Source organism: Lithobates pipiens, unplaced genomic scaffold (assembly GCF_037356315.1).
Source record: "Lithobates pipiens isolate NorthernLeopardFrog02 unplaced genomic scaffold, aLitPip1_a1.2 Scaffold_22, whole genome shotgun sequence".
Taxonomy (NCBI): domain Eukaryota; kingdom Metazoa; phylum Chordata; class Amphibia; order Anura; family Ranidae; genus Lithobates; species Lithobates pipiens.
This window is the reverse complement of record NW_027507784.1, coordinates 47,226,887-47,803,602: the sequence shown is the minus strand read 5'-3', so window position 1 is coordinate 47,803,602 and position 576,716 is coordinate 47,226,887. Positions and strand designations below refer to the sequence as shown.

The 576,716-nt window shown below is 44.1% G+C and overlaps 2 protein-coding genes across 6 annotated transcripts in view; both read left to right on the top strand.

Annotated features, from left to right (window-relative positions):
- Positions 1–99,483: 99,483 nt before the first annotated feature.
- On the top strand, positions 99,484–450,559 carry LOC143923735 (sodium channel protein type 2 subunit alpha-like). 4 transcript variants are annotated; one of them, XM_077447556.1, is made up of 27 exons: positions 99,493–99,742; positions 194,029–194,335; positions 208,429–208,549; positions 211,660–211,747; positions 222,904–223,032; positions 242,892–242,983; positions 246,819–247,016; positions 282,504–282,567; positions 285,938–286,079; positions 287,512–287,718; positions 291,980–292,282; positions 297,131–297,460; positions 306,275–306,407; positions 313,349–313,590; positions 321,666–321,839; positions 326,706–327,062; positions 339,455–339,934; positions 353,293–353,422; positions 359,889–360,043; positions 377,378–377,551; positions 380,738–380,860; positions 397,248–397,529; positions 407,795–407,848; positions 408,945–409,082; positions 431,247–431,351; positions 439,567–439,837; positions 447,215–450,559. In XM_077447556.1, the coding sequence occupies exons 2-27, from the start codon at positions 194,081–194,083 to the stop codon at positions 448,405–448,407; spliced, it is 5,940 nt and encodes a 1,979-aa protein (XP_077303682.1). In that variant the 5' UTR covers positions 99,493–99,742; positions 194,029–194,080; the 3' UTR covers positions 448,408–450,559. The 4 variants fall into 4 exon arrangements, 2 of the variants coding, with proteins under 2 accessions (XP_077303683.1, XP_077303682.1); XR_013261775.1 differs by lacking the exon at positions 447,215–450,559 and having other exon boundaries at positions 99,484–99,742; positions 408,949–408,982; positions 431,251–431,351; positions 439,567–439,583; XM_077447557.1 differs by lacking the exon at positions 447,215–450,559 and having other exon boundaries at positions 99,485–99,742; positions 408,945–408,982; positions 431,251–431,351; positions 439,567–439,713.
- Positions 450,560–547,222: 96,663 nt separating this feature from the next.
- Positions 547,223–576,716, top strand: part of CSRNP3 (cysteine and serine rich nuclear protein 3) — a 176,860-nt gene continuing 147,366 nt past the window's right edge. For both annotated transcript variants that reach the window (XM_077447555.1, XM_077447553.1), the window contains exon 1: positions 547,223–547,417. The gene's annotated coding sequence lies outside the window, so the exon portion shown is untranslated. The remainder of the gene's footprint in view (positions 547,418–576,716) is intronic.

Sequence of the window (576,716 nt, the reverse complement as noted above, 5' to 3'; positions counted from 1 at the left end):
CTGTAAAGTAAATAAAAAGTAAGTAAGTAAAAAAAGAGTCTTGGATGCAGATGCCATTTGAAGAAAATTAAAGCTGGTGTCAATCATCTTTGACTCCACCTATACCATAATAATGCACAAAAAATACACATTTGATGTTCAATAAAGATTTATTGGGAACTGTAATCAGTTATTTGATATTGATAATCTGAAGAAGAAAGAGGGAGAAGGGGAATGGGGGAATATTGGGACTTTGTGTGAAGCACACCACCAGAACCAAATGAATCAATTAGTATATTATTTATGGTGCACATGGATGCATGTGGGACAATAAGTACATATACACAATATATAACATAAAATATATATATATGCACACACACATAAGTGTTCCTACATAGTACATGGTATCAGTTTCGCCAACCGTCAGTATTTTTACTGACAGCTAGGGGTGCAACGAATCGTCACCGATCCGTGATCCGAACGGGTCACCCCGCTCAGATCAGCACACGCCAAGATCCGTGGAGCGCTCCTTGGTCACGGCCTTAGGAAAGGCCGCGGCTTCGGGCCTAGCTCCGAAGCGGCAGCCATCTTTCTACACCCAGGCAGTTTACATTGTGATCGCTCCGTCAGATGGCAGAGCGATCACTTGTAAACAAACCGGCGTCATGTCATGACGCCGGTTCCTCTCTCCCCTCTCTATACTGATCTGTACAGTGGAGGGGGAGAGATCGGATGGATGCAGCGCTGTGGGCTGCATCTGTAGTGCCCACAGCGCTGCTCTTTGACAGCCTACTCTGCAATACCCAGCCATACCCTGCCAATACTCTGCCATACTGTACCCTGCCAATACTCTGCCATACCCTGCCAATACTCTGCCAATACCCTGCCAATACTCTGCCATTCCCTGCCAATACTCTTACATACTCTGCCAATACTCTGCCATACCCAGCCAAACTCTGCAATGCCCAGCCATGCTCAGCAATACCCAGCCATGCTCAGCCGCACCCAGCCATGCTCAGCCAATATTACAGTGGGGGAGATTGTGGATATTACAGTGGGGACTATATGGCGGTGGAATTTTCACAGGTTTTTGCAAATTCAATTATTATTTGCTGATCCGAAAAACGATCCGATCCGTGACTCTGATCCGAGGAACGTTCCGATACGTGAGTTTTTTGATCCGTTGCACCCCTACTGACAGCCAGTAAAAAATGGGCACTTTTCTCCTGCCAGTAAATGCCAGTGAAAGGAAAAGGTTGCCAGTAAAAAATATAGCTGTGATGCATGAAGCCAGTCAAGACCATCCCAGTGCCTGCTACAGTGAGTTCAGGTGCTGTTGGCAGGGGGCGGGTGTGGCAGAAGCAGTGCCTGAGCATTTTGTATGATGTCATAGTGCAAGTGAGCCAAGCAGAGTGGCCAGAGCCTCGAGTGTGGGTCTGTAGGACGGGAGCAAGGCAAGTCGGGAGTGGGACTGTCATTGCTGTTTGGACTGGACTGGGCTGAAGGGACCACCTAGCATGGAGAGAGACTGTCACTGAAACTCAGGAGGGGACGTGTCATCATCATCTGTGCTGCTGTACACCGCTGGCATTGTCACTATGATGCCTCATACACACCATCGGATTGTTAGCCAACAAAACCGTGGAATTTTATCTGAAGGCCGTTGGCCCAAACTTGTCCTGCATACACATGGCCACACAATTATTGGTCAATAATTACTAATGTAGTGACGTACTACATTGTTTTTCAGCTCTTTAGCGCCACCCTTTGGGCTCCTTCTGCTAATTTCGTGTTAGTAGAAGATTGGTGAGTGTTGTTTGGTTCTGAACAGCCATTCGTTAATCAGCCATGTTGCTGGAATTGGAGGAGATAACGTGTTATTTATTATTGGCCTTGGAGTTATTGCTTTGACATTATTTTTTTGGTTGAATAATGATTTGATTTGGTATATTTTCTATATTTTTGGATGCATAGAATGCACGTTCTGGTTAAGTTCTATTGGCAGATAGCATGTCTAATTTTATTTGTTTTCTTTTTTTAATACACAATAAAAAAATTGTGGAGAATAATACTTGGCTATGTATTTTATTTCAAATGACAGTTTGGGAGTCGGCAGTTACATTTTAAAAAATACAATGTAATATTGACAAGGGACACCGACATAGTTGTATATTTGATCTTAAAAGCTACAGGATAAATGTGTTGTGGTAACTTGCCCAAATAAAAATGAAAAAAAGCATAATAATATTATTCTTAATATCACTAGAAAGAAAAACCTTTGAAAATTTGTTTGCAAAAACTCCATCAGTATCACCAGCAAAGCAGTTTCATTATTATCCTCTTTAACCACTTCCCACCCGGCCAATGTATATATACGGCCGGGTGGGAGCCGCCTGCTCCTGATAGGACGTTCAGGAACGTCATTCAGGAGCAGCGGGATCGCGCGCGCGCCCGCCCGCGCAGCGGCGCGATCCCGATGTGCTCGTGTCACCCGGACACGGCACATCTCAGATTGGCAGGAGGGCTCTGTGATTGGCCCTCCTGATCACATGACGGCCGTGTCCAATCACGGCCGTCATGTGATGTAAACAAACAGCCGGTTGCTAGGCAATCGGCTCTCCTCTCCTCACACGGAAGTCACCGCTGAGAAGAGGAGAGCAGAACGCTGCAGCCGGCTGATGATCAGTGAGTATGGGCTGCTTTTCTCAGCTTTTTACTCACTGATCATCAGTGTAGTGTAAACACACAACACACCACACAGTGTAAACACAGTCCCCACATATGTCCCCAAAACACACATGTCCCCAAAACATACATGTCCCCAAATAATAAAAACACATGTCCCTAATAATAAAAACATGTCCCCCACATATGTCCCACTAAAATCACATGTCCCAATGATTATCTGCACACATATGTACGTGATCACCTGCACACATATGTACATGATCATTTGCGTACATATGTCCGTGATCACACAAACCAATTATTATACACTTAACGGAATTTTTTTTACCAAAAACATGTAGCAGAATACATTTTGGCTTAAATTTATGACAAAATTTGATTTTATTGGATTTCTTTTCAAATAGAAAAAAGAAAATATTGTTTTTTTCCCAAATTTCCGCTTTTTTTGCGCTTATATCGCAAAAAAAAAAAAACGGAGTCGTGAATAAATAACACCAAAATAAAGCTCTATTTGTGCGAACAAAATGATAACAATTTCATTTGGGTACAGTGTAGCATGACCGCGCAATTGTCACTGAAAGCGCTAGAGCGCTGAAAGCTGAAAATTGGGCTGGGAAGGAAGGGGGTGAAAGTGCCCTGTATTGAAGTGGTTAAAGAAGAAGAGAATTGTGTGCTGCATTTGGAGATTTCATAATTTGCCACGTCAGGAATGTTAATTCTCCATTACGAACGCTAGTTTACAAGACCGACTGCTTCCGGCTCGTTCTTCCTTTCCGAGCATGCGTGTTTGTACTTTGGACTTTTGATCCGACGGACTTGTGTACACATGCTCAGAAAATCCAACAACAGACATTTGTTCGTGGAAAATTTTAAAACGAATCGTGTGTATGAGGCTTGAGAGTCAGCTTTGTGTGTGTGTGCTGCCCATTCTAATTGCTTGCCCTCCTGAATCCTGTCCCTGAGCTACTTAGTTACTATAGCGAAAATAAAAGAAGAAATATGTTGTTTGCCTTAATATCTACTTTAAACCACATTGCTAATTGCATATTTGTACTTGTATGTAGCCTAAATACTGAAATTTGCATTTAAAACTGTAATTTTGGAAGTACCAGTAAAAACTTGGCTTTGCCAATCAATTTTGGGCGTTGCGTTAGTAATGCTGTGTACACACGACCGGACTTTCCGGCAGGCTAGATCTGACTGTCTTCCCGACTGACTTTCGGCGGACTTCCGACGGTCTTTCCGAACAAACGGACTTGGACACACATAATCACACCAAAGTCCAACGGATTCGACCCTGATGACGTACGACCGGACTAGAATAAGGAAGTTCATAGCCAGTAGCCAATAGCTGCCCTAGCATCAGTTTTCATCTGTCGGACTAGCAAACAGACGAGCAGATTTTTCCACCGGACTCGAGTCAGTTGAAAAGATTTGAAACATGTTTTAAATCTAAAGTCCGTCTGATTTTTCGACAGCAAAGGTCCGATGAAGCCCACACACGATCGAATTGTCCGACTGATTCGTTCCGTTGGACCTTTGCTGTTGAAAAGTCCGGCCGTGTGTACACGGCATAAGTTTTAATCTGGTAGATTGGCAACAGTGCATGGTTTATATTAAAAATATATTAAATGTAGCCCAAACTTCCATATTATTATTATTTATTATTATTATACACGATTTATATAGCGCCAACAGTTTACCCATCGCTTTACAATGTATAGGGGGACAACACATTTACAGTACAGTTCAATACAAAAGGTACAGGAGGGCCCTGCTCGTAGCACTTACATTCTAAAGGGAGGAGGTGGTACAAAAGGTAATAGCCGCAGAGAATGATTTGATGGGTGGGTGTGGGATAGGCTTCCCTGAATAAATGGGTTTTCAGGGATCCCCTAAAGGTGGACAGGGTATACTGGGGAAGGGAGTTCCAGAGGATGGGAGAGGCTCTGGAGAAGTCTTGAAAGTGAGCATGGGAGGAGGTAACAAGAGAGATAGAGAGCAGGAGGTCCTGGGAGGAGCGGAGGGGATGATTTGGGCGATATCTGCAGATGAGGTTGGTGATGTAGATGGGGTAGATGGGCATTGTGAATGGCCTTGTATGTTATGGTTAGCATTTTGAATTTTACACGGTGGGGTAGGGGAGCCAGTGAAGGGATTGGTAGAGAGGAGCAGCAGTCACGGATCGGTTAGTGAGGTGTATTAGTCTAGCAGCAAAATTCATAATAGACTGAAGGGGGGATAGCCTGCTTAGGGTAGGCCATTAAGGAGACAGTTGCAGTAGTCAAGGCGGGAAATAATCAAGGAGTGAATAAGTTGCTTTTTGGTGTCATTAGTCAGGAAGGGTCGAATTCTGGAGATGTTGCGGAGATTAGGGCGGCAGGATTTAGCCAGTGATTTGATATGGGGGCTGAAGGAGAGGTCAGAGTCAAGGATTACACACAGGACCCTGGCATCTGTGGAGGGACAAATGGGGGGGGGGGGGGGGGATCGTGAAGGAGGAAATATAACAAGCTCAGTTTTAGAAAGCTTGAGTTTGAGGAAGTGGTGTGACATCCATATCGATATGTCATTCAGTAAGTTTGAGATCCGTGAGGAGATCGAGGGGTGAGTTGAGGAACGAAGAGATAAATCTGGGTGTCGTCGGCATAGAGGTGGTATTGGAAGCCATGGGAGGTTATCAGCTGGACCAGGGAAGAGGTATAAAGTGAGAATGGGAGGGGCCCAAGGATGAAGCCTTGGGCTACCCCAACAGAAAGAGGAAGGGTAGTGGAGGAGATGGAGTTGTAAGTGACACTGAAAGTGAGCTGAGATAGGTAGGAGGAGAACCAGGATAAAGCAGAATCATGGAGGCCAAGGGAGTGCAATTTGCATATAGACATGGTTGATTGCACACATGATAATGTAAAATTGATTCAAAAGCTGTAGCTGTGACAATACATCGACGGAAAGCTCTACGCACGTTTCGTGGATAACGTCCACTCATCAGGAGCAATTGCAATATAGGTATGTCTGTAATAAAATATAAATGTCAACTAGTAATCCCACCACTCTTACCTTATAAGTAAGCTACAGTATTCAACAACATGGGTAGTATTGGTAGCTGGAGGCATTATGGGAACTATTTATAAAAGCTAATTAAGGGATGGAAGCACACACCTTTGTAATTTATTCTGTGACATACATCTGCCAATATTATCTATATTAACTACAGAAGGATGCTTCTACCCAGGGTTGCAATTTTGCTGGGGGGATGGATCTTGTTTGCCTCATTACTGGAAACTGTGACACACACTGGGGCCCTCTCCTCATCTCTCATTCCTTGGACATGGGGGGACGGGAGGGTGCTCACTGCTAGGGATGAGCCGAACACCCCCCTGTTCGGTTCGCACCAGAACCTGCGAACAGACCTAAACTTCGTGTGAACTTTAGAACCCTATTAAAGTCTATGGGACTCGAACGTTCACAATCTAAAGTGCTCATTTTAAAGGGTAATATGCAGGTTACTGTCCTAAAAAGTGTTTGGGGACCCGGGTCCTGCCCCAGGGGACATGGATCAATGCAAAAAAAAGTTTTAAAAACGGCAGTTTTTTCAGGAGCAGTGATTTTAATAATGATTAAAGTGAAACAATAAAAGTGTAATATTCCTTTAAATTTCGTAGCTGGGGGGTATCTATAGTATGCCTGTGAAGGGGCGCATGTTTCTGGTGCTTAGAACTGTCCCTGCACAAAGTGTCATTTGTGCAGGAAAAAAAGTCTTTTAAAATCACTTGCGGCTAAATTGTCGGGTCCCGTAATACAGAGAACACTCAATGAGTGTTCTCTGCATTAGCCGACAATTCATTCATTCATTGCTAAAAAAAAAAAAAAAAAAAGCGTGGGGGTTCCCCTAAATTCAATTACCAGGCCCTTCAGGTCTGACATGGATATTAAGGGGAACCCCGTGTCAAATTTAAAAAAAAAATTGACGTGGGGGTCCCCCTAAATATCCATAACCAGACCCTTCAGGTCTGATATGGATATTAAGGGGAACCCCGCATCAAATTTAAAAAAAAATTGACGTGGGGGTCCCCCTAAAAATCCATATCAGACCCTTTATCCGAGCACGAAACCTGGCAGGCCGCAGGAAAAGAGGCGGGGACGAGAGAGCGGCCCCCCTCCCTCCTGAACCGTACCAGGCCACATACCCTCAACATTGGGAGGATGCTTTGGGGGTCTGTGACCCCTCAAAGCACCTTGTCCCCATGTTGATGAGGACAAGGGCCTCATCCTCACAACCCTGGCCGTTGGTTGTGAGGGTCTGCGGGCAGGGGGCTTATCAGAATCTGGAAGCCCCCTTTAACAAGGGGACCCCCAGATCCCGCCCCCCCCTGTTTGAAATGGTAAGGGGGTACAAAAGTACCCCTACCATTTCACAAAGAAAGTGTCAAAATGGTTAAATAAAACAAACACACTTTTGAAAAATTCCTTTATTAAAAATAAAAAAAATAAAAAAAAGATTCCAGCGGTGCTAATCCACTCTTGCTATCCAGCGACGGGTCTCCGGGGTCCAGCGATGGATGATCATATCCAGCGACGGGGGATCTCTCAGTCCAGCGCTGTCCATACAACCTTCTTCTGTCTCCACTCCGGAGACACTGCAGAGATCCCAGCGCTGACGTTTCTTATATTAGGAGGGCGGGGCCACCCGTCACCTGACCCCGCCCCTCGACGCTGGAGAGGGAAGCCAGGGGTTCCCCAGTGATGTGTGGGTGACCCCGCCCCCTCTGATGTAACGGAAACCTGCCCTCCTAATATAAGAAACGTCAGCGCTGGGCTCTCTGCAGTGTCTCCGGAGTGGAGACAGAAGAAGGATGTATGGACAGCGCTGGACTGAGAGATCCCCCGTCGCTGGATATGATCATCCATCGCTGGACCCCGGAGACCCGTCGCTGGATAGCAAGAGTGGATTAGCACCGCTGGAATCTTTTTTTTATTTTTTTTATTTTTAATAAAGGAATTTTTCAAAAGTGTGTTTGTCTTATTTAACCATTTTGACACTTTCTTTGTGAAATGGTAGGGGTACTTTTGTACCCCCTTACCATTTCAAACAGGGGGGGGCGGGATCTGGGGGTCCCCTTGTTAAAGGGGGCTTCCAGATTCTGATAAGCCCCCCCGCCGGCAGACCCTCACAACCAACGGCCAGGGTTGTGAGGATGAGGCCCTTGTCCTCATCAACATGGGGACAAGGTGCTTTGAGGGGTCACAGACCCCCAAAGCATCCTCCCAATGTTGAGGGTATGTGGCCTGGTACGGTTCAGGAGGGAGGGGGGGCCGCTCTCTCGTCCCCCCCTCTTTTCCTGCGGCCTGCCAGGTTGCGTGCTCGGATAAAGGGTCTGATATGGATTTTTAGGGGGACCCCACGTCAATTTTTTTTAAAATTTGATGCGGGGTTCCCCTTAATATCCATATCAGACCTGAAGGGTCTGGTTATGGATATTTAGGGGGACCCCCACGTCAATTTTTTTTTTTAATTTGACACGGGGTTCCCCTTAATATCCATGTCAGACCTGAAGGGCCTGGTAATTGAATTTAGGGGAACCCCCACGCTTTTTTTTTATTTTTTATTTTTTTATCAATGAATGAATGAATTGTCGGCTAATGCAGAGAACACTCATTGAGTGTTCTCTGTATTACGGGATCCGACAATAGCCGCAAGTGATTTTAAAATACTTTTTTTCCTGCACAAATGATACTTTGTGCAGGGACAGTTCTAAGCACCAGAAACATGCGCCCCTTCACAGGCATACTATAGATACCCCCCAGCTACGAAATTTAAAGGAATATTACACTTTTATTGTTTCACTTTAATCATTATTAAAATCACTGCTCCTGAAAAAACGTCCGTTTTTAAAACTTTTTTTTTGCATTGATCCATGTCCCCTGGGGCAGGACCCGGGTCCCCAAACACTTTTTAGGACAGTAACCTGCATATTACCCTTTAAAATTAGCACTTTAGATTTCTACCATAGACTTGTATAGGGTGTTCCGGCTTTTCGAATTTGCTGCGAACAGCCCAAATTGTTCACTGTTCGCTGAACAGGCGAACAGGCAATGTTCGAGTAGAACATGAGTTCGACTCGAACTCGAAGCTCATCCCTACTCACTGCGCATCAATGTCACTCCCACACGCCATATGTTTGACATCAATCTTGACGCCGCAGGCCACCATTGTTTATCCATCTGCATGCGTTATGAGGGAGGTTGTGGTGTCCAGTGCCAGGGATCAGTGGTCGCTCGAATACTGGTTCTGCCTTACCATTAGCACACATCGTGGCGTTGGTGGGGTCCTGTGGCAATGGGGCAGGTATATATTCCACACCCCTATGGAGCACATACTCAGTCTGCTCTTTGCACCTTGATGACACTATGCACATCTCTGGACTATACTTTCTATTTCATACTAAGGGTAATATTTGGTTTTCTTTCCTTATATAATTATTAGGTGTTATCTTTGATCTTACCATCAATTCTATGGTGAGGCAATCACCTGTTTTCACTTTACATGCAAGATCTGTTCTTTGTCTTTCTTCCCTTTGGTAATGTTTTTAATTTCTTCCCCAATTATTTATTGTGTAATCACTTTGCTGATATACTTTTTTTTACAATTTTTCCACAGAAGCCCTTTGGGCCTTTACTCAGCACTTATTACAACCACAGTTACTTATTCATGACAAAATCACTATTAATGCTCACTTCTTGTTCTCTGTTCACTGCTGTGTTGCCGAAATTATTGACTCCAGCTACCAATACTACCCATGTTGTTGAATACTGTAGCTTACTTATAGGTAAGAGTGCTGTGATTAAGATTGGAAACCCGCATCCAATTCGTAATTTAAGACCGATCACCTGACTCCACCCAAATAAATAGGCTGTTCCAGCAGGCCAGGGGACTAAAGAAACCCCTGCCAATTGGCTGAGACACCCCATCCATTCACTAACCTTGCTATACCCTTGTCGATCTAATGTCACCAGCAACAGTGCCACTCAGTGGCAGAAGAGAAAAGGTGCTGCAGCAACTCCAGAATTAGAGAGGGATCAGTGGATCTTCTAACAACAAGTAACCAGAATATTTATTATCTGGTAAACTAAATTTGTGAGCAACCCTGCCTGAACACCAGGGTGCTACAGTACCATTTCGAAATAATGCTGTTTTAGATAAGCCAAAGATGATTTAAGAGTCATTGTAATCAATTGATGAAGATTTATTTTTTTTAGCTTGTTCACTTTGCCACATTCAAATCAAAAAAAAAAAAAATCAAAATTTTTGATTTGGCCGATTCAAAATGTATTGATTTGAATGTTTCAAATCGAAAAAAAAAAAATCGGTAAATTCAAAGAAAATTCGAAAAAGACATAAAACTAATTTTGAATACGAATCCCGAATAGGAATTTAACGAATCAACCAAATTTAACTAAACTAAATAACTAGATTAATGAATCTAAAAACTAAACACATTTTTTCATCATGGACATGTCTAGTTCAGGCATCAATCACCTGAGGCGATTCTTCAGTCAGTTATCCTGACTAGGGGAAACTGACAGTGAAGACTTGCGACTTCACTGCCGGTTTCTTATTGCACATACCGTATATACTCGAGTATAAGCCGAGATTTTCAGCCTCTTTTTTGAGGCTGAAAGTGCCCCCCTCGGCTTATACTCGAGTCATCGCTGTCTGCCCGCTCGATCAGCGTGTCGAGCAGACAGACAGCGGCCATTCTATTCAAAAGCCGCGCCTCCGGCTCCGCCTTCGCCTGTGATAGGCGGAACACTGAATTTCCCAGCAGCCTGTGTTCCGCCTATCACGGACATCGTATCATCCTCGTACTACGGACGAGGATGATACGACGTCAGTGATAGGCGGAACACAGGCTGCTGGGAAATTCAGTGTTCCGCCTATCACAGGCGAAGGAGGAGGCGCGGCTTTTGAATTTTACAATGGCCGCCGAAGAGGGCACGGGACGGAGGCAAGGCAAGGCAAGGCACGGCACGGCACGGGACGGGACGGGACGGGACGGGACGGAGGCAAGGCAAGGCACGACACGACGGCAAGGCACGGCACGGCACGGGACGGCACGGGACGGAACGGAGGCAAGGAGGCAAGGCACGGGACGGAGGCTCGGGACAAAGGTAGGCTGGACACACACACACACACACACACACACACACACACACACACACACACACACACACACACACACATACACACACACACAGGGATGGGTGGATGGATGGAGACACACACAGGGATGGGTGGATGGATGGAGACACACACAGGGATGGATGGATGGATGGAGACACACACACACAGGGATGGATGGACGGACACACAGGGATGGACGGACACACAGGGATGGACGGACACACAGGGATGGACGGACACACACACAGGGATGGACAGGCATGTCTCACCCTCGGCTTATACACGAGTCAATAAGTTTGCCAGTTTTTTTGGGGGTAAATTGGGGGCCTCGGCTTATATTCGGGTCGGCCTATACTCGAGTATATACGGTACACGAAGCTCTCTGTGCTTTGTGAGTGGGCCACAGTCTTCTTGGACCTGCAAAGTGTCCCAGAAGGTTGTGGGGGGAAGATGGGGGCAACTTCTGGCTCAGTTCCCCGTGGCAAACTGAGCCAGAAGTGGGAGCGGGTACCTAGCAAAACCAGGTACCTTTTACCTCCAAAAGGTGCGGGAAGGGGGTGTCAGACAAGCGGAGCTTCCCCTTTTGGGTGGGGCTCTGCTTTAAGTGCCAGTTTGCAACGATACATGTGTGATCCAGTCTGATGCAATAGGGTGCAATTGCACTGTGTTGCACCAAAAGTAGTGCATGCACTACTTTTAAAAATGCGCTGCATCTGGATCGCTAGTTATTGCGGTACTATACGATCCGATGCAGGCAAACACACTGTGTGTTGGGTGTTGTTAGGATTACACTGACGTCCAGATCACACATCCAGTGTGTTTTGAACACGTTGTGAGAAACGTACACGAAACGCAGGTTTCCAGAACAGTGTTCTGTTGTGAACGAGCCCTAATAGTTTCACAACATTGAAATACAAATACATTTTGCAATATAAATATTTGGCAAAATAACTTTTTAATTCAATGGTTCTATACAAAAATTTATAAGGAAATATGGACTGTTCACATCCATTGCCGTGTCTGTTTGAATTAGCTTGTCTGATCCTAGACCCCATCCCCCAATGACACGCCATCAATGTAATTCAATATATAGAAGCAAGAGTAGGAGCACTATGCCTATATACTGATTTGCTTTTTTCAGGACCGGTTGACACATGGTGTAGTGCAGTAATCCATACTGTGCCACACACTTTATAGCAGCTCCCTGCAACATGCAGAATGTGTATGTGTGTTGTGTATGTGCTTTGCATTCCCCTTGACATACACAACACACTGGCAGTACAGCCAACCACAACTATTTTTGCACCACAATGCACATCTGGCATTGTGGTAAAACATATGAGGGCGACTTCTACTATGCTGGGAACCATTCAAAATAAGGGCATACACTGGGGGGGATTGGGAGGATATACACTGGGGAGGGGGATCAGGAGGGCCTACACCAGGGCGCAGTCATAATCCTTTAATGAGTTAAATTTCTCAATGGTCTACATGAAAAGAAGATGAAGAATATCTCATTTGTCAGCTAACAGCACCTCTATGCTAAGCTGCAGTAACACAGCATAGAGATGCCTGTAAATGAATCCACAATGTAGTGCTAGCAGAGCTCACCTCCAGGAACATACACTCAGCTGCTCACACCTGCCTCTTCCAGACGAGCGTGATCTCGGGGGAAAAGGCACATCCCCATCCCTCCCACTCAAGCAGCAGCCTGCAGGAGAGAGGCTGAAAAACTGCTGGGGGAGGTACAGGGGCAGAATGTGCAGTCCCGAGGTTTCCTTAGCAGTAATTCATGCTTAGAATGGCTGTGAGTTGTCCTGACCGCAGCTCTGGTTACCCAGCCTCAGATTCTGTAATATTTTCTCAGGGGGAGCAATTGCCCTGTTGCCCCCCTGGATCCGCTCCTGGGTCAGGGGTTGCTGATCCGCCATTCCAAAGCATCAAAGTGCAATGCAGAGGGCCTACATAAAGTTGGTGCTGTAGTAGGAAGCAAGAGCCACATAAGCCGATGTCTCCTCTGTAGTGTTGGCTCCTGGCCCATGCGGAGTGATACCAACTGCACTCCATCTCTTATCCCTACTAGTGGTCTCGAGAGTGGTGCCAGCAGCAGGAAAGAAGAGATCTTAGGTCAGTGTGAAGCAATTCACCGGGCATAATAGTATAGGGCTGTTTTCACACTAATGCGCTGCGGTTTTCTCACACCACAGTGTACCTTCAGCTTTCCTGTGGGTTCTCCTTGCACTTAGCCATAGACTTCTATTATATCCTGCAGATTTGGTGCTTTGAGAAAGTGCACCACACCTTCAAGATATGTAGTGGGTGCCTCACTGTCACCCGTGACCCCGCCAAGCTGGCCCTGAAAGAGTGGGAGAGAGCTGCCTGTCAGTGACTGCATGGGCATTCGATTCTTCCAGGAGAATTCCATCAGCACAAGATGGAAGAAGAGATCAGACCTGAGGGAGAGATGCTGTCTCTCAGGTGATCTCCCCGATGCAATTTAGGCCTCTGTTGCCAGTTGGCACATCCAGCCTGAGAGAGGGGGATCCCAGGTGCACATCCAGGTGCATCTGCACCAACGGTGAAGCGTTCTAGTGTGAGGTGACCATTCAGCTCGCCAAGAGAGCTTGCCTGTTCTTTGACCTCAGGATTTGGTGTGAGGCCATTTGCAGGAAGCAGGGACACTGTACCACAGAAGGATGTAATTGAACACTGCCTACATACACCATTGCTGGTAGTCATCTTGCTGACACTTGAAGTGCCACAGGGATAAAGGATAATGCCATCCATTTCTGGGGACACTGTATACAGACAGCATTGTCCTTTCACCTTGCTGAGAAAGATCCTGTCTGCTTCACTTAATAATCTGGGCCAATTGTGTTGTTTGGCTCTGCTATCCAGAAGTTTAGGTGCACCAACAAAAGTGGCTAGCTGGAGACACAAAGTTGTATCTTTTCTTCAAAAGGACTGAGCTACTAGTGCCATACGGACCCGCACACACATATTCAGGGCTCTGTATATGCAGTGGGTATGTGTGGGACAGCTTATCTAGGAGGTTAAGCCATTACCTGTTGATTTAAATAGTGTTTAAAGTTGGGCCTGTGGTGTCAGGGGACAGAAGAGAGAAGCCTGACACAAAGGGAGTCATTCCTCTGCTCTCCCCCTGCCTGGACTCATAGAGCCAACCTGAGTAAAGGTAACCAATCCAATTTAAAGTGTAATTTTGTGTTTTTTATCATTTAAGTGTGCCTCTGCTCTTGGGGACATTCTCAGGTTTGGAATCCCCTGAAAGCAGCTTGAATATAGGATTGAGAGCTATATTGTTTTTAAATCTCAGTTATTGCTCTCTAGTTGATTACTTGAATATATATTGTTACTGTCAGTTATTCTTCCACAGAAATATTGCAGTAAAGACATGTAACGCCCATCCCATTTAGGTGGGTGCTTAGTGTGTTTCTGTAGGTAGTGAAAGGTAAATTTAGCCAGGGCCTTGCACTTTTTATAGGCCTGGTTGTTTATTTGGGAGAGGGGAGTTATAGAATAGAGGGGGGTGTGGCCACCTACACTCTGGCTCAAGGAAGTCCCTTCATCCTTTCAGTGGAAATGTTCTGGAAGGGAGGCAGGATTTGGGACTGGAGTGGCGGGCAGCTTATGTGGAGAGCTCTGGACCAATCATTAAATTGTGTTGGCAGGGGCAGGACTCGCATATAAGCTGGGGGTCACATGCTTCCGGGGAGAGGAGAGAACTCAAGATGTAGAGCGTACATCAGGAGCAGGCTTGAAGGCCTGGGGGTTCAGAGACCCCAGTGCTGGATAGCAGAAATGGCGCTTGAAGGCCTGGGGGTTCAGAGATCCCAGTGCTGGATAGCAGAAATGAGGCTTGAAGGCCTGGGGGTTACTGAGACCCCAGTGCTGAATAGCAGAAATGGGGCTTGAAGGCCTGGGGGTTCAGAGACCCCAGTGCTGGATAGCAGAAATGAGGCTTGAAGGCCTGGGGGTTCAGAGACCCCAGTGCTGGATAGTAGAAATGAGGCTTGAAGGCCTGGGGGTTCAGAGACCCCAGTGCTGGATAGCAGAAATGAGGCTTGAAGGCCTGGGGGTTCAGAGACCCCAGTGCTGGATAGCAGAAATGAGGCTTGAAGGCCTGGGGGTTCAGAGACCCCAGTGCTGGATAGCAGAAATGAGGCTTGAAGGCCTGGGGGTTCAGAGATCCCAGTGCTGGATAGTAGAAATAGGGCTTGAAGGCCTGGGGGTTCAGAGACCCCAGTGCTGGATAGCAGAAATGAGGCTTGAAGGCCTGGGGGTTCAGAGACCCCAGTGCTGGATAGCAGAAATGAGGCTTGAAGGCCTGGGGGTTCAGAGATCCCAGTGCTGGATAGTAGAAATGAGGCTTGAAGGCCTGGGGGTTCATAGACCCCAGTGCTGGATAGCAGAAATGAGGCTTGAAGGCCTGGGGGTTCAGAGATCCCAGTGCTGGATAGTAGAAATGAGGCTTGAAGGCCTGGGGGTTCAGAGACCCCAGTGCTGGATAGTAGAAATGAGGCTTGAAGGCCTGGGGGTTCAGAGACCCCAGTGCTGGATAGCAGAAATGAGGCTTGAAGGCCTGGGGGTTCAGAGATCCCAGTGCTGGATAGTAGAAATGGGGCTTGAAGGCCTGGGGGTTCAGAGACCCCAGTGCTGGATAGCCTGATCAGACGTCGCTATGTAGACCAGAGGAGAAACCAGGTGCAACCGGGAATGCATCGGACCATGAGGAGGAGAAAGTAGGAGTAAAGCGGATGGAGGAAACTGGGAATTGACCTTCTGTGGGAAACATGGTCTGTGGATGGGAGTTAGTGCAACCCAGTGGTGCTTATCCATAAACTTGCCATGTGTCCAAGGACCTAGTGAGAGACACTTTCCAGAACTGACTTGGGCTGATTGCAAGAGTCAAGGAATCAGGTGGTGAGGCCTGGGACTTTAGACTCTACACCCACTGCATTATTCATGTGAGTGATGCTGGTCGGTTCATAAAAGGAGAGTACGCAGGATCAGAGTCAGGAACCAGAATCAATGGAGGTATCTCATATCTTCTATCTACTTGTTCCAATAACACAAGTTCAAGAATAAAGCTTTACAGAATATAAAGACTGTCTGGTGTTTGTGAAACTTGGCAATGGGAAGGAAGAATGGGGTCTGTTAACATAAAGGCAATGAACAACATCGCAGCTCCCAAGGGAGTAGTGCGCTACAGACAATTTCTGCGTTTTATCATAACGCGTGTTTCTTATTGGTCATTGCACTTACCCAATGTTTTGAGATGGGAATGAGGGACATCTATCAGCAAAAGTATGCCTGCATATGACACACCCCTTGCCTCTGCTTTAGGGTTGATGGGGATGTATTGAAGAAATTTCTTCTCTGCCCCCAATGAAGATTTTGTGAGAAATTATTTGAAACACATTGGGGCTTCTCCGGCATGGTATACTGTTTGAAGAAATTATATAGAAATATACATTTATATGAATCACCATGCCAGTTATAATAGAGCACTTGCTTGTTTAACCACTTGACCTTCGGGAAGATTTACCCCCTTCATGACTATGCCATTTTTTACGATACGGCACTGTGTTACTGTAACTGACAATTGGGCAGTTGTGCGAAGCTATACCCAAATAAAATGTATTCCCTTTTTTCCCCCATTAATAGCGCTTTCTTTTGATGGTAGTTTATCACCTCTACATTTTTTATTTTTTGCGCTATAAACAAAACAAAAGACAGTAGATTTTGAAAAAAAATAATATATTTTTTTCTTCTGCTATTAAACATATCCAATAAAGTCAGAGTCACCTTGCAGTTATACCGGGGCAGGTTGGCTCGGCTGGGCAAATCACTGTAACTGTACATCGCTCCTTTAAGATGTGACAGCAGGAAAATAAGAATTAAAAAACCGCAGAGGTGATCAAAAACCATCAAAAGAAAGCTCTATTGGTGGGGAAAAAATGACATAAATTTTGTTTGGGTACAGCGTCGCACAACCGCGCAATTGTCAGTTAAAACGACACAGTGCCAAATCGCAAAAAATTGCCTAGTCAGGAAGGTGGCAAATCCTTCTGGGGCTTTAGTGGTTAGGAACATACACTATATTACCAAAAGTATTGGCCGACTGCCTTTACACGCACATGAACTTTAATAGCATCCCAGTCTTAGTCCATAGGATTCAATATTACGTTGGCCCACCCTTTGCAGCTATAATAGCTTCAACTCTTCTGGGAAGGCCGTCCACAAGGTTTAGGAGCGTGTCTATGGGAATGTTTGACCATTTTTCCAGAATTGCATTTGTTAGGTCAGGAACTGATGTTGGACGAGAAGGCCTGGCTCCCAATCTCCGCTCGAATTCATCCCTAAGGTGTTCTATTGGGTTGAGGTCAGATCTCTGTGCAGGCCACTCACCCCAAACGTGCTCATCCATGTCTTTATGGACCTTACTTTGTGCACTGGTTCAAATCATTTGGTGGAGGGGGGATTATGGTGTGAGGTTGGGCTCGGCCCCTTTGTTCCAGTGAAGGGAACTCTTAAGACGTCAGCATGCCAAGATATTTTGGACAATTTTATGCTCTCAACTTTGTGGGAACAGTTTGGGGATGGCCCCTTCCTGTTCCAACATGACTGCACACCAGTGCACAAAGCAAGGTCCATAAAGACATGGATGGATGAGCGAGTTTGTGGGGGAGGAACTTGACTGGCCTGCACAGAGTCCTCAATTTTTTTTTTTCAGGGGGATTTGTGCTAGTATGGATAAATGGGGGGATTAGGGGGGGGATTTGTGCTAGGAGGAGAGTTTTGTGCTGGGAGATGGGATTTGGAATGGGGGGGGGTGCAGTTTGGCACTGCTTGGCAGGCTTATATTATTATTTAGTTTTAAGGGTTTGACAAACAGGTTTATCTACACAGTCTGTGTTCTGTTTAAACGTCTGTCCAGCAGTACAAAAATTACAACATCAAAGCATCTTTCTTGCGACTTGCTAGAGACTTTTGTGATTTAACATTGCAGTCCATGGCACGTAAACTGCACCAAAGTCACAGAAAAGTAGTGCAGGAACCTTTTTTGCCCCATTTCTTTTTTTGTCGCTGCGACTTGAGTCACATTGATCAAGATGGCACCCATTGAAATTAATGTGCATTGACTTGTCATGTGACTTTATGTGTCGCAAGCAGGGCTTTTTTTCAGCGGGAACGCGGGGAACGCAGTTCCGGTACCTCCAGCACTGACTGTATGTAATGGCAAGAAAAGCTGGGGTGTGCTGCCGGGTCTATTGATTGGGGGATCTATTCTGGTTGGAGGGGGTCTATTTTTGCAGGGGGGGTCTATTGTTGCTGAGGAGGTCTAATGTTGCTTGTGGGGGACCTATTGTTGCTGCGGCTGGGTCTTATATTGCTGGGGGGTCAGATGTTGCTGGGAGAGATCTACTGTTGAGGGAGGGATCTATTGTTATTGGCTGACGGAGACTAGGGACTAGGGTTGCCACTTTTTCTTCAAGCCAAACACACCTTATTTTTTAAGTATACACTATATAATTGTAACATACCTGGGACACCTTTGGGCACTCCAAATAGAATAGTAAAGTAATGCAGCAAACATAGTGCCCCCACACCCTCCTGTCAGGCCCTGTTCCAAGCCACATTCCTGTCTGAATAATGTGTCCAGGTTTCAGGTGGACTGAAACCCGGACACATGATTCAAAACCCGGACTGTCCGGGTTAATCCCTGACAGGTGGCAACCCTACTAGGGACAAACAGGCTAGGAAGGTAAGAGCTGGATGTTCTCCAGCTAGGAAATGAGGTGGGCTCTATGTGAGTTGCTGAATCGTCCAATGCACACTCTGAGAAGCTCACAGTGTGCATTGAAATCAGAGTAAACAATTTCAGTACTGTATACAATATGTTGCTTGACTAGGAAGACAGCTTGACTAGGGTGTAGATAGAAACGACAAACAGCAGATGTTTGTGCTGGAAACTGAGCTCTTTGCATGCCTGATCTTAATTATTTCTGCTTGTCGCTGCTGACAATTTTCATTTTCATTTATACTTAATGTGATTGTAGCCGTATTAGTGCAATTGTGACAGAGAAAATTGAGTACTGTCCGTGATACTTTTTTTATTTGCACTAACATACAATTTTTCAGGACAAGCTTTCGGGTATGTCCCCTTCTTCAAGGTCTGATATTACTTTATGTAGAAAACATTTCTTTCTCCAAACAATGGACACTTGTAGAGCCTGCACAAGGGATATATGGGGGCTCTTCTAATGCACAGGCTCTGGTCTTGTGGATATATGTTGTATGTGAACATAAAAGGAACAGGAAACATTAAGGCCGCGTACACACGGGCGGACTGTCTGCCCAACTTAGTCCGCCAAAACACATTTGAGCGGACAGTCCGCTCGTGTGTGGGCTTCAGCGGACTTTTTCAGCGGACTGTCTGACTAACAAAGTCTTACGGAATTTCCGTAAAACTGTCCGTCCAAACTTGGTTTGAGCGGACAGTCCGCCCGTGTGTGTGCCAGTCCGCTGTACTTTCGAAATGAGCGGACTTTTCCCGCCCGGAGAAAAGTCTGCTCATTTCGAGCGCGTCTCCAGGTAGGCGGGGCCCGCGACGGACTTAAAGGGGAACCCCAACGCCGAAAAGACCCCGAAGACGGAAGACCCCCGGAGCTGTGCAATAAAATATTTTAACCCTGTGTTGTGTTTTTTTTGTACTTTTTTTCACAGGTGAATGGGTAGGGGTACATTGTACCCCATACTCATTCACATAGGGTGGGGGGCCGGTATCCGGGGGCCCCCTTATTAAAGGGGGCTCCCGGATTCCGATAAGCCCCCCGCCCGCAGACCCCGACAACCAACGACCAGGGTTGTCGGGAAGAGGCCCTTGTCCTCATCAACATGGGGACAAGGTGCTTTGGGGTGGGGGGGCCGCGCGACCCCCCCTTCCCTAAGGCACCCCCCATGTTGAGGGCATGCGGCCTGGTACGGCTCAGGAGGGGGGCGCTCGCTCGCCCCCCTTTCCTAGCTGGCCGGGTAGCGTGCTCGGACAAGGTCTGTTGTGGACTTTGGGGGGACCCCCACGCCGATTTTTTTCGGCGTTGGGGTTCCCCTTTAAGTTCATACCAGGCGGCGGGGCCAGCGACGTCTCCTTCGCGGGCCCCGCCTACCTGGAGACGCGCTCGAAATGAGCGGACTTTCCTCCGCGTGTGTGGGCGAGTCCGTTCATTTCAAAATTTGAGCGGATTGTTTGGCGGACTTAGTCCGCTGTAATTAGTCCGCTCAAAAAGTGCCGTGTGTGGGCAAGTCCATTCATTCAAAAGTTTGGACGGACTGTCTGTCGGATTGTCTGACGAACTTAGTTGGGCAGACAGTCCGCCCGTGTGTACGCGGCCTCAGTGTGATGTAAATTAGAAACTGACAATAGATTTAATGCAACAATCATTAGAGATGTTTCTCACTTAATGGTCCAGTGGCAGCCGTCATTGAGACCGGAAAAGACAGGAAACCTCCCTGGTGAGCTGTATACTGTATACTGTATACTGATAACTGCAGTGATTTGCCAGCAATCTATGCATATTGGGTTTTGCAGCCAATATATGCATAGGATGTATCCATTGCACTTTCTTCAAGCTCTTATGTAGTTAATATACAAAATATTAGTGTTACATTTAATATTACATTTATTGCACTGTTGTAACTTAAAAATGTGTTTTGATTTGACTGCATATCTGATTATTATTGGACTTTATGTGCTTGGTTTATATGACCTGCTAAGCACACAGGCTGTTCCTTCAGTGACCCCGTAAATGATACATAAAAACGATATGTTCCGTGCATGCCCTCTAGTGATATCAAAGTAATATGTGTTATGTAACCATAGAGTGTTCTAGTAGTATGCTGTCTTTGCGCTGTCTAGGTCCTGTTATTTTATTCATAAGACCTGTATGCTAATCATAAACCTTACATAGGGTTCTTTTTATAAAACGAGCCCCTCCATCACAAATTCTGACCATGTTAGTTCTCTATGATCATCATATCTATCTAGTGGCTGAATGCGTTTTTTTCCTAAAATACCTCAATCAGGAAAATACCATGTTATGGCCACTAGATAGAGCTGATGGGCATAGGAAATCAACATATTAACCACTTACAGGCCGGAAGGCTTTACCCACTTCCCGACCAGGCCATTTTTTGCGATACTGCACTGACAATGTAACTGGCAATTGTGCAGTCATGCGACGCTCTACACAAACAAAACGTTTGTCCTTTTTTTCCCCACAAATAGAGCTTTCTTTTGGTGGAATTTGATCAGCTCTGCGTTTTTTTTTATTTTTTTGCGCTTTAAACAAAAAAAGACCAACAATTTAAAAAAAAAAAAAAAAAAACAATATTTTTTACTTTTTGCTATAATAAATATCCCCCCCCCCCAAAAAAAAAAAAAAATAATTCTAAATCATCAGTTTAGACCAATATGTATTCTTCTACATATTTTTGGTAAAAAAAATCGCAATAAGCGTATATTGGTTGGTTTGCGAAAAAGTTACAAAATATGGGATATATTTATGGCATTTTTATCAGTTTTTTTTCTTACTAGTAATGGCGGTGATCTGCGATTTTTAGCAGGACTGCGACATTGCGGCAAACAGATCGGACACTTGTGACACTTTTTTGGGACCATTCACATTTATAAAGCGATCGGTGCTCTAAAAAAATGCACCGATTACTGTATAAATGTGACTGTCAGGAAGGGGTTAACACTAGGGGGTGATCAAGGCTTTAAGTGTTCCCTAGGGAGGTGTTTCTAAGGGGAGGGGGAGTGTAGTGACTGGAAAAGGAGAGAGATCGCTGTTCCTGATCACTAGGAACAGTAAATCTCTCTACTCCCTTGTTAGAACGGGGATCTTTGTTTACATACACAGATCCCCGTTCTGACTCTCTGTGGAGTGATCGTGGGTGGCCGGTGGACATTGCGGCCGTCGGCCACTTGCATCAGCTCTAGCGTTGTTCCGCAGGAGTGCGCCCCTATAGCTTCTTAAAGCGTAAAGCGGCCGACGTACATTGACGGTGATTCACACAGCTGTGCCAACCTGCCGCAGTACAACTGCGGCGGCTTATCGACAAGTTATACCTGCCCTGTGCAGGGGTTTTGCAGAGAAGCCCCAATCCTCCTCTTCTGGGGTGCCCTGCTGATGCTCCTAGCTCCTCCCCTTCATTGGGTGCCCCCATGGAGAGAGCCACTTTCAATTGGGGCACCCCTGCGGGTGTGCTCCTGAGTCCCGCTGCTGCGTCCATTGACACAGAAAACGGGATTCAGCCCCGCCCCCTGCTCCCGTGTCACTGCATTTGATTGGCAGCAGCTATCAATCTAGCCACTGAGGACAGAGACAGCGGCTGAGCTTGTGCTAATTTTTTTTACGTTTTTCGCACACATTTTAAAATGCACATCATTAGCCCGGAATATTATTTAAAAAAAATATTAAATTTTTCTTGAAAGCAAAGACCATGGAGAATAAAATGGTGCTAGTTGCACCTGTTTATAAAATGCTAATTTTCAATAAAAAAAAAACACTAAAGGTAATGGTAATATATAAAAGATAACATTGTGACGAGTAAACTAAAACCAAAATATATCAAGCCTTCAGGCTGGATTCACACCTATACATTTTTAGTGCTTTTTGCATTTTTCAGATTTTTCACTACAGTCCATTTATCATGGTTTCCTATGGAGCACGTTCTGTAGTGCAAATCTGCAAAATGCAAAAAGCACAAAAAATGCATCGGTGTGAATCAGGCCTAAAACTGCACATCAGCAAAATCACACTAAACGTCATTACACATAATTGTCCATAATCAATTTTTTAAAAGCCTTTTTAGAGTTTAGAGTTATCCATTAATAATGGCCTTGAATTATTGCTCTTACTCTGACAATACCTCGTATGTGTGGCAAAATCCTTGTTTTTGTACATAGGCACACCCACAACATACCTTTTTGTTCTTATGTGCAAATAGGTGGGGGCGAGGAACTTTAAACATTTTTTGCAATTTTTTTATTTATTATATTAACTTTGTTTTTGTTTCTTTTACTTTTTTTTTTTTTACACTTTTTTTTCACCTAACTTTATTGCTATCACATAGGGGGGGCAATAACCCCCTATGTGATAGCACACTGTAATAATAATAATAATAATATTTTTTTCTTTATTGAGACATCAGACTTCTATTAGACCCCTGATATCTTCTCTGCACTCCTTTATCTGTGCATTATTAGCTGCTTCCATAGCCACAGCAGTCAGAGAATGAAAGCACTAAACACATAAGTGATAGAAACATGTCACTTCCATGTTCATTTGTCCGAGGGAAGATTAGCGAATGCTTGTTTGTTGATCTCCCACTGTAACACCTGTGGGCCCCCACCATAACCATTCTGGGTCCACAAGTGCGACAGTGGAATCCAGAATACATGGTGTGGGTAGGGCAGGGTGGTGGTATGATCTATAATAGATTGTGGAAGTGATCGGTGGCCCAGAACCAGCATAGTAGAGTTGGTGAGTGGAGTAGAGGGAGATCAGCAAAGGTCCATCCACTCATCACATCCACCTGAAAGCCCATAGTCAGCTTAATAGATTTAGCAGCTGGGTGTGTGTTCCCATTCTATCAGATGAGCTTCCGCCTGTTGGGGTGTTGCTGGCAGGACCAGTTTTACGTGGACCGGTGTTTGCCTATGGGCTGTTCCGTGTCCTGTGCTTTGTTTGAGCTGTTTAGCTCATTTCTGGAATGGGTGGTGCGGGACGTGTTGGGATGGGCGTCAGTGATTCATTACCTAGACGATTTCCTCGTGGTTGGGCCCCCTTCTTCCAATGTGTGTGCGATCCTGTTGGCCACGTTGCAGCACATTGCGGAGCAATTCGGGGTGCCATTGGCGACTGACAAGACGGAGGGGCCAGCTACGGTTATGTGTTTCTTGGGCATTAAGATAGATGCCGACAAGATGGAATGTCGGCTGCCTGCGGACAAGGTAGAGGGGCTTAAAAGGGAGTTGAGGGAGTTGGTGGGCCTGCGGAAGGTGCAGCTGCGGAAGCTGCAGTCGGTATTGGGTAAGTTGAATTTTGCTTGCCGAATCATACCGATGGGCAGGGTTTTTTGCCGGCGGCTGTCGGCAGCTACGGCAGGGACTCAGGTTCCGACGCATTTCATTCGGTTGAATGGGGAGCATAGGGCGGACTGACGGATTTCACAGACGTTTTTGGAGGGATTCAGCGGTCGGTCAGTTTGGATGAAAGGGCCGGTGAGTAACTTCGACCTGGAATTGCTGACAGACGCGGCGGGGTCCACGGGATATGGGGCCTTCTATCAGGGCCAGTGGAGTGCGGAAGCTTGGCCCCGGTCGTGGGTTGAGGCGGGGTACACAAGAAACCTGGTGCTGCTGGAATTGTTTCCAGTGGTGTTTGCGGTGGAGATCTGGGGCGAGGCATTCCGGGATCTGAAGGTCAGGTTGCACTGCGACAACATGGGCGTGGTGCAGGTGATTAATCGGATTTCGGCATCCTCGCAGCCGGTGATCAGGCTGTTGCGCCATCTTGTGCTACGATGCTTACAGATGAACATTTTCTTGTATGCCGTCCATATTCCGGGGGTGGACAATAATGTGGCCGAGGTTTCGGGCTCTGGCTCCGGATTCGGCGAGAGAGGGGATCCCCTGCCCGGGGTGGCTCTGGGAGGTTGCGTTGGAGTCGCCGCGGGATGGATCCAGAGGTCGGTGAGCGGTGCAACATGGGCGGCATACAGTAAGGTGTGGAAGGAATGGTTGGACTTTACACGGCTGGCGGACGCCGAGCTGGGTGGGGGTGGGGAACGGGGCCTGTTGGTGGTGTATTTCATTTCCAGGGTGATGGAGCGCTTGGGGTCGGTGGCTTCTATTGAGCGGAAGTTAGCGGCGTTGGCTTTTTGGTTTAAATTGTGCGGTAAGGAGGATTTCACAAAAGGTTTTTGGGTGAAGCAGGCTCTCAAGGGGTATCACAAGGGCAATCCTCACAAGGATAAGAGAAGACCGGTGACATTCTATGTTTTACAGGTCATTTGTGAGCGATTGGGGGAACAATGTGCTTCGCGTTATGAGGCCCTGTTGTTCCGCGCTGCATTTTCGTTGGCGTTTTTTGGGGCCTTTCGGGTGGGGGAATTGGTGAGTCCGGCGAGGACGGTTGGCGGCGGTTTGCTGGGGCAGGATTTGGCGCTGCGGGCGGATAGGGTGCGTTTGACCCTACGTAGATCGAAAACGGATCAAAGGGGCAGAGGGGTGGATATCTGGTTATTCACGCTGCCGGGTTCGGGGTTGTGCCCGGTGCGAGCGGTTTCGGAATTTATGGGATGTAGGCCTCAGGGGGAGGGTCCTTTGTTGATGCACGAGGACGGGACCTTTTTATCTAGATTTCAGTTTGTGGCCGTAAATGTCTCCGGGTTGGGGGGTTTGATGAGTCGCAGTTTGCCTCCCACTCCTTCCGCATTGGGGCGGCCACGGAGGCCGCCAAATGGGGGTTGGATGAGGCAGCGGTCAAGAAAATTGGGAGATGGGAATCGAGGCGGTTTAAGTCCTACGTGAGGCCGCATCTGGTGTAAGTGGGCGCTCGGATGGGTTCCATGGGGTGTTTTTCCAGGGGGTGCAGGGGGGGTTACACGGGTGTGGCTGGCCGTGGGAATGCGGATAGGGGTTACTGTGTTGTTTGAGTATTTCGTTTTGTCGTTTCAGAAGGAGGTCGCGAACGCCTCGTCTGGATATTGGGACACTCCTACGTTTTTTGGGGTGCCAGGAGGGCAGATGTCAGGCCAGAAGGAAGGCAACTGGGGATTTCTCGGAGGGAGGCGTGTATACGGTGGCTGGGGATCCCTGGGATGAAATGGAGCAGGGTTGTGCCGGAAATTCATCGGTACGCCGGACTGGATAGGCCCCCGGATGTGCTAGTATTACATGTGGGGGGCAATGACCTAGGGGTCCGGTCGACCAGGGATCTTGTTGCAGATGTCAAAGGGGATTTTTTGATGCTTCGCAGGGACTTTCCGGATATGGTGATGGTCTGGTCCGACATCGTGGCACGGACTGCCTGGCGTATGGCCAGATCGGTAACCAGGCTCAATAAGGCCAGGATAAAGGTGAACAAGGCCATGGGGAGGTTTATAAAGAGGAATGACGGGTTAGTGGTGAGACACACGGAGTTGTAGGTGAATGTGGGCATGTACCTTCGGGGGGATGGCGTACATCTTACGGCGGTTGGGACCGACCTGTGGGCCCTGGGGGTGCAGGATGGGATTGAGCGAGCCCTGCGGGTGTGGAGGGGCCCTTAAGGCTAAGGGGGTCATCCTTGCGGGCTGTGGCGGTGCCTTTGGTCTTTGACGGGGTAAAGAAACGGAGGTGATGGAAGTGGTGGGGGGGACTCATGTGGTATGTGCCCCCTTTTTGGTGTGTCCCAGCGGAAGGGCAGGCTGGGATACGGGTTTTGGTGGCACTGCGGGAAAGGGGGTTGTCTCTGGGCTGATAAACGGCCGGAGGCCTGGTATGGTAAAAATTTGGTCCCGCAGTGTATTGGTAAAACGGAAAAGTTAAAAGGAGAACTGAGGTACCGTCAAAGACCAAATGGCTGGGAGTTGTAATTGCTGTTGCAATATAGTATTGTTTTATTAGAGTAATAAAAGTTATTTATTCTATTTATTTTATTTTGGTTGAAGATTGGTTAAAAATAAAGGCTGCTGTGGCCATATTATACTCCAAACTCTAGTGTGGTCTATTTATTGGGGGGTAAAGGAAAAGGAAAGGGTAAAAGGGAATGGGTAGAAAAATGGATGGTTTATGGGAAGGGGTGTATTACTAGAGGCATAGGTCAAGGCAAAATGCAGTCAGAATTTGCGAAGGTTGGACAAATATTTGTAACATTTATCCAATTTTTTTTTTTTATAAATTGACCAGTGTTGAAGTTTTTTGTGTTATTACTTAACCCTTTCATGACTAAGCCTATTTTTGACATTTGGTGTTTACAAGCTAAAATCCATATTTTTTTGCTAGAAAATTACTTAGAACCCCCAAACATTATATATATTTTTTTAGCAGAGACTCTAGAGAATAAAATGGCGATTGTTGCAATATTTTATGTGACACGGTATTTGCGCAGCGGTGTTTTAAACTCAACTTTTTGGGGAAAGGGACACTTTCATGAATTTTAAAAAACTAAACAATAAAATTAGCCCAATTTTTTTGCACAATGTGAAAGATAATGCTACGCCGAGTAAATAGATACCAAACATGTCACACTTTATAATTGCACGCACTCGTGGAATGACGACAAACTACGGTACCTAAAAATCTCAATAGGCGAAGCTTTAATTTTTTTTTTCCGGTTACCAGGTTAGAGTTACAGAGGAGGTCTAGTGCTAGAATTATTGCTCTCGCTCTGACGATCGCGGCGATACCTCACATGTATGATTTGTAAACACCGTTTACATATGCGGGCGCGACTTCCGTATGCGTTTTCTTTGCTGCGCAAGCTCGTGGCGACGGGGGGCGCTCTAACATTTTTTTTTTATTATTACTATTTATTTTATTATTTTTTTAATTAATAAATTGATTTAAAAAAAAAAAAATTGATCACTTTTATTGCTATCACAAGGAATGTAAACATCCCTTGTGACAGTAATAGGTGGTGACAGGTACTCTTTATGGAGGGATCGGGGTTCTAAAAGAGCCACCACCCCTCCTTTACACTTCAAAGTATTCAGATCGACGAAAACGGCGATTCTGAATACTGTATATTTTTTTAAATCCGGCGCCATTGGCAGCCGAGTAAACAGGAAGGGACGTAATTACGTCGCTTCCGTGTTTACAATTAGGATACTGGAATGACGCCACTTACGGCGTCATTCCAGTCCCTCCAGATCGGTGCTCCCGCTCAATCAGTGTAATGATGTAACACAGGCAGGTTTCGGTTACATCAGAGGGGGGCGGGGTCACCCATACGTTACGGGGAAGCCCGTGTTTCCCCTTGAGTCAGAGGGGGCGGGGTCAGGTGACGGGTGGCCCCGCACTCCGCATATAACAAACGTCAGGCCGCCGGGATCCCGCAGTGTCTCCTCTGTGGAGACAGAAGATGGATGGATTCGCTGCGCTGATTCAGATCAGCCATCGTTGGACCCCGGAGAGATGATCGTCCGTTGCTGGATAGCAATAGTGGATTACCACCGCTGGAATCTTTTTTTTATTTTTAATAAAGGAATTTTTCAATAGTGTGTTTTATTTAACTATTTTTTACACTTTCTTTGTGAAATGGTAGTGGTACTTTTGTACCCCCTTGCCATTTCAAACGGGGGGGGGGCGGGATCTGGGGGTCCCCTTGTTAAAGGGGGCTTCCAGATTCTAATAAGCCCCCCGGCCGCAGACCCCCACAACCACCGCCAGGGTTGTGGGGATGAGGCCCTTCTCCACATCAACATGGGGACAAGGTGCTTTGAGGGGTCACAGACCCCCAAAGCATCCTCTCAATGTTGAGGCATGTGGCCTGGTACGGTTCAGGAGGGAGGGGGGCCGCTCTCTCGCCCCCCCTCTTTTCCTGTGGCCTGCCAGGTTGCGTCTTTGGATAAAGGGTCTGGTATGGATTTTTAGGAGGACCCCCACAGCAATTTTTTTTTAAATTTGACGCGGGGTTCCCCTTAATATCCATACCAGACCTTAAGGGTCTGGTATAGATATTTAGGGGGAATCCCACGTCAATTTTTTTTTTTTTGACGCAGGGTTCCCCTTAATATCCATACCAGACCTGAAGGGCCTGGTAATTGAATTTGGGGGACCCCCACGCTTTTTTATTTATTTATTATTATTATTTTTTTTACCAATGACTTTCAATGAGTGTTCTCTGTATTACGGAGCCGACAGTTCATAATAGCTGCGAGTGATTTTAAAGGACTTTTTTTCCTGCATAAATGACACTTTGTGCAGGGACAGTTCTAAGCACCAGCAACATACGCCCCTTCACAGGCATACTATAGACACCCCCCCCCCCCCCCGTACGAAATTTAAAGGAATATTACACTTTTATTGTTTCACTTTAATCATTATTAAAATCACTGCTCCCGAAAAAAACTTCAGTTTTTAAAACTTTTTTTTTGCATTGATACATGTCCCCTGGGGCAGGACCCGGGTCCCCAAAGACTTTTTAGGACAGTAACTTGCATATTAGCCTTTAAAATTAGCACTTTAGATTTTGAACGTTGGAGTCCCATAGACTTTAATAGAGTTCTAAAGTTCACACGAAGTATGCTATATACTAGCTCCGTCAAATCTTCTTTATACATTCGACAGACACCATAAGCCTTCAAAGACAGATTCGACCGTAATTCATGTGGATTTTCGGACGAATGCAATTTTTGCACGAAAAACAAAATAAATAAAAACGAATTTCGGGAGTAACTAAATTAATTAATTTTTTGGACGAAAACTACCGTATATGCCGGTGTATAAGACGACCGGGCATATAAGACGACCCCCTAATCTTACTGTTAATCTTACATTTTTTTCTTGTACTTACCGTATAAGACAAGGCTTCCGACGCTTGATATTCCGTCCTTCTTGCTGGAGCAGGAGCTGGCGCCATATCCTTCTTCCTGCTTTTGCTGGAACCAATCACAGCGAGCGATGTATTCTATTAATGAATACAAAGCCTGCTTGGATTGGCAGAGGCTGTATCATCATCAGCCTACGCCTCTCTGACTCTCAAAGCCAATCCGAGCAGGCTACAGAGTAGCCTGCTCGGATTGGCAGAGGTTGTTGCTCCAATCCGAGAAGGCTCTGTATTCATTTGAATACATCGCTCGCTGGGATTGGCTCAGCGGTATATACTGTATGTAGCCGAAGCTACATACAGTATTACCGAACCCTCAGCAGGCATCGGAGGGGCTGATCCGGCGTATAAGACGACCCCCGATTTTCGGCCAGTTTTTTTAAGCGTAAAAGGTCGTCTTATACGCCGGCAAATACGGTAAATTCCGAAACAAAATATTTTACTCTGCACATGTCTAATTTCTTCAGTGTTGTCACATGAAAAGATATAATAAAATATTTTCAAAAATGTGAGGGGGTGTACTCACTTTTGGAAGATACTGTATATATATATTGTATATATTGTACAAATAGTATTTGTTTATTTATTTATGTTTGCAAGCATTATTCTGCTGACACTTTCTGTTAGTGAGTTTTGTATGATTCTTATGTATGAAGTGACATGGTATAAGTAATTTAAGGGCTATTTAAAGTTTATTGAGGTTAGCAGTGCACTTAAGTACTTAAGCAGCATAGTAGTCCATTATGTGTCACTTACCCGACACAGGAGCCAGCGAAGTCACCACTGTCCCCTGTAGTTCCGAGCGACCCTCTATACAGTTTAAGGTTAAACCTCTTTTCTTCTAATTTTAATGAGTGCCCACGTGTCTTATTAAACTCCCTTTTCTGGAAAAGTTATATCCCTATTGTGGGGTCGCCAGTATGGTATTTGTAAATTGAAATCATATCCCATCTCAAGTATCTCTTCTCCAGAGAGAAATAGGTTCAGTGCTTGTAACCTTTCTTCATAACTAATGTCCTCCAGTCCCTTTATTAGTTTTGTTGCCCTTCTCTGTACTCGCTCCATTTCCAGTATATCCTATCTGAGGACTGGTGCCCACCCAGAACTGGACAGCAGACTGGGGACATGCTACAGGAGATGGTCAGAGACTGGGGACATGCTACAGGAGATGGTCAGAGACTGGGGACATGCTACAGGAGATGGTCAGAGACTGGGGACATGCTACAGGAGATGGTCAGAGACTGGGGACATGCTACAGGAGATGGCCAGAGACTGGGGACATGTTACAGGAGATGGCCAGAGACTGCAGGCATGGTACAGGAGATGGCCAGAGACTGCAGGCATGGTACAGGAGATGGCCAGAGACTGCAGGCATGGTACAGGAGATGGTCAGAGACTGCAGGCATGGTACAGGAGATGGTCAGAGACTGCAGGCATGGTACAGGAGCTGGTCAGAGACTGCAGGCATGGTACAGGAGATGGTCAGAGACTGCAGGCATGGTACAGGAGATGGTCAGAGACTGCAGGCATGGTACAGGAGCTGGTCAGACACTGCAGGCATGGTACAGGAGCTGGTCAGACGGCAGGCATGGTACAGGAGCTTATCAGAGACTGCGGACATGCTACAGGAGATCAATGCAGCCTCAATGTGCCCAGCAGCCTACCAGTGCCCGCCATGTAGCCTGCCTGTGCCTCACCGGTGCATATAAACATACACATACGCACACACACATAGATATATAAATATACACACATAAACATACAACACACATATAACACATACATGCGCACACACACACATAGAAACATACACACTTAAATCGTAAATCGGCTCCTGCACAGCCGATTTACACATCGGCTGAGGAGACATATGCAGCCACCGCTGTGGAGAGGGGGACTTTAGAGCGAGACCCCGCAGGCTGAGTGCAGCATGGGTGAGGAGGGTGGGGAGGAGGAGAGCTAAAGACTGAATGACACCCCCGTGATGGGCAGCACCGGGGGCGGGGCCAAGCCCAGCAGGCCCCTCCCCATTTTGGCACCAGTATCGGCAGAAATTCTCTTTCGGCTTTTTGTGTTTCGGCGGCCGAAATTTCGGTGCATCCCTAGTTATTTCCCTGCTTAGCTTAGTATCGTCAGCAAATACAGAGATTGTGCTGTTTTTCCCATCCTCTAGGTCATTTATCTCAGGACAGAACCTTGGGGGACCCCACTTTCCACCCTTGACCATTCCGAGTAATCCCCATTTACCCTATGGTCCATGCCAATGGACCTTACTTTGTACAGTAAACATTTATGGGGAACTGTATGAAATGCTTTTGCAAAATCCAGATACACCACGTCTATGGGCCTTCCCTTATCTAGATGGCAGCTCACCTTCTCATAGAAGGTTAATAGTTTGGTTTGGCAATAACAATTCTTCATAAATCCATGCTGATTACTGCTAATGATACCATTTTGTCAGGGCTCTGCTCGCAGCGAATCTGCGTGCAGCGGCCGCGTGCGTGCGCATCCCACGCGCACACGTATGCACGCTAGCGTGCTTTGGCGCCAGTGGCCCTATTTAAAGGTACAGCTGCATGTGTTCTGTGCTGTTTGTCTGCAGTTTGTACCTGAAAACCCTGCTACCTGTCCATCTGATTACCAATACTGACCCGGCTTACATTTGACTCTGCTGATCTCTCCTGCCCTGATCCCGGCCTGCCTGACCCTGTTTATGGACTGCCTATTTGCTGCTTAACCCTTTGCTAGCCAGTGACTGTGCCTTTGCCTGCCGTTCCTGCCTGATTGCCTATCTGTTTGCCTGACCAACCCTCTGCTTGTTCCAAGCATTATGAGTCCACCCAGGATCCGCTGCTGCCGTTCTGTGCCTCCTTCTAACCGGTTGCTGTTGGTCCTCCTGCTCTGCCTACTTCTGCCAGTTCTGCCAGCTCTGCCAGCCTCCTCCGGCCTCTACCAGTTCTTGCGGTTCCTGCCACCTGGAGGACAATCTACACTGCCTGCATCAGCTGCTGCATCCAGCTCAGACGCTCCTACCCCGCTGCACTCATGGGACCACTGTCCTCATTCCAGTGGGACCTGAACCAGTCGTAAGAGAGGTCTTCTTCCATCAAGTCAGGCTCACCACCCAGGTACCTAACACATTTTCATTACTAAAATCTTGTATACAGTCCCTTAACATCTCCTTCAAGAGCTTGCATACTATTGATGTTAGGCTAACTGGTCTGTAATTCCCAGGGATGTATTTTAGCCCTTTTTTAAATATTGGTGCTACATTGGCTTTTCTCCAATCAGCTGGTACCATTCCAGTCAGTAGACTGTCAGTAAAAATTAGGAACTATGGTCTGGCAATTATTTGTCTAAGTTCCCTAACGACCCTCGGGTGCAAGCCATCTGGTCCAGATGACTTATTAATGTTAAGTGTTTCAAGTCTATTCCTAATTCTGTTCTCTGTTAGCCATGAGGGTGCTTCCTGTGACATGTCATGAGGATAAACACTGCAGTTTTGGTTACTGAAGCCCCCCGATTCCCTCATGAAGACTGAGGTGATTCAATACCTTCACCTTCTCACCATCCTTTGTAACCAGATTCCCTTTCTCATTCTTTATGGGGCCAATATGGTCTGTCTTCCCTCTTTTACTGTTTATATACTTACAGAATTTCTTGGGATTTTTTTTTTGCTCTCCTCCACTGTGTGTCTTTTGTGTTCTATCTTAGCCACCCTTATTGCACCCTTACATTTCTTGTTACATTCTTTGTAAAGTTTGAATGCTGATGATCCCTCAGCCTTGTATTTTTTCAAGGCCTTCTCTTTTGCTTTTATATGCATTTTTATATTGGAGTTAAGCCATCCAAGACTTTTATTTGCTCTTTTAAACTTATTTCCCAATGTGATGCACTGGCTAATGCCCTTATTTAATATGCTCTTAACTAGATGCTGACCGCCGACCGTCAATTGACGGCCAGGCGGCGCACCTATTGTGGCGGGAGGCCGTCATATGACGGCCTCCCGTTTAAACAGGGAATGCGCGCGATCGTGCGCGCGCATCCCTGTTTCTTCGGTGGCGGCGTGTCACGGAGACACCGCTCGCCACCGAAGGGGGTGAACAGCCATTCTTTATGGCTGTTTACCACGTGATCGGCCGTGATGAAGTCACGGCCGATCACAGATGGTCACACCCCGAACGTGCACGGCGCATGCGCGCGAGCGCGCTGCGCGTGCACGTCGGTGGCGGCGTGTTCCCCGGGAACACTGCTCGTCACCGACGCTGGTAAACAGCCATTGGCCGGCTGTTTACCCACGTGAAAGGATCACAGCCGATCACTAAAATGTAAACAAACCGCGGTAACGGGATGTTACCGGGTTCTCCTCCTCACACACTGATTGTGTGTGAGGAGGAGATTGCGGTAACATCTCGTTACCGCCTACAGTGTACACCAATCACACTGATTCCCCCCCCCCCCCAATAAAGAGGACCTGTCACCACCCCTCATAGTACCTGTCAATCACAGTCCATCAGAGTACCTGTCACAGTCCATCAGAGTATTTGAGTACCTGTCCTAGCCCATCAGAGTACCCGAGTACCTGTCCCAGCCCATCAGAGTACCCGAGTACCTGTCCCAGCCCATCAGAGTACCCGAGTACCTGTCCCAGCCCATCTCAGTACCCGAGTACCTGTCCCAGCCCATCAGAGTACCCGAGTACCTGTCCCAGCCCATCAGAGTACCCGAGTACCTGTCCCGGCCCATCAGAGTACCCGAGTACCTGTCCCGGCCCATCAGGTTACCCGAGTACCTGTCCTAGCCCATCAGAGTACCCGAGTACCTGTCCCAGCCCATCAGAGTACCCGAGTACCTGTCCCAGCCCATCAGAGTACCCGAGTACCTGTCCCAGCCCATCAGAGTACCCGAGTACCTGTCCCAGCCCATCTCAGTACCTGAGTACCTGTCCCAGCCCATCAGAGTACCCGAGTACCTGTCCCGGCCCATCAGAGTACCCGAGTACCTGTCCCGGCCCATCAGAGTACCCGAGTACCTATCCCGGCCAATCAGAGTACCCGAGTACCTGTCCCGGCCCATCAGAGTACCTGTCCCGGCCCATCAGAGTACCCAAGTACCTGTCACGGCACATCAGAGTACCCGAGTACCTGTCACGGCACATCAGAGTACCCGAGTACCTGTCACGGCCCATCAGGGTACCCGAGTACCTGTCATGGCCCATCAGGTTACCCGAGTACCTGTCACGGCCCATCAGGGTACCCGAGTACCTGTCACAGTCCATTAGAGTACCGAGTACCTGTCACAGTCCATTAGAGTACCGAGTACCTGTCACAGTCCATTAGAGTACCGAGTACCTGTCACAGTCCATTAGAGTACCCGAGTACCTGTCACCAGGCCATCAGTGTACCCGAGTACCTGTCCCGGCCCATCAGAGTACCCGAGTACCTGTCCCGGCCCATCAGAGTACCCGAGTACCTGTCACGGCCCACCAGAGTACCCGAGTACCTGTCCCATCAGAGTACCCGAGTACCTGTCCCGGCCCATCAGAGTACCTGTCCCGGCCCATCAGAGTACCCAAGTACCTGTCACGGCACATCAGAGTACCCGAGTACCTGTCACGGCCCATCAGAGTACCCGAGTACCTGTCACGGCCCATCAGGGTACCCGAGTACCTGTCAAGGCCCATCAGGGTACCCGAGTACCTGTCATGGCCCATCAGGTTACCCGAGTACCTGTCACGGCCCATCAGGGTACCCGAGTACCTGTCACGGTCCATTAGAGTACCGAGTACCTGTCACAGTCCATTAGAGTACCGAGTACCTGTCACAGTCCATTAGAGTACCGAGTACCTGTCACAGTCCATTAGAGTACCGAGTACCTGTCACAGTCCATTAGAGTACCGAGTACCTGTCACAGTCCATTAGAGTACCCGAGTACCTGTCACCAGGCCATCAGTGTACCCGAGTACCTGTCACCAGGCCATCAGTGTACCCGAGTACCTGTCACCAGGCCATCAGTGTACCCGAGTACTTGTCACCAGGCCATCAGAGTACCCGAGTACCTGTCACCAGGCCATCAAAGTACCCGAGTACCTGTCACCAGGCCATCAGAGTACCCGAGTACCTGTCACCAGGCCATCAGAGTACCCGAGTACCTGTCACCAGGCCATCAGAGTACCCGAGTACCTATCTCCAGCCCATCAGAGTACCTGAGTACCTATTTGCAGCCCATGTCTCATAGAATATACGTTGGGGTGTTTGCTTTCCAAAATGGGGTCATTTTGTGGGTAATTTCACTGTCCTGGTGGTCCAGGACCTTCAAAAGTGTGATGGGTAGGAATGAAATGAGATGTGTCATTTATGCTCCTAGAACGCCTGAACGTACTACTTCAATGTTCGGCCTCTCTATGTGGCCAGGCTGTGTAAAAGTCCTACACATGTGGTATCGCCATACTCGGGAGGAGTAGCAGAATGTATTTTGGGGTGTAATTTTTGCTATATACATGCTATGTGTTAGAAATATCTTATAAATTGTTAATTTTGTGTAAAAAAAAAATGTGTTTTAATTTTTTTCCACATATTCCAAAAACTTCTGGAAAAAAATGAACCGTTCAAAAGACTCATTATGCCTCACAGATTATACGTTGGGGTGTTTGCTTTCCAAAATGGGGTCATTTTATGGGAAATTCCATTGTCCTGGTACTCCAGGGCCTTCAAAAGTGTAATAGGTGGTTGAGAAACGAGATGCGTAATTTTTGCTCGTAGAACGTCTGAAGGTACTACATCAATGTTGGTGCTCTGTATGTGGCCAGGCTGTGTAAAAGTCTCACACATGTGGTATCACCGTACTCGGGAAGAGTAGCAGAATGTATTTTGGGGTGTCATTTTTGCTATATACATGCTATGTGTTAGAAATATCTTATAAATTGACAATTTTGTGTAAAAAAAAAATGCGTTTTAATTTTTTTCCACATATTCCAAAAACTTCTGGAAAAAAATGAACCGTTCAAAAGACTCATTATGCCTCACAGATTATACGTTGGGGTGTTTGCTTTCCAAAATGGGGTAATTTTATGGGAAATTCCATTGTCCTGGTACTCCAGGGCCTTCAAAAGTGTAATAGGTGATTGAGAAACGAGATGCGTAATTTTTGCTCGTAGAACGTCTGAAGGTACTACATCAATGTTGGTGCTCTGTATGTGGCCAGGCTGTGTAAAAGTCTCACACATGTGGTATCGCCGTACTCGGGAAGAGTAGCAGAATGTATTTTGGGGTGTAATTTGTTGTATACATATGCTGTGTGTGAGAAATAACCTGATAATATGACAATTTAGTAAAAAAAAATAAAAAAAAATAAAAAATCTTCATTTTGCAAAGAATTGTGGGAAAAAATGACAACTTAAAAAAACTCACCATGCTACTTACTTAATACCTTGGGATGTCTACTTTGTAAAAAGGGGTCATTTGGGGGGTATTTGTACTTTCCTGACTTGTTAGTGTCTCAAGAAATGAGATACACCTGATGTACTGAAGGCCTGATCAGAAGTGATCAATTTTCAGTGATTGGCACCATAGTTTGTAGACTCTATAACTTTCACAAAGACCAAATAATATATACTGATATGGGTTATTTTTACCAAAGATATGTAGCAGTATAAATTTTGGCCAAAATTTATGAAGAAAAATTACTAATTAGCAAAAATTTATGACAGAAACGAAGAAAAAGGCATTTTTTCACAAAATTTACGTTTTATTTTATTTATAGCACAAAAAATAAAAAACCCACTAGTGATTAAATACCACTAAAAGAAAGCTCTATTTGTGTGGAAAAAAGGACACAAGTTTCATATGGATACAGTGTTGGATGACTGAGTAATTGTCATTCAAACTGTGAGAGCGCTGAAAGCTGAAAATTGGTCTGGTCAGGAAGGGGGTGTAACTGCACTGTACTGAGGTGGTTAAAGTAAACCCATCTCTCCTTTATGTTCTTTGTTCCTAAGATTTTATCCCAATTAATATCTTCTAGCAAGGTTCGTAGTTTAGGGAAGTTGGCGCTTTTGAAATTCAGTCTTTGTATTCCCGTTATGTTTCCTATTTGTGTGATTTATACTGAAGCTAATTGAACTGTGATCATTGTTTCATAAATTACTCCATATTTGCACATCTGTGATCAGGTCTGTATTGTTGGTAATCAGTAGGTCTAGTAATGCTTTGTTTCTAGTTGGTGTGTCTACCATCTGACCCATGAAATTGTCCTGCAAGACATTTAGGAACTGGTGAACCTTAGACGAATGTGCGGTTCCCTCTGCCCAGTCTTTGTCTGGATATTTAAAATCCCCCATCCCCTACCACCACAATTTGTCTTTCCTTTCCCTTTGCTTTCCCACCACTCTCACTGGAGGAGTTCTTTCCCTGGCAGCTACGGGAGTCCCTCAGAACCAGCAGTGCTGGTCCCTGACTGGTGTCACTCAACGGGGCGTACCTATTGGGATGTTCCAGCCCAGGATTGGCCTCCCTGGCACTTTCCCCGGCCTCTACCTTTCCTGACTATCGCCCATCTACTCTCTTCTAGTGCCTGTCCCTCTTTGTCTCCACCCGCCTCTGTGATGGCCCCTGCCGGCACCTGCCGGGTACGTTCCCAGCTCTCCTTTAGTATGGAGGGTCCTCTCAGTGCTGACAGGTGATTAAACTGTTGCTTAAACTTAGTTTATTTAGGGGGCTAGGGAGGGGCTTGGGGGGTCTTTTTTAAATACTGAACTTATATTTTAATGTCACGAAAGATTCCCTTATATTACCATGCTAATTCATTCAGATTTCAGTTTACTGTAGCAAGAACTGTACTGTGTGTGAAATCTAACTGATGCTGTGTTACTACATATTGCACTCATATTAGAGTATGCATCTTAGTACTATAATCCTCAATAACTGGCCCCAGGACTAAAATACCAAACAGTACCTACACATAGCTTTAGATGCCTCTTCCAGAGTCCCAGGGGCCTTGAACCTTCAGATGATCTGATATGCAAATAAAAAAGAAAAAGCCTGTCCTGAGATTGGATTTTTTTAACAAGCAGGGGTAATGTGTGCATTATACATCATTAGCAAGACGAGTGCTTTCGGTCACCAGGGAGAGCTCAGCCCAAGTGCCATAGCTAAAGTTCTGTAGGTGCATTACTTATTATCAGATGTATTGTCTGCATTTCCATCTTCTAAGTGTCCGGTCCTTAATGCAAATAAACAGTACACACCAGTTCTTATTCTACAGGAAGTAATCAGGCAATGACATTTAAACAATAATTAACAACTTTATAAATTGGATTATTCTGCATTTCAGGTTTAATAATAAAATGGAAGCAGACTTTTTAAAGGCAATCTATAATGGTTTGGACTCAATTTTATTTACCTTTTAACGTTTTTCAGTTGATGTTTGATATATTTTTATTATATGTTTACAATCTTTATTTTACAATAAATAGTTGGTACATTACAAAGGATCCCCAGAGCACTGCAAAGATAGCATAGAAGAACTACTGACCTTCTGGCTTGCTGTATCTGACTGAAAACCTGGATGGAAACAGGAAGAGGGGAAAAAAAGGAAAAATAACCAAAAGCTTCACCTGTTGGCTGCATAAAAGACCTCACAGATGGATATTTGTTTCCAGCACCCAGGAACTATAAGCTACCTACCCTCCTCACTCTCATCTCCCTAACCTAAGTCATCCAGGGCTCCTGTCAAAGTCTGGCCCCACTAGGAAGCGACGGTAGGCAGGAGATTTGAGGGTTAGGTGGGGATGGACTCGTTTTCCCACACTGATAGGAAGTTCAGGCATTTGTTTATGTAAGAGTTGTCTGGGGTTCAGGGTTTCTAAAGGTACTGTCTGTGTATTCCTAGCTTTAAGACTGGTATGGCAGGATTATAGATATGAGCGATATACTTTAAAGTCTTCTTGTGTTCTATTATTAAATCCCAAGTACAGAAGGACTTGATTTATGAAGTTGTAAAATATCATACAGATGTCATCACTAGATTACTTACCATTCTGGTAATAACATAACTAACATATACTGTTTATTTGCTTTAAGGACCGGACACAAAGGGATGCCTATAGTGTCAAGAAGATGGAAAAGCAGACAATACATCTGATAATAAGTAATGCACCTACTTTAGCTATGGCAATTGGACTTAGCTCTCCCAGGTGATTGAAAGCACTCGTCTTGCTAATGATGTATAATGCACACATTATCCTTGCTTGTTAAAACAGTCCAGTCCCAGGACAAGCTTTTTACTCCGCTAATTTCCTCCTAAGTATGTCTGTACATCTTGGCCACCATTCTTTAGGACCAGTCAGCCTATAGATAATTCCATAATGTTTAAATCAACATTTTTACAGTTAGTAATTACACAGTTGATAGCGTTCTAAAAAATATATAATTCAGTTTTCTGGTTTTCATTGCTGTATTAGTTAATGAAAAGGAGAATGTAGTCTAATGTCACCCAAAGTTTTTTTTTTTTTTTTTTTTTTTTTTTTTTTTTTACTGTCACTCAAACATTTACCATGCATGTGTGCAAGGCCGGCACAAGGGGTGGGCAGGAGGGGAGGCTGCAAGAGAATAGGTGGTCTGACACTGATTATGAGCTGGAAACTGACTTATATTATATTTTGCATATCCAGCCCTTCTGAAATTTCCCAAGGCACCCAAATTGCCCAGATCCTGTAGAAGGTTGAAGGAGTTACTATGTATCTCTTACCCATTCACTTAGGGGGGTGGTGGTATCTGGGGGACCCTTATTTTTAAAGGGAGCTTTCAGATTGCACCTGCCGATTCTCACAAGGATTGTTGGAAGGGCTCCTTGTCAAAGGGTGCTTTGCCAGGGAAATAGGGCATGTGGCCTAATATGATTCAGGAGAGGATAGCACACTCTCACTACCAACCTTTCCTGGCTCCTAGGTTTCATTCTTGTATAAGGGTCTGATGTGGATTTTTGGGGGACCCCATGCTTTTTTTTCTTCTTTTTTTCTGCGTAATTCCCCTTAAAATCCATTTAGTCTTTGAAATTTGGGAATTTTTTTTTTGCGTAACATCCCTCTTCACATCGTTATCAGACCCTCATCAAAGATAAAAGTCTGGTATATATTTTTGGAGGGAATCCCATGCTTTTTTTTTAACCTCTTGCCCACTGGGCACTTAAACCCCCTTCCTAACCAGACCAGACCAATTTTCAGCTTTCAGTGCTCCCACATTTTGAATGACAATTACTCAGTCTTGCAACATTGTACCCATATGACATTTTTTCAGATGTTTGATGTGTTAAAGAATGTTAAATTAAATAATTTTGTTAATAAAAGGCTGCCATGACCATTTGTACTCCATTTTCATGTGTGGTCTTGTTAATTTAGGTAACGTTAGGGATGGAGTGAGTACGAGTGGTCGGGCAGACATCAAGAAGGTTTGGGGACATCTTATCTACACTGGTCAAATGAGGCCTGTAGCGAGAGAAATAAAAATACAAATAGTGAAGGGGCGAGCATGACAGGGTGAGAAGGGGAAGCAAATATGTCGTTAAAAAGTAAAGAAAGGTGTAATGAGAAAGGGGATATGTAGGATTTGCTGGAAACAGCGGGATAGAGGGGTTTCATTTATTTAAGGGGGAGGTGGATCTCCCGGGCATCAGTGGAGGGGCAGGTGACAAGTAGGCAGTTTAAAAACCAACCCACCCACCCTCCTGTGTTTGTTTGTTTTCTTTATTTGCAGGAGCAGTATGTGCAGGTTACGTCATGGCAGCTGATCAGGTGGCGGTGGTTGATCTTTGATGGTATAAGAAAATACTTACAAGATGGAAGTGTTGGGGACTCATTGGCGGTATGTGCCCCTCTGGTGTATTCCAGTTAACGTGGATTAGCTGGAATATGGTAATGGTTGCACTGCGGGTAGCGGGTTATCTCCGAGCTGCTGTGTTACTGCTGGAGGTCTATCATGGAAAAGGTCCCGCAGTGTAGAAGGGGAACATATTTTGAATTTGGGTTGCCGTCAAAGACCAACAGGCTGAGTAACTGTTTTGTTTGTTTTCAGATGTTTGATGTGTTAAAGAATGGTAATTTAAATAATTTTGTTAATAAAAGGCTGCTATGACCATTTGTACTCCATTTTCATGTGTAGTCTCGTTAGTTTAGGTAACTTTAAGGGGTGGGGTGAGTATGATTGGTTGGGCAGACATCAAGAAGGTTTGGGGACATCTTATCTACACTGGTCAGGATAGATGAGCCAGGGATGGAGCATGGATGAGCATGAATGTGGATGGATGAGCCAGGGATTGATGGATGGATAGGTCAGGGATGGAGCATGAATGTGGATGGATGAGCCAGGTATGGAAAATGAATAAGGATGGATGAGCCAGGGGTGGACATGGATGAGCATTAATAAGGATGGATGAGCCAGGGATGGAGCATGGATGAGCATGAATGTGGATGGATGAGCTAGGGATGGAGCATGAATGTGGATGGATGAGCCAGGGATGGAGCATGGAATGAGGATGGATGAGCCAAGGATGGAACATGAATGAGGATGGATGAGCCAGGGATGGAGCATGGATGAGCATGAATGTGGATGGATGAGCCAGGGATGGATGGATGAGCCAGGGATGGAGCATGAATGTGGATGGATGAGCCAGGGATATAGAGCATGGATGAACATGAATGTGGATGGATGAGCCAGGGATGGAGCATGAATGTGGATGGATGAGCCAAACGATGGAGCATGGATGAGCCAGGGATGGGCACAGATCAGCACTCTGGGCACTTTAGATCCAGTCCACAGTGCTGCTGCACTCCTCTTAAGAGGAGAGTGTTGAATGTGCTATTAGGCAAGGTATGTCGGGTTGGGAAGATGTACGCACAGTGGAGGTGTCCTCACGAATTACATCAATATTGTCTTTGAAGTGATTGGCAATCTCTTGGTGAGTGAGTTAGTGGGTAGAGGGGGTAGGGGATGAAGCAAAGAGGTAAAGGTTGAGAAGAGCCGACGGGGACTGGGTGACAAAGAATTAATAAGAGAGACAAAGTAGGCTTGTTTGGCAGCATGGAGGCAAGAATTATATTTTAGAAGGACAGATTTATATAGGGTGAATTTTTGCAGACATTTGGTTTTACACCACAGTTGTTCAAGAGTACGACAATGTCTCCTTAGATTTCTAGTGTTGTCAGTTTGCCAGGGTTGTAACGGTCGGGGCCTGATTCTGCGCGTGGTTAGAGGAGCAAGTTCATCTAGTGATGATGAGTAGTGATGGACGAACTTCCGACGGGACGTTTCGCGAACGCGAAACGCGAACGGACACAAACGTTCGCGAAAACGACCGTTCGCCGCGGGCTCCATTGACTTCAATGGGAGGCGAATTTCGCAAACCTTTAGGTCGAATTTGCGGCCACGGGGTAATTATTAGGGGGTAGCACGTAGTCCCACCACCTGGACAATAGCATAATACATGTATGAGGTGAATTTGGGATCGATAACTACAAGCATTTTTTTTTTATTTGGGAAATTGTTCTGACAATTCAGGACTATGGAGCTAATGAAGGCAATGGAGGAGAGGGAAGGTCAGGGACCAGGGTAGGCAAACAAGAGGGTGCAGGAGATACAGAGCACTGACAGCAGCACCGTAATACAGAGCACTGACATCAGCACCGTGACATACAGCGCTGACAGCAGCTCCGTGACATACAGCGCTGACAGCAGCTCCGTGACATACAGCGCTGACAGCAGCTCCGTGACATACAGCGCTGACAGCAGCTCCGTGACATACAGCGCTGACAGCAGCTCCGTGACATACAGCGCTGACAGCAGCACCGTGACATACAGCGCTGACAGCAGCTCCGTGACATACAGCGCTGACAGCAGCTCCGTGACATACAGCGCTGACAGCAGCTCCGTGACATACAGCACTGACAGCAGCTCCGTGACATACAGCGCTGACAGCAGCTCCGTGACATACAGCGCTGACAGCAGCACCGTGACATACAGCGCTGACAGCAGCTCCGTGACATACAGCGCTGACAGCAGCTCCGTGACATACAGCGCTGACAGCAGCTCCGTGACATACAGCACTGACAGCAGCTCCGTGACATACAGCGCTGACAGCAGCTCCGTGACATACAGCGCTGACAGCAGCACCGTGACATACAGCGCTGACAGCAGCTCCGTGACATACAGCGCTGACAGCAGCTCCGTGACATACAGCGCTGACAGCAGCTCCGTGACATACAGCACTGACAGCAGCTCCGTGACATACAGCGCTGACAGCAGCTCCGTGACATACAGCGCTGACAGCAGCACCGTGACATACAGCGCTGACAGCAGCTCCGTGACATACAGCGCTGACAGCAGCTCCGTGACATACAGCGCTGACAGCAGCTCCGTGACATACAGCGCTGACAGCAGCTCCGTGACATACAGCGCTGACAGCAGCTCCGTGACATACAGCGCTGACAGCAGCTCCGTGACATACAGCGCTGACAGCAGCTCCGTGACATACAGCGCTGACAGCAGCTCCGTGACATACAGCGCTGACAGCAGCACCGTAAGCAGCCCCAGGAGGAAGTCAGCACAGCACAGGGATGGTGTGATCCCCTCATAATAAGAACCCCCAGGAGGAAGTCAGCACAGCACAGGGATGGTGGGAGCCCCTCATAATAAGAACACCCAGGAGGAAGTCAGCACAGCACAGGGATGGTGGGAACCCCTCATAATAAGCAGCCCCAGTAGAAATATGACACCGCTCAACCTCTTCAAAGAGGAGGGTAGGGGCATATAGTACGGTGTGCTTTTTTGGGTCAGGGAAGTGAGCCAAATGAATTAAGAAGGTCTGTGTGCTTGATTCCAAAAATTGTTTATAGACATATACATGGTCTACTGATCACATGTGTTGAATTCCTCCGAGATCCATGCCTCATTCATTTTTAGAAATGTGAGGTAGTTAACACTGTCGTGAGCTAGGCGAGTACGCTTATCGGTCACAATCCCCCCTGCTGCGCTGAACGTCCTTTCGGACAGGACACTGGATGAGGGGCAAGCCAACAGTTCGATTGCAAATTGGGCAAGCTCTGGCCAGAGGTCAAGCCTGCCCACCCAGTAGTCTAGGGGTTCATCACTCCTCAGAGCGTCCACATCGGCCGTTAACCCAATGTAGTCAGACACCTGACGGTCTAGGCGTTCCCTGATGCTGGATCCGGATGACACCTGTCGATGGGTCGGCTGAAAGAATGACCTCATATCCGAAGTCACCAACACATCTTCAAACCGGCCTCTTCTTGCAGGCGCTGTTGGATTGGTACCCGCAAATCCTTCTCTGGGAGTGGGAATTGCTCCTCTGCCAGCGCACGCAAAAGCAGAATGCAGCATTTCTCGAAGCAAGGCCTGGAAGTGCTGCATTCTGACAGCCCTCTGCGACGGCGGTAACATTTCCGCCATTTTGTGTTTGTACCGGGGATCTAAGTACGTTGCCACCCAGTACTGGTCCTTGACCCTCATGCTTTTTATACGGGGGTCCCTATTAAAACACTGGAGCATGAAGGCCCCCATTTGCACTCAAGCGGAAGGTATGTGGTGGTGGTGGTGTTGTTGGTGGTAGTGTCTTTGGGGGTGCACATAGCAGAGAGTGAAGAAGAGGGTGCAGATCGAGAGGATGAGGAGGGTGCAGAAGAATAAGGCTGAGTGAGCCACTCAACCAAGTCTGGTGCGTCCTTTAAAGTAATTGAACGCACCTTCTGCAACTTCCCACTTTGGCTCAAGGCTGTTGCTCCTGCCCTACCCCTACCACCCCTGCGGAAGGGCCTGCCTCTTCCTCTGCCTGTCATTTTTTAAATCACCCTGTGACAAAACTCTTAGTCCCTATACCGCTGAAGGACTGCTGCAGTATAGGGCAGCGGTCAGCAGTAGTGCACGTCAACCCTATGTATTGTGGACCGATAGCGGTCCTTACAGAACAGCAGACTGTACTGCACTCAGGCCTATGTACCGTAGCACCCTATACCAAGTTACCAGTCCTTATAAGAACTTTTGTGGACCAAGCAGGTTGTGTGTTAGTGATTAGCAGACTGTACGTCAGTCCCTATACCAATGAAGGACTGCTGCAGTATAGGGCAGCGGTCAGCAGTAGTGCACGGCAACCCTATGTATTGTGGACCGATAGCGGTCCTTACAGAACAGCAGACTGTACTGCACTCAGGCCTATGTACCGTAGCACCCTATACCAAGTTACCAGTCCTTATAAGAACTTTTGTGGACCAAGCAGGTTGTGTGTTAGTGATTAGCAGACTGTACGTCAGTCCCTATACCAATGAAGGACTGCTGCAGTATAGGGCAGCGGTCAGCAGTAGTGCACGGCAACCCTATGTATTGTGGACCGATAGCGGTCCTTACAGAACAGCAGACTGTACTGCACTCAGGCCTATGTACCGTAGCACCCTATACCAAGTTACCAGTCCTTATAAGAACTTTTGTGGACCAAGCAGGTTGTGTATTAGTGTTTAGCAGACTGTGCGTCAGTCCCTATACCGCTGAAGGACTGCTGCAGTATAGGGCAGCGGTCAGCAGTAGTGCACGGCAACCCTATGTATTGTGGACCGATAGCGGTCTTTACAGAACAGCAGACTGTAACGCACTCAGGCCTATGTACCGTAGCACCCTATACCAAGTTACCAGTCCTTATAAGAACTTTTGTGGACCAAGCAGGTTGTGTGTTAGTGATTAGCAGACTGTACGTCAGTCCCTATACCAATGAAGGACTGCTGCAGTATAGGGCAGCGGTCAGCAGTAGTGCACGGCAACCCTATGTATTGTGGACCGATAGCGGTCCTTACAGAACAGCAGACTGTACTGCACTCAGGCCTATGTACCGTAGCACCCTATACCAAGTTACCAGTCCTTATAAGAACTTTTGTGGACCAAGCAGGTTGTGTATTAGTGTTTAGCAGACTGTGCGTCAGTCCCTATACCGCTGAAGGACTGCTGCAGTATAGGGCAGCGGTCAGCAGTAGTGCACGGCAACCCTATGTATTGTGGACCGATAGCAGTCCTTACAGAACAGCAGACTGTACTGCACTCAGGCCTATGTACCGTAGCACCCTATACCAAGTTACCAGTCCTTATAAGAACTTTTGTGGACCAAGCAGGTTGTGTGTTAGTGTTTAGCAGACTGTGCGTCAGTCCCTATACCGCTGAAGGACTGCTGCAGTATAGGGCAGCGGTCAGCAGTAGTGCACGGCAACCCTATGTATTGTGGACCGATAGCGGTCCTTACAGAACAGCAGACTGTAACGCACTCAGGCCTATGTACCGTAGCACCCTATACCAAGTTACCAGTCCTTATAAGAACTTTTGTGGACCAAGCAGGTTGTGTGTTAGTGATTAGCAGACTGTACGTCAGTCCCTATACCAATGAAGGACTGCTGCAGTATAGGGCAGCGGTCAGCAGTAGTGCACGGCAACCCTATGTATTGTGGACCGATAGCGGTCCTTACAGAACAGCAGACTGTACTGCACTCAGGCCTATGTACCGTAGCACCCTATACCAAGTTACCAGTCCTTATAAGAACTTTTGTGGACCAAGCAGGTTGTGTATTAGTGTTTAGCAGACTGTGCGTCAGTCCCTATACCGCTGAAGGACTGCTGCAGTATAGGGCAGCGGTCAGCAGTAGTGCACGGCAACCCTATGTATTGTGGACCGATAGCAGTCCTTACAGAACAGCAGACTGTACTGCACTCAGGCCTATGTACCGTAGCACCCTATACCAAGTTACCAGTCCTTATAAGAACTTTTGTGGACCAAGCAGGTTGTGTGTTAGTGTTTAGCAGACTGTGCGTCAGTCCCTATACCGCTGAAGGACTGCTGCAGTATAGGGCAGCGGTCAGCAGTAGTGCACGTCAACCCTATGTATTGTGGACCGATAGCGGTCCTTACAGAACAGCAGACTGTAACGCACTCAGGCCTATGTACCGTAGCACCCTATACCAAGTTACCAGTCCTTATAAGAACTTTTGTGGACCAAGCAGGTTGTGTATTAGTGTTTAGCAGACTGTGCGTCAGTCCCTATACCGCTGAAGGACTGCTGCAGTATAGGGCAGCGGTCAGCAGTAGTGCACGGCAACCCTATGTATTGTGGACCGATAGCGGTCCTTACAGAACAGCAGACTGTACCGCACCCAAGCCTATGTACCGTAGCACCCTAGACAGACCAAGTTACCAGTCCTGATAAAGAGCTTTGTGGAACAAGTGAGTTGTGAATGATTAGCAGACTGCAGCAGAAGGGCAGCAGTCAAGTATAATATTCTTTCTATATTTGGAAGAAAGAATATTATACGTGTACAAGCCTATTACCGTACCACTGATACCAGTCCTGAAAAGAACCTTTGTGGAACTAATAGTAACAGCAAGTCTTTAAAATTATCCTCACTGCCTGACACACTGCTTCCTGCCTGTCCCTATACAAATTGGCAAAAAAGAGTAGGCTGGAACGATTAGCTGGAACAGCTCTTTTGTGGACCTGATAGTAACAGCTAATGATGATGATGATGATGATGATGAAGAAAGACTAATCTGGCTGAGCTGTCCCTAAAATAGCAGCATACAGCGCTCTGTCCCTTTATCTAAACTGACAAAAGAAACTCAGGCTGCTGACCTAACACCTATACCAGTCCTGAAAAGAACTTTTGTGTACCAAATAGCTAGCGTTTTCTCTGTCCCTACTCCACACAGGATCCTTTCCCTACAGTGACAGAAGAAAGAATGTAAAATGGCCACCGGATCGGGTGTATTTATAGGTTAGGGGGAATGTCCAAGTGTCCATGAGCTGTCATGTCTCAATTGGTTGTCCTGTAACACATGATAAACGTGTCACGAAAGGTTAAAGTTCTTGTATACATTAAACACGTAAGTCCGCCGGGGCGAACGACGGAAAAAGGCGTTCGAACCCGCGGACGGCGAAAGTCGGAAATTCGCCGCGAAACGACCGCCGGGCGAAACGTTCGTCCATCACTAATGATGAGAGTGAACTGTTGTAGACAGAGGTGGGCAGGTCAGGACAGGACAGGGGAGAGATTATGTCATATAGGTGGTCAGTAGCAGATTGGAGAAGAGAAGGGTTAAAGTGGCAAAGGTTCCTACAAGTAATTGTTTGCTGCTTGGAGGGATGGGCGGTTGGAGGGAAGGATACAATGAAACTAATAAGGTTGTGATCAGAGAGAGGAAAGGGGGTGTTTGTGAGGTTGCCAGGGTTACAGAGATGGGAGAATACAAGGTCAAGGGTATTACCATTGGAGTGAGTGGAAGTACGTGTCCATTGGGTTAGGTGAAAAGATGAGGTTAAGTCGAGAAGTTTAGCTGTAGTTTTGCTGTTAACATTTACAGGAATGTTGAAGTCATCAAGAATAATCATGGGTATTTCAGAGGACAGAAACTAGGGTAGCCAGGCAGCAAAGTCATCAAGAAAGCACAATACCAGCCCAGGAGGCTGATAAATTGCTGCAATCCTCAGAGAAATAGGATAAAACAGTGCATCTCGAAAGAAGAGAGGGAGGGATAGGAAGGACTTGGAAGGTGCTTGGAAGAAGGAATCCGACTCCACCTCCTTTCTGTCTGTTGGATCTGTTGAGTCCAATGGAGGCCACCATGGGAGTGGGCAGCAGGGGAAGCTGAGTCAACATTTTGAAGCTAGGTTTCGGTTATGGTGAGTATGTTAAAGCCATGAGAGATGAAGAGGTCATGTACAGATGTTAGCTTGTTACAGATGGAGTGGGTGTTCCAAAGGGCGCATGAGATAGGTGGGCAGCTTTGAGGAAGCAGGGGGATAGAAACGAAACTAAGTGGATTGCTGTGGTTGCCAGAGGAGGAGGGGTATTGGATATGTGGCTTGCAGTTGGAAAATGGCAGACCAGGATTAGGAGGAATGTCACCCGAGACTAGGCGAAGGAGGAGGGCGAGGAAGGCAAGATGGGAGTGGGATGTGCATGAGCACACATATCTAGTGGCCCTGGTATTTATGTCAGCATGTGGGTGCAGCAAATGCAGGAGATAATGGATGCAGTAGTAGGGAGAGGGTAGGAGCGAGGGTGATATGTGCATGCTGCAGGGTAGAGAGGAGGGGTAGAGTAATGATAATTTTAGGATAGAAGACACTGATGTGAGAAGGAAGAAAATGAGGAGCATGTTAGTGGATAGAGAGTGGGAATCTGACTTGATGTAAAATAAATGTCAAATGTTGGTTTGCTTGAGTTCCTGTTGTATCTTCATCCAGCTTTAGTTATCCTGCTTTCGTTAAACTGCGGCTAAACTGGTACTATGATGAATTAGTCAATATGACTCAGCTCAGTGAAATGTGCTTACCCAATTCCATCATGTTATGTATATTGTGTACTATACAGTATTTTATTATCAGGGCATAAAATTACTATTATATGTGTATATTTATTGTTGACTACGACTGGCCTCATTTAAAGTCCCCCAACCTATGTTCTTTCCTTCGATGTATATCTGGGATGGAGACTCTTCAAATATGGTGTCATCAACCACCTCCCCCCTCTCTGTTTTTGGGATGGTTCAATTGAGTACATGTAGAACCTCAGGGGTTCTATACCAAAACATTAGGACTATATGAATGAACGAATGACTTGTATAGCGCTACCTATGCAAACTGAATTGCCTCAGGGTGCTTTCTTGCCACTGGTGTCCATCTGCAGCTTTTTACATGGTCCTTTAACCTGTAGGGTCCCGACTCAGTTACAACACATACAACATTGACATACACATATTATGGCCAATTTTTTTTTTTGGACAGGGTCTAATTAACCTACCAGCATGTCTTTGGAGTGTGGGAGGAAACTGGAGTACCCAGAGGAAACTCACGCAGGCACAGGGAGAACATGCAAACTCCAGGCAGATAGTTTTGTGGTTGGGATTTGAACCAGCAACCCTATTGCTGTTAGGTGAAAGTGCTAACCACTACACCACTGTGCAGCCCCAGCATAGTCAGATTCTTTATGTAACACACATATGGATGTTTTCGTAGCCCAGAGTGTACAGTGGAAATGGACTTTGCAGAGCAGACTCCCATTTTGCCATAAAAAGGTGGTGAACTTCAGATGATTAAGTAAATTCATAGATAGAAGAGATTCGCTTTAGTTGGTGGGGCCTTGACTTCAAACGTGTTCCAAGGGTGTGGGATGCTCCAAAAAAGTAGAGAAGATTGGATAAAAGAAAATGTTTTTTTTGCCACGCCAGTGGCTACTGATCAAGGATGCATGCACTGTCCTGTCACCATCTGAGGAGGCCACGAGAATGGTGAGCAGAGACAATGCATGCATCAGTGATACTGTCCACTCCCAAGAAGTTGTACGTGGCTGAGAGGAGGTTATTACGGATCATGTGATCCTTAGTGACCCAGAGGACTCAGAATCAAATGCCTCTGCAAACTTACACTGCATGGCCTCCCTCATTCTGCAAAGCCTGCGAAACAACCCTAGGATTTGTGGTATCAAGGAGAGGGATCATTACTGGCTGGCAACCCTTCTTGATCCATGTTACAAGGGTAAGGTTGCAGAACTCATCCTGCCTTCGCAGAGGGAGCAGAGGATAAAATATCTTCAGGAGGCCTTGAAGAAAGGTTTGTGCAATGCGTTTCCTGACCCTGGAAGGTTACAATTTCTTGGTGCTGGACTACGTGTTACTGAGGTTTTGTTCAGTCAGAGGAAGAGCGGTGGAGAAGGTGGCCGGCTGACCGATGCCTTTACACAATTTTTCAGTCCTCAGCGCCAAGGTCTGATCGGTTCAAGCAACCATCGTCAGCTTCTGCATTACATGGTGCAGGAATATCTAGGGTCAAGAGGAGACTTGGAGACCTTTCCAACAGACCATCCACTGGGTTACTGGGTCTTGCGGATGGACCACTGGCCAGAACTTGCTCAATATGCAATTGAGCTACTGGCCTGTCCTGCATCCTTTGTTCTTTCTGAACACACATTCAGTGCTGCTGGAGGGTTTGTAACAGATCATAGAGTGCACCTGTCCACAGACTCTGTTGATAGGCACACATTCATAAAAATGATTCAGTCTTGGATCAGCAGCAGCTATCAAGCACCTGATGCTGAAGTAACTGATTTTTCTATGGATGTGGGATCCCTTGAAGACCGCCTATCCTGAGTGACTATCCTATTCCTCCTCAATCTTGATGATGCTAGCTTCCAACAATATTTTTGGTTTAGTGCACCACCACCACTGCCTAAAGCCCAATTTTTCTGCCCCTGTTTAACAGGGGCATGTAATTGTGATTTTTGATCAAGTATTTCACAGCAGGGCCAGTTCCTGCACCCAACAAGAGTATCTATGAGGGGTTACAGTGTTGTGGCACCACCACCCAAGGCCCAGTTGCTCTGCCCCTGTTTAACAGAGGCATGTAATTACAATTTTTGATCAAATATTTCACAGCAGGGTCCGTTCCTGCACCCAACAAGAGTATCTGTGAGGGGTTACAGTGTTGTGGCACCACCACCACCAAAGGCCCAATTTTTCTGCCCATGTTTAACAGGGGCATGTAATTACAATTTTTGATATAATATTTAACAGCAGGGCCCGTTCCTGCACCCCCCCAAGAGTAACTGTAAGGACTTACAGTGTTCTGGCACCACCACCACCAAAACCCAATTTTTCTTCCCCTGATTAACAGGGTCATGCAATTACAATTCTTGATATAATATTTCACAGCAGGGTCCATTCCTGCGCCCACCAAGAGTAACTGTGAGGGGTTTGAGTGTTGTGGCACCACCACCCAAGCCAAATTTTTCTGCCCCTGTTTGACACAGACATGTAATTACAATTTTTGAAATAATATTTAACAGCAGGGCCTGTTCCTGCGCCCAACAAGAGTACGTGTGAGTGTTTACAGTGTTCTGGCACCACCAGCACCTAAGGCCCAATTTTCTGCAGAGTATATAGGGCAGAACGTATAATGTATATACCTCTGTTCAGAGTGTATAGTGCCTGGGGGCCCCCCCACGCCATTTTTTTTCATTTGGGTGCAGGGTTCCCCTTAATATCCATACCAGACCCAAAGAGCCTCTCAATTATTTTCATCTATATTGCCAAGACCCGACAATACACTACAGCCGCAAGCAGTGTTAAATAACTTTTTTTCCTTTAGAAATGTAATTTTGCTGCAGTATTGTTCTAAACACAGGAAAATTGTGCCACTTTACAGGCATACTATAGACACCCCCCAGGCATCATATTTAAAGGAATATTTAATTTTTATTGTTTCACTTGAAGCATTTTTAAAATCACTGCCCCCAAAAAAACAGCCATCTTTAAAACTTTTGTTTGCATTGATACATGTCTCCTGGGGCAGGACCGGGCCCCCAAACACTTTTTATGGCAATAACTTGCATATAAGCCTTTAAAATTAGCACTTTTGATTTTTTACATTTGTGTCCCATAGACTTTAATGGTGATCGCGCGTGCGTTTTTTGTATGTTCGCATTTTCTGCTGCGAACTTAACTGGGGGATGTTCGGCTCATCCCTACTCATCAGCAATACAAACGCAGCCCCTCTGACACACCTGGTTAAATGGACAGACCTCTGCAACAACAGATATAGGCACAATTGGAAAATACCCCGCACCTGACTGTATGTTATTATAGCAAATGCACACACACTTGTTTAGTGATAAGCAAGTTGGTATATTGAAACTACTTAAAATAAAGTCAATCTGAGATAACATAGGTTCATTCAAGTAAATTAAACATAGCTATACAGAATTTCATTATACCCAAGTAAAGAGTAATCAGTTCTTTAACTTTAAATAGAGTTAATGAGTGAAATGGCAAAAGGTAATGTGAATAACCCTTATGAACAGTACAATGTATAAATAACTACACTGTCTTAGAATGCACTCTAAGGAAAAAAGGGGGGGGGGGGCAAAGTGTGGTACTTCTTTAAAACAAAGTAAATGGGCAAAGGCTAGGGGCATTCCTTGGTCCTGACTCTTGGGTCGGCTAAAACGTTGGAGCTCTTTGAAGCAATCTCTAAGGTGTTAGAGATAATATGTGCATGACTGTATAGATCTTAGTGGCTCAGCCACTGATGACAGCAGCAAATAGTCCCAGTTTCCTGGTCCCGGCTACCTGGAGCCACGCTCAAAATGATCCTGTATCCTCTGCAGTTAGGAAATTTAAAGATCTTCCTGGTTTGTCAATGATTGTGGTATGAACTAGAAGGAAGAAGAATAACAGTTTCCGATAGCGTAGACTGCCACAGCCCGTCCATGCCCAGTTCTTCATCCTCACTGTGATCTTCATCTATGTTCAGTGGCGCAGACTGAGACCTGGTTATTGGACATGATCTCTGAGAGACAGTTTGAGTAGGCTGTGGATCTGGTTGTTGAGGCACACAAACTGCTTCTGATAGTGGCAGTAGGTGATTACGATGCCAGGTTTTTAGTGGGCCCATACTTCCTTCTGGGCAGATCTGGTATACTGGTAGTCCTGGCAGCTGCTTACAGATAACATAAGGCTGGGACTTCCAGGGATCAGCCAGCTTGTATTTCCTAGGGACACCTAAGTTCCTCAGTAACACTCTGTCACCAGGCTGCAGATCATGTACTCTCACCTTCAAGTCAAAATGTATTTTGTTTTGCTGCACTCGGGCATCTGAGACAGCCTGAGCTTTCTCATGTGCTGCTTTTTGACCCTTCTTCAAGCGGTCCACATATTCTCTGTGGGAAAAAATCAAAGTATGGTCTAGGGATGTGCCGAATGCTAAGTCAACTGGCAGTCAAGCTTCTCTTCCAAACATCAGCCTGTAAGGTGAGTAGCCTGTGACATAATTTTCGGTGCTATTGTAGGTTTTTTACGATTTCTGCACTATGCCTACTCCAATGCTGCTTCTGCTCTGAAGTAAGAATCAGCATAGCTAAAATGGTGTGATTAAACCTTTCCTCTCCTTGAGGGTGGTAGGGAGTTGTTCTTGATTTCTCAAAACCCCAAAAGGTCTAATGCCACTTGCACATGACTGGTTTTCCCATCAGAAATAAACTCTGAAGGTTTTTCCAACAGAGTTCGGATGGAGTTCCACTGAAACTGTCGTACGTACACATGATCACACCAAAGTCTGATCGTTAAGCACGCGGTGAAGTTCAAGACCCAGTGCGTCACCCTTTGGGCTCCTTCTGCTGATCACGTGTTAGTAGAAGTTTGGTTAGAGAAGATTTGCGCTTCAGACTCATGCTTATTCCGATCTTTTTATTGCTGTTCAGTTTGTGCTTGTGGGTTTGTATCTGTTATTCAGTGCGTGTAATCAGTTCGTATCTGTTTTTCAGTGCGTTCTGCTCCACTCGTTACTGATTTTAAGCTCGCTCTTCACAGGCCTTGCTGTTCAGTGTGTTCTGTTAAGTTCGTTCTGACCAGCCAACTGTTTTGAAACCATGGTGTGGGTACGTACTTTTTGTAGAGTTCATGCTGTGTGGGGGCTTGGTGTTGAGGTTCATACTTTGACCCGAGCCCAGTCCATGAACAGGGCGAGGGGGAGTTCATGGACCAAAAATTGGTTACTCCAGGGTGACCAATTCTCGCACATGCCTTTGCTTCATGAGATCCAGGAGACTAATCCTGATGACTTCAGGAATTATCTCAGGATGACTGACCCCGTTTTTCACTGTCTGTTGCTCACCCCTTATATCAGCAGGCAGGATACCTGCATGAGGCAAGCCATCACTCCGGAGCAGAGGCTAGTTGCCACCTTGCGATACTTGGCGACTGGGAGAAGTCTGCAGGACCTCAAGTTCTCAACAGGCATCTCCCCCCCAGGCTCTAGGAATCATTATTCCAGAGACCTGTTCTGCCATCATTTAGGTCCTGCAGAAGGACTATATTAAGGTAAGTTTTCTCCTTTAACATCACATTATATGCATTTAATGTTTGCTAATGTATTGTATTTATTTCATCATTCCCTAATTACTATAATTGGAATATGCTGTCAATGTCCCCTTTATCCTCATGCATGCTGGAAGCTTTTAATGCTCCTTTTTTTGGCCTACATGCATATTTGCCTTCACTAACCTCCCCAGCATGCTATCCTGGGCCCATATACACCTATAGCCTAGTCCGTTAACAATGTATATTTTCAGCTCCATTGTACTGCTTTCCCCGAAACACCCCCTAAAATGTGTCCAAATGTTATGTGTGTCCTTAAATTCAGACAGAGTGCTGGAGGCTTTTTTTTATCAATGGGCCATCAGAGGGGGTGAGGAATCTGATAAGTGGACCTTATATTTTGGTCTTTTTAAATACTCCTTAAAATAAATGTTATACTGATGTTGTGCAAGAATGTTTTGTGTAATCTCCTTGCAATGTTATGTGCAAAAGTACTTTTTGCCCATAACCTATATTTATTTACTTATATTTTTTTCTTGTTTGACTCCACAGGTTCCTTCAACGCCACAGGAATGGCAGACTGTGGCCTCCTATTTTGCTGACTGGTTGGACTTTCCCAATTGTGGAGGGGCTATAGATGGGAAGCATGTCCACATTGTGCCACCACCCCTTTCTGTGTCTTACTATTATAACTATAAGGGGTTTAATAGTGTAGTGTTAATGGCGGTGATGTCAGTGCACTATGAGTTCCTCTATGTAGACGTGGGGAAGAATGGCTGGATGTTGAATGGAGGAGTCTTTGCCAAGATGGAGTTTTACCAGCATCTCCAGACTGGTGGCCTGGCATTGCCACCCGATGCGGATAATGTGGAAGGATTCTCCTTTGTCTTTATTGCAGATGATGCCTTCGGTCTGGGCAAGCACCTGATGAGGACATTCCCCCTAAGGACCCTCACCCCGGAGAGGAGGGTTTTTAACTACCAGCTGGCCAGAGCAAGAAGAGTAGTTGAGAATACCTTTGGGATAATGGCCAGCCCTTTCCGCCTGTTTCTGACAGCAATCTATATGGCGGACTACAAAATCAATCATATCATCCTATGCTGCTGCATACTGCACAATTATTTAAGAAAAAATTCCCTGAATTATATAGCCTTAGTTGGGCCTGAGGCCGGACTTATTACAGACAATTCCCTGATGGGCCTGAATACTGGCTTGGCACCCCAAAGTGCCCGTGAAGTTCGGGAGAAATATGTTAATTATTTTACGGGTAGGGGGCCATTGCAATGCCAGACAATGTCTAATTTTTATTAATAAAACAAAATTTTCAGATAAAAGCTAGAATTTTCTTTATTGCTTGCTTTTCTTTTTGGCTGTCTCCTAGGTTCTCCTAGTGCACTTGTAGTGCCAAGTGGATTTTCCTTTAATAAATAAGCCCCAGTGTCACTGTAAATACAAAATTACTTACAAAACTGGTATTAAGCACTGAAAGAAGAAGCCACACATTGTTGTATTTCCAAATGTTTACTCTGTGCACATTCACACATGTGCATTTAGAAAATTAGTTAAAAAAAATTCTTTTTCTCTCAATATTTTTATTTTTTTATAAACATGCATGTTTTAAAACATAACATACACAACTCTGGAACTTACAAAGTTCAACGTATAAAAACGGAAGGCAATATCAGACATTATAGTGTCAAAAATGTCTTGCTATTGCCATAAATCAGATGGGGTGATGTCACCCCTGTAAAAGCCAAATTTTGAAGATGCACACAAATTGGGAGTCCAAATGGGTAATGTCAACATGTGCTATCTCCCATCATGAGGGATCAATGAACGTGTTTTGGGGGTGTGACCCCTTCCTCTCACCTACTAGAATTATGAGGAAGGGGTTGCACCCACAAAACGCATACATGAGATCCCCTGTTGGCGGATAGCACATGTTGACATGTGTGCATCTTCAAAATTTGGCTTTTAAAATGTACAATAACTCCACCTCTCCTTCCTCCAGATACTCGGGGGGGGGGGGGGGGAGGGGGGCTTGGGCTGATTTGCCTATCTGGTTGGCAGTGTCGGGGGTCCCTGGTGTCCTCTGAGTGCTGTCTGAGTATCAGCTAAATACATCGTATTTATTTGCAAACGAACAATGTTTCTTACGAACGATGTTTTCTACAAATGATTACTGTGCCCACGAACATGAAAGTAGCCATTTAAAACTGTTCAACAGTAAAGAAAAGTACATGGAGCAGCATGCAAGTTAATAATCATAATAGGAACACACGGCAAGTACTTACTTTTTTAAAGCACCTTCTTTATTTTGTGATACTGATCCGGCTCCCTCAGTTTAATGTCGGACCGGCGCTTCCTTAATTGGTCTTTGGACCGGCATACCCCAAAATTATGCTCCAGAGTGTTCACAACTGTTGTCATGATTTGGTCCTTGCGCAAATTGGGATGGGTGTACTGCCCATGTTTCCCATCATAATCCTCCCTTCGCATGATGCCCACTATCTCCACCATTTCCTCAAAGGCCACGTTAGTCACCTTAAATCTCCTTCTCCTGGATCTGGATGTTTGGGGCTCCGGGCTTTCCTCTTCACTAGATGACAAATTAGCAACCACCTGTGTCTCCGACATGTTGTTCCTACTGCGCACCGAAGAGAGAAGGGGTGGGGAATATTCATGAAAAAGAACGTCGGGTGGGCGATGCAGGTGGAGTTTGACACATGCGCAGTGTATATAAAGCTAACATGCATGTGTCGTACGAGTGAATGGAAGTGGGACGAATGAATGGAAGTGGCGAGCAATGCATGCTAAACGAAGGTAAAATTAGAACTTGGCCCATCACAGTGGCCTATACTGCTTCAAAATTGAGGCCTATATTGGGATAAGATAATGAGAGTTTAGGCTGACATTAGTGTTTTGGTCTTGTGTATTGTCTTACAGCAAAGATGAATGAGTTTAAGGACCCAGAATTCATGGGAAGTTTCATAGACAGATACAGGGAGATGAAGAATTTGTGGGAGGTTAAACACAGCTTATATTATAATAAACAACCTAGTAGGTCATCGCTTGAGAAACTTCTGGAATTTGTGAAGACTCGGGTCCCCGAAGCAAACATAAAGTTTTTGGAAAATGAAATTGGGATATTGAGGAACATGTATAAGAAGGAGCATAGTAAGATCCAGAAATCACTCCAATCAGGAGCATCAGCAGAGAATGTTTATGTCTCCAGGCTGTGGTACTTCGACAAACTGCAGTTTCTGGATGACCAGACTGAAGCAAGGGAATCTCTTTCGACCCTTCCCTCCATCCTTCCCTCAACTCCAGCAGAGTCTGATAAGGAACAACCTGGGCCTTCCATCCTGGAAGAAGTGGATGCACCCAGCGGGAGCCAGGTATGTTATTTTTTTACATATTTATTCTAATATTAATGATGTTATATTTGATTACAAATCAATGATTTTATCCAAAAAATAGGTATACATATCACTAGACAGTAGTGGCCAAAAATGTTTGGGACCAGCTTGAAAAATGCTGGGGTCAGAATGATAGTCTTTTCTATTTATTAACATTCAATTTGCTAGTCATGAGCTGAAAATGGTGTGTGATTGATGAAGCAAAAACTACAACTATGTCTCTTTTTTATACACAGGATGAGCTCAGCCAGGAGGAGGGTCTGGAAAGCGTCAGCCAGTAGGAGGCCATGCCAAGCATCAGCCAGGAGGAGGCCATGCCCAGTGCCAGCCAGGAGGAGGCCATGCCCAGTGCCAGCCAGGAGGTGGCTGGGCCCAGTAGGAGTCTCATCCAATCCCAGGTGGCTCCCCTCTGCCTTACCACCAAAAGGCCCAGGAAGGGGACAATGACGGAGGGGGCAGCACTGGGCCTCATTAGGAAACCAGCCATTTCCTCAGGAGCCCCCTCAACACTGAAGAGGCCTATGGCTGCTATCTAGCTACCAGGTTGCTGGATTTGGAGAAGGGCCAATGCCTCCTCTGTGAGGAATTTTTTTCTGATGCCCTTTAGAAGGGCTTGAGGGGCCATATGTGAGCACCCCATCCTCCTCCTCCTCCTCCTCCTCCTCCTGCCACAAGTCCACCCCCAGAGCCACAGCCTCCAAGGAAGGCTGCAGGGAAGAGAAGAAAGTGATGGCCTGGGTTCAGTCTGGTCTGACAGAAGATGCAGGCTGTTGTAGTACCACAAGCTGGGGACAGATATGTCATCTGCTGCTGGTCCTGATCTCTGGCATTCCTGGACCAGATTATGCTCCTGGACCAGATTTAGCGCAGTTAAAGCGCTGCAGTGCCGTATCGGAAAAAATGGCCTGGTCATTAAGGGGGTAAAACCTCCCTGGACTGAAGTGGTTAAAATCAATGAATGTGTTCACACTGTGGCGGTGTGCACCTGTTGCAGTGAAAAAATTCCTGCTTGCAGCATATTTGGAGCACATTTGGGGAGCAAAAAAAAATGCACCTTCCCATTGAAAGCAATAAAAAAGTGTCTGCGATGTGGGACGCCACACGTAATTCGCACAGGAATCGCAGCACATTCCTGTACAAATTAGATGTGGTGTCTCTGGGGTGCAATTTGAGCCATGGATCTGTATGGCTTAAAGCACACCTCATTCGCACCAAACTTGTGCAAGCCCTTCTTTTGTCTACACCAGATTCATATGGCATGCGATCCGGTTCTGCAAATCATGCTGCGTCTTGCAAACCGATTTTGAGAGGTCGGTTAACATACACTCTACAATTGGTTCCCATGAACGGGTTGCGATTTTTATGCGGTGCAGAATCCGAAGCAAATTCGTGGTTAATTTGCACAGCATCTAGTGTGAACCGGGGCTGAAAAACTGCACCACAAATGCGTTTTTTGCAGCTGATCATTGTGAAAGTGCCCAAAGTGTTTCCCAGTGCTAAACCTTTTGTGCAGTTTGGTGTTTGTTAGACCTAGGCAGCTTTTCTGAAAGAAAGAAAAAAAAATTATTAACAAAGGAAAATGTATTAAATGTCCGTTTTATAAAAACTATAAATCAAAAAGTAAAAATCCAGTTTTAATAAATAAGCTATTACTACATATGACCACTTGATGGCAGTATATAAACTTATTATTCAGTTTTCATATTATGACAGTACTGAACAATAACATGTAATCTGAATCTTATAAAACACACTTAAAGCAATAAAAGTAATTGTAATTACCAAGTAAAGTGTGACCATAGCCTCAGTTCACTGAGCTGCTTGTGTTATTTTAATTATGTTTTTTTTTTTTTTTTCATGTTATATGTTTTCATCAAAACGTTTCACGTTTTTACCTACTTAACTACTGGGGACATTTCTTAAATTTTTTTTTAAATCTGCATTTTTTTGCTAGAAATTACCTTAAATCTCTAAACAATTATATATTTTTTGAAAGCAGGGACCCCAGAGAATAAAATAGTAGCAGTTGCAACTTCTTATTTCACGCAACAGCTGCTATTTATCAAATGCATATTTTCAGGAAAAAATATGGTAAAATGAATTTATGCCACACAAACAAATTAATATACCCAAATTTTTAGTAAGCTATAAAAGATGGACTAGTGAGTAAATGGATATCAAAACATGTCAAGCCTTAAAATTGCGTGCTCCCATGAAATCATGAAAATATATGGTTGACAGAATTCCCCACAGAAAACATTTCAAATGTCTTTACACACCTGGTGCCCAACCTGCGGCCTTTTGGTATTTGATTTGCTGCCCTCAGACCTTAGCAGTTTGTAGTGGGGACATTGATTAGGGTAATAGTATTGATCTTTACTAGCCTCATGCATGGGCGTCCGCAGAACTTTTTTCAGGGGGTGGCATAATTTTAGGGTCACCCATGCGCCGCCCTATTTCGACAATGTCATTATCATATTATCATGGTCAGAGACTGCAGACATAGTACAGTCCCTAGGATAAGTAATGGATAATGGCCGACAGGTCCTCTTACCAGACCCAGTGAAACTACAGCAGTGATCCCTCCGCCTGGACGATCGCTCACTCTGGGTTCCTTCGGGGCGACTCTGGTCAATAGTGTAGCATGTCTGTACCCTGGCAGTGGCTCAGTCTTTCTCTCTCTGGCAGTGCTGGGCAGCGTGCCGCTCTCTGGTGGCACTGGACAGCATGGCTCTCTGGTGGCGTAAGGCAGCGTGGCTCTCTCTCTGGCTTCTGCCCAGCACACTCCTCATTCTTTGTCCTGTAGCACTCTCTCCCTCAGCTTTTTTCCAGGCTGCAGTCTCTCAATCTCTCCCTTGATCGAGCTGTAGCCTCCTCCCTGTGGAAAATGGGGCCGCCAATCTTAGGGACTACATGTCCCAGGAGGCTCTCCTCTCCTAGTCTCCTTTGATTGGCCCTCAGTTGTGGCTAATAGGGAAGGAACGGAGCGGGCAGGAAGCTGGGCGGGGAACCTGGTGAGAGCCGTAGTCTCTTCTCCCTGACAGGAGGAAGGGGGGGGGGTGACCTGGGGGAAACCTGACAGCCCGCAGCTCGCCTTTCTCCTGTCACATCACCGCGGAGTTCTCTGCTGGACTGAGCAGGGAAAAGAGCCCGCAGTCACATTACACTGATAGGGGGGCTTGACAGAACCTTGATGGTGTCACCCCAATAGTGATGGAACTATGCTGAAATTAAGATCTGATCCCTGTTTCCAGGGGGGGGCACATGACCCCCCTTGCCCCTACCTGCGGACGCCCATGGCCTCATGTAACATGTTCTCAGTTTCATATTGTCTTTCCATGTCATCCAAAAATGTATCCTGTCCACACTCCCTGAGCCTCATAGCCTCTAATAGGCAGGGCTCAAGTCCTGCGGGAACGCATGGGAACGGAGTTCCTGTACTTTTTCCAGAACAGGAACTCAGTTCCTGTTAGCAGCCGTGTCCTGCAAGACTTTGAAGTATGTGAGTTGTGTGGCAGGTGCTACACCAGCATCCGCCGACACAGCTCGCAATAGTAAGTGCCACACACCTGACCATTCAGGCATTGCCAGTAGGGGGCCCCATGACAGCTGCCTCTTCGATCTACCTGTCAATCACAGCTAGCTGACGGGTAGATCAGGTCCCTGCTGCTAAGAGATTGTATTTAGTCAGACCTCTCATGATGTCCTGCTGAATCACCCCCCCTCTATCTTCAGTGCCATATGATGAGAGAACCCAGAGGAGGAGCACAGCTATTCTGCTCACAGGACATGCAGGGAGAGAGGTGAGCTGAGGGAGGAACATCAGTTTGGGGTGGTAAGCTGAGTACAATACCTGGCAAAGTTTAATGCCAGGAGGGAAGTTTATGTGGAAATATGTGAAGGGTTGGAATAGCAGCGAGTGTGGGTTGGAGCCCTGCAGAGTTTGCAGCCCCCCCAAGCTAACATACATCTCCTAAGCAGGAACACATCATCACTGTCTCCCCAAGCATTCTGTCCAGATAATGTGCAGATCATTTATGACCTTTCCGTTTAACCCTGTGTTATCCCAACTCTGTTCAATGAAAAGTGTAAACTCACCACATAAACACTCTATATACAAAATAACATTCCCCAATAAAGATCAGAACATGATGTTCACATTTGCATGGAAGCACAATTGAATGAATGCTGATTATTCAAAGAATTACCATATTTATGTTTATTGAGGTTAAGCTTCATACACACAATACGAAAATTGGATGAAAAATACCACTTTTGAAGCGTTTGTGCATATGAGCGTATCATTTTATTTATTTTTTTAGGTGGGGAAGTGGATTTTGGGTGGGAGTTCCCACACTTTTTTCCCCAGGACTTGACCCCTGCTAATAGGTTTGCCGTTTCTGACAGTCCTCTCCATCATTGCAAATCCACTTGGCGACTGCATAATGCTGCTATACAGGGGCAAAGTGGCTCCCCTGTGCCAGATTACATACCTAGTACGTGATGCGGTTCTTCCGGGTAGAGGGCACGTGATTAGACAAAGCTGTGTTTAGACACAGCACAAGCCGATGAGTGGGTGCCGGCCAATGGATGACCAACGGCACTCGCTGATCGGCATGAAGGAAGACAGGACAGAGCTTTGCTAATGTAAGCAATACAGAGCTCTGTCCTGTCCTTGGGGAAATGGCAGTTTTTGTTTCTTTGCAAAGTAGGGAATAAAAGCGTTACATCCCTTAGTAAAAGCAACACACAGTACACACATAAACACTGGTTAGGCACATATTTAACCCTTTGATTGCCCTCTATGTTAACCCCTTTCCTGCCAGTGTCATTAGTACAGTGACCATGCATTAGCATATTTTAGCACTATATTAGTGTCACTGGTTCCCACAAAGTGTCATTTAGTGTCAGACTGGCCGCATTACTATGACAGGCCCCTTATAAGTAGGGAGGGGCGAACGGTTTGGCCTGAGCATAAGTTCGGGTCGAACTTTGGTTGTTCGGATGTTCTGCAGAACACCAAACAATATACGGTGTTCGGGGCAAATTCGAAAACAGCCGGAACACCGTTAAAGTCTACGGGACATGAACATGAAAAATTAGAAGTGCTCATTTTAAAGGCTTATACGCAAGTTATTGTCAGAAAGTGTTTGGGAACCCAGGTCCTGCCCCAGGGGACATGTATCAATGCAAAAAAAGTTTTAAAAATTGCAGTTTTTTCAGGAGCAGTGATTTTAATAATGCTTAAAGTGAAACAATGAAAGTAAAATATTCCTTTAAATTTTGTACCTGGGGGTGTCTATAGTATGCCTTAAAGTGGCGCATTTTCCAGTGTTTAGAACAGTCCCTGCACAAAATGACATTTCTAAAGGAAAAAAAGTAATTTAAAACTACTCGTGGCTATAATGAATTGTTGGTTCCGGCAATACAGATAAAAGAAATCATTGAAATAAACGGCATGGGATCCCCCCAGTCCTTTACCAGGACCTTTAGGTCTGGTATGAATATTAAGGGGGACACACGTTAACACAACCGGGTGGCCCCGCCCCCTCTGACGCCCCGGGAAAGCCAGGGGGAAGTCCCTGTGCGTCAGAGGGGGCGGGGTCACCCGGGAACGTCACCGTGTGGCCCCACCGTCAGTTATATAAGAACTGTCAAATACCACCAAAAGAAAGCTCTGTTTGTGGGAAAATTCTATACATTTTGATTATGTAAACCATTGCATGACCAGGCAAAAGTCAGTTAAAGTAACACAGTGCCAAAAAGCAAACAAAATTGCCTGATCATGGGGGGGGTATTAAATCTTCCGGAGGTCAAGTGGATAAATTGAACATTATGTGTGGCTCTTTGTTTTTGTCCGGGGCTGCATTTAAGGCGACCTTTAGCTCATAAGTTGACAACCACTGGTTTACACATTATCAGTTTAGAGTTAACCATGAATGATGGTCGCAGCGATACCTCGCTTGTATGGCACAATTTATGTTTTTTTATACATGTGCATGCCCTACACTGTGCGTTTGCACTGAAGTGTGTAACGGGGCGACGGTGATGCGTCTTTATTTTATTTATTATTTTTATTTGTTTTATTACAATTTATTTTTTAACACTTTTTTGTTTTATTATTTAACTTTATTTTTCTATCAAGAGAGCTAACAAGTTCCTTATGTGATAGCATGGGCAGATGACAGTCCATTAGACTCCCATGCCCTTCATTGCAGCTAATCAAGAAAAGATTGAGCCTGATTAGCTGCATCCTTGGCTACAGTACTTAGGGAATGACAGCTGTGATCCCAGAAGTGACGTAATACATGTCACGTCCGGGTTCATTAGTCGCAGAGGGGATTGGGGAATTGAATGCTCCAGCAGTTTACTATGGTCTGGGTTCCTTGGCAGAACAGGGGAGTTCAAGATCCACCCTGGGCGCCACTGGCAGGGAAGGTACTCACCTTAAGGCTGGATTCACACCTAGGCATTTTTTGTGATTTTTGCATTTTGCAGATTTGCACTACAGAACGTGTTCCATAGGAAACAATGTTAAATGGCTTGTAGTGCAAACCTGCAAAATGCAAAAAGCACTAAAACTGCATAGGTGTGATTCTAGCATTAGAGCCGCATAAAAGTGCTTGGGGATCACTTTTACCAGAGAACCATATGCTGTTACAAATCGATAAAAAGCTTGCAGCTGCAGCAGCCTTGACAACCGTAAGCTTGCTTTAACCCCTTCAATGCCAAGGTGTTTATAAACGTACATTGACAAACAAGGAGGTTACATATGGTTATTCTTAGCATGCAATTTTAGCTCATACTTTTATTTAATGAATCTTTTTTGTTTCTTATGTAACATTTAGTCTCAACCTTGAATGGCTCCATTTTCTGCACTCATTAACACCTCCTATACATTAACACAAGTTAGACACTAGTGAAAACCCTGGAGCCTTTTTTTTTTCCTTTGTGAAAATACTTCTACATAGATATAGTTTAACCAGAAGATAATAAAACCAGAAAGAATAGTGCATGCAGTAAATAAATCTTAACAGTGCAATAAAGCCTAAAAAACTATTCTTATACAACACTGAATTTACTATCTTTAGAACTGTTAAATGATTTGAATCCCATTTACCAGGGGTAGCTTCAGGCATATTTTGCTGCTGCTGCTGGGAGCATTGTTAAGTGGGCGGGTAATGTTCCTGACCCTGAATCATGTGTTATAACTAGAGAAAATATACCATATTGAGAAATATGAAAATGAAAGATGCAACGTTATATAGAAACCATTCACAGTGTAATAGGAGAATAGGCTGCAGCCCCCTTTAAAGCAGTAATAAACCCCAAACCAAAACTGTAATACAATGTATCTGGAAAGTATTCACAGCGCTTCACTTTTTTCACATTTTGTTATGTTACAACCTTATTCCAAAATGGAATAAATTCATTATTTTTCTCAAAATTTTACAAACCATACCCCATAATGATGTCATGAAAGAAGTTTGTTTGAAATCTTTGCAAATTTATTAAAAATAAAAGAAGAAAAATAAATTAAATATACATACAGTAAGTAGTCCCAGCCTTTGCTCGATACTTTGTTGAAGCACCTTTGGCACCAATTACAGCCTCAAGTCTTTTTGAGTATGATGCTACAAACTTGGCACACCTATTTTTGGGCAGTTTCTCCCATTCTTCTTTGCAGGATCTCTCAAGCTCCATTAGGTTGGATGGGATTGTGCACAGCTATTTTCAGATCTCTCTAGAGCTGTTCAGTTGGGTTCAAGTCTGGGCTCTGGCTGGGTCACTCAAGGACATTTACAGAGTTGTCTCATAGGCACACCTTTGTTATCTTGGATGTGTGCTTAGGGTCATTGTCCTGTTGGAAGATAATCCTTCACCCCAGTCTGTGGTCAAGAGCGCTCTGGAGCAGGTTTTCATCAAGGATGTCTCTGTACATTGCTGCATTTATCTTTCCCTTGATCCTGGCTATTCTCCCAGTTCCTGACACTGAAAAACGTCCACACAGCATGATGCTTCCACCACCATGCTTCACTGTAGGGATAGTATAGGCCAGGTGATGAGTGGAGCCTAGTTTCCTCCAGACATGATGCTTGCCATTCAGGCCAATGAGTTCAATCTTTGTTTCATCAGACCAGAGAATTTTGTTTCTTATGGTCTGAGAGTCCTTCAGGTACCTTTTGGCAAACTCCAGTTGTGCTGTCATGTCCCTTTTACTAAGGAGTAGCTTCCGTCTGGCCAATCTACCATACAGGCCTGATTGATGGAGTGCTGAAGAGATGGTTGTTCTTCTGGAAGATTCTCCTCTCTCCACAGAGAAATGCTGGAGCTCTGCTCTGTCAGAGTAATCATCAGGTTCTTGGTCACCACCCTGACAAAGGCCCTTCTCCCCCGATTGCTCAGTTTGGCCAGGCGGCCCGCTCTAGGAAGAGTCCTGGTGTTTCCGAAGTTCATCCATTTACAGATGATGGAGGCCACTGTGCTCATTGGGACCATCAATGCTGCAGAAATTTTTCTGTACCCTTCCCCAGATCTGTGTCTCAATACAATCCTGCCTCGGAGGTCTACAGACAATTCCTTGGACTTTTTGGCTTGGTTTGTGCTCTGACATGCACTGTTAACCATGGGACCTTATATAGACAGGTGTGTGCTTTTCCAAATCATGTCCAATCAACTGAATGTACCACAGGTGAACTCCAACCAAGTTGTAGAAACATCTCAAGGATAATCAGTGGAAACAGGACGTACCTTAGCTCAATTTTGAGTGCCATGGCAAAGGCTGTAAATACTTATGTACATGTCATTTTTTATTTTTAATAAAATTGCAAAGGTTTCAAACAAACTTCTTCATGTTGTCATTATGGGGTATTGTTTGTAGAATTTTGAGGAAAATAATGAATTTAATCCATTTTGGAATAAGGCTTTAATATAACAAAATTTGGAAAAAGTGAAGCGTTGTTAAATACTTTCCGGATGCACTGTATATTGCTGCTTCCCAATCATTAGATTATCAATTTTGAATGCCATGGCATTTGGCTATTGTAGCAATTCATATTTAATCCTAGCAATTATTCTGGCTTATTACACCATAACAGGTCCCGGAAAATCTTAGTGAGGGTGGACTGTCCTTCCTGTCTCCTCTTTTCAACTGACATTTCGCCTGACCAGAGGCAAGAAGTAGGAGAAGCTGTCTGAAATGTATGTGAGTACAAGGAGAGCAGGAGGAGCAACTCAGCCCAAGAGCTTCCCTTTTGTCCCTCAAAGCCTTGATAAACCCCATAAAATTCCTTCTTTCTTCAGAATCTTCAGCTCTGAACTATTCTCTAAATCCACGCAAGACCCATCAGTTCAATACACCCCACAGAGCACTCCCACCTCCCCATCCCCCTATCTCTCTTACTTTCCTTCATGCCACTGATGCAGATGCCAAGCATCAGATGCTGCAACTGACACCACTGACATAGTTATGCCACGTACACGCAATCGAATTGTCCAGCGGACTTGGTCCGGCAAACAATCCGGCAAACATTCCGCTGGACTTTATAACGAACGGACTTGGCCCCACACGGACACTCCGAAAGTCCAGCGATTTCTAATCCGACGGACAGTCCGTCATACTTTCGAATGAACGGACTTGACCACACACGGATGCACAAACAGTCCGTCGAAAGCTTGCGCGATGACGTGTACAGCACATACGGCGGGACTAGAAAAAGGAAGTTCAATAGCCAGTAGCCAATAGCTTCCTTCTCGTACTTGCCTCAGAACATGTGTCATTCTAAGTCCACTGGACTAGCACACTGACGAATGGATTGTCCACTGAAAGCCAGGTCCGGTGGACAAATTTTGATTCAAAACTACTTTCTACGCCCGCCGGACTTTTACAATGAAAAAGTCCGCTGGAGCCCACACACGATCAAATTGCCTGGCGTACTGTAGTCCGGCAGACCAAGTCCGCCGGACAATTAGATCATTTTGTTTTTTCATACTGACACCAAGGAATCAGTAATAGAATGCAGTGCAATGCTGTTATTCCCGCCCCTGCCCATCCTGGGGGGAGGGGTTCGATTTGGCACCTTTGTCCTAGGCACTAAATGCCCATGTTCCAGCAATATTTAGTTATATTCTCTGACCTGCCCACTGGTGGGAGTAACTGTTACATAAAGTCACCATTTCAATATAACACCTAATAATAAAGATAAACTCAATGAAGTTCGTAAAAACAAAACAAAAAAAACAATTAAATCAAGAAAATAGTCATGAAAAAGCATCAAACGTAAGTTTGAATGCCACCAGTATAATTACCTTTATTGTTTTTCATATTAGGCTTTTGTAATGTCTTATACAGCTTCACCCATAAGAGAGAGAGTTACAGCACAAGTAACCAATCAAATAAATTTTTGCACATGAACTGGAATGGAGGAGGCTGATAGTAAAAGAGGGGAGAGATGACTCATCATTCTGCTCCTTAGCTGTCCAATCATGGTCGCAGGGAGCTAACGAAGATGTAGGAAATTGCCAAGTCGCCACCCTAGCTGCTCAGACTGGCAAGACTATGTAAATTTAAGGAGTGTTTGCAAAGAATTACAAATCCTTTGTTATATATGCATGGAATTACACAACCGTTAAGTCCCAATATATGTATTTCAATGCTGTATTTTGCCATTTGTGTGCAGTTCATATTTTTTCATCTTTCTTGACTTCTAAAATCTTCTATCAGGTGCATGTTAAAATATCTTTTTTTATTATAAAATATTGTCAAAATAATAACATGAATTAGAAATACTGGCTGCAGTTTAGAAAGTTGCGCCGTGCTCAATGTATATTTGTTAATGCATATCAGTTTGTCACTTCCCACACTCTGCAATGTGGGTGGTAGGAACTGCTGAAAAATAACCATTTAAGGATCTGTGTGTCTTTACGCTTTACACATCGTTAGCAGTAACTCAGACTCACCCAGAAAGCAGCAAAAAATAAAAGGCAATTCTAGAGGAACAGTTAAATATTAAAAGATAACTAGATTCCAGGCCAAACATTTATTTTTTTTAGCTTACAAGTCCTTAGACGACGTAGCTGAATTTTATATTTCAGGCTGAAAACATTTTCCAGCAAGCAGAGAAAATAGTTGATCTTGCCATGAATGTAGTGTCTTTGTCACCTTCTGTGAGTGCAACAGACAGCATAATTATTTATACCTTTCTTATAAAACCCTACCAATCCCAGTAATCACCCATGCAATAGAGATGAATAAAGGCAGACATGTTACAATTCCAAACTGGGTGGGAACTATGGCTCCCTTTATAGATACAGTGGAGGAGTGAGCGTAGCCACCCTAGGACAAGAAGTGTGTTATGCCCTGTACACACGGTCGGACATTCCGACCACAAAATCCGTCTGATTTTTTCCGACGGTTTTGTCCGAAACGAAAGTTGTCGGAAAATCCGATCGTTCGGAACGTGGTGACGTTCGTTTCGTATGACAGGACTATGTAGAAGCTAGTAGCCAATAGATTTGATCTGAGCATGCGTGGCACTTCCTCAGTCGGAATTCTCTACAAACGATCGGAAAAAGTCAGATCGGATTTTTTTGTCGGAAAAGTCTGATAGAGCCCACACAAGACCGGATTATCCGACAATATAATCCGATCAGACCTTTTCTGTGGGAAACCGTGTACAGGGCATTATTCGTAGGATTACGTAAAGGTGGGAAATAATGAAAAAAAGGAATGCAGGCACTTCATCTATGGATTGGTAAAATGCAATATAGTAAATTTTTGTTTTCGGGTTTAGATATGCTTTAACCACTAGCCGACCATCTCACGCAGATATATTGTGGCAGGTCAGCTCTCCTGCTTGAACCGACATACCTGTATATCGTTCTGTGCAGGGAGTGTAGCGGGCACATGCCACGGGTCCCGCAGACTCAATGTTTGCCAGCGACCCGTGATCGCATTGAGGAGAGGCAGAATGGGGAACTCCGGGCCGATTCCCCATTCTGCCAGATGACATAACAGAGATCTACTGTTCCCAGTGATCGGGAACAATGACCTCTGTCATCTTCCAGTAAGCCCATCCCCCCTACAGTTAGATCACGCTGAGGGAACACACGTGACCCCTTGATCACTCCCCCTAGTGTTTTTTATTGTTTTTACAGGTAATGGTGGCGATCTGCGATTTTTAGCGGGACCCCTTCCCTGCCAGTGACATTTTTACATTGATCAGTGTATTTTTATAGTACTGATCAATGTAATAATGTCACTGGTCCCCAAAAAGTGTCATTTGGGGTCAGATTCGTTTGCCGCAATGACGCAGTCCCACTAAAAATCGCAGATCGCTGCCATTACCAGTAAAAACATTTAAAAAAAGTCCCTAAATCTATCCCGTAGTTTGTAGACACAATATTTTTTGTGCAAACCAATCAATATATGCCTATTGTGATTTTTTTTCCTCAAAAATATATATAAACTGATATTTTTTGTATATGTAGTATAGCAGAAAGAAAAAAATTGGGTTTTTATTCAAAATTGTTTGTCTTTTTTTGTTTATAGTGCAAAAAATAAAAACCGCAGAGGTGATCAAATACCACCAAAAGAAAGCTCTATTTGTAGGTAAAAAAGGACTTTCATTTTGTTTGGGTACAGCATCGTACAACTGCGCAATTGTCATTTAAAGAGACGCAGTGCCGTATTGCAAAAAATGGCCTGTCATTAAGGGGGCAAATCCATCCAGAGCTGAAGTGGTTAAACATGAGAGTGAAAACCTGACTAGCTTATATAGGCAATAATTCTACATTTTTAAAAATAATATGAGAATGATAAAAAAAAAATGTGCACCCAGCCAGTTGTTTGTGGTATAATTTGCGGGGATGAGGAGAGAGACACACCTTCCAGTGGGAAATAGACATGTGCAGAGTAAAATATTTCGTTTCGGAATTTCGTTTTCGTCTGAAAACTTAATTTATTTAGTTACTCCCGAAATTCGTTTTTATTTATTTCATTTTTCGTTCAAAAATTGCATTCGTCCGAAAATCCACATGAATCACGGTCGAATCTGTCTTTGAAGGCTTATGGTGTCTGTCGAATGTATAAAGAAGATTCGACGGAGCTAGTATATAGCATACTTTAGAACCCTATTAAAGTCTATGGGACTCCAACGTTCAAAATCTAAAGTGCTCATTTTAAAGGCTAATTTGCAAGTTACTGTCCTAAAAAGTGTTTGGGGACCTGGGTCCTGCCCCAGGGGACATGGATCAATGCAAAAAAAAGTTTTAAAAACGGCCGTTTTTTCGGGAGCAGTGATTTTAATAATGATTAAAGTGAAACAATAAAAGTGTAATATTCCTTTAAATTTCGTAGGGGGGGGTTGTCTATAGTATGCCTGTGAAGGGGCGCATGTTTCCCGTGCTTAGAATTGTCCCTGCACAAAGTGTCATTTATGCAGGAAAAAAAGTCCTTTAAAATCACTCGCAGCTATTATGAATTGTCGGCTCCCGTAATACAGAGAACACTCATTGAAAGTCATTGATAAAAAAATAAATAAATAAATTAAAAAAAAAGCGTGGGGGTCCCCCAAATTCAATTACCAGGCCCTTCAGGTCTGGTATGGATATTAAGGGGAACCCTGCCTCAAATTTAAGAAAAAATTTGACGTGGGGTTCCCCCTAAATATCCATAACCAGACCCTTCAGGTCTGGTATGGATATTAAGGGGAACCCCGCGTCAAATTTAAAAAAAAATTGACGTGGGGTTCCCCCTAAAAATCCATACCAGACCCTTTATCCGAGCACGCAACCTGGCAGGCCGCAGGAAAAGAGGGGGGGACGAGAGAGCGGCCCCCCCTCCCTCCTGAACCGTACCAGGCCACATGCCCTCAACATTGGGAGGATGCTTTGGGGGTCTGTGACCCCTCAAAGCACCTTGTCCCCATGTTGATGAGGACAAGGGCCTCATCCCCACAACCCTGGCCGGTGGTTGTGGAGGTCTGCGGGCGGGGGGCTTATCAGAATCTGGAAGCCCCCTTTAATAAGGGGACCCCCAGATCCCGGCCCCCCCCCTGTTTGAAATGGTAAGGGGGTACAAAAGTACCCCTACCATTTCACAAAGAAAGTGTAAAAAATGTTTAAATAAAACAAACACACTTTTGAAAAATTCCTTTATTAAAAATAAAAAAATAAAAAAAAGATTCCAGCGGCGGTAATCCACTCTTGCTATCCATCGACGGACGGTCATATCTCCAGCGATGGCTCATCTCATCCAGCGCAGCGCAGCATCCTTCTTCTGTCTCCGTGGAGGAGACACTACAGACATTCCGGCGGCTGACGTTTGTTATATACGGAGGGCGGGGCCACCCGTCACCTGACCCCGCCCCCCTCTGACGCAAGGGGAAACCCGGGGTTCCCCGTGACGTAGGGGTGACCCCGCCCCCCTCTGATGTAACGGAAACCTGCCTGTGTTACATCAGAGGGGTGCGGGTCACCCATACGTCACAGGGAACCCCGGGTTTCCCCTTGCGTCAGAGGGGGGCGGGGTCAGGTGACGGGTGGCCCCGCCCTCCGTATATAACAAACGTCAGCCGCCGGAATGCCTGTAGTGTCTCCTCCACGGAGACAGAAGAAGGATGCTGCGCTGCGCTGGATGATATTAGACATCGCTGGAGAGATGACCGTCCGTCGATGGATAGCAAGAGTGGATTACCGCCGCTGGAATCTTTTTTTTATTTTTTTATTTTTAATAAAGGAATTTTTCAAAAGTGTGTTTGTTTTATTTAAACATTTTTTACACTTTCTTTGTGAAATGGTAGGGGTACTTTTGTACCCCCTTACCATTTTAAACAGGGGGGGGGCCGGGATCTGGGGGTCCCCTTATTAAAGGGGGCTTCCAGATTCTGATAAGCCCCCCGCCCGCAGACCTCCACAACCACCGGCCAGGGTTGTGGGGATGAGGCCCTTGTCCTCATCAACATGGGGACAAGGTGCTTTGAGGGGTCACAGACCCCCAAAGCATCCTCCCAATGTTGAGGGCATGTGGCCTGGTACGGTTCAGGAGGGAGGGGGGGCCGCTCTCTCGTCCCCCCCTCTTTTCCTGCGGCCTGCCAGGTTGCGTGCTCGGATAAAGGGTCTGGTATGGATTTTTAGGGGGAACCCCACGTCAATTTTTTTTTGAATTTGACGCGGGGTTCCCCTTAATATCCATACCAGACCTGAAGGGTCTGGTTATGGATATTTAGGGGGAACCCCACGTCAAATTTTTTCTTAAATTTGAGGCAGGGTTCCCCTTAATATCCATACCAGACCTGAAGGGCCTGGTAATTGAATTTGGGGGACCCCCACGCTTTTTTTTTTTTATTTATTTATTTATTTTTTTATCAATGACTTTCAATGAGTGTTCTCTGTATTACGGAGCCGACAATTCATTATAGCTGCGAGTGATTTTAAAGGACTTTTTTTCCTGCATAAATGACACTTTGTGCAGGGACAATTCTAAGCACGGGAAACATGCGCCCCTTCACAGGCATACTATAGACAACCCCCCCCTACGAAATTTAAAGGAATATTACACTTTTATTGTTTCACTTTAATCATTATTAAAATCACTGCTCCCGAAAAAACGGCCGTTTTTAAAACTTTTTTTTGCATTGATACATGTCCCCTGGGGCAGGACCCGGGTCCCCAAACACTTTTTAGGACAGTATCTTGCAGAATCTTTTCTCTCTGTCAAATCTTTTTTCTCTGTCGAATATTTTCTCTATATAATCTTGGACTAATAGAGGTAAGGTTAGGCACATTCGAACACAGGTTCTATAGACACAGATTGTTGTCAGAGTCATGTCGAATCTCCTATTCTATATCGAACTGTTGTAACAATGAAAACGAAAATAAAGCATTTATTTATGTCGGATCTTTCGTTTTTCGGATTTTGTGCTTTCGTTATCGTTTGTCAAAACGAAAACGAAAATAGCTGAAATTCGGACGAAAATGCATTCGGACGAAAACGAATGCACATGTCTAGTGGGAAATAATGTCAAAAGAACAGGGTCCCTAATCTGTCTAAAAACTGTTTCTCCTCAAAGATCAACAGCCAGCAGTAGCTTCAGGCACCAAGAAGTCTTTATAACATCACCCAACTACAAACCTAACAGCACAAAGCCCTGTCTGATCTTGCACATTGTCTCTCAACTGCTGCGATTGCATATCCATGATAAATAACTAGGCCCAACAAGTTGCTAGCATTACTCACATAGTGGACCTAGGTATTTATTATTACCTCCTAGCAGAGATCACAGTACTCCCCCTAACAATACCTTTCTCTTCTTTTCTCTTCAGAAGCATAGAACCATCTTTATTCAGACAGTTAATTTTATCCAGGGGAAGAATTTACCTCCAGGTTTGAGATGTTGGCTTAGAAATAACACAACAGTCGTCTAAATCCAGCCTGTGCTGGGCTTACAAATGTTTGACACAGAATTGCACCTGCTTCAGCCTCTCACCTTGTGACGTTCTACGTACTATAGTTACAATCCTGCAGTCTGGTCACTGGAGGAGAGGAGACTGTGGAAATGCTTCCTCTTGCTGGCAGCATACTGACAACATCATCTAAGCCCATGCAAGTCACTTGGAGAACAAATAATGTTTTTAAATGATAAAAGACAGATCTATTGTTTTTACTAAACGACCCTCTCCCTGCCTATCAAAGTCCTTCTTTTAAACGAAAACATAAACAGAATTTGTTTTTACTAAATGGGGAGCCATCAGAGGCAGTTAGAGTTCAGAGTGCTGGAGTTGTTTTAGAACTTTGGACCAACTTAGTTCAATGAAGAAATTCAATGAAGAATGTAAACTCCTTGGTGCCAGCTTTAAGATGGCATTTATGAGCAAATTTTGCCTAAACCAAGATGGCAGCCCAATCATTTTTATAGGCAAACACTAGAGCATGAAGGAAGGTGTTGTTTGCAGATTTGATTCATTAGTCGAAGAAAACTGCAGATGTCTAAAGAGAAAGAGAGGCCTTTCCAGAAGCAAGAGCCCAGAGCTACTAAGGATACAGCTAATAAGGATACAGCTTTTTCTTGACTCTCTGGAGCAGGGTTTCCCTACCAGGGTTCCATGGAATCCTAGGATTCCTTCTGAGGTTGCTAGGCGTTCCTTGAGCAATGAGCAATTTCTGCCCCTCAGATGAGTTCCCACTGACACCATTGATATTTTTAGCCACTTGTAAGGGGGTAATTCTTCACAATGGCCACAAGTGTAAGGAACATTCTTACCACCACACTACTAATGTATTATGAGTTGTAGATATAGTAATTTTTTTTTTTAATTAGGTTGAGAAAGGCTTCTCCGGAGAGTGTCACTGAGGTAACCCACACCCAAGTAAAAAGTCTCAAAGGTGTGTTGGAGGGGTGATTGAGTGTTTTATAATGCTCTAGCAGATATACCCTTTATGCAATCTATAATAGCCAGGGGCGGACTGACCATTTGGCCACTTGGGCACTGCCCGAGGGCCCTGGGCCACTAGGGGGGCCCATCAGGGTTGCCAGCCTCAGTAAAACCATGGACAGTATGTAAAAATCTGTGTTTTTTTACATCTGTCTCTGAAATGTCCCTTGCCGACATCATTTTGGTCTAAAAATCAAGAGATTATAGCTGTCCCACCTCTCCAGTACCTTCTCAGCCAATAGAAACATGTCTGTGTATACTGCGTGATTGTATACTGTGTGTGTATATACTGTGTGGCCCCATAATCTGATTGCCTGGGGGCCCCATAATCTGCTATTGCCCGGGGCCCCATGAGTTGTCAGTCCACCCCTGATAATAGCTACATCTATATTCCTATATGACAAGGTTTTACAATCCGAAAATCAACATATTATTTTGCAGAACATGAATATTAGATACAGAATATGATTTAAATGCTATGTACTGTATTTTTCTCTTAGAAGGTGTAATATGCCCTTTTAGCCTTCTGGACCTTGTAATATAGATTAGTGTAAACACATTTTATAAAGGTAACTTCTCAACTGTGGGAGTAATAGAATATGAATTAGAGTTGAGGGCTCAAGATGTAAGAATGTTCAGATTTAAATTAAAAAATCCCAGACTTACAGATGTGTGTTACTGGGCCATGTACCAAAGTACTTTCAACAGGGTCTCATAAGCAGTCAGTTGAAGGCCCTGCTATGTAAGGTTTGCAATGCTTCTGCATTCTTTCTAACTTAGATTTTTGTCTGTCAAATGTGTCCTAAGTGAGACTGCGGTTTGTTACCAACATGCAAATTCTGGGGAAATGAGGGTGTCACAGTGTTTAGTATTATTCACATATTCTCTCAGTTTATGGTTTGTCAGACCTCACCTTCGACACAGAGAATAGCAGATTCCTGTATAGAAGTTAGGGCCAGGATACTAATGTTCAAAATAATAAATTCTGGCTCATCAGGAACTTTGGACTGAAAGGAGAGAGTGAATCAGTTCTGGGGTTGGCGTTCCCAAGCTGATTGAGGGAAAATGAGGATCCTTCTAGAAGATATTACCACTTCAGCCAGTGGCCAATGTGGTAAGTTTTTTTTTATAGGATTTTTTTTTAGAGAAGAAGGCACATGGGGGATTAAAAAGGATCGCTCTGATTCTCAGGGATGAAGCCTCAACCTCTATGCAGATAAGTTTTGTGATGTCCAGCCTCATTAGGGAGGGACCTGAAAGGAAGGCTCACACCAAGGCGTGGAAGGATTCCACTGTGTATGAAGGCCATTGCATGGGGCGTAACAAGAATAGAGTATTTGTTGAGGAAGTAGGGGGTAATAGTTTGTGAATCCTAGTAGGAGCTTAATGGCTTTGAGATCAATAGGCAGGGGCCAGTTGAAGATAGATAACAGCTATCTCAGGGTCCACATAGAACCATCTTTAGTGTCTGTATGGGAAGTTTGAAGATGCATTTTGCACATTTAGCATATAGTCCATTTTCACAAGGCACTGCACAATGGCAATGTATGTGTGGGCAGGTTCATGAGAAAATATGTATACCATACATGGAGATGACAACAAATTCATAAAGAACTCAATTTTGTTGACAAAGTGCTGGAATATAGGAGAGGTGTTACAAAGGCCAAAAGGCATTACTGGGGTCTTGTAGTGACCTCCACTGGTATGAAATGCAGTTTTCTATTCACCTTCTTATTTAATGCAAACTAAGTTGCATGTGATTCAAGGATCTAGTTTAGTGGGCCATCTATCTTCATATGGGTGCCCAAATATCCTTGTGAATTGTCTTTGTTACTGTTTAGGACATCTGTGGATGGATGGCTTAAGTATGTTCAGCCTTTCAGTATTAAAATATAAGTCATAAAGTAACAGCATGAAATAAATATACATGGGATAATCCTGGCTCTAGCTTTCATTGTTCCGTCTGTCATTGCTTTAACAGAGTGCTGAATAACAATATGCAATTTTGTTCCCATTTAAAAGTTGATTTTCTGTATTCATGGACATATGTTTCTGCCCCCATATGTTACATGTAAGAGGTTTTAATTAAACAATTAAAATAATAAGCCTCACTTAATTAAATTTATTTGATATTTATTTGATAACACAGTGCAAAGAGGAAATATAAAACATAAACTGCAGTAATCCTTATCCACTAGCAAGAAAGGTGCATCTCAGTGCAGGTTTAATATCCACCCAAAGGATGGGAAATGCCTTGAGGTTTTGTTGTTTACCAACTACCTCCTGCTCCAGTTAGGTCTAGCATGAAGCTTGATGCTAAGGTGAGGGTACAGGAGGTGGTTCTAAAACTAGATGGGGGTTCTTCGATGTAGTGGTTCTCAACTACTGTCCTCAGGACCCACTAACAGGCCAGGTTTGCAAGATAACTGAAATACATCACATATGATATCATTTGCTGCTCAGTGATTGGAGTATTCTAGTCTGCATCTCTCAAAGGTAATGCTTAGAATCTGGCCTGTTAGTGGGTCCTGAGTACAAGAGTTGAGAACCACTGATGTAGGGTAATCATACCACCCAGCACCCCTTTGTGTGTAAAGCTGGCTATACACTGTACAACTTTTATACAATTTTCTTGTACAACTTTCCTTTAGATTTACCAAAACCATATAATATGAGGTCAAACCTCAACACTTTCAAAGTTTATGCAATCAGACAGGCCCTTGCACTACATAGTTGAAGGTAAATCTAATGGAAACTGAAAAACAAAAGTTGTATAATGTGTATCCAGTTTTAGTCAAAACTCATCAGAGGATCAAAACCTTCTCCACTCTATCTAGGCCTAAGAGCCGGTTCACACAGCGGGCGATGCGAGGCGACACGACTCGCCTCGCCTCGCTCTCGCAAGTCGCCCCCGTTCTGTACAATGGAACCGTTCTGAGAGGAGCGACTCGAGTCGCTCCGACTCAGAAAAAAGGTTCCTGTACTACTTTTGGGCGACCTCGGGGCGACTTGCATTGACTTCTATACAGAAGTCATCTGCAAGTTGCCGCTGAGGTCGCGGCAGGTCGCGGCGAGGCAAGTAGGAGTCGCCTTGCCTCGCCTGCAGTGTGAACCGGCCCTAAGTAAGGGAGGGCTAGACCCTGCCAGGTTGTCATGGTTGTCTGTAGTCCCACTGTTTTTGTCCCATTAACTACAAAGGAAGTAAAGAGAAACTTTTTAAGAAGGAGACAGGTGTCGAGAAAAAACAGAGCTTTTTCCCTCTTTTTGTTCTATCTGAAATACTAACATTTTGAAATGTCTGCATTTTTTGCCTTTTGTAAGAAGAATAAAATAAGCATGAACTATTACATTTGTGGTTGCCAGGCCCAGTGGTGTGAGTATTATCAAGGCCCTGGAGGAATGACTGGTGTGGAGGCTACTTTTGGGGATTATGGAGATATTACATGCCTGGTAAATCCTACAGTACTAGATCAGCATTACTGAATTTAGGCAGCCCAAATTAAATAAATGTGCACAATTCCCCATCAACTCAGACAGTGTTGACAGGGGAATCTCTCCTGCTGAGCAATTGTCTTCTCCCGGCGGGGACGAGCAGGGGGAAGCCGTCCCCACCAGGAGATGACAGTTATTATCGCTAGCAGCTATAGCAGCCGCTTGCGATAATCTGAAGCAAATGCAGCAGGCTGGTTGTACCCAAGTTGATCGATCCATCAACTTGGTACATTTAGCCTGCCCATTAACGGTTCGAATCTCGGCCGGTTCCTGCTGAAATCCTGATTCGAACAGTGTGTGGCTGGCCTTAGCCAGTAAAACAGTACAAGGAACAATGAGAAATATGCAAGTAGGTAAATCTTATTGTATAATGGACAATGACAAACTGATTTGTTTCTATAGATTACTGCACTTTTCACGTCAGCATTGCCCTGTGCACTGTTTTAATAAATAACTCTCTACATCGGTGCACAAAACATGCAGATACTGTATTAATATTGGCTGATGTCTTTTTAGAACTCCATAAATAATAAAAAAATAAGTGTCCTTGGTGGCATTCTGCATTTAATCAGGCCCTGCAGGAAAACCAGATATATACGATAAGAATTGTACTGTAGATGAAAATGTCAAAGAACACTCATTATTTTTGGAGTGTTCTCTGGCCTCAAGCAATGGAATTTGTCTTTTCTTAATTAATGAATTCTGTGGAAAATATCACAATATAATTTTATTGTGCATTTGTAAAAAAGTGTTCCAATGTGTGATATTTATTTTGGCAAAGTTACAAGTCAAGAGACTGGAGAAAGAATGATAAAGCATAACTTTTACTTTTGAAATTTAGCTGACTATATATTTGTATCTGCTGATTCTTTTGACATGTGTTTTTCTGAAGGTAACCACTGCTTATAGATTTATCATCATTATCATACCTCAAAATACTTTAAAAAAAAAGTATCACAAACCTGGGCTTTGAATCTGATACAGTTTTCGGTGTCAAAACTGTAGCCATCATCCTGAGAATTACCAAAATAAATACCCTCCAAACATAATTTAGGTGCCCTGTTGTTATCATTGGCATGTGACTATATGCAAAACCTATGTGCTATGTTTCATACCCTAGCCGCATATGTTTTTATACTTTTGTATAATAAAAATATATTTTTTATATAAACTTTTCTTGTGTATCCCAAGGTAGCCTATAAAAGTCCCTTATGTTTGCAGGATTTTTTAGCTGGGCCTTAAACGCTGCCTAAATATTAGGGGCTCTCATCTTTAAAATGTTTCTAAACCCACAACAGTAATATCATTCTGAATATGCAGTAACGCATGCTTGTTATACTCACTGCGGAACCTAAGAGGTTAATACTCTGCATTGTGTAAAAAGACTGTTTGATACTTTCTTCTCTGATCCTCCCCTTCTTGCATTGTCTCCAAACCATGTTCAGATAAGACAGAATTACTGGAGTCAGGCTGCACATGCTCAGTTTGGTGTGTATGCATAGGGCCAATCAGCACTGTCCAGACAGAGGGTCAGGGGTCCTGTATCCTGATAGGACAGCCAGTGCAGTATGAGAACTCCTGCAAGATTTAACTAGGCACTCATAGAAGTCACAAGACTGCTATATACTGCTGATGAGAAAGGGTATTTAGCAGTTTATATTCACTAAAATTATTGAATTTCCAATGTTCTGTGTACTGTGGAAGACCAGATATAGTGAATGCAGGGTCCTTGGTTAACGATTAGAAATATATGATTATTTTCGCAGAATTTTTTTTTCCTTAGGTGTTTTAGAAACAATTATTTCATGCTGTATTGGAGTTCTTTAATTACAGTTAATACTTCACTTTTATCTGTGTGAAAAAAATCCAGATGTGTATCTCTTCTTTTATAAGGTCTTCATGCATAAATTCTGTTATAGTTAATATGAATTATAAATCACAAGAGATTATATGTACATTTAAGAGAAGTTTGTGCCCTTGCACAGCCAAGGCTCCAATCCACCGGAGGAGAATGCCTGACTAGTGGTAATTCACTGTATGTGTGGAACAGTGGAGATGTGAAAGATAACCAGCCTGACAGGTGCCCTTTAATAATTAGGCTTCTACAATTTAAGTTGAACTCTAGTCAAAAATAACAACATTAAAAATCAAGGTCTAATAAAAGATAAAACAAAAAGGCAGTTCTTGTTTCAACATTTAGCTTCTATCTAAATCCAGCCATAGATGGAGCAGTTTTCTTTCTTGCTAGACATGTGCAAAAGGAAAAAATTAGTTTAGTTTAGTTTCGTTTTAATTTGTTAATTCATTAATTTAATTTAATTATATTCGTTAACTTCCTTAAATTCGTTTTCGGAATTCGTTTAGTTTTCTACCGAATTCGAAAAATCGGCCACATTCGAAAATATTTCAACCAAATTCGAAAATATTTCTACCGGATTCGAAATGATTTCAACATGATTCGACATTATTTCAACCACATTCGAAAATATTTTGTGACCAGACTTTAGGGCCATGTATCTCGGGGTCACTTGGTGCTAGAAACTTTGGATATGTTGTAGTGCTAGTACTATTGCGTTTGCATACCAAATTTGGGGTTTCTAGCTATAAGTGACCCCGAGATATGTGACCCCAAAATCGGGTCGCAAAATGTCATTCTCTGCTCTAATAACTAATAACATTTTGCGACCCGATTTTGGGGCCACATATCTCGGGGTCACTTATAGCTAGAAACCCCAAATTTGGTATGCAAACACAATAATACTAGCACTACAACATATCCAAATGAAATGAAGTGTCTAGCACCAAGTGACCCCGAGATACATGGCCCTAAATTCGGGTCACAAAATATTTTCGAATGCGGTTGAAATAATGTCGAATCATGTTGAAATCATTTCGAATGTAGTTGAAATAATGTCGAATTATGTTGAAATCATTTCAAATGCGGTTGAAATCATTTCGAATCATGTCGAATTCATTCGAATTTATTCGTTATATTTCTTTCGTATTCGTTGTAATTTGTTATTTTTTTATTCGGACATGATGCAAAATTCGTCCGAATTTCGATTTGTTACGAAACGAATTGCACAAGCCTATTTCTTGCAACCATGGGTTGGAGGAAAGAAGATCGCTCGATTCCTTTATGAACACAGTCAGTGTTGATGGGGGAATCCCTCCAGTTTAGCCATTGTGTTCTCCCGGTGGGAGGAGATGTCCCTGCCGGGAGAACACAGTGTTTACTGTTAGCAGCTTTAATAGCCACCAGCAATAATTGCATGTCAAATCCGACAAGCTGGTTGTACCCAAGTTGATCAATCAATCAACTTGGGTACATTCAGCCTGCCCATACATGGTTCAAATCTCGGGTGGTCCCTTCTGGACCAGCTGAGATTCGAACCATCAATGGCCATCTTACCAACAGATGTCCAGTCTCAGTCTGATTGTCAGCATTCAACCCACATCTTCTGAGCCCAGGTTGTCCTGGACCCACTCCAGCCTGTGATTAGACAGTGAAAGGAGAAGCAGCTCAGTGACAAGCTCATCTCTCTGTGAATCTGCTTGTCCCTGCTTGTTTTTATTTTCTTTTTTATTCTGTAATATTGAGCTTTAGATATAAAAGAACAAAACAAAACCTGAAAGCAAAAACAGTGCATAGTACACCATTGACAGTAACTAACAATACAGTTGTGGTCCACCCCACTAAATGCAAACAATCAACTTATTGTCACAAATAAAGGTAAGAGGATAAAAGCAAATACCCAAGGCCAGTGAAAGTCAGCTGTACACTTTCAGCTCAGGATTATTATACAAACACAATGGGAGTTAATGAAAGTACAGTACATAACAACCCAACAGCTGAGAATAGGTCCCGTGTAGAGATAACAAGTATGGAGTACTGGAGTATGTAGTTCAACAGGGGTCATGAGTAGTTGTCATTGTTACTTTACTACACCTAAAATGAAGGTTGCAGTATCTGAGTTCTCCAAGCATAGGGACTATATTTTCTTAATTTAGAGGGGAAATCTCTACTATTGTAAATTGCCTTATACCAGGGATGTGCAGTCAGGGGAGGCAGGTGAGGCAGAGCTTGAACATAAAAAAAAAGGGTTGTAGCTTGGAGACCTTGGGGGTGGGTAGCTGAAGCTGGTCAAAATTTGGGGCTATGGTTCTGGAGATATGTGGCTCCATGTGCAGCCTGTCAGAAGCTACATACAGAGCGACCAGTTTAAATACAAGCTGGCACGCCCTGTTTGCAGCAGACTCTGAGGCACTGAGCTCAATGGATAACATGGAGATTTGGACCAATGGTAAAGCACCATTGGAGCAAGCTGTCCAATAAAAATGCTACAGTGGAGGCATAGGGAGGCATGTGTCTAAATGGAAAATGCTACAAACTTACGGTTGCGGTGCCACATGGAGAGGAGCTAGGAGACTACAGCTCCCGTCGCGCTCCTTCAAAACCCTGCTGCTAAGCCTGCCAGCCCAGAGCCCCCCCCCCCTTCTTCCTTCCTCTTGCCTGGGGATTCAATATGGACTGATTTGTGGAGCATTCTGCAGGCCGTACGGTCAGCTCACTCTCCCCCCACTATCAGGGGACATAGCCCAGGCTGCAGCCAACATGGTGCCCGCTGCTTTATTTTCTGCTGTGAATAAAGCACAGACACCCACTTTGTCTCAGGACCCCTCCACTCGCCCACAAATGGACACTGCCTCTCCTGCCAGCATAGCCCAGGCTGCGGTAGTACTTCTCCCCCATGGTCACTGAGGCTGTAGAGCGTGCCGTCCTTAAAAGGCTAGAGCTCCTGCATAAGGAGTAAACAAAAAGCGAAAATGGGAGCTTCCACATAGAGTCTTGCAAAAGCTCCGGAAGAAGCCATGATTATGGCAAAACATATAGAGGCTACCCACTTTTGTATCTTGACCATCTACCTTTATGTGTTAGTTTTAAATTTAGCTTTTTAACCAAGCTTTGTTTAAATAAAATTGATGAAATTGTTATTGTTTCTTAAAGTAATTCATTTTGCACCTTAAAACTCCCAGTTTCATTTTGTTTATTCTATTATCATTATAGGGAGATGGTGTATTGTTAAGACCTCTTATTCTTGGATTGAAATATTTTTTTTTCCTGCATAAGGAGCTGCAACTGCAAACCCTGAGAATTGACCAGGCAGAGGAGCGGATCTCCTCCATGGAAGACAAAGCTGCTGCAACATCTGCTGCTGTAGCCAGGCTCTCCTCAATCCAAAAGTAACTCCAGGACAAAGTGGAAGGCCTGGAGAATTTGAAGGCCAGTGACTCCCTATGCCTGGTACACAGTGCCTTAACATTAAACCATACTTTAGCCAACACGCTTGCATGGCAATCAGCTAAGCATGCTTTTGACCACTGATCTACACAGCAAGAGATTACTAGGCAATCATACTCCGCTCTCAATTTTCATAGATATGACAATAAGACAGGCAACCAAAGTTATGTTCGGGGCGCCACCAGCTTACCCATATTGGAGCTCTACACTCTTCTAATGGAAATATTACTAATGCGCCCTCTGAGATTAGTGGCATCCTCACTAAGTACTACACCACCCTCTGCTCGGAAGACCCTATCGACTTGGGAGCAGTGAATAAAATACTTGCAACAATTAAACTACATACCCTATCGCCTGACCAGTTGGAGACTTTAAATGCCCCCATTTCCCCTGAGGACATCTCCTATACTGTCAAATGACTCTCTGCTGGAAAAGCCCCTGGCCCAGAAGGCTTCTCAGCAGAACTCTACAAATTGACTTCTGAGTTCATTCCTGATACCTTATCTCATGTTTACAAAGCTATGTGGGCTGAAGGCCCAGACCTCCCCTTGGGTGCTCAGCCACACATCAAACTCATAGCCAAAAAATGGAAAAGATCCCCTTGTCTCGGGTTCATATAGGCCTATATCCCTAATCAATGTTGACGTGAAAATTCTCTCCAAAATTGTTGCATTCCGTCTGGAGAATATCCTTCCATCAATCCTCCATATGGCCCAATCAGGTTTTATCCTGGGGTGGTCTGCTACCTTCAACATTCGTTAGGTCTTCCTGGCCCCTGAATTTGCTAAGACACATCCTAACCTTGACCATTATCTTGCTGGATGCCAAGAAAGCTTTCGATAACATCAGCTTTTCTTGGCTTTTCATGGTCATGAAAGCAGTCGGAATGACTGGCCCCATATTACAATTTGTCCAAAAGATACACTCCTCACCAATGGCCCACCTCGTTACTCTTAATTTCACATACCCTGACATTACCACTCATTAAAGGCACTCACCAAGGCTGCCCCCTATCCCCTCTTCTCTTCAACATAGCCATTGAACCACTCTCCAGACTTTCACCGTCAGGGGGTCAGCGGTGTCATGGTGGGCAACCAAGTCCTACATTCAGCTTTATGTGCCGACAACGTTCTTTTATTTTCAACCAACTCTTTCTCGGATATTTTGCTCCTCTGAGACCTGTTTGCAACCTTCCGGGCTTGTTCGGGGCTCCAGATTAATTTTGATAAGAGCAAAATTTTGTCTCTCAACCCACAGCCTGCTCGAATCTGGATGGGCTCAAAACATCATATTGCCTACCTAGGTGTTCACTTTGGCAGGGAACCCTCCTCATTATTTAATTTGAATTAATCCCTAGTGATAGCCAAGATTGTACAGGAGTTGGAAGCATGGGCAGACCTGCCACCTCTTTAAAATGGTCTTGCTTGCTAGACTATTTTATCCATTACAGACCTTACCTCTATTACTTAAACATATCAATGTCGAAAAGATACATACTGCACTGCTCGCGTTCAATTGGCGCGGCAGAAAACCTTGCATTGCGCTTCAAAAACTCTGTCTCTCAAAGAGTGAAGGTGGAGCGGGCCTGCCCAATATTAGATTTTATAACCTTTCCTGCCTATTGAGACAAGGTATCGATTGGTTGTCCAAAAATTCTCGTTACTCTAACTACATGCTGGAGGGCGCCCTTGTGTGCCTGTTTAATCTCCAGGCTATCCTTCATTCCAGGCTACACGCCCTTCCCCAGCCCCTGAGATTAAGCCTCTTGATTAGAGACAGTTATTGCCTGGTGAGAAATACAGAGACTCTTGGGTCTACCCTTCCCCATCTCAAGCCACCTTCCCATACTTGGCAACCCAATGTTCCCCCTTCTATGGACCAAAGGCCTTTGCTTAATGGTTAACCTTCGGCCTAACAACCATCTCTAAAGTCTTCAATCCTGCCAAAGGTACATTTAGACCCTTTCCAGAGCTGACTAAGCAGTACTTCCTCATGCCATCACAGGTGTTTCACTATCATCATCATCTAACCAGCTACCACATTGTTCCTTTCAAGCCCTGGATATCTATCCTTGACAAACAAGACGTACTAGAAAAGATCCTTGCGGGGTATCAAAAAGTCCGCTCTCTGGTGATCTGCAAAACATGCAGAGAAACCTAGTTCAAAATCGCACATCGGACATATCTCCCCTTTCGCCACAGCAAAATTGACTCCTCTCTCTCCACATGCCCTTGGTGTGCTACTCCCAAACCATCCATTTTCCACAGACTATGGACCTGTCAAGCAAACTCCACCTTTTGGAATCAGGTGTTGAAATACATTGATAAGACCCAACAATTATTTCTACCTAAGGACCCTTTGTTATGCCTTTTCAGCTGTGATATCTCACAGGCTTCCTCGTCAACGCCTACCTGTAACTCTCCTGCTCAATGGGTCCATATTTGCCTTCTGACAGCTCGCAGGGCAATAATGCACGCTTGGATACACCATTCCCCTCCCCCCTCCCCCCCCCCTCAAATTGCCATGTTGTAAAACAAGCACTCCTAACCCTATTTTACATTGAGAAATTGGACACTATCACCCAACATTCTGCATCACTAAAACGCTTTATTGCAAGATGGCATCACTTCATGGAACATTCTTTCTCTCCAGAAGAATTCTCTTCTTACATGACTCCCTTCTGCTATATGGACTGGTACCTGTGTGCAGACCTTGCTAATACACTGGGAATACTTAGGATCCACGACGCCGCCAATTCCTTAACCTCTCATATCCCCTCCCCTATGCATTCCACCTGATCTATGTGATTAAGTAGTACATTATTTCATGTGAACTGTTCCATATTTCTTCATAACTTTGTTAATCTTTCTACCCCTTTCCGGGTGGAATGTTCACCTGCTTCCACTCCTTAGGCCACCACTTTGGTAGAACCACCGGTTAGTTACTCTTGTTGGACCAGATACTATGTTAGTAGTTATTTCATGAATGCTTGTAGATCCAAACCACGCTGCTTTATCCTGCTTACTATGTCATATTATGTCTTTTACTTTGTTGCCTTTGCTGGCAGATTACTCCTGTATCAACAAATGTTATACTTTTTATGAAAATTTAATAAATATATATTTTAAAAAAAGGTAAATGCTCCCTTCCAGCCCAGCCCTCTTAAAGGAGTTGTAAAGGTAGAAGGTTTTTTTATCTCTATGTATTAAGATAAAAAACCTTCTGTGTGTAGCAGTCCTCCTCAGCACCCCCTAATTACTTACCTGAGCCTCATCTCTCTCCAGAAATGTCCACAAATGTCTAAGCCGTCTGAGACACTCCTGTTGAATGGCTGAGACATAGTAGCGGCACCATATGCTCCCGTGGCAGTCAAAGTCAGTCAGCCACCAATGGTCACCAGTGCATCCGCTGTGGGGGAACCACAGCCTACCACACTTTCATACTATTCCAGACCCCCACATATGGGCCAGGTATGGTATTACAACTCTGAGCCAGGTTATGCCCCAGGGTGTGTTGATACCACTCTTAGACTTACTGATTAAATACAATCTACCCCAATGGATGCGGTTTCAGTACCTGCAACTACGACACACAGCTAGGGCCCAGTTTCCTCACTTGCCTCTCCTCCAGGTTGACCTCATTGAAGAACTTCTGGCACCAGGAGACCTTACTAAACCCCTCTCCACTCTGTTGGGCACATGGCATAGAGCCATACCCTCACTGGACAGGGAGGATTGGGAGTACTGCCTTGAACACGGCCCCAAGCTAGTTATCTCCACCAATGATCTACTACACGCCCCAAAAACTCTATTGAATATTTCCGGACAGAGATCCCATATGCCCTAGGTGTAAAACGCATGGGTACACTCTTCCATAGGTTTTGGGAATGCCCAATAATATCGACCTATTGGTCGGCGGTTTTCAGTTAAATACATTTTAGGCTACAATTATCCCTTCCACTACTACCAGAGCTGGCCCTGCTGGGGGTTCTCAAGGATGCACAACACTCTCACCATTCCAAATTGATAATAACATTTTTTTTTTTTTTTAAAGAAGACTTTACAATCACTTTAACTACAAGGAAAAAACATGGATTTATGGGTATAAGGATTACCCACAATCCCATGTTTTTCTCACACAGTTAAGGAGAATGAGAATCTGCTGCTTCTGAAAAGGCACTGTTTTAATCAAGCTAAATAATATATTATTATGCTATATGTTATAACATAATCATTTATTATTTATCTTTGTATTTATTTAATGTGAAATTACTGATTTGAAGTTATAACTTTACACTTCAGTAATTTGTCCATTAAGCTTCCTGTGTGAGTACAGTTTTTGAAAATAAAGTAAATTACCTTAAAAACAATATATAATAATTATTTGTGTATTACTTATTTATGGTAATTAACCACTTACCACCCAGACCAATTCTCACACTTCTCTCCTAAATGTAAAAATCTTAATGTTTTTGCTAGAAAATTACTCAGAATCTCCAAACATTATATATACAGTATCTCACAAAAGTGAGTACACCCCTCTCATTTTTTGTAAATATTTTATTACATCTTTTCATGTGACAACACTGAAGAAATTACACTTTGCTACAATGTAAAGTAGTGAGTGTACAGCTTGTATAACAGTGTAAACTTGCTGTCCCCTCAAAATAACTCAACACACAGCCATTAATGTCTAAACCGCTGGCAACAAAAGTGAGTACACCTCTAAGTGAAAATGTCCAAATTGGGCCCAAAGTGTCAATATTTTGTGTGGTCACCATTATTTTCTAGCACTGCCTTAAAGAGGAAGTAAACCCTGATGGGTTTACTTCCTCTTTCATTCCCTGCAAAGGCAAAGCCTAATGGACTACTATGAATCGCAGTCCCATTATGTGCCACTTACCTGACACAGGAGCCAGCGAAGTCACCGCTGTCCCCTGTAATCCGGCGCATCCATCTTGTCGGTGGGGTCTCACAGCTCGGCCGTTGTCATTCGGCGAAGCCGCGTTGACGTCACTCCCGCGCATGCGCACGGGAGCCGACACGCGCGGCATTGCGCGGCATCTTCGTCATTGACGATCCCGCGCTCAGTGCGCCTGCGCGACGCTGTCTACGGCGCATGTGCCGTAGACAGCGGTGCCTGTCTTCAGGCAAATATCTCCTAAACCGTATAGGTTTAGGAGATATTTCTTGGACCTACAGGTAAGCCTTAATCTAGGCTTACCTGTAGGTCAAAGAGGTTTGTAAGGGTTTACAACCACTTTAACCCTTTTGGGCATGGAGTTCACCAGAGCTTCACAGGTTGCCACTGGATCCTCTTTCACTCCTCATTGATGACATCATGGAGCTGGTGGATGTTAGAGACCTTGCGCTCCTTCACCTTCTATTTGAAGATGTCCCACAGATGCTCAATAGGTTTTAGGTCTGGAGACATGCTTGGCCAGTCCATCACCTTTACCCTCAGCTTCTTTAGCAAAGCAGTGGTCATCCTGGAGGTGTTTTTGGGGTCATTATCATGGTGGAATACTGCCCTGCGACCCAGTCTCTGAAGGGAGGGGATCATGCTTTGCTTCATTATGTCACAGTATATGTTGGCATTCATGGTTCCCTCAATGAATTGTAGCTCCCCAGTGCTGGCAGCACTCATGCAGCCCCAGACCATGACACTCCCACCACCATGGTTGACTGTAGGCAAGACACACTTGTCTTTGTACTCCTCGCCTGGTTGCCGCCACACACGCTTGAAACCATCTGAACCAAATAAGTTTATCTTGATCTCATCAGACCACAGGATATCTTTCCAGTAATCCATATCCTTAGTCTGTTTGTCTTTCCTGTGAATCATCTTTAGAAGAGGATTCCTATGGGGACAACAGCCATGCGGACCATTTTGATGCAGTGTGATGCGTATTGTCTGAGTACTGACGGTCTGACTCTCCCACCCCTTCAACCTCTACAGCAATGCTGACAGCACTCATACGTCTATTTCCCAAAGACAACCTCTGGATATGATGCTGAGCACGTGCACTCAACTTCTTTGGCTGATCATGGTAAGGCCTTCTGAGTGGAGCCAGTCCTTTTAAACCACTGTATGGTCTTGGCCACCATGCTGCAGCTCAGTTTCAGGGTCCTGGCAATCTTATAGCCTAAGCCATCTTTATAGCAACAATTCTTTTTTTCCAGATTCTTAGAGAGTTCTTTGCCATGAGATGTCATGTTGAACTTCCAGTGACCAGTATGAGAGAGTGAGAGCGATGACACCAAATGTAACATACCTGCTCCCCATTCACACCTGAGACCTCATAACACTGACAAGTCCCATGACATCGGGGAGGGACATTGGCTAATTTTGGCCAATTTGGACATTTTCACTTAGGGGTGTACTCAGTTTGTTGCCATCGGTTTAGACATTAATGTCTGTGTGTTGAGTAATTTTGAGGGGGCAGCCAATTTACACTGTTATACAAGCTGTACACTAACTAGTTTACATTGTAGCAAAGTGTAATTTCTTCAGTGTTGTCACATGAAAAGATATAATAAAATATTTACAAGAATGTGAGGGGTGTACTGACTTTTGTGAGATATTATATATATATATATATATATATAATTATTTTTTTTTCAGACACCCTAGGGGAAAAAATGGTGGTCATTGCAACTTTTTATGTTACATTGTATTTTTAAAACGCGTTTCTTTTGAAAATGAAAACTGTTTCATGAATATAAAAAAAAAAACACTAAAGTTAGCCCGATTTTTTTGTATTCTATAAAAGCTGATGTAACGCTGAGTAAATAGATACCTAACATGTCATGCTTTAAAATTGCACACACTTGGGGAACAAAATATAAATGATAGTGGCAGAGGGATTGTGGTGAGGGGATGGGATCAGGCAGAAGGATGCTGGTGGGGTGGATGGGATCAGGCAGAGGGATGGTGTGGTGGGATAGAAGGGATCAGTGGCAGTGGGATGGTGGGATGGATGGGATCAGGCAGGGACAGAGGGATGGTGGGATTGATGGGATCAGTGGAGGAGGGATGGTGGGATGGATGGGATCAGGGCAGAGGGATGGTGGTGGTGGTGGGGGGGTGGTATCAGTGGGAGAGGGATGGTGAAATGGATGGGATCAGCGTCAGAGGGATGGTGGAATTGATGGGATCAGGGCAGAGGGATGGTGGTGGTGGTGGGGGGGTGGGATTAGTGGCAGAGGGATGGTGGGATGGATAGGATCAGGCAGAGGGATGGTGGGATGCATGGAATCAGTGGCAGAGGGATGGTGGGATGGATGGGATCAGGGCAGAGGGATGGTGGTGGTGGGGGGGTGGGATCAGTGGCAGAGGGTTGGTGGGATCAGGGACAGAGGGATGGTGGAATGGATAGGATCAGGCAGAGGGATGGTGGGATCAGGGGCGGAAGGATGGTGGGAAGGATAGGATCAGGCAGAGGGATGGTGGTGGGAAGGATGGGATCAGGCAGAGGCATGGTGGTGGGGTAGATGACATCAGGGCAGAGGGATGGTGGTACGGAAGGGATAAGTGGCAGAGGGATGGTGGGATCAGTGGCAGAGGGATGGTGGGATGGATGGGATTAGTGGCAGAGGGATGGTGGGATGGATGGGATCAGTGGCAGAGGGATGGTGGGATCAAGGGCAGAGGGATGTTGGGAGGGGTAGGATCAGGCTGAGGGGTGGTGGGATGGATAGGGTCAGGGGCAGAGGGATGGTGGGATAGATGGGATCAGGGGCAGAGGGATGGTGAGATGGATAGGATCAGGCAGAGGGATGGTGGGATCAGGGACAGAGGGATGGTGAGATGGATAGGATCAGGCGGAGGGATGGTGGGTTGGATAGGATCAGGCAGAGGGATGGTGGGGTCAGGGGCAGAGGGATGGTGGGATGGATATGATCAAGCAGAAGGATGGTGGGATGGATAGAATCAGGCAGAGGGATGGTGGGATGGACAGAATAAGGCAGAGGGATGGTGGTGGGATGGATGAGATCAGGCAGAGGCATGGTGATGGGATGGATGGGATCAGGCAGAGGCATGGTGGTGGGATGGATGAGACCAAGCAGAGGCATGGTGGTGGGATGGATGAGACCAGGCAGAGGAATGGTGGTGGGATAGATGAGACCAGGCAGAGGCATGGTTTTAGGATGGATGGGATCAGGCAAAGGGATGGTGGTGGGATGGATGGGACCAGGCAGAGGGATGGTAGTGGGCTTGATGAGATCAAGCAGAAACATGGTGGTGGGATGGATGGAATCAGGCAGAGGGATGGTGGTGGGATGGATGGGTTCAGGCAGAGACAAGGTGGTGGGATGAATGGGATCAGGCAGGGACATGGTGGTGGGGGATGGGAATAGGCAAAGGCATAGTGGTGGGATGAGTGAGATCAGGTAGAGGCACGCTGGGGGGGGATCAGGCAGAGGCATGGTGGTGGGATGGATGGGACCAGGCAGAGGGATGGTAGTGGGCTTGATGGGATCAGGCAGAGGGATGGTGGTGGGACTGATGGGATCAGGCAGAGACATGGTGGTGGGATGGATGGGATCAGACAGAGGGATGGTGGTGGGATGGATGGGATCAGGCCGTGAGATGGTGGTGGAATGCATGGGATTCTGCCTCTGTGTGTCTGCAGGAGAGGCAGAGCACCACACGGAGCGACAAATGACATAATCGGAGATCGATTCAGCTGATTCTCAGCATTGATGCATTGATTGCGAACATCTGAATCGCGATGCATCGATGCTGCGATTATACTCACCACCCCTAGTGCATACTATACTGTACATGGACATACTTTTCAGTAAGCCAACATTTCTTTTTTTTTAAATCGTTTTTTTTTTTTGATTGGTCTTAGATACTGAATTTCGGGTTTTCGCTAGCTGTAAGCCGCAATTATCAAAATTAAAAGAAAGAAATGCTTGAAATATATTAATCTGTGTGTAATGAATTTATATAATATGTGAGTGTCAATTTTTGAATTGAATTACTGAAATTAATACATTTTTGAGATACACCTGTACCTGCTTGTAGATGATAAAAGGAGTGGCTCCACATCAAACTGAGAGGTACAAGCATAGTGTAATGCTTCACACAGCAAGAGGCTTATGCTAACTCAATTCTAGATATTTACACTGCTTGTATTTGAAAATACATTTGATGGTGTAACAGTGAGTACAACGTACATAGCTGCAATATTTTGTGCTTTTTTTAAATATATGCCTATAGATCAAATTTAGGAAATGTAGGAACAAAAATTGAATTCATATGTCAAAAGAAATAAACACAATAATAATTACAGAGGAGCTGAATCTCCGACTTTGTTTAGAGTCTACAGGTTTCCTGGAGAACAAAACAACTCATAAATGATCAGACTGGTCATAATGTATAATACAACATGTCCCTGCTATGTTAATAAATGAAGACTTCATTACTGACAATACCTCAACCTTGCTCTGTTCATCATCCCGGCGGCACCTGCAAGTGATAACAAAGGCACTAAGATGAGAACTATCATCCATTCACAATGAGAATGCCATTCAAACAACTTTCAACTTATACTTTCAGCAGGGACTTTGTGCCTCATGCCTCAGCAATGTCAGTGAATAGTTTGTATTCTCTAACATTTAGTCCAGCCACAGCAACAAAATACCTTCTTTATGTATGGCTGATAGGTAGAGTTCAATAGCTGGTTTAGATAGGAAATTCATTCCTGGTGTCCTGGTGATCATTGTCGCAGCGACAGAAAGTGATAGCGTTTTGTTTCAAATACCACTTAATGCATTGGCATACCTCCTTAGACTCTGCACAGTGTGGTCACCTGCTGATTTGTTACCTTCCACAGGCAGCTTAAAGTGGAACTTCGATCTCCCAATCGACATTGTTTATTTGTAATCCTCATGCTGCTAGCATTAGTAAATAGATAGCAAAGTATATCATATTTACTTGTTTTAACTTTTTTATTTTATTTATTTTTTTTACATTTCTTCCGTTACTTCCTGGTTTCTGGCCTAGGCAAATGATGTCATACATCCCAGGAGTCTTTAGGAGGGGAGGAAAGGAGGAGGGGTTTTCTTAGCTAACCATACTCTACTGTATGAATTGCTTGAGCTATGGGCAGATGGATTCCAAGAAGTAAATGCCACATGAACCATTTACCCTTACTCAAGATGGCCACAGCCAGAAATACTAGGGGTTGTTTTCTAAAGTGATTTCTTATCAAAGTAAAGCATGGAGACATGGATGAATGGGAGAGTTTGATTTGAATATTAAAAAAATAAATTAAATAGTGTCTTTGGCTTGTTGTGCTCAGATGCAGTGTAGTTCTGCTTTAACCACTTGCTGACCACCTACCACATTTTTAAGGCAGCAGGTCAGCTCTATTGCGCAAAATCACGTACCCGTACGTCATTTCGAGCAATACACACTGGGGGGCGTGCTCGCTGCCAGAGGGATGATCGTGCGCTGATTGGACAGAGGGGGAGCCAATCAGCGGTTCCTGCATACCCAATGTCCACCGGCCACCCACGATCCTTCCTGAGAGAGGCAGAACGGTAATGTAAACAACGAAGATCGATGTTCTGACAGGGGAGGAGGTGGAGATCTTGTGTTCCTGCTAAGCAAGAACACAGATCTCTGTCTTCACCCAGTCAGTCCATCCCCTGCACAGTTAGTAAGCACCCCCTATGGACACACTTAATCTTCTGATTGCTCCTGGTGTTAACTCCTTCCTAGCCAGTGTCATTAGTACAGTAACAGTGCATATTTTTAGCACTGATCACTGTAATAATGTCACTGGTCCCTAAAAAAGTGTCAAAACTGTCAGGTAGGTTTCCAATTTGTCCACCGCAATGTTGCAGTCCCGCTAAAAATCGCTGATCTCCGCTATTACCAGTAAAAAAAAAAAAAGGCATAAATCTATCCCATAGTTTGTAGACATTATAACTTTGCACAAACCAATCAATATACACTTATTTAGAATTTGTTTTACCAAAAATATGTAGCAGAATACATATTGTCCTAAACTGATGAAGATATTTGATTTTTTTTTTTTCATTTTCTTATTATTATATTATTATATGTTTTATAGCAGGAAGTAAAAAAAAAAAAAAAAAAAAATATATATATATATATATATATATATATATATATATATAAATATATATATATATATATATATATATATATATATATATATATATATTTATTTATTTATTTTTTTTTTTTTTTATTGTCGCTCTTTTTTTGTTTTTAACACAAAAAATAAAAACTGCAGAGGGGATCAAATACCACCAAAGGAAAGCTCTTATTTAACCTAAAAAACCTGTCTGATCCTGCCAGTTTCTGCCCTGCCTCCTGTAAACTAACCATGGTTTATCATGGCTGCTGAGCCCTGACACCGTGGTCAGTCTATGTGCCTTCGTCATACACTGCTATCTGCAGCTCTCCTCTCAATTGTCCTCTCCCCTGTCCTCCACCCACTTCTCTCCCTGCCTGTCAGCTAGTCTGTGCCACTCTGATCCTCATCCCTTCCCATCCTGCTGCTATAATATCTGTATTATAAACCCACCATCCCCTCTGTTAGCTAACATTATGTGTCCTAGTGTCTGTGCTGAAAAATAAATAAATGCTGATTTTTACCTTATTACAGAGCGTCTCCCGGCACTCATGTGACTCCTTGGCTCTCTTCTCCTCTACTACTCTCCTCCTCTCCTCCCCAGCTGATGTCAGTGGGAGTTCTCTGCCCCTTCCGCTATAGCTGTCAGCCTGGGAGAAGAGAGAGCCGAGGAGTCACATGAGCTCCGGGAGATACTCTGATATAAGGTAAAAATCAGCATTTTTTTTTCAGCGCAGACACTGGGACATATAATGTTAGTTAACAGAGGGGATGGTAGGTTTATGATACAGTGACTTCACAACCACTTTAAGTTACTAAACTCGGGACCATTCATTCACTATATCTGGTCTTCCACAGTATACAGAACATGGAAATGCAATTATTTTAATAAATATAAACTGCTAACTAACCTTTTCTCATCAGCAGTATATAGCAGTCTTGTGACTTCTATCAGGCACTGGTTAAAGCTTGTAGGAGGCGTTTTCATTCTACTCTGACTGTCCGGTGAGACTGCATGACCCCTGACCCACTGTCTGGACAGTGTTGATTGACCCTGTGCTGAAAACATTTTCCCAAAAATTGTGACAAAAAACTCACCACGCCTCTTACAAAATACATTGGACTGTCTATTTTTCAAAAAGGGATGATTTGGGGGGTATTTGTACTGTCCTGGCATTTTCAGATGTCAAGAAACAAGATAGTCTGTCAGTACATCAGGATTAAAGTGCTTCTAAAGTCAGAAGGTTTTTTTATCTTAATGCATTCTATACAAAACCTTCTGTGTGCAGCATGCCCCCTCAGCCCCCATAAAAATTACTTGAGCTCCAACTCCCTCCTCATTGACTGAGACAATCAAAGTCAATGAGCCAATGAGGACAGAGAGGGGGTGGAGCCAAGCTGCTGCTCCTTGTCTGAATGGACACACAGAGCAGCGACTCAGATCAGGTGCCCCCATAGCAAGCTTCTGGCCCCTCCCTCCTGCCAAGGACTCAAAAAGAGGAGGATCTGGTTTGCTCTGTGCAAAACCTTTACACATAGTAGGTAACGTTTGTTATTTTTAAGCAAAATAAATAAATAAAAAAATAGACTTTAATATCACTTTAATCAATTTTCAAATATATACCATACTTTGTGGACTCTGTAACTTTCCTACAGACATTTTGGTCTAAATGTATAAAGAAAGAGGATTTATTTGCAAAATTTTATAATAGAAACAAAGAAAAACCCTTTTTTCCCCACAGAATCTTCAGCCTTTTTTAGTTTATTAACCACTTCAGCCCCAGACCATTTTGCTGGCTTAAGACCAGACCACTTTTTGCGATTCGGCACTGCGCCGCGTTAACTGACAATTGCGCGGTCGTGCGACGTGGCTCCCAAACAAAATTGACGCCCTTTTTTCCCCACAAATAGAGCTTTCTTTTGGTGGTAGTTGTGTTTTATTTTTTGTGTTATAAACAAAAATAGAGCGACAATTTTGAAAAAAACACATTACTTTTTGTTATAATAAATATCCCCCAAAAATATCAAAAAAAATTTTTTTCCCTCAGTTTAAGCCGATACGTATTCTTCTACATATTTTTCGTAAAAAAAAATCGCAATAAGCCATTATTGATTAGTTTGCGCAAAAGTTATAGCGTTTACAAAATAGGAGATAGTTTTATGGCATTTTTATTAATAATTTTTTTTTACTAGTAATGGCGGCGATCAGCGATTTTTATTGTGACTGCGACATCATGGCGGACACATCAGACATTTTTGACACATTTTTGGGACCATTGTCATTTATACAGCAATCACTGCTATACAAATGCAGTGATTCCTGTATAAACACTGGCAGTGAAGGGGTTAACCAGTGGGGGGCAGTGTAGGGGTTAAGTGTTCCTAGGGGTGTGTTACTAACTGTTGGGGGCTGGGCTTTCTTTTAGTGAACACTGATCTCTGCTCCAATCACATGGAGCAGAGATCAGCATCACTTCTTGCTAGGCAGAACTGGGAGATGCTGTTTACAACAGCATCTCCTAGTTCAGCCACCCCGCAAGACGATCGCGGGTATGCCTGATCGAGACTCACGGGGGTCCCGACCGACACGCGAGAGCACCGCCACTGGCACACTCGCGATGACAGGGCGGCAAATTTAAAGGGACGTACAGGTACGCCCATTTGCCTGCCTGTTCCATTCTGCCGAAGTACATTGGCGTGCGCTGGTCGGGAAGTGGTTAAGCAAAAAAAAAAAAAAACCTCAGTGGTGATTAAATACCACCAAAAGAAAGCTTTATTTGAAGAAAATTATAAAAAACAATGTAATTTGGGTACAGTGTTGCATGACTGTTCAATTGTCATTCAAAGTGACAATGCTGGAAGCTGAAAATTGGCCAGGGCAGGAAGGGGGTGAAAGTGAAGTGGTTAAAATGCATCACATTTTTCCTCACTGGCATGCTTGGCAATTTGATCTCCTTTAGATTGTAAGCTCAATGAGCAGGGCTGTCTTGTCCGTTCTGTATTGAACTGTATTGTAATTGTACTGTCCCCCACTCTATATTATAAAGCGCTGAACAAACTGTTGGCACTATATAAATCCTGTATAATAATAATAATAATAATAGAAGCCTTTTGAAAGTTGCTGCCTATGTTCAACCATTTCCACCAAAATTTGCATTCCGAAGCAGAACCGGTGCAACAGGTCCGGAGTCAGACAACATCGCCATTCTTCAATTGCGTTTCGCCCGAGGTTCTCCTTTAAGCGAAATCTCCTACACCCATTCCTCCGAGACTTCGTTCGGCGTTCTGTCTGCTCCTCGTGTCCTTATTATACTTTTACCAGCAGATGGAGCTGCCATATTAAGGTGTTGCATGTGTTTTTATATATTTATTTATTCTGCAGTTTCATGCATTACGGAGCACAGAGAGAAAAGAGAGCGAGAGCACCAGTACCAGGGATGGAGAACATTAAGGAGACCTGGCTGTTCTGCTTGTCAAGCAGCAGGAAAAGAATATAGCAAGCCTGGTGCCTCTGAGCTGACAGCTTGGCTTTGGGAAGAGCACTGGGAGCTGAGCGCCTGGCTGTCATTAACCCTGTGCTAGAATATCTCAGTTCCCCCTCATCAGGTAAGATCACTGTGGCTTTTCTGCTGCTGCCGCCTCCTCCAACACATGGTCTCAAAATCATTGCAATTGTCATTTTGAATGATCTGATTTGCACAGCTTCCTCACCCAAAATTCCGCTTTTGTATTTCTCAGCTATCTGTTGCAAGTTAGCTAAATGCATTGCTTGTTTGTTTTTTTATTTGTTTGTTTTTTTTGTTAGTTTTTTTCTCCATCATTTTTATTGTTTATATGTTTTTATTATGCTTGTAGCAATCATAATATCATTATTTAATACTTAATCTGCTGCCACCCATAAGAGAGAAGAGAAGCCTGCTTCCCTCGATACAACAGGCTTATCACACATCCACATCAGACCTCTTATTGGAAGCCTCTGTTTATTAGATCTGTTGCTATTTTGCTGGAAAAAAAAAAAAGACACATCCTATAGGCCTCAGGGATTTTTTTTTCCTTCTTTACCAGCTTTAGAAAAGGCCTTTTTAGACAACACGTTGTGTGTTTTCTACAGAAAAATCAGAAATATTTCCCCGTCGCTCCATCATCCAAGTTGAGTTGGAACAATCGGCTCTGAATATTTAATCTAAAGGCAATCATTTGATTATATAGCAGGATTTCCTTTTTGATTTACGGCTTTGTATCGTGCTGTTTCCATCCTGATTTCCAGAACAATGAATGCAAAAGAGGTCACTCGACTAAAACTGGGGTTGTCTAGAGTCCAGTTTGGTTGGGCGTTGCCATCTGTTAATGTTCTAATTGTGTTCAGCACGTTTCTTTGTTGAGGGATCTCGACAGAAAAAGGTTAATTGCAGGGAAATCATGCAAAGCGATGGTAATGTATGCAGATTGGGAGGTATTCTTTAACTAAGGTAAAGGTTGGGTGATTGCAAGTAACCTAATCAAGAAGGGAAGTCTCCTTACTATATTTTTAATGTCTTCATGACGGAGGGTGTGGCATGGCAAGCTTTGCGCTTAATTTGAAATTGCCAGCCCCTGATATTTGTCGCTGAATATTATAGCTGTAAATGCGCAAAAGAAGAAAAACAAAATAAAAATGTTCATTAAAGTGTACGTAAACTCCAACAATTTATATTTATTTTATTTGCTTCCTTTTGTCTGTTAAATATACCATTGGGAGCATTTTGTTATTTCTCGTCGACAAGTGTAAAATCCAGCCAGAAATCTAGTGAGTTCTGCCTCTGGACTGTTATCAGTTATCAGTTCCCTGCAAAACTTGGACTACAGCTTTTTTTCCCTGCTAGCTTTGGACTACAAAACACCTCCCCCTGTTACAGATAAGAGACATGATGCTACGTGACACTACAGTGTCATAGAGTCCTAACACACTCTGTCCAAGGGTGACAACGATGCTTAGTACGGTTGTCACCCTAGGAAGGAAGTGTATTAATTGTAGGATAACTAGGTGAAAATAAAGAGAAAACGTGTGAAAAAAAAAAAGAAAATGAATGCAGTCGTTACATCTAAAGGCTGGTAAAGTTTGTTTATTATTATTATTATTTGTTTTTTTAAAGACAATTTTTATTGAAAAGAAATAATAGGCACAAAAGTACAGATGTACAGAGAGATCTCCAAGTTTGTTTATTATTAATGCTTCTCGGGACTTCCCCCAGGATCTATGTAACCGTTGTTTTTGATACTAACACACTCTGTCCAAGGGTGACAATGATGCTTAGTACAGTTGTCACCCTAGAAAGGAAGTGTATTAATTGTAGAATAAATAGGTGAAAATAAAGAGAAAACGTGTGAAAAAACAAAATGAATGCAGTTGTTATACATCTAAAAAGTTTTGTTTATTATTAATGCTTCTCGGGGACTTCCCCCAGGATCTATGTAACCGTTGTTTTTGATACTTGGTATGTTGGAAAATCCAATAAAGTATGTTAAAAAAAATAATAATCTGGTAAATTGCAATACTGTTACTTTTGTTTTTTTGGGTTTAGGCATGCTATAAGGCAGTGCAAAGAGCCCTGGTGGTGTGCAAAATGCAGAAAAAGATTATTAGGCAACCAGATTTCACCTAATTGTAGTCAGATAATTCAAAACAGATTTTCTTTACTGGATAAGCATATACTTTATATATTCACAGAACTTACATTCAAAGTGTATATGTGGCCAAGTATTTTTAATTTAGTTTTGGACAGGGCAGAGAAGGGTTAAAACTCCATTGGAGTTATTTCCCTTTAAGCTGGCCATACATTATACAATTTTCTTATTCAATTTCCGAAAGTGTTTAAGTTTGACCTCATATTACTGTTTTTACTGATGTTAATGGTTTTGGTAAATCTAAAGGAAAATTGTACAAGGAAATTGTATCATGTAGGGCCAGCCTTAGACTGTTGTCACCAGAACAGGGGTCCCCATTGGAAGATTTTGCCTCACTTCCAGTGCTGGTGACAATTGTAAAATTTGTCATTCCCGCGGACCTTTGGATTTTAAATGCTCGAGCACATGGCCATATCTGTGTGTATATTGTAGTGTATTTCCCCACCAGGGAGCCCACAGTTGCCGTGTAAGGTCACTTATAGAAGTTAATGGCTGTATGCAGATATACATGTGTATACACAAGTCCTTGCATTAACACGCATTTGCTTTTAGGAATACAACTGTGGATTGAAATGCCTGTGTCCAGAGTGGTACGCAGGTACATATACATTTATTTATTCATGTACTTGCACATACACATATAAGGCTTCTTCCAGCTATTGGATCCTATAGGCAGCTGTATGCAGCATCTGTGGGCTCCCCGGTGTGCAAATATACCAGAACTGATGCTATGGGGTTGATTTATTAAAACTGGAGTAGCTCTGCATAGAAACCAATCAGCTTCCAGTTTTTGTTTTTGTGAAAGCCTAATTTTTCTTTTTTCTTTTTTTTTCTTTTTTTATTTGTATTTGGGCGGAAGGACCAAACCGGCCACAACATGTACAAAATCCAAACATTCACAGTGCAATATAAAGTAGCGACAATCTGAATACATGACATAGTACAACTGTAACATAGGTATCTCCTGATAGTAACATGTAACATCATGCCGTTTAGGTCCGGCCAGGTCTCTCCCCCCCTTTTTTTTTCCTGTTGGTTGTAGAAGGATGTAAGAAAGCCCAGGAACTCCAACAGAGCCCTGAGGTGCCAAGGAAGGCAAAGCTAGATAGAAAAACAGTGAATAGAAGAGGAAGTAGGAAGGGAGAGGTAAGTAAAGGTCAGGCGGGGGGCAGGAGGAAGGAGATTGGGGGGGCGGGGCAGGGGAGGGGGGGTACCCACGAGCATGGGTGTCCAGTATACTCAGATTAGGTACACATTCGAACTAATGGTCACGATATCATCCACTTCACGGTGGGTGATCTAGGGGCATCCGTAGGGCCTGCCCCTCTTGTGAGAATTTAAATATATTCCAAAGCTGCCATGTCTTAGTATATAACACCTGTCTGTGTTGGCTCGTCAGGACAAGGCCTTCCATCTTATTAACGTCTTCGACTTTCCTGACCCAAGTATTCAGAGTAAGCGGGAGCGGAGATTTCCAGGCAAGGGGAATGCATGCCTTCGCCGCATCTACCAAATGTCTGATCAAAGACTTCTTATACAAGCGTGTGGGTATGTCGTTAACATGAAGCAGGAAGAACGCCGGATCATCTGGGATCACATAATCAGTGAATCCCTGCACGATCCGACGGACCCTCTCCCAAAAACATATAAGTCTAGGGCAGGACCAAAAAATATGCAACAGAGTCCCCGTCCCCTCCCGGTAGCGCCAGCATTCATCCGACACCGCCGGGAAAAATGTACGCAAAACTACCGGGGTCCTATACCATCTCGTGAGGAGTTTGTAATTCGTCTCCTGCACCTTAGTGCAGATTGACGATTTGTGCGTAAACAGCACAATATTCTGCTTCTGTAGATCTGTGAATGTGCAATTCAGTTCCCTTTCCCATTTAATGAGACTCGGGAGCTGATAGCCTTCCGGCGGAACATTAAGTATCGTATATGTTAAGGACAGAGTGTGAGCCACCAACCCCGTTCCGGAGCATAGATCTTCTATGGGTGTGGGAGAAGAAGACGCGGCCCTAGGCGGCGTTAGGGTGTCTAAAAAGTGTTGCAGTTGGGCTGTTCTCAAAAAGTCCAGGCGGTAAGAGCCAGTCGGGTCTGTCAGTTCTGCAGTCGTTCTCCAGCGTCCCGCTACACTAAAATGTGAGGCTAGGTAACACCCCGAATCCCTCAGGGTTCGGAATGCTGCATCAGATGTGCCCGGGGGGAAACGTGAAAGCCAAATTTAACCACTTCAGCCCCAGAAGGATTTACCCCCTTCCTGACAAGAGCACTTTTTGCGATACAGCACTGCGTCGATTTAACTGAAAATTGCGCGGTTGTGCAACGTGGCAAGCAAAAATTGATGTCCTTTTTTTTTCCCACAAATAGAGCTTTCCTTTGGTGGTATTTGATCACCCCTGTGGTTTTTACTTTTTGCGCTATAAACAAAAAAAGAGCGACAATTTTGAAAAAAACACATTATTTTTTACTTTTTACTATAATAAATATCCCCAAAATATATATATATATAAAAAAAATGTTTTCCTCAGTTTAGGCCGATACGTATTCTTCTACATATTTTTGGTAAAAAAAAATGCAATAAGCGTTTATTGATTGGTTTGCGCAAAAGTTATAGCAGCTACAAAATAGGGGATAGTTTCATGCCATTTTTACTAATATTTTTTTTTTTTACTAGTAATGGCGGCGATCAGCGATTTTTATCGTGATTGCAACATTATGGTGGACACATCTGGCAATTTTGACACATTTTTGGGACCACTGGCATTAATACAGCGATCAATGCTATAAAATTGCATTGATTACTGTAAAAATGTCACTGGCAGTGAAGGGGTTAACCACTGGGGGGCGAGGAGGGGTTAAGTGTGTCCTAGGGGAGTGTTTCTAACTGTTTGGGGGATGGGCTGTGTGTGACGTGACACTGATCGCTGCTCCCGATGACAGGGAACAGACGATCAGTGTCCTGTCATCAGGCAGAACGGGGAGATGCTTTTTACATCAGCATCTCCCCGTTCTTGAGCTCCGTGACATGATCGCGGGTACCCCCATGGCAGTTGAGTCCCCGGGTCCCGTGGGCACGGTCACGGAGCTCGCAGCAGGCGTGCACGACGGGAAGTTTAAAGTAAGTGGTTAAGAAGTCAAACATCCCTTTCACACTAGCTGTCCGATCAGGTTCACTAGGCAGTCTCTGCTATGAAGCTGTACATGTCAGCGGACACATGTCCCCTGATAACCGCTGCCATACGATCCGATCCTGTCCAACAGAAACAGACGGACAGTGGCCCTTTTGCCCATTAGTCCGGAGGATCAGATTGGATCGGAGGGCATCCAATGTAAATGGACAGGCAGTCAATTTACATCTGATCGCCCCATAGAAGAGAGCAGGATTGTGTCCGTGTCCCCTCTTCATAGCGGAGATGGGCCTGTCATCCTCTTGCTCAGCGGGGATCAGCAGAAAGATCCTCCACTGAGTAAGTGGATTCCGCTTAGCGGAGGTGCCCGTGTGAAAGGGACATACGTTAGAAGCTTAGAAGTTAGAAGTTAATATGCAGAGCTGCACCATATTTTGCACTCCCCAGTGTTAGTAAATCATCCCCTCTGGCCAAAGTGCATGAGCCCTAATGTGTAATTGCTAAAGGAGTTGAGAATCTTCACTATATTGTAGCTGTACGCAGTTGTGCAAACATAATTAATAAACAGGAACTGTGTTTAAGATGAATCGATGATTGAAGAGAATGGAAGATTCTTGGCTCATTTAGTAAATCAGCTTTATAATGTCCTGGTCACCAGAGAGGGTGAATCTCCCCACTGAGGACATAGACAGCATTAATCTGTTCTTGCCCATCCGGGCATCCATTTAAAAAGGTTTTGCATGCATGTTCATGTGACCACTGTGATTGGCTGTCACAGTGGTCACATGATCGGGAGCTGGTCCCACTATCTATCGATCTTTTGTTGGGATCGAGAAGTGTCTATGACTGCTCAGTATCTATGCTCAGAGCACACAGTGAGCATGCTCTCAGCACAGAAACATTGGTTGCCCGGTAAAGCATATCTGCGGTGTGTGGGCGTTAAAGCCCATCCTTTTGTCACCTCCACATATGTATTATGCGGACGCCAGCAGGTTAATAGCCCGACACAGTGTTCTAACTTTTCCTCACTTTATCCAAAACTAGAAGAATAGTTTGGGCTATATAATATGCTTTAAAGTTGTAGTAAACCACCGGCAATTATTTATTTATTTATTTATTTTTAACCTGCAAGGCAAAGTTATAATGTGCTAGTACGCATCGCTTACTAGCACATTATGGGAAACTTACCTTAGAATGAAGCCTCCAGTGGTGAGCTGTCACCACTGACGTGGCTTCTTCCAAGTCTTTCTTCAGGATTCGCAGACTCTGGCTGTGTGAGTGGCCTGAGCCGTGATGACGTCACTCCCGCTTTACGGCACAGGGCGCAGCAGGAACGGCTCTGCAGAGCGCATGCGCCAGTGACGTCACAGGTTGCAGGTACAGTAAATATATCCTAAACTGCGCATGTTTAGGAGGTATTTACAATACTTATAGTTATGCCTTATTATAGGCGTACCTATGGGTACAATTCATGCATGAGAGTTTACTCCCACTTTAAAAGAGAAAATTGAGTACTGTCTGTGATACTTTTTTTATTTGCAATAACATACAATTTTTCAGGACAAGCTTTCGGGTATGTCTCCTTCTTCAAGGTCCAAGCAGTACTGATTTACAATTTTTTAAGCAGAATGTAAAAACAAAACAAAAAAAAAAAAACACCTCTGAGGGAAAGAAGAGAAAGAAAAAACAACAAAAAAAAACACATACAAATCAATGGCAATAAAGATAACAGAAGAGTTAGTGAGATAAGACAGAGGGAGAGCTATGGAATGGAGGGGGGTTGCTAGTCACAGAGGGGGTTGTAAAACTTTAGTATAATGAGTAAGGAAACCTATATTTAAATTCAGGCCATTATTTTTTGTGTCAAAAAGAATTATCATTCTTAGTTCAAAGGTTTTCCTTTCCTGGATAGTTCTGCTCCCACTTTAAAGAAATACTAAGCCCAACAAAAAAAGTTAACGCGTGGGTCCACTCAAAAAAAAAAAAAAATATTAAAAGTCAGCAGCTACAAATACTGCAGTTGCTGACTTTTAATAAATGGACACTTACCTATCCAGGGTGCCCGCAATGTTGGCAGCCGAAGCCGAGCAATCGCTCATCTCTCGGCTGCCCCGCCGCCATCCTTGGTGGGGGAATCAGGAAGTTAAGTGTTGCGGCTTCACTTCCTGGTTCCCTACTGCGTATACGCGAGTCACGCTCTGGGTACTCACTGGTCCCCGCTGTGTTTTGGGACCTGTGTGTTTCCCAGAACACAGCGGGGGGTGATGCGAAGGGGCGTGATTCCCGCTGGAGTCTATTCCCGGAAGTGGGTGCAGATACCTGTATTATACAGGTATCCGCTCCTCCTGCCCCTGAAAGGTGCCAAATGTGACACTGGAGAGGGGGGGGGGGGGTTCCAAAAAGCGGAAGTTCACTTTTTGTGTGAACCTCCGCTCTAAGGAAAGAGCTGCTAACAGCATTCAAGACTAAATATATAATATTGTTATAGTAATAAATAGATGAAATAGACATCATTTTTGTGACCTTTCTGTGCGGCGTATCGCTCTGTGTTAGCTAGCGTGTTTGGCAAAAGGTGGCGCCGGTTTGGCAATGGGTTGTTTACTTATGTGAGCTTTATAAGCAAGACAAGTCTGAAAATGTTGCTGTCCATTGTATCAACATAATTCTAAATATTGTCTGAGCTGCTAACTTACCATAATATTTATTCATTTGTTTTTTTATTTTTTGCTTTGACTGTTTGTGATTTCTGTTCGTCTAGTGCTGTCAAACCTTTGGATAGTTGTCTCATGGTGACTATCTGTTGGGTTTTTTTTTTTGGCAAGCTAGAGAAGCAGATTTTCATGGTTTTCTTCCAGGCTGGAAACTCATGCTAGGGCCAATGTAGACAACAGTTAAAACTATTTTTTTTTTTAGGTTTGGCTAGAGCAGTGTTAATTTTGGCAGAAAATTTCAATTTAGTTTTTAGTCTTATGCCGCGTACACATGACCGGACTTTCCAGCAGACTAGGTCCGAAGGGATTAGTGAGTCGGACAATCCGTTCATGTGTGTGGGCTAGTCCGATGGACCTAGAAATAGAACATGCTTCAAATCTAACCGACGAACTCAATTCCGTCAGACTAAAATCGGGAAAACCATTTGTCTGTGTGCTGGTCTGACGGACCAAGTACGACGCAAGGGTAGCTATTGGCTACTGGCTATTCAACTTCCTTGTTTAGTCCCGTCGTACGTCATCATGTTCAAAACAAAATGGATTTTAAAGCAGATTTAGTCCGATCGTGTGTGGCCAAGTCCGTTCGTTCGGAACGTCAGTCGGAACTCCGCTGAAAGTCCATTGGGAAGACCGTCGGACCTAGTCTGCCGGAAAGTCCGGTCGTGTGTACGCGGCATTATGCCCTGTACACACGGTCGGACATTCCGACGACAAAATCCGTCTGATTTTTTTCTGACGGATTTTGGCCCAAACTTGTCTTGCATACATACGGTCGCACAAAGTTGTCGGAAAATCTGATTGTTTAGAACGTGGTGACATAGAACACATATGACGGGACTATATAAATATAACTTTATTCAACTCCAAACGGAGGGGAACGCAGGTCCCACAGTACATAATAAACAAAGTACATCAGAGCGTAAGGCAGCAGGAAAGACTTAACATAAGTATACAAAACACAAAAAATTCCTTCCTGCAGCCCCATAAAGAAAAAAAAAAAAAAAAAAAAAAAAAGCTCTATAGCACATACAACAATATGAGACCGAAAACCGTGGTCATCTCCACACTCTGCCCTGCCAACGTCCGCCTGTAACCCATAGGGGGGGCCCGCATTCCCAGTTTTCACTCTTTACCAAGAATAAGGGGGAAGGTAGAAGGGGAGAAAAAAAAAAAAAGAAAGAAAAAGGGGGGGTTGGAAAAGACATGGCAGGACGCCATGACGAACTATCTCACTAGGGCGCCAACAGTCGACGACCCTCCAACGAGAATCGAAAAACACACCAAGCGTCCCACGTCTGTTTAAAGATTTCTTGTTTGTTCAGAGAGGTTAGAATCAAGTCCTCCATCTTCCTGATATCTTCAATTCTTCTAATCCAGTGTGTGACCGCAGGAGGAGTGCGCTGTTTCCAGTAAAGAGGAATACATGATTTCGCCGCATTTACCAAGTGCCGCAGGAGTGACTTTTTATACCGTTTTATTGGGATCTGTGAATGGTGGAGAAGGAAAAAGGCTGGCCCGTCCGGTATAGGATAGTCCGTGAGTGCTTGTGTTATACGACGGACCTCTATCCAGAAGTTCGTCAGGCCGGGACAAGACCAGAAAACATGGACGGGACATGACGGGACTATAAACGGGGCCAGTAGCCAATAGCTTTCATCTCGTAATTTATTCTGAGCATGCGTGGCACTTTGTCTGTCGGAATTGTATACACACGATCGGAATTGAAACGATTGGATTTTGTTGTTGGAAAATTTTAGATCCTGCTCTCAAACTTTGTGTGTCGGAAATTCTGACGGAAAAAGTTCGATGGAAACCACACACGATCGGATTTTCTGAGAACAAGATCCGATCGCACATTTTCCGTCAGAAAGTCCGACCGTGTGTACAGGACATTAGTCTTTGGCATTTTCGTTTTAGTCCCAGTTCAGTCTTCTGCAATTTTTTTAGTTTTAGTCGTATTTAGTTGACTAAATCCCCAGTACATTTTAGTCGACTAAAATGTCCTACGTTTTAGTCGACTAAAATCTCCAGTACATTTTAGTTAACTAAAACTAATTTTAGTCGTCTAAAATATAATGGGTTTATTTAAATTGTAATGCATTAGTTAATATTTCTCTACAATTTCCTAACTCATTATATACTGCTGGAGTGCAACATCTCATATGTTATTATTTATGGTATTGAGGTATGAACATGCACTACAGATCAATGTTAATTTTGAAGTCAAATTTCAATTTAGTTTTAGTCTTAGTCTTTAGTCTTTTGACTGAAATGCCATTTTAGTTTTAGTCCCATTTTAGTCTTTTGACTAAAATGTTTTAGTCGTTTTAGTCGACAAAATTAACACTGGGATAGAGTTGTAAAGGATTAAAAGCTCAGTTAAAGCCAAACTCCAGCCTTTCCTTGCCCTCATTTCCTGGCTGGAGGACATCCAACATCATCTAACTCAATGTTGATGTCTCTGTTCAGCCCCTTTCAATCACTGGATTTCAATTTTATTTGATGGAGGCTCAGCATCACATGTGGGAATTACCTATGGTGGTCTGTATGCAGATATAGACTATATTATCTAAAGTATTGGGACGCCTGCCTTTACACACACCTGAACTTTACGGGCATCCCAGTCTTAGACCGTAGAGTTCAATATTGAGTTGGCACACCCTTTGCAGCTATAACAGCTTCAACTCCTCTGGGAAGGCTTTTAGGAGTGTGTCTATGGGAATGTTTGACCATTCTTACAGAAGCGCATTTGTGAGGTCAGACACCTATGGTGGAGGAGAAGGCCTGGCTCGCAGTCTCCGCTCAAATTCATCCCGAAGGTGTTCTATCGGGTTGAGGTCAGGACTCTGTGCAGGCCAGTCAAGTTTCTCTACCCCAAACTTGCTCATCCATTTCTTTATGGACCTTGCTTTGTGCACTGGTGCGCAGTTGGACCAGGAAGGGGCCATCCCCAAACTGTTCCCTCAAAGTTGGGAGCATGAAATTGTCCAAAATGTCTTGGTATGATGATACCTTAAGGAGTTCCCTTCACAGGAAATAAGGGGCCAAACCCAACCCCTGAAAAACAACCCCACACCATAACCCCCCCTCCACCAAATGATTTGGACCAGTGCACACAGCAAGGTCCATAAAGACATAGATGAGCGAGTTTGGGGTGGATGAACATGACTGGCCTGCACAGAGTCCTGAGCTTAACCCAATAGAACGCCTTTGGGATGAATTAGAGAGCAGACTGCGAGCCAGGCCTTGTCCACATCAGTGCCTGACCTCACAAATGTGTTTCTGGAAGAATGGTCAAACATTGCCATAGACACACTCCTAAATCTTGTGGACAGCTTTCCCATAAGAGTTGAAGCTGTTATAAGCTGAAAACCATGAGCCAACTCAATATTGAACCCTACAGACTGGGATGCTATTAAAGTTCATGTGCGTGTAAAGGCAGGTGTCCTAATACTTTTGACTATATAGTGTAATCTGCCTAGGATTGCCCATTCTTCTTCTAGACCAAGAGTGTCAAACTCATTTTCTTTTATGGCCGCATCAGCATTATGTTGACCTCATAGGGATGGTTATATCTTACAGACTATGTGAATTGACATGCAAGGGTCACATGAAATGGCCTGGAGGGCCAGATTCAGCCTGCGGGCCTTGTGTTTGACACATGTGCTCTAGACTTACATCCATCCATCAAGACATTCTGATACTTACATACCTACTCCCATGAACCAGCTCCCTGCTTACATCAGGCCTGTGGGCTTTTGAGAAGAGTGCTGAGGCAGTGTGCAGTATTGTTTTCAGAAGCTATATACAGCCTCTACCACCAGCCATGATCTTCCTGCATTGCACAGAGAAACACAGAGACCCAGTAAAAACATCACTGGGTCTAAAATAATTGTATTAAAAAAGTAATGTGCAGATTCATGAAGAAAACAACAAGGAATCAGGGAAGACAAAATATCAGCAGAATAAACATTAACCTTTTAACCTTTTCTCTTTATTCTTGTATATATCTTCCTTATTTGACATGTGTCAAACATTGCAGGAGATGGGGGAGATTGTATTCACTGTACGACAGTACACCGTACACTGCGTCGTCAGACGAAACTGCACAGTACATTTATGCCCGCTTTCGCTACAGAACAATGTGACTTTTCTCTGTACCTAGATGTTATAACAATAACGTGGATGCCTCCCATTTACTCTCTACCCAAAACTGTATTACAGTATAAAACTTTGTGAATCAACTGGAATTAAATTTAAACACCAAAGTGATTTCCATCGTCCTTCCAAACCCTTTGTCCACATACTTTTTTCAAAAGACGCCAAGCTCCTCCCACCAACTTCCAGTTGATACATCACATTCTGCAAAGAACTTCCTGTTGCATACATCACATCCTGCAAAGAACTTCCTGTTCTCTCTTGATTCTCTAAAAACCCATCTAAACTTGTTTATTTGAATATCAATAGAAAGAAAGGGTGAGGGGGGGAGGGCAAGCCTGGAATAGCTATGGCTGCCCCCTCTGGACTTTATAACATCATATAGGAAACTTCCACATGTCTAAAAACCTTTTGTCCAGGGAGTGGAATAAACCCCCATACTGCAAACGGGAGGGAATCCCCATCGACTTCCATATCCCCAGGGCAGTTAGACCACTGAAACTTCTGCAAAAAGATGACTGCACATCACTGAACGGCGAAACCTGGCCCAAAAGCAGAGCAATTCCACTAGAACCAAAACTCAGCGGAAACGAAATGGCAGTTGCAACAATCGAGAATCGGACCATGACCACATGGTGATGAAATCCGGACTACAACGAAATGGCCGACGACAATTGGACCACGACAAAATGGTGGCATTAACACAAGAAATACAGTTGCTGATCCTGCCAAAACCAGCACAAACCAACATTTCTTCACTAGAAAAACTAAATTTCTCCCCACAAAAGCACACAATTGAGACACCAAATGAACACTTAACTGTAGGCAGACACTTTAGGTTACATAAACTAGGGCCCATAGGAGGCCTAAAACAGGCTATCCAACCAAACAACCCATTCAAAAACAGTTACATAAAACACAAAATAACACGGCTCAAACACACACTCTTGTTCTCAAATACAGACAATACTTCACTCTGAAAGTTGGAAGATCAACAGAAACACAGAACCAAGACAATGCTGTTTGCATGCTTGATCTTTTCCTCTCAAAACCAAAGAACTCCCCCATGCTATCACTGATGCTATCACAGCCAGCAATTAATGGCCGCCCTTCCCCCCTCAGCCACATGGCCACTTGAATATGCAGCAGCCATTTTCAAACCAAACCTTTTATAAACGACCATCAAAGTTCACCAAACCATCTGTGTCTTGAGTCAGTTAAACAATCTACTTGGTCCCATACATAGGTAATAGTCACAGTCCATACATTTATATATATTTATATATTCTAATATACATCACAAACTTATTACACAACATATAGTTACTTATCAGCCTGTGCAGTCATACACAGCATTCACTTTAGGTATGCCTTAAATGGGACCTATAGAGGATTTAAATATAGGTACTCCCCCAATTAATAGACCTACTTACAATGACAAAAATATAACCTACAATTAAAGTCCCGCCATTATACAGAAAGCGACTTAAAAACAAAAGGTTCTTTGCCTAGCAGAACTTACCCATACTGCGGACAGAGAGTCAAGATCCTGAACACAGAACAGCAAAAATGTTCAAAAAAACTTGAAGTATGGTTGTCTTACCATGGGCCTGCATTTTGCTGGTTCTGGTTCAGGATGTCTTTTCCCACTCGAGGTCCGCTGAATTTGGAAGATCTATCGGCTTCCTTTCTGGCCCACCAATTCTGTGGTGGAAATTATAAGCTTCTACTATAAGCAAATAATTCTGTGCGCTAATAAGCACAATCATAGCTCTCTTGTATAATGCCGGGAAAGCAGGCTGGTTTATCTCCAAGTAACACAGACAGACGCTGGTATCACGTTGAGTAGGGATGAGCTTCGTGCTCGAGTCGAACGTATGTTCGACTCGAACATTGGCTGTTCGTCCGTTCGGCGAAATCCGAACACTTGGTCCGTTCGCGTCAAAATTTGCATGGCGCTCACGGCCCACAATGCACTGCGATGGCGCAATGCATTGCTGGCTCATGATTGGCCAAGCATGCACTGTGACCCCGCATGCTTGGCCAATCGCAGCGCCAGCAGCGAGGAGAGCCATGATTGGCCACAGGCAGGATGCCTGTGGCCAATCATAGCTGAGGCTGTGTAGTGCACGCCCCACACTATATAAGGCCGCCATTGAGGCGGCCTCGTGTAGTGTGTTAGCATCTGAAGCAGTGGGTGTTCTGTGTACCTTCAACACAGTACACACCGATCGTTTTTGGCTGATTTCCTATCTTGCTGTTGTGTAGTGGTATTTGTCTGTGCCCTGACCGCAGTATACACCACTATATTCACTATTCACTTCACTATATTTATATATCTTTAATAATAGAGCTTGCAGTCAGTAGTGTTAGGAGATAGTGCGTGCTGTCTGCGTGCTCTGTACCCAGTACATACCGCTATATAATCCACCTACATAGCTGTTCTCCATTTGAGCCCAATTGCCATCTGCAGGAGTTATTGGAAGTTGTGTGTGCCTCCAGCACAGCACAGTATACATCTGTATATACCCCTTTATCTCTGCTGTTTTCTGGTTATTGTCTGCGTGCCCTGACCGCAGTATACACCGCGATATTCACCTAACCTATATAGCTAGTGATCTATCGTTAATAATAGAGCTTGCAGTCAGTAGTGTTAGGAGATAGTGCGTGCTGTCTGCGTGCTCTGTACCCAGTACATACCGCTATAATCCACCTACATAGCTGTTCTCTATTTGAGCCCAATTGCCATCTGCAGGAGTTATTGGAAGTTGTGTGTGCCTCCAGCACAATATAAACTACCCAACTGCTGTTTTACCCAACTCCCTTCAGGCCATTACCATGTCTGGAAGGCCAGCAAGGAGAGGCAGACAGGCGCGAGCCGATAAAAGAGGGCAAGCAGGCTCTGTGTCTAGAGACAACAGTGCTGGTCGTGGACGCGGTGCATTGTCATCAGCACGTGGCCATGGGACATGCTTGTCCTTCTTTTCGGCAGCTGGACATGTTGAACCGCAACATGCCAACGACTTGGTAGAGTGGATGACCAAGCCCTCTTCATCCTCCTCATCCTCTCTCACCCAGTCTCAGGGTAGTCGCAAAGCAGCTGCCAACGCATCGTCTTCCCTCCTCTCAATGTCATCATCAGTGACTCCTTCCCTAGACCCACCACGTCCTCCTGAGGAGTCTCCTGAACTCTTTGAGCACAGTGTTGGGTACATGCTCCAGGAGGATGCCCAGTGTTTGGTGGGCTCTGATGATGACACTCAGCTAGAGGAAGGCAGTAGCGTGAGCGCAGAGAGAGGGGATGCTCAAGAAGGACAGCAATCTGGCAGTCATGTTCCACAAGCTGCAGCATACTGCCAGGTTTGCTACAGCGATGAAGAGGGAGGGGATGATGAGGGCACTGACTCCACGTGGGTGCCTGGAAGGAGGGAGGAGGAGGAGGAGGCACATGTCCAACGAGGCAGGATGCCCTCCGGGGGCCAGCTTAGGGGCAGCACACCGACTGAATCACACCGCAGAGCTCCGCCTGTGCAGAGCGCTGCCTCTGCGCGTTATTCTAAAAGTTCTTTGGTGTGGGCCTTTTTTGAGACGAGTGCATCAGATCGCACCGCTGCTATTTGCAACATATGTCTCAAGCGTATCTCACGTGGCCAAAACATCAGCCGCTTGGGCACCACATGCTTGACCAGACATATGTTGACCTGCCATGCAGCTCGTTGGCAAGCGTACCTCAAAGACCCACACCAAAGAACAAAGCGGACCTCTCCTTGCTCCTCATCAGCTGGCATCTCCAACCCCACTAGACCTTCAGTCCTCTCTGAAACCTAAAGGTGTAGAATTAGGTGTGTCACAGCCAAGTGCTTCTGGGAACTCTGCTAGCGGTACACCCACGTCCGATTATAGCAGGCAAATGTCCCTGCTCCAGCTGCTGGACCGGCGGAAAAAGTTTACTCCCAGCCATCCACATGCCCAGCGGTTGAATGCTAGCTTGGCTAAATTGCTAGCACTTCAACTGCTGCCTTTTCAGTTGGTAGACTCGGCCCCCTTCCGTGAGTTTGTACAATGTGCGGTTCCTCAGTGGCAGGTCCCCAAACGCCACTTTTTCTCACGGAAGGCGATTCCGGCTCTCTACCGGCATGTGGAAGGCAATGTCCTTGCCTCGCTGGACAGGGCGGTCAGCGGTAAGGTGCATATTACCGCTGACTCATGGTCCAGCAGGCATGGACAGGGACGTTACCTGTCTTTCATGGCCCATTGGGTCACTCTTCTGGCTGCTGGGAAGGATGCAGGACAAGGTGCAGTAGTGTTGGAGGTTGTTCCGCCACCACGCCTCCAAAATGCTACTATTGGTTGTGACACACCTCTCTCCTCCACCCCCTCCTCTTCTTCTTCCTCCATGGCCTCTTCCAGTGCTCTGTCCTCAGAACCAGCGGTGCTCCGTAGGCGTTGCAGGGGCTACGCAAGTACGCAGGCAAAACGATGACATGCCGTGCTTGCGCTGGTTTGTTTGGGGGACAGGAGCCACACTGAGGCGGATGTTTTGTCAGCTCTGCAGGGGCAGGCCGAGAGGTGGTTGACGCCACGCCAGCTTAAGCCAGGAATGGTGGTTTGCGACAATGGCACCAACCTCCTCTCCGCCCTCCGACAGGGACAACTGACCCATGTGCCCTGTGTAGCTCACGTCCTTAACCTGGTGGTGCAGCGGTTCTTGGGCAGGTACCCCGGCTTACAGGATGTCCTGAAGCAGGCCAGGAAAGTCTGTGTGCATTTCCGCCGATCATTTAATGCCTGTGCTCGGCTGGCTGAGCTCCAAAAGGAGTTGAACCTGCCCAAGAACCGCCTTATATGTGACATGCCCACCAGATGGAACTCAACATTGGCCATGCTGCAGCGGCTGCACACGCAGCAGAGGGCCATCAATGAGTACCTGTGCGACTACGGCACCAGGACAGGGTCAGGGGAGCTTGGTTTTTTCTCACCACGCCAGTGGGGCATGATCAGGGATGCATGCACTGTCCTGTCACCGTTTGAGGAGGCCACAAGGATGGTGAGCAGTGACAGTGCATGCATCAGTGACACTGTACCTCTTGTCCACCTCTTGGAGCATACGCTGCGTGGAATAATGGACAGGGCACTTGAGGCAGAACAGAGGCAGGAAGAGGAGGACTTCCTTGCCTCTCAAGGCCCCCTTTATCCAGACAGTGTTCCTGCTGTGCCACCCATCACACAGGAAGAGGATGAGGAGGGAGAAGAGGAGGAGGAGGATGATTGTGTCAGCATGGAGGTGGAGGCTGGCACTCAGCATCAGCAGCAGCAGCAGCAGTCTTATAGGGATGATTTACAGTCCCAAGAAACACGTGGACTTGTACGTGGCTGGGAGGAGGTAGCTGTGGATCATGTTGTCCTTAGTGACCCAGAGGACTCCGGACCGAATGCCTCAGCTAACCTATGCTGCATGGCCTCCCTGATCCTGCAAAGCCTGCGGAAGGATTCTTGTATTCTTCGGATCAAGGAGAGGGACCATTACTGGCTGGCCACTCTCCTTGATCCACGGTACAAGGGTAATGTTGCCGACCTTATCTTGCCATCGCAGAGGGAGCAGAGGATGAGACATCTCCGGGAGGCCTTGCAGAAAGCTCTATGCAACGCGTTCCCAGAGACTGGGAGGTTACAAACTCCTAGTCCTGGACAACGTGTTTCTGAGGCATCGGTCAGAAGGAGCGGTGGAGAAGGTGGCCGTCTGACTGATGCTTTCAGACAATTTTTTAGTCCGCAGCCCCAAGGTATGATTGGTTCCAGCACCCATCGCCAGCGTCTGATTTACATGGTGCAGGAATACCTAGGGGCAAGGTCAGACTTGGACACCTTTCCCACCGAAAATCCTCTGGCTTACTGGGTCTTGAGGATGGATCACTGGCCAGAGCTTGCACAGTATGCAATTGAGCTACTGGCCTGTCCTGCATCCAGCGTTCTTTCGGAACGCACCTTCAGTGCTGCTGGTGGCTTTGTTACCGATCACAGGGTGCGCCTGTCCACCGAATCAGTTGATCGACTGACCTTCATCAAGATGAATCAGTCTTGGATCACCCACAGCTACCAAGCACCTGAAGCTGATGTAACCGAATAATTTTTTTTGAAATACCACATCCCTTCAAGACTGCCTATGCTGATGCTGAGTGACTGTCCTGTTATGTTGATTGTCTATCCTCTTCCTCCTCCGCTGATATGTTGGAAGAAAATTTTTGGTTCTGGGTGATGCCAGCAGCCCAATTTTTCTGCCCCTGTTTAACAGGGGCGTTTAATTACAATTTTTGATGCAATGCTTTGCAGCAGGGCTAATTCCTGCAATAAAACTAGAGTATATGGCAGAGGTTGCAGTGTGGTGGCACCAGCACCAGTGCCTAAGGCCCAATTTTTCTGCCCCTGTATAACAGGGGCGTTTAAGTGCAATTTTTGATGCAATGCTTTGCAGCAGGGCTAATTCCTGCAATAAAACTAGAGTATATGGCAGAGGTTGCAGTGTGGTGGCACCAGCACCAGTGCCTAAGGCCCAATTTTTCTGCCCCTGTTTAACAGGGGCGTTTAAGTACAATTTTTGATGCAATGCTTTGCAGCAGGGCTAATTCCTGCAATAAAACTAGAGTATATGGCAGAGGTTGCAGTGTGGTGGCACCAGCACCAGTGCCTAAGGCCCAATTTTTCTGCCCCTGTTTAACAGGGGCGTTTAATTACAATTTTTGATGCAATGCTTTGCAGCAGGGCTAATTCCAGCAAAAAAACTAGAGTATATGGAAGAGGTTGCAGTGTGGTGGCACCAGCAGCAGTGCCTAAGGCCAAATTTTTCTGCCCCTGTTTAACAGGGACATGTAATTACAATTCTTGATATAATATTTCACAGGAGGGCCCCTTCCTGTGCCCACCCAGAGTAATGGTGAGGACTTATAGTGTTGTGGCACCAGCACCACAACCACCAAAGGTAAATTTTTCTACCACTGTTCAACAATGGCATGTAATTACAATTCTTGATATAATCGTTCACAGCAGGGCGCTCCAGCGCCCACCAAGAGTCACTTTGAGGGCTTACAATGTTGTGGCAAAACCAACACCTTGTTCCGCCATTTCTGCAGAGCATATAGGGCAGGCCCCTACTTTCAAAAATCCAACTTACAAACATCTCCTACTTGCAAACGCAAGGAGACAGCAGCAAGTGAGATGAAAAAAGATGGACGACAAAACAAATTATACAGGGGTGATAACCCTTCCCTATGTTTTCCAAAAAGCTTAAAAATAGTTTTTTTGACTGGAGCTACACTTTAAAAATGTACCAGTTGAAAATTACAAACAGATTCAACTTAACACAACAAACCTACACAGTCCCTGTCTTGTTTGCACCGCCTGTATACTGCTGTTCTGAGTATATAGGGCCTGGGGGCCACACGCATTTCCTTTTTTTAATATGGGTACGGGGTTCCCCTTAATATGCGTACAAGACCCAAATAGGCTGGTAATGGGCAGGGAGGGCTACCCATGCCATTTTTCTGAATGATTTTCAACCATATTGCAGGAACCAGATATAACATCAAAACCGCAAGCAGTTTTAAATGGTGTTATTTCCGTTTAATGTCATTTTGTGCAGGGACTGTTCTAAACACGGGAAACACGTGGCACTTCACAGGCATACTACAGACACCCCCCAAGCACCATATTTAAAGGAATATTTCACTTTTTTTTTTCACTTTAATCGTCAGTAAAATCAGTGCTCCCGCCAAAACGGCCATTTTTAAAAACATTTTAGGCATTGACCCATGTCCCCTGGGGCAGGAGCCAGGTCCCCAAACCTTTTTTAGGACAGTATCTTGCATATTAGCCGTTAAAATTAGCACTTTCCATTTCGAACGTTCGAGTCCCATAGACTTCAATGGGGTTCTAACGTTCGCAACGAACGTGGGGTCCGTTCGAAAGTTCTGGTGCGAACCGAACCGGGGGGTGTTCGGCTCATCCCTAACGTTGAGCTTACCAAGATCCTCAGTACAATGATCTGCTGCTTTTATTTATACTGTAAACATGAATAACAAAGGAAGGTGGTGGCTTCAGAATCAGCCAATCAGATACTTGTATACTTTCAAATGAACCAATCACACTTATGTATATATTCAAATACAATTCCAGTAGTGACGTGTGCAGATGGTTGTGTGCAGAGCCAAGTGTCTCACAATTTAAACACTAACTACCTGGCTCTTAACACGATCGTGTGCACATTCCCACCGCTACCAATGAGGCGAACCTTACTCTATTATGGCTCAGTAGGCCATCATTATTGTATGGTTATTCTATGGTTCCCATGTATGCAGATCTGTTTACTAGGAGAGATAATGCAATCGCCATGAGGTGGCCAGTCTCTTGGTGAGGTGTAAACGAACATCCCTAAAAGTGCAAACAGATCTGCCGAGTCTTCCACCAACATCTGTATGTGTGAATATGCTCGCATGAGCGTATTACAGCAAAACTGACACCGGAGGACATCTGACAACATACATTAATAAACATTTCCACAACAGTCCCTCCTCTTTGTCATATGCTTCCATGTGGCCCTCGACAAATCTTGATCTTCTTCTTACACCTGGAAATGAATCAGTCTTTACAGTCCATATGAGTCCATAAAAAGGAAAACACGGCTTGAATTGTAGACTCTATTCTTCAGGAGGGATGACTTAGAGGAGGACATGAAGGTCTGGGATCCTCTGTGTCTTGTACGTGGGTTGGGCTTTGGGGAGTCTCATCTCAGCGAGGAAGATGTGGTCATCTGCTTGGGCTTTGATTAACGCGTCCAATCATGCAACAGTAGCACCTCATCACGGCATATAGAAGAAATATACCCCTACATCCTTCAACCATGATCCGCTGAAAAATAAAAAAAATCCCCAATCCATGTATTTCAATGGTCCCCATCGTAATTGATGCAAATCAAGTCGCAGTGACTCCAAAAAAGGTTTTTGCACTACTTTGTTCTGACTTGGGTGCGACTTGTTTTCTGATGGTTCTCACCGGTCGCATGACATTGCATCCAAAATTGCATTGCAAAGTCGCACCGTAAATCACGCAACTTTGGTGTCGCTAATAATGGAAACTTAGCCTAGTTCCAATCAGTTCTGAATACCCCAGCATGTGTGCCTACACAGGTAGCAAGTCTCCCTAATGCACAATGGAATGGCAGGTGGTATTGTCAATGAACAGAAAGTTGTGAAACCACCCTTTTCTAGTTACACAATCCCATCCTTGCTGTTTTTATTGCTGTCTGTGCCCCTGATAAGGAGATTCACCCTCTCTACTTGTCCTGTTCACCATTAAAGTTGGGCCGAACACCCTCCGGTTCGGTTCACACTAGAGCTGCCGAACATGTAAAAAGTTTGGGTGGGAACCCTATTAAAGTCTATGGGACCCAAACGTCAAAAATCAACAGTGTCCATTTACAGTATATGGAAGTTATTGGCTTTTAAAAGGGTATGGGGCCCGGGTACCGCCCTGGGGGACATATATCAATGAAAACATTTAAAAATAAAAGGAGCAGGACTTTAATGATTCTTAAAGTGAAACAATAAACATTTAAAATTCCTTTAAATATAGTACCTAAGTGGTCCCCTTAGTCTGCCTGTAAAGTACCATGCATAGAACCTGCTGCAATAAAAATTACATTTAAATTGGCGACAATACAATACTATTGGCAATAGAAAATTGGGGCGCGCTCTGTGATCAGCGAGTCAATGAGACTCGCCTGATCACCAATCCGAGCAAGGGGTCGATCCCTACCCCTTACCACGTGATCAGCTGTCAGCCAATGACAGCTGATCATGTGACAAAACAGAGCCGTAAAAAAAAAGCCGATCACCGGCGGCCGTGATCGGGACATCAGTCCCGATCATGGCCAGTGTATCGGTGCCCACCTGCCCCCTGCCAGTAACCCCCAGAGCATTAATAAAATGCCACCCAGCAGTGCCACCCATCAGTGCCCATAATGCCACCCAGCAGTGCCATACATCAGTGCCCACAGTGCCATACATCAGTGCCCACAGTGCCACCTATCAGTGCCCACAGTGCCACCTATCAGTGCCCACAATCTGCCTCAACAACATTGCTGCACCTCAGTGCCGCATATCCGTGCCCATCAGTGTCATCTACCAGTGCCCATCAGTGCCGCCCATCAGTGCCCAGTAGAGCCACCTATCAGAGCCACCTATCAGTGCCACCTATCAGTGCCCATCAGTCCCATCTATCAGTGGTACCTATCAGTGCCCCTTAGTGCCACCCATCCGTGCCACCCATCCATGCCACCCATCCGTGCCACCTATCAGTGCCCATCAGTGCCGCCTTATCTGTGCCCATCAGTACTGCCTTATCTGTGCCTATCGGTGCCACTTTATCTGTGCCTATTAGTGTCGCCTTAACTGTGCCTATTAATGCCCACCAGTGCCGTCCATCAGTGCCCACCAGTGCCGCCCATCAGTGCCCACCAGTGCCGCCTCATCAGCACATTTCAATGAAGGAGAAAAAGGACCTGTTTGCAAAATTTTATAACAAACTATTAAACATGATTTTTATTTTTTTTTGCATCTTTTTTTGTTTGTTTAGCAAAAAATAAAACTCCCAGCTGTAATTAAATACCACCAAAAGAAAGCTCTATTTGTGGGAAAAAAATTATAAAAATATCATTTGGGTACAGTGTTGTATGCCCGCGCAATTGTCATTCAAAGTGCATCAGCGCTGAAAGCTGAAAATTGGTCTGGGCAGGAGGGGGGTTTAAGTGCCCAGTAAGCAAGTGGTTAAAAAAAAACACGGCATGGGGTCCCCACGAAATCTAAACCAGACCCTTATCTGAGCATGCAGTCTGATAGGCCGCTTTGGTGCATGCTGGGTCGAATACGTCACAAGGGGGCGGTGCCACTAGGTGACATTGCCAGCTGGTCCTGCCCCTTACCTATGTAACCAAAAATATTTGTGTATATACTGCGCTGTGAAATAATAATTTACAGTTAAGCAGCCAACACAGCTGTAGACAAAAAGCGTGGAAATACAAAAAAATAAAATTTGTGCAGCACTATTCTGTAGTAATAAAATATAAATATGCGTGAAACATACATACATCAGTATATATAAAGTGGCAGGTTTAAATCATGTATAGTATATAAACCGAAAAGTAGAAAACCCAAAAGGAAAAAATAGGAGGTCCACCCTGGGTGGACCTCCTCGCAGATATCGCAGATATCGCTTACATATGTTTATATGCTGATTTGTACTCCTGAAATGTGAGTGTTTTATATATCTTTTACATTAAACTTCCTTTTTCCTGTAATGGTTATTTACATGGTTTTATATACGATACTACCATCCTACCTTACATTTGATGCTTCTGGAAAATTATCCACTATCTGTCACTGATGTTTTGACGGTCTGTTATTGGAGTCAAGACAGAGGATTGTCTATACCTACCAGGCTGGTTCTTACTGTATATACAAGCCTTGTGTGACTTGGGGGGCATAAGCCCAGCTAAGTCCAATTTTTGCAGTAAGCCTCCTCCATTTTCATGGTGGTGGTGGTGTCTTTTTCACTTTCGAAGAGTTCACATAAAAGTGGGGCTTCTACATTTATTCACTGGGTTTTTCCATTCTGGACTGCATTGGCATTTGCACTTTTAAAAGTGGTTATGGACTAGTTATAATATTTTTCACTGAATATTTTTTCCTTTTGTGTTTTTTTTCCTTTTTGGTTTATATACTATACATGATTTAAACCTGGCACTTTATACTGATGTATGTATGTTTCACGCATATTTATATTTTATTACTACAGAATATCGCTACACAAATTTTAGTTTTTTGCCTTACCTATATAAGAACTATCAAAAAAATAAAAGAACTGTCAAATGGCAGAGCCTGCATCCGTCAGTTAACCTTCATCGCGGGCGGAGCTTTTTTTAATTTTTTCGGGTCCGGTAGTGGCAGCAGGTGTCGTGATTGACGATGGATCTACATCGGGGGACATTTTTTTTTTTTTTAAATAAAGGAATTGTCAAAAACTGTGTCTGTGTTCTTATTTCTCTTTGACCCTTTTTTTTGGTGAATGGGTAGGGGTACAATGTATCTCATACTCATTCATGTGGGGGGGGGATCTGGGGACCCCCTTGTTAAAGGGGGCTTGCAGATTCTGATAAGCCCCCTGACCTCAGGCCACAGCCCAGGGTTGGCGGAAAGAGACCCTTGTCCCCATCAATATGGGGACAAGGTACTTTGGGGAGTGGAGCTGCAGTGCCAGTGGCTCTTCTGACAGGCTGCATTCTCAGATAACGGTCTGGTATGGAGTTTGGGGGGGACCCTGCGCCATTTAAAAAAAAAAATGGTGTGAGGTTCCCCTCAAAATCCATTTCAGACCTAAGTGTCTGGTATGGACTTTGGAGTAGACCCTAGACTGTTTTTATTTTATTTATTTTTTTGGAGTGGGATTCTTCTTAAAATCCATAAAAAAACAAAAAAATGTATTTCATTCAGCGGTCAGTGGGCAAGCCTGTTGACAGTTGATCACTCAGGGCCAGCTTTCTGGCCACTCCTTAACAACCAGCTATTCACTGTGCCCTGATTGAGCTCCGAGCGCCCCGCAAATTCGGGTATTCCTTTGAACGGATGAACAGGCGATGATTGGGCCGAACTTTTGCTCAAACTGTTTGCCCAACTCTATTTATAAATATTATTGAAAGCGAAAGTAAAAGAAAATCCCAAATTTTGGGTTGTCCTCAGAAAAGTAATAGGGGGAAAATCTTCCAATGAGGACACAAGTTCTGGTGGCCTGGGGGTTCCAAGGCATTCCCTTAATTTGCAGGGATTTCCTCACACTTCCCTTCCTTACCCTATTCAAAATGAAAAAAAAAGGCATTGCCTATAGTTCTGCTTTAAGGTGTAGGAACTGCTGAGTCTTGGCTGGTAGAACTTGCCCTCCTATGTTAGGTCATTTGTTTCTGGGATTTTGTTTTATATCCCCAATGGAATACATAACCTGCTTGGAAAAGGTCAGATGCTGATCAGAAGGGCAAATGCAGGTCACATGCGCCTGCCAACTAATTCTGAATGATCTCAAAAGGATCTTGAATAGATATCATACCAATGCCATTAAGCTTTGAGCCAGGAATCCTGAGGAAGAAGTGAAGATTGAGGTCAATTGAGGTGTCAATTGAGGAGTTAAAATAACGCAGTGCCATATTGCAAAAAATGGCCTGGTCATGAAGGGGGTTAAACCTTCTAGGGCTAAAATGGTTAACCAGTACAGCTGCCATTCAAAAATACAATACAAATACATTACAATACTTTTGAATTTTTTTTCTGTCGTACAAGAATCTTCGTGACTCTAGTAAACTTTAATTTTCGATATGAGAGCATGAATAACTAGCATAAAAAAACGGAAGATCATATGTCTGATAATCTCACCATTTGTACCAGGCAATAACCTAAGGGATCAACAGTGGCAGCCTGCGCATTTCTTTTATGAAGCAGTATACAGCTGCATTAACATAAACATTGGTTATAAAAATTAAGTTACACCCATTTGTTTTATGGCTACAATTAGGTCTTAATGTGTTTTATAGCTTCTTATAACTTAATAAAGGTTTATTATTTTATTGGATGCCTGCTAGAGAGATCTAACATTTCTCAGTATCTATTTGGCTACTTTATGGGGACCGGGGTTGATTGTTTAAATTTAAGCTTTGAGCCACATGGACACGTGACTCTAGAGGAGAAAAAGGACACGTTATTAATTAGAATACATAGTAGATAAGGTTGCATAAAGACAACAGTCCATCCAGTTCAACCTGTGTAGGCGTATGTGTGTCAGTGTCTATAATTATTTCCCATATCCGTGTATGTTGTGTTCTTTGATCTGCACATCCAAGAGTCTTTTAAAAATATCCATACTCCCCGCTGACACCACTAATTGTGAAAGAGAGTTCCACATCCTTATTGCCCTGACAGTGAAACACCCCACCCCGTGCAGCTTAAGGTTAAACCACATCTCCTCCAATCTCATTGTGTGGCCCCATGTCCTCTTACACTCATTGAGACTGAATTGTTTTTTTTTCTATGCTGGGATCACCATTGAGATATTTGTAAATCTCTATCATGTCCCCTCTCAAGTGTCTCTTCTGCAGGGAGAATACATTTAGTGATTGCAGTTGTTCCTCCTAATTGAGGTCTTCCAGTCTCTCCAGCTCCAGCACATCCCTTCTGAGAACTGGTGACCAGATCTGGACGGAATACTCCAGATGTGTCCTAACCAGAGTTTTATAAAGTGGCAGAGTAATAGTTTTAGCCCTGGAGTATTTCCCATTCTTTATGCATGCTAAAATACAGGGATTTAAATACAACCTGTTGGGCGGCTAAGGCAAGAATCTGAGCCTGATGCTGTAGATGGAGCATCAAGGACTGTTGCTGCCCCAAATGTGCCAGGTCAGCTCGTTGATAAGCTAGCAGCAGGTAACCTCTGACCCTCTGACTCTCTCAGCTATGGTTTCCAAAACTTTTAAAAATTCTAGTAATAGCAAAGTAGAGAATGGGTCCTGTTCAAGATTTGGTGGCTGATTTATTAAAACTGGTTAAACTACAATAGGGAAAGGGGGGACCCCTGAGTTTGCAGAGTCTTTGTTGAGGGAGAAGGGACACTGGTACTCTGAAGGGGGCACTGCTGTTCTGGGAAGGGTGAGGAGGCCAATGGGGCTTTGTAAGATTAAGACATTAGGCCTACTGTCCTGTGCCCTCTATAGTACCCTGTGCCCATATATTTCCACACTTTCCTGTGCCCATAATGTACACATAGTGTTCTGTGCCCATACACCTCAACACTGACGGGCAGCTTCTACAGGCATAGTGACATACTTGTACGTCTCTGCCCCCAAGCTGCCTCCTGCTGTATCTAACCAATTTGTCAGCAGTGAAAAAAGAGAAAGAAAATTTGGGACTTTAAATGAGGCGGTGACCCAGTAAGGTTGATTGCCTTCATCACTTTCTAAATTCCATTCCGGGGGAAGATGTTTCACAATAGTGGTTTTATCTGTTCACACTGGATCACTCTACACATCACTCTGGACTTTAGGGTTCTTTGCACTTGTCTCAGTACCCTTTCATGGTTTCAGCACTCACGTCACTTTTGGTGGTTTCCACCTTGGGGGTTGCCCTCCCTGGATGTCATCCTTGCTGGGCCTCAGGCCATCCGCGCCACCTCAGCTCCCAGTGCTGATGCCCCTTTGGGGATCTCTGGCTCTTAGTGCCATACTCCTATCATGCAGAGTCAGACCATATCGAATTTATCTCTATCATATTACATTACTCATCTAACGCACTTGCATGCTGGAGTGGACTAATCCACGAAATGCATAGAGCTATTATATGTCGTGATCTCATGTATTACATGTTTTACTTGATATTTGTTAGTATATGTATTATGTTATATACATTTTTTGCAATCATGTGGCCAACTGCCTTCATTGTATGTACATTGATTTATATGAATTTATGAATTTGAATTGTACTGGATATTATATGTTTATTCATGATTACCATTATATACTACCATATCAATTTCCAATAAAATCAAACTTTTACACCTACGTGCTTCATTTAAAGTGGTTGTATACCTTCAAACAAAATGGCCGGGCAAAATGTCAGCTCCCTCGGCGTGTCTTCCGGGTTTGCGGCTCTGGCGATGTGAGTGGTGGGAGCCGCGATGTCGTCACTCCTGTGCATGCTCGTGGGAGACTTCTTTCAGGCAAGGTCCGGCAGCGTCTGCTGGACCTTCAGCTTGGCATTTACAGCGCATGCGCCTCTGACATCAGCGGCTGCATGCAAAGTGAATATCTCCTAAACTGTACAGGTCCCGGCAAATGATTCATAGCTGGTACCAACTGATCGGCTGTGTCCAATCACAGCCCAGAGACCTGTGTTGACAAATAACAGAGGGCTCTGCACAGAGGTAATGGGGGGAGCAATCTTTGTTTCTTTTCCCTGCAAAGGGAATAGAAACAAATAGATTTTTTGCAAAAAGCAGCACATAATACACACACTAATGGGGAGTAAATACCGGCACATTCCAGCCAGTGTCATTAGTAGTCCATACATTCTGCCTAACTGCCTATCCTGCACCCAACAGCTCAAGGAGGGCTCTTGGACAACTTGGGGTAGTAGCACCTTTTCCTCTCTCTCTGAGTGACAGTGTATAGTATTATCACTAATCACGGTATTAGTGTCACTGGTGATGTCAGTGTCAGGTAGTCAGTTCCTAACCAGTGTCAGTTAGTGACAGATTGCCTAGTCATAAAGGAGATACAACTTTCTGGAGCTCAATTGGTTAAATGGAAGCTGTCAGAATCTCTTGATAGAGTTGTTGAGAAAAGATAAGGTAAATTAATGCAGAGGACACAACAGATTCATTTTTTAAATAACTCCAGAAAACTATAGCAGGATATCAGTTTATTGTCCAGCATATAGTATATCTATCCCACCTTAGGGCCGGTTCACACTGCGGGCGATGCGAGGCGACATGACTTGCCTCGCCGCGATCTGACAAGTCGCCCCCGTTCTGTACAATGGAACCGTTCTGAGAGGAGCGACTCGAGTCGCTCCGACTCAGAAAAAAGGTTCCTGTACTACTTCTGGGCGACCTCGGGGCGACTTGCATTGACTTCTATACAGAAGTCATTTTCAAATCGCCGCTGAGGTCGCGGCAGGTCGCGGCGAGGCAAGTCGGTGTCGCCTCGCATCGCCCGCAGTGTGAACCGGCCCTTACTGTAGTAACTACAAATGTCTTTGTAATGCATAGTTCAACACCCTCCCCCACATCTATTGGAAATGGTAGCCACCGAATTAATGGATTATGCAGAAAAAGGCTGGGCCTCTGTAAAGCTGGGTTGACACTGAGGAACAGAGCGTCTCACAGCAGGGGTCCGGTGCGTCTCCGTTCACCGCTTCAGGTCCAATTTCAACCCTAATTTTTGAAATTTGCATTTTGCAGCGGAGCAGCTCCGGAGATGTGTGAATTGGCTCTATTGAGAGCCAGTAACAATCTCCTGACATGCAAATTGGATGCGGAGAAATTTGCTTCCAATTCGCACTGGTGTGAACCCAGCCTAAATGTGCTACTTCCATGATCACGATCTTAATCCCTGGATAACAGAGCTGCAGCAACAATAGAACTAAATAATTCCTGCGACCCGCCCCTCTTGTAAGGAAGTTACCTATGTAAAATTCATAGCACTTTACTATGCAATATGACCTTAATTGGCTCAAACTGCTGGCTGTTCCTAAATTTTAGTCTTGGTCTATAAGGGATTATAGGAAGATAACAAAAAGACAGATTTTTGAGGCAGCTATTATTTCAAATTATTATATATTTATTGTATTCATTATGTATATGTAAAATAAATGACACTAAACATTAACATGTTATTGTTATTTCAAAAGTAATTTCCAATATTTCTATTGGGGGTGCTTTTTGAAGAGCGATTCACACTCGGACTGTTTAAAGAGCAGTCCTCACCATCTGTTTTAATACATTAAAAGCTGGACTACCCACAGCACAGGGATTTGCGTATTTACACACACAAATCCCGTGCTAGCGCTCGTGCATGCGATCGCGTGGCTGGCTATGCGCATCGGGTCCCCCACTGTGCAGCAGGCACGCATGCGATTTGGAGGCTCTCAAAGGCTCGGCGTACCTATACGTGATTTTGCACAACCATTCCACTTAGCGGACGTATATGCTAGTCGGCAAGTAGTTAACTAAGACTAAGCCTTTTTCTGACACTTGTTGCTCACAAGTTAAAATTTTTTAGTTTTTGTTAGAAAATTACTTAGAATCCCCAAACACATATTATATATATATATATATATATATATATATATATATATATATATATTTTTTTTTTTTTTTTTTTTTTAGCAGACACCCTGGAGAATAAATTGGCAATATAAATATGCAATATTTTGTGTCACACTGTATTTGCGCAGCAGTCTTTCAAAAGCAATTTTTTTTGGAACAAAATACAATTCAAGCAATTTAAAAAAAGACTAAACAGTAAAGTTAGCCCAATTTTTTTTGTATAATGTGAAAGATGATGTTACGCTGAGAATTGGTAGAGAATCGTGATCTTTATTCTGAGCAATAAAATCGTGATTCCTAGATAATCTTCCTGTAATGTCAGATCCAAATCATATCAATTAACCACTTCCGGACCGCCGCATGCCGATGTACGTCCCTACTTTGGGGACGGATTTCGTTGTTATGGCAGCAGCTAGCTGCCATAACCTCGGTATCACCGTGTTCAGCCAGTGGTCTGGTACAAGATAAAAGTGATCTCTGTGGCATTTTAGTGTACATATGAAATCTGAGGTCTTTTTGACCCCAGATCTCATATTTAAGAAGTCCTGTCATGCTTTTTTTCTGTTACAAGGGATGTTTACATTCCTTGTATTAGGAAAAAAGTGACAGATTTTTTTTTAAAGTGTAAAAATAAAATTAAAAGGTAAAATAAATAAGAAAAAAAAATTTTTTTTACGCGCCCCGTCCCGCCGAGCCCACATGCAGAAGCAAACGCATATGTGAGTACCACCCACATATGAAAATGGTGTTCAAACCACACATGTGAGGTATTGCCACGATCGGTAGAGCGAGAGCAATAATTATAGCCCTAGACCTCCTCTGTAATGCAAAACATGCAACCTGTAGACTTTTTAAAATGTCGCCTATGGAGATTCTTAAGGGTAAAAGTTTGTCGCCATTCCACGAGCACAATTTTGAAGCGTGGCATGTTGCGTATTAATTTACTCGACGTAACATCATCTTTCACATTATAAAAAAAAATGGGCTACCTTTACTGTTGCCTTATTTTTTATTATTATTATTTATTAAAGTGCGCTTGTAAGACCGCTGCACGAATACGGTGTGATTCCAATGACCGCCATTTTCATTCTCTAGGATGTTAGAAAAAAAATGTATAATGTTTGGGGGTTCTAAGTAATTTTCTAGCAAAAAAAAGAGGCCCGGTCTTTAAAGAGGAAGTAAACCCTGATGAGTTTACTTCCTCTTTCATTCCCTGCAAAGGTAAAGCATAATGGACTGCTATGCATCGCATAGTAGTCCATTATGTGTCACTTACCTGACACAGGAGCCAGCAAAGTCACCGCTGTCCCCTGTAGTCCGGCGCATCCATCTTCTCAGTGGGTTTCGCCGCTCCACCGCTGTCATTCGGCGAAGCCGCGATGACGTCACTCCCACGCATGCGCACGGGAGCTGCCACTCGCGGCATATTGCCGTTGACCGCCGCGCGCTAAGTTGCGCCTGTGCGCCGCTGTCTACGGTGCATACGTTGTACACGTTGCATACGTTGTACACAGTGGTGGCTGTCTTTCGGCAAATATCTCCTAAACCGTGTAGGTTTAGGAGATATTTCTTGGACCTACAGGTAAGCCTTAATCTAGGCTTACCTGTAGGTCAAAGTTGGTTGTAAGGGTTTACAACCACTTTAAGTGGTTAAGAAGAGGATCCGACTTGGAGGCGACTTCCATTAAAGTCTATGGGCAGGAATCGAATAGAAGTCCCTTTGAAGTAGTACAGGAACCTTTTCTAGAGTGGGAACAACTTCAGTAGTGCTAATTAAGACAGCTGTCATTTACTAATATGGGATTTCGCATGTCCCACGACTTGGGGTCTCACAAGCCGGATCTCAAGTCAAGGCAGTGGGAACCGAGCCTCACTCCATTCACTTCCAGCACCTTATAAATGAGTGCTAACAATCGGAGATTTAGGCCCCTTTCACACTACCGATCCGTTCAGGTCCGCCTGTCAGTTTTTCAGGCAGACCTGAACAGATGCTCCATAGAGCTCTATGGAGAGTCAGATGTCAGCGGTGACATGTTCGCTGACATCCGACCCGCTCCGATCCGAAAAAGTGTGACGGAGGAAAAAGCTATTTTTACATCCGTCATCGGATCGGGTGACGACGGACACTGCGGTCCGTCGTCACCCAATCTCCCATAGGCGAGAGCGGCGCTGTGACAGATCCGTCCCTGCGCAGTGTGCAGAGACAGACCTGTCATCTTCCTGCTCAGCGGAGATCGCTCCGGCGATCCCCACTGAGCAAGCGGATATCCACGGGGTGGATCAGCACTGATTCGCCCCGTGTGAAAGGACCCCAAGGATAAATTATTCAGTATGATGAGAAGCCATTTATATTTCACTTTTATGAATAGGCTTCTAAGAGAGTTGGGTGGAGGTGCCTACAAATGTGGATATAAACTAGGAACATTCCCCAATATTGTCCCACCTCCCACGGCTCTGTTTTCTTTGAAGTCCTATGAGCATTGTGTTGATGTTGGATAGCTCTCTGGAAATTGGAAGCAGGCAAAGCTTTAAACACATGCTGTCGTTTCCATGATACTGACAAATGGAACAGGGAAAAGCTTGTGTGAGTAATTTGTTTTAGTGGACAGGCTATCAAAGATGGCAACCCACTATCTGGGAGAGTAGGTGGAAAATTGCAGATTTGGATTGGTCCATTACAGCTTTTTTTTTTTTTTTTCCCCAGCACTACAGCATTTAAACTGAAAATGAGAGAGAGAAAAAAAAATGTTTAGTAGCTTATCTAATGTTCAGAACACAGCTGCACAAATTTCCGTCCTCAGGGACTTGCTTGGGTGAAGACTGTCTGAGAAACATCAGACGGCTTTGCCTCCAGAGCTGGTGTCTGTCACTGCCCTGAATTTTTATTCTCATGCACCTGGCTACTCTCTGTGTATTGCAATGAGACTCCAGGGATTTGTTTTCTCCCAGTACATGGAGTCATAGCAGATTGCAACAGGGAACCTAATATAGCTTGGCAGTCATTTGAAGACTAGAATCTGAATATGTCTAATATTAGTCTGCAGGAAAAAAAAAATTGCTGGTTGTGAACATTCTAAAGATATGACACACCTGATTTGTAAGCAGGTAATGTTTTATGTCAAAGTCATAGCTTCGGGGGATAAGAATAAGAATATGCTCTGTGTATGTTTAGATTTGACTGAATGCAAGATGATTGCATAGTAAAAAAGATATATAAATGTAAAAATAAAGAGTTCTGCGCTGCTGTGACATGCCGGTGTGCGCAATGAAAAATACCATCTATACATCCAAAAAGTGAGAAGAAATGAACTATTTAAATAAAGTACTAATACTCATGAAAAAAAACTTCAATAAAATCCAGTGATCCTAAATAAATACTAATATATGTCCAGTACTGAAAAGTCCAAACAACACTATTAGGCAGGGGTGGACTGACAACTCATGGGTCCCCCGGCAATCCGAGATTATGGGGCCACACAGTATACACACACAGTATACATATACATGTGCACACAGTATACACAGACATGTTTCTATTGGGAGACTGGAGCGCAGCTATAATCTTGGGATTTTTAGACCAAAGGGATGTCCTTAAAGCGGGAGTCCGCCATTTTTTTTTTTTTAAAGCCAGCAGCTACAAATACTGCAGCTGCTGACTTTTAAAATAATGACACCTGCAATGTCGGCACCCGAAGCCGATCTCTCGATCGTCTCTCGGGTGCTGCCGCCACCATCTTGGGTATGGGAATCAGGAAGTGGAGCCTTTTGGCTTCATTTCCCGGTTCCCTACAGGGCATGTGCGAGTCGCGCTGCGCAATAAGGATGGTCCCCGCTGTCTCTGGGATCCATGTGTTTCCCAGCAGGCAGCGGGGGATCTTCAGAAAGGGGCGTAGATTCTGCGGAAAGGGGCGTACCTTCTGCAGAATCTACCTCGGAAGTGGGTGGAGATACCTGTACTGTACAGGTACCTGCACCCCCCTCCCCCCTGAAAGGTGCCAATTGTGGCGCCGGAGGGGGGGAGGGTTCCAATGAGCGTAAGGTCCACTTTAGGGTGGACCTCCACTTTAAGGGACATTTCAGACACAGATGTAAAAAAACAGATTTTTACATACTGTCCCTAGTTTTACTGAGGCTGGCAACCCTGATGGCGCCCCCTAGTGGCTCGGGACCCTCAGGCAGTGCCCGAGTGGCCCAATGGTCAGTCCGCCCCTGCTATTAGGCAATATTGTATTGAAAATGTTCAATCGGTGAAAGATTCACACACAGAGATTCCACTCACTGTGTCTCTTTTATGGGTGTGAATTCCACCATTAGCCTTCACCTGTGATATTCTACATCCAATATTCTACTGGTGTTTAAAACCCAAATCCCAGTGCTGTAAATGCTTTCTGTATCTTCTCCAATGCTCCACCAGCCAGTGAAAATATAAGAGTGGCCCCGTACCTGTTGCCTAGACCTAAGGTCTAAGAACGGCTGTTCCCCAATGTCAGGGGTAGGGATGAGTTCCGGCGTGTTCGCATTGGTCCACGTGCAGAGCCCACCAGGAAGTTGGCGCAGTGCTGTGCTAATCACAGGCAGTGAGGCATTGCCCCGATGCGCGGATGCAGGGATTGGGCAATGTCTCACTGCCTGTGATTAGCGCAGTGATGCGCCGACTTCCTGACGGGCTCTGCATGTGTACCATGCGAACACGCCTGAGCTCATCCATAGTCAGGGGTAATCAGATATGTAGACTCATTAAAGTAAACCCTGTTAGACCACTTACATAATAAGGCTTACCTGCAGGTACTCTAAATATCTCTTAAACCTTCGCGGTTTAGGAGATTTTTACCATATACGCTTGTACCAATGTCGTCGGCACATGCGCACTGAAGAAACGGCTCGCCCGTACCGTTTCCTCAGCAGCATGATGTAACGTCATTGCGGCTCTAGCCAATCACAGCGTCAGAGCCCGTGAACCTGGAATTGACTCCGGAAGACATGTCGCTGCTCACAGTGACAGCTTTGCTCTAAGGTAAGTATTTCATAATGAGCTAATATGTGATGCATACTAGCTCATTATGCCTTTGTCTTACAGGATTTTTTTTCGGGTTTACAACCACTTTAAGGCTGGGTTCACACTATGTTCAAATGCGGCTCATAGAAGGGGTCTGGTGTGTCCCGTTCACCTTTTCAGGTCCGATTTCAGCCCGGCTGAATTCGGACTTGAAATGGACCAAAAGATGCACAGAGTTCGGGTGCAAATTCGCACTGGAGCCGCAGGGGAGATATGTTAACCAGCTCCATAGAGAGCCGGTCAAAATCTCCTGCTATTGTGACTTGGATGCGGGAAACCCTGAAAATCCAGTGCGGGTTCCCACATCGCACCTGAATCACAGGCAGTTCACACTGCCCTCTGTGAACCGCTACAGGTGTCAATACAAAGTTAATGACACCCCCAGATCTGTGAATTTGGACAGAAATCAGGACCGCATGGGTGTGAACACTCATGCGATCTGATTCTGGTGCAGACAAAATAAAAAGTTTGGTCCGAATGTGATCCAGCACAAACTGATTAACCACTTGCTTACTGGGCACTTAAACCCCCTGCCTCCTGTCCAGACCAATTTTTTGCTTTCAGCTGGCTGATGCCCTTTGAATGACAATTGCGCGGTCATACAACTCTGTACCCAAATTACATTTTATAATTTTTTCCCACAAATAGAGCTTTCTTTTGGTGGTATTTGATCACCTCTGCGTTTTTTATTTTTTGTTAAAAAAATGTAAAAAGACCAAATTAAATTTTTTTTTTTTTATATTTTGTTATAAAAAAATAAATAACATAAATGCTACAGTGATGTTGAAACGAGTTGGGACTACGATGATTCGTAGAGTTGATATAAGTCTCCCGAAAGAGTTCACTGATGTGGCAAAAAAATAAATAAATAAAAATAAAATTTTGCAAACGGGTAATTTTTCTCCTTCATTGATGTACACTGATGAGGTGGCACTGATGGGCACCGATAGGTGGCAGTGATGGGCACTGATGGGTGGCAGTGATGGGCACCAATCGGCACTGGTTGGTTACACTGATAGGCAGCACTGCTAGGTGGAACCACTGGTGGGCATTGATAGGTGGCACTCATGGGCATTGATAGGTGGCACTGGTGGGCACTGGCAGGTGGCACTGGCAGGGGTACTGGTGGGCACAGATGAGGCCGAATTGCCTCTTCCAATTTGGGACCGATGTCCCTTGCACATAAGCCGGTGATGGGCTTAAAAAAAAATGATTACCGTTCTTTTGTTTGCATCATGTGATCATCTGTCATTGACTGACAGCTGATCACGTGGTAAGGGGCCGGGATCATATGACGGCCTCCCGGAAATTCAGGTCCGCGCTGTGGCCATCATTCTGCTATAGTGGGGACGCCAAGTGGTTAAAAGACTTGCCGTTACTTCTCACAGCTCATCCGTGACGTCACCTCACTCCTCCCATGCGTTAGACATGTGCGATTAGTTTCGTACGAGTCGCAAATTCGTACGTTCGGGAGGATCCGGAATACGAATTGCCATGCGTCCCAATTTTGTACGCAATACGAACTTTTGTTTACGAATTTCAGATCAGTTGTCGTCGCATTGACGACTCAGTCATTTTGCTTATTATGAGGGGCTCCCACCATCCTTGTGCTATGCTGACTTCCTCCTGGGGCTGTACCTCTGCTGTGCTCATTATGAGGGGTTTCCACCATTCCTGTGCTGACATACTGAGCATAGCAGGGGTACAGCCCCAGGAGGAAGTCAGCACAGCACAGGGATGGTGGGAGCCCCTCATAATGAGCACATGGCTGCCATGCACAGCTGCTTTAGTTTTTATACCCCGCACTGTACGGGGTCAGCGAGGATATGCGGGGTCACTGGAAATTGTTTGGTGTTACCAAGCATGGGCTCTCCGCACATCCCCGGTGACCCCAAACAGTGTGGGGTGATCAGGCGAAAACTGGACCAGCGATGCATGGCAGACAATCCGCTTCTCTCTTGTATTTTCAAATCTTAACGGAACAAACTGAAGAGAAGCTGATTGGTTGCCATGGGCAACTGCTCCAGATTCTGTTCGCTTCAAGCTTGATCAATTTCCCTAAATGTCTTTTTATCTGTTCTAGCAGTCATATGTGTAAATGAGAAGAATGGTAGGGGCACATCAGGGCACATTGGAGCACATCAGGGCATATTGGAGCACATTGGAGCACATTGGGGCACATCAGGGCACATCGGGGCACATCAGGGCATATTGGAGCACATTGGGACACATTGGGGAACATCAGGGCACATTGGGGCACATCAGGGCACTCTCTTCTTGTCCATCCCAGATGATGTCCCAAGCAAATAGAGGTAGATGAGAAGCGATCACAATATAAAAACTACATGTATGACAATGACTACATTGAGAGCAAGCTTACTTAGAAGCTGAATGGATTAGGTTGCACATCCGATGACTAGGGATGAGCTTCGTGTTCGACTCGAACATACGTTCGACTCGAACATCGGCTGTTCGCCCGTTCGGCGAATTCCGAACGTTATGGGCCATTCGCGCCAAATTCATGTGGCGCTCACGGCTCACAATGCACTGCGTCATCGCAGTGCATTGCTGGCTCATGATTGGCCAAGCATGCACTGTGACCCCGCATGCTTGGCCAATCACAGCGCCAGCAGCGAGGAGAGCCATGATTGAGCCCACTTGCCATCTGCAGGAGTTATTGGAAGTTGTGTGTGCCTCCAGCACAGCACAGTATACATCTGTATATACCCCTTTATCTCTGGTGTTCTATAATAAAGGCATCTGCAGGAGTTAGTGGGTGTTTTGTGCCTCCAGCACAATATACACCTGTATCTACCCTTTATTGCTGTTCTCTAATAGAGCCATCTGCAGGGCTTAGTGGGTGTTGTGTGACTCCATTACAGTATACCCCTTTATCTCTGGTGTTCTATACTAAAGGCATCTGCAGGAGTTAGTGGGTGTTGTGTGCCTCCAGCACAATATACACTACCCAAATGCTGTTTAGGCTCTGATGATGACACTCAGCTAGAGGAAGGCAGTAGCGTGAATGCAGAGAGAGGGGATGCTCAAGAAGGACAGCAATCTGGCAGTCATGTTCCACAAGCTGCAGCATATTGCCAGGTTTGCTACAGCGATGAAGAGGGAGGGGATGATGAGGGCACTGACTCCACGTGGGTGCCTGGTAGGAGAGAGGAGGAGGAGGAGGAGGAGGCACATTTCAAACGAGGCAGGATGCCCTCCGGGGGCCAGCTTAGGGGCAGCACACCGACTGAATCACACTGCAGAGCTCCGCCTGTGCAGGGCGCTGCCTCTGCGCGTTATTCTAAAAGTTCTTTGGCGTGGGGCTTTTTTGAGACGAGTGCATCAGATCGCACCTCTGCTATTTGCAGCATATGTCTCAAGCGTATCTCGCGTGGCCAAAACATCAGCCCCTTGGGCACCACATGCTTGACCAGACATATGTTGACCTGCCATGCAGCTCGTTGGCAAGCGTACCTCAAAGACCCACACCAAAGAACAAAGCGGACATCTCCTTGCTCCTCATCAGCTGGCATCTCCAACCCCACTAGACCTTCAGTCCTCTCTGAAACCTGCTCTGAGAGGAATGAAGGTGTAGAATTAGGTGTGTCACAGCCAAGTGCTTCCGGGCACTCTGCTAGCAGTACACCCACGTCCGATTATAGCAGGCAAATGTCCCTGCCCCAGCTGCTGGACCGGCGAAAGAAGTTCACTCCCAGCCATCCACATGCCCAGCGGTTGAATGCTAGCTTGGCTAAATTGCTAGCACTTCAACTGCTGCCTTTTCAGTTGGTAGACTCGGCCCCCTTCCGTGAGTTTGTACAATGTGCAGTTCCTCAGTGGCAGGTCCCCAAACGCCACTTTTTCTCACGGAAGGCGATTCCTTGCCTCGCTGGACAGGGCGGTCAGCGGTAAGGTGCATATTACCGCTGACTCATGGTCCAGCAGGCATGGACAGGGACGTTACCTGTCTTTCACGGTCCATTGGGTCACTCTTCTGGCAGCTGGGAAGGATGCAGGACAAGGTGCAGTAGTGTTGGAGGTTGTTCCGCCACCACGCCTCCAAAATGCTACTATTGGTTGTGACACACCTCTCTCCTCCACCCCCTCCTCTTCTTCTTCCTCCATGGCCTCTTCCAGTGCTCTGTCCTCAGAACCAGCGGTGCTCCATAGGCGTTTCAGGGGCTACGCAAGTACACAGGCAAAACGATGCCATGCCATGCTTGCGCTGGTTTGTTTGGGGGACAGGAGCCACACTGGGGCGGATGTTTTGTCAGCTCTGCAGGGGCAGGCCGAGAGGTGGTTGACGCCACACCAGCTTAAGCCAGGAATGGTGGTTTGCGACAATGGCACCAACCTCCTCTCCGCCCTCCGACAGGGACAACTGACCCATGTGCCCTGTGTAGCTCACGTCCTTAACCTGGTGGTGCAGCAGTTCTTGGGCAGGTACCCCGGCTTACAGGATGTCCTGAAGCAGGCCAGGAAAGTCTGTGTGCATTTCCGCCGATCATTTAATGCCTGTGCTCAGCTGGCTGAGCTCCACAAGGAGTTGAACCTGCCCAAGAACCGCCTTATATGTGACATGCCCACCAGGTGGAACTCAACGTTGGCCATGCTGCAGCGGCTGCACACGCAGCAGAGGGCCATCAATGAGTACCTGTGCGACTACGGCACCAGGACAGGGTCAGGGGAGCTTGGTTTTTTCTCACCACGCCAGTGGGGCATGATCAGGGATGCATGCACTGTCCTGTCACCGTTTGAGGAGGCCACAAGGATGGTGAGCAGTGACAGTGCATGCATCAGTGACACTGTACCTTTTGTCCACCTCTTGGAGCATACAAAGGAGACAACAGCAAGTGAGATGAAAAAAGATGGACAACAAAACAAATTATACAGGGGTGATAACCCTTCCCTATGTTTTCCAAAAAGCTTAAAAATAGTTTTTTTGACTGGAGCTACACTTTAAAAATGTACCAGTTGAAAATTACAAACAGATTCAACTTAACACAACAAAACTACACAGTCCCTGTCTTGTTTGCACCGCCTGTATACTGCTGTTCTGAGTATATAGGGCCTGGGGGCCACACGCATTTCCTTTTTTTAATATGGGTACAGGGTTCCCCTTAATATGCGTACAAGACCCAAAGGGGCTGGTAATGGGCAGGGAGGGCTACCCATGCCATTTTTCTCAATGATTTTCAACCATATTGCAGGAACCAGATATAACATTAAAACCGCAAGCAGTTTTAAATTATGTTATTTCCGTTTAATGTCATTTTGTGCAGGGACTGTTCTAAACACGGGAAACACGTGGCACTTCACAGGCATACTACAGACACCCCCCAAGCACCATATTTAAAGGAATATTTCACTTTTTTTTTTCACTTTAATCGGCATTAAAATCAGTGCTCCCGCCAAAACGGCCATTTTTAAAAACATTTTAGGCATTGACCCATGTCCCCTGGGGCAGGAGCCAGGTCCCCAAACCCTTTTTAGGACAGTATCTTGCATATTAGCCGTTAAAATTAGCACTTTTAATTTCGAACGTTCGAGTCCCATAGACTTCAATGGGGTTCTAAAGTTCGTACGAATTTGGGGTCCGTTCGAAAATTCTGGTGCGAACCGAACCGGGGGGTGTTCGGCTCATCCCTACCGATGACGTAAAGAAGATCCGGTAAGTTTGATGAGCATTTAGAAAGGACACTCCAGCACACGCCACAAACCTTAAATCCAAGCCCAGGCCACTGATGCCTTTCACCCATTCCAGGGCTTAATCATACTTTGTAATTTATTTCCTACGATTAAGCCCTGGAATGTGTGAAATGCTTTGGGAGCATGGCATTAGGTGGGAAGTTTGCAGTGCGTGCTTGATGTGTCCGTTCTACATGCTCATAAAGTTTACTGGATCTTCTTTATGTCATTGGTGTGCAGCCTGATCATTATAAGTAGTTTGAATTGTGGAGCGGAGGTGGGTTCCTGGGCATTGGCACCTGGCTGTACCACGGGATGAAGGACATTTTCATGGGGTGTTTTGGAGTGGTGGCACACAGACAGAGCGTTCAACTACTTAACAGATACCACACTTCTCCCTAAAAAGAGAAGATTGGTTGGTTGGTTAGCTCGACTAAAATTTACAGAGGACACCCAAAACAAGTCTGTTTGATCTGGGTTAATTCCTAGTTTGCCTAAATATATATGCAGAATATGTGTGTTTTCATATGCGGGCGCTACTCATGTATGCGTTCGCTTCTGTGCTCGAGCTCATCGGGACGGGCGCTTTAAAAAAATATTTTTTTCTTATTTATTTTATTTTATTTTTACACGTTTTTTTTTAAATTAAGAATTTGGGTCACCTTCATTCCTATTACAAGGAATATAAACATCCCTTGTAATAGAAAAAAACATGACAGGTCCTCTTAAATATGAGATCTGGGATCAAAAAGACCTCAGATCTCATATTTGGACTTAAATGCAATAAAAAAAATAAATGTGTCATTTGAAAAAATTACGTTGAAAAAATGTGCCTTTAAGAGATATGGTATGGAGGCGGGTGGGGGCCATCTTAGCCTCACTCGTCTCCATACCCAGGCACTGAGAGGACCTGATCGCCTTCACCGCTGCTGACAGCTCCGGTAAGGGGCGGAGGGCACGGGAGAGTGGCAGGAGGGGGGTGGCACCTTTCTCGCCACCGATAATGGTGATGTTGTGGCGAATCCACGGCAGAGACCACCATTATCGTTTACCGAACCGCAGCCTGAAGAGACGGATATCTCGGTTGTGACAGCAGCTGCTGCTGTTACCAAGATATCCCTCTTCAAAAAAGAGATGTACATTGTCGTGCGGCGGTCAGTAAGTGTTTAAATAGACAATGGTCTACCGCACGGAGACAACATTTGAATGTTAAAGGCTACGATCACATTTGTTCACCTTTTTTTTTTCTAAATTCCAGCTCCTCTATGAACCAATATAGCATGAATGTACTTCTGTTGTCAAAATAAAACAGCTTTCCAATTATTATACACATACTTACCTCATTGTCTTTATGGATGTTTCAAAACACTGCTCGATTACTGCTGCCTTACTTCCTGGTCAGACTTTAGGACATGACACAGGAAGGAGTTGACCAGCTAAGGGTAGATGATGCAGGGTGTGTGCTAATGAGATCAGCTGGTCAACCCCTTCCTGTGTCATGACCTAAAGTCTGTCCAGGAAGTCAGGCAGAAGTGCAGTGTTTTGAAGCCTCCATAAAGACACTGAGGTATGTGTGCATATAATAAATGGAAAGCTGTTTTATTTTGGCAAAATAAGTACATAAATGCTATATTGGTACACAGGGAGCAGGAATTTAGAAGAAAAAAAAAAAAAGTGAACAAAGGTAAACTTATCCTTTAACCTCCCTGGCAGTATGAGTATTTCAGATTTTTGATGCTCAAAGCACAATGTTTATTTGGCATTTATATTGTAGGCCTGTAATTCTTAGGAATAACTCACTTAAATCTGTCCAAACCAGAGTCTAGTAGACATCCCAGGGATGATAAAGTTTAAAACGCAAAATCATGAATTATAATATAATAAATAACTATAAATAATTATAACAAATAATAATATAATAATAATAAAAAGTATTCAATAATGTAATCAAATGAAAAACACTGACATTTGCTCAGTTGCAGAATTGTCGCTGTCATTACTTTCAGTGCTTGATGATGAATTTCCCCACAAATCACTATTGCTCAATTCTGTAAGTGATTCTAATTTTCTAGCTAGTCTAAAATCTCTTTTGATGTAAAGGGAAGCTTTTTGGTTGCTATGGACAATCGCCAGTTTCCAGGCAGAAAGAACAGTATGTATACCGTATATACTCGAGTATAAGCCGAGATTTTCAGCCTCTTTTTTGAGGCTGAAAGTGCCCCCCTCGGCTTATACTCGAGTCATCGCTGTCTGCCCGCTCGATCAGCGTGTCGAGCAGACAGACAGCGGCCATTCTATTCAAAAGCCGCGCCTCCGGCTCCGCCTTCGCCTGTGATAGGTGGAACACTGAATTTCCCAGCAGCCTGTGTTCCGCCTATCACGGACATCGTATCATCCTCGTACTATGGACGAGGATGATACGAAGTCTGTGATAGGCGGAACACAGGCTGCTGGGAAATTCAGTGTTCCGCCTATCACAGGCGAAGGCGGCGGCGCAGCTTTTGAATTTTACAATGGCCGCCGACGAAGAGGGCACGGGACGGAGGCAAGGCAAGGCACGGCACGGCACGGCACGGGACGGGACGGGACGGAGCCAAGGCAAGGCACGACACGGGACGGATGCAAGGCACGGCACGGGACGGAGGCAAGGAGGCAAGGCACGGGACGGAGGCTCTCGGGACAAAGGCTCGGGACACAGGTAGGCTGGACACACACACACACACACACACACAGGGATGGATGGATGGAGACACACACACACACAGGGATGGATGGATGGATGGATGGAGACACACACACACAGGGATGGATGGATGGATGGATGGATGGAGACACACACACACAGGGATGGATGGATGGATGGACACACACACACACAGGGATGGATGGACGGACACACAGGGATGGACGGACACACAGGGATGGACGGACACACACACAGGGATGGACAGGCATGTCTCACCCTCGGCTTATACACGAGTCAATAAGTTTGCCAGTTTTTTTGGGGGTAAATTGGGGGCCTCGGCTTATATTCGGGTCGGCCTATACTCGAGTATATACGGTAATATAAAACTGCATGCAGGGCATTGGAATGGACAACCCACTAGGGACAAAAGGGATGTGAAATAATTTGATACAGTACAGTGTACTGTTTGTGTTCTGTGTTTTTAACTTTTTTGAATTTGGTGCCATGCTCCATCCCCGTAAGTTGGAACACTCGCAGGGAACAGAGCTCGGCACTGTGATAGATCCGGCGGAGGACACAGTCCGCGGACACAGTGGGGGGACATCGCAGGATCCTGGGGACAAGGTAAGTAACTTTTAAACAAATTAATTAGGAAGGTCTGCGCTTAGGATGTATGTGAGGGTTGCAGCCTCCCCAAAAAAAAAAACCTGTAAGAGGACTCTAGGATATAGAAAGAAAGAAGATGTGAAGGGGCGATTGGCACTACCTATATGTCAAATAGTGCTCTACCAAAACACTCTATAGTGACTAAGTGTTAAAAGACAGTGTTATTGTGGAATACATTATAACAAAACAGTTACCATAAGAGCCCATTCACACAGGGGCAACACGACTTGTAGGCGACTTGAGTCAGGCAACTTGGACACGACTTGAGTTAAGATCACAGCGCGACTTGGGACGACTTCAAAACGACTTGTGATGACTTCAAGCCCGACTTGGGACGACTTACAAGTCGCCCCAGGCCAGGCGACTTTTGCCGAGGCCAAGCAGAGAATGAGCTCAAGGGGGAACTCCACGGAAAATTTCTGAAAAAAATTTGGCGTGGGTTCCCCCTCCGAGAGCATACCAGGCCCTTAGGTCTGGTATGGATTCCAAGGGGAACCCCCCTACGCCGAAAAAACGGCGTGGGGGTCCCCCCCAGATCCACACCAGACCCTTATCCGAGCACGCTACCCGGCCGGCCAGGAAAGGGGGTGGGGACGAGCGGGCGCCCCCCCCCTCCTGAGCCGTACCAGGCCGCGTGCCCTCAACATGGGGGGGTGCCTTGGGGGAGGGGGGGGCGTGCGGCCCCCCCACCCCAAAGCACCTTGTCCCCATGTCGATGAGGACAAGGGCCTCTTCCCGACAACCCTGGCCGTTGGTTGTCGGGGTCTGCGGGCGGGGGTCTTATCGGAATCCGGGAGCCCCCTTTAATAAGGGGGCCCCCGGATACCGGCCCCCCACCCTATGTGAATGAGTATGGGGTACAATGTACCCCTACCCATTCACCTGTGGAAAAAAAGTACAAAAAAAAAACACAACACAGGGAAAAAATATTTTATTGCACAGCTCCGGGGGTCTTCCGTCTTCGGGGGTCTTCTCGCCGGACACCTCCGCTATCTTCTTGTAGCTCTTTTACTAGCGGAGGAGTCCGGCTTTCTTCCTCCCCGCCGCCGGCCTCTTCTCCCGACTTCGGGGGTCTTGTCCCCCTCTTCGGTTCTTCTGCCGGGCCACCGCGCCTTCTTATAGCTCTTTTGCAGGCGGTGGCCCGGTCTTCTGCTGCTGCCGCTGCCGCCGCCACCGCCCGTTCTTCTTCTTCTTCTTCTTCTTCTCCAGGAGATGTTGACACGACGCTCTCTCCGGCCACAATGCCAGGGACGCGCTCCGCTGCCACTTATATAGGGACAATGGGGCGGTGTCACATGGGTTGATGTCACATGGGTTGGTCACATGGGTTGATGTCACATGGTGACCCCGCCCCCTTACCATGTGACATCAACCCATGTGACCAATGTTGAGGGCACGCGGCCTGGTACGGCTCAGGGGGGGGGGGGCGCCCGCTCGTCCCCACCCCCTTTCCTGGCCGGCCGGGTAGCGTGCTCGGATAAGGATCTGGTGTGGATCTGGGGGGGACCCCCACGCCGTTTTTTCGGCGTAGGGGGTTCCCCTTGGAATCCATACCAGACCTAAGGGCCTGGTATGCTCTCGTAGGGGGAACCCACGCCAAATTTTTTTCAGAAATTTGCCGTGGAGTTCCCCCTTCAGAGCTAATAATTCTGTCAAAGTCGCCTCCGTATAGACGGAGATCCGACTTGGAGGCGATCTCCATTGAAATCAATGGGTACCGGTCGCCTACAAGTCGGATAGAAGTAGTACAGGAACCTTTTCTGAAGTCGGAGCGACTTCAGTAGTGTGCATTAAGACGGCTCTCATTCACTTACATTGCTTTTTAAATGTTGTCCGACCTGAGGCGACTTGGGGCGACCTGAAGTCGGATCAGGAGTTGCCCCTGTGTGAATGGGCTCTAAAGGTGATAGTGTAATAGTTATCACACCTCACCTACCCCAGTAGGTGAATACTAAAGCCCTCTAGGTGTGGACACCAATCCTACATAGGAGAAGTTATCACCAAAAATATAATGGCTTCAAATTAGTGTATAAAACATCCAGACATGAATATAGTGATCCTCTGCTTTTAACAGTGCGTATAGTGTCCAAACCCAAAATACAGAATGTGAGTGAACCCAAAGACCAAATCCAAATAAAAATGCAAAGAATTGCACCAAAAAACAAAAAAGTTCTAAAAAAATCTCACCAAAGTCACACCAGAATGTAATTATCAAACCATATACAAAAACATATAAGTATATACATATAGTGTCCCAATCATAAAATCAAGGTGTGTATAAAGTCAAAATGCAAAAAAACTAAGGAAAATGCAAAAAAACTCACAAAAAAATGTAAAATGCAAAAATCACATTACACCAAGATGCAGTTTATCGCACCGTGTACAGAAAACACATAGTTGCATTCATCCCAATGAAGGTGACTGTTCGTGTTTAGAGGAGTTGTAGCAAGTGACTTTAGTGATCACATAATCTTGACAGGTGACTTGCGTGCTCCCCCTCAAGGGTCCCCACTCACCAGATCCTACTACCCCTACAGGGGTAATGCGCATGTAGCTCCTTAGATTGGCGGGTAACCACTGGTGTCAGCCTTTGCAGTTCCTCAAGCAGCCTTGGGATATCCGGGTTGTGATAGATGTAATTTTCATAATCCTCATAAAAAAGAGAAATTGGCTCCCATAGTGCAGTATAACCAAAACTTCCATTTATGAAAAGATTATTTTAAAAAATTTATAAAATCAAACAGACAAAATTGCAGTTCATGCAGAGTAATGCCTACTCCCATAAGGGCTGCACTTGCCAGTATAAAGCATAGGCAACCAAGCTATAGGTGGACAACATTCACTCTGGTTGCGTTCCACCCACTCGCTCAGCTTCCTGGAAGTCAAGCGTTGTGCGTAGTGACGCCGAAGGTAAGTAACTTTGCCCGGATCCTGTGATGTGATCTCGAGTGTGGCTCGGGGTTACTGCTTTTGGTACTGCAAATTCACCCTGAGCCACACTCGGTAATACCGCTAAGAAGGTTAAGTAAAAAAATAATGTTATTCTATATTAGGTATACTTTTAATCAAACAACTAAGCTTTATAATCAAGAGGTGTGCTTATATTACTCCTTTATATGATATAATAGAATCAAGGAACAAAGCAAACAATCAAAGTAAGCATAACGAATAAAATGAATCTGTCTAAAAACATTGCCATTTCAAAAGACAGAGTATACAGAATAAGGTAAAAGGTAACTGCTCCCATAAGGGAAATTCATAAGGCTACTTTCACACGAACGAAAAACAAGCTCTGGACTGCCGCACTCTTCAAAAGACCACTTTCTTTTATTGGAAAATCACATCACAGCTCAACAAACACAGCGAACAAGGAAAAATTGCTGATGTTTTGCACTAGCTGTAGTGCTTATTCATAGCTATGCATTGCTATGAATAAGCACTACAGCTAGTGCAAAACGTCAGCAATTTTTCCTTGTTCGCTGTGTTTGTTGAGCTGTGATGTGATTTTCCAATAAAATAAAGTGGTCTTCTGAAGAGTGCGGCAGTCCAGAGCTTGTTTTTCATCTGTTGCTAGTGGTAATAGCCAGGACCTGTGGCTTCCCAGCCGAAGAGACAGTTTACAGCCTGCATGTGTGCTCCTGGAGCGGTGAGATCCCTTCTCCTTCATACTTTCACACGGAGTCGGTTTTCAGGCGTTTTAGCGCTAGAAATAGCCTCTAAATAACGTCTGAATCTTTTCACACCCGGTTGGTGCACTTGTGGGATGTTAGGAAAAGTCCTGCAAGCAGAATCTTTGGGGTGGTTTGGGAGTGTGAAATGAATGGCCAGGGCTTTCAAAGCGCCTGAAAAACGATTTGGAAGCGCTACAACATGGGCACTTTTAACCCCTTCTTCGGTCACTATTGGGGGTTGGCCAAAAAGCATCGCTAATGCGATGTAAAAACGGGTAACACTTTAATGTTAATGCCTGGGCTCTGCAGCGTGAAAGTAGCCTAAGGCAAAAAAAACATAACTTCAAAATCTATTCCAGTCTTAAGAAATACAGTAATTTACTATCAACAGGGTTACCTGCTTAAAATACATGAGAGAATTAGCTGAACATTTTGTTCTAGTTAAAGTTCACAGCCAAATGCCATTAATTTGTAATGTTTGATTCAAATCGTATCATCAAATATCCTGCTATCTTGAAAATGTTCACATTTTAGAAACAAAATTGCACAGAAGTATATGGTGCTTCCTTAATCACTATACTAAGCTTTACCTGGGCTTTTCTTTCACAGGAATTGGTAAAGTGAAATACTGGCATTCACAGCAAGACAAGAATTTAAAGTGGATCTTAAGGAAAAGCTGTTCTATTTTTATATGTGAGACAGACAGAGTAGGAAGGAAAAACCTATGTCAGCCTTTTATTACTGTTTCCCTACTGGGGAAATTTCAGCTCACTTCCTGTAGTGTTAGCGGGGACAATATAGGAATAATGGGAAATCTCCCCAATCGGTATACAGAGAGCAATGATTTTTTTTTTCAGTAGAGCAGAAACGTTTTAAAATCTGACTGTGGTTTTAACTTGCCCGAATGTATCTATAAAATACATACGTGTTAAAAGTGTATATGCAGCAATTTTTTCTCTTTTTTTTATTTTTGTTTCCTAAATCAGGAAGCATCAGAACCCCTGTCAGGTTTTTGATATTTGGGACCCTCTAGGGCTTGTGTTTATTACATCAATTTGACAGTTTAAGATGTGTGAGGGGTTAGCTCGGCAGCGGGTGTGTGTGACCCCCTGGATGGGTTCACAACACAAAATCAGGCACAGCAGACAGCGTTGTAGGTGCAAAAAAAAACAAAAGATGCGGTTTATTTATGCTACATGCAGTGAAACATATAACAGCCAAACAAAAATAAAACATGAAAATAAATCCTGGTCAGCTTGACCTCTAATTACACACTTAGATTGCCTATCTAACAACTGAGTGCAGCCTTGTGCTGCACCAGTCGGTGTCTCTGTTGTAGAGGTTTGCCACACAGGCGTTAACTCACCGCACAGAACAGGCGTCACACTCCCCAGTCTATACAACACAAAACTGGTTCCAGGATGGAGCATCTCCCTAAGCATGCTGGGGTTTTTTGTAGAGGTCTTAATGAGCCCACTTACTTCAGCTGGGCTCATTAACTCTTCCCCTCTAATTGTAAAAGTCTGCATAAAGCCTGAATCTAGGGCACACATATTTCCCATCCTGGATACAACCAGGTGACTTTACCTGCGTGCTGCCACATACCCACCCCTCTTGTTTCAACCTTGGGGTTGTAACACAAGCAGTCAGACACGCATGTATCCGAGACAAAGCATCCACATTCCCCATTTTAACACCAGGGCGATGCTTAACTGTAAAGTTAAATTCCTGTAGGGCCAGGAACCACCTATTTACCCTTCTATTGGTCTCCTTGTTCTGAGCCATCCACTTTAAAGGAGCGTGATCAGTCACCAGGTCAAAGTGCCTACCTAGCAGATAGTACCGAAGGGAATCTAGAGCCCACTTCACTGCTAAACATTCCTTCTCAATCGTGGCGTAATTTACCTCATGGGACTTCAACTTCCTACTGAGGTAAATGACTGGGTGCTCTTCCCCGTTCCAGACCTGGGATAACACTGCTCCTAACCCAACGTCTGATGCATCAGTTTGTACAACAAAGTCCTTAGAGAAGTCTGGTGAGTACAACACTGGCTGGCTACATAAGGCTATTTTTAAGGACTGAAATGCTTCTTCAGCCTCTGGGGACCATTTAACCATAACAGACTCTTTCCCTTTTGTCAGGTTGGTGAGGGGCACAGCCTGAGAAGCAAAATGGGGAATGAATCGTCGATAATAGCCAGCGATTGCCAGAAAGGCTCGTACCTGTTTCTTGCTGTTGGGACGTGGCCAACTCTGTATGGCCTCGACTTTATTGACTTGGGGTTTTATCACCCCTCTCCCAATAGTGTACCCAAGATATTTGGCCTCCTCCTGTCCAATGGTACACTTCTTTGGATTGGCCGTAAACCCAGCTTCCCGGATAGAGTCTAGGACTGCTTGTACTTTTGGCAAATGTGAGACCCAGTCTGTGCTATGGATAATCACATCATCCAAGTAAGCTGCAGCATATTTCTGATGGGGCCTCAGAATCTTATCCATTATTCGCTGGAATGTTGCCGGTGCATTCTGTAACCCAAACGGCATTCTCTTATATTGGAATGCCCCATCTGGGGTTACAAACGCAGTTTTCTCCTTGGCCGACTCGGCCAGGGGAATTTGCCAATACCCTTTGGTGAGATCAAGAGTTGTCATATATATCGGGCTGTTCCCAGCCGGTCAATCAACTCATCTATACGCGGCATGGGGTAGGTGTCAAATTTTGTAACTTTATTTAATTGTCGAAAATCGTTACAAAACCGCCAGCTCCCATCAGGTTTGGGCACTAGTACGATAGGACTGGACCAGTCACTCTGGGACTCCTCTATCACACCCAATTCCAGCATCCTTTGAACCTCCCCACGTATTGCCTCCCGTCGGGCCTCTGGTATTCTATAAGGTTTTAGTTTTACCCTTTCTCCTGGCGGGGTGATAATGTCATGCTCTACGCCAGATGTTTGTCCCAGAAGCTCAGAGAAAATCTCTTTGTTACGAAGTACAAACTCTTTAACCTCCTGTTGTTGGGGTTTCGATAAGGTGTCTGCTATTCCAACCTCAGGAACTAAGCAATCAGGCTGTACTTGTGACAAAGTCTCTGTGACTAGGGATTCCCTATCCCTCCAGGCTTTCAGCAGATTGACGTGATAGATCTGCTCCGGCTTTCGCCTTCCTGGCTGTCTAACCCTGTAGTTCACCTCACTAATTTTTTCAATTACTTCATATGGACCTTGCCATTTGGCCAGAAATGTGCTTTCAACCGTAGGGACTAGCACCAAGACCCTATCCCCCGGGGAAAAAGTACGGGTCTTGGCCCCACGGTTGTACACTCTCTGCTGTGCTAACTGCGCTTGGGTTAAAATGTTCCTTTACAATTGGCAATACCTGTGCAATTCTATCTTGCATCAGGGCGACATGCTCAATCACACTCCTGTGAGGAGAACTCTCATTTTCCCAAGTTTCCTTGGCGATATCCAGCAGCCCTCCTGGGTGTCTCCCATAGAGCAACTCGAAGGGTGAGAAACCCGTAGAGGATTGGGGTACCTCCCTAATTGCAAACATCAGATAGGGTATTAGACAGTCCCAATTCTTTCCATCTCTATCCACCACCTTCTTTAACATTTGTTTTAGGGTTTTGTTGAATCTTTCAACCAACCCATCTGTTTGGGGGTGATACACAGATGTACGCAATTGCGTCACTTTGTACAACTTGCATAATTCTTTCATAACCCGGGACATAAAGGGTGTACCTTGGTCCATAAGCAGTTCCTTACAAATACCCACGTGGCTAAAAACAAGAGATAGCTCTTTGGCTATGGTTTTGGCCGAGGTATTTCGGAGAGGAATTGCTTCCGGATAACGGGTGGCATAGTCCAATATAACCAAAATGTACTGATGCCCCCTGGCGGACTTCATTATCGGACCTACCAAATCCATTGCGATCCTTTCAAAGGGGACCTCAATGATAGGAAGAGGTACCAGCGGGTTACGGAAATGTGGCATAGGTGCCGACTTCTGACACACAGGGCAGGAGGAACAATAATTTTCTATTTCCTTCATGACCCCAGGCCAATAGAATCTCTGCAATATCCTCTCTCTGGTTTTCTCGCTCCCCAGATGACCTCCCAGAATGTGCCCATGAGCCAATTCTAACACCAACTTCCTGTAAGGTTTGGGCACTACAAGTTGCTCAATGGTTTCTTCTGCCCTTTGAGCCACTCGATACAGCAGGTCCCTTTCCATAGTGAAGTAAGGATAAGTGCAAGTCTTATCTGGGTTCACTAACTCGCCATCTATTTTCACCACATTTTCCTGTGCCTTTATTAGGGTGGGGTCTTTTAACTGTTCTGTGGCAAAATTTTCCCTGTGAACCTCAAGATCCGAAAACTCCACAGACGGCATGTTTTCATCTGAGGATGTTGGCTCCTCCCCAGTTTCTCGAGTTTCCCCCGCCAATACCGACAAGGGAAATTCAGGAGAGTCCTCACCACTCCCAGAGGAATTCTGGTCATCTTCCTGATTTATAGGGGCACCAGTGGGGGGCTCAGGACAATCCCAGAATTTTGGAAAATCCCTTCCCACAATAGCATCATGTGGTAAGTGAGACACTAACCCCACCTGATGAGAGAGGTTACCTTTGGGGGTCTCAAAAAACACTGAAGTTACAGGATACTCTCGGGTGTCCCCATGCACACAAATAACAGCCACCCTGTTCTTCCCAGAGACCTCTGTAGTAACTAATTCAGCTTTTATCAATGTTACCAGGCTACCTGAATCCAGCAACACATCAACATTTCTACCATTAATACACATTTTACATAAATGTTTCTCAGGTCCCCGAATGGCAGTGCATGCAACTGTCGCAAACAGTGACTGACGTCTCTCCCTTATAAAGTCACTTTGCATAGGCTCATCCACAACGGGGCAATTGGCTGCAATATGTCCCTCTTGCCGGCAGCGGTAGCAAATAATCTTTTTCGCTGCCTCTTGCAGCATGGGCTTCCTGGGCTGCTCCCGCCAGGCCTTAGGTAGAACTCCCACCCTCTCACTCTCTCCACCCTCACCCCTTGGAGTCATCTTACCCGCCACTGGGGATGATCTGGTCTTAGGGTAGAAAGTCCGTGAGTCCCTGGAAGAGGTGGTCAGGTTCTCTGTAGCCAAGTACCTCTCAACCAGATCCACAAGTTTATCTGCATTTTCTGGGTCTCCATGGCTTACCCATTTTTGGATGGCAGTAGGAAGAGCTCTCAGGAAACGAACCATAACCACACGTTCCACAATGTTTGGTGCGGTCAAAGTCTCTGGCTGCAGCCACTTTCTGCTCAGGTGAATGAGATCATACATTTGAGACCTGGGGGGTTTTCCAACCTGAAAAGTCCAATTATGCACACGCTGAGCCCGGACGGCCAGGGTGACACCCAGCCGTGCCAATATTTCTGTTTTTAGCACCACATAGTCTTTTGCTTGGTCAGGCTCTAGGTCATAATAAGCTTTCTGTGATTCCCCAGTTAACAGAGGGGCCACCAGTCCAGCCCATTGCTCCTTAGGCCACTTTTCCCTTTCAGCAGTCCTTTCAAATGTGGTCAAAAACACCTCCGGATCATCCTCTCCAGTCATTTTTGTCAGTAAACGGCTCACACCAAAGGATGCAGTATTATTGTAACCACTTGCTTCATTGGTCTGCGGACGTTGCTGTATTAATGTCTCTATTTGCTGTTGAAAATTCTGCTCTTGCTTCTGCAACAGGTCTATGAAGCGGGCTTCAGATTGCTGCTGGGCTTGTTGCTGAGCTTCCAAACTCTGCAGGTGAGCTTTCTGCTGAGCTTCCAGACTCTGCTGGTGAGCTTTCTGCTGAGCTTCCAGACTCTTCTGCAAAGTTACATTTGTCTGCTGCTGGGCTGCAAGGCTCTGTTGTTGAGCTGCAAGGCTGATTTGCATTTGCTAGAGCCAGCTGTCTCAGTATCTCCTCCATGCTGGCCTTAAAAAATAAAAAAATAAATAAAAAAAACTGCCAAAATTCTCCACCAACTGTGAGGGGTTAGCTCGGCAGCGGGTGTGTGTGACCCCCTGGATGGGTTCACAACACAAAATCAGGCACAGCAGACAGCGTTGTAGGTGCAAAAAAAAACAAAAGATGCGGTTTATTTATGCTACATGCAGTGAAACATATAACAGCCAAACAAAAATAAAACATGAAAATAAATCCTGGTCAGCTTGACCTCTAATTACACACTTAGATTCCCTATCTAACAACTGAGTGCAGCCTTGTGCTGCACCAGTCGGCGTCTCTGTTGTAGAGGTTTGCCACACAGGCGTTAACTCACCGCACAGAACAGATCTCAGACTCCCCAGTCTATACACACAAAACTGGTTCCAGGATGGAGCATCTCCCTAAGCATGCTGGGGTTTTTTGTAGAGGTCTTAATGAGCCCACTTACTTCAGCTGGGCTCATTAACTCTTCCCCTCTAATTGTAAAAGTCTGCATAAAGCCTGAATCTAGGGCATACATATTTCCCATCCTGGATACAACCAGGTGACTTTACCTGCGTGCTGCCACAGATGCTTCTAGGTTAATTCAGAGTTTCAGTATTAATCACCCAGAACTAGAAGCCATTGACAGTTATTAATACATCTCAGCCTCAAATACGACTGTTGTGTATCTCGCAATGTCTGAATTATGTTTATACATGTTACTGCACACTACGCCAGCAGTTGTCAGCTTCCCAGGTATAGGGAGCCTCAACTGCACTTTCTGCAAGCACCAAGGGCTGCATATAATAGTCAGTATCTGTATTGCTACAGAAGACTGCCAGAAACTCCAGACATACTACAGCACATGATCAGAGACTGCAAACATACTATAGGACATGATCAGAAACTGCAGACATACTACAGTATATGATCAGAGACTGCAGATGTACTACAGTATATGATCAAAGACTGTAAACATACTACAGGACATGATCAGAGACTGCAAACATATTACATGGCTTAATTAGAGACTGAAAACATACTACAGTATATGATCAGAGACTGCAAACATACTATAGTATATGATCACAGATTGCAGACATAATGTAGTATATGATAACAGACTGCAGACATACTACAGTATATGATCAGAGACTGCAAACATACTACAGGACATGATCACAGACTGCAGACATACTACAGGACATGATCAGAGACTGCAGACATACTACAGTATATGATCAGAGACTACAAACATACTACAGTATACGATCAGAGACTGCAAACATACTACAGGACATGATCAGAGACTGCAAACATACTATAGTATATGATCACAGACTGCAGACATACTGTAGTATATGATAACAGACTGCAGACGTACTACAGTATACGATCACAGACTGCAAACATACTACAGGACATGATCACAGACTGCAAACATACTACAGTATATGATCAGACTGCAGACATGCTTCAGGTGTTCTTGGCATCTAGAAACGTTATCCAGTGGACAGTTAGAGACTGGGATCATGTTATGTGAGACTGTTAGGGGTCACTGGTATTGCAGCCCCTTTTGCAAATCAGTGCCCCATTGCTTACTATGGGGTCTGCAAAGGGCCACACAGAATGTACCACCGAGCCGCAGGTTGGACACCATGGCACCACATTATGCTGATGGGCAACAGCAACACTCAATGCCATAGATACAGCCATGGCAACACCTGAAATAGTATATGTAGGCTCTTAATGTGGTTGTAAACCCTTACAGACCACTTTTCGCTACAGGTAAACATATAATAAGGCTTACCTGTAGCTACCCAGGATATCTCCTAAACCTGCACAGTTTAGGAGATATTCCCTGTATTTGCATGTGCCGACATTATCGGTAAATGCACACAGAAGAAAACTGAAGCAACGGCACGCACGTATGTACGTGTGCCTTCACCGGCGGCTCCCGTGGGCATGAGCGGGAGTAACGTCATCGCGGCTCTGGCCAATCACAGCGCTGCAGCTGCAATACCTGGAAGTAACCCCCGGGAGTGATGCTGCCGGCCGGTGCTGTGTACAGACACCACAGACAGGGGCTTCGATCTCAGGTGAGTATTATCCGTCTTGCAGATGCTATTATTATTTTTTTTTTTCAAAGTGGGTTTACAACCACTTTAACTTGACATTTTTTATATCAATGAGTACAAATTCTAGTCATAATTATATGTATTAGTGACATTAGTGGTCAATATATAAACCTAACCATAACAATTACATTTGCCATAAGATACCAGAAAATAGCAGATGTTTTACTGGTAGTTAATTGGCAATGAGCACAAATTACAACACTGTAATACAAAACTGTATATATCACAGAGTGCCATTGTAAATACATAGCAGCCAAAGGATATCGTTTAAAACCTTTAGCAACTTGAAGTATATGGTATGTTGAATCCCTGTTTTTTTTTTGCAACACTAAGGCCGCCTACACACGGGCGGACTGTTCGCCCAACTTTGTCCGCTGAACAGTGTTTGGGCGGACAGTCCGCTTGTGTGTGGGCTTTCAGCGGACAGTTTCAGCGGACAGTTTGACGGACAAGGTTTTTTTCGGAAATTCCGTAAAACTGTCCGCTGAAACCTTGTTTCAGCGAACAGTCCGCTCGTGTGTAGGCTTGTTCGTCAAACAAAGTTGCGCGCATGCTCAGAAAGGATTTTCACGCCGAAAGCTATAATGCAGTGTATAGGACGTCGTATTTTTCGTCCCGTCGTACGTGCCGTTCACGTCATCGCGCACGGTTTCAGCAAACTGTTCGTCCGTCGTGTGTGGCCATGTCCGTCCATGCTAAGTTTGAGCGGACTGTTTGCCGAAACTGTTGGACGGACAAAGTTGGGCGAACAGTCCGCGCGTGTGTACGCGGCCTAACTCCCAACATAATAAATGATATCTTTTATTCAGTTGCTTGGTAATTTTCCATACAACATAAACAATTAGGCATAGAAAATATCAGTTCATAGTTTAATAAAATGTAAATTATTACTAAAAAAAAAGTATACATTTCAAAAAATGCACATGGTATTAAAAAAAAAAAAAAAGGTACTAATATACATTGTACATTAAATTGCTTAAGCCAACATAATTATTTTGTTTTGGACGTAGTCTAGTTGGATGGTCTCTTGAGATGTTCAGAAGTTGTTTACACTGGGGGAAATCGGCAAGAGTTTAACCGTTTTACTTCTGGTGGAGACTAGCTACAAAATGACAGAGATGGGAAATATCAAGCTAGATCTCTGCGTGGTACATAATTAGATGAATCAAATCTTTCACTGCAGCCTCATTGTTTTGCTCACTAAGAATTATTATAGTGAAAATGATGCCAATATGCTTCTCTAAAAGCAAGAGGGACTTCTAGGTAAATAGGTAAATGGCTTTTTTAACACATGGCAGCCAACAGATTTGTGCAGCCTATTGCATTAGGGTTTGCACCCCAAAGCTCAAACACACATGCGTGCATATACTGTGTGTGTGTGTGTGTGTATGTGTGTATATATACACACCCCAAAGGAGCTGCTGGTTTTATTTGGGCTTACCGTTACCTCACTTGCTTGCTTCTCGGTCTTGGGGTTCCCGTGGTAGATGGCCTAAAGAATGTGGAAACTGACACTGAATCCTCTTTTGGGTTATTTATTTAGAACAAAAACAAAGTCTCTCAATAAAGGGTAGAGGATTAGAAGTGAGTTCAGGTACTTAGATTGCAAGATGGAAATCTTGAGAGAAAATCCAGAGAATAAAAACTGTTTCACAACTGGATTTAACAACCCCCGGATAGACCTCTCTCACTAGGCCGATCAGCCGGTGGGGTGCACGACAAAGTCTCTGCCACAGACTTGTGAGATACACTTGAGCGTTACTGAGGGATGTGGATAAATTTAAAGAACTGACATACGGTACCAGTTTTTCCGGCAATACCATATGAGTGTTGATCCAGGTTGCTTCCTTCAATTAAGCCTCCAGGCTCCTCCAGATAAAACAGCCTTGCGCACGGTCTTCTCCTGAAAGAGTCCTCCCCTGGGGTTCTTCAGTTGCTGGGCCTCTCCCTTCAGATGAGGCACCACCGGACCACCCTTGGATCAGTAGGCCCCGAAATTCGCTTAGGATGCATAGTTCCGCACCCCAGGCCAGGAGGGCCATGGGGCTAGGTCAGGAGGACCACCAGAACCAAAAACACAGAAAATAATTCCCCCGCCAACATGGCGTCGGTACCTTAAATACCACCCCCCAGAATGCACAGCAGGAAACAGGGGTGGACTGACAATTCATGGGGCCCCCGGGCAATAGGAGAAGATAATGAGGCCCCCGGGCAATAGGAGATTATGGGACCCCCAGGCAATAGGAGATTATGGGGCCCCCAGGCAATAGATTATGGGACCACACAGTATACACACACACATACAGTATACACACGCAGACACACAATATACACACACAGTATACACACACAGAATACACATACACACACTGAAAAGGTACTGGTGGAGGCGGGGCAGCTATAATCTTGGGATTTTTAAAAAACACAGATTTTTACATCCCATCCCTGGTTTTATTGAGGCTGGCAACCCTAATGGGGCCCCTTAGTGGCATGGGGCCCTCAGGCAGTGCCCGAGTGCCCAAATGGTCAGTCCGCCCATGGCAGGAAAACATTCACACTGGGCTGGTTCTGAGAGATAAGTGGCATTCGATAGCAGCTAGATTACGTTTCTACTCTTGCCGGCGGTGACAGCGACACCTGTGGTCAAGGAGAACCCAGTTCAACCCAGCTGGACTGGTACTGAAAGAGAAATTAGAGAAATAGTCCCGGAGTCTAACTGTGGCTTCAGGCAACTTAATTTTTCAAAAACAATAGCGCCTGCTTGTCAGGAGCCAGCGCTATATATATATATATATATATATATATATATACACTGTGTATATATATATATATATATATATATATATATATATATATATATATATATATATATATGTATATATATATATATATATATATATATATATATATATAGCAGTAGGGCAATGGACAGTGTCAGTAGGGGCAAGATTGGTGTTAGTAGATTATTTAGTTTTTTACAAATTTTTTTTTTTTTTTACAAATTTTTAGGAGCCCCATTGGGGAAGGGGTTGGTGACATATCAAGGGTCCAAACAGACCCCTGATGTCTAACTTTTGGGACAGAGAAGGGGAATGTCCACATCCAAGAGCATCAGAGAGAAGAGGAATGCTCGCTGCCAAGGGAGTGAAGAATAAAGCCTACTAAAGCCTACTACACAGGAGCCGATTGTTGACCGGCATCGGCCGATTCAGTAGAAACCAGCCGACATTCTGCCTGTGTGTATGGGACCTGGTCTGACAAAACCCGGCCGGCTTCTGTTAAAGGCTCATGACTGTAAAATGTCAGTCAATGGCTGAGAGTACTAACTGGAGTGGTCTGGTGGGGGCCGTCCCTCTGTTAGAACAGCAGGGGAGTTAGCTCTACTAACAGCGGCTCCAACCTGAGCTGCCAGTTCATATAATGACAGAGCCGTCCTCTCCATCAACACGGCGGGGCAAATGCCAGCTGCTCGATCGTTGCACTCGATCCCAGTCCCAACTGCAGCAGGGCTTGCTGAAGATGGCGTCACGTGGCGCTGGTGACATTAATGCGTTTTGTTATGGGAAGTAGCGTAGCTTCTTCTGGGTAGTCAATAATTAAGACATGATCTCCTGTCAGCTCCCTTTCCCTAGGGGCCATATTCAGATTTTTATGCCATTTATTTCCGATACGGAAGCACTTATTAGAGGATTCTCTTCAAGCGACAGTTTTCACTGACATTATATTTGTGTATTGTCATATAGCGTCCGGACAATCAGTTTTGTTATATATTTTTATGTTGTCATGTTTATTGTTTGTCCCTTTCTGATATCTCTTCATCCATGCACCCTTGTAGTGCCTATGAGATATCCAATGCTGTTGTGAAGCTTTAATCTACTTAGCCCTTGTACACACGGTCGGAGATTCCCGACGGAATGTGTCCTATTGGACCATTTTGTCGGATATTCCGACTGTGTGTGGTCTGCATCGGACTGTTTCCGTCAGAATATCCGACGGACCAAGTTTTCCAACTTGCTTTTCCGTCAAAATGCTCCTATCGGACATACTCCGATCATGTGTAGCCTACTCCGATGGACAAAGTGCCACGCATGCTCAGATCAAATTCCTAGACCAAAGCTATTGGCTACTAGCCTGAACGTAGTCCCGTCGTAACGAAATAACGTCATCACGTTATGTACAATCGGATTTTCCGACAATTTAGTCCGACCGTGTGTAACATAACTTCCAGACCTCTTCCGGAATTAATCCGTCAGAATTACTCTGACGGATTTGGTTGTCGTAATCTCTGACCGTGTGTACAAGGGCTTAGACAGCAGTATTGTGATTTGGTTTTTAGATCTGCTTGATACTAATAAATTATACTTATTTTCTATACACACTCTATTATGGGTCTTGTGTTACCAATAGTAACCTCTATGCTCCCTAGGCATTCCTAGAGATCTTCTTTATTTTTTGCATGAATGGTTTGGTTTCGGTGACAACACCAACACTGGTGAGTGATCTAAGAGCTAAAAGGAATAACTTGTGGACTTTTGTCCCCTACCAACCCATTATTTGCTTAGCGTTTTTAATAAGAAAATGAGTGTTCTTGGCATCCCTTTGATGGAATCTGAATGAAAAGAGAAATGAGGAGCAAAAGAAACAAGACTTCCAGCTTGTCATAATTGCAAAGTTAGAAATTTATGGTAGTTTTAGAAAATCATAGCGTCTGTAGAGGAAAAAGGACCATTTGTTTAATAACTGTAAATGACAAAATGGCTTGAAATAGGAAAGCTAATTTAGCCAACTTGTTTTTGAAGATTCAAGCTCTAGTGTTGTCCCCACTATCAGGTCACTGACCCAGATGAAGCATGTCTATTCTAGATGTCACAACAAATAGTACACATAAGTCACAGGTTAGGGATTAGTGAACACAGTATGAAAATGACAGCCCTATTGGGAACACCGAAAGGTTATCAATGACAGCTCCCATATTCTTATCCTGAAAGGATTACTTCTATGGACCACACTCCTACTGAACCCCTTGGTGTTGCTTTTCCCCTGGAACCCTGGGAATATTCTCTAGGTCTATTAATGAGTGCCTGTTTCTTCTCTCCAGTAAATGCTGATGTGACGCTGAGAATGGTCCTCTAGACCAGTGGTCTACAAACTGCGGCCCAGGGGCCAGATGTGGCCCTTTGCTTGCTTTTATCTGGCCATTATTCCTTCCACTGACATCAACAGTTGGGCATAATTCATGTCACTGATACCAACAATAAGGCACTATTCCTACCAATGACCTCAACCACTATTCTTCCCACTGACACCAATGATGGGGCACTGTTTCTCCCCCTGATACTAACCTGATATCACATGCCTGATGAAGGGGTCCTGAACAGCTCCATAATGTTGCACTAGGCCCTTTGTGTTTTGATAAAGCATGCTAGTAGTGTGAAACACATCACCTTGCTCCCCCTGCCTACACCATTGTGTGCTGTTTGCTTTTATTTGTCTCTTGAATAAAACTCTAATTGCATCGTTTATGGAAGTGCGGCCATCCTTCATTTTATTCATACATTCCTGCAGCAGTGGCAGGCCGTGCATCCCATACTATAAGCTGTTTATTTGGATTGCAGCCTCGCCTACTTGCTTGGAGCAGCTGGATTTGTTTACATTGTCCTTTGTGATGAGGTCTTTCCGCAATAAAAGCTTCAAACAATATTTGATGATCCCTGGTGTGCTGGCAAATATGTGCATTGACTATTCCTCCCACTGACACTAATGGCAGGGCACTATTCTTCCCACTGACACCAATGATGGGGCTCTATTCCTTCCCCTGATACCAACAATTGGACACAATTTCTTCCACTAATACAAATGATGGAGTATTGTGTACTCCCACTGACTCCAGGGCATTCTCTACTCTCACTGACGGCAGTCCGACCCCTTCAAAAGTCTTAAGGACAGTAAATCTTGGAGATCGCTGCTCTAAACAAACACATTCATATTTGCTGAACTTTTTTCCTATTGTTTACTCGGTTATGGACATTCAATGTGCCTCATACGCCCAAAGAAAACTGGGCACACCTAGTATGCCCCGAGTCCAGGCCCGGACTGGCCATAGGGCATACCAGGCATTTGCCCGGTGGGCCGCCTGTTCTAAATTTGATCCCATGCCTCCACTCCTCTCCCTTTTGTCATCTTCTTCCAACTCCATGGCAATTTTGAGTTAGCCGTGGTTACTTGGTGACAGCTGCAAGGCCTGCCCCCAGAGATGGACTGACGATTCAGGCTCTTGGGCTGAGTGCTCCTGGGCCAAAGCCAGTAGGGGGACCTATGAGAGGCTCCTGGGTGGATGGGGCAGGATGGATTCAGCCTCGGGGTGGATGATATCAACAGGCTCCTGGTCCTGAGAGGACAGCGAGGGACTAAGAGAGCCGGAGGAGGAGGACTGCACTTCCTGGACTGGGTAAGTGTTATTGGCTGTGGGAGGAGGGACCGGCGAGCGGCTAAGAACCGGAGTGTGACAGCCTGCCTTCTACATGGACAGGGGTTAGACCACTCTGAGAGGAAACCTGTGTATGTGGGTGGGTCACACAGTATAATGGTGGGACATAGCAGACATACTGATCAACCCACCCTCTTTCTCTCAACCCCCTCTCACTATCCCCTCTCCTTCTCCCTCCCCCTCTCTCACTACCCCCACTTCCCCCTCTCTCACTACCCCCTTCTTCCTACACCCCCTCTCCCCCTTCCCCCTCTCTCACTACCCCCTTCTTCCTACACCCCCCTCCCCCTCTCTCACTAGTCCCCCTCTTCCTACACCCCTGCCCCCCTCTCCCCCCTCTCTCACTACACCTATACTTCTTACACCCCCATCCCCCACTTCCTACACCTCTCTCACCCCTCTCCTCCCTCCCAATCCCCCCTCCCCCCTCTCTCACTACCCCCCTCTTCCTACATCTCTCTCCTTCTCCCACCCCACTTCCTTTGGATGTTAAAACATTTTTTTTTCTGCCAGTAAATACCTTATACAGCCCACTTCCTGTTTCTTGTCTTGTAAAAAGCCTAGGCTTATGACATCATGCACAGCTCTCTCTCTTGCCATAAAGGGAGGGATGGATGAGTCATGTCAAAGAGGGAAATTCCCCCATATGGGGTTTTCTGGGCAGCAAGTAAAAAAAAAACACTAAGAAAAAAATGCTACAAAGGAAAAAGAATAGACTTCAATTTTATTAGACAAAATATAAAAAAACTTAGTTTTTTTAATTAGTGAATGTGGGAGGATAATTATCCTCCCACATTCACTATTTAAAAAACACATTTTTTTTTTGTTACTTTGTCTAATAAAATTGAAGACTATTCTTATTCCTTTGTAGCATTTTTTTTCTTTTTCTTTTTTCTTTATTTTTTCTTTTTTTAATTTATTTGCTGCCTAGAAAACCCCATATGGGGGAATTTCCCTCTTTGACAGTTCTCCGGGGTGTGTAGCGTTGTCCTTTTTCTCTGAATGGTGTCCCCTTTTTATGTTTGGATGGATGAGTCATAAGAGGGCCAATGAAAGCTGCAGGGCTGGAAGTGTGACTCTGTGTATCTGTGTAAATTCAGGACGTGAACAGGCAGCAGTTTCAGCTACCCACAGTTAAAATGGATGCAGCCAGACTTAGTGGAGGGGGGTTTCTGCAACATATTTGGCAAGTACAGAATCACAGTATATATAAAATAATATGCAAAGTGGTTAAGGGAAGCATAAGAATAGCAAATATGTTTTTATTACAAATTATGTGAGCAGACTGCAGTTCCTCTTTAATAACCTTTAATGTACGCTAAATCAGTTATAATTAACTCCTTCTTTTCCTTCTCCCCATAGCTAATATTTTCCTGATGATTTTTTTCTATTTTTCCAAGGACTTAATAAAGCTGGTGCACTGATTAGTACACCCATGCAAAGGGCTGCCCCCCCTCCCCCCGGGAGGCACAGGTGGCCCATGCAGCTGCATGCATCCAGCCTGTTCAAATCAATGACAGACGGATGGCTGCAAAGATATTCATACATATCCCTGCTTGTACATCCATGTGAGGCTGATATACAGACAGACTGAGTTGGATACAATGCATTAATCCCAGATGGATGTACACTTAGGGATGTGGGTGAAGATCCTTAATTAAACACATATCCCAAGTGATGCACCAAAAACCTCCAAAAACGGGGCGTGGCTGGCCACGGAGCAAGATGGCAACTTAACCCATAAGCTCCGCTCAGCCCTGGGACAATAAGCAACTCTCTGCCTGCCATAACACCCTTTCTTCCCTCTTACCTACACGGGAGGGGAGCTGGAACTCTGAGGATTACAGCGGTATGTCAAAGAAGAAATACCGCTGCACATACAAGTTGTGCCACCTCACGGACCTCTACACACAGAGAGGCACAGTCACAGGCAAAGGCATGCAGCGCAGCCAAAATTACGCCAGAGTGGCGTCTCCCCCTCCTCCCATGCCAGCAACAGAGGCACTACAAGGTCCAGAATGCATTCTGGAAGACATGGACAGCACTGAGCCTGACTTCTCACCTGTCGATAGGGGTAAGTGGGCAGCACAGTGCCCAGTACCCTCCCCCTTCAAAGCACCCCTGTACAAAAAACAGCACTGGGATGAACTTGAGGAAGGTGAAAGTACAGAAATCCCTGCTTGTTCTACCTGCCAGCGACCAGTCTGCCTCAGAATACACTCTGAAACTGATGCTAATGTCCCTGCAAAAGGACTTAGGCAATGAGCTCCGCTCATTCTTATCCTGCCTCCACTCCAGAGTGGATCAGATAGAGGAGCGTACAGATATACTTGAGAGGGAAGTTACAAATACCACTGCCCACAATGAAGCATCTGAGGCATACCACCAACACTCGCAAGAAATCCAATTTTTACAAGCTAAAGTGACTGACCTTGAGGATCTGTCATGTATCAGATAAGACCAGAACTGTGTGGACTGCAACAGAGGAAACCCAAACGTGTATAAGTGAAATATGATTTATTAAGGAAAGTGAATAATATAAATACAACCACACAGTGCAATAAATCAACCAACAGAGACCCCCAAACAACAACAGACAGATAAGTACAATAAATGGGAAATGCTAGGATCGTAAACGATAGGCAGGCCAGGGTCATACACAGAGGATCAGTAAATAAACAAGGGCAGTCCAGAATCAGAGACACAAGCCAGGCCAAGGTCATACATGGGGAGATCAGCAGATGGGGTAAGGAACACAGGACAGGGAGAGGATGGACGGATAAGACTGCAGGACAGGGATAATGGTAACAGGTGGGACAGGGTAGGGACCAGGACAGGGAAACAGGATCAGAACCACGGGTCACAGGTTCAGGGCACAGGAACAGGTTCAGAATCAGGATCAGGATCGCAAGCAGCAGGTCAGGGCACAAGGAACAATACCGAGGCAAACATATGAGTGCTTGCCAGCTATTTATAGGCCTGTGATTGGCCTCAAGTGACACCTGATTGCAGGAGGTGCTGCCTGCTCCATACTGCCAGGATCCATCCGCTGGTGGACGCCAGTACTGCGGCCCAAAGATGATATAGCATCAGCAGGGAAAAGCTCTCCTGACAGCTCAAAACTGACAGGAGACACCTGCTGGTGGACCTCAGTACTGCACGCCTAGAGACAAATATTATCAGCGGATGGAACATTTCCTGACGGGATCGTTCCAGGAGGAATAATATAAAGTTAAGAGGCATCCCTGAGACGATCAAACCTGCAGATCTCATCCACTACATTCAGCAGCTGTTTCTCAAGCTTATTCCCCAACTTTCACAAGCTGATCTTGCCATAGACCGCACTCACAGGATTGCGAAACCGAATTACCTACCAGAATTCCACGAGACATGCTGGCACGTATTCATTTCTTCCAAGTTAAAGAAAAAGTCATGTCCGCAGCCCGCACTAGTGCTCCTCTGCCAGATCCTTACTACTCAATATCGCTTTAGACAGATTTTTCAGCTGCCACTGAGCAAAAAGGAAGAGAATTTGCTCCAGTTACTACAGTCCCCACTAAATTGATGGTGACATTCCAAAGTCAATCAATCACCATCTGCACCCCTAAAGAAGGTATTAAAAGACTGCTAAATTGGGGCCTCATGTCCTCACCCTCACCAGCAATGGACTCACGCAGACAACAATCATCCAGCCACTGCCACAACAACACCAACCACGCCTCACCCCGCGACCAACGCCTCCGTTGACATCTCAGTCTCATTTGAGGCCATCTATGTTTCTAAACAAGCAATTTGGACATTACTTCTCTCTTTAACAACTTAATGTCCCAGATGAGTATTCTATGTTCACCCTGCTTTTTTCGTTTCATTTTTTGTCTTTCGCTGCTTTTTTCTCTCACACTTCCCCCTGGATAACACAGAGTACTAAGCAATCTACCACAAGTTCTAAACAATGTTCAATAAGCTATCCTTATTGCTTTTTACATTTTCTTGCATCTACTATTGTACTAGTGATCAGTAAGTACTTATGTTATATGTAAAAAAACTAAATAAAAAGAAAAAACTCAGAAGTTTGGTGAGCGAAGCAACAGGTGTTCTCCCCCCTCCCCCATCTCAAAGCCTTGTTCAACACAAGCTTACTTTGGCTTTTAACATTACCTCCCTAAATGTCGAAGGCCTCAACACCCCCTTAAGCAACTCCCCTAAAAAAAAAACTCTACTTTCTACTTAGATACCTACTTGACTACTCCTACTTCCTGCCTACTTTTTCTTAATTTTTCACATCTAGTAACCAAACTGCAAAAAACTGCACAAGATATAAGAAGTGTTCAAGCATCATGATGCATTGAGCTCACTAAGATGTTCAGTACCTCTTGCTTCATATACTGTACATATTCCGAACTTTACATATCCCCTTCTTACAATCACATCTTAACAAACTACAAGCTATTTTGACCTCTTTCATATGGAATGGGATACACCCCAGAATTAAAAGATCTACCCTTTGTTCGCCAACGTCTACTGGTGGGATGGGAGCTCCTAATATTTCAGCCTACTTTAAAGCAACCATTCTGGATCAAACCAAATACTGGTGGAAAGCATATTTGCAAAACCCTTGGATACAAATAGAAGCAACAGGCATGGCAACTCACCCTAAACTGCGTTGATTTTACATGCTTGTTAATTATTGCTATGATCTATGTCAATTGTATGATGCAACTTGACCTATGTGTTACATGGTTTTAATGAGCGCTGGCTCTCTTTTAAAGTGGTTAGTACAATAAATCCATTGTTTTATAAATATTTGTCTTTTTTTTATGTTTCCCTTTGTTAGACACATGTAACCTCCCCTTGTAAGTGTGAAATCCACACCTTGTAATAGATGTGGTGACCCACTTTTCCTTTTTCATTTTGCATTAGTAGCTTTTTGGGATGGTGCCACAATGTGGATCTAAAATGTACACTCTCTTCACACACTAATTGGATGTTAAATATTACAGTGCTTTGTAGACTGTCTATGTTTTGAAAAGTTCTCAATAAAACGGTAATTACAAAAAAAGAAAAAAAGTCCAGCTCTAGGCAATTAAAAAAAAATATCCTTTGCATTGGGGCTACGCTGGCACCGCAACCGTTACTTACTCCTTTAGGTCTAGAAGAAGAAAAAAAATTAAGATTTGCTTACCTGATTCTCCACTCCTTTGAGCAGCTAGACCGGTCAGCACAGCTTTTACTTTCCCACGGAAGTAGTCTAGGATCCTGATGTCAACAAGACCAAAGCAGGGTCCAAAGGATGACACTGGCCATGTTGACGCCGAGGAGCAGTCCCAGTGGGATCGGAGAATTAAATGTGTTTTTCTTCTCTCCTATACATAAAGATCAATTTACCTTTGTAGTGTGGGTGCAGTCCCACTGCAAGGGATAATTTTCCATTTTCCATTTTACATTTTCCCAAAGTTAGGCTTTAAATAGCAAAGGATTGTGTAGTAATTTATAAATGTTATATAATTTTTTTTTTTTTTTCAAATATTTTATTGTTTTAAATGAAATGTAAACAGAGAAGAAAGACAGATAATAAATGACATGTAGTATCAGCATGATACATAGCTCCGCGTCACATTACATTTCCACAAGCATAATACAAGTAGATAACCATAACCCCAAGGGGGAGTACACTTGAGCTATTCTGAGAAAAAGAAAAACATTTTTTGTGAGAAGTCGGTTGCTGGTCTCAAATCTTATCCGTAAGGAAGTTGATTATGCTGTATCAGACGTTAGTGGCAAAAGTTGAAGTTAGATCAACCTCGGAAAGCCTGGTTTTCAGAGCAGAGGAGTTGGCTTGTGGAAAAGCTGAACATACAAGTCATAGTAGGGAAGTTGCATATACGTGATACTAAAGTTATCATTAGAGGTCGGGGAGTGAGAGGGGGGGGGGAAGGTTACGGGGCCAAGAAAAAGGGGGAGGGGGGGAAGGGGGGGAGGGGGAGGGAGGGTAAGGTAGGAAAAGACAGGAATGGAAAGGAACGATGCGGGTATAGAATAAGGATAAGAAGAAGAGTGGAAAAAGAAAAGCGGAGGGGGGCGGGAAGGATAAGGAGAGGAGATGGGGATGGGCAGAGTGAGGGGGGGATCTCTGGCCTGCCCCCGCTGCTAGGTAAGGGAACGATAAAACTTAATCCAGGAATTCGGATGGAGGATTTCCATTAGGATGCCATAAGGGATATATATTCTTGTGTAGTCTGGAAATGTAGCCAGCAGGCCCATTTCATACTGAACTTAGAAGGGGTATCATGAGAAACGTTAATGAGTTTCTCCATGTCAGCTACTTTTTGGATTCTGGAAAACCAGTCTTTGATGGTAGGAACTCGGGAGGATTGCCAGTGAATAGGTATGCATTGTTTTGCCGCGTTTATCAGATGCATTCCAAGAGATTTATGATAGGTGGAATGTGGCAGACTGGAATGGTGTAAGAGGAACAAAGCAGGATGAAATTCCAATGCGTAAGAAGAAATTTGTTCCGTAAGACGGTGTACTTCCTTCCAAAAGGTTTGGATCAAAGGGCAGGACCAACAAATGTGTAGAAGGGTTCCCTTGTCCTGGGAACATCTCCAACAGGACTCGGGGATAGTGGGTTTGTATTTATGTATAACCTCTGGAGTGTGGTACCACCTAGATTGAATCTTGAAACCATTTTCTTGGGTGTTTACATTAGAGGACCCCTTGTGGATGTTAGCAAATATTCGTTGTTATATAATTTTCTATCACATTTGGGGCAGAAGCTCTCATATCAATTACTATCCGTGTTATGCCAGACACAGATTACCTCCCCAACCAGCACTCTTAGCTGGGGAGGTTGGTTACAGAGTTGTGTCAACAGACTTGGGGTTTGAGACAATGAGCAAATGCAGCTTGCTTCCAGGGTGCATTCCAGTTACATTTGAAATCAGTTTGAGATACTTCTGAGTACAAACAAATGGCCACTGCCCACATCTATAACTGGTCTTTGCAGCATGGAGCACAGGGAAGGGTGATGCATGTCAAACAAAACCAATGAAAATTCCCAGCTCAACTTACCAACCAGTCTAAAACCAACCGATTTATCCTGTCTAACTGTAAGCATTAAAAACAGGGGTTTAGTTTGCACACATTTACAAATACATGTGTTAGCTGCAGAGCCACTTCACGGCACCCCAGTATTTTTTGCAGTCCTAACTCTAAATTGTGAGAGCCCCCATTGTAGAAGCACATGCATTATAATGGATTGGGCATCCACAGAACTTTTTTCGGGGTGGGGGGCATCAATTAAGGATCACCCATGCTCTGTCCCTTTCCGACAATGTCAGGAAGGGGAGAGGCAAGCTATATGGGAGCAACAGCACCTATATGGGCACAATAGCAGCTATGTGTGTACAAAAGCAGCTATATGGGCACAAAAGTAAAAAGATGCTATTGTGTCCATATAACTCCTATTGCGCTCATATAACTCCAGTCCTATTGTGGCCATACAATGCTAGTACTGTCTGTCTCCTATTGTACCCACACTGCCCAGTGACACTGACCTGCAGTGCTGCTGTGAATCCCGCAGGCCTGTGGCTACCAGGACTCGGAGACCAGGAGGCGGAGTGATATCAACAACAGCACTGCCTGAAATTCCAGCTGGAAGCCAGAACTATAAAAGAGGCATCGGTTTATGTGTCTGACAGATGCCTCCACAGAACTGCTGCTTTAGGGGGTGAGGGAGGGAGGGACAGTCTCTCAGACAGTGTAAGTGAGCCAAATGTCACTATCAGAGAGAGGAAGAGCAGAGCAGACTCAGAAAAAAGTCAGTGGTGGCCGTTGCCAACCCTGCAAGGACTGCACGTCAACCCCCACCCCCATATTTTTGGGCCGAGAGCTCAAGGTTGCAGCTTTTTGCCACACGTTGCGGCAGTCAATAAAGCCTGCAGGCAGTATTACAGCTAGAGGATAGCAGGTTAGGCAGTTCCTAATGGCTCAGTACCTAGGATAAGTAATGGGAAATGGCCAACAGGCCCTCTTACCAGACCCAGCGAAACAGCAGCAGTGATCCCTCCGGCTGGACATTCGTTCACTCTGGGTTGCCCAGGGTGACTCTGGTCAGTAGAGTAGCATGTCTGTGCCCTGGCTGTGGCTCAGTCTTTCACTCTCTGGTGGTGCGGGTGCAGAGTCGCTCTCTCTGGGGGTGGGGGTACAGCGTGGCTCTCTCCGGTGATACGGGTACATAGTGGCTCTCTCTGGTGATGTGGGTGTAGCGTGGCTCTCTCTGGTGGTGTGGGTGTAGCGTGGCTCTTTCTAGTGGTTCTGGGGCCATTAATTCCCCCAGCACAGTCCTCTCTTTCTTTTTCCATGTCTCCTGTAGCTGCTACAATGTAGCATTCACTACCTCAACTTTTTTACGGGTTCTCTTTTTTCCCCCAGCATGCTGGGGGTTGTACCCTACTCCCTGTAGAGAACAAATAAGCCACTAATCTCCAGGACTACATTTTCAATGATGCCCCTCTAACTTCTTCTTATTTGCCCTCCGCTGTGACCAATGGGGAGGGAAGAAGAGCGGCCAGGAAACTTTTTTTTTTTAATAAATTCTTTTTATTGATTTGCACATAAAACATAAAACAACTTACAGCCTATTGGGCATACCCAGGCTGATTACTACTACTCGCCCTGAGTCAACAGTCAGGGAACAAACAATAAACCCCCCCCTCCCCCCCCAACATAACAACCAAGAATCCACCGTACACTCTAGCACCACTGCTCATTTCTCAGGACAATTAGCAAGCTTGCTCATGCTCCACTGCAGACTACAGACAACCACAGGATGAACTATGCAAGCGATCCCCCCCACCTACCAGCCCCTCACCACCCCCCTAAGGAAAGACCCAGGGCTACATGAATGTCAGTACCTTAGACACTTCCACTTACTCCCAATGGAACCCTGTCAGTCAGCATTCGAGTCAGCGTTGGTGTCGCGCGACTCCGTCCATATGTCCCATATTTTATGGAACTTGGCCCCGCAGCCACGCGAAAGATAGGTGGCCTTGTATAATGGAAGAGCCGTGTTCACTAAACTCTTCCAGAAATTAACCGAGGGAGCTATCGGAGCCTTCCATTTAAGAACAATAGACTTACGGGCATAATATAGCAATAAGCCCAGGAGTGTGCGGAGCGCTCGGCGTGGAGCCAGCGATCCGACCAAACCCAATAGGCATATCTCTACGGACAGCGGTATATTTACGGTGGTCACAGTCAGAATGAAATTAGTCACCTCCGCCCAAAAACTAACTATCTGAGGACAGCTCCAGAACATGTGGATAAAATCCGCTGAGAGTGAGTTGCATCTCCAACAGGAGGCAGAGACAGAAGGGTAAATTCTGTGAAGACGTTGTGGAGTGTAATATACCCTATGCACTATTTTAAATTGCACCAATCTATCCCTGGCTGCCACTAATTGTAAGAATGGATATTCCCAGACATCTTCCCAGTCCTCAGTGTCCAATGAGGAAGAGTCCACCTCCCACCTTGCCCTCAGGGCTTCCAGACCCGTATGAACATTTGGGAGTAACACCTTATATATAGCAGACACAGAGGTTTAGATAGATCCCCGTTCCTGAGCAGAGTCTCCAGCCTCGAGGTATAGAAAGCCACTGGGGCATTTCCAAACTGTGTTCGAAAGGCATGGTTAAGTTGTAGGAATCGGAATAAATGTGAGTTAGGCAAGTCATACTGTTGCTTCAGCCCGTCAAAGGTCCGTATTTTGCCCTCAAAACAGAGATGCTCAATATACTTGATACCTCTGCTGGCCCATACACTAGGATCAGGAATAGAGCCAAATTCCGGAAGATTCGGGTTAAACCAAAGAGGACTATGTGGAGAGATGTGTCCCGAAGGTACGGGGCGCATCGAATTAGCTATATTCCATGCCCTTACAACCGCCCTCATTGCTGCAGTAAGAGGGAAAGGGGCCCGAAGACCACGATACAGTAAGTTCCGTAGTGCCTCATACGACCCCAACCACGCCGCCTCCAGAACCACCGCCGCGTTGGACTCATCGGAAACCAGCCAATTGTGAGCATGGGACAGAAGGGCCGCTACATAGTAGGAGTGTAAATCCGGGCAAGCTAACCCACCCTCTCCCCAAGGCCTCTGCAACACCGACAGCTTAAACCTCGGCTGTCCAGCACCCCAGAGAAAAGATACCAGAAGAGAGTTGATCATGCGGAATATCTTTTTTGGAATCCAGATTGGGGCATGTCTGAGAACATAGAGGAAAGCAGGCAAAAGCTTCATCTTAAATAAATTAATCCTCCCAATCAATGTGAGAGGGAGATGCGACCATGCCTTCAGTCTAGTCCTCATCTGCCGCACCAGTGGATCCAAATTAAGGACACAAAAGTCAGAGGTAGAGGAGGAAATGTGAATCTTCAAGTACTTGATTGTGTCTGTCCACTTTAGTGGTAGATTGGGACCCGCTGCCGCTTTGGCCCCCTTATCTATGGACATGATTTGAGATTTTTCCCAATTTACCTTCAGCCCCGAACACTCAGTGAAATGGGAAAGAATACGTAACGTCTCCCGGAGAGACATGGCCGGGTCACTTAAAAAGAGTATGAGATCGTCTGCATATAAAGCTACCTTCTCCTGTATGGAACCCACCCGTATCCCTCTAACCCCCTCCGGCCAGGAAACTTTCTCTTCTCCCATGCTGCTGACATGAGAGAGGAGGGGGAGACATTCTGACAGTGCCCCGCAGCTCTCAGTTATCACAGCGCAGCTGCCTGCCACCGCTTCACATATGGTTTGGGGGCCGGACAGCACCCACTACATCTGCTTCCTTGATGCCCCCCACCCCTAGAGTGAGGTCACTGGGACCGTACATCTTGCCAATTCCAGGGGGCACGCGCCCACCTTGCCCCTACCTGTGGACGATCATGGATAGGCAGAGGGCAGGTGAGCCTGGAGGGAGCCCACCTCTCCTCTATAATGTATGTGCTTATACTATGGAGGTTCACAAAATGTCAGAAATTTTATCTTTATACAAGTCAAAGGGCATGCAAAAGTTTGAAGAAAGTTGATGCAGTTCAGGAGGTCAAGTGCAGGTCAGAAGGAAATCAACTGCGAGTTCAATGAACTATGTTGGTCTCAGAAGTATGGTAAACAAAACAAATGAAAATTCCCAGCTCAACTTAGCAATGAGCCTGCAACAAATCGAATTATCCTGTCTAACAGTATGCATTAAAAACAGAGGTTTAGTTTGCACACATTTGAAGCACGACACCCAGGATTATCTGCAATACTAACTCTAAATTTTGTGAGCCTTCATAATGTATCTTTATGTGTGCAAACTAAGCCAGTTTTTTTTTTTTTAACGCATACTATTAGACAGGATAATTTGGTTGGTAAAGTTTAGCTGGGAATTTTCATTGGTTTTGTTTGACATACTTCTGAGACCAACAGAGTTCATTGATAGGTACATTAAAGGGGTTGTAAAGCTTTGCTTTTTATTTTCAAAATAGGTTCTTTTAAGCTAGTGCATTGTTTATTCACTTACCTTTTTCTTCGATTTCCCTTCTAAATGTTTTTTTTTTCTTTCTCTGAATTTCTCACTTCCTGTTTCTCCTCAGTAAACTTCTCACCATCATCCGAGCGGTGTTTAGTCAGTCAGAACAGCTTACTGAACAGCTTACTGAGGAGGAACAGGAAGTGAGAAATTTAGACAAAGAAAAAAAACATTTAGAAGGGAAATCGAAGGAAAAGGTAAGTGAACCAATAATGAACTAGCCTAAAAGGGACCTATTTAGAAAATAAAAAACAAACCTTTACAACCCCTTTAAACTCGCAGTTGATTTCCTTCTAAACTGCATCAACCTTCTTTAAACTTTTGCTTGCCCTTTGACTTGTATAACAAGAGAACAGTTGTTGCATGATCACAAGACCATCAGCACAGGCTCATGAGGTGAACAATGACATGAAACCATAAACCTTGTCAGGGTGGACCTTTACCATTTAACAGTCATAACATACATGAAGTAATTGCAAAAATCTACATACAGAACTTCTTTAAGGAGGAACTAGATGTGGTGTTTTGTTGTACAGATCCAGAAGCTAGAAGGACCGTTTCACCTCCTGCCTATCCTTCTGCTAGATAGAGAGATGTACTTCCTGGACAAATTCCAGCACGTTAAGTGTAGTAAATTGAAATCAGGTTAATCATTCTAAGAAATTGCATTAATATATCAATTAGAAAATATCTTTTGTTGCTTGAGTGCAAAGCGAAAGCTATTGTGCGAGGAAGTCCATGTGCATTACAGAACTACAGGAAGTCTCTGTGTGTTCAGTTTACTTGTAAAAGTAATGGTTTATAATGACTATATTGAGGTATTCACTTAATTGTGTTTTTATGAGTGATATTAGGGTGTGCCCAGTAATTTAGCAGCCTTATACAATGGAAATGGCTCCACTTTTCTCTCTAAGTCTACATTAAACAATTTTACTAATGGACCATAAATAGCATCTTCCCTCTGCTGTCCTTACACGAGGTTGAAGGAGGCAGTCAAGCAAGCCCAAACTTTCTCGAACTAAGAAGATGGAAATGAACAATATGAGTGTTGGCTTAATTATGTGTGCTGCAGTTGGTCCAGACCATAGGGATGATTAAAGTACATATAAATCCAGTCACTAAAGTCTCATATAAGCATTAAAATGTTAACTGTTCATTAAAAAAATAAATTGTAATCCTGCTCTGAAGGTCTTTATTCAGATAGTTCCTATTACCCTCACATGCCCCCCTGATGTATTACTATAAGCACCTGTGGTATGCCTTTGTCAATCACAAGAATCAGATAAATGATGTACAGCTGACACTGGAGCGACTTCAAGTTGACAGGAACTGGCTAAAAAATAGACGTGCAATTCATTTAGTTACAAATTCGTTTTTAAACAAATTTCAACAAATTTGTTAATTCGAAAATATCCGAATTAATGAAAACCCGTTTAACGAATTCTTCGTATACTCATAAATTCAAAAATTCGAAATCTGAAAATCCGAAAGTTCGAAAATCTGAAATAATAACTACCTAAAAATAACTTAAAGCGGAGGTCCACCCTAAAGTGGACCTTCCGCTCATCGGAACCCTCCCCCCCCTCCGGTGCCACAATCGGCACCTTTCAGGGGGGAGGGGGGTGCAGTTACCTGGATAACTGCACCCACTTCTGGGACAGCTCTCTGCGGAAAGGGGCGTAACTTACGCCCCTTTCCGCAAGTGCCCGCCCCTTCCCGCAAGTGCCCCGCTGCCTGCTGGGAAACACACAGCTCCCAGAGGCAGCGGGGAGCGTCCTTATTGTGCAGCGCAATTCGCGCATGCGCAGTAGGGAACCGGGAAATGAAGCCGAAAGGCTCCATTTCCTGATTCCCATACCCAAGATGGCGGCGGCAGGACCCGACAGACGACCTAGCGATCGGCTTCGGGTGCCGACATCGCGGGTGCGCTGGACAGGTAAGTGTCACTATTTTAAAAGTCAGCAGCTGCAGTGAAAAAAAAAAAGCGCGGAGTCCCGGTGGACTCCCGCTTTAACTGTTACAAACTATTCAATTATAGGTATTGGAATTTCCTTTCAAATTTGGTTGTTCGTGAACGTAAGGGATACAAATTTATCCGAAGTTAGAAATTATCCAAAATAACAAATGCCGTATCTAAACGAATGGAACGTAATGAATTAATAATAATAAATAATAATAAATAATAATACAAAAAAAAAAAATATTATTATTAATTTGTTCCTGTTCTATGTTCTATTTGTTTTCATTATTTTGGATAATTCGTAAGTTTGGATCAATTCATATTGATTAAGTTCACTAACAGCCAAAATTGAAAGGAAATTCCAATACTTATAATTTAATAGTTGGTTATTATTAGTTAGAAAATCCCAAAATTTTAAAGAATAACTTATTTTTGGATTTTCAAATTTACGAATTTTTGAATTTACGAATTAATGAATTGCAATCTTAACCCTTTCCCACCGAGCGTACGCAGATATGCGTACTCGGCTTCCGGTGGGTATACCGGGATGATGCTCGCATCTGCAGGCATCATCCCAGTACCGTTTTCTTCAGCAGGAGATTGGCTTTCCAGCCATAACAACCGATGCGGCTAAAAGCCGCCCGGCTGTTATGCCGGAGGAGCGGGAGGGGATGTCCCCCCCTCCCGCCGCATCCCGCTGCTGTTACCGGTGCTCCCGATCGATCGGGAGAACCGATTCAAGTTGCGCTGCCTCCGGCCGATAATCGGCTTCGTTCCAGTCTCCTCATAGTAAACACGGAAGCGACTTCATGACGTCACTTCCCGTTTACTCAGCTGCCAATGGCGCCAGTTTAAAAAAAATATACGGTATTCAGAATCGCCGTTTTCGGCGATCTGAATACATTGAAGTGTAAAGGAGGGGTGGGGGGTCTTTTAGACCCCCGATCCCTCCATAAAGAGTTTACATTCCTTGTGACAGCAATAAAAGTGATCAAAATTTTTTTATTTTTTTTAAAACAATTTACGGTAGTCATTTTAAAATAAATAAAAAATAAATAAATTTTAAAGTGCCCACCATCCCCGCAAGCTCGTGAAGCAAAGAAAACGCATACGGAAGTCGCGCCCGCGTATGTCAACGGTGTTCAAATCACACATGTGAGGTATCGACCGCGATTGTCAGAGCGAGAGCAATAATTCTAGCACTAGACCTCCTCTGTAACGCTAACCTGGTAACCGTAATTTTTTTTTAAAGTGTCGCCTATTGAGATTTTTAGGTACCGTACTTTGTCGTCAATCCACAAGTGCGTGCGATTATTAAGTGTGACATGTTTGGTATCTATTTACATTTACATTATCTTTCACATTATGCAAAAAAATTGGGCTAATTTTACTGTTTTTTGTTTTTTTTTAATTCATGAAAGTGTCCCTTTTCCCAAAAAGTTGCGTTTAAAACACCGCTGCGCAAATACCGTGTGACATAAAATATTGCAACAATCGCTGTTTTATTCTCTAGAGTCTCTGCCAAAAAAATATATATAATGTTTGGGGGTTCCAAGTAATTTTCTAGCAAAAAAAATATGGATTTTAACTTGTAAACACCAAATGCCGAAAATAGGCTTAGTCATGAAAGGTATAATGAATGACCTGAGAAAAAAAAAACAAAAAAAAAAAACGAATGAAACGACAACAAACAAAATTTTCGGCAGTGCACATGTCCCCTAAAAAAGGGAAGAGGAGATCTCGGCACTAAGGTTCAAAGAATGAAAATAAAAAAGTATTTAATGGAAAAAAAAAATGTCAGTTTAGCAAATGAAATGCCATTCTGTTAAAGCTTCAATCTAAACTGAAGGTGAATGCCTGGCAAAATACAATATTATTTTTATCACAGATTGTCCAGCAATCCAGAAGGGCATTCAAAAAAATATTTAAACTTCCTGACCACATCTTATACTATCAGAGACTTATAATCAACAAAATCTGATTTTCCTTTTCATAAAACTTTGGACGTGTCCCAGCCACTAGTACCTTTTAAAGTTTGTTGGAGAAAGTTTATATTTAAAGTCTTTTGTTCTTTTCAGTACATTTTGTCTCCATAAGGCCTCTTGCGGTACTGGTATGTGAGCATCTGCTTTTTTGGACATAATTTCAAGCATTTGTTTTGCACGTATTTGTGCATATTTATGTACGTTTGCGTATTTGTGCGCACAATATATTCCTAGTGAACTTTCATGAATATTTATGGGCGTACGTGTTCTTACCGGTGCAAAATAATGTCCAGGAATGCAGATTTTTTTTTTTTTACCCAAGAATACGTAGCGCTTGTTTGCGTGCTTGTGTCTACAAAATATAATTATTATTATTATGATTATTATTATAAGCAAAAAACAGTAACATAAAAACATAATCCTTAACCACAGACACAAACTTTTGCTTGCCCTTTGACTTGTATAACAAGAGAACAGTTGTTACATGATCACAAGACCATCAGCACAGGCTCATAGGGTGAACAATGACATGAAACCATAAACCTTGCCAGGGTGGACCTTTACCATTTAACAGTCATAACATACATGAAGTAATTGCAAAAATCTACATACAGAAGTTTAAGGAGGAACTAGATGTGGTGTTTTGTTGTAAAATTTCAGAAGCTAGAAGGATCGTTCACCTCCTGCCTATCGTTCTGCTAGATAGAGAGATGTACTTCCTGGGCAAATTCCAGCACGTTAAGTGTAGTAAATTGAAATCAGGTTAATCGTTCTAAGAAATGGCATTAATATATCAATTAGAAAATATCTTTTGTTGCTTGAGTGCAAAACGAAAGCTATTGTGCGAGGAAGTCCATGTGCATTACAGAACTACAGGAAGTCTCCATGTGTTCAGTGTACTTGTAAAAGTAATGGTTTATAATGACTATATTGAGGTATTCACTTAATTGTGTTTTCATGAGTGATATTAGGGTGTGCCCAGTAATTTAGCAGCCTTATACAATGGCTCCACTTTTCTCTCTAAATCTACATTAAACAATTTTATTAATGGAACATAAATGGCATCTTCCCTCTGCTTTCCTTACATGGGGTTGAAGAAGGCAGTCAAGCAAGCCCAAACTTTCTCAAACTAAGAAGATGGAAATGAACAATATGAGTGTTGGCTTTATTATGTGCGCTGCAGTTGGTCCAGACCGTAGGGATGATTAAAGTGCATATAAAGCCAATCACTAAAGTCTCATATAAGCATTAACATGTTAATGTTTTCATTGAAAATATAAATTGTAATCCTGCTCAGAAGGTGCTTCTTCAGATAGTTCCTATTACCCCCACATGCCCCCTGATGGATTACTTTGTCAATCACAGGAATCAGATAAATGATGCACAGCTGACACTGGAGCGAGTGCATGTAGATGAGAACTGGCTAAAAAATAGACATGTGCAATTTATTTCGTTTCGAATTAATTTTTTAACGAATTTCGACAAAGTTAAACCCGTTTAACTAATTCTTCCAAATATTCGTAAATTTGAAAACCCGAAAATTCTAAAATCTGAAATATTAACTACCTAAAAAGAACTTAACTGTTACAAACTATTAAATTATACAGTGGTGTGAAAAAGTGTTTGCCCCCTTCCTCATTTCCTGTTCCTTTGCATGTTTGTCACACTTAAGTGTTTTGGAACATCAAACCAATTTAAACAATAGCCAAGGACAACACAAGTAAACACAAAATGCAATTTGTAAATGAAGGTGTTTATTAATAAAGGTGAAAAAAAATCCAAACCATCATGGCCCTGTGTGAAAAAGTGATTGCCCCCTAAACCTAATAACTGGTTGGGCCACCCTTAGCAGCAACAACTGCAACCAAGCGTTTGCGATAACGTGCAATGAGGCTTTTACAGCGTCCTGGAGGAATTTTGGCCCACTCATCTTTGCAGAATTGTCCTAATTCAGTTACATTAGAGGGTTTTCGAGCATGAACGGCCTTTTTAAGGTCATACCACAACATCTCAATAGGATTCAGGTCAGGACTTTGGCTAGGCCACTCCAAAGTCTTCATTTTGTTTTTCTTCAGCCATTCGGTGGTGGACTTGCTGGTGTGTTTAGGATCATTGTCCTGCTGCAGAACCCAAGTTCGTTTCAGCTTGAGTACACGAACAGATGGTCGGACATTCTCCTTCAGGATCTCTTGGTAGACAGCAGAATTCATAGTTCCTTTTATCACGGCAAGTCTTCCAGGTCCTGAAGCAGCAAAACAGCCCCAGACCATCACACTACCACCACCATATTTTACTGTTGGTATAATGTTCTTTTTATGAAATGCAGTGTTCCTTCTACGCCAGATATACTTGGACACACACCTTCCAAAGAGTTCCACTTTTGTCTCATCGGTCCACAGAATGTTGTCCCAAAAGTCTTGGGGATCATCAAGATGTGTTGTGGAGAAATTGAGACGAGCTTTGATGTTCTTTTTGCTCAGCAGTGGTTTTCTCCTTGGAACTCTGCCATGCAGGCCATTTTTGCCCAGTCTTTTCCTGATGGTGGAGGCATGAACGCTGACCTTAACTGAGGCAAGTGAGGCCTGCAGTTCCTTGGACGTTGTTGTGGGGTCTTTTGTGACCTCTTGGATGAGTCGTCGCTGCGCTCTTGGGGTCATTTTGGGCGGCCGGCCACTCCTGGGAAGGTTCACCACTGTTCCATGTCTTCGCCATTTGTGGATAATGGCTCTCACTGTGGTTCGCTGGATTCCCAAAGCTTTGGAAATGGCTTTATAACCCTTTCCAGACTGATAGATCTCAATTACTTTCTTTCTCAATTGTTCCTGAATTTCTTTGGGTCTCGGCATGATGTGTAGCTTTTAAGGATCTTCTGGTGGACCTTACTGTGTCAAGCAGCTCCTATTTAAGTGATGCCTTGATTGTGAACAGGTGTGGCAATAATCAGGCCTGGGTGTGGCTAGAGAAATTGAACTCAGGTGTGGACAACCACAGTTATAGTATGTTTTAACAAGGGGGGTAATCACTTTTTCACACAGGGCCATGATGGTTTGGATTTTTTTTCACCTTTAATAATAAACACCTTCATTTACAAATTGCATTTTGTGTTTACTTGTGTTGTCCTTGACTATTGTTTAAATTGGTTTGATGTTCCGAAACACTTAAGTGTGACAAACATGCAAAGGAACAGGAAATGAGGAAGGGGGCAAACACTTTTTCACACCACTGTAGGTATTGGCATTTCCTTTCAAATTTGGTTGTTCGTGAACATAACAAATACGAATTTATCCAAAGTTAGAAATTGTCCAAAATAACGAATGCCCTTTCTACGTAACGTAATGAATTAATAAAAATAAATAACAATAATAATAATAATGTTTTATTATTATTTATTATTAATTTGTTATGTTCTATTTGTTTAGATGTGGCATTCATTATTTAGAATAATTCGTAACTTTGGATAAATTCATATTCATTATGTTCACTAACAGCCAAATTTGAAAGGAAATTCCAGTACCTATAATTTAATAGTTGGTTATTATTAGTCAGTTAGTTATTCTTTCAAATTTTCAAATTTTTCTTTCTTATTTTCGGATTTTCAAATTATCGAATTTACGAATTTATGAATTGCGATCATAACGAATGACCCGAAAACCCCCCCCCCCCCAAAAAAAACGAATTAAACTAAAACAAGCAAGTTTTTCAGAAGTGCACATGTCTACTAAAAAAGGGAAGAGGAGATCTCTGCACTAAGATTCAAATAATGAAAATAAAAAAGTATTTTATGAAAAAAAATGACAGTTTAGCAAATGAAATGCCATCCTGTTAAGGTTTCAATATAAGCTGAAGGTGAATGCCTGGCAAAATACAATGTTATGTTTATCACAAATTGTCCAGTAACCAGACAATCCAAAAGGGCATTCAGAAAAATATTTAAGCGGTCCTGACCACATCTTATTCTATCAGAGACTTATGCCGCGTACACACGACCGGACTTTCTGGCAGACTAGGTCCCACGGTCTTCGCAACGGACTTTCGGCGGACTTCCGACGGACTTTCCGAACTAACAGACTTGGCCACACACAATCACGCCTAAGTCCGACAGATTCGACCGTGATGACAAATGACCAGACTAGAATAAGGAAGTTCATAGCCAATAGCTGCCCTAGCGTCGGTTTTCGTCCGTCGGACTAGCATACAGACAAACTGATTTTTCGTCCGGACTCGAGTCCGTCGGAAAGATCTGAAACATATTCTAAATCTAAAGTCTGTCTGATTTTTCACAGCAAAGGTCTGATGAAGCCCACACACGGTCGAATTTGTCCGACGGATTCGTTCTGTCGGACCTTTGTTGTCAAAGTCCGGCCGTGTGTACACGGCATTATAATCAACAAAAATCTGATTTTCCTTTTCATAAAACTTTGGGAGTGTCCCAGCCTCTAGTACCTTTAAAAGTTTGTTGGAGAAAGTTTATATTTAAAGTTTTTTGTTCTTTTCAGTACATTTTGTCTTCATAAGGTCTCTTGCAGTACTGATATGTGAGCATCTGCTTTTTTGGAGATAATTTCAAGCATTTGTCTTGCACATATTTGTGCATATTTATGTACGTTTGCGCATTTGTGTGAACAATATATTCCTAGGGAACAAAAAAAACATGTACATAAGTATTCACAGGCTTTGCTCAATACTTTGTTGAAGCACCTTTGACACCAAATACAGCCTCAAGTCTTTTTGAGTATGATGCTACAAGCTTGGCACTCCTATTTTTGGGCAGTTTCTCCAATTCTTCCTTGCAGGACCTCCCAAGCTCCATCAGGTTGGATGGGGAGCATCAGTATATGGCCATTTTCAGATCTGTCAAGAGATGTTCAATCAGGTTCAAGTTTGGGCTCTTGCTAGGCCACTCAAAGACATTCACAGAGTTGTTCCATAGCCAATCCTTTGTTACCTTGGCTGTTTGCTTAGGGTTGTTGTCCTGTTGGAAGATGAAGCTTCCAGAGCGTTCTGGAGCAGATTTTCATTAAGGCTGTCTCTGTACATTGCTGCATTCATATTTCCCTCTATCCTAACTAGTCTCCCAGTTCCTGCCACTGAAAAATATTGCCACAGCACGATGCTGCCAACACCATGCTTCTCTGTAGGGATGGTATTGGTGGTGTGGGTACAGCATGGCTCTCTCTGGTGGTGCAGATGCAGCATGGCCTATCTCTGGGGGTGCAGCATGTCTCTCACTGGTGGTGCAGGTATAGCGTGGCTCTCTCTGGTGGTGTGGGTACAGCGTGGCTCTCTGCCTGTCACCGCTTCACATATGGTGGGGGGCTCCCATTACATCTGCTTCCATGATGGTGCCCCCCCCACCCCCATAGTGAGGCCACTGGGACCGCACACCTTGCCAATTCCAGGCACTCGTTCCCCCTTGCCCCTATCTACGGACACCCATGGATAGGCAGAGGGCAGGTGAGCGTATTATCTGCTGTCCTAACTCTAAATTTTGTGAACCTCCATAGTAGAACATGCATTGTAGGGGAGAGGTGGGCTCCCTCCAGGCTCACCTGTCCTCTGCCTATCCATTATAATGAATGTGCTTCTACTATGGAGGCTCTCATAATTTAGAGTTAGGACTGCAGATAATACTGGGGTGCCGTGAAGTGACTCTGCAGCTTATGCATATATCTTTAATGTGTGCAAACTAAGCCCCTGGTTTTTTTTTTAACGCATACTGTTAAACAGGATAATTTGGTTGGTTGCAGGCTGGTTGGTAAGTCTGAGCTGGGAATTTTCATTGGTTTTGTTTGACATACTTTGACATACTTCTAAGACCAACAGAGTTCATTGATAGGTACATTAAACTCGTAGTTAATTTCCTTCTAAACTGCATCAACCTTCTTTAAACTTTTGCTTGCCCTTTGACTTGTACAAGAGAACAATTCTTACATGATCACAAGACCATCAGCACAGGCTCATGGGGTGAACAATGGCATGAAACCATAAACCTTTACCATTTAACAGTCATGATATACATGAAGTAATTGCAAAAATCTACATCCAGAACTCCTTTATGGAGGAAATACTGTAGATGTGGTATTTTGTTGTACGACTCCAGAAGCTAGAAGGATCGTTCACCTCCTGCCTATCCTTCTGCTAGATAGAGAGATGTACTTCCTGGGCAAATTCAAGCACGTCAAGTGTAGTAAATTGAAATCAGGTTAATCATTCTAAGAAATGGCATTAATATATCAATTAGAAAATATCTTTTGTTGCTTGAGTGCAAAACGAAAGCTATTGTGCGAGGAAGTCCATGTGCATTACAGAACTACAGGAAGTCTCCATGTGTTCAGTTTACTTGTAAAAGTAATGGTTTATAATGACTATATTGAGGTATTCACTTAACTGTGTTTTTATGAGTGATATTAGGGTGTGCCCAATAATTTAGCAGCCTTATACAATGGAAATGGCTCCACTTCTCTCTCTAATGCCCCGTACACATGATCGGAAATTCTGCCAGCAAAAGACAGATGTGAGCTTTTGATCGGAAATTCCGACCGTGTGTATGCTCCATCGGACTTTTGCTGGTGGAATTCTTGCCAGCAAAAGATCGAGAGCAGGTTCTCAATTTTTCGGTCGGAAAAAGTTCCGATCGGAAATTCATTCCGATCGTCTGTACCAATTATGACACGCAAAATTCCTACGCATACTCAGAAACAATTCAACACATGCTCTGAAACATTCACACTTAATTTTCTTAGCTCGTCGTAGTGTTGTACCTCACTGCGTTCTTGACGGTCAAAAGTTCAGAGAACTTTTGTGTGACTGTGTGTATGCAAGCCAAGCATGAGCGGAATTCCATCGGAAAAACCATCCAAGATTTTCCTGATGGAAAATCCGATCGTGTGTACATGGCATAAGTCTGCATTAAACAATTTTGGAACATAAATAGCATCTTTCCTCTGCTGTCCTTACATGGGGTTGAAAGAGGTAGTCAAGCAAGCCCAAACTTTCTCAAACTAAGAAGATGGAAATTAACAACATGAGTGTTGGCTTAATTATGTGGGCCGCAGTTGGTCCAGACCATAGGGATAATTAAAGTACATGTAAATCCAGTCACTAAAGTCTCATATAAGCATTAACACGCTAATGTTTTCATTGAAAAAATAAATTGTAATCCTGTTCTGAAGGTCCTTCTTCAGATAGTTCCTATTACCCTAACATGCCCCCCTGATGGATTACTATAAGCACCTGTGGTATGCCGGCTCCTTTAAGAGCCATAGCAGGTGTGCACGCCTGCTGCTTGTGGGGGACCCAATGCGAGAGCCAGAACAGGGATCTATGTATGTCAACACACAAATCCCTGTTCTGACAGGGGAGGAGAGACAGATCTGCTGTTCCTAGTAATTAGGAACAGCGATCTGTCTCCTCCTCCAGTCAGTTCTCCAGTCAGTCTCATGCCCCCACAGTTATAAACCCCTTGATCACCCCTAGTGTTAACCCCTTCCCTACCAGTGACATTTTATAGAGTAATCAGTGCATTTTTATAGCACTGATCACTGTATAAATGTCAATGGTGCCAAAAAAGTGTCAAAAGTGTCCGATCTGTCTGCCGCAATATCACAGTCCTGCTAAAAATCACAGACCACTGCCATTACTAGTAAAAAAATAAAATAAAAATAAAAATGTCATAAGTCTATCCGCTATAACTTTTGCACAAACCAATCAATATTCGCAAATTGCGAATCTTTTTTACCAAAAATATGTTGAAGAATACATATTGGTCTAAACTGATTTAAACATTTTGGGAATATTTATTATAGCAAAAAGTAAGAAATATTGTTTCTTTTCAAAATTGTTGCTCTTTTTCTGTTTATAGCACAAAAAATAAAAACCGCAGCAGTGATCATATACCACCAAAAGAAAGCTCTATTTGTGGGAAAAAAAGGACATAATTTTTGTTTGCAATTTTGTGTACAAAGTCACACGGCTGCACAATTGTCAGTTAAAGCGGCGCAGTGCCATATTGCAAAAAATGGCCTGATCATTAAAGAGGAAGTAAACTCTCCCACTCTGATGCTTTTTTTCATTTAGTCCATTATAATAAGTAATTATCAAACTATAGCCACTGTAATCCAGCCCAAATCGCATATTACTTACTGTTTAAAGAAACTTGAAAAAACTTGTTTCCAGGGGTTAGGCAGCACCATCTTAAGTATTGTTTTCTGAGTCCACAGTGGAGTGTATTTCCGCCCTTACATTGAGCACTTCCTGTACTGTTAACCAAGCCTTCTTCTCAATCTAACGTTTCTATGGCAACCCTGTTCATAGCTGACTTGTTTTATTTCATAGTATTTATTTGTGCCAATTGTCTAATGTTTGACTTTGTCAGTATTATCAGCTTCAACTGATAAGACTGCAGTAATGGCCAGGTTTACACTGCATGCGAGGTCACATGGTGTGTAGGAGGAAGCTCTGAATGATTCTGCAGCCTCCTGGGATATCAGTGGTATGCCGTAGGAAATCCTGATAACAGACAAGCCCATAGAGAGTGTGCTGTAAATCAAGGGAGATCTGGGCATGCTCAGTGACGTCATTCTAAAGAACAAAAAGGATTACAACAATACTAAGTAAGTAAGGAGATATCTACCAGAGTCTGCCAGACATTCCGCCCATGTGTGGGCTCCGGTGGGCTTTTTCTTCCCAAAAGTCCGGTGGACTTAGAAAGAAGTCTTGACTCAAAATTGTCCACTGGACTCAGCAGTCCGGCAGACAATTCGCCCGTCTATGTGCCAGTCCGCCGGACTTTTGGACAATGAAGTCAATGTAGCCGCCTCCATTGGCTCGTGAGCCAGTGAGCCCCGTCACCACGTATGGATATAAAGGGGACCTCCTACGCCGAATCCCCCCAAAGTCCATAGCAAACCCTTATCCGAGCACGCAGCCCGGCCGGTCAGGAAAGGGGATGGGGACGAGCGAGCGCCCCCCCCTCCTGAGCCATACCAGGCCGTGTGCCCTCAACATGGGGGGTGCTTTGTAACCGGCCGTAGGGCCCCCCACCCAAAAGCACCTTGTCTCCTTGTCGATGAGGACAAGGGCCTCTTCCGAACAACCCTGGCCGTTGGTTGTCAGGGTCTGCAGGTGGGGGGCTTATCAGAATCTGGGGAGCCCCCTTTAATAAGGGGGCCTCCAGATTCTGGCCCCCTACCCTATGTGAATGAGTATGGGGTACGATGTACCCCTACCCATTCACCTGTGGAAAAAAAGTGTACATAAAAGAAACACAACACAGGTTTTTAAAGTACTTTATTAGACAGCTCCGGGGATCTTCTTATGTCTTCGGGGGTCTTCTCGCCAGACTCCTCCTCTATCTTCTGCTCTTTTGCTAGCTCTTTTACTAGTTGATGAGCCCAGCTTTCTCCTTCGTCGCTGCCGCCGTCCGGGGGTCTTCTTCTGACTTCGGGGGTCTACTTTCGACTTCGGGGGTCTTGTCCCGCTCTTCGGTTCTTCTTGCCGGGCCGCCGCTTTCTTCTTCCAGCTCTTTTACTAGCGTTGGCCTGGTCTTGTCGCTGTTGCCACCGCCTTCTGCTTCTTCTGCTTCTTCCTTCTTCTTCTTCTTCTTCTTGCCTTTGTCAGCCAAGAATTTTTGTACAAGTCAATACCATTCAGACCATATCATCATATGCACTTTCGTGGAAAATCGAACGATCGGTCGTCAGATTTTCTCATAGTGTGTACTAGGCAAAACAAACATAAAATGACAACTATGCTTCTCTAACCTGTACAATGAAACCCTTGCTTGCCTGGTAGTAAAGAATTAAGCTACAGCCTTCACATTCCTATGTAACCCTAATGGCGTGTACACACGAGTGGACTTCTCGTCGGACTGAACTCCAAAGGACTTTTCAACAGAGTTCCGCCGGAGTTCCTACAACGAACTTGCCTACACACAATCACACCAAAGTCCGATTGTCTAGAATGTGATGACGTATGACGGGACTATAAAAGAGAAGTTCAATAGCCAGTAGCCAATAGCTGCCCTTGCGTCATACATGAATTTTTGGAGTTTCTTGTAATATGTATTTTAAAGCAATCTGATGATTAAGGAATGCATATCCGCTCATACTAACATTTATGTAATGTGCCATGGTTTATTTGTATACCTATGAATCAATAAATGTGTCATTGTGCATCTTTTTTACCAATTGTGTGTCACATGCCTTATTTAAAGTCCCAATTCTTTCCTTTTTATGGTGCATATCTAGTGGAATTTTCACTATTTTCATCCTGATTCTCCTCCTGGCCAATCAGGAAGTGGCCACGGGTCCTGAGACCCGATTGGCCAGGGAGACTCAAGATCCACTTCCTGTTTGGCTCACCCCCGACTGGACTCGTTATCTGCTTCCTAAGGTAAGGAGGCCCTCCGCCTTCCCATCCATCCTTCTCCTGCACGGGGGGTTGGTGGTACTGGTGATCGCCACCTTCATGTCCGACTCCCCCCATGTCTCCCACTGGGGGGGTGGGTGGTTGGTGGTGCTGGTGATTGATGGCTTCATGTCTGTCTCCTGGGAGGATTTAGTAACTCCCCCCGTGTCTACTTGCTGCCCCACTCCCCCCAATATATTGAGCACCAGCCACCACTGCTAGTAATAGGGGCAATCAGTGACTTATAGTGGGACTGTGATAGTATGGCAGACAGTCTAATGCTAACTGGCACGTTGTGGAAACCAGTAACACTAACACAGTGATCAGTGCTAAAAATATACACTGTCGCTGTACTAATGACGCTGGCTGGGAAGGGATTAACATCTAGAGCAATCAAAGGATTAAATGTGTGCCTAACAGTGTTTATATGTGTACTATGAGGTGCTTTTACTAAGGAATGTGATGGCTTTTATTTTTTGCTTCGCATGAAAACAAAAACCAGAACATCACCACTGAGAGGACGGAGTTCTGTATTGTTTACATTGACAGAGCTCTGTCCTGTCATCCTCCCCACCGACCCACGGCTGGTACCTGCTGATCAGCTTGTGCTGTGCCTAGGCACAACCCAGCAACGTCCTGATGACACGCGTGTGCCCCCTACCCGGAAATGCAGAATCACGTATATATACGTGATTCTGCACAGAGCAGCCGCCCTGTAGCAATAAAGATACATGGGTCGGTCACCAAGTTGTTAGTAAACATTTGGATGTTACCTGGAAAAACAATGGTGTGCAGGGGATATATGCTTTGAATTATGATGTTACTAGTCTACAGCTGGTAGTTACTTCAGCACCCGCTTACTTCTTTCCATTTTCCAGGAACATGTACAATGGGAATATTATATGTAGTTTTATTAAATAAACATATCATTGGGTCAGACGGTCGAGAGACACCAGTGACTCCCTACTTAAACAAGTAGTTTGTCCAGAATTGTTCTATTAGACTATTTGTGTTCAGTCAGCTACATCTTCCTCTAGTGGTGGTTGGTGGTAAGAGACCATGAGTGGGTGTCCATAATAACCTAGAGGTAGTACTGTCTGGTTTAGCTAACCTGTAACTTCTAAAGAGTACTTTGTGTGGTCCGTGGAAGCCTGTATGGCGGTCTGCTGGACTGTTAAGTATACTTGAAATGGATAAGAACTATAAATTAGTTCTTGGTTATCTGCTGCTATTCCTAATTAAAAGTATAAATGTGCAGCACATTAGAAGTAAACACTCTCTGAGATATGTTCAGTTCAGGCTACTTCTAAATACTGATTTATTCATGGGCGGTGTTAATATTTTATACAGAAAGATACGTCATTACTATGTCAGTCTAATTGGTACATCTTATTGGTTACAATACAAGAGAAATGAAGAAACTTGATGCTTGAAGTTTGGTTGAAGCTGGTTCCCTTATCTCGAATGCATTCCTCTAACGCGTGGGATGTAGGGGGTGGACGCCATCTTGGCTCCGAACAGAAAGTCAATCTGTATACTACATAATAAGTAAGGAGCATGGGAACATGTATACACATAAGCAAATAGACATTTTCTGATTATCATTATGTACATTGGATTCCTTAACAGTCCCCCCTAAAATGGCTATTTTCTTCTGTCCCTCATCTAAAAGGTCCTACTCACCTGGCTCATTCTCCTCAGCAACTCTTTTAGGCTGTATATAGAGTTGGGCAGCAACTAGTTCACTACCCCCCTCGATACAGCTGGAGAAGGGCAATCAGGTGCTATCTACCCCTATAACCCTAGAGGATTGTGAGATTGTGGACAGAGAGTGACTGTAGAGGAGTGAAGGGTTTGTCATCCTCCATCATAAGAGGGTCCTCTTCTTCTTGGTGGAGAAATGTAGGTGGGCTGTTGTCTACAGCCTTGCTCATTAACTTCTTTACGAAAGGTGGAATACAGCATACAATCGGGGGGTAAAAGAACCAGGATTATTAGTACCGTTACCCCTATCTGGGCGAGCACCTTCTGCCACCCACTCATCCAGCTAAAATATTGATCCCATGGGTCTGTAATACCGGAGTTCCTCTTCAACTCCAATGACAGATCCTCTAATTTCTTTATAGCTAAAGTTACTTTACCATTTGGGCCGGTATTATCAGGAATGTAGGTGCAACAGGTTCCCGTTTTTTCTATTTTTACAGACACTTCCTTTCTCAGCTAACAGCATGTCTAAGGCCATCCGGTTCTGGAATGTCATGTAGGAAGTGGGGGGGTAACTGGTCAGCAATTCCCTGGAGGGCCTCTTTAGTGTAATTCACGTATCTTTGTTGGTTATAGTTTATGTAATTGATCCAATCTACATTCTTATTCACATTTTTTATGGGGATCAAAGACTCAAAACCAACTTTTACCTGATCCCTGGATTTGAATTCATCAGGGACCCCCCTTGGGACCCCTATAGCGTCTACGTACACATGAGGGTCAAAGCTTCCGGAGAGAGAGCTGCTCGCTTCCTCCTCTGACTGTGTGCTGGGTCAGTGTATGTATCAGGGGTATCTTCTGCTAGGATATGGAGGGGCATAATCACCTTTCCAAGGGCACATTCACTGGTCCAGATACCCTCTAATCTGGTCCTATGTTCCAACCCACTGTCCCTCCCAGGAACCACAATTCTGGCCCCAGTAACTGTCTGTAAAACACACATGTATATCCTTACCATCAGGGATGTCACTGTACCAATGGCATTGCCATGAAAGAGTCAAACAGACAAGGTACTATGTCACAGTAATCAAAGGTAAAGGTGGTCACATGTGTACCTGAAGAGTTATACCAAAATGTAATTATGTTATAATGTTTTGTGATGACCACCTCCTGGGCCTCCCCTCTAGACCAAACAGAAAAAGGATATGCAGCATGGTCGTCATGAAGTGGGCGGGATCTTGTCCTCGGGGGTGGAGCTTTCTTGCAGTGGGAGGCGTGTATTCAGGTGTTCTTCCCGGCCAATTCCACTGAGGTGGCTGTGGTCAGCAAAACTTGGAATGGACCATCATATCTGGGTTCAAGAGAATGTTTTCTCACAAATTTCTTTACCAGCCCCCAATCTCCAGGCAGTAGTTGGTGTGTTCCTGTATCTAATTCAGGATCTGGAATGGAAGAAAACACCTGGACATGCATTTGGGTTAATTCTCGTGATAATGCTGTTACATAATTAGTCAACACATCAGATTGCAACTGTAACTGTTGTGCAAAGTAACAGCCAAGTCTGGGGCTGAACCAAACTAAATTTTATAAGGGGATAGGGCATGTTACCCCCGGGGTGTGTCTGACACTGAACAGGGCAATGAGCAAACTGTCTGGCCGACTCATGTTAGTCTTTTGGGCCATCTTCTAACATCCTGTTTTTCTAGTGTCCCTTTCATCCTTTCTACCTTCCTGCTACTTTGAGGGTGGTAAGGGGTGTGTAGAGCCAACTGAACCCCCAGTGCTGCCCTAATCTTTTGTAAGGGTTGCTGTGAAGGCTGGGCCTGATCGTTCTCTATCACCTCTGGGACCTCAAATCTACATACTATCTCACTCAGTAGTTCCTTAGCTGTGGTCCTGGCAGTCATGTCCACCTCCACTAGGGGGCGTATTCCAATCTGTCACTCCTTTGGCATTTGGGAGTGATCAATTTGTATCCTCTGGAAGGGGTATAGAGCTTTTGCCAGGTGCTTCTTCTGTGCCTTTTCTGTACATTCTGGGTTACATTTGTCGCAGATAGTGCATGATCTGCAGAAGTTGTTGGTCAATGAAGTAACTCATAAGTTCATAAGAGTCTTTGTCAAGTGGGCAGTTCCATTTGCCCATTACACCATGGCTGGGTACATACTCCTGGGTAGACAAGGCTTCTTGTTGCACTCGAATAGTCCATCTCTGAGAGTTCCTCCTCTCCGTTTTCCAGCTTTTCTTCTCATCCGGACTTGCTACTTCCTGTAATTATTTCAGATAAACTCTGTCCACTGGGAGAGTCTGTAGGGTATGCACAGGGTGGTCTTCTTCTACCACCCTGCTGTCCACTTCCCGTGGACCACTGGCTGTCTGTTTGGCAGCTGAATCGTCTAGATTGCCTCGAGCTTCCTTCAAGTTTAGTTTGTCGTGTGCTTTACTTTAGAATAGTCACTTGGGTTGGGAGAAGCAGGGCGTCCAAGTCCTTGATGGCTGAGCTATGTTTCACAGGTGTTCCTGCAGCCGTCAGGAACCCTCTGTCCTTCCAGATAACACCAAAATCATGGGCAACGCTGAAAGCATATCTTGAGTCCGTATAAATGTTGGCTCTTTTTCCCTCTGCCAATTTACATGCTGTAGTAAGTGCTTGCAGCTCTGCCACCTGTGCAGACATCACCGGCGGTAAGGTTCCAGTTTGGAGAACCGAGTTTTCAGTGGTGACCTGGATCCTGCAGGGGTATTTCACTCATGGTGGGGATATGCGTGGTTTCCAGCCGCATTAGTTCGATGCAGTCATGGGGTGACAAGTCAAGACTCGACTCCTCCTCCTTACCCCCCTCGAGAAGTGGAAGAAGGGTGGTAGGTTTCGGTGTTTGACAACGTAATAGAGTAATGCTGTCTAGAAGGTAGGAACACAGGAGTCTCAAGTGTCTGGCAATGGACGGATGTTTCGGCTGGATCTTGGTGGAGTATGGGAGCAATGTCATGGGGAGCAAGCAGAACGAGGCAGAGTCCGAGAGCCAAGTCCAAAGTTTTGTCAAACAAGGCTTGTGCAGCAAAGACAGCTCACAGACACGATGGGCCTCCTCTTACTATCGTATCCAGCCGACAGGAATAATATCCTATAGGGCGTAGGCAGATGCCGTGTGATTGGGCGAGTACACCTGTAGCATGTCCCAGATGTTCAGATACAAAGGGCTTGAACGTTTTGTCGTAGTCTGGGAGCCCTAGCACCAAAGATGGTGTGCTTGAAGGCCTCAAAGTTGGATATTGCTTCAGGAGACATCTGGAAGGGGTCTGATTTCAGGGCATCATACAAAACTTGCATCAGTAGGGAGCCTTCTGAAATCCATGCTCTGCAATAGGAAATTAGTCCAAGGAAGGAATGAAGGGGCTTCTGGCCTTGTGGCAGTGGTATGTCAGAGATTGCTTACACCCTGTCTTCAGTGAGGTGTCTTGTCCCATGGGACAAGACAATGTCCAAGAACAATTACAGATGTTGAGCACCACTGCAATTTGGGCTTTGAGGTTTTGCAGCCCTGTTTGGCAAGATAGCCCAACTGGCTTTCTGAGGTGACTTCAACAGTGGGTAAGTCAGCTGCACAGTGGAGAAGGTCATCAACATATTGGAGGAGAATCACTTCCAGGTGATCCTCTTGTTATGTGTCAAGGATGATAGCCGTAGCGTTTGCAAACTAGCTTGGAGAGTTCTGTGCCCCTTTTTGGCATAACTGTCTGGGTACGTTGCTGCTTCTTTTCGTGGGAGAAGGCAAAGAGGTACCTGCAGGAAGGATGCAGGGGTACAGAACTCTCGGATTCCTTAACATACTGACCAGAGATGTCAAGAGCAAGGTTCTTCACAAGCCAGTAACGTGTGAGTGTTGGCAGCCCAGATCAGGGAATTTTGGACTTAGAATAGTCCAAAAGTGATAGTCCTAGTCCTCGCACTAGGGGTCATAGTGATAGTCGGTCAGTGTGTTGGTGGATTTTCAAGGATGGGTGACAGACCTTGCACATGTTCCACCCTCCCTGTACCCCTCTGCAAACCCCACTGATCCATAATGTGACAGCTAGTGATATAGCATCTTTGGTAAGCAATTAGGGGAGAGCTGGTTAAGAATCTATTTTAGAACATTTATGATTTTTATCTACAGTTTATTGCCAAAATACAGTAACAATCATATAAAAATGTTATGTGAATTATACAAGAGTAACATTGTTGTGTAACTTTTATAGGAACTATTCTTATGTAACACTCTATAAAACTGTAATACTTTGTAGGATAATCATCTTGTTTCTTGTAACAAATTATCTGTATGCTTTTTTTGATCAGGGTTTTGCTATGCATGAAGCTCAATGGTGAATAAGCGGAACAGGATGAAAAGATGGCGCAGCAACGGATTGTACCACCTGGGCCAGACAGCTTTCGACTTTTTACCAGGGAGTCTCTCAAAGCCATTGAGAAACGTATTTCAGAGGAGAAAAATACCAAGTCCAAACAAGAAATTGAAGAAGATGGTCCGAAACCAAATAGTGACTTGGAAGCTGGTAAAAAGCTGGCCTTTATATATGGTGACATCCCCCCAGGAATGGTATCAGAACCCCTGGAGGATATTGATCCATATTATGCTAACCAGAAGGTAAGAGTATGTATTGTTTGGCGCTAGAAGATTGATAGTAACACTGGGTAAAAGAAAAGACCTAATGTGTCCAAAACTGGTGTTTTAGGTAAGGGTAAGTGTCAACAAATCAAATCCGCTTCACCAGTTTTTTTGTTCCACAGCTATTTTTATTAAATGTTTAAAAAAAAATTGATACAAGCCAGAGGTACAGTACAAGTAAGCAAGGAAGGGTAGTTCAGCAAATATTGGGCTGGGGAGAATTCAAGTATGTAAGTGGTGACATTTCTATCAGTCTGGTGAACCCGCCACCAATATGTTTGTAATTGGGGGTAGTCCCACCAGATACGAAGCAGATTACCTTCCCTAAGCAAAGAGCACAAGCATCAGTTCGATACACAACGGTTGAACCTATGCAGGTAAGCGGGAGTCCTATACCAATGAGTACAAAGTTTATAGCCATTTTCCTGAACATTACATTTTAAGGAAGCCTTATTAATAGAAGTATGTATCTACTCCCAGACCTCTGCAATTTGTACTCCTAGCTCTGATTCCCATTTTTTGCGCTTGAGTTCATGGGACTATGTGCCGAAAGATGCGGTATATTACCAAAAGTATTGGGACATCTGCCTTTACATGCACATAAACTTTAAGGGCATCCCAGCCTTAGTCCGTAGGGCTCAATATTGAGTTGGCCCAACCTTTGCAGCTATAAGCCCTTGTACATACGGTCGGACATTCCGACAGAAAATGTCCGATCGGACCGCGTTGTCGGATAATCCGACCGTGTGTGGGCCCCATTGGACTGTTTATCTGACCGACCAAGTTTTAGAGCTGGGCTATAAAATTTTCCGACAACATGATCCGATGTGACTTTGTCCGATCTTTTGAAGAGAATTCCGATCGGACAAAGTGCCACACATGCTCAGATCAAATTCCTAGACCAAAGCTATTGGCTACTAGCCTGAACGTAGTCCAGTCATAACGAAATAACGTTGTCGCGTTCTGAACGATCTGATTTTCCGACAACTTTGTCCGACCGTGTGTATGCCACACCAGTTTCGGACAAAATCCGTCGGATTTTGTCCGAAACTGGTGTTGCATACATTTGGTTGTCGGAATGTCCGACCGTGTGTACAAGGGCTAACAGCTTCAACTCTGCTGGGAAGGTTGTCTACAATGTTTAGCAGTGTGTCAACTGGAATGCTTGTCGATTCTTACAGAAGCGCATTTGTGAGGTCAGGCACTGATGTGGACAAGAAGGTCTAGCTCGCATTTACTTCTCGAATTCATCCCAAAGGTGTTTTATCTGGTTGAGGCCAGGACTCTGAGCAGGCCAGTCAAGTTCCTCCACTCGAAACTCGCTCATCCATGTCTTTATGGACCTTGTTTGTGCACGGGTGTGCAGTCATGTTGAAAGAGGAAGGGGTCATCCCCAAACTGTTCCCACAATGTTGGAGCATGAAGTTGACCAAAATGTCTTGGTATGCTGACACCTTAAGAGTTCCCTTCACTGGAACTAAGGGGCTAGGCCCAACCTCTGAAAGACACCCCCCTCCATCAAATGATTTGGACCAGTGAACAAAGCAAGGTCCATAAAGACATGGATGAACAAGTTTGGGGGGAAGGAACTTCACTGGCCTGCACAGAGTCCTGACCTCAATCCGACAATACCTTTGGAATGAATTAGAGTGGAGACTGTGAGTCAGGCCTCATCAGTACCTGTCCTCACAAATGCGCTTCTGGAAGAATGGTAAAACATTCCCATAGACACACTCCTAAACCTTGTGGACAGCCTTCCCAGAAGAGTTGAAGCTGTTATAGCTGCAAAGGGTTGGGCGACTCAATATTACACCCTACGGACTAAGACTGGGATGCCATTAAAGTTCATGTGCGTGTAAAGGCAGGCGTCTCAATACTTTTGGTAATATAGTGTATATATATATATATATATATATATATAGACAGTATATATGAGATGAGGCTGCAAAGAGCCTTAAAACACACAGTAGTATAATAGTTTCCTACTAGTCAATGATCTAGATCAGTGGTCATCAACCCTTTCTTCAGGGCCTACTAACAAGCCAGGTTTGCAAGATAACTGAAATAAATCACAGGTGATATAATTTGCTGGTCAGTGATTGCAGTATTCTAGTCTGCATCTCCCCAAGGGAATACACAGGGCTTTTTTTCTTAGAAAATAGGTGCAGGAACTCAAGCACGACTCCTCAAAACCCCCACTTACACCCTCCAAACTGCATGAAATAGTAGGTGTGGACAAATCTCATTAACAGTGGGAGGGTCTTAAAGGGGCATTAAATACCAGGAGTGCATTACGTACAAAGTGTAGAGTTGGGGCGGGGGTATTGGTGCAGCATCTAGGAGTGTGCTACAAACATAGTGAAGAGTTCAGAAGTGTTCTATGTACATAGTAAAAAGTTCAGGAGTGCACTATGTACATAGTGAAGAGTTCTGGGGTGCGCTTCATACATAGTGCTGAGCTCAGGGGTGTGCTATGTACAGACTTCAGGGGTTTGCTACGTACAAAGTGTAGCGTTCAGGGGTGCACCACACAGAGTGCAGAATTTAGCCTTCTTCCCCAGCTGCTTACCTCTGCAACCCCCATCCACATTACACTCTCACCCCTCTTCAGGTCTGACCTCTGCATACAACCCTCCCCTCCACCACCCCCATCTTCTCCCCTTCCTCCACCCTCTTACGTGTCTTACTTTTGTTACTGTATTAAACTGAAGCACCCAGTCGGCTCGAGTACCTCCTCATACCTCCCAACATTTGAACTTCAGAATGAGGGACACTGGAGGAGGGAAAATATCTGCGCCGCCCACAGTGCGCCGTGGTAAAATGCGGGCATGGCCAAGTGCTTAGCAGTGGAAGGGGCTCAGGGGATGTGGTTAAACAAAACAGATCTCCTTGTATCTATAAAATATGCTTTGATTGCTTTGTCTGAGCTTACCTTAAAGAAGAACTTCTTTAAAATAGCCAGGAACTGCATAGCAACCAGCAACTGTTGAGGCAATGAAGACTTTGGTGAGAAGTATATAATGTACAGTATTGTGTATATATAGTACAGGAGTGTGTTATGTACAGAATGCAGGGGACAGGAGTGTGTAATGTACAGAATGCAGGGGTCAGGACTGGAGTGTGTAATGTACAGAATGCAGGGGTCAGGAGTCTGTAATGTACAGAATGCAGGGGTCAGGAGTGTGTAATGTACAGAATCCAGGGGACAGGAGTGTGTAATGTACAGAATGCAGGGGACAGGAGTGTGTAATGTACAGAATGCAGGGGACAGGAGTGTGTAATGTACAGAATCCAGGGTACAGGAGTATGTAATCTATAGAATGCAGGGGGCGGCTCCATATATTCCCTTAATCCCATCCCGACTCCATCCACCACCCCGATCCAATCCTGGCTCCATTCATCCCCGATTCCATCCCAACTCTATACATCCCCCTTATCTCATCCTGGCTCTATCCATCCCCCGATCCCTTCCCGGCTCAATTCATCCCACGTCCATTTACCATCCCGGCTCTCTCCATCCCCCGATCCCATCCCGGCTCTATTCTTCCCTCAATCCCATCCCAGCAGCTCCATCCTTCTTGTCCTCCTTCCTCATCCCATCCCAGCTCCATCCTTCTTGTCACTCCCTCATCCCATCCCAGCTCCATTCTTCTTGTCCCCCCTCATCCCCCATCCCAGCTCCTTCCTTCTTTCCCCCCCTCATCCCATCCCAGCTCTATCCTTCTTGTTCCCCCTCATCCCATCCCAGCTCCATCCTTCTTGTCCCCCCCTCATCCCACCCCAGCTCCATCCTTCTTTTCCCCCCTCATCCCATCCCAGCTCTATCCTTCTTGTCCCCTCTCATCCCATCCCAGCTCCATCCTTCTTGTCCCCCCCTCATCCCATCCCAGCTCCATCCTTCTTGTCCCCCCTCATCCCATCCCAGCTCTATCCTTCTTGTTCCCCCTCATCCCATCCCAGCTCCATCCTTCTTGTCCCCCCTCATCCCACCCCAGCTCCATCCTTCTTTCCCCCCCTCATCCCATCCCAGCTCTATCCTTCTTGTCCCCTCTCATCCCATCCCAGCTCCATCCTTCTTGTCCCCCCCTCATCCCATCCCAGCTCCATCCTTCTTGTCCCCCCTCATCCCATCCCAGCTCCATCCTTCTTGTCCCCCCCTCATCCCATCCCAGAGGACATTCAGAGTAGGAGGGGAGGTCTGCTGTTGGTGCGTCTATGTGGCTAAAATCCTACCTCAGATCGGCTGCGTTGTTGTGGCAGAGCGGTGTGCTGCTTCCCGCCTCCTCCTCTGTGCACCGGAAAACATAGGAGGAGGAGGGGCAGGTTCAGTGCACTCCACTCTGTGCTGTGTGCCCTGGAGAGATGCTGGTTGCTATAAAATGTGTTGCTCGCGGCATGCGGGAACCATGACAACCCACACATGCTGCGGGCATTCCAGAACTCAGCCCTGATTTCACGGGATTCCGGGAGAGGGACTGATTTCTGGGACAGTCCCGGCCAATCAGGGACGGTTGGGAGGTATGCCTCCTTGTCCACTGTAGGTGGCTCTGCCTCTCTCACTTGCAGGGAGACCATCCAGTGGGGGTGTCGGCATCTGCACTGCACCCCGGGCACCTGCATTTCCCTTGTCCCCATCCTGCACTCAGAGGGAGCCCCTCAGGAGATCAAATCTGTGGGAGCCATTGGGAGACAGGCTGTCATTTTTAAACACAGAAGCCTGCCTTCTGTGTTTACTAGTGTTAGTGGTGAGCAGGGAGCAGAGGGCCTGAGTCAAAGGTGGTGGAACTGAGTTCCACCAAGTTCCAGCTGAAAAAAAACCCTGGGGCCTGTTAGTGGACCCTGAGGACATGGTTGATGACCACTAATCTAGAGGGGTAGTTTCAAAAAGTGTCTGCTCTAAATGTAGTCCAAGTAGGGAGGGAATCCGAAGGGGACTTAAGTGATATATTCAGTCTATCTCTGAATGCACCATTTTTGAAGAAGCATTTGGCAGGATCAAATGTTCCAGTCTTTCAAAAAAAAAAACCTGGATAGTCTGGGAGAAAGTCAGGGTTGCTGCGTATCGGTGTCATGGGGCCCAAAATCCTTGAAATTGAAGAGCTTGAGCAAGCCATCTAAAATGTATAAATGTTAACTCTATTAAAAGATGTGACAATAACTTCCTTAAGGTATCTGGAGGGGAAAACCAGGGGGCAGCATCTAACACTAAGGGAGTAAAAGCGCTTTTTTAGCGTAACTTAATTGCACCTGACACACAAAAAAAATCGCACTGTGAATTCGCACTGCAGTCGCACTCGGAAATGGATGTAACTCACACCACAGCAGTGTAAACCGAGTCTAACGGAGATGTTCCAAAGCAGAGTATTGACTTAGGCATCAAGAGTTGTGTGCTTACATGCTCCAGTTATGAAAGTATTTTCCAGATTCTCTGTACCCTAAATTAAAGCTGAAATCCAGCATGTATACAGTAAAGGACACAAATTCATTCAGCTTTATACATAGATGCATAACAAGAAATATGCTAAGGGGATGAAAGAGCAAAGTGACAGAGTAATGAGCTTATCAATGTGCTGCTTCTCCTTTCACTGTACAGCCACAGGTTGGGGGAGGGACACAATCTGTGTTACTTTAATGCAGCAGAAAACAGATCTGCTGCTCTGCCAGACAGGGCTGTTCCTCTTGGCAGAACTACGTAAATCTCAAGACTGAATAGACTGAAATACAAATAACAGATCATTTAAATGTATTTAATATGTGTTTTCATCTGTTTGGCTGAAGTTCAGCTTTGAATAAAAAAAAAGCATATAGGGAGATTGAGTGTCCTTGGTGATAAGATGAGAGTGTTAAGTGGTAGATGTGCAGAAAGGTTTAGCTGAGAGCATTGGTACCGCAGAGACTATGCTAGCAAAGTCACTGGCAAAGATATATTACATCAGTTGGTACTTATTGGCATCTAAAAATGAACATCGGTCTTTAGTGAACTACTCTTGTACTTGGCATGGTCTTTCTTAGCCAAAGGTGTGGCACTAGAACACCACTATTAGGATTAGACTAAACGTCCCCTAGGAATAAGACAGAGAAGTTTGTCTTTCCAAAATTTTACTTCACTCTATGCAAACTGGTGCAAAATATCAAGGACTAACTAAAAAACTTTAAAAGCCTGTGCCACCATGCTGCAAACACAAGCATTGCACGTGATTTTTGTGTAGCCAGATTCACTTGCAGCACTGCCCGCTGCATGAGTCAAAGGGTACACCTAACAGCAGGTCATGAAGCAAAGCAGTGTGACCCCTGTCGGGTCTTAAGTCCCTTCTGCAAAAATTAAGTCGCTACAAAAACTGTAGCTGATGACTTTTGATAAGCAAGTACTCATCCGTCCAAGGATCCAGCACAATCCCCACCCGGTCTGGTTCTTCATCAGCCTTCGGGTCCCCGGTGCCCGCTGGGTAAATCTGCACAGCTGGCTGTGACTTCTTGCAGCTTCACATCAGGCTGCCCACTGCACATTGTGAATGGTCCCGCAGCCTTCTAGGTCCTATGATGTGTCTCAGAAGGCTGCGGGCAGGGAGGTGGGAGGAGAACTCCCCCTCAGATTGTCTAGCTGATCCGAGCAGAAGAGGGATAAGGTACCTGTCCAAATTAGGTACATGCCTACATGCCCCCCCCCCCAAAAAAAAAATATGGCAAAGAAGTGGGAAGGAGGAGGAGTGGAACAACCCCTTTTGGGGAAGCCGTAAAAATGCAGCTAAACTGTGCCTTTTGCCAATTTTTTTCTGCCTCCCCCCAAGCCTTAAGTGTAAATGTTCGAATGGTTATATATTTTTGCTGATTGTTGAAGGAGAGGCTATAGACAGGCTATAGACAGGCATTTCAGTCTTTGTACTACAGAACAGAGACCAGCTAATAGTGTGGCAGGTGCAGTGTTCTTGACCATTGTCAGTATAGCTCTGCTTTGTCCTACAGTTAATGGGAAAGTATATTGTATTTTCAGTAAGCACATATTTTAAATTATGATTGCAGATTGCTCATTCAAATCATAGTGACAAGTACCCTTAATAGCCCTTTCCCCCTTCCACTGATACCTACTTTTACAGTGTTCCTACACCACCATTTATCTGCTGGAGCCTATAAAATGCTCATTTCTTTCTGATATGAGGAAGCACCTGATCTTTTCTAGTTTCAACCACAGTGCAGTGCACAGCGCCTGAACGGCCAATGGACAGCCCTGACCCTGCATGGTGGGTCATTGTATTATTATTAATATTATTTTACAGGATTTATATAGCTCCAACAGTTTGTGCAGCACAGTTCCAACTGTTTGCACAGCACTTTAAAATATAAAGGGAGACAGTACAGCAACAATACAATTTAATACAAGAGAGGGTAAGGGGGGCCATGCTCCTGTGAACTTACAATCTAATAGGGAGGGGCTGGTGAAACAAAAGTAAGGGAAGTAGAAGATTTGTTTGTTAGCTGAAGGCAGGATAGGCTACCCTAAAGAGATGAGTTTTCAGGATTCCCTAAAAGTGGACAGAGTAGTAGGTAACCGGACAGATTAGGGTAGTGAGTAAGAGAGAAGGGGAGAAGCTCTGGAGAGGTCCTGGAGAGAATGAGACAAGGGAGTTAGAGATTAAGAGGTATTGGGAGGAGCAGAGAAGATGGTTTGGGTGATATTTGGAGACAAGCTTGGTGATGTAGCTTGGGGGCCAAGTTGTAAATGGCTTTGTATGTTATTATTAGTGTTTTGAATTTTATTTGTTTGGCAATTGGAAGCCAGTGGAGGGATTGGCAGATAGGGGACACTGAACGGTTGGTAAGGTGGATGAGTCTGTCAGCCGCATTCATGATAGACTGAAAAGCAGATAGCTTGCGGAGAGGTAGGCCAATGAGAAGGGATTTAGACTAGTCAAGGCGAGAGATAACGAGGGAGGGAATAAGTTGCTTAGTGGTTTCAACGTTTAAAAAGGTGAAGTCTTCAAGATTTGGACAGCGATTGGATTTGGGGCTGAAAGGACAGGTCAGAGTCCAGGATTACCCCTAGCCCCCTGGCATGGGGGGGCTGATGGAAAAATTATGAGCTCAGTTTTAGAAAGATTGAGTTCGAGGAAATGGTGTGACATCCATGCTGATATGTCAGGTAAAGCGGAGTTCCACCCTAAAGGGGAACTTCCGCTCAACGGATTCCACCCCCCCTCCGGTACCACAATTGGCACCTTTCAAGGGGGAGGGGGTGCTGATACCTGTATGATCCAGGTATCTGCACCCACTTCTGGGAACAGCTAGCCGCAGATGCCCCCCCCCCCCCCCCGCCGTTGTGTTCTGGGAAACACACAGTTCCCAGAACACAACAGGGACCAGTGAAGATGCGCATGCGCAGTAGGGAACCGGGCAGTGAAGCCGCAACACTTCACTTCCTGATTCCCTGACAGAGGATGGCGACTGTGGCTGCCGAGAGACGAGCGATTGCTCGTCATCTACTGTCGACATCGTGGGCGCCATGGACAGGTAAGTGTCCATTTATTAAAAGTCAGCAGCTGCAGTATTTGTAGCTGCTGACTTTTAATATTTTTTTTAAGGTGGCCCTCCTCTTTAATAAATTAGTAATGCGGGAGGAGACTGAAGGAGTGAGGAGCAGAGAGATAGATTTGTGTGTTGTCAGCATACAGATGGTACTGGAAGTATCAATTGACCAAGGGAGGTGTAAATGGAGAAGAGGAGGGGTCAGAGGATAGAACCTTGGGGTACCCCTACAGAAAGAGGAAGTGGAGAAGAGGAAACAGAGTTATAGGTAACATTGAAGGAGCGCTGTGATAGGTAGGAGGAGAACCAGGAGTAAGCAGAGACTTGAAGACCAAGAGAGTCAAGTTTGTTTGAGAGGGAGGGAATGGTCAACAGTATCAAAGGCTGCAGAGAGGTCTAGTAGTATGAATATGGAGTAGTGGCCATTTGGTTTTAGAAGTTAGTAGATCATTAGTGAGTTTCAGTGGGGCAGTTTCAGTGGAGTGTAGTAAGCGAAAGCCAGACTGTAAGGCCGCGTACACACGCGCGGACTGTTTGCCCAACCTTGTTCGTCAAACAGTTTCGGCAAACAGTCCGCTCAAAATTTGCATGAGCGAACTTGCCCACACACGAGCGGACTGTTTCAGCGAACTGTTTGCCAAACAGTTCGCTCAACTTTTGAAATGAACGGACTCAACCACGTAAGGCGGAGGCAAATCCGCCCATTTCGAGCGCGTGTACAGGTAGGCGGGGCCCGCGAAGGAGACGTCGCGGGCTCCGCCGCCTGTAATGGACTTAAAGGGGAACCCCAACGCCGAAAAAAATCGGCGTGGGGGTCCCCCCCAAGTCCACAACAGACCCTTTTCCGAGCACGCTACCCGGCCGGCCAGGAAAGGGGGGCGAGCGAGCGCGCCCCCCCTCCTGAGCCGTACCAGGCCGCGTGCCCTCAACATGGGGGTGCCTTGGGGAAGGGGGGGCCGCGCGGCCCCCCCACCCCAAAGCACCTTGTCCCCATGTTGATGAGGACAAGGGCCTCTTCCCGACAACCCTGGCCGTTGGTTGTCGGGGTCTGCGGGCGGGGGGCTTATCGGAATCCGGGAGCCCCCTTTAAGAAGGGGGCCCCCGGATACCGGCCCCCCACCCTATGTGAATGAGTATGGGGTACAATGTACCCCTACCCATTCACCTGTGAAATAAAGTACAAAAAAAAACACAACACAGAGAAAAAATATTTTATTGCACAGCTCCGGGGGTCTTCCGTCTTCGGGGGTCTTCTCGCCGGACTCCTCCGCTATCTTCGTGTAGCTCTTTTACTAGCGGAGGAGCCCGGCTTTCTTCCTCCCCGCCGCCGGCCTCTTCTCCCGACTTCGGGGGTCTTGTCCCCCTCTTCGGTTCTTCTGCCGGGCCACCGCGCCTTCTTGTAGCTCTTTTGCAGGCGGTGGCCCGGTCTTCTGTCGCCGCTGTCGCTGTCGCCGTCTTCCGTTCTTGTTCTTCTTCTTGTTCTTCTTCTTCTTCCCCAGGAGATGTTGACACGTCGCTCTCTCCGGCCGGAATGCCAGAGCCGCGCTGTACGGTCACTTATATAGTGACAATGGGGCGGTGTCACATGGTATATGTCACATGGGTTGGTCACATGGGTTGATGTTACATGGGGACTATGACATCGTAAGGGGGCGGGGTCACCATGTGACCAACCCATGTGACATATACCATGTGACACCGCCCCATTGTCACTATATAAGTGACCGCACAGCGCGGCTCTGGCATTCCGGCCGGAGAGAGCGACGTGTCAACATCTCCTGGAGAAGAAGAAGAAGAAGAACAACAAGAACGGAAGGCGGCGACAGCGACAGCGGCGACAGAAGACCGGGCCACCGCCTGTAAAAGAGCTACAAGAAGGCGCGGTGGCCCGGCAGAAGAACCGAAGGCGGCGACAGAAGAACGGAAGGCAGCGGCGACAGAAGACCGGGCCACCGCCTGCAAAAGAGCTACAAGAAGGCGCGGTGGCCCGGCAGAAGAACCGAAGAGGGGGACAAGACCCCCGAAGTCGGGAGAAGAGGCCGGCGGCGGGGAGGAAGAAAGCCGGACTCCTCCGCTAGTAAAAGAGCTACACGAAGATAGCGGAGGAGTCCGGCGAGAAGACCCCCGAAGACGGAAGACCCCCGGAGCTGTGCAATAAAATATTTTTTCTCGTGTGTTGTGTTTTTTCTTTTGGGTACTTTTATTTTACAGGTGAATGGGTAGGGGTACATTGTACCCCATACTCATTCACATAGGGTGGGGGGCCGGTATCCGGGGGCCCCCTTCTTAAAGGGGGCTCCCGGATTCCGATAAGCCCCCCGCCCGCAGACCCCGACAACCAACGGCCAGGGTTGTCGGGAAGAGGCCCTTGTCCTCATCAACATGGGGACAAGGTGCTTTGGGGTGGGGGGGCCGCGCGGCCCCCCCTTCCCCAAGGCACCCCCCATGTTGAGGGCACGCGGCCTGGTACGGCTCAGGAGGGGGGGTGCGCTCGCTCGCCCCCCTTTCCTGGCCGGCCGGGTAGCGTGCTCGGACAAGGGTCTGTTGTGGACTTGGGGGGGACCCCCACGCCGATTTTTTTCGGCGTTGGGGTTCCCCTTTAAGTTAATTCCAGGCGGCGGAGCCCGCGACGTCTCCTTCGCGGGCCCCGCCTACCTGTACACGCGCTCGAAATGGGCGGACTTTCCTCCGAGCGGGAACAGTTTGCTCATTTCGAAAGTGGCCTACACACGGGCGGACTGTTCGCTCAAACAAGGTTTCAGCGGACAGTTTTTCGGAATTTCCGAAAGACCTTGTCCGTCCAACTGTCCGCTGAAACTGTCCGCTGAAAGCCCACACACGAGCGGACTGTCCGCCCAAACACTGTTCAGCGGACAAGGTTGGGCGAACAGTCCGCCCGTGTGTACGCGGCCTAAGATGTTAAAGTTGTTGTCAGTGAGGTAGGAGCACAGACGGTTGTAGACTAAGCATTCTAATGCCATGTACACAGGATCAGATTTTCCGTCGGAAAAAACGTGGATGGTTTTTCCTGACAGAACTTTCGACCGCCAAGAACATGGTGACGTACAACACTACGACACGCTGAAGTTCAATGCCTCCGAGCATGCGTTGAATTGTTTCTGAGCATGCGTAGGAATTTTGCGCATTGGAATTGCTAAAGACGATTGGAATTTTCGATCTGAACTTTTTCTGTCAGAAAATAGAGAACCTGCTCTCAATCTTTTGCTGGTGGAAATTCCGCCAGCAAAAGTCCAATGGAGCATACACATTATTGGAATTTCCAACCAAAAGCTCTCATCGGACTTTTGCTAGCGGGATTTCCGATCGTGTGTAAGGGGCATAAAAGTTTTGATGCAAATGGGAGCAAGGAGATGGGTCTTAAATTGTTCAGGCTGGTGTGGTCCAGTGAGGGCTTTTTAAGTAGGGGAGTAATCAGTGCATATTTTAGAGGGGAGGGGAAGGTGCCAGTAGAGAGGGAGAGATTAAAGATGTGAATGAGGGAGCGTAGCATAGAAGAAGAGGGTGACGATAGTAGTTTTGAAGTAACAGGGTCCAGCGGACAGGTGGTAATGTGGGCTTCTGAGAAAACTTTAGCAATCTCTTCGGGAGTAGTAAGGTCAAAAGAAGAAAGTGTTTTGTACAAGGTATGTTAAGTGGGATAGATGTCTGTGCAGTGGAGATGCCCTCACAAATTGAAACAAACTTGATTTTGAAGTGATTGGCAATCTCGTGAGCAGTGAGTGAGTTACTGGGTAGAGATGGGGGTGGAGAAAGTAGAGAGTTAAAAGTAGAGAAGAGACGATGAGTACTAGAGGACAGAGTATTAATGACCATGACAAAATAGCCTTGTTTGGCAGCATGGAGGGAGGAATTGTATTTTAAGAAGGCAGATTTATACATGGTGAATGCTTGCTGGGATTCAGTTTTACGACACAATTGCTCCAGTGCGTGGCTATGTTTCTAATGCCGCGTACACACGACTGGACTTTCCATCGGAATAAACTCTGACGGTGTTTCCGAAGGAGTTCTGACCGAACAGACTTGCCTGCACACAATCACACCAAAGTCCGTTCATTTCGAACACGATGACGTGCGACGGGACTAGAAAAGGAAGTTCAATAACCAGTAGCCAACAGCTGCCCTTGCATCGTATTTGGCCCGTCGGAATAGCATACAGATGAACTGTTTTCCCGATAGGAATTGATTCTGTCAGAAAGATTTAAAACATGTTCTATTTCTAGATCCATCAGAATTTTTGAAGAAAAAAGTCAAATGAAGCCCACACACTATCGGAATATCCGATGAAATTATTCGGTCTGACCTTTTCTGACAGAAAGTCCGGTCATGTGTACGCGGCATTAGGGTTTCGGGTGTCTTTAGTCTGCCAAGGTTGCAATGGTTGGGGCCTGATATGGTTGGGGCCTGATACTTTGTGTAGTGAAAGGAGCAAGAGAATCCAGCGTGGATGAAAGTGAACTGTTGTAGACAGACATGACCAGGTTAGGGCAAGACAGTGGGACAGGTGGTTGGAGACAAGGACTTTGTGAAAGTGATAAGGTTGTGGTCAGAGAGAGGAAAGGGGGTGTTGGTGAGGCTGGAGGGGGTGCAAAGATGTCAGAAAACACAGAGCTTACACAGAGCTTTTTACTTAGGGCTCTGGCAGGTAAATAGGATGATGGTAGCATGGGGAAGGTAAGTATTAGCAGGAGAGAAAGCTGGCTATCAAGAGAACCTGTCACAAGTTCACTTTCAAGTCATTTTGATACAAGCATATTATTTCAAGTTTCTGTGTTGTTCTTATTACATTAAATAGATCGATGTGTTTATTAGCCACAAGAGGAAGCTGTGAGTGGCTTTTTGCAATTACTTTGTCTCTTAATTGTTGAGATTAGATATCACTCAGGGAAACTATGTTTTCAATGAGTTAGGTGACTCAGACTTGCATTAGAGCAGTACACCTCTTCACAGATGTAAGATTCTATGCACTAGTGTGAATGAACTCTTAAAGATGTGCATAGAAACAAGATTTAACTGACGTTTCATGTTTATTTATTAAAAGTATTGAAAAGACTATACATCTGCTTTAATATCATTACAATGCAACCTAGAAATGCTTGAAAAAAGCAAAATACTGATGCTCTGCATCCTCCCATTCTGCCTTGTCCTTATAATGAAATTTGTTATCATTGCTTTGATTATGTTTATCAGTAAGATAAAGAATGCTATCATCTACTATTATGTTGTACAAAGAGATAATGCAAATCGATGCAACCTTCTACTAGATTCATATATATATATATATATATATATATATATATATATATATATATATATTTTTTTTTTTTTACTTAAATTGATCAAATACAGTAAAAACGTGATATAATGAATGCACTGCCTGTACTAGCCTTTACTATACAGATACAATCTTAAGTTATATTTGTGCCAGACAGTCCATTTTAAAACTGGATGTTATACAATTATGTTCAATGAAAAAAATGCAATCCACCAGCATTTGTAATGAAATGCTTGTGTTTCACTTTTTTCTGTTTCAGACCTTTATAGTATTGAATAGAGGGAAGGCAATCTTCCGCTTCAGTGCCACATCTGCCTTGTACATTTTAACCCCCTTCAACCCTGTGCGTCAAGCAGCTATAAAAATACTGGTACACTCATATCCTTTATAAAATGAATTTATATAATATTTACTTTAAGGTGAAATTTGGGGAAGTGAATTGTCATTGTAACTGCAACCACCTATTTTTATTGTTCCTTTGTGCATTCAAAAGGAGTACTAAAGTAACATTTATAACATTCAGAATTATTAAAAAGCATAAATCACTGACTTAAATATCTGTGTTAATATTGTTTATTATCATTATTTTGAAAATGTGTCCATATTTCCAGTCCAGCCCTATAACTACAACTGCTGTTTCAGCTCTTCTTAATATAAAATAAGGGGGTGATACTTCATATTCCTGCTGAGCGCAAAACAAAATCTCCCATGGTCTCTTGCAGTGCCTCAAGTCACTGTATGGCTGTTCAAGGTGAGCCAGATTAAAATAACGCATTTCTCCTTTAGCCCCTGTACACACGGTCGGACATTCTGCCAACCAAATCCGTCGGATTTTGTCCGTCGGATTTTGCCTGTTGGATCTTGTCCGAAACTGTTGCATACACACGGTTGTCGAAAAATCTGATCATTCAGAACGTGATGACGTAATTTCATTACGATGGGACTAGCAGCCAATAGCTTTGATGTAGGAATTTGATCAGAGCATGCGTGGCACTTGGTCCGATCAAAATGATCGGATTAGGTCCGACCGGCCCAGTTGGTCGGGAAATATTTCCAACATGTTGGAAAATTGGGTCCGACGGAGATTCGGACGGAATCAGTCTGATGCATACCACACAGTCGGATTATCTGATGACACAGCCCGATAGGACGCATTCAGATGGATTCTCCGACCGTGTGTACAAGGCATTAGACTTGCATGATCCACGGAGGGAACATTTTTAACTTTTTTCCCCCTTAAGAATGGTTTCATTTGTATGCTCATGTTCCAAGGAGGAAGCTGGCCATTGGATGATGTAGACCAGTGCTCCCCAAAGTGGGCAATACTGCCCCCTGGGGGCACTGGAACAATCCAGGGGATGGTAATAGCCTTGGGTGCAACTTTGGTGGGGAGTGGGGGGGGGGGGGGGTCTTTAACAAAAATAAGGGGGCAGTGGAAGCATATAGAAAGCAGAAGAAGAAAATTTTGAGAAAACATTCTTACATGTTTCATCTATTGTGTCACATAGAGTTTAAGTCATAGTGATTACTTTATTTTCCAAATAAACACACAGAATGCAAGTTATAACCAATAAGTGCAATAAGTGGTCAAGTCCACCGACAGGTCTTAAAGCCCAACTCTGGGCAGAAAAGAAAATATTCCTTGCAGTGGGGCTGCAATGATTAAGGCTGTATTAGTACCAAAAGTAAACGTTTATTATATTGCATCTTACCTATTCATAGATGTGATGCTTGTACTGTATTTGTTTCCTTTTTAGGCTTTCTTTCTTCTGTTTATATCTAATGATACAGCCAGCATGTCTGTTGTTTTTCAAAAGCACAAGCTCTCGAGCAGAATGTATCAGTTTACAAGACAAACCATGTAACATTAGCAGGGGTGAATAAAATTACCAGCTTTCTTTTAATCATGTAAAACCTTTATGCCAAAAGGAAAAGAAGTTTTGCTGTAACCGATTATGAAGTGTGAGCTTGAATTTGGCTTAAATTTTGGGTTAGGCGTGCCACTGATATGAAGGTGATTACACTTTTTGTAGCTGCTGACTTTTAATAAACTAAAAAACGGGTGGAAGTCCACTTTAATGATTTTCTGCCAATCAAAGAGCAACCTTCTCAAAGTCACTATTTGCATATTTATAAGCATGCTTCCCCACATGGCATTGATCAGTGCTGCTTATAGGCCACTTTTGACTTTGCATTGTGGGGAAAGGGAAATGCCCCATCTCCTCTGTCTCCTCTGTCGGGATATGGAGAAGCATAGCCTGGGCAGTGTTGTAAATAAAAGGTACCAATAGAAGAACTTGCAACATATTGCCAATGGTGTAAAACAGTGGTCTCCAAACTGTGGCCCATAGGCCAAATGCAGCCCTTGGCTTAACTTTATCCAGCCCTTAAGGGAGTATTCTTCACATTAATATAAAGTACTGTTCCTCCCACTGACACCAATGAGGCACCATTCCTTCCACCAACACCAACAGTGGGGTATAATTACTCCCACTGACCACAACAGTGGGGCAATATTCCTTTCACCGATGCCAATAATGAGAGATCATTCCTTTCACTCTTCCACTGACACCAATGATGGGGCACTATTCCTGCCATTATTACCAATGATGGGGTATTATTCCTCCTCTTACTGACCACAGGCATTGAAATTGATTTACTTCCACTAACCACCAAGTCTGAGAGCTGGAGCATTTCCTACTCCCACTGGCCACAATCAGACCCCCTCCCACCCAAAAAGTCTAAAGGACAATAAACTGCCCTTTCCTTTGTAAAGTTTGGAGACCGCTGGTGCATTATAATTAACTAGTGCAATGATGCCCCATAAACCAATACCCACAAGAAATGATAATTTGACAGTTCCCAACAAAATGCGGAGAGCCATATCAAAGATAGATTAGCGTCAACATGCGGCTCAGAAAATATGGGTTGGAGCTATGCTGGTTAGTTTTTAAAAGGTTAGTACTATTGTAGAAACCTTATTGAAAGTTTGAAAGTAAGAATTTAATCCTTATTGAAAGTTTTTACAATGCATACTTTGCACCTTTTACTTGCATGACTATATAAGGTACATATGCAGCTGTCATTTTAAAGTCACCATATTTTTCCTTTTACAGCAGCAATCACATTGTGAGAGTCATGCAATTTAGTCTGCTGGGGTTCCATAAATTTTGTTTTCTTTCTTCCTCTCAATTGCTACTCCTATTCAGTGTTTTGTGAGTCACTATTTGATTTAATGTCTGCTACAAAAGCTGTTCTCTCTCTTTCAATAGGCGATTTTGTTTCACCTGTATGTATTCTGGAAACGGAAGGGAAAAAGGCATAAGCAAAGCTTATATTTAACTCTGTAGGGTAGCAACCTTTTGTGCTGTAATGAATAAATGACATTACATTACGGTGCCAGAGCAATTCATTTGTCATATTTATTTTACCTTAGTGACTCTTATAACAAACTATATTAATGCTTAGCTTCCTTGACAATGGTATACATTATTCAGCATGCTCATAATGTTCACTATCCTCACCAACTGTGTGTTCATGACCATGAGTAATCCTCCGGAATGGGCAAAGAATGTAGAGTAAGTATCCATATGAGTTTGATATATTTTATGAAATCTAATGTCTTGCAGGATCTTACATGAAGACCTCATATAGACTATATTGCCAAAAGTATTGGGACACCTACCTTTACACGCACATGAACTTTAATGGCACCCCAGTCTTAGTCCGTAGTATTACGTTGGTCCCCCCTTTGCATTTCCTATAACAGCTTCAACTCTTCTGGTAAGGCTGTCCACAAGGTTTAGGAGTGTGTCTATGCCTGAACAGAGTTCTGACCTCAACGCAATAGAACACCTTTTGGATGAATTAGAGCAGAGACTGTAAGCCAAAATTGTCCAAAATGCCTTGGTATGCTGATGCCTTAAGAGTTCCCTTTACTGGAACTAATGGGCCAAGCCCAACCCCTGAAAAACAACCCCACACCATAATCCCCCCTCCACCAAAAAATTTGGAGTTCTGACCTCAACCCGATAGAACACCTTTGAAATGAATTAGAGCGGGGATTGCTAGCCAGGCCTTTTCGTCCAACATTAGTGCCTGACCTCACAAATGCGCTTCTGGAAAAATGGTCGAACCTTCCCATAGACACACTCCTAAACCTTGTGGGCAGCCTTCCCAGAAAAGTGGAAGCTTAATATTGAACTCTACAGACTAAGACTGTTAACGTTCATGTGCGTGTAAAGGCTGGCATCCCAATATTTTTGGCAATATAATGTTCATTGGCACCGTTTAAAGGCATGGTACGCTTTCAGATGTTTTGGTTGTTTTAACTAGGTATCATTGTAGTTATATTCCCTGTGTCATTTGTTTGCCTTACCCTGTAATGATGGGCTCACATGTTGTGAGCTGCAGTTTGTAGTGTCATGGCTGATCGATTCCCCTATGTCAATGTATTCATTCACCTAGCTTGTCCTTATTCGAAAAGGAGCAGGCAACTTCTTATTCGGGGGTCATACAGCATCCAATCCATGCCTCGCCATTTCCTCTGTGTTGCATCACAAATGTTGGAGTGCTCATGTGATGAGACTGCATGGTGAGCTCTGTTAATTGCTCTGCCTGTTTGTGTCTATGTCAAATCTAATAACCGTGAAGTTCTCACCTGCATAGCACTAGACTAAGAGACCCAGGGATTGTGGGATATGTAGTTTCTTCACAGGAAGTGTCAGTTCTCAGAATACAGACAGAGTTCATGCATTAACTGGTGTATTGCCATGGGGCATGCCTCTTGTTTGAACACAAACAGAATCTTCCTACACAGAAACGTGAAGATTTACTCTACTATGCCCTGCTGTGCATACAGGTCAACAAATGACACCCTGAAACTGCATGATCAATGCACATCTTACGCAGGTGAGAAACAAAAGATGCTGGTAGAAAAGTTTATAATGCCCTTAAAGAATAATTCTAGGAGGGGTTGTTTATATTTTAATCGTCTAACAAAATCAATTTTTCTTTGCAAAAACATTCAGTTTTTGACAGATAGAAGAATTTTGACAGGTAGAAGAATCTCCCCATCAGCTGTGGCTGGTTTTATACTAGGGGTGGGCAGAGCCTGATGGTAGAACTAAGAAACTGGTTCCTATCAGGTCTGCTCCACTTTTGGTTTGGCAGTGTCTTGCAGTGGGAACATTAGTGCCTGACCTCACAAATTGCTTCTGGAAGAATGGACAAACATTCCCATAGACTTCCTAAACCGCTGTGGACAGCCTTCCCAGAAGAGTTGAAGCTGTTATAGCTGCAAAGGGTGGGCCAATTCCATATTACACCCTAAGTCTGGGATGCCATTAAAGTTCATGTGCGTGTAAAGGCAGGTGTCCCAACACTTTTGGTAATAGAGTGTATTTGCTTGTACATTTTGAAGGTTGTTCAAATATATTACAGTTTTGTTGGTGGACATAACTTTACTGGATGGGCAACTTTACTGTGGAATAATTCATAGGAAATTCTAGTCCAGGCTGAATTATTATTATCTTTGTCCAAAGCAATACATTATTTGAGCACTTTATAAGTCAACTCTTATAGAAAGGAAGCAAAATTTAATTTATACTCTCAATTACAACAGCTGAAGATGACAACTGTGGGCCAAATGCCAAAGAATTGTGACTGTGATATATATAGAAATCAGGCAGAGTGAAGGCTATGGAGGGACTCCCCAAGCCTTTCACAAATATGGGTCACTCTGACTGGTCTGGCCAGAGATGTTAAAGATTAAAGCTGAACTCCAGACACACAAAAAAATATATATTTAGAGCAGTTGTTTATTCCTTGAAAAATAACCTTTTTTTTTTTTTTTTTTTTTTTTTTTACATGCTAATAGCATTCAGTACCCAAATCTCTCTACACATATCATCCTTTTTCCTTCCCTGCAAAGCATCATTCAACCTGAAAGGGAGGAGGAGCAGCATTAGGAGGTTCTGCTGCATTTACATGAATTGACAGAGAACCTGCTGATGGGAGGAGAGAACAGAGTCGTCTTTTCATTGTGTTGCTGCTCCTTCACTGTCCAATCAGCAAGCTGCAGGTGGGGAGGTAACGCCACTGTATTCCTTAAAACAGTATTAAACCAAAACCCCAAAATATAATATATAACAGCTTACAATCATTGGATGTGGTGGCTGCATGGGTGCCTATTACCAGCATGTGCCTGTGAATGTTGAACATGTGACTCAAACATGCAACGCAGGCGCATTTTTGTTGCATTTTCTATTTATTTCAATGAGGACTTGCGTCAGCATGCAGGACTTTTCAAGGTGTACCGCACCTGCAGCACAGTCGTGTGAAGACTCCCATAGGTTTTAAAGGGATTACGTTTTTGTTGCATTTTCAGCTCGGTAAAAGCAGCCTTAGTTTTCTGTTTTTAGAAATGTTTTTACTTTGTTTTTACCAGGTGATCTGGCCCGTAACACACCTTCTCTAATAAAGTGCCTCCGCTTTGGATGAAGCAGCAAAGGGGGCACTTTTGGACAGCAGCATTCTGGGGGGAGGGGAGTGTTAAAATGCTAGCCGATTAAAGCCCCGTACACACTGGCCGAATTTTGGGAAAAATTACCAACATTCGGCCTGTGTGTATGTTGCTCTTTCTGGTTGGCTTCTATAGGATATGTATTCTGGAAAACCAGCAGCCGACTCCCCCCTCTGTCCCCCTCTTGGAAAACAACAGCTCTGCAGGGGAGATTGCTGAACTAACCTCACATGGTTAGTACCGCGGCTCCGACTGGAGCTGAAAATAGTGTGTTATGGCAGCACAGTGGTGTAGTGGTGTAGTGGTTAGCACTCTCACCTAGCAGTAATGCCGCGTACACACGATCAAACAATCCGGTGGAAAAGTCCGGCAAACTCAAGTCCGCCAAACAATCCCCCCGTGTGTAGCCTCCGGCATACTTTTTTGACCCGAAAGTACGGCGGACTTAGAATGCCGTGTTGCACATCAATCTGCCCGCCGTACTCGCATTTCGGCAGACAATCCGACCGTGTGTGTGCCAGTCTGCCGTACTTTTGAAACGAGCAGACTTTTCCCGCCCGGAGAAAAGTCCGCTCATTTCGAGCGGGTCTCCAGGTAGGCGGGGCCCGCGAAGGAGACGTCGCTGGCCCCGCCGCCTGGTATGGACTTAAAGGGGAACCCCAACGCCGAAAAAAATCGGCGTGGGGGTCCCCTAAAACCCACAACAGACCCTTGTCTGAGCACGCTACCCGGCCGGCCAGGAAAGGGGGGGCGAGCGAGCGCCCCCCCTCCTGAGCCGTACCAGGCCGCGTGCCCTCAACATGGGGGGGTGCCTTGGGGAAGGGGGGCCGCGCGGCCCCCCCACCCCAAAGCACCTTGTCCCCATGTTGATGAGGACAAGGGCCTCTTCCCGACAACCCTGGCCGTTGGTTGTCGGGGTCTGCGGGAGGGGGGCTTATCGGAATCCGGGAGCCCCCTTTAATAAGGGGGCCCCCGGATACCGGCCCCCCCCACCCTATGTGAATGAGTATGGGGTACAATGTACCCCTACCCATTCACCTGTAAAATAAAGTACAAAAAAAACACAACACATGAGATAAAATACTTTATTGCACAGCTCCGGGGGTCTTCCGTCTTCGGGGGTCTTCTCGCCGGACTCCTCCGCTATCTTCTTGTAGCTCTTTTGCTAGCGGAGGAGTCCGGCTTTCTTCCTCGCCGCCGGCCTCTTCTTCCGACTTCGGGGGTCTTGTCCCCCTCTTCGGTTCTTCTGCCGGGCCACCGCGCCTTCTTATAGCTCTTTTACAGGCGGTGGCCCGGTCTTCTGTCGCCGCCGCCTTCCATTCTTCTTCTTCTTCTCCTTCTTCTCCTGGAGATGTTGACTCAACGCTCTCTCCGGCCACAATGCCAGGGACGCACTGCACGGCCACTTATATAGGGACAAGGGGCGGTGTCACATGGCTTTATGTCACATGGGTTGGTGTCACATGGTGACCCCGCCCCCTTACGATGTCACAGTCCCCATGTGACATCAACCCATGTGACCAACCCATGTGACATAAAGCCATGTGACACCGCCCCTTGTCCCTATATAAGTGGCAGCGCAGGGCGTCCCTGGCATTGTGGCTGGAGAGAGCGTCGAGTCAACATCTCCAGGAGAAGAAGGAGAAGAAGAAGAAGAAGAAGAAGAACGGAAGGCGGCGGCGACGGCGGCGACAGAAGATCGGGCCACCGCCTGTAAAAGAGCTATAAGAAGGCGCGGTGGCCCGGCAGAAGAACCGAAGAGGGGGACAAGACCCCCGAAGTCGGAAGAAGAGGCCGGCAGCGAGGAAGAAAGCCGGACTCCTCCGCTAGCAAAAGAGCTACAAGAAGATAGCGGAGGAGTCCGGCGAGAAGACCCCCGAAGACGGAAGACCCCCGGAGCTGTGCAATAAAGTATTTTATCTCGTGTGTTGTGTTTTTTTTTTTCCTTTAATTTTACAGGTGAATGGGTAGGGGTACATTGTACCCCATACTCATTCACATAGGGTGGGGGGCCGGTATCCGGGGGCCCCCTTATTAAAGGGGGCTCCCGGATTCCGATAAGCCCCCCGCCCGCAGACCCCGACAACCAACGGCCAGGGTTGTCGGGAAGAGGCCCTTGTCCTCATCAACATGGGGACAAGGTGCTTTGGGGTGGGGGGGCCGCGCGGCCCCCCCTTCCCCAAGGCACCCCCCATGTTGAGGGCACGCGGCTTGGTACGGCTCAGGAGGGGGGGGGCGCTCGCTCGCCCCCCTTTCCTGGCCGGCCGGGTAGCGTGCTCGGACAAGGGTCTGTTGTGGACTTGGGGGGGACCCCCACGTCGATTTTTTTCGGCGTTGGGGGTTCCCCTTTAAGTCCATACCAGGCGGCGGGGCCAGCGACGTCTCCTTCGCGGGCCCCGCCTACCTGGAGACGCGCTCGAAATGAGCGGACTTTCCTCCGCGTGTGTGGGCGAGTCCGTTCATTTCGAAAGTACGGCGGACTTAGTACGGCGGACTTAGTACGCCGTATTAGTCCGCTGAAAAAGTGCCGTGTGTGGGCAAGTAGCCCGTTCGGAAATTCCGACGGACAGTCTGGCGGACGTCCGCCAGATTAAGTACGTCGGACAGACGGCTACGTGTGTACGCGGCTTAAGAGGGGTCGCTGGTTCAAATCCCAACCACGACACTACCTGCCTGGAGTTTGCATGTTCTCCCTGTCCCTGTGTGGGTTTCCTCCGGGTACTCCGGTTTCCTCCCACGATCCAAAAGACATGCAGGTAGGTTAATTGGCTTCTGTCCAAAATTGGCCATAGTATATGAATGGGGACCTTGGATTGTGGGCTCCTTGAGGGTAGGGACCAATGTGAGTGTGCAATGTACAGGGATAGGGACAATTGTAGACACTCACTCAGGTTGAACTGGATGGACTGGTGTCTTTATTCAACCTAACTAACTATGGAATTAGGCTCAGTTCACACTAGCTATCTCCAAAGTTGCATGATTTCAGTGCGACTTTGAAGGGACTTTTATAAGACTTTTACTCTCTCTGGTATTGAAGCCATGCCAAAGTCGGATCAAAGTAGTGCAGGAACCTTTTCTGAAGTTGCAATGACTTCAGTAATGTCAATTGGAACTGCTCTCATTGAAATACATTGCACTTTACATGTCCTGTGATTTGGGTGTGTGAAAGGAGCCTAAGATACACTAATACATTGAAGGTGGGCTCCAGATAACACTTTATAAACAGTTATAGCAAACAGTTTTTTTTCCCTTGTGCGATAAAGGTTTTACAGTTTTAACCACTTTCAGACCGGACCAATTTTCTGGTCAAAGACCAGACCACTTTTTGCGATTCGGCACTGCGTCGCTTTAACTGACAATTGCGCGGTCGTGCGACGTGGCTCCTAAACAAAATTGACGTCCTTTTTTTCCCACAAATAGAACTTTCTTTTGGTGGTATTTGATCACCCCTGCTGTTTTTATTTTTTACGCTATAAACAAAAATAGAGCGACAATTTTGAAAAAAACGCATTATTTTTTACTTTTTGTTATAATAAATATCCCCCAAAAATATATAAAAAAACATTTTCCCTCAGTTTAGGCCGATACGTATTCTTCTACATATTTTTGGTAAAAAAAAAATCGCAATAAGCGATTATTGATTGGTTTGCGCAAAAGTTATAGCGTTTACAAAATAGGGATAGTTTTATAGCATTTTTATTAATAATTTTTTATTATTTTTTTTTTACTAGTAATGGCGGCGATCAGCGATTTTTATTGTGACTGCGACATTGTGGGGGACCCATCGGACATTTTTGATAAATTTTTGGGACCATTGTCATTTATACAGTAATCACTGCTATATAAATGCAGTGATTCCTGTGTAAATGACACTGGCAGTGAAGGGGTTAACCAATGGGTGGCAGTGTAGGGGTTAAGTGTTCCTAGGGGTGTGTTACTAACTGTGGGGGGGTTGGGCTTTCATTTAGTGAACACTGATCTCTGCTCCAATCACAAGGAGCAGAGATCAGCTTCACTAGTTGCTAGGCAGAATGGAGAAATGTTGTTTACAACGGCATTTCTTCATTTGGCCGCTCCGTGAGACGATCGCGGGGATGCCCGCGGCGATCGAGTCCGCGGGTCCCGCGACGGGACTCACGGAGGTGATGGCAGGGCGGCAAATTTAAAGGGACGTGCATGTACGCCCATTTGTCTGCCCGTGCCATTCTGTCGACGTACATCGTCGTGCGCTGGTCAGCAAGTGGTTAAAGGCTAAGTTCACCTTTGTTCACTTTATTTTATAATTTTTTTTAATCCCAGCTCTCCCATGTACCATTATTTTACTTATTTTGCATAAATAAAATAGCTTTCCATTTATTCTACACACACTTACCTCACTCTCTTCATGGCTGTTTAAAAACACTTTTCCATCCCTTCTGCCATACTTCCTGGTCAGACTTTAGGTCATGACACAGGCAGGAGTTGACCAGCTGATCTCATTAGCACACACCCTGCATCATCTACCTTCAACTTCCTGTGTCATGCCCTAAAGTCTTCCCAGGAAGTAAGGCAGAAGAAATGGAAATGTGTTTTTAAACAGCTATGAAGAGAGTGACATAAGCGTGTGTGGAATAAATGAAAAGCTGTTTTATTTTTGCAAAAGAAGTACATTGATGCTATATTATTATATAGAGGAGCTGGTATTTGGGGGGGGGGGGGGGGGGGAAAGGTGGACTTAGCCTTTAAGTAAAGGAGCCAGCAGTAGCTGGTTTGTCTCAACCCTGCACTTGTTACATCTGCAGGACAGTATGTTCAAACTTACTGTCAGCCATCATTACTAAGTGAAAATAAATAAAGTAAGCCTAAAAAAAAAAGAAAACTAATGCAGCCACCACATATAGGAACTGGTAAGATGCAGTATAATAAATGCTTGCTTTTGGGTTTAATACTGCTTTAAAAAGATGTATCATCTATGGGACAAAGTACATGTAGTAATTTGCCCAATGTTTCCAGTGCCTTCTAACTAAAGTAATAAGATCTGATCTCCCCCCTCCCCTCCTGCTGTGGCTGATCCAACAACTGCTTTGAAGGAGATAGTTGATTCATAGCAGCAGCTTGTCCCATGACAATCAACAGCAAGAAGAATGCAGAGACAGGGGGAAATGTTAGCCTCCGCATTCCTCTTGCTGTTGCTTGTCTCAGGAAATGCACTATTGGAGTGTCAAAAATTCATTCTTTATCTAACTCTATGGACCACACCACAATGTAGTGCAGTGCAGTGTGTAACATAACAGCATTTCAACCTTGCATTTAGCTCAACAGACATGGTGTGAATGAGCTAGCTATGGTATGTGTAAGGCAAGCCATAAATTATTCAAATTTTCTTTCCTGCTACCACGAGTTGCAGGAAAGAAAATCACTTGATTCCCCCATCAGCACCATCAATGTTGAAGGGGAATGCCTCCCGCAGTATCATTGTGTTCTGCCGGTGGGAGGAAATGGAGGGGCTAGCTAACAGAGCACAATGATCAGGGCTGGACTGGGACAAAAATTTGGCCCTGGACTTCATCCAGACCGGCCCACTTTAATTTTGCAAACAATTACAAAAACAGTATATAAAACTATACGTAATTGTGCAAAAAAAAACATAAGTAGCATAACATAAGGAGTCCTCACTAACCTCTTTTATTATTTCACTTATTCTCCTCTGTATTTTTCTCCTCTTTCTCACATCACTGCGTGAAGTTGAGGGCGAGCCACGCAGCCATTATTTTGCCACTGAAACCGGCCCACTGAGCCATCGGCCCACCGGGAAACTCCCTGTAGTCTCAATGGCCAGTACATGCCTGACAATGATTATAGCCGCTGGCAGTAATTGCATGCCAAAAACCTGACAGACCAGTTGTACTGAAGTCAATCCATGGATTGACTTTAGTACAGCCAGCCTGCCCATGAATGGATGGAATCTCGGCCGGTCCCTGATGAACCGGCTGAAATTCGATCCATCTATGGCCACCTTAAGGCTGTCCAGCAGCTGCAAATTTTGTGTTACGACACTAAAACTGATCAAGTGGTAAGGACAGACTGGACAGACTTGACCCACCACCAACTTAGCAGCCAATTTAAGGCTTGATTCACACTGATGCAGCTCTGCCAGCTGCATTTTGTTGCGGACAGGGCAGCCCGTTAATTTGAAGGCCCTTGCTCCAGTTTTTGAATAACAGCCTGCGCAGGAACTGCAAGTACAATGCAATTCCTGGTGCAGGGGCATGCAGTGTGCTATTAGGATTAATGATGAGTATTGATCTCATTGTGGTATTGATGTTCCATCTGTGTCCAGTCAGCAGTATTGACACAAATTGCTGCTTAAAGCGGGAGTCCGCCGGGACTCCGCGTTTTTTTTTTTTTTTAAAGTCAGCAGCTACAAATATTGCAGCTGCTGACTTTTAAAATAGTGACACTTACCTGTCCAGCGCGCCCGCGATGTCGGCACCCGAAGCCGATCTCTAGATCGACACTCGAGTGCTGCCGCCGCCATCTTGGGTATGGGAATCAGGAAATGGAGCCTTTCGGCTTCATTTCCCGGTTCCCTACTGCGCATGCGCGAGCCGCGCTGCGCAATGAGGACGGTCCCCGCTGCCTCTGGGATCTGTGTGTTTCCCAGCAGGCAGCGGGGCACTTGCGGAAGGGGGCGGGCACTTGCGGAAAGGGGCGTAATGTACGCCCCTTTCTGCAGAGAGCTAGCCCGGAAGTGGGTGCAGTTACCTGGATTATCCAGGTAACTGCACCCCCCTCCCCCCTGAAAGGTGCCAATTGTGGCGCCGGAGGGGGGGAGGAATCCAATGAGCAGAAGGTCCATTTTAGGGTGGACCTCCGCTTTAACTGCAATGGCAATAGGTAAGGGCCTGACTGTACTCTCTGGCAGGGATTACTAGATTAAGAGGCTGACTGCACAGAATTTATGTACTATGGCAGACAAAAAAAAAACATATAAAGTAAATATGTATACACACTTCAACTATATGGTTCAACCATTTAGCAGTTTACTTTGAATTTAGCTTTAAACAAGCTTCATCAAGCAGTGATAAATAACCAGTTAGAAATCATCTTCTCACTTATAATGCCCCGTACACACGATCAAAATTTTGGTCGGAAAAAGCTCTGATGGTTTTCCCAACGGAATTCGGATGGGATTTCGCTCAAGCTGTCTTGCAAACACACGCTCACATCAAATTCCGACCGTCAAGAACGCGGTGACGTACAACACGTATGACGGGACTAGAAAAAGGAAGTTCAATAGCCAGTAGCCAATAGCTTCCATCTCGTAGTTGAGCATTAGTGAGTTTCTGCGCGTTGGAATTGCACACACACGATCGGAATTTCCAATAGAAACTTTTTCCGTTGGAAAAATTGAGAACATGCTCTCAATCTTTTGCTGGCGGAAATTCGGCCAGCAAAATACCGATGGAGGATACACACGGCCGCATTTTCCGACTCTCTCGGCCTTTTGCTGGCCGAAATTCCGACCATGTGTACGCGACATTAGACTATTGCAGTATGATGTGTTTGAATAGTATGGATTACCATAGTCTGCACATCATCATTGCACTTTGTTACCTGTTATAGAATGAGCCCAACTATTTTAAAGCAGCCTAGACTGTTGTAATTCAGTTCAAATGTATTTGTTGCTGTTTTTTTTTTTCCTTATTCCGCGTACACACAAGCGAATTGTCCGGTGTACTTATTCCGGCAAACAATCCGGCGGATAGTCCGGCGGACTTTCTACCGAACGGACTTGGCCACACACGGGCACACAGAAAGTCCGGCGTTTGCTAGCGCGATGACGTACAGCACGTACAACGGGACTAGAAAAAGGAAGTTCAATAGCCAGTAGCCAATAGCTTCCTTTTCGTACTTGCTTCTGAGCATGCGTCATTCTTAGTCCGCCGGACTAGCATACTGACGAACGTATTGTCCGCTGAAACCCAAGATTGGACTGCAAAAATACTTTCTAAGTCCGCCGGACTTTACGCTGGAAAAGTCCGCTGAAGCCCACACACGATCGAATTGTCTGGTGAAATGCGTTTCGGCGGACTAAGTACGCCGGACAATGAGATCGTGTGTACGCGGCATTAGTCTTATATAGTAAAGTGCGTAATAATCTTGTTGTTTTGTGTCTGTTGTCCATGAATAATTCATACACCACAAGGTCTCTTTAATTGTGTCTTTCAGATATACCTTCACCGGGATTTATACTTTAGAATCGCTGATTAAAATTCTTGCAAGGGGCTTCTGTTTAGAAAAGTTTACTTTCCTACGTGATCCTTGGAATTGGCTGGATTTCAGTGTCATCTTGCTTGCGTAAGTTTTCTTCTTGTGGTCCATAATTGAACATTTATTTAATAACTTAGTCTTAGTCATAACCACATCATAAGTTTGAGTGGATCATTTACATTGGAACCAGTTTTCTTTCCCGTAGAAGATGCATAAAAAATAATATTCCCGTACATTCTTGGGTTCCATGCCAAAAGGATAGAGAGTGATTTTTCGACACGTAATAAAAATGTATTTTTTTTTTTTCTTTATAGCTGTATTTTAATGTGCTTAAGATGGTTGGGTTTTTGTTGTTTCCAAGGATACCTTGGTCGAAAGTTCACAACCAGGATATTATTCATAGCTGCTCCATTCAAGCGCATAACAGTTTATGTAAAAAAATAAAATATAGTAACCTAACCTTGGCAGTCTCTCTAAGTTGAACTCAATCAACATGAACTATTTTGAGTTCTTTTGCTGCTAACATTAGAAAATAGATAGGAAAGTATCCGCTTCAAACCCGGAAGATTTGGTTGCTGAATGACCAGGCCACTTTTTGCGATTTGGCGCTGCGTCACTTTAACTGACAATTGCGCTGTCGTGCGACCCTGCACCCAAACAAAATTGAAATCCTTTTTTTGCCACAAATAGAGCTTTCTTTTGGTGGTATTTGATCATCTCGGTTTTAAATTTTTGCACTATAAACAAAAAAAGAGCGACAATTTTGAAAAAAAAAAAAACACAATATTTTGTACTTTTTGCTATACTAAATACCCCCATTGTTGTTTTTTAGGAAGTTAATTTTTTCTCAGTTTAGGCCGATATGTATTCTCAGTTTAGGCCGATATGTATTCTCAGTTTAGGCCGATATGTATTCTTCTACATATTTTTGATTACACAAATTGCAATAAGCGTATATTGATTGGTTTTTGCAAAGGTTATAGCATCTACAAAACAGGGGATAGATTTATAGCATGTTTATTTATTTTTTTTATTTTTTTTACTAGTAATGGTGGCGATTTGCGATTTTTAATTTTTTTTTATCAGGACTGCAACATTATGACGGACACATCGGACACTTTTGACACATTTTTGGGACCATTGGCATTTATAGAGCGATCAGTGCTATAAAAATGTCACTGGCAGGGAAGAGGTTAACACTGGGGGGGGGGGAGGGGGGCGATCAATGGGTTAAATGTGTTACCTAGTGTGTGTTTTAACTGAAGGGGAGAAGGGACTGTCTAGAGGTGACAGATCGCTGTCCATACTTTGTATGAACACACGGTCTGTCTCTTCTCCTCTCAGAGAACCGGGATCTGTGTTGTCACGAGTGATCGTGGGAGCCTGGCAGTCATCGACCCCCACCGGGCACTCGCTTCGGCTCCGGGGGCGAGCAGCGGGTGAGCAGCGGGCACGCGCACACCCCTAGTGGCCACAGGGCGAATCGACATAACATAACGTTGTCTTGGCCAGCTGTGCCATCCTGCCACAGTAAAACTGTGGCGGCTGGTCGGCAAGGGGGTATATCATATTTACTTGTTTGTTTTTATTTTTTTACATTTCTTCAGTTACTTCCTGGTTTCCAGGCCTAGGCAAATGATGTCATACATCCCAGAAGTCTTTAGGAGGGGAGGAGGGTTTTTTTTCCAGCTAAGTATACCCTCCTGTCTGCATGCCTGAACTAAGGGCAGATGGATTCCAGGAAGTAAATTCTGCATAAGTCATCTGCCCTTACCCAAGATGGCCATGGACAGGAATGCTAGGGAGTGTTTTTCAAAGTAATTTCTCACCAAAATAAAGCATGAAGCCTTTGACGGATGGGTGAAATGGCTTTGAATACTAAATATGAATTAAATAATGTTTTTGGTTTGCGGTGCTTAGATGCAGCGTAGCTTTAATGATAAACGTGTATCCAAAAGAATAAAATACCTTACCATTTTCGTCAATTTCTGGGTAACCAGTCATTTGACCTAATACTCATGAATTTGGTTATACGGTCTCGGGTCAAGGATAGGATCAGACTGCCTGATCCTTTCCTTGCAGCCAAGGCATTGTATCATGTGGTCAGCATGACTGTAATCCAAAAGCGGCAGCATTTTCTGCCAAGTTATGCCTACTGTTACTTTTATTGATTGTTTGGGTAGCAGAATAAAAAGGGTGTGTGTATGTGTGTATTTGACAATAGTTCTGCTTTAGCATGCATTTCAATTCAGTTTTTTTTTTCCCCATGCTCAAATCACATTTAGAATTTTTAACTGTGATAAATAAGTACAAAGTGCATGCAAAATGCACTGGTGTAAACTGAACTTTTTGAAAAGAATACAAAAGCCATAAAATGCAGTACTGACTGCACAGTTACATAGGTGTTCGCAGGAAGGTTGCCAGGTGTGCCAGGGCACACCCTAATCACTACATGTGGTGCCGATTCTCCCTATTGCCCGGTCTTCCTCCCGTGTTGGGCCCCCACAGTGCTGCTGGCTTCCCTCCTCTCCACCTGGCTGCTGCGGAGGATGTTTCAGGATGGAGAGCAGGGGAAGGGGATAGTAAATATGTAATTTACTGACCCCTTCCTTTTCTAAATGAACACAGTAAACACACTCACTCACTGTGTTCATTCACAACTGAAGCATACTAAACTGTGTTTAACGAATTAAGGACCAGAAGGATTTTCCGCCTTAATGACCAGGCCATTTTTTGCAATATGGCAATGCGTCGCTTTAACTGACAGTTGCGCGGTTGTGCGATGTTGTACCCAAACAAAATTGACGTAGTTTTTCCCCCACAAATAGAGATTTCTTTTGGTGGTATTTGATGACCTCTGCGTTTTTTTTTTTTTTGCACTATAAACAAAAAAAGACCAACAATTTTGAAAGAAAAAACTATATTTTTTTCTTTTTGCTATAATAAATATCCCTCCAAAAAAGTAAAAAAAAAATAATTTCTTCATCAGTTTGGGCCAATATATATTCTTCTACATATTTTTGGTAAAAAAAAAACCCAATAAGCGATAATAAAATATCGATTGGTCTGCACAAAAGTTATAGTGTCTACAAAATAGGGGATAGATTTATGGCATTTTTATTATATTTTTTTTTACTACTAACGGCGGGGATCTGCGATTTTTAATGGGACTACAACACTTTTGATGCTTTTTTGGGACAATTGACATTTATACAGTGATCAGAGCTACAAATAGACACTGATTACTGTATAAATGTCATTGTCAGCAAAGGGGTTAACACTAGGGGGCGATCAAGGGGTTAAGTGTTCCCTAGGGAGGTGTTTCCAACTGTGGGGGGAGTGTAGTGACTGGAGGAGGAGACAGATCGCTGTTTCCAATCACTAGGAACAGAAGATCTGTCTCTCCTCCCCTGAAAGAATGGAGATCTGTCTGTTTACATTGACAGATCCCCATTCTGTATCTCTCAGGAGCCATCGTGGGTGGCCAGCAGACATTGTGGCCGCCGGCCGCGTGCATGGGCTTTGGTGTCGAGCCTCGAGTGTGCCCCCTAGTGGCCTTAAAGTGGCTGACATACAATGATGGTGATTCACCCAGGAGAGCCAACCTGCTGCAGTACAACTGTGGCAGCTGGTTTTTAATTGGTTATTATGCAGCACAGAGCACTTCCCATTCATTCACTGACGCATGCAGCTGAGGCTGCAGAGAAAGGCATGTGTGTTTGAGTTTTGGGGTGCACCCTAATGCAATAGGCTGCACACACCTATGTACAGATAATAGCATACATGCTTGGTGGGTATCGTTTTTGTTTTATCCAGCTGTATTTACTAGTGCATTTTGCTTTAATTCCAGCATTTAGTCTGTTGGGATATGTCTCTACTAACTTTACACATCTAGACTTTGCAATATTTGCCCACTTTTCTTTGTAGAACTACTCAGGTTTAGTTACATTTGATGGTGACCGTTTGTCGACTGCAGTCCTCCAGCCATTCCACAGATTTTCAGTGGGGTTTAAGTCTGGGCTCTGACTAGGCCATGCAAGTACATTCTCCTTTTTCTCCTTCAACCACTATGTGGTCATTTTTGCTGTGTGCTTTTGGTTATTGTCATGTTGGAAGGTAAATCTTCCCATTGACAACTTTCTGGCAGAGGGCAGCAGATTGTCCTCAAGAATTTGATGGTATTTTGCCCCATCCATTTTTCCTTCTATCCTGACAAGTGCTCCAGTCCATGCTGCAGAGAAACACCTCTATAACAGGATATTACCACTGTAGGAATGGTGTTATTTGGATGGTGAACCGTATTGTATTTTCGCCAGGCATATTGTTTGTAGCGTTGAGGCCAAATAATTCAATTTTAGTCTCATCTGACCACCTTAACCACTTGCCGACCGAATCCTGTACATATGTCGGCACTTTGAAGATAGATATCTCGGTAATGGGAGCAGCTGCTGCCACAACCAAAGTATCCATCTTTGGAACTGGCAGTTCTGTTTACGATAATGGTGGTTTCTGCGGCGGATTCGCTGCAAGATCACCGTTATCGGTGGTGGGAGAGGGGCCACCCCCCTTCCAGCTGCTCTCCCGCGCCCTCCGTCGCTTACTGGAGCCGTCGGCAGCGGCGGAGGTGATCGGACCTATCCGTGGCTGGGTATGCAGACGAGTGAGGCTAAGATGGCCCCCATCCGTCTCCATACCATAGTAGCAGGGCGGAAACAACATCAAAATAAAATCAAATAAAACAAATAAGAAAAAAATAATTTTTGTAAAGAGCCCCATCCCGACGAGCTTGTGCACAGAAGCCAATGCATACTTGAGTAGCGCCCGCGTATGAAAATGGTGGTCAAACCACACATGTGAGGTATCGTTAGAGGGAGAGGAATAATTCTAGCCCTAGACCTCCTCTGTAACTCAAACCATGCAACCTGTAGAATTTTTTTAACGTTTTCAACTTGTAAACATGTAGTCTGAAAAAGAGGCCTGGTCTAAGTGGCTAAATGCACCTTGACGATTTTGAGGCCACATGGAAAAATGTGTTATGGTCAGATGAGACTAAAATTGAATTATTTGTTTTCCTTGGTTATTATTGTTCTCCATTAGTGAGATTCCATCTCAGTGCCAGGACAAGGTCATTCGGTGCCCAGGGCGAAGATGAAAAACTGCGCCCCCCCCCTCCCGATGTAGACGATGGGAGCTATACTAATGCACCAGAGACAGTGCATTAACCCCCTGCCTGCTGCATATTACCAATACCATTGCTAATTAAGCAAACTCCCCTCAGAGACTGCAGACATGATATAAGACAAGAGATGGTTAGAAACTGAGGACATGATACAGGCGATGGTCAGAGACTGCAGACATGATGCAAGAGATCAATAGTCTCACCAGTGCCCATCAAATGCAGCCTACTGCTGTGCCCATCAATGCTGCCTCTCTGTGCCCATGATCACAGCCTCTCTGTGCCCATAAATACAGACTCACTGTGCCCATCAATGCCACCTCACTGTGCCTATCAATGCCTCCACACTGTGCCCATAATCGCAGCCTCTTGGTGCCCATAATCGCAGCCTCTTGGTGCCCATAATCGCAGCCTCCCTGTGACCATAATCGCAGCCTCTCAGTGACCATAATCGCAGCCTCTCTGTACCCATCAATGCCGCCTCTGTACCCATAATTGCAGCCTCACTGTGCCCATCAATGCCGCCTCTGTACCCATAATTGCAGCCTCACTGTGCCCATCAATGCCGCCTCTGTACCCATAATTGCAGCCTCACTGTGCCCATCAATGCCGCCTCTGTACCCATAATTGCAGCCTCACTGTGCCCATCAATGCCGCCTCTGTACCCATAATCGCAGCCTCTCTGTGCCCATCAATGCCGCCTCTGTACCCATAATTGCAGCCTCACTGTGCCCATCAAAACAACCAAACAAACAAAATATTGTTTTAAAAATAATTTAATGACTGGTGATGTGAATTCAGGATGACTGGGTCTTCTTCCTGGCAGATTAATGCCCAGGAATATTGTTCTGATGGCAGAATTGCTCTATTGTCCCAACTACCATACCTTTACCAGCAGATTGAAAGGATATGGGCTCCCTCCGACTCTTAAAGCTGAAATTTAGGTATAGATATTTTTGCATAGCTAGTTAGCTACATTGATCCAGCTTGGACCAATGTAAGTATGTATATATCACACCTGAAATTGGAAGATCCCTCCCTGTGGAAACTGGAAATAATTGTAGTAGGCATTTTCACTACAGGGATCACCACTAGCTTTCAGGACCCATGCTAAGTGGCTGCCCTGCTGCTTAAAGAGGAAGTAAACCCAGGTGGGGTTTCCTTTCACTTTTGCGTGCTGCAAAGCATGCAAATGAAAAGCATAATGAAAGGCATAATGGGCTAGAATGCATTGCATACTGGCCCATTATGTGCCACTTACCAGCAAAAGAATCCAGCGATGTGTAGGCAGCGTCCATCTTCTGGCCCCTCTTCCTTCCGGGCCGTGGACTCCAGGCTCTGTGATTCGCCGGAACCGTGTGATGTCACTCCCATGCATGGGAGCCGCGATTAATGGCACAGGATAAGGAAGAAACGGCACTTAGTTTTGTTTCTTCCCCGTGCATGCGGTGGACTACAAGTGAAATATCTCCTAAATAGCACACATTTAGGAGATATTTCCACTACCTATAGGCAAACCTTATTCTAGGCTTGCCTATTGGTAGATGTCCAAAAAGTGTGTTTACAACCACTTTAAAGTACACTATATTACCAAAAGTATTGGGAAACCTGCCTTTACACACACATGAACTTTAATGGCATCCCAGTCTTAGTCCGTAGGGGCCCACCCTTTGCAGCTATAACAGCTTTAACTCTTCAGGGAAGGCCGTCCACAAGGTTTAGGAATGTGTCTATGGGAATGTTTGACCATTCTTCCAGAAGAACATTTGTGAGGTCAGGCACTGATGTGGACGAGAAGGCCTGGCTCACAATCTGCGCTCTAATTTATCCCAAAGGTGTTCTTTTAAGTTGAAGTCAGAAATCTGTGCAGGCCAATGAAGTTCCTCCACCCCAAACTCGCTCATCCATGTCTTTATGGGCCTTGCTTTGTGCACTGGTGCGCAGTCATGTTAGAACAGGAAGGGGCCATCCCCAAACTGTTCCCTCAAAGTTGAGATCGTGAAATTATCCAAAATTTCTTGGTAAGCTGTTATAGCTACAAAAGGTGGGCCAACGCAATACTGAACCCTACTGACTAAGACTGGGATGCCATCAAAGTTCATGCGTGTGTAAAGGCAGGTGTCCCAATACTTTTGGTAATACAGTGTATAACGAAAGGCAAATTTTTTTTTCAGTTTTGGATAGAGAGGAAATAGATTTACAGTTTTTTTTTTTTATCTTAGAACTTTTCCTTTATTGAAGAATTTTAAAGTATACATACAGTATAATTGTAGAGCTTGTTACATAAGAAAGTGAACAATGATAGTATGAAGTCCAGGGGCGTAACTATAGGGGGTGCAGCAGTTGCGACCGCAACCGGGCCCTGTGATGCAGGGGGCCCATGCAGCCCCCTCTACATATGGCCGGCAGCAGCATAGGCAGCTAGGGGTACCAGTGCACCATGCACACGGGTGGCTGGAGGTGGAGGGTGACTAGTAGAGCTCCATGCTCGACTATCGCACTGGCTGCTCTTTAGTTGTGCATTCCCCGCATGACCTGTGTCCTCGGCCGGCTCCTCAGAGTACCCCTCTCCTGCTCCATGCATTGCCGCTCAGTCCGATGTCTGTTCTCCCCAGCCAGAGTCTGATAAATACTGATACCAGTGGTGGAACTACAGGGCTCACAAAGGTCATACCTGTGACCACGCCCTGGAGTTCCACCGCCGGACTCGGAGGGAAGGGCCCTGGCTGTGGTTCAGGGGGGCCCTTCATGGTTTCTTGCATCGGGGCCCTGAAGGTTCTAGTTACGCCACTGATGAAGTCCAATATATCTTATTGGATAAGGGTTCCATAGGTCTATGTGTAGCCATGTGTAAGTCTTTTCCAGATGGGGAGGAGGTAATGGTACTAGGAGACAAAAGTGTGTGGTGTTGGTACAGGTGAGGATGATATATAAGACTAAAGTAGGAATGTGGAGTAATCCATGTTAATAAGATGGTATGAAGTTAGTAGAATAAGGAGGTAATATCCAGTTGATTGTACTTGAGCCAGGGAGCTCAGTCCTTTTGAACACCTGTCAGTTTTTATTGCAGTCTGTGCCCCCGTTAAGGAGACTCTCTCTATTTGGCCTGTTTACCATTATCATTGAAGGTAAAAAAAAAATATCCCAAATTTCGGGTTGTCCCTAGAAAAGTAATAGAGGGGAAATCTTTCAATGTGGATATTTGCTCTGCTGACCTGGGGGTCCCCAAGAAATTCCCTTAATTTGCAGAGATTTCCTCTCACTTCCTGTGTGGCTATGAGACAGGAGGTGAAGGGAAATCTCCACAATGGGACACAGATGGTGAAAAAAAAATAAAAAAATCTGACAGGGGTTATAACCCTCCCTTGCTATATCCAAACATGAAGAAAAAAAAAAAAAACCTTTGCCTATAGTTCTACTTTTATGAAGGCAGGAAATCACTTGTTTGTCATAGGCACTATTCAGGGAACAGTTTACATTCTCTCAATGAGTGAAAAGCGTTCTCTGAATTGGAAGAGGTAGAGATAGTGGCATCGCCACCCCGCCTGTCCAGCGCTTCTAATCAGAGACTGCTTTGTTTTCCATGAAAAAATGCAAAGTGTTCTCTAAGTGGCGCCAGTACAATTTCGATCCATGCAGGAGATTTACAAAGACTGGAGAGTGCATAATCTGGTGCAGCTTTGCATAGAGACCAATCAGCTTCCAGGTTTTATTGTCAAAGCTTAATTCAATAATAATTGAATAATAAGTTAGAAGCTGATTGGCTACCATGCACAGCTGCACCAGATTCTGAGTGTTCCAGTTATAGTAAATCTTCCCCCATGTGTGGTCAAGGTGGTTGCACAGAAGTCGATCTACGCACTGACTTCTGTACAGCCGCCCTGTTGGAAAATTTCAGCTCGATCAGTGTTGCCGGCTATAGCCTGCATCGCTGATCAGTATATTCTGATGGAGTGGGGAAGTCTCCTCACTGTCAGAATACATAGGCTCAGTGGGGAGGATACCCCCATCCACACATTTGAGTCTTTTTTATCTGTACAACCCGTTGGGTAAAAAAAATAAAAATCAAAAACATCTGAGGGCTGCCTTAGAACAAGTATGCAGATCAGGACATCCAACTTCACCTGACTAGTGGTCTGTATATTTGTTCCAAGACCAGGTTGCATATTCAGAAAGAGAGGTCAGCAATGGCAGTACGACATTTTCTCCCAGAAATGGTCTACTTTAACCACCATATATACTGCGGCAGGGCGGTTCTATTGCACAAAAACAACGTACCTGTATGTTTTTTCATGCTCTAGATACTGTGGGCGCATGTGCCCGCTGCAAGGTGGGGGAGCCAATCTGCGGGACCCGATGTCTGCCGGCCACCCGCGATTGCTCCACAGAGAGGCAGAACGGGGATCTGCCTATGTAAATAAGGCAGATCCCCGTTCTGACAGAGAAGTACACAGAGATCTTCTGTTCTTATTAATCAGGAACAGCGATCTCTGTGTTCTTCCAGTCAGTCCACTCCTCCCACACAGTTCAAAAACACTTGCACTTTTGCACAAACAAATCAATGCACTCTGCACTTATTGGGATTTTTTTTTACCAAAAATATGTAGAAGAATACATATTTGCTTAAATTGATGAAGACATTTGTTTTACGTTTTTATTGGATATGTATAGTAGAAGTTAGTAGAAAATTTAAATGTTTTTTTTTTAATTTTTTTTGCCAACTTGTCTTTTTTTGTTTATAGTGCAAAAAATAAAAACCACAGAGGTGATCAAATACCACCAAAAGAAAGCTCTATTTGTGGCAAAAAAAGGACATTAATTTTATTTGGGTACATCGACGCACGACCGCGCAATTGTCAGTAATGCAGTGCTATCTCGCAAAAAAAATGGCCTGGTCATTAAGGGGGTAAATCCTTCTGGGGCTGAAATGGTTTAACCGCTTGCCGACCACCTCCCGCCGATATACTTCGGAAGAAGGGCTCGTGCAGACAAACTAACGTATCTGTACGTGGCCCTTTAAGCGGCGGCTAGTGGGCGCACACGTGCACGCCGGCGGCAAGCTCCGTGAGTCTGGTCGCGGCTCCTGCAGACTTGATCGCCGCAGGGATACCCACGATCACCGAACGGGTAGATGCTAATGTAAATACCCGTTTTGCCTAGTGACAGTGTCTGTAATCGGGAGCAGAGATCAGTGACATGTCACACGTAGCCACGCCCCCCCCACAGTTAGAAACACTCCCCAGGGCACATTTAACCCCTACACTGCCCCCCTCGTAGTTAACCCCTTCACTGCCAGTGTCATTTACACAGGAATCAGTGCATTTGTATAGCACTGATTGCTGTATCAATGACAATGGTCTCAAAAATGTGTCAAAAATGTCTGATGTGTTCGCCATAATGTCGCAGTCACGATAAAAATCGCTGATTGCCGCTATTACTAGAAAAAAAAAAACGTAATTAATAAAAATAATAAAAATGTCATAAAACTATCCCCTATTTTGTAAACGCTATAACTTTTGCACCAACCAATCAATAAACGCTTAAATAAATGTTTTTTTTATATATTTTTGGGGGATATTTATTATAGCAAAATGTAAAAAATAATGCGTTTTTTTTTTTCAAAATTGTCGCTTTTTTTTAATTATAGCGCAAAAAATAAAAACCGCAGGGGTGATCAAATACCACCAAAAGAAAGCTCTATTTGTGGGCAAAAAGGGACGTCAATTTTGTTTGGGAGCCAAGCCGCACAACCGTGCAATTGTCAGTTAAAGCGACACAGTGCCGAATCGCAAAAAGTGCTCTGGTCAGGAAGGGGGTAAATTGTTCCGGGGCTGAAGTGGTTAATCAAGGCCTTTTTTTTTTTTTTTTTTTTACATTTAATGGTTTAATTTGCACTGACGAACTGGCACTCACAGATACTAACATTGCTTAATCCATGCAGTATAAATCATATGTGTACATGATGTCAGATGACAGAAAATGGGAAGCCATGGTAACGTGACTCCCTATTTACTGAACAGACTGTCTTCCTGAGTTCCGCTGTAGCTGCAATCAGCACTGGAGAGGTGATTACTGTAAACTCCGGGAACAGGTGGGAGGAAGGGATTACACTCGCTAGAGAGGTGGCAGCTGTCAAGAATAACTTTTTGTTTGCCAAGTTGTGATATCAGATGAGATAATAATGAGAGTGTGAAGAAATCAATTGCTTCCCTCATCTACTCGAACAGCATGGATGGATGAGGCTCCGCTGTCGGCTATTGTGCTCAGCAAGTGTGACACCCGTGGTCGCCTCAATAGGATGGTGCTGCAAAACAGTGACTGCATATGATAGGATGCAGTCCATCATACGATGAGTATACAAGCTGAGTTTTTCGTTCAACCAGTAGGATGAATGGAAAAAAAAAACTCTCAGATTCCTGCATCCACACAAGCAATGTTGATACAGGTATAAAGAAAAATACAGCCCTGATAAAATCATTAAGCCACATGTGCTGTAGTGTCCATCACATAATAAAGTTCATATATAAACAAAAGTGATCTGATATATTGAATCCTCCACCGAAGTGTCTTTGCCTCCACCAAACGTAAAGAGTGCAGACTCACCAGACCACGGCGCTGTCTAAAATATAGAACAGCAAATCACATTCATTACTGAGTGATCCTCTTCTTAATGGACGAGATCCACAAAAGATGTTCTCCAAAAGTACTCCACTCCACTCCACACATCAAGGAAACGGATCACTCTCCTCCACCAAGAAACGAGTCACCCATACCAGAGAAAGGAAACTCATAGTACAGTATTTATTGGTATAATGATAAAAACACTCTAAAATCCATCCAATCCACATACATAAAGTGCGTACACATGTGACGTATGAATCCACAACATCTAATCCCGCCAAACCACCTGGGAATGGTGGCTGGACCTCAGGCGTATCAATATAGCTTGTATAGTCCACATGTGCAGTTTCACAGAATATACGTGGCTGGTAAATAAAACTTACAGTAGGTGACCGCAATATTGTGTCAATCTCGCCGCTTTTATCGGTGAGATTGACACCCTGCGAGCTCTGTCACGGGAGCCAGCGTCGAGCTGGCTCGCAGCAGGAAAGGAAAAATTTGTTTTTTCCTTTCCCAATAAGTGACAAGCATTGCTGACATTGAGGCCAGGTTCACACTGGTGAAGGGATCCGACTTGGATCTCCGCCAATACCAGGCACTGTGTTTGGTATGAATCTTAAGGGGGAACTCCAAAAAAACGGCATGGGGTCCCCTCCAAGACCATACCAGGCCCTTAAGTCTGGTATGGATTTTAAGGGGAACCCCTACTTTTTTTGACATCGGGGGTTCCCCTTAAAATCCATGCCAGACCTAATGGCATGGTATGCCCCCGGAGGGGAACCCATGCCGGCTCTATTAGAGAGGCGACATTGTCGCTTCTTTCTCACGCTCGCTGCAATAGGAAAATGTGACATTTTGCTATTGCAGCCAGCACGAGATGTGCAGTGCCCTGTCGCCGAGAACCAGCGCAATAAGATTGCGCTGGAAACACAATCTCACGGTCAGGTACTGTACATCCGGTGTTGCTGAACTAAGCTAGATTGGTGGCTGGACCTCAAGCATGTAAGGTGTAGCTAAACGGCTGTTTCATTCCACATGCATCATCAGGAGAAATTAATTACCAGCATGTAACAAATCTCTAAACGTAGCCCCCCACAGGATATCAGAAATCGAATTTTCGGGGGCAAATGAAAGACACAACGTAATTTCTGGCCCCGGCGCCATCTTTTTGTAGTGTGTGGCGTCACATCCGCTCTGGATGCCATCTTTCTATGGTCCAATGTGTCACTTCCGGTTTCGACATGTTTTTGTAGACCAATGTATTCTATATGATTGCGCAGCATGTCATTAAGAACATGAAACTGGAGAAATAAGCAGTGAAAAATATTAGTGTGCACTTGGGCAATATGAGGAATATTATTAGAGATTGTAGTTCGCTCAGAGGTAAACAATAAGGAGGAAAAATAAACAATATCAATATAAAAAGGAAAAATAGAAAAAATATATTATCTGGACAAAAAATTTGTTTAAAAATTAAAAATAAAAGTATGTAAAAGAAAAATGTATATACAAATATATCCATTATAAAAAACGTTATAAAAAATTGTGTGTATAAAATAATTTAAGAAGTCTGAGATACCATGTAGGCTTCATATTTACATCTAAAACAGGCAGAAATAGAGGCTAAAATGTCATACAATTGGGCACAAGGGATGTATAAATTAAGTATTAGCTAGTATTATTGGAGCAATTGTCATTCCATTCTATGTTCAACCCCATAGCAGAGAATGACTTCAATTCATACAGCCAATGTTGAAACAGGGATCACCCCCAGCACATTATTGTATTCTTATAGGGGCTTCTCTACCCCCCTGCTGATCAAATACTGGTTTTCCAGCATGGCCGTTCATCAGCAGCTGGTCATTAGACCAGCATCTGTAACAGACAGTGGCACACATGTCCCGAAAGTCAACCAGTTCCTGCTGAACTGGCTGACATTCAGTATGTTTATACCTAGCTTTACCAATAATTTTCTGACATACTTAGTCAGTTTTTACATTTTTATTTTTGACCAGCCAATTAGTGCTTAGAGGGCCACCCATGGGCCAGATTGCAATAATTTCATTTGTTTCGGGGACCTTAACTGTTACTGGGTCTGTAAGGTCAGAGCACCAAGCCCAACTACTGCATGTTAACTTTTGTAGAGAATGAAGGAGGAATTGTATATGCCTTCTCAACGTTTTTTCCATTTTATTACCTAGAGTCACAAACCTTTGCAATTAAAACTCAACATATGAAAATAATGCCTCAGCAGTCAAATCCAGAAATACGGGCAGCTAATATATTATAGAAATCTTGGCTTTTCCTGTGATGCCAAGTTTGGTTCATCTCAGCCTATCTGCCAAGACTTCCCATTGGTTCTCAACTGCAATAGATAGCCTGACTGACCAATAGGGAGGTTTGGAAGGTGAGAATGGGCTAGTTAGGATTGACATTACATGGTCCAGATTTGCATATGATCATTTTGACTTGCCGGTAGCCTCTGCTTATGGAATTTTGCATCATATTCTCTGTTTTTATTGCCCACGTTTACCAAAAGCCATTTAACACTGAATAAGCTAGTCAATTGAAACCAGTAACATTGTTGTACAAGAAACAGAAGAATCCCAGTTCTGATTCTGTACATGGCCTTTGGGCTGTTAGTTATACCACTGTAATGGAATGTTTTTTTTTTATTTTTATTTCACTACTGTTAAAGCTGTTAGGGAAAACTGATATAATACGCAACGTCAATACATACACAAGTTGTTTACCTGACAAAGAATTGTATTATTATCAATCAAATCCTAAGATTAACAGAGCTCTGCCACACAGCAGAGACCAATCTGCTAACAGTTTGCTGGGAATGAGCCCCCTAGAGGGCAAGTCAGAAACCACAAGCCATTTCATTAGGGTTGTACTCTTTGGTTTTCAGGTGTTTAAAGGCCTTTTAGTTACATGTTACACCAGTATTTGGGGGGGGGCATGTAAATTGTTACTATACAGCACCTGATGACAGTGAGCTGGAGTTCTTCTCCCTGCACCCACTGTCATGTCAAAACCATGCACTGTGTGAGCAGCATCCTTGCTGAATAGCTGTAAATCCAAAAATCACAAAACGCAGGCTACTAAAGAATTGCATGTAAGTGTAACCTGTTATTTTAATAAATCATCTTTTGTGCCAACTAGGTCGAGGATGAGATACTAGAGATTCTACATGTGACCTAGCACCAGCCTTTTCCTCTTTTCTGGTGAGATAGGGAATGACCCCTTAACTGTGAGGCAAAGTGTGCCGTCACCAAGTCAGGGTGAAGACTTCAGAAAACCTCAGTGGTCCAGCACTAAAAGGATATTACATTTTTATTGCCCCCCTAGTTTCAGCTGTAAAGGTTGATTTTAGCAGGGCATCACTTTTCTTTCACTTAGTTGTTACTGAAAAAGTGACATAATAAACATACAATCGGTATATGTTGAATGTTTGTACAAAATACAAATGTAGACAACCATTGTACAAAGTAACATAAGTGCTAAAATCTAACATGCTCCACTCGCTAGTGGAGTTCACAAGGACTGCTTATGCAGGTGATGTTAAATAAATAACCCATCATAGATGCTCTCCAAGACAGGAGGAATTAAAGCTATCTAAAGCGGCCTTTTTCAACCAGGGTGCTCTGAGGTTTCTTCAGGGGTGCCTTGGCAAAATGCCTAAAAATTGCCCAAAAATTGTATAATTTGAGTGAGGGAGAGAAACGGAGGGAGAAGAGAAGAGAAACATTGGAATACTAAGTAAGTCAGTACCAGTTTGCAAAAGTAACGCATCAAAGGGACTAGTAGATTGATGTGAAAAAGACTTTAAAATGTCATTTATTAAATGTAAAAAATAAACACAGACATCTGATCCCTGCAGGATCTCAAACACATAAAAAACACCAATCATAAAACGGACAGATGTTTGGTAATGAAAAGCTCCTCAGATCTCTCAATTATAACTTTGGAAAGGTCAAAACCAAAGACCAATGTGCACAGCTTTCGAATGCCTAATGAATGCAATCAATCATCTGAAAGAACCCAAAAAGTCAGTGTAAACGAATGGAACAACGTTCCTAGGGACACTCACTTCATAGGTGTTCAATGGGCTGCAGAGCTGATGAGTCCAGTCTGATGACCGAGGGGGAGGTGTTTATTTCAGCTCCATCTGAAGCGTTCGGCTTGGAGGCAGAGGTGTAATGCTGCACGCTAGGTGGTAAAGATCAAGCTTAGTCACCAGATGATATCAGCTGTACACATAGGCAGCTTGGAGAACGCTGCACTGCTTTGACAAAGCGCAGGAGCGCGAAACATGTAAGCAGGAGAGTCGGCATAGCAACCTTCCCCTTCACAGCCTTCCACGTGACAAGCCTCTCATGTGATCCACAGCCGCTCGGACAAGCGGCACTGCAGGCAGTGCAGCGTTCTCCAAGCTGCCTATGTGTACAGCTGATATCATCTGGTGACTAAGCTTGATCTTTACCACCTAGCGTGCAGCATTACACCTCTGCCTCCAAGCCGAACGCTTCAGATGGAGCTGAAATAAACACCTCCCCCTCGGTCATCAGACTGGACTCATCAGCTCTGCAGCCCATTGAACACCTATGAAGTGAGTGTCCCTAGGAACGTTGTTCCATTCGTTTACACTGACTTTTTGGGTTCTTTCAGATGATTGATTGCATTCATTAGGCATTCGAAAGCTGTGCACATTGGTCTTTGGTTTTGACCTTTCCAAAGTTATAATTGAGAGATCTGAGGAGCTTTTCATTACCAAACATCTGTCCGTTTTATGATTGGTGTTTTTTATGTGTTTGAGATCCTGCAGGGATCAGATGTCTGTGTTTATTTTTTACATTTAATAAATGACATTTTAAAGTCTTTTTCACATCAATCTACTAGTCCCTTTGATGCGCTGTTTTTGATCGTTTTTTCTGCTGCATCCATTTTTTGCCAAGTCCATAATGGGTTAACAGCCGCACATTGAGACCATCTACAGGACATTTATTTAAATAAACAAACATCCCACGAGATAGTCAAATGCTCTTAAAGAGACCATTCATTTGTGCGCCAACTTTATCTTGTTTTGTTTTACGTTGTACAGTTTGCAAAAGTGTAGTTGCTGTGGAAGAATAAATCACCTCTAACGTTGGGTGTCCTACTTGGACTTGTGGATGTTGCTGCATTATGTAAAACTATTCAAATATTTTTTACATTTTAGAATGGGGTGCCTTGAGACTGTCCACAATTTTTAAAGGGTGCCTTGATACTGTCCATAATTTTTAAAGGGTGCTTTGGGGTTATTCATACATTTTAAAGGGTGCCTTGACTAAAAAAAGGTTGAGAAACACTGATCTAGAGCAGCTATTCTTAATCAGGTTTTCTCCAAAAGTTTCTAAGGGTTCCTTGAACTGTGGCTGATTGACCTTGCATTTGATGGTGCTTGCATAGGTTCAGGGCCAATGCCACCTGGCAGAGCCAGCTGCATGATACCAATGATGTATTTTAGCTGTCTATGAGGATGGCATTACTACTATAGGTGGTGGTGAATTCTTCCAACTGGCCACCAATGTAAGTAGACATTTTTCCCACTGACCCTCCAATACATTGGTTTCTGCAGGTGTTCAGTAATACCTGAAAAGTATTTAAAGAGATCCTCTGGGGTAAAAAAAAGTTGAGAAGTGCTGTCTTAGCCCTTGTACACACGGTCGGACATTCTGACAACCAAATCCGTTGGATTTTGTCAGACGGATTTTGTCCGAAACTGTTGCATACACACGGTCGAACAAAGTTGTCAGAAAATCCGATCGTTCATAACGTAATTTCGTTACAATGGGACTACGCTCAGGCTAGTAGCCAATAGCTTTGGTCTAGGAATTTGATCTGAGCATGCGTGGCACTTTGTCCGATCGGAATTCTCTACACACAATCGGACAAAGTCCGATCGGATCATGTTGTCGGAAAATTTTATAGCCCAGCTGGAAAACTTGGTCCGTCGGATATTCCGACAGAAACAGTCCGATGGAGCCCACACACGGTCGGATTATCCGACAACACGGTCCTATCGGACATTGTCCATCGGAATATCCGACCGTGTGTACAAGGGCTTAGAGACATAGAATCAATATTGCAGACTGATGATATGTTTGTATGCATTCCCCAACATTATTAGACATTCCTCTGGAAAAGCCCTTACCTTACTGAGTTTGATTTTTTTAATGATTGCTATTGTTTCCTGTAAGAGGCTGCCCCAGTTGTGTCAGCTGTCTGCTCCCCTTCAGTTATCCATAGCCACGAACATACACATTGGTCTGTATAAAACATTTATGAAAAGAACCTTCCTAAATAACAAATTTTGGTTCTCAGATCTTGCCTGTCCACATCTTATTTCTAAAAGGAGCTTTTATTACAAGCATTGTGCTCTGCCGCTAAACAGAAGGCACTCTATACATGTTTAATGAGCATATGTTCTGGAGAGTGACATGACCCTGCGTCCTGAGAATTTACACCACAGGAAGTGCAAAATTCAGCAGGTGCTCCAACACGAAATTACTTTGGTTCAGTATAAAACAGCTTATTATCTAAAGACTATAAAAGGATTGAAATAGTGGGCATATCATGATGTGATAATTATAAAAAATGTATCTTTATTACAAAAATGTTAAAATGACATAAAACAAACAACACCACCCTATAGAACAGACATGCAAGTATAGATCCTTTCACTAGGTAGAGGAAAAGTCTATGATAGATGCAATAAGCAATATGTATATATATCTCAGGGGGTTAGCTCCTCCGTGCTTGCTTGTCAACGCGTTTCGCAATTCAATAGCTTTATCAGGACATACTGGATAGGTGCTGATATAAAATTAAAAATTATACAAAAAAGAGAAAATATAAGTATCTACGGTGTTAGACATGTAAATATGGACAAAGGTATTAAGAAATTGTATATATGTATATGCATCTTGAAAAATGATGTACGTGAAGAAATAAAACAAACAAAACACCACATATATGCTTGCCTGGTAGGCCTTGAAACCAGGTAAAGGTTGACACCACATTCAGGCAAGCATATATGTGGTGTTTTGTTTGTTTTATTCGTTCACGTATATATTTTTTCAAGATTCATATACATATATATATAATTGCTTAATACTTTTGTGCATATATAAATGTCTTATGCCTCGTACACAGGATCAGACTTTCCGACAACAAAACCGTGGATTTTTGTTCGAAGGATGTTGGTTCCAACTTGTCTTGCATACATGTGGTCACACAAATGTTGGTCAACAATTATGAACGTGGGAACGTGGTGACGTACAAGACGCACGACGAGCTGAGAAAAAGGAAGTTCAATAGCCAGTGCGGTTCCTTCTGCTTGATTCCGAGCATGCGTGAACTTTTGTACACATGATCATAAATTCCGTCTACAAAGTTTTGTTGGAGGAAAATGTGAGAACCTGCTAGCAAACAATTGTTGGCGGAAAAGTCAGACAGCAAATGTTCGATGGAGCATACACACAGTCGGACTTTCCGACAACAAGCTCACATCCAACATTTCCCATTGGAAAATCCAACCATGTGTACGCGGCATAACACTATAGATACTTATTTTCTCTTTTTTGTATCATTTTATATCAGCACCTATCCAGTATTTTGAGGAAGCTATTGAATTACAAAACGCGTTTACAAGAAAACATTGGGGAACTTTAGGTCCTAACCCCCTGAGATATATATATATATATATATATATATATATATATATATATATATATATATATATATATATACACATATTGCTTATTGCATCTGTCATGGACTTTTCATGCACTTAGTGAAAGGATGCATATCTCTAGGTCTGTTTTTTGGGTATCTGTTGACCTTGTCAAGTAATAGGGTGTTGTTGTTTGTTGTATGTCATTTTAAAATGTTTGTAATAAAGATACATTTTTTATAATTATTGCCTCATGATATGCCCACAAAGGGTTTGTGGGCATTTTTCAATCCTTCTGTATACCTATTGGATGTTGGCATAGTGGGGGTCCTCCCTTTCTATTATCTAAAGAAGATGAATGCTATTACCTGTAGAGGGGATAATACGAAAAATCAATCATTTTACTGTAAATAATTTTTAATATTACAGGTATGTAACAGAATTTGTAAACCTAGGCAATGTTTCAGCTCTGCGAACTTTCAGAGTATTAAGAGCTCTGAAAACTATTTCTGTAATTCCAGGTAAGGAGTCATTGGTGTTAGGTGTCGGACCCCCTTGTGTACATTGTGTCCGTCTTTGTGCTTGTGTGTGAACTCCCTTTCTGCAACTATGTGACAGAGTTTGTTGACCCGGGCATTTTTCAGAATTTCTCAGAGAACTGATTTCTCCTAAAGCAAACCCTAAGATCAGGTCAGGATGAGAAGGCTGCAATGACAGCTGCATTACTCTGACCAACAGACTACACACTGGTACCAGGACAATGAACATAAACCTATTCTGATCTATTGTAATTGCAGTTATTACTCTGGAAGTATGGATTCCATCAAATGGGGATGACGGTTTCCATCAACCTTCTCTTGCAAGGTCTTGCTTAATGCCAAGGGTTGCGGGCAGGGCTTTTTTTCAGCAGGAACTAGGGGGAACTCATTTCCACCTCCTCTGGCTCAGGTCATCTGCTCAATGCTCACCATTATCACTTGGTAACACTGAAGTCCAACTTCTATGTTTACAAGTGATAGCTTATCTCCCAGTAGCTCCCACAGGTCAGATCTCCTGTGTAGATCCCACTGAGTGACGGACAGGGATCAGGGAGATAAAGAACAGGTGCCCAGGGTTTAGTGCAGTCATGGGCAGAAGAAGGTGCATGGTAGGTTGCACCCTCTGTGGTCTCATTTTTTTCCCTGGTGACCAGTTGTTGATGCTCCTCCTGCATGATCTCCCTTGCAAGTGACTGCAGTATAGTATAGTATGCTGGAGGTACTACAGCCAGATAGGTGTTTCAGCTTACTATTGCAACAAAGGTAAAACATATGACAGATGGTGGAGCTTTTTAAGGAGGAGGGAGAAGATGAAGGCAGCGGAGGGAGGGGATTGTATGCAGAGGGAAGAGCTACTATTTTATGCCATTTGGCAGGTATGTGTGTGTGGCGGGCATGGTTGAGTTCCTGCACCTATTCTCTGAGAAAAAAAGCGCTGGTTGCAGGAAAGAAATTTGCTCTGTGTATGGCCTGCCTAAGTATAAGGGATTATGCAGAAGCTAATTTCAAGTATAATTCAGTTAAATTCATAACACAAGGGGATGGAGACCAGACCTGCACAAGGAGAGAGAGCAGCAATGACCGGTCTCTATTGCAGGGAGCTCTTGCACAGAGGCAAAATTCACACTGGATCTGAAAGAAATACACATAGTACATCAAGATTTGTATTCTGGCATGATTTGTTTATGCTGTGTTCAGCTTTTAATTATATTGTATTGGGACCATCCAATAGTTGACATATTATTTGAAAATGGGGGAGGGGGAGATTTTGCTACTGGAGCCCCCTAGAAGTAGGACTTTTATCAGTAACTCTTCCTGGCAGACCTGTAACTGAAATACCACTGATGCATTAGTACTGTATTAACCAGTTGCTGGTACTTATATGGCATTATGCATTAATATCTCATATTAGACATTGCAAGCAACTACCTGATGGTCACCCCAAACTCTGTCATATTCTGTAGCTTTTTGGTGGGCTTAATAGATCTCGGCTTGTGAAATAGTGTAAAATACTGTGGCTACGTGTGAATAAACATTTTTCTTTGTATGTGGGTAATGTAATTATCCATAGGTAGCATTACTTCTCATAGTAGACCTTGTTATTTTCTAGAAATAAGAACTGACTTTTGCTTAGAGCACAAAAAAAAAAACATTGTTAGAGAGAGATTTGTGAAGGCTGCCATTGCTGAACCATTCCTTCTGAAAATTCTAGTTACCTGGCTGTCATACTGATGCATTGACTTTAGTGTCTCCTAACACATTTAATTTTGGTTAGGGTCTGTGACTAAAGTATGGATGCCTGATACAACCAGTAAACTAGCATTTTTTGGAGAGGGCGAACAGTGGCCGCCGTCATACTTCTCTAATAATAAGTTCACTCTAAACTATAACTTAGAAGGTCTTTTGTTAAATGACCCTGTGAGTCAGGGTTTAGCTCCTATGTGAAACAGTTTTTTAATTGACAACCAGCATCCTGACTTTCTTCTGATAAATTAAAACTTAAAACTTAAAAATTACATTGAAATGTGACAAAACAGGAGGACTATGATGTCACCAAAATATGTGAGTCAACGGAGATAGAAGCAACAGGCGCAGGTCATGTGTTGGTTTTTAAACACCGCAGTACAATGAAGTAAGGGCTCACTTACACCATGTTTATTTTGAATGAAGTGTAATTTTGTGATGCTTCAATAAAGTACAAACAAAAAAGAGAAAAAAGATAACAGTGTGGTACATTGTAACAATGCACTGCACCGCCCCTACACAACGTACACCAGTGTGCACAGGCTAGTGTGAACAAGCCCTAAACTGGCCATAGATGGGTAGTTTTCCTTCATTCAGATTCCTCCAGCCGCACAAACAAAAACATTGTATTCTGAAAGTGGGATGCAGCTGTCAGAATACACTGATCAGTGGTTGCAGCCACTTATTGACAAAATTTTACCAACTTGTTTTCTGACTTTTGTAAAACAGGGACAGCCACATTCTGGTCAAATTTTAGCTTGTCCTTGCTGTATTGGCCCAATTATGACCCGTTCTTGGCCACCTTACAACTTCTTATGGATAGCAACTTGGGCCTAAAACACACCACGCATTGCACCCTGGCGCATGAGGCTCTGACATTTTTGTGCAGGTGGGAGGCACAGGTGCACTGTCCAGCCTTGCTGCCAGCAGCCTGTGAAACACTATGAGGGTCTGAAAACTGCTGTGGTTGAACGATCCACCAAGTGGTACCAACGTTTTGTACAGTGACAGCGCAGACTTCCTGCGTTCCAGCTATTCATCCTTGGGTACCATTAGTACCACTGGGTGCACTGTTTATTAGCAGCAACTTTCAGCTTCTCATGAAGCTCTACAGGTTGCCGGCGGTGGGGCTGGACTGTATACCTGCTCAAAAGCACACAGCTCGCATACCTTGGGGCTAAACACCCAGTATGCATAGGGCCTTGAAGGTGCTCTGCATTCAAACATTACAAATTTGCACGTAAACCTACTCAGTGCAAACAGCCTGCCAAAAAAATTTGCTGGCAAAAATAATTTGCGGAAAAAATGGCGGGGGATCCCCCCCTACAGGTAGATACCAGGCCCTTTGTGTCTTGTATGGACTCGGAGGGAACCCCTACGCCACCTAAAATCCATACCAGACCCTTATTTGAGCATGCCGCCCGGCAGGTCAGCACAGGGAGGGGTGAGCGAGCCCCCCCACCCCAAAGCACCTTGCCCCCATGGTGCTGAGCACAAGGGCCTCTTCCCGACAAAACTTGCCAGGTGGTTGTCAGGGTCTGCAGGTGGGGGACTTATCGGACCCATAGATCCTGATAACTGATGCTGATAACTCTTTGGTTTACTAAGGACGTGGAGGCCAGCTTCCCGGCCCCCTGCTTAGCAACCAGCTATATACAGTAGCAAAATAACAAAACACATCAAAAATGCACCACTTGCATTTCTGCTGCAGCTCCATTGAAGTCTATTAGCCACAAATCGTAGGAAAAAAGTCCCTGACCTTTTCCAAAAACGTACCAGCTGCAAAACGCATAGATGTGAACTAGTATTATAGGAAACCATGTTAAATGGACTGTAGTGTGTTTCTGCAAACTACAAAACGCACTAAAAATGCATAGGTTTGAACGTAGCGTAAATCAACCAGAGAAGACCTTCTCTACATAGTAATTATACAATCAGATTGTAATCGCGCATTCAGCTCTCGAGATAAAAGATGCCAATGGGGGATTTAGCGACACAGGATCTTCTAAAAACTGAACTATCTCTTCAGGATGTACCATAGGATCATCGTGACTTATTTGAGCTTCCTTTCTAGGCCTGAAGACCATTGTGGGTGCCCTGATTCAGTCGGTTAAGAAGCTTTCAGATGTGATGATTCTCACAGTCTTTTGTCTGAGTGTGTTTGCGCTGATTGGACTGCAGCTATTCATGGGACACCTACGGAATAAATGCATGCACCTGCCATCAGAGTTACCTCTTAATATAAGCCTTGAAGAATATGCAAAAGATGAAAGTAAGTTTGAAACAAAGTTTTAACACAATACATAAAATATTCATTAGGTAGTCTGAGAAAGAGGAGCCCCCTATTAGCATCTAAAAGTTTACAATCTTCCAGACTCTTTAAGTTGTTAGGGTAAAAGTGCCATAAAGTGCACCCATTTTTACTGCCTAGCTCTGGCTGGCTAAGAAATTATTCAGGAGTGTTATGCTCTATTGCATGTGCATGTAATATTTTTAAGTTAAAGTACAAAAGTTGTATTTTATGATTACTGGCCTTCAACAGTGATGCAGAATGTTGTTTTAAAATGAGAAGCTGTTGAAACTCCTTAAAATGAATGTAAAGTCAAAACCTTGTTTTAGATTTGGGTTAAAGCGGCTCTTTAGTCATTTTTTCATCTTTCCATCTATTACATATTCTGCCCTTGTTTTAACTTTGGACAGTAAAACATTTTTTTCTGCTAGTGAACCCCTTATACAGCCCACTTCTCGTTTCTTGTCTGGTCCTTATGACATCATGCACAGCTCTCTCTCCCTCTTGTGAGAGTTTGACAGGAAGGAAGGGGGGTGAGGGATGAGTACTAAGAGGACCAATGAGAGCTGCAGAGCTGGAGGTGTGTCTCTGTGTAAATCAAGGAAGTGAACGGGCAGCAGCTTCAGCTGCCCACAGTTAAAATGGCTGCAGCCAGACTTAGTGGAGGGAGTTTTCTGCAGCATATTTGGCAAGTACAGAATCACAGTATATATAAAATAATATGCAAAGTGGTTGGAGGGAAGCTTCAGAATGGCAAAAATGTTTTTATTAAAAATTATGTGAGCAGACTGCAGTTCCTCTTTGAGTAGGGAAGGGCTTAAAACCCTGTCATGTTTTTTCTGCTGTCTCTGTCCCATTGGAGAGATTTCCTGTTCCAGAGGTACATCTGGAAATTAGAGACATTTCCCCCAAGAATGAGGGAAGTTCTCTTCTTATAAAGCTGTCACTGGAAAATATGTTAGATTTTTTTCTGTAACAGTGGTCACCAGGACAAACAGAGGGGTCTACCTCCCTATTGGCACATAGAAAGCAATAACATCTCGACACAGGGTCTAACCCTTCCTCATTTTACCTAAACCAAAAAAGTTGCCCTTACATACTCTGTATTAGTCTCATGGGTCATAAGTACTAGTAGTGTGTGTACGTGGCTTTAAAATAACCATGGCGGTTGGTTGGAACTGATAGCATTTTTTGTTGCTGGAGTTGCCAAGAGCTATAAATCTTAAATGCAATGAGCCCATTAAACAAAAAGACCATTAAAGGGTATGTCCAGTGGAGAAGGGTGAAATCCCAGTTGGCGAGAATTACCCTCACTACCTGCTGACAACATTTTACCAGGAAGTGAGAAAACCACAGAAAACACAGTTTTTGCAAGAAAAAAAAGACAATTAAAAAGTATGTCCAGCCAAAACTATTTTGTATAGAGTGGGGAAGGATAGAACGTGTGTCAGGTTCCAGTCTGCTATCCAAAACTCTGTTAGGACCTGTGTAAACAAGCTTTTTTTTTACCTAGATGCAGATCAGAAGGAGGTTACCTACCAGTCAATGAACTCAGAAGCATCTTAAACTGATGCCATCCACACAAGCTCAAAGCCCACTGACACAGATTTCCCCTCACTTCCTGTCCTGCTGTCCATGTTTTACCAGACAAGAAATTAAATTAGTAGAGTACAGGAAGGCTAGAAACTTTCAAAATGTAAAAAAACACAAAACTTTTTGGCTTTACATTTTAAGTATTAGGGTTCATTCAAAGTATGTGCAATGACAGGCGTTTTTCTGCATGCGATCAATGCCAGTGACGGCAAGGGCACATGGAAGACTTGTTTTTTTTAATTTGCCTTGTTCATCCTACAATGAACACTCCCCAAATACTTTGAATGGCACCGCAAGTCACGGTACAGCACAATGCATTACAGTGTGGAGACTTGAATGGAGTTTAACTTTGTACACTCTCAACAAAGTAAAAAAAAAACAGACAGGAAAAATGGGCACCGCCCATTTTAGTTTGAAACTAGTGTTGACAGGCTCATAAGCTCCTGTAATATTCTGCCTTAGTATTACTGATCTTTTATTAATCACTCTTTATTTAACACATGTACATTCAGATATTAATGCCTCAAAAACAATCATAGAGGTCCACATAAGCCATTTCAAAGGCAATAAAACATAATAGACAAAACAGAGATCCTTCCTGTCCATAGAGTGTAAAGTTGACCTTCCAGGTCAGAGCATAAATAGCAAGTTAAAGAAGATATGCACCCCATCTGTATTTTTAACAAAATAATACATAAAAAGATAGACAAAAGGAAACAAGTGAGGGGAGGTGTGGGGGGGGGGGGAGGGGGAGAGGGGGGATTGAGGAGGGAGAGGGTATAGGGAAATCTCAATACCCTGAGTGCACGATCATTGCATATTCCCTTGAGCAGGGGAAGCATGTCCAATAGAACCATTTATGACTTCTCCTCTTTGCCTCAAAGAGAGACTAACAAGGCTAAGATGCTTTCCATTGAGTGAATTTCTGCAATTTTATGAGTAACAGAATGCAGCCCCAAGCACCATTCAACAATTTTTTTTGCATTTCCTAGAGAGGTCAGAGTGGTGCAGTAAGTACCTGGCTGGGTCTTCCCCTAAGACGAAATCCATCAGATGTTTGATAGTTTCCTTGACTTGAGACCGATAGTTGGCTAGCTTTCTACAAGACCAGAAAACACGGACAGTGCCTTTCTCCTCTTTGCAGCACCAGAAAATGTTCTTTGCTTCTGGGTAGAGCTTCCTCAACTGGGCCAGGACTCTATACCAATGGGTGAGAGTGAGCATTTTATAGCCCAACTCTTCATATTTGCTTGCAATGGAGGAATAGTGAGCAAAGTAAATGAATATTGGCCCGTTGTTCCGCAGAGAACTCCCTACCCAGATCTCTCTCCCATTTAAATAGATATGGAGGTACAAAAGATTAATCTGGTCGGCTTATGCCGTGTACACACTACTGGATTTTCCAGCAGACTCGGTCCGATGGTCTTCCTGAACAGACTTTCGGCTGAGTTCTGACAGACCTTCCGAATGAACAGACTCGCCCACACACGAACGGACTAAGTCCGTTTGAAAGTCCGTTCGAAAGTCCGTTCATTTTGAACGTGATGACGTAAGACGGGTCTAAAAAAAGAAGTTCAGTAGCCAATAGCTTCTCTTGCGCTGTATTTGGTCCGTCGGACCAGCATACAGACGAACGGTTTTTCCGATAGGAATTGAGTCCGTCGGACAGATTTGAAACATGTTCTATTTCTAGGTCCATCGGATTTTTTTAATTAAAAATGATCGGATTAGCCCACACACGATTGGAATGTCCAACGGACTGATTCCGTCGGACCTAGTCTGCCGTAAAGTTCAGTCATGTGTACGCGCCACTAGTAATTTGTAAGTAGCTGAGACCGCGTAGGGTGTGGGGTCTGGGACCAGACAGAGATCCTCAAAGGAAGTATTGGAGCAAAATTGAATCCCTTGATGGGACAGGGTTGTAAAATAGATAAGCTGTTGTAGCTGCCAGTCCTCTAAGGGTGGTGAAAACAGCGCCTGTATGGTCGATGGAACTTTTATCTTCCAACCAGACATGAAATTGTGAAGTCGAAAAATGCCTAGACAAGTATAAATTGTTTAAATATCAAGTCTGTTAACCCCGGTAGAAAAAAAGGCAAAACCCCTAGAATAGCTCCTATAAGAGGACATATTACTAATCTTGACACATTTTATGTCACACTGTTGTTGCTATATAAGTGGGTCAGTCTTGCTTTTTAGCAAATGGAAGGCCATCGAGTTAAAAAATAAAAATAGCCAATTTGTAGATCCAGTAATTCCCTTGCAGATAAGCCTGTAACAAATAAATTGCACTTTGGTTCCAGATAGATGAGTGATGTTAATCTACGATGTCTTTCAAGCCCGAAGCTGTACTGGTAGCCATTATTAGATTACACTGTACAATGTTGTGCTCTCCATGCTGCTCGGAAACAAATTGTTTCATTGCTGTCCATCTGTAGACTGAGCTAAATGACGTACATTAGTTCATGCTTGTCTCCTCCCGAGACAGGTCATCGATCAGCCCGTGTTGTAGCAGTGCACTCCATGCCAGGACCACCAGACATTCTGCAACTGAGCCATGCTGTGCATTCTAATAAACATACACACGTAAAAAACAAGAGCAAACACACAAACGAAAACTGCATGCTCCCAGCTTATTATATATGCACAATCACAGCCCTAAGCAGACATATTTGTTAAGGGCATGTCATCTGCTAATCCTTGGCAAGACATTGACTGCTTTGTATCTTTCAAGCTGTTTTGTAAATGAGACTAAGCACAACAAAATAAGTAGGCCACCAAGAATTTGATCAACAAGATACACCAAAAAAGTGATTTGAGGGCATATCATTCAAATTTGTCCTTTGCATAAGAGCTCCCATACACTTTGAGATTTTTAAAGTGACTAACAAATATGCACCTGTTCTTGAACTGGCCAATTTCAGCAAAGTTTTAACATGATCCTGTTGCTTTCATCTGTACAAACAAAGGCTGGGTTCACCTAAATACTTTTGCAGGGGCTGATATATGCAATATACTTGGGCAGTGACTGGTTGCATTTGTAGAGGCATCAGTGGTAGTGATGGACGAACTTCCGACGGGACGTTTCGCGAAAGCGAAATGCGAACGGACCCAAACGTTCGCGAAACCGAACGTTCGCCGCGGGCCCCATTGACTTCAATGGGAGGCGAACTTTGCAAACCTTCATGTCGAATTTGCGGCCACGTGGTAATTATTAGGGGGTAAAACGTAGTCCCACCATCTGGACAATGACATAATACATGTATGAGGTGAATTTGGGATCGATAACTACAAGCATTTTTATTTTATTTGGGAAATTGTTCTAACAATTCAGGACTATGGAGCTAATGAAGGCAATGGAGGAGAGGGAAGGTCAGGGACCAGGGTAGGCAAAGAAGAGGGTGCAGGAGATGATCACCAGCAGCGTGACATACCGGAATGACACATGCACCGTGATAGAGGCATCTGACAGCAGCACCGTAATACAGAGCACTGACAGCAGCATCGTGACATACAGCGCTGACAGCAGCACCGTGACATACAGCGCTGACAGCAGCACCGTGACATACAGCGCTGACAGCAGCACCGTGACATACAGCGCTGACAGCAGCACCGTGACATACAGCGCTGACAGCAGCACCGTGACATACAGCGCTGACAGCAGCACCGTGACATACAGCGCTGACAGCAGCACCGTGACATACAGCGCTGACAGCAGCACCGTGACATACAGCGCTGACAGCAGCACCGTGACATACAGCGCTGACAGCAGCACCGTGACATACAGCACTGACAGCAGCACCGTGACATACAGCACTGACAGCAGCACCGTAAGCAGCCCCAGGAGGAAGTCAGCACAGCACAGGGATGGTGTGATCCCCTCATAATAAGAACCCCCAGGAGGAAGTCAGCACAGCACAGGGATAGTGTGATCCCTTCATAATAAGAACCCCCAGGAGGAAGTCAGCACAGCACAGGGATATCATAAGCAGCCCCAGTAGAAATATGACACCGCTCAACCTCTTCAAAGAGGAGGGTAGGGGCATATAGTACGGTGTGCTTTTTTGGGTCAAGGAAGTGAGCCAAATGAATTAAGAAGGTCTGTGTGCTTGATTAAAAAAATAGTTTATAGACATATACATGGTCTACTGGTCACATGTGTTGAATTCCTCCGAGATCCATGCCTCATTCATTTTTAGAAATGTGAGGTAGTTAACACTGTGGTGAGCTAGGCGAGTACGCTTATCGGTCACAATCCCCCCTGCTGCGCTGAACGTCCTTTCGGACAGGACACTGGATGAGGGGCAAGCCAACAGTTCGATTGCAAATTGGGCAAGCTCTGGCCAGAGGTCAAGCCTGCCCACCCAGTAGTCTAGGGGTTCATCACTCCTCAGAGCGTCCACATCGGCCGTTAACCCAATGTAGTCGGACACCTGACGGTCTAGGCGTTCCCTGATGCTGGATCCGGATGACACCTGTCGATGGGTCGGCTGAAAGAATGACCTCATATCCGAAGTCACCAACACATCTTCAAACCGGCCTCTTCTTGCAGGCGCTGTTGGATTGGTACCCGCAAATCCTTCTCTGGGAGTGGGAATTGCTCCTCTGCCAGCGCACGCAAAAGCAGAATGCAGCATTTCTCGAAGCAAGGCCTGGAAGTGCTGCATTCTGACAGCCCTCTGCGACGGCGGTAACATTTCCGCCATTTTGTGTTTGTACCGGGGGTCTAAGTACGTTGCCACCCAGTACTGGTCCTTGACCCTCATGCTTTTTATACGGGGGTCCCTATTAAAACACTGGAGCATGAAGGCCCCCATTTGCACTAAAGTGGAAGCGGTGTGGTGGCCTGGCTCCTGCTCATCATCCAGGATAATGTCGTCCTCTTCATTCTCCTCTCCCCATCCTCGCACAACAGGGATCCCAGAAAGGTTTAAAGCATGCTCTTCTTGCTCCTGCTCATCCGCCCCGGCACCATCCTCCTCTGACTCCTCATCAGACTCCTGTTGTTGACTTGTCTCAGATAGAGTAGCCCCCCCTGGGAATTCATCCAGCATTGCGACTTCCTCATCTTCCCGCTCCTGCTCCTCCACAGCCTGATCAATGACACGACGCAATGCACGCTCCAGAAAGAAGGCATAAGGTACCATGTCACTGATGGCGCCATGGCTGCGACTGACCAGTTTGGTGATCTCCTCAAATGGCCGCAGAAGTCTGCATGTGTCGCGCATGAGCAGCCACTGGCGCGGTGAAAAAAAACCCAGCTCCCCAGAACCGTTTCTTTCGCAGAGTTCATACAGGTAGACGTTAACTGCACGTTTCTGCTGGAGCAGCCTATCAAGCATATAGAAGGTTGAGTTCCATCGCGTCGGGCAATCGCAAATAAGACGTCTGACCGGCAGATGGTGTCGCCGCTGAATGTCAGCAAGGCGAGCCATGGCCGTGTAAGATCTTCTGAAATGGGCCGAGATTTTCCTTGCCTGCCGCAAGATGTCCTGGACCCCAGGGTATTTGACAAGGAATCGCTGCACGACCAAGTTTAAGACGTGTGCCATGCACGGCACGTGCGTGATTTTGCCCTGTTTCAATGCGCTAAGCAGATTGGCACCGTTGTCACACACCACTTTACCAACTGTCAAATTGAGCGGTGTTAGCCACTCATCTGCCTGTGAACGCAAAGCTGAAAGGAGTGCCGGGCCAGTGTGGCTCTTTGCTTCCAGGCACAACAGACGCAGCACGGCATGGCAACGTCTCACCTGGCATGTGGAATAGGTTCTGGGGAGCTTGGGCGGTGCAGTGGAAGAGACGCTAGCAGCGGAAAAGGAGGAGGCAGCTGAGGAGGAGAGGGAGGAGGATGGAGTAGGAGGAGGAGAAGAAGAGTCAGGCCTGCATGCAATCCGTGGCGGTAAAACCAAATCTACACGGGTGCCACGGGTTACATGCTTGACGGCCGTCAGAAGGTTCACCCAGTGGGCAGTAAAACTGATATACCTTCCCTGCCCGTGTTTGCTAGACCACGTGTCTGTGGTCAGATGTATCTTGGCACCGACACTGTGTGCCAGAGATACATTCACTTGCCGCTGAACATGGCCATATAGCTCTGGGATGCCCTTCTCTGAGAAATACTTCCTTCCTGGGACCTTCCATTGTGGTGTTCCAATGGCCACAAATTTGCGAAAGGCCTCCGAGTCCACCAGTTTATATGGCAGTAGTTGGCGGGCTATGAGTTCTGACAAGCCAGCCGCCAACCGTTGGGCAAGAGGGTTATCCGGCATCATCATTTTTTTACGCTCAAACATTAGGCCCACGGAAGCCTGCCTTTTTGCAGAAAAATGTGAGCTTGGCGTGATGGAAGGTGGAGTGGAGGACAATTGTGAGGAGAGAGGAGAAGGAGAAGTAGAAGACGAGGCTGGACGGTGAGAGCCTGCAGTGTGGCTTTGTGTGTTCCGTTGCTCCCACTGGGCTCGGTGATGGCTGCTCATGTGCCTTCTTAAGGCGGTCGTCCCTAGGTGAGTATTGGGCTTACCGCGACTAACGCGTTGACTGCAAAGATTGCAGATGGCAACGCTATTGTCAGCAGCGGACACGTTAAAAAAAGCCCACACTGCGGAGCCATGTGCCGGTGTCCTGGGAGCGCCAGATGTGACCGTACATGGTCGATGACTCGCTCCTGATACATTTGCAGTCTGCTTTGTCCCTGCTGTGCAATGTAAGTCATTGCTGCTTCTCCTCCCTATCTGCTGGTCCATATCTCCCTCTGAACTCCCCTCCTCTTCCTCTCTTGTGGGCACCCACGTGACATCACTAGACACGTCATCATCAACGTCACCTTCCCCACCGCTATAAGTAGAGATCTCGGAGTAGGCAGCAACACCGGGGACCAACCTCCTCCTTGGGCTGATCTGGGTACTGGCGTCAGACTGCTGAGTAGCGCTTGTTGCTACCTCCTCTTCCTGATCCAATACCAAGAGTGGCTGCGCATCAGAAATGTCCTCTTGATATGGATCGGAAAATAATTCCAGTGACTCAAGCGGAAGGTATGTGGTGGTGGTGGTGGTGGTCGTGTTGTTGGTGGTAGTGTCTTTGGGGGTGCACATAGCAGAGAGTGAAGAAGAGGGTGCAGATCGAGAGGATGAGGAGGGTGCAGAAGAGTAAGGCTGAGCGAGCCACTCAACCAAGTCTGGTGCATCCTTTAAAGTAATTGAACGCACCTTCTGCAACTTCCCACTTTGGCTCAAGCCTGTTGCTCCTGCCCTACCCCTACCACCCCTGCGGAAGGGCCTGCCTCTTCCTCTGCCTGTCATTTTTTAAATGACCCTGTGACAAAACTCTTAGTCCCTATACCGCTGAAGGACTGCTGCAGTATAGGTGAGCGGTCAGCAGTGGTGCACGTCAACCCTATCTATTGTGGACCTATAGCGGTCCTTACAGAACAGCAGACTGTACCGCACTCAAGCCTATGTACCGTAGCACCCTATACCAAGTTACCAGTCCTTATAAGAACTTTTGTGGACCAAGCAGGTTGTGTATTAGTGTTTAGCAGACTGTACGTCAGTCCCTATACCGCTGAAGGACTGCTGCAGTATAGGGCAGCGGTCAGCAGTGGTGCACGTCAACCCTATCTATTGTGGACCGATAGCGGTCCTTACAGAACAGCAGACTGTACCGCACTCAAGCCTATGTACCGTAGCACCCTATACCAAGTTACCAGTCCTTATAAGAACTTTTGTGGACCAAGCAGGTTGTGTATTAGTGTTTAGCAGACTGTACGTCAGTCCCTATACCGCTGAAGGACTGCTGCAGTATAGGGCAGCGGTCAGCAGTGGTGCACGTCAACCCTATCTATTGTGGACCGATAGCGGTCCTTACAGAACAGCAGACTGTACCGCACTCAAGCCTATGTACCGTAGCACCCTATACCAAGTTACCAGTCCGTATAAGAACTTTTGTGGAACAAGCAGGTTGTGTATTAGTGTTTAGCAGACTGTACGTCAGTCCCTATACCGCTGAAGGACTGCTGCAGTATAGGGCAGCGGTCAGCAGTGGTGCACGTCAACCCTATCTATTGTGGACCGATAGCGGTCCTTACAGAACAGCAGACTGTACCGCACTCAAGCCTATGTACCGTAGCACCCTATACCAAGTTACCAGTCCTTATAAGAACTTTTGTGGACCAAGCAGGTTGTGTATTAGTGTTTAGCAGACTGTACGTCAGTCCCTATACCGCTGAAGGACTGCTGCAGTATAGGGCAGCGGTCAGCAGTGGTGCACGTCAACCCTATCTATTGTGGACCGATAGCGGTCCTTACAGAACAGCAGACTGTACCGCACTCAAGCCTATGTACCGTAGCACCCTATACCAAGTTACCAGTCCTTATAAGAACTTTTGTGGAACAAGCAGGTTGTGTGTTAGTGATTAGCAGACTGTACGTCAGTCCCTATACCGCTGAAGGACTGCTGCAGTATAGGTGAGCGGTCAGCAGTGGTGCACGTCAACCCTATCTATTGTGGACCGATAGCGGTCCTTACAGAACAGCAGACTGTACCGCACTCAAGCCTATGTACCGTAGCACCCTATACCAAGTTACCAGTCCTTATAAGAACTTTTGTGGACCAAGCAGGTTGTGTATTAGTGTTTAGCAGACTGTACGTCAGTCCCTATACCGCTGAAGGACTGCTGCAGTATAGGGCAGCGGTCAGCAGTGGTGCACGTCAACCCTATCTATTGTGGACCGATAGCGGTCCTTACAGAACAGCAGACTGTACCGCACTCAAGCCTATGTACCGTAGCACCCTATACCAAGTTACCAGTCCTTATAAGAACTTTTGTGGAACAAGCAGGTTGTGTGTTAGTGATTAGCAGACTGTACGTCAGTCCCTATACCGCTGAAGGACTGCTGCAGTATAGGTGAGCGGTCAGCAGTGGTGCACGTCAACCCTATCTATTGTGGACCTATAGCGGTCCTTACAGAACAGCAGACTGTACCGCACTCAAGCCTATGTACCGTAGCACCCTATACCAAGTTACCAGTCCTTATAAGAACTTTTGTGGAACAAGCAGGTTGTGTGTTAGTGATTAGCAGACTGTACGTCAGTCCCTATACCGCTGAAGGACTGCTGCAGTATAGGTGAGCGGTCAGCAGTGGTGCACGTCAACCCTATCTATTGTGGACCGATAGCGGTCCTTACAGAACAGCAGACTGTACCGCACTCAAGCCTATGTACCGTAGCACCCTATACCAAGTTACCAGTCCTTATAAGAACTTTTGTGGACCAAGCAGGTTGTGTATTAGTGTTTAGCAGACTGTACGTCAGTCCCTATACCGCTGAAGGACTGCTGCAGTATAGGGCAGCGGTCAGCAGTGGTGCACGTCAACCCTATCTATTGTGGACCGATAGAGGTCCTTACAGAACAGCAGACTGTACCGCACTCAAGCCTATGTACCGTAGCACCCTATACCAAGTTACCAGTCCTTATAAGAACTTTTGTGGAACAAGCAGGTTGTGTGTTAGTGATTAGCAGACTGTACGTCAGTCCCTATACCGCTGAAGGACTGCTGCAGTATAGGTGAGCGGTCAGCAGTGGTGCACGTCAACCCTATCTATTGTGGACCTATAGCGGTCCTTACAGAACAGCAGACTGTACCGCACTCAAGCCTATGTACCGTAGCACCCTATACCAAGTTACCAGTCCTTATAAGAACTTTTGTGGAACAAGCAGGTTGTGTGTTAGTGATTAGCAGACTGTACGTCAGTCCCTATACCGCTGAAGGACTGCTGCAGTATAGGGCAGCGGTCAGCAGTGGTGCACGTCAACCCTATCTATTGTGGACCGATAGCGGTCCTTACAGAACAGCAGACTGTACCGCACTCAAGCCTATGTACCGTAGCACCCTATACCAAGTTACCAGTCCTTATAAGAACTTTTGTGGAACAAGCAGGTTGTGTGTTAGTGATTAGCAGACTGTACGTCAGTCCCTATACCGCTGAAGGACTGCTGCAGTATAGGTGAGCGGTCAGCAGTGGTGCACGTCAACCCTATCTATTGTGGACCTATAGCGGTCCTTACAGAACAGCAGACTGTACCGCACTCAAGCCTATGTACCGTAGCACCCTATACCAAGTTACCAGTCCTTATAAGAACTTTTGTGGACCAAGCAGGTTGTGTATTAGTGTTTAGCAGACTGTACGTCAGTCCCTATACCGCTGAAGGACTGCTGCAGTATAGGGCAGCGGTCAGCAGTGGTGCACGTCAACCCTATCTATTGTGGACCGATAGCGGTCCTTACAGAACAGCAGACTGTACCGCACTCAAGCCTATGTACCGTAGCACCCTATACCAAGTTACCAGTCCTTATAAGAACTTTTGTGGACCAAGCAGGTTGTGTATTAGTGTTTAGCAGACTGTACGTCAGTCCCTATACCGCTGAAGGACTGCTGCAGTATAGGGCAGCGGTCAGCAGTGGTGCACGTCAACCCTATCTATTGTGGACCGATAGCGGTCCTTACAGAACAGCAGACTGTACCGCACTCAAGCCTATGTACCGTAGCACCCTATACCAAGTTACCAGTCCTTATAAGAACTTTTGTGGAACAAGCAGGTTGTGTGTTAGTGATTAGCAGACTGTACGTCAGTCCCTATACCGCTGAAGGACTGCTGCAGTATAGGTGAGCGGTCAGCAGTGGTGCACGTCAACCCTATCTATTGTGGACCTATAGCGGTCCTTACAGAACAGCAGACTGTACCGCACTCAAGCCTATGTACCGTAGCACCCTATACCAAGTTACCAGTCCTTATAAGAACTTTTGTGGACCAAGCAGGTTGTGTATTAGTGTTTAGCAGACTGTACGTCAGTCCCTATACCGCTGAAGGACTGCTGCAGTATAGGGCAGCGGTCAGCAGTGGTGCACGTCAACCCTATCTATTGTGGACCGATAGCGGTCCTTACAGAACAGCAGACTGTACCGCACTCAAGCCTATGTACCGTAGCACCCTATACCAAGTTACCAGTCCTTATAAGAACTTTTGTGGAACAAGCAGGTTGTGTGTTAGTGATTAGCAGACTGTACGTCAGTCCCTATACCGCTGAAGGACTGCTGCAGTATAGGGCAGCGGTCAGCAGTGGTGCACGTCAACCCTATCTATTGTGGACCGATAGCGGTCCTTACAGAACAGCAGACTGTACCGCACTCAAGCCTATGTACCGTAGCACCCTATACCAAGTTACCAGTCCTTATAAGAACTTTTGTGGAACAAGTGAGTTGTGAATGTTTAGCAGACTGCAGCAGAAGGGCAGCAGTCAAGTATAATATCCTTTCTATATTTGGAAGAAAGAATATTATACATGTACAAGCCTATTACTGTACCACTGATACCAGTCCTGAAAAGAACCTTTGTGGAACTAATAATAACAGCAAGTCTTTAAAATTACCCTCACTGCCTGACAACACTGCTTCCTTCCTGTCCCTATACAAATTGGCAAAAAAAGAGAACGATTAGTGGTTACTGGAACAGCTCTTTTGTGGACCTTGATAGTAACAGCTAATGATGATGATGATGATGATGATGATGAAAGACTAATCTGGCTGTCCCTGTAGCATACACCGTCCTTTCCCTTTCTCTAAACTAACAAAAGACACTCAGGCTGCTGCAAGAATCAGCAGCACAGCAAACCTATCAACACCTAACACCTATACCAGTCCTGAAAAGAACTTTTGTGTACCAAATAGCTAGTGGTTTATCTCTCCCTACTCCACACAGGAACCTGTCCCTATCGTAACAGAAGAAAGAATGTAAAATGGCCACCGGATCGGGTGTATTTATAGGTTAGGGGGAATGTCCAAGTGTCCATGTGCTGTCATGTCTCAATTGGCTGTCCTGTATCACATGATAAACGTGTCACCAAAGGTTAAAGTTCTTGTATACATTAAACACGTAAGTCCGCCGCGGCGAACGACGGAAAAAGGCGTTCGAACGTGCGGACCGCGAATGTCGGAAATTCGCCGCGAAACGACCGCCGGGCGAAACGTTCGTCCATCACTAATCAGTGGTCTGTTAAAGAGGTTGTAACTCTGGAAGCTGTGTTCAAACAAAGTCAGGAATAGGGCCAAAGACTAGTCACCATTGCCTGTGGTCTCCATGCAGTTGAACTTTTCACCACTATTGACTTATATGCCTTGTTCTGCATGGTCCCAGTGTGGGAGTCCCTGCTTGGTAGAGGAGTAAAGTTTTGCTTCCTCAACTGTGAGCACCACATTAGTGACCTCTCCAAAACTGATGAAAGGCAAGACTACCAGTCATAGACGGCAGAGCCTTCGATTTTACACAGCAGATATACTGTACATGTTCGAAGTTTTAGGCACATGAGCGCTTACGCTCACTCACATACCAAGAAGTGCTCTTTTATTTTATTTTTTTAGGAGGAATTCAAGGAATTGGATACATTTTTAAGGAACTATTCAGTCACAATTAAAACAATTTGAGAGCCATTAAGAAAGGGCAGAATGTCATTTCATGCTACATGTTGAGGAAGAGTCTTACTTTGGCTTATGCATACTCCCTGAACTTTCTGAGATGGGAATGAGGGACACCTATTAGCAAAAGTATGTACGCATAGGACACACCCTGCCATACCCCCTTGAAGGAGAATTATACAAAAATGATACAAAATTTTTTTAATAAATTGGATGAAAGGTTTAGTACTGTAAAACACGTTTTAATAGACAAATGGATCAGACCAAAATGAGGCACAGATTATGGGTAAGGAGGGACAGAGGGACTTTCTTTTAATTGAGGGGCAGTCCCTCAAAATCAGGGACAGTTGGAAACTATGGTTTATAGCAAGAGCTGACCTGTAGCAAAGTAGTTAATAAATATATGCTGCTCAAAACACATTAGGAACTAATTTAGGAACTAAAATTGACAGTACTTTCCGTCTCTATGAGGCTCTACATACCTTCAGATTTTAAGCACTACTCAGATTGAACTGCCCCCTTTTGCTAAATTTAGCACGCTCTATTTTTTGCATTTGACACATCAATACAGTAAATCTGAATAAAGAATATCTACAGAAACACATTTTGTGTTTGAATTCAATTTCATATGCATTTTTTCTTATCTGACCAGTAAAGTCTCTTTCAGTAGCATACTGTATTAAAAAAGATCAAGATGCACAGTGGACATGATGAAATGTCGTTTAAACACATTGATGTGATAAAGCACACAAGGAGGCACTGTAGATTTGCATTATTAATACAATCACATTTATGAAGTTTGTTCATACAGTATGTTATGATCCACTGCATTTTTGATTGAGAGTGTATATCATAAAATATTTATCAGCACTCAAAATGCAAAAAACTCACTATTCAGGAATTTAATGAGTTACTTGAAAATTATTCATCACGGGTAAAAAAAAAATGCTCCCCCCTCCTCTTTAAAGTGATGGGATTTGCATAGTCAAATGACCATAAGAACAATTATGACAGTATCATAGCTATATGTCAAAAGTTTGTGGACGGCTGATCATCATACAGTACATATATGGACTTGATGCTTACCCCACCCCCCCTTCTTCTCACTTCCATTCTTCTGAAAATGCTTTCCATATCATGTTGAAGTGTTTCTGAAAATTTGTGACCATTAATCTAAAAGGGAATTTTTAAGCCGAGGCACTGATGTTAACTAGACAATAGCATTTGGGTTCACTCCAAAAGTGTTTAGTAGGGTTAAGGTCATGGCTGTATATGTGCTTCTTGAGTTCCTGAACACCAAGCTCATCATACCATGTTCTTCTGGACATGGCTTTACTCATGGCGGCATAGTCACTCATAATGAACAAAAAAGGGCTTTTCATACAATGTTGCTACACGGTTGGAAGTACACAATTATCTAAAATGTCTTTGTATGCTGTAGCATTAAGCGTAATGTGTAGAGGTGTCAAAATTCTTTAATCTTTATTGTAACTGCAGTGGCTAGATGTCTATGGAATTTTGGAAGTTCAATGGTGATTATTTAGGAATAAAAGAGATGCCTTTGTCCTCGGTTGCCAGTTGAAAATGGGGCTATCGATATTGTCCCGTTAAAAAAAAAAAGCATAATTGATGCAAGGCTAAAGAAAGTAGCTAGATAAATATACAATCATGCTTCTGGAGACCAAGGTCTCTCATGGGCTGTAGTGTTGTGGAGTAAGTATGCACTGATTTTAAACGGGCCATCGTTGTACAATTGCTCACACTGATGACATCTCTCATCAACAACTGCCTGTCAGGTTAGAAATTATGTTCTTTATTTGTCAGTTACTAGCTGTGTGGGATTTTTTTTCGTACATGGAAATGTACGAGAAAAGCAGGTACAGGGTCAGGATAGACATACAAGAGTGTGTATCCAACTGATATAAAGTGGCAGAGACCAGTAGACATGTGCATTCGTTTTCGTCCGAATGCATTTTCGTCCGAATTTCAGCTATTTTCGTTTTCGTTTTGACAAACGATAACGAAAGCACAAAATCCGAAAAATGAAAGATCCGACATAAATAAATGCTTTATTTTCGTTTTCATTGTTACAACAGTTCGATATAGAATAGGAGATTCGACATGACTCTGACGATAACAATCTGTCTATAGAACCTGTGGTCGAATGTGCCTAACCTTACCTCTATTAGTCCAAGATTATATAGAGAAAATATTCGACAGAGAAAAAAGATTTGACAGAGAGAAAAGATTCTGCAAGTTACTGTCCTAAAAAGTGTTTGGGGACCCGGGTCCTGCCCCAGGGGACATGTATCAATGCAAAAAAAAGTTTTAAAAACGGCCGTTTTTTCGGGAGCAGTGATTTTAATAATGATTAAAGTGAAACAATAAAAGTGTAATATTCCTTTAAATTTCGTAGGGGGGGGGTTGTCTATAGTATGCCTGTGAAGGGGCGCATGTTTCCCGTGCTTAGAACTGTCCCTGCACAAAGTGTCATTTATGCAGGAAAAAAAGTCCTTTAAAATCACTCGCAGCTATTATGAATTGTCGGCTCCCGTAATACAGAGAACACTCATTGAAAGTCATTGATAAAAAAAAAAAAAAATTAAAAAAAAAGCGTGGGGGTCCCCCAAATTCAATTACCAGGCCCTTCAGGTCTGGTATGGATATTAAGGGGAACCCTGCCTCAAATTTAAGAAAAAATTTGACGTGGGGTTCCCCCTAAATATCCATAACCAGACCCTTCAGGTCTGGTATGGATATTAAGGGGAACCCCGCGTCAAATTTAAAAAAAAAATTGACGTGGGGTTCCCCCTAAAAATCCATACCAGACCCTTTATCCGAGCACGCAACCTGGCAGGCCGCAGGAAAAGAGGGGGGGACGAGAGAGCGGCCCCCCCTCCCTCCTGAACCGTACCAGGCCACATGCCCTCAACATTGGGAGGATGCTTTGGGGGTCTGTGACCCCTCAAAGCACCTTGTCCCCATGTTGATGAGGACAAGGGCCTCATCCCCACAACCCTGGCCGGTGGTTGTGGAGGTCTGCGGGCGGGGGGCTTATCAGAATCTGGAAGCCCCCTTTAACAAGGGGACCCCCAGATCCTGGCCCCCCCCTGTTTGAAATGGTAAGGGGGTACAAAAGTACCCCTACCATTTCACAAAGAAAGTGTAAAAAATGGTTAAATAAAACAAACACACTTTTGAAAAATTCCTTTATTAAAAATAAAAAAATAAAAAAAAGATTCCAGCGGCGGTAATCCACTCTTGCTATCCAGCGACGGACGGTCATCTCTCCAGCGATGGCTCATCTCATCCAGCGCAGCGAATCCTCCATCCTTCTTCTGTCTCCGTGTAGGAGACACTGCAAGCATTCCGGCGGCTGACGTTTCTTATATACGGAGGGCGGGGCCACCCGTCACCTGACCCCGCCCCCCTCTGACGCAAGGGGAAACCCGGGGTTCCCTGTGACGTATGGGTCACCCCGCACCCCTCTTATGTAACACAGGCAGGTTTCCGTTACATCAGAGGGGGGCGGGGTCACCCATACGTCACAGGGAACCCCGGGTTTCCCCTTGCGTCAGAGGGGGGCGGGGTCAGGTGACGGGTGGCCCCGCCCTCCGTATATAAGAAACGTCAGCCGCCGGAATCCTTGCAGTGTCTCCTCCACGGAGACAGAAGAAGGATGGATCGCTGCGCTGGATGAGATGAGACATCGCTGGAGAGATGACCGTCCGTCGCTGGATAGCAGGAGTGGATTACCGCCGCTGGAATCTTTTTTTTATTTTTTATTTTTAATAAAGGAATTTTTCAAAAGTGTGTTTGTTTTATTTAACCATTTTTTACACTTTCTTTGTGAAATGGTAGGGGTACTTTTGTACCCCCTTACCATTTCAAACAGGGGGGGAGCGGGATCTGGGGGTCCCCTTGTTAAAGGGGGCTTCCAGATTCTGATAAGCCCCCCGCCCGCAGACCTCCACAACCACCGGCCAGGGTTGTGGGGATGAGGCCCTTGTCCTCATCAACATGGGGACAAGGTGCTTTGAGGGGTCACAGACCCCCAAAGCATCCTCCCAATGTTGAGGGCATGTGGCCTGGTACGGTTCAGGAAGGAGGGGGGGCCGCTCTCTCGTCCCCCCCTCTTTTCCTGCGGCCTGCCAGGTTGCGTGCTCGGATAAAGGGTCTGGTATGGATTTTTAGGGGGAACCCCACGTCAATTTTTTTTTTTATTTGACGCGGGGTTCCCCTTAATATCCATACCAGACCTGAAGGGTCTGGTTATGGATATTTAGGGGGAACCCCACGTCAAATTTTTTCTTAAATTTGAGGCAGGGTTCCCCTTAATATCCATACCAGACCTGAAGGGCCTGGTAATTGAATTTGGGGGACCCCCACGCTTTTTTTTTTATTATTTTTTTTTTTTTTTATCAATGACTTTCAATGAGTGTTCTCTGTATTACGGGAGCCGACAATTCATAATAGCTGCGAGTGATTTTAAAGGACTTTTTTTCCTGCATAAATGACACTTTGTGCAGGGACAGTTCTAAGCACGGGAAACATGCGCCCCTTCACAGGCATACTATAGACAACCCCCCCTACGAAATTTAAAGGAATATTACACTTTTATTGTTTCACTTTAATCATTATTAAAATCACTGCTCCCGAAAAAACGTCAGTTTTAAAACTTTTTTTTTGCATTGATACATCTCCCCTGGGGCAGGACCCGGGTCCCCAAACACTTTTTAGGACAGTAACTTGCAAATTAGCCTTTAAAATTAGCACTTTAGATTTTGAACGTTGGAGTCCCATAGACTTTAATAGGGTTCTAAAGTATGCTATATACTAGCTCCGTCGAATCTTCTTTATACATTCGACAGACACCATAAGCCTTCAAAGACAGATTCGACCGTAATTCATGTGGATTTTCGGACGAATGCAATTTTTGAACGAAAAACGAAATAAATAAAAACGAATTTCGGGAGTAACTAAATAAATTAAGTTTTCAGACGAAAACGAAATTCCGAAACGAAATATTTTACTCTGCACATGTCTAGAGACCAGTACAATGGGTCTTAGCTAGGGATGAGCCGAACACCCCCCGGTTCGGTTTGTGGCAGAACATGCGAACAGGAAAACAATTTGTGGGAACACCATTAAAGTCTACGGGACTTGAATGTGAAAAATCGAAAGTGCTCATTTTAAAGGCTAATATGCAAGTTATTGTCAAAAAAAGTGTTTGGGGACCGAGGTCCTGCCCCAGGGGACATGTATCAATGCAAAAAAAAGTTTGAAAAACTAAAGTTTTTTCAGGAGCAGTGATTTTAATAATGCTTAAACTGAAACAATAAAAGTGAAATATTCCTTTAAATATTGTGCCTGGGGGGTGACTATAGTATGCCTGTAAATTGGCACATTTTTACCGTGTTTAGAACAGTCCCTTCACAAAATGATATTTCTAAAGGAATATAAGTCATTTGAAACTGCTTGCGGCTGTAATGTAATGTTTCCCCATCCCCCCCATTACTAGGCCCTTTGGGTCTGGTATGGATATTAAGGAGAAGCCCACACCCAAATTAAAAAAACATTTGCGGCAGAAGATGCAAACAGGAAAACAATTTTTGCGAACACCGTTAAAGTCTATGGGACTTGAATGTGAAAAATCAAAAGTGCTAATTTTAAAGGCTAATATGCAAGTTATTGTCAAAAAAAGTGTTTGGGGACCCAGGTCCTGCCCCAGGGGACATGTATCAATGCAAAAAAGTTTTAAAAACTAATATTTTTTCGGGAGCAGTGATTTTAATAATGCTTAAAGTGAAACAATAAAAGTGAAATATTCCTTTAAATATTGTGCCTGGGGGGGTGACTATAGTATGCCTGTAAAGTGGCACATTTTTACCGTGTTTAGAACAATCCCTGCACAAAATGACATTTCTAAAGGAATAAAAGTCATTTAAAATTGCTTGTGGCTGTAATGTAATGTTGCCCCCCCCCCCCCCCCCCCATTACCAGGCCCTTTGGGTCTGGTATGGATATTAAGCGGAACCCCGCACCAAAATGAAAAAAAAATTTGCGGCAGAAGATGCAAACAGGAAAACAATTTGTGCGAACACCGTTAAAGTCTATGGGACTTGAATGTGAAAACTCAAAAGTGATAATTTTAAAGGCTCATATGCAAGTTATTGTCAAAAAAAGTGTTTGGGGATCCGGGTCCTGCCCCAGGGGACTTGTGTCAATGCAAAAAAACGTTTTAAAAACTGACATTTTTTTGGGAGCAGTGATTTTAATAATGCTTAAAGTGAAACAATAAAAGTGAAATATTCCTTTAAATATTGTGCCTGGGGGGGGGGGGGGGGTGACTATAGTATGCCTGTAAAGTGGCGCAATTTTCCCGTGTTTAGAACAGTCCCTTCACAAAATTAAATTTCTAAAGGAATAAAAGTAATTTAAAACTGCTTGTGGCTGTAATGTAATGTTGCCCCCCCCCCCCCCACAGTACCAGGCCCTTTGGGTCTGGTATGGATATTAAAAGGAACCCCGCACCCAAATAAAAAAAAGGCATGGGGCCCCCAGGCCCTAAATAATTTGAACTGCAGCTGTATAGCAGTATACAGGTGGTCCTCGGGTTACAAACAAGATAGGTACTGTAGGTTTGTTCTTAAGTTGAATCTGTTTCAAGTGTAACTGTAGCTCCAGCCAAAAAAATCTATTTTTAAGCTTTTTGGATAACATAGGGAAGGGTTATCATGACTCGTGTAACATTTGTTTTGCTGTCTGTGCCCCTGTTCAGAAGATTTCACCTCACTTTCTGTCCCAATGACAATTGTATTTAGAAAATTTGGAGTTATTAGGGAAACAAGGATTGGTGATAAAGCATCAGTGGAGTCACCTTTTCCACATATTAACTCTTACAGGAGAGAATTTCCCTTCCTCTGGGTAGATTTCCTCTCACTTCCTGTTGTCTTCCTCCATTTCTAAGTAGGAGTCATTTGTAAGTCGGATGTTTGAAAATAGGGGACCGCCTGTATATACTATACGGCCTGCCCTATACAGTCTGTGGAAAATTGGGCCTTAGGTGTTGGTGGTACCAGGACACTGTAACTTTGTAATTGTAATTACGCGCCCATGTTAAACAGGGGCATAAAAATTGGGCCTTAGGCGGTGGTGGTGGTGTTGGTCGCACAACACTGTAAAGCCACACAGATACTTTTGTTGAGCGCAGGAACAGGGCCTGCTGTGAAATATTAGATCAAAAATTGGAATTACACGCTCTTTTTAAAAAGGGGCATAAAAATTGGGCCTTAGGCGGTGGTGGTAGTGGTGGTGGTGGCGGCACAACACTGTAAAGCCTCACAGATACTTTTGTTGAGAGCAGGAACAGGCCCTGCTGTGAAATATTAGATCAAAATTTGTAATTGCATGCTCTTATTAAACAGGGGCATAAAAATTGGGCCTTAGGCGGTGGTGGTGGTGGCACAACACTGTAAAGCTTCACAGATACTTGTGTTGAGCACAGGAACAGGCCCTGCTGTGAAATATTAGATCAAAAATTTTTAATTACATGCTCTTGTTAAACAGGGGCATAAAAATTGGGCCTTAGGCGGTGGTGGTGGTGGTGTTGGTCGCACAACACTGTGAAGCCACACAGATACTTTTGCTGAGTGCAGGAACAGGCCCTGCTGTGAAATATTAGATCAAAAATTTTAATTGCGCGCTCTTGTTAAACAGGGGCATAAAAATTGGGCCTTAGGCGGTGGTGGTGGTGGTGTCACAACAATGTAAAAACTCACAGATCCTTTTGTTGAGTGCAGGAACAGGCCCTGCTGTGAAATATTAGATCAAAAATTTTAATTACGCGCTCTTGTTAAACAGGGGCATAAAAATTGGGCCTTAGGCAGTGGTGACGGTGGTGGTGGTGGTGTTACAACACTGTAAAACTCACAGATCCTTTTGTTGAGTGTAGGAACAGGCCCTGCTGTGAAATATTAGATCAACATTTTTAATTATGTGCCCCTTTTAAACAGGGGCAGAAAAATTGGGCCTTATGCAGTGGTGGAGGTGGCACAACACTGTAAAGCCTCACAGATCCTTTTGTTGAGCACAGGAACAGATCCTGCTGTGAAATATTAGATCAAAAATTGTAATTACATGACCCTGTAAACAGGGGCAGAAAAATTGGGCCTTAGGCAGTGGTGGTGGTGCCCTGAACCGAAAACATTCCTAGAAGCTATCATCATGAAGATTGAGGAGGAATAGTATAGTCACTCAGCATAATAGGATAGTCACTCAGCATATGCAGTCTTCAAGAGATTCCACATCCATAGAAAAATCAATTGGTTACATCAGCATCAGGTGCTTGGTAGCTGGGGATCCAAGACTTATTCATTTTTATGAATGTGAGCTGATCAACAGAGTGTGTGGACAGGCGCACTCTGTGATCGGTTACAAAGCATCCAGCAGCACTGAATGTACACCACCAGAAGTCTAATAGCAACTATGGGTGCAGTGTATGTATTGCGTGCTGTGTACACCACCAGAAAAGTAATAGCAACTGCACTAGGGGTGCACGGTACTGTGTACACCAATAGAAGTGTAATAACAACTATGGGTGTACTGTGTAGTAAAGTAGTAGCAACTGCACTGTGGGTGCACAGTAGGGTGTACTGTGTACACCGCCTGAAGTATATTAGAAAAAGTACACCAGGAATGGCCTGCATTCAGATATAGCTAAACTGTATGCAGTGGATATATATATATATATACGAGACTTTCTGTATATTTATATATATATTTATATATATATATATATATATATATATATATATATATATATATATATATATATATACTAAATACACTGCAGCTAACAGAATATCCTGCCTGCCTGAAGTATATTAGAAAAAGTACACGAGGAATGGCCTGCAGTCTCATGTAGCTAAACTGGATACAGTGGATATATATATATATATATATATATATATATATATATATATATATATATATGAGACTGTCTGTATATATATTAAATACACTGCAGCTAACTGAATAATCTGCCTGCCTGCTCAATCTAAATGACATTCTCTCTCAGTCTACACCAACAACACGCTACACAGGGCCGACTTGCAGGCAACCTTATATAGTGTGGGACGTGGACTTAGTCCCCCTGAACCATGAGTGGCAAAAGGCAACCTGCCGTTGACCAATTATGGCTTTCTTAGCTGAGGGCGCTGGGACTGGCCAAAGCATGCAGGTCATGGTGCATGCTTTGGCCAATCATCATAAAGCAATGCACTGCGCTCCCGCAGTGCATTATGGGCTGTCCTTGGGTCTCCCATGGCACTTATGGCCCCTCCCCCTTGCCAAGTGCACCCATAGCAAGCTGCTTGTTCAAGGGGCACTGGTGCATGCCCACTCGCAAGCCACCTTTTTGTGTCACAGACACACAAAAAGACACACAGAGCATGGCTTAGTCCCGTCTTCACTCCCTCCTTACTGGCTGTGATTGACAGCAGTGGAAGAAAATGGCTCCCACTGCTGTGTTTCAGCCAAGAGGAGAGAGAGACCTGGGAAAGCCTCTGCTCTCGTGCCCATCATTGGATCGGGCTTGGGTAAGTATTGGGAGAGCTGCGGGGGGAGCAGCACACTGAAGGTGCATGAGGGTAAAAAACAATCACCCTGTAAAAGCACTTACAGGCAGGTGGGTTGGGGGGCAGTAAAAATGTGGGTCAACAACATATTTTAATCGCTATACCCTCAAACACAAGTGTAAACAAGCCCATAAAATTTTCTAGTATTTAGCACCTAATTTATTATTCCTTTTTTTTAATTTCAGTTTTTTTCACAGGCTGCAACACTGCACCAAGATCAATGACGACATACTAAGGCTAGGTTAGGCTAGACCCCAGATCCCTTCATAAAGAGTACCTGCCATGTGCCTATTGCTGCCCAAGGGATGTTTACATTCCTTGGAATAGCAATTAAAGTGATTAAAAGAAAAAAAAAAGTAAAGCAACAATGTAAAAATAAATAAATATATATATATATATATATTACAAAAAAAATTAAAGTGCCTCCATCCTCTTGTGCTAGTGCCCAAAGGCGAATGCTTGCGCTGGTCCCTGAAGTATCACCGCGAATGTCAGATCATAGGCAGTAATTCAGCACTAGAACTCCTCTGTACATCCAAAGTGGTAACCTGTAAAAGCTTTTAAAGCGTTGCCTATAGATAGCAAAATTTACATTTGTCGTTGTTGTGCGGGCGTGTGTGCAATTTTAAAGCGTGACATGTTTGGTATCTATTTACTTGGCATGACATCATCTTTTATATTTTGCCAAAAAATTGGGTTAATTATTGTGTTTTTTTTGCATTAAAATTTTAAAAAAAAACTGCGTTTGAAAAATCACTGTGCAAATGATGTGTGACATAAAATATTGTAAAAAACACCAATTTATTCTCTAGGGCCTCTGCTTTAAAAAAAAAACATATACTGTTAGGGGGTTCTAACTAATTTTCTAGTAAAAAAAAAACAAAAAATTGATTTTCACATATAGACAAAGTGCCAGAAAATGCCTGGTCTTCAAATGGTTAACAAAGCTTTGTCGATATTTATTCCACATTCAATATTTTTTATTTATTAATGAATTACCTTTTAAATTATTGCATGTGATAATTTATGCAAATAGGTCTGGTGACACTAGTATCGCATGAGATACATAATAGTGAGTTGACCCCACAAAAGACTACCCAAACCCAAGAACAGACACAGCTACGAATCAGCACAAACTAACTCCGACAGATGCACCAGCCCCGGCTGATGAGGGCAGAGCCCCTGAATAGCCTTAAACTCAGAACAGATGAGACGCAGTATGTGAGAGTGAGACAGACAAAGCTGTGATCGAAAACACAAAGGATTTCAGACGTTAAAGCGCTAAACTCAGAAAGCCCATGATTTCAATTACCATACAAGATTATTAGATCATAGTCATATTAGATTAAATAAACACCCTATGGCTATTCAAAGCCAAATTGTGGAATTTGGGAATCCAGCTGTGAGACAATGACATTTTTGTGATGGCCTTCTGGGGTGATTAAAAACTACGAGGAGGAATTCTCTTGATCGGATTTTCCAGGAAAAGCCAGCTCATGATTTAACCAGCCCTGAGCCACCACCCATTTTGGAATATCTCTGCTTCACACAACAGGATGCTTTTGCCCAGGCTTTTTTTCTTTTTATTACCAGGACTTTAAAATTTATGCTCAAAAATGTCACAACGTATGAAAAATCTAAAAGCTATTTCAATAATCTTATGCTTAGGCCACATTTCTCGGATGATTCTCCGGGTCACCTTATGTATAGGTCCTTATAACTACAAATCTTCTCTAAACAACTTATGTAATAAAAATATGTTTATTGCACACATTTTATTATTACATTTCTGCCTGCAGGCTGCTTTCACACTGAGGCGGTTTTCAGGCGTTTTAGTGCTAGAAATAGCCTCTAAGGCCGCGTACACACGGGCGGATTGTCTGGCCAACTAAGTTCGTCAGACAATCCGACAGACAGCCCGTCCTACTTTTGAATGAACGGACTTGACCACACACGATGAGCAGACAGTCCGCCGAAAGCTTGCGCGATGACGTGTACAGCACGTACGACGGGACTAGAAATACGACGTCCAATACACTGCAATGCAACCTTCGGCCGTGTAAATCCTTTCTGAGCATGCGCCATACTTAGTCCGTCCAACTTGCCTACTCACGAGCGGACTGTCCGCTGAAACCAAGTTTGGACGGACTGTATTACGGAAATTCCGAAAGACTTAGTCCGCCAGACTGTCCGCTGAAAAAGTCCGCTGAAGCCCACACACGAGCGGATTGTCCGCTGAAACACGTTTCAGCGGACTAAGTTGGACAGACAGTCCGCCCGTGTGTACGCGGCCTAACACCTAAAAACCACCTCCCCAATTCATTTTAGTGTGACTTTTCTCACTGGGACGGTGTGCTTGCAGAACGTTCTGAAAAGTCCTGCAAGCAGCATCTTTGGGGTGGTTTGGGAGCAGTGTATACACCACTCCCAAAATGCCCTGTCCATTGAAATGAATGGGCAGCTCTACCAAAGCGCCTGCGATGAGCTTCGGCATCACGGCAACATGGGCGCTTTTAACCCCTTTTTTGGCCGATAGCAGGGGTTAAAAGCGGCGCGCTAGTGGCTGAAAAGCACCGCTAAAAGTAGCAACTCTTTACCGCCGACGCTCAATGCTTTCAGTGTGAAAGTAGCCTTATGCCCCATACACGCGGTCGGAAACTCCGATGGAAAAAAGTCAGATTGGATTATGTTGTCAGAAAATCAGATCGTGTGTGGGCTCTATCGGACTTTTTCTGTCGGAATTTCCGACGGAAAAAGTTTGAGAGCTGGATCTAAAATTTTCCGACAACAAAATCCGATCAGACTTTTTCCGATCGTGTGTAGAGAATTCCGACGCACAAAGTGCCACGCATGCTCAGAAAAAATTTGGAGACGAAAGCTATTGGCTACTGGCTACTACGTAGTCATTTCATACGTGTATAACGTCACCTCGTTCCGAACGATCGGATTTTCCGACAACTTTGTGTGACCGTGTGTATGCAAGACAAGTTTTGGCCAAAATCCGTCTGAAAAAATCTGACAGATTTTGTGGTTGGAATGTCCCACCATGTGTATGGGGCATTAGAGTAGCATTATTGTTATTTATTACCAGCATTTTCAGAGTGCTTTATATATTGCACATTCATATCACTCCCTGCCCTTAAAGTATTACTAAACCCACAACTAGGGATGAGCCGAACACCCCCCTGTTCGGTTCGCACCAGAACCTGCGAACAGACCTAAACTTCGTGTGAACTTTAGAACCCTATTAAAGTCTATGGGACTCGAACGTTCACAATCTAAAGTGCTCATTTTAAAGGGTAATATGCAGGTTACTGTCCTAAAAAGTGTTTGGGGACCCGGGTCCTGCCCCAGGGGACATGGATCAATGCAAAAAAAAGTTTTAAAAACGGCCGTTTTTTCAGGAGCAGTGATTTTAATAATGATTAAAGTGAAACAATAAAAGTGTAATATTCCTTTAAATTTCGTAGCTGGGGGGTATCTATAGTATGCCTGTGAAGGGGCGCATGTTTCTGGTGCTTAGAACTGTCCCTGCACAAAGTGTCATTTGTGCAGGAAAAAAAGTCTTTTAAAATCACTTGCGGCTATTGTCGGGTCCCGTAATACAGAGAACACTCAATGAGTCTTCTCTGCATTAGCCGACAATTCATTCATTCATTGATAAAAAAAAAAGCGTGGGGGTTCCCCTAAATTCAATTACCAGGCCCTTCAGGTCTGACATGGATATTAAGGGGAACCCCGTGTCAAATTTAAAAAAAATTGACGTGGGGGTCCCCCTAAATATCCATAACCAGACCCTTCAGGTCTGATATGGATATTAAGTGGAACCCTGCATCAAATGTAAAAAAAAATTGACGTGGGGGTCCCCCTAAAAATCCATATCAGACCCTTTATCCGAGCACGCAACCTGGCAAGCCGCAGGAAAAGAGGGGGGGACGAGAGAGCGGCCCCCCCTCCCTCCTGAACCGTACCAGGCCACATACCCTCAACATTGGGAGGATGCTTTGGGGGTCTGTGACCCCTCAAAGCAGCTTGTCCCCATGTTGATGAGGACAAGGGCCTCATCCTCACAACCCTGGCCGTTGGTTGTGAGGGTCTGCGGGTGGGGGGCTTATCAGAATCTGGAAGCCCCCTTTAACAAGGGGACCCCCAGATCCCGGCCCCCCCCTGTTTGAAATGGTAAGGGGGTACAAAAGTACCCCTACCATTTCACAAAGAAAGTGTCAAAATGTTTAAATAAGACAAATACACTTTTGAAAAATTCCTTTATTAAAAATAAAAAAAATAAAAAAAAGATGCCAGCGGTGCTAATCCACTCTTGCTATCCAGCGACGGGTCTCCGGGGTCCAGCGATGGATGATCATATCCAGCGACAGGGGATCTCTCAGTCCAGCGCTGTCCATACATCCTTCTTCTGTCTCCACTCCGGAGACACTGCAGAGATCCCAGCGCTGACGTTTCTTATATTAGGAGGGCGGGGCCACCCGTCACCTGACCCCGCCCCTCTGACGCTGGAGAGGGAAGCCAGGGGTTCCCCAGTGACGTGTGGGTGACCCCGCCCCCTCTGATGTAACGGAAACCATCAGAGGGGGCGGGGTCACCCACACGTCACTGGGGAACCCCTGGCTTCCCTCTCCAGCGTCAGAGGGGCGGGGTCAGGTGACGGGTGGCCCCGCCCTCCTAATATAAGAAACGTCAGCGCTGGGATCTCTGCAGTGTCTCCGGAGTGGAAACAGAAGAAGGATGTATGGACAGCGCTGGACTGAGAGATCCCCCGTCGCTGGATATGATCATCCATCGCTGGACCCCGGAGATTCGTCACTGGATAGCAAGAGTGGATTAGCACCGCTGGAATCTTTTTTTTATTTTTTTTATTTTTAATAAAGGAATTTTTCAAAAGTGTGTTTGTCTTATTTAACCATTTTGACACTTTCTTTGTGAAATGGTAGGGGTACTTTTGTACCCCCTTACCATTTCAAACAGGGGGGGGCCGGGATCTGGGGGTCCCCTTGTTAAAGGGGGCTTCCAGATTCTGATAAGCCCCCCGCCCGCAGACCCTCACAACCAACGGCCAGGGTTGTGAGGATGAGGCCCTTGTCCTCATCAACATGGGGACAAGGTGCTTTGAAGGGTCACAGACCCCCAAAGCATCCTCCCAATGTTGAGGGTATGTGGCCTGGTAAGGTCCAGGAGGGAGGGGGGGCCGCTCTCTCGTCCCCCCTCTTTTCCTGCGGCCTGCCAGGTTGCGTGCTCGGATAAAGGGTCTGATATGGATTTTTAGGGGGACCCCCACGTCAATTTTTTTTAAAATTTGATGCGGGGTTCCCCTTAATATCCATATCAGACCTGAAGGGTCTGGTTATGGATATTTAGGGGGACCCCCACGTCAATTTTTTTTTGTTATTTGACACGGGGTTCCCCTTAATATCCATGTCAGACCTGAAGGGCCTGGTAATTGAATTTAGGGGAACCCCCACGCTTTTTTTTTTTTTTTTTTTTTTTATCAATGAATGAATGAATTGTTGGCTAATGCACAGAACAATCATTGAGTGTTCTCTGTATTACGGGACCCGACAATAGCCGCAAGTAATTTTAAAAGACTTTTTTTCCTGCACAAATGACACTTTGTGCAGGGACAGTTCTAAGCACCAGAAACATGCACCCCTTCACAGGCATACTACAGACACCCCCCAGCTACGAAATTTAAAGGAATATTACACTTTTATTGTTTCACTTTAATCATTATTAAAATCACTGCTCCTGAAAAAACGGCCGTTTTTAAAACTTTTTTTTGCATTGATCCATGTCCCCTGGGGCAGGACCCGGGTCCCCAAACACTTTTTAGGACAGTAACCTGCATATTACCCTTTAAAATTAGCACTTTAGATTTCTCCCATAGACTTGTATAGGGTGTTTCCGGCTTTTTGAATTTGCTGCGAACAGCCCAAATTGTTCACTGTTCGCTGAACAGGCGAACAGGCAATGTTCGAGTAGAACATGAGTTCGACTCGAACTCGAAGCTCATCCCTACCCACAACAGTAAAATCAGGCTGCTTGTTATATTCACTGTGGAAATTAAGGGGTTAATCCTCTGCATTGTGTAAAAAAGCTGTTTGATACAGTCTTCTCTGATCCTTCTTCCGCTGTCCCCAATCCATCTCCTTATAAGACACAGCCTTTGGAGCCACTCTACACATGTTCAGTTTTCGTGTGTATTGCTAGTTTTTTTTGGGGGGGAGGGTGCATGTGATCAGTGCAGGGCCAATCAGCACTGTCTAGACAAGAGGGTCAGGGGTAATGCAGCCTCAGAGGACAGTCAGAGCAGAATGAAAACTCCTCTTACAAGTTTTAACCAGACACTGATAGAAGTCACAAGACTGCTATATACTGCTGATGAGCAAAGGTATTTAGCAATTTACATTTACTAAAAATAATTGCATTTCCATGTTCTGTGTACTGTGGGAGACCAGATATAGTGAATGCAGGATCCTGGGTTTAGTAACACTTTAAGGAGCTTACAATTTAAGGTCCTTCACATACATAGATACTAGGGCCAATTTAGACAGGAGCCAATTATCCTATCACAGGTCTGGTCCCACAAAAACACAGGGATAACCGGCAAACTCCATGTAGATTGTCTATTTAATTTTTTTTAATTTTTAGGATTATGTGCTGTTTGTGTCCTTTTGATGATATTGTACTGTCAGTTTAGAAAAGCTGTCTGTTCCCCTGTTCAGGAGATTTCCCCTCAATTCCTGTTTTGTCTGACACCTGTCACTTGGACATGAATTGAGGTTATATCCCCCTAAGGTTTCTTTCAGATGGGTGGTAAACTATTGCCGTTTTCCTGACACCCTCCTAGATGGGTGCTAGGATTAGTTAGATTTAGTTTAAATTTAAATGTATCACCACAAGATGGCGTTGTGGATACAGATAGGTATGAGAGTGCCAAAGTCCTAAATATATTGCAAAATATTGTTCAAAAGATAAAAAGATTGAATAATTAGATTTAGTGCTGGCTTACTGTGTTTAGTGGAGCTGTGTTTTTGTTAGGTAGATTTAGTTTGCCTCACTGTAACCAGTGTGGCTACATTTGTTATGTTATGATTGCTCCCTCTGCCTTCCAGAGACCTGTAGAATTCTCTGGAACATATCTGTGGAGCTATGCAGATGGTAGTATGAAGATTTATGCACCCCTGGCCAATCCCCTGGAGCAGGGCCCTGAAGGCTGCTGAGCGTCTGCTTAAATACTCTGAGAGGGATCATTCTAGCCCTGAGGGCTGCTACCTTCCAGAGCAATGCTGCCATGTGCTTGCTACTTGTGAGGCCTCAGGTAGGTGATCTAAGAGCCTGAAAGCTGAAGCTACTGTAGCACGGTCCCCTAGAGGACTACTTAGTATTACCTGCTCATCTGCATGGCCATGACCAGGTGAACTTTCCAACCCACCTGACACTCTGGGTTCAGACATCTTTGTGTCACTTTAAAGCAATAATCAGACAACTCAAGTTATTTAGGTTATATGATTAGTTTACTTGAACCAAAGAAAGAGGAAGTTATCACAAAGAGGAGGTAATAAATATACTGAATTCTAGGCAACAGCGCCAACTCAGCAAAAGAATTCCTCTGAAATGCACAAACAATATTTTACCATGACCATACTTTACATACAGTATATGTACACTTCCTTTAGGAATAAAGTTGCCCCTAGACTGATAGTACAGCTAACTGCTTATACTGCCACTCATTAAGGATGGAACGTAACCAGCCTATAACGCTCATCTAAGGGGGGAGCAGGTCTATGGAATAATAATATAGGGGCCTTGCTACAAATAATGGCCATAAAGTCCACATTGCAGATCTGATGTTCTTCACCAGCTAGTTGTAGCCCATTAATTGTAATCCGATTGGGTGTAATGGGACAATAAATTCCGTATAGTAGGGAAAGCTAAAGATGTCTAAGCACAGTGTTCAAATAATGCAGAAAAGCATCCTTTTGGTAAAGATATCTGTGCAAAGTGGCTCAATGGGTTTGTGACAAAGAATGGTCAAGTGATTTGCCCTCTCACCAATGACCAGATCACTCTGATGTCTTCAGGACAGGAACTCGTGTAGTGACACTCGTGCAGCGGACCTGCCTTCTCGATTTCCCAACGTGATGCTTGACACATACACACCGGCTGGCAGTCGACCAGGGGGTTGTTGGAAGGGATGTCTGACAGTGACTGGCAGAGCTAGGCCCTTCAGGCCACGGTTTGGAAAGTCATATTCTGCGTGGTAGGCCACGACCTCTCTCTCTGTTGCACAGAAAGATCCATCTTGCGTCAGGCCCAGGAGGAAGAGAGCTCCGTGCAGGCTTCTGCTGCTTTTATAGCTACTCTCAGCAATCTTCAGCTGGCAGCAAAGATCTCTGGGATATGTAGTCCTGACACATAATTGTGAAAAGCATTTATCTGACAGGAGGACTATCCATTCCACAATCCTTTTATTTAGCACACAAATATGATGTCACTGGATACATTGATCACTAGAGGGACAGGCAAAACTCCGAAACAATAGAAGGTAAGGTGCTTTATGCTTGTAGTCCATATTGCTACACTACCGAAAGCTGACTGAAGGGCTGCTGAAGATCTAGTCTGGTATCACTGGAGAAAAGGTGTTGCTTGGACATTGTAGGGAGGTAACCAACTGTCCCTGTACATTTTGGGCATACAGACTGCTGTGAGAGACTTTTGGGCTCTTGCCACCCTTTTGCTAAAGAGTCAGCTAGGTGTTTGTCTAAAGGGGACATTGGCTGGTGATCTGAAGAGCTCAGTCTATATGAGTCTTTGTGAAGGGACTCTGCTCCTAGTGCATTAAATAATTAAATAATGCTTAAAATGAAATAATAAAATTGAACTATTCCTTTAAATATTGGGCCTGGGGGGTGACTATAGTATGCCTGTAAAGTGACACATTTTTTCCCGTGTTTAGAACAGTCCCTGCACAAAATGACATTTCTAAAGGAATAAAAGTAATTTAAAACTACTTGGGGTTGTAATGTAATGTTGCCCCCCCCCAAGGACTTTGGCTTCAGTTTTCCAGAAAATAAAAACAACAAGGTTTTTGAGGAGAAGAGTGACTGTGATTGTATGCCTGGCTGTAAGGCAATCCACTGGGAAAGAACCTGGGCAAATTTACAGTGGCCCCTTCGGGGGTAGCACTACACATGTATAAAGTCGATAAAGCCAAAACATTTCAGAGGTTAAAAGGGTCCACATTTTTCAGAGCTTCAAAAAAAAAAAAAATCAGGAAAGAACCTGGATTTTGTAAAAGCTGAATGATCATCACCAAGGGCAGTTTGACGATATGTAGTCAGAAGGTTCTTCTTCAGATGCTGACTTAGGCCATTTTTGGACTTCTGGTCTGGCTGTTTCTTAATCACACACCACCCTGTACAAAACGCACACAATTTTGACAGAGGTTCTAACCCTTCTCCACTATATATAATGGGTCCTCAATCATCAGATTTCCTGTTATGAAACTCATCACATAGACAGGAAGTGGAGAGATTTCCTACTCATTTCCTGTTCTGTTCGAACCCTTCTCTACTATATCTTAATGTAAAAAAAAAAGGTTTGGATTTGGGTTATAACTAGCTTTCTAACAGAAAAAAGAGAAATTTAGGGAGGTGAGGAGAAGCCCCGAAACAGAAGGGGCTGTCATTTATGTTTAATCTTCTTTTTTTATTGAATTTTCAAACAATACAGGACAAAAGCAGACATTGTGTACAATGCATCTGAGTATTCAATTCATCAGAACAAACACCGAGGTTTGGAAGTACAGTAATACAGCCCATATCTAATAACTCAGGGTATTGTCTTACCCTCAGTTACCCAACAGCATAGCACGTACAATTGTAAGAGAGGAGTAACAAGATTATGAATATGTGCCCGAAGTGGTAGTAACGGCGCTCATCTACTATTAGTTGCACATACTGCAGGCTCACCTGCTATTAATTTATACTTTGTTTTTGTGTCAAAACATATATAAAAAGGTGTAACTGAAAAGTGCCTACGTGACAATGTCTCTCAAAAAATGTCTCACATAAAATGATATACAAACATCCAAAAAGTTCTGCTTGCTGCTTAAAGTGCCATAGTATATAAATGATATAGTAGGTTTTTTCACAAATTTTTTCTATGCATATGGCTAGGGATTTATACAAGTATCATACCCACTTGATGTTTCTCATACAATACTGGTTTCTTTTCATTTTAATTTTCATGTTTGTATATCATTTTATGTGAGACATTTTTTGAGAGACATTGTCACGTAGGCACTTTTCAGTTACACCTTTTTATATATTTTTTGACACAAAAACAAAGTATAAATTAATAGCAGGTGAGCCTGCAGTATGTGCAACTAATAGTAGGTGAACGCCGTTACTACCACTTCGGGCACATATTCACTTTTTTCACCGTCCGGGTGAATTTATATGGTAGTGGCAGCACCCTTCTTAATTTTAGCGTTCTAATTCTGTTTTTGGGTTGTTCACATATAGTATTTTAATTTTATTTCACATTTAGGGTCCATAGCACACCTACCCCCCCCCCCCCCCTTTTTTTCTTATCAACAAGATTATGAAAATTACTCCCTAACAATATTAGCAAAAACAGAAAAGCATCTATATTTATTGATAGGAGAGGCCGCCCTTAGTAACTAGGAGGGCATATTTGGTATTGTAAAGAGAAAAGGTAGAGAATACATGCGGATGGCAAGGATACAGGGGATGGGTGCAACTTGAATATGACTTTGGCCTTGATCAGTGATAATGGACTTTTGCGCACAAGTTGCATTGCATAAAATTCAGGTATGACTTTCCGAGGGTTAACATTGAAGTCTATGGCCCTGAAGTTGCATGAAAGTCAGACCAAAGTAGTGCATGAACTACTTTGAAGTTGCTGCAACTTTAAGTTGTGCATATATAAATGGGTATCATTGGAAAACATGGGGAATGCCATGCAACTTTGATGTCCAAAGTTGTATGACAAGTCGCACAAGTGTGAATGGAGCCTTAGACTTGAAGGGTTCATAGTGGCCAGTGGAAGTAGAAAATGTCCCTGCGTCATTGGGAGTAAAAAAAATACATAGTGCCTGTAATTAGTAGAAGGCGGAATACTGCCCCATCACTGATGTCATGGGAGGGAAAATGCCCCATTGTTGGTGTCCGTGGGAAGAATAGTTCCCCACTCTTGGTGTCAGTGGAATGAATAGTGGCCCCTTGTTGGTGTCAGTGGGAGGAATAGTGTCCCAAGAGCTAGATAAAGGCAGGCAAAGGGCCACATTTGGCCCATTGGCAGCGGTTTGGAGTCTATCAGTTTATAGGAACCCAGCAACATATACAGCATAGTAATTTGGGGTTCATTGGGGAATTGATCGCCCAGAAGCTTGTCATAATGTTGCAGTATATTATCCCAAAAACCGGGATGATCTGCAGACAAGTGCCCCAAACTGGGGTCATAGTGCTGGGGACCTGTAAACATCTCCACCATGTGTTAGGGATAGAAGGATTTATTTTATGTAGGATTGTGGTGCAGAGGTACAATCTAGACAATATTCGGTAATTGTGTTTTTGGGCATGAGATGAAATAGAAATTTTGTAGGCAAGTGCCGGTATATTGTCTCAGTCAATTACGATTAAGGTTTGACATGTATCTGTTTTTTGTTTCATGGATGTTTTTAGGTTCATTGTGTATTTTGCTTTAACTTTTTCTTATCCACCAACAGGTTTGTTTTATAAAATGGAAGGTCAGAAGGATCCTGTACTTTGTGGCAACAGCACAGATGCTGGGTAAGAGGAATGATTAGTCAAGTTTATCATTGAATTATCATTGAGCTTGTTAAATTGGAAATGTATCAAAATATTTTTTCACACACAGACCTTTATCTTTAAAGTAAACTTGCCATTGCATCAAAAAACTCTGAGGCCGCGTACACACGGGTGGACTGTTCGCCCAACTTAGTTTGTCAAACAATCCGACAAACAGTCCGCTCAAAATTTGCATGAGCGGACTTGACCACACACGATGAACGAACAGTCCGCTGAAACCGTGCGCGATGACGTGAACGGCACGTACGACGGGACGAAAAATACGACGTCCAATACACTGCAATGCAACCTTCGCCGTGTAAATCCTTTCTGAGCATCCGCGACACTTAGTTTGTCGAACAAGCCTACACACGAGCGGACTGTCCGCTCAAACCAAGTTTCAGCGGACTGTTTTACGGGAATTCCGAAAAACTTTGTTCGTCAGACTGTCCGCTGAAACTGTCCGCTGAAGCCCACACACGAGCGGACTGTCCGCTGAAACACTGTTCAGCGGACAAAGTTGGGCGAACAGTCAGCCCGTGTGTACGCGGCCTGAAAGAACACACATCTTTCCTGCTGCTCACACCTATAGAACATTGCTCCTTCCATTAGATGTCTTCATGGGAGATCTACAGACACACCAACGCTCCAGGCAGTGTCTACTGGATCCCCATGCAGAGCTCAATGCCTGCTGCTGGTGATCTTTTTCTGCTGTGTTTTGTGCATGGAGGTCAACAGGTGAAAGCTCTGAGCTCTTTGGAGGACACAGGAGATCGAAACTCTGGGATGTGTCAGTTTCTCTGCAGACTTGAGCAGAGTCCTGGTGGTGCAGGCAGTGGAGCAGAGTCCTGGTGGTGCAGGCAGTGGAGCAGAGTCCTGGTGGTGCAGGCAGTGGAGCAGAGTCCTGGTGGTGCAGGCAGCAGGAAATTTAAATATTCATAATCCTAAATAACTGTCCATTTGTCTGTATGGTGCTCTGGTGCAAAAATAGAGATCAGATTATTTGTTGCAGCAAATGGATAGAGAAAAATAATTCATGCTATATGTTTTTACTAATGGTTGAATGAAAATATTAAGTGCTAATATGCTATTGTTAAGCGCTTTATACTGTATATTATCAGGTCTGCTTGCTGGAATTTCTTTTACTTTGCAGGAAATTTTATTAACAGTCCTTGGACTATGTTGTTAGAATGTCTCTGGAAGATCTTGTTGTGCAGTGCTGAACAGACAAATAATATGTTTCCTACTATTGTACATCCGTTTCCACCCACCTCCTCCATTCATAGAAATTGTACTTTAACTTCCATTAATAAGAAGCGGTCCGTTAAGCGGATGAATAAAAGGTCTGCCTCCTGTGTTTGTAAATCACGCTTCATTGATGAAGGCTATAGTACATGAATGAAGAAAGGGGCAAAACATAGCAATTTTGACGAGTGCCTATGACAGGTTCCTTAGCTTGCATTAACCCATGCAGCACCAGAAGATTACAACTATCAGGGGTGTGTGTTTGGGGGGGGGGGGGGGGTTGGGATCAGAAGACTTTAGATTTTAATAAAGGCCAGCCATAGACTCAATTACCCCAGACAGTGTTGACAGGGCAATCCCTCCCGCTGAGCTATTGTGTTCTCCCGGCAGGGGGTGAGAGAAGCTGTCTTTGGTGGTAAGAAATAATTGCATGTAAAAACCGGCAGGCTGGTTGTACCCAAGTTGATTGATTGACCAACTTGGGTACGTTCAGCCTACTCATACATGGTTGGAATTCACGCAGGCCCTGCTGAACCAACTAACATTCGCATCGTCTATGTCTATCTTAAAACAGCAGGCAGCCGCACAAGGGAAACTTTACACTGAATGTAAACAGTGTTGCCAACCCCCCCGAGGGGAAACTTACTGACAGGACAAACAAAATTTCCAAACAGCACCAATTTTTTACTGGCAAAAATCATGAAATTTACTGACAGAGAAAACTTGATAAAAAGGACATGATACAGAAGATGGTTAGAGGCTGAGGAGAGGATGCAGGAGATGGTTGAAGGCTACGGGCAGGATACAGGAGATGATTAACAGCTGCAGGCAGGATACAGGAGATGGCTAGAGGCTGTGGACATGATACAGAAGATGATACAGGAGATGGCTAGAGGCTGTGGACATGATACAGAAGATGATACAGGAGATGGTTAGAGGCTGTGAACATGATACAGAAGATGATACAAGAGATGGTTAAACTCTTGCCAGACACCACTGCCTGCCATGCCCTTTCCTCTGGCATTAACTGGCATTTTTCTTTGGCACTAACAGACACTCCCCTGCCCTGAGACTGCCAGCCCCCGGGTGGCGGCTCTTCCGCCTCTTTGTCCAGTTCAGGCTGTTGCTGTGTTAATTTATAAAAGGCACCAAACAGTGCAATGATGTCTCCACATGCCGGCTCCATGCCTGAGCCCAGCCAAGCTTGCCCGATCCTGACATGGGTTCAGAACTCCACATGTGCAGTTGCAAAGTCGTGGAAGGCCATTTTTTTTTTTTTTTTTTTTTTTATAAATGGCCTCCATCTGTAATGGACATTTATGGACAGTTTGTAAATGGGTTAAATGTATGGACTGTTGGCAACCCTAAATGTAAGTGCTGTCCCTTATGCTAATTACATTTTTTTTTGTTTATTTAATAAACGTAGGTTTAAAATCAAATGTAATTTCAGAATCTTACCTTATGGTGTTCTAAATATATTGATTTTTACTTTATCATAACTATTCTTAAACTGGCTGCTGCAGTGGGAGGGTCTGTCTAATTACCATTACCTGAGAAATCCCAGTGCTGTAATAGGAAATAGAGAATTGTGTGCATCTCTTTAGTTGTGATAAATCTTAGACAGGCAAGAAATACATTTTCTGCACAGAAAGGGTGGACAGAATGCCTTCAATTTACCATATTACAAGGAAGCCACATTTGACATTTAGCTATTTAAGAAAATTATAGCTGACTGCAGAGTGAAATGGAAAGATAATTTTTTAATAATGGAAGTACAAAATGGCTTGTGTAGCATTTATATAAAATTACTTTTTTTTTTTGGTAGAGTGCAGTATTTGATTAAATCTTAGCAGTTTTCTGTGCACCTTGTGCACTCTGCCAACTTCAACTTCACAATTCCACAATGCAATGTGGACACCCCAGCAGACAGCAGAGAGACAAACACATTGCCTTTTGGTATGTCAGGAGCCATTAAAGCCGAAATGTCAGCATAACAGCCAGGCAACTAGTCTTTTCAAAAGGGGAGGACGGCTTTGGAAAATAAAAATTATTTTTTCACAGAACAATTATTGCAGTAGTAATTCATCTATGCTTTCCTTTTACTCAGTCAGTGCCCGGAAGGGTACACATGTGTGAAGGTGGGAAGAAATCCTGATTATGGATACACAAGCTTTGACACTTTTGGTTGGGCATTTTTATCGCTGTTTAGACTGATGACTCAGGACTGCTGGGAGAACCTGTATATGAAAGTAAGTAAATGTTGTATCCCTTTGACTATAACCAGCAAGTAAATAACACTTGCATTTACCCCCAATATTAAAGCAGGACTTCACTCTCGCAATCAGAAGATTTTTAATGCTTATGCTGCTAGCATTAGTAAATAGAAATAAAAAGCATACCATATTTAATTGTTTTAATTTTTTTTTTCAGTTACATCCTGGTTTCCAGACATAGGCAAACTATGTCATACATCCTAGGAGCCTTCAGGAGGGAAGGGTTGTTTTTTTTTTTTCTGTTGTTTTTCCTGTCTGCATGCCTGAGTTAAGAGCAGATGGATTCCAGGAAGTAAATACTACATAAATCATCTGCCCTTACTCAAGATGGCCACAGCCAGAAATTTTGGGAGGTTGTTTTTCAAAGTGACTTCATAAATGGCAATTGTTTACATCCATTTTAAAAGGAAAGCGCTAAGACCGTTTTTTTTCTGGATACAGCTAAGAATTGTGGGAGGGTAGAGAGCACTCCAACCTATTGATAAGGGAAATCAGCAGGTTTCAAGAAGCAGGAGTCATGATTAGTTCTGAATGTTTACTCATTAAAGGCACATAAGGAGCCAATGCATTTCAGTGACCCATTAATTTTTAGGTTAAAAAGAACATTAAAGCGGGAGTCCACGTTTTTTTTTTTTTTTTAAAAGCCAGTAGCTACAAATACTACAGCTGCTGACTTTTAAAATAGTGACACTTACCTGTCCAGCACGCCCGCGATGTCGGCACCCGAAGCCGATCTCTCGATCGTCTCTCGGGTGCTGCCGCCGCCATCTTGGGTATAGGAATCAGGAAGTGGAGCCTTTCGGCCTACATTTCCCGGTTCCCTACTGCGCATGCGCGAGTCGTGCTGCGCAATAAGGATGGACCCGCTGCTTCTGGGATCTTTGTGTTTCACAGCAGGCAGCGGGGGACTTTCGGAAAGGGGCGTAATCTACGCCCCTTTCCGCAGAGAGCTATCCCGGAAGTGGGTGCAGATACCTGTACTGTACAGGTACCTGCACCCCCCTCCCCCCTGAAAGGTGCCAATTGTGGCGCTGGAGGGGGGGAGGGTTCCAATGAGCGGAAGGTCCACTTTAGGGTGGACCTCCGCTTTAAATTATACTTTCTGTGACCATCCAGGATATATGATATATGATATGATATATTCTTAGAGCTAGACGGAATCTGCATTTGATTATGTTGGCATACTGGGCAGATGTCATAGGCGTACTGTCAGACACAGAAAATAAGTTTGCATATAATGTAGTTTCTGAAGTGCTTGTTATTATAATCTACATATAGATCAAACAGACTACACATGGTCAATGCTCAGAGCTTTTTCAATTAACAAGAGCAGTCTCCTCTTCCTCTCCTCCTCATCCTCATCCTCATCCTCTCCCTCTCCTACTTCCTCATCTTGTTTTTCCCTCAGACCCTTCGAGCTGATGGTAAGACCTACATGATCTTCTTTGTGCTGGTGATCTTCTTGGGCTCCTTTTATCTGGTCAATCTAATCCTGGCTGTGGTAGCTATGGCTTATGAAGAACAGAATCAGGCAACATTGGAAGAAGCAGAGCAGAAAGCTGCAGAGTTTCAGAAGATGATGGAACAGCTGAAAAAGCAACAAGAAGAAGCTCAGGTGACATTAGTCTTTCTCTTCTTGTCTCTTCTTGTCTGTATATCTCATTGTCTAATTTTCATATACCTTCGATTTTTGTCTGTTTCAGTCAGGATTGTTTTTCTTACTCTTTTGGTGCAGCACCAAAGAACAACGTTTAACTTACTTAATTTCCCTTGCCTGACTGTCTGTATCTAAATACATGTGGCTGGCCTAGGGGGGTGCAGGGGCAGTTGGAAGAATTCACAAGAATTTTCATTTATCTTATTTATTAAAGCAAAACTATAGGCAAAACCTTTTTTTATCTTTCCCTCGATCCTGACTAGTCTCTTAGTTCCTACCGCTGAAAAACATCCCCAAAGCATGATGCTGCCACCACCATGCTTCACTGTAGGGATGGTATTAACCAGATGATGAGCGGTGCCTGGTTTCCTCCAGACATAACGCTTGCCATTCAGGCCAAAGATTTCAAACTTTGTTTCATCAGACCAGATCATTTTGTTTCTTATAGTCTGAGAGTACTTCAGGTGCCTTTTGGCAAACTTCAGGCAGGCTGTCATGTGCCTTTTACTGAGGAGGGGCTTCCGTCTGGCCACTCTACCATAGAGGCCTGATTGGTGGAGTCTACAGAGATGGTTGTTCTTCTGGAAGGTTCTTCTCTCTCCACACAGAAACGCTGAGAGCTCTGTCAGAGTGACCATCGGGTTTTTGGTCACCTCCCTGACTAAAGTCCTTCTCTCCTGATTGCTCAGTTTGGCAAGGCGGCCCGCTCCAGGAAAAGTCCTGGTGGTTCCAAACTTCTTCAATTTACGGATGATGGAGGCCACTGTGCTCATTGGGAGAAATGTTTCTGTACCCTTCCCTAGATCTGTGCCTCCTGTCTCGGAGGTCTACAGTCAATTCCTTGGACTTCATGGCTTGGTTTGTGCTCTGACATGCACTGACCTTAAATAGACAAGTGTGTGCCTTTCCAAATCATGTCCAATCCACTGAATTTACCTCAGGTGGACTCCAATCAAGTTGGAGAAACATCTCAAGGATGGAAACGCACAACAAAGGCTATGAATACTTATGTGTGATTTTTTATTTTATTTATTTTTTTATAAATTTGCAAAGATTTCCAACAAACTTCTTTCAGGTTGTCATTTTGGGTTATTATTTGTAGAATTTTGAAGAAAATAATGAATTTAATCCATTTTGGAATAAGGCTGTAACAAAATGTGGAAAAAGTGAAGCGCTGTGAATACTTCCGGATGCACTGAAGCTTTAAATAGAAAACCATTTTTAGTTAGGATGATCCTCTAGCAATTTATAGGCAGTCTTTCAGAACAATGTCATGTATAATTTATCAACACAAAATATTAAAAGGGTAAGATTTATTAAATCACAAGATAAATACACACAGCTGAAAAAAATCGTACTGTAAGAATAAATCTATTAGCATGAAATAACGCCATGTAACTGTATCCTCAGGCAACAAAATCATTACAGGTAGCGCATAATATGACTATGAAACACAAAGTACATTACAAATGAATAATTAATTATAGAGCAGAACAGAAAATACCACTGCATACAGAACTTATCTGTTTTATATCAAGAATTAATAAAATACACCTGTAAAAATACCGTGCCAAAAGTATTTAAAACTGAACTAGGTTCTGCACACAAGGTTTTTGCAGATAGAACACTTTCCATAGAAAATTATTTTTCATGTTTTGGTAATTGCTGAGCTCCAGGTAGATATACCATACAAGCAGTGGCGGCCCGTTCATTAGGGGCGCATGGGCGCCACCCCCCCATCTGTGTGTCCAGTCTCCTAATCTACATGCAGTGTGCCGGATGCATGGATTCCAATGGGGGGGGGTGTCTTTTTTTGAAGCAGGTGATTAGAGACAGAGGCTCTAATAGGCTTCAAAAAAGGGTGAGCCCACCCAGTTGTGTCACAATAGAATATCCACTATTGTTACACTGATCCTCCTCAGGACCCACTTCCTGATTGGCCGAAAGGAACGACGATCCTATTGGATGCCTAGGAGGAGGAGACCTTTTGGACCTTGCCTCCCCAGGGATTGTTGGAAACTCCATAAATATTCAGGCTGCAGCCTCTGTTCCTTCGCCCTATAAGTTCCAGAACTGTCCAGAGAGTTCCAGAAGCCAGGGGGAGGTAACAGAGCCACAGCCTTTGAAGCACTGCACAGCCTCCCTAAACAAAATTACCCATGGTCCCATGCCTGCAGGGGAGCCAAACTACATTTACCTACACTAGCAGGCTACATATTTATAGGATAAAAGCATAAATGAATAGCATAATTTGTAACTGTAAACATATTTTGTAGTTATGTTCTAAAACCGTAAAAAAAAAAAAAACTTTCCATAGGATTATATGGCCATTTAACATTATTTATGTATGTTATTTACCAGTAAAAAAACTCCCTTGTGTAGACATTCAAAAGCCCTGAGACTGCTGCTGGGTGCCGCCATCTTGGATGTGACTTCAGAGATATAAATTTAAGAGGCACTGGGATTTCATTTTGTGTTCAAACAATTTAAATAAAAGAAAAGCTAAAAAGCTTACTGACTCTGGTAAGGCAGTTCTCAAACAAATAGGTTATTAGTACCTGTACTCAAACTATAGAAGTAATGAGCGCCAAACCAAAAAGTGAAAGAGTCCAAGATGCCTTTAATTATTAATAATTTAATCAAGCAAAGCATGCAACGTGTTTCAGGGCAACAAAACTCCCCCTCCATCAGGTCTTAAAATGGGATTATAAATTGTATGAAGAAACTATAACCAAATGGATCTACTCCTCTGCCACTGAACACATAATTACAAGGAGAATGTATACCAAACCATATATAGATCCATTGGATTATAATGTCTTCTGAATTCATTAGTGTACTTACATTCGAAGACCTGAAAAAGAGGGAGTTTTGTTGCTCCCGAAACATGTTGGCTGTTTTGGTTTTATCAAATTATGAATGCATGAAGGCATCTTGGACTCTTTTACCTTTTGGTTTGGCACTTGCTGTTTCTATATTTTGGATTTGACATCAGCAGCCCAAGCAGACTCAGAGCTATCAATCAGTTGACACTCTGTAATTTCTCCCTACATTCCTCCCTCAGCTGAGCATCTACATAAAAGGCTATATAGGGAGTTGAAGGAAGGGGTGGAGGACACAGAGAGTAATTAGACACTAAATTGAAAACCAAATCTCCTGCGCTTGAGACCCCAAATCATCACTGACTGTGGAAACTGCACACTGGACCTCACGCAACTTGGATACTGTGCCTCTCCACTCTTCCTCCAGACACCGGGACCTCGATTTCCAAATGAAATGCAAAATTTTCCACAGTCCATGATGTTTTGGGGAGCCATGTCATTTTCTGGTGTTGGTCCACTGTGTTTTATCAAGTCCAAAGTCAGTGCAGCCCTCTACCAGGAAATTCTAGAGCACATCATGCTTCTCTCTGCTGACCAGCTTTATGGAGATGCTGATTTCATTTTTCAGCAGGACTTGGTACTTTTGGCAGTGTGGGCAGGTGCCAATGCCTGGTTTAATAATCATGGTACCACTGTGCTGGATTGGCCAGCAAACTTGCCTGACCTAAACCCCATTGAGAATCTGTATGGTATTCTCAAAAGGAAGATAAGAGACACCAGACCTAACAATGCAGACAAGCCGGAGGCCACTATCAAAGCAACCTGGGCTTCAATAACACCTTAGCAGTGCCACAGGCTGATCACCAACATGCCACGCCACATTAATGCAGTAATTCATGCAAAAAGAGCCCTGACCAAGTATTGAGTGCATACTTTACTGTGCATGGACATCATGTTTAGTAAGCCAACATTTCTGTATTAAAAATTCTTTTTTTTATTGGTTTTATGTAATATTAAAATTTTCGGAGATACTGAATTTTGGGTTTTCACTAGCTGTAAGCCATAATCAAAATTAAAAGAAATAATTGATTAAAATACATCACTCTGTGTATAACCCATCTATATAAAACATATGAGTTTCACATTCTGAATTGAATTACTGAAATAAAATACATTTTGGTGATATTCAAATTTTATGAGATGCACCTGTATATACTCACAAACAATTATATCACTTGGGCATAACAAAGTCCAGAAAGTGCTCCGACTACTCTGGTCTGATAGGCAAGTTCTAAAATTGAGATGAATTTCTAAAAAAACGGACGTGTTGTACAATTATTTCCATGCTACCATTAATACTACTATCACATATCAATACACTTTGTACACCACTGCAGGCTGTAGCGGCAGGAGCTGAGACAATGGGAGAGTCCCAGGTCCTAAGTGAAGAAGGTGAAATGGATGACCCTTCAGAGACCTCTTCTATAATATCAAAGCTAAGTTCTAAGAGTGCCAAAGACCGGAAGAACTGGAAGACCCAAAGAGAAAATGTTGAACAGTGTGCGAAGGAAGAGGAGAAAAGGGATGAGGAGAAATATTGTATATCTGCATCTGAAGACAGTGCAAAGAGGAAAGGCTATCACTTTACTAGGGAAGCCCATCAGTTGGAGTATTATAGGAAGGCATCATCCCCGAGAGAGGTAAGATATTATTTTGCAGCAATAGTTCAAACGGTGGATGGCGCTGCTCTTTACCTCCTATCTAAAAGGACATCAATACTTGTAAATACCAACACTTGAAAATATTAGCTGCCCTGTTAAGGTGTGATACACCCTTTGCTGCTCAAAAAATATCAGCAAAAAAGGGCGCTCAATATAAAGTGGGTGTGTCCTAATATAGGGGTGTGGGAAACCATAAGTTATGGGCTATAAGAATCTAGCCTTATACAATTATATGGTGGGTACTCAGATATATACAAATATGAATGTATAAATAAGCTAGATGTTGCTAGTAGAGATCCCAATAGCCAATAAGTGAGTGGTTCTCAACTCCTATCCTCAGGACCCACTAACAGGCCAGATTTTAAGTATGACCTTGGAGAGATGCAGACTGGAATACTGCAATCACCAAACAGCAAATGATATCACCTGTGGTGTATTTCAGTTATCGTGCAAACCTGGCCTGTTCTGAGGCTAATTAAATGCAGATAAGGCACCAAGTGAGTTTAATTACCACCTTAATCAGCCACAGAACCTGTGTAATTAATATGTGTTCGGGTTTAAAGGGATGAGGTGGCAACTATACGCTCCACACCCCAGATGCAGTGAACTCTTACCAAAATGATGCGGCTGACAAAGCAGACAAAATGCAGTTTAGATCAATTCATTTGGAATGTACTCCACTCCTTTTGTCTCCTTCTCGGTTCTTCACAAGAAGTGGATACGATTTTGGGTCATGGTGCATGCAATGAAAATGTCCAGAAACAATTCATTGCGCAACAGGTTTATTAAAACAATCTAGCAAACAAATGCAGTAGAATACTACTCACAACACATGCAACCCAACTGGAATGTGTGCTTCAACGTGTGTCCCATGGCCACCGGGTCAGCGCGTGTGACTGTAGTATAGGCTGATGGGACAATAGAGTAGGGAAGGCGATAGGGTTGCCACCTCATCCCTTTAAACCCAAACACATATGAATTACAAAGGTTCTGGGGCTAATTTAATGCTGATAAGGCACCAAGTGAGTTTAATTATCACTTTAATCAGCCACAGAACCTGTGTAATTAATATGTGTTCGGGTTTAAAGGGATGAGGTGGGAACCCTATAAGGTGAGGTGGCTGTCTTTTCAATGTATTACGCGGCGTTCACATATTCAGTCACACACGCCGACCCGGTGGCCACGGGAAAAAAAACTTTTCTCATGATGCAGGAATTGGAGCAGATCTAAGGTCTATGGCACTGGCACACCAGTTGTACAGTATAATGCATGGAAATGGATACCTAAAGTAGAACTAAAGGCAAAACAGTTTATTTCATTTTGGATAGAGTAAGGGAGAGTTATAACCCCTGTGAGGGCTTATAAATGCTTTAGTTGTCACTAGAAGTTCTGGTGGCAACTGTCTCATAGAGGATTTAACTCATGTTCAAAGTGAAGGGAACTCTCCCCAACCTGTTATTTTTAGCTGTGCCCCATGGGGGAGATTTCCCTTCATTTCCTGTCCCAAGGCAAAACAGGAGAGGAGTCCCTGCAAATTAAGGGAATTCTTTAGGGACCCCCAGTTCACCAGAACTAGTGTCCCCATTGGAAGATATCCCCCTATTACGTTTCTGGGGACAACCCAAGATTTGGGATTTTCTTTTACTTTCACTTTCAATGATAATGGTAAACAGGACAAATAGAGAGGGTGAATCTACTTAAAGTGGTTGTAAACCCTTACAACCAACTTTGACCTACAGGTAAGCCTAGATTAAGGCTTACCTGTAGGTCCAAGAAATATCTCCTAAACCTATACAGTTTATGAGATATTTACCTGAAGACAGCCACCGCTGTCTACGGCGCATGCGCCGTAGACAGCGGCATGCAGGCGCACTGGGCAGGCCGCAGATCGCGGCAACATGCCGCGAGTGTCGGCTCCCGTGCGCATGCGCGGGAGTGACGTCATCGTGGCTCCGGCGAATCACAGCGCCGGAGCCGCGACACCCGGAAGTCGCTCCGGGATACATGGCAGTGGCGAAGAGGAAGACGGAGGACCACTTCGGGGGCTTCGTTCTCAGGTAAGTTATTCATAATGAGCTAGTATGCTATGTATACAAGCTCATTATGCCTTTGCCTTACAGGGTGCGTTTAAAAAAAAAAAAAAATTGCCTTTACTTCCTCTTTAACGGGGGTACAGACAGCAATTAATAACTGACAGAAGTTCTAATCCCTCTCCACTCTGTTCAAAACCAAGTTTTGCCTTCAGTTATACATTAATGTGAAAAAGGACATTGACCTCGGAGTTAGAAATCCTTTCAGGTTTTTACTGCTGTCTATGTTCTAACTGGAGAGAATCACCATCCTTGTCTTGGTAACCACCTTCACCGGTCTGGAAGTGAACGACAATCTCACTTTGTAGAGGTTTCCTTTCCATTCCTTTCACTACAAGACAGGGAATTAAAAGAAATCTCTTCAATGGGACACAGAAAGTAAAAAATAACAGCTTGGGAAGATTTCCCTTCACTTTGAACATGAGTTAGACCTGATTCACAACTACTGTAAGTATTTTTAGTGCTTTTTGCAGATTTGCACTACAGTCCATTCAACATGGTTTCCTACACGTTCTGTAGTGCAAATCTGCAAAATGCAAAAAGCACTAAAAATGCAGGCCTTTAGCTGTATTCACACCTGAGCGTATCGTTTTCAGGCATTTTTCGCGTGTTTTCTTTAAGCTTTTTTTTTCAGCTTTTTTACAAGCCTTTTCAAAGTGTTTTTGAAGTGTGTTATAAGCATTTTCACAGGTTCAGGCATTTTTGTTTAGCCAATTTAAGCACTATGGGGAGGAGAGGGAGAGGAAATTTAGGGTGGAGAAATGCTATTTAAACGGTTTTACGATTTTACAAGCGTTTTTCTGCTCAAGTCAGGCGTTTCTATTGAAGTCTATGGGGCCAAAAACTATTATAATCTGCCAAAAAAGAAGCTCATGTACTTTTTTGAGCTTCAGGTGATTTGCATCAGGTGACAAAACGCTCATATGTGAACAGGTGTCATTTAAATGAATGGGATTTTGCTTGTTGGGCATTTTGGAACTTTTGAGATTAGCATTTTTTACGAGGTGAAAACGCTCAGGTGTGAATGCAAGACAAAGTACATTCGATTATGTGTGCTCGATCAGCCAAATAGAGAGAGAATGGGTAATTAGAACTCTCTTTCACATCGAATTCATGTGGAGAGGTACATTTGTGGCACAAGGACAGTTGAAGTGTTTTCAGATAAACTGACTGTGGATGGCTGCTAGCTTGTGAAAGGCTAGAAGTAACTCTGTGGAAGGCAAAGGCAGAAGGAGAGCAGCGCCATCTAAGTGCAGCATTATTAAGACATTTTATTCCATAAAAGACAATTGGGAACTCACAAGATGTATGAGATGTCAGCGCATGTGGGATTAATAATATGGTTCATCCGCTCGCGCGTTCTGAGCATGCACGCTCCTTCATCAGGCTATATATATATACACACACACACTATACTCCCCGCTCTGTCTCCAACTGGAACTGATGTACACCACTGTCTGTGAGCCGTCCTGAGTGTTTGGAAGCGCTGGAAACCACTGGCGTCCCTGGACCCATCAGCTGGCTTTTCACCAGTGATAAGATCATCTTCCCCACAAGCGGATGAACCACATCATTAATCCCACATGCTCTGACATCTCATACATCTCAGTAGTTACCAATTGTATTTTATGGAATAAAATGTCTTAATAATGCTGCACTTAGATGGCACTCTCTCCTGTCTTTGTCAGGTGCAAATACAGCAATGTGCACAACTGCCTCGGCTGTCTGGGACTCTCCCTCCTTATTGGCTGAGACACAGCAGTAGTGCCATTGGCTCCCGCTGCTGTCAATCAAAGTCAGATAGCAAATCAGAAGAGAGAGGGTGGCGGGGCTGAACCACGGCTCCGCTTCTGAATGGACACGCATTAGCAGGAAATTTTGACCGGGTCTCTATGGAGCACATATCTCCGCTGCAGCTCTGGTGTGAACATGCACAGGAGCCCTGTGTGTCTTTTGGTCCATTTCAGGTCCAAATTCTGCCAAACATTCGGGCTGAAATCGCACCTGAAATGGCGAATGGGGACGCACCGGACCCCTGCTGTGAGCAGTATGCAAAGATAGTGTAAACCCGGCCTGAATCCCATATGAGACAGTTGCCACCAGAACAGATCACCTTTGGAAAATGTACCCCTCATTACTCTTCTAGTGACAACTAAAGGATTTTGGATTTTAACAGTGATCACCAGAAACAATATAGAGCAGGGATATGCAATTAGCGGACCTCCAGCTGTTGCAGAACTACAAGTCCCATGAGGCATAGCAAGACCCTGACAGCCACAAGCATGACATCCAGAGGCAGAGGCATGATGGGACTTGTAGTTTTGCAACAGCTGGAGGTCCACTAATTGCATATCCCTAATATAGAGGATGAATCTCCTCAGCAGGGATGCAGACAATTATAAATAAAACCTGACAGGAGTTCTAACCCTTCATTATGATATTCAAAAGAAGAAGATCAAGTTTTGTCCCTATAGAAACTTAAAGGGGTAGATTTATAAAGCTGTGAATTTGACACTCGCCAAACATTCTCTGCAGGTGAATCTTGTTTTAAATGACAGTGATTGATTCACCATCAGTGAATGTTTGGTGAAGGACACATTCACTGCTTATAAATGGTCCCCTGTTTAGGTGTTGATTTGTTGTAAAGTACTGTTTAGCACTGTATTTGAGATTATATTAGTCATGCATTTCTTTCCTGTCACTTCTAAATCAAATTCCGTTGTTTTTGGTTTTGCAGTCACAGTTGAGTGTCCGTGGCCCCCTGTTAACCCCTAGACGTAATAGCAGAGTCAGCATTTTCAGTTTCAGAGATCCCGCTAGGGATGTGGGGTCAGAGAATGATTTTGCTGATGATGAACATAGCACTTTTGAAGATAATGAAAAGGATTCTGTATCTCTGCCGGGTAGACAAGGAGACCGGCGTAACAGCAACGCCAGCTTGACGAGTCGATCATCTAGGATTCTGCCTTTACTTCCTATGAATGGTAAAATGCACAGTACCGTGGACTGCAATGGAGTGGTCTCCTTGGTCAGCGGGTCCGGGGCTCCTGCTGGACTTTATCCTGAGGTAATGTTTTTTTTTTCCTAAAGAAGATGGGCATCTTTTGGGTAAATGGATGGTTGGAGGACGTCTACACACTAGGGTTGCCACCTTTTCTTCAAGCCTAACCCAAACACTTTAGTGGCACTGCAATTTATTTTTTAGTATACAAAACAAATGAAAAACAAATTGTAGTACAAATAAATGGAAAACCTGTATAACCTTTTGAAAAATTGTGCTGCACCAAAACGCATGGTGATTTTTTTTTACCATACATTTTGCTGAAGGTGAATCAGGGCATAAGCAAGGTGTGTGGTGTGTGATTGTGCCATTAAGACTTATGCCGCGTACACACGGTCGAACTGTTTGACATACTTAGTCCGTTGAAACACATTTCAGCGGACAATCCGCTCGTGTGTGGGCTTCAGCGGACTTTTTCAGCGTGCAGTCCGGAGTACTAAGAATTTAGGTTTTTCCAAAAATCTGTCCGTCGTACTTTGGTTTCAGCGGACAATACGGTCGTCAGTATGCTAGTCCGACGGACTAAGAATGGCACATGCCCAGAAAGGATTTACAGGGCTTTGCTGTGTCTTGGACTTCCTATTTCTAGTCCCGTCGTACGTGCTGTACGTCATCGCGCAAGCTTTCGTCGGACTGTTTGGGTATCCGTGTGTGGTCAAGTCCGTTCAGTGGAAAGTACGCCGGATTGTCCGTCGGATTGTATGACGGACTAAGTACGTCAAACAGTTCGACCGTGTGTACGCGGCATAAATGACACCACTGTACACCTGCAAAAGGGCTGTGTGTGTTTTTGTGCATCTCAGGAATTCCGCTCACATTCCTGCAATGCAAAAATCTCCAACAAGGGCAGCAGTAATAAATACAAATTCAAGGAGGTCTGAATTGCTCTTTAATATACCATAAACATAGGCTAATCACATCCATATTTCAAGTAAAGAGAGTCCCCCTTACATTAGGTGCCCCCATCAGATTCCCCCCTTACATTAGGTGCCCCCATCAGATGCCTCCCTTGCATTAGGTGCCCCATCAGACTCCCCCCCCATCACATTAGATGCCCCCATCAGACTCCCCCCTACATTAGGTGCCCCAATCAGTGTCCCCTCCGTACATCAGTTGTCCCCATCAGAGTCCCCCCTTACATCAGGTGCCCATATCCAAGTCACCCCTTATATCAGATGCCCCCATCAAAGTCCCTCTTAAATCAGGTGACCCCATCAGAGTCCGTCTACACATCTCAGTCCCCTGTTACATCAGATGTCCCTCTACACATCAGAGTTGTCACCCCCTTGCCTCCCCCCTCTACTCACAGATCATAAACTGCAAACAAGGCAGCCCCCTCTTTCTTCTGTCCGGTCTCCAGACAGACTGTCTTCACTCCCTTGCAGTGCCACGCTGAGACTGAGCAGGAAGTGTGTTACTGGCAGGATCACCGGGTGAAAATAAAGCTGAACCACAGGGAAAATACAAATCTTCCCCATACACTGCAAAGTTAATTGCTCTTTTAGGTATAGTGCACACTGGAAAAAGCAATCTTACCCACTCCCACAGGCTCACTTTACTCTGCTAGATTGGTCCCCGCAGCCTCTGCTTGTCTATGCTGCCAGTCATAGGTCTCCTGATGCTGTTAACTATAATGCAGGGTCCATAGGGACAATCCGATGCCAGAGCATAGGGCAGTAAAAGATAACACTGGCTGCTGGAGTTTGCGGAGGATCAGGTAAATAAAAAGGCTTTTTCCCGTACTCTAGACCTAAACAAGCATTTAACCCTAGCAGTGCCAGAGCAGCCCTGCCACAAGGAAACATTTTTCATTTTACAGGCTTTAATCGCTTGCTGACCTTATAACATAGATGTACGTCGGCAAGGTGACTCTTCTGGGCTGGATCATGTACTACGTACGTAATCCAGCACTTCCGTGTAGGGGGCGTGTGTGATTATACACAGCAGATGCCAATCAGAGGGTGCAGGCCAATAGATGACCGCCGGCACCCGCCAATCCTCTGGAACACACACAGGACAGAACTCTGCAAACAAGAGTTGTGTACTATCAGTGGGAAAACTATAGCTTTTCTTTCCCATTGCTTCCCTTAGTAAAAGCACTACGCAGTTTACACATAAACACTGGCTAGACACACATTTAACCCTTTGATCACCCTAGCTGTTTAACCACTTCCCATGCAGTCATCCATCCATCATTAGGACAGTGACAGTGCATATTTTTAGCACTGATCACTATGTTAGTGTCAATGGTTCCCAAAAAGTGTCAGTATGGGGTTTATTTACTAAAGCTAGAGAGGGCAAAATTAGTCACAATTCTGCAGAGAAACTAATCAGCTTCTAACCTCAGCTTGTTTTATTAAGTTGTAAAGTCAGAATGTTTTTTATCTTAATGCATTCTATGCAATAAGATAAGAAGCCTTCTATGCGCAGCAGCCCCCTCAGCCCCCTAATACTTACCTAAGCCCCATCTGTCCAGCGATGTCCACAAGTTCCTCGACCGTCCCTGACTCTCCCTCTTGATTGTCTGAGACACAGCAGCAGCAAAACTGGCTCCCACGGTTGTCAATCAGTCAGTTAGCCAATCAGGGGAGAGAGGGGGCGAGGCTGAATGGCAGCTCTGTGTCTGAATGGACACACAGAGCTGCAGCCCATAGCAAGCTCCTTACTGTGGGGGCCCCCATAGCAAGCTGCTTACTGTGGGGGCACTCAATAGGAGGGAGGGGCCAGGAGCAGCGAACAGGGACCCGAGAAGAGGAGAGGAGGATCCAGGCTGCCCTGTGCAAAACCAACTGCACATAGGAGGTAAGTACAATATGTTCTTTTTTTAACAAGACTTTACAATCATTTTAAGCTTTAGCAATAAAACCTGGAAGTTTCTCTGTAGAATTGTTACACATTTTTATTCCACATACACACTATCTGAATTACTCCTCGGAAAAAGCTCTGATGGTTTTCCCATATGAATTCCGACGGAATTCCGCTCAAACTGTCTTGCCTACACACGGTCACACCAAATTCCGACCGCTAAGAACGCGGTGACGTTCAACACGTAGGACAGGACTAGAAAAAAGGAAGTTCAATACCTAGTAGCCAATAGTTTCCATCTCGTAGTTGAATCTGAACATACGTGAGTTTTTGCATGTCGGAATTGCATACACATGATTGTAATTTCCGATAGAAATTTTTTCTATCAGGAAATTTGAGAACATGCTATCAAATTTTTGCTGGCAGGAATTTGACCAACTAAATTCCGATGGAGCATGCAAACAGTCGCATTTTCCAATGAAAAGCTCTCATCGGTCTTTTGCTGGCTGAAATTCTGATCGTGTGTATGCTGCATTAGTGTCAGAATATCCACCGCAATATCTCAGTCCCGCTATAAGTGGCTAATCGCCACCATTACTATAAAAGTCTATTGTATATCCCATAGCTTGTTGATGCTATACCTTTTGTGCAAGCCAATCAATATACACATATGCCCTGTCCCCAAGGTCGGACTTTCCGAGGACAAAATCCGTCAGATTTTTTCCGACGGATTTTGGCCCAAACTTGTCTTGCATACACACGGTCGCACAACGTTTTTGTAAAATCCGATCGTTCTGAATGCGATGATGTAGAACACGTACAATGGGACTGTAAGGCCGCGTACACACGCGCGGACTGTTCGCCCAACTTTGTCCGTCAAACAGTTTCGGCAAGCAGTCCGCTCAAAATTAGCATGGACGGACATGGCCACACACGACGGACGAACAGTTTGCTGAAACCGTGCGCGATGACGTGAACGGCACGTACGACGGGACGAAAAATACGACGTCCTATACACTGCATTATAACTTTCGGCGTGTAAATCCTTTCTGAGCATGTGCGGAACTTAGTTTGACGAACAAGCCTACACACGAGCGGACTGTTCGCTGAAACAAGGTTTCAGCGGACAGTTTTTCGGAAATTCCGTAAAACCTTGTTCGTCAAACTGTCCGCTGAAACTGTCCGCTGAAAGCCCACACACGAGCGGACTGTCCGCCCAAACACTGTTCAGCGGACAAAGTTGGACGAACAGTCCGCCCGTGTGTACGCGGCCTAAACGGGCCAGTAGCCAATAGCTTTCATCTCGTAGTTTATTCTGAGCATGTGTGGCACTTTGTCCATCGGAATTGTTTGCACATGATTGGATTTTGTTGTTGGAAAATTTTAGATCCAGCTCTCAAACTTTGTGTGTCAGAAATTCTGACGGAAAAAGTCAGATGGAGCCCACACACGATCGCATTGTTTCCGCCAACACGATCTGGTTGCACATTTTCCATCAGAAAGTCCAACCGTGTGTACAGGGCATTATTGGGATTTTTGTTACCACAAATATTTTGCAGAATACATATTGACCTAAATTTAGAAAGAAATGTTATTTTTTACATTTTTTTATTGGATATGTTTTATAGCAGAAAGTAAAAAATATTGTTTTTTTTTTGTTTTGTTTTTTTAATTTTGGGTTTTTTTTGTTTAAAGCGCAAAAAAATGCAGAGGTGATCAAATACCACCAAAAGAAAGCTTTATTTGTGGGAAAACATTTTTTTTCTTTTGGGGTACAGCATTGCATGACTGTACAATTGTCAGTTAAAGTAGTGCAGTGGTGTATCGCTAAAAATGGTCTGGTCATGAAGGGGGGTAAATCTTCTGGGGGTCCAGTGGTTAAGGAAACAAAAGCCTTAGGCCCCTTTCTCACTGACTGTCCTATCAGTTTTTCAGGCAGTCCTGATCGGACCTTGAAGTCTCTGATAGCTGACATCCGCTGCTATCCAATCCAGTCCTGCTCGCAAATCCAGACGGAGTGTGGTCCTATTTTCCATCCGTCTGGCAGTTCGGATCGGATGGCATCGGACAGAAATGGCCAGGCGGTCCTTTTCACCTGATTGAGCTATGAGCATGTCCGCTTTGCACAGTGAGTTTAGATGGACCTGTCATCGGAGGCGCCTGTGTAAAAGGGGCCTTAAGATAACAAATGTGGCCATCACATCCAAGGGCTGGCAAGCTGCAAATGATAACATCTTTGTTTTTGGATCTAGATATACCTTAAAGCGGAGTACCGTAGTCAGCAGCTACAAATACAGCGGACAAGTAAAAAGCGCAACACACTAGTACATCAGAAGTAACCCTATACAGTCCATAATAGTCCAAAATAGTTATAAGGTGAGTAGTGGACCCGTGTAGCAAGTCTGCGCCAATAGAGACCAGAAGCCAAATTCCAATGAAGCTGAGAGAAAAACAAGGAGAGGGGCGCCTCTGAGTGTATAAGTAAAACACTTTAATAGTAAAAACAATATCAACTCATAATGGAGAAGGATTTCTTGAGTAGCTGGTAACATGGCCTTTAGATGATAGATATAGTATTACATACCATTTTTTAAGGCTTGGTAATTTAACCCTTCCGCGTGCTCCTTCACCCCCCCCCCCCCTTTACCAGCCTTTCCAAACCCCTTCCCCTTCTTTCCCCTCCCCCTTTTTAATTTTTATTTTCCCTTTACCGATACTTGTGCAAATACTCGGTATCGGCATCGATACTAGTATCGGTGTAACCCTAATTCCGATGTTTATGGTTTAAATCGATGCACATACACTTTTTAGTGAGTAATAATGTTTTCCTACATCATCTCCAAATGCATTTAATTTTGACCCCTCCCCCTGCGCCACTATATCAGACTGTCCACTCATCCCATCCCCTATGCTTGAAAAAGGAGCGCGGCTGCCACAACACTTAGAAACGCATTGCATCCTTGTGACGTCATTGCCCTGTGCCCCGCTGCCCCATGCACTCCAAGCCTCGTTTTGGATTACACACCGCATGGCCTTCTTCTACCTCAAGTGGTTACAAGCGAGAACTTCAGGAGAAGCAGCATTGAGAAATACGGCTCTGACAGTTCACCGCCCCCATCCTTTCAGGAAATCGGATGTGGTTGCCATATCTTCCATACTACCAGCGAGAAGTGGAATTACCATGACCTGGTCACCCATCCTGCTCCTGGACATTATTCAGCCCACAGATGTGCTCTACTTTACCTTCTCCAATGAGAGTTCATATTGTTTTTACTATTAAAGTGTTTTACTTATACACTCAGACGCTCCCCTCTTCTTGTTTTGCTACAAATATTGCAGCTGCTAACTTTTGATATTAGGACACTTACCTGTCCAGGGTTCCCGCGATGTTGGCACGCCAGCTGATTTTCAGGTTCTCGGGTGCCTCCGCCACCATTCGTGGTAAGGGAAACCGGCAGTGAAGACTTTCAGCTTCACAGCTGGTTCCCTACTGCGCATGCGTGAAGCACACTGCGCTTTCTAACTGGCCCGGCGTCGGAGGAAGGAGGAGGGGGGCCAAACATCTGAGTGACGTCAGCGTGGCACAGTCTCCCAGAAGTGGGGATGTGTACCTGTCAAAAACAGGTACCCATCCCATCCTTCCTCCTGAAAGGTGCCAACTGTGGCATCGGAGGGGGGGAGGAAGCTTTTCTACTTTTGGGTGGAACTCCGCCTTAAGATAACTAATGTGGCCATCACATCCAAGGGCTGGCAAGCTGCAAACGATAACATCTTTGTTTTGAGGTTTAGATTTACCTTAAAACAATATAGATTTTATATCAAGTCTATATTCTTAAATCAAGTTAACTAATTAGTGTAGAAAGATACCAACTCACACGAAATCTGTTCCCCGAGGAAATGCTTACAGCTATTTACAGCTATCAAACACAATGTTTTGACATATATAATGTATAAACAGCATGAACCGCAATGGAATGGAATGTATGTGTTTTCCCCAATCGAAGGTTTCTTCATATAATAGCCACATATTGTATCACTCTGTTTTGCAAGTCACTTGATTTTTCTAATGTTTTGGAAAAATCATACAGCGCACGTTATGAATTTACAGGTGACACGGACGTCAAACTACCCATAAGTGACTTATTTTAAGGTTGTGTGCGTGGGCATGTTGTCATTTCAGTAGAACCACTGGGGAATGTACAGTTCAGGGAGTGAAGTGACATTCAGAGGTGCTTTTACAATCCCCTTCGCCAAATTACCCTCCCACTTAATCGTAGCGCAATTATGAGTGATGTACCGGTAATTGTGGCAGGTTTACAATAGTGAAGATCTTTCAAGATTGGAGTTCCGGTGGATGTACTAAGGCGATATTGTGTGGGAGATCACCTCAGCAAAGCATGACTGATGTGAATATTTGAATAAGAGCTGCAATAATATCCCATAGAATTGGGTCTAACAAGGGGGAGGGCAGCGGGGGAAGCTGCCATGGGGTGCATAGAGGACAAGGAGTACAATATCACTTAGCAGAGAACAAAAGGCCTGACCATAATGCTTATGTACATTTCCTTATTTATTATAGACTTGGGCATTAGGCAAGCAAGGCTAAGGCTGGCGCAATATACGCAGCATAAACACATCTATCATTTGTCACAAGCAGGACCCATTGGTGCTCGAGGTCCATGTTGTATGGCCTGATGCTATAGTTCTCTGGATTGCTCAGTCTGCTTTTTGCAACTAATTGGAAGGTTTATGGACTGATACGTTAGTCTAAGATCTTTTTTTAAATGGTTTAACTCTAAAAAAAAAATGTATGCAGTATATTGCAGCTTACCAATCTTTAACCACTTGCCTACTGGGTACTTTACCCCCTTCCTTCCTAGGCCAACTTTTAGCTTTCAGCGCTGTCACACTTTGAATGACAATTGCGTGGTCATGCTACACTGTACCCAATAGACATTTTAATCATTTTTTTCATAGAAATAGAGCTTTCTTTTGGTGGTATTTAATCAATGCTGGGTTTTTTACTTTTTGCTAAAAAACAAAACAAAAAAAGACCAAAAATTAAAAAATAAAATAAAGTTTTTCTCAGTTTCTGTCAGTAAATTTTGTAAATAAGTAATTTTTCCCCTTCACTGATGTGTGCTGATGAGGCAGCGCTGATGGGCACTGATAGGCTGCACTGATGGGCACTGACTAGGTGGCACTGATGAGGAGGCACTAATATGCCGCACTGATAGGCGGCACTGAAGGGCACTGATTAGATAGCACTGATGAGGCACTTATATGCCACACTGATGGGCACTGATAGGTGCCACTCATAGGTGGCACTGATGGGCACTGATAGGTGACACTGATGGGCAGCACTGGTGGTCAATGATAGGCAGCACGAATATGCAGCACTGATGGGCAGATCTGGGCGGCACTAATGAGCAGGCACTGAAAGGCAGCACTGACTGGCATCACTAATGGGCACTGCTGGGGCTGTACTGTAATTAGGGCATTAATGATCAGTGCCCTGATTACCTGTGCAGGTCTCCCCTGCCAGGAGATTCTGCTGATTGGCTCTCTTCGCCACATACATATGACGGCACCCCAGAATGAGAGCGCATCCCACCCACCGTCATTTTACTATACGGCGGGCAGAAAGTGGTTAAAGTGGGTCTAAAGGAAGAAGGTTTTTCACTTGAATGCATTCTATGCATTAAGATAAAAAATGCCTTCTGTGTGCAGCAGGCCCCCTAATACTTATCTGAGCTCCCTCTTAATCACTTAATCACTTCTGGAAGAATGGTCAAACATTCCCATAGACACACTCCTAAACCTTGTGGACAGCCTTCCCAGAAGAGATTAAGCTGTTATAGCTGCAAAGGGTGGGCCAAATCAATATTGAACCCTACGGACTAAGACTGGGATGCCATTAAAGTTCATGTGCGTGTAAAGGCAGGCATCCCAATACTTTTGGTAATATAGTGTATATATTGACAGTAGAATAACAGGCTACATTCTGACTTCCAGGGCACCACCACAGAGACTGATGTAAACAGAAGAAGACCAAGTTCATACAAAATTTCCATGGACTTGCTGGAAGACCCATCTGCCAGACAAAGGGCTCTCAGTATTGCTACAATTTTAACAAATACAATGGAAGGTAAGACATTGAAATGAACTATTTACATATACACAGATTAAAGCTGAACGTTCCTTCCAGCCTTTTAGACCTAAAAGGATCCAGAGAGCGTGAAATGACAGACGGTGCCATCAAAAGCTTAGTCCAAGGAACGAAGTATTACCAGCATAACATTTTTTTTTCTTTTTTAATTTCTAGCAAAACTGACAGCAGGACATTTCTCCTCCCACCCTCTCGCCATTTAGGGATCACATGGTCATTGCAGCCTAAAGAAGGGTCCCCAAGTGGCTCCGAAACTTTGATGATGAATAAATGTCCTGTGATTTGGTTTGCTAAAAAATTGTGTTCTGTTGATACCTCATACCTTGCACAGCTCTGTCTAGTACTGGACACTAAGACAATTATTGATATTGCTGTCCTAAAGTGGTAGTAAACTGCGGCTTTCTAAAAAAAAAAAAAAAAAAAAAAAATCCCCTGCAAGGCAATAGTATAATATGCCAGTATGCATTGTATACTAGCACCTATGAAATAATTACCTTAGAACAAAGCCCTCAAGAGGTGCGCTGTCATCGCTGACAGGGCTTCCATCTTCCCCCAGTCTTCCTTCTAGGTTCGCAGGCTTCTGTTGTATGAGTGGCCGGGAGCACAATGATGTCATTGTCAGATGGAGCCCTCGGCTACAGCACAGAGCTCTGAAGGCACGGTATGCCGGACCCTCAGAGCGCATGCACCATTGACATCACTGGCTGCATCCAATGTGAATATCTCCTAAACACTGCAAGTTTAGGAGATATTCATTGTACCTACAGGAAAGCCTTATTCAAGGATTACCTAATAGGTACAAGATCAAAAAATGAGTTTGCTGCCACTTTAAAGTACTGATGATGATGCAAATAATCTGGTTCCTGGGCAGGTAGCTTCTACACCCTGGAGCATCACAACGATCCCATTGACTTGTAGAGTAATGTAACAAAAATTGAAATTGAAGCTCTGCACCACTGCTAAGAGGTCCGGATACAACTTTATTCCAATACAATTTAGGGGGACAATGCAAAGAGTAGCCAACACATTTTGGGGGTCCAAAGATGCCCCCTTCATCAGGACTTGAAAACGTTATTTCTTCCAGAGCGATTACAAGCATAGGCCTTGCCAGCAGCTGGTCTGACAGCCTTTTATTGTTACTTAAAGCACAGCCAGGCAGATGACAACACTTATGCCACGTACACACGACTGGACTTTTTGACAGCAAAGGTCCGACGGAACAAATCCGTTGGACAATTTGATCGCATGTGAGCTCGGATCTTTGCTGTCCAAAAATCTGACGGACTTTAGAAATAGAACACGTTTCAAATTTTCCCACCGTAACTCTGCTGGACCTAGTTCCTATGGAGAAATCCGCTCGTCTGTATGCTCGTCCGATGGGCGAAAACCGACGCTAGGGCAGCTACTGGCTATGAACTTCCTTATTCTAGTCCGATCGTACATCACGCTCTAATTTATCGGACTTTGGTGTGCTTGTGTGTGGCCAAGTCCGTTCTGAAAGTCCGTCGGAACTCTGCCGAAAGTCCGTCGGGAAGACCGTCAGACCTAGTCTGTCGAAAAGTCCGGTTGTGTGTACGCAGCATTACATTTCAGGGATACAGTGATGTCTTCTGCTCAACCTCCTGATAGGCAGTCCAGGCACAAAATGATGAGGTCAACCCTCTACTCATTTTGCTCTCCCAAGTATGTCCCTTGTCAGCACATTTACATGCAATATTCCTAATTAGATCCCATTTTTGCTCCTCCTTTCTTTCCTGTTTGAGCTCTGCTGTAAAGAGTATTGCACCTCAAATTCACAGCCTTTCCCCAGATAGCTGCATTATTTTTTTTCTTTTATATCTGCTTGGAGGTCAGCTTTATTAATTTGTCTGTATATATTAACCACTTGCCGACCGCTGCACGCCGATATACGTCGGTACAATGGCAGCGGTGGGCAAATGAGCGTACCTGTACGTCCCTTTTAAGAGCTGGGGATAGCAGGCACGCGCACACTGCTGCATACAGCGTGACTGTGCCCCAGGGACCAGTGGACTCGTTGTCCGCCAGTCTCCCAGTAATCGTGTCACAGAGCCTCAGAACGGGGAAGTGCCTATGTAAACAAGGCATTTCCCCATTCTGGCTTGTGTCATACCAGAGATCACCGCTCCCTGTGATCGGGAGCGGTGATTGCTGTCATGTGACTTGAAGCCCACCCCCCTCAGTTAAAATCACTCCCTACGACACACTTAACCCCTTTATCACCCCCTAGTGGTTAATCCCTTCCCTGCCAGTATCAATAACACAGTAATCAGTGCATTTTTATCACACTGATCGCTGTATAAATGACAATGGTCCCAAAATAGTGTCAAAAGTGTCCGATGTGTTCGTCATAATGTCGCAGTTCTAGTAAAAAATCGCAGATCGCTGTCATTACTAATAACATTCAAAATAAAAATGCCATAAAACTATCCCCTATTTTGTAGATGCTATAACTTTTGCACAAACCAATCACTATACACTTATTGTGATGTTTTTTTTACAAAAAATATGTAGAAGAATACATATTGGCCTAAACTGAGGAAACAACATTTTTTTATATATATTTTTGAGGGATATTCATTATAACAAAAAGTAAAAAATAATGTGTTTTGTTTCAAAATTGTTGCTTTTTTTTGTTTATAGCGCAAAAAATAAAAAATGTAGAGGTGATCAAATACCACCAAAAGAAAGATCTATTTGTAGGGAAAAAAGGACGTCAATTTTGTTTGGGTGCAATATCGCACGACCGCGCAATTTTCAGTTAAAGCGACACAGTGCCGAATCGCAAAAAATTGCTCTGGTCAGGAAGGGGGTAAAATCTTCCAGGGCTGAAGCAATTAATGTTGGATGTGATATCCAGATGCAAAATAATTAAAAGTCTCTGGCGTTCAGATTCAGTTACCACTAGACTTCTGAAAAAATTGTTGCAAATATCAGAAAATAGAATTTCAGTGTATAAAAGAGGGTAAAAAGAGTTGACACCCTCAAGCCACAATAAAAATAAAGCACTGAGATGCATAAGCAGATGAAAGCCACCTGATAATATTGTTGCTTGGATGTATTTGACGGCCAGTCCAGTGAAGTGATTGGATACAACACACCAACACACCAGTGTATGCTTTCCAGATATTCCCAAGCATATCTCGACTGACAATAAGCCCTGATAATTAAAGTACAACACCTTTGAAATGTATTGGTCAACAATTTTTCAAACAAAGTACTATGCTGATACAGTATCTCACAAAAGTGAGTACACCCCTCACATTTTTGTAAATATTTTATTCTATATTTTCATGTGACAACACTGAAGAAATGACACTTTGCTACAATGTAAAGTAGTGAGTGTACAGTTTGTATAACAGTGTAAATTTGCTGTCCCCTCAAAATAACGCAACACAGCCATTAATGTCTAAACCGCGGCAACAAAAGTGAGTACACCCCTGGGTAAAAATGTCCAAATTGGGCCCAATTTGGACATTTTCAATTAGGGGTGTACTCACTTTTGTTGCCACGGTTTAGACATTAATGGCTGTGTGTTGAGGTATTTCGAGGGGACAGAAAATTTACACTGTTAGGCCCCTTTCACACATACAGACCGTTCAGGTCCGCCTGTCAGTTTTTCAGGCGGACCTGACGTTCCATTCACCTCTATGGAGTGACGGATGTCAGCGCTGACATGTCCGCTGACATACGACCCGCTCCCTTCCGCTAAATCCAGATGGATGGAAACCCTATTAGCTGATCGGATTGGATGACAACGGACAGGCTGATCTGTTTTCATCCGATCCCCCATAGAGGAGAGCCGGGCACTGACGGGTCCATCTCTACACAGTGAGCGGAGACGGACCTGTTATCCGCCGGCTCAGCGGAGATCAACGGAGCGATCCCTACTGAGCAAGCGAAGTCTGTCAAAACAGACATTAATGTGTGAAAGGGGCCTTATGCAAGCTGTACACTCTCTAATTTACATTGTAGCAAAATGTAATTTCTTCAGTGTTGTCACATGAAAAATGTGAGGGGTGTACTCACTTTTGTGGGATGATGTAAGTATTTTACTTTTGCCTTTCATTAGCTCCAGAGCACAGCTGCCGTCACAAAATCTGGAGCTGGAACAACATAAAACCTCTACTGCCCTGTACACGCGGTCAGACACTCCGATGACATAATCCGTCTGCTTTTTCCGACAGATTTTGGCCCAAACTTGTCTTGCATACACACAGTCGCACAAAGTTGTCAGAAATTCAGATCGTTCTGAACGTGGAGTCGTAAAACACGTACAACAGGACTATGAAGAGGCCAGTAGCCAATAACTTTCATCTCGTAATTTATTCTGAGCACGCGTGGCACTTTGTCCATCGGAATTGTCTACACATGATCGGAATTTAAACGATCGGATTTTATTGTCGGAAAATTTTAGATCCTGCTCTCAAACTTTGTGTGTCGGAAATTCCGACGGAAAAAGTCAGATGGAGTCCACACATGATCAGATTTTCTAACAACACGATCCGATCGCACATTTTCCATCGGAAAGTCTGACCTTGTGTACGAGGCATACGACTGGCCATACATTATACAATTTTCTAGTACAATTTTCCTTTAGATTTACTAAAACCATATAATATAAGGTCAAACCTAAACACTTTAAATTTTTAGTAAATAAGAAACTTGTATAATGTATGGCCAAAGTTATGAGCAAAAGGTAAATGTATGCTCATTCCAATACCACAACCCATTCTTCCTAACGCCTCAATTGTTTAAAGTAGACTTAGGCCCCATTCACACCTCAGCGTTTTCTAGTTTAAGGCTGGGTTTCACAGTATTGCGAATTGGATGCGGGGAAATTCGCATGACAGGAGATTGTGACCGACTCTCTATGGAGCTGGTTCACACATCTCCGGGGCGGATGCAGAGCAAATTATACAGGGGTCCTGTGTGTCTTTGGCTCTGTTTCAGGTCCAAATTCAGGCAAAAATTTGGGGCCTGATTCATTCCTGAAACGGAGAACAGTGTGAACCCAGCCTAATGGCCCATACACATGATCCGAATATCGTACGAAAACTGTCATCCAAGGAAGAGTCGTCCGATTTTTGGATCGTGTGTACACTACTTTCGAGAGCCAATCACGACAGTTCATCTGATATTATTCAATCGGACAAACGCAAACATTTTCCTCGTATGATACCAGATCGTGCGATTTTCATTGAGGCCCGGTTCACACTGCTGCGGGGGGAGATCCGGATGTGATTCGCACAGCAAATCACATCCGATCTCCGTAGCGATGCGAGTTCAGCCATACAGATAGTATGGCTGAATTCGCAGCGCTCCCGCAGCAAACTCGCACGGGACCCTTTTTTGGGTCCGCAACAGAATCGGATCGCATGGGGGTTCACACCATGCGATCCGATTCCTGTGCGAGTCGGCAGATCGCACTGCGATATGCCGACGGATCTGGGGGTGTCATTAACATAACATTGACACTCCCAGCCATCCGCATAGGGCAGTGTGAACTGCCGGCGGGAGGTGTGCGATGCGGGTAAATTCGCGGCGTTCCCGCATCGCTATAGTGTGAACCCGGCCTTAGTCAGTATAATTGTCGTCCAAAAATACAATACAAATACATTACAACACATGACATCACTTCTGATTTTTTTTTCTGTCGTACGAGAATTTTCGGGACTTTATTTACCTATTCAATTTCTACTTGCGACTATTGAGCAAAAAAGGTTGTATGATCTGTCGTACGATATTCAGATCGTGTGTACGGGCCTTAAAGCTTGACTCTCCAAAATCATGAAAGCAGATGAAAAAGCTGGAAAAACATGATGAAACAGATGATATTTTTCTCTATTGGCTAAATAAAAAAATGTCAAAGCTCAAAAACACTTTAAAACTGCTGTACACAAATGCTCAAAAATGTGCATACAAACACACAAAATGTCATAAAAAAACGCTAAAAAACAACGCGTGTTTTTTTTGTGTGAATGCAGCCTCAAAGTCCAACTTAAGAACATTGCCATTTCACAGGTTAACTTATGAAGCTTTTGAGCATTTCTGCAGTGCTTTTGCGGTGCTTGAGGCGTTTTTGGACAAGTATTTTACCACAATTTGTGTTTTGCATTTTTTTTTTTTACACTGTATATAGCTGGTTGCTAAGAAGGGGGTGCAGGAAGTTGGCCACCACATCCTTAACAACCGATGAGTTATCAGCTGTCAGCGGGCTTCCCCGCTGAATGTAATAAAAAAGAATTGGCAGCTACAAAAATTGTAAAAAAAAACAGCGTGGGCTCACCTTCAGGTCCATAGCAGGCCCTTGGGTCTAGTACGGATTCGGAGGGGACTCCCCCACACCAACATTTTTATAAAAATGCTAGGCCCCCCCCCTCCCAACCATACCAGGCCGTATGAAGACCAGAGGAAGAAGCGGGGAAGAAGATACTGTATTTTTTAACACTACACTACTTTTTTTTGGTGAATGGGTAGGGATACAATGTACTCCATACTCATTCATAGGGAACGAGTTTGGGGTGGATGAACTTGACTGGCCTGCCCTGACCTCAACCCGATAGAACACCTTTGGGATGAATTAGAGCAGAGACTGTGGGCCAGGTCTTCTCGTCCAACATCAGTGCTTGAGCTCATAAATGCGCTTCTAGAAGAATGGTGAAACATTCCCATAGACACACTCCTAAACCTTGTGGACAGCCTTCCCAGAAGAGTTGAAGCTGTTATAGCTGCAAAGGGTGAGCCAACTCAATATTGAACCCTACAGACTAAGACAGGGATGCCATTAAAGTTCATGTGCGTGTAAAGGCAGGTGTCCCATTACATCCCATTTAGGAAAAAAAAAATTCAGCAAACATATCATTTGTTGTTTTTATTTTGTTTTTTTACTTCTCTTCCAGAACTGGAAGAATCGAGACAACAGAAATGTAATCCTTGTTGGTACAAATTCGCTAGGTGCTTTTTAATTTGGGACTGCTGCGGCCTGTGGCTGAAAATTAAAGACATAGTAACGTTGGTTGTGATGGATCCATTTGTGGACCTCGCTATTACCATCTGCATTGTGCTGAACACCATATTTATGGCTATGGAGCATGCCAACATGACCAAGGACTTCATTCATGTGCTTTCCGTTGGAAATCTGGTGGGTTCAAAAACATGTTAAATATTTCTTAAGATACAGGATATTATTTCACTACAGAATACATTAATGTGATACCTTTATACTTATCTCAGCGTTTTAAAAGCAGGCATTAATCAAAAGTCACATTTCCGCTTTGCATGGCCACTAGTAGGTTGAATAGCAGTCTGGTTGTCTTCTACCATGATTTCCCTTTCAATTCTTTCTAACTGCCACAGGCCTTACAAAAGCAGATGATGCTCTTATGTTCCCTAAGGCTGGATTCACACCTGTGCAGTTTTAGTGCTTTTTGCATTTTGCAGATTTGCACTACAGTCCATTTAACACGGTTTCCTATGGAACACGTTCTGTAGTGCAAAATGCAAAAAGCACTAAAACTGCATAGGTGTGAATCCAGCCTTAGGAGATATAAGATGTTGGTGGGAAATTAAATTATGCAATGCCTACAGATAACAAAAAAAAAAAACACATTTAGGCCTTGTTCACACCATGGTGCAGACATCATTTTTTCGCGTTCTACAAGGGCACAAAAAAAAAACAATTCTATGTGTCCTGTTCACACTACATCACTGGTATCATGTACAGATTTTTGCCTGCATGGGAATCTGCAACGTGTATGCAGTTTTCTGCATTGGACAAAAGCTGACATGACATCAGTATTGGTGTGGGCAGGACACATAACTGGCACACATGAAAACTCATGTGAATGTGCATAAAAAACTCACTGAAATGCGCATGACAACTGATGTGAAACTGATTTCTCTGCAAGTGAAATCTGTGTTGTTTCCCATCAGTTCCCATTAGTTTTCATGCACATATGGTGTGAATGAGACCTTATGCCCTGTGCACGCGGTCGGAAATTCCGACGGAAGCAGTTTGAGAGCTGGACCTAAAATTTGCTGACAACAAAATCCGATCAGACTTTTTCCGATCGTTTGTAGACGGACAAAGTGCCATGCATGCTCAGAATAAATTATGAGACGAAAGCTATTGGCCTATTGGCCCCGATTATCTGTGCAGTCCCAACAGTGCCCACCAGTGCTGCCAATGTGTGCCCACCAGTGCTGCCAATCAGAGCTGCATGTTAGTGCAGTATCATCAGTGCCCACCAGGGCCTCCTCACCAGTGCCCATCAGTGACCATCAGTGCAGCCTCATCAGTGTCCATTAGTGCCGCCTTTTCAGTGCATATCAGTGAAGGAGAATAATTACCTGTTTCCAACATTTTTTTTTTTTTAATTAAAAACATGAGCGTCCCTGGGTGGGCGCAAAGCACCAACCTTACGGTTAACAGCCGAACGCGCTAACCGATTGCGCCACGTTTCCAACATTTTTTAACAAACTATTTAGCAAATTTAGCAACTATTTAGTTAAACTATTTAACTAAACAATTTCTGGACTTTATTTGTTTATTTAGCAAAAATAAATAAATAAAAAATTGGTGATTAAATACCACCAAAAGACAGCTCTATTTGCTTGAATTTTTTTTTATAAAAATGTTGTTTGGGTACAGTGTTGCATGACCACACAATTGTCATTCAAAGTGTGACAGCGCTGAAAGCTGAAAAATGGCCTGGGCAGGAAAGGGGTAAAAGTGGTTAATCAGTTTCTCCTATCTCCTATCATTTTCAGCCAAGAAAGCTGCCACCTTAGTCTCTGTTTGACCCTTAACTGCCATGATTCTGTACATGTGATTAGATATGACACCAGACATTTGATGTTTTGACAATTTGAAAGCACAAGCAAATGTGACAGTTACATCCCTGACATGTATCGGGAATGTAATTTTTGAAGTTCAGTAAAATAAGTCACTTAGTAACATCCACTTTGCATTAACTGCACTTTAGTCACTCTCCCGGACAGAAGTTCATAAGTTGCAATGACATTGCACAGTATATACACTGTACAACACTGAAGAAATTACACTTTGCTACAATGTAAAGTAGTGAGTGTTCAGCTTGTATAACAGTGTACATTTGCTGTCCCCTCAAAATAACTCAACACAGAGCCATTGACGTCTAAACCACTGGCAACAAAAGTGAGTACACCCCTAAGTGAAAATGTCAAAATTGGGCCCAAGTAGTCATTTTCCCTTCCCGGTGTCATGTGACTTGTTAGTGTTACAAGGTCTCAGGTGTGAATGGGGAGCAGGTGTGTTAAATTTGGTGTTATCACTCTCACTCACACATACTGGTTACTGGAGGTTTAAAATGGAACCTTCTAGCAAAGAACTCTCTGAGGATCTGAAAAAAAGAAATGTTGCTCCACATAAAGATTGCCTAGGCTATAAGAAGATTGCCAAGACCCTGGCATTGTGGCCAAGACCATACATCGGTTTAACAGGGCACTCAGTTCCACTCGGAACAGGCCTCGCTATGGTCGACCAAAGAAGTTAAGTGCATGTGCTCAGTGTCATATCCAAAGGTTGTTTTTGGGAAATAGACCATACGCCGCACATTGCATCAAATTGGTCTGCATGGCTGTCGTCGCAGAAGGAAGCCTCTTCTAAAGATGATGCACAAGAAAGTCCGCAAAATTTTTGCTGAAGGAAATGGATTACTGGAACCATGTCCTGTGGTCTGATGAGACCAAGATAAACATATTTGGTTCAGATCGTGTCAAGCGTGTGTGGTGGCAACCAGGCGAGGAGTACAAAGTCAAGTGTGTCTTGCCTACAGTCAAGCATGGTGGTGGGAGTGTCATGGTCTGGGGCTGCATGAGTGCTGCCAACACTGGGGAGCTACAGTTCATTGAGGGAACCATGAATGCCAACATGTACTGTGACATACTATAAGCAGAGCATGATCCCCTCCCTTCGGAGACTGGGCCGCAGGGCAGAATTCAACATGATAACGATATATACTATATTACCAAAAATATTGGGACTAGGGATGAGCCGAACACCCCCCTGTTCGGTTCGCACCAGAACCTGCGAACAGACCTAAACTTCGTGTGAACTTTAGAACCCTATTAAAGTCTATGGGACTCGAACGTTCACAATCTAAAGTGCTCATTTTAAAGGGTAATATGCAAGTTACTGTCCTAAAAAGTGTTTGGGGACCCGGGTCCTGCCCCAGGGGACATGGATCAATGCAAAAAAAAGTTTTAAAAACGGCCGTTTTTTCAGGAGCAGTGATTTTAATAATGATTAAAGTGAAACAATAAAAGTGTAATATTCCTTTAAATTTCGTAGCTGGGGGGTATCTATAGTCTGCCTGTGAAGGGGCGCATGTTTCTGGTGCTTAGAACTGTCGCTGCACAAAGTGTCATTTGTGCAGGAAAAAAAGTATTTTAAAATCACTTGCGGCTAAATTGTCGGGTCTCCGTAATACAGAGAACACTCAATGAGTGTTCTCTGTATTAGCCGACAATTCATTCATTCATTGATTAAAAAAAAAAAAAAAAAAAAAGCGTGGGGGTTCCCCTAAATTCAATCAAAAGGCCCTTCAGGTCTGACATGGATATTAAGGGGAACCCCGTGTCAAATTAAAAAAAAAAATTGACGTGGGGGTCCCCCCAAATATCCATACCAGACCCTTCAGGTCTGATATGGATATTAAGGGGAACCCCGCATCAAATTTTAAAAAAAAATTGATGTGGGGGTCCCCCTAAATATCCATACCAGACCCTTTATCCGAGCACGCAACCTGGCAGGCCGCAGGAAAAGAGGGGGGACGAGAGAGCGGCCCCCCCTCCCTCCTGAACCGTACCAGGCCACATACCCTCAACATTGGGAGGATGCTTTGGGGGTCTGTGACCCCTCAAAGCACCTTGTCCCCATGTTGATAAGGACAAGGGCCTCATCCTCACAACCCTGGCCGTTGGTTGTGAGGGTCTGCGGGCGGGGGGCTTATCAAAATCTGGAAGCCCCCTTTAACAAGGGGACCCCCAGATCCCGGCCCCCCCCCTGTTTGAAATGGTAAGGGGGTACAAAAGTACCCCTACCATTTCACAAAGTTAGTGTCAAAATGGTTAAATAAGACAAACACACTTTTGAAAAATTCCTTTATTAAAAAAAAAAAAAAAAAAAAAAAAAATTCCAGCGGTGCTAATCCACTCTTGCTATCCAGCGACGGGTCTCCGGGGTCCAGCGATGGATGATCATATCCAGCGACGGGGGATCTCTCAGTCCAGCGCTGTCCATACCTCCTTCTTCTGTCTCCACTGCGGAGACACTGCAGAGAGCCGAGCGCTGACATTTCTTATATTGGGAGGGCGGGGCCACCCGTCACCTGACCCCGCCCCTCTGACGCAGGAGAGGGAAGCCAGGGGTTCCCCAGTGACGTGTGGGTGACCCCGCCCCCTCTGATGTAACGGAAACCTGCGTTACATCAGAGGGGGCGGGGTCACCCACACGTCACTGGGGAACCCCTGGCTTCCCTCTCCTGCGTCAGAGGGGCGGGGTCAGGTGACGGGTGGCCCCGCCCTCCCAATATAAGAAATGTCAGCGCTCGGCTCTCTGCAGTGTCTCCGCAGTGGAGACAGAAGAAGAAGGTATGGACAGCGCTGGACTGAGAGATCATCCATCGCTGGACCCCGGAGACCCGTCGCTGGATAGCAAGAGTGGATTAGCACCGCTGGAATTTTTTTTTTATTTTTTTTATTTTTAATAAAGGAATTTTTCAAAAGTGTGTTTGTCTTATTTAACCATTTTGACACTTTCTTTGTGAAATGGTAGGGGTACTTTTGTACCCCCTTACCATTTCAAACAGGGGGGGGGGGCGGGATCTGGGGGTCCCCTTGTTAAAGGGGGCTTCCAGATTCTGATAAGCCCCCCGCCCGCAGACCCTCACAACCAACGGCCAGGGTTGTGAGGATGAGGCCCTTGTCCTTATCAACATGGGGACAAGGTGCTTTGAGGGGTCACAGACCCCCAAAGCATCCTCCCAATGTTGAGGGTATGTGGCCTGGTACGGTTCAGGAGGGAGGGGGGGCCGCTCTCTCGTCCCCCCCTCTTTTCCTGCGGCCTGCCAGGTTGCGTGCTCGGATAAAGGGTCTGGTATGGATATTTAGGGGGACCCCCACGTCAATTTTTTTTTTAAATTTGATGCGGGGTTCCCCTTAACATCCATATCAGACCTGAAGGGTCTGGTATGGATATTTGGGGGGACCCCCACGTCAATTTTTTTTTTAAATTTGACACGGGGTTCCCCTTAATATCCATGTCAGACCTGAAGGGCCTTTTGATTGAATTTAGGGGAACCCCCACGCTTTTTTTTTTTTTTTTTAATCAATGAATGAATGAATTGTCGGCTAATACAGAGAACACTCATTGAGTGTTCTCTGTATTACGGAGACCCGACAATTTAGCCGCAAGTGATTTTAAAAGACTTTTTTTCCTGCACAAATGACACTTTGTGCAGCGACAGTTCTAAGCACCAGAAACATGCGCCCCTTCACAGGCATACTATAGATACCCCCCAGCTACGAAATTTAAAGGAATATTACACTTTTATTGTTTCACTTTAATCATTATTAAAATCACTGCTCCTGAAAAAACGGCCGTTTTTAAAACTTTTTTTTGCATTGATCCATGTCCCCTGGGGCAGGACCCAGGTCCCCAAACACTTTTTAGGACAGTAACCTGCATATTACCCTTTAAAATTAGCACTTTAGATTTCTCCCATAGACTTGTATAGGGTGTTCCGGCTTTTCGAATTTGCTGCGAACAGCCCAAATTGTTCACTGTTCGCTGAACAGGCGAACAGGCAATGTTCGAGTAGAACATGAGTTCGACTCGAACTCGAAGCTCATCCCTAATTGGGACACCTGCACATGAACTTTAATGGCATCCCAATTTTAGCCCGTAGGGTTCAGTATTGAGTTTGCCCAGCACTAACAGCTTCAACTCTTCTGAGAAAGCTGCCCACATGGTTTAGAAATGTGTCTATGTGAATGTTTGATCATTCTTCCAGAAGTGCATTTGTGGGGTCAGCCACTGATGTTGGACAAGAAGGCCTGGCTCACATTCTCCACTCTAATTCATCCCAAATGTGTGATATCTGGTTGAGATCAGCACTCTGTGCAGGCCAGCCTCCACCACAAACTCCCTCATCCATCTCTTTATGGACCTTGTTTGTGCACTGGTGCACAGTCCTGTTGGAACAGCAAGGGGCCATACCTAAACTGTTCCCACAAAGTTGGGAGAATGAAATTGTCCAAAATGTCTTGGTATGCTGATGTCTTAACAGTTCCCTTCACTGGAACTGAGGGGCCAAGCCCAACCCTTGAAAAACAACCCCCAACCATAATCCCCCCTCCACCCAATGATTTGGAAGGGTGGCCTAGTACTTTTGGCAATATAGTGTGGATGAGTGAGTTTGGGGTGGAGGAACTTGACTGGCCTGCAGAGTCTTGACCTCAACCCGATAGAACACCTTTGGGATGAATTAGAGCAGAGATTGCGTGTAAAGGCAGGTGTCCGAATACTTTTGGTAATATATAGTTTACAGTGTATATATATTTATATTGTTAAGAAAATTGTAAATTCTATATAAACTTGTATTCGATTTTGTGTGCTTTGCCTATGTATTGCACACTGCACTTATTGTGCACACGATACAAATAATGTTTTCATTACATGTTTGCATTCTTTTGAGTGCTGATTAGAATGATCCTGCCCTGTTATGCCCCATGTTACCATACAAGTACAATTGTAATATTAATGTGATAACTATGTACTCATATGTTTAAAAACCTTCAATTGCATCAAATAAAACAGAGCAATTATTTTGGAAAGATGTTGAGTGTATCATTTGTGTCTGTTCTCTACTGCAGTAATTATTATTAGGCTGGATTCACACCTATGCATTTTTTGTGCTTTTTGCATTTTGCAAATTTGCACTACAGTCCATTTAACATGGTTTCCTATGGAACACGTTCTGTAGTGCAAATCTGCAAAAAGCACAAAAAATGCATAGGTGTGAATCCGGCCTTAATTGGGAATCACTAATCAATATGAGGATAGAAGTTGCTATAAAAGTATCTCTAACATTTTTGCAACAATATACTATATACTGTGTGTGTTTGTATATATGGTGTGTATATATATATATATATATATATATATATATATATACTTTGCAACACATCTTTATCAGTAATTATGCATTTTATTAGGGTGTTTAATTCATCTCAGATCCAATGTAGATTGGAACTTTTTGCGTTTCATTAGCTGATTACCTATAGAGCAACTTTGGAGCAATACTGGTACTAATGATTTTGTGTTACAGTATAATTAGACAAAGGTTTACATGTTCCAGCAAGATTTGTGTATTGATTGTATCTTGCCATAAGGCCACATAGCAGCTGGATGTCACCACATGATTTAGCGCTTTGCAGTTTTGCAATTTAATACAGAACGGTGGTTGGTACAGTACATTTATATATTTGTGTTTAGTGATTAATTCTTAAATTTGTTGCGATACAATAAAGGCATATATATCAATCAATTTTACAGTAATTAGTACAGGTATTCATTTTTTTATCTGATATTCCATGGTACTCTTTAAATTGAATGAAATGTCTATTTGAGGGCCCTTTGGATTACTTACTAAGGGCCAGTTTTTTTTAAAGGCAAATAGGCTTGTTCACTTTGCAAAGTTAAGTTCATGTTCCTTAGTGAATGAAGTGAAGCTGACTTCCATCATACAATTACATTAAGCAAAAAAAATACTGTTTTTTTTTTTTGTTTGCATGTGATTGGGTATTCTTTGCAAAGTAATTTTTTACCTAATTTTTAAAGCTAAGGGAAAATTAATTTGCAAAGCGAACAGCCTATAGGCCTTTGGTAATCAATATTTTAGTAGGCAAAAATGCAAAGTGACCGTAAAAAGACATTTCTTTTTTATTTTAAAGAACACCATGCATTATCAGAATAAACATTAATGTCCATACTGGAGTTGTTGCTCTGGTTGAACTTTTCACAATAGTGTGTCTGGGTATTTTTGGCTCTCGGGGTGTTCTGTATGTAAAGTAAAAGTAGAAATGTACTGTAAAGAAAAATATTTATATAGGAATATATCTAACTATATTAGATTTACTTAGTAATGAACATGACTGTTTTTCTTGTATTTCTAGGTTTTTACAGGAATTTTTACAGCTGAAATGGTTTTTAAGCTCATTGCACTGCATCCGTACTATTATTTCCAAGAAGGCTGGAATATCTTTGATGGGATTATTGTTAGTCTTAGTTTAATGGAACTTGGGCTTTCAACAACAGGAGGATTCACTGTTCTACGATCCTTTAGACTGGTAAATCAAATTATCAAAATGTGAAAGTATGCATACTATAATATGTGAGTTTGTAAGTGAAGCTACAGAGGGTATGCACGATGTGTATTCGCTCCTCCGTAGAGTCCCCTCTAGGATTTTTTATTGTCTTCTTTATACATATATTTTTTTGCTGATGACATTAGTATGGTCAAGTGATGCAAATGATTCTCTGCAGTGGGCAGGTTGTGACTTGTGAATATTGCAGAGAATGGCCCTCACATAATGATGGGACGCTGTTCTATGCACCATTTTGCAAGCCTAGGGCAGCTTGATGGCTCACCTCAAGGAGACAGGTCTTTGGTGCCCAGGGCTAACAGGAAGTGATGCTGGAAATCATTCACCCTGGAGGAAGATTGGTACAGGACTGCAGAGGAGGGCACAGAGGGTAGTGATGAGGCATGAGGAGGGTGAGTATTTATTTTATACCAACAGGGAGGATCTATATATAAAAGTTAGTCTTTAAGTATGGGAGTTAGATTAAGGGTTACAATTAATGATGGGTTCGTTTAAGTACTGAGCACTCATTAAGACCCCTTTCACACCAAGGGCGTTTTGCAGGCGCTATAGCATTAAAATTAGCGCCTGCAATCCGCCCTCAAACAGCTACTCCATTGTCCCCAGTGTGAAAGCCCTTGGGCTTTCACACTGGAGCGGTACGCTGGCAGGGCATCAGATAAAGTCCTGCCAGCAGCTTCTTTGCAGCGGTGAAGGAGCGGCGTGTTTACCGCTCCTCCCCTGCTGCTCCCCATTGAAATCAATGGGGCAGAGTGGCTATACTGCCAGCAAAATGCCGCTATTGCGTTTGAGTTTTAACCCTTTCTCAGTTAAAAGCGCAACGCTAGTGGCCGAAATGCGCCGCAAATCTAGTGGTAAAACTATGCTAAATATCGCTGCATTTTACCACCGACGCTATGGGCTGCACAGTGTGAAAGGGGTCCTAGGCCTAAAGCTGAACGATACCCTTCTTTCCTTTTCAGCAAAGGAAGCTGCATCTTGGCCTCTTTTTGATCTTCAACTACCATGATGCTGCACATTTGATCAGTTATGCCACCATCCATTTGAAAGATTTGACAGTTTGGTTCAGAGCACATCCAATGTGTCAGTTACATTCAGGAATGTAGCTGTTTTTTTAACTGTTAAATCAATGGGTTTGGTTCCGCTTTAAGGTTAAGAGTGTGTTTTAAATGTTAGGTTAAAACGGAGCTCCACCCCAAAGTGGAAGCTCTGCTTGTTCACACCCTACTGCCACATTTGGCACTTTTTGGGGTAGAGGGGGAGCAGATACCTGTTAAAACCAGTTACCCTCTACCACTTCCAGGTAAGATCACCTCACAATGATGTGGTGATCTACAACATTTCTGCCCCCCCCCCCACTGCCCACTGCCTTCTGGGAGATACACAGGTCCCAGAAGGCAGTGGGACCATTAAGAAAGCGCAGCACGACGTGCACATGTGCAGTAAGAAACAGGCTGTGAAGCCGCAAGACTTCACTTCCTTTTTCCCTTAGTAAGGATGCAGATGCCTGCACCCGAAGCCGATGGGCAGATCAGCTAGGGGTGCTGACATTGCAGGATACCTGGACAGGTATGTGTCCTTATATTAAAAGTCAGCAGCTACAGTGTTTTTCTAATGCAAGCTGGAACTGCTCTTTAAGGGCCAATTCAGACTATATGCTGTGACAGACATTTTACCACAGTATAAAACGTCTGTCACCACAGGGGCACACAGTAAACAATTGTTTCCTATGTGTTCCATTCACACTGAAATGCAGCCTAGCGCAGCGCAGCAGTATGCTGCAATAAAATGAGGCCCGAATCACCCTGAATCGCGCTGCCCGACATTGCAGTGTATAAAGTGTACTTTTGTACACTTCACATAAAGTTTGTTTAAAAAAAAAAAAGGAAGCCATGCGGTGTGCTGATTCGCACAACACACTGCCCCTTAACCAATCGACAACGCAGCAAATCACTCTGACAGCTCTGCGATTTGCTGTTTGTCAGTGTGAATTGGCCCTAAATCTCAGGGTTTAGGTAGGTTAACTATTAGGGTCTGTATAATATTACAAATAGGTGAGAGGTTTAAGACACACAGGGAATCATTGATATTTTTTTTATATTTTTGTTCCTTATGTTAACCTGCTGAGAATATCTACAGCAGGCCCCCGGAGCTCAACAATATTGTGTGGCTTGGGTAAATTTGACGGTAACAGACCAAATTACATTTTGGTCATGTTGAGTTAACAAGGACATCATTTTGAATTACTGGACAAATCAAAGGAGCCAGGTAGTCACTGTGCCAAAAGAAAATACACCTGGACCCTAACCTGGTTATCTTTTTCTGTCGTCAATAAAATCACTTGTCCCCTAGCTCATTAAAATGCTAAATGGATCTGCAATTGAACTGACTGGGTGCTGAATTTAACCTGGTCTAGTCCTTTTTTAATTCCCACTTCTCATTGTGTCTTCCCTGAATTTCCTTAAAGGAAAGTGGTTATTCATCTGTTTTGGTGACAGCCTCCCATTTTACAGAATTTTTTTTATACCCCATATAGAATAAGATTTGTCTTTTAAGTACCTAAACCAGGGGTGTCCAACCTGTTGCCCAGGATGGCTATGAATGCGGCCCAACATAAAATAAGAAATGTACTTTAACCATTTGCCGACTGTATATTGTGTATATATACAGTGGCAAGGTGGCTCTGCTGTGCTGGTTAAGACCTTCTGGGTCTGGGGCGTGCACGCACGCTGCCGGTGACCCTCTCCTGCTGTGATTGGACACAGCGGGAGCCAATCAGCGGGTCCGACTGACTCGATGTCTGTCGGGACCCACCTATGTAAACAAGGCAGATCGCTGTTCTGTTAGTAGGGAAGGTAGTGATCCCATATTTTGCAAAGTAACCAAGAAAATTTTAGGAACACAGTTAACTCTTTGATCACCCCTGATGTTAATCCCTTCCCTGTCAGTGTCAGTGTCATTAGTACAGTGACAGTGCATATATTTTAGCACTGATCACTGTATTGGCGTCACTGGTTCCAAAAACCTTTCAAAAAAGTGAAAAAAGTGTCACTTAGTGTCCGATTTGCCCGCCACAATCTTTGCTATAAGTCACTGATCGCTGCCATTACTAGTTAAAAATAAATAAAAAGGCCATAAAAATATCCCATAGTTTGTAGACGCTATCATTTTTGTGCAAACCAATCAATATACGCTCATTAGGATTTTTTTTTTTTTACCAAAAATATGTAGCAGAATATATATTGGCCTAAATTGATGAATAAATACAATTTTTGTACATTTTTTTATTGGATGTGTTTTATACCAGAAAGTAAAAAATATTATTATTTTTTTTCTAATTTGTCAGTCTTTTTATGTTTATAGTGCAAAAAAATAAAAACCACAGAGGGGATAAAATACCACCAAAGAAAGCTTTTTGTGGGGAAAAAAGGACATGCATTTTATTTGAGTACAGCGTCGCACGACCATGCAGTCCCATATTGCAAAATATGGCCTGGTGATAAGGGGGTAAACCTTCCAGAGCTGATGTGGTTAAAATTGTTAAATTTTTTTTCTTGTAAAAATGTGATTATGCTGACCGAAAACATGGCTGAAGAAAAATTTTATCATGTTTCTTCATTAGACTTTTAAAAGTTTTATCTTCCCAAAGAAAGATCGCCCACTCTTCACAATTAGGCCTTATTCATGTCATCAGTTATCAGCAGCACCTATATTTGTGACCAACTATTTTCAAGGATGAAGAACACAAAGGGCAAAATTAGAACCTAAATATCCAAGGAGCACCTTGAGAATTCATTGAGAATTGCTACTACATCCATCCAACCAGATATTGATGCGTTAGTTTATCAAAAAAGTCAAATATCGCATTTGTTTCATGTTGCCCTCTTTTACTTTGATAAAAAAAAAATATTACAAACAAATATCTAATAAAAAGGGGAGCAACAGAGCGGGACATCTTTGGCTGGCCTGATTACCGGTGTTCCGCACCATTTCTGCGCAGGTATATATGCAAGTTTATGGATCAAGTGTGCATGTGGGTCTCTCCCCATTGTATATTTGTCCTCCCCTTTCCTTAGACATTTCCAAACATGGCTGTTCTCTCTATTCATAGGTTACCATCATGGTTTTGCTCCTGATGAGTGATATAAAAGTCACGAAACGCATAGAGCTGTCAACTTCCATGCTGTGCACACATCTTATAACAAAGAATGAACGTTCCATTTTGATTTATCCCTATTTTTGTTTTTATTTATTCTTAGGTGACACTTTAGAGTGCCGCATATCTATAGATAACTGGTATTTATTCAATGTGAAGATTCCTATGTATGTACTATCAAGTCCTTGTTGGAATGTACATTTCGATGAAATTCTATAATATTAATTTATGATTATGTGTAATATTAGGTGCAATACATGACTATTTGAATCTATTAAAATCAGTTTTTTATCTAATTAGATTTTCTAGCTTCCGTGTGCCTCATTTAAAGTCCCGCTCTGTTGCTCCCCTTTTTATTAGATATATTGAACCCGGGATGGAGGAGGGGTTTTGAACGGCTCCTACGTATACCTCATTTAAAGTCCCAAATACTGTTGCTCTCCTTTTTTTAATTACAAACAAATAGTTTTATTACTCAGGTACATTATCTAGATCAGTGATTGTTAACTTGTGATCTGTCCGACTTTTTCTTCTCATCAGTTATCCATTGTTAGTGTATTTTATGTGTGGCCCAAGACAATTCCTCTACTTCCAATGTGGCCCTGGAAGGTCATAATGTTGGGCACCCCTGATCTAAAGCAATAGAAAGTAAACTGTATCTTTTATCATTCTAGCTCCGAGTATTCAAGTTGGCAAAATCATGGCCTACACTCAACAAGTTGATCAAGATCATTGGTAACTCTGTGGGAGCTCTGGGAAACCTGACCTTGGTGTTGGCCATCATTGTGTTTATTTTTGCTGTGGTCGGCATGCAGCTTTTTGGCAAAAACTACAAGGAGTGTGTCTGTAAGATCTCAGAGGACTGTGAGCTTCCACGCTGGCACATGAACGACTTTTTCCATTCCTTCCTGATTGTGTTCCGAGTACTGTGTGGCGAGTGGATCGAAACTATGTGGGACTGTATGGAGGTGGCTGGGCAGTCTTTGTGCATATTGGTGTTCATGTTAGTGATGGTAATTGGAAATCTAGTGGTAAGTTATTTTATTATGATTATTAGATTCTCTCTTTAATCAGTCGTTTAATCTTCTTTCTGTCTTAATTTTTTCAGTCTCTCTGGCTAAATCATTATATCTTGTCACAAATGAATTTCTTCAATGCCTTTCCAGCACTTGGGGCTATGCACATTGGTGCATTACATTAACATGCAAAAGTTAACATGCATTATGCTGTCTATTAATGAACATTGCTTTAGGGCAGCAAATTCATTTTAATGTAGTGAAAATACATACACACAGAAAAAAAGGCTTGCAGAATTTATTGTGATGCAGCACATCACAACACAAAAAAAAAGTGCATTGCAATGCACTTAGCATGGAGTTACCATTAAGGATGATTGCACCAATGAGCATTAATGCACCAGTGTTAATGGGCCCTCATGCTTTCTAAGCCTAGGGCAATGTTCACCCCTTGCACAGACTCCAATCCTGATTAGAATGCAATTACCCTCATGTCTGTACACAGACTCTCACAATATGCAATTTAATCGGAATTATAACCCATGGTATTATAGCTATCCAGAGGCCAATTAACCCTTTAGTTTGTTGCTTACAAGTTAAAATCCATATTTTTTGCTAGAAAATTACTTTTTCACTGATGAACCCTAAAACATTATTTATATTTTTTAGCAGAGATCCTAGAGAATAATATAGCAATCGTTCCAATATTTTATGTCACATGGTATTTGCGCAGCGGTCTTTCAAATTTTACGCTGAGTATATAGATAACTAGCATGTCATGTTGTGGAATGACGACAAACTACTGTACCTAAAAATTTCCATAGCCGATGTTTTAAAAAAAATGTAACGCTTACCAGGTTAGAGTTACAGGGGAGGTCTTTTGCTAAAAGTATTGTTCTCACGCTGATGATCGTGGCGATACCTCACATGTGTGATTTGAACACCGTTTACATTTGCGGGCGCGACTTACGTATATGTGTTTTCTTTGCTGCGTGAGCATTCAAGGACGGGGGTGCTTTAAAATTATTTTTTTTCTTATTTATTTTGCACTTAAATGTATTCATATCACCAAAATTGGCGATTCTGAATACTGTCATTTTTTTTTTAATTGACACCATTGGCAGTTGAGTAAACACACTGGAGAACCAATCAAAGCCGAATCTGGCTTTATTTGGGTCTCATCCGGATTCTCCGGTTGGTGGCTCGGATCTCCCGGTGGGACAGGAGGCCCAGGAAGAGTGTCGGGAGGTGGTGCGAAGGGGAATTTCCCCTCCCACTCCTTTAAGATAACAGCCAAGAGGTTTTTAGCCACATTGGCTGTTATCACTAAAAAGCCAACCGCTGGCTCTAAACAATAGTACTAGGGTGATGCCTGCAGCTGTTTAACCCCATTCAAGCCATGAACGTAAATTTGTGTACAGTCGGCAAGAAGGGGTTAAAATGGAACTTATTACCTGAGTATTGAAATCATGCGTAAGAAGCTTGTATGCAGAGAATAGCTTTACTTTCATGGAGGGTTTCTTTATGCATGTCTTACAGGAAACAGGACAATACAAGTACATGGACTAAACATAGACATAGCATCTTATTATTACTTTACCATAGAATAACACACTATCATACCGCAATGCCGCCTGCTGGATAGAAAGGTATAATGCATATACACAGTCACAGTATGTAAGCAGATTGCTGTTGCTTTTCCAACACTCCTTCTCAACAGCATGTGCTTTGTCAAATTATATTTAGCCTCTTCTGGAAATAACTATGACGTTCCTTCAATAAAGACTTGATGAGTGCATTAGCAGTCATCTCCTCTGATGGATATTGAATGTCAATAACACCTTGCTCTTGATTGTCCTTCAGTAGGTAATACTTGACATCAAGGTGTTTGGTCCTAGGATTGACCCTTTCTGATTGAGTAAGCTTTATACATCCCTGGTTGTCTTCAAAAATGGGAATTGGTTTTGACATGTCTATCCCAATGTCCACAAAAAGTTGATGAATAAATATCACTTTTTGACACGCCTATGCAGCTGCAATATACTCTGCTTCAGTTGAAAATAGACCAACAGATGTTTGCTTTCCACTAGACCAACTTATGGTTCATTTCCTATACTGGAAGTTGAATCCACTTGTAGATTTGTGGTCTGTGCAGTCCCCAGCCCAGTCAGCAGCCACATATCCAACCAGTTTTGGATTGGATATTGCTGGTAACCATAACTTCATGTGAATTTTTCCTTATAGGTACTGCATCACTCTCTTCACTGCGTTTCAGTCACGCTGACAAGGAGCTGAGACTGTCAAGCATAGTATGCCCACTGCTGCGGCTATGTCTGGTCTTGTCACAGTGGCAACATATAGCAGCTTACTGAATGCTTTGCGATACATGTCATTGTTAGGTTGCAATTTTCTGTTTCATTGCTCTTTTGATAGCCTGGTCCCATAAGAGTTTGCACTTCCTTTGCATCTTGCTTATGGAATTGTTCCAAGATTTCAGGGATTTTCTGAGATTGGTTGAGAAGATAACATCCATCTTCTTCTCTCTCTATTTGGATTCCCAGATAGTAGCTAATGTTCTCAAGTACTTTGATCTGATTGTAATCCCGTTCTTATTCAAAACAGGTTATAATGTCATCAACATAGATAAAGATGTATATCCATCTGAGAGACAGGGATCTGCTTTACTTCTTGAGAATCCCTCTCTGGTAAGTACTTCATTCACTTTCACATTCCACATCCTTGCAGATTGCTTAAGACCATAGATGCTCTTCTCAAGTTTACACAAGGTTGTCTCCTTGCTCAAACCCTGGTGGTTGCTCCATGTAGAGATCTTACTTAAAGTCTCCATATAGGAAGGCAGTTTTAACATCTAAGTGTTTGACTTGCCTGCCCTTCCCGGCTGCAAAGCTAAGAATCGTTCTGATGGTGAAGTGTTTTACGATGGGAGCGAATGTTTCAACACAATCTTCCCCAAATTTCTGAGAGTAACCCTTGGCAACTAGTCTGGCTTTGTATGTGTGGATATTCCCTTCTGCTTCTGACTTTACTTTGAAAGTCCACTTACTTCCCATAGTTTTATGGTTAGGAGGGAGCTCTGTAAGTGTCCAGGTTTTATTTTCTTGAAGTGGCATTAATTATTCTTCTGCTGCCTTTCTCTATTTATTGGCTTCATGTTTTGGCAGTTTTTCTATGTCTTCCCTGGATGTTGGTTCAAGTATGCTGTGTGTTTTGACAGTGTATGACAGCTTGGGGTGGTATCCCCTGTGTAGTCTGAGTGGATTTTCTGACTTCAGCAGGATCTGGTGGGGAACTTGGAAGGTTCGCCATCACTGGTTTAATCGATGTGAGTTCCACCTCTTGTTTTGACTCCTGCACAGGTTCGGTTTAATCAACCTTTTCTTCTAGTTTGCTTGGCGTATTCACTTCACAGCTTTCAGGGATCAGTGTTTCTGGTGATTGGTTCTCATCGCCCTCTATGGCTCTGTTCTCCAGCTTGGATCACTCTTCACTTGGAATATAGGCATATGCTTTACATCCAAACACTCTAATGTGCCCTATGCTAGGCTTTGATCCATGACACATTTTGAATGGAGTACTTTTAATGGCTTTTGAGGGTAGTCTGTTTTGTAGGTAAGTTGCAGTCATGACTGCTTCTCCACAGTACTTGTGAGGTAGGTTGGCATCCGACAACATGCATCTGGCAATTTCTATAAGAGTGTGATTTTCCTTTCTGTTACACTGTTTTGTTCAGGAGTGTATGGTGTGGTTGTCTGGTGTACTATTCCTTGTCTCTTCAGGTATGAGGCCACTTCTTTGCTTTTGTATTCTCCTCCATTGTCAGTGCATATTATTCCTGGTTGCATTGAAATTTGTAGCTAGACATGGCAAAAAACTCTTGAAGTCAGATAAGTGGTTCGTGTGTTTCGTCAGATAAGTGGTTGTGTACCTAGAATAATCATCAATGAAAGTCAGTAGATATCTGTTCCCGCCTGATGTGGGAGTTTTCATTGGACCGCATACATCACTGTGTTCGAGCTTTAGGGGGTGGGTAGTTTTTCTTTAAAATGCCTGTGGAAGGGGAGCACGTGTGGCTTTTGCTTCTACACAGCATTTGCATTTCATGAGCACTTTGTAAGGCATTTTTGACAAATCTTCTGATAAGCCTCGCTTTATAATGTCCTGTATAGCTTCTGGACTTCTGTGTCCCATAATTGAATACATTTGCTGTATAGGCATTAGAGACTATATTGGCTTGCTGGTCTGTGGTGATGAGCCTGTATTGGTTATCATCCAGTTTTCCTTTTGCAAGGAATTGCTTATTATTGTGAATTGTGCATTCATCAACCTGGAACTTAACTGTGAGACCATTGTTTGCAAGACTTTTCACTGATAGAAGGCTGCCTTCTAGTTCTGGAACACACCGCACGTTCTTTACAAGGATACACTTTGTGGTGTAATGCAGTTCAGGAAGACCTGGCCTTTACCTTCTGATGTCATGCTTTTACCGATTGCTAGGAAAACTTTGTCTTTTACACTGTAATCAATGTTTGTGAAGAAGGTCTCATTGCTAAACATGTGGGTTGTCGCTCCTGAGTCTATGCACCAGCCGCGTGGCTTGCTGCTCTGTGTTACTTGAAAGGTGCCACTCCACGATGTGTCTTCAGTTTCCTTTGTGGCTGCTTTGACTCTTTCTTTTGTGGATAGCTTTCGCTGCTCAGCTTTCCAGATAAAACAGTCCTTTTTTCAGTGACCGGTCTTTTTACAATGAAAACATGCTCTACTTTTTTTGTTGTGCTTTGTACCTTTGTACATCTTAAGAGCTTGGTCATCATGGTGCATATTTTCTTTCCTTCGGTCACATTCATCGATTAATTTGCCTGTGACATATTTTAGAGCTCCTGCTCAAGTCTGGTCTCTAAAGAGTTAATGAGAGTATATGTCTTTGGAAGGCTGCAGAGGAGCAGGGCAACAATATGATTATCTTTGATTATCTTTGATGTCCTCTCCGATGGCACGCAGCTGCTCTATGATCTCTAGCATAGCATTCATAGCATTTGCTGCTTCTTCAAGTCTCATCTTGTAAAATTTTCATAGCAAAAACAGTTTGCTGTTTAGCCTTGAACACAGCTTTTGTAATGAAGTCCACATACCTTTGGCTATTTTCTCTGTTCTTATGTGGATAAGCTGGTCATTTTCCACTAGTAAGCTTTTAATTTTGCTTGTTTATCCTTCCTATCCCATTCCCTCCGTCTCTCAGTTTGTGGGTCTGTCTGTATTCAGCACTTGCCACAAGTCATTCTTGCTTATAAATATTTCTAGTTTAAACTTCCAAAGCTGGTAATTGACATTGTTCAGCTTTACAATTGCAAACTTTACATCTGAACCGCTTGCCATCTTTCACTGGCTTGCATACAGTACCCACAGACATCTCTGAGTATCCGCTCAGGTGCCTGGGAGCCTGGGCCCATAACCTATTAGCTGAGTATTGAAATCATGTGCAAGAACCTTGTTGTATGCACAGGATAGCTTTACTTTCATGGAGGATATCTTTATGCATTTCTTACAGGAAATAGGACAATACAAGAACATGCACTTAACATAGAACATCCTGTTATTACTGTATCATAGAATAACACACTATCATACTGCAGTGCCACCTGCTGGATAAAAAGGTATAATGCATATACACAGTCACAGTATGTAAGCAGATTGCTGTTGCTTTTCCAACAGAACTAAGCCTAAGTTTTGTAGAATTGCGAGCAGGCAGCTTTCTATTGCAGAAGAGACACACTATGGGTTTAATTTACTAAAACTATAGAGTGCAAGATCTGGTGCAGCTGTGCATGGTAGCCAATCAGCTTCTGAATTCAGCTTATTCAATTAAGCTTTGAAACAAAAACTTGAAAGCTGATTGGTTTCTATGTATAGCTGCCCCAAATTTTGCACGCTCCCGTTTTAGAAAATCAACCCCATTATGTATTCTGCAATAATACAAATGTACCTGCCCACTTACAGTTCTCTACCCAATGTACACTGAGCTGCACATATGCAGCTTGCCTGTTCCAAAATGACTGACTCCCATGCGCCTGATAGTGGCTGACAAGGAATAGAACTGCCACATCGATGGAAGGTGGAGGTGAGTATAGTGGGGGTTTAGTTCTGCTTTAAGTTATGGAGAGTAAAATAATTTTTTTTTAGCTGCCATCAGTTTGCACACAACACAATCTGGAAGGGATAGGAAAGCATTCCTCCTTCTGTCACCCCCTAATTCATTTTGTGTTTTATGCTGTTTGAATCATAAAAAGTGCCCATTCACATTTTGGCAATGTCCTAGTGTACTACTACTTCTAATTAAAGAGGAAGTAAAGTCTTCCTTTTTAATTGTACCTACAGGTAAGCCTATAGTAAGGCTTACCCGTAGGTACTGTAATTACCTCCTAAACTTGTGCTGATTAGGAATTATTTACTATATACGCTGCCACCGACGTCATCGGCGCATGCGCACTGAAGGGACGGCCCGTGGGTGTGACGTCATCGAGGCTCCAGCCAATCACAGCGCCAGAGCCCACAAATCCAGAAGCAACTCTGTGAAAGATGTTGGCCATGGGAGCGGAGTGTGGGTGGCACTGCAGGGCATCGTTCTAAGGTAAGTATTTCACAAGGAGCTAGTATGCAATGCATACTAGCTTATTAACCACTTACAGACCATACCATTTTGCTAGTCAAAGACCAGACCACTTTTTGCGATTCGGCACTCCGTCGATTTAACTGAAAATTGCGCGGTCGTGTGACGTGGCTCCCAAACAAAAACGTCCTTTTTTTCCCACAAATAGAGGTTTTTTTTGGTGGTATTTGATCACCTCTGTGGTTTTTATTTTTTGCGCTATAAACAAAAATAGAGCGACAATTTTGAAAAAAAAAAAACGCATTATTTTTTTACTTTTTGCTATAATAAATATCCCTCAATAATATATAAAAAAAATTTTTTTCCCTCAGTTTAGGCCGATACGTATTCTTCTACATATTTTTGGTAAAAAAAAATCGCAATAAGCGATTATTGATTGGTTTGCGCAAAAGTAAATGACACTGGCAGTGAAGGGGTTAACCAGTGGGTGGCAGTGTAGGGGTTAAGTGTTCCTAGGGGCGTGTTACTAACTGTGGGGGGTTGGGCTTTCATTTAGTGAACACTGATCTCTGCTCCAATCACATGGAGCAGAGATCAGCATCACTATTTGCTAGGCAGAATGGAGAAATGCTGTTTACACGGCATTTCCTCCATTCAGCCGTCCCGTGAGACGATCGCGGGTATGCCCATGGCGATCAAGTCTGCGGGACCCGCGAAAGGACTCACGGGGGTCCCGACCGGCGCGCTCGCGATGGCAGGGCGGCATTGAAGATTGGATGTACCTGTACGCCAATATGCCTGCCCGTGGCATTCTGCCGACGTACATCGGCGTGCGCTGGTCGGGAAACGGTTAAGCCTTTGTCTTGCAGGTATTTTTATTTTTTTTACAACCTCTTTAAGGCTGTGACATATACACTCATTGGCTACTTTATTAGGTACACCTTGCTAACATCGAGTTGGTCCCCCTTTTGCCTTCAGAACTGCCTAATTTTTTGTGGCATACATTAAACAAGGTGTTGGAAACATTCCTCAGAGAGTCCATATTGACATGATAGCATCACACAGTTGCTGCAGATTTGTCAGCTGCACATTCAAGATGCAAATCTCCCATTCCACCACACCAGTGGTGAGATGATTTGAGCTTTGTGACATGGTGCATTATCCTGCTGGAAGTAGCCATCAGAAGATGGGTACACTGTAGTCACAAAGGGATTGCCATGGTCAGCAACAATACTCAGATAGGCCGTGGTGTTTAAAGGATGCTCATTTGGTACTAAGGGGCCCAAATTGTGCCAAGAAAATATCCCTCACACCATTACAGCACCATTAGCCTGAACCGTGGATACAAGACAGGATGGATCCATGCTTTCATGTTGTTTACATCAAATTCTGACCCTACCATCTGAATGTTGCAGCTGAAATCGAGACTCGTCAGACCAGGCAACGCTTTTCCAATCTTCTAATGACCAATTTTGGTGAGCCTGTGCGAATTGTATCCTTGGTTTCCTGCTCTTAGCTGACAGGAGTGGCACCCGTTGTGCTCAAAAGGTTGCCTGCCTCTGGTTTATGCAATACATTTTACAAAAATGTGGATTATTGTTCTCTTATAGCTTTGGTCAGATGTTGATGTTGTTTATGCTAGGATGTTGCATTTGTGATTACCATATTTGAGTTGATGTTTGATGCTGTATTTTATAGAGAATTATTCTGTTCATGGAGAATAGAAGTGATGTTGGTTTAAAGATAATTACTGATGGGCCTCTGTAACAACATAAATCTTAATTTCTAAATTGTTGTAGCATTGCAGATTACCTTTCAGAGATTACTTGATTATTTATGTTTACTTGTATTTTCTTCCTGCCTTTTCAAAAATGTCAAAGCACTAGTGTCAGGCTGTAAGGCCGTCCTGTCTCTTGCCCAGGCTTAGTGCCAATAACAAAATAATCTCAAAGCTGCCATATAAAAAAAAATAAAAAAAAATGTTAAAAGCAGAATTACTTCTAATGAGGCTAAAGGCTGTGATAATTATTATTATTATACAGGATTTTATATTTCCAACAGCTTGTTCATGATTTTACAAAATAAATAGGCAGCACATTTACAAAACAATTCAAGACAAAAGGGTTAGAAGGACCCTACTCGTGAGAGCTTACACTATAAAAGGCGTAGGAAATAGCCAGAGAGATTGAGGTAGGGAGTCCAGAGGATGGGGGAGGCTCTGGAGAAGTCCTGAAAGTGAGTATAAATTAAAGTAGATTTTCACTCTCTCCTAAATGTTTTTTTTTTTTTTTAAAACCCTGGTGGAGAATTTTGCACATTTCTACATAGTCAATAAGATTGAAAAAATACACCAATCCATCCAGTTCAACCTGTGGTGTGTGAGTGTACTTGTGTTTATGTCAATAGTACATTGTATATCCCTGTATGTTGTGATCGTGAAGGTACCCATCTAATCGTTTTTTTAAACTATTGATGCTCCCCGCTGATACTACTGCTTATGGAAGAGAATTCCACAACCTTACTGCTCTGGTGGTAAAGAACCTTCTACGCAGTTTAAGGTTAAACCACTTCTCTTCCAATTTCAGTGAATGGCCGCATGTCCTTTTAAATTCCCTTTCATTGATATTTGTGAATCACTATGATATCCCCTCTCAAGCATCTCCTCTCCAGAGAGAATAAGTTCAGTGCTTGCTTGTAGTCTTTCCCCATAGCCAAGGTCCTCCAGTCTCTTTATAAGCTTTGTTGCCCTTTTCTGGACTCTTTCTGGTTCCAACACATCCTTCTTGAGGACTGGTGCCCAGAACTGGATGGCATATTTCAGGTGAGGCCGGACAAGAGTCTTGTAGAGTGGGAGAATTATCGTTTTATCTCTGGAGTGAATCCCCTTTTTAATGCATGCCAATATTCTGTTTGCTTTGCTTGCAGCAGCTTGGCATTGCATGTCATTGCTGAGCCTGTCATCTACTAGGACCCTGAGGTCCTTTTCCATCCTAGATTCTCCCAGAGGTTCTCCCCCTAGCGAGTAACTTGCATTCGTATTTTCAGCACCCAAATGCAATACATTTACATTCCCACTGCCATGGCTTGGTGTGACATCTTTAAGAGGCTGCCTGCTGTTCTAGGTTCACCTAGTGTTCCTCCTGATGACGCGTCACTAGGCCCACCTCCTTCTCCTAGAGCTGGAAAATGTAGTAAAAAACATAAATGAAGAAAAAAAAGAACTTGTGTTTCTGGGGCAAGAAGTGAAAGGAAATTTCCCCAATAGTACACAGGCAGCAAAAAATAACCAGACAGGGATTTTCTGCTCTATTCAAAACAAAAAAATGGCTATACATATGCTCAAGCAAGAGATATGTCTTACTGATCAACATTGCTGCTCTAACAGGAAGAAAATATAAGTAAATTACAGCAAACACAGCTGTGCAGGAGAGGTAGGGTTGCACTAGGCTTGTGCAATTCGTTTCGTAACGAATCGAAATTCGGCCGAATTTTGCATCTTTCGGACATTCGGATGCATCCGAATAAAAAAATAACGAATAACAACGAATACAAAAGAAATATAATGAATGAATTCCAATGAATTCGATAATTCTTTAAAGATCTAATGAAACAAAAGGTCAGCTCAAAGTAAATCTTATAGTCCAATCAGCTAATTCATTTTGTCCCGGAGGATGGATTACTGGCAAAGTGCATTCCTGAGAACTGAGTTAGAAGGGTGTTGTATTGAGCCGAGGAGAAGAGACGTTGTCATTGTGTGTGTTAAAAGATTCAATAAACAAACGACTTTCCAAACTACGAATCATTATCACGAATGTCTATACATACATAAATAGCGAATTTCAACGAATACGAACGAATTAATTCGACACTCTACGAGTAATAACGAATTATCCGAAAACATATTAACGTAACATAATGAATATAACAGAACGAAATGATGTATTTTACGAATGACAGCGAACCAAAACTAAACAAAATTTTCTGTTGTGCACAAGTCTAGGCTGCACTATTATTATAACTTAAAATGTATGTATAGCCCAATCTTTTCTTTTTAGTTTCGGATAGAATAGAGAAGGATTAGAACCCCTGTAAATTTATATATATCTTTTTTTGTGTCTCTGCTGAATTCATTCACACTGTCCCTTTGTCCTGGTGACCTTGTTACTGAGACAGGGAGTGTTAGAGAATCCAAAATTGTACAGATGTCACTGCAACAAGAGGTGAAAGACACCTGTTCTGGTGACTACTATCAAAGGCTAGATTCACATGCGGTTGATTTAGTTTTTCTAGAGCGTTTTGCATTTTTGAACACACATTTTTGATGCATTTTTTGCATGCATTTTTCTTGCATTTTGCTGGGGTTTTTCTTTTCTAATAGGAAAGGCTCCTTAACAAACTGTGAATAGCCAGTTGTTGAGAAGCGGATGGCCTGCCGAATCCTTAACAATGGATTCCCCGCTGACTCATTCACATAGATGGGGGCTGGTATCTGGGGACCCCCTTGTTTAAGAGGGCTCCAAAATTCTAACAATTCTAACAAGTTAGCCCCTCCCCAAGCCCACAACCACTGGCCAGGGTTGTGTGGAAGAGGCCCTTGTACTCAACAACATGGGGACAAGGTGCTTTGGGGGGGTGGAGCCCCCTGCCCCAAAGCAGCCACCATGGTGAGGGCATGTGGCCAGTTATGATTCAGTAGGGGGAGGGGACACTCTCTCACCCCCCCTCCCTTTCCTAGACTGCAAGGCTTCACGCTTGAATAGGTATGGATTTGGCATGGGCTTCCCCTTAAAATCCATACCAGACCTGAAGGGTTTTAATGCCACCATTCTTTGGTTTACCACTGTCAGCTGATGAGTCATCGGTTGTTAAGGACACTGTGGCACTGTGGCAGCACAGTGGTGTAGTGGTTAGCACTCTCACCTAGCAGTAAAAAGGGTCGCAATCCCAACCACGACACTACCTGCCTGGAGTTTGCATGTTCTCCCTGTACCTGTGTGGGTTTCCTCTGGGTACTCTGGTTCCTCCCACACTCCAAAGACATGCTGGTAGGTTAATTGGCTTCTGTCCAAAATTGTGGCTAGTATATGAATGGGGACCTTGGATTGTGGGCTCCTTGAGGGTGTAGGGACCAATGTGAGTGTGCAGTGTTACAATGTACAGGGATAGGGACAATTGTAGACACTCACTCAGGTTGAACTGGATGGACTGGTGTCTTTATTCAACCTTACCAACTATGTACTATGCACCCGCTCCTTAACAACTGGCTATCCACTGTTTGTTAAAGAGCCTTTCCTATTAGGGAAAACAAAAAAAATGCATGCAAACACGCATCAAAAAACGCAACACTTGCTTTTTTGGTGTGGCTTCATAAAAGTCCATTAAACGCAAATGGCAATCTGCTGCGGGATAAAAAGTCACAGTAACCCTTTCCAAAAATGGAGCAACCGAAAAAATGCGTAGATGTGAATGTGTCCCCTAAGAAATCATGTTAAATGGACTGTAGTGCATTTCTGCAAAATGCACTAAAAAAAAAACACACACACATAGGTGTGAACCTTGCCTAGGGGTGGATATTGTCTTTGCCAAAGGACATAGAGAGCAAAAAATAAAATGACAGATTTTAACTCTTCCCTTCTCTATCCAAAACAGAAAAAAAAGTCTGGCCTAAAAAAGTGGAGATTAAGATTCCTACTTCCCGAGTGGTTCTATATATTACATTACATTATATTATATTACATTACATTACATATTACATTTGACTCTGTTTTTATTTGAACTTTAGGTGCTGAATTTGTTCTTGGCCTTACTCCTAAGCTCTTTCAGCTCTGACAATCTTTCAGCTACGGATGATGATGGTGAAATGAATAATCTCCAGATCGCAGTGGGCAGGATCCAGAAGGGGATGTCCTACATTAGGATATGCCTGCAAGATTTTTTCCAAAAATTGTTTTTAAGAGCTAAAAAAGATGCGGATGACACAAAACAGCTGGAAGAGCTGAGAATTAAACGCGATAATGGTGTTTATAGCAATATTGTTGTGCAGAATATCAAAGTACATGATTACCATCGAGAAGCAAGTGGGACAACAAGTGGGATAGGCAGCAGTGTGGAGAAGTATGGAGGTGATGAGAAGGACTGTATGGCTGTTAGTAACCAACAGTGCCTCACCGTAGCAGTGCCTATTGCAGCCGGAGAGTCGGACTTTGATAACCCAAACACTGAAGATTTCAGTAGTGAATCTGACCCTGAAGAGAGTAAAGAGGTAAGAATTAATACAAAAAATGTATTACATCTTCCCTAATAATCTTTTTCCAGTTCATCAATAAAACATAATTACTAAAGCATGGAGACTGAGGAACAGAAGAGTAGATTTGTCACCAAAAACTTTTCAATAATTAAATTTTTAGCAAGAATCTAAATAATAATGCCTGGAACTTCTCTGGTTGCCATAGGTAATGCATGTCTTACAGTTTTTTACAGTAAATTAAATAAGAACGTGCCATATAATTTTGCCAGTGTGTGGTGTACTCATTGTTGAGATTTAAAGGCTACTATTTAAAGTGTATCAGTTTGTTAAAAAGAAGAAAAATAGAATTAATGAAAAACAATTAAATTGTTACAAATCAAAGCCAATAAAGCTGCAATGAAGAAAATTCTTTCCTGGTCTTCTAAGGCAATCAAATACTCCTTGATTGCTTATTTTAATAATTTGCGGTGTTATTACGGATGGATTAATAGCCAGTTATATTCTGTGCATTTAGAAACACATCCAGCCTTTCTAATAACAAACTTCAGAGAACTAGCTCAGGTGGGGGTCTATTCCACATGTTAACAGCTCTTACTGTAAAGAAATCTTTCCATCTGCTTCAGTTCCCCTTTTTTCCTTTAGGTGCTAAGTGTTAATTATACTATTTAAAATGATTATACTCTTCTGTCCACAAGGTTTAGGAGTGCGTCTATGGGAGCATGAAATTGTCCAAAATGTCTTGGTATGCTGATGTCTTAAAGGGGTTGAAAACCCTCGTGATTTCCACCTTAATGCATCCTATGCATTAAGGTGAAAAAACTTCTGTCACTGACCGGCCCCCAAGCCCCCGTTTTACTCACCTGAGCCCCATAATTCCCACGCCAGAGACGCACTCTTCCCCTCTGCCCGTTGTCTCGGCTCTTGTTTGGGTAGATTGATAGCAGCGCAGCCGTTGGCTCCCACTGCTGTCAATCAAATCCAATGGCACCGGTGGTGAGGCCGAGTCCGGCAATCTGCGGTAAACCCCCCCCCCCCCGGGAGAGCGCTTCTCCTGGGGGATTATACGATGCGGGGAGGAGCTCCAAGCGCTGCGGGGGACCCCAGAAGTCAAGAATTGAGCCAACTCTGTGCAAAATGAACTGCACAGTGGAGGTAAGTATATGTTTGTTTGTTAAAAAAAATAAAAAAATTACAATCACTTTAAGAGTTCCCTTCACTGGAACTAACAGGCCAAGCCCAACCCCTGAAACACAACCCCACACCATAATCCCCCCTCCACCAAATGATTTGGACCAGTACACAAACCAAGGTCCATAAAGACATTGATGAGAGAGTTTGAGGTGGAGGTACTTGACTGGCCTGTACAGAGTCCTTACCTCAACCCGATAGAGCACCTGTGGGATGAATTAGAGTGGAGACTGCAAGCCTGGCCTTCTCGTCCACATCAGTACCTGACCTCAAAAATGCGCTTCTGGAAAAATGGTCAAACATTCCCATAGACGCACTCTTAAACTTTGTGGACAGCCTTCCCAAAAGGGGTTGAAACTGTTAAATCTGCAAAGGGTGGGCCAACTCACTATTGAACCCTACTGACCTAAGACTGGGATGCCGTTAAAGTTCATGTGTGTGTAAAGGCAGGTGTCCCAATACTTTTCACATATATGCCATTGCCAGTGTGAATGAGGCCTAAAGCTCTATTCACACTAATGTGTTTTTTGATGCATTTTGCAAAAATAAAGGGACATTTTTTAACATGGGTTCTTCTGCATTTTTGGAAAGGTTCGGAGACTTTTTTCCCGTAATGTAATAGACATCAATGGACCCGCATCCAAAACAAAAGTACTGCGTTTTTACCTCGAATTTGACACGATTTGTGTTTTTTTTTACACTGTATATAGCTGGTTGCTCAAAAAAAAAGTAGTGTAGTGTTTAAAAATATAGTCGACAGTTTTTGACAAGTCTTTTATTAAAAGTATCTTCTTCTTCCCCGCTTCTTCCTCCGATTTCCCTCCATCTTCTCCCGGATTTCTCCTCCAGTCTTCTCCTTCTCCCGCTGCTTCTTCTTCCACACTTCTTCTTTCTACTGTCTTCTTTGTCGGGTGTTCTTCTTCCTCTGCCACCACTCCCACCGATGAAAGACTTGTCAAAAACTGTCTACTGTATTTTTTAACACTACACTACTTTTTTGTGGTGAATGGGTAAGGGTACAATGTATCTCATACTCATTTACATAGGGGGGAGGCTGGGATCTGTGGGCCCCCTTGTTAAAGGAGGCTTCCAGATTCTGATCACCCACAGACCACGACAACTACTGGGCAAGGGTTGTCGGGAAGAGGCCCTTGTCCCTATCAACATGGGGGCAAGGTGCATTGGTGTGGGGGAGGCGCAGGCCCCCCCCTGTCCCAAAGCACCTATCCCCCCATGTTGAGGGCACGTGGCCTGGTATGGTTCAGGAGGGGGGGCTCGCTCAACCCCTCACTTTCCTGGCCTGACGGGCTGCATGCTCGGATAAGGGTCTGGTATGGATTTTGGGGGGCCTCCACACCATTTAAAAAAAAAAAATTGGCATGGGGGGGCCCATCCGAATCCATACTAGACCCAAGGGACTCTGGATCTGAAGGGGACCCCACACTGGTTTTATTCACAATTTTGTTTTATCCAACAAATCTTTTTTTTCTACATTCAGCAGGGAAGCCCGCTGACAGCTGATGACTTATTGGTTTTTAAGGATGGGGTGGACGTCTTCCTGGCCCCCTCCATATACGGTGTAAAAAAAAAAGAGCAAAACACAAATCGCGGCAAAATCGCTGTAAAAAACGTGTGTCCAAAAACGCGGCAAGCACCATAAAAAGCACTGCAGAAACTCTCAAAAGCAACATGCATAGATGTGAATCGAGCCTTAATGGTCTTCTGTTTCTGAAAATTTTACTTCGTCGGCACTGCCCCTACCTTTTATTGCGTTTTTTAATAGTAACAAAGAACAATACTCCATGGTAACTGATCAAAAATTACCCTTCATTTTTTCCACCAACCAGCAGCTTTTTCCATTTTGATATAATATAAAGGCCACAATGTGTTTCTAAAATCTGCAGACCACAGGCAGCTAAAATAATAATAATAACAATAGTTACAATTGTAATAATAATACTTTATCATGTAGCAGTTTATTCTTTAACTTTGATTCATGTTTTACTAACAGTTTTCTTTCCAGTTCTTTTGAATCTATCGAAATAATAATCAAAATTTCTTTACTAATAATACATTTGTGCGCCTACCTAGAATTATAATTCTTATATACTTTAATTTTATGACAATTTTGGAAGCTTCTGATTGCAAGGACAGCTGATTTTGAACCTGAAATGATTAATTATGGCAGAAAAATACTGTATGTAGTGATTTGTATTGTAGTGGTTTAGATTGATTTACAATTGTAATTGTCTGTTTGATCAAATTCAGAAAATGGTTGGATTGGTTGGAGTAACAAATTCAATTCCGGGTACTCTTGTTTAAATGAAAAAAAAAAAAGAGAGAGAAACCTTCCAAAATTACCATGAAATCACAAAGTGTAACATTAGAAGGTTTTCAGGAACATGGTTTTATTTATGGATGTTGTACAAACTGTTGTGGCTGACAGCCAGAATCATAGGAAAAGACTGTAACCTTTGAAATGTAAATTCATGAATATTTATCACGGCATGGCCAAACCTACACAAGCACTTTTTTTATAAAATGCTGCCCACTAATAAAAAATCTTTGGAAACCCTCAAACACTATTTAACAGCTGCACAAATCAATCTCTTCAGCAGGGCTTTCTTAGCCTTTTTTAATAGGTTTTTATTTGCCATACACATATAAATGACTTTCATAGCCATAGAAGAACAGGTAGAGTGCATCTGGAAAGTATTCACAGCGATTCACTTTTTCCACATTTTATGTTACAGCCATATTCCAAAATTAATTAAATTAATTATTTTCCTCAAAGATCTACAAACAATACCCCATAATGACAACATGAATGGTTTGTTTGAAATCTTTGCAAATTTATTAAAATTGAAAAACAAAAAAATCCCTTGTACACAAGTATTCACACCCTTTTCCATGACACTCAAAGCTGAGCTCGGGTGCATCCAGTTTCCACTGATCATCCTTGAGATGTTTCTATAACTTGATTAGGGTTCACCTGTGGTAAATTCAGTTGATTGGACATGATTTGGAAAGGCACACACCTATCTATATATGGTCCCACAGTCCACAGTACATGTCAAAGCACAAACCAAGCCATGAAGACAAAGGAATTGTCTGTAGACCTCCGAGACAGGATTGTATGGAGGCACAGATCTGGGGAAGGGTACAGAAAAATGTCTGCAGCATTAAAGGTCCCAATGAGCACAGTGGCCTCCATCATTCGTAAATGGAAGAAGTTTGGAACCACCAGGACTCTTCCTAGAGCGAGAAGCCCAGCCAAACTGAGCGTTCCGAAGAGAAGGACCTTAGTCAGAGAGGTGACTGAGAGATGGTCACTCTGACATAGCTCCAGTGAACTTTCCAGAAGAACAACCATCTCTGCAGCATTCCACCAATCAGAACTGCATGGTAGAGTGGTCAGACGGAAGCAATTCCTCAGTAAAAGGCATATGGAGTTTGCCAAAAGGCCCCTGAAGGACTCTCAGACCATGAAAAACAAAATTATCTGGTCTCGTGAAACAAAGATTGAACTCTGGCTTGAATGGCAAATGTCATGTCTGGAGGAAACCAGGCATCACTCATCACCTGGCCAATCCCATCCCTACATTGAAGCATGGTGGTGGCAGCATCATGCTGTGGGGATTTTTTTCAATGGCAGGAACTGGGAGACTAGTCAGGAGTGAGGAAAAAATGAATGCAGCACAGTACAGAGACATTCTTGATGAAAATCTGCTCCAGAGTGATTTGGATCTCAGACTGGGGCAAAGGTTCATCTTCCAACAGGACAACAACCCTAAGCACACAGCCAAAATAACAAAGGAGTGGCTATGGGACAACTCTGTGAATGTCTTGAGTGGCCCAGCCAGAGCCCAGACCCAGAACCCGATTGAACATCTCTGAAGAGATCTGAAAATGGCTGTTCGCTGACGCTCCCCATCCAACCTGATGGAGCTTGAGAGGTCCTTCAAAAAAGAATGGGAGAAACTGTCTGAAAATAGGTGTGCCAAGTTTGTAGCATCATACTCAAAAAGACTTGAGGCTGTAAATGGTGCCAAAGGTGCTTCAACAAAGTATTGATCTAAGGCTGTGACTACTTGTACATGGAATTATATTCCTTTTTTATTTTTAATAAATTTGCAAATATTTCAAACAAACTTCTTTCATGTTGTCATTATGGGGTATTGTTTGTAGAATTTTGAGGAAAATAATGAATTTAATTAATTTTGGAATAAGGCTGTAACATACCAAAATGTGGAATTAGTGAAGCGCTGTGAATACTTTCCGGATGCACTGCATTTACTAATGCTAGCAGCATAAGAATGTATATACAATATACAAATAGTCAATGTTGATTGAGAGAGTGAAGTTCCAGTTTAAGTTTTTCAGTCAAAGTACATATGAAAGTTCTGTATCATTCATAGACCTATGGTATCCTTATATGCAGAAAATACAAATAAACTTAATAACAAAAATCCAACCGTGGAGTCTATCTGATTTTTGAAATGGAGGAGAAGGTGGTAGGACCCCCCGCAGTACAATTCCCCAGTCTAGTGTACCTAATAAACTGCAAGACAGTCAGTAAAGTCAAGTATTTCCTCCCCTCTGCCTCAAGTTCTACTGCTGGACAAGTGTCCACATTCTCTTCATAGAACTCAATCAATTGTGAGGGTATCTTGTGAATCTACCTATCTAAGCCATATTTTGTTTTTCTTAACTGATCAAAAGAAAATGTAACCACCCCTTCCTGGCTTATATCAGTAAGTTATTTTTGGTTCTGAAAAAAGTAGTGGCCAGAACAGACATAGACAAAGTGAAAATTGTGGTGGGCCTTTATATTGGTGGTCAGTAGGAAAATAATCTCCATACTAACAGCTAAAACCTAATTGATGTAAATTGTTTATTACCTGAGATATCAGCAGAGAGTCTTCACTGGTCCCATACTGCTGGCCCTGCCTTGTGAGGTTGGTGCCGAAACCATGCCACTACTCGAGAAACCCCTAGGGCAGGGATATGCAATTAGCGGACCTCCAGCTGTTGCTAAACTACAAGTCCCATCATGCCTCTGCCTCTGGCTGTCATACTTGTGCCTCTAAGAGTCTTGCTATGCCTCATGGGAATTGTAGTTCTGCAACAGCTGGAGGTCCGCTAATTGCATATCCCTTCCCTAGGGACATCTGGAGAATGGCTGGTCTACTCTACAAAGTCATGTTTTCCTGTGTTTAGCCATTAACTATGCACAGTTAAAGTGATACTAAACAAACACTGTGTAATTTACATTGTCCCTTCTATTTCTGTATATGGATGATAGCACTGTAATTATTTTAATAAAAAGAAAAAATAGAATTACCCTTTTCCTAAACGATATACAGCTGTCACGTGACCCAAATTTTCCCTAGCCTGTCTGTATTGAAACATAAGCAGGAGGAGTTTCTACTCCTCTGCTGCTGATCACATGTTCAAAATAAATAAAACAGCCTTTGGAATAAAGAGTAAAAATAAATAATATCCATAAACAGTTTTAAATTGTCATACAAATATATGTTTGAAACCAAATCTTTATTATTTAGTGGGAAAAACATGATGTGGGTGGATTTCCGCCAGTCACAGACTGTCATGCCCCTCCAGCCTGTGTCTTAGATCAAGGAGGTGAAACCTCCATCAATCTACATGTAATATCCCTCCCCAGTGCATTTAGCTGGTTATTGGACATGAAGGAGGAGGGAGCCAGTGGGCTGTCATTTACCACAGTGCATGTGCCCACATGTGTGACTCTATAGTCACATGGGCTGCTCAGATGTAATAGGGAGGAAATGCCCGGGATAGAAACTCATTGAAAACTGAACATGTACAGAGTTGCCAGGCCATCTGCAAAATCCCTAGCTGAATTGGGGACATGAACAGAAGAGAGCAGCAGGATCAACCAGTTTTTTTTTCAGAATACAGAAAACAAATCTCATAGTGACCAAGTGAGTATAAACAGCATGTAATATACCATTTATTGATAGTTTATTGATAGTTTTTTATGATGTGGGTTTAGTGACGCTTTACAGGGGTTGTAAAGGTCCGTGTTTTTTCACTTTATTGAATCCTATGCATTAAGGTGAAAAAACACCTGGCAATGATGCCCCCCCCCCCCCCCCCCACCCAGCTTCCCCCGTTTACTTACCTGAGCCTATTCACCTGCTGGGTGTGTCCCATGACAGGGAGCGTGCCCGCAAGCTAACCCCCTCGAGATTCCCAGAGGGGGGATAGCTATTGCAGGATGGAGCTGATACACCCGCCGAGGGACCCCAAAAGAGGAGGTTCGGGGCCACTCTGTGCAAAACGAACTGCACAGTGAAGGTAAGTATAACATGTTTGTTATTTAAAAGAAAAAAAAACCCATACAACCCCTTTAAGGTATTGCAAGAATACTCAACAATGTAGTTGTAACCAAGAAGTGCAACTTTTAATTGAGTGATTGTGGAATTCCAATTTAAAATGTGTGGACAGATTTTGGTTTAAGAATGGAACAGCTAAAAGCAGCCTGTGTAGCTCTGTGCCTTCATTGAAAAATACAAATTATGACTGCATTCATTTGTCCTTTGCCTTTGAATCTAGGCGCATGCAAGTCTGCAGAAAGATGGCATACTTTGACCTTTATTGCTTCCCCTTCTCACTTCTCACAGGGGTAAAAACAAGTTGGAGGAGTCAAGAATACAGCTCTGGTGTTTATTTTTAACAAGACACAGCAAGGTGTCCCCTCAAGTAATCTATATGGATATGCTACCAATAAATATCAGTCTGCATGCAGCGCAGTTATGAACCTTCTCATCCATTGCAACTCAATGAGAATTTTGCACAGCTGTCCCAAGTGCTGAACTGTTTAACTTGACCATAGCATGATCATGCAAGACTGGTAAACCTGCCCTGTTCTGTGAATTCAGCAATGTCTCAGAAGTTCACAACACAGGGTGGGCAGTTGCCACTCTCCATGGTGCTGAAATGTACAAGAGCAGCATGTTGCTTTAACCAATCATACGTTCCATCAACTGTCAAGTTGATGCTGCTATATACAGGCTGCATGTACTCGGTGGTCACTGATGCCACTTTACTTAAATGATGTGCATGCTGTGCTCTGCAGGAAGACTAACTTAACGGAGTTTACAATTTTAACAGAAGGAGAAAATGCAAGAGTTCATGCATCATTTTTCAAAAATATGCATAAATTCAAATTTTCCCTATTATACAGGAATTACAAATAGTCGATTTACAGCTTAATTAAAGAAATAATTGTGTTTAAGTAGTTATGTCATTTGAAACATTATGCATGGATCCTACTTGCATTTAATCATGATGTCATCAGGTATTTACTTTGGTTTGTTTGTACTTATTGGAAGATCTGAATACTTTGGTTTGACTTCAAATTGTTTGTTCCTACCGTTCTACAGAGCTTGCATTTCTGGAAACACCTAATCAGAGGCCTGCAATTTAGCATCTCTGGGATTCCCAATTCTGCCCAGTACAGTTTTACTGAATTTTTATTATGTACACACCTGACACAATATAATTTTGGGCACCTGTTATAATTCAAAAAGAACTTAGCTATTCCACCACTCCACTCCTAGTAAAGTCTACAGAGAAAATCACATAGACAAAGATATAGATCTGCAAGAGGGAGAGCAAGTTAGAATCGATGCCAGGACTCTGTAGTTCCAAACAAAGGTGCTGTGATGCATGATATTATGGCTGTACTCAATTTTGTAAAAAAATGTAAAATTGTATTTCTTAAAACTTGCAATTAATTTAATTCCTGCAAGTGTCTGCCAAATATGTACTATAGAAGGTTTGTAGGTGTCTTCAGGACTTGCTTCTGATATAGTGAGGAAGATGGTAAAGCCATAGAGGTATGGGCATACAGTTAACACCGTGAGAGTAGTAGTAACAGGGTTTTCAGAACCAGTTTTTCTGTCTGAAGCAGCTCTCTGGTGAATATTGATTTATAAATGAATCAATAGATAGACACAGAAAGGATATACAGGCATACTGTATATGTATGTGTGTGTGTGTGTATATATATATATATATATATATATATATATATATATATATATATATATACAGTCATGACCAAAAATATTGGCATCCCTTCATTTCTGTCAGATAATGCACCACTTCGCCCAGAAAATTGTTGCAATTACAAATGTTTAGGCATTCTCATGTTTATTTCTTTTTTTTGTATTGGTATGACACAAAAAAGTGGAGAAACAAAAAAATCTAATCTGACACATTCCATGCAAAATTCAAAAAATGAACTGAACAAAATTATTGACACTGTCAGTTTAATGTTTGGTAGCACAACCTTGGAAAAAATAACTGAAATCAATTGCTTCCTGTAACCATCAATGAGTTTCTTACACCTCTCTACTGGAATTGTGGACCAGTCTTCTTTCATCAACTTCTCCAGGTCTCTCAGATTGGAAGGCTTCCTTTTCCCAAGTGCTGCTCTCCGCAGGTGCTCTATGGGATTTAGATCTGAATTAATTCCTGGCCAGTTCAGTACTCTCCAGCGCTTTGTCTTAAACCATGCCTGGGTGCTCTTTTTGTCATGTGCTTTGGGTCATTGTCTAACTGTAAGACCCATGACCTCTGATGGAGACCCAACTTTCTGATGCTGGGCCTTACATTGCACCCCAGAATTCTTTGGTAGTCTTCAGATTTCATAACGCCATGCACATGGTCAAGACATCCAATGTCTGAAGCAGCAAAGCAACCCCAAATATCAGTGAACCTCCACCATATTTGACTGTAGTGACTGTATTCATTTATTTTTCTGAAAAAAAGTAGAATGGTGAGCTTTACCAAAAGCTGTAGTTTTGTTTTGTCTGTCCACAGTGCATTCTCCCAAAAGTATTTTGGCTTCCTCAGGTATGTTTTGGCAAACTCTTTGATCAGTTTTTCTCATTTGTCCATGTTCAGGGAGATTAGCTACAGTGCCATGGGCTGTAATTTTCTTGACAATGTTGTGCACAGTAGGCACAGGAACATTAAAATCTCTGGAGATGGCCTTGTAACTTGAGATTGTCAATTCTTTTCCACAATTTTTGTTCTCAAATCCTCATACATTTCTTTGTTGCTCATTCTCTTCTCCGTGCTCCCTGTGGCACAGACACACAACAGAAAGGTTGAGTTAATTTTTCACCTCTTTAACTGGTTGCTGGTGTGACTGCTATATTGTTAGCACCTGTTAATTGATACACGTGAGTTTAATTGCAAATTACAGAAGCATCACAAACTTGGAATGCAATTATTTTTGCAATTTTGAGAAGGTGGCAATAATTGTATCTAGTACATTTTTTGGAGTTTTGCGTTGAATGTGTCAGATTTGGCTTTTTGTTTCTCCACTTTTTGTGTCATACCAATACAAACAAAAGAAAAAAACATGAGAATGCCTAAACATTTGTAATTGCAACAATATTTTTGGCCATGACGGTATATTGTACTTGTTATTCTACCTTTATTATTGACTTATATGAAAAAAAGCTTTCTCATTGTTCATACCTTATGGTATATCAGTATTGCTAATATAACGCTTTCCCCATCCCATCCATAATCTGCTAACTAAACAAAAAACCTTGGTGAACTGCAATCATTATCAAGACTTGAAGTCCTGCAGGGAGGCTCAGGCAACAGAGGACAGTGAGGAAGCTATGTCAAAGGAGATACAGGTCACATCACTAGACCACCCTTGTTGCCTGAAGCTCCTGACTGGTTACAGTCAAGAGTTCAATTTGGCCTGGTAAGTTGACCATATCTAACAGTGCCTAATGGATTTTTCACCTTCAGCTTGTACAAATACTTTGTGTTTGCGATAACGCAAATGTAGGTGTACATAATCTGTAGATCTGTTACCCTATAGCTGGAACAGCTCTGTTATGTAATCTTATGTGCATTTTATACAGTTTTTCTGTTTCCACAGAACAATTTGTCATACTCTATAGCAGGGATATGCAATTAGTGGACCTCCAGATGTTACAAAACTACAAGTCCCATCATGCCTCTGCCTCTGGGTGTCATGCTTGTGGCTGTCAGATCTTGCTATGCCTCATGGGAATTGTAGTTCTGTAACAGCTGGAGGTCCGCTAATTGCAAATCACTGCTCTATAGCATAAAAACACCTTTTCTAATTCAAAAATAATGCAAATACAAATTAGAAAAAAATCATTGTTTGAAAAAAATTGTTAAAGAACCTGAGCAAACCAGGAATATTAAAGTCATCTGAAGGTGAAAACCCAATTCAAGCTCATAGGTTTTTTAAATAATCTGCACTGATTAAAATCTAATAAACATTTAGTAAGGGATTCTACCACCATAATATGTTATCAGTTTGCACCTGTCCTTGTAAATTTTTATGCAATTAATGGCTATGACGTTCTAACTATCTTCTGTACTTTGCAGGCATGTTATTATCTGCTAGAGAATTTTTGCCGCCACAGTGTATGATACAGACCTATTTCCTAGTTAAGATTTGTATTTAATATAAGGAGAACAGCAGAGCTGTATCCCACCCCAGGTCAATTGAGATATACAACTGTGACTTTTTGTAAATACATCAAAAAACTTTTGTGTAGATATTATAGGCTCATTGTTTTAGGGGGTATAAGGTAAAATCAGCTCTGTCTTATACTTGAAAAGAGGTCTAAAAAGCTTGTGATAAACCATATTCAATTAGATTACGTTTATTTTAGGCAGACTATAAGTAAAGTGGACCTGTGCTTTCCCCTTGCAGTGCAAGGAAATGGGTCCACTTATAATCCCAGCCTCTGAAGGTGCTTATAGTTACCTCACCGCCACTCCCATTAAGTGACATGAGATATCCAATACTCCCGGATATAGGGAAGCCTGTAAATCATCTTGTGACCCTTGACATGACATTGGTACTGCATAGGCACCCAGCATTTTTGCATGTGAGTGAATTGGAGCTATGTAAGCTCCAGTTAGGTCATAGGATTGCTTCTTCTCTTTACTCCTGTGGCTGGTGAGATCATTGAGGGAGATAATGAAAGGTAAGTATAAGCAGCTGCTGGGGGTGGCACAGATTATTTTCTTTAATTTCTGCCCTAATCTAAGAGAAACGTGTTCACATATGACCATATTTGGTCACATTCATGCCTAACACATTTCAGAATATAAAAACCATTGGTTGTCCCCCAATATCTGGGAGCTATGTGCAATGATGCTCCCGAAAAGAAGAAACTTGGAGCAAGGTGACAACCCAGCCAGTTCCACCATAATGAGCACAATCTTTCCATAGTATATACAATTGCACTTTATTTAATTTTAAGTAGATTAAAGCAGCTGAAATGTTCAACCAGTTTCTTAACTGAGTAGGGAAGTCTGATCTAGTCCTGTTGGGAGAACATAGCTTTGGTGGTTCCCGCATTAATGTGGAGAATATAAAAAGGAAAAGGAAAGATCCAGAATGGGGTACAAAAAGATTCAGTGAGTGTAAAAGTAAAGCTGCATTGGTATTGGTGGGTTAATGTACACCACTATTATGGTGGTATATGGTCTTGAAAATCACATGAAACATTTGGTATGCACTTGTTAATCTGAAGCAAAGAATGCAAAAGTCGTTAAACTACATTGACTTTGTGCCAAAAAAGAATAGCTTGCCATGAAATACACAGCATACATATGTGTAGCTAACAAAAGTATTCGATAATATTGCTCTTTGCTTATTGCATAATGAATTTATTACTAGAATGTGCCTAGACTGCGGACAGTTCTGCCACCAGCTTCTGGCAAATGGTAGAACTGCTAAATTGCCATCAACTTTAAGTTAACAAAGATTTTTTTTTAAAATCAACAGTTGTCCATATTCAGCTTTGGTTTAATACTTCTGAGTCTTCTGTACTTTAATATTGGAAGCTTTCAATTTTTATTTTTCCCACATTAGATACACTTGCAAATTAACACCAAAAACCACCTTCCTGTTTAAACATATGATCAGTTTGAAAAGTGATGTACTGACCGTAATGATCAAGCGAATTACAGTTTTAGCAGTTTAGTCATTTATCTGAAACATTGATATTTGATTGGTTGATTTTGATGCACTTAATTGTTTTTGGCACCATGTTGTTACATGGGTGCTTAGCAATTCACACTCCTTATAAGTAATTGTACTTCATTGTTTGACTTCTTTACAGAAGGTTAGACTTTCCAGCTCCTCAGAGGGCAGCACGATAGACATCAGACCACCAGGAATGGAAGGAGAAGATAATTACTTGGGTTATGTCTATGAGGAGACACTTGAACCAGAGCCATGCTTCACAGATGGTTTGTTCCATTCCCATTACCAATGTTTCTGCTACTGCTTTATACTTCTGAGTTTTGTAAACTGAATATTGTAAAATTTCCAACATGTTCTGCTACTGACACGCCAGGCCTAGTGTGTTGTTCACCAGTGCACTTACTGGGAGTTTGCACAATACAAAATATGTTTAACCACTTGCTTACTGGGCACTTAAACCCCCTCCTGCCCAGACCAATTTTCAGCTTTCGGCACTGATGCACTTTGAATGACAATTGCGCGGGCATACAACACTGTACCCAAATTAAATTTTTATCATTTTTTTCCCACAAATAGAGCTTTCTTTTGGTGGTATGTAATCACAGCTGGGATTTTTATTTTTTGCTAAACGATGGAAAATGTAAAAAAAAAAAAATCATGTTTAATTGTTTGTTATAAAATTTTGCAAACAGGTAATTTTTCTGCTTCATTGATATGCGCTGAGGAGGCAGCACTGGTGGGCACTGATAGGCTGCACTGGTGGGCACTGATAGGCTGCACTGGTGGGCACTAATGGGCATAGTTAAGGCGGCACTGATAGGCACATATAAGGTGGCACTGATGGGGACAGATAAGTCGGTACTGATGGGCACAGATAAGGTGGCACTGATGGCCACTGATAAAATGGTACTGATGGGTCCTAATGGGTGGCACGGGTGGGCACTGATAGGTACCACTGATAGATGGCACTGATGGGCACTGATAGATGGCCCTGATGGGCACTGATAGGTGGCACTGATAGGTGACACTGATGGGCACTGGTAGGTAACACTGATGGGCACTGATAGATGGCACTGATGTGCAGCAGCACAGTCCAGGCACTGATTGTGGGCACTGATAGGTGGTACTGTGGGCATTGACAGGTGGGACTGTGGGCACTGACAGGTGGCGCTGGTGGGCACTGACAGGTGGCGCTTGTAGGCACTGGTAGGCGGCACTTGTGGGGGGCACAGGGGGGCACTGAGGAGTTGGGGCACATCGCAGTGATCGGGGACTAATGTCCCGCTCACTGCCACCGGTGATCTGCTTTTTTTTTTCTCCTCGTGCTGTCAGCATGAGGAGCAAAAAATAGCCGATTACCAACTGTGTTGACATCATGTGATCAGCTGTCATTGGCTGAGAGCTGATCATGTGATAAGGGGTCGGGATCGACCCCTTACTCCGATCTGTGATCCAGCGAGTTTCATAAAATCGCTGATCACAGAGTGCGCCGTGCGCGCCCGTCAGGGGATGCGCGGACCGCTCATGCACGGGATGACAGCAATGCAGCTCTGCACAGTAGCCGTCGTTCGGCTATAGCGTGGATTCCTAGTGGTTAAACTGAATTCCCAGGTGTCAATGTGACATCATGTGGACCCTCCCAGTTAAACATACTTTGATTTTTTTTTAATAAGTAGTTTCATTGTATCTTTACGTTTTGAAATTTAATCTCTGTGTATATTAATATTATCATTATGCTACAAAAACATTATATTTAACTTCCAATCGAGTCACCTTTACCAGAACCTGAAAAGGTATATATTACAAAGGAGTAGTAGGGAGAAGCAGACACAAAAGGGAAATATTAGTTAAAAAAAAAAATACAAGATTATTTAAAGGAAGCAAATTTACCTAAAAAGATTACAACTCTTAGGCCGCGTACACACGGGCGGATTGTCTGTCCAACTTAGTCCGCTGAACCGTGTTTCAGCGGACAATCCGCTCATGTGTGGGCTTCAGCTGACTTTTTCAGCGGACTGTCTGACGAACAAAGTCTTACGGAATTTCCGAAATTTTCCGTCCAAACTTGGTTTCAGCGGACAATCCGCTCGTGAGTAGGCAAGTTGGACGAACTAAGTATGGTGCATGCTCAGAAAGGATTTACACGGCCGAAGGTTGCATTGCAGTGTATAGGACGTCGTTTTTCTAGTCCCGTCGTACGTGCTGTACACGTCATCGCGCGCGCTTTCAGCGGACTGTCTGCTCATCTTGTGTGGTCAAGTCCGTTCATGCAAATTTTGAACGGACTGTCTGTCGGATTGTCTGACAAACTTAGTTGGCCAGACAATCCGCCCGTGTGTACGCGGCCTTAGAAGGACCAATAACATTAGAAGAAATAAAATCAGCATTAAAAAAATACACCAACAGGGAAGGGCCCAGGGCCAGACGGCTTCATGATAGGGTATTGTAAAAAGTTTAAAGAGCAGTTAATACCAAAACTATGTAAGTATATAAATGGACTAGGAGAAGGGGAAAACATGAGGAAAGAATTATTGTTAGCACATATCACAGTGATACCTAAAGAAGAGAAAGATGCAACTCTGAGTTCTAGCTATAGACCAATAGCACTTTTGAATGCAGATACAAAAATGTACGCTAAGGTCTTAGCCACCAGATTAAAAGAATTAATGCCAGATTGGATCCATGCAGATCAGGTGGGGGTTATCACAGGAGGAGAGGGTAAAGATAATGGTACAAGAACAGAAATATTTATATACGGGGTCCGGCGCCACTGTTAATTGGCTACGATGGAGTGTGTACACAGAATGTGAGTACACGCACACCACTGGCCTCCACAGGTGGTGTGGGTGTACTCACATTCTGTGTACACACTCCATCGTAGCCAATTAACAGTGGTGCCGGACCCAGTATATAAATATTTCTGTTACTGGTTGCATCCCCTTTGGGGCTGCGATTTTTAGGTGTGGCGACGCTGTCTGTGTGCCCTTCCATTCACGTCCTAATCTCATTTTAGCCTCCGTAGCACGGCCTGGGATCTGTAAGATCTGAGTACCTTTCCAATGGTACAAGAACATTACTCCTATTGCATAACCTGAAAAGCAGAAAGGTCCACGTCCTATTTCTGTCAATAGACACCAAAAAGGCATTTGACAAAGTAGATTGGGAATTTATGATAAAAACAATAGAGTATTGGAATAGGCCCTAGGATGGTTGGGTGGATTAAAGTGGTATAGAACCATCCTATGGCCTCCCTTTGAAATGTTAAATAGTACAAGACAGGGATGTCCACTCTCGCCCCTTTGGTTTATCCTGACATAGGAACCACTATTGGCAACTATACAAAACAATATAGAGGAGTGAAGATCAGGGAAGAACATAAGAACATACAGTAGCAGCATATGCAGATGATGGCCTGTGCTAAATAACCAACCTCAGAATTACATTACCAAATCTAATAAACAAATGTAAAAAATATGGAGAACTGTCTAACCTGAAGATAAATCCGACAAAGTCAGATATATTAAACTTAAGTATTAGTAAGAAGGAAGAACAAGCTTTACAGGAAGAGTTCCCCTTTACATAGAGGAAAACAGACTTAAAATATCTTGCAATAAAAGTAACTCCTTCCCTAGGGAAACTATACCAAGCAAACTATATCCCATTACTAAAGGGGATTAGATTGAACTTTAAAAAATAGCTATAAAACCACTTTTTTGCATAGGACGAATAAACATAGTAAAGATGGTAATACTCCCGAAAATACTGTATACATTTCAGATGATCCCAATAGCATTACCCCAGACATATTTTAAAATATTAAAAGGAAGGATATTAAAGTTCATATGGCAGAATAAGAAACAGAGTATACAGCACACAGTATTGAGTAAGGATAAAGCACATGGGAGGTTAGCTGCACCAGATATAAAAATATATTATGATGCTGAAGTGTTGGCATGAATGGTTGAGTGGACTAGGATAAAAAATGCCAAAAGATGGGTGGAAGTAGAAAACATGTTGAATAAACACACAGTTAAAAGATATTATTAAAAAAAAGGGAAATTATGTTCATTTCAAGAATTAAAACACAAGGGAGGAATGAAAAACTTTAATGAATGGAGGTATTTACAGCTAAAGCATTTTGTGTCAACGCTTCCACAACCGATAAGATCAGAAGAAAAGTTTAATCCTTTTGAAAAGCTATGTAACTCACGGGGGCCAGTTAAACATTGTATAGCAAAGATTTATAAAATAATTACTGAAATGACGGAGCTGAAAATACCTCCATACATTGGAAAATAGGAAAGAGAATTGGGTACACGATTAACAGAGCAATAATTAAATTAAATACTAAGAGCTGTATATAGTTATTCGGTAGATATTAACAGCATAGAAATGAACTATAAATGGCTGGCTAAATGGTACAGCACTCCGGCTAAAGCATATAAATATTAACCAGAGAAATCTCCATTCTGTTGGAGAGGATGTAATTCACAGCGCACTATGACCCACATATGGTGGGAATGGCCAAAGATACGCAAATATTGTCAGGAGGTGTGGCAAAAGATAGTCGAGATTACTGAAACAGAGGGACCAGATAAGCAGTGGAGTTGTCTATTCCATAGTACAAATAAAACAGTATAAGAATGCAATAGTTCCTTTTTTTTAAATACAGCTAAAGGAGTAATACCAAAACAATGGCTTAATGCAGAAAGACCTGCAATAAGGGAATGGTTTAAAAGAATTGAAAAAAAAAAAAAAAAAAAAAAATATATATATATATATATATATATATATATATATATATATATATATATATATATATATATATTTATAGCATTGAGTACTTGAGTAGTAAAGAGGAAGATCAAACAGAAACATTTGCTGGAATCTGGGAAAAGTGGATAGATTTTAAAAAACTAGTAAATATGCAGAGAAATATGCGGAAGTGTAAAAATCTGAGAGGAGCGGAGTAATTAATTGGAGGGGGCGGCCTTTACGGGGGGGGGGGGGGGGATAGTGAAAAGGGAAAATGTATTTCTATTTTTTATTGATGAAGAGATGTAATAATCTTTTTTCATAAATAATCATTTTGTATTTTGAACATTAATAAAATATAAATATAAAAAAAAGTGACCACTGATCTCAAATTCTCTTTAAATTGAAAAAAAATCCCAATAAAAAACAAAAAACAAAAAAAACTTGTATTATTGCATTTTCCGCTTTGGTCAAAAGCTACATTGCAAAAAGTCAGTTAAAAGGTTGGGATTTTGCTGGGTTGCCTGCTGGCATTATATGTCTCATGGGACTCTATTGAAAAGATCTTGCTGCTGTAGGACCTGTCACTGTTCTGTATTATTCCTTTGTATTTCAGCTTCATCTGTTCTAGTAATCCTAATACAAAATAATTTAAAGGTGAAGTGGGGCCAAAGTTTTTTTTGGCCCTACTTTTCCTATGGATCTGCACTCCTGTGATCTGTTTTCAGCCGACAATGGCTGAAGACCACTGTCGGCTGACTTGACTCAGCCATTCCAGGCTCTGAATTGATCCCAACTTTACAGTCGGGATCCACCCAGATGCCTGGACCGGCAGCCTCTCAGATAGCCGCCCCCTGCACAGTCCAGCACTCCTGCGAATGTTGGATGGCAAAACTGAAAGTGAGTGATTTACAGTCACTGGCTGTCTGCTGAGAGTAGAGAGGGGAGAATTGAGCGTTTAGCGGTGTTTGTTCGCTCAGATCTCAGTGTAGAACCGGCAGGGGACAGATGCAGCATCTGATCGATAAAGAACTTCTCTTTTAATGATCCTGAAGAGACTTATAGGTGAAAACAAACACAAATGTCTCCTTATCTGTCCTGGCACCAGCCCTTTAAAAGATAATAGCACTGTTTTACATAAAAAAATCCTGTACACCCTTGCTCACCCTAGCCATCTCAAACCAGATCTGATCATAAAGGGAGCCATAGGACTCTGAATGACTAAGGTATGCAGCTGCAGGTCATAGCGTATAATTGGTCTGCTATTCCCGTGCCTATTCCCGTGCAAGGAATGCACTCACTCAGTAGTACTGACCAGTTAATGATTTAGCTAGTAGAAATAATTCACATTCAACTAGACTTATCCTCCTAGTACTGGAAAAATGTCTTCACAAAATAAAAAAATGTGGATAATGAGGGTTTTCAAGTAGGATTGGTATTACAAATTTGCTTCAAACCTCCCATTGTCTTGGACAATCAACATTTGTTGGCACAAGACATTCATTTGAACTCAGGTAGCCACTTGGATTTTTGGTAAAATGCCTTTAACATTACAGAACATGTGCAGTAGTATGCGATTTACTACTACTGGCCTAACCAGCTAACTTTTTTCTTTCTCACACCCTTAATGTTATTGCCATAGCTAGAAGGTCCATGTTATCTTGTGTGCCTATTTCTCACATCCTAGTGGTGGGCTGTAGTTTCAACTGAGATTTGATATACGTTCACTGCTTTTATTTATATGCTGATTTATTTATTTATTTATTTTTATTGAAAAGCTGCTTTATGTAACTTCAAAGACAGCTGCCTTGGAAATATTTTTAGAGACATTGTTAACATACTTTCAGAGCACAGATGTAAGACCTGTAAAAACTGCAGCGACTGCTCTATTCAGGTTGTGGACTTCATAGGGGCAGGAAAAACCCTTGTTAGCATTGTTAATTGATTACTTGCCAGCTTCTTTTCTTCTGTCCCCAGGCTGCGTGAAGAAATGTGCATGCTGCCGGATCAACATTGAAGAGGGGAGAGGAAAAACCTGGTGGAACCTCAGGAAAACCTGCTACCTTATTGTGGAACACAGCTGGTTTGAATCATTTATAATCCTCATGATTCTTCTTAGCAGCGGGGCCTTGGTGAGAACAACGCACTCAGTGTTTGACTACGCCAACCTATTCAGACTTATTTAATTCTCTCTTGTTCTGTTGTTTTTTTTTTTTTTTTAAATGAAGGTGAATAGTTAGGGAATTACACATCAGTAAGCCTTTACCAGCATCTGGGCACAGTTAGCAATTCAATACAGAAAAGCTCTAGCAAGAGGGAAAGAGGCATTAGAACTGGTCACTCTGGTTTACGCAACTGACAACTAGCACTGACACTGTCAGTAATGCATATAGTTGATAAATAAAGCACTCAATGATTACTATATACACTGCATAGGAAGATTTATTCAATCAGACAGATTGGAGAAAAATGATAGTATGCTAAAATTGTGTCTAAAACTGAACTCCAGGCAAATAGCTTAATACGTAGTTGGAATACATACATGGAAACTGTTTTACTTGGCAAAATGTTTGTATGTCTTTTCATCCAGTCTTGGTGCAGCGGGTAAAATAAGTATTGAACACGTCACCATTTTTCTAGGTAAATATATTTCTAAAGGTGCTATTGACATGACATTTTCACCACATGTCAGTAACAACTCATGCAATCCATACATACAAAGAAACAAAAACAAATATGTTCAGAAATTAAGTTATGTGCAATAAAATTAAATGACACAGGGAAAAAGTATGGAACACGCTAAGACCCCTTTCACACCACACCGCCCATAGCGTCGGCAGTTTTGGCCACTAGCGGGACCCTTTTACCCCCGCTAGCGGCCGGGAAAGGGTTAAAACCGCCAGCAATACGCCGCAATGGCAGCGTGAGGGCCCATAATTGTTTGGATAAAATGGGAGATTTGGAGGTATCTAAAACACTCCCGCGGGGAAATGCGCGTCTGCGACTGTAAGACTGGGAAAGGTGCGATGGCACCGTTTGAAACAAAATCACGTATACGTTCCAGGCCGGCATGGGTCCAGGCCTGGAAGGAGACAGGTTGGGAGAAGGCTGGGTAGAATAGTGGTTGGCCAAATAGGGAAAGTAAGGGTAAATGTGGAGTGAGCAATTTAAAAGGTCTACATAGTTTGTCCTAAATTCGTAAGGAATGCTGAGTTAGGGGGTTAGCAATCGGGCCCCGAGCTGAAACAGGGAGCCACAGAATATTGGCGATGGAAATGGGGTGTAAGTCTATAGCCTCCAGGGCGACCCAAAGGGGGTTCTCCGTCTTCGCATGATAGAGAGTCAGTTGTGCCAACTGGGCGGAATGATAGTAATGTAGAAAGTTGGGAACTCCCAAGCCCCCATTAAGTTTACTGCGAAGTAAAATGGGTCTGGAAATTCGGGGGTCTTAGTGCCCCAGATATACTTAAACACCCGACTTTGGATTGCCCTGTGGAAATAATGTGGTATTGCGACCGGGAGGACCCTATAGAGGTATAGTAGCTTAGGTAATAGAGACATTTTCACGGCTGCGATACGTCCAAGCCAGGAGACGTGGAGAGGCAGCCAAGTATTAAGTAAGGAGGACAAATATTTTAGCATCGGAAGATAATTAGATTGGAAAAAATGTGCAGGATCACTAATCAATTTGATTCCTAAATAAGGGATTGAGGAAGAGGACCATTGAAAGGGAAAATTTGTCTGTATGAGTTCCAGTTCAGCCAGTGGGAGGGACACATTAAGGGCTTTAGATTTCACCTGATTGACCTCTAAGCCTGAAATCTTAGCAAACTTGGTTAAAAGTAATTGGAGGTTAGGCAGGGAAATATGTGGGGAGGTAACAAATAAGAGGGCGTCGTCGGCAAAGAGGCAGAGTTTATGGGATGTGGAAGCTATATCTAGGCCATGGATATTTGGGTTTGATCTAATTAGAGCAGCAAGGGGTTCGATCACTAAAGCAAATATTAATGGGGATAAGAGGCAACCCTTTCTCGTTCCTCTCCGAATGGGGAAGCACTCTGAGCTGAAACCAGAATATTTCACGTAAGCTTGTGGGTGGGCATATAGGGCACTCACCCATTGCAAGAAATTGGGACCAAAGCCCCAGCGACCTAAAATGTAGTGGAGATAGGGCCACGAGACAGTGTCAAATGCTTTTCTGATGTCGAGTGATAAAAGGTGCATAGGGATCTTGCGGGATTTGCTATATGTTGTAGGAGGATAACCCGACGAATGTTGTCACCGGCCTGTCGACAGGGGATGAAGCCCACTTGGTCCTTGTGGATCAAGCCCCCAATTATTGGGTTAAGCCTTAAGGCAAGAATTTTAGCTAGGATTTTCACATCCAAATGTAAGAGGGAAATGGCCTTTAATTGGACCAGAGGGTATGATCGGTGTTGGGTTTGGGGGGCATGGCTATAATGGCAGTCAAGGTATCACGACCGAGGGATTGTTGTTTCAGCAGGGCGTTATACGAATTGGCAAGGAGTGGGGCCAGAGTGGGTGCAAATTTCTTGTAATATATGCCTGGAAGACCATCTGGACCAGGACGCTTGTGGGGCTTGAGAGTTTTAATAGCACCGAGAACCTCACCGACCGAGACTGGTTTATCAATAGACTCCCGACTAGCGTCAGGCAATATAGGTATAGATAAGTCCTGGAAGAGTGTCCCTGCCTCCTTAAAAGGAACAGACCCCCTCCCTTCATATAGATCAGCAAGACGCTTGCGAAACTCAGAGAGTACTCTGACAGGGTTACTTGTATGAGTGCCATTGGCCAGCCGAAGTCTAATAGGGTTATGGGTATGATCTGGTCTTCTGAGATGAAGTGCCAAAAAGGTATCAGGCTTATTAGCCTTGGTGTAGATCTTGTGACCGGACCGGCGGATAGACTTCTCCGCAGATTCGGCCAAAAGAAGGTCCAATTCCAGCTTGGTCTTCTCCAATAGCTGTTCATTAGTGGCAGAGGGGGACGCTTGGAACAGCAGGAACCAATGGTGAAAGTCAGATTCTAATTGATGAAGTTTGGATTGCTTAATGCGTTTAAGGTGGGTGGCAACAGAGATACATGTGCCTCTGATCGCCGGCTTATGTGCTTCCCAGAGCAGGGTTGGCGATATGCCAGGTGTGGCGTTGTGTGATAGATAATCATTAAGAGCTGATTGAATATCAAGACAATAGGACTGATTGGTAAGGTGGGCTTCATTCATGCACCATGTTTTAGTGGCAGGGCGAGGTATTAATGAGGAGACCGTGGTGATCACAGCACAATGGTCTGACCATGTAATAGGGTGAATAACAGATTGTTGTAGGATTGGAGAGGATGCGACTGGAACAAGGATATGGTCAATTCTGGAAAAAGAATTATGCGGGTAAGAATAGTAAGTGTAATTTTTCTTCAATGGGTTGCACTCTCTCCATGTATCCAGGAGAGAAGATTGGTGGAGTAGTCTGCGAAATTGTGAAGAAGGGGAGTAATGGTCAGGAGAGTAGGGGGATTTATCAAGATGTGGATGGAGTACTAAATTGGAATCACCGCACATAAAGAGTGTACCTTTAGAATGAGTTCTGACTACCTGCAGTAAGTGAGAGAAGAAGGGAATCGGGTTGATATTTGGGGCGTAATAAGAAACAAAGGACGTTTCCACGTCTTGTAGAAGGCCTATTAGTATGATGTAGCGGCCAGCAGGATCTTTGATTTCTGTTGTCACCTTAAAGAGCAAGGAGTGGTGGAAGGCCAGTAAGACCCCTCTGTGCTTCGATTCAGCGGAGGCGGTGTACACTTGGGGGTAAGGGGAACTGAAAAATGTAGGTGTACTATGGGTAGAGAAATGAGTCTCCTGAAGGGCTACAATGTCGACCCTCAGGGAAACAAAGGTACGAAAGGCCTTGACCCTCTTATTTGGGGAATTTAGTCCCTTAACGTTAAGGGAGAGGATGTTTAGGGGGGCCATCTGAGCGGAAGGAGGGGATTATTAAAAGACGATGGGTGATGCAAGGGAGCCACCTGACCAGTAATAAAAAATAAAAAAGAAGAGATAAGGAGAGAGTAAAGACAAGAAGCAGGGAGAAGAAGAAGACAGTAAAGAGTAGTAGGCGTAGGGCACTTCATTAAAATTGATAAGTGGAAAATAACTTCTATATTGCCCGACTAAATAGCGCACTATCTCTGCGGCCAACAAAAGGAAAAACGGCCACAGAGGGAGAGCACAGAGAGGTGGGGAAGCAGTGACAACTCCCCGCTGCAAACTGATCTAACACATAAATCAATTCAGCAAATCTTAGAAAAATATCCTAAATAGGTTTACCAGAAACATATAAGCATAAACAGCGAAGCATAGAGCCTCCATTGATGATCAATATATGCCTATCTCATTGGGCAGTGTAGGGTCATTAAGAGGGGTAAGTGGGGGAGGGAGGGGGAGAGAGGAAAAGAGAGGGAGAGAATGTAGCGGTGGAAGGAAAAGGGGGGCAGAAGGGGAGAAAAAATAATAGGAGAAAAGAAAAGACGGTTGGGGAGGAGGGAGAGCGGAAGGTGAGGGAATGGGGGGGGGAGGAGGGGGGGGGGGGAGAAAGGAGAAAGAAGGAGACTAGCAACCCAATAGACCTAAATGAAAGCACAAATAGGAGAAGACATAAATCGTTATATATGCAACGTAACACTAGAAGAGGGTGCGGCACGAAATAGCCGCTGGAGGCACATGAATAAAAACATACAAAAAACGAAAATGAAAAAGAAAGGTGCCCTAGGACGAGGGGGGGGGGGCAGCCTTACCCCCCACCCCCCCGCCCGCACACCCCCCCCCCCCCCCCCTCCAGCAGTCAAAACCTATGGAGAACAAAATATAGGCATGCAACAAGACTAAATAAGTGAAACATAAAAGAATGACTGAACCTTAATGAAGGCCCTACAGAGGGCACACAATTCTCAAGGGTCGCCCCAGTGAGGGTACATTAACCAGTCCTCAGTGTGAACCCCTGGGTCTCAGCAGAATATAAAAAGTCAATAAAAAAAAACATAAAATAAAGAGCGGACTAAATAATTGAGGTGTCGAGGAGCCAAGTGCAGTCACGCTACAACTGTAAAGCGGCTATGAGAGCCTGGAGACCGGGGACACAGGGGGGGCGCTCCAAGGGTATCGGGCGGGAGAGAGAAAAAGAAAAGGGGCCCATGGAAACAAGTCAGCACGGAGTACGAGACTTCGGGCTGAGGAAGGTGTCCTCGTACCGGTGTGATGGAGTTCCTTTACGAACGGATGCCGGGTCCAGGGAGATGCGTTTAGGCGTGGCTGTGTATGGATGAACAGCGGACCGGGCAGGGGTGCGGGGCAGTGCAGTCTCCGGAGGTTGGGCCGGTGGGGCCAGGTGGAGTGTTTCCAGGAGATGTTGTAAGGATTCCGGAAAGGAGCAGGAATGTTGTTGGCCCAGGTGAGTAAATTGCAGGGCAAAGGGAAATCTCCAGGTATACTTAATTTGATGGTGCAGTAAAATCTGGAGCTGGGGTTTCATAGCACGACGCTTAGATATGGTCAGAGGAGCCAAATCGGAGAAAAGTTGGTACTTATGGGTTTGGAAAATCAATTCTTCATTCTTGCGGGCGGCATTGAGCAACTGTTCCTTCGTTCGGAAGAAGTGTAACTTTATAATGATATCTCGAGGGGGACCATCTGGTTGGCGGCGTGTAAGGGCCCGGTGGATTCTGTCGAATTCCAGCCGCTCAATGGGGATGGAGGGTGAGAGTTCCTGGAACAATGCGGTGGTGAATAACTGTATGTCGTCTATAGATTCGGGGATTCCACGCAGTCGTAAATTGGATCTGCGGGAACGGTTTTCAGCGTCCTCTAAACGAGACAGCAGGGTGGCATTCTCCTCCCTGAGCACTGAGAAGTCTTGTGTGTGATCCCGGAGGGTGAGCTCTAGATCGTCCACCTTCGTCTCCAGATCTGCGGTGCGTTGGCCTATCTCACAAATTTCTCGGGAGAGCCTGTCAGTTATTTGCTCTGAAGTGTTCTTGAGGGCTTTCTGGAGCATAGATTCCATATGTTTTAGAAAAGCCGCTTGCGACATACCTGCGGAGGGTAGTGGTGGGGAGCCGCCAAGATTGGAGTCTGTGTCCTCCTCATCACCGCTGTCCGAGGCCGCCGGAGATACAGCGTGTTGTTTCGCTAAGGCTTTCGCCGCCATTTTGGAGGAGGCCCGGGCCAAAGCTTATTTGATGGGTTTCGGCTTGTTTTTGCCCTTGGGTCCCGTAAGTACCATACCTCGAGGTACCGTAAGGTGTCAGGAGGCGATCCTGGATAAATCTTAAGAGGATGTCGGTTCAGATTGTCACAAACGATCCGGTAATGCAGCGGGGAATGCGGAGCTCTATGGAAGAACGTCTGCCATGTCGAGCCTCGCGCATGCACCCCCATGGTGCAGCTTTTTTAAGACAGATTGCAGGCGCTATTTCTAACGCTATAGTGCCTGCAAAACGCCCTGGTGTGAAAGGGGTCTAACTGAAATGTACCTAATGCTTGGAACCAAATCCTTGGTAATGACAGCTTCAAGACGCCTCTTGTATGGAGAAACACCTCCTGTATGGAGGGACATGCATTGTTCAGGTGTGATTTTGTCCCATTTTTCTACAGTCTTCAAATCTTGAAGATTCTGTGGACCTCCTCTATGAACTCTGATGTTTAGTCCTTCCTATAGATTATTTATTGGATTCAAGTCAGATGATTGGCTGGGCCATTTTACAAGCTTTATTTTCTTTCTTTGAAACCAGTTGAGAGTTTCCTTGGCTTTGTGTTTGGGATCATTGTCTTGCTGAAATGTCCACCCTTGTTTCATCTTCATCATCCTGGTAGAAGGCAGTAGATTTTTACCAAGAATGTCTTGGTACATTTTTTCCATTCATCCTTCCTTCAACAATATGAAGTTTGCCAGTACCGTATGCTGAAAACAGCCCCACCCCATAATGTTCCCACCTCCAAACTTCACTGTTGGTATAGTGTTTTTGGGGTGATGTGCAGTGTAATTTCGCCTCCAAACATGGTGTGTATTATGGCATCCAAAGAGTTCAATGTTGGCCTCATCTGAGCAGATTATATTCTCCCAGTATTTCACAGGATTGTCTAAATGTTGTGCAGCAAACTTTAAACGAACTTCAACATTTCTTCAGCAATGGAGTCTTGCGCGGTGAGCCTGCATACAGGCCATGGCAGTTGAGTGTATTGTTTTGTTTACTTTGAAACAAGTGTACCTGCTAATTCCAGATCTTGCTGAAGCTCTCCACAAGTGGTCCTTGGCTCTTGGATAACTCTTCTGCTAATTATTTTCACTCCTCTGTCAGAAATCTTGCGAGGAGCACCAGGTCATGGCCTGTTTATGTTGAAATGATGTTCTTTCCAATTCCAATTCCGGATTATGGCCCCAACGTGCTCACTGGAACATTCAGAAGCTTAGAAATCCTTTTGTAACCAATGCCATAAGCAATGTCCATAAGCATGTATATATGGTGAATGGTGTATATAAAGTGCACGTTCTGACATGGACTGAGAGCTTTTTTTTTATATATATATAGAAATAGACACTTTCACTATTGCTTCGTTGCACCTTATTGGACATTGAACGATTCATTATTTGGCTTTTTTTCAGACTTTGTTACTGTATTTTTGAGTTTTACACTTTTATGCACTATGGACTGAATTACATCGTATATATGATATATGTATATATATATATATATTGTTTTTTGATTATATGTTAAACAATTTTTGGCACTGAATGCACTTTATTGCTTATTGTCACTAGATGCACTTTTGGGGAAGAAGTTTTTTATGATAGCTTGCATGCGTTTAGAATCAAAATAAGTTTCTGAAAGAGAATCTACTTACTATTGAACAAGATAACAGTTTTTGAATGATTATTTGCACATTGTATATTGATAGTTATATCCATATTTATCTACTTTATTTATTTATTTGTACTATTAGTGGAGCGCAACACCATTCACCATATATACAGCTTATCGATTTAGGGGAGGGTTTGAACCCTTGTCTGTGTTTTGCTGCAGCCATACTTTCTCGTCTCTATTTTTGCTTTACTTCTCTTTATCTGAAACATTGTGGCACGAGGATAATCTATAATTACTAATGCCATAAGCATGTTTTGCAACAATAAGGTTGCAAAGGTTATGAGAGAGAGCTCTTTGCTTTTACCCATAATTAGATTTTTCTTTTGTGACACATTGGTAATGAGACGCCTTTTATATGCCATAAATTGAGACTGAATCAGCTGATATTAATTTACAGTAACAAGGTGCAGGATTGCTTTCTAATTATTGATAGATTTCATCAGGTCTCTTCGCTTCCCATGCCTTTTTGCACATTCCTTTCTTCATGTGTTCTATACTTTTTCCCAGTGTCATTCCATTATATTACACATAATTTCTGAACTTGTTTTGGTTTATTTGTATGTATGGATTGCATGGGTTGTTACCGACATGTGTGCAAGGTCCATAAAGACATGGATGAGCGTGTTTGGGGTGGGAGAACTTGACTGGCCTACACAGAGTCCTGACCTCAATCTGATAGAACACCTTTGGGATAAATTAGAGTGGAGAATGATAGCCAGGCCTACTCACCCAACATTAGTTCCTGACCTCAAAAATGCGCTTCTGGAAGAATGGTCAAACATTCCCATAGACACTCTCCTAAACCTTGTGGACAGCCTTCCCAGAAGTGCTGAAGCTGTTATAGCTGCAAAGGGTGGGCTAATGCCTGGTTCACACCTATGCATTTTTTTGTGCATTTTCAGTTTTGCAGAAACACACTACAGTCCATTTAACATGGTTTCCTATGGATGTAGCTCACATCTGTGCATTTTATGGAAAGGGCCAGGTTTTTTTTTGGTTTTTGGTTCCATAGACTTCAATGGTTTAAAGGTGTGTATTTAAAAATGCAAAATGCACCTGCAATATGCAAACTGCAACCTGCACAAGTGTGAATCAGGCCTTGCTCAATATTGAACTCTACAGACTAAGACTGAGATGCAGGGCCAGACTGACATATCGGGATATCGGGAAATTTCCCAGTAGGCCACCTGCCCTGGAGCCGCTTTGAGCTGTGGCTCAAGCAGGGCTAATCCTGCATGGCTGCACTGCACCTTGGTGCCCAAGCTTCCGTGCTGTCCTTCCCTCCCTCCTCCTTGTGTGGAACACACACACAGCGGCGATCTCCCAACTCCTGCTGTATTGTGGAGCTGGGTCTGTTCGGCGGAGCTTTAAATAAAGTCCCACCTCCTAAACTGTCTTGACGGAACACTAATCCAATGGGGGCATTGAATTAGTGTGACGTGTGTCTCAGGAGGCAGGACTTTCTTACAGCAGCTGCCCAGGCGGGCAATTTAAAGCCAAGTTCCATGACACAGGAGATCATGATCCAGGTACTGGTGGGCACTGCACTGATAGGCTGCATTTAGTGGGCATTGCACTGATAGGCTCCATTAGGTGGGCATTGCGCAGGTGGGCTGCATTAGGTGGGCATTGCACAGGTGGGCTGCATTAGGTGGGCATTGCACAGGTGGGCTTCATTTGGTGGGGATTGCACAGGTGGGCTGAATTTGGTGGACTGCATTTGGTGGGCACTGCACAGATGGGCTGCATTTGGTGGGCACTGCACTGGTGGGCTGCATTTGGTGTGCACTGCACTGGTGGGCTGCATTTGGTGGGCACTGCACTGGCGTGCTTCATTTGGTGGGCACTGATAGGCTGCATTTGGTGGGAACTGATAAGGCTGCATTTGATGGGCACTGGTAGGCTGCATTTGGTAGGGAACTGATAAGGCTGCAATTAATGGGCACTGGTAGGTTGCATTTGAAGGGCACTGGTAGGTTGCATTTGATGGGCACTGGTGAGGCTTCATTGATGCATTGATCTCTTGCACCTGAAAGGAGGCCAGCATCAGCACCACCAAGCCAGTCTAAGCCCTTGTACACACGGTCGGAGATTCCGACAACCAAATCCGTCGTAATTCCGACGGATTAATTCCGGAAGAGGTCCAGAAGTGATGTTGCATACACACGGTCGGACTAAGTTGTCGGAAATCCGATTGTACATAACGTGATGACGTTATTTCGTTACGACAGGACTACGTTCAGGCTAGTAGCCAATAGCTTTGGTCTAGGAATTTGATCTGAGCTAGCTACACATGATCAGAGTATGTCCGATCGGAGCATTTTGTCGGAAGATTTTACCGGCAAGTTGGAAAAGTTGGTCCATCGGATATTCCGACGGAAACAGTCCGATGCAGACCACACACAGTCGGAATATCCGACAAAACGGTCCGATAGGAAACATTCCGACGGAATCTCCGACCGTGTGTACAAGGGCTTAGGGGTGTCAGCAGGGCAGGACTTAGGGTGGTGGGGGCCCCTGGGCTTGAATCATTTTCAGGCCCTACCTTCTATAAATTATCGGATTTATCGGCGTATAACACGCACCCGCAGTTTAGGAGGGGATTTTAAGGAAAAAAAACTTTTAGGAGGGAAGTTTAAGGAAAAAAACTTACATTTAAATGCCCATCAATGCACCCTTATCAGTGTCCATCTGCAGCCTTGCCCATCCATCTGCAGCCTTGTCCATGTCATTGCAGCCTTGTCAGTGAAGCCTTGTCATTTGCAGCCTTGCCCCAGTGTCATTTGCAGCCTTGTCATTGCAATCTTGAAGCTTAAAAATGGCGTCACCGTGATACATCTCGGCAGCTCTCGGGTCCTCTTGGCAGCTCTTGGGTCCTGTCGAAGTCCACGAGCGGCGCAGAGAGTATCCGAGTGTACTCGGCTTGGCTCGCGTTCATGCCCAGTCCCTGTGTTATGTCCATCATAGTGCGGGACTGGGCATGACTGTGAGCGGAGCTGAGCCGAGTACACTCGGCTATGTACCTCAGCAGGGCCCCCTATTTGGAAGGGCCCATGGGCTTGAGCCCAGTCAAGCCCAATGGTAAGTCCTGCCCTGGGTGTCAGTGATGTAAGGGGGGTGAATACAATAATGTAAGGGGGCACTGATATAAATGTTTTCCCCTTAAATCAGTACCCCCTCCCACAGTCCCTGGGGTCCCTCTTGATGATTGCTACACTTTTGCCACTTGGAACTGGAATTTTCTCATATATATATATATATATATATATATATATAAAGCCCTATGTGCTTTTATATCTGTCTTATCGTCTTATCTATATATAATACACTCTTCAAATGTGCTTTAAAATGCATGGTTTTCCCTTTTATGAATAAGAAAATTACATAATGATGTTGGGCTGATATAATAGTGCTATGGGGCTGGTATGACATTTTTCCCAGGGCTGGTTTTTATCCCCAGTCTGGCCCTGCTGGGATGCCATTAAAGTTCATGTGCGTGTAAAGGCAGGCGTCACAATACAATTGTTAATATAATGTAGCTCTGATTGTATGCCAGGCTACTAGCAGTCAACCAATCATTTTTGCGATATGTTAACCACAAGTTTCAGCATCCAGTTTTTTTTTTTTTTTTTTTGTCATGACACTATTCATTCAAATTTCCTGGCAAAATGCACATGCCACCGTTCCTTTTCACTGGCTTTGAGTAAAGATTGTTTCCCTGACAGACTCCATGGCAGGCTATGTGTGGGTTGACCCCGCCTCCACTCCAATGCTATAGGACCCCATTCAAATAAAAGAGCACTCACCACTCCACACGGTGTTCCTTTTTTTGTCCTCCTCCATTTGGACCTACACTTGCTGTTCGGTTGGATTTCGGATTTCTCTCTTTGCATACCTATGCGGTGCAAGCTCAGTACCCAGCCATGGGTGGGCGAGTAGCTTTGAGGCTGGACGGTCCCCTGTATGAGGGTGGTTGCCTCGGTATGCCCCGGACGAAGGTTCAGGAGGAATCACTATGGCTGGCAAGGTCTGAAGTGTTTTTTCTTTCTCCATGGCAGTCATATATTTGTATATGTTTGTGGCTATTCCCTGGCATTTGTTTATTCCCCCTGTATGGCGGCTGGAGCGCTTTGCATTCCAGGTCGCCGCATTGTCTTCCGCGTTCTGGACGCGCCTGCGCAGTAGCCTCTTTCGATATTGAGGCTTGGTGTGCGCAGTTCGACCGAGCTAAAGCGGCCGCACAGGCGCAGTTTGGCCATCCCTCTACTACGCAAGTGCGCGGTGAGGGGGCAGTGACGTCATGGGCAGGGATTTTAAAAACCAGACTGCTGCCTCAGTCTCACTGGGTATGTCAGTGCATCGTAAGCAGCAAGCCTGTTTTCTCCAGCCCCAGTCTGCAAAGGTGAGCATCGTTACTATGGATAATTAGATGCAGTGTGTGCATGTTGGAATACATGTATTTAAAAAAAAAGAAAAGATTATTAAGTGAGATATATTTATGTGCTTTCCCTTGGGACCTCATCTTTTCTTTGCAGACTATCTTGTATCGTGACGCTCTTCGTCCTAAAATTATGGACAAATCACCGCCTTTAAGTGGCCAGCCCTTACGCACTAGGTATGTGCTGATAAGGAGAGGGGTGGAATTAACAGTCGCATTTGTTTGCGTTTTCTTTTTGATGCCATTTTTTTTCCCCCTTTCCTGTCTTGTGTTAGCCCTTTCAGGTTGGATCCTCAGGATAAAGACCTTGCCAGGCCACATCGCCATTCGTCTAGATCCAGAAGGGAATCACCGCATGGATCTCATCATCAGAGGAGAAGTTCACATTCCTCCTCCAGACACCGCTCTCACCGCCATGATAGTCGCTCTGATCGCAGAGCCTGCTGGGGATGTGGGACTCGAGTCCCGGAGGGAAAATCGCTGTGTAATCAATGCTATGCCCAGGCGGTTGGAGAAAAAGAATCAGAAAGCCAGCGTATGGAATCCCTGGTGAAACGTGTGGTGCAGCAGTCTCTGAGAGACATGGACACCTCTCACACGCTAAGTCAATCTACTTCCTTGTCTGGCCCTCAGGCTGATGAGGCCCGTGATGATCCGGGCACTTCCCAGCTCTATGCAGCATCTAATGCGACTTCGGAAGACGAGTTCCTAGGTGAGGAAGATATCGGGGGTTTCGACTTTGCTATGGTCTCCCCTCTGATTAAGGCAGTTAGGGAAGCCCTTAAGTGGGAAGACTCATCTACTCCTCCAGCCAAGCAGAAGAAATTCTTCAAACAGCTGGGGAAGGAACATCCAAACTTTCCTTTTCTTACTGAACTCAAAGATATTTTTGAGGAAGAGTGGAGTAAAGTGGACAGGAAGTCCTCTATGACTAATAAAACTTCCAGGTTGTATCCCTTCAAATTAGAAGATGTAAAGCATCTGGAAAATGCCCCCCTTGTGGATGCGGCTTTGATGCGTTTGACCAAACACGTTACCCTCCCATTGGAGGATTCAGTGTCCTTTAAGGACGGCCTGGAGAGGAAAATTGACCAAGACCTTAAGAAGATTTATGGTCTGGCTGGGATGGCCTGCAAACCTGCCCTGGCACTAGCAGCTATGTCTAAGGCCATGGAAGCTTGGTCTGAAAATGTAGAATCCTTCCTTAAGGGCGTTTCCGAGGATCTGGCTAAGAATTCAGCAGCAGCAGAACTGAAGCTGGCGGCAGTCTTTCTGGGGGAGGCGTCCATTGATCTAATCCGTCTGTTGGCACGTGTGATGCTGTTGTCAGTTACGGCTTAGCGGGCCTTGTGGTTACCTCCCTGGCTAGCGGACCCGGTTTCTAAGCAGGCGTGGTGTAAGATCCCCTTCGAGGGCTCTACGTTATTTGGTAACAAGTTAGATGACGCCATTACACGTGCTACAGGTGGCAAGTCTGGCTTCCTTCCCCAGGACAGAAGATTTTTAGGTCGGAAGAGACCACAGTATAAAAAACACAGCCCAGAGCGGACAAGGGATGCACGTTCCTACAAACAGGGTCGGGACTTCAGAAGGAATTGGTACAGAGGTCAGACTTCGCTTCGTAAGCCCAGCTAGAACCAGTCATCCAGTGGCCGTGAGCAGGCTAAGTCTTTCTGAGGTTGCGCCCGCCCAGACAGGTCCGGTGGGGGCTCGGCTATCCCTCTTTCGGCACGTTTGGGTGGCCTCGATCTCAGATTACTGGGTAGTCAGAACGGTCTCGGTGGGCCACAGATGGACCTTCTGCAGCTCCCCTCCTCCCAGATTCGTGCCCACCCTCCTCCCTCGCTCGGAGGAACAAAGTCAAGTACTGTCTTCTTATGTGGATCTACTGAAGGCTCAAGGAGCAGTAATTCAGGTGCCAAAGGAAGAGTGGTTTCAGGGAGTCTATTCTCCTCTTTTCCTGGTTCGAAAGAAAAGCGGTTCCTGGCGCCCAGTAATAGATCTCACCTATCTAAACAAATACATAGAGTATGGGAAATTCAAGATGGAAACTCTTTCGACCATTCAACAAGCCATACAGACGGGAGACTGGTTGATTTCGATCGACTTAAAGGACGCCTATTTCCATGTCCCGGTAGAAAAGGATTTTCAAAAATTCCTAAGATTTCACGTAGGTCAAGACCATCTCCAATTTATTTGCCTCCCCTTTGGGTTGACGACCTCTCCCCGAGTTTTTTCAAAGGTCCTCCTGGCTGTAGTGGCCTTTATCAGGTTAAGGTATTCGACTGTACCATTACCTGGACGACCTGCTGGTTCTGTCCCAAAGCAGAGAACTGCTGAAGCACCGGGAACAAGTAATCTCTTCTCTGTCCAGCTTCAGGTGGCTCCTAAATCTGGCAAAAAGTCATCTAGAGCCGGTCCAACGGCTAATATTTCTAGGAGCCCAATTCGACACTCTGCAGAGAACTATCTCTCTCCCGGACGAAAAAATACCGACAATACGAGAGTCTCTCGGGCTCTATACACTCAGCACCTAAAAGCTTCTCAGTGTCTCAAGATCATTGGTACGATGGTCTCGACAGCCCCGATGGTGAAATGGGCTTTGTGGAGGCTTCGCCCCTTCCAAGCAGGTTTTCTCAAGCAGTGGAAGTCAGGGGACAAAAATCAGAGTATTCGTATAACCTCAACCATGAGAGAGAGCCTCTTTTGGTGGCTACAGCGCAAGAATCTGCTGAACTGTCATTCCATCATCCCCATCTCCTGGGTCACGGTCACGACCGACGCCAGTGGGACGGGTTGGGGGGCTCTCTACGGATAAAATCTTGCACAAGGCAAGTGGGACGCTCATCTCCCCTTACCAGGGTCGAATGTCCTGGAACTTCGGGCAGCCTGGTGTGCTCTCCAGCAATTCTCTCACCTTCTGAAGGGGAAGTCAGTATTATTACAGATGAACAACACCACGGCAGTGTCCTACGTGAAAAGGCAGGGGGGTACTCGGACCTCTACTCTTCTACGGGAGGTCGAACCCATCCTATCATGGGCACAGAAAAACCTGATGAACATCTCAGCGGTCTTTGTGCCAGGAGTTCAGAACTCTCAGGCAGATTTTCTATCCCGGTCTCAACTGGACAACAACGTATGGTCTCTTCATGTTCAAACCTTCAAGTGGATCCTGTCATTAGGGGTCAGTCCAGAAGTGGATCTTTTCGCCTCTCCTTGCAATTTCAAAATAAAGAAATTTTACACGCGAAGTCGTTGCAGTCAGGCCTGCGGGACGGACGCTCTGACGGACCAGTGGAGGTTCAGGAGGGCATATGCTTTCCCTACACTTCCCATGATCCTCAGATTCCTTCAGAGGCTCCGAGTGGAAGCAGTAGAAGTTGTGATGATAGCTCCCTATTGGCCCAACAGGCCTTGGTTTCCCCTCCTGGTCCAACTCAGTGTTCGAGATCCCATACCTCTCCCTCTCAGGCCGGACCTTCTTTCTCAGGGTACAGTTCTGCACCCTTGCCCAGCAGTTCTGAGACTGATGGTCTGGTTCTTGAGAGGAAGAGGCTGGAATCTATTGGTTGTGCATCAAGTGTGATTTCCACTCTGATGAGTGCAAGGAGATCAAGTACAAACAAAGTGTATGGCAGAATCTGGGACAAATTTGTTAAGTTCTGCTCTTCTTCGAATAGACCTTTTGAATATCCAGGAGTACAGGAAATTCTTAGCTTCTTGCGGTCCGGCCTCGATCTTCCTTTATCGGTAAGCTCCCTCAGGGTGCAGGTGTTGGCTCTATCGGCTTTCTCAGGTACATCTTGGGCAGTGCATCCACTGATTCGTCAGTTCTTCCGGGGAGCTTCAAGACTCAAACCCCAAAGAAAGCCTAGATTCCCCAAGTGGGATCTTCCTCTGGTCCTGGACTCAATCTCCAGTCTAAGTATGACGGGGCTATCCCCGCTCTCTATTAAGGATTTCTCAGCAAAAGTTGTTTTCTTAGTTGCAGTCACCTCAGCCAAAAGGGTTTCGGAAATTGGATCCTTGGGCTTCAAAGAGCCTTTTTTGACGTTCTTTCCGGACCGAGTAGTCCTTATTCCCATGTTGGGATCTAATCCAAAGGTTACTTCGGTGTTTCACCAGAACCAGGAAATTGTCTTGCCTACTTTTAGGACTTCAGATTCTAATGACGTTCACCCTTTGGATGTTGCAGAAGCCTTGAAAGAATATCTTCTTATCACTTCCCCCTTCAGACGCTCGGAGCATCTCTTTATCCTACCTTCAGGTAGCAACAAGAGCAAGAAAGCTTCAACTAAGACGCTGGCCAGCTGGATTGTAAGAACTATACAACGGGCATATAGGGCAAAGGGCTTGGCTCCTCCAGAGGCGGTGACGGCTCACTCTACCAGGGGAATGGCAGCCTCATGGGCAGCGGCTCGGCATGTGGCTCCTGACACAATCTGCAAGGCGGCCTCTTGGTCTTCTATTAATACGTTCATGTCACATTACTGTGTTGAGCCTGCTTCTCTATCCTCTGTAAATTTTGGTTTAAAGATTTTATCGGTTGATAAAGCAAATTAAATGTTTTCTGTTTAAAGCATACCCACCCGTGTGGTCGGCTAGTTATTTCCCACACGTAGGCTGCCATGGAGTCTGTCAGGGAAAAAGGAGAATTTATTGTCAAATACTTACCGTAATTTTCCTTTCCTGATGGACTCCATGGCAGACGGAGTTCCCACCCATAAGTCTTATGAGGAGGCTAGTTACGGAACACTGTGTGAAGTGGTGAGTGCTCTTTTATATGAATGGGGTCCTATAGCATTGGAGTGGAGGCGGGGTCAACCCACACGTAGGCTGCCATGGAGTCCATCAGGAAAGGAAAATTACGGTAAGTATTTGACAATAAATTTTCCTTTTTTCATGTGGTTTAATTGTGTTTAAATGAATGCAGTGCTTTTAATTAAACACATATCTAGACTATGGACCAAATGGTGAATGTGTATATTTCCATGTAATCCCCTTTGAATATTTATGTTCAAGTTTAAAATGTGGAGTTGTGTATTGTACATGCAAAACTAACTTTTTGTTTTTTTAACCTCAATTTTTATAGGCTTTTGAGGATATTCATATTGAAAAGTATAAAACTATGAAGACCGTGTTGGAGTACGCTGACAAAGTTTTTACCTACATCTTTATAGCAGAAATGCTTTTGAAATGGGTCGCCTATGGATTTGTCACATATTTCACAAATGCTTGGTGCTGGTTGGATTTCCTGATTGTGGATGTACGTATCCCTGTCTGATCTACACTACTGTACCAAGAAAATAATAGAATGCTGTAATATAATGGTTAGCCTTTGCCACACCACTATTTTGCCAGACCAGCTCCTCATTCACAGAAGCTACACGGCTTCTATGAATGGAGGAGGTGGGGTGGAAAGGGTGAGCATAATCGGCACTCTTGACGAGCACAAATGTATGATGACAGGCTGAAAATCCGACCGTGCGTACACTCCAACGGAAAATTGTTGTCAGATTTTCCGCCAACAAATGTTGGCTAGCAGGTTTTCAAATTCTCTGCTGACAAATGTCTGTTGTTGAATTTTCCGAGCGTGTGTACACAAGTTCTTCAGACAAAAGTCCAAAGTACAAACACGCATGCTTGGAAGCAAGGACGAGTCAGAAGCGGTCGGTCTTGTTAACTAGCGTTCATAATGGAGAATTAACATTTGTGACGTGACAAATTGTGAAATCTCTAAATGCAGCGCACATTCTCTTCTTCTTTAATGGGATATTAATGAAGCTGCTTTGCTGGTGATACTAATGGAGTTATTGCAAACAAATTTTCAAAGGCTTTTTTTTTTTTTGTGATATCAAGAATAATATTATTTTTTATTTTTTTTTTGCCCGTTACCACAACACCATTATCCCTTAGTTTTTAAGATCAACAATACAACTATGTTGGTGTTCCTTGTAAATTTTACATTTTTGTATTTTTTAAATGTAACTGCCACTCCCAAACTGTCATTTGAAGTAAAACGCATAGCCAAGTATTATTCTCCACAATTTTTTTTATTGTGCATTAAAAAAAAGAAAACAAATAAAATTAGACATGCTATCTGCCAATAGAATTTAACCAAAAAGTGCATTCTATGCATCCAAAAATATAGAAAATATACCAAATCAAATCATTATTCAACCAAAAAAATTATGTCAAATCAATACATCCCACGCCAATAATACACGTTATCTCCTCTGATTCCGCAACATGGCTGGTTGACGAACAGTCATTCAGAAACAAACTGAAAAGCATGAAATGAAAAGCGTGAAATGAAAAGCAAGAATCGACACTCATCAAACTTCTACTAAGACGAAATTAGCAGAAGGAGCCCAAAAGGTGGCGCTAAAGAGCTGAAAAACCACATAGTACATCACTGCGTTCGTGATTGTTGGTCAACAATTGTGTGCCGTGTGTATGTAAGACAAGTTTGGGCCAACGCCCTTCAGACAAAAGTCCATGATTTTGTTGGCCAATAATCCGATCATGTGTATGAGGCTTTAGGGGTTGATTTACTAAAACTGGAAAGTGCAAACTCTGGTGCAGCTCTGCATAGAAATCAGCTTCCAGTTTTTTTTTTTTGCCAAAGCTTAATTGAACAAGCTGAAATTGATTGGCCTCCATGCACAGCTGCACCAGAATTTTCTTTGGAAAATCAGAAAATGTGTGTTTTGTTATCTGATTACGCAACCATTGATTTAAAAATTAGAGCAACCAAGCCTTCAATTTCACCTCATGTTGCTACAGAAAATAATTTTCCTGGTGGCAATCTTCTTTTCTTTCTGGGAATTTTCTCTTTCCAGGATTTTCTTTTCTTGTGTTAATGCATATTTCTTTTTTGATTTCTCACGATTCTCCCATCATTGATTAGAAAATCATTCCTTTTTCAAAACATTTCCAACATGCCCGATCACTCAAATTCGATGGCCACATGAAAATCTGTAAAAATGGTACAAAATTGGAATGAAAAATTCTCAGAAAAGATTCTTAAAAGAAAATGATTTCAGAATTGGACCCATGTATGGCTGACTTTTATGCCCTGTATACACGGTCGGACATTCCGACAACAAAATCCATCGGATTTTTTCCTACGGCTGTTGGCCCAAACTTGTCTTGCATACACACGGTCGCTCAAAGTTGGAAAATCCGATCGTTCTGAATGCGGTGACGTAGAACATGTTCGACTGGACTATAAACAGGCCAGTAGCCAATAGCTTTCGTCTGGTAATTTATTCTAAGCATGCGTGGCACTTTGTGCGTCGGAATTGTCTACACACGATCGGAATTTAAACGATCGGATTTTGTTGTCGGAAAATTTTAGATCCTGCTCTCAAACTTTGCGTGTCGGAAACTCCGACGGAAAAAGTCAGTTGTAGCCCACACACGATCGGATTTTCCGACAACACGATCCAATCACACATTTTTCCGTAGGAAAGTCCGACCGTGTGTACAGGGTATTAGTCTTAAAGGAGCAGCCTCCCATAATGGTCAAAACCAAGGCTGTACTGACAGACAGAACTTCGACACTTAACTGATGATGCTGAAGCTTATCTGACCCTTTCTGAACCTTTTACATTCCTATTGGTCAGTGATGCTTCCCAGTATAGTGATAGGTTAATAGGAATGCGAGGAGGCAGCGGTTAGAAGCAAGTTTTGATATTACCAATTTGACACTGTTGGATCTTTGCCTGTCAAAACCAGCCAGGATTCAGCCATGATGGTCATGTTGGAGAGGCTGCTGCTTGAGATGTGAGATCTAACATCTCTAGGTGCCTCCATTTTTTTATCTGAATTGAATTTTTATGAGGTCTTTTTCAATTAAATCAGCATTTAGGACTCTATTATCCAAGATATATTTGGCTGCCAGATTGGCAATTTCGGGCTGGTTAGTAACTTGATATTGCAGTATATATTGCAGAATATACAGTAGCATTACTTTATATAGCCAGAAGTGGAACCAGTGCTCTATTTACTTATTATTTATTAATAGATAATACATCAATGTATATACCACAATGTATTAGGTTTGCGCTAAGGCCTCTTGCACACAATATTCCTGTTTGAGCATCTACTTTTTCAGACTTTTTAAAAATATTTTCGCACATATGCGTTTGCGCACATTTTTGCGCATGCGCGGAAGCTTGTTCCTGGATTGACAATGTCAACGGACAAATCTATGTGCGCATGAGGTGTAAATTACTGACCAAAAATGCAGATTTTTCTATTTTTTTTTTTTTTTTTAACTAAAGAATACAGGTGCTTGTTTACACGCCTGTGTGCATAGGCAGATTACAATTAATGGGCTGTATTTTAGCTCAGTAAATAAATGAGCTGCATTGAGCATTTTTAAGCTGCAGTGTGCAAGAGGCTTATTTAGAAAAATACATAACTGTCGTTTTTTTTTCTTTTTAAGATATCTTTGGTGAGTCTAGTAGCCAATGCCTTGGGGTACTCAGAATTAGGAGCTATAAAGTCACTTAGAACACTGCGAGCACTGAGACCCCTGAGGGCCCTGTCACGGTTTGAAGGCATGAGGGTGAGTTTACATTTAAAAACTGCATAATTGTTTGCAATGCCTTTTTAATGTGATTCTAAATAATGCATTAAAGTGAAACGTTACCGTATGTATCGGCGTATAACACACGCCGGCGTATAACATGCACCCTAAACTGAGGGAAGTTTAAGAAAAAAAACATTTTAGGAGGGAAGTTTAAGGAAATAAACTTACATTTGAAGTGTTTATCTGCAGCCTTGCCCAGTGTCCATCTGCAGCCTTGCCCAGTGTCAATCTGCAGCCTTGCTCAGTGTCAATCTGCAGCCTTGCTCAGTGTCAATCTGCAGCCTTGCTCAGTGTCAATCTGCAGCCTTGCTCAGTGTCAATCTGCAGCCTTGCTCAGTGTCAATCTGCAGCCTTGCTCAGTGTCAATCTGCAGCCTTGCTCAGTGTCAATCTGCAGCCTTGCCCAGTGTCCATCTGCAGCCTTGCCCAGTTTCCATCTGCAGCCTTGCCCAGTGTCCATCTGCAGCCTTGCCCAGTGTCCATTTGCAGCCTTGCCCAGTGTCCATTTGCAGCCTTGCCCAGTGTCCATTTGCAGCCTTGCCCAGTGTCCATCTGTAGCCTTGCCCAGTGTCCATCTGCAGCCTTGCCCAAAATTGCTGCATTGTTTTTTAAATTATTGCGCCGCCAAGATATGGCTCGTCTCACAGTCCCACCCCTTGGCCCGGCTCCTATGATGGAGCCGAGCTGAAATACACAGTACACTCAGTCTTTTTCATCGCCGCTCGCTCCTCTTCCACTCAAACAGCAGGGAGGTGGGATAGCATGACTGCAAGCGAAGCCGAGTACACAGTACACTCAGCTCGGTCTTTTTTGGCAGCGCTCACTCCTCTTCCCTTCACAAACAGTGGGGATCAGTGTATAACACGCACCCACGATTTCCCCCTGATTTTAAGGGGGAAAAAGTGCGTGTTATACGCCGATAAATACGGTAACTAAAGGCAAAACTGTTTTTTAGTTTTGAAATGGATTGGTGAAGGATAAGAACACCTGTCAGTTTTTGTTTTTTTTGCTGGCGGTGCCCCCCACTAGTCTGTGTCACTAAAGCATCTCTGTCACCAGAGTTGCAAGAAGTTAGGGGACAGGAAGTGAAATCCCCGGAGGGCAAAGAAAAACTGACAGGGGTTATAACCCATGCTCACTGCATGCTCCCAGCACAGAGGCCGAGTTGCCAAAGACAGCTCTTGGCTCGGACTAACTATTAGTAGCTGGCGGGACTGGCTCCCAATCATTTGACCACTGTCAATCACAATGGTCACATGATTGCCGATCCATCCCATCCTGAGAAGGAGCTAAAAAGTACATGTGTCTACGTGCGTTTATGTGTGTTTCCATGTGTTTAGACATGATCAGAGTATCTAATCTGCCCCTAGATGAAGGTTTCTATTTTTTCTTAATGCAGTCAAACTGAACGCAACTGAACCCCAGAAAACAAGTGGAATTTATACCATTTAACTGCATGCCGACCAGTGCGCGACAATATACATCGGCACAATGGCATGGCTGCGCAAATGGGCGTACAGGTACGTCCCCTTTAAGGAGCGGCATTGTGGGTGCGCGCACGTGCTGCATGCTCCATGACCGTGACCTATCATCAGGAGCAGTGATCGCTATCATGTCCTAGGTAGGCCACCCCCCCACAGTTAGAATCACTCCCTAGGACACACTTAACCACTTGATCGCCCCCTAGTGTTTAACCTCTTCCCTGCCAATGTAATTTACACAGTAATCAGTGCATTTTTTTGCACTGATCACTGTATAAATGACAATGGTCCCAAAATAGTGTCGAAAGCGTCTGATGTGTCCGTCATAATGTCACAGTCATGATAAAAATTGCAGATTGCCGCCATTACTAATAAAAAAAATTATAATAATAAAAATGTCATAAATCTAGCCTCTAGTTTGTAGACACTATAACTTTTGCGCAAACCAATCAATATACGCTTATTGCGATTTTTTTTTATCTATTTTTTTTACCAAAAATATGTAGAATACATAAACTGAAGAGAGAAAATTATTTTTTTATATATATTTTTGGGGGGTATTTATTATAGCAAAAAGTAAAAAAGATAACTTTATTTTTTTTTAAATTGTGGCTTTTTTTTGTTTATAGCGCAAAAAATAAAAAGAGGTGATCAAATACCACCAAAAGAAGGCTCTATTTGTGGGAAAAAGGGACCTAAATTTTGTTTGGGTGCAACGTTGCATGACCGCTCAATTGTCAGTTAAAACGACGCAGTGCCGTATCGCAAAAAGTGCTCTGGTCAGGATGGGGCTAAATTCTTCCGGGGCTGAATTGGTTAAAATCATTGCATTCAATTATATGAGTTTATAAATGTCCTATAAATGCATATAAATACATATAATCTCATGCTTGTGTGAATGAGGCTTTAGATAGTGATGGCCGAACGGTTCGCCCGGCGGTCGTTTCGCGGCGAATTTCCGACTTTCGCCGTCCGCGGGTTCGAACGCCTTTTTCCGTCGTTCGCCCCGGCGGACTTACGTGTTTAATGTATACAAGAACTTTAACCTTTCGTGACACGTTTATCATGTGTTACAGGACAACCAATTGAGACATGACAGCTCATGAACACTTGGACATTCCCCCTAACCTATAAATACACCCGATCCGGTGGCCATTTTACATTCTTTCTTCTGTCACTGTAGGGAAAGGATCCTGTGTGGAGTAGGGACAGAGAAAACGCTAGCTATTTGGTACACAAAAGTTCTTTTCAGGACTGGTATAGGTGTTAGGTCAGCAGCCTGAGTTTCTTTTGTCAGTTTAGATAAAGGGACAGAGCGCTGTATGCTGCTATTTTAGGGACAGCTCAGCCAGATTAGTCTTTCTTCATCATCATCATCATCATCATCATTAGCTGTTACTATCAGGTCCACAAAAGAGCTATTCCAGCTAATCGTTCCAGCCTACTCTTTTTTGCCAATTTGTATAGGGACAGGCAGGAAGCAGTGTGTCAGGCAGTGAGGATAATTTTAAAGACTTGCTGTTACTATTAGTTCCACAAAGGTTCTTTTCAGGACTGGTATCAGTGGTACGGTAATAGGCTTGTACACGTATAATATTCTTTCTTCCAAATATAGAAAGAATATTATACTTGACTGCTGCCCTTCTGCTGCAGTCTGCTAATCATTCACAACTCACTTGTTCCACAAAGCTCTTTATCAGGACTGGTAACTTGGTCTGTCTAGGGTGCTACGGTACATAGGCTTGGGTGCGGTACAGTCTGCTGTTCTGTAAGGACCGCTATCGGTCCACAATACATAGGGTTGCCGTGCACTACTGCTGACCGCTGCCCTATACTGCAGCAGTCCTTCAGCGGTATAGGGACTGACGCACAGTCTGCTAAACACTAATACACAACCTGCTTGGTCCACAAAAGTTCTTATAAGGACTGGTAACTTGGTATAGGGTGCTACGGTACATAGGCCTGAGTGCGTTACAGTCTGCTGTTCTGTAAGGACCGCTATCGGTCCACAATACATAGGGTTGACGTGCACTACTGCTGACCGCTGCCCTATACTGCAGCAGTCCTTCAGCGGTATAGGGACTGACGCACAGTCTGCTAAACACTAACACACAACCTGCTTGGTCCACAAAAGTTTTTATAAGGACTGGTAACTTGGTATAGGGTGCTACGGTACATAGGCCTGAGTGCGTTACAGTCTGCTGTTCTGTAAGGACCGCTATCGGTCCACAATACATAGGGTTGACGTGCACTACTGCTGACCGCTGCCCTATACTGCAGCAGTCCTTCAGCGGTATAGGGACTGACGCACAGTCTGCTAAACACTAATACACAACCTGCTTGGTCCACAAAAGTTCTTATAAGGACTGGTAACTTGGTATAGGGTGCTACGGTACATAGGCCTGAGTGCGTTACAGTCTGCTGTTCTGTAAGGACCGCTATCGGTCCACAATACATAGGGTTGACGTGCACTACTGCTGACCGCTGCCCTATACTGCAGCAGTCCTTCAGCGGTATAGGGACTGACGCACAGTCTGCTAAACACTAATACACAACCTGCTTGGTCCACAAAAGTTCTTATAAGGACTGGTAACTTGGTATAGGGTGCTACGGTACATAGGCCTGAGTGCGTTACAGTCTGCTGTTCTGTAAGGACCGCTATCGGTCCACAATACATAGGGTTGACGTGCACTACTGCTGACCGCTGCCCTATACTGCAGCAGTCCTTCAGCGGTATAGGGACTGACGCACAGTCTGCTAAACACTAACACACAACCTGCTTGGTCCACAAAAGTTCTTATAAGGACTGGTAACTTGGTATAGGGTGCTACGGTACATAGGCCTGAGTGCGTTACAGTCTGCTGTTCTGTAAGGACCGCTATCGGTCCACAATACATAGGGTTGACGTGCACTACTGCTGACCGCTGCCCTATACTGCAGCAGTCCTTCAGCGGTATAGGGACTGACGCACAGTCTGCTAAACACTAATACACAACCTGCTTGGTCCACAAAAGTTCTTATAAGGACTGGTAACTTGGTATAGGGTGCTACGGTACATAGGCCTGAGTGCGTTACAGTCTGCTGTTCTGTAAGGACCGCTATCGGTCCACAATACATAGGGTTGACGTGCACTACTGCTGACCGCTGCCCTATACTGCAGCAGTCCTTCAGCGGTATAGGGACTGACGCACAGTCTGCTAAACACTAATACACAACCTGCTTGGTCCACAAAAGTTCTTATAAGGACTGGTAACTTGGTATAGGGTGCTACGGTACATAGGCCTGAGTGCGTTACAGTCTGCTGTTCTGTAAGGACCGCTATCGGTCCACAATACATAGGGTTGACGTGCACTACTGCTGACCGCTGCCCTATACTGCAGCAGTCCTTCAGCGGTATAGGGACTGACGCACAGTCTGCTAAACACTAACACACAACCTGCTTGGTCCACAAAAGTTTTTATAAGGACTGGTAACTTGGTATAGGGTGCTACGGTACATAGGCCTGAGTGCGTTACAGTCTGCTGTTCTGTAAGGACCGCTATCGGTCCACAATACATAGGGTTGACGTGCACTACTGCTGACCGCTGCCCTATACTGCAGCAGTCCTTCAGCGGTATAGGGACTGACGCACAGTCTGCTAAACACTAATACACAACCTGCTTGGTCCACAAAAGTTCTTATAAGGACTGGTAACTTGGTATAGGGTGCTACGGTACATAGGCCTGAGTGCGTTACAGTCTGCTGTTCTGTAAGGACCGCTATCGGTCCACAATACATAGGGTTGACGTGCACTACTGCTGACCGCTGCCCTATACTGCAGCAGTCCTTCAGCGGTATAGGGACTGACGCACAGTCTGCTAAACACTAACACACAACCTGCTTGGTCCACAAAAGTTTTTATAAGGACTGGTAACTTGGTATAGGGTGCTACGGTACATAGGCCTGAGTGCAGTACAGTCTGCTGTTCTGTAAGGACCGCTATCGGTCCACAATACATAGGGTTGACGTGCACTACTGCTGACCGCTGCCCTATACTGCAGCAGTCCTTCAGCGGTATAGGGACTGACGCACAGTCTGCTAAACACTAACACACAACCTGCTTGGTCCACAAAAGTTTTTATAAGGACTGGTAACTTGGTATAGGGTGCTACGGTACATAGGCCTGAGTGCGTTACAGTCTGCTGTTCTGTAAGGACCGCTATCGGTCCACAATACATAGGGTTGACGTGCACTACTGCTGACCGCTGCCCTATACTGCAGCAGTCCTTCAGCGGTATAGGGACTGACGCACAGTCTGCTAAACACTAATACACAACCTGCTTGGTCCACAAAAGTTCTTATAAGGACTGGTAACTTGGTATAGGGTGCTACGGTACATAGGCCTGAGTGCGTTACAGTCTGCTGTTCTGTAAGGACCGCTATCGGTCCACAATACATAGGGTTGACGTGCACTACTGCTGACCGCTGCCCTATACTGCAGCAGTCCTTCAGCGGTATAGGGACTGACGCACAGTCTGCTAAACACTAACACACAACCTGCTTGGTCCACAAAAGTTTTTATAAGGACTGGTAACTTGGTATAGGGTGCTACGGTACATAGGCCTGAGTGCAGTACAGTCTGCTGTTCTGTAAGGACCGCTATCGGTCCACAATACATAGGGTTGACGTGCACTACTGCTGACCGCTGCCCTATACTGCAGCAGTCCTTCAGCGGTATAGGGACTGACGTACAGTCTGCTAATCACTAACACACAACCTGCTTGTTCCACAAAAGTTCTTATAAGGACTGGTAACTTGGTATAGGGTGCTACGGTACATAGGCTTGAGTGCGGTACAGTCTGCTGTTCTGTAAGGACCGCTATAGGTCCACAATAGATAGGGTTGACGTGCACCACTGCTGACCGCTCACCTATACTGCAGCAGTCCTTCAGCGGTATAGGGACTAAGAGTTTTGTCACAGGGTCATTTAAAAAATGACATGCAGAGGAAGAGGCAGGCCCTTCCGCAGGGGTGGTAGGGGTAGGGCAGGAGCAACAGGCTTGAGCCAAAGTGGGAAGTTGCAGAAGGTGCGTTCAATTACTTTAAAGGATGCACCAGACTTGGTTGAGTGGCTCGCTCAGCCTTACTCTTCTGCACCCTCCTCATCCTCTCGATCTGCACCCTCTTCTTCACTCTCTGCTATGTGCACCCCCAAAGACACTACCACCAACAACACGACCACCACCACCACCACCACATACCTTCCGCTTGAGTCACTGGAATTATTTTCCGATCCATATCAAGAGGACATTTCTGATGCGCAGCCACTCTTGGTATTGGATCAGGAAGAGGAGGTAGCAACAAGCGCTACTCAGCAGTCTGACGCCAGTACCCAGATCAGCCCAAGGAGGAGGTTGGTCCCCGGTGTTGCTGCCTACTCTACTTATAGCGGTGGGGAAGGTGACGTTGATGATGACGTGTCTAGTGATGTCACGTGGGTGCCCACAAGAGAGGAAGAGGAGGGGAGTTCAGAGGGAGATATGGACCAGCAGATAGGGAGGAGAAGCAGCAATGACTTACATTGCACAGCAGGGACAAAGCAGACTGCAAATGTATCAGGAGCGAGTCATCGACCATGTACGGTCACATCTGGCGCTCCCAGGACACCGGCACATGGCTCCGCAGTGTGGGCTTTTTTTAACGTGTCCGCTGCTGACAATAGCGTTGCCATCTGCAATCTTTGCAGTCAACGCGTTAGTCGCGGTAAGCCCAATACTCACCTAGGGACGACCGCCTTAAGAAGGCACATGAGCAGCCATCACCGAGCCCAGTGGGAGCAACGGAACACACAAAGCCACACTGCAGGCTCTCACCGTCCAGCCTCGTCTTCTACTTCTCCTTCTCCTCTCTCCTCACAATTGTCCTCCACTCCACCTTCCATCACGCCAAGCTCACATTTTTCTGCAAAAAGGCAGGCTTCCGTGGGCCTAATGTTTGAGCGTAAAAAAATGATGATGCCGGATAACCCTCTTGCCCAACGGTTGGCGGCTGGCTTGTCAGAACTCATAGCCCGCCAACTACTGCCATATAAACTGGTGGACTCGGAGGCCTTTCGCAAATTTGTGGCCATTGGAACACCACAATGGAAGGTCCCAGGAAGGAAGTATTTCTCAGAGAAGGGCATCCCAGAGCTATATGGCCATGTTCAGCGGCAAGTGAATGTATCTCTGGCACACAGTGTCGGTGCCAAGATACATCTGACCACAGACACGTGGTCTAGCAAACACGGGCAGGGAAGGTATATCAGTTTTACTGCCCACTGGGTGAACCTTCTGACGGCCGTCAAGCATGTAACCCGTGGCACCCGTGTAGATTTGGTTTTACCGCCACGGATTGCATGCAGGCCTGACTCTTCTTCTCCTCCTCCTACTCCATCCTCCTCCCTCTCCTCCTCAGCTGACTCCTCCTTTTCCGCTGCTAGCGTCTCTTCCACTGCACCGCCCAAGCTCCCCAGAACCTATTCCACATGCCAGGTGAGACGTTGCCATGCCGTGCTGCGTCTGTTGTGCCTGGAAGCAAAGAGCCACACTGGCCCGGCACTCCTTTCAGCTTTGCGTTCACAGGCAGATGAGTGGCTAACACCGCTCAATTTGACAGTTGGTAAAGTGGTGTGTGACAACGGTGCCAATCTGCTTAGCGCATTGAAACAGGGCAAAATCACGCACGTGCCGTGCATGGCACACGTCTTAAACTTGGTCGTGCAGCGATTCCTTGTCAAATACCCTGGGGTCCAGGACATCTTGCGGCAGGCAAGGAAAATCTCGGCCCATTTCAGAAGATCTTACACGGCCATGGCTCGCCTTGCTGACATTCAGCGGCGACACCATCTGCCGGTCAGACGTCTTATTTGCGATTGCCCGACGCGATGGAACTCAACCTTCTATATGCTTGATAGGCTGCTCCAGCAGAAACGTGCAGTTAACGTCTACCTGTATGAACTCTGCGAAAGAAACGGTTCTGGGGAGCTGGGTTTTTTTTCACCGCGCCAGTGGCTGCTCATGCGCGACACATGCAGACTTCTGCGGCCATTTGAGGAGATCACCAAACTGGTCAGTCGCAGCCATGGCGCCATCAGTGACATGGTACCTTATGCCTTCTTTCTGGAGCGTGCATTGCGTCGTGTCATTGATCAGGCTGTGGAGGAGCAGGAGCGGGAAGATGAGGAAGTCGCAATGCTGGATGAATTCCCAGGGGGGGCTACTCTATCTGAGACAAGTCAACAACAGGAGTCTGATGAGGAGTCAGAGGAGGATGGTGCCGGGGCGGATGAGCAGGAGCAAGAAGAGCATGCTTTAAACCTTTCTGGGATCCCTGTTGTGCGAGGATGGGGAGAGGAGAATGAAGAGGACGACATTATCCTGGATGATGAGCAGGAGCCAGGCCACCACACCGCTTCCACTTTAGTGCAAATGGGGGCCTTCATGCTCCAGTGTTTTAATAGGGACCCCCGTATAAAAAGCATGAGGGTCAAGGACCAGTACTGGGTGGCAACGTACTTAGACCCCCGGTACAAACACAAAATGGCGGAAATGTTACCGCCGTCGCAGAGGGCTGTCAGAATGCAGCACTTCCAGGCCTTGCTTCGAGAAATGCTGCATTCTGCTTTTGCGTGCGCTGGCAGAGGAGCAATTCCCACTCCCAGAGAAGGATTTGCGGGTACCAATCCAACAGCGCCTGCAAGAAGAGGCCGGTTTGAAGATGTGTTGGTGACTTCGGATATGAGGTCATTCTTTCAGCCGACCCATCGACAGGTGTCATCCGGATCCAGCATCAGGGAACGCCTAGACCGTCAGGTGTCCGACTACATTGGGTTAACGGCCGATGTGGACGCTCTGAGGAGTGATGAACCCCTAGACTACTGGGTGGGCAGGCTTGACCTCTGGCCAGAGCTTGCCCAATTTGCAATCGAACTGTTGGCTTGCCCCTCATCCAGTGTCCTGTCCGAAAGGACGTTCAGCGCAGCAGGGGGGATTGTGACCGATAAGCGTACTCGCCTAGCTCACCACAGTGTTAACTACCTCACATTTCTAAAAATGAATGAGGCATGGATCTCGGAGGAATTCAACACATGTGATCAGTAGACCATGTATATGTCTATAAACAATTTTTGGAATCAAGCACACAGACCTTCTTAATTCATTTGGCTCACTTCCCTGACCCAAAAAAGCACACCGTACTATATGCCCCTACCCTCCTCTTTGAAGAGGTTGAGCGGTGTCATATTTCTACTGGGGCTGCTTATTATGAGGGGTTCCCACCATCCCTGTGCTGTGCTGACTTCCTCCTGGGTGTTCTTATTATGAGGGGCTCCCACCATCCCTGTGCTGTGCTGACTTCCTCCTGGGGGTTCTTATTATGAGGGGATCACACCATCCCTGTGCTGTGCTGACTTCCTCCTGGGGCTGCTTACGGTGCTGCTGTCAGCGCTGTATGTCACGGAGCTGCTGTCAGCGCTGTATGTCACGGAGCTGCTGTCAGCGCTGTATGTCACGGAGCTGCTGTCAGCGCTGTATGTCACGGAGCTGCTGTCAGCGCTGTATGTCACGGAGCTGCTGTCAGCGCTGTATGTCACGGAGCTGCTGTCAGCGCTGTATGTCACGGAGCTGCTGTCAGCGCTGTATGTCACGGAGCTGCTGTCAGCGCTGTATGTCACGGAGCTGCTGTCAGCGCTGTATGTCACGGAGCTGCTGTCAGCGCTGTATGTCACGGAGCTGCTGTCAGCGCTGTATGTCACGGAGCTGCTGTCAGCGCTGTATGTCACGGAGCTGCTGTCAGCGCTGTATGTCACGGTGCTGCTGTCAGCGCTGTATGTCACGGAGCTGCTGTCAGCGCTGTATGTCACGGAGCTGCTGTCAGTGCTGTATGTCACGGAGCTGCTGTCAGCGCTGTATGTCACGGAGCTGCTGTCAGCGCTGTATGTCACGGAGCTGCTGTCAGCGCTGTATGTCACGGTGCTGCTGTCAGCGCTGTATGTCACGGAGCTGCTGTCAGCGCTGTATGTCACGGAGCTGCTGTCAGCGCTGTATGTCACGGAGCTGCTGTCAGCGCTGTATGTCACGGAGCTGCTGTCAGCGCTGTATGTCACGGAGCTGCTGTCAGCGCTGTATGTCACGGTGCTGCTGTCAGCGCTGTATGTCACGGAGCTGCTGTCAGCGCTGTATGTCACGGAGCTGCTGTCAGCGCTGTATGTCACGGAGCTGCTGTCAGCGCTGTATGTCACGGAGCTGCTGTCAGCGCTGTATGTCACGGTGCTGATGTCAGTGCTCTGTATTACGGTGCTGCTGTCAGTGCTCTGTATCTCCTGCACCCTCTTGTTTGCCTACCCTGGTCCCTGACCTTCCCTCTCCTCCATTGCCTTCATTAGCTCCATAGTCCTGAATTGTCAGAACAATTTCCCAAATAAAAAAAAAATGCTTGTAGTTATCGATCCCAAATTCACCTCATACATGTATTATGCTATTGTCCAGGTGGTGGGACTACGTGCTACCCCCTAATAATTACCCCGTGGCCGCAAATTCGACCTAAAGGTTTGCGAAATTCGCCTCCCATTGAAGTCAATGGAGCCCGCGGCGAACGGTCGTTTTCGCGAACGTTTGTGTCCGTTCGCGTTTCGCGTTCGCGAAACGTCCCGTCGGAAGTTCGTCCATCACTAGCTTTAGATGCTTTACATGCATTTTAAAAGAAACAGGCATATGCTGGCATTCCTGAGCTGACCTGAAGATCCTCGTTTCCTGCCCGTTATTGTAAACCAGTGACTTCAGTGTTTTCTGAACCCCTGACCATGAATTATGGCTTCATCCTAATGTCACAGGTGCATGCTAGTTCTGTGTAGGCTACGCAGGCTTCATTCACACGGGTGTACCCCAGGGCCATCTTTAATATTGATTGGACCCTGGGCAAAACTTTTCTTGGGGGGCCCCCTCCCCATGCAGTCTCACTCTCCACCTGCTCTGAGACATACAATAAATAGCAGATAGACTCAAAATCAGTTTACTGAATCAGATCAGGCAGCTATTGCGATTGGTTTCCAGAGGTTTCAGTGTATCATTACCACTCACTGACTGGTTACTAGAGGTTACAGAACACATTACAGCTCACTGGTTAGTTGCTAGAGGTTACAGCACATGATTTCTGCTTGTTGATTGGTTGCTAGAGATTACTGTGGATATGACCTTAGGGGGGCATGATATAGATATCAATGCTGCCGGCCTCCTCTATTTACATATGAGTGCCGGCAATTGTAAACACAAGGACTCCAGGTGAGTCATCTGGGACACAGCACAGGACTAAAACCTCAAGGGGCGAGGAAATTTAAACCGCGATAGTTGGCAAGTATGAAGCAGCTGCTTTGGGCCCTACAACAATGACAAGGCCCAGGGCAGTTGCCCCTTTTGCCCTGCCTTAAAAAAACGGCCCTGGTGTACCCATCTGTACACCCATGTGAAGGGCTGTCTATGCCCGCACGGGATGCACAGGTGTGCTGTGCATCCATATGCTGGCAGTCCCATTCATGTCTATTAGAACACAGCAGTGGCTGTGTCCATGCAGCTGTTTTGTCCCAATAGACATGGATGTGACTGCCTCCATGTGAATGTAAGGAACACCTGTGCATCTCGTTTTAGGTACACCCATGTGAATGAGGCCTAATAGTACTGTTACTAGAGACAGGCAGGAAACTATCATTCTCAAACGGAGGTCAGAAATAGCTGGTCACATTTTTCCATTATGGCAATTGCCCTTTAAGATTGTGCAATTCAAAATATACAGTGCCTTCAAAAAGTATTCACAGCCCTTGGAATTTTTCACATTATCACATTGTTATGTTACAAACAAAAACGTAAATATATTTTATTGGGATTTTATGTGATAGGCCAACACAAAGTGGCACATAATTGTGAAGTGGCAGGAAATAATTTTCACATTTTTTTTACTGATTGAAAAGAGAGTCATAGTCATAGTTAGGTTGAAAAAAGACACAAGTCCATCTAGTTCAACCAAAAAATAAATAAAAAATACAATCCTATATAGACAATTGTTCACCTACAGTTGATCCAGAGGAAGACGAAAAATCCAGCAAAGCTTGATCCAATTTCCTACAGCAGGGGAAAAAAATTCTTCCTGATCAACTTTACCTATAAATGTCAGTACCCAGTTATATTATGTACATTTGGGAAATAAGCCAGGTCTATTTTATAGCAATCAACTGTGCTGGCCAGAACCAACTCTGCAGGGAGTCTATTGCACATTTTCACAGCTCTTACTGTGAAGAAACCTTTCCGTATTTGGAGATGAAATCTTTTTTCCTCAAGACTTAAGGAGTGCCCCCTTGTCCTCTTTGATGACCTTAAAGTGAATAACTAAACACCAATTTCACTATATGGACAACTTACATATTTGTACATTTGTTGATCATATCCCCCCTTAATTTCCTCTTCTCAAGAGAAAATAAATTCAGTTCCTCTAATCTTTCCTCATAGCTGAGCTCCTCCATGCCTCATCAGTTTGGTTGCCCTTCTCTGCACTTTCTCCAGTTCCCCAATATAATTTTTGAGAACTGGTGCCCAAAACTGAATTGCATATTCCAGGTGAGGTCTTACTAATGATTTGAAAAGGGGCAAAATTATATCTCTCTCTCTGGAGTCCATACCTCTCTTAATACAAGAAAGGACTTTGCTTGCTTTGGAAACCGCAGCTGGCATGTAGCGTGCATTTGTATTCAGCCCCCTTTACTCTGATACCCCTAACTAAAATCTAGTGGGACCAATTGCCTTCAGAAGTCACCTAATTTAGTAAATAGAGTCCACCTGTGTGTAATTTAATCTCAGCATTAATAGAGCTGTTCTGTAAAGCACTCAGAGGTTTGTTAGAGAACCTTAGTGAACAAGCAGCATCATGAAGGCCAAGGTTCACACCAGACAGGTCAGGGATAAAGTTGAGGAGAAGTTTAAAGCAGGGTTAGGTTTAAAGAAAATATCCCAAGCTTTGAACATCTCACGGAGCTCTGTTCAATCCATCATCCGAAAAATGGAAAGAGTATGGCACAACTGCAAACCTACCAGGGCATGACTGTCCACCTAAACTGACAGGTCGGGCAAGGGGAGCATTGATCAGAGAAGCAGCCAAGAAACCCATGGAAATCTGGAGGAGATCCACAGCTCAGGTTCAGGCTCAGAATCTGTCCACACTGGACAACTATTAGTTGTGCACTCCACAAATTTGGCCTTTATAGAAGAGTGGCAAGAAGAAAGTCATTGTTGAAAGAAAGCCATTAGAAGTCTCATTTGCAGTTTGTGAGAAGCTATGTGGGGGACACAGCAAAAGGGGAAGAAGGTGCTCTGGTCAGATGAGACCAAAATGTAACTTTTTGGCCTAAAAACAAAACGCTTTGTGTGGCAGAAAACTAACACTACACATCATCCTGAACACATCATTCCTACCGTGAAACATATTTATGGCAATATCATGTTGTGGGGATACTTTTCTTCAGCAGGGACAGGGAAGCTGGTTAGAGTTGATGGGAAGATGGATGGAGCCAAACACAAGGCAATCCAAAGCCCCATACACACTATCAGATTTTCTGCTGATTTTTGTCTTCAGATTTACCAAAACCATATAATATGAGGTCAAACCTTAGGAGTTTCAATTTGTATGCAATCAGGCAAGCCCTTGCACTACATGGTTTTGGTAAATCTGAAGACAAAAATCAGCAGAAAATCGGATAGTGTGTATGGGGCTTTAGAAGAAAACCTGTAATGCCACGTACACACGACCAGACTTTTCAACAGAACTAGGTCTGACAGTCTTCCTGGCGGTGTTCTGACTGACTTTCGAATGGGCATGGCCACACACAAGCACACCAAAGTCCGATGGATTTGAACATGATGATGTACAACCGGACTAGAATAAGGAAGTTCATAGCCAGTAGCCAATATCTGCCCTAGCATCAGTTTTTGTCCATCGGACTAGCATACAGACAAACTGATTTTTCGACTGGACTCTAGTCCGTTGTAAAGATTTGAAACATGTTTTAAATCTAAAGTCCGTCTGATTTTTAGATAGCAAAGGTGCGATGAAGCCCACACGAGATCGAATTGTCCGGCGGATTCGTTCCGTCAGACCTAGTCTGTCGAAAAGTCCAGTCGTGTGTAAGTGGCATTTGAGTAGAAAAAATACAGGTGAAGGTTTACCTTCCAGCAGGACAACCCTATACATACAACCAGAGCTACAATTGAATGGTTTAGATCAAGCATATTCATGTGTAAAGGCCCGTACACACAATCAGACTTTTGTTGGCTGTGCGAATGGACAAACTTTTTGACAACATAAGTCCGATGGAGCAAAGTCCGATCATGTGTACACAAAACCATCACACTTTTGTACAAAGTACAAACACGCATGCTCAGAACCAATGCAAAAGATCAGACAACAATACAGAAGTTGACCAAAGGTGGCGCTGGAGTAATTGAACATCCTCTTTTGAAGTGTCATCAGTACATTGAAACGTCACTATGTTCGTATTTGTTGCCTAAAAAGTTTGATTGTTTGTATGCAATACAAATTTGCGGCCAACGCCCTGTGTACAAAAGTCCACGGGAAAATTTGTACAAAGTCCGATTTTGTGTATGAGGCTTTAGAATGGCCCAAGCAAAGTCCAGACCTAAATCCAATTGAGAATCTGTGGCAAGACTTTAAAATTGCTGTTCACAGATGTTCTCCATCCAATCTGAAGAATGGGCAAAAATGTCACTCTCTACTGTAGGTGTGCAAAGCTGGTAAATACATTTCTAAAAAGACTTGCAGCTGTAATTGCAGCAGAAGGTGGTTCTACAAAGTATTGACTCAGGGGGGCTGAATACAGATGCATGCCACACTTTTCAAATATTTATTTGTAAAAAAAATTGAAAACCATTTATCACATTCCTTCCACTCCACAATTATGTGCCACTTTGTGTTGGTCTATCACATAAAATCCCAATAAAATACATTTACGTTTTTGGTTGTAACATGACAAAATGTGGAAAATGTAAGGGGGTATGAATACTTGTTCAAGGCACTGTAAATAAGAACAAAGACCTCCCGCTAGGGGACCCCAAACTCTTTAAACAAAATGCAATTTTAATGTTCTTCAGACTTTAGGGTCTTTAGACTCTGGCCACTGAGAGTGGAAAATGTCCTGGCACCCATGGGAGTAAACAACAGTTTACGCTCTGGTGTAAGTGGTAGTAAAAAATGTCCCAGTGTTGGTACTTTTTGAGAGTAGAAGAATGATCTAACTTATGGTCAGTTGAAGGAGAAATAATACTCCACCGTTTGAGCCAGCGAAAGGAAAAGTGTCCCATCATTGGTGCCATTGAAAGTAACAGTGCCCAATTGCTGGCTCTAGTAAAAGGAATAGTGCCTCGTCTTTGGTGTAATTGAAAGCAATAAGTGCCCTGTGGGCTGCATAGAGGCAGGCAGAGGCCTATTGTTTTAGATAATACTGGAAAATGTTAGCTAGTTTACTAAAGTTTGTCAGTCCACTCACTTTTAATCTGAATGGCAGACAAATATAAAAACATCAATAAACACAGTTATGTTTTCATTTGAATCATTAAAGAGATAATGTCACTTGATGACAAAATGAACTGCTCCTTCCTCCAATGTTGCATAGGAAAATATTTGTCCACAATTAATACCCGAGATAGGATTGTGCAAGGCTTTGCGTGTTTTTTGGTGTGTGCAAAATCTAGTATGAGATTGGGATAAGAAGCAGCTTTGGAAAGTTTACATTGGAAAGTCTTTTCACTTTTAACATTATGTTTTATACATGAATGTTTTTTTTTTAACCATTTCTTGATCTTACAGGTGGTTGTGAATGCTTTAATTGGTGCCATACCTTCCATCATGAATGTGCTCCTGGTCTGCCTTATATTCTGGCTGATATTTAGCATAATGGGAGTGAATCTGTTTGCGGGTAAATTTTATTACTGTGATAATACTACATCCGGTGTCATGTTCCCTATAACTGAAGTTGACAACCGCAGTGATTGCCTTCATCTCAGTAACACCACTAAAGATGCCCGCTGGAGGAATGTCAAAGTGAACTTTGATAATGTTGGAGCAGGATATCTTGCTTTACTTCAAGTGGTAGGTAACATGATCTTTTTTGTTTTGTTGTTAAAGTGTATGTAAACCTTAACAAGTATTTTTCTTATTTTTCCGTTTGGTCAGTTAAATATACCATTGAAAATATTTTGTAATGTCTGACTGTTCGATAAGAGCAAAAAAAAGTCAGCTGCACTGAAATCTTAAACAGCGTTATTTTCTGTGATCTACAGAACATCCCCCCCCCCCCCCGTGTTATGGGGATGAGGAGAGGTGGAGGGGTTTTGTGGATTAACCACTTTAGCTCTAGGCCTATTCTGACACTTCTTACAGAATGTAAAAATCATAATTTTTTTGCTGGAAAAATACTTAGAACCCACAAACACTATAATTTTTTAAGCAGAGGCCCTATAGAATAAAATAGTGGGCATTGTAATTTTTATGTCACGTGGTATTTGTGCAGCAATTTGTCAAAGGCAAATTCTTTTGAAGAAAAAAAAATTTCATGAATTTTAGTGCACATAAACACAATATCATGCCCATTTTTTTCTAAAATATAAAAGATGGTGTTACACCAAATAAACATACATCAAACAGGTCATGCTTTAAAATTGTACACGTCTGTGGATCGGTGACAAACTATGGTACCGTATATACTCGAGTATAAGCCGAGATTTTCAGCCCCTTTTTTTAGGCTGAAAGTGCCCCCCTCGGCTTATACTCGAGTCACCGCCGTCTGCCTACCCGATCAGCGTGTCGTGCAGACAGACGGCGGCCATTCCACTATTCAAAAGCCGCGTCTCCCTGTCTGTGATAGGAGGAACACTCAATTTCCCAGCAGTCAGTGGTCCGCCTATCACGGACATCCGCTAATCCTCATACTACGGACGAGGATGAGAGGATATCCGTGATAGGGGGACCACTGACTGCTGGGAAATTAAGTGTTCCGCCTATCACAGACGAGGAGGAGAGGTGCGGCTTTTGAATGGCATGGCCGCCGTATGTTTTTTATTCATGCAGATCGGTGCAAAATGGCACACAGAGGCTGCAGAAGGACACAGAGGCTGCAGATTGGCACACGGAGGCATGCACAGGACACAGGTAGGCTGCAATGGTCACAGGGATGGACACAGGGATGGACACAGCTGCAGATGGGCATTGTTGACCCTCTTTTCCACTCTTTTAAGCTGTAACAGTAGCTGCTGCATGTCTCACCCTCGGCTTATACACGAGTCAATACGTTTTCCCAGTTTTTTTGTGGTAAATTAGGGGCCTCGGCTTATATTCGAGTCGACCTATACTCGAGTATATACGGTACATTAAATTATCCATAGGCGATGCTGTAAACTCTTTACAGGTTACCACTTTAGATTTACACAGGCGGTATGGTGCTAGAGTTATTGCTCTTGCTCTGATGTCTGTGGTGATACCTCACATGTGTGGTGCGATTGCTGTTTGCGTATGCATGCGGGACCGAAGCGCGAGTTCACCTTTGTGCGCTATCATGGGGGGAACTTTACATTTATTTATGTATATATTTATTTATTTTGCACTGTATCTTTAAAAAGGGATGAACAACTTCCCTTGTGATATTATGGGCAGTGACAGGTACTCTTTACTGGGCGAACTGGGGTCTATTAGACCCCAGATCTCTCCTCTACCCTTAAAGACATTAGATGATACCAAGATTGCTTTGATCCGATTCTTTCCCAAATCAGTAATGGCTTGTTTACATCCTGGCTAGACAAGAAGTGACTAAATACTGTAATTTCCAGTTTATTAGACTATAGAGATTATTGGGGATGTTCCAGTCCTCAATCATCAATATGATCCCTTCCCCCACCTGTAAAAGCAATCCAGCAGCTAATTAGCTAGTTGGATTGCTTTTACATTACACAGTTTTGCATGCTGGAAAGAAAACAAAAAAACAGTACGATGCCTGTTGCTGCAGGCAACATCCCAGGAAAACCACCTTAACCCCCACAATGTACTGCTTTGTTGCAGAGGCTGAAGTGGTTGAAGTGGCTGATCCTCCAAATATTAGATGCGTGAGTGTTGTCACCCTACAACAGGAAGTGGGTTACTGTCAGGATCACCTGGTAACAATATAAGGAAAAATATGAAAAAAGGAAAACAAATTCAGCCACCATACCTAAAGGGCTAGTAAGCTGTAAGCAGTCTGTGCTCTGTGCATTTGTCGCTAGGCGTATACTGCCCTTAACGTTATTAGCACTCCGTTTTCAGGCTGTCATAGAGTTTTACAGGATGTTGACAGTAGGGACAGACAGGGCACCTGTGCCTTCCATTAGCACAAAAAAAAAACAGAATCTTATCCACAGGAGCTAAATGCCCAGTGTGCATGAGGCCTTAAATGTAAATTACACCTATAGGGTTTCTTGATATGAGAGGTGGCCAGTGGCAAAGCTAAAAAAAGGATAAATGTATTCAGTTATTTTAAAAAAGATCACGTTGACTGAATATCCTCATAAATGCTTCAGACTGCCTGTTCATCTATTTTATTTTTACACCTTAAGGCTGGGTTCACACTGCTGCGGGGGGAGATCCGGATGTGATTCGCACCGCAAATCACATCCGATCTCCGTAGCGATGCGAGTTCAGCCATACAGATAGTATGGCTGAATTCGCATCGCTTCCGCAGCAAACTCGCACGGGACCCTTTTTTTGGTCCGCAACAGAATCGGATCGCATGGGAGTTCACACCATGCGATCCGATTCCTGTGCGAGTCGGCAGATCGCACTGCGATATGCGGACGGATCTGGGGGTGTCATTAACATATCATTGACACTCCCAGCCGCCCGCATAGGGCAGTGTGAACTGCCGGCGGGAGTCATGCGATGCGGGAAAACGCCGCGGATTCGCGGCGTTCCCGCATCGCAGCGGTGTGAACCCGGCCTAAGACTCCATGCACACTGGACGTTAAAATAACATTATAAAAATGCCAGTAGCTTTGCAGTGAGTCTTTCAACATGTTTTTAATGTTTTCGCAATAGCGTTTATTAGTGTTTTCTTAAGCCCCATACACACTATCAGATTATTTGCTGAGTTTTTCCTTCAGCTTTATCAAAACCATATAATATGAGGACAAACCTTAGGAGTTTCAATGTGTATGCAATCAGGCAGGCCCTTCTACTACATGGTTTTGGTAAATCTGAAGGAAAAACTCAGCAGATAATCTGATAGTGTGTATGGGGCTTTAGTGTTTTTCTGCATTAGCATTTTTTATTTTTTTTCAATGGATCAAAAACTTAAAAAAAAAACACTAGTAAGCCATGTTTTTGAGCGTTTATCGACGTTTATGCACATTTAACATTTTTTAAGTGTTTTTCGTGGTCAGAAAAAAAGCTCTTGAATGTGATTTTAGGGCGTTCAGACAACCGCCCATAAACTCCACTGCTGATAAACATCCAAAAACGTCCATGTGTGAAACATAGGATAACATAGAGGGGAGGTTATGGGGTATTAAAAAAAAACGCCCAAACTCCTGAAAACGGCCGTTTATGAGCTTCAGTGTGCATGGCGACTAATACCGCATACACACGATCGGATTGCAGCTGAGGTCCGCCGGACTTTCAAGCGAAAGGATTCGGCCACACGCGATCACGTCGAAAGTCTGGGGGATTCGAATATGATGACGTAGAATAAGGAAGTTCATAGCCAGTAGCCAATAGCTGCCCTAGCGTTGCTTTTAGTCCACCGGGCTAGCACACAGACGAACGGATTGTCCGCTAAAAGCCGAGTCCGGTGGACAATTTTGAAGCAAGTCTAATTTCTAAGTCTGCCGGACTTTTGGGAAGAAAAAGTCTGCTGGAGCCCACACATGATCCGCTGGATAGTCCGATCGCTTGTACGTGGCATTAAGCTAATTGCTCTTAAAAGAAAATTTGCAGTCCCATTATACCATCCTGGCTACAGTTAATTAATCAAATTCTCCCTTTATATCACCTCTGTACAAAGCTTTGTAGAAGTCTAAATAGCTTTGGGGCCCTTGGGATAATTCTCCGCTTATGGTTCACTGTGAATTAATTAACTCAATAATGTAAAGAAATACATAAGCAGATGGTATATAAGATTTTGTATATATAATCAACATTGATTTATAAAACAGAGTTTAATTTAAAAACAGTGGTGGCCCATAATGCAGGGCGGAGGGGCACTGCCCCCCATCCATGCGTCCAGCCCCCTATATCTACATGCGAGGTGCCAGACTCATGGATTTCAATGGGATTTTTATTTTTTGAAGCAGGTGATTGGTGCCTGAGGCTCTAAAAAGCTTCAAAAAAATGGTGGGCTCGGGGCGCAGAGCACTATTCGCTATTGTCACGCTGATTCTCCTTCTGGCCAATCAGGAAGTGGGTCATGAGACCCGGTTTCCAATTGGCCGAAAGGGGAAGCAATCCTATTGGCCTAGGAGGAGGAGGGAGGAGACGCACGGTCGCTGTGATGCCGAGGAGGAGATGCAGGAGAATCCGTCACCCGGAGGGAAGCGTTGCCCATGCCATAGATGGAGTAAGTGTGGGGCTGGCAACCAACCAACAGAGGGGGTGACCAACTGACGGGGCAGCGGGTGGTTGGTGACCCCACTGACTGGGAGGGGGTGTTTTGTTTTTTTACAAAAAAATATATATACCTTCAAACGCCACTTTTAAACACCATATAGCAATAATAAAATATTTTAACCTTCATTCAAGGACACCACAGGCCTTGGGGTATAAGTGCTGCCCCAACGAGGAAAGAAACATAAGCAAGCCCATCTTCTTAACATGTTCATTGGGGGACATAACAAACCTCTGGGAATGTTAAATGCAGTTTAAAAAATAAATAACAAATCAGAAGTTCTGTGCAGAATAATCTAATGACCTGAATGATCTGTAACCCAATGCAAACAAAACTGGCAAAGGCCAAAAGCATTAGAACAATATGATAAATATATTATATAAATAAATATGATTCTGTCTACCAAGGCCTTCCAAGGGGAAGAGCCATATCCTTCTGGTGAACATCTTTTAAGGGGACATACTTATGCCTATAGATGTACTCTGAACCCCAAAGAACTATTTAAAGTGGAAGTAAACTCACCTATCGTTTTCAGCCAAGGAAGCTGCCATCTTTGCCTCTGTTTAATCTTCAACTGCTATGGTGCTGCACATGTGATTCGTTATGACACCAGCCATTGGATGGTTTGATAGTTTGGCTGAGAGCACAGCCAATGTGCAGTTAGCATTCCCGGCATCCCTTTTTTTTTAACTGTTTAAATTCATGGGTTTACTTCCACTTTAAGAAAAGGATTTTACGGTGAATAAAAAAATACTCTTTAAAAGTTTCCATATTAGGTATGAGGGGCCTCCATTGTAATTTATTGGCATACCATAGTAGTGTTATGTTTACCATAGTTGTTATATGCTTAATTACAAAATATGCTTTGTCTATTTATTTCCATAGAGTATAACACATGATTGGGGTATACCACCTATACCATTTAGAAAATGTACCCAAAATTCTTTATTATTACATATTGTGGCAAGGATGCACTAGAGACCATTTAAGGAAACTAAAATCCACAGACCACCTAGTTGCTTGATACAATCTAATTCACAGGTATCAGGTGAAGAGAGTTCAGCATACTGTGTACCTTAAAGACAGGAACCTGTAAATGCCTTGTTGGGTTGGGCTATGCAATAATTACTAGTAAATCGGGTTGCAAGGGCTTACCTTAAACAATCATATACAGTATAGAAAACAAAATCTATTTACAATGAATATACAGGTCCTTCTCAAAAAATTAGCATATTGTGATAAAGTTCATTATTTTCTGTAATGTACTGATAAACATTAGACTTTCATATATTTTAGATTCATTACACACAACTGAAGTAGTTCAAGTCTTTTCTTGTTTTAATATTGATGATTTTGGCATACAGCTCATGAAAACCCCAAATTCCTATCTCAAAAAATTAGCATATCATGAAAAGGTTCTCTAAACAAGCTATTAACCTAATCATCTGAATCAACTAATTAACTCTAAACACCTGCAAAAGATTCCTGAGGCTTTTAAAAACTCCCAGCCTGGTTCATTACTCAAAACCGCAATCATGGGTAAGACTGCCGACCTGACTGCTGTCCAGAAGGCCATCATTGACACCCTCAAGCAAGAGGGTAAGACACAGAAAGAAATTTCTGAATGAATAGGCTGTTCCCAGAGTGCTGTATCAAGGCACCTCAGTGGGAAGTCTGTGGGAAGGAAAAAGTGTGGCAGAAAACGCTGCACAACGAGAAGAGGTGACCGGACCCTGAAGAAGATTGTGGAGAAGGACCGATTCCAGACCTTGGAGGACCTGCGGAAGCAGTGGACTGAGTCTGGAGTAGAAACATCCAGAGCCACCGTGAACAGGCGTGTGCAGGAAATGGGCTACAGGTGCCGCATTCCTCAGGTCAAGCCACTTTTGAACCAGAAACAGCGGCAGAAGCGCCTGACCTGGGCTACAGAGAAGCAGCACTGGACTGTTGCTCAGTGGTCCAAAGTACTTTTTTCGGATGAAAGCAAATTTTGCATGTCATTCGGAAATCAAGGTGCCAGAGTCTGGAGGAAGACTGGGGAGAGGGAAATGCCAAAATGCCTGAGGTCCAGTGTCAAGTACCCACAGTCAGTGATGGTCTGGGGTGCCATGTCAGCTGCTGGTGTTGGTCCTCTGTGTTTTATCAATGCAGCTAGCTATCAGGAGATTTTGGAGCACTTCATGCTTCCATCTGCTGAAAAGCTTTATGGAGATGAAGATTTCATTTTTCAGCACGACCTGGCACCTGCTCACAGTGCCAAAACCACTGGTAAATGGTTTACTGACCATGGTATTACTGTGCTCAATTGGCCTGCCAACTCTCCTGACCTGAACCCCATAGAGAATCTGTGGGATATTGGGAAGAGAAAGTTGAGAGACGCAAGACCCAACACTCTGGATGAGCTTAAGGCCGCTATCGAAGCATCCTGGGCCTCCATAACACCTCAGCAGTGCTACAGGCTGGTTGCCTCCATGCCACGCCGCATTGAAGCAGTCATTTCTGCAAAAGGATTCCCGACCAAGTATTGAGTGCATAACTGAACATAATTATTTGAAGGTTGACTTTTTTTGTATTAAAAACACTTTTCTTTTATTGGTCGGATGAAATATGCTAATTTTTTGAGATAGGATTTTTGGGTTTTCAGGAGCTGTATGCCAAAATCATCAATATTAAAACAAGAAAAGGCTTGAACTACTTCAGTTGTGTGTAATGAATCTAAAATATATGAAAGTCTAATGTTTATCAGTACATTACAGAAAATAATGAACTTTATCACAATATGCTAATTTTTGGAGAAGGACCTGTATATGCATCTATATAATACATTCACTATTCAGCTAAGGTATTAGAAGGCAATAAAACAGTATTTCTATATTGTATTTTATATTTTGTAAGTACACACGAGAGGATGGTTTGGTAGGTCCAGTGTCTTTTTTGACCCTGAGCCTCTGCAGCACAGCTAAGGCTTGGACAGACAAGCACTCATGCTTGGCCCTACGTGACTAAGAGCACACAAAGCATACCCAGCACAGCTTGTCTGATCTGTTGAACCATTGGGGATTGTAAATAATAATTGTATCAACACAGAGTGGTACTGTGGATACTATGCAAATACACAGTGCCACTTCCCGTTAGAATTATGGAAAATTGGAGAGAAAAGAGCTTGGACTTTTAAGGCACGACCAAACAAAATGTACAAAAATATACTTTTATTATATAGACATAGGAAACATAAATAATAAAATCCACATTAATCAAATGCTAATTAAAATAATGCAGCTGTATATAACCAACTTGCAACTACATGGAATATGAAGAGAGAATATAATTTAATTGTAGCAGTGAATCCAAGAGTGCGGTTATATTGCAGTAAAACGGTGTATACTTGAGCTTGCTCATATGTGGATTGTGCCTACCTGCATGCCATAAACTTCAACATTTGACAACACAGCAAAGTGATGTAGTGATTAGCACTTCTGCCTGGTAGCACTAGGGTTCATTGGTTCAAATCCCAATCACGACACTACCTGCCAGGAGTTTGTATGTTCTCCTTGTGCTTCTGTTGGTTTGCTTCAGGTACTCCAGTTTCCTTCCACACTCCAAAAACACGCTAATAGGTTTAATGGCTCCTGTCTAAATTGTCCCTATTATGTATAAATGTGAGTTTGGGAACTCCTTGAAGGTAGAAACTGTTGAATGTATATATGTATGTAGGTAAAGTGCTATGTAAATTGTCAGTGCTATATAAATAAAATAAACTTTGGCAGATGCCATGAGCATTGTAATGTGTGGGTCCTGTGACCTGAAGAACCTGAATCAGCCTGGTTTAATGTAGCCTATGCCGGACACACATATTTTAGGCTCCATGCACACTGGAGCTCATAAACTGCGGTTTATTGGAGTTTGGGCGTTTTTTTTTTAACTCCACTCTATGTTAGCCTATGTGTCTACACATGGACGTTTTTTAGCTTTAATGAGCAGTGGAGTTTATGGGCTTTTTTCTGAACACCAGAAATTCACATTCAAAATGCCATTTTTTCACCACCAAAAAACGACAAACACCGATAAACGCTCATAAACGCTTATAAACGCTAGTACAAAATGCTGCTAAAAGCACGTTTTTCAACCAGCATTTTCTGCGAGCAATCTGGCATCCAGAAAAAGCTTTTTTGAGCTTCAGTGTGCATGGAGCCTTTAAGTCCATCTCCAGGGAAAGGAACAATCTACCCCTGGCAGCGAGGCTGCCACCACACTGCAAGGATTAAATGCTTGCTTAGGGCAGGGAACCACAAAGGCGGTTTTACATACCCGGACCTCCACTCCTCCAGCAGCTGGCGCTCTCCTCTACTTTTCTATGCTGTGGCAGTGGACTTTCCCTTGATATGCTGAAGTCCAGTGCCAAACTATGAGCATGATAAGGTCGGACAGAATCCAACCAACAGAGTATAGGGCAGAAGACAGAGGAGACAGTCTTACAGCCTGGAGCAGCCTGTGGGAGCAGAGAGTCAGGTAAGTAAAATTGCTTTTTGACATCTCTTTAACAAGCCTTTAACTCCTGCAGTATGAGGGAAGGGAGGACGTTGCAGTTCCTTGGAGTTCAACTTTAAATGAAGCTGCCTAAATAATACATTGATTTTTTTTTTTTATTCAGCAAGCTAGCCCCCCACACTACACAACTGATGTTTAATCTAAAGGCAATTATAGAAATTAAAACAAATGTGCCAGGTTAAACTAAACGGGTACTGAGAGAATATGGTGACTTTCCTTCCAAATGTACCCTTCTAAAATAGCTAGTTGCTTAGCTCTTGCATAAAAGGGGAAGTATAGCCCAGGCTATCTGGCCTATACTTCTCCTATGGATTACAGGAGTGCAGTTTGTTTTGCACTCTCATGTCCTATTTTCAGCCTACAGCGAGCTGAAGACTGCTGCCGGCTGACGTCACAGGGTCAGTCCAGGCTCTGAAAAATTCATGACCATATGGTCAGTATGTGCCCAGAAGCCTGGACTAGTAGCAGGCTCAGCCTCTCAGTGAGCCGCTGAGAGCCTGAGTCAGTCCGGCAGAGCAGAGAGTGGGTGACAGACTGGTGAGAACTGAACTATTGGCAGTTCTTGATCAATCAGTTTTCAATCTTAAAGCAGGTGGGGACAGATGCAGCATAAGATCAATGCTGCATTCACCTAGGTGAGTATCATTTTTTTTCCAAACCTAGAACTTCTGTTTTAAATACTTCTTGAGTGTCTAACAAGAACAAGCATACAGATCAAGAGCTCTAAATTCACTCTGATTTTCCCAAAAGCTGTGTCCTTGTTCCAGGCTAGTGTTTCAAAGAATTAAAGCCAAAGACAGCCAGGGAACTAGCATTTTAAGCAATAGCATACTACACAGTGACAGACAGAACTTTGCTAAGTTCTTCCCTTTTACATATATACAAGTAAAAGTGATACATCGTCGCAGAAAATACATTTTCCAACTTTAATAACAATAGGGTCTAAACAATAGCTTTAACACAAGGGAAGGGGTTGTCATTTGAGCCATGTGGCTATAGTTTTTAAATCTCATTGAACACAGCTAAAAACAACTGACATATTTTGGAAAATAAGGATCCTTATTCCAGTGAGTTAGCCTTGCAAATTGCACATATAGTCTGTCTGGATTCTGTAGTATATTGTGAATTGTATTGAATCCATAATACCTTTTAACAAGTAACATATGCATCTGTTTTCTTAAAGGCTACATTTAAGGGATGGACACCAATCATGTATGCAGCTGTTGATTCAAGAGGCGTGAGTATCAATTCATGGTTTAGTTGGCATAGGTTGTTACATTCCTATCACCTTTTAATGTGCAAAGGGTATATTTGGTAAATTCCAGCGCTTATGTATCAGTGTCCATAAATAGTCCTCCATAATCAAAACATATACTGCAACAAAAGTACCTTTTGTTGCAATATATTTACTATAGGGATGACACCCTCCACTGGCACATTTTTCTAGTTGATCTCCTCCTATATATATATATATATATATATATATATATATATATATATTCTCCAAAAAACACACAGAAAAAAAAAAAAAATATATATATATATATATATATAATCTATATATCAAAACGGAAAGTGCTGCATTATATTCCTATATTCATCCTTCCTGGGAAAAAATCAAACTCTCACCAGATTTTTTTTTAACCCCTAACAGATAAACAGGCCATATAAGGTTCAATGAACAACTCCAAATGTCTTTAATTCCTCTTTGTGGTCTGTGTGTCTCCACTTTAAGCCTCCAAAAGGTGCAACCAAAAAAACAAAACGACATAGTGTAGTATGCCACACAACAAGCTTGTTCTTTTAAATCATATATGAGGGGTCTTCAAAAAGTTTTTTCACTTTTTAACTATAATAGAGTTGAAAACAGTGTGGAAACTTTTTGAAGAACCCCCGTATAATTGTACTTACATAAAGCTATAACCAAGAGTGTAAAATCTCATCACTGTGCTTTCCCTCATGGGTCCTATACCACATGCAAATGTACGCTTACCAAAACGTATTGCCCTTCCAATATCGGGCTAGACATAGCGCACTTTGAATCGCTTCCTTCAGATTGGATAATCTCTCACAGATTGGTGAATATTTTAGTCCATCGAAAGCATAAACCAAAAAATCTGAAAGTCTATATTGCAGTATGTGATCACATAAGCCTATTGAGTTCAAATCATATATGAAACTTTTTAAATCAATGGATTTACTTCCCGAGAGGCCCTTCGTGCTTTGTAGATATCTGCAGAGGTAGCATGGCTACCATCTAAATTCATGTGTGGTTAGTTGTAAAACGGGGAACTACTATTTTATACTAATCTGTTGTTTTTCTTTTTACATAGACAGATCAACAACCCAATTATGAAGACAATCTTTACATGTATATATACTTTGTTATCTTTATTATATTTGGGTCCTTTTTCACCTTGAACCTCTTCATTGGTGTTATCATAGATAACTTCAATCAGCAGAAAAAGAAGATAAGTATCACATGTCAATTTCTATTGTTGACCGGTAGGAAAGATATAATGTCTATACTGTATGTATGCATATACTTTGAGACAAATTAGTAAGGTAAAGCACAAATCCAGGCCCAATTTTTTTTTATGGTTCGACAAGCAGTTTTAAAGAAGCGACTTGGACTGCTATATTCCTTATTTAATTCAGGGCTGTCTCCCACAGTACTGCTTTCTGATACAAGATGTCCTCAGTCTTCTGGGTTAAATGTTGCCTAGTATCACACAACCCATGATAATAAGGGCATACTGTGAGCATAGGGTGTCAAGGGCTCACCCCGGAGGAACATCACCATGTATCCTTCATTTAGAGCGCTACATACTAATACAGAGAGCAGTGCTAATGTCATCTTGTCAGCATTGATCGCTCTATTGATGAGGATTTCCATGCCTAGAGAAGAGGCAAAAAAGAAAAGGACCCTGCAGCATTACATGACCTGCCTGAAGACACCTAGAAAAGATAGAGTTGGTCTTTAACCAGTTCCCAGCCAATAGACAAATGATGGGACATTCACTGTTCAGGGTGGACCTCGTATGACATACCCCCGGAAAGGCCCTCATGCTCACACCACGGGTCGCGCCATGGTGCGATCTGTCACCTGGTGGACACAGAGGCTGATCAGTGTACTGGCTGCTGCCTGTACAATGTGATTCCTGTGGTCAATCAAAGTAGATCACATAGCAATTGTACACAATGGATGGCTTTCATTCATGCCATCCGTTGTGTACGATTGTGTTGATCTCTGTGATTGGTCACAGTGACCACATGGTACAGACAGGGCCAATCACAGCCTATCTGTACCAAATAATTAGCTAATCACAACTATCCGCATTAGTTAACACTGAATTAATCAATTTCATTCAGTAAAAATGATTGCTTATAAAAGTGAAATTCACTGGTATAAGCAAGCATAACCTGTAAAAATAAAAATAAAACCTGACCAGTTCCTCAGAGTAGTACAGTGTAAGCCCTTGTACACACGGTCGGAGAATCCGTCGGAATGTGTCCTATCGGACCGTGTTGTCGGATAATCCGACTGTGTGTGGTATGCATCGGACTGATTCCGTCGGACCCAATTTTCCAACTTGTTGGAAATATTTTACGATCAACTGGTTCGATCGGACATACTCCGATCATGTGTAGAGAATTTTGATCGGACCAAGTGCCACGCATGCTCAGATCAAATTCCTACATCAAAGCTATTGGCTACTAGCCTGAACATAGTCCCATCGTAACGAAATTACGTCATCACGTTCTGAATGATCGGATTTTTCGACAACTTAGTCCGACCGTGTGTATGCAACAGTTTCGGGCAAGATCCGACGGACAAAATCCGTCGGACAAAATACGATGGATTTGGTTGGCAGAATGTCCGACCGTGTGTACAGGGGCTTAAAATGGTAACACTGTATTGCTCTGGTCACAGTATGTTAAAAACAAAATCCTAAAAGAAAAATGTAATAAAAAGCTAAAAAAAAATAAAAATTTCAAAAGAAATGATTACATTTTTTAATTTTTTACATACTGTCACTAGTCAGTGTCCCTAATTACTGCCACACCAGTTATATGATGAAACTGTACTGCACTGGTGACAGTATGTAAAAAATAAAAAAGGAAAATTTATTCAAAATTGAATTTCTTAATTTTCCCAAAAATTGTGACAAAAAATAACAACTTCAAAAACTCCCCATTCCTCTTACTAATTACATTGAACAGGGGTAATTTGGGGGATATTTGTACTGTTCTGGTGTTTTTGGGCCTCTATAAATCAGATAGACACTGAGCCATGAGGAGGTAGAAAAGAACAGTCAAAAGACCTGCGTAACAAAGTACTGGAACTTTATAAAGATGGAGAAGGATATAAAAATATACCCAAACCCTTGAATATGAAGATCGCAGCCACAAATGGCAGAAGAATTGCCCAGGATACATAGAAAAACCCACAGGTAACCTCAGTAGAAATACATGCTGCTCTCCAAAAAGACAGTGTGGTTATTTTTAAGGAGCACAATTTAACGATACTTGAACAAAAAAGAGCTGCATGGTTGAGCTGCCAGAAGGAAGCCTTTACTGCCCCAATGCCACAAAACAGCCCAATGAGGCATGTCAAGGTGTTGTTGGGTATATTGTAACTAGGCTTTTTTTTGTGGAACTTGTGCAGTAAAGGCTTCTTTCTGGCAACTTGACCATGCAGCTCTTTTTTTTTCAAGTATCATCGTATTGTGCTCCTTAAAAACAACCACACCATCTTTTTCCAGTGCTGCCTTTATTTCTCCTGAGGTCACCTGTGGGTTTTTCTTTGTATCCCGAACAACCGAACAATTCATGTGGCAGTTGTGGCTGAAATTTTTCTTGATCTACCTGACCTTGGCTTGGTATCAAGAGATTCCCAAATTTTCCACTTTGTATTAAATGATTGAACAGTACTGACTGGCATATTCAAGGCTTTGGAAATCTTTTTATATCCTTTTCAATCTTTGTAAAGTTTCATTACTTAGTTACGCAGGTCTTTTGACTGTTCTTTTCTGCTTCCCATGGCTTAGTATCTAGCCTGCTTAGTGCATCCATGTGAGAGCTAACAAACTCATTGATTATTTATACACAGACACTAATTGCGATTTAAAAAGCCACAAATGTGGGAAATTAACCTTTAGTAGCCATTTTAACCTGTGTGTGCCACCTTCTGTGTCTTTACCAAGGCCAAACATTCCAGGGTATGTACACTTTTCATCAGGGCCATTTGGGTGATTCTGTTATCATTATGATTTTAAAAGGAGACAAAAAAAACTATGTGAAAATAAATGGCTTTATGTGATCACTATCCTTAAATAAAAGACAGCTTTTTGGCATGGTCAGTCATATTTTCAATATAAATGCCAACATTTCACAATTTCTGCCAGGGTATGCAAACTTTTGAGCACAACTGTATATACCATAGTTTGTGGACTCTATAACTTATTATTTATTTTTATTTCAGTTACTTAGATAGCACCATCAATTTTCATAGTGCTTTACATATACATTGTACATTCACATCAGTCCCTACCCTCAAGGAGCTTACAATCTAGGTCCCTAACTTACAGTCATACATACTACGGACAATTTAGACAGGATCCAATTAACCTACCAGCATGTCTTTGGGATGTGGGAGGAAGCCGGAGTACCCGGAGGAAACCCACACAGGCACAGGGAGAACATGCAAACTCCAGGCAGGTAGTGTCTCATGGTTGGGATTCGAACCTGCGACCCTTCATAGTGTAGTGGGGAGTTTTCACCAGTCGTCTGCAGAATAGTTGCAATGCAACTCTCTGGTTTATTATTCATTGGGGTCATATGACTACATCTATTACTGTCAGCAAAGATGAGCAAATTATTTTAAAAAATCTAGTCATCAGCCGCAGCCTGTCCACTGTGCTACAGGAGAGCTGAAGAAATAAGCTTTACTTGAGGGAAACTTCACATTGGTGTATTGTAAAACCCCAGCTATGCAAGAATTCCATTGCATTTTCTACTGAACCTATTTCAAGCAGCCAGATCTCATTGAAGTTCATAAAAATAAAATCTGCCGCTACAAAATGTACTGTGTGAATGTGTCAAGCATTCACACAGCTGTCACAAATAATTCCTGCATTATGTCTAATGCCCTGTACACACGGTCGGACTTTCCGACGGAAAATGTGCGATCGGATCGTGTTGTCGGAAAATCCGATCGTGTGTGGGCTCTATCGGACTTTTTCCATCTGAATTTCCAACACACAAAGTTTGAGAGCTGGATCTAAAATTTTTCCGACAACAAAATCCAATTGTTTAAATTACGATCGTGTGTAGACAATTCAGACGGACAAAGTGCCACGCATGCTCAGAATAAATTACGAAAGCAATTGGCTACTGCCCTCTTTATGGTCCCATCGTACGTGGTTTATGTCACCTCGTTCTGAACGATCAGATTTTGCGACAACTTTGAGCGACCGTGTGTATGCAAGAAAAGTTTGGGCCAAAATGTCCGACCGTGTGTACATGGCATAATATGTGTATTTCCTATGATCAGCACCATCTAGTGGCCACAATGCAGTATTTTTCTGATTGCAATATTTTAGGAAAATACCACATTATGGCCACTAGATGGAGCATAAGATCATAATAAATTAGACACAATACAAGGGTTATTTATGATGGCTGTGTGAATGCCTGAGACATTTGCACCGTAAATGTTTCATAAATAGACTCCTTGGTGTTTACTCCCAGCTACATTGGGTTTATGTTATTTTTAGCCTTTTTAGCTGCAGATATTTTTCTGCAAAAAAACCCATAACTATATAAAGAAAAAACTTGCGCGCTAAGGCCTCCAAAATGTGTAAAGTGAGCTGCTAGCACAATACCCCGGCAGAGTATAACAGTGTAAAAACAGAGATATGTGCAGCACTAAAATGAAAAATGATGTTGCAAAAATGGTTCTAGACAAACGACACGTGATACTACTGCTAATATGTGCTAATAAATATGTCCAAAATCATCATATGAACCTGTATAATTATACAATCAATAAAGTGACTGTGTATAAATATAGCAATTCATAAGTGAAAAGATATACCAATATGGATGTGAAAAAAATATATACAAAATGTGTATATATACTTTTACTGATCGCTCATGTGCTAACAGAAATTCATATACAGTATCTCACAAAAGTGAGTACACCCCTCGCATTTTTGTAAATATTTTATTATATTTTTTCATTAGGGATGAGCCCGATGTTCGCCTGTTCGCCGAACAGTGAACATTATGCGGTGTTCGTGCCAAATTCGAAAGCCGCGGAACACAAGTCTATGGGACACTAACATGAAAAACCAAAAGTGCTAATTTTAAAGGCTTATATGCAAGTTATTGCCATAAAAAGTGTTTGGGGACCCGGGTCCTGCCCCAGGGGACATGTAGCAATGCAAAAGAAACAGTAAATATTCAATGGACTCCTGCACTTAAATGGGATTTGTAAGGAATGCTCTTATGCTGCAAGCACTTTCATGAGACACCAGCTCATGTATATAGACTAAAAGAAAAAATGGTGGTGCTGCGCTTCCAAAAAAATGGGACCTTACACGAAAATGTTATAGAGCTAATTATTCAGATGGAGATATGTCAGATGGTATATATTCAAACTAGTATGGTAAAGTAGTAAGGGAGAACTGTTATCCTAATGTAGAAATTCTTCTATCAATAGTGCCTACAACAGTGTGTACACAATAATAACTGTCACAATCCCAAGTGCAACTTATATCTCTATGATATAAAAATAATGCTAAGTGCAAAACCACATACAGTGGTCTAACTATAAATCAGACTTCTATGACAGAAAGTGCTGAGTGCATCATAGCAAAACCAAAGTGACTGAAATATAAACAGTTAGGCCGCGTACACACGCGCGGACTGTTTGCCCAACCTTGTTCGTCAAACAGTTTGGGCAAACAGTCCGCTCAAAATTTGCATGAGCGGACTTGCCCACACACGAGCGGACTGTTTGACGAACAAGGTTGGGCAAACAGTTCGCTCAACTTTTGAAATGAACGGACTCGCCCACGTAAGGAGGCAAATCCGCCCATTTCGAGCGTTGGGGTTCCCCTTTAAGCCCATTCCAGGCGGCGGAGCCCGCGACGTCTCCCTCGCGGGCCCCGCCTACCTGTACACGCGCTCGAAATGGGCGGACTTTCCGAGCGGGAACAGTCCGCTCATTTCGAAAGTACAGCGGACAGGCCCACACACGGGCGGACTGTTCGCTCAAACACAGTTTCAGCGGACAGTTTTTCGGAATTTCCGAAAGACTTTGTCCGTCCAACTGTCCGCTGAAACTGTCCGCTGAAAGCCCACACAAGAGCGGACTGTCCGCCCAAACACTGTTCAGCGGACAAGGTTGGGCGAACAGTCCGCCCGTGTGTACGCGGCCTTACTGGCTACGTAAGCGCAAACTAGTGACAATAATAAAGTGCAAAAAATGCAAAACTACAGTGCAAAAAAATGCAAGCAAGCAAAAATAAAGTGCAAAAAATGCAATCAAAGTGCTTAGTGTAAAGCCCCGTACACACGACCGGACTTTTCAACATCCAAAGTCTGACGGAATGATTCCGGCAGACTATTCGATCGTGTGTGGGCTGCAACGGACTTTTGATTCGCAAAAGTCTGACAGACTTTAGAATATGGAACATGCTTCAAATTTTTCCGCAAGAACTCTGCCGGACCCAGTTCCTACCGAGAAATTCGCTCGTGTGTATGCTATTCCGACGGACTAAAACCGACGCTAGGGCAGCTATTGGCTACTGGCTATGAACTTCCTTATTCGAGTCCAGTCGTACGTCATCACGTTCGAATCCATCGGAGTTTGGTGTGATTGTGTGTGGCCAAGTCCGCTCATTCGGAAAGTCCGTCAGAACTCTGCCGGAACTCCGTCAGAACTCCTTCGAAAGTCTGTCGGACATAAGTCTGGTCGTGTGTACGCGGTATTACACAAAATATTAATAAAAAACATATAATAATCGAACTATAGAACAAAACTCCATAAACAGAAAGTGCTGAGTGCAAAAATTGGACTATATCCAGCTGTTAATGACGTGAACACAGTCCCGTGATGATGTCACATAAACATCTAAAGTGATTCTGTGCTGGGTAATATCTCAGAGGTTCTTCCTCCACATAAGTGATTCCACGCATAAGTGTGCACACTGGGTAATTACCTTCCCGCTATATAAAATATAGCATATATGCAGCCTCCTCTTGGATATACCAGGAGTCCCAGGAAAGGGGGTGGAAGGGGGGGCCTCAGGGAGTCACTCTCAGATCTCCGTCACAGTATACTCTAGCAAGATGTTCCAATATAGCTCAGAGAATAAGTATAAGAGCAATCATAGTGTAGTATGTTTATAAAAATCACTACTTTATTAAAAGGTTAAAATTACTCACAAACGAAATGGGGTAAATAGGCAGCATTAGCAGCAAAACAGTTCAGATCGACCGCTCTGGTGCGAGCGTCACTTCCGGTCTCCGTATCCTACGCGTTACATCACTTCCAGTGACTTCAACTGGGAAGTCACAGATCCCAGTTGAAGTCACTGGAAGTGATGTAACGCGTAGGATACGGAGACTGGAAGTGACTCCTGGTATATCCAAGAGGAGGCTGCATATACGCTATATTTTATATAGCGGGAAGGTAATTACCCAGTGTGCACACTTATGCGTAGAATCACTTATGTGGAGGAAGAACCTCTGAGATATTTCCCAGCACAGAATCGCTTTAGATGTTTATGTGACATCATCACGGGACTGTGTTCACGTCATTAACAGCTGGATATAGTCCAATTTTTTGCACTCAGCACTTTCTGTTTATGGAGTTTTGTTCTATAGTTCGATTATTATATGTTTTTTATTAAAATTTTGTGTTACACTAAGCACTTTGATTGCATTTTTTGCACTTTATTTTTGCTTGCTTGTATTTTTTTGCACTGTAGTTTTGCATTTTTTGCACTTTATTATTGTCACTAGTTTGCGCTTACGTAGCCAGTAACTGTTTATATTTCAGTCACTTTGGTTTTGCTATGATGCACTCAGCACTGTCATAGAAGTCTGATTTATAGTTAGACCACTGTATGTGGTTTTGCACTTAGCACTATTTTTATATCATAGAGATATAAGTTGCACTTGGGATTGTGACAGTTATTATTGTGTACACACTGTTGCAGGCACTATTGATAGAAGAATTTCTACATTAGGATAAGAGTTCTCCCTTACTACTTTACCATACTAGTTTGAATATATACCATCTGACATATCTCCATCTGAATAATTAGCTCTATAACATTTACGTGTAAGGTCCCATTTGTTTGGAAACGCAGCACCACCATTTTTTCTTTTAATGCAAAAGAAACGTTTTAGAAATGTCAGTTTTTTCAGGAGCAGTGATTTTAATAATGCTTAAAGTGAAAAATTAGATATTCCTTTAAATATCGTGCCTGGGGGTTGTCCTTAGTATGCCTGTAAAGTAGCGCATGTTTGCGGTGCGATGGGCTCCTCTATTAAAGGAGTAGAGAATGTTCACTTAGTGAGTAAATACCCAATCAGGTGCAAGGCAAATAAAAAACTTACTTATACTTGTTGATCCAGGGAATATCCAATTGCCTTTGGAGGATCAGGAAGGAATTTTCTCCCAGTTAGAACAAATTAGACCGTGCTTTATAGAGTTTTTTTGCCTTCCTCTGGGTCACATGTGGGTATATGATACTGTATATGGAGGTTTTCTATTTTTTTTAAAGAGGAATTAAACCCTGATTAGTTTACTTCCTCTTTTTTTTCCCTGCAAAGGTAAAGTATAATGGACTACTATGCATTAGTGATGGCCGAACGGTTCGCCCGGCGGTCGTTTCGCGGCGAATTTCCGACATTCGCGGTCCGCACGTTCGAACGCCTTTTTCCGTCGTTCGCCGCGGCGGACTTACGTGTTTAATGTATACAAGAACTTTAACCTTTGGTGACACGTTTATCATGTGATACAGGACAGCCAATTGAGACATGACAGCACATGGACACTTGTACATTCCCCCTAACCTATAAATACACCCGATCCGGTGGCCATTTTACATTCTTTCTTCTGTTAAGATAGGGACAGGTTCCTGTGTGGAGTAGGGAGAGATAAACCACTAGCTATTTGGTACACAAAAGTTCTTTTCAGGACTGGTATAGGTGTTAGGTGTTGATAGGTTTGCTGTGCTGCTGATTCTTGCAGCAGCCTGAGTGTCTTTTGTTAGTTTAGAGAAAGGGAAAGGACGGTGTATGCTACAGGGACAGCCAGATTAGTCTTTCATCATCATCATCATCATCATCATCATTAGCTGTTACTATCAAGGTCCACAAAAGAGCTGTTCCAGTAACCACTAATCGTTCTCTTTTTTTGCCAATTTGTATAGGGACAGGAAGGAAGCAGTGTTGTCAGGCAGTGAGGGTAATTTTAAAGACTTGCTGTTATTATTAGTTCCACAAAGGTTCTTTTCAGGACTGGTATCAGTGGTACAGTAATAGGCTTGTACATGTATAATATTCTTTCTTCCAAATATAGAAAGGATATTATACTTGACTGCTGCCCTTCTGCTGCAGTCTGCTAAACATTCACAACTCACTTGTTCCACAAAAGTTCTTATAAGGACTGGTAACTTGGTATAGGGTGCTACGGTACATAGGCTTGAGTGCGGTACAGTCTGCTGTTCTGTAAGGACCGCTATCGGTCCACAATAGATAGGGTTGACGTGCACCACTGCTGACCGCTGCCCTATACTGCAGCAGTCCTTCAGCGGTATAGGGACTGACGTACAGTCTGCTAAACACTAATACACAACCTGCTTGGTCCACAAAAGTTCTTATAAGGACTGGTAACTTGGTATAGGGTGCTACGGTACATAGGCTTGAGTGCGGTACAGTCTGCTGTTCTGTAAGGACCGCTATCGGTCCACAATAGATAGGGTTGACGTGCACCACTGCTGACCGCTGCCCTATACTGCAGCAGTCCTTCAGCGGTATAGGGACTGACGTACAGTCTGCTAAACACTAATACACAACCTGCTTGGTCCACAAAAGTTCTTATAAGGACTGGTAACTTGGTATAGGGTGCTACGGTACATAGGCTTGAGTGCGGTACAGTCTGCTGTTCTGTAAGGACCGCTATCGGTCCACAATAGATAGGGTTGACGTGCACCACTGCTGACCGCTCACCTATACTGCAGCAGTCCTTCAGCGGTATAGGGACTGACGTACAGTCTGCTAATCACTAACACACAACCTGCTTGTTCCACAAAAGTTCTTATAAGGACTGGTAACTTGGTATAGGGTGCTACGGTACATAGGCTTGAGTGCGGTACAGTCTGCTGTTCTGTAAGGACCGCTATCGGTCCACAATAGATAGGGTTGACGTGCACCACTGCTGACCGCTGCCCTATACTGCAGCAGTCCTTCAGCGGTATAGGGACTGACGTACAGTCTGCTAAACACTAATACACAACCTGCTTGGTCCACAAAAGTTCTTATAAGGACTGGTAACTTGGTATAGGGTGCTACGGTACATAGGCTTGAGTGCGGTACAGTCTGCTGTTCTGTAAGGACCGCTATCGGTCCACAATAGATAGGGTTGACGTGCACCACTGCTGACCGCTCACCTATACTGCAGCAGTCCTTCAGCGGTATAGGGACTGACGTACAGTCTGCTAATCACTAACACACAACCTGCTTGTTCCACAAAAGTTCTTATAAGGACTGGTAACTTGGTATAGGGTGCTACGGTACATAGGCTTGAGTGCGGTACAGTCTGCTGTTCTGTAAGGACCGCTATCGGTCCACAATAGATAGGGTTGACGTGCACCACTGCTGACCGCTCACCTATACTGCAGCAGTCCTTCAGCGGTATAGGGACTGACGTACAGTCTGCTAATCACTAACACACAACCTGCTTGTTCCACAAAAGTTCTTATAAGGACTGGTAACTTGGTATAGGGTGCTACGGTACATAGGCTTGAGTGCGGTACAGTCTGCTGTTCTGTAAGGACCGCTATCGGTCCACAATAGATAGGGTTGACGTGCACCACTGCTGACCGCTGCCCTATACTGCAGCAGTCCTTCAGCGGTATAGGGACTGACGTACAGTCTGCTAAACACTAATACACAACCTGCTTGGTCCACAAAAGTTCTTATAAGGACTGGTAACTTGGTATAGGGTGCTACGGTACATAGGCTTGAGTGCGGTACAGTCTGCTGTTCTGTAAGGACCGCTATAGGTCCACAATAGATAGGGTTGACGTGCACCACTGCTGACCGCTCACCTATACTGCAGCAGTCCTTCAGCGGTATAGGGACTAAGAGTTTTGTCACAGGGTCATTTAAAAAATGACATGCAGAGGAAGAGGCAGGCCCTTCCGCAGGGGTGGTAGGGGTAGGGCAGGAGCAACAGGCTTGAGCCAAAGTGGGAAGTTGCAGAAGGTGCGTTCAATTACTTTAAAGGATGCACCAGACTTGGTTGAGTGGCTCGCTCAGCCTTACTCTTCTGCACCCTCCTCATCCTCTCGATCTGCACCCTCTTCTTCACTCTCTGCTATGTGCACCCCCAAAGACACTACCACCAACAACACGACCACCACCACCACCACCACATACCTTCCGCTTGAGTCACTGGAATTATTTTCCGATCCATATCAAGAGGACATTTCTGATGCGCAGCCACTCTTGGTATTGGATCAGGAAGAGGAGGTAGCAACAAGCGCTACTCAGCAGTCTGACGCCAGTACCCAGATCAGCCCAAGGAGGAGGTTGGTCCCCGGTGTTGCTGCCTACTCCGAGATCTCTACTTATAGCGGTGGGGAAGGTGACGTTGATGATGACGTGTCTAGTGATGTCACGTGGGTGCCCACAAGAGAGGAAGAGGAGGGGAGTTCAGAGGGAGATATGGACCAGCAGATAGGGAGGAGAAGCAGCAATGACTTACATTGCACAGCAGGGACAAAGCAGACTGCAAATGTATCAGGAGCGAGTCATCGACCATGTACGGTCACATCTGGCGCTCCCAGGACACCGGCACATGGCTCCGCAGTGTGGGCTTTTTTTAACGTGTCCGCTGCTGACAATAGCGTTGCCATCTGCAATCTTTGCAGTCAACGCGTTAGTCGCGGTAAGCCCAATACTCACCTAGGGACGACCGCCTTAAGAAGGCACATGAGCAGCCATCACCGAGCCCAGTGGGAGCAACGGAACACACAAAGCCACACTGCAGGCTCTCACCGTCCAGCCTCGTCTTCTACTTCTCCTTCTCCTCTCTCCTCACAATTGTCCTCCACTCCACCTTCCATCACGCCAAGCTCACATTTTTCTGCAAAAAGGCAGGCTTCCGTGGGCCTAATGTTTGAGCGTAAAAAAATGATGATGCCGGATAACCCTCTTGCCCAACGGTTGGCGGCTGGCTTGTCAGAACTCATAGCCCGCCAACTACTGCCATATAAACTGGTGGACTCGGAGGCCTTTCGCAAATTTGTGGCCATTGGAACACCACAATGGAAGGTCCCAGGAAGGAAGTATTTCTCAGAGAAGGGCATCCCAGAGCTATATGGCCATGTTCAGCGGCAAGTGAATGTATCTCTGGCACACAGTGTCGGTGCCAAGATACATCTGACCACAGACACGTGGTCTAGCAAACACGGGCAGGGAAGGTATATCAGTTTTACTGCCCACTGGGTGAACCTTCTGACGGCCGTCAAGCATGTAACCCGTGGCACCCGTGTAGATTTGGTTTTACCGCCACGGATTGCATGCAGGCCTGACTCTTCTTCTCCTCCTCCTACTCCATCCTCCTCCCTCTCCTCCTCAGCTGCCTCCTCCTTTTCCGCTGCTAGCGTCTCTTCCACTGCACCGCCCAAGCTCCCCAGAACCTATTCCACATGCCAGGTGAGACGTTGCCATGCCGTGCTGCGTCTGTTGTGCCTGGAAGCAAAGAGCCACACTGGCCCGGCACTCCTTTCAGCTTTGCGTTCACAGGCAGATGAGTGGCTAACACCGCTCAATTTGACAGTTGGTAAAGTGGTGTGTGACAACGGTGCCAATCTGCTTAGCGCATTGAAACAGGGCAAAATCACGCACGTGCCGTGCATGGCACACGTCTTAAACTTGGTCGTGCAGCGATTCCTTGTCAAATACCCTGGGGTCCAGGACATCTTGCGGCAGGCAAGGAAAATCTCGGCCCATTTCAGAAGATCTTACACGGCCATGGCTCGCCTTGCTGACATTCAGCGGCGACACCATCTGCCGGTCAGACGTCTTATTTGCGATTGCCCGACGCGATGGAACTCAACCTTCTATATGCTTGATAGGCTGCTCCAGCAGAAACGTGCAGTTAACGTCTACCTGTATGAACTCTGCGAAAGAAACGGTTCTGGGGAGCTGGGTTTTTTTTCACCGCGCCAGTGGCTGCTCATGCGCGACACATGCAGACTTCTGCGGCCATTTGAGGAGATCACCAAACTGGTCAGTCGCAGCCATGGCGCCATCAGTGACATGGTACCTTATGCCTTCTTTCTGGAGCGTGCATTGCGTCGTGTCATTGATCAGGCTGTGGAGGAGCAGGAGCGGGAAGATGAGGAAGTCGCAATGCTGGATGAATTCCCAGGGGGGGCTACTCTATCTGAGACAAGTCAACAACAGGAGTCTGATGAGGAGTCAGAGGAGGATGGTGCCGGGGCGGATGAGCAGGAGCAAGAAGAGCATGCTTTAAACCTTTCTGGGATCCCTGTTGTGCGAGGATGGGGAGAGGAGAATGAAGAGGACGACATTATCCTGGATGATGAGCAGGAGCCAGGCCACCACACCGCTTCCACTTTAGTGCAAATGGGGGCCTTCATGCTCCAGTGTTTTAATAGGGACCCCCGTATAAAAAGCATGAGGGTCAAGGACCAGTACTGGGTGGCAACGTACTTAGACCCCCGGTACAAACACAAAATGGCGGAAATGTTACCGCCGTCGCAGAGGGCTGTCAGAATGCAGCACTTCCAGGCCTTGCTTCGAGAAATGCTGCATTCTGCTTTTGCGTGCGCTGGCAGAGGAGCAATTCCCACTCCCAGAGAAGGATTTGCGGGTACCAATCCAACAGCGCCTGCAAGAAGAGGCCGGTTTGAAGATGTGTTGGTGACTTCGGATATGAGGTCATTCTTTCAGCCGACCCATCGACAGGTGTCATCCGGATCCAGCATCAGGGAACGCCTAGACCGTCAGGTGTCCGACTACATTGGGTTAACGGCCGATGTGGACGCTCTGAGGAGTGATGAACCCCTAGACTACTGGGTGGGCAGGCTTGACCTCTGGCCAGAGCTTGCCCAATTTGCAATCGAACTGTTGGCTTGCCCCTCATCCAGTGTCCTGTCCGAAAGGACGTTCAGCGCAGCAGGGGGGATTGTGACCGATAAGCGTACTCGCCTAGCTCACCACAGTGTTAACTACCTCACATTTCTAAAAATGAATGAGGCATGGATCTCGGAGGAATTCAACACATGTGACCAGTAGACCATGTATATGTCTATAAACTATTTTTTTAATCAAGCACACAGACCTTCTTAATTCATTTGGCTCACTTCCTTGACCCAAAAAAGCACACCGTACTATATGCCCCTACCCTCCTCTTTGAAGAGGTTGAGCGGTGTCATATTTCTACTGGGGCTGCTTATGATATCCCTGTGCTGTGCTGACTTCCTCCTGGGGGTTCTTATTATGAAGGGATCACACTATCCCTGTGCTGTGCTGACTTCCTCCTGGGGGTTCTTATTATGAGGGGATCACACCATCCCTGTGCTGTGCTGACTTCCTCCTGGGGCTGCTTACGGTGCTGCTGTCAGTGCTGTATGTCACGGTGCTGCTGTCAGCGCTGTATGTCACGGTGCTGCTGTCAGCGCTGTATGTCACGGTGCTGCTGTCAGCGCTGTATGTCACGGTGCTGCTGTCAGCGCTGTATGTCACGGTGCTGCTGTCAGCGCTGTATGTCACGGTGCTGCTGTCAGCGCTGTATGTCACGGTGCTGCTGTCAGCGCTGTATGTCACGGTGCTGCTGTCAGCGCTGTATGTCACGGTGCTGCTGTCAGCGCTGTATGTCACGGTGCTGCTGTCAGCGCTGTATGTCACGGTGCTGCTGTCAGCGCTGTATGTCACGGTGCTGCTGTCAGCGCTGTATGTCACGGTGCTGCTGTCAGCGCTGTATGTCACGGTGCTGCTGTCAGTGCTCTGTATTACGGTGCTGCTGTCAGATGCCTCTATCACGGTGCATGTGTCATTCCGGTATGTCACGCTGCTGGTGATCATCTCCTGCACCCTCTTCTTTGCCTACCCTGGTCCCTGACCTTCCCTCTCCTCCATTGCCTTCATTAGCTCCATAGTCCTGAATTGTTAGAACAATTTCCCAAATAAAATAAAAATGCTTGTAGTTATCGATCCCAAATTCACCTCATACATGTATTATGTCATTGTCCAGATGGTGGGACTACGTTTTACCCCCTAATAATTACCACGTGGCCGCAAATTCGACATGAAGGTTTGCAAAGTTCGCCTCCCATTGAAGTCAATGGGGCCCGCGGCGAACGTTCGGTTTCGCGAACGTTTGGGTCCGTTCGCATTTCGCGTTCGCGAAACGTCCCATCGGAAGTTCGTCCATCACTACTATGCATCGCATAGTAGCCCATTATGTGTCACTTACCTGACACAGGAGACAGCGAAGTCGCGCTGTCCCCTGTAGTCCGCCGCATCCATCTTGCTGGTGGCGTCTGGCAGCTCCGCCGCTGTCATTCGGCGAAGCCGCGATGACGTCACTCCTGCGCATGTGCACGGGAGTCGACAAATGCGGCAGCTCCATTTTTGGAACTGCCGCGTTCAGTGCGCCTGCGCGCCGCTGTCTACGGCGCATGCGCCGTAGACAGCGGTGCCAGTTTTCGGGCAAATATCTCCTAAACCATATAGGTTTAGGAGATATTGCTTGGACCTACAGGTAAGCCTTAATCTAGGCTTACCTGTAGGTCAAAGTGGTTTGTAAGGGTTTACAACCACTTTAAGTCTATTTATTATTTGAATTAGTTCCGGGGTGCTCAACTATATGAAGAGTGAGGGCCAATTAAGTGATTTGGTAACTGGTTGTGGGCCACAATGAAGTGAAATGGTTCAGATTTATTTTTTTTGTATAGCATAATGAAGGTTTGAAACATCAATCAGAATCATAATTTTCCGTGGGACCAATCCCAGTTAAATGTTTACCCGCTGTTTAACCACTTGTGGACCCAGCATGTGTAGACACATGCAGGCACAATCACACACACGCATGTCGCTGTGCTTGCTCCGGGTTGTGACTGCTGTGTCCAGTGATTACAGTTACTGATAATCAATAACTTATGATTGGTCATAGCGATCACATGATAACAATGTAAACAACCTGGCATGAATAACTTTCCTTTCATGAACAGCTTGTGACCTGTGATTGGCCCACAGCAATCACATAGTACCTGGCTACTTGTACCATGTGATTAGCTGTAGTCAATTACAGATCACAACCAAAAGCAAGCTGTCAACTGGTTAACGCACTCATGACAGCTAAAACGATTGCTTTAGTACAGTGACCTTCACTGTATAAGCAATAACAAGGTAAAAAACAAAATCCATGATTATCTCCCCAGAGTAGTACAATGTAAAAAGAAATAGTAAAACCAGATATATTTTTTTTTTTTTATATATAAAAGTAAAACAAATATTTAAATAATTGAAACATTACATACTGTCAGCCACATCAGATATATGATGATGCTTTGACTGCACTGGTGACAGTACTGTATGTAAAAACAAAATTATTTATTTTCTTAATTTTCCAAAAAATTGTGACAAAAAAAAGGACAACTTCAAAAAACTCGCCATGCCTCTTAATAAATAACCCAGACTGTCTACTTTCCAAAACGGGATCACTTGGGGGGCATTTGTACTGTCCTGGCAATTTAGGGCCTCGGGAAATGAAAGGCTGTCAGCACATCAGGTTTGATCAATTTTCTAATTTATATATCATAGTTTGTCGACGCTATGACTTTTACACAAACCAATTAATATACACTAATTGGGATTTCTTTTTACCAAATACATGTAGCAGAATACAATTTGGCCTACATTTTTGAAGATTATTAGGGTTGTTTTTTTTTAATGTTCTGTATTTTTCACTTATATAATAAAATATAAATTCCCAGTGGTGACCACATACCACCAAAAGAAAGCTCTGTTTGTGTGAAAAAATGCTATAAATTATATATATTTAATTTGGTTACAGTGTTGCATAACTGTACATGTTTTCAGTTAAGTAGTGCAGTGCTAAATAGAAAAAAAATGAAGGGAGTAAAAGCTTCAAGAGCTCAAGTGGTTAATCATATTCACAAAAAATCATTTTTTTTATTAAATAGATTACCATTAAAACCACTCTTGCGCTCAGGGGTGACCAGCCCAAAAAAATGCTCCAAACCAGTGTTGCAGCCTTCTCCTTCGCCTGTTCGCCTTCGCAACCATGCTTTGAATTTCCAAAACAAGGACTGTGGACAATCTAAACAAAAACAGGGCAGTGAATGCCCTAGTAGTGCAATAAACCTCTTTTATTAACCACTTGACCTCCAAAAGATTTGCCCCCCTTCATGACCAGGCCATTTTTTGCTATAGGGCACTGCGCTACTTTAACTGACAATTGCGCGGTCATGAAACACTTTACATAAATGAAATTTATGTCCTTTTTCACACCAATAAAGCTCTCTTTTGGTGGTATTTGATCACCTCTGCGTTTTTATATTTTTTGAGCTCTAAATAAAAAAAGACCACATTTTTCTTTCTGCTATAAAACATATCCAATACAAACTATAAAAAATCAAATTTTTCATAAATTTAGCCAAATAAGTATTCTGCTACACATTTCTGGTAATAAAAAAATCACAATAAGCGTATATTATAAAAACTATGGTGTGTATATATACTGCCATTTTTTTATACTAGTAATGGCATTGATCAACGACTTATGGTGGGACTATGATAGTATGGCAGGCAATGTGACACTGACACTTTGTGGGAACAAGTGACACTAATACAGTCATTCATACTAAAGATATGCACTGTCACTGTACTAATGACACTGGCTGGGAAAGGGTTAACCATCTAGGGCAGTGATGGCGAACCTTGGCACCCCAGATGTTTTGGAACTACATTTCCCATGATGCTCAACTACACTGCAGAGTGCCAGAGCATCATGGGAAATGTAGTTCCAAAACATCTGGGGTGCCAAGGTTCGCCATCACTGATCTAGGGCGATCAAAGGGTTAAATGTGTAGCTAACCAGTGTTTACTGTGTGTACTGGGAATTGCTTTTACTTTGGGATGTGCTGGTTTTTATTCAAAACCAAAAACACCACTTCCCAGCTGACAGAGCTCTGTGTTTACATAGACAGAGCTCTGTCTTGTACTTCTCCTCGCTGATCAGCAGGTGCTGACAGTCGATCATTGGCCCGGTACCTGCTGATTGGCTTGTGCTGGGACTAATTCTGCATAGCTGGCCCACACTGTAGCAATAAAGCTACAGTGCGTGGCCGGGAAATGGTTAAGCAAAGATAAAATGATGCCACTAGATGTAATCCACTTGGCTAAAGGCTCCTCTTCCCACGTCTGTGTGTTATGAAAGAAATAGAAGAGCAGGGAGCCAGCTGAAATAGTGGCTTGTGTATGACAGCTGTCGGGATTATGGAGGCCTGGTAATCATTCGGTAGAGCAGCATTCACCCAAAAGAGGCTGTGTGGGTTGCCATGGGTTTGAGGTCGCGGGCCACATCAGATGTCTAAGCCCCCGTACACACGGTCGGACATTCCGACGAAAAATGTCCGATCGGACCATGTTGTCGGATAATCTGACCGTGTGTGGGCTCCATCTGACTTTTTCCGTCAGAGTGTCTGACCAACAAAGTTTGAGAGCTGGATATAAAATTTTCCGACAACATGATCCGATCGTTTGTAGAGAATTCCGATCGGACAAAGTGCCACACATGCTCAGATCAAATTATGAGACCAAAGCTATTGGCTACTAGCCCGAACGTAGTCCCGTCATGAACTAACGTCATCACGTTCCGAACGATCGGATTTTCCGGCAACTTTGTCCGACCGTGTGTATGCAACACCAGTTTCGGACAAAATCCGTCTGAAAAAATCCAACAGATTTTGTGGTCGGAATGTCTGACCGTGTGTACGGGGGCTTAGACAAAAATGGGAAAGAACCCATGGGGATTTTTAGGGGGAAGGGGTACACAAACACCCGGGTCCATCGGCACACAGCATGTATGAATCAACCGTTGTTATGACAGTATTATAAAGTGATCAAGTTTTCTTGGGATCTGGTGAGAGTGAGTAACAGGGAACTTCAGTGGTGTCAGCCCAGATATGGCTATACACAGACACTGTAGACTTCTGTTCTCTCAATTTACCTAGGATCTACCAAGAATGATATTCCTTCACTGGGGGTTTGCGGGCCGATAGTCTAAGGATACTGTTCCTTCATGGGTAATGGTGGTACTGCATGGCAAGCAGATTGTGGGAACAAGCAAGTGAGCCGTGTATGGCGCTTGGTGTCCCGTGTTCCCCCGCTAGTTCTCAATGAATTTGGGTCACTTGGAGCCCTCGATAGAATATGTCTCTGTAGAGGTAGGAGCGGTGCTACCCGCAGTTAGGCAGGTGGAGGGTCCTCATGAATGGCGGAGCCACTTCAGCGAGGATCTCTGGATGTAAACCAATGAGGTCCTGGACTCACCTCCCAGCCAACTGAGGATATTTCTGTGGGAACCTAGAGACCGTCTGTCTTATGTGCTGGGTTTTTCCTGCTGCAGGTGTTCCTCTTGGCTTAGTGTTCTGGTGAGACGCTGGGCTGAAGGTGGTGAAAGTTGAGAGTCTCAAGCGCTTTGGCGTGAGCCTCGGTTCATACAGGATGGATCGTGGATCGCCCGGATGTCTCCTGCTCTGTTGAGCGGTGATTGGAAGGTGGCAAAGGCTCGAACAGACACAGAGGGATGGGGGGATGGGTGACCAATGGAGGTCACGGCAGTGATGAACCCCACTGAAGGTCCCTCAGGCTCCTTCACTGGGCGAGATAGCTGATGCGGCCATGGCTAGCCAATGGGAAGATCTGTGGTGAGTAAACATCAGGTGCAGATGGAAGCAGGTGTGTGCTGTGACAAGCGCACTGATGCATTTCGTCCACTAGGTGGTGTGGACGTCTTCAGGGTAGCGTGCCCACCTATTGCTCAGTCTTTTACAATCTTTAATGCCATGTACACATGACAGGACTTTTCAACAGCAAAGTTCCGATGGAACGAATCCGTCAGACAATTAGATCGTGTGTGGGCTTCATCTGACCTTTTCTGTCTAAAAATCAGATGGACTTTAGAAATAGAACATGTTTCAAATTTTTCTGCCTGAACCAGTTCCTATAGAGAAAACTGCTTGTCTGTATGCAGGTCCGACGGACCAACACCGATGCAAGGGCAGCTATTGGCTACTGGCTATTGAACTTCCTTTTTCTAGTCATCGCGTTAAACGATCGGACTTTGGTGTGATCGTGTGTAGGAAGTCCGTTTCAGCAGAACTCCGTCGGAACTCCATCGAAAAGTCCGTCAGTTCATTCCGACGGAAAGTCCAGTCGTGTGTACACGGCATAAGTGATTCCCAAATATAACAGCTTCAACTCTTCTGTGAAGGCTGTCCACATGGTTTAGGAGTGCATCTATGGGAATGTTTGCCCATTCTTCCAGAAGCGCATTTGTGAGGTCAGGCACTGATATTGGACAAGAAGGCCTGGCTCATAGTCTCCCTTCTAATTCATCCCAAAGGGTTTCTATCAGGTTGAGGTCAGGACTCTCTGCAGGCCAGTCAAGTTCCTCCACCCTTATCCATGTTTTTATGTACCTTGCTTTGTGCACTGGTGTGCAGTTATGCTGGAACAAGAAGGGGCCAATCCGAAAAACTGTTCAGACGAAGTTGGGAGCATGAAATTGTCCAAAATTTCTTGGTATGCTGACCCCTTAAGAGTTCCCTTCACTGGAACTCAGGTGCAAAGCCCAACCCCTGAACCTTTGGAAAACAATCCCACACCATAATCCCCCGTCCACCAAATGATTTGGATTAGTGCCCAAAGCAAGGTCCATAAAGACATGGATGAGCGAGTTTGGGGTGGAGGAACTTGACTGGCCTGCACAAAGTCGTAACCTCCTGACACCGTTGGGAAGGATTAGAGTGGAGACTGCAAGCCAGGCCTTCTCATCCACATCACTGGCTGGCCTCACAAATGCGCTTCTGGAAGAATGGTCAAACATTCCCATAGACACACTCCTAAACCTTGTGTACAGCCTTCCCAGAAGAGTTGAAGCTGTTATAGCTGCAAAGGGTGGGCCAACTCAATATTGAACACTACGGACTAAGACTGGGATGCCATTAAAGTTTATGTGTGAAGTCAATATAGTATAGTTCAGGGAGGTAGAGTGGGCTTTCTCCCCCAAACATTTTTAACCGCTTGCCATCCAGCTGCCGTCATTATACTGCAGCAGGTTGGCACAACTGTGTAATTTGCCGTAGGGGCACATCGGGAACTTTAAGAGTGATAGGAGGCACGCACACCCGTGGTGCGAAGCCGGAGCCGATGCGCTTGGCCGGTGGCCATGATGTCCGCCGGCCACCCGCGATCACTCCACAGAGAGCCAGAAACAAACAGATCCCCATTCTGACAGGGGAGTAGACAGAGATCTGCTGTTCCTAGTGATCAGGAACAGCAATCTCTCTCCTTCTCCAGTCAGTACACCCCCCTCACAGTTAGAAACACTTCTCTAGGGAACACTTAACCCCTTGATCGCCCCATAGTGTTAACCCCTTCTCTGCCAGTGACATTTATACAGAAGTCAGTGGCTATTTTTAGCTCTGATCGCTGTATAAATGTCACTGGTCCCAAAAAAGTGTCAAAAATGTCCGATCTGTCCGCCGCAATGTTGCAGTCCCACTAAAATTCGCAGATCACCGCCATTAATAGTAAAAAATTAAGAAATAATAAAAATACCATAAATCTATCCCCTATTTTGTATACGCTATAGTTTTTGCGCAAACCAATCAATAAACGCTTATTGCCATTCTTTTTTTTTTTTACAAAAAATATGTAGATTACATATTGGCCTAAACTGATGAAGACATTTTTTTCTTTTTTGGGGGATCTTTATTATAGCAAAAAGTAAATAATATATATATAATTTTTATTTTTATTTTTTATTGTCGCTCTTTTTTGTTTATAGCGCAAAAAAATTAAAAAATACACAGGTGATAAAAAATTCCACCAAAAGAAAGTTCTATTTGTGGGGAAAAAAAGGACATACATTTTGTTTGGGTACAACATCGCAGGACCGTGCAATTGTCAGTTAAAGCGACGCAGTGCCGTATCGCAAAAAAATGGCCTGGTCATTAAGGGGGGCAAATCTTTCGGTCCTTAAGTGGTTAAACTATTTTGTCTGTACGCTTTTCTGCATTATGATTTATTTCTATTCCATATTGCACTTAGGAGGACAAGATATCTTTATGACAGAGGAACAGAAGAAGTATTACAATGCAATGAAGAAACTTGGGTCCAAGAAGCCTCAAAAACCAATCCCGCGACCTAAGGTAGGCTTAATAACTTCATCAGTGTTACAATCCCCAAATCTCTCAACGATACTCAGCCATGATACAGGTTTAATATCCTGCTAAGTTTCTGTTCTGGTTTTGAATCTGTAAGAGCTGTGAGCTTTCAAGGGAAATACAGTGTACTTATGAGGTCTATTAATTTTGATTTTCTTTCTGCAAACGGAGCAGTAACATTTTTGTCTGGAGGGACACCAGAGATGCCTCATTTCATATAATGGCATTAGTATTTTGGCTTTTCATGAATCAGATATAGGCTTATGAAAAGATATACACTAATATGGCACCTGTACACTATATCGTCAAAAGTATTGGGACACCTGCCTTTACACGCACATGAACTTTAATGGCATCCCAGTCTAAGACATCAGCATACCAAGACATTTTGGACAATTTCATGCTGCCAACTTTGTGGGAATAGTTTGGGGATGGGCCTTTCCTGTTCCAACATGATGGGGCACCAGTGCAAAAAAAAAGTCCATAAAGACATGGATGAGCGACTTTGGGCTGGAGGAACTTGACTGACCTGCACAGACTCCTGACCTCAACCCAATAGGACACCTTTGGGATGAATTAGAGCAGAGACTGCAAGCCAGGCCTTCTCGTCCATATCAGTGCCTGACCTCAGAAATGCGCTACGGGATGAATGGTCAAACATTCCCATAGACACACTCCTAAACCTTATGGACAGCCTTCCCAGAAGAGTTGAAGCCGTTATAGCTGCAAAGGGTGGGCCAACTCAATATTGAACTCAGTTTGATCAAATTTGATTGAAATTGAGTCTAATATTGGCACATGAGGCTCAAGTGTGCACTGTTCTCCAAAACTTCAGTTTGATAGACATCTGGAGGGAGGTCCATCCTAATGACCGTGACTTTACGTACTATTCCAACCCACATGACAGCTTTTGTAGGATTGATCATGTTCTTATGGAAGCACATCATCTTCCACTAGTTCGTAAGATCTCTTTTCCTTCCTCACCATAATCTGACGATGACCCCTTGGTCTTTCTTGTTTCCCTTTTGGGCCTCACCAAACACCCCTTCCATTGGTGGATTAATGAATTGCTTTTGACTACTTAAGCCACCTGTCAGCATATCCAGTCGTGGGAGGCCCATAAGGCTACGGTTTGTGGCCACATTATCCAGTTTGCTTCCTTACGTAAATGGGAAAGGGAATGTAGCATCCCTGTACTTCATTCTCTCTTGGCGGCAGCGGATGTACTTTTGGAAATCATGCCCCACTGTAGCACATAGGAGGGCTTGCAATACCCTAGCGACTAAGTTGGATCTCCTTTGCGCCTCTTGAGCTGAAAAGCCTTTGCAGTTGTTAGGAACCATGAAATTAGACCGAGACAGAAGTACAGTTAAATAACACTTGTTTAATAATAAAAGTAAAAAGAACAAACATAGTCAAAACGTTCAGTAACCGTAACGGATAGTTAGCCAAGCCTGAAGTCAGGGATCAATGTAGTGGAACAGCAAGCAGGATCTGGAGCCAGAAGGGATGTCAGCAAAGCAAGTCTTTAAACAGGAAGGCAGGAGATAGGCTCTGTGATGTTGACCAGGGCGAAGGCAGAGATCCTCTGGACTGGACGGCTTAAGTAGGCAGGACTGACGAGCAGGAAATCATCATCAACACCTGAGTAACTGTGGAGAGATAGGAGCTGGCAATTATTCGACAGCTGAGCAGCCAGCTCTGAGAAGGAAAGGATGAGCCCAGTCCTGATAGCGGTGGACCAACCACAAGTACTATACATGAATTGATGAACCTGGGCCCATATTAGCCAAAAAACTGAATTCGGGGGAAAACCGCATAGACCAGTTCAGCTTCGGATCCGGACCGGGAGTCTTACCTACAATCCTCTTCAGATCTTATATGGCTTCTCTGAGTTTCTTTTCACACTATATGCCAAGCCAGGTCCAATTCCCCTACATAAAGCCGAACAGTTCTTTCATGGACTGAACCTAAGCTTCCAGAAGGGGCTCATGATGCCATTAACGCTAATATCTCAGAGTCTAAAGACTCTAAAGTTCCAGGCCCGAATGGGTTTTCAGGCTTATATTACAAGGCGTTCTCTACCCTGTTGGCTCCCTACCTAGCCAACTACTTTAACGCTCTGTAACAGGGATCAATGCCTTCACCTGAAGCCCTTAGGGCCCATGTATCAATGATCAAGTTGTCGGAGGACGAGAGTGAACATCAGGCCTTCTGGCCAATCTCCCTTCTGAACCAGGATCTGAATATCTTAGGGAAGATTTTGAGCATGGGCATCAATGAATACATGTGCCAACTGACACAAAGGGATCAGGTGGGTTTTGTCCCAGGAAGGCAGGCCAATGACAATGTCTGTAAAGTTGTCCACCTTATCGATCTTCTACATCATTGGAAAATACCTGGCTTCCATCTTTTCTTGGACATCTAGAAGGCTTTTGACACCTTGTCCCGGGAATACCTACAATTTGTACTCTCCCTTTGGGGCTTTGGTGAAGCCATGCTGATCTGGATCAAAGCCTTATATTCTACTCGTGCAGTTTTGGTCAACTATGCCGGGTATTTTTCTGCACCTTTCTCTGCACTTTATGAGTCAAGGCGGTCCTTTATCCCCAGGCCTTATTTCTCTTGGCACTAGAACCCCTGGAGCTCGCACTTCATAACTTTAATTTGAGACTCTTCACAGACTATGCCCTCCTGATCTTGACCAACCCCCCTAACAACTCTTCCCAATCTGCTACGCCTTCTGGCATGCTTCTCCGCTATATCAGGCCTTTGTATCATTGTGAAACAATCTGTATCTTTAAACGTCTCTCTGCATCCCGACCTGGTCACGTGCTTGCAACCCCACTTTTCTTTTAGCAGGGTGTCCTTGTCTATTGACTATCTTGGAGTCCGATTGACCCCTACTTTATTCCTCTTTGTTTGCTGCCAATTATTATCAATTACTTAGATCACTGACCGCTCTCCTGCAGTCTTGGCAGTTCCCACACCTGCCTTGGATAGGCCTAAGCTTCTATATTATTTCCGTACTCTACCTGTGCGAGTTCCTCCACACTTCCTCCACCTGCTCCAGAACAGGATCTTACGCTTTATCTGGGCTATTAAACACCCTAGAATCTCTAGGGCCACTCTCTTTATACATAGATTACAGGGGGGCTTGGAGGTTCTCAATATCTCCAAATATTATCTAGCCCCCCAAATCTCCCAATTGACTTTGTTCCATGCCTCCTCCAATGTTCCATTGTGGGCATTCTTGGAGCTTCCTAATTGTACCCCTCTTTCTATACAGGCTTTTTTATGACTATGCCCTGGGGCCTTGAGCCCCTTATGCAACATAGTCTGAAGCTATGGGACTCAGTGAGGTACTCAAGCTCCCTTATGTCACCCTTTCTACCCTTGCTACCCATTACCAACAACCCCTTATTTCCTCCTGGTCTGGAACAGCCCCAGGGGTTCGCATTGTGGATCTCGCATAGTTTTACCCATGTATACCTGGTGGGCCTGCCCTTTTAATCCTGAGTGTTTGGTCTGCTGTATTCCTTGTTCCATTTAAATACTCCAAAGGAGGGTAAAATTGCTTTGTTGCATTGCCCCATATAGGGCCTATTCGCTCGTCAGCAAAAATTGGCATCTTACTTGTTCATAGCAGCCAAAAGGATGATTGCCCAGGCCTGGAAAAAACCCAGGGAGTGAGGGACCATCCTACAGTCATGATACTAAATGAACAAATATCTAGTATTCTCAACGACACACACACCAAATTTCTCAAGGTCTGGGAACCAAGGCTGGCGTATGCCTTCCCTGATCTCCCCCTGACAAGCGTGGGTCAGCTTTAACTAATGTCTCAGGCGATCCCGCGTCTCTACCCCTCCACTTTCTTTTCTACTTTACTTTTCCCTCTCTCCCGTGTCTTGCTCTCTGCTCTGGTTTTCTCCCTTTGATGGATTTTCAGCCTTTTTTAGCTGCCTATAGATGTTAGGACTGCCCACTAAGGAGGTGTTGACATAAAGGTCCTGACCACCTTGTCAATAATGGGGTTTTCCCCCAACATGCATATATGTTTTGTTTAAGTTGGATATACCTGTTTGAGAAGGAGGCCTTTGCTCTTTTGCTTATGCTATGTATGTACATTTATGTTCTCTATTTTGCCAGTCACAGCCTCTGCGTGGGCAGACAAGGTGTGTTTGTATTGGTATACATTTTTGATATACCTACAATAAAAAATGATTGAAACAGAAATTTAGTCTAATATGATCAGAAAGGGAGTTATGGCTATTCAGTTGCTTGCAAATTCAATCATTTTGAACAAATTGCATGTCAATCAGATAGAAAAAAATAATCGAAGCAAGCGTGGCTGCCATAGTTCTGCTCTTTTGTCTTACCAGCATGCTTCTTGCACTGCAACACAACCAATTGGTTCCTTCTACTACTTCTGCCTCCCTTAGTCCAAACTTTGCTGTACAGGGGCTGCAAGAGGAATTTACCAAAGTTAGGTACTTAAATTTCTTTGTTAAAAAAAAAAAAAAAAAACATTGGGGATGTATTAAAGATTACAGAGCTGAATTATGTTGTGTTTTTTATATCCGCTTATAGATCAGAGCCAGAATTGAAGAACTAAATCTTGATATCCACTAGGGGCATATTTGTAACTTATTATGCTTTACTTACTGTACTTTTTCTGAAAAGTCATCTTGAGTGTCAGGGTCAGAGATTACTGAAGTACCATAAAAAAGCCATGTAAACCTGAACATTTTTAAATAAAATGTATTGAAAGAAACCTGCTTCATGCATTGCAATAATTTACACTGGCTTCTGTTCTGGAGAAAATACAAAATCCTTTTCTTGATTTGCCAAAATCTATGAAATTGAAATGAAGAAATGCATTCCGTTGTCCCTCAGTATTCTCAAATGGTTAGGTTGAATGAAAATGCTATGTATTGATTTGGAACTGTGTAATGTTTTTTTGCAATTACATCTTATAACTTATATATCTCATAATTTACAATGGTTGAAAAGTATTCATACCGCTTGAAATTTTCCACATGTTGTGATGTTACTACCAAAAATGTAAGTTCATTTTATTGGGACTTTATGTGACAGACTAACACAAAGTGGCGCATAATTGTGAAGTGGAAGGAAAATGATAAGTGGTTTTCACTTTTTTTTTTACAAATAAATATGTGAAAAGCGTGGCATGCATTTGTAATCAGCCCCCCCCCCCCCCCCCCCCCGTCAATACTTTGTAGAACCACCTTTCCCTGCAATTACAGCTGCAAGGCTTTTTGGATATGTCTCTACCAGCTTTGCACATCTAGACAGTGACATTTCTGCCCATTTTTATTTGCAAAATAGCTCAAGCTCTGTCAGATTGGACTGAGAGCGTCTGTGAACAGCAGTTTTCAAATCACAGATTCTTAATTGGATTTAAGTCTGGACTTTGACTAACACATTTGATTCTAACACATGAATATGCTTTGATCTAAACCATTCCATTATAGCTCTGGCTGTATGTTTAGGGTCATTGTCCTGCTGGAAGGTGAACCTCCGCCCCAGTCTCAAGTCTTTTACAGACTCTAACAGGTTTTCTTCTAAGATTGCCCTGTATTTGGCCCCATCCATATTCCCATCAACTCTGATCAGCTTCCCTGTCCCTGCTGAAGAAAAGCATCACCACAACATGATGCTGCCAAAACCATGTTTCATGGTGGGGATGGTGTGTTCAGGGTTATGTGCAGTGTTACTTTTACACCACACATAGAATTTTCTTTTCGGCCAAATAGTTCAATTTTGGTCTTATTTGACGAGAGCACAAATAGTACTTCTAATTGTTTTCTTTCAACAATGGCTTTCTTCTTACCACTCTTCCATAAAGCCCAAGATTTGTGGAGAGACGACTAATAGTTGTCATGTGGACAGATTCTCCCACCTGAGCTGTGGATCTCTGCAGCTCCTCCAGAGTTACCATGGGCCTCTTGGCTCCTTCTCTGACTAATGCTCTCCATGCTCAGCCTGTCAGTTTAGTTGGGTGGCCATGTCTTGGTAGGTCTGCAGTTGTGCCATACTCTTTGTATTTTTGGATGATGGATTGAACAGTGCTCCATGAGATGTTCAAATCAGCAGAATCACTATATGCTCACCAGCATATCCAAGTAGTGCACATTTTTTCAGGTTTTTAGTTTTTCTATGACAATTAGAATTATTTTGGACTTCTTCATACAAAAAGGCGTACCAGACCAAAACTGTATTTCTATGATTTGATCTACAGCTGGGTGCCCATCATGAGCCTTGTCTCGCTAGAGCAATTGAGCTTATTTGAAGTTTTTCAGACACGTCCCATGGGACGCTTCTGCCCGGACAGCCAGTGTAGTACCAGTCATTGGTTTGCTGCGACCGTGGATTTCCCAGCAACCAATGATTGTGTGCGCCCCGCCTCCTGCTCCTCACTGCAGCTCTCGCTCTCTCCCAGCTGCGTGTGGTGTCACGCGTGCCCTACCCCCCTGCTACTCTTGGCTCCATGCTCCCTACTCCTGGCTCTCATGAGAGGTATAGCTTGCAGCTACCCCCCCCCCCCCGCTAGCCAAATGTGCTCTCATCTGCCCTCAAGGTATGTGGGGCATAATCTGTTAAGGTGCACACTGATGGGCAGAATGTGTTAAGATGCACAATGATGGGCACATTTTGTTGTGCCCATCAGAGTGCCCCTTAACATAAAATGTGCCCATCAGGGTACCCCTTAACATGAAATGTGCCCATCAGAGTGCCCCTCAAGATAAAATGTGCCCATCAGCATGCTACTTATTTTATGTTAAGGGTCATGCTGATGGGCACATTTTGTTAAGGGGCACCCTGATGGACATATTTTATATTAAGGGGCACTCTGATGGGCATATTTTATTTTAAGAGCAACACTGATGGGCAGATTTTATGTTAAGGGACACGCAGATGGGCACATTTTGTTGTGCTCATCAGCATGCCTCTCATTTTATGTTAAGGGACATACTGATGTGCCCATCAGCATGCCCCTTAACATAAAATGTGCCTAACAAATGTGCCCATCAGCATGCACCTTAATATAAAATGTACCCATCAGAGTGCCCCCTAGCATAAAATAAGAGTCATGCAGACAGGCACATTTTATTTTAAGGGGACACACTGATGGGCACATATTATGTTAAGGGGGCACTCTGACGGGGACACCTGAAGTGATGGGGACACCTGATTTAAGGGGGCACTCTGATGGGAATACCTAATGTAAGGGGGCACTCTGATGGGAACGTTGATTTAAAGGGACACACTGATGGGGACACCTGAAGTAAGGTAGCACTGTGATGGGGACACCTGATGTAAGGTGGCACTGTGATGGGAACGCCTGATGTAAGGAGGCACTCTGATGGGGACCCAAATGTAAAGTGGTACTCTGATGGAGACCCCTGATGTAAAGGGGTACTCTGATGGGCATGGCTAATGTAAAGGAACACTCGGATGGAGACACCTAATGTAAAGGGGCACTCTGATGATTGCACCTGCTGTAAGGGGACACTCTGATTGGGACAAATAATCTAAGGGGGCACACTTCACACTTTCTTCTGGGGGGTTTTATGACATATATGTTCATAGATAGTGAAGGCGATAGCTTGAGGTTTAGTATAATGGATATTATAGAAAAGTCGTTATTGTTGTAAATAGTTTTGGTGTTCTAAAATGGAAACTGCTTTAAGTTATTGTATTAAATTAAAGGGCAGGAAGGAGTCCTTTTTATAAAAAAAATACTATCTGAGTAATTTTATTGTCTACCTACCACTGGAAAACCTGTGGGGAGAAAAAAGCTGTTTTAAATCTATGGTCTCCCAAGAAAGAAGCTCCAGGTGAGAGACTGGATATCAAATGCCAGTCTTTTTTACACTTACCATAATTTCACGTTGATACATTATTAAGCTAACATTCAGATGCCTAGAAATTTCACAGCTAGCACAAAAATATCTCAACGTGACATTGCTATCTGTGCTCCTATTGAAAGTTTCCCTGTCCTTTCTGTATGGTGATGCAATGGTCACCAGAGCGGGAAGTGAAGGTAATCTACCCAACAAGGCCTCAGATAGCAATAAAAACAGACCCTTCCATACTCATAAACGTTATATTCATTTAGGAAACAGTTTAATGATTATATTTAACTAGTATTAATATTTTTTTGTCTCCACAGAATTTTTTCCAAGGAATGATATTTGACTTTGTCACAAAACAATCTTTCGACATTTTCATTATGTGTCTCATTTTCCTTAATATGGTCACAATGATGATTGAAACTGACGACCAAAGCAGAGAGATGGAGAACAGATTGTATTGGATCAATGTGGTGTTTATTATACTCTTCACTTGTGAATTCCTTCTAAAGTTCATATCCCTGAGACAATACTACTTCACCATTGGATGGAATATATTTGATTTAGTTGTTGTTGTACTTTCTATTGTAGGTAAGATGCTGACCTTCTTATCATAACCATAGCTATATCATAGCATACCATAATCATAACCATAGCTATTTAATACAGGGCAAAGGGGTATATAAATTATATAAAATAACTGCAGTGTTTCCTCAAGTATAAAAAATCTGACAAACTCCCCCTCTCTTACTTAAAAAAAAAAAAAAAAAAATCTCCACTAATATCAGCCCAAAATCTCACTGATACATTTAATAAATTCAGTTCAATATAAGGTCTGAAAATTAATCCACTTAAATCTAAAGCCCCATATAACCTACTTAGGAGTCTCACTCACAGTTAATCCTGACAATTTATTCTTAGCAAACTACCCACCCTTACCACTGGTTTGGTTGGGTAGAATCTCTGTGGTAAAAATGTCAATATTGCCTAAGATTTTATACTTATTTTGGGTGCTCCCTATCCAGGTTCCTGCACATTTTTTACGAATCCTCCAAAGCAAGACAGCTCAAATTATTTGGGGCAAACTTAAACCTCGTTTACCACAACCTACACTGTACATACCCCGGATTAAAGGAGGTCTGAGTGTTCCGAACTTTTTAAATATTATTACGCCTCACAACTTGCTCAATTACCCAAATATCATGCTACTAAAGAAATTTCACTTTGGGTAGCAATTGAATCAGTTGAATGTGATCCACTTTCTGTATCAAATTTACTTTGGCTTACACCAACTCAACGCTGTACAATCACGAATCCCATTACTAAACATAGCTTCTCAATTTGGGATAGACTTAAAATACGTTTTGGTCTCCAATCTCAACATAACCCACTTCTTTCTTTCCTGAATAATCCCTCCTTTTACCCAGCTTGGACCTCTCCATCATCCTCCTCCGCCTGGCTTAATGCTGATCTTACGCAAGCCCATCACTTTTATGTATCTGACAAAATCACCCTTTCCTACACTTTGTAATACCCACAACTTACCACATAATGAAACTCTTAGCCCTTGTACACACGGTCGGACAATCCGACAACCAAATCCGTCAGATTTTGTCCAACAGATTTTGTCCGAAACTGGTGTTGCATACACACGGTCGGACAAAGTTGTCGGAAAATCCGATCGTTCAGAACATGATGATGTTATTTCGTTACAACAGGACTACGTTCAGACTAGTAGCCAATGGCTTTGGTCTAGGAATTTGATCTGAGCATGCATGGTACTTTGTCCGATCGGAATTCTCTACAAACGATCGGATAAAGTCCGATCGGATCATGTTGTGGTAAAATTTTATAGCCCAGCTCTCAAACTTTGTTGGTTGGATATTCTGATGGCAACAGTCCGATGGAGCCCACACACTGTCGGATTATCCAACAACGCGGTCCGACGGGACATTTTCCGTCGGAATGTCCGACCGGGTGTACAAGGGCTAATATATTTACAAATTAAGAATTTCCTGTCACAATATTCTCCCTCAAATTTGACATCTCCTAATTTTACAATCTTTGAAAGATCTTGTACAACAGACCCCCATAGACAAGGACTCATCTCAGATTTATATATACGCAGCTACTCTCACAACATCACCCCCCCCCCCCATCCTACACATCTAAATGGGAGTTAAATCTCCAACCTGACACATTAGATTGGACTCAAATTTGGCTCGCTACAAAGTCAGCTTCTCCAAACATTGCAGCCCTTGAAACGAACTACAAGGTTCTTACTAGGTTGGTATCTAGTTCCTGCAAGAATATCCAAATTTATTCACCAATATCCCCCCAATGCTTTCGAGGCTGTTGTGACCCTGGTACCCATATTCATATTTGGTGGACCTGTCCCATTGTTCAAACCTTTTGGTCAAAAATATTTAATATACTTTCTAGGATGTTTGCCATAAACATATTACCTGATCCACTGGTGGCCCTTTTAAACAGCAAACCATCTAATCTAACACATTGTCAATTCAAGCTTCTACTGTATGTTAAAACGGCTGCTAAACAATCCATAGCGAAGGCTTGGTAATCAAATACACTTTGAGTTGTGTCAGTTAAACAGTGTGTAACACAAGCTATGATTCATGCCAAAATGGAAGCGACCTTACTTGATAATATTGCTAAGTTTGAAAAAATGTGGTCCCCCTGGATTAGAAACTATCTACTACCAGGACTTAATAATTCACTCCTCTTACCTTGAGATCGCTTGATATTCACCCACATTACTGCTATATGATCCATAACATCATTGATTCATTGATTCTTCTGATGATCCCTCCTCCCCCCTCTCCCCCCTCTCTTACTTTACATTAAACTCTTTAATTCCATCTTATATTATTCAACCATATAGTAGATTATAGATTTATATTTATTACTATAGGTACGTTACATAAGACATACTTGGGATGGCCAGGATCATTGTCCATCCATATGGGACAAACCAGGCCAATAGCTGGAACCTGGTCCCGTTCGGATGGACTCCTTCCCTGACGGTCCCTAGATGGATGATCCGTCATAAATAGACAATACTTTGTTTAGTCAATCTTTATAAATATTGTACTATTATTCTTCTAGTTTAATCTTAACCTCACCAAGCATTGTACTAACAATAATAATTATAATTTGAAAAGTGCAGAAAAGTTTACACATACTCATATACCTTATCTTTAAGACATGAATTTATTATTTTTACTCTTATTTTTACTCTTATATGTTTATTTGAGAAGTTTCTCTATTCATATTATATATCATATTTTATTGTAAAATATGTACTAATAATATGTACTGTATTATCTTCAATAAAATGTTTAAAAGTAGAAAAAAAAATATGACAAATAGATGAAATAAAGGTCACAAACTATCTATATGGAAAATACCTCTTCTAGTGCAAGAACAATCAAATAAACTATTGTCAAATGTTATTCCAAAAAACTATCAAGTGCTAATAAATATTAATGCAAAGCATCTGGTTACAGTAGGTCATAAAAAAGTCCATAAAAAATCAACATAAATGTCCATGCAAAACACTGCAAACGATATAAAGTGCGAACTTATAGTGATCCAAAATAACACATATAAAGTGGAGGTGCCAATAATTGCAATGCTGATAATATCCATGCAAACAATGCAAAAATGTGCAAACTTAGAATGACCAAAAATATCACAAATAAAGTGCTGGTGCTGATAGGTTTTTCTTGTAGTGCAATACTGGTGATGGGTGATTTTTTTTCTCCCCTTCTCCATTAATTAGATGGATGGGTGTCCCCTTACCTTACTACTGTAAGGTTACAGCATAAAAGTAGGCTTTATTATAGGACCCTTGTGTCTCCCCAGGAGGGGCGTCCCCAAAATGGTCTCACGGGCGTCTGGTCGTATGGTGTCCCTTTAAATTCACTTGGAGCGAGTGTGTGGTCTCTCTTTTGTAATCCCTCATAAACAGGGCAAGAGGGATGCTCGATAGTGTAGTAGTTTGTTAACACGCCCTAGCATACCTTCCAATTTTTTGCGATAGTAATGAGGGACACCTATTAGCAAGATTATGTTGGTATAGGACACACACAATGTCACGTCCCCTTAAAGGACAATCATACCCCCAATTGCTTATTTTTACCACTATGATTCCTTTTATACTGGCTTTTGAAATTTACAAATGCAGCAATTTAGAAATCGGATGAAAGGTTTAGCAATGGGAAACACTTTTTGAAAGATTAAAAGTGAATTTTATATACAACTATATCAAACCAAAATTAGGAGGAAAGCGGGACAGAGGAACTTTGTTCCAAATCAGGGAGCGTTCCTCAAAATCAGGAACAGTTGGGTGCTATGCCTTAGGCTTGTGTGAAGCTTTGTGAATTGAGCCTAATGAGATTTATTAATTGAAGCCACATGGCTGTAAACACATTTTCTTATCCTTGTGTAAAGCTTTGTGAATAAAACCTATAGTTATCATGTTCTCCCTGTTCCTACATGGGTTTCTTCCTACACTCCAAAGACATGCTGGTAGGATAAACTGGTAGTAAACTCTCTGCAAATTAAATTCATAATGTGCTAGTATGTCATAATATGCTAGTATGCATCACATACTAGCACTGTATGAAAGACTTACCTGAAAATAAAATCCTCGAGTGGCACGCTGTTAATGATGAAAGGACTTCAATCTCCATTGAGAGCGTAGTGTGCTTGCACCAGGGACATCACTGACGCTGCTAAATCAAATATCTCCTAAACGGCGCAGGTTTTGAAGATATTCACTGTACCTACAGACTTACCTGAAGGTATACATTTAAAAAGAATGCCTTCGCTACCACTTTAACTGCCTCTTGTCCTAATTGGCTCTAGTATGTGAATGTATGAATGTGAGTTAGGGACCTTATATTGAGGTCAGGGACTGATGTGAATGCAAAATATATATAGCACTGTGAAATTTGTCAGCGCTATGCAAGTACCTCAAATAAATAAAATTGTACAAATTGCTGGTGTTTTGGAAGGAAGACAGTCTGTGTAGAAAGAACAGCAGATGGTGCTGTAAGGTTACATAGTTAGTCAGGTTGAAAAAAGACACAGGTCCACCTAGTTCAACCATAAAAATAAATAAATAAAAAATAATATCAAACAATGCCATATACACAATCCTATACCCACAGTTGATCCAGAGGAAGGCAAAAATCCCCAGCAAAGCATGATCCAATTTGCTACAGCAGGGGAAAAATTTACTTTACCTATCAATGTCAGTACCCAGTTATATTATGTACATTTAGGAAATAATCCAGGCCTTTCTTAAAGCAGTCTACTGAGCTGGCCAGAACCACCTCTGGAGGGAGTCTATTCCACATTTTCACAGCTCTCATTGTGAAGAAACCTTTCCCTATTTGGACATGAAATCTCTTTTCCTCTAGGCGTAAAGAGTGCCCCCTTGTCCTCTGTGTTGCCTGTAAAATGAATAATGCAACATCAAGTTCTGTTATATATGGACTATATGGACCCCTTATATATTTGTACATTTGTTGATCATATCCTCTCTTAATCTCCTCTTGTCAAGATGGAATAGATTCAGTTCCTCTAATCTTTCCTCATAGCTGAGCTCCTCCATGCCTCTTATCAGTTTGGGTGCACTTCTCTGCACTTTTTCCAGTTCCTCAATATCCTTTTTTGAGAACTGATTCTCAAAACTGAACTGCATATTCCAGATGAGGTCTTACTTATGATTTGTATAGGGGCAAAATTATTTCGCTCTCTCTGGAGACCATACCTCTCTTAATACAAGAGAGGTTTTTTTTTTTGCGTTGGAAATTGCATGTTATTATTGAGCTTATGATCTACCAAAACCCCCAGATCCTTCTCCATTACGGATTCCCCCAGGTATGTTGCTTCATGTCTGAGTTTGGCTTTAGCTATACTTCAGATGTATTTTATAGAACCAAAATAGATGCATGCATCTATATTGACAGCAGCCTCATGCTAATCCATCTTAAACTTTACTGCTTTGAACAGTGCTGTCCGAATAAGACTATCATGAAGGAGAAGAAACACAAGAATGACCTTCCACTTTTTCATAGTCCATTCAGAAGCTGTGATGGGTCCTTGACTAGTCTGTAGTCTGTATTGCTGATTTAATTTACAGAGAGGCTACAGAAAAGACATGGTTCTGCTATTTGACAGAAATGCTTGAATGGCAAGACTAGCTGAACATAATTGCTAAATACCCATGCACACTGGAAAAAATGTAAAGATTACATTTACCCCAGGGCTCAATAATAGAAGATGTTTGAGCTTCATGCTATTATGATAGCATCATTGCACAACGAATATAAAGTTCCCAAGACAGTACTGGGGAACAAAGGTATTCTGTGTCCTTTACATTTATGCTGGAGTTTTAGACATATGTTTCAGGATAGGCTTTGACTTTAAACTTTTTCTAGTTACTGACAGAATGGGGCTGTGGAGTGCTTTAGGGCCATGGCACACTAGCGACGACTAGCCAGTGACGGGATTGCTATACAAGGCAGAGAGATACTTTTCTCTTCAATATGTTGAGCTCTTGCTGGCCAAATGAGTGAGGCATCACTCTCTCTCTGCAGAGTTTATGTCAGGTAAGGAAGTAACATGTCATTCATCTGGCCAGTGAGGGAGGGACGCATGGAAATAGGTGAGCATTTCTCTGCACTTGCAGCATTGCTGGTATGTTGGCGTACCATGGACCTTACAGTCCCCAACTCATTAACTCTTTCCAATGGAAAGACAAGATCTACATGCTATCTGTGTATTGTCTGACATCAGCTGTGCTGTGATACACAGGCATTGATTTATTTAAACTAGAGAGTGCAAAATCTGGTGCAGCTGTGCATGGTAGCCAATCAGCTTCTAACTTCAGCTGCATCAGATTTTGCACTCTCCATTTTTAGTAAATCAACCTCACAGGGTCAGATGCTGTCATAGGTACAAACTATGTACCATATCTATAGCTGCAAGTTCCTTAACAGCTCTTTTCACTATCACTGCACTTTTGTGATTTCTTCAGCTCTATACTGGAAGTTAATTAGCTGAGTGGAGAGTTGTAAATATCTAAATATCTCTCACCCTCCAGGAATTTTTTTTTTTTTCATCAAACACCATGCCTGATTTCATTCATTTGTAAATATTTAAAATATTTAAAAAATTTTTTTGAAGATTCTTTTTATAGAAAATTTTCAAGGTGCATATACAAAATATCAGTGGCCACACAAACAATGCCACCATACAACAAGCCACGCAGGGTCGACATTAACATTACACGTTGATACACTAGCAATGGTATCTGCACCACTGTCTAAAACAGGGGTCTTCAAACTATGGCCCTCCAGTTGTTCAGGAACTACAATTCCCATCATGCCTCAATTCTCATCATAGTCATGTCTGTGAATGTCAGAATTTTACAACGCATCATGGGACGTGTAGTTCTGCAACAGCTGGAGGGCCATAGTTTGAAGATCCCTGGTCTAAAATAACAAAGAAAGAACTATCTCTGCTAAAAAACAAAAGCATACCCTTTGTCTATCCCTCTCCCCCTCCCGCACCCCAAAAATCACCTTAGTTAGGACAGATAAAGTATATCTATATCAATGTGCCAAAGTCCATCCAAGTTATCTAACAATCACCAGTTGGAGCAATTACACCATTTGAATAATGAACAGAGAGGTAGTTAGGGCTACCAGATCACTGAAAAAACCTGATGCGGTCCCACCCAGGAAAAAGGGCCCTTTAAGACATGAGCAATCTCGCCTAAAAGCCCAGGATACGGTATTAGCTATACCATTACCAAGTGGACTCTACCATAGAACCTTGCTGTCAAACTCCCTGTAGTGAAAAAGTGAATAAACTTTAAATATATTTTTGTTTATAACCAAATAAGTTAATCTATTTCTCATTTCATCCTAACAGGTATGTTTCTGGCAGACCTCATAGAAAAATATTTTGTATCTCCAACCTTATTCAGAGTTATTAGACTTGCCAGGATTGGGAGAATCCTGCGACTTATAAAAGGAGCCAAGGGAATTCGTACATTGCTATTTGCTTTGATGATGTCACTTCCTGCCTTATTTAATATTGGTCTTCTACTCTTCTTAGTGATGTTCATTTATGCTATATTTGGAATGTCCAACTTCGCCTATGTCAAGAAGGAAGGTGGAATTGATGACATGTTTAATTTTGAAACTTTTGGTAACAGTATGATTTGCTTGTTTATGATTACGACCTCAGCGGGATGGGATCTTCTGTTAGCACCAATTCTGAATAGTGCAGCACCAGATTGCAACCCAAACTTTGAGCATCCTGGAAGTTCTGTGAAAGGTGATTGTGGCAATCCATCAGTAGGAATTTTCTTCTTTGTTAGCTACATCATAATTTCCTTTCTCATTGTGGTCAACATGTACATTGCTGTCATTCTGGAAAATTTTAGTGTTGCCACTGAAGAGAGCGCAGAACCACTAGGAGAAGATGACTTTGAGATGTTCTATGAAGTCTGGGAAAAGTTTGACTCAACTGCATCACAGTTCATTGAATACAGTAAACTCTTTGATTTTGCAGATGCCCTGGAACCACCTTTAAGAGTACCAAAACCAAATCGCATCCAGCTGATTGCAATGGATCTCCCCATGGTAAGTGGGGACAGAATTCATTGCCTTGACATCCTCTTTGCTTTCACCAAACGAGTCTTGGGCGAAGGAGAAGACATGGACAATCTGCGTTTACCAATGGAAGAACGGTTTATGGCATCAAATCCATCTAAGGTTCCTTATGAGCCCATTACAACTACCTTACTTCGCAAACAAGAAGAAATATCGGCCGTTGCCATTCAACGTTGCTACAGACGTTACCACTCAAAAAAACAACTAGCACAGACATCTCTAGAAGGCCAAAGAGAGAAAAATAAACGTGCTAGTGTTCGGGCTAAGAACAACAGAAGTGCTTTAAATAAATACAATGAAAACTCATCTACAGTCGAATCTGACATGACCACCTCAACAACCTCACCGCCTTCCTATGACAGTATAGAAAAGACACCTGAAAAATATGAAAAAAAACGGTCACAAAAAGAAGACATTTGTAGGGATAAAAAGGGATGCAAAAAATAATTAGGGATCACAAGATGCAGCATTTATGAAATCTAGACAGCTGATATGATCCACAGGTTTCTGCTTGGAGTTCTATGCCAAAATGTCTATTATATGTATGATGTAAGTTTAGTGCCTATAAACTATGTAGAAATTAACTTTTGTATGAATTCAGTAAGTTAGTGAGCTTTTTATTAGGGTTCTTCTGTACTTGGATTAACCTACTCATGAACTGATGCAAGATCCGTATGTTAAACAGCTGGTCACTTGACATTAGGTGTCTCTATAATCTGCTGGACAATCACACTGACTGCTGCTTTTTTTTAAGTCATTCTATCAGTGACTTATTCATATAATCACCAATGGATGCATTCTGTGGGATAGAGAAATTCTGTAGTGACTTTAAAAACACGGTGACGGAATGAACTTAAGAAAGAATTCAGATTGCGAGCAACTCAACATCATCAGAACACTTTTTTTTAGCAATCTTCTGATGACTGTAGGAGATCAGGAGACATCCTGAAGTTTTAATAATCTGTTTAATAATGTTTATGTGCCTCTGACGTCACAAATGGTTCTGGTTTTCAGCTTCAGCGAGTGATATGCGTCTGTAAAGTGCTCTTCTATATAAAGAAAAGGGAAAAATAGAAAAAAAAAAACTGAATATGTCACAAAGTGTTTGAGATGCTTCTAGATTCTACAAGATGGTTACAGCTTCTAGAATATTATTTTCAATTTGTACTTTTTTATTATTATTTTTTTCTTTATTTATTTTCTTTTTATTTTTTTTACTAAAGTCTATGTTAAGATCTTAAAAATTCTATGTAATGCACACATATCATAAATCATGTGATGCATATCACAAAAGAGGCTTTTCCAGGATAGTATATATATATATAAAAAAAAGAACCTGAACTGTTTCTTTTTGTTTATTTACAATCATTTTTTTTTGTTTATGTATTTATTTATTGTCAACTTTACTATCACAAAATTTTCATTGGATATTTAAAAAAATTATTTTTTTATATTTATTCATGTTTTTTAATTAACCAACATATTGTCAAGGTTACACTTTCGGATAATATGTTAATGTAATATGTATACTTAATTGATTTATTTTAATAACTATTTTTTTTTTAAGTACATCTGTCACTAAACCATAGTTTTAAAATTTCATATCCATGAAGAATATATAAAGCAAACAACTTTAATCCAATTGCTATGGAAAAGTGCTACTTTTAAAGCTGAGATACAGCTACATGTGATTTAAGCAAATCTCGACTTTCGGAAAAGTCAATAGGTTACTCATCCTAAAGTGCTCCCCGTCCACACTCCTTTGTTGCGTCATGGCTTCCTTGTCCCGTTACCTCCCAAGATGCTTAGCAGTGTGACTCCCCATGCAAGTGATGTAGTGGCTTGTACTGAAAGCAGTTCTGGGTAATGGACAGACTGTGTCCACCCGTGGAGCATGATGTAATAGGCCAAGATAGCAGCGCCTTTCCCTTCAAAAACATGGGGGACTTGCAAATGCAAATATGCTGTTTAATGCAGCTTAAACTCATGAACCTTTCTTTTTTTATATATATATATATATATATATATATATATTTATATTTTCTGGAGCCAGGTTTGCTCCAGCTTTATTTTTAAGCCAACTAATACATCACATGTTATTCTGAAGGTTATATTTTTTGGCATTTTTATTCATTCATTTATTTTCAGTTAATTTACCTATGTATGTTTACTCACTTTGAGTCAACCCAGCTCTAGTGGGCTGCTCTCAAAGTTTAACTTGTTACAGTTGTGTGTATATATTTGCCTTGATGCTACTGTGTATAATGTCCAGGGAATCTTCGTATAGTAGAAAGCCATAATTTAAATGAGTCATAAGGACATTATATTACATCAGGGTGTACACTTGAAGATAGTATACATTTGTAACACTTGCCTGAATCCTAACTGATGCATAGCCAAATATAAGGAAATATATTCCAACATACTCTTTATAAAACAGTATATATACTGTATAAATATATTTCTTTGCCTTTTGTATATAAAAGTAAAAAAATAAATAAAAAAAATATGGGTTTGTGTATTGATAACCACAGCTATTTCACTATTCAATCTGGTTATTATCACAAGTTGAAAATAAAGGCACTACATGTGGTAACTATATGTGTTCTGGTTTGTTCAAGTTCAATATATTATTCATAAATATATATATTTACACACTATATTGTCAACTCCATAGGGTTCAATATTGAGTTGGCCCACCCTTTGCAGCTATAACAGCTTCAACTCTTCTGGGAAGGCTGTCCACAAGGTTTAGGAGTGTGTCTATGGGAATGTTTGACCATTCTTCCAGAAAGGGCATTTGTGAGGTCAGACACTGATTTTGGATGAGAAGGCCTGGCTCGTAATCTCCACTGTAATTCTTTGCAAAAGTGTTCTCTCGGGTTCAGGCCAGGACTCTGTGCAGGCTAGTAAAGTTTCTTCACCCCAAACTCGCTCATCCATGTCTTTATGGATCTTGCTTTGTGCACTGGTGCGCAATTATGTTGGAACTGGAAGGAGCCATCCCCAAACTGTTCCTACAAAGTTGGGAGCATGAAATTTTCCTAAATATCTTGGTATGCTGACGCCTTAAAAGTTACCTTCAGTGGAACTAAGGGGCCAAGCCCAACCCCTGAAAAACAACCCCACACCATAATCTCCCCTCCACCAAATGATTTGAACCAGCGCACCATGTAAGGTCCATAAAGACGTGGATCAGCGAATTTGGGGTGGTGGAACTTGACTGGCATTCTGACCTCAACCCGATAGAACACCTTTGGGATGAACTAGAGCACAGACTTCTCGCCCACATCAGAGCCTGATCTCACAAATGTGCCTTTGGAAGAATGGTCAAACATTCCCATAGACATACTCCTAAACCTTGTGTACAGCCTTCCCAGAAGAGTTGAAGCTGTTATAGGTGGGCCAACTCAATATTGAACCCTACTGACTAAGACTGGGATGCCAATAAAGTTCATGTGTGTGTGTAAAGGCAAGTGTCCCAATACTTTTGACAATATAATGTATATATACATTATCTCACAAAAGTGAGTATACCCATCACATTTTTGTAAATATTTTATTATATCTTTTCATGTGACAACACTGAAGATGATGACACACACACATTTGCTACAATGTAAAGTAGTGAGTGTACAGCTTGTATAACAGTGTAAATTGGCTGTCCCCTCATAATAATGCAACACACAGCCATTAACCACTTAACCACCTCGCGCCCGCCCTATAGCCGAATGACGGCCGTAGAGCAGGCGCGTTCATCCGGGTGGCCGTCCCTGGACGTCCTGATGTTTACTTCCGCAATGCGCGCCGCCGCGGGCGCGCATCGCGGAAGTTCTGTGTTTGCTGTGTCCCCCGGGGACAGGCAAACACAGATCGCTGTAAACGGCCAATCACAGCGGCCGTTTACAGCGTGATCGGCGTGTCCAATGGGAGATGATCTCATATGTAAACATATGAGATCATCTCTCAGCGCCACTCTCCCTCCTCACACAGACAGTGTGAGAGGGGAGAGATGAACGGCTGCAGCGGCAGCCGTTCTGCCTCGAGTAAAAAAAAAAAAGTAAAAAAAAAAAGTGCCATCCTCCCCCAGCAGTGCCATCCGCCCCAGTGCCATCCACCCCAGTGCTACCTGCCCCCAGTGCCATCCACCCCAGTGCTACCTGCCTCCAGTGCTACCTGCCCCCAGTGCCACCTGCCCCCAGTGCCATTTGTCCCCAGTGCCATCTGTCATCAGTGCCACGTATAAGTGCCATCTGTCATCAGTGCCACGTGTCATCAGTGCCACATAGTGCCATCTGTCATCAGTGCCATCTGTCATCAGTGCCACGTATCAGTGCCATTTGTCATCAGTGCCACCTGTCAGTGTCACGTGCCATCTGTTGTCAGTGTTACGTGTCATCAATGCCACTTATCGATGCCATCTGTCATCAGTGTCACGCGTCATCGGTGCCATGTATTAGTGCCATCTGTCATCGGTGGCACGTATTAGTGTCACGTATTAGTGCCATCTGTCTTCAGTGCCACGTATTAGTGCCACGTGTCATCAGTGCCACGTATAAATGCCACGTGTCATCAGTGCCACATATTAGTGCCATCTGTCATCAGTGCCAGATATTAGTGCCATCTGTCATCAGTGCCACGTGTCATCAGTGCCACGTATAAGTGTCATCATTGCCACGTATCAGTGCCATCTGTCATCAGTGTCACGTGTCATTGTCCTGGTGCTTCAAAAGTGTAATAAATAGTCAACAAGTTAGATGTGTAATTTATGTTCCCAAAACACATGATGGCGCTACCTGCATGTTGGGCCTCTCTATGTGGCCAGGCTGTGAAAAAGTCCCACACATGTGGTATTGTAATACTCAGGAGGAGTAGCAGAATTTTTTGGGGGGTGTCATTTGTGATATACACATGCCACGTGAGAGAAATAATCTATTACATTGACAATTTTGTGGAGAAAAAAAAATTAAAAATCTTAATTTTTCAAAGAATTGTGGGAAAAAAATGACAACATCAAAAAGCTCACCATGCCTCTTACTAAATACCTTGGAATGTCTACTTTCCAAAAAGGGGTCATTTGGGGGGTATTTGTACTTTCCTGACTTGTTCGTGTCACAAGAAGCGAGATAGGCCACCAGTACATCAGATGTGATCAATTTTGTGCGATTCGCACCACAGCTTGTAGACTCTCTAACTTTCACAAAGACCAAATAATATCCACTAATTTGGGTTATTTTTACCAAAGATATGTAGCAGTATAAATTGTGGCCAAAATTTATGAAGAAAAATTAATAATTTGCATAATTCTGTCACAGAAACAAAGAAATATGCGTTTTTTTTCAAAATGTTCGGTCTTTTTTCATTTATAGCGCAAAAAATAAAAACCCCAGTGGTGATCAAATACCACCAAAAGAAAGCTCTATTTGTGGGAAAAAAAGGACAAAAAATTCATTTGGGTACAGTGTTGCATGACTGAGTAATTGTCATTCAAATTGTGAGAGCACCGAAAGCTGAAAATTGGTCTGGGCAGGAAGGGTGTTTAAGTGCCCAGTAAGCAAGTGGTTAAAGACCGGGCCTATTTTTCAAACTTGTTGTTTACAAGTTCAATTTTTTTTTTTTTTGCTAGAGAATTACTTAGAACCCCCAAACATTATATATATTTTTTTCTAACACCCTAGAGAATAAAATGGTTGTAGTTGCAATACTTTCTGTCACACCGTATTTGCGCAGCGGTCCTACAATTTTTTTTATTTTTGTTTTAGGAAACAATACACTTTTTTTGAATTAAGAAATAAGATTACAGTAAGGTTAGCTCAATTTTTTTTTTTTATATTGTGAAAGATGACATTATGCCGAGTAAATTGATACCCAACAAAAAGCACCCGCTCATGGAATGGCGACAAACTTATATCCTTAAAAATCCCCATAGGCGATGTTTAAAAAATTCTACAGGTTGCATGTTTTGAGTTACAGAGGAGGTCTAAGGCTAACGATCGCGGTGATACCTCACGTGTGTGGTTTAAACACCATTTTCATAAGGGGGCACTACTCGCGCATGCGTTCGCTTCTGCATGTGAGCTTGGCGGGACGGGGCGCGTTAAAAATGTATTTTTTTATTATTTATTTTACGTTTTATTTTAAACTGTTCTTTTAAAAAAAAAATGGTGTCACTTTTATTCCTATTACAATGACTGTAAACATCCCTTGTAATAGAAAAAAAACATGACAGGACCTCTTAAATATGTGATCTGGGGTAAAAAAGACCTCAGATCTTATATTTACACTAAAATGCAATTAAAACATAAATAAAATGTTTTGAATTTTTTTTTTTTTTTTTAAATGTCCCTTTAAGAGCTATGGGTGGAAGTGATGTTTTGACGTCGCTTCCGCCCTGCAATGATATGAAGCCGGGTGGGGGCCATCTTCCCCTCACTCAGCTCCATGTCACGCAGGGGAAAGGACCCGATCGCCTCCCCCGTCGGCGGCTCCTGAGGGCACCAAAGCACAGCGGGAGGGGGGGCCTCTCCCGCCACCAATAAAAGTGATCTTGCTGCGAATCTGCTGCTGAGACCACTTTTACCTGAAAGCAGACCGCCGGCTAAAGAAGTGGATACAGGGGTTATGGCAGCTAGCTGCTGCCATAACAACGATATTCCACTTCAAATTGCCACCATATAATGATGGCAGGCGGTCCATAAGTGGTTAATGTCTAAACTGCTGGCAACATAAGTGAGTACACCTCTATATTTACAAAAATGTGAGGTGTCACGGGTGTACTCACTTTTGTTGAGATACTGCATGTGTGTGCATAAGTAATGATTATGTGCAGGGGCGTAACTATAGGGGGTGCAGCAGTCGCGACTGCAACTGTGCCCTGTGCTGCAGGGGGCCCATGCAGCCCTCTCTACATATGGCCGGCAGCAGCATAGGCAGCTAGGGGTACCAGTGCACCATGCACACGGGTGGCTGGAGGTGGAGGTTGACTAGCAGAGCTCCATGCTCGACTATCGCACTGGCTGCTCTTTAGTTGTGCATTCCTTGCATGACCTCTGTCCTCGGCCGGCTCCTCAGAGTACCCCTCTCCTGCTCCATGCATTGCCGCTCAGTCCGATGTCTTTTCTCCCCAGCCAGAGTGAAAAAAAAAACTACTGATGTCAGTGGTGGAACTACAAGGCTCACAAAGGACGCCCTGGAGTTCCACCGCCGGATTTGGAGGAAAGGGAACGGGCTGGGGTTCAGGGGGTCCTTCATGGTTTCTTGCATCAGGGCCCTGAAGGTTCTAGTTACGCCAACTGATTATGTGTATGTATGAATGAGAGCTAGGCACCTTAGATAGTAAGCTCCTTGATTTGAATGTACAATATACTGTAAATATGAAGCACTGCGTAAATTGATGTCGCCTGTAAAAAATAATTAGTAAATAATAGTTGGCCTTTACACCAAAAAATTTAAAGGTGAACTATCACCAGGCACCCTCTGACTAGTTATCACAATGATCAGTCGCTGTGAAGCCCATGTTTTCTTTCTCTGTGAACGGAGACTTGTGGAGAAAACAAAAGTGTGTAAAAAAAGAATAATAATAATAAAATAAAAAAAATACAAAAAAAAATACCTAGATCAAGTTTTGATCTACAGTAGGTCAGTGCCAGGGTTAGTGTTTGGGTCAAGGTCAGTATTTTTATTTTAAGTATAAGTGTCCTTGTCTTTTAGGTAGGATAAAAAAAAAAAGCAAAATGGGCACTATTGTTTCTGGGCTGTACTACGGGTACAAACAACAACTAACATACACATATGTGGTATCGCTTCGAGCTTTGGGATCAGGAGGATTTAATTTGGGTTGTTCTTTGGTGTTTTGTTATGGTAGTAGTACAATTAATATAGTATTAATTATTAAGTATTAACTAATTAATAATTAATAATTGATTAATTATTATTATGAATTCATTATTATTAATTATAGTATACAGCTACATTTAAAAAAAAAGTTTTTTTTATTATTATTTTGGGCCAGTTTTCCTTTGATAATAATACAAAATAACTAAAAATCCGGAGATATCCATTACCATTTATCACCAAAAAAAAGCTTAAAGCGGAGTTTCACCCATTTCTGTGTTTATTAGGCCTCATACACACGGATGTTTTTACAGCAGCGTTTTTGAGTTTTTTTTTGCAGCTTAACCAGTTCCCGACCGGCGAACGACGATGTACGTCGGCAGAATGGCACGGGCAGGCAAACTGGCGTACAGGTACATCCAGTTGAATTTGCCCCCCTACCATTGCGCGCGCGCCGGTCAAGACCCCCGTGAGTCCGGACGCGGGTCCCGTGGACTCGATCGCCGCGGGGATACCCGCGATCATCTCACGGGGAAGGAGAACGGGGAGATGCCATTGTAAACAGCATCTCCCCGTTCTGCCTAGCAACAAGTGACACTGATCTCTGCTTCCTGTGATTGGAGCAGAAATCAGCGTTCACTAGCACACAGCCCAGCCCCCCACAGTTAGTAGCACGCCCCTAGGACACACTTAACCCCTACACTGCCACCCCCTGATTAACCCCTTCAATGCCAGTGTCATTTACACAAGAATCAGTGCATTTGTATAGCACTGATTGCTGTATAAATGACAATGGTGGCAAAAATGTGTCAAAAATTTTCGATGTGTCTGCCATAATGTCGCAGTCACAATAAAAATCGCTGATCGCCGCCATTACTAGTAAAAAAAAATATTAATAAAAATGCCATAAAACTAAAACCTATTTTGTAAACGCTATCAATTTTGGCAAAACCAATCAATAATCGCTTATTGCAATTTTTTTAACAAAAATATATAGAAGATAACGTATCGGCCTAAACTGGGGAAAAAAAAAGTTTTTTTTATATATTTTTGGGGGATATTTATTATAACAAAAAGTCAAAAATAATGCGTTTTTTTTCAAAATTGTCGCTCTTTTTTTGTTTATAGCTCAAAAAATAAAAACCGCAGAGGTGATTGAATACCACCAAAAGAAAGCTCTATTTGTGGGAAAAAAAGGACGTAAATTTTGTTTGGGAGCCATGTCGCAAGACCACACAATTGTCGGTTAAAGCGTTGCAGTGCCGAATCGCAAAAAGTGGTCTGGTCATTGGCCTGCAAAATGGTCCGGTCTGAAAGTGGTTAAAAACACCACTTCATGTTATTCAATGGCCTCATACACACCATGGTGTTTTTTGAGCTGTAACATGCATTTGGCATTTTTAAGGTCCAAAAAACCCCAGGACCAGCGCATTCTGAGGCTCCAGCGCTAGAGCAGTAAAAATGCCAGACGTCGGTAAAAGGTGTTAAACGTGGTTTAATGGGGCCTACTGCTGTATACGTAGTGGCCTCATTCAGGCGTTTCTCTGCCTCTATTCAAAATCAATGGGCTCCCATAGAAGTCGCACCAGAAGTCGGATCAAGATGATCTGACTTGAGGTGCAACTTGTGTGCTGAGAATCTTAAAGTGGAACCCCGCCAAAATGCAAAAAAAGTTTTGCGTGAGGTCCCCCCCCCCCCCAAGATGATACCAGACCCTTAGGTCTGATATGGATCTTAAGGGGAAACCCCTGGCCAAAAAATGGCATGGGGATCCCGCAAGATCTATACCAGACCCTTATGCGAGTGCACAGCCTGCCGATCAGGAGAGGGGGGACGAGCGAGCGCCCACCCCCGGACCATACCAAACCACATGCCCTCAACATGGGGTGGGTCCTTTGGGACAGAGGGGGCCCTGAGCCCCCCACCCCAAACACTTGTCCCCATGTTGATGGGGACAAGGGCCTCTTCCCGACAACCCTTGCCGTTGGTTGTTGGGGTCTGCGGGCTGGGGGGCTTATCAGAATCTGGGAGCCCCTTTAATAAGGGGGCCCCCAGATCCTGGTCCACCACCGTATGTGAATGAGCATAGGGTACATTGTGGGGTACATTCACCTGGAAAAAAAGTGTCAAAAATAGTCAAAAAAGTAATTTATTAGGCAGCTCCGGGGGTCTCTTCCGATTTCTTCTCCCCTCTCCGCTCTCTCTCCGGTTCTTCTACCTTTGCCCGCTCTTTTGCTCGCTCTTGCCCGGTCTTCTCTATTGTCTCTCTTCTTCCCTCTGCTCTTCTTCTGATGTTGACTCAACGCGATCTCCCAGTGTAATGCTGGGTCTACCGTGTGCAATGACTTATATTGGCATGGGGCGGGGTCACCTGGAGGCAGCACCCCTTATGACATCACCACCCGGGGCATGATGGGATGATGATGTCACAAGGGCCATGGCCTCCAAATTATGGCATTGGGTGGCCCTGCTCCATGCCTATATACAGTAAGTCATTGCAGATGGTCTGGTATCGTCTTGGGTGGAACCTCATGCAAAAAAAAAATTCTGCATTTTGGCGGGGTTCTCCTTCAAGATTCTCAGCACACAAGTCGCACCGCAAGTCAGATCATCTTGATCCAACTTCTGGTGCGACTTCTATTCAAATCAATGGGCTCCCATAGGGAACCACTGAGAAACGCCGGACGAGCGGTAAGCCTTGTTAAACCACGTTTAACACCTTTTACCAACGTCTGGCGTTTTTACAGCTCTGGCACTGGAGCCTCAGAACGTGCTGGTCCTGTTTTTTTTTTTTTGGAGCTTAAAGCGGGGTTCCCACTTAAAAAAATAAAAAAATAAATAAAAGTCATCAGCTACAAATACTGCAGTTGCTGACTGACTTTTAATAATCGGACACTTACCTGTCCCAGGGGCCAGCGATGCGGGGGATCAAAGCCCTGCTCGTCTCCCCCTCCATTCGGCGGCTCTAGCATTGTAACTTCACAGCCAGGCACCCACTGTGCATGTGTGAGTGGTGCTGCGCACCGTGATTGGCCGCGCAATCATCTGGGACCTGTCACATTTCCCACATGATTGACAAGAGGGAGGGGGGCAGAGCTGAGCCCTTCCTGCGCCGAGGGGAAGTGACGTCAAGAGCCCAGGCACTGAAGGAGGCAGACTACGAGGGACCCCCTAGCAAGAGCCATTTAGAGGTGAATAAAAAAAAACATTTTTTTGGGCACAGTCATGATTTTTATCTTATTTTGGGCTAGAACATCACTTTAAAAACGCCAATGAACAGCTCAAAAATGCCATGGTGTGTATGAGGCCATTGAATAACAGTGGCAAAAATACTGCTGTAAAAACGTCCATGTGTATGAGGCCTTAATAAACTGACACTCACCCGTCCCACGGTCCAGCGAAGTGGAATCCCGATGTGGAAGCCCTAAGCCTTACTTCTCACCTTCTCCTCTCCGTGACGCCAGCATTGCAAGTTTGGGCACCCGGGCTGTGACAGCTTGCGGCTTCCCAGCTGGGTGCGCACTGCGCATGCGCAAGTAGCGCTGCATGTTCTGAATGGCCGGGCAAACTTCTGGGACCTGCAACATGTCCCAGAAGATTGCAGGGAGGGAGGGGGAGAGGAGAACTTTCGCTCGGCGCTGTGGCACCATGAGCAAAAGTGCCTGTCAAAACTAGTTATCCCCCCCCCCCAATAAAAATGACATGCCAAACGTGGCATGTCAGGGGGTCAGGAGGCCTTAAATCAGAAGTTCCACTTTTGGGTGGAACTCTGCTTTAATTTGTCCTGAAAAACATGTGGTATTATCCACCTGGAAGCACAAAGTAGTTGTGATAGTTGTATAGTTTTACTAACACATAGTTAAAGTTACTAAATTGAGCTCAGGCCTTTAGCTTTGTTTTACCCTTAGGCATGAAGGGGTTAAGGTGATGATCATATACTGTAGGTGTTTTCAGCAGTGCAATTGCGGAGACATTTTACACCTGTATAAAATGGACAATTTGCATGCAGAAACACTGGTTGATTAAATTGATCTCTGTATATGTAATTCTGTGCTCTCTAGAAACAAAGAAGATAAGGGAGGGAGTTTTCTATGATGGCGTTATTTAAAAGTGCACACATCCCTTACACACATTGCCAGCTTCTGAAACAAAAATCTGCAGTTACCCAAAAGGAAAAGCAGCCACTCACAGATTTTATATGTGAGCTTGTCTATTTCAGGATGCAAGAGAGCTCATTCTTTACAGTAAGGCAGTATTTGAAGTGCAGTAATCATTAGAACCTATTACAGAGTCATCTTTTGCTGTTCTAAACATGCTAAATATTGGAAGGGCAAAATCTCATCGGCTTCTTCACCTTAAAACTCATAATTGTTCCCTCTGCTATAAAATATTTGTGTTTCTGCTAACCGGTAAAATTATTAGTAATCTAGAAGAGTTCAGAATGTAATATTATTTCAAGAGAGGTAAATCTGTTGTTAGCAGAAATGGCCTCTAGATGGAGCTTGTGTGACTTTTTTACAGCTGTGCGGAATCTTGGTGCATTATATACAGGGATCTGTTGGAAAAAATGTAAGACTCCTCTTCTGATATATACCATAGAGTAACCTTAAATGTGACAAACAAAACAAGTGAAGGTAGTGCACATGTTGGAGGACTCAACTGAGGTAAATGCAAAAAAATATATAATTAAAAAACAAAGCAAAAAAAAAAAAAAAAGCTGTTTTGGTAGTCTTAAAAAGACTTTGTGCTGGCAGTACATGAATCTATACTGTACGCAGGGTGGGGGTTCTCTTAGTGAAGGCCTGATCCAGAGGTTGCTGGGAAACTGCTCACCTCCTATAGATTTGTAAGATTGACAGTGCTTTAATTATGTTAGTATTTATATTGAAAGACTTATAAACTGAAACTAAACGCGTAAAAAATGCTTTTTGGTGAAAAAAAACAAAAAACAAATTGTATGTGCTAGAAAAAAATTGCCTTCTTACTAGGATCCGAGTCTACATTGCTATAGCTTCACTGCGCATCATTGCACACCGTCAATGGAAAGGCAACAGCAAGCATGGAGCTGTTTTTGCTGGAACAGGTAATTTACAGGTAAGTTTACTATAATATGCCATTATTTTGTGCATACACATTATGGCAATAATGCTAAAATTGGCCATTCAATTCACCTTAAGACTGCAATTGTTTGCTAACTTGCATGTGTAATAATGCTCACTGAAAACTAATTTTATTGTGATGTTATTTGAGGGTTTTTTTTATTTTTTTTATTTTTTTTTAGACAATTGGATTCTAAAGCCTCATGCACATTTGACATTTCTATAGCTGCTCTTAGGGGCATCTAGCGTTTTTTTTTTTCTCTTGCCTCTAAACGCCTTGTTATCCTATGTATCCATGCATACATAGGCTTTTAGTAGCATTTAGTGGCAGGAGAGTTTAAAGAAACCCCGCTGACAGTGCATCCAGGAGCAGCAAAGTTTGGGCTAGAAAAAATGCTTGTACTAAATGGATCGAAACGCATTTACAAGCATTTTTTCTAGCCCAAACATTTGAGTGCTAATTTATTTCACTGGGCAGAATAAATGAATTATTCTGGCTACTGAATGGAATTAACACTCGAGGACTAAATGTGGGTAAACACAGCTAAAGGCGTTATGCACTTTTACAAGCATCAGGCATTTATTTATTTTTGCCAAAGCGCTGCTGCCAGGAGAAAGGCTTCTGAGAGAGTTTAGAAAACATCCAGTGTACATGAGGCCTTATTGGCAACCTGAAATATTGGTTATTTTTATTTCCTTTTCCATTTTACATATTTTTTCAGATTTTGTTCTAAGGCCTCATGCACACGAGATGCAGTTAAACGCGCGTTCAGATGCAGTTGGACAGTTTTTTCAACTGCCCCTGAACTCATTCAATGTTATCCTATGTGTCCATGCACACAGTCTCGTTTTTTTCCGTTTTTATGCAGTTGCGTTTAGTCTCGTTTTTCCAGAAGCAAAAAAATGCACAATCCACAACTTGTGGCAAGTGACATGGCAGGTGGCAAGTGACGTGGCAAGTGGACAATCCACAACTTGTGGCAAGTGACATGGCAGGTGGCAAGTGATGTGGCAAGTGGACAATCCACAACTTGTGGCAAGTGACGTGGCAGGTGAAGGGGCAAGTGACGTGGAAAGTGGACAATCCACAACTTGTGGCAGGTGACGTGGCAAGTGACCTGGCAGGTGACGCGGCAAGTGACCTGGCAGGTGACGTGGCAAGTGGAAAATCAACAACTTGTGGCAGGTGACTGGCATGTGACGTGGCAAGTGGACAATCCATAACTTGTGGCAGGTGACGTGGCAAGTTACGTGGCAAGTGGACAATCCACTTGTGGCAGGGGACGTGGCAAGTGACGTGGCAAGTGGACAATCCACTTGTGGCAGGGGATGTGGCAAGTGACGTGGCGAGTGGACAATCCACAACTTGTGTCAGGTGACGTGGCAAGTGGACAATCCACAACTTGTGGCAGGTGATGTGGCAAGTGATGTGGCAAGTGGACAATCCACTTGTGGCAGGTGACGTGGCAGGGGACGTGGCAAGGGACGTGGCAAGTGGACAATCCACAACTTGTGGCAGGTGATGTGGCAAGTGATGTGGCAAGTGATGTGGCAAGTGGACAATCCACTTGTGGCAGGTGACGTGGCAGGGGACGTGGCAAGGGACGTGGCAAGTGGACAATCCACAACTTGTGGCAGGTGACGTGGCAGGTGATGTGGCAGGTGATGTGACAAGTGGACAATCCACATCTTGTGGCAAGTGACGTGGCAGCTGATGTGGCAAGTGACGTGACAAGTGGACAATCCAAAACTTGTGGCAGGTGACGTGGCAAGTGACGTGGCAGGTGACATGGCAAGTGACGTGGCAAGTGGACAATCCACATCTCGTGGCAAGTGACGTGGCAGGTGATGTGGCAAGTGACGTGGCAAGTGGACAATCCACAACTTGTGGCAGGTGACGTGGCAGGTGATGTGGCAACTGATGTGGCAGGTGATGTGACAAGTGGACAATTCACATCTTGTGGCAAGTGACGTGGCAGCTGACGTGGCAAGTGACGTGGCAAGTGGACAATCCAAAACTTGTGGCAGGTGACGTGGCAAGTGACGTGACAGGTGACGTGGCAAGTGGACAATCCACAGCTTGTGGCAAGTGACATGGCAGGTGGCAAGTGATGTGGAAAGTGGACAATCCACAACTTGTGACAGGTGACGTGGCAAGTGATGTGGCAGGTGATGTGGCAAGTCACGTGGCAAGTGGAAATCCACAACTTGTGGCAGGTGATGTGGCTGGTGACGTGGCAAGTGGACAATCCACAACTTGTGGCAGGTGGCATGGCAGGTGACATGGAAAGTGGACAATCCACATCTTGTGTCAAGTGACGTGGCAGATGATGTGGCAAGTGACGTGGCAAGTGGACAATCCACAACTTGTGGCAGGTGATCTGGCAAGTGACGTGGCAGGTGATGTGGACAATCCCTAACTTGTGGCAGGTGACGTGGCAAGTGACGTGGCAAGTGGACAATCCACAACTTGTGGCAAGTGACGTGGCAGGTGACGTGGCAAGTGGACAATCCACTTGTGGCAGGTGACGTGGCAGGGGACGTGGCAAGGGACGTGGCAAGTGGACAATCCACAACTTGTGCCAGGTGATGTGGCAAGTGATGTGGCAAGTGGACAATCCACTTGTGGCAGGTGACGTGGCAGGGGACGTGGCAAGGGACGTGGCAAGTGGACAATCCACAACTTGTGGCAGGTGACGTGGCAAGTGGACAATCCACAACTTGTGGCAGGTGACGTGGCAAGTGACGTGGCAGGTGATGTGGCAAGTCATGTGGCAAGTAGACAATCCACAACTTGTGGCAGGTGATGTGGCAAGTGACGTGGCAGGTGATGTGGCAAGTCACGTGGCAAGTGGACAATCCACAACTTGTGGCAGGTGATGTGGCTGGTGACGTGGCAAGTGGACAATCCACAACTTGTGGCAGGTGGCATGGCAGGTGACATGGAAAGTGGACAATCCACATCTTGTGGCAAGTGACGTGGCAGGTGATGTGGCAAGTGACGTGGCAAGTGGACAATCCACAACTTGTGGCAGGTGATGTGGCAAGTGACGTGGCAGGTGATGTGGACAATCCCCAACTTGTGGCAGGTGACGTGGCAAGTGACGTGGCAAGTGGACAATCCACAACTTGTGGCAGATGACGTGGCAGGTGACGTGGCAAGTGGACAATCCACAACTTGTGGCAGGTGACGTGGCAAGTGACGTGGCAGGTGATGTGGCAAGTGACGTGGCAAGTAGACAATCCACAACTTGTGGCAGGTGATGTGGCAAGTGACGTGGCAGGTGATGTGGCAAGTCACGTGGCAAGTGGACAATCCACAACTTGCGGCAGGTGATGTGGCTGGTGACGTGGCAAGTGGACAATCCACAGCTTGTGGCAGGTGGCATGGCAGATGACGTGGAAAGTGGACAATCCACATCTCGTGGCAAGTGACGTGGCAGGTGATGTGGCAAGTGATGTGGCAAGTGGACAATCCACAACTTGTGGCAGGTGATGTGGCAAGTGGACAATCCCCAACTTGTGGCAAGTGACGTGGCAAGTGACGTGGCAAGTGGACAATCCAAAACTTGTGGCAGGTGACGTGGCAAGTGACGTGGCAGGTGATGTGGCAAGTGACGTGGCAAGTAGACAATCCACAACTTGTGGCAAGTGACGTGGCAGGGGATGTGGCAAGTCACGTGGCAAGTGGACAATCCACAGCTTGTGGCAGGTGGCATGGCAGATGAGGTGGAAAGTGGACAATCCACATCTCGTGGCAAGTGACGTGGCAGGTGATGTGGCAAGTGATGTGGCAAGTGGACAATCCACAACTTGTGGCAGGTGATGTGGCAAGTGGACAATCCCCAACTTGTGGCAAGTGACGTGGCAAGTGGACAATCCAAAACTTGTGGCAGGTGACGTGGCAAGTGACGTGGCAGGTGATGTGGCAAGTGACGTGGCAAGTAGACAATCCACAACTTGTGGCAAGTGACGTGGCAGGGGATGTGGCAAGTCACGTGGCAAGTGGACAATCCACAACTTGTGGCAGGTGATGTGGCTGGTGACGTGGCAAGTGGACAATCCACAACTTGTGGCAGGTGGCATGGCAGGTGACATGGAAAGTGGACAATCCACATCTTGTGGCAAGTGACGTGGCAGGTGATGTGGCAAGTGACGTGGCAAGTGGACAATCCACAACTTGTGGCAGGTGATGTGGCAAGTGACGTGGCAGGTGATGTGGACAATCCCCAACTTGTGGCAGGTGACGTGGCAAGTGACGTGGCAAGTGGACAATCCACAACTTGTGGCAGGTGACGTGGCAGGTGACGTGGCAAGTGGACAATCCACAACTTGTGGCAGGTGACGTGGCAAGTGACGTGGCAGGTGATGTGGCAAGTGACGTGGCAAGTAGACAATCCACAACTTGTGGCAGGTGATGTGGCAAGTGACGTGGCAGGTGATGTGGCAAGTCACGTGGCAAGTGGACAATCCACAACTTGTGGCAGGTGATGTGGCTGGTGACGTGGCAAGTGGACAATCCACAGCTTGTGGCAGGTGGCATGGCAGATGACGTGGAAAGTGGACAATCCACATCTCGTGGCAAGTGACGTGGCAAGTGGACAATCCACAACTTGTGGCAGGTGATGTGGCAAGTGGACAATCCCCAACTTGTGGCAAGTGACGTGGCAAGTGACGTGGCAAGTGGACAATCCAAAACTTGTGGCAGGTGACGTGGCAAGTGACGTGGCAGGTGATGTGGCAAGTCACGTGGCAAGTGGACAATCCACAACTTGTGGCAGGTGATGTGGCAAGTGACGTGGCAGGTGATGTGGCAAGTCACGTGGCAAGTGGACAATCCACAACTTGTGGCAGGTGATGTGGCTGGTGACATGGCAAGTGGACAATCCACAGCTTGTGGCAGGTGGCATGGCAGATGACGTGGAAAGTGGACAATCCACATCTCGTGGCAAGTGACGTGGCAGGTGATGTGGCAAGTGATGTGGCAAGTGGACAATCCCCAACTTGTGGCAAGTGACGTGGCAAGTGACGTGGCAAGTGGACAATCCAAAACTTGTGGCAGGTGACGTGGCAAGTGACGTGGCAGGTGATGTGGCAAGTCACGTGGCAAGTGGACAATCCACAACTTGTGGCAGGTGACGTGGCAAGTGACGTGGCAGGTGATGTGGCAAGTGACGTGGCAAGTAGACAATCCACAACTTGTGGCAGGTGATGTGGCAAGTGACGTGGCAGGTGATGTGGCAAGTCACGTGGCAAGTGGACAATCCACAACTTGTGGCAGGTGATGTGGCTGGTGACATGGCAAGTTGACAATCCACAGCTTGTGGCAGGTGGCATGGCAGATGACGTGGAAAGTGGACAATCCACATCTCGTGGCAAGTGACGTGGCAGGTGATGTGGCAAGTGATGTGGCAAGTGGACAATCCCCAACTTGTGGCAAGTGACGTGGCAAGTGACGTGGCAAGTGGACAATCCAAAACTTGTGGCAGGTGACGTGGCAAGTGACGTGGCAGGTGATGTGGCAAGTCACGTGGCAAGTAGACAATCCACAACTTGTGGCAGGTGACGTGGCAGTTGGACAATCCACAACTTGTGGCAGATGACATGGCAAGTGACATGGCAGGTGATGTGGCAAGTCACGTGGCAAGTGGACAATCCACAACTTGTGGCAGGTGCCGTGGCAAGTGACACGCTAAATACAAGTACACTGCAGCTCTCACAGCTGCTGCTACTCACTCTGGTCTCACAAAATTGCTGAAATAGTTAATTTTTGAGCTGGGGAGGGTCTATGATGTTAGCTTAACTAAACGCTTCTAGACGCAAACGCGGTAAAACGCGGTAAAACGCCGCTAAATCGCGGTAAAAATCGCGGTAAAAATCGCGGCAAAACGCGCGTTTCTAAACGCCGGTTTCAACATGTGTCCAGCAGCGTTTGCATCTGCGTCTCGTGTGCATGAAGCCTAAAAAGGAAGAGCACATACACCGCGCAACTGAGCAATATAAAAAAAAATAAAGATATATATATTCTGACTCCGATTGTTGTGAAGCGATTTATCCCTTGTTAGACCTTTATGCCTGGCCTGTATAAGATCAGATCATTTGAACTCACCAAACACTGATTCCATCCACAGAAGTGCTTTTATTCTGAACAGCAGATGACAGGATACAAACAGATGAATAGGTTGTAGTATTTATGCGGACATAAGATGATACTGTCTATAGCTTATAATGCAGAATACATGTGCCCTGCTACATGTGACAGGAAGTACAATAACAGGAAGAAGGGTGGAGCATTACATACAAAGGAAGTGTGTCATAACATAAGGGAAAAAGAACATAAGAAACAAGTGCATTACCACAAAAGGTCACTAGATGGCAGCATGTGAACTAAATATAAAACGTCCATAGAAAATGGTTAAAGCGGGATTCCACCCTAAAGTGGAACCTCCGCTGATCGGATCCCTCCCCCCCTCCGGTGTCACAATTGGCACCTTTCAGGGGGGAGGGGGTGGAGATACCTGTCAAAGACAGGTGTTTTCACCCACTTCCGGGCATAGACTCCCGTGGGAGTCTACGCCATTTCCTGCCCTGCCGCGCTGTCTGCTGGGACACACACGGTTCCCAGTGACAGCGCAGAGATTTCCTATTGCGCGGCGCGGCTCGCGCATGCGCAGTAGGGAACAGGGAAGTGAAGCCAATTCGCTTCACTTCCTGATTCCCTCACCTAGAATGGTGACTGCAGCAGCCGAGAGCCGAGCGATCGATCGGCCTCGGCTGCCGGAATTGCTGGAACCCGGGACAGGTGAGTGTCCATTTATTAAAAGTCAGCAGCTGTAGTATTTATAGCTGCTGGCTTTTAATAATTTTTTTTTTGGTGGAATCCCTCTTTAACCACTTCCCGACCGCCACACGACGATGTACGTCGACAGAATGGCACGGGCAGGCATATGGGCGTACCTGTACGTCCCTGCCTTCCCGCGGGTGGGGGGCCCGATCGGGCCCCCCCCCGGTGCCTGCGGCGGTCGGTAATAGTTCGGGAGCGATCCGGGATGAGGGGGCGGCCATTCATTCATGGCCATCCCCTCGCGATCGCTCCCGACGAATGAAATGGCAGCGTGACATCACTTCCTCTCCTGTAATGTAAACACAGGAGAGGAAGTGATGTAATCTCTCCTCGTGTCGGTCTTTTTCGTTCCGACACCGAGGAGAGAGGATCGGTGAGTTGCACCCAACACTACACTTACAGTAGAACACGCCAGGCACACTTTTCACCCCCCCCCCAATCACCCCCCAATCACCCCCCAATCACCCCCCAATCACCCCTGCCCCCCCAGTCACAGTGACACCAATTGCATTTTTTTTTTTTTGCATTGGTGTCATTTGTGACTGTAATAACTGTTAGGGCAGTTAGGGTTAGCCCCCTTTAGCTCTAGGGTGCCCCCCTAACCCCCCCAATAAAGGTTTAACCCCGTGATCACCCCCCGTCGCCAGTGTCACTAATAAGCGATCGTTTTTCTGATCGCTGTATTAGTGTCACAGGTGACGCTAGTTAGGCAGGAAAGTATTTAGGTTCGCCGCAGCTTTTTATAGCGTCAGGGACCCCCATATACTACCGCATAAAGCCCCCTGATTGCCCCCCAGTTAACCCTTTCACCAGTGATCACCATATAACTGTTACAGGTGACGCTGGTTGGTTAGTTATTTTTTTTTTGTTTCAGGGCACCCGCCATTTATTACCTAATAAAGGTTTAACCCCCTGATCACCCGGCGGGTGATATAAGTTTGAGGGTCAGATAAGGTCTGCATCGCCCCAGCGTCAGGTTAGTGCCAGTACCGCTAACACCCACGCGCAAAGCATACACCTCCCTTAGTAATATAGTATCTGATCAGATCTATATTAGCGTTGCCAGCATTTTAGGTTTCCCAAAACTCATTGTTAGCGGGATCAGCCCAGATACCTGCTAGCACCTGCGTTTAGCCCCTCCGCCAAGCCCAGCCCAGCCCACCCAAGTGCAGTATCGATCGATCACTGTCACTTACAAAACACAACACACATAACTGCAGCGTTCGCAGAGTCAGGCTTGATCCCTGCGATCGCTAACAGTTTTTTTTGTAGCGTTTTGAAACAGTCGCTGACAGGCTAGGTGCTTTTTTACCTGTGAGTCTCACTAGTGTACCCCTAAATTTAGAGCCCAAAATGGCAAAGCGAAGGTACACTAGTGAAGAGGCCTACACGTTTCTGAGCATGACAGATAGTGAAGAGGACGTCACTCATCTGTCAGATTCAGGCTCAGAATACGATCCTGTAGAGGACAGCGGCTCCATGACAGATAGCTCTGACGACGGAGATGAGGCCGCTGTTAAGAACAGGTGTGCCCAATCCCGAATGTATTCTGTTGTTCAGGTGCAGAAACCGCAGGTCACTCGTATGGAGCAGAGACGTACTAGAGCCGTTTCATCCTTCTGGTGAACTGGCAAGCACCAGCGGCCTAGTACACCCTGGACCTACATCCAGCACTGCAGTAACACGTGGTGACGTGGCGAGTCCCATAAGTGCAGTTCAAGCTGGCGAGGTGGCAAGCACAAGTAGTGTCCCGCTGCCACCAAGAAGAAGACAAAGACAGGCCCGTCGTACCCATAGTGCCCTTCCTGCAGAATTTGCCAATCCTGTTTGGGTGCCCACATCTTCTGCAGAACCCGTACTTCCCCCATTCACTGGCCAACCTGGCATTAACGTGGAAACAGTTGATTTTACGACACTTGACTTTTACTCACTGTTTTTCACCGAAGATCTCTTTAGATCTATTGTGGACCAAACCAATTTGTACGCTGGTCAACACATCGCCACTATTCCCCAGTCCGCCCTTGCCAAACAATGGAAACCAGTTACGGTTTCCGAATTTAAAATCTTTCTGGGCCTCTCCCTCAACATGGGCATAACCAAAAAGAGTGAGTTGCGGTCATATTGGTCCACTGACCCAATTCACCATATGCGCGTGTTCTCTGCTTCCATGTCCAGGGCACGATACGAGATGATTTTGCGGTTTATGCACTTCAGCAACAATGAACTCTGTCGTCCTCGTGGAGACCCTGAATACGATCGGCTCTACAAAATTCGGCCCCTCATAAACCACTTCAACCAACGTTTTGCAGACTTGTTTACTCCCGATCAAGTTGTCTGCGTTGATGAGTCCCTGATTAAGTTTTCTGGTCGCTTGTCATTCAAACAATACGTCCCCAACAAGCGTTCCAGATACGGGGTCAAGATGTATAAGCTCTGTGACAGGGCCACAGGCTATACACGTAGTTTCATGGTTTATGAGGGTAAAGATAGTCACGTAGAGCCGGAGAACTGCCCTGACTACATAGGAAGCGCTGGCAAGATGTGTGGGACATGGTGTCACCCTTATTCGGAAAGGGGTACCACTTGTACGTGGACAATTATTACACAATTTATTATTACACAATATTGCCACTGTTTAGTCACTTGTTTGATCAGCAGATTGGAGCATGTGGCACCGTGCGACCTAATCGCCGGGGCTTTCCCCAGCGGCTTGTAGAGTCCCGTCTTAGGCTGGGGGAGAGAGCCTGCTTGCGCAGTAATAATTTGCTCACTATGAAGTGGAGGGATAATAAGAATGTTTTCGTTCTTACCTCCCTTCATGCAGACACGATGGTCCAAATTCCTACGGCGACTGGTATTGTGGAGAAACCCCTCTGTGTCCACAAATATAACCTTAACATGGGAGGGGTGGACCTCAATGACCAGTTGTTGGCGCCATATCTAGTTGCCCGTAAGGCCAGACGCTGGTACAAAAAAGTGTCTGTTTATTTATTCCAATTGGCTATACTGAATGCTTATGTACTACACAAAGCTTCAGGACGGACTGGATCCTTCCCTAAATTACAGGAGGATATCGTCAGAGCCCTTCTGTATCCAGACGGTGATCCACCTCACCTTCCCCTACCAGATGCAGTAAGCCGGCTGCATGAGAGGCATTATTCTTTTGTCATCCCGAGTACCCCTACCCAACGAGCCCCCCAAAGAAAATGTCGTGTCTGCAGAAAGCGCGGATATAGGCGTGATACCCGTCATTATTGTCCCCGCTGTCCTGACAATCCTGGTCTTTGCATTGGTGAATGTTTTGAACGCTACCATTCACTAGTTGAGTATTAGCGTAGGGTACAGCATTGCACAGGCTAGGCACACATTCACAGGGTCTCCCAAGATGCCATCGCATTTTGAGAGACCCAAACCGCTGGAACCGTTACAACAGAAGTGTTAAAGTTACATAAAAAAGTGTTTAAAAAAAAAAAAAAGTACAAAAAACAAAAAAAATATAAAATAAAAAAACCAAAAATAGTTGTCGTTTTATTGTTCTCTCTCTCTCTATTCTCTCTCTATTGTTCTGCTCCTTTGTACTGTATTCTATTCTGCAATGTTTTATTGTTAACCATTTTTTGTTTTCAGGTACGCCATTCAGCTGTAGCGTGGATTTATTTATCTTGACAGCAACAGCGTTTGCTCCCACGATACATAAAGCCACGACTCCAGCACTGTCGGAGGTGATTTCACCACCACAGTTAAAAAAGAGCATATATGCCGAAGCATGGGGGCATAAGGGGTGGAGGAGCGATCTGCTCCTACCTTTTGCGGGAGGATGCCCCCATGCTTCGGCATATATAAATGGTGCATGTATGCCCACCATTAAAAGTGGGTGGATGAAGGGTGGTATCTAATGGTGGGCATACCCACCGATCAATATTTTTTTTTCGTTCAGCCCACAGGCTGCATGAAAAAAAAATTACAATATATACATTATTATTTTTTTTTTTTGCACAAAGTTGTCATTAAATGATATATTGCTCAAACATGCCATGGTTATATGTAAAATTACACCCCAAAATATATTCTGTTGCTTCTCCTGAGTACGGGGATACCACAAGTGTGGGACCTTTTGGGAGCCTAACCGCGTACGGTACCCCAAAATCCAAGCACCACCTTCAGGATTTCTAAGGGTGTAAATTTTTGATTTCATTCCTCACTGCCTATCACAGTTTCGGAGGCCATGGAATGCCCAGATAGCACAAAATCCCCCCAAGTGACCCCATTTTGGAAAGGAGACACCCCAAGCTATTTGCCGAGAGGTATGGTTAGTATTTTGCAGACCTTCATTTTTGTCACAAAGTTTTGAAAATTGAAAAAAAGAAAAAAAATATACATTATTTTTTTTTTCTTCATTTTCAAAAACAAATGAGAGCTGCAAAATACTCACCATGCCTCTCAGCAAATAGCTTGGGGTGTCTACTTTCCAAAATGGGGTCATTTTGGGGGGTTTTGTGCTATTTTGGCATTTTATGGCCTTCAAAACTGTGATAGGTAGTGAGGTGTGAAATCAAAAATGTACACCCTTAGAAATCCTGAAGGCGGTTCTTGGTTTTCGGGGCCCCGTACGCGACTAGGCTCCCAAAAAGTCCCACACATGTGGTATCCCCGTACTCAGGAGAAGCAGCAGAATTTATTTTGGGGTGTCATTTCACATATGCCCCTGGCATGTGTGAGCAATATATCATTTAGTGACAACTTTGTGAAAAAAAAATAAAAAAAAATAAAAGTTTGTCATTTTCCCGCAACTTGTGGCAAAATATAAAATATTCCATGGACTCAACATGCCTCTCAGCAAATAGCTTGGGGTGTCTACTTTCTAAAATGGGGTCATTTGTGGGGGTTTTGTGCCATCTTGGCATTTTATGGCCTTCAAAACTGTAATAGGTTTTGAGGCATGAAATCAAAAATTTACGCCCTTAGAAAGCCTGAAGGCGGTTCTTGGCTTTCGGGGCCCCGTACGCAGCTAGGCTCCCAAAAAATCCCACACATGTGGTATCCCCGTACTCAGGAGAAGCAGCAGAATTTATTTTGGGGTGTCATTTCACATATGCCCATGGCATGCGTGAGCAATATATCATTTAGTGACAACTTTGTGAAAAAAAAAAAAAGTTTGTAATTTTCCCGCAACTTGTGGCAAAATATAAAATATTCCATGGACTCAACATGCCTCTCAGCAAATAGCTTGGGGTGTCTACTTTCTAAAATGGGGTCATTTGGGGGGGTTTTGTGCCATCTTGGCATTTTATGGCCTTCAAAACTGTAATAGGTAGTCAGGCGTGAAATGAAAAATTTACGCCCTTAGAAAGCCTGAAGGCGGTGCTTGGTTTTCGGGGCCCCGTACGCAGCTAGGCTCCCAAAAAATCCCACACATGTGGTATCCCCGTACTCAGGAGAAGCAGCAGAATTAATTTTGGGGTGTCATTTCACATATGCCCATGGCATGCGTGAGCAATATATCATTTAGTGACAATTTTGTGAAAAAAAAAAAAAGTTTGTAATTTTCCCGCAACTTGTGGCAAAATATAAAATATTCCATGGACTCAACATGCTTCTCAGCAAATAGCTTGGGGTGTCTACTTTCTAAAATGGGGTCATTTGTGGGGGTTTTGTGCCATCTTGGCATTTTATGGCCTTCAAAACTGTGATAGGTAGTGAGGAGTAAAATGACATATGTATGCCCTTAGAAATCCTGAAGGCGGTGCTTGGCTTTCGGGGCCCCGTACGCGGCTAGGCTTCCAAAAAGTCGACCACATGTGGTATCCCCGTACTCAGGAGAAGCAGCAGAATGTATTTTGGGGTACAATTCCACATATAACCATGGCATGTGTGAGCAATATATCATTTAGTGACAACTTTGTATAAAAAAAAAATATATATATATATTTTTGTCATTATTCAATCGCTTGCGGCAAAAAAATAAAATATTCAATGGGCTCAACATGCCACTTATCAATTTCCTTAGGGTGTCTACTTTCCAAAATGGGGTCATTTGGGGGGGTTTTGTACTGCCCTGCCATTTTAGCACCTCAAGAAATGAGATAGGCAGTCATAAACTAAAAGCTGCGTAAATTCCAGAAAATGTACCTTAGTTTGTAGATGTGACAACTTTTGCGCAAACCAATAAATATACAGTCATTGACTTTTTTTTTACCAAAGACATGTGGCTGAATACATTTTGGCCTAAATGTATGACTAAAATTGAGTTTATTGGATTTTTCTAATAACAAAAAGTAGAAAATATCATTTTTTTTCAAAATTTGCGGTCTTTTTACGTTTATATCGCAAAAAATAAAAATCGCAGTGTCAGTCAAATACCTTTAAAAGAAAGCTCTATTTGTGGGAAGAAAAGGACGCAAATTTCGTTTGGGTACAACATTGCATGACCGCGCAATTACCAGTTAAAGCAGCGCAGTGCCAAATTGTAAAAAGACCTCTGGTCATTTACCAGCAAAATGGTCCGGTCTGAAAGTGGTTAAGGAACAATCTATATAAATTAAATTCTATGCCCCGTTGAGGCAGCATATATATATATATATATATATATATATATATATATATATATATATATATATATATATATATTTATTTATTTATACACATAGACACTATATTACCAAAAGTATTGGGACACCTGTGTTTGCGTGAACTTTAATGGCATCTCATTCTTAGTCTGTAGGGTTTCAGTATTGAGTTGGCCCACCCTTTGCAGCTATAACAGCTTCAACTCTTCTGGGAAGGTTTAGGAGTGTGTCTATCTAAGTTTTGAGCATTTTTCTAGAAGCGATTTTGCGCTCATGTTGGATGAGAAGGCCTGGCTTGCAGTCTATGCTTTAATGCAGGGGTGTCCAAACTTTTTTCAAAGAGGGCCAGATTTGATGAAGTGAACATGCACGAGGGCCGACCATTTTTCTGACATTCTTTGAACCATTAAAATTCGGTCTAAGTGTGTTAGTTCGAACACTAATACACGGCCCAACAAGAATTCTCTTGCCTTTGTGGCTGTGTGTGTTAAAGAGATGAGCTCGGGCGTGTTATTTGGATATACCGTATTTATTGGCGAATAAGAGAGAAGTTTCAGGAAAAAACCTTAAAATTTTAAATAAAAAACTGTAAAGCAAAATAAGGGTCAGTGCCCATCTGCGCGCCCACCATTGCTGGGAATGCAGCCCCCACCATTGCCAGGAATGCAGCCACCATTACCAGGAATGCAGCCACCATTACCAGGAATGCAGCCACCATTAGCCAGGAATGCAGCCACCATTGCCAGGATTTCACTCACTATTAGCCAGGAATGCAGCCACCATTGCCAGGATTTCACTCACCATTAGCCAGGAATGCAGCCACCATTAGCCAGGATTTCACATACTATTGCCAGGAATGCAGCCACCATTAGCCAGGAATGCAGCCACCATTAGCCAGGATTTCACTCACCATTAGCCAGGAATGCACCCACCATTAGCCAGGATTTCACTCACCATTAGCCAGGAATGCAGCCACCATTAGCCAGGATTTCACTCACCATTAGCCAGGAATGCAGCCACCATTAGCCAGGAATGTACTCACCATTAGCCAGGATTTCACTCACCATTAGCCAGGAATGCAGCCACCATTGCCAGGATTTCACTCACCATTAGCCAGGAATGCAGCCACCATTAGCCAGGATTTCACTCACCATTAACCAGGAATGCAGCCACCATTAGCCAGAATTTCACATACTATTGCCAGGAATGCAGCCACCATTAGCCAGGAATGCAGCCATCATTAGCCAGGATTTCACTTACTATTGCCAGGAATGCACCCACCATTGCCAGGAATGCAGCCAATATTAGCCAGGAATGCAGCCACCATTAGCCAGGAATGCAGCCACCATTAGCCAGGAATGCAGCCACCATTAGCCAGGATTTCACTCACTATTAGCCAGGAATGCAGCCACCATTAGCCAGGATTTCACATACTATTGCCAGGAATGCAGCCACCATTGCCAAGAATTCACTCACTATTAGCCAGGAATGCAGCCACCATTAGCCAGGAATGTACTTACCATTGCCATCAGTGCAGCCTTGGAGGGGACATGGAGGGGGCTGAACGAGCGCCAAAGAACAGGAGAATCTCCTGTTTACACAGCGGCTTCTTTAAGAGAAAGTCCCGCCTCCTTTGATGGACAGAACAGACGTCCAATAGCGGAGATGGGACTTCCTATTACAGAGGCTGCCGTGTAAACAGGAAATACACCTGTGTGCACGGCGCTCGTACAGCCTCCTATCTCCAATGCAACCAGACTATATATCTTTTGTGGCCCCGGCGCTGGGAGATCGCCGGGGGCCACAAAAGATATATATGTTTAGATTACGAGGCGGGCCGTTCAAAACCGGGCCGCGGGCCGCGATTGGCCCGCGGGCCGGACTTTGGACATGCCTGCTTTAATGCATCCCAAAGGTGTTCTATCGAGTTGAGGTCAGCACTCTGTGCAGGCCAGTCAAGCTCCTCTACACCAAACTCACTCATCCATGTCTTTATGGATCTTGCTTTGTGCACTGGTCCAAATCATTTGGTGGAGGGGGGATTATGGTGTGGGGTTGTTTTCAGGGGTAGGGCTTGGCCTCTTAGTTCTTGTGAAGGGAACTCTTAAGGCATCAGCATACCAAGACATTTTGGACAATTTCATGCTCCCAACTTTGTGGGAACAGTTTGGAGATGGCACCTTCCTGTTCCAATATGACTGCGCACAAGTGCACAAAGCAAGGTATATAAAGACATGGATGAGTGAGTTTGGGGTGGAGGAAATTGACTGGCCTGCACAACCCTGACCTCAATCCGATAGAACACCTTTGGGTAATACAGTGAGTGTGAGTATACAGTATATACGCACCTCAGTGTTAATTTTTAAATATAACAATCACCGGGAACGAACAATGGCAAAAATCCTTAACATATCCAAACTGATTCACAATATAGATAAAGGAAGCGCTGTGTAAACCAGAATAATGAAAATCAATAAAGTGTTAACATTAACCAAATATATCATTGTTATATATTGTTCCATAAAGCCTAAATAAATGACAACGTTCTCCTTTAGTTACACGTGTGATATAAAAGTGCTCAATTGCTCATCATATATTATAATATATATATTATAATACCGTCATTACATTACACTGGTGTGATGGACAACTGAGCACTTTTATATCACATGTATACCTAAAGGAGCATGTTGCCATTAGGCACTATTTGGTTAACATTAACACATTTGTCTGGTTTACACAGCACAACTTTTATGTAGATTGTGAATCAATCTGGATATTTATTTTATCATAATTTGTTATATCTTTAAAACCATATAATATTACCATGCAACAATAACGAGGGAAACAAAAGACTTGTAGATGGTCTCTAAAATTTTCAAAATACATAAAAAAAATCCTAAAAAAACACGTGGAAAGGAAAACATTTTTTAGTTTTTAGTTTTTTTTTTTTACATTTTATCTCATGTTTTAAAACCAGAATGAGATTCCTCATGTTGTGGTTTATTTACTAAAGGCAAATCCACTGTGAACTGAAAGTGCACTTGGAAGATCTGAGAGGGAAAAGCAAGAACAATAAAAAATAAAGGAAAATTTATTGTCAAATACTTACCGTAATTTTCCTTTCCTGATGGACTCCATGGCAGCCTACGTGTGGGTTGACCACGCCTCCACTCCAATGCTATAGGACCCCATTCAAATAAAAGAGCACTCACCACTCCACACGGTGTTCCGTAACTAGCCTCCTCATAAGACTTATGGGTGGGAACTCCGTCTGCCATGGAGTCCATCAGGAAAGGAAAATTACGGTAAGTATTTGACAATAAATTTTCCTTTTTCCCTGACAGACTCCATGGCAGCCTACGTGTGGGAAATAACTAGCCGACCACACGGGTGGGTATGCTTTAAACAGAAAACATTTAATTTGCTTTATCAACCGATAAAATCTTTAAACCAAAATTTACAGAGGATAGAGAAGCAGGCTCAACACAGTAATGTGACATGAACGTATTAATAGAAGACCAGGAGGCTGCCTTGCAGATTGTGTCAGGAGCCACATGCCGAGCCGCTGCCCATGAGGCTGCCATTCCCCTGGTAGAGTGAGCCGTTACCGCCTCTGGAGGAGCCAAGCCCTTTGCCTTATATGCCCGTTGTATAGTTCTTACAATCCAGCTGGCCAGCGTCCTAGTTGAAGCTTTCTTGCCCTTGTTGCTACCTGAAGGTAGGATAAAGAGATGCACCGAGCGTCTGAAGGGGGAAGTGATAAGAAGATATTCTTTCAAGGCTTCTCCAACATCCAAAGGGTGAAGGTCATTAGAATCTGAAGTCCTAAAAGTAGGCAAGACAATTTCCTGGTTCTGGTGAAACACCGAAGTAACCTTTGGATTAGATCCCAACATGGGGATAAGGACTACACGGTCCGGAAAGAACGTCAAAAAAGGCTCTTTGAAGCCCAAGGATCCAATTTCCGAAACCCTTTTGGCTGAGGTGACTGCAACTAAGAAAACAACTTTTGCTGAGAAATCCTTAATAGAGAGCGGGGATGGCCCCATCATACTTAGACTGGAGATTGAGTCCAGGACCAGAGGAAGATCCCATTTGGGGAATCTAGGCTTTCTTTGGGGTTTGAGTCTTGAAGCTCCCCGGAAGAACTGACGAATCAGTGGATGCACTGCCCAAGATGTACCTGAGAAAGCCGATAGAGCCAACACCTGCACCCTGAGGGAGCTTACCGATAAAGGAAGATCGAGGCCGGACTGCAAGAAGCTCAGAATGTCCTGTACTTCTGGATGTTCAAAAGGTCTATTCGAAGAAGAGCAGAACTTAACAAATTTGTGCCATATTCTGCCATATACTTTGTTTGTACTTGATCTCCTTGCACTCATCAGAGTGGAAATCACACTTGATGCAAAACCAATGGATTCGAGCCTCTTCCTCTCAAGAACCAGACCATCAGTCTCAGAACTGCTGGGCAAGGGTGCAGAACTGTACCCTGAGAAAGAAGGTCCAGCCTGAGAGGGAGAGGTATGGGATCTTGAACACTGGGTTGGACTAGGAGGGGAAACCAAGGCCCGTTGGGCCAATAGGGAGCTATCATCACAACTTCTACTGCTTCCACTCGGAGCCTCTGAAGGAATCTGAGGATCAAGAGAAGTGGAGGGAAAGCATATGCCCTCCTGAACCTCCACTGGTCCGTCAGAGCGTCCGTCCCGCAGGCTTGACTGCAATGACTTTGCGTGTAAAATTTCTTTATTTTGAAATTGCAGGGAGAGGCGAAAAGATCCACTTCTGAACTGACCCCTAATGACAGGATCCACTTGAAGGTTTGAACATGAATAGACCATTCGTTGTTGTCCAGTTGAGACCGGGATAGAAAATCCGCCTGAGAGTTCTGAACTCCTGGCACAAAGACCACTGAGATGTTCATCAGGTTTTTCTGTGCCCATGATAGGATGGGTTCAACCTCCCGTAGAAGAGTAGAGCTCCGAGTACCCCCCTGCCTTTTCACGCAGGACACTGCCGTGGTGTTGTCCATCCGTAATAACACTGACTTCCCCTTCAGAAGGTTAGAGAATTGCTGGAGAGCACACCAGGCTGCCCGAAGTTCCAGGACATTCGACCCTGGTAAGGGGAGATGAGCATCCCACTTGCCTTGTGCAAGATTTGATCCGTAGAGAGCCCCCCAACCTGTCCCACTGGCGTTGGTCGTGACCGTGACCCAGGAGATGGGGATGATGGAATGACAGTTCAGCAGATTCTTGCGCTGTAGCCACCAAAAGAGGCTCTCTCTCATGGTTGAGGTTATACGAATACTCTGATTTGTTCCCCCTGACTTCCACTGCTTGAGAAAACATGCTTGGAAGGGGCGAAGCCTCCACAAAGCCCATTTCACCATCGGGGCTGTCGAGACCATCGTACCAATGATCTTGAGACACTGAGAAGCTTTTAGGGGCTGAGTGTATAAAGCCCGAGAGACTCTTTCTCGTATTGTCGGTATTTTTTCGTCCGGGAGAGAGATAGTACTCTGCAGAGTGTCAAATTGGGCTCCTAGATATATTAGCCATTGAACCGGCTCTAGATGACTTTTTGCCAGATTTAGAAGCCAACCGAAGCTGGACAGAGAAGAGATTACTTGTTCCCGGTGCTTCAGCAGTTGTTCTTTGCTTTGTGACAGAACCAGCAGGTCATCCAGGTAATGGTACAGTCGAATACCTTTTAACCTGATAAAGGCCACTACAGCCAGGAGGACCTTTGAAAAAAACTTGGGGAGAGGTCGTCAACCCGAAGGGGAGGCAAATAAATTGGAGATGGTCTTGACCTACGTGAAACCTTAGGAATTTTTGAAAATCCTTTTCTACCGGGACATGGAAATAGGCGTCCTTTAAGTCGATGGAAATCAACCAGTCTCCCGTCTGTATGGCTTGTTGAATGGTCGAAAGAGTTTCCATCTTGAATTTCCCATACTCTATGTATTTGTTTAGATAGGTGAAATCTATCACTGGGCGCCAGAAACCGCTTTTCTTTCAAACCAGGAAAAGGGGAGAATAGACTCCCTGAAACCACTCTTCCTTTGGCACCTGAATTACCGCTCCTTGAGCCTTCAGCCGATCCATAGAAGAAGACAGTACTTGACTTTGTTCCTCCGAGCGAGGGAGCAGGGTGGGCATGAATCTGGGAGGAGGGGAGCTGGAGAAGGTCCATCTGTGGCCCACCGAGACCATTCTGACTACCCAGTAATCTGAGATTGAGGCCACCCAAACGTGCCGAAAGAGGGATAGCCGAGCCCCCACCCGACCTGTCTGGGCGGGCGCAACCTCAGAAAGACTTAGCCTGCTCGCGACCACTGGAGGACTGGTTCTTGCTGGGCTTACGAAAGGAAGTCTGACCTCTGTACCAACTCCTTGTGAAGTCCCGACCCGGTTTGTAGGAACGTGGGTCCCTTGTCCGCTCTGGGCTGCGTTTTTTATACTGTGGTCTCTTCTGACCCAAAAGTCTTCTGTCCTGCCACCTGTAGCACGTGTAATGGCGTCATCCAACTTGTTACCAAATAACGTAGAGCCCTCGAAAGGGATCTTACACCACGCCTGCTTAGAAACCGGGTTAGCTAGCCAGGGACGTAACCACAAGGCCCGCTTAGCCGTAACTGACGACAGCATCACGCGTGCCAACAGACGGATTAGATCAATGGACGCCTCCCCCAGAAAGACTGCCACCATCTTCAGTTCTGCTGGTGCTGAATTCTTAGCCAGATCCTCGGAAACGCCCTTAAGGAAGGATTCCACATTTTCAGACCAAGCTTCCATGGCCTTAGACATAGCTGCTAGTGCCAGGGCAGGTTTGCAGGCCATCCCAGCCGGACCATAAATCTTCTTAAGGTCTTGGTCAATTTTCCTCTCCAGGCCCTCCTTAAAGGACACTGAATCCTCCAATGGGAGGATAACGTGTTTGGCCAAATGCATCAAAGCCGCATTCACCAGGGGGGCATTTTCCAGAGGCTTTACATCTTCTATTTTGAAAGGATACAACCTGGAAGTTTTTTTAGTCATAGAGGACTTCCTGTCCACTTTACTCCACTCTTCCTCAAAAATATCTTTGAGTTCAGTAAGAAAAGTAAAGTTTGGACGTTCCTTCCCCAGCTGTTTGAAGAATTTTTTCTGCTTGGCTGGAGGAGTAGATGAGTCTTCCCACTTAAGGGCTTCCTTAACTGCCTTAATCAGAGGGGAGACCATAGCAAAGTCGAAACCCCCGATATCTTTCTCACCTAGGAACTTGTCTTCCGAAGTCATCACGGGCCTCATCAGCCTGAGGGCCAGACAACGAAGTAGATTGACTCAGCGTGTGAGAGGTGTCCATGTCTCTCAGAGACTGCTGCACCACACGTTTCACCAGGGATTCCATACGCTGGCTTTCTGATTCTTTTTCTCCAACCACCTGGGCATAGCCTTGATTACACAGCGATTTGCCCTCCGGGACTCGAGTCCCACATCCCCAGCAGGCTCTGAGATCAGAGCGACTATCATGGCGGTGAGAGCGGTGTCTGGAGGAGGAATGTGAACTTCTCCTCCTCTGATGAGATCCATGCGGTGATTCCCTTCTGGATATAGACGAATGGCGATGTGGCCTGGCAAGGTCTTTATCCTGAGGATCCAACCTGAAAGGGCTAACACAAGACAGGAAAGGGGGAAAAAAATGGCATCAAAAAGAAAACGCAAACAAATGCGACTGTTAATTCCACCCTTCTCCTTATCAGCACATACCTAGTGCATAAGGGCTGGGCACTTAAAGGCGGTGATTTGTCCATAATTTTAGGACGAAGAGCGTCACGATACAAGATAGTCTGCAAAGAAAAGATGAGGTCCCAAGGGAGAGCACATAAATATATCTCACTTAATAATATATAGAAAGAATTCATTAAATATATATTATATATTTTTTCTTTTTTTTTTTACAAGATCACCAAATTAAAACTTTCTCTTTTTTTTTTTTTTTAAATACATGTATTCCAACATGCACACACTGCATCTAATTATACATAGTAACGATGCTCACCTTTGCAGACTGGTGCTGGGGAAAACAGGCTTGCTGCTTCCGATGCACTGACATACCCAGTGAGACTGAGGCAGCAGTCTGGTTTTTAAAATCCCCGCCCATGACGTCACCGCCCCCTCACCTCGCACTTGCGTAGTAGAGGGATGGCCATACTGTGCCTGTGCGGCTGCTATAGCTCGGTCGAACCGTGCACATGCACACCAAGCCTCAACATCGAAAGAGGCTACTGCGCAGGCGTGTCCAGAACGCGGAAGACAATGCGGCAACCTGGAACGCAAAGCACTCCAGCCGCCATACAGGGGGAATAAACAAATGCCAGGGAATAGCCACAAACATATACAAATATATGACTGCCAAGGAGAAAGTAAAAACTCTTCAGACCTTGCCAGCTGTAGTGATTCCTCCTGAACGTTCGTCCGGGGCATACCGAAGCAACCACCCTCATACAGGGGACCGTCCAGCCTCAAAGCTACTCACCCGCCCATGGCTGGGTACTGAGCTTGCACCGCATAGGTATGCAAAGAGAGAAATCCTAAATCCAACCGAAGTGTAGGTCCAAATGGAGGAGGACAAAAAAGGAACACCGTGTGGAGCGGTGAGTGCTCTTTTATTTGAATGGGGTCCTATAGCATTGGAGTGGAGGCGGGGTCAACCCACACGTAGGCTGCCATGGAGTCTGTCAGGGAAAAAACATTTTTGCTTGCACATGATTGGATGATAAAATCATCAGAGCTTCCCCTCATATCAGAGCTTCCCCTCATATCAGAGCTTCCCCTCATATCAGAGCTTCCCCTCATTTCAGAGCTTCAGTGGATTTGCCTTTAGTAAATAAACCCCACCGTGTGTGTCTTTTCATGATTTGCAGGTTATGTGTTTTTATTTCCACCTTAAAGGCACAGTACGTTTGCCTTACCCATTGGGGTTGGTTTACATAAAGGCACATAGGCCGTTCATGTTACAAGGCAATTCGCCCAAGGGCTTTGTGAACATGGGGAAGCTTCACCTTGCAAAGAATACCCAAACATGCGCAAGAAAAAATTGAAAAATGCATTTTTGCTTCCAAATGATGTTTGGATTGTCCAGGTTTGCAGCAGATTTAGTTTTTAAAAAATAAAATAATTGTGTGCTATGCATTTTTAATCTTACGGTGCTTTATTTCTTCAGGGAAACCAAGTGTTTCAAACAGGCCTCAGCTAGCTGTCAGTAATCCAAATGCCACAAGGTATTGTATTGCGTTACTAGACAGAATACAGATATTTCTTGATAATACATTTCTGTATCAAGCAAGCTGTTATTATTTTTTTTATTACCCACTATATTATTCTTTCTTATCAACTTCCTCCCTTATTACAGCAGGATTCTACAAGGTAATACGGAAGGAAAGAACGATATGTTCTTCTTTGTTGTGAACAAAAATACATAAAAGAAATAGAAATAATGATACATAAAATTAGATATGAAAAAATAAACAAGCAAAATCTAACACAAGCCATCCTAGCTGCAATCTTCAGGTGCTGGCACCTTATAAATATATAAAACAGAAAGGATTTACCTTTAGGGCCAGTTTACACCATGAATCACACACGAACGTGCTGTGCATTCCTGTGTGATTCCCATGCGATCCATGTGCAGTTCGATTTCAGCCCATTCTTTTAAATGAGTTGAAATCGTGATGGACTGCACCAAAAGTAGGGCATGCACTACTTTACAAAATGCACAGCATTACTACTGTACCATGCGATCTAGTGCAGGCAAACACATTGTGTTTGTGACCTGCGTTTGGGGCGTCGTTAAGTTAACCCCCTGGTGCCGAGCATACGCAAATATGCGGCCCCGCTAGACTGGGATTTTTTTCTACAGGGCTGCATATTCATGTATCTGTCTTTGTGCTGGGAGCTTGCCACATGGCGGGCTCCCAGCACAGAGACCAGTGTCTCACCAAGAGCCCCCGGGTTCCGTGCTAACAATCGCTGTTATCGCCTCTGATCATAGTGGTAAGTCATTATCATTGTATCTCTCCCTCTCCTTGCAGAGAGAGAAAAAAAAAACAAGTGTGTGTAAAAAAATAATAATATAAAAAAAACACCGGTAAGGAATACAGGTAAGGTTGCTTAGGACATCAACAAGGAACTAGGAGATTAGCATGCTTGAGTATATTCGCCCTTCCCACCTGCTTGCGATATATTGAGGTTTTATCTGGGGGGGGCCTAGCCAGTCCTCCCCTGCACCCCAACTGGGAGCATACTGTGCAGGGAAGAAGCTCCATGGTGTCCTGCGTCTTCTACAAGAGGTGAGAGCCCTCCACTGCAATGGAGGGGGGGGACTATTTTAGAGGTGTGACTGATGCTCCAACACCTCTCCTCTCCAGTATTATATAGCAGAAAAAAAGGGGTATGATAAAGGTCCTGGAGAGTGAGGAAACAAGATGAAACTCTGTACAGACAAACAAGGGGTGGGAGGTGAGGGAAGAGGGGGATGGGGGGGGGGGGCGTGTCCGCAGACGAGCAACCTCTAGAACCAAGAGTGGTCCAGGGAACTAGGGCCAGACTCCTGGAATGAGCGAAATGCCCATGTATTGAGCCCAGGGCTCCAATGTAGCCTCGAACTGAGCAGTGGAATCTAAAAGGATGGCAGTAAGTTTCTCTTGTAACATTATCCAAGATTTTTTTTTAATGGCGGCTGCAAAGGGGACTTTAGGGAGTTTCCATGCCTTGGCTATTGTAATTTTGGCACCCAGGAATATAAATTGAATTAGTTTACGAGTATGTTTCGGGATCCCAGGGAGATTAGCGTTAAGTAGGGCAATGGCAGGGCTTCTCGGGAGGGTATGGTTAGTGATTTTCCTTATTAAGGCCAGGATTCTTTTCCAGAAAGGCCTAATTCTGGGGCATTCCCACCAGATGTGGGCCATGGTCCCGATCAGGTGGCATCCCCGGAAGCAATTGGGGTCAGCTGAGGGGTACATTAGGGAGAGTCTCGAAGGAGTTAAGTACCACCTGGTAAGGACCTTTACGTTGGCTTCAATTAGTGAGACATTTCTGATGCCTTTAAAGGCTCTGGAGAAGGAGGCCTGCCATTGCTCCACCGTCGTGCTAAATGCTAGTTCATTCTCCCAGGCTGTCATGTAAGAGGATCTATTAGGTTGATGAGCCAGGGCCTTGTAAACCACTAAGACTGCCCCTCTCTGTTCCGTGGCCTGTCTGCACCATGATTCATACGAAGTGCAGCCTGAGGAGGCCTGCTTATCCGTCCATATCTTTAGTAGGAAATGACGGATTTGGTGAAATCTAAAGCGTTCTGAGGGAGGCATCTCGAGCTGGTTCACACAATGTCCCAAGGTAATAGGGCCTCGAGCATCCAAAAAGTGCCCTATTCGATATAGACCCTTGTCCTGCCACCATCTAAAAGCTGTGAACTCCTGGCCTGGTGGGAAGTCCGGGTTGTTGAATAAGTGAGCTAATGGTTTTAGGTGTGATATGAGGTGGGGGGATTTTTTCAACCTGTCCCAGAGATGTAGCGATTGTGAGAGAATCGGGGGGGGGGGGGGATGGGAGGCCGGAGCCTTGGAGGGGACCAAAGAAGAGAATCAATGGTGTAAGCCGGGGCTGCCTGATTCTCCAGGGAAACCCAGTCTGGTTTTTCAGATCTACTGTAAACTATGGATAGCTGTGCTATTCTGGCTGCCTGAAAATACCAGAGCAGTCTCGGCAGCCCTAAACCTCCCTGCGATTTGTGGGTGTACAAGGTCTGCTGGGGGATCCTATGGCCTCTCCCTCCCCATACAAATTTGTTTATTTTGGCTTGGAAGGACCTTAAGTGTTCCAGTTTGATATTGATGGGTATGGCCCTGAAGAGGTATAACAATCTCGGGAGTAAAGTCATTTTAATGGAGTGTATCCTTCCCAACCATGATAATTCTCCCTTCTCCCATTGTCCCAGATCCTCCTCAAGTTTTCGATATATGGGGGGGTAGTTAGCTTCGTACAACTGTTCCACCTTGGCAGTTAGGTTGATGCCCAGATATTCTATAGAGGAGTCGCTCCATTTAAATTTGAAAGAGCTCTGCAGAGCCAATTTAGTTTCATGTCTGAGAGAGATATTTAGGGCATGTGATTTAGTGTAATTAACCGTGAGACCCGAGACGACTGAGAAATCTTGAAGGAGTTTACACAGGTTGGGGAGGGAGACTGTCGGTGATGTAAGGAAAAGGAGTAGGTCATCCGCGAAAAGGCCGCATTTGTGTACTTGTGTCCCGTCTGTGACGCCTTGTATGTCTGGGTTTGAGCGAATTGCAATGGCCAGGGTCTCAATCGCCATTGCAAAGATTAGGGGGGAGAGCGGGCATCCCTGCCGGGTTCCCCTCGCTATTGCTAGTGGTTCTGAGTGTTGACCTTGTATGCGAATCAAGGCTTTAGGATTAGAGTACAACGAACCCAGGATCCCTTTAAAGCGGGGACCAAATCCCCATTTGTCTAGTAGGAAGAAAATGTACTTCCAGTCTATGGCATCAAAAGCCTTGTGTAGGTCCAGGGATAAAAGCATCCCTTCCTGAGCTTGTTTGCCGTTCCAGCTAGATTGGAGGAGGGAGACAATGTCAACCGCTCTTCTAATTTGGTCAGGTCCCTGTCTGCCCGGTATGAAGCCCACTTGGTCTTTGTGAATGTAATATTTAATAAAGGAAGAGAGGCGGTTAGCTAAAATTTTGGTTAGAATTTTGAGGTCGTTATTGATGAGGGAGATGGGCCGAAAATTTTCCACTTCTTCATGATTTTTGTTGGTTTTGTAAATTACTGTGATGTAGGCAGTGTTGAGGTGTGGGTCTAGGGGGGATCCCTCTGTTTTGGAGTTAAAAAATTTGGCCATGTGCGGGGCTAATATATCCCCAAAGGTCCTATAGTAGGGTGTAGACAGTCCATCAGGGCCAGGGGCCGAACCAGGTTTCAAGACCTTGATGACCGCCAGAACTTCCTCCTCCGTAAAGGAATCTTCCATGATGTCCTTATGGGCTGTGGTCAGGGACGGCAATCTGAGGCTTTGAAAAAAGGCAGACATCGCTGGGGCCTTCTCTGTGGCATCTTGGCTATATAGTTTGGCGTAATAATCATGAAAAGCACTCAAGATCTTAGTCGGGTTGGAGGTTGGGGGTTGGCCATTCAGTCTTAGTTTGGGGAAGGCAAACGATTTGGATTTAGGTGTCAGTTTACGTGCTAGCATAGACCCTATCTTGTCTTTGTGCATGTAGTATTTGGCCCCACTCCATCTAATGTGTTTCTCTGCTGATGCAGTGAGTTTTAAGTTAAGTTCTAATCTGGTTGTGTCTAATTGGTCTGCAGAGGCCTTTGAAGGGTGATTCTTATGCGCCCTTTTAAGATCCGCAAACTTGGATTCTAGGTTACGGATTTCTAAAAGTCGTTCTTTTTTAAGGCGGGATGAGAGCTTAATCAGCTCTCCTCTGATGGTAACTTTATGGGCCGCCCAAATAATTTCTGGGGAGATGCCTTCTGTTGCGTTGTTGGAAAAGTAGTCCTTGATAGAGTCAGCTATGCATTTAGCATGAATGGGGTTACTGAGGATAGACTCGTTTAGACGCCAGTGTGTTCCACCTTTGTTGGTGAAGACATTGCGGATGGATAGGAGGACCAAGGAGTGGTCTGACCACGAGGAATCTATAATGGATGCTTTTAGGGCCAAGGGAACTAGCGATGGGGGGATCAGGATGTGATCGATCCTGGCATATGACTGATGTGGAGACGAGTAATGTGTGTAATCCTTACTCTTAGGATTTAATTCCCTCCAGATATCAACTAGACTTTTAGAATGGAGAAATTTTGCTATTTTACTGCTCATTTTGGAGGGTCTCGTCGCTTGATCTTTAGTGGGTTTAGTTTTGTCAAGCCCCTGGTCAAATGCTACGTTGGAGTCCCCACCCATGATAATTTTGCCTTCCAGCATCGGACCCAATGTCGAATAGAGAGATTTGAAGAATTTGGCTGGACCTTTATTGGGAGCATAATATGAGACTATGGAATAAAGTATTCCTTCAAACGTTCCCTTCACTAGGATGAATCTACCCTCTGGGTCCCTATATTCTGAAATGTGTGCAAAGTTACAGTGTCTAGAGAAGAGGATCGCAACCCCCTTGGTTTTGGTAGGGGCATTTGCAAGAAAAAATGTGGGGTAGGAGGAGTGGATAAATTTGGGTCTATAGCGAATAGGGAAGTGCGTTTCCTGCAACCAGACAACATCAATTTTAAGGGCTCGGTACCGTTCGAAGGCTATTTCTCCTCTTCCTGGGGGAATTTAGACCTTGGACATTGTGTGAAGCCAGTCTCAGATCCCTATTAATAGGGGGTGTGTTAGCCATTAGGACAGAGAGGGGGAGTGATCAACCAAATACATCCACCTACCCTTTGGATGTTGACGCTCTGGACCGAGACCTCCAGTCTGATGCCGAAATCGAGAAGAGCCCTGGGACCGGTAGCTTCACTCGTCCACAGACACGCTTGGGGAAAAAGAAGGAAAGAACATGAGGGAGGGAAGGGAAGGGAGACAAAAAACATAGAAACATGTCTTCTACGAAGACTGACGTAGGGCCGGTGTGAAAGGACCCACCGACCCCCGTCGAGAATAGTTTGGGCGATCCTAGGGATCGCCCAAAGGCCCATGTCACAGAGATATGAACTACCTCTATGAGATGGGTGAGAGCACATAGGGCCCACCCCGGACCCTAACTGAAAAACTTAGAGAAACAATGTATAACTTATGAACATAACACCATAATAATGAGAGCAACTATTTCCTGCCAGCTGTTGGACCCCGGCTGCTTCTGGTGGTAGTCTGTCATATGGGGAGATGACCCTTCCGGACCCGGCTGGGGCCATACCCGAGGATCTGTAACTTGAGACCTTGGCGAGGGGATAGGGAAATGTAGGGCAGACCTACCCTCCCCCGATCTATTGGTCTGAGCGGAACCCAACCCACCCCCTGCCCCAAAGCCAACAAACTAAGGCTCAGTGGAAACTAAAGGAAGGGGAGGGGGAACATGAGGATTTGTAGACCCAAAAACCTGTTAACACAATGTAAACTTATGGAAACCATGGGCCCAGTTATAAAAAGCGGGTCTGCGCGGACCTGGGGGAGACAGCTAATGGTAGGCCCGGTTCAAGAATCGGGCAGTGGGTCTCTTCCTAAACATGCCGGGAGCTGCAAGGAAGATGCATCTGAAACCCAGATGACATTATTCCCCTGTGGGGGTGTAGGGGGACAAACCCACTAAACTGCCATGTGGCCTACCCCCTGGCAAAAAAAACAAAAAAAAATACAAATATGTACAGGGGGGAGAGAGTCAATTAAACCGTGAGATGGGAGTTTATCACTCCGTCCGTCGAGCGGGCTGTTGCCCGAGGAAAGCCACCCGACACTGGGAAAAGTAATGAAGAGACAGACTTTTCTGTAGTCATCTTTCAGGGGGGGCCTCCATCCTTGCTCTTCTTGGTGCGGCCATTGAGCCAGAGAGGGGAGACTGGGCTGGTCGGGGGGGTCTCTTGGCTGACCCGGCAGAAGATGAGGAAAAGTCCATGGGGAGCTCCTGAGAAATCAGCTTCAAGTGTAGAAAGAGTTTTTCTCCATCCACCATATTGGAAAAGGAGTATGATTTTCCGGTGAGGGCGAACTTCGCTGCAAACGGGAAAGTCCATCGATATTTTATGTCTTGCTGGTTAAGCACAAGCAGAAGTGGTTTGAGAGCCCTCCTCTTTTGTATGGTGGAGGGAGCCAGGTCTGCGAATATCTGTATGCGATGAAATGCCCTGAAATCGGAGGTCTGGTTGTGCTCTGGATTGGCGCATCACTTCTTCTTTGGTTGCATAGTAATGGGGTTTCACAATTATGTCCCGGGGGGAGCCATCCTTTCTGGGGGGCCCTAGGGACCGGTGTGCCCTGTCTAGGTCCAGACGTTGCGGCGGGATTTGTGGGGCCAGCTGGGAGATAATGTCACGGACCGTAAGGGGGATTTCAGAAATGGATTCCGGTAGGCCGCGGATTCGGAAGTTGTACCTCCTGGATCTGTTCTCAAGGTCGTCGATTCTTGCAATGGCTACGTCAAGTTGTTCCTGGATAGTTTTAATATGAGCTTCATTTTGGTTGGTCCTGGAAACCGTAGTGTCCATTTTGTTTTCTATGGCCTCAATTCTGGTTCCCAGATTGGCAAAGTCTGATTTAATGTTATTAGTAATCTGGGTAGCAGTATTAGCCAGCCCTCTGTCAAGTAATTCTGAGAATTTAGAGAAAAGATTTGCTTGGAGGGCGGAGATGTCTGTCAGGGAGAAGTGCGGGGATTCAGGTCCCTGGGGTTGCGGTATGGCGGGGCCCTCTGGGGATAGAGGGAAGTCCTCCATATGGTGACCTATGAGGGATTCAGTGGAAGCCGGTGACGGGACCTGCGGCGAGCAGGGTTCGTCGGGCGGTTTTAGTCTGCGTTGGGAGCCACCCTATGCCACCTGAGAGTAGGATAAAGTGGCTGGGGTCAGCACTTGCCTGTGTTCTGGCGGTTTGTCTGCGTAGGCCGCGTGTGGTTGTGCAGCTGAGGTGGCGGCGGCCATCTTGGTACACCCTCTCCCCGCTGAACGATTGAATTGCGGCCCTAAATCCCGTCTTGCGGGGGGGCCAGGCATCCGCTGTTGTTCACCGACCTTTCCCACGCTCGGGGGAGTAGCTGAGGGGGAGCTTCGTTGGCTCTGTGCGGCATCAGCTGGATCGGCGGTCCGGGGTGGTGCGGAGCTCGTGGCTCAGGCGGCCATGTCGGAGCTCTCGCGCATGCGCACAGCACCTATGGAGATTTTTAAGGGTAAAAGTTTGTCGCCATTCCACGTGCGGGTGCAATTTTGAAGCATAACATGTTGGGTATCAATTTACTCGGCGTAACATTATCTTTCACAATATAAAAAAAAATTGGGCTTACTTTACTCTTGTCTTATATTTTAATTCAAAAAAGTGTATTTTTTCCAAAAAAAAGTGCACTTGTAAGCCCTTGTACACACGGTCGGACATTCTGACAACCAAATCCGTTGGATTTTGTCCGACGGATTTTGTCCGAAACTGTTGCATACACACGGTCGGACAAAGTTGTCGGAAAATCCGATTGTACATAACGTGATGACGTTATTTCGTTACGACGAGACTACGTTCAGGCTATTAGCCAATAGCTTTGGTCTAGGAATTTGATCTGAGCATGCGTGGCACTTTGTCTGTCGGCGTAGGCTACACATGATCGGAGTATGTCCGATCGGAGCATGTTGTCAGAAAATTTTATAGACAAGTTTGAAAACCTGGTCCGTCGGATATTCCGACGGAAACAGTCCGATGGAGACCACACACAGTCGGATTATCCGACAATGCGGTCCAATCGGACACATTCCGTCGGAATCTCCGACCGTGTGTACAAGGGCTAAGACTGCTGAGCAAATACGGTAGGACAGAAAGTATTGCGACGACCGCCATTTTATTCTCTAGGGTGTTAGAAAAAAATGTTTGGGGGTTCTAAGTCATTTTCTAGCAAAAAAAAAACAGTTTTTAACTTGTAAACAACATATCTCAAAAAGAGGCTTGGTCCTTTAGTGGTTAAATCTACATAGCACAGTCTAATGTGCATTCGGTATTTCATTGTGTTAAAATGCTTTGCACAACCTTGTCAGTTTAACTGCAAATATTGTTTTAGGGGAGAACAGCACAGGGATAAACTGGGCTACTGCTTGTCCTGCATTATCCAATCAGCAGACTGGGCACAGATTCTTAAACAATTTCAGTGATCGGAGATGCATTGGTGCAGTCTGACAAATATCCTGACTCCTTGGGATTGATTTACAAGGCAAATAGCTGTTAATTTTGAAAGGAATGTTACACTTTGCAAGGGAATTATCTGCAGAGATTTGTGAATGAGGTGAAGCTCTGCTGCTTTCAATCATGTGTGACCAAAATGCTTGTACATGATTGGGTTTTCTTTGCCAAGCTCTGATAATTCCCTTGCAAAGTGCTACTTCCTTTGCAAAGTGAACAGCCTTTAATAAATCAATTCCTTTGCTTTTGTCAAAAACATTGCTGGGGTTGTACAGCAATCTTCAAGAACATACAGGCATTTTATAAATAATGAGATAACAAATGTTATAAGATGTATCATATAAAGCTTATATAGTCTCATTGTTGTGTCCATTGACAGAAAGTGGGATTCAGCCCTGCCACACCACCCCCGCCCCGCTGGTCACTGGCTTTGATTGGCAGCAATGGGAGCCAATGACTCCTGGTGCCCCAGCAAAGCCAGCGAGACCCGGAAGTGAGGGGAGAGAAGAGCTGCAGGCATGCACAGGGGGGTGGGGGGTGAGGGGAGATGCTAACACCTAAACATTTTTTACCTTAATGCAAGAAATGCATTAATATAAAAAAAGGTTTAGGCTTTACAACCACTTTAATTAGTTCTGATGGTTGATGCATGCTTCTACGATGGTCAAGTAGGAGTTACCGCTAGATAGACGGTTAGAGAAGTCTTTCCATTTTGTTTAGCTCTGTGTTCCTAAAGAGGTCATTAAGTCACTGGTTGGAATCACTGGCATCCCCTCTGTTTTAGGCAGACTCAAAGCACTATATGTCATTTTTTTTTTTTATTATATTCCCAAATACCGTTTTACACAGCTTTCCTGTGCGGTCACTTCATTCTTCCCTACTCTACTTCCCCAATCTAAGGAGAGCAGCGGAAGGGGCTGAGGTTCCCCTCCGATGCCAGCTGGCCAGCACAGGGAGACCACGTGACTGCAAATACATTACTAATACATTACAGAAATAGCCTCAGGAGGAGAGGAGCTGACAGGCGGGGGGGGGGGGGGGAGGGGGCGACTCACAGCAGAGAGCAGGATGACTGGGGCACATAAACTGACCACGGTATCATGGATCAGAAACCATGATTACTATGATTAGCACACACAGAGGAACATGCAGGATCAACCAGGTATTTTACATCATACAATGGGAAAAAATACATGACGCAAGTACTATGCTATAGCTTATGTTTTAAAGGTTTTTTTTTTTTTTTTTTTTAGGGTTACAACCTCTTTAACAAAAATCACATGGTTTGGTCCACTCCTACATCACATGTCTGCTCCTGAAGAGTGGCTTAAAGCCGCAAACCACGTTGAGCTACCACTTGTCGTGTACACAATTTTTATTGTGACAGGGATCAGAAAGACCGTGCAGATACTATCTTTCAAAATGTGTATATCCAGTTATGAATGTTGGTGGACTCCTTAATCTTATCATGTGATTAACGTTTATAAATTTGTTACTACCAGATATTACTCTTCATGAAATTGGCACTATGGAAGTGCATTTCTATGTACCGGTATATGACACTTAATGTATGTAAACATGTATCTATTATTATTAAATATTTTGCTATCCACCATTCTATTTATTTTGTTACCATGAGCTTTATATAAAGTCCCACCCTTTTTGTTGCATCTTTGCTGCTTTTTCTGCTGCATTTTTCCTCATCTTCTTTGGAGTGATCGTTGGGTAGGGGTACCAGCGAGGACATACGGAAAATGCGGACATACGGACATACGGAAAATGCCAGCTCACTGCATTTGCGTTGGGAAGTTGGGGCATAGCACTCTCTGAAAACCGAAGGGCTGTGATGATCTCTTCCTGGAATTTAAGAAAGGATCCAGTTTGTCCTGACCCTTGTATAGCACATAAGCATTCAGCAGAGCCAATTGTAATAAGTATACAGACACTTTTTTGCACCAGCATCTGGCCTAATGTGCAATTATGTATGGCGCCATCAACTGGTTGTTGAGGTCCACCCCTCCCATGTTAAGGTTGTATTTGTGGACACAGAGGGGTTTCTCCACAACACCAGTCACCATTGGAATTTGGACTGTCATATCTACGTGAAGGGAAGACAGAATGAAAACATTCCGATTATCCCTCCACTTTGCTGCAAGCAAATTACTACTTCTCAAGCAGGCTCTCTCCCCAGTCTAAGTCGGGAATCTACAAACCGCTGGGGTAAGCCCCGGTGATTAGATTGCATGGTGCCACATGCAACAATTCCATGATCAAACAAGTGATTAAAAGTGGCACACTTGTGTGATAATTGTCCACATACAAGTGGTACCCCTTTCCGAATAAGGGTGATACCAATAAGGGTGATATCAAGTCACACACAATCTTACCAGCTCTCCCTATGTAGTCTGGGCCGTTCTCGTGCTTCACGTGACAATTTTTTTACCCTGTTGCCCTGTCACAGAAGGTATACATCTTGACCCCATATCTGGCTGGCTTGCTGGGAAGATACTGTTTGACTGACAAGCGGCCATAAAACGTAATGAGGGACTCATCGATGTAGACAACTTGATCAGGAGTAAACAAGGCTGCAAACTGTTGGTTGAAGTGGTTTACGAGGGGCCAAACTTTGTGGAGCCGATCATATTCAGGTTCACCCCGAGGACGACAGAGTTCATTGTCATTAAAATGCATGAACTGCAAGATCTGCTCGTATCGTGTCCTGATCATGCAAGCAGAAAACATGGGCATATAGTGAATTGGGTCAGTGGACCAATATGACTGCAACTCACTTTTTTAAAATTTTGCCCATGAGGAGGGATAGGCCCAGAAAGGTCTTAAAATCGAAAACCGTAATAGGTTACCATTCTCTGGCAAAGGTCAAATGGGGATTAGCGGCGATGAATTGACCAGCATACAAATTGCTTTGGTTCACAATAGATCTATAAAGATCATTTGTGAAAAACAGCAAATAAAAAAAATCAAGTGACGTAAAATCAACTGTTTCCACCTGAATTCCGGGTTGGCCAATGAATGGGGGAAGTATGGGGGCTACAGAAGTGGTGGGCTCCCAATTAGGATTGACAAATGCAGCAGGAAGGGCACTATGGGCTTGACGGGCCTGTCTTTGTCTTCTTGGTGGCTGCAGGACACTACTTGTGCTAGCCACCGCACCAGCTTTAACTGCATGTATGGGACTCTCTACATCACCACGTGCTGGGTGTACGACCAGGAAAGAGTAGACCACTGGTGCTTGCCAGTTCACCAGAAGGATGAGCGGCACTAGTCCTGGCTCTCTGCTCCATACGAGAGCCCTGCGGTTCTTGCACCTCAACAACAGAAGAAGAATGGGGTCGGGTAAACCTGACCCTAGCAGGGACCACTACTTCGTCGTCAGAGCTATCTGTCAGGGTGCCACTGCTGTCTACTGGATTGTATTCTGAGCCTGAATCTGATAGATGGGGGACTTCCTCCTCACTCTCATCTGTCAGGCTCAGAAACGTGTAGGCCTCTTAACTAGTGTACCTTCGATTGGACATTGTGGCCTCTAAATTTACTGGTACAACTAGTGCAACTCACAGGCATAAAAGAGCACCCGATTGTCAGAGCCTGCTTCAATCGCTACCAAAAAAACTGTTAGCATTCTCAGGGATCAGGCATGACTCTGCGAATGCTGCAGTTGTGTGTGTTGTGTTTTGTAAGTGACAGTGATGGATTGATACTGCACTTGGGTGGGGTGGGCTGGGCAAAGGGGCTAAATGCAGGTGCTAGCAGGTATCTAGGCTGATCCCGCTAACAATGCATTTTTGGGAACCCTAAACTACTGGGGACACTAGTATCGATTTGATCAGATCAAAGATATTGATCTGTTCAGACACTATACTACTAAGGGAGGTGTATGACGCTGCCTGGGGCTGACGCGGACCCTAACTGACGCTAAGACCTAACTGATGTCACCCGCCGGGTGATCAGGAGGTTAAACCTTTATTAGGTAATATATGGTGGGTACCCTGATGCTATAAAAAAAAAAACTAACCAGCGTCACCCGTGACACTAATACGTTGATCACTGGAGACAGGGGGTGATCAAGGGGTTAAACCTTTATTAGGGGAGGTTAGTGCAGTACAGTGATCGGTGAAAAATCAGAAAACTGCACTTGGTGACACTGTGACAGGAAGTGAAGGGGTTAACTGGGGGGGGGGGGCGATTTAGGGGGTGACAAGTGTGCCTACGTGTACTGGTGTTAGTGTGGTGTTGTACAACTGTTAGACGTCCTGTCTCTGGAACCGAAAAGAGTTCCATGAAGGGAGATGACATCACTGCCCCTGCCTGTGTTTACACTTACACAGGCAGAGGACGCATTTAATTTGTCATTCCTAAATGTGGAGTTTTGAACAGAAATTGAGTGCCAGTTACATTTGATCTTTTCAAAACTTTAATGTAGAACTTGGAAGAAGGTAGTAGGAGAGAATGTTAGGGGTCTCAGGTACCAGTACCAGATCACTTACAGACTCCTTGGATCCATAAAAAATACAGCTTCATAGTACTAGAACCTTTAAGCCAACCCGGCGAGCCTGCAAACATGTTTTCAGATTGTAGAGCAAGATCAGTGTCAGAGCCTACCACTGTAAGCACGTTTAGATGTAGGTGCATCCTCCATATTAGTCACCAGGCCCTCCTGAAAGACCAGCCTTCATCCTGGCTCTATCCAGCAAGGATATAGCCTGGTTTCTTCCACAACGGCAAGACAGCCTAAGGGCCACCTCAGGATTAGTAGGCCCCAGATAGACTTCTGGGCCTACATGCACAGCTCACTTTAGCAGCACATCCCAAGGCCAGGAGAGCCTGAGGCAAGAGAGCGAGCACATGACCCCACTCAAATATATATCTCCCAGAATGCACCAGTGGCTAAGAACCTCCTACTGGGCTGGCTGGAAGAAGAATAAATATATATAACGTAATCTAATTGTACTACTTCGTATTGGCCTGTGGTACCAGTGATACCTACTGGCGACAGTGAGAAATGCACAACCTGATTGAGATTATGGAAAGACCAGAGATGAGCTGTACAATCAGTCTGAGCTGTCTGCGACCCAGCCAAAAACTAGGTTTGCATGACAGCCCCAGTTTAGGACCATGGGGCTACAGTGTTGTGCTTACATGTTTTCATGTACATGAAAACAAATCCCACCACAGATTTATTCCTAATTCTTTACCTCTGGTGCCCAACATTGGTCTGCACTGTTGGTCAGTGGCTATGAAAGATATCCCTCCCGTTACTCCCGCTTTGCTTTGGTGGTCAGTGCTAATCTAGCGGCTGAAAAGGCCTGTGCTTATAATTCACACTGTAAAAATACCATTGTAGGTCTAGTTCACTTCTAGTTTGTTCACATTATAGTCAATCAAGCCCTGATGAAGGTTGCACCCTTGCACAACCCGAAATGTGTTGCCTTCTTTTTAGAGTGTACCCCTGACGTTTAATGAAATAAAGTTGTATCTGGACCTCTTCGCAGAGGCGTGGCACTTCAATTTTATTTCTTGTTTCATTGGTGGTCATGGCAGTGCAATTTTAATCCCACATCCCCCTCCTGCATTTGTAGTCATGGCAGTGAAAGTAAACAGCTCACCCCCCCAATTCAGGTGGATGAGGGAATGACATCTTACTGCTCTGGACCTCCAATGTGGGGGTGGGGGGGGTTAAATAGTACTGACACCAGTGCTGGGTGCTATTATTGCCCCCGACTGGCACCATTGCTGAGGGTTATTATTAGGTCCACTGGCACCAATGTTGGGGATTAGTATTGCATCTACTGACACCAATGTTGTGTGTTATTATTGCATCCACTGACACCAAGGTTGGGGATTAATATTGCGTCCACTGACACCAAGGTTGGGGATTAATATTGCGTCCACTGACACCAACGTTGGATGTTTTTATTAGGTCCACTGATTTCAATACTGGAGGCTATTATTCCATCCACTGACACGATTATTGGGTTTATTATTGCATCCAGTGACACCAATGATGGGGGTTATTATTGCGTCCATTGATACCAATGCTGGGGGTTATTTTTCTGTCCACTAACACCAATGTTGTTGGTTATTGTAAGATACTGCAATGTAATTTGGAATTTCCGTGATTGCAAACCTGGGAAAAAATTGCCATCATGCTAATTTGTGTCCTCACCAACCTGACATGATCTTATGTGAATGTCATGTTAACAGTTTATGCAAGCCAATTATTTTTTTTTTACCGTATGTGTCACACGGTAACATTCAAGAGGCAACAAAACAGTTCCAAAGTGCAAACCCATTTTGCGTTTTACCATTTTGTCACGTTACATAAAAATCAAACTTATAACAACATATGATAACCTTCTAATTAGCAGGCTTTGACTGTTATATTTTGGTGTACATATCTGGGGCTGTATAAATTACATAAAAAATTGCATCAGGAAGAATTACAGGAAAATATAATTTTTTCAGATTTCTTTCTTATTGATACACATACAATAAAAAAAATAATTAAATCTGCTTAAAATTAAACCCTATGTGGTTGATTTACTAAAACTGGAGAGTCCAAAATCTGGGGCAGATCTGCATAGAAGCCACACAGCTTTTTTTTTTTCAAGCATAACTGAACAAGTTGCAGTTAGAAGCTGATTGGCTACCATGCATGCACAGCCGCACCAGATTTTGCAGTGCAGTTTTTGCTCTCTCCAAGTTTTAGTATAAGATGTGAAACCAAGACATTACCAGAATAAACAAAACGCTCTGGGACTCAATGTTGTTATAAGGAAAAAAAAGGCAGTTTATGTTGTGATTTTCTCAATTTTATTTACTTGTTTTTCCCAACATATAATTAAAATAAAATGTTTTTTAAATGGCATTCTTCCACACATGCGTTTTGTTGAGATAACAGATCTTTATATGTAATTTAAATGTTGTTAGCTGCAAAATTTGTTGTCTGACACAGCTGCAACAATATGCCTATATACATACATTAAACTCTGCCCCTAGTGGAACACTTGGGTTTGTTTTGGTGATATGCATAGGAAACTAATGAATGTACACGGTGCTCTTCTACTGCTTCAACTCACTAACAAAAATAAAATAAAGTGCACATTGCCCGAAATTAGGTACTGTTGACTTTATCCTGATTGCAGTTCTTCCACAGCAAAATATATTCCAGCACCTTGGACAGTGCACTCAAGAAACACAAGTAAGGGGTCCATGTTGTCCATGGTGCTGCAATCATTTACAAGGTTTTTATTACTGACTGTGCTCACATGCACCCTCTTCACCATATCCAACTTTAAAAAAAAGTTTTGGCTGGAAATTTAAATAAGTAAAAATAAGTATAGACTTTAAATAAGTATAACTCAAAAAACTCATATAAATACCATTGCAGTTTATTTACCATATACACTATATTGCCAAAAGTATTGGGACTCCTGCCTTTACACGCACATGAATTTTAAAGGCATCCCAGTCTTAGTCCGTAGGGTTCAATATTGAGTTGGCCCACCCTTTGCAGCTATAACAGCTTCAACTCTTCTGGGAAGGCTGTCCACAATGTTTAGGAGTGTCTATGGGAATGTTTGACCAGACGTGCATTTGTGAGGTCAGGCACTGATGTTGGCCTGGCTCTCAATCTCTGCTCTAATTCATCCCAAATGTGTTCTACTTTGTTGAGGTCAGGACTACTGTGTAGGGCTGTCAAGTTCCTCCATCCCAAACTCACTCATCCATGTCTTTATGGACCTTGCTTTGTGCACTGGTCCAAATCATTTGGTGGAGGGGGGATTATGGTGTGGGGTTGTTTTTCAGGGGTTGGGCTTGGCCCCTTAGTTCCAGTGAATTCTTAAGGCATCAGCATACCAAGACATTTTGGACAAGTTCATGCCCCCAACTTCGTGGGAACGGTTTGGAGATGGCCCCTTCCTGTTCCAACATGACTGCTCACCAGTGCACAAAGCAAGGTCCATAACTCGATAGAACAACTTTGGGATCAATTAGAGCAGAGACTGCGTCCAACATCAGTGCCTGACCTCAAAAATGCGCTTGTTGAAGACTTCTGGAAGAATGGTCAAACATTCCTATAGACACACTCCTAAACCTTGTGGACAGCCCAGTTGAAGCTGTTATAGCTGCAAAGGGTGGGCCAACTCAATATTGAACCCTATGGACTAAGAATGGGATGCCATGAAAGTTCATGTGCGTGTAAAGGCAGGTGTCCCAATACTTTTGGTAATATAGTGTATGTTACAGGCAATAGGTGAAATTAGAAATCCTTTGGTATGCTTAGGCAATCTATAGGATGCTCTTAGGCAAAGCATGAAATGCCTGTGTTATTTTAATATGCTATATACTTCCCACCAGCTCCCCGACCAGCAGAACACAATTGAGCTACAGTAAGGATTCCCCCATCAACACTGAGTTAATGGGGGAATCAGGCAATTTTCTTTATCTCCACCTATAATGGAAGAAAATTGCTTAATATATGGCCTGACTTAGTGAAACAGCCATAAATAAAGCTGACTCTATATAGTTACATAGTTACATAGTTAGTCAGGTTGAAAAAAGACACAAGTCCATCCAGTTCAAGCACAAAAAAATATATATATATATATATATAAAATAAATATCATACCAGCCCATATACCCAATTCTATACCTACAGTTGATCCAGAGGAAGGCAAAAAACCCCAGCAGAGCATGATCCAATTTGCTAAAGCAGGGGAAAAAAAGTCCTTCCTGATCCCCCGAGAGGCAATCGGATTTTCCCCGGATCAACTTTACCTATAAATGTTAGCACCCCGTTATATTATGTACACTTAGGAAATAATCCAGGCCTTTCTTAAAGCAATCCACTGAGCTGGCCAGAACCACCTCTGCAGAGAGTCTATTCCACATTTTCACAGCTCTTACTGTGAAGAAACCTTTCTGTATTTGGAGATGAAATCTCTTTTCCTCTAGACGTAAAGAGCACCCCCTTGTCCTCTTTGTTGACTGTAAAGTGAATAACTCGACACCAAGTTCCCTATATGGACCCCTTATATATTTGTACATGTTGATCATATCCCCCCTTAATCTCCTCTTATCAAGAGTGAATAAATTCAGTTCCTCTAATCTTTCCTCATAGCTGAGCTCCTCCATGCCTCTTATCAGTTTGGTTGCCCTTCTCTGCACTTTCTCCAGTTCCCTGATATCCTTTTTGAGAACTGGAGCCCAAAACTGAACTGAATATTCCAGATGAGGTCTTACTAATGATTTGAACAGGGGCAAAATGATATCTCTCTCTCTGGAGTCCATACCTCTCTTAATACAGGAAAGGACTTTGCTCACTTTGGAAACCGCAGATTGGCATTGCATGCTATTATTGAGCTTATGATCTACCAAAACCCCCAGAAACTTCTTCACTATGGATTCCCCCAGTTATACTCCCCCTAGCATGTATGATGAATGTATATTCTTAGCCCCCAAGTGCATAACTTTATATTTCTCAACATTAAACCTCATCTGCCACATAGTCGCCCAATTAGACAGTGTATTGAGGTCGGCTTGTAAATTGGAGACATCCTGTAAGGACGTTATTCCACTGCATAGCTTGGTGTCATCTGCAAACACGGAAATGTTTATATGTATATATGTATATATATATATATATATATATATATATATATATATATATACGTGTTACATTTTGATTGTACAATCTATAGCCAATTTACATTTTCCAACCCATGTATTATGAGCAGGGAGGCTCTCAATTTATATAATTTTGATTACTCTAAATGTGACTCTAAAATCATACTCTAATATATTAGTGTTAGTGTTACTAAACCAACAACAGTAAAATCAGTTTGTATATGCAGTAAAGCATGCTTGTTAGACCCCTTTCACACTGGGGCGTTTTTCAGGCTTTTTTCAGGCGATTTAGCGTTAAAAAAAGTGCATGTAAAGCGCTTGAAAGAAGCCTCATCTGCAATCCCAATGTGAAAGCCCAAGTGCTTTAAGAGCCCTTTCACACTGCCAGCGCCCGAAAAACGCTCATAAAGTGCCGCATAAACTAGCGGTGCTTTACCAGCGTTTTTCGAGCGCTAGTGGGGCACTTTTAATTCCTGCTAGTGGCCAAATAAAGGGTTAAAAGCGCCCACAAAGCGCCGCTGCCAAAAGTGCTTTGCAGGCGCTTTTCAGGCGTTTTGCAAGCGCTTCCCATTGCTTTCAATGGGAAGGAGTGCTTTAGAAGTGGCGTATTCACCACTCCAAAAGCGCTGCAAAGAAGCTGCTTGCAGGACTTTTTTTTATGCCCTGCCAGCGCAGCGCCTCAGTGTGAAAGCACTCTGGCTTTCACATTGGGATTGCAGTTGCGGCTTCTTTCAGGCGCTATACAGACGCTTTTTTTTTTAAGCTAAAGTGCATGAAAAACGCCCCTGTGCGAAAGGGATCTCAGTGTGAAAGCACTCGGGCTTTCACATTGAGATTGCAGATGAGGCTTTTTTCAAGCGCTTTACAGGTGTTTTTTTAATGCTAAAGCACCTAAAAAACGCCTGAAAAACACCCCAGTGTGAAAGGGGTCTTATACTCACCGTGGAACCTAAGGAGTAATCCTCTGCATTGTGTAAAAAGGCTGTTTGATCCTGTCTTCTCTGATCCTTCCCTTCTTGCATTACCCTCAAAATATGTACTGATAAGACACAGTATATATAGTCAGGATGCACATGCTCAGTTTGGTAAGTATTGCTAGAGGTTTTTTTCTTGGGAGACGTGATCAGCACAGGGCCAAATAGCACAGTCTAGACAGAAGGTCAGGGGTCCTGCATCCTGATAATAAAACCAGTGCAGTATGAAAACTTCTCCTACAAGCTTTAACCAGACACTTATAGAAGCCACAAGACTGCTATATATATTGCTGATGAGAAAAGGTATTTATCAGTTTATATTTACTAAAACTATTGCATTTCCATGTTCTGTGTACTATGGGAGACCAGATATAGTGAATGCAGAGTCCTGGGTTTAGTAACCCTTTAAGTCAGTTCAATCAATAAGGAATAGTAATTTATGTACGCAAATCAGCTACCGTACATTGTATATCAATGCAGATTATGACTAAACGCTCCTCATCTGATTTCATCCTGCTGCAACCCCAAAGGCCTACTTTTGACACATTCCACAGCAGAACATGTAATCTAGCCAGAAGGTGGGAACACCCAAACGAACTGATTGGAACTAAAACAGCTGCTGATGCTGAGAGTATTTGAAGTGTAGGGATACACTGTGTTCTCTATATCCTATCGATATGTTGTAAATGTGCTCCGCCACACGTGTGGTAAGCATCCGTTTGGTGCGGCCTATATACATTAGGCCGCATGGACATTCTAATGCATAAACGACATGTGTGGACTTGCACGTAATGCACTCCTTAATTGGAAATTCTTTTCCATTAGCTGTGGATGTAAATGAAGTCAGCCCCCTAAGATGTGTGGAGATGTGTGGAGACTTGTCTGCATGTTTTGCATCTTCTACATGCATGGAAACCAGTTTGTTCCCAAAACATTTTTAGCCTTTTAGGGGGGTCCAACACCTTTTTAACCACTTGATCACCAAACGTGGGATTTTTTCTGTATATGAATGGTGGTTTGTGTGGTAGAGTCTTTCCGATTACTCTGTCCATCTGTAGTATATGCTAATGTTTTGAGATAATGGCCTCTATATCCTCATATTGTTTGTGATATTGTGATATGAAGCCCCATTCACAGTCAGTGTTTTTTTGTTTATTTGTAGGTTTTAAATATTGATCTTGAGTTTTTTGGCCTATGTCATTGATTAACCTATCCAGTGTTTCCGCTTTATACCCTTTCTCTTCAAACTACATTTTAAGCGAGTTAGCTTGTACAGTATAATTCTCATTTGTTGTACAGTTACGTCTTATCCTTGTCAGCTGGCCTTTGGGAATGTTCATCAACCATTTAGGGTGATGCCCACTTTGTATAGGGATGAAACTGTTCCTGTCTGTACTTTTGAAATATGTCTTTGTGTATAGGTGATTTCCTTCTTTTATTATTACTACATCTAAATAGTGAATTTGTTGCTTATTCCAACTATAATCTAGTTTGATATGATTTGGATTACTGTTTAAATTTGTCGTAAATTCTTTCAATGATGCTTCAGTGAGGTTGAACAGGACCAAACGAACGCCCGGGACTCTACTGACAGACAGTAACGTGAGAGGATATCGGCCTGGCGGTGAGACGTTTGTTTTTGCAGTACTGACAACCGGTGTAGATGCTTTTATTACATTGTTTTTAGAGTAAGCGCAATATGTAAGGGGGGGAGAGGGTGTTTACAATAAAGGGTATAACACGATGTTGGACCCCTTGCATTTATTTCACGCTTAATACAAACGAAGACACCAGTATATAGCGGAGGGAGCAGGAGGAAACAAGAGGTGCCTACCTAACGTGATTAAAACAGACAGGCTTCTAAGTTACAAGCTTCTGGTAAGCGGCCATTTAAGGGGATCCACACAGCGGTGCAAACGGTGAAGGTGTAGGACTCTGATTATTGCCAGCTGCACGGGAGGACTTCTTCCCTATTGCCCTGCATGTCCCTCAAAAATTGACTATTGGAAGTATTCTGATGCATCCTATGTTGGACTGTTTTATATGTATTGATTTATTTTCCTTTTAAAACTTCTCCTGGATATTGATTGGTGCTAGTCACTAAGACTAACGGTGGTACACCAAACATATGTGGACTGCATTTTTTACAGATAATTAGCATTAATTTGAATATGCAGTAAAGCGCTGTTAGTGCTTGATTCTTTTTTAGATCAATCACATTAGTTACATTGTTATTTTAATATATAATAGCTGCTAAATGATAAAAAGAGAGAGATTTGCATTCTAGCAATAGAATCTTATTTTACTGTTTTACTTGAGCGCTGAGGTCAGATATATGTGCATGTAGTATATATGTATATATTTTCTGGTTTGTTGTGAAAATTTATAGAAGACAACCAGATATTATTTTCCTGCCCACCTGATTTGCTTACTGCTTTTTCCATAATTCTGCAGTGAGAGCTGAAAGTTAAATTAGAGACATCCTCTGCACCTGAATTTTCAATTTTGCTCAGATTCTCTCCAATGACGGCTACAGCGTGGATCTGCTTTGTCGGGAGGCTGTCAATAGACGTCCTCCCCTTTGCATGCTTGCCACGGCCCCCTGAAGGGCACATGCAGCATGTGCTGTGATCACCCTAGTCAATGAGACTCGATCCCTTACCAGCCAATGACAGCTGATCATGTGATGTAAACAGAAGTTCGGTAATTTTTTCTTTTCTTTTCATTTTTTTTTCTTCTCACGCTGACTGCAATCATCGGCTTCTGTTGAAGGGACATCGGTCCTGAAGAGGAAGAGGTGAAGCAGCCTCATATGTTTCCACCAGTACCACCTGCAAGTGTCACGAATCAGTGCCCACAGATCAGTGCCCACCAGTACATCAGTGTCACCTAACAATGCCCACGAGTGCCACCTTTAAATGGACGACAGTGGTAAGAAATCAGTGCCACCTAGCAGTGCTACCTATCAGTGTCACCTACCAGTGCCGATCAGTGCCCATCAATGCCAGCCATCAGTGCCCATCACTGCCACCCATCTGTGTCTATCAGTGCCAGCTATCAGTGCCCTTCAGTGCCACTTATCAATGCCCTTCAGTGCTTCTCATCAGTGCCACCTCTCAGTGCCCACCAATGCCGCCTATCAGTGCCCACCTGTGCCACCTCATCAGTGCCCACCAGTGCTGCCTATTAGTGCCCACCAGTGCCGCCTTATCAGTGCCCATCAATGCAGCCTCTCAGCGTACATCAATGAAGGAGAAAAATGACCTGTTTGCAAAATGTATTAAAAAAATTTTTTTATGTGGTCTTTTTTTTTTTTTTTTTTATAAAAAATAAAAAAACCCAGAGGTGATCAAATACCACCAAAAGAAAGCTCTATTTGTGGGGAAAAAAATTATAAAAAAATACATTTGGGTACAGTGTTGTATGACCGCACAATTGTCATTCAAAAGTGACAGCACTAAAAGCTGAAAATTGGTCTGGGCAGGAGGAGGGTTAGGTGCCAGGTAAGCAAGTGGTTAAAGACAGGGAGATATGATCTGCAACAAACTTTGCTAAGTGTGCCAATATCCATGCATTGTATATTGTCCACCTGGAAGGAACTAATTTCTTCTCAGCAATACTGAATTTCTAGTTTAAAGAAAATCAGTAAAGAGGAAGCCTGGGAGCTTCTGTCATTGATTGGGATATTGATGTAGAATAAGCATGTTGTTTTCCAGCTTCTGCACTTCTATCCTGTCAGGTACCCTTTAAATGTTCATATCATTCTGGAGTTCACTTTGAAAACAAACACATACCAAGCTGATATAACTTAATTTTATGTGATTGCAAACTTTTTTTGTTTTTTTTAATAACAAACATGGTACACTTACCTGCTTTGTGCAGTGGTTTTACACAAAGCAGCCCCCATCCTCCTCTTCTCGGGTCCCACCGGTGGAACTCTTGGCTCTTCCCCCCTGCTGATTGACCCCATAGCAAGTGGCTTGTTATGGTGACATTGATTCAGACTCGCTCCCGAGCTGAACTCTGTGTGTCTATTGAACGGTTCAGGCTCCGCCCCTTGTTCCCTCCTTACTGTCTGTTATTGACAGCAGGGGAGCCAGCAGCTCCTGCTGCTTTGTCTGAGCCAATGATAGAGAGAGAGAGAGAGAGAGAGATCAGAGCACTGGATCAACATTGGCTCGGGTAAGTATAAGATTCCTTTCACACTGGGGCCGCCCGTGAGTTATCGCTAAAGTGGCGCTTATCGGCTTTTGAGCACCGCTAGCAGCCAAAGAAGGGGTTAAAAATGCCTGTGTTTCAGCGCTTCGGAAGCGCTGCCCATTCATTGCATTGCTTCTTCGTGACCAGGGCATTTTTGTGTATTCGGCACTGCGCCACTGGCAATTGCTCGATCATGCAACACTGTATGCAAATTGAATTTACAGGCATACCCCACTTTTAAGTACACAATGGGGTTTATTTTACTAAAGCTGAAAAGTACAAAATCAGGCTCACTTCTGTATAGAAACCAATGAGCTTCCAGGTTTTTATTACCAAAGCTTAATTGAACAAGCTGGGGTTAGAAGCTCATTGGTTTCTATGCAGAATTGAGCCTGATTTTGCACTTTTAAGCTTTAGTAAATAAACCCCATTGTCTACTTAAAAGTGGGATATGCCTGTATATCATCTTTTTCACATAAATAGAGCTTTCTTTTGGTGGCATTTTATCACTACTGGGTTTTTTATTTTATAAATAAAAAAAGAGCGAAAATGTTGATTAAAAACAACATTTTCCACTTTCTGTTATAAAGCATATTCAATAAAAAAAAATCGAATTTCTTCATAGATTTAGGCCAAAAGGTACCCTGCTACACATAAAAAAAAATCCCAATAAGTTTATATTAAATGGTTTGTGCAAAAGGTATAGTGTCTACAAACTATGATATATATACTGGCATTCACGCAGCTATAGACTTTATACTATAATGGCAGCGATCAGCAAATTTTAGTGGGACTGTGATAAAGTGGCAGACAATCTGGCACTAACAGACATTATCTGGGAGGGTCACTAACTGACACTGACGTTGCTAGGGACACTAATACAGTGATCAGTGATAATACTGTACACTGACACTGTACTAATGACACTGGCTGGGAAGGGGCAAATATCTAGGGGCAATCAAGGGGTACATTTTGTGCCTAGCAATGTGTGTAATGTGTGCTGCTTTTTCTTTCTGATCTGGCTCCTTCAGGGAAAAGAAACAGCTAGATCACTGTTCCATGTACACAGAGTTCTGTGTTTTTGTAAACACACAACGCTGTGTGTGATTGGACACAGCCGATCAGCTGATTTCAGCTGCAATCATTGGCTGAAATCTGCTGCCAAACTTCTGCTGTGTCTCAGCACAGGGCGGCAGGGGACAAATGCATGCATACACCAAACCGAGAAGAAGTCCATCACATACATGTACGGGATTGTGCCTGTACCTGCCACCCGTTTACAGTATATTTACTGTAAGCAGTCGGCAGGTAGTTAGAACCCAACTCCATTCATCTTTAATTTGCTTCGGAAATAGGAGGTTGGGATACACCCTCTTTCAAATGGCATTTTAATTGCCAGTGTTCTGTTTACTACTCGTAAGTAAAAGCGCCATTGTTTACACGTGAAAGCCCTCTCCTTGCTCCCACTTTGGATGAATAGAAAGACAGACAGTCTTATGAATAAAGGATTTCTCTGTAGTGTTCATATATTAATGTCTTCATTTCCCTTATCCTGCACATTACCCCTAATTTCTATCCTCCCACTGTATGTCACCTGTACATTAAAGCTTAACCCTTTCATGCCTAAGCCTATTTCTGACATTTGTTGCTTACAAGTTAAAATCTGTATTTTTTTTGCTAGAAAATGAACTTACAAACATTATATATATATATATATATATATATATATATATTAGCAAAGACCCTGGAGAATAAAATGGCGATCATTTCAATATTTTATGGCACGCGGTATTTGCTCAGTGGTCTTTCAAACGCAATTTTTTGGGAAAAAAGACACTTTCATGAATGTAAAAAAAAAAACTAAACAGTAAAGTTAGCCTCTTTTTTTGTATAATGTGAAAGATGATGTTATGCCAAGTAAATAGATACTAACATATTATGCTTTGAAATTGCGCACACTCATGGAATTAGCGACAAACTATGGTACCTAAAAATCTCCATAGGTAACGATTTAAAAAAAAATTAACAATTACCAGGTTAGAGTCACAGAGGGGATATTTTGCTAGAATTATTGCTCTCACTCTGACGATCATGGCGATACCTCACATGTATGATTTGAACACACTTTACATACGTGGGCGCGACTTACGTATGCATTTTCTTTGCTGCGCGAGCATGTGGAGACCCAAATCCCTCCTTTGCACTTAAAAGTATTCAGATCGCCAAAATTGGCTTCCATGTTTTTACATAGGAGACTGGAATGAAGCCATTTCTGGCTTTGTTCCAGTCTCAGCCTAGCCGGCGGAAGTACCTGATCATGGATCGGGTCTCCTGGAGGGACGGAAGGCCCGGCAAAAGTGGCAGAAGGCGGCGGGAGGGGGGGGGGGTGTCCCCTCCTGCTCCTTTAGTATAACAGCAGAGTGGCTTTTAGCCGCATTGGTTATCACTAAAAAGCCAACCCTCCGCTCTGCAGGCATCACTCAGGTTTAACCCCTTCAAGTCGAGGCCGCATATGTGCGTACGGTGGGCACTAAGGGGTTTTTAATACACACTAGTGTTTTGGGTTTTTTTTTTTCGTTCAACCCAGCCGGCTCAATGAAATAAAAAAAAAATAAGCCATTGGCAGTGCCGATCGGCAGACCATTAATTAGTCATGACCCTTCAACAGAAGTTGGACAGGCTGCTGTAAACATGGACTGAATGTTGGACGGTTTCTATTGGACCGCCCAATGTCGCCTTATATTTGGCCCATGTGTACTAGGCTTATCCCTTTCACCTCCCACCCCCCGCTCACCTTTATGTATGACTTGCACATTAATGGTGTGCTGAATTTAGAGCACCATTACCAAGCTCTTTGTTTTAATCACGTCAATACGAGCATTTCCAAATAATTGTGGCAAAAACTCACTTTGAAGCTAGTTTTCAGAAAGGGGTCACTTTAGGGGTGTTTGTACTGTCCTGGCATTTTTATTTGACATGTTCTATAACAGAAAGTAAGGGAAAACATTTATTTTTTCAAAATTCTTTTTTTTTTTCTCTCTATATAGTAAAAAAAAAAAAAATACCCTAGTGGTTAATAAATACCATTAAAAGAGAGAGTGTGTCGGATATTTACAAGCTAGTACTCAAGCGGTTACGAGAAATTTTCCCTCAAATCTTTTCAGGACCAATAGTAATAGGAAATCTCTGTAACAGGAACACAGATAAAAATACATTTTAGTATAATAAAGAAGGTTTAAAACTTCTACAAATGTTTCAGTTGCCATCTATGTTTCCTTGACCTGGTGACAACCACCCTCGTCTCTATTTCTTGTATGGGAGTAAAAGGAGAAGAAAGAAAAAAGCCTATTTTGAATACTTACCGTATATACTCGAGTATAGGCCGACCCGAATATAAGCCGAGGCCCCCAATTTACCCCCAAAAAAACTGGCAAACTTATTGACTCGTGTATAAGCCGAGGGTGAGACATGCCTGTCCATCCCTGTGTGTGTGTCCGTCCATCCCTGTGTGTCCGTCCATCCCTGTGTGTCCGTCCATCCCTGTGTGTCCGTCCATCCCTGTGTGTCCGTCCATCCATCCCTGTGTGTGTGTGTGTCCATCCATCCATCCATCCCTGTGTGTGTGTGTCTCCATCCATCCATCCATCCATCCCTGTGTGTGTGTGTCTCCATCCATCCATCCATCCATCCCTGTGTGTGTGTGTCTCCATCCATCCATCCCTGTGTGTGTCTCCATCCATGTGTGTGTGTGTGTGTGTGTGTGTGTGTGTGTGTGTGTGTGTGTGTGTGTGTGTGTGTGTGTGTGTCCAGCCTACCTTTGTCCCGAGCCTCCGTCCCGTGCCTTGCCTCCTTGCCTCCGTCCCGTGCCGTGCCTTGCCTCCTTGCATCCGTCCCGTGTCGTGCCTTGCCTTGCCTTGCCCCCGTCCCGTCCCGTCCCGTGCCGTGCCATCCCGTGCCCTCTTCGTCGGCGGCCATTGTAAAGTTCAAAAGCTGCGCCGCCGCCTTCGCCTGTGATAGGCGGAACACTGAATTTCCCAGCAGCCTGTGTTCCGCCTATCACAGACGTCGTATCATCCTCGTCCGTAGTACGAGGATGATACGATGTCCGTGATAGGCGGAACACAGGCTGCTGGGAAATTCAGTGTTCCGCCTATCACAGGCGAAGGCGGAGCCGGAGGCGCGGCTTTTGAATAGAATGGCCGCTGTCTGTCTGCTCGACACGCTGATCGAGCGGGCAGACAGCGATGACTCGAGTATAAGCCGAGGGGGGCACTTTCAGCCTCAAAAAAGAGGCTGAAAATCTCGGCTTATACTCGAGTATATACGGTATGTGGCTAACCGTAGTTAATATAAAGGTATATTATATTTACTTGTTTTAATTTTGTTTTTACTTTTCTTCAGTTGTTTCCTAGCTTGTCATATGCCAAAATAATGTCATACATCCCAGGAGTCTTTATGGTCATTTTTTTTTTTTTACATTTCATCCGTAGGAGGAGCTTTCCCAGTTAAGCTCAGCATCTTGTCTGCATGTCTCAGTTAGGAGCAGATGGATTCCAGGAAGTAAGTACTCCATCATTACCAGGGGTCAAGTCCTGGGGGAAAAAGTGTGGGAACTCCCACCCAAGATCCACTCCCCCACCAAAAATAAATAAAAAATGATACGCTCATATGTACGAACGCTTCAAAAGTGGTATTTTTCATCCAATTTTCGTATTGTGTGTATGAAGCTTAACTGTTAGTACATAAAAAAAATCCTCAATAAACATAAATACGGTAATTCTCTGAATAATCAGCATTCATTCAATTGTGCTTCCATGCAAATGGGAACATCGTGTTCTGATCTTTATTGGGGAATTTTATTTGGTATATAGAGTGTTTATGTGGTGAGTTTACACTTTTCATTGAACAGAGTTTGGATAACACAGGGTTAAACGGAAAGGTCATAAATTAACTGCACATTATCTGGACAGAATGCTTGGGGAGATAGTGATGTGTTCCTGCTTAGGAGATGTATGTTAGCTTTGGGGGCTGCAAACTCTGCAGGGCTCCAACACACACTCGCTGCTATTCCAACCCTTCACATATTTCCACATAAAATTCCCTCCTGGCATTAAACTTTGCAAGGGTATTGTGCTCAGCTTACCACCCCAAACTGATGTTCCTCCCTCAGCTCACCCCTCTCCCTGTATGTCCTCTGAGCAGAATAGCTGATCTACCCGTCAGCTAGACCTAGAACCGATCTACCTGTCAGCTAGCTGTGATTGATAGGTAGATCGAAGGGGAAGTTGTCATGGGGCCCCCTACAGGCAATACCTGAATGGTCAAGCGTGCGGCACTTACTATTGCGAGCTGTGTCGGCAGCTGCTTTTGTAGCACCTGCCACACAGCTCACATACTTCAAAGTCTTGCAGGACACGGCTGCTAACGGGAACTGAGTTCCTGTTGTGGAAAAAGTACAGGAACTCCGTTCCCATGTGTTCCCGCAGGACTTGAGCCCTGATGATTCATCTGCAAGATAGCCACGGCTATAAATGCTGGGGAGGGTTAAATAGTATTTTCAGTTTGGGGTGTTCAGATACAGTTAGGTTCCATTTGAATGGAGTTAGAGACAAACGTATACTATTAAGAAAAATGTTAATTCTTCCATGTCCAAAACTAATAATAAAAAAGATGTCAGACTTTCAAGAAAAACTCCAGACTGACCAAGAAAAGCAGCATACTTTTGCATAATGAACTGTGCAAATGAGTTCCATTGGCAAACTCAAAAACCCGAATAATTAGTTATCAGCAAATGGAAAGTTTCACTCTGGGGTCATTAGGGAGGAAAGCCGCCAAAATTCTAGCATGTAGGAAGGTGTTGGGCTACAGTACATCTGCTGAAATGAAGGAGCATCATGCCATTTCTTCAGGCTGGTTGGAGACCATTAAAGACAAATTTTTCCTCTGCTATGGGCTCCAAGTGGCCATCTTAGGGAGGAAGGCATGTTTTATTGGATGCTGAAATTCCACAAGATTTGGGCCACCATCTCATGTTCAGTGTGCCTACAGTGTGGAAAAAGGTTGCAGACAGAGCTCTTTTGGTTAGGAGGAGAGAAGGAGAATTGATAAGGAGAGGTACTTTATGAAGGAAAGAGTAGGTTTTTCTTTACAGGTTGCCTCTTCTGTGGTCTTTCTTGAACAGTCTCCCAGTGGTACCCAGATATATTTAAGGACCTTTTGGGATTACAGTGTGATCCAGTAATACCATACACCAAGGGATCATTACATTTCTACAATATAAAAAGCGTTTAAGTACCCATGTGAGTTGACAGTTCTTGGGTGCACTGGCTTGGTCACATATTCTTGCATCTCTAGGATTTATTTCTTTATGCTATCAATGCAGTAAACCATATTGATCCTTTACATCCAGCATAACTAAGTAGCACACGAAAGAAAATTCACATTTATAGAGAAACAAGTGGTGACATGCCGGGGGGTCACAAAGATATGGTAGACGTATTCTACTTCTGTAGAGCTTTCAAAGCCATTAAAACCTGGTAAACGCAATAAAAATATCGGATGAATAATCATCCGTTTTTTTACTTGTTCAAATATTTTATTAATCAAGAAAAGGAATGATACAGTCAAACTGTGGTCCATGCAAGGACTAGTGGTAGATGGGTAGTACAATGGTAACAAAGAGCATACACCCTGCAAAATACTACAGATAATTAAACAGAATATGTGGCGAATGTTGAAACACAACAGCAGAAAACTGATAAGCTTGCTCTAACGAAGAGTTTATAGGTTACATGAAAATAGTGAAGTGGATGAGTTAGAATTGCCCTGTGTAGTGATAAGGGGGAGCTTGCGTGTGGACATTCTTATAGGCGGTGGTGATTTCCAGGTAGATGGCTACCAAAAAAAAAGACCATATGGAGAGTAGAGCAGGAAGAGAGAGAGAAAGAAGAAATGGCAGAAGACGTAAGAGAGGGAAGGGAGGGGGAAACAAAGAGAGAGAAAGCCCAGGTGCCTCTAGGATGGATCGCGATGATCACATTAATAAGGAATCCGGGAAGGGGCTGCTATTCATGGAAGTAAAAGGGACTCTTCGAAGTTGGGTGGGAGGTAATTGTCAGCTTTTTTTTAATGCTAGTCCTATATCGAAAACAAATAAGTTACTAGAATTATGAAAATTCTTGTAAGCCCTTGTACACACGGTCGGACATTCCGACAACAAAATCCATCGGATTTTGTCCAACGGATTTTGTCCGAAACTGGTGTTGCATACACACGGTCGGACAAAGTTGTCGGAAAATCCGATCGTTTATAACGTGATGACGTTATTTCGTTACGACGGGACTGCGCTCAGACTAGTAGCCAATAGCTTTGGTCTAGGAATTTGATCTGAGCATGCGTGGCACTTTGTCCGATCGGAATTCTCTACAAACGATCAGACAAAGTTCGATCGGACCATGTTGTCGGAAAATTTTATAGCCCTCCTCTAAAACGTTGTCGGTCGGATATTCCGATGGAAACAGTCCGATGGAGCCCACACACGGTCGGATTATCCGACAACACGGTCCAATCGGACATTTTCCGTCGGAATGTCCGACCGTGTGTACAAGGGCTAAGACAGAATACAACTTTCCCCGATGGTGTAATGGGGTTGATTTACTAAAGGCAAATCCACTTTGTACTGCAAGTGCACTTGGAAGTGCAGTCACTGTAGATTTGAGGGGAAGATCTGAAATGAGGGGAAGCTCTGCTGATTTTACGATTCAATCATGTACAAGCAAAAATGTTGTTTTTTATTTTCCTTGCATGTCCCCCTCAGATCTACAGTGACTGCACTTCCAAGTGCACTTATAATGCAAAGTGGATTTGCCTTTAGTAAATAAACTCCATTGCATTGTATTGTAAAGTATTCTTTTGTTTCTGAGCATACGCAGTATTGGACGCTTGATTTTTTATAGATGGATACTGTACTGAATAAATGAAAATCATTTGTTCTGTTATCTTATGAGAAATATTTTCATGCTTGTCTCTTCTAATAATTTCATATTAACTGTCGTGATCGGCTCTGGAAAGCTGTGTACTAACGATCCGATTATCGGATGATCGCTCTGAAAGCGTTATTTTTCATCAGACTTACTCATCGTGTTTTCTAGGCTTAAGACCAGAAAAGCAGAATCTGTTTTCACAAAGGAAGGAATGTTTTTCTGTACACCTATAGTTGGCTTTTGTTAAGTAGACATTTATCTGGAGTTCTTCTTTCCAACTGAAAGAGCTGGTCTGGTCTGTCTGCCATGGAATAGGATGGCTGTCTGTGCTTCAGAGGGATAACAGAATAATTGTGAGACATGATGTGACATTTCCAAAGTATCAAAGTGATCTAATGGTGCCTCAGACACGTTTCAAAGACTGAAAGAAATGCCCCTTTTACTTAAGCCGTAATGAAGGTTTCCCTGGAAACGCACTGTTTTTATATCGCCATGCAGAATACAGAACTCTCCTTTCATGCACTTACTAATAGCTGCTAAGTCAGTCCGCTCATACAGGCAGCAAGACACCATGTACAGCCACCAAAACTGCACAGATATGAGCATAACCCAGATACTAAAACAGCCAATAAAAAGTTGACTTTTCTCATTATTTCCCAAATTCACCTATTTTTTTGTTCTTTTTTTTGTTGTGTGATATATTTTCAGTCTTTTTTTTTTCGAAGCTTTAGAAAAAAACTGAATGTCACCAGTGTTCTGGGTTGAATGACAGCCAGTGTCATTCAGCTCACTGTCTCTCACCCCAGGTGGGTATGGACCTGCCACCTGGGGGGGGGGGGGGGGGGGGTTAGTGCATGAGTAGGAACTGCCCCCCACCACCACCACCATGAAAGGAGAAGAGAAAGGACCGGTATAGGGCTTGGACAAGATTATGGAAACAAGTATGGTAAAAGAACAAAATGGTTACCTAATATGGCGCTGGACCGCCTTTGGCACCCAAGACGGCCTGAATTCTCCTGGGAATTGACAAATATAAGCCCTTGTACACACGGTCGGAGATTCCGACAACCAAATCCATCAGAGTAATTCCGACAGATTAATTCCGGAAGAGGTCCGGAAGTGATGTTGCATACACACGGTCGGACAAAGTTGTCGGAAAATCCGATTGTACAGAACGTGATGACGTTATTTCGTTACGACAGGACTACGTTCAGGCTAGTAGCCAATAGCTTTGGTCTAGGAATTTGATCTGAGCATGCGCGGCACTTTGTCCGTCGGAGTAGGCTACACATGATCGGAGTATGTCCGATCAGAGCATTGTGTCGGAAAATTTTACCGGCAAATTGGAAAAGTTGGTCCCTCTGATATTCTGACGGAAACAGTCCGATGGAGACAACACACAGTCGGAATATCCGACACATTCCGTCGGAATTTCCGACCGTGTGTACAAGGGCTTAAAGTCTTGGATAGTAGATAATGGAACCTGATACCACTCTTCTATCAAAAATCCAGGGAATAATCCGACACATAATCCAGCAGGATAATTTACCTTGTGACACCGCAATCAAATTGGCATCTTTAGTCAGAGGCACCAGCTAAGCGGGCACCAACATTTTGCCCACTTTGAAACTCAGTAAGCTTTGACATGACTCCATATTACTAGCAGTGCATGCAGTGAATGATGAAAATCAAGCTTCCTACGTGTGAGCTAGTCCGATCACACAGTGGAAGCAAAAATAATGTTACCTTACTATGTGAAACATGTCGCCACTTTCACACCTGCAAATCATGTGGGTTTTCCGTATTTTTTGTCCAACCCCGGTATATACACTTACTGGCCACTTTATTAGGTACACCTTACTAGTACTAGGTTAGACCCAGTTTTGCCTTCAGAACTGCATTAATTCTTCATGGCAAAGATTATACAAGGTGTTTGAAACATTCCTCAGAGATTTTGGTCCATATTGACATGATAGCATCACAGAGTTGCTGCAGATTTGTCGGCTGCACATCCACCTCCTGTTCCACCACATCCCAAAGGTTCTCTACTGGATTGAGAGCTGGTGATTGTGGAGGCCATTGGAGTACAGTGAACTCATTGCCATGTTCAAGAAACCGGTTTGAGATGTTTTGAGCTTTGTGACATGGTGTATTATCCTGCTGAAAGTAGCCATCAGAAGATGGATACACTGCAGTCATAAAGGGATGGGCATGATCAGTAATAATACTCAGATAGGCCATTGCATTTAAACAATGCTGAGTTGGTACTGTAGGGCCCCTCGGTGTGCCAAGAAAATATCCCAACACCATTACACCCCCACCACCTCCAGCCTGTACCGTTGATACAAGGCAGGATGGATCCATGCTTTCATGTTGTTTACGCCAAATTCTGACCCTACCATCTGAATGTTGCAGCTGAAATTGAGACTCGTCAGACCAGGCAACGTTTTTGCAATCTTCTATTGTCCAATTTTGGTGAGCCTGTGCGATTTGAAGCCTCAGTTTCCTGTTCTTAGCTGAGAGGAGTTGCACCCGGTGGGTTCTTCTGCTGCTGTAGCCCATCTGCTTCAAGGTTCGATGCCTTGCGTATTCAGAGATGGTATTCTGCATTCCTTGGTTGTCACGAGTGGTTATCGGAGTTACTGTTGCTTTGCTATCACCTCAAACCAGTCTGCCCATTCTCCTCTGACCCCTGACATCGACAAGGCATTTTCATCCACACAACTTCCGCTCAATGGATATTTTCTTTTTTCAGACCATTCTCTTTAATCCCTAGAGATGGTTGTGTGTGAAAGTCCCAGTAGATCAGCAGTTTTTTAAATACTCAGAGCAGCCCGTCTGGCACCAACAACCATGCCACATTCAAAGTCACCCAAATCTCCTTTCTTCTGCATTTTGATGCTTGGTTTGAACTTCAGTAAGTTGTCTTCACCATGTCTAGATGCCTAAATGCATTGAGTTGCTGACATGTATACAGCGGATATAAAAAAGTCTACGCACCCCTGTTAAAATGTCAGATTTCTGTGATGTAAAAAAAATTAGACAAAGATAAATAATTTCAGAGCTTTTCCACTTTTAATGTGACCTATAAACCGTACAAGTCAATTGAAAAATAAAATAATGTGGTTGCATAAGTGGACATAGGGATGTAGCTGTGTTCAGAATTAACTGTGCAAAGAGGATCCTGCCAAGAAGGTCACGTACGCAGAGCACCACTGTTGTATAAAATTATGTTTATTGTAAAAAAATCACCATAATAAATTAACAACAGATATACAAACAATTCCAGTAAAAAATTAAATACCAAAACAAATTGATTAAAACGACATTGTTGTCTGGGGGAGGGTCGCAGCTGTGCTCGCATTCATTCAGCCCACCAGCCACACTTATACATGGTCTTAGATACTTATAGACTAAATGCAATTGAATTTATGTACTCTACAGTTCAGAAGAAACTTAAAGCGGAGTCACACACAAAAATGAAACTTCCGCTTTTCATAATCCCGCTGGTATCTACGCCACTCCCCCCCCCCCCCCCCCACACTGTCTTCTGGGAGACACACGGGTCCCAGGAGACAGCAGGGACCAGTGGGAATGCAAATGCGCAGCAGGGAACCAGGAAGGGAAGCCTCATGGTGGAGGCAGCACCCAAGAGCTGAGGGACAGATCGGCTTCGGGTGCCGACATCGCGGGCGCCCTGGACAGGTAAGTGTTCATATTTTAAAAGTGAGCAGCTGCAGTATTTGTAGCTGCTGACTTTCAAAAAAAATAAAAAATTGGCGGAACTCCGATTTAATAGACCAATAGTAAAAGTTGAATTTCCACAGGTGTGGGTGCAAATACTACAAAGTGTCTCATATGTAGATGAATAGTTCATCCAAAAACTTCCTACAGTCCTAGAGAGTTAGGCTCTTGAAGACATTTGAGCTATGACTACAGGTAATGCCTGTCCAATCAAGCTAATGGCAACCAGAGTCAAGTAGGGATGAGCTTCGAGTTCGAGTCGAACTCATGTTCTACTCGAACATTGCCTGTTCGCCTGTTCAGCGAACAGTGAACAATTTGGGCTGTTCGCAGCAAATTCGAAAAGCCGGAACATCCTGTACAAGTCTATGGGAGAAATCTAAAGTGCTAATTTTAAAGGGTAATATGCAGGTTACTGTCCTAAAAAGTGTTTGGGGACCCGGGTCCTGCCCCAGGGGACATGGATCAATGCAAAAAAAAGTTTTAAAAACGGCCGTTTTTTCAGGAGCAGTGATTTTAATAATGATTAAAGTGAAACAATAAGGCCGCGTACACACGCGCGGACTGTTTGCCCAACCTTGTTCGTCAAACAGTTTCGGCAAACAGTCCGCTCAAAATTTGCATGAGCGGACTTGCCCACACACGAGCGGACTGTTTGACGAACAAGGTTGGGCAAACAGTTCGCTCAACTTTTGAAATGAACGGACTCGCCCACGTAAGGAGGAGGCAAATCCGCCCATTTCGAGCGCGTGTACAGGTAGGCGGGAACCGCGAAGGAGACGTCGCGGGCTCCGCCGCCTGGAATGGGCTTAAAGGGGAACCCCAACGCCGAAAAAAATCGGCGTGGGGGTTCCCCCAAAGTCCACACCAGACCCTTGTCCGAGCACGCTACCCGGCCGGCCAGGAAAGGGGGGCGAGCGAGCGCGCCCCCCCTCCTGAGCCGTACCAGGCCGCGTGCCCTCAACATGGGGGGGTGCCTTGGGGAAGGGGGGGCCGCGCGGCCCCCCCACCCCAAAGCACCTTGTCCCCATGTTGATGAGGACAAGGGCCTCTTCCCGACAACCCTGGCCGTTGGTTGTCGGGGTCTGCGGGCGGGGGGCTTATCGGAATCCGGGAGCCCCCTTTAAGAAGGGGGCCCCGGATACCGGCCCCCCACCCTATGTGAATGAGTATGGGGTACAATGTACCCCTACCTATTCACCTGTGAAATAAAGTACAAAAAAAAACACAACACAGGGAAAAAATATTTTATTGCACAGCTCCGGGGGTCTTCCGTCTTCGGGGGTCTTCTCGCCGGACTCCTCCGCTATCTGTGTGTAGCTCTTTTACTAGCGGAGGAGTCCGGCTTTCTTCCTCCCCGCCGCCGGCCTCTTCTCCCGACTTCGGGGGTCTTGTCCCCCTCTTCGGTTCTTCTGCCGGGCCACCGCGCCTTCTTGTAGCTCTTTTACAGGCGGTGGCCCGGTCTTCTGTCGCCGCTGTCGTCGTCGCCGCCGCCGCCGCCTTCCGTTCTTGTTCTTCTTCTTGTTCTTCTTCTTCTTCTCCTGGAGATGTTGACTCGACGATCTCTCCGGCCGGAATGCCAGAGCCGCGCTGTGCGGTCACTTATATAGTGACAATGGGGCGGTGTCACATGGTATATGTCACATGGGTTGGTCACATGGTGACCCCGCCCCCTTACGATGTCATAGTCCCCATGTGACATCAACCCATGTGACCAACCCATGTGACATATACCATGTGACACCGCCCCATTGTCACTATATAAGTGACCGCACAGCGCGGCTCTGGCATTCCGGCCGGAGAGATCGTCGAGTCAACATCTCCAGGAGAAGAAGAAGAAGAACAAGAAGAAGAACAAGAATGGAAGGCGGCGGCGGCGGCGGCGGCGGCGGCGGCGACGACGACAGCGGCGACAGAAGACCGGGCCACCGCCTGTAAAAGAGCTACAAGAAGGCGCGGTGGCCCGGCAGAAGAACCGAAGAGGGGGACAAGACCCCCGAAGTCGGGAGAAGAGGCCGGCGGCGGGGAGGAAGAAAGCCGGACTCCTCCGCTAGTAAAAGAGCTACACACAGATAGCGGAGGAGTCCGGCGAGAAGACCCCCAAAGACGGAAGACCCCCGGAGCTGTGCAATAAAATATTTTTTCCCTGTGTTGTGTTTTTTTTTTGTACTTTATTTCACAGGTGAATGGGTAGGGGTACATTGTACCCCATACTCATTCACATAGGGTGGGGGGCCGGTATCCGGGGGCCCCCTTCTTAAAGGGGGCTCCCGGATTCCGATAAGCCCCCCGCCCGCAGACCCCGACAACCAATGGCCAGGGTTGTCGGGAAGAGGCCCTTGTCCTCATCAACATGGGGACAAGGTGCTTTGGGGTGGGGGGGCCGCGCGGCCCCCCCTTCCCCAAGGCACCCCCCCATGTTGAGGGCACGCGGCCTGGTACGGCTCAGGAGGGGGGGCGCGCTCGCTCGCCCCCCTTTCCTGGCCGGCCGGGTAGCGTGCTCGGACAAGGGTCTGGTGTGGACTTTGGGGGAACCCCCACGCCGATTTTTTTCGGCGTTGGGGTTCCCCTTTAAGCCCATTCCAGGCGGCGGAGCCCGCGACGTCTCCTTCGCGGGCCCCGCCTACCTGTACACGCGCTCGAAATGGGCGGACTTTCCGAGCGGGAACAGTACGCTCATTTCGAAAGTACAGCGGACAAGCCCACACACGGGCGGACTGTTCGCTCAAACACAGTTTCAGCGGACAGTTTTTCGGAATTTCCGAAAGACTTTGTCCGTCCAACTGTCCGCTGAAACTGTCCGCTGAAAGCCCACACAGGAGCGGACTGTCCGCCCAAACACTGTTCAGCGGACAAGGTTGGGCGAACAGTCCGCCCGTGTGTACGCGGCCTAAAAGTGTAATATTCCTTTACATTTCGTAGCTGGGGGGTATCTATAGTGTGCCTGTGAAGGGGCGCATGTTTCTGGTGCTTAGAACTGTGCCTGCACAAAGTGTCATTTGTGCAGGAAAAAAAGTCTTTTAAAATCACTTGCGGCTATTGTCGGGTCCCGTAATACAGAGAACACTCAATGAGTGTTCTCTGCATTAGCCGACAATTCATTCATTCATTGATAAAAAAAAAAAAAAAGCGTGGGGGTTCCCCTAAATTCAATTACCAGGCCCTTCAGGTCTGACATGGATATTAAGGGGAACCCCGTGTCAAATTTTAAAAAAGAATTGACGTGGGGGTCCCCCTAAATATCCATAACCAGACCCTTCAGGTCTGATATGGATATTAAGGGGAACCCCGCATCAAATAAAAAAAAAATTGACGTGGGGTCCCCCTAAAAATCCATATCAGACCCTTTATCCGAGCACGCAACCTGGCAGGCCGCAGGAAAAGAGGGGGGACGAGAGAGCGGCCCCCCCTCCCTCCTGAACCGTACCAGGCCACATACCCTCAACATTGGGAGGATGCTTTGGGGGTCTGTGACCCCTCAAAGCACCTTGTCCCCATGTTGATGAAGACAAGGGCCTCATCCTCACAACCCTGGCCGTTGGTTGTGAGGGTCTGCGGGCGGGGGGCTTATCAGAATCTGGAAGCCCCCTTTAACAAGGGGACCCCCAGATCCCACCCCCCCTGTTTGAAATGGTAAGGGGGTACAAAAGTACCCCTACCATTTCACAAAGAAAGTGTCAAAATGGTTAAATAAGACAAACACACTTTTGAAAAATTCCTTTATTAAAAATAAAAAAAATAAAAAAAAGATTCCAGCGGTGCTAATCCACTCTTGCTATCCAGCGACGGGTCTCCGGGGTCCAGCGATGGATGATCATATCCAGGGGAGGGCTGGCAGCCTTAGGCCTGGGTGGAAAGTCCAGTCAAGTGGCCCATTGAACCCCAGAATCAGCTGACCATCCATTACACCACATTTCCCATACAGAGAGGGAGGGAGACTGCTCCACATTGCCCGAGAGAGAGAGAGAGACTGCTTGACACTGGCGGTCACTCTCTCTGTGCGGGCAGTGTGAAGCGGTCGCGCTCTCTGTGCGGGCAGTGTGAAGCGGTCGCGCTCTCTGTGCGGGCAGTGTGAAGCGGTCGCGCTCTCTGTGCGGGCAGTGTGAAGCGGTCACTCTCTGTGCGGGCAGTGTGAAGCGATCAGTCTCTGTGCGGGCAGTGTGAAGCGGTCACTCTCTGTGCGGGCAGTGTGAAGCGATCACTCTCTGTGGGGGCAGTGTGGAGCGGTCACTCCGTGTGGGGGCAATCATTTTGGAGCAGTCTCCCAGAGAGAGACTGCATGATTGCCCCAGAGAGACTGAGAAAAAGAGCTTGCCCCTTCCCCACACTATAAGACTGCAGGAAGGTGAAGACTAAAGACTGTTCTGTCACTGCTGCCACACTAAGTGCTACCTGTGGAGTCTGGAGCTTCTCTGTTGAGTGAGCACCACACCACTGGGCAAGCCAAGCCAGCAGAGTAGCCGAGAGTCATAGCGAGTTCAGCAGGCTAAACATGCAAGTCCTGCTTTCTCCCTGGCATGACCACCATATTCACCAGGGTGCAGGCTCCACCTGTGTCAATTGCGGGTAGTGAGAAAAGCACATGCAGGTGCACACCCTGGGGCACCAGCCAGATTAAGGGCATTGTGGGCCTGGTGCTGCAGTGGAGCAGGTTTAGGAGTGGCAGGAATATGAGGCAAGTAATGTAATTTCCCAGCTCTCCTCTTACTGGCCACCCTTCCCATGTTTCCAGGAGCCTGTGCTAGCTTGTGCCCAGACTTGGTCGCAGTCACACAGGTGTAATGCTAGTGAAGCCTGGCACTTGATTTACTAAGCATCCATAAGAGCCGTGTGTGGGTGTGTGCTCTGAGGTGAAAGTTTTCAAGCCATCAGAATACAGTGATCGCTGCCGGCAGCTTAGCAGCCAGCAGTGATCACAAAAAAAAAGAAATAAAGACAAGCTGGTTGTATTGTCAGTTGATAGATCGAATTCTGTGCAGCCAGTCTGCACATAGATTGATTGAAATTCCTGCTGAACAGGCAGAATTTCAATCTGTCTATGGTGGCCTAAGTCCAACAGTCTCTGTTTAATAATATCCTCAAATCTTCTGAAAGGAGCGCTCCACTTAGGTGTAGAAATTAACTTTGAACTCCACCTTATTTCCAGAACTCTTTTTAGGGTCCTTTCACACTGAAGGCGCTTTACAGGCGTTTTAGTGCTAAAAATAGCGCCTGTAAACTGCCTCTCATGCCACCCTAGTGTGAAAGCCCGAGTGCCCTCACAATGGGGCGGTGCGCTTGTAGGACATTCTGAAAAGTCCTGCAAGCAGCATTATTGGGGCGGTTTGGGAGAGGTGCCCTGCCCACTGAAATGAGCAACACAGGCGGTTTTAACTCTTTCTTGAGCTGCTAGTGGGTTTTAAAAGTGCCCCGCTAGTGCTGCTAAAACGAGCAATGCTTTACCACTACTGCCCACACTGCCCCAGTGTGAAAGTACCCTTGGATATTAGATGTGCAAACAATAAGGTGAGAGCACATCTAATACCTACAGAGAGTAATGGAAATGAGGTGGAGTTCAAAGTGAACCGTATAATTAACTGCAGGGAATGGCATTTAGAGGGTTAAAACAGGCAGGGATGAAATGTAATATCAACTCCTCACTGCCTGTCAAATGCCTCTGAAAAGTGACCTGAGCACGGATCACTTTTTAGAGGAGTGGCTGCTGCAAGTGAATACAAGCCTTTAGTGTGCTGCAGTGCGAGTGTGCTGGCGGCTTTCACAGTCCCCCAGACTTCTTTTAGGTTGCACATTTTTGCTGCATTTTCTGGAATTGCAACAAAGATGCAGCATGCAGGACGTTTTCAGAACATGCAGTAAAAATGTGCAACCTCTATGGGACCAGGGACAACATGCAGGAAGACTGCCAGGACACCAGCACTGCAGCCAAACCGCAGCATTCCAGTGTGAGCCCACATCATACCACCTAGAAGGTACTGCTCAGGCTGCTAGAAAAAAAAAAAAAAAACTCGTTGGCTGCAAAGTGGGGGAGGGAGGAGGAGTTCACTTACTAGGATGGTCTCAGCCTCCCAGGAGCCTTACTGGATTCCAGCCGACTGCTCAGATTGAACTTTCCCGCCCACACATCCTCCTCACAGACAGCACACGGGCTGCCCCGGAGTGTGGGCGGGGAAAGAAGCAGGTCCTGCCTCTGCCAGCCAATGGTGTGGAGGAGGGAGGGGCTGGGCGGGGCTGTGCTGTGTAACACAGACTATCAGCCCTGAAATGAAGACATCGCTGGATCACAGTACTGGACTCGGCCAGCTCAAGATCTGCGCATGTGTGCTCTTGAGCTGATGGCACAGCAGCCTTTGCCACAGCATATCAGAGCAGCCCAGGGGGCAATTGCATCCCTGCCCCCCAGCCCAGCCCTCCCCTGATCATATCCAGCGACGGGGATCTCTCAGTCCAGCGCTGTCCATACATCCTTCTTCTGTCTCCACTGCGGAGACACTGCAGAAAGCCCAGCGCTGACGTTTCTAATATTAGGAGGGCGGGGCCACCCGTCACCTGACCCCACCCCCTCTGACGCTGGTGAAGGGAGCCAGGGGTTCCCCAGTGACGTATGGGTGACCCCGCCCCCTCTGATGTAACGGAAACCTGCGTTACATCAGAGGGGGCGGGGTCACCCACACGTCACTGGGGAACCCCTGGCTTCCCTCTCCAGCGTCAGAGGGGCGGGGTCAGGTGACGGGTGGCCCCGCCCTCCTATTATAAGAAACGTCAGCGCTGGGCTCTCTGCAGTGTCTCCGGAGTGGAGACAGAAGACGGATGTATGGACAGCGCTGGACTGAGAGATCCCCCGTCGCTGGATATGATCATCCATCGCTGGACCCCGGAGACCCGTCGCTGGATAGCAAGAGTGGATTAGCACCGCTGGAATTTTTTATTTTTTATTTTTATTTTTAATAAAGGAATTTTTCAAAAGTGTGTTTGTCTTATTTAACCATTTTGACACTTTCTTTGTGAAATGGTAGGGGTACTTTTGTACCCCCTTACCATTTCAAACAGGGGGGGGGGGGCGGGATCTGGGGGTCCCCTTGTTAAAGGGGGCTTCCAGATTCTGATAAGCCCCCCGCCCGCAGACCCTCACAACCAACGGCCAGGGTTGTGAGGATGAGGCCCTTGTCTTCATCAACATAGGGACAAGGTGCTTTGAGGGGTCACAGACCCCCAAAGCATCCTCCCAATGTTGAGGGTATGTGGCCTGGTACGGTTCAGGAGGGGGGGGGGGGGGCGCTCTCTCGTCCCCCCCTCTTTTCCTGCGGCCTGCCAGGTTGCGTGCTCGGATAAAGGGTCTGATATGGATTTTTAGGGGGACCCCCACGTCAATTTTTTTTTTTAAATTTGACACGGGGTTCCCCTTAATATCCATGTCAGACCTGAAGGGCCTGGTAATTGAATTTAGGGGAACCCCCACGCTTTTTTATTTTTTTTTTTTTTTTTTTTTTTAATCAATGAATGAATGAATTGTCGGCTAATACAGAGAACACTCATTGAGTGTTCTCTGTATTACGGGACCCGACAATAGCCGCAAGTGATTTTAAAAGACTTTTTTTCCTGCACAAATGACACTTTGTGCAGGGACAGTTCTAAGCAGCAGAAACATGCGCCCCTTCACAGGCATACTATAGATACCCCCCAGCTACGAAATTTAAAGGAATATTACACTTTTATTGTTTCACTTTAATCATTATTAAAATCACTGCTCCTGAAAAAATTGCCATTTTTAAAACTTTTTTTTGCATTGATCCATGTCCCCTGGGGCAGGACCCGGGTCCCCAAACACTTTTTAGGACAGTAACCTGCATATTACCCTTTAAAATTAACACTTTAGATTGTGAACGTTCGAGTCCCATAGACTTTAATAGGGTTCTAAAGTTCACACAAAGTTTAGGTCTGTTCGCAGGTTCTGGTGCGAACCGAACAGGGGGGTGTTCGGCTCATCCCTAGAGTCAAGCATGGGATGTGCCCCCCAGGTACAATGCAGTTCTTAGAGGAAAGTTCATCAACAGGGAGGGTGTTGGGAAGTTGGAGGTTTAGATGCATGCAGGTGAGAGGAAACAGGACCGTTATGATTTACAGCATGACAGCTTCTAAGGACATCCTACATAAGGCATATAGGAAATCACTGACATTTCACAACCTCTGCTGTCTCCATTAGATCATCCAGAATTCACTCTCAGTGAAATTAAAGAGGAGCAGTTGTGCAATTTAGGAGAGGATGAGGTTCCTCCAGGACCTAACACAAGTGTTAAGATTAAACTATCTGCTAACACTTGTCCAACTGTGTGTGTTACTCAATGCTTTGAGGAGGGTTGCTGGAAGCAATGGGTCCCTAAAGTGATTCCCACTTAACAGATAGAAGCAACAAACTGATTGCAAACCCGATACTATTGCGGGATACCCAGTTTGGGGTGCCCCATATGCGTGGTTTCTATCTTGATATGGGGATCCCAAGACCCTGCCTAGGCTGTCCAAGGTGCAGCAAATTATCATAAAGAAGTGGCTGAGAAGTACGGATACCTGTACCCATACATACCAGCTCACTTAGAAGAGAAAATTCTGGATAAAGAGACTCAGTGGGTAGATGAAGCTGTGCGCAGTTTCCCTCTGCTGGTGGATTTTCCAAAGCTGTCACCAAAGATTGCTGAGAGATATGTTTCAGTGTTGCACACCTGGGGTTATGGTTGCAGAACCTTCCTAGATTGCGTGATCATCCGAAGGCCAGACAAGAAGGACATTAAAGCTTTATTACTACAGTAAATACAAAAGAAGAGGCCTTAAACTTGCCCGACCACGGGTATTACTGATGAGAATATTGAACTGTGTTTACCTAGCACCTTTGGATTACAAATGTGCACCTAGTGGAGTTAAGAACACTCTGCTTCACCTCTACACAGAAGTTGTTGCTAGTGGAGAACATGCCTGTTGGCTGTACTGCTGAGATTGTGCTGGACTGAATGCTGCCGGCAGATACAGGGAGTGACCACTAGAGTCGCGCTGACCAGTACTGTGGAATTGCCAGTGTGGTTCCCTTTGGATAGTGACCTGTGATGTTTTTTTTTTTTTTTTATTTCTTTATTTTTGAGATTTTCCAAAATTTACAAACAACTATAATTCGTATAAAAACCATTTCACATAGTAAAAAATACAGCATCGTTTCTTATAAAGGTTGTCTTTCTTTTCCCTCCCCTCCCCCCCCCCCCCCTCCCCTGCCCACCCCTCTCTCACTCGGTCCTACTCCATGGGATTCCTTTTAACTAACATTCCACCATCTTCAAATAATTTTCAGTTTTACCAAATAGTAGCCATAGACGCCATTTATTCTGGTACCTTTCCTCCATATTATCCAGTTTGTACATTGACTCTTCAATAATTCGTATCCTTTCTAATCTTTCTACCCACTCCCTCATCGAGGGAGGGTCAGATCTTTTCCATTTTAGCGGTATCAATGATTTAGCAGCATTTAATAAACAGGGAATTAAAGAGTACCCATACTCCCTCTCTCCTTTTTCTATATCATGGAATAAGCATACCCATGGATCCCTCCTAATCCTTTCCCCTGTTATTTCAAAAATGGTTTCTATTACTTTATCCCAAAATGTCTGTATCTTAGGACAGAGCCACCATATATGGGCAAATGACCCCATCCCCAAACAGCCTCTCCAGCATGACCGGGAGGTCGTGCTACATATTTTATTTCCTTGTTGTGGGGTTATGTACCATCTTGTTAAAAGTTTATATGACATCTCTCGTGTTTGTGAGTCTATGGCAACCGAATAAGTTCGTCTAATTATCCTATTTCTATGATAATCATTACTTAAAGACCCAATTTCCCTTTCCCACTTTTCAAGATAGGGGGCGTAGTTTTGCTCTATTCTTTCTATTAAGATTTTATAAAGTTTTGAAATCATTTTTTCAAGGCACTGGCGATTCACTAATAACTTCTCCAATGGTCTAAATTGTTCCTTACCCCGTAATGGCTGTGGTAGAGACTGAGTGAAATAATATAATTGATAATATCTCCATTTGTCTAATGGTTTGTGACCCCATTTCCCTATAATTTCCTCATATGTGCACAACCTATTACCTTCCATCACCTCCAGTAGTTTAATGTTATCTTTCTTAACCCATCTACTATAATATAAATATTCCTCTTGACCTGGGTTAAAAAATTTAGTGTCCAATAGTGGCATTAATGGTGAGTTGTGTTCCCAGTTATGTCTCTTATTTATTGTGTCCCATATCTGAAGTGAGTTTTTTGTCAGTGTGTTTGTGTTAAGGCCTAATTCTCTGTATTTTGCAGGTATCCATACTATTTCCCCTAATTCCCTTCTACTTAACTTAATTTCTAGTTCAACCCAGTCCTTACCCTTTTTATTATGTATCCAATCCGGTATTCGTGAGATTACTATGGCCTCATAATACTTTTGAAGATCCGGCATTGCCAGCCCTCCCCTCTCTTTACTTCTTATCAGGATATTCCGTGCCACCCTTGCCGCTTTTTTTTTCCATATAAATCTATTAATCAAAATTTTGAGTTTATTTAAATAAACCTGTGGTAACACTATTGGGATCATTTGGCATGTATAGGTGAAAATTGGTAAAATAAACATTTTAACTACGTTTATTCTACCTGTCCATGATAGAGCTTTATGTTGACACCTTTCCAAATGTTGTTTAATTTTATTTAGTATGGGTATATAGTTGGCATCAAACAGATCACTCATCTCCGATGTCAACCTTATTCCCAAATAGGCCAATTCCCTCTCACACCATCTAAAGGGGAATTTAGATTGAAGGATGCTCTGCTCTGTTATTGGGGTATTTAACCACTTTCAGACCGGACCATTTTGCTGGTAAATGACCAGAGGTCTTTTTACACTTTGGCACTGCGCTGCTTTAACTGGTAATTGCGCGGTCATGCAATGTTGTACCCAAACAAAATTTGCGTCCTTTTCTTCCCACAAATAGAGCTTTCTTTTGATGGTATTTGATTGCCTCTGCGATTTTTATTTTTTGCGATATAAACGTAAAAAGACCGCAAATTTTGAAAAAAAATGATATTTTCTACTTTTTGTTATTAGAAAAATCCAATAAACTCAATTTTAGTCATACATTTAGGCCAAAATGTATTCAGCCACATGTCTTTGGTAAAAAAAAAGTCAATAATTGTATATTTATTGGTTTGCGCAAAAGTTGTCACATCTACAAACTAAGGTACGTTTTCTGGAATTTACGCAGCTTTTAGTTTACGACTGCCTATCTCATTTCTTGAGGTGCTAAAATGACAGGGCAGTACAAAACCCCCCCAAATGACCCCATTTTGGAAAGTAGACCCCCTAAGGAAATTGATAAGAGGCATGTTGAGCCCATTGAATATTTTATTTTTTTGCCTCAAGCGATTGAATAATGACAAAAAAAAAATTTTTTTTTTTTTTTTACACAAAGTTGTCACTAAATGATATATTGCTCACACATGCTATGGGCGTATGTGAAATGACACCCCAAAATAAATTCTGCTGCTTCTCCTGAGTACGGGGATACCACATATGTGGGACTTTTTGGGAGCCTAGCCGCGTACAGGGCCCCGAAAACCAAGCACCGCCTTCAGGCTTTCTAAGGGCGTAAATTTTTGATTTCACGCCTCACTACCTATTACAGTTTTGAAGGCCATAAAATGCCAAGATGGCACAAAACCCCCACAAATGACCCCATTTTAGAAAGTAGACACCCCAAGCTATTTGCTGAGAGGCATGTTGAGTCCATGGAATATTTTATATTTTGCCACAAGTTGCGGGAAAATTACAAACTTTTTTTTTTTTTTTTTTTTTTCACAAAGTTGTCACTAAATGATATATTGCTCATGCATGCCATGGGCATATGTGAAATGACACCCCAAAATAAATTCTGCTGCTTCTCCTGAGTACGGGGATACCACATATGTGGGACTTTTTGGGAGCCTAGCCGCGTACGGGGCCCCGAAAACCAAGCACCGCCTTCAGGCTTTCTAAGGGCGTAATTTTTTGAGTTCACTTCTCACTACCTATTACAGTTTTGAAGGCCATAAAATGCCAAGATGGCACAAAACCCCCACAAATGACCCCATTTTAGAAAGTAGACACCCCAAGCTATTTGCTGAGAGGCATGTTGAGTCCATGGAATATTTTATATTTTGCCACAAGTTGCGGGAAAATTACAAACTTTTTTTTTTTTTCACAAAGTTGTTACTAAATGATATATTGCTCACGCATGCCATGGGCATATGTGAAATGACACCCCAAAATAAATTCTGCTGCTTCTCCTGAGTACGGGGATACCACATATGTGGGACTTTTTGGGAGCCTAGCCGCGTACGGGGCCCCAAAAACCAAGCACCGCCTTCAGGCTTTCTAAGGGCGTTACAGTTTTGAAGGCCATAAAATGCCAAGATGGCACAAACCCCCCCCCCAAATGACCCCATTTTAGAAAGTAGACACCCCTAAATTTAGGGGTACACTAGTGAGACTAGGTAATAAATGGCGGGTGCCCTGAAACTATAAAAAAATAACTAACCAACCAGCGTCACCTGTAACAGTTATATGGTGATCACTGGTGAAAGGGTTAACTAGGGGGCAATCAGGGGGCTTTATGCGGTAGTATATGGGGGTCCCTGGCGCTATAAAAAGCTGCGGCGAACCTAAATACCTACCTGCCTAACTAGCGTCACCTGTGACACTAATACAGCGATCAGAAAAACGATCGCTTATTAGGCTGGGTTCACACTGGAGCGATGCGGGAACGCCACGAATGCGCGGCGGGTTCCCGCATCGCATGCCTCCCGGCGGCAGTTCACACTGCCCTATGCGAACTGCTGGGAGTGTCAGTGAAATGTTAATGACACCCCCAGATCAGTTCGCATATCGCAGTGCGATCTGCAAACTTGGATCGCATGGTGTGAACACCCATGCGATCCGATTCTGCTGCGGACCAAAAAAAGGGTCCCGTGCGAGTTTGCGGCGGGTGCGGCGGGTGCGACACGAATTCAGCCATACTATCTGTATAGCTGAACTCGAATCGCACAGAGATCGGATGTGATTTGCACTGCAGTGCGGTGCGAATCACATCCGTTCTCATAAACCGCTGCAATGTGAACCCAGCCTTAGTGACACTGGCGACGGGGGGTGATCACGGGGTTAAACCTTTATTGGGGGGGTTAGGGGGGTACCTTAGAACTAAAGGGGGCTAACCCTAACTGCCCTAACAGTTATTAGTCACAAATGACACCTGCCGGGTGATCAGGGGGTTAAACCTTTATTAGGTAATAAATGGCGGGTGCCCTGAAACTATAAAAAAATAACTAACCAACCAGCGTCACCTGTAACAGTTATATGGTGATCACTGGTGAAAGGGTTAACTAGGGGGCAATCAGGGGGCTTTATGCGGTAGTATATGGGGGTCCCTAGCGCTATAAAAAGCTGCGGCGAACCTAAATACCTACCTGCCTAACTAGCGTCACCTGTGACACTAATACGGCGATCAGAAAAATGATCGCTTATTAGGCTGGGTTCACACTGGAGCGATGCGGAAACGCCGCGAATCCGCGGCGGGTTCCCGCATCGCATGCCTCCCGGCGGCAGTTCACACTGCCCTATGCGAACTGCTGGGAGTGTCAGTGAAATGTTACTGACACCCCCAGATCAGTTCGCATATCGCAGTGCGATCTGCAAACTCGGATCGCATGGTGTGAACACCCATGCGATCCGATTCTGCTGCGGGCCAAAAAAAGGGTCCCGTGCGAATTTGCGGCGGGTGCGGCGGGTGTGGCGGGTGCGGCGGGTGCGGCGAATGGCTGAACTCGAATCGCACAGAGATCGGATGTGATTTGCACTGCAGTGCGGTGCGAATCACATTCGTTCTCATAAACCGCTGCAATGTGAACCCAGCCTTAGTGACACTGGCGACGGGGGGTGATCACGGGGTTAAACCTTTATTGGGGGGGTTAGGGGGGTACATTAGAACTAAAGGGGGCTAACCCTAACTGCCCTAACAGTTATTACAGTCACAAATGACACCAATGCAAAAAAAAAAAAAAAAAAATGACATTGGTGTCACTGTGACTGGGGGGCAGGGGTAATTGGGGGGGTGATCGGGGGGTAAAGGGGGGGTGTGAGTGTGCCTGGCATGTTCTACTGTGTGTGGGATGTGTTGGTGCAACTCACTGATCCGCTCTCCTCCGTGTCGGAACGAAAAATACCGACACGGAGGAGAGAATACATCACTTCCTCTCCTGTGTTTACATTACAGGAGAGGAAGTGATGTCACCGGGGATTTCCATTCGTCGGGAGCGATCGCGAGGGGGTGGCCATGAATGAATGGCCGTCCCCTCGTCCGGGATCGCTCCCGAACGAAAACCGACCGCCGCAGGCACCGGGCGGGGGCCCGATCGGGCCCCCGACCCGCGGGAGGCAAATCACGTACATGTATGTGCTTATGCCTGCCCGTGCCATTCTGCCGACGTACATCGGCGTGCGGCGGTCGGCAAGTGGTTAAATTCAAAATTTCAGATTTAGATATATTAACCTTAAAATTAGAGACCTGCCCATAATTTGATAATTCTTCCATTATTACTGGTATGGAAGACCCGGGGTTGGAAATATAGAGCAAGAGGTCGTCCGCAAATGCTGCGACCTTAAACTCCCTCTCAGCAGCCCATATCCCATGAATGTTTTGGTTCATCCTAATGGCCGTCAACAGGGGTTCAAGCGACAATATAAATAATAATGGGGATAACGGGCAGCCCTGTCTTGTCCCGTTGAACAGCTCAAGGGGGCAGGACAGGGCCCCATTTATTCTTATTTTAGCTTTAGGATGGGTGTATAGGGCTTCTATCCAGCCCCTCATCCGCTCCCCCAATCCATACCTTACCAGCACTTCAAACAGGAATCCCCACCCCACTCTGTCAAATGCCTTTTCCGCATCTATTGACATGAGTACCGTGGGGGCACCCCGTCTTACAGCTTCTTGGCATAACATAATAGTCTTTAGTGTGTTATCCCGACCTTCTCTCCCTTCAATAAATCCAACCTGATCCTGCAGTATCCACTCTGGCACATGTGGTCTCAATCTTTCAGCCATAATTTTTGCGAACAATTTAATATCTGAGTTTAGCAAGGAAATTGGCCTATAGCTTTCTACTGCGGTTGGGTCCTTGCCCTCTTTCAAGATCAGGACCACATGTGTCAAGAGTGTCTCTTCACGAAATTTTTCGCCCTTCCCCACTGCATTAAAATAATCGCATAATTTTGGGACTAGCTGTTTTTGGAATTGCCTGTAATATGAGATCGGGAAACCATCGGGTCCCGGGCAACCTCCCTTAGCTGTATTTTTGATCGCCATCTCAACCTCCCCCCTTGTTATTGGAGCTTCTAGTACTTCCATTTCTAATTGCTTGCCCCTGGGGATATCTATCCGATTTAAGTAATCCTTTATTTCCTCCCCTGCTCGATTCTCTACCTTATCCTGTTGCCCGATATTATAAAGGCCCCGATAATATGTAAAAAATGTATTCACAATATCATCTGGCATATTTTGTAAATCCCCCTCAACATTTCTTACTTTTGGGATGAAAGTTCTATTTTTCTTTTCCTTCACCCTCCTAGCCAACCATTTACCTGATTTATTCCCCCATTGGTACCTTTCTCTTCCCAGAATATGGTAGGCCGTTCTCCTATCCTGCTCCAAACAATCATCCAACTCTCGTTTTTTTATTATCAAGTCCTGGGTGTCCCGCAGCCCCCATGGTCTCCCCATCTGTTCTAATCTCTGAATTTCCTCGTATAATAGGGTTTTCTTCCTCACCCTCTCTCTCTTTTTCCCTGCGCCAATCCCTATTAATACCCCTCTTATAACTGCCTTGTGTGCTTCCCATAATACAGGGCTGGAGGTTTCCGGTATGTCGTTCAAACTAAAAAATTGTGCAATCTCATGCTCAATCCTTTCTACTGTATCTTTATCCTGTAATAGAGATTCATTCAGTCTCCAATTCATCCTCGGTCCATGGTCCCCCCCGATCTCCAGCTGGATCCACACAGGTGCATGATCTGAAACTGTTCTTATCTTTATTTCAGCCTTCTTAAGTGCCCTTAGAAATGAGTGTTCCAGAAAAATATAATCTACCGTATATACTCGAGTATAGGCCGACCCGAATATAAGCCGAGGCCCCCAATTTACCCCCAAAAAAACTGGCAAACTTATTGACTCGTGTATAAGCCGAGGGTGAGACATGCCTGTCCATCCCTGTGTGTGTGTCCGTCCATCCCTGTGTGTCCGTCCGTCCCTGTGTGTCCGTCCATCCCTGTGTGTCCGTCCATCCATCCCTGTGTGTGTCCATCCATCCATCCATCCCTGTGTGTGTGTGTCTCCATCCATCCATCCATCCATCCCTGTGTGTGTGTGTCTCCATCCATCCATCCATCCATCCCTGTGTGTGTGTGTCTCCATCCATCCATCCATCCATCCCTGTGTGTGTGTGTCTCCATCCATCCATCCATCCCTGTGTGTGTGTGTCTCCATCCATCCATCCCTGTGTGTGTGTGTATCCATCCATCCATGTGTGTGTGTGTGTGTGTGTGTGTGTGTGTGTGTGTGTGTGTGTGTGTGTGTGTGTGTGTGTGTGTGTGTCCAGCCTACCTGTGTCCCGAGCCTTTGTCCCGAGCCTCCGTCCCGTGTCGTGCCTTGCCTTCGTCCCGTCCCGTCCCGTCCCGTGCCGTGCCTTGCCTTGCCTCCGTCCCGTGCCCTCTTCGTCGGCGGCCATTGTAAAATTCAAAAGCCGCGCCTCCTCCTTCGCCTGTGATAGGCGGAACACTGAATTTCCCAGCAGCCTGTGTTCCGCCTATCACAGACGTCGTATCATCCTCGTCCGTAGTACGAGGATGATACGACGTCCGTGATAGGCGGAACACAGGCTGCTGGGAAATTCAGTGTTCCGCCTATCACAGGCGAAGGCGGAGCCGGAGGCGCGGCTTTTGAATCAGAATGGCCGCTGTCTGTCTGCTCGACACGCTGATCGAGCGGGCAGACAGCGATGACTCGAGTATAAGCCGAGGGGGGCACTTTCAGCCTCAAAAAAGAGGCTGAAAATCTCGGCTTATACTCGAGTATATACGGTATTTGGGAGAAAGAACCATGGACCGAGGAGAAACATGTATAATCCCTATCTTTTGGATGTAGTGTTCTCCAAGTATCATATAATTGATATGAAGTTAACGCCCTTAAAAACATTCTCTGTTTATATTCAGATATCCTAGGGCCCGCCCCTGTAGTATCTATTTTAGGGTTCATACTCCAATTGAAATCCCCTGCCAGGATTAATTTCCCTTCTTTAAAGTCTTCTATTTTATTCAATACTTTCTTCAGGAATCTACCCGTATTCTTGTTTGGGGCATAGATATTAACAATTGTACATTTAAAATTGAACAGCCTACCTTTTAGGCACAGGTAACGACCCTCCGGATCCACCAGTCGCTCAAATAGGTTAAATGTCGTTGTTCTACTAAACCCTATCGCAACCCATCTCGAGTAGGGGGATGGGGAATCCCCATAAAACCACACCGGAAAATTGGCCGAATTCAATCTAACCCCAGAAGTACATGTTATATGCGTCTCTTGAAGACATACTATATTTGCATCCATGTATTGCAATTCGTCATTTATCCTATATCTTTTCCTTTTTGAATTTAAACCCCTTACATTATAAGTGGTAACATTAAGGACTACCATACCTCTCTACCCGGGGTAGTTCCCCCTCTTTTTTTTTTTTTTTCCTTTAAGCGTCTAGTGGGTCCGGTGTTACCTGTCCCTCCTAGCCCCATGGGAGGACCGAGTGAGAGCCCCAAAAACCAACCAAAAACCACCCCCCTCCCTCTCCCTCCTCCCCCCTCCCCCCTCCCCCTCCCCCCTCGTCCTATAACGGCACGTCTCGTGAGACTGGGTAGGACATCCCCCTTCCCGTTAAACCTATGGCATTGGTGGGCCGATATTTGTGTTCGCCTCACCCCCATAGTGTCCCTGGGGCTCATACCCTTATCTGCCCGAGGCTCCCCTCGCCTTCCCTCCCCCCCTCCCCCCATCTCCCCTCCCCTCACACTCCTCCGCTCCAGCGTGGCCTATTAATCCAACTCAATTCCAGTAATCTACTTTCGACTCCAACTGTTCGGTCGACCATGCCCTTTCCTCCCCTGGGTGCTGTTCCCCTCCCCCCCTAATACATCTTCACACCCCCATTCTATCTGAGGGGCAGAGTGTATGCCTAACTGCTCACAAAATTCTGGGAGGTCTTCAGGGAAGCGCAGAACTGCAGATTGTCCCTCTTTCTTCCCTATGAGGCATGCTGGAAATCCCCATTGATATGGGATGTCCGCCGCTCTCAATAATTCCGTGAGTGGTTTTAAGCATCTCCTTCTTCCCAGTGTCTCACCCGCTAAATCAGGGTAAATCTGCAGTTCCGTGCCCTCATGGACCACCCCAGGCTGGATTCTCCCTCTTCTCATTACCTGCATTTTTTCTGCTACATTATGAAATCTCACTATAACGTCTCGAGGTGCTTCTGTTCTAATCCCCCGGGGTCGAGTCATTCTATGTATTCTATCAATTTTCAATGGGGCTGTAACTTCCTTGTCCAATAAAGGGTTAAAAATCTGTTGAGCTATCTCTCCAAGGGCGGAACCGCCATATGTCTCAGGGAGACCTTTTATCCGTATGTTCTTCCTCCTACTTCTATTTTCTTGGTCCTCCAACTTATATCTGATTGTTCTATTTGATCTCCGGAGGGCTGTTATCTGCTCTAAGATTCCATCCATCTTACACTCTTGAGTCTCAACTCTGTTTTCTATCTCCTCCACTCTCCCCAATACCAAACCTATATCGCTTCTTATTGTTGCGATATCCGCCCTTAGAGAGATCTCCATTCTCGAGAACATCTCAGAGAGCATCTCCCTAATTTGTGGGGAATGGGGGGTTTCTTTATGGCTATCCGGAACCATTTCTTCTGCCTCTCTGTTAACCATCTCCACCTCTCCCCGGGGATTATTCTGGTCTACTTCTTCATTCTGTGGGTTTACTCCGCTTTTTTTTTTAAGCTCACTTGACTTTATGGCAGGATTTTTTACCCCCCTACCCTCTTCCCCCTTCTGTCTACTTGGGCCCGAGCGGGTAGGTTTTTCTGTTCTGGGGCTACCGATCCCTTCATCCTCTCTTATACTAGAATTTGCAGCCAGATATTTTTGAATTCCGACGGGGCTTGTAGCCGGGGTGACTGTCTTATTTACTTTACCTGTCTTTCCCCTCATTTTGGCAGGACTAAAACCCTCCTCCCCTTATCTATCAATCACCAGGTGTTTCTCTTTACTATCAACCCCCTCCCTTTTCCTTCCTTCCCCCTCTTCCCCCCTATCTCCACCCTAGTCTAATATACCTCCCACTGAAAATCTCCCAGAGGCCTAGAACCACCCACAATGAGGTACAATTAAATCAAAAGTAACGACAGCAACGACTAGCTTACTTTCAACCAAACACAAAAAAAAAAAAAAAGGGGGGATGGGACCTAGTTCAGCTGCTTTCCACGCCGCAGGTAAATCCTCTATCAAAGTCCATACCGTCTAACTCAACGGTTTACCTATAGTGTAGTAGGCTGAGCAGCGAAAAGTTATTGATATTAATATTATTACAGCTGTTATACTGAGTTCGTCTTACACTGATGACAAATTATCCCACCCTAAAATCAAAAAGCAAAAAACGATATCAAATATATCCAGTCCTTTAACTGTTAAATGGAGGCAGGCAAAACAGTCACACAGCCAGGGAAGGTTTTAAATGAGTTTTTCCTGCAAAAGAGACTCTTGCGTCAGATAACAAACATCAAGATGCATCCAACATCTATTGTTCACAGCAGCGCAAACTTCGTCCTTTGGTTATATACATATGCATTCAATTGTAGTTTTGTGTTCAAACAAAGGAGGGTTTAGCAGATAAAGCAAGTTCCAGCAGCAAACAGATTATTATTTTTCCTCTTATTATAACTTCCCCTTCTCATCTCCCAGTACACTTATAGCCTAGCAGCGGCAGGTTTGGGGTATGCAGGAGAAATACTGTCCTTCGGGGGTCGACCTTCAGAGACATTCAATAACAGCCTTCTTATGCCATAAAAGGGAGGGGGGGGGGTACTCACAGGTGCGCCCAAGCTATAACCAGGGGGATAGACCCCTTCCTATCAGGTATACTGTCTTTAGCCACCTCCAGCTTTGGGCTGCCCCCCTCCCCGTCTGACCGCTTGTCTTACCGCTGTCCTGCCATCATGGACCAACCGCCAGACACCGACAGGCACAAACACAACTCCTTGGGTACACAGCTCCTCTCCTGGCGCCAGGTTTCAGGTTCAGCTGTCTGCTAGTCAGGGGGTCTTCATCACTGAGGGGTAGGCATCCGCCAGATCTTCCGCCAATTCGCCGAGCAGAAGGTGGCTGTAAGCGTTTACACAGGCCGCGCATGTACCAGGATCACGGGAACCACCGCAGCTTGGTTCGAATCAGCTCGGCGTTGCTGGAGCTCTCTGTGGGCCAATAGAGTTGCGCACAGCCCAGCATCGAGAGCGTGACGAGGGGGAGACAGAGCGAGGATCTCGGGAGATCCGGCGGGAGATCCGGCGTGCGGCCGCTCCTACGTCATGGCGCTCCGCCAGGTGTGGTAGTTCCTTGTTGTAAGTTATGCCGACCTGTGATGTTTAGCAGGTTGTTCCTTCAATTAATGAGGGAACCTTTCTCAGTCCCCGGCTGTCATGCGGACAGACTGAGACTACCATTGAATTGTGTTCAGAAGTGCGGTCCCTTGCACCATGGCCTGGCTGCTTGTTGCTTGAATGCAGCTGTGCCTCCTGTCCCTGGAGTTATCCCTGAGAAGAAGGGAAACTGCTGGGAAATGTTGTTCCACCCTGTGAAAAAAATTGATGGACTGTGTAGACTATGGACTTAGGTAGAATCAGCTGCGACAAAGGGGCAAATTCTCACCTTATCTTTGAATGATGGACTATTTAATGTACTAGGATTGTTTCCTATGGTGGTAACCAGGTGGCACGAGCTGTGCCAACCTGAGCTAGCCTTTATTCATATTATGAATATATTTGATAGAACATGCTAAGGAAAGTTTATGTAGACTAGTTGTGGAGGGGGATAGCATCTTCAGACCAGGATGGGGCCCACTTTCATTTATATGTGTGTAGTTTAGACATATTATAGGGTGTATTTACACTGCTATGCTGTTTTCGGCTGAGGACAATTAATAACTTCTCAAGGTTCACTTACGTACACATTGCACTATATTATAGGGATAGGATGCATTTTCAGTAAGGAGGGTGGGATGGAGCGCTTGCAGGGGTCACTAGTGAGTTAAGTAAAAAATAATAATAATAGTAATGCCCCGTACACACGAGCGGACTTTTCAACATCCAAAGTCCGACGGAATGATTCCGTCAGACTTTTCGATCGTGTGTGGGCCGCAACGGACTTTTGATTCGCAAAAGTCTGACAGACTTTAGAAAATGGAACATGCTTCAAATTTTTCCGACGGAACTCCGCCGGACCCAGTTCCTACCGAGAAATTCGCTCGTGTTTATGCTATTCCGACGGACTAAAACCGACGCTAGGGCAGCTATTGGCTACTGGCTATGAACTTCCTTATTCGAGTCCAGTCGTATGTCATCACGTTCGAATCCGTCGGAGTTTGGTGTGATTGTGTGTGGCCAAGTCCGCTCAGTCGAAAAGTCCGTCAGAACTCTGTCGGAACTCCGGCAGAACTCCGGCAGAACTCCTTCGGAAGTCTGTCGGACATAAGTCCTCTCGTGTGTACGGGGCTTAAGAGTCCAGCTAGTGTTTGGAAGCTTAGTCCATTTTCTTCTGGATCCAGACCTGTGTTAAAGGTTCTGGTGGGAGTTGAAGTTCAGGAGAGCAGAAGAGACTACAGTAATGAGAGAAAGGAAGAGAGAGCAATGCCACTCTAAGCATAATAAATTAGTTAAAAAAGCTTTCATTTGCTTTAAAAGTACACTCACATTTGAGCAGTGGTAATCAGGCATTGGTTTTGGTTGTTTCTGTCAGCTGTCCTGGATGTTCCCTTGGTTCCAACTGGGCAGCAGTGATGGATCAGTCCTGGCTGCTCCGGTGGCATCCGTAGCTCCAAGGCTGGAGGATATCGCAGCAAGCAAGTCAGCAGGGCACGTCAATAGGAATCGTCAGACGCTTGAGAACAGGGGGCGTGGCTTGAACGCTCACGTTTGAAGCATGCGTGCTCCTTCATCAGATGCCTGTGATATCCTCCAGCCTCCGAGGACACCCTTTGTGGTCTATCTTTGTGACACCCTTAATGGTCTATTATGTTTCTCCTGGACGGTAGAGTGCTTAAATTCAATTGCATTTAGTCTATTTAATATATAAGACCATGTATAAGTGTGACTGGTGGGCTGAATGAATGTGAGCACAGCTGCGACCCTCCCCCAGACAACGTTGTCTTTTTAATCAATTTGTTTTGGAAGAATTTTTCACTGGATTTTTTTTTTAATCTGTGGTTAATTTATTATGGTGCTTTTTCTACAATAAACATCATTTTATACAACCGTGGCGCTCTGCATATGTGGCCTTCTTGGCAGGATCTTCCTTGCTCTTTGTACAGTTGGTTTTTCTGGTCACATGGACTGCACCATATGAGGTTTCATATGGTGATTGGTTTTGCAATTATTTTAGTGGCTTATACCGTTTATCGGTTTAGAGGTGGATCCAGGCTATATAACCATTTTACTTCATGTGTTCAGAATTAAGCAATAACATTTAAACTCATGTTAAATAGGAGTCAGTACACACCTGCCATCTTTTAACATGCCTTTGATTAACCTCAAATAAAGTTCAGAAGTTCTAGTAGGTCTTTCCTGACATTTTCTTAGTCACATTCTACAGCAAAAGCCATGGTCCACAGAGACCTTACAAAGCATCAGAGGGATCTCATTAATAAAAGGTATCAGACAGGAGAAGGGTATAAAAGAATTCCCAATGCATTAGCTATACCATGGAACACAGTGAAGACAGTCATCATCAAGTGGAGAAAATATGGCACAACAGTGACCAAGAACTGGACGTCCCTCCAAAATTAATGAAGACACGAGAAGAAAGCTGGTCAGGGAGGCTGCCAAGAGGCCTACAGCAACATTAAAGGAGCTGCAGGAATATCTGCCAAGTACTAGCTGTGTGGTACATGTGACAACAATCTCCCGTATTCTTCATACGTCTAGGCTATGGGGTAGAGTGGCAAGACAGAAGCCTTTTCTCATGAAGAATAACATCCAAGCCTGGCAAAATTTTGCAAAAACACATCTGAAGTCTCCCAAAAGCATATGGGAAAATGTGTTAAGGTATGATGAAACCAAGATTGAACTTTCGGCCATAATTCCAAAAGATATGTTTGGCGCAAAAACAACACTGCAATTCACAAAAGAACACCATACCCACCGTACAGCATGGTGGTGGCAGTATCATGCTTTTGGGCTGTTTTTTTTTCAGCTGGAACAGGGGCCTTAGTTAGGGTAGAGGGAATTATGAACAGTTCCAAATACCAGACAATATTGGCACAAAACCTTCAGGCTTCTGCTAGAAAGTTGAACACGAAGAGGAACTACATCTTTCAGCATGACAATGACCCAAAGCATACATCCAAATCAAAGGAATGGCTTCATCAGAAGATTAAAGTTTTGGAATGGGCCAGCCAGAGCCCAGACCTGAATCTGATTGAAAATGTGTGGGGTGATCTGAAGAGGGCTGTGCACAGGAGAAGCCCCCGCAATCTGACAGATTGGGAGTGTTTTTGCAAAGAAAATTGGACAAATATTGCCAAGTCAAGATGTGCCATGCTGGTAGACTCGTACCCAAAAAGACTGCTTCAACAAAGTATTAGTTTAAGAGTGTGCACATTTATGCAACCATATTATTTTAGTTTTATTTATATATATATATATACACACACACACGAACCGCACAGATAAATTGTTCATTTGCACAAGCTGCAGGAGCAACCTCATGTATAAATAAATTCTAGGCTGCAACACTTCAATTATTTTTCTTCTTTTGGACAACATGTCCTTCTGCAGATTGAGTCTCTATCTGGATATCCAACATTCTTGAATTCAGGCTCCATCACTTCAGCACTCCTCCTTTTTTTGGATTAGCAAATGGCTCAATCCCTGGCCTCCCTCTCTTCTCCATTTTTTAGCCATCTTTTCACTGTTTACACTTTGGATTGTAGTATAGAAAGTTGCTTGGACCCTTTTTAGCCCTTGTACACACGGTCGGAGAATCCATCAGAATATGTCCTATCGGACCGTGTTGTCGGATAATCCGACTGTGTGTGGTATGCATCGGACTGATTCCGTCGGAAAATCCGTCGGACCCAATTTTCCGACCAACTGGTTCGATCGGACATACTCCAATCATGTGTAGAGAATTTTGATCGGACCAAGTGCCACGCATGCTCAGATCAAATCCCTACATCAAAGCTATTGGCTACTAGCCTGAATCTAGTCCCATCGTAACGAAATTACGTCATCACGTTCTGAATGATCAGATTTTTTGACAACTTAGTCCGACCGTGTGTATGCAACAGTTTCGGACAAGATCCGACAGGCAAAATCCGACGGACAAAATCCGACGGATTTGGTTGGCAGAATGTCCGACCGTGTGTACAAGGGGCTTAGAGCCCTGCAGTTGTTTCTATATTGGAAGTGGTGCCTCCAAATCTTGTTGGTGTTTCTTTAATCACAATTTTCTGTTTATTGTTCCCCGCTATTATTGTGAAAAAAAAAAGAAGAAGGGGTCATCTTTACCTGGTCTGCAGTACTTGTTTGCCTAACATAACAGTCATCATTGAAAGCATTCCAATTTTATCAGTGCCTCAAGCTCAAAGCTTAGAGGAATTTTTTTATGCCTGCCCTCTCATTCCCTCCATACATTCATACTCTCACAGCAGCCTGCTGCTTCCAGCTAAGAACATCGTTTTCTCATGCATGATACAACTATAGTACAGATGCACGTTCTAATCATAACCTGCCTTCACTCCTGTCCCATCTCCTCTGCTTAGCCCCCCTTCAATGTGTTAAAAATTCCTGAAGTTCAAGCTGACCATACATTTAGTAATTTTCAGTTAATATCAATGACTTTTGAGCTACCAGGAGTTACAAAAGCAATTTTAAGTAAATGTCAAAAATCTATCACCCACAAGTTCACTTGACGACCATTTTTAAAAATTGGCATTGACATCTTAAAGTGACTCTAAAAGCATTTTTTAAAGTAATAAACATGCTATACATACCTGCTCTATGCAATGTTTTTTTTCACAGAGCAACCCTGATCCTCCCCTTCTGGGGTCCCCCACCAGTTCTCTGGGCTCCTCCCCCTTGCTGAGCTCCCCCATAGTAAGCTGCTTGCTCTGGGGGCACTCGTGCATGCTCACTCCCAAGCCAGCTCTGTGTGTCCATAGACACACAGAGCACATCTTAGCCCCACCCTCCTGCTTTCTACTCACTGGCTATGATTGACAACAGCAGCAAGGGGGACATGCATGTAGAAAGTGTTTTACTTAATGTAGAGAATGCATTAAGGTAAGGAAAGCCTTCTACCTTTAGAATACACTTTAAATACAATTTATTGAAAGTTGATTAAGAATTGAAACAGGGAAAAACCTCAGCAATATAATCAAAGGAATCTGATTTTTTCACTACACTTTCAATCTCATCCTTTTGCGGTCAATCTAAACCCCCATTTTATCTTGCCGACTGCTTTGTGATTTCAACAGAAAATAGAATCCAAACTTCAAGTGCTTTAGCAAATTGCCATGCTTTAGGCTAGTCTTACATATTGCAATTTCTAGGACATTTCCACCACTTTCAATCACCAACATGAACAGATGAATGAAATCTACTAAAAAAATTGTTTCTATCATTACCATAAAATTATATTAAATGGTGCATGGTAGGTTTTCTTGATCTGTTCAGCTCCTTTTGCAAATAAAACCAGGGTAAAAGTGGTTAAATTGGATGAAAGTTTCCATGGCCAGCAATACACTCCTATTCCATCATTTCTAATCCTCATTCACAAGGGATCCCATTCCTAATGTTTCATGTGGTCCTTCCCCCCACATACATAATATAATTCTTATATGATTGTTTATTATCTAGAGCATTTAATATGGACAAATACTTATCTTACATCTTGGTCCTGCTGTAGGCAACACTCCGGTTTTCTCCTCTCCTGGCCTGGAATATGGGCAGGCATGGGCTTCAGGGAACAAGTCGTCCAGTGGGAAGGAAGCCTGCAGGACCATGAAGCAAGGCAATTAATATATTCTATTAGATTAATAGATTAGTAGAAGTAAAAGAGGGTAATATATCCAGTGTATGCTGGGAAGGGAGCTGACTACCACTATGTTTTGATGGCCACCTGGAATTCCACTCTAAAGTCCTCACTTTGTGCAGGTCTTCTATGTTTACTCATTATCCATTTTATTAGGCAGAACTACTTCTTATTACAAATTGTCAAATAGGAACTCAAGTTTTTACAACTCCTCGTCAAGAGATTCAGTTTTTGATTGACCAAATATAAAAGTGATAAAATTATAAGATTTTTTGACTGTGAAAGGAATGCTCGTGCCAGATGTGGTTGTTACAGTGTCTCAAAGACTGCTGCCTTCTTTTGATAGTCTATGGGCATAATAAAGGAGATGGCCACAAACTGCAGACATGTTACAAGAGATGGTCAGGGACTGAAGACATGTTACAAGAGATGGTCAGGGACTGAAGACATGTTACAAGAGATGGTCAGGGACTGAAGACATGTTACAAGAGATGGTCAGGGGCTGCAGACATAATAAAAGAGAGGGTCAGATTTCAGACATGCTACATAAGATGGTCAGAAACTGCAAACATACTACAAGAGATGGTCAGAGGCCACAGACATGCTACAAGAAATGGTTATAGACTAAAGACACGCTACAAAAGATGGTCAGAGGCAACGGGCATGCTAGGAGAGATGGTCAGAGACTACAGACATGCTACGAGAGATGGTCAGAGGCTACAGACATGCTACAAGAGATGATTATAGACTAAATACATGCTACAAGAGATGGCCATAGACTAAAGTCATGCTACGAGAGATAGAGACTGCAGACATTCTACAAGAGATGGTCATAGACTAAAGACATGCTGTGAGAGATGGTCAGAGACTGCAGACATGCTATATGAGATGGGCAGAGGCTGCAGACATGCTACAAGAGATGGTTATAGACTAAAGACAAGCTACAAGAGATATCACCACAGACTAAAGACATGCTACGAGAGATAGTCAGAGGCAACAGACATTCTAGGAGAGATGGTCAGAGACTGCAGACATGCTATGCGAGATGGTCAGAGGCTGCATACATGCTATATGAGATGGGCAGAGGCTGCAGACATGCTACAAGAGATGGTTATAGACTAAAGTAAAGCTACAAGAGATGGCCACAGACTAAAGACATGCTACGAGAGATAGTCAGAGGCAACAGACATTCCAGGAGAGATGGTCAGAGACTGCAGACATGCTACGAGAGATTATCAGAGACTGCAGACATGCTACAAGAGATGGTCAGAGACTGCAGACATGCTACGAGAGATGATCAGAGACTGCAGACATGCTACAAGAGATGGTCAGAGACTGCAGACATGCTACGAGAGATGATCAGAGACTGCAGACATGCTACAAGAGATGGTCAGAGACTGCAGACATGCTATGAGAGATGGTCAGAGACTACAGACATGCTATGAGAGATGGTCAGAGACTGCAGACATGCTACGAGAGATGATCAGAGACTGCAGACATACTATGAGAGTATCACCCCCCTCTTTACAAATCAATGCTTCCACATTCCCGCTCCCTACAGCCCCCTTGAAATTGACCTGTGCCACATCTGATACTTCTCTCAGCAATATTTATTATGAAAGATCAGAGGAAAAAACATAAAACGAGAAAAGGGATGGTCAGCACAGAAAAAAATGAGATAGTCAGCATGAAAAACCATACCAGTTAACCACTTGAAGCCATCTAAAGAAAATGTTTCCTTTATATGGCTTGAGTAAATACAGAAACCACGACCCTGTGGGCCACACAATGTGTGCCAGAGGGATGCAGGTTACAATCGCATAGAAAGCATATATATTTTTTTTAATAGGGTATACATTTTGCATTTTAATTGATTTAAAGCTAAGCTGTCTTTTTTCATATACAGCATGCCCCCCGCTTTCATTAGACTTCTCTGGTTCTGTAAAGCTCTATGATCAGAGGGATTCTTCCTCTCTCACAGACAAGTCCCATGTGATCAGACAGGCAGCAGCGGCCAGTCAGAGGCTGTGCAGTGAGTCGCACGCAGTAGGAAATGAGCTTTTGTGTACAGTGCAGAACTGATGCAGAATAACACAGCGCTCGGTGTAGCAGGCACTGACTGAGCCAAGGCAACACAAGAAATTCTCATCATCTTCTGTCGAAATATATTACTCTAGGTCAATGTAAACGCTACCACCGTGTCACCATTATACCGGCTGATCCTGGTAAGTCAGATTTGCTTGCATATTTTTATTTCTTTTCACCCAATGCTTTGTGCATGCAGCAATATCACCTATTGTACGTATCGTTAATGTACTACAGAGCAGAGGTCGATCGGCTGTATGGTTAGAATGAGATGGCAATCTGAAACAATGCCAGAAAGATGAACTGTACACGCTGTGCTCTTCAAGATTAAATCAGGCAGCTGGCAAAAGTGAACGAGACATGTTATAAAACATTCACATAATACATTGGGCATCATTTTAATGTTTTTTTTTTTAAAATAAATATTACATCCACTAACTAAATTCTTGGAATATTGTATAAAATGTCATTAGTCAAAAATGATATGTTTCACATTGGGTTTTAGTTCATGTTTTAATATTAAATGATTTATTAGATATTCAATTTTCCTTCATACAAGCCCAGGAACATGAGATAGAAGGATCGATATATAACCGGCCGATAATAGCTCATATGTAGATAGATAATTGATAGATTGCCACTAAAAATGGGTAGAAACGCGTGGCTCATTATCTCTTTATAAGCATTTTAAAATTTGGAATTAGTTTAATAAAAATTCCATTCCATAATGTTATCCGACAATTTGGACTACAAACAAAGCCGGACTTAGGCCTGATTCACACTTGTGCAGGTTGCAGTTTGCATATTGCAGGTACATTTTGCATTTTTTAATACACATCTTTAACCACTTAAGGACTGGAAGGATTTGCCCCCTTAATGACCAGGCTATTTTTTGCGATGCGGTACTGTGTCACTTTAACTGACAATTGCGCGGTCTTGCGACGCTGTACCCAAACAAAATTGATGTCCTTTTTTTCCCCACAAATAGAGCTTTCTTTTGGTGGTATTTGATCGCCTCTGTCTTTTTTATTTTTTTGACCTATAAACAAAAAAAGACAGACGATTCTGAAAAAAAAACCTATATATTTTTACCTTTTTGCTATAATAAATATCCAAAAAAAGTAAAAAATTTATTTCTTCATCAGTTTAGGCCGCTTTGTATTCTTCCACATATTTTTGGTACAAAAAAAAAATCGCAAAAAACGCATATTGATTGGTTTGCGCAAAAGTTAAAGCGTCTACAAAATAAGGGTTAGGTTTATGGCATTTTTATTTTTAATTGTCTTTTTTTACTAGTAATGTCAGTGATCAGCAATTTTTAGCGGGACTACGACATTGCAGAGGACAGAGCAGATGCTTTTTTTGGCCCATTAACATTTATACAGCGATCTGAGCTAAAAATAGCTACTGATTACTGTATAAATGTCACTGGCAGGGAAGGGGTTATCACTAGGGGGCGATCAAGAGGTTAAGTGTTCCCTATGGAGGTGTTTCTAACTGTGAGGGCAGTGTAGTGACTCTGGTAGGAGACAGATCACTGAACCTAATCACTATGAGGCTGGGTTCACACTGCGGCGAAGCGGGAACGCCACAAATCCGCGGCGGGTTCCCGCATCGCATACCTCCCGGCGGCAGTTCACACTGCCCTATGCGAACTGCTGGGAGTGTCAGTGAAACGTTAATGACACCCCCAGATCAGTCCGCATATCGCAGTGCGATCTGCAAACTCGGACAGGAATCGGATCGCATGGTGTGAACACCCATGCGATCCGATTCTGCTGCGGACCAAAAAAAGGGTCCTGTGCGAGTTTGCGGCGGGTGCGATGCGAATTCAGCCATACTATCTGTATGGCTGAACTCGCATCGCACAGAGATCGGATGTGATTTGCACTGCAGTGCGGGGCGAATCACATCCGGTTCTCGTAGCTGCAGCAGTGTGAACACAGCCTTAAGGTTGGATTCACACCTATGCAGTTTTAGTGCTTTTTGCATTTTGCAGATTTGCACTGCAGTCTATTTATCATGGTTTCCTATGGAACACGTTCTGTAGAGCAAATCTGCAAAATGCAAAAAGCACAAAAAATGCATAGGTGTGAATCCAGCCTAACAGACGATCTGTTTATCCTCCCCTGACAGAACGGGGATCTGTCTGTTTACATTGACAGATCCCCGTTCTGTCTTTCACAGGAGCAATCACTGGCAGACATCGCAGCCACCGGCCACGAGCATCGGCGTAGTGCCTCTGGCGGCATGCATGCGCCCCCTAGTGGTCTTAAAGGGGCCAACGTACCATGAAGGTGATTCGCCCAGGAGAGCCAACCTGCTGCATTATAACTGCAGCGGCTGGTCTTTAAGGCTGGATTCACACCTATGCATTTTTAGCGCTTTTTGCATTTTGCAGATTTGTCCTACAGTCCATTTAACATTCTGTAGTGCAAATCTGCAAAATGCAACAAGCACTAAAAATGCCTAGGTGGGAATCCAGCCTAAGTGGTTAAACCACTGAAGTCTGTGCAACTAAAACCAGAAAAAAAACCCTGGCCCTTTCCATAAAATGCATAGATGTGAACTACATCCATAGGAAACCATGTTAAATGGATTGTAGTGTGTTTCTGCAAAACTGAAAATGCACAAAAAAATGCATAGGTGTGAACCAGGCCTTATTATATACAATTGCTCTTAGTAGTATGATAAGTATTTTTATTATTGTTGTATTATTCGAAGCATTAAGGCTGGATTCACACCTATCCATTATTAGTGCTTTTTTGCGTTTTGCAGATTTGCTCTACAGAACGGGTTCCATAGGAAAACATGTTAAATGGAATGTAGTGCAAATCTGCAAAATGCAAAAAGCACTAAAAATGCCATAGGTGTGATTCCAGCCTAAATGCATGACAAGAGGATCAGTTTACAAAGCTAACGCGCCAGAATAAGGATCCTTATTTTCAGAAAAGCCGTCCAATGAGATTTGAATATTACAGTCACACAACTAAAATACATATCTCTATTATATGCTAATTTAACAAAAAATATTGATGAATAGTTACGAACATGGAATTCCCCAAAATACACATAAATGGACACAAAGAAATCTAGATATATTAGCATGCATCTATATGTAACTAAATCTCTTTGTACTCATGTTCCAGCATGGGATTTTGTTATTCGAATACCCATTGGTGCTGAGAACACCGGATGCAAGTTGAAAAAAGGTGGTAAATTGATGCGTAAGAGGGGATTTATGGCAGAAAATGAGGTCACTGTATATGTTAGCAGTGTGGTGATGCTTAATGTCGTAATAAACCCAAAACTAAAAATTTAATATATTGCAGCTCATCGATTATTAGATGTGGTGGTTGCATTCGTTTTTAGTCTTTTTCCCTCTTTTTCCCTGGATCTGTCCAGTAACACACCTCCTGTATTACAGTGCCCCCACTCTTGATGGAAAACCATGGGGGGCACCTTTGGGCAGCAGTATTGTCAGTCTGGGGGAGGGGAGTGAAAGTTGGACATACACTAACAAATTGAAGCCAAACACCACCTATAATGTTTTAAGTAGTTACAGTTTTTCCCTTTTGGGATAAAGGTTTCACATTAATAAATAAGAGCTGATCATTGTAAGCACCCCTGTCAGCAGTAAATGGTTTGTCTCAATGCTATAACTGCTACATCTGCATGACAGCTTGTTCTGTTGAAAAAACAACAGACTTACTGGCCAGATCACCAGATGAAAATAGAAGAAAGAAAGCCTAAAAAAGAATGCAGCCATCACATCTAAGAATTGGTAGGCTGATATATAATAAATAAAACGGGAGGTGATGGCTCAGGATGGGTGGATTGAGAGTTGGTTGTTGGTTATTGGGGTACACAAGGATTAGGTAGAGGGGAGAGGTGGAGGTTTGGAGGGAATAAAGGAAGGGAAGAGTATAAAGAGAGGGGATGAGAACAGAGAGATGAGTAAGAAGAAAAAAAGTGGTACGGGAAAAAGTGGGTACCGGGGGGTGGATAAGGGGTAGGACTGATTTCTCAATGTGTTTTAATTATTACATTTATCAATCCAAGGATTGTATATTTTTAAATGGATTCATTGGTCCAGTTTGGATCAATGTAACTGTGCAAATACCATACCTGTGGGATCCATCTAGAATCTGGAAATCACTGTAGTAGACATTGCTGTCATAGTGATCTCCATTTGCTTCCAGGACCCTTGTTGAGCAGCTGATGCATTGTGAATACAGGAGGTCGGACGCTCAGCATGGACACAATTCAGAGAACGCTTTTCAATTTCTAAATGAATGCAAAATGTTCTGTGATTGGACGAGGTGGAGAGCAAGACATCACCACCCTGGCTGCAAGTATTACATTTAAAGCATATATAGACTAAATCACTAAAAACCTTATTTAACTGCTTGCCAACCACCTGCCGGCGGCAGAATGGCTCTCCTGTGCGAATTGCTGTTGCTTTACGGTGGCCACTTTAAGGGCAATAGAGGGCGTGTCGCGATTGCGGACTTCCAAAGCAGAAGACATGCAGTCATTTCATCATGGTTCACTGTTGTCATCATCAGGATGTCCGTCCAGACAAATGCCATGCAGTCAATGTTGTGCCCCGAACACACAGTCGGATTTTCGGCTGATTTTTTTTTCGATGGGAGCTTTTTGTCGGAAATTCGACCGTGTGTAGGCTCCATCAGACATTTTCCATCGGAATTTCCGACACACACAAAATTTGACATCTGGATCTCAAATTTTCCCACAACAAAATGCGTTGTTGGAAATTCCGATCGTGTGTACACAATTCCGGACGCACAAACTTCCACGCATGCTCGGAATCAATCAGAAGAGCCGCACTGGCTATTGAACTTCATTTTTCTCGGCTCGTCATACACGTTGTACGTCACCGCGTTCTTGACGTTCAGAATCTCCAACCAACTTTGTGTGACCGTGTGTATACAAGACAAGTTTTGCTGGCTATACACGGTTCGAATTTCGAACATCGTATCTAAGAATTTTCGTATGAATTTCGCACCATTAGTGGGCTGCAGCCGCTTTTTTCGTGTGCGGAAATAAAATTTGAGGAATCGGACATGTTGGAGATTTTTTGAAAAACAAACGATTTTCTAATCAATGATGGGAGAATCGTGCGAGAAATGTAATAAGAAAAGAAAATTTACGGAGATAAAAGAAAATTTACGGAGAGAAAAGAAGATTCCCGGCAGGAAAATTATTTTCTGTAGCAACATGAGGTGAAATCGAAGGCTTGGTCGGCCGAATTTCAAAAATCGATGGTGGCGCCATCGGATCAAATTTTCTGATTTTGAAAAGAAAATTAGTTCGAAATTCGACCATGTATGGCCTGCATTTGAGCCAACATCCGTCGGGGAAAAAAACATGGATTTTGTTGTTGGAATGTCTGATCAATGGCCGAGCGCGTGTACAGGGCATTAGAGTGCATACATGTAGACAGGAAGCGGCTGCAAAGATACTGCAGGAGATCATCATCAATGACATGCAACAAAGGATGACAAAAAGGTGAAAACAAGTATTTTATTAAAACAAAATGGCAATTGTTTATGACACAGAGGTTGAATTACTAAAACTGGAGAGTGCAAAATCTGGTGTAGCTGTGCATGGTAGCCAATCAGCTGCTTATTTCAGCTTGTTCAGTTAAGGTTTGACAATAAAACCTGATCATGCTTGGTCCATCCTTAGTGTATTTTTGGTATGCCCTTAAAATTTGTATAGTGGTTTTGTATGTATTTTCTTTTTTTTATTTATTATTATTATCAGGATTAAAAAAATCTATAAATGAAAATTATATTTCTTTTTTTTGGTCGGGTATACAGCACATTTTTAATAATAATATATATTTTATTTAGACAGCAGCTGTAGCAAATTTGCACACCTGTAAGTTAATCTATTTATAATGTACTGATAAATTTGTTTATAGGCTCTGTAGATGACATTTGCATACACAAATCAAGGATGACTGATCCCAGTGACGCATAGGGGTTGATTTACTAAAGGCAAATGGGATGTACACTTTGCAAGTGCAGTTGCACTTTGCTATGCCATTTACTCCGGAGGTTAGCAATTGAGGTAAAGCTTCACTTTGCAATTTACAGCCATATACAGTACATGCAAAAGAAAAAATAGTATTTTTGCTTGCACATTGTTAGATGCTGGAGGCTTTCCCTCATTTACTAAGCTCTGGAACAAATGTCCTTGCAGAATGCAGCTGCCTTTGCAAGTGCACAATCTATTTGCCTTCAGTAGGTCTACCCCATAGCAAAGCTGATTTGCTAGAACTGGAGAGTGCAAATTCAGTTGCAGCTCTGCATAGAAACCAATCAGCTTCCAGGATTTATTGACAAAGCTTAAAGTGGTTGTAAACCCTTACAAACCACTTTGACCTACAGGTAAGCCTAGATTAAGGCTTACCTGTAGGTCCAAGCAATATCTCCTAAACCTATATGGTTTAGGAGATATTTGCCCGAAAACGGGCACCGCTGTCTACGGCGCATGCGCCATAGACAGCGGCGCGCAGGCGCACTGAACACGGCAGTTCCAAGAATGGAGCTGCCGCATTTGTCGATTCCCGTGCGCATGCGCGGGAGTGATGTCATCGCGGCTTCGCCGAATGACAGCGGCGGAGCTGCGAGACGCCACCAGCAAGATGGATGCGGCGGACTACAGGGGACAGCGGCGACTTCGCTGGCTCCTGTGTCAGGTAAGTGACACATAATGGATTACTATGCGATGCATAGTAGTCCATTATGCTTTACCTTTGCAGGGAAAAAAAGAGGAAGTAAACTCATCAGGGTTTACTTCCTCTTTAACTGAACCAGTTGAAGTTAGAAGCGGATTGGCTACCATGCACAACTGCACTCTCCAGTTTTAGTATATTAACCCCATTTTTTTTATTTTTATACCTCATTATTCTTAATCTAAAGGCTCACCCTGAGTTTTCAGGCCTTGTTCGCACTAGGGGCGCATAAAAATGATGGGAAAAAACACGCAGAATTCACTTGTAGCGACATCAATTTTCATGTGCATTTCAGTGAGTTTCTAGGCACGTTGACATCAGTTTTCACGCGCATCAGTTATGTGCCATGTTTACACCACAATGTTGATGTCACCTTTTTTTTCTGAAAGAAAAATGCATACATGTTGCAGATTTCTGCTCAGAAAAAAATCCTCACTCTATACTAGTGTGGTATAAACAGGTCACATAGAGAAATATTATTATTTTTTTTTTTTTGTTGTTTTTTTTGTAGAACACGTGCAGAAAAACTGATGTCTCTACACTATAGTGTGAACGAAGCCTCAATCAGGCAAAGGGAGATGTAAAGCAAGCAGCATCTGCTGAGCAGCCTCTTTAGCTAGCCTGTACTGTTTTGGGAATCCTTTGTCATGTAATATTTATGGTTGAGGTACTGGTCTGCTTTCATCTCACTTCTGGCATTGCCATATAGAATAATTGTCTGCAGCTCAGAACAGGAGATCTACACAGACTTCTCAGCAAGCTTCTGAAGATTAACCCTACTCTATTAAAAAATAAATAAATAAAACCGTACTAATTTTTTTACATTTTTTTTAACAACCCACACAATACAAAGTAACTGCTATACTGTTAAAGTGTGCATATATATACATATATATATATATATATATATATTATATATTATATATTATATATATATATATATATATACACACGTGTGTGTGTGTGTGTGTGTGTGTGTGTATATATGTAGTATGGTTTGTGTATATATTTAGTATGGTTTTAATTAAATGAAACCAAAGTGAAAAAGCTTAATTTTATTCAGATTTGCAAATCTGCAATGTACTTAGCATGCTTCTTTCTTTTGCTATGCGCATATACACTAGACCTGGAGTGATAGTTACTTATCAATTCAAAGAAACTGCACAGATTTTTTTTTTTTTAAATGCATGACCTTATTTATAGATAGGGGAGGCTCTACGATAAATTCAATTAAACTGTGCACAATGGAACATCTAAAAATAAGTAGCAAATTCATAGCTAGTCAAATAGCATATTTGACTAGGATGTTCTTTCTAGGCAGCCTATTGCTTCCTAGATAAACAATAAGGGCCACTCACCCCAACTGGGGTTACTTTCTGGTGATAATGCTTCTCTGCTGGGTGTATGGAATAACTTGAACCATGAGCATCACAGATTTTAAATGTTATAGAATAGTGATGGCCGAACGGTTCGCCCGGCGGTCGTTTCGCGGCGAATTTCCGACTTTCGCCGTCCGCGGGTTCGAACGCCTTTTTCCGTCGTTCGCCCCGGCGGACTTACGTGTTTAATGTATACAAGAACTTTAACCTTTCGTGACACGTTTATCATGTGTTACAGGACAACCAATTGAGACATGACAGCTCATGGACACTTGGACATTCCCCCTAACCTATAAATACACCCGATCCGGTGGCCATTTTACATTCTTTCTTCTGTCACTGTAGGGAAAGGATCCTGTGTGGAGTAGGGACAGAGAAAACGCTAGCTATTTGGTACACAAAAGTTCTTTTCAGGACTGGTATAGGTGTTAGGTCAGCAGCCTGAGTTTCTTTTGTCAGTTTAGATAAAGGGACAGAGCGCTGTATGCTGCTATTTTAGGGACAGCTCAGCCAGATTAGTCTTTCTTCATCATCATCATCATCATCATCATTAGCTGTTACTATCAGGTCCACAAAAGAGCTGTTCCAGCTAATCGTTCCAGCCTACTCTTTTTTGCCAATTTGTATAGGGACAGGCAGGAAGCAGTGTGTCAGGCAGTGAGGATAATTTTAAAGACTTGCTGTTACTATTAGTTCCACAAAGGTTCTTTTCAGGACTGGTATCAGTGGTACGGTAATAGGCTTGTACACGTATAATATTCTTTCTTCCAAATATAGAAAGAATATTATACTTGACTGCTGCCCTTCTGCTGCAGTCTGCTAATCATTCACAACTCACTTGTTCCACAAAGCTCTTTATCAGGACTGGTAACTTGGTCTGTCTAGGGTGCTACGGTACATAGGCTTGGGTGCGGTACAGTCTGCTGTTCTGTAAGGACCGCTATCGGTCCACAATACATAGGGTTGCCGTGCACTACTGCTGACCGCTGCCCTATACTGCAGCAGTCCTTCATTGGTATAGGGACTGACGTACAGTCTGCTAATCACTAACACACAACCTGCTTGGTCCACAAAAGTTCTTATAAGGACTGGTAACTTGGTATAGGGTGCTACGGTACATAGGCCTGAGTGCGTTACAGTCTGCTGTTCTGTAAGGACCGCTATCGGTCCACAATACATAGGGTTGCCGTGCACTACTGCTGACCGCTGCCCTATACTGCAGCAGTCCTTCAGCGGTATAGGGACTGACGCACAGTCTGCTAAACACTAACACACAACCTGCTTGGTCCACAAAAGTTTTTATAAGGACTGGTAACTTGGTATAGGGTGCTACGGTACATAGGCCTGAGTGCAGTACAGTCTGCTGTTCTGTAAGGACCGCTATCGGTCCACAATACATAGGGTTGCCGTGCACTACTGCTGACCGCTGCCCTATACTGCAGCAGTCCTTCATTGGTATAGGGACTGACGTACAGTCTGCTAATCACTAACACACAACCTGCTTGGTCCACAAAAGTTCTTATAAGGACTGGTAACTTGGTATAGGGTGCTACGGTACATAGGCCTGAGTGCGTTACAGTCTGCTGTTCTGTAAGGACCGCTATCGGTCCACAATACATAGGGTTGCCGTGCACTACTGCTGACCGCTGCCCTATACTGCAGCAGTCCTTCATTGGTATAGGGACTGACGTACAGTCTGCTAATCACTAACACACAACCTGCTTGTTCCACAAAAGTTCTTATAAGGACTGGTAACTTGGTATAGGGTGCTACGGTACATAGGCCTGAGTGCGTTACAGTCTGCTGTTCTGTAAGGACCGCTATCGGTCCACAATACATAGGGTTGCCGTGCACTACTGCTGACCGCTGCCCTATACTGCAGCAGTCCTTCATTGGTATAGGGACTGACGTACAGTCTGCTAATCACTAACACACAACCTGCTTGGTCCACAAAAGTTCTTATAAGGACTGGTAACTTGGTATAGGGTGCTACGGTACATAGGCCTGAGTGCGTTACAGTCTGCTGTTCTGTAAGGACCGCTATCGGTCCACAATACATAGGGTTGCCGTGCACTACTGCTGACCGCTGCCCTATACTGCAGCAGTCCTTCAGCGGTATAGGGACTGACGCACAGTCTGCTAAACACTAACACACAACCTGCTTGGTCCACAAAAGTTTTTATAAGGACTGGTAACTTGGTATAGGGTGCTACGGTACATAGGCCTGAGTGCGTTACAGTCTGCTGTTCTGTAAGGACCGCTATCGGTCCACAATACATAGGGTTGCCGTGCACTACTGCTGACCGCTGCCCTATACTGCAGCAGTCCTTCATTGGTATAGGGACTGACGTACAGTCTGCTAATCACTAACACACAACCTGCTTGGTCCACAAAAGTTCTTATAAGGACTGGTAACTTGGTATAGGGTGCTACGGTACATAGGCCTGAGTGCGTTACAGTCTGCTGTTCTGTAAGGACCGCTATCGGTCCACAATACATAGGGTTGCCGTGCACTACTGCTGACCGCTGCCCTATACTGCAGCAGTCCTTCAGCGGTATAGGGACTGACGCACAGTCTGCTAAACACTAACACACAACCTGCTTGGTCCACAAAAGTTCTTATAAGGACTGGTAACTTGGTATAGGGTGCTACGGTACATAGGCCTGAGTGCAGTACAGTCTGCTGTTCTGTAAGGACCGCTATCGGTCCACAATACATAGGGTTGCCGTGCACTACTGCTGACCGCTGCCCTATACTGCAGCAGTCCTTCATTGGTATAGGGACTGACGTACAGTCTGCTAATCACTAACACACAACCTGCTTGGTCCACAAAAGTTCTTATAAGGACTGGTAACTTGGTATAGGGTGCTACGGTACATAGGCCTGAGTGCGTTACAGTCTGCTGTTCTGTAAGGACCGCTATCGGTCCACAATACATAGGGTTGCCGTGCACTACTGCTGACCGCTGCCCTATACTGCAGCAGTCCTTCATTGGTATAGGGACTGACGTACAGTCTGCTAATCACTAACACACAACCTGCTTGTTCCACAAAAGTTCTTATAAGGACTGGTAACTTGGTATAGGGTGCTACGGTACATAGGCCTGAGTGCGTTACAGTCTGCTGTTCTGTAAGGACCGCTATCGGTCCACAATACATAGGGTTGCCGTGCACTACTGCTGACCGCTGCCCTATACTGCAGCAGTCCTTCATTGGTATAGGGACTGACGTACAGTCTGCTAATCACTAACACACAACCTGCTTGTTCCACAAAAGTTCTTATAAGGACTGGTAACTTGGTATAGGGTGCTACGGTACATAGGCTTGAGTGCGGTACAGTCTGCTGTTCTGTAAGGACCGCTATCGGTCCACAATAGATAGGGTTGACGTGCACCACTGCTGACCGCTGCCCTATACTGCAGCAGTCCTTCAGCGGTATAGGGACTGACGTACAGTCTGCTAAACACTAATACACAACCTGCTTGGTCCACAAAAGTTCTTATAAGGACTGGTAACTTGGTATAGGGTGCTACGGTACATAGGCTTGAGTGCGGTACAGTCTGCTGTTCTGTAAGGACCGCTATCGGTCCACAATAGATAGGGTTGACGTGCACCACTGCTGACCGCTGCCCTATACTGCAGCAGTCCTTCAGCGGTATAGGGACTGACGCACAGTCTGCTAAACACTAACACACAACCTGCTTGGTCCACAAAAGTTTTTATAAGGACTGGTAACTTGGTATAGGGTGCTACGGTACATAGGCCTGAGTGCGTTACAGTCTGCTGTTCTGTAAGGACCGCTATCGGTCCACAATACATAGGGTTGCCGTGCACTACTGCTGACCGCTGCCCTATACTGCAGCAGTCCTTCATTGGTATAGGGACTGACGTACAGTCTGCTAATCACTAACACACAACCTGCTTGGTCCACAAAAGTTCTTATAAGGACTGGTAACTTGGTATAGGGTGCTACGGTACATAGGCCTGAGTGCGTTACAGTCTGCTGTTCTGTAAGGACCGCTATCGGTCCACAATACATAGGGTTGCCGTGCACTACTGCTGACCGCTGCCCTATACTGCAGCAGTCCTTCAGCGGTATAGGGACTGACGCACAGTCTGCTAAACACTAACACACAACCTGCTTGGTCCACAAAAGTTTTTATAAGGACTGGTAACTTGGTATAGGGTGCTACGGTACATAGGCCTGAGTGCAGTACAGTCTGCTGTTCTGTAAGGACCGCTATCGGTCCACAATACATAGGGTTGCCGTGCACTACTGCTGACCGCTGCCCTATACTGCAGCAGTCCTTCATTGGTATAGGGACTGACGTACAGTCTGCTAATCACTAACACACAACCTGCTTGTTCCACAAAAGTTCTTATAAGGACTGGTAACTTGGTATAGGGTGCTACGGTACATAGGCTTGAGTGCGGTACAGTCTGCTGTTCTGTAAGGACCGCTATCGGTCCACAATAGATAGGGTTGACGTGCACCACTGCTGACCGCTGCCCTATACTGCAGCAGTCCTTCAGCGGTATAGGGACTGACGTACAGTCTGCTAAACACTAATACACAACCTGCTTGGTCCACAAAAGTTCTTATAAGGACTGGTAACTTGGTATAGGGTGCTACGGTACATAGGCTTGAGTGCGGTACAGTCTGCTGTTCTGTAAGGACCGCTATCGGTCCACAATAGATAGGGTTGACGTGCACCACTGCTGACCGCTGCCCTATACTGCAGCAGTCCTTCAGCGGTATAGGGACTGACGCACAGTCTGCTAAACACTAACACACAACCTGCTTGGTCCACAAAAGTTTTTATAAGGACTGGTAACTTGGTATAGGGTGCTACGGTACATAGGCCTGAGTGCGTTACAGTCTGCTGTTCTGTAAGGACCGCTATCGGTCCACAATACATAGGGTTGCCGTGCACTACTGCTGACCGCTGCCCTATACTGCAGCAGTCCTTCATTGGTATAGGGACTGACGTACAGTCTGCTAATCACTAACACACAACCTGCTTGGTCCACAAAAGTTCTTATAAGGACTGGTAACTTGGTATAGGGTGCTACGGTACATAGGCCTGAGTGCGTTACAGTCTGCTGTTCTGTAAGGACCGCTATCGGTCCACAATACATAGGGTTGCCGTGCACTACTGCTGACCGCTGCCCTATACTGCAGCAGTCCTTCAGCGGTATAGGGACTGACGCACAGTCTGCTAAACACTAACACACAACCTGCTTGGTCCACAAAAGTTCTTATAAGGACTGGTAACTTGGTATAGGGTGCTACGGTACATAGGCTTGAGTGCGGTACAGTCTGCTGTTCTGTAAGGACCGCTATCGGTCCACAATAGATAGGGTTGACGTGCACCACTGCTGACCGCTGCCCTATACTGCAGCAGTCCTTCAGCGGTATAGGGACTGACGTACAGTCTGCTAAACACTAATACACAACCTGCTTGGTCCACAAAAGTTCTTATAAGGACTGGTAACTTGGTATAGGGTGCTACGGTACATAGGCTTGAGTGCGGTACAGTCTGCTGTTCTGTAAGGACCGCTATAGGTCCACAATAGATAGGGTTGACGTGCACCACTGCTGACCGCTCACCTATACTGCAGCAGTCCTTCAGCGGTATAGGGACTAAGAGTTTTGTCACAGGGTCATTTAAAAAATGACATGCAGAGGAAGAGGCAGGCCCTTCCGCAGGGGTGGTAGGGGTAGGGCAGGAGCAACAGGCTTGAGCCAAAGTGGGAAGTTGCAGAAGGTGCGTTCAATTACTTTAAAGGATGCACCAGACTTGGTTGAGTGGCTCGCTCAGCCTTACTCTTCTGCACCCTCCTCATCCTCTCGATCTGCACCCTCTTCTTCACTCTCTGCTATGTGCACCCCCAAAGACACTACCACCAACAACACGACCACCACCACCACCACCACATACCTTCCGCTTGAGTCACTGGAATTATTTTCCGATCCATATCAAGAGGACATTTCTGATGCGCAGCCACTCTTGGTATTGGATCAGGAAGAGGAGGTAGCAACAAGCGCTACTCAGCAGTCTGACGCCAGTACCCAGATCAGCCCAAGGAGGAGGTTGGTCCCCGGTGTTGCTGCCTACTCTACTTATAGCGGTGGGGAAGGTGACGTTGATGATGACGTGTCTAGTGATGTCACGTGGGTGCCCACAAGAGAGGAAGAGGAGGGGAGTTCAGAGGGAGATATGGACCAGCAGATAGGGAGGAGAAGCAGCAATGACTTACATTGCACAGCAGGGACAAAGCAGACTGCAAATGTATCAGGAGCGAGTCATCGACCATGTACGGTCACATCTGGCGCTCCCAGGACACCGGCACATGGCTCCGCAGTGTGGGCTTTTTTTAACGTGTCCGCTGCTGACAATAGCGTTGCCATCTGCAATCTTTGCAGTCAACGCGTTAGTCGCGGTAAGCCCAATACTCACCTAGGGACGACCGCCTTAAGAAGGCACATGAGCAGCCATCACCGAGCCCAGTGGGAGCAACGGAACACACAAAGCCACACTGCAGGCTCTCACCGTCCAGCCTCGTCTTCTACTTCTCCTTCTCCTCTCTCCTCACAATTGTCCTCCACTCCACCTTCCATCACGCCAAGCTCACATTTTTCTGCAAAAAGGCAGGCTTCCGTGGGCCTAATGTTTGAGCGTAAAAAAATGATGACGCCGGATAACCCTCTTGCCCAACGGTTGGCGGCTGGCTTGTCAGAACTCATAGCCCGCCAACTACTGCCATATAAACTGGTGGACTCGGAGGCCTTTCGCAAATTTGTGGCCATTGGAACACCACAATGGAAGGTCCCAGGAAGGAAGTATTTCTCAGAGAAGGGCATCCCAGAGCTATATGGCCATGTTCAGCGGCAAGTGAATGTATCTCTGGCACACAGTGTCGGTGCCAAGATACATCTGACCACAGACACGTGGTCTAGCAAACACGGGCAGGGAAGGTATATCAGTTTTACTGCCCACTGGGTGAACCTTCTGACGGCCGTCAAGCATGTAACCCGTGGCACCCGTGTAGATTTGGTTTTACCGCCACGGATTGCATGCAGGCCTGACTCTTCTTCTCCTCCTCCTACTCCATCCTCCTCCCTCTCCTCCTCAGCTGCCTCCTCCTTTTCCGCTGCTAGCGTCTCTTCCACTGCACCGCCCAAGCTCCCCAGAACCTATTCCACATGCCAGGTGAGACGTTGCCATGCCGTGCTGCGTCTGTTGTGCCTGGAAGCAAAGAGCCACACTGGCCCGGCACTCCTTTCAGCTTTGCGTTCACAGGCAGATGAGTGGCTAACACCGCTCAATTTGACAGTTGGTAAAGTGGTGTGTGACAACGGTGCCAATCTGCTTAGCGCATTGAAACAGGGCAAAATCACGCACGTGCCGTGCATGGCACACGTCTTAAACTTGGTCGTGCAGCGATTCCTTGTCAAATACCCTGGGGTCCAGGACATCTTGCGGCAGGCAAGGAAAATCTCGGCCCATTTCAGAAGATCTTACACGGCCATGGCTCGCCTTGCTGACATTCAGCGGCGACACCATCTGCCGGTCAGACGTCTTATTTGCGATTGCCCGACGCGATGGAACTCAACCTTCTATATGCTTGATAGGCTGCTCCAGCAGAAACGTGCAGTTAACGTCTACCTGTATGAACTCTGCGAAAGAAACGGTTCTGGGGAGCTGGGTTTTTTTTCACCGCGCCAGTGGCTGCTCATGCGCGACACATGCAGACTTCTGCGGCCATTTGAGGAGATCACCAAACTGGTCAGTCGCAGCCATGGCGCCATCAGTGACATGGTACCTTATGCCTTCTTTCTGGAGCGTGCATTGCGTCGTGTCATTGATCAGGCTGTGGAGGAGCAGGAGCGGGAAGATGAGGAAGTCGCAATGCTGGATGAATTCCCAGGGGGGGCTACTCTATCTGAGACAAGTCAACAACAGGAGTCTGATGAGGAGTCAGAGGAGGATGGTGCCGGGGCGGATGAGCAGGAGCAAGAAGAGCATGCTTTAAACCTTTCTGGGATCCCTGTTGTGCGAGGATGGGGAGAGGAGAATGAAGAGGACGACATTATCCTGGATGATGAGCAGGAGCCAGGCCACCACACCGCTTCCACTTTAGTGCAAATGGGGGCCTTCATGCTCCAGTGTTTTAATAGGGACCCCCGTATAAAAAGCATGAGGGTCAAGGACCAGTACTGGGTGGCAACGTACTTAGACCCCCGGTACAAACACAAAATGGCGGAAATGTTACCGCCGTCGCAGAGGGCTGTCAGAATGCAGCACTTCCAGGCCTTGCTTCGAGAAATGCTGCATTCTGCTTTTGCGTGCGCTGGCAGAGGAGCAATTCCCACTCCCAGAGAAGGATTTGCGGGTACCAATCCAACAGCGCCTGCAAGAAGAGGCCGGTTTGAAGATGTGTTGGTGACTTCGGATATGAGGTCATTCTTTCAGCCGACCCATCGACAGGTGTCATCCGGATCCAGCATCAGGGAACGCCTAGACCGTCAGGTGTCCGACTACATTGGGTTAACGGCCGATGTGGACGCTCTGAGGAGTGATGAACCCCTAGACTACTGGGTGGGCAGGCTTGACCTCTGGCCAGAGCTTGCCCAATTTGCAATCGAACTGTTGGCTTGCCCCTCATCCAGTGTCCTGTCCGAAAGGACGTTCAGCGCAGCAGGGGGGATTGTGACCGATAAGCGTACTCGCCTAGCTCACCACAGTGTTAACTACCTCACATTTCTAAAAATGAATGAGGCATGGATCTCGGAGGAATTCAACACATGTGATCAGTAGACCATGTATATGTCTATAAACAATTTTTGGAATCAAGCACACAGACCTTCTTAATTCATTTGGCTCACTTCCCTGACCCAAAAAAGCACACCGTACTATATGCCCCTACCCTCCTCTTTGAAGAGGTTGAGCGGTGTCATATTTCTACTGGGGCTGCTTATTATGAGGGGTTCCCACCATCCCTGTGCTGTGCTGACTTCCTCCTGGGTGTTCTTATTATGAGGGGCTCCCACCATCCCTGTGCTGTGCTGACTTCCTCCTGGGGGTTCTTATTATGAGGGGATCACACCATCCCTGTGCTGTGCTGACTTCCTCCTGGGGCTGCTTACGGTGCTGCTGTCAGCGCTGTATGTCACGGAGCTGCTGTCAGCGCTGTATGTCACGGAGCTGCTGTCAGCGCTGTATGTCACGGAGCTGCTGTCAGCGCTGTATGTCACGGAGCTGCTGTCAGCGCTGTATGTCACGGAGCTGCTGTCAGCGCTGTATGTCACGGAGCTGCTGTCAGCGCTGTATGTCACGGAGCTGCTGTCAGCGCTGTATGTCACGGAGCTGCTGTCAGCGCTGTATGTCACGGAGCTGCTGTCAGCGCTGTATGTCACGGAGCTGCTGTCAGCGCTGTATGTCACGGTGCTGCTGTCAGCGCTGTATGTCACGGAGCTGCTGTCAGCGCTGTATGTCACGGAGCTGCTGTCAGTGCTGTATGTCACGGAGCTGCTGTCAGCGCTGTATGTCACGGAGCTGCTGTCAGCGCTGTATGTCACGGAGCTGCTGTCAGCGCTGTATGTCACGGTGCTGCTGTCAGCGCTGTATGTCACGGAGCTGCTGTCAGCGCTGTATGTCACGGAGCTGCTGTCAGCGCTGTATGTCACGGAGCTGCTGTCAGCGCTGTATGTCACGGAGCTGCTGTCAGCGCTGTATGTCACGGAGCTGCTGTCAGCGCTGTATGTCACGGTGCTGATGTCAGTGCTCTGTATTACGGTGCTGCTGTCAGTGCTCTGTATCTCCTGCACCCTCTTGTTTGCCTACCCTGGTCCCTGACCTTCCCTCTCCTCCATTGCCTTCATTAGCTCCATAGTCCTGAATTGTCAGAACAATTTCCCAAATAAAAAAAAAATGCTTGTAGTTATCGATCCCAAATTCACCTCATACATGTATTATGCTATTGTCCAGGTGGTGGGACTACGTGCTACCCCCTAATAATTACCCCGTGGCCGCAAATTCGACCTAAAGGTTTGCGAAATTCGCCTCCCATTGAAGTCAATGGAGCCCGCGGCGAACGGTCGTTTTCGCGAACGTTTGTGTCCGTTCGCGTTTCGCGTTCGCGAAACGTCCCGTCGGAAGTTCGTCCATCACTATTATAGAACTGATCTCTCTCCCCTTAGCTTCCAGGGAAGCTAAGGGGAGAACTTCCACCTTTTATTTTTTTTACAAGTAGCCTGTCCCAGATAGCAAGCAATTGTGCTGCAAGTTTGAAAAAATGACTTTGTAAGCCATTGCTAGACTTGCCAGGCCTCACAAGTTTGTTGCACAATTGCAGCAAGTCCACATTGCATGACTCCAGATCAACTTTCTTTGCAAACATTCTGCAAGTCTGCTGCAAATTCTGGTTAAGGTATGTTGTGCAATAGTCCTCCCACTACAGGGGTTATAACCATCCATTATGCCGCGTATACACAATCAGAGTTTTCATCAGAAAAATCTTGGATGGTTTTTCCGATAGAATTCTGCTCAAGCTTGACTTGCATACACACAGTCACACAAAAATTCTCTGAACTTTCGACCATCAAGAACATGGTGACGTACAACACTACGACGTGCCCAGAAAATAAAGTTCAATGCTTCTCGAGCATGCGTCTAATTGTTTCCGAGCATGCAAAGGAATTTTGCATGTCGGAATTGCTACAGACGATCGGAACTTTTTCCATCGGAAAAATAGAGAACCTTCTCTCAATCTTTTGCTGGCAGAAATTCCGCCAGCAAAAGTCCGATGGAGCATACACACGGTCGGAAATTTCCGACCAAAAGCTCACATAGGACTTTTGCTGGCGGGATTTCTGATCATGTATACAGGACTTTACTCTATTTCCAAGATAAAAAAAAAAAAAAAAATTTTTGCCTATAGTCCTACTTTAACTTTAGTGTATTTTTGTTGAAGTTTTGTGTTTCATAAACTGTTGCGCTAATATCGTGTGACATAACAAATTGGAACTACCCCTATTTTATTCCTTATTGTCTCTGTGTTCGGAAAATATATCAAGTTTGGGGGTTTCAACTAATCTTCGGGCCTAAATAGATTTTTTTAAACGTGTGAACAAAAACGCAATGGCCCTGGATGTGAAAGGGTTAATGCACGTGATGAAAATTCACTTTGCAAAGAATATTTAATCAAGTGCAAGGAAAAAAAAAATAATAAAAAAAATAATAATAATGTTTTGCCGCTTGCATGTGAGCACAGCTTCGCCTTGTTCGGTGAGCTAAATGAAAATTCCCTTTTGCCAAGTGAAAATGTCTTACTTTTTTAGTAGCTCAACCCTTACGTTTCTTTAATACTTTGGAATTCAGCTTTGATGCAGGTACACACTATTGAATCTATCGAAGTCAATTTAAAAAATTACAGTAAAATTAACATATGAGCAAAATTGGGTTTAGCGATTTTCAGCACACGATAGCCAAGCTAGGAGCCGTGACTTCTTTCCCATAGATAAAGGTCACATGACTGTCTGCGAATACTGAATCTGCTGTCATAGCAACAAGCATCTCTCGTACATAGGCATAGCATTCTGTGTAATATATAGACAGGTAATTAGGGGGAAACTGCACAAAGACTGATTCATTAAACAAAAAGAATATTTGAATCCAGAGTAAATGTTAGTAGTTAAAGTAGATTTCCAGAGGAAACATTGGGATGAGGTTAGACTTTTTTCTACCGTGTGCATCACCGTTGGGGAGATTTTTTTCTCTACGGATGGGGAAATTAACAGAAAATTAAAATGTGACAGTTGTCTCTAGAGTGGGAGGTGAGGGGAAATTGCAAGATGTCAAAAGCAACTCCCGATGGGTCTTGGTGGTTGACGTTGGTAGGAGGTGAGGGAATCACCCCAACAAAGGCACAGGCACCAATAAAAACCAGACAGGGATGCTAAATCTTATCCTTGATATTTAGCAACTAAAAAGAGATTTGTAAAGGGCATTAGCACCCTAAGACCTCATGTACACTACTGCTAAACTGAAGTTAAGGATCAGTTTGGCATTTTTTTCAGCAGCCCCTGAACTCTCCTCTATGTTGTCTTATGTGTACTTGTACACTCTGTTGTTTATAGTAGTTTAGAGGCAGTTGAAGTGATTGTAAAGTCTTGTTTTTTTATAATAACAACAAATATGTTATACTTACCTGCCCTGTGTAGGGGTTTTGCACAGGACAGCACAGATCCTCTTCTTCTCGGGTCCCTCTTTGCTGCTCCCTCCCTCCTGTTGAGTGCCCCCACAGCAAGCAGCTTGCTATGGGGGCACCCGAGCCGAGCTGCAGGTCCGTGTGTCCATTCTAACACAGAGCTGCCCCCCGGCCCTGCCCCCTCTCTCTCTGGAGGGAGAGTCCCGGAAGACAGAGGGACTCCTGGACATCGCTGGAGAGAGATGGGCCTCAGGTAAGTATTAGAGGGGCCAAGGGGGGCTACTACACATAGAAGGCTTTTTATAAATCCTTTTGCCTTTACAACACCTTTGAGGTTACAGGCATTTCTTTTTTTTTAAACAGAAAAATCATGTTCAGGACTGTAGTTTACCTGCTGGTAACCATGGTAAATCATGGTAATCATGGTAAATCACGTTTATGCGAGTTTATAAAAACCGTCTCAAAACGGCTCATGCAGATATAGTGCGGCAGAATGGCTCCCCTGGGCAAAATCCCATATGGGTACATCTTACCCTTTTTCGGCCACCAGAGGGCACACATGCTTACTGCACAGCGGGGGAACCAATGCGCAGGGCCAGCAGGCACGATCTCTTGCACGAGCGCCAGCACTGGGATTTGTGTGTATAAAAACATAAATCCTTGTGCTGTCAGGGAAGAGGAAACATATCGTTTGTTCCTGCTAAGTAGAAAAAACGAATTTATTTCTCCTCTCCTAGTCACTCCCATCACCACACATTTAGAACACACTGAGGGAACACACATTTAACCCCTTGATCGCCCCCTAGTGTTAATCCCTTCCCTGCCAGTGACATTTACACAGTAATCAGTGCATTTTTATAACACTGATTGCTGTATAATTGTCAATGGTCCCAAAAAAATGTCAAAAGTGTCAAAAGTGTCAGATCTGTCCATTGCAATGTTGCAGTAACACTAACAATCGCAGATCCCTGCCATTATTAGTAAATAAATAAAAATTCATTGAAATGCCATAAATCTTTCCCATAGTTTGTAGATGCTATAACTTTTGTGCAAACCAATAAATATACACTTATTGTGATTTTTGTTGACCAAAAATAGGGACCTGGATATGTTATATACGTTATAAGAATATATATTGGCCTAAACTGATGAAGAAATTTAATTTTTTTTTAAATGGGGGGAATATTTATTATAGCAAAAAGTAAAATATATATATATTTTTTTTCAAAATACCACCAAAAGAAAGCTCTATTTGTAGGAAAAAAAGGACACAAATTTAATTTGGGTACAGCATTGCATGACCGTGTAATTGTCAGTTAAAGTGATACAGTGCCAAATTGTAGAAAGTGCTCTCTGGTCAGGAAGGGGGTAAAATTGTCCGGGGCTGAAGTGGTTAAAGGAAAATTTTTGAACACATAAAAATGTTGAAAAAACACAAATTTCACCACATCCTGTTACCTGTGTCAATGGATGTGTCCAGTAGCAATGAACTCTGGTCCTATCACGCAATTTTCTAAGTCTTCTGAGCCTCAGCAACAGCAATATCAGGAGCATTTCCTCACACATGCTTATGAAGGGATCCATAGTGAAAACACAAAATAGAAGACAGCTTTCTACAAGCGCGCTGCTCTCTTTGCTGCTCTCTCTTCTCTCACAAAATGGCTGAAATAGTTAATAATTGACTTGTTTTTTATGCTTTGATAACATTTAGGAGGGTTTTCCTGAGGATATCTTTAAAAAATGCTTCTAACCTCAAACGCTCATACCCGCGGCTAAACTTGCATAAACGGTGTATGTATAAGCTGTAAAACAGATGTTTTTCACCATCGGTTTGCAGCTGTCAAGTTTCCAGCATTCAGAAAAGGTTTTCAACCACCCTTTGTACATGAGCCCTCAATGTATCCAGGTGCAAAAAAGGGGGGGCCCTGATGTAACTGCCAAACAAAAAAAAACACAATAGACAAGGAATCATAAACAAATGAAAGAAGTCTTTTTAGTCCTTGAGAAAGGTCCATAGAAATCCCAGTGGCGTGAAGTTCAAATTTTGGCAGCGCCAGCAGTCTCTCTTCCAAGCAGGATCTGGGGAGGCTTCCACCAACAAGAAGAAAAAAAAGGAAAGACACACCCACCTAAGTGCAGCATTTATTAAAAAATGAAATGAAAAAAAATAAATATGCACTCACATTTAAAAGACATAAGGCCCCTTTCACACATGCGGACAGTATGTCCGTATTTCATCCATTCGTTTTTGGATGAAATACGGACATAAATGCGTCCCTATGGGATAGCGGGTGTCAACGGGTGAACTTCCGCTGACCCCTGATATCATCCGACCCCGCTGTGGTCCGATTCTGCAGGCGGGGGAAAATCCTATTTTTCCTATTTTTTTTTTATTTTTATTTTTAGGGGAGAGCGGAGATCTGACAGTGCGGTCCTGTCATCCGCCGGCTCAGCGGGGATCAACGGAGCGATCCCCGCTGAGCAAGCGAATGTTCACGGGGTGGATCATCACGGATCTGTCCCGTGTGAAAGAGGCCTAAAAAGCGCATTGTTAAGTTTCCAGCTGGCAGGGACCTTTCAGGTAGTTGATGGTGAGCAAGCCCCTCCACGTAAGGTGCTTGGAACCAGCAAGTTGACCAGGGAAATACCAGGAAGAGCCAGCAAAAGCAGCAGACTAAGTGGAGAGATATACTAAAACTAGAGAGTGCAAAATCTGGTGCAGCTCTGCATAGAAACTAATGAGCTTCCAGGATTATTGTCAAAGCAGATGTGGATTGACTACCATGCACAGCTGCACCAGATGTTGCACTCACCAGTTTTAGTAAATCAACCCCAGTGTGTATATCACATACATGAGAACCACTGTGGAGAGCAGGAAAGTGTTGCAAGCCCACAAAACGGCTGTGATTACGTTATGTATGGTGTGGATGGGCATGGTTATGCATTTCAGGGTGTGGCCCCCTTTGTCCAACCACAGTGGTTCTCATCCATGGTATATATGGTACATACTCAGTCTGCTGCTTTTATTGGCTCTTCTTGGTGTTCCCTTGGGTCAACTTCCTGGTTCCAAGCACCTTACATCACATAGGGGCTTGCTCACCATCAACCACCTGGAAGGTCACCACCCGCCGAAGACTTATTTATACGCTTTTTAATGTCTTATAAATGAGAGTGCAAATGTATTGTTTTTCTTTTCATCAAAATGTTTTAAATAAATGCTGCACTTAGGTAGTGGTGATTTTCTCTCCTTCTTTTTTCTGTTTATGCCCTTGATATTTAGGTCTGTCGTCTGTTAACGAGCGTACTGTAATGTATGTATACATTCGCTCAGTCGTATCTGATGCTCGGTGAGTCTATGCACCTGTTCTTTGGGAACTATCTCTGATACGATTCAAAACCTTTTCCAATTTTTGTAGCAAATTTTTTTAATGTCATTATGTCTTTCAATAACCCTCCCCAATTGTTTGGTTTAGGACTGGCATGCAGAATGAGATAACACATGTGGATAGCCAATTTGTACAACATACTAGGACCAATTTAGACAGATGACAATGAACCCATTAATATGTCTGTGAACTGTGCAATAAAGTGCAGATAATGTCCTGGCTGTGAAATGATCCAAGGACCTTAGTACTGCAAGGCATTAGTGCTAACTACCCGGACTTAAACTGCTCACAAGCAATAAGGCTTCACGCATATCTGAATCTGGCCATATTGACCAATGGTTGTAAGAGCCAACAGGCTTTAGGCTTGTGTTGATGGCATCATTTTGACATCAGTTTCATATTCTTCTGAGATCATTCAGATTTCATTGACGGGTGAATTTAACCAGCAGTTGACCACCTTCTGACCTGTATTTCACCAGTTTTAAGTAGGTTTTGCGTGCCTATAGACTTGTATCGGAATGTAAATGTATGTAAAGCGATCAGATGTCCATCAGCACAGTTCTTTAAGTGTATGGTGGGGTTTTCATGAAATGTGATCAGAACCTTCTCGTATCTCCCAACTTTTTGAGATGGGAACAATGGACACCTATTAGCAAAATTATGTAGGCAGAGGACACACACCCGTATACACCCCCTTAAAGGAGAGTTATACAAAAAATAAATATTAGTTAAACCCACAAATGTTCTTTTTTTTACCACTACTATTTCTTTATACTGGCTTTTGAAATTTACATGTAACGTAACGTAGAAACTGAATGGAAGGTTTAACACTGTGAAACACTTTTTAAAAGATAAAAAGTGCATTGCATATACAACTATATAGATCACACCAAAATCAGGGACAAATGAGGAGGAAAGAGGGACAGAGGGACTTTGCTCCAACTCAGGGACAGTCCCTCGAAATCAGGGACAGGTGGGAGCTATGTCTTCTGGCTGAATCCAATGGAATATTTGTCACATCAGATTTAGAAAAATATATCCTGTATTAATTCCTTGAAGAACCATTTTCAGCTTCCATAAGGCTGCTTTCACACTGGGGCGGTATTCAGGCGTTACAGCGCTAAAAATAGCGCCTGTGTAACGCCTGAAAAAAACCGGCCCCTTTAACTCCAGTGTGAAAGCCAGAGGGCTTTCACACTGGAGCGATGCGCTGGCAGGAAGGTGAAAAAAGTCCTGCCAGCCGCATCTTTGCAGCGGTGAAGGAGCGGTGTATTCACCGCTCCTAAACCGCTCCTACCCATTGAAATCAATGGGACACCGCGGCAATACCGCCGGCAAAGCGCCGCTGCAGCGGCGCTTTGCGGGCGGATTTAACCCCTTTTTCGGCCGCTAGCGGGGGTTAAAACCACCCCGCTAGCGCCCGCACACCGCCGCTAAAACGACGGTAAAGCGCCGCTAAAAATAGCGGCACTTTACCGCCGACGCCGCTCCCGCTGCAGTGTGAAAGCAGCCTTAGTAATGTTCATGTGAAGGGATAGATAAATAAAGCTAAATATTACTAATTAATTTTCTATGATAGCATTATTGGTGGTCAACCATCATTCTTTTTCTTAGAGTATTAAAAGTTATTCTGACCTAGTCAAAACAGTATGAAGGGTAACTCCACTTTTGTGGGGAAAAAAATAGCAAACAAAAATAATATACAGGCATATCCCACTTTTAAGTACACAATAGGACCAGAGCATGTATGTTAAACGAAAATGTACGTAAAGTGAAGCAATACCCTTTTTCACTTCTAGGGTGTAGTGGGGGGTCAGGGGCTGTAGTGGGGGTGTCAGGGGCATGGACAGCACCAAGTCTTCTAGGCATGGAATTAACAAGTTGGTGACATATTGCAACATTGATCTTTTTCCATTCTTCAAGAACAATCTTTTTATAGCTACTTTCACACTGATGAGGTTTTTGAGGCACTTTAGCACTAGAAATAGCCTCTGAAAACCACCTGAAAACCGCCTCCCATATATTTCAGTTTGTCTTTTCACACTGGGGCGGTGCGCTTGCCGGACGTAATGAAAAGTCCTGCAAGCAGCATCTTTGGGGCAGGTTGGGAGCGCTGTATTTAGCATTCCCAAAATGCCCTGCCCAATGCAATGAATGAGCAGCGCTTCCAAAGTGCCTTAAGAGCGCTGCAAAACAGGACTTTTTACCCTTTTTTTTAATAAAAAGTGCCACGGTAGTGGCGGAAAAGCATTGCAAAAGCGCCACTAAAATGAGCGGCGCTTTAGTGCTTATGGCTGGGCATCCCAGTGTGAAAGTAGCCTCATGCAATGTTCACACAAGCGGAATGTCCGACAAAAAAAGTCAGATGGAAGCTCATCTGACTTTTTTTAATGAAAATTCTGACGGACCTAGAAATAGAACATGTTTTAAATATTTCTGACGGAACCAATTCCTATTGGGAAAACCGCTCGTCTGTATGCTGTTCCGATGGACCAAAAACGACACATGCTCTGAAGCAAATACAAGACAGAAGCTATTGGCTACTGGCTATCGAACTTAATTTTTCTAGTCCCGTCGTACATGCTGAATGTCACCACGTTCTTAACGATCGGACTTTGGTGTGATCATGTGTACGCACGACAGTTTCAGCGGAACTCCGTCGGAAAAACCTTCGGAGTTTATTCCGTCGGGAAAACTGGACGTGTATACGTGGCATTAGAGCCTGGATGCTGGATGGGAAGTGATGCTTAACTTGTCTCTTCAGAATACCCCATAGGTGTTTGATTGGGTTCAGACCAGTAGACATACTTGGCCACTAAATCATTTTCACCCTGATCTTCTTCAGAAATGCAACAGTGGTCTTAGATATGTGTTGTGGATCATTATCATGTTGGAAAAGTGCATGACGACCAAGGGCACGGAGAGATGGTTAGCATATTTTCTTTCTATATAGAGCAGTAGATCTGTGAAGTCATGATAACATCAATGAAATGCAGCACCCCGATACCAGCAGCACTCATGCAGCCCCACAGAAGGCCACCACCATGTTTTACTGTAGACACTAGACATGTGCATTCGTTTTCGTCCGAATGCATTTTCGTCTGAATTTCGGGTATTTTCATTATCGTTTAAATAAATGATAACGAACGTGCAGAATCCAAAAACTAAAAGATCTGACATAAACAAATGCTGTATTTTCTCTTTCTTTGTGACAACGGTTCGATATAGATAGGAGATTCGACATGATGCTGACAATAGCAATCTGTGTCCATCGAACTTGTGGTCGAATGTGCCTAACCTTAGCTCTATTAGTCCAAGATTATTCTACATAGAGAGAAAATATTCAAAATTATAGAGACAATAGCAAAAAAGGTTAAATGTGCCTAACCTAACTCTATTAGTCCAAGATTATTCGACATAGAGAGAAAAGATACGACAAAGCAGTCGCCGCGAGTGGACATTTATGGTCAAATGCTCCACCCATAGGCTATAGAAGAATTGTAATGTTGGTTGACTAGTAATAATAATTAGTAAATATAATTATTACTAGTGTCATGCAACATTAGAATTCTACTATAGCTTTTAGGAGGAAAATTCGACCGAAAATGTACGATTGCGACGTCGTACAGTTTAGCTGCTCCGTCGAATCTTCTTAGAACATTCAACAGACACCATAAGCCTTCAATGACAGATTCAACCTTAATTATTTAGGATTTTCGGACTAATGCATTTTTTAACTAAATAAAGTAAATAAAAACAAACATATTTCGGGAGTAACTAAATAAATTTATTTTTCAGACGAAAATGAAATTCCAAAACGAAATATTTTAGTGTGCACATGTCTAGTAGACACCATGCATTTTTTTTTGTACTCCTTACCTTTGCGACGTCATATAGTTTTGAAGCCATCAGTTTTAAAAATAATTATCTTGGTCTCATCACCTCAGCATACAGAGTCCCCATAGTCTTCATCTTTTGCAGCATGTGCCCTAGCAAATTCTAGGAGGGCTTTTTTGTGCATGGGCTTTAGGGGAGGCTTTCATTTGTGGATGACACCCATGCTGGCCATGAAGTGTACGCCGTATTGTGTCACAGAAAACAATTACCCTATTTTGGCTTTCTAATTCTTTAGCTAACTGCAGTGAACTTGCATGGTGCTTTTCTTCAAGCTTTCTCATCAGAAGACCCTCTTGTCGAGGTGGTAACTTCCATTGATGGTGTGGACATCTCTCTGAGATGGTTGCAAGTCCATGTTTGTTAAATTTTTGTATCACTTTTGCTACAGTATTCTGACTGATAAGTAAAACTTTGCTGATTTGCTTGTAGCCTTCACCTTTCTTTTGTAAAGAAATTATTTTCTTTCTCAGGCCTTGTGACATTTCTCTTCCATGTGGTGCCATTGCTGACAGCATGAAATGGGAAGGGTTTTCTTTGTTAAGTAATGCCCCTTTATAATCAACTGTCTGCTGGACACCTGTTTAATGAATAATTAGGCTCACCTATAGCTGAATTCTTGTTAATTAGTATTTTGTTGTCTAAAATGTAGCCTTGTACACATGATCGGACTTTCCGGCGGGAAATGTTCGATGTCAGGCTGTTGGCGGTAAATCTGACCATGTGTATGCTCCATCGGACAATTGTTGTCCGACTTTCCGCCAACAAATGCTGGCTAGCAGGTTTTAAAATGTTCTGCCAATAAACATGTGTTGTCGGATTTTCCGATCATGTGTACACAAGTCCGTTGGACAAAACTCCAAAGTACAAACACGCATGCTCGGAAGTAAGGACGAGCCAGAAGCGGTCGGTCTTGTAAAACCAGCGTTCGTAATGGAGAATTAATATTTGTGATGTGGGGAATTATGAAATCTAGAAATGCAGCGCACATTCTCTTCTTCTTTAATGGGATAATAATGAAGCTGCTTTGCTGGTGATGCTGATGGAGTTATTGCAAAGAAATTTTCAAAGGCTTTTTTTTTTTTTCTAGTGATATCAAGAATAATAATATTATGCTTTATTATTTGGGCAAGTTGACACAACACCATTATCCCGTAGTTTTTAAGATCAAAGACACAACTATGTTGGTGTCCCTTCTTAATTTTACATTGTATTTTTTAAAATGTAACTGGCTACTCCCAAACTGTCATTTGAAGTAAAACACATAGCCAAGTATTATTCTACACAATTGTTTTATTGTGTATTAAAAAAATTCCGATCGTGTGTATGAGGCTTAAGACTTTCATTTTTGAAACATGGTCTTGAATGGAATTTGTTAGGAAAAATACTTTTTTATGCATGCAAATTAACAAATCGTGTTTGCAATCAATGGCCCACATTTGTGGGAGTATTTTGTAGTATAGTGTTGCATAGGAAATGTTGATTCTGAAAGGAAAGTAAAGTTTTCTGACAAATCTGTTGGGGTGTACGCATTTATGCTGAGCAGTGTACATCGATCACCCAGCGAAGAATGTTTTTTTCTCAACAAAAGTGGAGTTACTCTTTAAGGTATTAACAATGCTGTGATGCCTTCAAGTACCTGTGTTCAAGTATTTTTATTGATCTCTGTGGAGCGCCCTTGGTTCCTCAATTGTATATATGGTTGACTTTTTCCTGTGTCTAGATTAAGGCTGGGTTCACACTAGAACACGCTTCGGCTCACAGCAGAAGTGTGTTGCGTCTCCGTTCACCATTTCAGGTA

Bases quoted from the DNA above. Each gene is read 5' to 3' on its own strand.
- LOC143923735 (XM_077447556.1), top strand. From the start codon at position 194,081: ATGGCGCAGCAACGGATTGTACCACCTGGGCCAGACAGCTTTCGACTT. The intron at 380,861-397,247 runs GTGAGTTTACAT...TTGATCTTACAG, and splicing joins CACGGTTTGAAGGCATGAGG to GTGGTTGTGAATGCTTTAAT. The intron at 431,352-439,566 runs GTAGGCTTAATA...TTGTCTCCACAG, and splicing joins AACCAATCCCGCGACCTAAG to AATTTTTTCCAAGGAATGAT.